Source organism: Eschscholzia californica, unplaced genomic scaffold (assembly GCF_041429995.1).
Source record: "Eschscholzia californica isolate CP2 unplaced genomic scaffold, dmEscCali1.0.p SCAF_6, whole genome shotgun sequence".
In the NCBI taxonomy this organism is placed as follows: domain Eukaryota; kingdom Viridiplantae; phylum Streptophyta; class Magnoliopsida; order Ranunculales; family Papaveraceae; genus Eschscholzia; species Eschscholzia californica.
The window spans coordinates 6,673,620-7,197,906 of NW_028238483.1; the positions used below are offsets into that span (position 1 = coordinate 6,673,620).

At 37.7% G+C, this 524,287-nt stretch overlaps 9 protein-coding genes, 1 long non-coding RNA gene, 469 other non-coding genes and 3 pseudogenes across 495 annotated transcripts in view; 4 read left to right on the forward strand and 478 right to left on the reverse strand.

The window, feature by feature from the left end:
* Window positions 1-4,503, reverse strand: part of LOC147531021 (RNA-binding KH domain-containing protein RCF3-like) — a 10,713-nt gene extending 6,210 nt beyond the window's left edge. For 10 of the 11 annotated variants that reach the window (XR_015228436.1, XR_015228434.1, XR_015228431.1 and 7 more), the window contains exons 1-5: window positions 4,088-4,443; window positions 2,346-3,595; window positions 1,638-2,084; window positions 1,298-1,549; window positions 812-1,153 (exon numbers count right to left, since the gene is read on the reverse strand). Coding sequence is in view for 2 of the 11 variants with exons in the window: in XM_086651141.1 (XP_086507267.1) it covers window positions 812-1,153; window positions 1,298-1,549; window positions 1,638-2,084; window positions 2,346-3,557 (2,253 nt within the window). In the remaining 9 variants the exon portion in view is untranslated. Of the gene's footprint in view, window positions 1-811; window positions 1,154-1,297; window positions 1,550-1,637; window positions 2,085-2,345; window positions 3,596-4,087 lie in introns of all 11 variants that reach the window. The other variant, XM_086651140.1, reaches the window with a different exon arrangement.
* Window positions 4,504-38,484: 33,981 nt separating this feature from the next.
* On the reverse strand, window positions 38,485-44,195 carry LOC147531022 (Sas10/Utp3/C1D family). Its single transcript, XM_086651142.1, has 5 exons — window positions 43,756-44,195; window positions 43,610-43,665; window positions 42,966-43,020; window positions 38,961-39,041; window positions 38,485-38,867 (listed from the first exon to the last, which is right to left on the reverse strand). Exons 1-5 carry the CDS (start codon window positions 43,958-43,960, stop codon window positions 38,656-38,658), a joined length of 609 nt encoding a protein of 202 aa, XP_086507268.1. The 5' UTR covers window positions 43,961-44,195; the 3' UTR covers window positions 38,485-38,655.
* A 1,066-nt stretch (window positions 44,196-45,261) lies between these two features.
* LOC147531023 (17.8 kDa class I heat shock protein-like) lies at window positions 45,262-46,102 on the reverse strand (annotated as a pseudogene).
* Window positions 46,103-71,639: 25,537 nt separating this feature from the next.
* On the reverse strand, window positions 71,640-76,670 carry LOC147531024 (APO protein 2, chloroplastic-like). Of its 2 annotated transcripts, none has more exons than XM_086649317.1 (5): window positions 76,522-76,670; window positions 75,258-75,427; window positions 73,645-74,000; window positions 72,410-73,242; window positions 71,640-71,993 (listed from the first exon to the last, which is right to left on the reverse strand). In XM_086649317.1, the coding sequence occupies exons 2-4, from the start codon at window positions 75,423-75,425 to the stop codon at window positions 72,411-72,413; spliced, it is 1,356 nt and encodes a 451-aa protein (XP_086505443.1). In that variant the 5' UTR covers window positions 75,426-75,427; window positions 76,522-76,670; the 3' UTR covers window positions 71,640-71,993; window position 72,410. The 2 variants fall into 2 exon arrangements, with proteins under 2 accessions (XP_086505443.1, XP_086505442.1); XM_086649316.1 differs by having other exon boundaries at window positions 75,258-75,441; window positions 75,511-76,545.
* A 1,236-nt stretch (window positions 76,671-77,906) lies between these two features.
* On the reverse strand, window positions 77,907-78,025 carry LOC147531025 (5S ribosomal RNA; annotated as a pseudogene).
* A 557-nt stretch (window positions 78,026-78,582) lies between these two features.
* Window positions 78,583-78,701, reverse strand: LOC147531026 (5S ribosomal RNA; annotated as a pseudogene).
* A 736-nt stretch (window positions 78,702-79,437) lies between these two features.
* Window positions 79,438-79,556, reverse strand: LOC147531027 (5S ribosomal RNA). The gene has a single exon (XR_015228913.1). It is a non-coding gene; the product is annotated as a 5S ribosomal RNA (ribosomal RNA).
* Window positions 79,557-81,428: 1,872 nt separating this feature from the next.
* On the reverse strand, window positions 81,429-81,547 carry LOC147531028 (5S ribosomal RNA). The gene has a single exon (XR_015228980.1). It is a non-coding gene; the product is annotated as a 5S ribosomal RNA (ribosomal RNA).
* Window positions 81,548-82,106: 559 nt separating this feature from the next.
* Window positions 82,107-82,225, reverse strand: LOC147531029 (5S ribosomal RNA). The gene has a single exon (XR_015228977.1). It is a non-coding gene; the product is annotated as a 5S ribosomal RNA (ribosomal RNA).
* Window positions 82,226-82,752: 527 nt separating this feature from the next.
* On the reverse strand, window positions 82,753-82,871 carry LOC147531030 (5S ribosomal RNA). Its single transcript, XR_015228973.1, has one exon. It is a non-coding gene; the product is annotated as a 5S ribosomal RNA (ribosomal RNA).
* A 519-nt stretch (window positions 82,872-83,390) lies between these two features.
* On the reverse strand, window positions 83,391-83,509 carry LOC147531031 (5S ribosomal RNA). The gene has a single exon (XR_015228974.1). It is a non-coding gene; the product is annotated as a 5S ribosomal RNA (ribosomal RNA).
* Window positions 83,510-84,081: 572 nt separating this feature from the next.
* LOC147531032 (5S ribosomal RNA) lies at window positions 84,082-84,200 on the reverse strand. Its single transcript, XR_015228896.1, has one exon. It is a non-coding gene; the product is annotated as a 5S ribosomal RNA (ribosomal RNA).
* A 560-nt stretch (window positions 84,201-84,760) lies between these two features.
* Window positions 84,761-84,879, reverse strand: LOC147531033 (5S ribosomal RNA). The gene has a single exon (XR_015228919.1). It is a non-coding gene; the product is annotated as a 5S ribosomal RNA (ribosomal RNA).
* Window positions 84,880-85,452: 573 nt separating this feature from the next.
* On the reverse strand, window positions 85,453-85,571 carry LOC147531034 (5S ribosomal RNA). The gene has a single exon (XR_015228963.1). It is a non-coding gene; the product is annotated as a 5S ribosomal RNA (ribosomal RNA).
* A 575-nt stretch (window positions 85,572-86,146) lies between these two features.
* LOC147531035 (5S ribosomal RNA) lies at window positions 86,147-86,265 on the reverse strand. Its single transcript, XR_015228972.1, has one exon. It is a non-coding gene; the product is annotated as a 5S ribosomal RNA (ribosomal RNA).
* Window positions 86,266-95,106: 8,841 nt separating this feature from the next.
* LOC147531036 (5S ribosomal RNA) lies at window positions 95,107-95,225 on the reverse strand. Its single transcript, XR_015228979.1, has one exon. It is a non-coding gene; the product is annotated as a 5S ribosomal RNA (ribosomal RNA).
* A 561-nt stretch (window positions 95,226-95,786) lies between these two features.
* Window positions 95,787-95,905, reverse strand: LOC147531037 (5S ribosomal RNA). The gene has a single exon (XR_015228554.1). It is a non-coding gene; the product is annotated as a 5S ribosomal RNA (ribosomal RNA).
* A 561-nt stretch (window positions 95,906-96,466) lies between these two features.
* Window positions 96,467-96,585, reverse strand: LOC147531038 (5S ribosomal RNA). Its single transcript, XR_015228566.1, has one exon. It is a non-coding gene; the product is annotated as a 5S ribosomal RNA (ribosomal RNA).
* Window positions 96,586-97,144: 559 nt separating this feature from the next.
* LOC147531039 (5S ribosomal RNA) lies at window positions 97,145-97,263 on the reverse strand. The gene has a single exon (XR_015228920.1). It is a non-coding gene; the product is annotated as a 5S ribosomal RNA (ribosomal RNA).
* Window positions 97,264-99,312: 2,049 nt separating this feature from the next.
* On the reverse strand, window positions 99,313-99,431 carry LOC147531040 (5S ribosomal RNA). The gene has a single exon (XR_015228577.1). It is a non-coding gene; the product is annotated as a 5S ribosomal RNA (ribosomal RNA).
* Window positions 99,432-99,990: 559 nt separating this feature from the next.
* Window positions 99,991-100,109, reverse strand: LOC147531041 (5S ribosomal RNA). Its single transcript, XR_015228921.1, has one exon. It is a non-coding gene; the product is annotated as a 5S ribosomal RNA (ribosomal RNA).
* Window positions 100,110-102,157: 2,048 nt separating this feature from the next.
* On the reverse strand, window positions 102,158-102,276 carry LOC147531042 (5S ribosomal RNA). The gene has a single exon (XR_015228588.1). It is a non-coding gene; the product is annotated as a 5S ribosomal RNA (ribosomal RNA).
* Window positions 102,277-102,834: 558 nt separating this feature from the next.
* LOC147531043 (5S ribosomal RNA) lies at window positions 102,835-102,953 on the reverse strand. The gene has a single exon (XR_015228923.1). It is a non-coding gene; the product is annotated as a 5S ribosomal RNA (ribosomal RNA).
* A 560-nt stretch (window positions 102,954-103,513) lies between these two features.
* LOC147531044 (5S ribosomal RNA) lies at window positions 103,514-103,632 on the reverse strand. Its single transcript, XR_015228599.1, has one exon. It is a non-coding gene; the product is annotated as a 5S ribosomal RNA (ribosomal RNA).
* A 560-nt stretch (window positions 103,633-104,192) lies between these two features.
* On the reverse strand, window positions 104,193-104,311 carry LOC147531045 (5S ribosomal RNA). Its single transcript, XR_015228941.1, has one exon. It is a non-coding gene; the product is annotated as a 5S ribosomal RNA (ribosomal RNA).
* A 560-nt stretch (window positions 104,312-104,871) lies between these two features.
* LOC147531046 (5S ribosomal RNA) lies at window positions 104,872-104,990 on the reverse strand. Its single transcript, XR_015228924.1, has one exon. It is a non-coding gene; the product is annotated as a 5S ribosomal RNA (ribosomal RNA).
* Window positions 104,991-105,550: 560 nt separating this feature from the next.
* LOC147531047 (5S ribosomal RNA) lies at window positions 105,551-105,669 on the reverse strand. The gene has a single exon (XR_015228610.1). It is a non-coding gene; the product is annotated as a 5S ribosomal RNA (ribosomal RNA).
* A 559-nt stretch (window positions 105,670-106,228) lies between these two features.
* Window positions 106,229-106,347, reverse strand: LOC147531048 (5S ribosomal RNA). The gene has a single exon (XR_015228942.1). It is a non-coding gene; the product is annotated as a 5S ribosomal RNA (ribosomal RNA).
* Window positions 106,348-106,930: 583 nt separating this feature from the next.
* On the reverse strand, window positions 106,931-107,049 carry LOC147531049 (5S ribosomal RNA). The gene has a single exon (XR_015228622.1). It is a non-coding gene; the product is annotated as a 5S ribosomal RNA (ribosomal RNA).
* A 562-nt stretch (window positions 107,050-107,611) lies between these two features.
* Window positions 107,612-107,730, reverse strand: LOC147531050 (5S ribosomal RNA). Its single transcript, XR_015228948.1, has one exon. It is a non-coding gene; the product is annotated as a 5S ribosomal RNA (ribosomal RNA).
* A 559-nt stretch (window positions 107,731-108,289) lies between these two features.
* LOC147531051 (5S ribosomal RNA) lies at window positions 108,290-108,408 on the reverse strand. The gene has a single exon (XR_015228633.1). It is a non-coding gene; the product is annotated as a 5S ribosomal RNA (ribosomal RNA).
* Window positions 108,409-108,968: 560 nt separating this feature from the next.
* LOC147531052 (5S ribosomal RNA) lies at window positions 108,969-109,087 on the reverse strand. Its single transcript, XR_015228925.1, has one exon. It is a non-coding gene; the product is annotated as a 5S ribosomal RNA (ribosomal RNA).
* A 560-nt stretch (window positions 109,088-109,647) lies between these two features.
* LOC147531053 (5S ribosomal RNA) lies at window positions 109,648-109,766 on the reverse strand. The gene has a single exon (XR_015228926.1). It is a non-coding gene; the product is annotated as a 5S ribosomal RNA (ribosomal RNA).
* Window positions 109,767-110,327: 561 nt separating this feature from the next.
* On the reverse strand, window positions 110,328-110,446 carry LOC147531054 (5S ribosomal RNA). Its single transcript, XR_015228927.1, has one exon. It is a non-coding gene; the product is annotated as a 5S ribosomal RNA (ribosomal RNA).
* Window positions 110,447-111,007: 561 nt separating this feature from the next.
* LOC147531055 (5S ribosomal RNA) lies at window positions 111,008-111,126 on the reverse strand. Its single transcript, XR_015228644.1, has one exon. It is a non-coding gene; the product is annotated as a 5S ribosomal RNA (ribosomal RNA).
* Window positions 111,127-111,687: 561 nt separating this feature from the next.
* Window positions 111,688-111,806, reverse strand: LOC147531056 (5S ribosomal RNA). The gene has a single exon (XR_015228655.1). It is a non-coding gene; the product is annotated as a 5S ribosomal RNA (ribosomal RNA).
* Window positions 111,807-112,366: 560 nt separating this feature from the next.
* Window positions 112,367-112,485, reverse strand: LOC147531057 (5S ribosomal RNA). The gene has a single exon (XR_015228666.1). It is a non-coding gene; the product is annotated as a 5S ribosomal RNA (ribosomal RNA).
* Window positions 112,486-113,045: 560 nt separating this feature from the next.
* On the reverse strand, window positions 113,046-113,164 carry LOC147531058 (5S ribosomal RNA). The gene has a single exon (XR_015228677.1). It is a non-coding gene; the product is annotated as a 5S ribosomal RNA (ribosomal RNA).
* A 561-nt stretch (window positions 113,165-113,725) lies between these two features.
* LOC147531059 (5S ribosomal RNA) lies at window positions 113,726-113,844 on the reverse strand. The gene has a single exon (XR_015228688.1). It is a non-coding gene; the product is annotated as a 5S ribosomal RNA (ribosomal RNA).
* A 560-nt stretch (window positions 113,845-114,404) lies between these two features.
* LOC147531060 (5S ribosomal RNA) lies at window positions 114,405-114,523 on the reverse strand. The gene has a single exon (XR_015228699.1). It is a non-coding gene; the product is annotated as a 5S ribosomal RNA (ribosomal RNA).
* A 561-nt stretch (window positions 114,524-115,084) lies between these two features.
* On the reverse strand, window positions 115,085-115,203 carry LOC147531061 (5S ribosomal RNA). The gene has a single exon (XR_015228914.1). It is a non-coding gene; the product is annotated as a 5S ribosomal RNA (ribosomal RNA).
* Window positions 115,204-115,764: 561 nt separating this feature from the next.
* Window positions 115,765-115,883, reverse strand: LOC147531062 (5S ribosomal RNA). The gene has a single exon (XR_015228710.1). It is a non-coding gene; the product is annotated as a 5S ribosomal RNA (ribosomal RNA).
* A 560-nt stretch (window positions 115,884-116,443) lies between these two features.
* LOC147531063 (5S ribosomal RNA) lies at window positions 116,444-116,562 on the reverse strand. Its single transcript, XR_015228721.1, has one exon. It is a non-coding gene; the product is annotated as a 5S ribosomal RNA (ribosomal RNA).
* A 561-nt stretch (window positions 116,563-117,123) lies between these two features.
* Window positions 117,124-117,242, reverse strand: LOC147531064 (5S ribosomal RNA). Its single transcript, XR_015228733.1, has one exon. It is a non-coding gene; the product is annotated as a 5S ribosomal RNA (ribosomal RNA).
* A 560-nt stretch (window positions 117,243-117,802) lies between these two features.
* On the reverse strand, window positions 117,803-117,921 carry LOC147531065 (5S ribosomal RNA). Its single transcript, XR_015228744.1, has one exon. It is a non-coding gene; the product is annotated as a 5S ribosomal RNA (ribosomal RNA).
* A 558-nt stretch (window positions 117,922-118,479) lies between these two features.
* Window positions 118,480-118,598, reverse strand: LOC147531066 (5S ribosomal RNA). Its single transcript, XR_015228918.1, has one exon. It is a non-coding gene; the product is annotated as a 5S ribosomal RNA (ribosomal RNA).
* A 561-nt stretch (window positions 118,599-119,159) lies between these two features.
* On the reverse strand, window positions 119,160-119,278 carry LOC147531067 (5S ribosomal RNA). The gene has a single exon (XR_015228949.1). It is a non-coding gene; the product is annotated as a 5S ribosomal RNA (ribosomal RNA).
* Window positions 119,279-119,839: 561 nt separating this feature from the next.
* Window positions 119,840-119,958, reverse strand: LOC147531068 (5S ribosomal RNA). Its single transcript, XR_015228755.1, has one exon. It is a non-coding gene; the product is annotated as a 5S ribosomal RNA (ribosomal RNA).
* Window positions 119,959-120,518: 560 nt separating this feature from the next.
* LOC147531069 (5S ribosomal RNA) lies at window positions 120,519-120,637 on the reverse strand. The gene has a single exon (XR_015228917.1). It is a non-coding gene; the product is annotated as a 5S ribosomal RNA (ribosomal RNA).
* Window positions 120,638-121,197: 560 nt separating this feature from the next.
* On the reverse strand, window positions 121,198-121,316 carry LOC147531070 (5S ribosomal RNA). Its single transcript, XR_015228766.1, has one exon. It is a non-coding gene; the product is annotated as a 5S ribosomal RNA (ribosomal RNA).
* A 561-nt stretch (window positions 121,317-121,877) lies between these two features.
* Window positions 121,878-121,996, reverse strand: LOC147531071 (5S ribosomal RNA). Its single transcript, XR_015228777.1, has one exon. It is a non-coding gene; the product is annotated as a 5S ribosomal RNA (ribosomal RNA).
* A 561-nt stretch (window positions 121,997-122,557) lies between these two features.
* Window positions 122,558-122,676, reverse strand: LOC147531072 (5S ribosomal RNA). Its single transcript, XR_015228788.1, has one exon. It is a non-coding gene; the product is annotated as a 5S ribosomal RNA (ribosomal RNA).
* A 561-nt stretch (window positions 122,677-123,237) lies between these two features.
* LOC147531073 (5S ribosomal RNA) lies at window positions 123,238-123,356 on the reverse strand. The gene has a single exon (XR_015228799.1). It is a non-coding gene; the product is annotated as a 5S ribosomal RNA (ribosomal RNA).
* Window positions 123,357-123,917: 561 nt separating this feature from the next.
* On the reverse strand, window positions 123,918-124,036 carry LOC147531074 (5S ribosomal RNA). Its single transcript, XR_015228975.1, has one exon. It is a non-coding gene; the product is annotated as a 5S ribosomal RNA (ribosomal RNA).
* A 561-nt stretch (window positions 124,037-124,597) lies between these two features.
* LOC147531075 (5S ribosomal RNA) lies at window positions 124,598-124,716 on the reverse strand. Its single transcript, XR_015228810.1, has one exon. It is a non-coding gene; the product is annotated as a 5S ribosomal RNA (ribosomal RNA).
* A 559-nt stretch (window positions 124,717-125,275) lies between these two features.
* Window positions 125,276-125,394, reverse strand: LOC147531076 (5S ribosomal RNA). The gene has a single exon (XR_015228821.1). It is a non-coding gene; the product is annotated as a 5S ribosomal RNA (ribosomal RNA).
* A 560-nt stretch (window positions 125,395-125,954) lies between these two features.
* Window positions 125,955-126,073, reverse strand: LOC147531077 (5S ribosomal RNA). The gene has a single exon (XR_015228832.1). It is a non-coding gene; the product is annotated as a 5S ribosomal RNA (ribosomal RNA).
* Window positions 126,074-126,633: 560 nt separating this feature from the next.
* LOC147531078 (5S ribosomal RNA) lies at window positions 126,634-126,752 on the reverse strand. Its single transcript, XR_015228844.1, has one exon. It is a non-coding gene; the product is annotated as a 5S ribosomal RNA (ribosomal RNA).
* A 561-nt stretch (window positions 126,753-127,313) lies between these two features.
* On the reverse strand, window positions 127,314-127,432 carry LOC147531079 (5S ribosomal RNA). The gene has a single exon (XR_015228855.1). It is a non-coding gene; the product is annotated as a 5S ribosomal RNA (ribosomal RNA).
* Window positions 127,433-127,993: 561 nt separating this feature from the next.
* Window positions 127,994-128,112, reverse strand: LOC147531080 (5S ribosomal RNA). Its single transcript, XR_015228866.1, has one exon. It is a non-coding gene; the product is annotated as a 5S ribosomal RNA (ribosomal RNA).
* Window positions 128,113-128,673: 561 nt separating this feature from the next.
* Window positions 128,674-128,792, reverse strand: LOC147531081 (5S ribosomal RNA). Its single transcript, XR_015228878.1, has one exon. It is a non-coding gene; the product is annotated as a 5S ribosomal RNA (ribosomal RNA).
* Window positions 128,793-129,352: 560 nt separating this feature from the next.
* Window positions 129,353-129,471, reverse strand: LOC147531082 (5S ribosomal RNA). Its single transcript, XR_015228889.1, has one exon. It is a non-coding gene; the product is annotated as a 5S ribosomal RNA (ribosomal RNA).
* A 561-nt stretch (window positions 129,472-130,032) lies between these two features.
* LOC147531083 (5S ribosomal RNA) lies at window positions 130,033-130,151 on the reverse strand. The gene has a single exon (XR_015228900.1). It is a non-coding gene; the product is annotated as a 5S ribosomal RNA (ribosomal RNA).
* A 559-nt stretch (window positions 130,152-130,710) lies between these two features.
* Window positions 130,711-130,829, reverse strand: LOC147531084 (5S ribosomal RNA). The gene has a single exon (XR_015228911.1). It is a non-coding gene; the product is annotated as a 5S ribosomal RNA (ribosomal RNA).
* Window positions 130,830-131,391: 562 nt separating this feature from the next.
* Window positions 131,392-131,510, reverse strand: LOC147531085 (5S ribosomal RNA). The gene has a single exon (XR_015228922.1). It is a non-coding gene; the product is annotated as a 5S ribosomal RNA (ribosomal RNA).
* A 560-nt stretch (window positions 131,511-132,070) lies between these two features.
* Window positions 132,071-132,189, reverse strand: LOC147531086 (5S ribosomal RNA). The gene has a single exon (XR_015228933.1). It is a non-coding gene; the product is annotated as a 5S ribosomal RNA (ribosomal RNA).
* A 561-nt stretch (window positions 132,190-132,750) lies between these two features.
* On the reverse strand, window positions 132,751-132,869 carry LOC147531087 (5S ribosomal RNA). Its single transcript, XR_015228944.1, has one exon. It is a non-coding gene; the product is annotated as a 5S ribosomal RNA (ribosomal RNA).
* A 561-nt stretch (window positions 132,870-133,430) lies between these two features.
* LOC147531088 (5S ribosomal RNA) lies at window positions 133,431-133,549 on the reverse strand. The gene has a single exon (XR_015228956.1). It is a non-coding gene; the product is annotated as a 5S ribosomal RNA (ribosomal RNA).
* A 560-nt stretch (window positions 133,550-134,109) lies between these two features.
* On the reverse strand, window positions 134,110-134,228 carry LOC147531089 (5S ribosomal RNA). The gene has a single exon (XR_015228967.1). It is a non-coding gene; the product is annotated as a 5S ribosomal RNA (ribosomal RNA).
* Window positions 134,229-134,788: 560 nt separating this feature from the next.
* On the reverse strand, window positions 134,789-134,907 carry LOC147531090 (5S ribosomal RNA). The gene has a single exon (XR_015228978.1). It is a non-coding gene; the product is annotated as a 5S ribosomal RNA (ribosomal RNA).
* Window positions 134,908-135,468: 561 nt separating this feature from the next.
* LOC147531091 (5S ribosomal RNA) lies at window positions 135,469-135,587 on the reverse strand. The gene has a single exon (XR_015228982.1). It is a non-coding gene; the product is annotated as a 5S ribosomal RNA (ribosomal RNA).
* Window positions 135,588-136,148: 561 nt separating this feature from the next.
* Window positions 136,149-136,267, reverse strand: LOC147531092 (5S ribosomal RNA). The gene has a single exon (XR_015228985.1). It is a non-coding gene; the product is annotated as a 5S ribosomal RNA (ribosomal RNA).
* Window positions 136,268-136,826: 559 nt separating this feature from the next.
* Window positions 136,827-136,945, reverse strand: LOC147531093 (5S ribosomal RNA). Its single transcript, XR_015228969.1, has one exon. It is a non-coding gene; the product is annotated as a 5S ribosomal RNA (ribosomal RNA).
* A 561-nt stretch (window positions 136,946-137,506) lies between these two features.
* On the reverse strand, window positions 137,507-137,625 carry LOC147531094 (5S ribosomal RNA). The gene has a single exon (XR_015228478.1). It is a non-coding gene; the product is annotated as a 5S ribosomal RNA (ribosomal RNA).
* Window positions 137,626-138,185: 560 nt separating this feature from the next.
* LOC147531095 (5S ribosomal RNA) lies at window positions 138,186-138,304 on the reverse strand. The gene has a single exon (XR_015228486.1). It is a non-coding gene; the product is annotated as a 5S ribosomal RNA (ribosomal RNA).
* Window positions 138,305-138,865: 561 nt separating this feature from the next.
* Window positions 138,866-138,984, reverse strand: LOC147531096 (5S ribosomal RNA). Its single transcript, XR_015228491.1, has one exon. It is a non-coding gene; the product is annotated as a 5S ribosomal RNA (ribosomal RNA).
* A 560-nt stretch (window positions 138,985-139,544) lies between these two features.
* LOC147531097 (5S ribosomal RNA) lies at window positions 139,545-139,663 on the reverse strand. The gene has a single exon (XR_015228502.1). It is a non-coding gene; the product is annotated as a 5S ribosomal RNA (ribosomal RNA).
* A 559-nt stretch (window positions 139,664-140,222) lies between these two features.
* LOC147531098 (5S ribosomal RNA) lies at window positions 140,223-140,341 on the reverse strand. Its single transcript, XR_015228970.1, has one exon. It is a non-coding gene; the product is annotated as a 5S ribosomal RNA (ribosomal RNA).
* Window positions 140,342-140,901: 560 nt separating this feature from the next.
* On the reverse strand, window positions 140,902-141,020 carry LOC147531099 (5S ribosomal RNA). Its single transcript, XR_015228509.1, has one exon. It is a non-coding gene; the product is annotated as a 5S ribosomal RNA (ribosomal RNA).
* A 559-nt stretch (window positions 141,021-141,579) lies between these two features.
* On the reverse strand, window positions 141,580-141,698 carry LOC147531100 (5S ribosomal RNA). The gene has a single exon (XR_015228511.1). It is a non-coding gene; the product is annotated as a 5S ribosomal RNA (ribosomal RNA).
* A 561-nt stretch (window positions 141,699-142,259) lies between these two features.
* On the reverse strand, window positions 142,260-142,378 carry LOC147531101 (5S ribosomal RNA). Its single transcript, XR_015228512.1, has one exon. It is a non-coding gene; the product is annotated as a 5S ribosomal RNA (ribosomal RNA).
* Window positions 142,379-142,938: 560 nt separating this feature from the next.
* On the reverse strand, window positions 142,939-143,057 carry LOC147531102 (5S ribosomal RNA). Its single transcript, XR_015228928.1, has one exon. It is a non-coding gene; the product is annotated as a 5S ribosomal RNA (ribosomal RNA).
* A 560-nt stretch (window positions 143,058-143,617) lies between these two features.
* LOC147531103 (5S ribosomal RNA) lies at window positions 143,618-143,736 on the reverse strand. Its single transcript, XR_015228513.1, has one exon. It is a non-coding gene; the product is annotated as a 5S ribosomal RNA (ribosomal RNA).
* Window positions 143,737-144,297: 561 nt separating this feature from the next.
* On the reverse strand, window positions 144,298-144,416 carry LOC147531104 (5S ribosomal RNA). Its single transcript, XR_015228514.1, has one exon. It is a non-coding gene; the product is annotated as a 5S ribosomal RNA (ribosomal RNA).
* A 560-nt stretch (window positions 144,417-144,976) lies between these two features.
* On the reverse strand, window positions 144,977-145,095 carry LOC147531105 (5S ribosomal RNA). Its single transcript, XR_015228515.1, has one exon. It is a non-coding gene; the product is annotated as a 5S ribosomal RNA (ribosomal RNA).
* Window positions 145,096-145,654: 559 nt separating this feature from the next.
* On the reverse strand, window positions 145,655-145,773 carry LOC147531106 (5S ribosomal RNA). Its single transcript, XR_015228971.1, has one exon. It is a non-coding gene; the product is annotated as a 5S ribosomal RNA (ribosomal RNA).
* Window positions 145,774-146,333: 560 nt separating this feature from the next.
* On the reverse strand, window positions 146,334-146,452 carry LOC147531107 (5S ribosomal RNA). The gene has a single exon (XR_015228516.1). It is a non-coding gene; the product is annotated as a 5S ribosomal RNA (ribosomal RNA).
* A 560-nt stretch (window positions 146,453-147,012) lies between these two features.
* Window positions 147,013-147,131, reverse strand: LOC147531108 (5S ribosomal RNA). The gene has a single exon (XR_015228517.1). It is a non-coding gene; the product is annotated as a 5S ribosomal RNA (ribosomal RNA).
* Window positions 147,132-147,692: 561 nt separating this feature from the next.
* LOC147531109 (5S ribosomal RNA) lies at window positions 147,693-147,811 on the reverse strand. Its single transcript, XR_015228518.1, has one exon. It is a non-coding gene; the product is annotated as a 5S ribosomal RNA (ribosomal RNA).
* Window positions 147,812-148,371: 560 nt separating this feature from the next.
* Window positions 148,372-148,490, reverse strand: LOC147531110 (5S ribosomal RNA). Its single transcript, XR_015228519.1, has one exon. It is a non-coding gene; the product is annotated as a 5S ribosomal RNA (ribosomal RNA).
* A 561-nt stretch (window positions 148,491-149,051) lies between these two features.
* Window positions 149,052-149,170, reverse strand: LOC147531111 (5S ribosomal RNA). The gene has a single exon (XR_015228520.1). It is a non-coding gene; the product is annotated as a 5S ribosomal RNA (ribosomal RNA).
* Window positions 149,171-149,729: 559 nt separating this feature from the next.
* Window positions 149,730-149,848, reverse strand: LOC147531112 (5S ribosomal RNA). The gene has a single exon (XR_015228929.1). It is a non-coding gene; the product is annotated as a 5S ribosomal RNA (ribosomal RNA).
* A 561-nt stretch (window positions 149,849-150,409) lies between these two features.
* LOC147531113 (5S ribosomal RNA) lies at window positions 150,410-150,528 on the reverse strand. Its single transcript, XR_015228904.1, has one exon. It is a non-coding gene; the product is annotated as a 5S ribosomal RNA (ribosomal RNA).
* A 560-nt stretch (window positions 150,529-151,088) lies between these two features.
* Window positions 151,089-151,207, reverse strand: LOC147531114 (5S ribosomal RNA). The gene has a single exon (XR_015228522.1). It is a non-coding gene; the product is annotated as a 5S ribosomal RNA (ribosomal RNA).
* Window positions 151,208-151,767: 560 nt separating this feature from the next.
* Window positions 151,768-151,886, reverse strand: LOC147531115 (5S ribosomal RNA). The gene has a single exon (XR_015228523.1). It is a non-coding gene; the product is annotated as a 5S ribosomal RNA (ribosomal RNA).
* A 560-nt stretch (window positions 151,887-152,446) lies between these two features.
* LOC147531116 (5S ribosomal RNA) lies at window positions 152,447-152,565 on the reverse strand. Its single transcript, XR_015228524.1, has one exon. It is a non-coding gene; the product is annotated as a 5S ribosomal RNA (ribosomal RNA).
* Window positions 152,566-153,126: 561 nt separating this feature from the next.
* On the reverse strand, window positions 153,127-153,245 carry LOC147531117 (5S ribosomal RNA). Its single transcript, XR_015228525.1, has one exon. It is a non-coding gene; the product is annotated as a 5S ribosomal RNA (ribosomal RNA).
* Window positions 153,246-153,804: 559 nt separating this feature from the next.
* LOC147531118 (5S ribosomal RNA) lies at window positions 153,805-153,923 on the reverse strand. Its single transcript, XR_015228930.1, has one exon. It is a non-coding gene; the product is annotated as a 5S ribosomal RNA (ribosomal RNA).
* A 560-nt stretch (window positions 153,924-154,483) lies between these two features.
* On the reverse strand, window positions 154,484-154,602 carry LOC147531119 (5S ribosomal RNA). Its single transcript, XR_015228905.1, has one exon. It is a non-coding gene; the product is annotated as a 5S ribosomal RNA (ribosomal RNA).
* A 561-nt stretch (window positions 154,603-155,163) lies between these two features.
* On the reverse strand, window positions 155,164-155,282 carry LOC147531120 (5S ribosomal RNA). The gene has a single exon (XR_015228526.1). It is a non-coding gene; the product is annotated as a 5S ribosomal RNA (ribosomal RNA).
* A 560-nt stretch (window positions 155,283-155,842) lies between these two features.
* On the reverse strand, window positions 155,843-155,961 carry LOC147531121 (5S ribosomal RNA). Its single transcript, XR_015228527.1, has one exon. It is a non-coding gene; the product is annotated as a 5S ribosomal RNA (ribosomal RNA).
* A 559-nt stretch (window positions 155,962-156,520) lies between these two features.
* LOC147531122 (5S ribosomal RNA) lies at window positions 156,521-156,639 on the reverse strand. The gene has a single exon (XR_015228931.1). It is a non-coding gene; the product is annotated as a 5S ribosomal RNA (ribosomal RNA).
* A 560-nt stretch (window positions 156,640-157,199) lies between these two features.
* On the reverse strand, window positions 157,200-157,318 carry LOC147531123 (5S ribosomal RNA). The gene has a single exon (XR_015228906.1). It is a non-coding gene; the product is annotated as a 5S ribosomal RNA (ribosomal RNA).
* A 560-nt stretch (window positions 157,319-157,878) lies between these two features.
* Window positions 157,879-157,997, reverse strand: LOC147531124 (5S ribosomal RNA). The gene has a single exon (XR_015228528.1). It is a non-coding gene; the product is annotated as a 5S ribosomal RNA (ribosomal RNA).
* A 560-nt stretch (window positions 157,998-158,557) lies between these two features.
* Window positions 158,558-158,676, reverse strand: LOC147531125 (5S ribosomal RNA). The gene has a single exon (XR_015228529.1). It is a non-coding gene; the product is annotated as a 5S ribosomal RNA (ribosomal RNA).
* Window positions 158,677-159,238: 562 nt separating this feature from the next.
* On the reverse strand, window positions 159,239-159,357 carry LOC147531126 (5S ribosomal RNA). Its single transcript, XR_015228530.1, has one exon. It is a non-coding gene; the product is annotated as a 5S ribosomal RNA (ribosomal RNA).
* Window positions 159,358-159,917: 560 nt separating this feature from the next.
* Window positions 159,918-160,036, reverse strand: LOC147531127 (5S ribosomal RNA). Its single transcript, XR_015228531.1, has one exon. It is a non-coding gene; the product is annotated as a 5S ribosomal RNA (ribosomal RNA).
* Window positions 160,037-160,597: 561 nt separating this feature from the next.
* Window positions 160,598-160,716, reverse strand: LOC147531128 (5S ribosomal RNA). Its single transcript, XR_015228935.1, has one exon. It is a non-coding gene; the product is annotated as a 5S ribosomal RNA (ribosomal RNA).
* Window positions 160,717-161,277: 561 nt separating this feature from the next.
* Window positions 161,278-161,396, reverse strand: LOC147531129 (5S ribosomal RNA). Its single transcript, XR_015228533.1, has one exon. It is a non-coding gene; the product is annotated as a 5S ribosomal RNA (ribosomal RNA).
* Window positions 161,397-161,956: 560 nt separating this feature from the next.
* LOC147531130 (5S ribosomal RNA) lies at window positions 161,957-162,075 on the reverse strand. The gene has a single exon (XR_015228534.1). It is a non-coding gene; the product is annotated as a 5S ribosomal RNA (ribosomal RNA).
* A 560-nt stretch (window positions 162,076-162,635) lies between these two features.
* On the reverse strand, window positions 162,636-162,754 carry LOC147531131 (5S ribosomal RNA). The gene has a single exon (XR_015228936.1). It is a non-coding gene; the product is annotated as a 5S ribosomal RNA (ribosomal RNA).
* A 561-nt stretch (window positions 162,755-163,315) lies between these two features.
* Window positions 163,316-163,434, reverse strand: LOC147531132 (5S ribosomal RNA). The gene has a single exon (XR_015228535.1). It is a non-coding gene; the product is annotated as a 5S ribosomal RNA (ribosomal RNA).
* Window positions 163,435-163,994: 560 nt separating this feature from the next.
* LOC147531133 (5S ribosomal RNA) lies at window positions 163,995-164,113 on the reverse strand. Its single transcript, XR_015228536.1, has one exon. It is a non-coding gene; the product is annotated as a 5S ribosomal RNA (ribosomal RNA).
* A 562-nt stretch (window positions 164,114-164,675) lies between these two features.
* Window positions 164,676-164,794, reverse strand: LOC147531134 (5S ribosomal RNA). Its single transcript, XR_015228537.1, has one exon. It is a non-coding gene; the product is annotated as a 5S ribosomal RNA (ribosomal RNA).
* A 560-nt stretch (window positions 164,795-165,354) lies between these two features.
* On the reverse strand, window positions 165,355-165,473 carry LOC147531135 (5S ribosomal RNA). Its single transcript, XR_015228538.1, has one exon. It is a non-coding gene; the product is annotated as a 5S ribosomal RNA (ribosomal RNA).
* Window positions 165,474-166,033: 560 nt separating this feature from the next.
* LOC147531136 (5S ribosomal RNA) lies at window positions 166,034-166,152 on the reverse strand. The gene has a single exon (XR_015228937.1). It is a non-coding gene; the product is annotated as a 5S ribosomal RNA (ribosomal RNA).
* A 562-nt stretch (window positions 166,153-166,714) lies between these two features.
* Window positions 166,715-166,833, reverse strand: LOC147531137 (5S ribosomal RNA). The gene has a single exon (XR_015228539.1). It is a non-coding gene; the product is annotated as a 5S ribosomal RNA (ribosomal RNA).
* A 560-nt stretch (window positions 166,834-167,393) lies between these two features.
* On the reverse strand, window positions 167,394-167,512 carry LOC147531138 (5S ribosomal RNA). The gene has a single exon (XR_015228540.1). It is a non-coding gene; the product is annotated as a 5S ribosomal RNA (ribosomal RNA).
* A 560-nt stretch (window positions 167,513-168,072) lies between these two features.
* On the reverse strand, window positions 168,073-168,191 carry LOC147531139 (5S ribosomal RNA). The gene has a single exon (XR_015228938.1). It is a non-coding gene; the product is annotated as a 5S ribosomal RNA (ribosomal RNA).
* Window positions 168,192-168,753: 562 nt separating this feature from the next.
* LOC147531140 (5S ribosomal RNA) lies at window positions 168,754-168,872 on the reverse strand. Its single transcript, XR_015228541.1, has one exon. It is a non-coding gene; the product is annotated as a 5S ribosomal RNA (ribosomal RNA).
* A 560-nt stretch (window positions 168,873-169,432) lies between these two features.
* Window positions 169,433-169,551, reverse strand: LOC147531141 (5S ribosomal RNA). The gene has a single exon (XR_015228542.1). It is a non-coding gene; the product is annotated as a 5S ribosomal RNA (ribosomal RNA).
* A 561-nt stretch (window positions 169,552-170,112) lies between these two features.
* On the reverse strand, window positions 170,113-170,231 carry LOC147531142 (5S ribosomal RNA). Its single transcript, XR_015228544.1, has one exon. It is a non-coding gene; the product is annotated as a 5S ribosomal RNA (ribosomal RNA).
* Window positions 170,232-170,791: 560 nt separating this feature from the next.
* On the reverse strand, window positions 170,792-170,910 carry LOC147531143 (5S ribosomal RNA). Its single transcript, XR_015228545.1, has one exon. It is a non-coding gene; the product is annotated as a 5S ribosomal RNA (ribosomal RNA).
* A 560-nt stretch (window positions 170,911-171,470) lies between these two features.
* LOC147531144 (5S ribosomal RNA) lies at window positions 171,471-171,589 on the reverse strand. Its single transcript, XR_015228546.1, has one exon. It is a non-coding gene; the product is annotated as a 5S ribosomal RNA (ribosomal RNA).
* A 561-nt stretch (window positions 171,590-172,150) lies between these two features.
* LOC147531145 (5S ribosomal RNA) lies at window positions 172,151-172,269 on the reverse strand. Its single transcript, XR_015228547.1, has one exon. It is a non-coding gene; the product is annotated as a 5S ribosomal RNA (ribosomal RNA).
* Window positions 172,270-172,830: 561 nt separating this feature from the next.
* On the reverse strand, window positions 172,831-172,949 carry LOC147531146 (5S ribosomal RNA). The gene has a single exon (XR_015228548.1). It is a non-coding gene; the product is annotated as a 5S ribosomal RNA (ribosomal RNA).
* Window positions 172,950-173,509: 560 nt separating this feature from the next.
* LOC147531147 (5S ribosomal RNA) lies at window positions 173,510-173,628 on the reverse strand. Its single transcript, XR_015228549.1, has one exon. It is a non-coding gene; the product is annotated as a 5S ribosomal RNA (ribosomal RNA).
* A 560-nt stretch (window positions 173,629-174,188) lies between these two features.
* Window positions 174,189-174,307, reverse strand: LOC147531148 (5S ribosomal RNA). The gene has a single exon (XR_015228550.1). It is a non-coding gene; the product is annotated as a 5S ribosomal RNA (ribosomal RNA).
* Window positions 174,308-174,867: 560 nt separating this feature from the next.
* LOC147531149 (5S ribosomal RNA) lies at window positions 174,868-174,986 on the reverse strand. Its single transcript, XR_015228551.1, has one exon. It is a non-coding gene; the product is annotated as a 5S ribosomal RNA (ribosomal RNA).
* A 560-nt stretch (window positions 174,987-175,546) lies between these two features.
* Window positions 175,547-175,665, reverse strand: LOC147531150 (5S ribosomal RNA). The gene has a single exon (XR_015228552.1). It is a non-coding gene; the product is annotated as a 5S ribosomal RNA (ribosomal RNA).
* A 560-nt stretch (window positions 175,666-176,225) lies between these two features.
* On the reverse strand, window positions 176,226-176,344 carry LOC147531151 (5S ribosomal RNA). The gene has a single exon (XR_015228553.1). It is a non-coding gene; the product is annotated as a 5S ribosomal RNA (ribosomal RNA).
* A 561-nt stretch (window positions 176,345-176,905) lies between these two features.
* LOC147531152 (5S ribosomal RNA) lies at window positions 176,906-177,024 on the reverse strand. Its single transcript, XR_015228555.1, has one exon. It is a non-coding gene; the product is annotated as a 5S ribosomal RNA (ribosomal RNA).
* Window positions 177,025-177,584: 560 nt separating this feature from the next.
* Window positions 177,585-177,703, reverse strand: LOC147531153 (5S ribosomal RNA). The gene has a single exon (XR_015228556.1). It is a non-coding gene; the product is annotated as a 5S ribosomal RNA (ribosomal RNA).
* Window positions 177,704-178,263: 560 nt separating this feature from the next.
* Window positions 178,264-178,382, reverse strand: LOC147531154 (5S ribosomal RNA). The gene has a single exon (XR_015228558.1). It is a non-coding gene; the product is annotated as a 5S ribosomal RNA (ribosomal RNA).
* A 561-nt stretch (window positions 178,383-178,943) lies between these two features.
* On the reverse strand, window positions 178,944-179,062 carry LOC147531155 (5S ribosomal RNA). Its single transcript, XR_015228559.1, has one exon. It is a non-coding gene; the product is annotated as a 5S ribosomal RNA (ribosomal RNA).
* Window positions 179,063-179,622: 560 nt separating this feature from the next.
* LOC147531156 (5S ribosomal RNA) lies at window positions 179,623-179,741 on the reverse strand. The gene has a single exon (XR_015228560.1). It is a non-coding gene; the product is annotated as a 5S ribosomal RNA (ribosomal RNA).
* A 560-nt stretch (window positions 179,742-180,301) lies between these two features.
* On the reverse strand, window positions 180,302-180,420 carry LOC147531157 (5S ribosomal RNA). Its single transcript, XR_015228561.1, has one exon. It is a non-coding gene; the product is annotated as a 5S ribosomal RNA (ribosomal RNA).
* A 561-nt stretch (window positions 180,421-180,981) lies between these two features.
* Window positions 180,982-181,100, reverse strand: LOC147531158 (5S ribosomal RNA). The gene has a single exon (XR_015228562.1). It is a non-coding gene; the product is annotated as a 5S ribosomal RNA (ribosomal RNA).
* Window positions 181,101-181,660: 560 nt separating this feature from the next.
* On the reverse strand, window positions 181,661-181,779 carry LOC147531159 (5S ribosomal RNA). Its single transcript, XR_015228563.1, has one exon. It is a non-coding gene; the product is annotated as a 5S ribosomal RNA (ribosomal RNA).
* Window positions 181,780-182,339: 560 nt separating this feature from the next.
* LOC147531160 (5S ribosomal RNA) lies at window positions 182,340-182,458 on the reverse strand. Its single transcript, XR_015228564.1, has one exon. It is a non-coding gene; the product is annotated as a 5S ribosomal RNA (ribosomal RNA).
* A 561-nt stretch (window positions 182,459-183,019) lies between these two features.
* On the reverse strand, window positions 183,020-183,138 carry LOC147531161 (5S ribosomal RNA). The gene has a single exon (XR_015228943.1). It is a non-coding gene; the product is annotated as a 5S ribosomal RNA (ribosomal RNA).
* A 561-nt stretch (window positions 183,139-183,699) lies between these two features.
* Window positions 183,700-183,818, reverse strand: LOC147531162 (5S ribosomal RNA). Its single transcript, XR_015228908.1, has one exon. It is a non-coding gene; the product is annotated as a 5S ribosomal RNA (ribosomal RNA).
* A 581-nt stretch (window positions 183,819-184,399) lies between these two features.
* Window positions 184,400-184,518, reverse strand: LOC147531163 (5S ribosomal RNA). Its single transcript, XR_015228565.1, has one exon. It is a non-coding gene; the product is annotated as a 5S ribosomal RNA (ribosomal RNA).
* A 561-nt stretch (window positions 184,519-185,079) lies between these two features.
* On the reverse strand, window positions 185,080-185,198 carry LOC147531164 (5S ribosomal RNA). Its single transcript, XR_015228567.1, has one exon. It is a non-coding gene; the product is annotated as a 5S ribosomal RNA (ribosomal RNA).
* A 560-nt stretch (window positions 185,199-185,758) lies between these two features.
* LOC147531165 (5S ribosomal RNA) lies at window positions 185,759-185,877 on the reverse strand. The gene has a single exon (XR_015228568.1). It is a non-coding gene; the product is annotated as a 5S ribosomal RNA (ribosomal RNA).
* A 560-nt stretch (window positions 185,878-186,437) lies between these two features.
* On the reverse strand, window positions 186,438-186,556 carry LOC147531166 (5S ribosomal RNA). Its single transcript, XR_015228569.1, has one exon. It is a non-coding gene; the product is annotated as a 5S ribosomal RNA (ribosomal RNA).
* A 560-nt stretch (window positions 186,557-187,116) lies between these two features.
* LOC147531167 (5S ribosomal RNA) lies at window positions 187,117-187,235 on the reverse strand. Its single transcript, XR_015228570.1, has one exon. It is a non-coding gene; the product is annotated as a 5S ribosomal RNA (ribosomal RNA).
* A 561-nt stretch (window positions 187,236-187,796) lies between these two features.
* LOC147531168 (5S ribosomal RNA) lies at window positions 187,797-187,915 on the reverse strand. Its single transcript, XR_015228571.1, has one exon. It is a non-coding gene; the product is annotated as a 5S ribosomal RNA (ribosomal RNA).
* Window positions 187,916-188,475: 560 nt separating this feature from the next.
* Window positions 188,476-188,594, reverse strand: LOC147531169 (5S ribosomal RNA). Its single transcript, XR_015228572.1, has one exon. It is a non-coding gene; the product is annotated as a 5S ribosomal RNA (ribosomal RNA).
* Window positions 188,595-189,154: 560 nt separating this feature from the next.
* On the reverse strand, window positions 189,155-189,273 carry LOC147531170 (5S ribosomal RNA). Its single transcript, XR_015228573.1, has one exon. It is a non-coding gene; the product is annotated as a 5S ribosomal RNA (ribosomal RNA).
* A 561-nt stretch (window positions 189,274-189,834) lies between these two features.
* Window positions 189,835-189,953, reverse strand: LOC147531171 (5S ribosomal RNA). Its single transcript, XR_015228945.1, has one exon. It is a non-coding gene; the product is annotated as a 5S ribosomal RNA (ribosomal RNA).
* A 561-nt stretch (window positions 189,954-190,514) lies between these two features.
* LOC147531172 (5S ribosomal RNA) lies at window positions 190,515-190,633 on the reverse strand. The gene has a single exon (XR_015228909.1). It is a non-coding gene; the product is annotated as a 5S ribosomal RNA (ribosomal RNA).
* Window positions 190,634-191,213: 580 nt separating this feature from the next.
* Window positions 191,214-191,332, reverse strand: LOC147531173 (5S ribosomal RNA). The gene has a single exon (XR_015228574.1). It is a non-coding gene; the product is annotated as a 5S ribosomal RNA (ribosomal RNA).
* A 561-nt stretch (window positions 191,333-191,893) lies between these two features.
* Window positions 191,894-192,012, reverse strand: LOC147531174 (5S ribosomal RNA). Its single transcript, XR_015228575.1, has one exon. It is a non-coding gene; the product is annotated as a 5S ribosomal RNA (ribosomal RNA).
* Window positions 192,013-192,572: 560 nt separating this feature from the next.
* LOC147531175 (5S ribosomal RNA) lies at window positions 192,573-192,691 on the reverse strand. The gene has a single exon (XR_015228576.1). It is a non-coding gene; the product is annotated as a 5S ribosomal RNA (ribosomal RNA).
* A 560-nt stretch (window positions 192,692-193,251) lies between these two features.
* On the reverse strand, window positions 193,252-193,370 carry LOC147531176 (5S ribosomal RNA). Its single transcript, XR_015228578.1, has one exon. It is a non-coding gene; the product is annotated as a 5S ribosomal RNA (ribosomal RNA).
* Window positions 193,371-193,931: 561 nt separating this feature from the next.
* On the reverse strand, window positions 193,932-194,050 carry LOC147531177 (5S ribosomal RNA). The gene has a single exon (XR_015228946.1). It is a non-coding gene; the product is annotated as a 5S ribosomal RNA (ribosomal RNA).
* Window positions 194,051-194,611: 561 nt separating this feature from the next.
* LOC147531178 (5S ribosomal RNA) lies at window positions 194,612-194,730 on the reverse strand. The gene has a single exon (XR_015228910.1). It is a non-coding gene; the product is annotated as a 5S ribosomal RNA (ribosomal RNA).
* Window positions 194,731-195,311: 581 nt separating this feature from the next.
* LOC147531179 (5S ribosomal RNA) lies at window positions 195,312-195,430 on the reverse strand. The gene has a single exon (XR_015228579.1). It is a non-coding gene; the product is annotated as a 5S ribosomal RNA (ribosomal RNA).
* A 561-nt stretch (window positions 195,431-195,991) lies between these two features.
* Window positions 195,992-196,110, reverse strand: LOC147531180 (5S ribosomal RNA). The gene has a single exon (XR_015228580.1). It is a non-coding gene; the product is annotated as a 5S ribosomal RNA (ribosomal RNA).
* Window positions 196,111-196,670: 560 nt separating this feature from the next.
* Window positions 196,671-196,789, reverse strand: LOC147531181 (5S ribosomal RNA). Its single transcript, XR_015228581.1, has one exon. It is a non-coding gene; the product is annotated as a 5S ribosomal RNA (ribosomal RNA).
* Window positions 196,790-197,349: 560 nt separating this feature from the next.
* Window positions 197,350-197,468, reverse strand: LOC147531182 (5S ribosomal RNA). Its single transcript, XR_015228582.1, has one exon. It is a non-coding gene; the product is annotated as a 5S ribosomal RNA (ribosomal RNA).
* A 560-nt stretch (window positions 197,469-198,028) lies between these two features.
* LOC147531183 (5S ribosomal RNA) lies at window positions 198,029-198,147 on the reverse strand. Its single transcript, XR_015228583.1, has one exon. It is a non-coding gene; the product is annotated as a 5S ribosomal RNA (ribosomal RNA).
* A 561-nt stretch (window positions 198,148-198,708) lies between these two features.
* Window positions 198,709-198,827, reverse strand: LOC147531184 (5S ribosomal RNA). The gene has a single exon (XR_015228584.1). It is a non-coding gene; the product is annotated as a 5S ribosomal RNA (ribosomal RNA).
* Window positions 198,828-199,388: 561 nt separating this feature from the next.
* Window positions 199,389-199,507, reverse strand: LOC147531185 (5S ribosomal RNA). The gene has a single exon (XR_015228912.1). It is a non-coding gene; the product is annotated as a 5S ribosomal RNA (ribosomal RNA).
* Window positions 199,508-200,088: 581 nt separating this feature from the next.
* LOC147531186 (5S ribosomal RNA) lies at window positions 200,089-200,207 on the reverse strand. Its single transcript, XR_015228585.1, has one exon. It is a non-coding gene; the product is annotated as a 5S ribosomal RNA (ribosomal RNA).
* Window positions 200,208-200,768: 561 nt separating this feature from the next.
* On the reverse strand, window positions 200,769-200,887 carry LOC147531187 (5S ribosomal RNA). The gene has a single exon (XR_015228939.1). It is a non-coding gene; the product is annotated as a 5S ribosomal RNA (ribosomal RNA).
* Window positions 200,888-201,449: 562 nt separating this feature from the next.
* Window positions 201,450-201,568, reverse strand: LOC147531188 (5S ribosomal RNA). The gene has a single exon (XR_015228586.1). It is a non-coding gene; the product is annotated as a 5S ribosomal RNA (ribosomal RNA).
* Window positions 201,569-202,130: 562 nt separating this feature from the next.
* Window positions 202,131-202,249, reverse strand: LOC147531189 (5S ribosomal RNA). The gene has a single exon (XR_015228587.1). It is a non-coding gene; the product is annotated as a 5S ribosomal RNA (ribosomal RNA).
* Window positions 202,250-202,810: 561 nt separating this feature from the next.
* Window positions 202,811-202,929, reverse strand: LOC147531190 (5S ribosomal RNA). The gene has a single exon (XR_015228589.1). It is a non-coding gene; the product is annotated as a 5S ribosomal RNA (ribosomal RNA).
* A 563-nt stretch (window positions 202,930-203,492) lies between these two features.
* On the reverse strand, window positions 203,493-203,611 carry LOC147531191 (5S ribosomal RNA). Its single transcript, XR_015228590.1, has one exon. It is a non-coding gene; the product is annotated as a 5S ribosomal RNA (ribosomal RNA).
* Window positions 203,612-204,173: 562 nt separating this feature from the next.
* Window positions 204,174-204,292, reverse strand: LOC147531192 (5S ribosomal RNA). The gene has a single exon (XR_015228940.1). It is a non-coding gene; the product is annotated as a 5S ribosomal RNA (ribosomal RNA).
* A 562-nt stretch (window positions 204,293-204,854) lies between these two features.
* LOC147531193 (5S ribosomal RNA) lies at window positions 204,855-204,973 on the reverse strand. Its single transcript, XR_015228591.1, has one exon. It is a non-coding gene; the product is annotated as a 5S ribosomal RNA (ribosomal RNA).
* Window positions 204,974-205,535: 562 nt separating this feature from the next.
* LOC147531194 (5S ribosomal RNA) lies at window positions 205,536-205,654 on the reverse strand. The gene has a single exon (XR_015228592.1). It is a non-coding gene; the product is annotated as a 5S ribosomal RNA (ribosomal RNA).
* A 561-nt stretch (window positions 205,655-206,215) lies between these two features.
* LOC147531195 (5S ribosomal RNA) lies at window positions 206,216-206,334 on the reverse strand. The gene has a single exon (XR_015228593.1). It is a non-coding gene; the product is annotated as a 5S ribosomal RNA (ribosomal RNA).
* A 562-nt stretch (window positions 206,335-206,896) lies between these two features.
* On the reverse strand, window positions 206,897-207,015 carry LOC147531196 (5S ribosomal RNA). Its single transcript, XR_015228594.1, has one exon. It is a non-coding gene; the product is annotated as a 5S ribosomal RNA (ribosomal RNA).
* A 562-nt stretch (window positions 207,016-207,577) lies between these two features.
* Window positions 207,578-207,696, reverse strand: LOC147531197 (5S ribosomal RNA). The gene has a single exon (XR_015228595.1). It is a non-coding gene; the product is annotated as a 5S ribosomal RNA (ribosomal RNA).
* Window positions 207,697-208,238: 542 nt separating this feature from the next.
* LOC147531198 (5S ribosomal RNA) lies at window positions 208,239-208,357 on the reverse strand. Its single transcript, XR_015228958.1, has one exon. It is a non-coding gene; the product is annotated as a 5S ribosomal RNA (ribosomal RNA).
* A 561-nt stretch (window positions 208,358-208,918) lies between these two features.
* On the reverse strand, window positions 208,919-209,037 carry LOC147531199 (5S ribosomal RNA). The gene has a single exon (XR_015228596.1). It is a non-coding gene; the product is annotated as a 5S ribosomal RNA (ribosomal RNA).
* A 562-nt stretch (window positions 209,038-209,599) lies between these two features.
* LOC147531200 (5S ribosomal RNA) lies at window positions 209,600-209,718 on the reverse strand. Its single transcript, XR_015228597.1, has one exon. It is a non-coding gene; the product is annotated as a 5S ribosomal RNA (ribosomal RNA).
* A 564-nt stretch (window positions 209,719-210,282) lies between these two features.
* On the reverse strand, window positions 210,283-210,401 carry LOC147531201 (5S ribosomal RNA). Its single transcript, XR_015228598.1, has one exon. It is a non-coding gene; the product is annotated as a 5S ribosomal RNA (ribosomal RNA).
* A 562-nt stretch (window positions 210,402-210,963) lies between these two features.
* LOC147531202 (5S ribosomal RNA) lies at window positions 210,964-211,082 on the reverse strand. Its single transcript, XR_015228976.1, has one exon. It is a non-coding gene; the product is annotated as a 5S ribosomal RNA (ribosomal RNA).
* Window positions 211,083-211,622: 540 nt separating this feature from the next.
* Window positions 211,623-211,741, reverse strand: LOC147531203 (5S ribosomal RNA). The gene has a single exon (XR_015228600.1). It is a non-coding gene; the product is annotated as a 5S ribosomal RNA (ribosomal RNA).
* A 562-nt stretch (window positions 211,742-212,303) lies between these two features.
* Window positions 212,304-212,422, reverse strand: LOC147531204 (5S ribosomal RNA). The gene has a single exon (XR_015228915.1). It is a non-coding gene; the product is annotated as a 5S ribosomal RNA (ribosomal RNA).
* Window positions 212,423-212,982: 560 nt separating this feature from the next.
* On the reverse strand, window positions 212,983-213,103 carry LOC147531205 (5S ribosomal RNA). Its single transcript, XR_015228964.1, has one exon. It is a non-coding gene; the product is annotated as a 5S ribosomal RNA (ribosomal RNA).
* A 561-nt stretch (window positions 213,104-213,664) lies between these two features.
* Window positions 213,665-213,783, reverse strand: LOC147531206 (5S ribosomal RNA). The gene has a single exon (XR_015228601.1). It is a non-coding gene; the product is annotated as a 5S ribosomal RNA (ribosomal RNA).
* Window positions 213,784-214,325: 542 nt separating this feature from the next.
* On the reverse strand, window positions 214,326-214,444 carry LOC147531207 (5S ribosomal RNA). Its single transcript, XR_015228959.1, has one exon. It is a non-coding gene; the product is annotated as a 5S ribosomal RNA (ribosomal RNA).
* Window positions 214,445-215,005: 561 nt separating this feature from the next.
* On the reverse strand, window positions 215,006-215,126 carry LOC147531208 (5S ribosomal RNA). The gene has a single exon (XR_015228965.1). It is a non-coding gene; the product is annotated as a 5S ribosomal RNA (ribosomal RNA).
* Window positions 215,127-215,688: 562 nt separating this feature from the next.
* On the reverse strand, window positions 215,689-215,807 carry LOC147531209 (5S ribosomal RNA). Its single transcript, XR_015228602.1, has one exon. It is a non-coding gene; the product is annotated as a 5S ribosomal RNA (ribosomal RNA).
* Window positions 215,808-216,370: 563 nt separating this feature from the next.
* LOC147531210 (5S ribosomal RNA) lies at window positions 216,371-216,489 on the reverse strand. Its single transcript, XR_015228603.1, has one exon. It is a non-coding gene; the product is annotated as a 5S ribosomal RNA (ribosomal RNA).
* Window positions 216,490-217,051: 562 nt separating this feature from the next.
* LOC147531211 (5S ribosomal RNA) lies at window positions 217,052-217,170 on the reverse strand. The gene has a single exon (XR_015228916.1). It is a non-coding gene; the product is annotated as a 5S ribosomal RNA (ribosomal RNA).
* Window positions 217,171-217,730: 560 nt separating this feature from the next.
* LOC147531212 (5S ribosomal RNA) lies at window positions 217,731-217,851 on the reverse strand. The gene has a single exon (XR_015228966.1). It is a non-coding gene; the product is annotated as a 5S ribosomal RNA (ribosomal RNA).
* Window positions 217,852-218,412: 561 nt separating this feature from the next.
* Window positions 218,413-218,531, reverse strand: LOC147531213 (5S ribosomal RNA). The gene has a single exon (XR_015228604.1). It is a non-coding gene; the product is annotated as a 5S ribosomal RNA (ribosomal RNA).
* Window positions 218,532-219,073: 542 nt separating this feature from the next.
* LOC147531214 (5S ribosomal RNA) lies at window positions 219,074-219,192 on the reverse strand. The gene has a single exon (XR_015228960.1). It is a non-coding gene; the product is annotated as a 5S ribosomal RNA (ribosomal RNA).
* Window positions 219,193-219,753: 561 nt separating this feature from the next.
* Window positions 219,754-219,874, reverse strand: LOC147531215 (5S ribosomal RNA). The gene has a single exon (XR_015228968.1). It is a non-coding gene; the product is annotated as a 5S ribosomal RNA (ribosomal RNA).
* A 561-nt stretch (window positions 219,875-220,435) lies between these two features.
* On the reverse strand, window positions 220,436-220,554 carry LOC147531216 (5S ribosomal RNA). Its single transcript, XR_015228605.1, has one exon. It is a non-coding gene; the product is annotated as a 5S ribosomal RNA (ribosomal RNA).
* A 540-nt stretch (window positions 220,555-221,094) lies between these two features.
* LOC147531217 (5S ribosomal RNA) lies at window positions 221,095-221,213 on the reverse strand. Its single transcript, XR_015228606.1, has one exon. It is a non-coding gene; the product is annotated as a 5S ribosomal RNA (ribosomal RNA).
* Window positions 221,214-221,775: 562 nt separating this feature from the next.
* LOC147531218 (5S ribosomal RNA) lies at window positions 221,776-221,894 on the reverse strand. Its single transcript, XR_015228607.1, has one exon. It is a non-coding gene; the product is annotated as a 5S ribosomal RNA (ribosomal RNA).
* A 561-nt stretch (window positions 221,895-222,455) lies between these two features.
* LOC147531219 (5S ribosomal RNA) lies at window positions 222,456-222,574 on the reverse strand. The gene has a single exon (XR_015228608.1). It is a non-coding gene; the product is annotated as a 5S ribosomal RNA (ribosomal RNA).
* Window positions 222,575-223,135: 561 nt separating this feature from the next.
* On the reverse strand, window positions 223,136-223,254 carry LOC147531220 (5S ribosomal RNA). The gene has a single exon (XR_015228609.1). It is a non-coding gene; the product is annotated as a 5S ribosomal RNA (ribosomal RNA).
* Window positions 223,255-223,815: 561 nt separating this feature from the next.
* On the reverse strand, window positions 223,816-223,934 carry LOC147531221 (5S ribosomal RNA). Its single transcript, XR_015228611.1, has one exon. It is a non-coding gene; the product is annotated as a 5S ribosomal RNA (ribosomal RNA).
* Window positions 223,935-224,496: 562 nt separating this feature from the next.
* On the reverse strand, window positions 224,497-224,615 carry LOC147531222 (5S ribosomal RNA). Its single transcript, XR_015228612.1, has one exon. It is a non-coding gene; the product is annotated as a 5S ribosomal RNA (ribosomal RNA).
* A 563-nt stretch (window positions 224,616-225,178) lies between these two features.
* Window positions 225,179-225,297, reverse strand: LOC147531223 (5S ribosomal RNA). The gene has a single exon (XR_015228962.1). It is a non-coding gene; the product is annotated as a 5S ribosomal RNA (ribosomal RNA).
* A 541-nt stretch (window positions 225,298-225,838) lies between these two features.
* Window positions 225,839-225,957, reverse strand: LOC147531224 (5S ribosomal RNA). Its single transcript, XR_015228613.1, has one exon. It is a non-coding gene; the product is annotated as a 5S ribosomal RNA (ribosomal RNA).
* A 562-nt stretch (window positions 225,958-226,519) lies between these two features.
* On the reverse strand, window positions 226,520-226,638 carry LOC147531225 (5S ribosomal RNA). The gene has a single exon (XR_015228614.1). It is a non-coding gene; the product is annotated as a 5S ribosomal RNA (ribosomal RNA).
* Window positions 226,639-227,201: 563 nt separating this feature from the next.
* On the reverse strand, window positions 227,202-227,320 carry LOC147531226 (5S ribosomal RNA). Its single transcript, XR_015228615.1, has one exon. It is a non-coding gene; the product is annotated as a 5S ribosomal RNA (ribosomal RNA).
* Window positions 227,321-227,881: 561 nt separating this feature from the next.
* On the reverse strand, window positions 227,882-228,000 carry LOC147531227 (5S ribosomal RNA). Its single transcript, XR_015228617.1, has one exon. It is a non-coding gene; the product is annotated as a 5S ribosomal RNA (ribosomal RNA).
* Window positions 228,001-228,563: 563 nt separating this feature from the next.
* Window positions 228,564-228,682, reverse strand: LOC147531228 (5S ribosomal RNA). The gene has a single exon (XR_015228618.1). It is a non-coding gene; the product is annotated as a 5S ribosomal RNA (ribosomal RNA).
* Window positions 228,683-229,244: 562 nt separating this feature from the next.
* Window positions 229,245-229,363, reverse strand: LOC147531229 (5S ribosomal RNA). The gene has a single exon (XR_015228907.1). It is a non-coding gene; the product is annotated as a 5S ribosomal RNA (ribosomal RNA).
* A 564-nt stretch (window positions 229,364-229,927) lies between these two features.
* On the reverse strand, window positions 229,928-230,046 carry LOC147531230 (5S ribosomal RNA). Its single transcript, XR_015228619.1, has one exon. It is a non-coding gene; the product is annotated as a 5S ribosomal RNA (ribosomal RNA).
* A 563-nt stretch (window positions 230,047-230,609) lies between these two features.
* LOC147531231 (5S ribosomal RNA) lies at window positions 230,610-230,728 on the reverse strand. The gene has a single exon (XR_015228620.1). It is a non-coding gene; the product is annotated as a 5S ribosomal RNA (ribosomal RNA).
* A 560-nt stretch (window positions 230,729-231,288) lies between these two features.
* On the reverse strand, window positions 231,289-231,407 carry LOC147531232 (5S ribosomal RNA). The gene has a single exon (XR_015228621.1). It is a non-coding gene; the product is annotated as a 5S ribosomal RNA (ribosomal RNA).
* A 563-nt stretch (window positions 231,408-231,970) lies between these two features.
* On the reverse strand, window positions 231,971-232,089 carry LOC147531233 (5S ribosomal RNA). Its single transcript, XR_015228623.1, has one exon. It is a non-coding gene; the product is annotated as a 5S ribosomal RNA (ribosomal RNA).
* A 562-nt stretch (window positions 232,090-232,651) lies between these two features.
* LOC147531234 (5S ribosomal RNA) lies at window positions 232,652-232,770 on the reverse strand. The gene has a single exon (XR_015228624.1). It is a non-coding gene; the product is annotated as a 5S ribosomal RNA (ribosomal RNA).
* A 561-nt stretch (window positions 232,771-233,331) lies between these two features.
* Window positions 233,332-233,450, reverse strand: LOC147531235 (5S ribosomal RNA). Its single transcript, XR_015228625.1, has one exon. It is a non-coding gene; the product is annotated as a 5S ribosomal RNA (ribosomal RNA).
* Window positions 233,451-234,013: 563 nt separating this feature from the next.
* On the reverse strand, window positions 234,014-234,132 carry LOC147531236 (5S ribosomal RNA). The gene has a single exon (XR_015228626.1). It is a non-coding gene; the product is annotated as a 5S ribosomal RNA (ribosomal RNA).
* A 562-nt stretch (window positions 234,133-234,694) lies between these two features.
* LOC147531237 (5S ribosomal RNA) lies at window positions 234,695-234,813 on the reverse strand. Its single transcript, XR_015228627.1, has one exon. It is a non-coding gene; the product is annotated as a 5S ribosomal RNA (ribosomal RNA).
* A 563-nt stretch (window positions 234,814-235,376) lies between these two features.
* LOC147531238 (5S ribosomal RNA) lies at window positions 235,377-235,495 on the reverse strand. The gene has a single exon (XR_015228628.1). It is a non-coding gene; the product is annotated as a 5S ribosomal RNA (ribosomal RNA).
* Window positions 235,496-236,056: 561 nt separating this feature from the next.
* Window positions 236,057-236,175, reverse strand: LOC147531239 (5S ribosomal RNA). The gene has a single exon (XR_015228951.1). It is a non-coding gene; the product is annotated as a 5S ribosomal RNA (ribosomal RNA).
* Window positions 236,176-236,738: 563 nt separating this feature from the next.
* Window positions 236,739-236,857, reverse strand: LOC147531240 (5S ribosomal RNA). Its single transcript, XR_015228629.1, has one exon. It is a non-coding gene; the product is annotated as a 5S ribosomal RNA (ribosomal RNA).
* A 563-nt stretch (window positions 236,858-237,420) lies between these two features.
* Window positions 237,421-237,539, reverse strand: LOC147531241 (5S ribosomal RNA). The gene has a single exon (XR_015228630.1). It is a non-coding gene; the product is annotated as a 5S ribosomal RNA (ribosomal RNA).
* A 562-nt stretch (window positions 237,540-238,101) lies between these two features.
* LOC147531242 (5S ribosomal RNA) lies at window positions 238,102-238,220 on the reverse strand. Its single transcript, XR_015228952.1, has one exon. It is a non-coding gene; the product is annotated as a 5S ribosomal RNA (ribosomal RNA).
* Window positions 238,221-238,782: 562 nt separating this feature from the next.
* LOC147531243 (5S ribosomal RNA) lies at window positions 238,783-238,901 on the reverse strand. Its single transcript, XR_015228631.1, has one exon. It is a non-coding gene; the product is annotated as a 5S ribosomal RNA (ribosomal RNA).
* A 562-nt stretch (window positions 238,902-239,463) lies between these two features.
* Window positions 239,464-239,582, reverse strand: LOC147531244 (5S ribosomal RNA). The gene has a single exon (XR_015228632.1). It is a non-coding gene; the product is annotated as a 5S ribosomal RNA (ribosomal RNA).
* A 562-nt stretch (window positions 239,583-240,144) lies between these two features.
* On the reverse strand, window positions 240,145-240,263 carry LOC147531245 (5S ribosomal RNA). The gene has a single exon (XR_015228634.1). It is a non-coding gene; the product is annotated as a 5S ribosomal RNA (ribosomal RNA).
* A 562-nt stretch (window positions 240,264-240,825) lies between these two features.
* LOC147531246 (5S ribosomal RNA) lies at window positions 240,826-240,944 on the reverse strand. Its single transcript, XR_015228953.1, has one exon. It is a non-coding gene; the product is annotated as a 5S ribosomal RNA (ribosomal RNA).
* A 563-nt stretch (window positions 240,945-241,507) lies between these two features.
* On the reverse strand, window positions 241,508-241,626 carry LOC147531247 (5S ribosomal RNA). Its single transcript, XR_015228635.1, has one exon. It is a non-coding gene; the product is annotated as a 5S ribosomal RNA (ribosomal RNA).
* A 562-nt stretch (window positions 241,627-242,188) lies between these two features.
* Window positions 242,189-242,307, reverse strand: LOC147531248 (5S ribosomal RNA). The gene has a single exon (XR_015228636.1). It is a non-coding gene; the product is annotated as a 5S ribosomal RNA (ribosomal RNA).
* A 562-nt stretch (window positions 242,308-242,869) lies between these two features.
* On the reverse strand, window positions 242,870-242,988 carry LOC147531249 (5S ribosomal RNA). Its single transcript, XR_015228637.1, has one exon. It is a non-coding gene; the product is annotated as a 5S ribosomal RNA (ribosomal RNA).
* Window positions 242,989-243,550: 562 nt separating this feature from the next.
* LOC147531250 (5S ribosomal RNA) lies at window positions 243,551-243,669 on the reverse strand. Its single transcript, XR_015228954.1, has one exon. It is a non-coding gene; the product is annotated as a 5S ribosomal RNA (ribosomal RNA).
* Window positions 243,670-244,231: 562 nt separating this feature from the next.
* On the reverse strand, window positions 244,232-244,350 carry LOC147531251 (5S ribosomal RNA). Its single transcript, XR_015228638.1, has one exon. It is a non-coding gene; the product is annotated as a 5S ribosomal RNA (ribosomal RNA).
* Window positions 244,351-244,910: 560 nt separating this feature from the next.
* On the reverse strand, window positions 244,911-245,029 carry LOC147531252 (5S ribosomal RNA). Its single transcript, XR_015228639.1, has one exon. It is a non-coding gene; the product is annotated as a 5S ribosomal RNA (ribosomal RNA).
* Window positions 245,030-245,588: 559 nt separating this feature from the next.
* On the reverse strand, window positions 245,589-245,707 carry LOC147531253 (5S ribosomal RNA). Its single transcript, XR_015228640.1, has one exon. It is a non-coding gene; the product is annotated as a 5S ribosomal RNA (ribosomal RNA).
* A 562-nt stretch (window positions 245,708-246,269) lies between these two features.
* Window positions 246,270-246,388, reverse strand: LOC147531254 (5S ribosomal RNA). The gene has a single exon (XR_015228641.1). It is a non-coding gene; the product is annotated as a 5S ribosomal RNA (ribosomal RNA).
* Window positions 246,389-246,951: 563 nt separating this feature from the next.
* LOC147531255 (5S ribosomal RNA) lies at window positions 246,952-247,070 on the reverse strand. The gene has a single exon (XR_015228898.1). It is a non-coding gene; the product is annotated as a 5S ribosomal RNA (ribosomal RNA).
* Window positions 247,071-247,632: 562 nt separating this feature from the next.
* LOC147531256 (5S ribosomal RNA) lies at window positions 247,633-247,751 on the reverse strand. Its single transcript, XR_015228642.1, has one exon. It is a non-coding gene; the product is annotated as a 5S ribosomal RNA (ribosomal RNA).
* Window positions 247,752-248,312: 561 nt separating this feature from the next.
* LOC147531257 (5S ribosomal RNA) lies at window positions 248,313-248,431 on the reverse strand. The gene has a single exon (XR_015228955.1). It is a non-coding gene; the product is annotated as a 5S ribosomal RNA (ribosomal RNA).
* A 562-nt stretch (window positions 248,432-248,993) lies between these two features.
* On the reverse strand, window positions 248,994-249,112 carry LOC147531258 (5S ribosomal RNA). Its single transcript, XR_015228643.1, has one exon. It is a non-coding gene; the product is annotated as a 5S ribosomal RNA (ribosomal RNA).
* Window positions 249,113-249,653: 541 nt separating this feature from the next.
* Window positions 249,654-249,772, reverse strand: LOC147531259 (5S ribosomal RNA). The gene has a single exon (XR_015228645.1). It is a non-coding gene; the product is annotated as a 5S ribosomal RNA (ribosomal RNA).
* A 562-nt stretch (window positions 249,773-250,334) lies between these two features.
* LOC147531260 (5S ribosomal RNA) lies at window positions 250,335-250,453 on the reverse strand. The gene has a single exon (XR_015228646.1). It is a non-coding gene; the product is annotated as a 5S ribosomal RNA (ribosomal RNA).
* A 563-nt stretch (window positions 250,454-251,016) lies between these two features.
* Window positions 251,017-251,135, reverse strand: LOC147531261 (5S ribosomal RNA). The gene has a single exon (XR_015228647.1). It is a non-coding gene; the product is annotated as a 5S ribosomal RNA (ribosomal RNA).
* A 562-nt stretch (window positions 251,136-251,697) lies between these two features.
* LOC147531262 (5S ribosomal RNA) lies at window positions 251,698-251,816 on the reverse strand. The gene has a single exon (XR_015228957.1). It is a non-coding gene; the product is annotated as a 5S ribosomal RNA (ribosomal RNA).
* A 562-nt stretch (window positions 251,817-252,378) lies between these two features.
* Window positions 252,379-252,497, reverse strand: LOC147531263 (5S ribosomal RNA). The gene has a single exon (XR_015228648.1). It is a non-coding gene; the product is annotated as a 5S ribosomal RNA (ribosomal RNA).
* Window positions 252,498-253,038: 541 nt separating this feature from the next.
* Window positions 253,039-253,157, reverse strand: LOC147531264 (5S ribosomal RNA). The gene has a single exon (XR_015228649.1). It is a non-coding gene; the product is annotated as a 5S ribosomal RNA (ribosomal RNA).
* Window positions 253,158-253,719: 562 nt separating this feature from the next.
* LOC147531265 (5S ribosomal RNA) lies at window positions 253,720-253,838 on the reverse strand. Its single transcript, XR_015228650.1, has one exon. It is a non-coding gene; the product is annotated as a 5S ribosomal RNA (ribosomal RNA).
* Window positions 253,839-254,401: 563 nt separating this feature from the next.
* On the reverse strand, window positions 254,402-254,520 carry LOC147531266 (5S ribosomal RNA). Its single transcript, XR_015228651.1, has one exon. It is a non-coding gene; the product is annotated as a 5S ribosomal RNA (ribosomal RNA).
* Window positions 254,521-255,061: 541 nt separating this feature from the next.
* On the reverse strand, window positions 255,062-255,180 carry LOC147531267 (5S ribosomal RNA). Its single transcript, XR_015228652.1, has one exon. It is a non-coding gene; the product is annotated as a 5S ribosomal RNA (ribosomal RNA).
* Window positions 255,181-255,742: 562 nt separating this feature from the next.
* LOC147531268 (5S ribosomal RNA) lies at window positions 255,743-255,861 on the reverse strand. The gene has a single exon (XR_015228653.1). It is a non-coding gene; the product is annotated as a 5S ribosomal RNA (ribosomal RNA).
* Window positions 255,862-256,423: 562 nt separating this feature from the next.
* On the reverse strand, window positions 256,424-256,542 carry LOC147531269 (5S ribosomal RNA). Its single transcript, XR_015228654.1, has one exon. It is a non-coding gene; the product is annotated as a 5S ribosomal RNA (ribosomal RNA).
* Window positions 256,543-257,104: 562 nt separating this feature from the next.
* LOC147531270 (5S ribosomal RNA) lies at window positions 257,105-257,223 on the reverse strand. Its single transcript, XR_015228656.1, has one exon. It is a non-coding gene; the product is annotated as a 5S ribosomal RNA (ribosomal RNA).
* A 562-nt stretch (window positions 257,224-257,785) lies between these two features.
* LOC147531271 (5S ribosomal RNA) lies at window positions 257,786-257,904 on the reverse strand. The gene has a single exon (XR_015228657.1). It is a non-coding gene; the product is annotated as a 5S ribosomal RNA (ribosomal RNA).
* Window positions 257,905-258,465: 561 nt separating this feature from the next.
* On the reverse strand, window positions 258,466-258,584 carry LOC147531272 (5S ribosomal RNA). Its single transcript, XR_015228932.1, has one exon. It is a non-coding gene; the product is annotated as a 5S ribosomal RNA (ribosomal RNA).
* Window positions 258,585-259,146: 562 nt separating this feature from the next.
* LOC147531273 (5S ribosomal RNA) lies at window positions 259,147-259,265 on the reverse strand. The gene has a single exon (XR_015228658.1). It is a non-coding gene; the product is annotated as a 5S ribosomal RNA (ribosomal RNA).
* Window positions 259,266-259,827: 562 nt separating this feature from the next.
* Window positions 259,828-259,946, reverse strand: LOC147531274 (5S ribosomal RNA). Its single transcript, XR_015228659.1, has one exon. It is a non-coding gene; the product is annotated as a 5S ribosomal RNA (ribosomal RNA).
* Window positions 259,947-260,508: 562 nt separating this feature from the next.
* LOC147531275 (5S ribosomal RNA) lies at window positions 260,509-260,627 on the reverse strand. Its single transcript, XR_015228660.1, has one exon. It is a non-coding gene; the product is annotated as a 5S ribosomal RNA (ribosomal RNA).
* A 562-nt stretch (window positions 260,628-261,189) lies between these two features.
* Window positions 261,190-261,308, reverse strand: LOC147531276 (5S ribosomal RNA). Its single transcript, XR_015228661.1, has one exon. It is a non-coding gene; the product is annotated as a 5S ribosomal RNA (ribosomal RNA).
* Window positions 261,309-261,870: 562 nt separating this feature from the next.
* Window positions 261,871-261,989, reverse strand: LOC147531277 (5S ribosomal RNA). The gene has a single exon (XR_015228662.1). It is a non-coding gene; the product is annotated as a 5S ribosomal RNA (ribosomal RNA).
* Window positions 261,990-262,551: 562 nt separating this feature from the next.
* Window positions 262,552-262,670, reverse strand: LOC147531278 (5S ribosomal RNA). The gene has a single exon (XR_015228663.1). It is a non-coding gene; the product is annotated as a 5S ribosomal RNA (ribosomal RNA).
* A 562-nt stretch (window positions 262,671-263,232) lies between these two features.
* On the reverse strand, window positions 263,233-263,351 carry LOC147531279 (5S ribosomal RNA). Its single transcript, XR_015228664.1, has one exon. It is a non-coding gene; the product is annotated as a 5S ribosomal RNA (ribosomal RNA).
* A 562-nt stretch (window positions 263,352-263,913) lies between these two features.
* Window positions 263,914-264,032, reverse strand: LOC147531280 (5S ribosomal RNA). The gene has a single exon (XR_015228665.1). It is a non-coding gene; the product is annotated as a 5S ribosomal RNA (ribosomal RNA).
* A 562-nt stretch (window positions 264,033-264,594) lies between these two features.
* LOC147531281 (5S ribosomal RNA) lies at window positions 264,595-264,713 on the reverse strand. The gene has a single exon (XR_015228667.1). It is a non-coding gene; the product is annotated as a 5S ribosomal RNA (ribosomal RNA).
* A 562-nt stretch (window positions 264,714-265,275) lies between these two features.
* LOC147531282 (5S ribosomal RNA) lies at window positions 265,276-265,394 on the reverse strand. Its single transcript, XR_015228668.1, has one exon. It is a non-coding gene; the product is annotated as a 5S ribosomal RNA (ribosomal RNA).
* Window positions 265,395-265,956: 562 nt separating this feature from the next.
* LOC147531283 (5S ribosomal RNA) lies at window positions 265,957-266,075 on the reverse strand. Its single transcript, XR_015228669.1, has one exon. It is a non-coding gene; the product is annotated as a 5S ribosomal RNA (ribosomal RNA).
* Window positions 266,076-266,639: 564 nt separating this feature from the next.
* LOC147531284 (5S ribosomal RNA) lies at window positions 266,640-266,758 on the reverse strand. Its single transcript, XR_015228670.1, has one exon. It is a non-coding gene; the product is annotated as a 5S ribosomal RNA (ribosomal RNA).
* A 562-nt stretch (window positions 266,759-267,320) lies between these two features.
* Window positions 267,321-267,439, reverse strand: LOC147531285 (5S ribosomal RNA). The gene has a single exon (XR_015228671.1). It is a non-coding gene; the product is annotated as a 5S ribosomal RNA (ribosomal RNA).
* Window positions 267,440-268,001: 562 nt separating this feature from the next.
* LOC147531286 (5S ribosomal RNA) lies at window positions 268,002-268,120 on the reverse strand. Its single transcript, XR_015228672.1, has one exon. It is a non-coding gene; the product is annotated as a 5S ribosomal RNA (ribosomal RNA).
* A 562-nt stretch (window positions 268,121-268,682) lies between these two features.
* Window positions 268,683-268,801, reverse strand: LOC147531287 (5S ribosomal RNA). The gene has a single exon (XR_015228673.1). It is a non-coding gene; the product is annotated as a 5S ribosomal RNA (ribosomal RNA).
* Window positions 268,802-269,363: 562 nt separating this feature from the next.
* On the reverse strand, window positions 269,364-269,482 carry LOC147531288 (5S ribosomal RNA). The gene has a single exon (XR_015228674.1). It is a non-coding gene; the product is annotated as a 5S ribosomal RNA (ribosomal RNA).
* A 562-nt stretch (window positions 269,483-270,044) lies between these two features.
* On the reverse strand, window positions 270,045-270,163 carry LOC147531289 (5S ribosomal RNA). The gene has a single exon (XR_015228675.1). It is a non-coding gene; the product is annotated as a 5S ribosomal RNA (ribosomal RNA).
* A 562-nt stretch (window positions 270,164-270,725) lies between these two features.
* LOC147531290 (5S ribosomal RNA) lies at window positions 270,726-270,844 on the reverse strand. The gene has a single exon (XR_015228676.1). It is a non-coding gene; the product is annotated as a 5S ribosomal RNA (ribosomal RNA).
* Window positions 270,845-271,408: 564 nt separating this feature from the next.
* Window positions 271,409-271,527, reverse strand: LOC147531291 (5S ribosomal RNA). Its single transcript, XR_015228678.1, has one exon. It is a non-coding gene; the product is annotated as a 5S ribosomal RNA (ribosomal RNA).
* A 562-nt stretch (window positions 271,528-272,089) lies between these two features.
* Window positions 272,090-272,208, reverse strand: LOC147531292 (5S ribosomal RNA). Its single transcript, XR_015228679.1, has one exon. It is a non-coding gene; the product is annotated as a 5S ribosomal RNA (ribosomal RNA).
* Window positions 272,209-272,770: 562 nt separating this feature from the next.
* Window positions 272,771-272,889, reverse strand: LOC147531293 (5S ribosomal RNA). Its single transcript, XR_015228680.1, has one exon. It is a non-coding gene; the product is annotated as a 5S ribosomal RNA (ribosomal RNA).
* A 562-nt stretch (window positions 272,890-273,451) lies between these two features.
* LOC147531294 (5S ribosomal RNA) lies at window positions 273,452-273,570 on the reverse strand. Its single transcript, XR_015228681.1, has one exon. It is a non-coding gene; the product is annotated as a 5S ribosomal RNA (ribosomal RNA).
* Window positions 273,571-274,133: 563 nt separating this feature from the next.
* LOC147531295 (5S ribosomal RNA) lies at window positions 274,134-274,252 on the reverse strand. Its single transcript, XR_015228682.1, has one exon. It is a non-coding gene; the product is annotated as a 5S ribosomal RNA (ribosomal RNA).
* Window positions 274,253-274,815: 563 nt separating this feature from the next.
* LOC147531296 (5S ribosomal RNA) lies at window positions 274,816-274,934 on the reverse strand. Its single transcript, XR_015228683.1, has one exon. It is a non-coding gene; the product is annotated as a 5S ribosomal RNA (ribosomal RNA).
* Window positions 274,935-275,496: 562 nt separating this feature from the next.
* LOC147531297 (5S ribosomal RNA) lies at window positions 275,497-275,615 on the reverse strand. The gene has a single exon (XR_015228684.1). It is a non-coding gene; the product is annotated as a 5S ribosomal RNA (ribosomal RNA).
* Window positions 275,616-276,175: 560 nt separating this feature from the next.
* LOC147531298 (5S ribosomal RNA) lies at window positions 276,176-276,294 on the reverse strand. Its single transcript, XR_015228685.1, has one exon. It is a non-coding gene; the product is annotated as a 5S ribosomal RNA (ribosomal RNA).
* A 562-nt stretch (window positions 276,295-276,856) lies between these two features.
* Window positions 276,857-276,975, reverse strand: LOC147531299 (5S ribosomal RNA). Its single transcript, XR_015228686.1, has one exon. It is a non-coding gene; the product is annotated as a 5S ribosomal RNA (ribosomal RNA).
* Window positions 276,976-277,537: 562 nt separating this feature from the next.
* Window positions 277,538-277,656, reverse strand: LOC147531300 (5S ribosomal RNA). Its single transcript, XR_015228899.1, has one exon. It is a non-coding gene; the product is annotated as a 5S ribosomal RNA (ribosomal RNA).
* A 562-nt stretch (window positions 277,657-278,218) lies between these two features.
* On the reverse strand, window positions 278,219-278,337 carry LOC147531301 (5S ribosomal RNA). The gene has a single exon (XR_015228687.1). It is a non-coding gene; the product is annotated as a 5S ribosomal RNA (ribosomal RNA).
* Window positions 278,338-278,899: 562 nt separating this feature from the next.
* Window positions 278,900-279,018, reverse strand: LOC147531302 (5S ribosomal RNA). Its single transcript, XR_015228689.1, has one exon. It is a non-coding gene; the product is annotated as a 5S ribosomal RNA (ribosomal RNA).
* A 562-nt stretch (window positions 279,019-279,580) lies between these two features.
* LOC147531303 (5S ribosomal RNA) lies at window positions 279,581-279,699 on the reverse strand. Its single transcript, XR_015228901.1, has one exon. It is a non-coding gene; the product is annotated as a 5S ribosomal RNA (ribosomal RNA).
* A 562-nt stretch (window positions 279,700-280,261) lies between these two features.
* Window positions 280,262-280,380, reverse strand: LOC147531304 (5S ribosomal RNA). Its single transcript, XR_015228690.1, has one exon. It is a non-coding gene; the product is annotated as a 5S ribosomal RNA (ribosomal RNA).
* Window positions 280,381-280,942: 562 nt separating this feature from the next.
* Window positions 280,943-281,061, reverse strand: LOC147531305 (5S ribosomal RNA). The gene has a single exon (XR_015228691.1). It is a non-coding gene; the product is annotated as a 5S ribosomal RNA (ribosomal RNA).
* A 563-nt stretch (window positions 281,062-281,624) lies between these two features.
* LOC147531306 (5S ribosomal RNA) lies at window positions 281,625-281,743 on the reverse strand. Its single transcript, XR_015228692.1, has one exon. It is a non-coding gene; the product is annotated as a 5S ribosomal RNA (ribosomal RNA).
* Window positions 281,744-282,305: 562 nt separating this feature from the next.
* Window positions 282,306-282,424, reverse strand: LOC147531307 (5S ribosomal RNA). Its single transcript, XR_015228693.1, has one exon. It is a non-coding gene; the product is annotated as a 5S ribosomal RNA (ribosomal RNA).
* Window positions 282,425-282,986: 562 nt separating this feature from the next.
* Window positions 282,987-283,105, reverse strand: LOC147531308 (5S ribosomal RNA). Its single transcript, XR_015228694.1, has one exon. It is a non-coding gene; the product is annotated as a 5S ribosomal RNA (ribosomal RNA).
* A 562-nt stretch (window positions 283,106-283,667) lies between these two features.
* On the reverse strand, window positions 283,668-283,786 carry LOC147531309 (5S ribosomal RNA). The gene has a single exon (XR_015228695.1). It is a non-coding gene; the product is annotated as a 5S ribosomal RNA (ribosomal RNA).
* A 562-nt stretch (window positions 283,787-284,348) lies between these two features.
* On the reverse strand, window positions 284,349-284,467 carry LOC147531310 (5S ribosomal RNA). The gene has a single exon (XR_015228696.1). It is a non-coding gene; the product is annotated as a 5S ribosomal RNA (ribosomal RNA).
* Window positions 284,468-285,031: 564 nt separating this feature from the next.
* LOC147531311 (5S ribosomal RNA) lies at window positions 285,032-285,150 on the reverse strand. Its single transcript, XR_015228697.1, has one exon. It is a non-coding gene; the product is annotated as a 5S ribosomal RNA (ribosomal RNA).
* A 564-nt stretch (window positions 285,151-285,714) lies between these two features.
* On the reverse strand, window positions 285,715-285,833 carry LOC147531312 (5S ribosomal RNA). The gene has a single exon (XR_015228698.1). It is a non-coding gene; the product is annotated as a 5S ribosomal RNA (ribosomal RNA).
* A 561-nt stretch (window positions 285,834-286,394) lies between these two features.
* On the reverse strand, window positions 286,395-286,513 carry LOC147531313 (5S ribosomal RNA). The gene has a single exon (XR_015228700.1). It is a non-coding gene; the product is annotated as a 5S ribosomal RNA (ribosomal RNA).
* A 562-nt stretch (window positions 286,514-287,075) lies between these two features.
* LOC147531314 (5S ribosomal RNA) lies at window positions 287,076-287,194 on the reverse strand. The gene has a single exon (XR_015228701.1). It is a non-coding gene; the product is annotated as a 5S ribosomal RNA (ribosomal RNA).
* Window positions 287,195-287,756: 562 nt separating this feature from the next.
* On the reverse strand, window positions 287,757-287,875 carry LOC147531315 (5S ribosomal RNA). The gene has a single exon (XR_015228702.1). It is a non-coding gene; the product is annotated as a 5S ribosomal RNA (ribosomal RNA).
* Window positions 287,876-288,437: 562 nt separating this feature from the next.
* LOC147531316 (5S ribosomal RNA) lies at window positions 288,438-288,556 on the reverse strand. The gene has a single exon (XR_015228703.1). It is a non-coding gene; the product is annotated as a 5S ribosomal RNA (ribosomal RNA).
* A 563-nt stretch (window positions 288,557-289,119) lies between these two features.
* On the reverse strand, window positions 289,120-289,238 carry LOC147531317 (5S ribosomal RNA). Its single transcript, XR_015228704.1, has one exon. It is a non-coding gene; the product is annotated as a 5S ribosomal RNA (ribosomal RNA).
* A 561-nt stretch (window positions 289,239-289,799) lies between these two features.
* On the reverse strand, window positions 289,800-289,918 carry LOC147531318 (5S ribosomal RNA). Its single transcript, XR_015228705.1, has one exon. It is a non-coding gene; the product is annotated as a 5S ribosomal RNA (ribosomal RNA).
* A 562-nt stretch (window positions 289,919-290,480) lies between these two features.
* On the reverse strand, window positions 290,481-290,599 carry LOC147531319 (5S ribosomal RNA). Its single transcript, XR_015228706.1, has one exon. It is a non-coding gene; the product is annotated as a 5S ribosomal RNA (ribosomal RNA).
* Window positions 290,600-291,161: 562 nt separating this feature from the next.
* LOC147531320 (5S ribosomal RNA) lies at window positions 291,162-291,280 on the reverse strand. Its single transcript, XR_015228707.1, has one exon. It is a non-coding gene; the product is annotated as a 5S ribosomal RNA (ribosomal RNA).
* A 562-nt stretch (window positions 291,281-291,842) lies between these two features.
* Window positions 291,843-291,961, reverse strand: LOC147531321 (5S ribosomal RNA). Its single transcript, XR_015228708.1, has one exon. It is a non-coding gene; the product is annotated as a 5S ribosomal RNA (ribosomal RNA).
* Window positions 291,962-292,523: 562 nt separating this feature from the next.
* LOC147531322 (5S ribosomal RNA) lies at window positions 292,524-292,642 on the reverse strand. The gene has a single exon (XR_015228709.1). It is a non-coding gene; the product is annotated as a 5S ribosomal RNA (ribosomal RNA).
* Window positions 292,643-293,204: 562 nt separating this feature from the next.
* LOC147531323 (5S ribosomal RNA) lies at window positions 293,205-293,323 on the reverse strand. The gene has a single exon (XR_015228711.1). It is a non-coding gene; the product is annotated as a 5S ribosomal RNA (ribosomal RNA).
* A 563-nt stretch (window positions 293,324-293,886) lies between these two features.
* Window positions 293,887-294,005, reverse strand: LOC147531324 (5S ribosomal RNA). The gene has a single exon (XR_015228712.1). It is a non-coding gene; the product is annotated as a 5S ribosomal RNA (ribosomal RNA).
* A 562-nt stretch (window positions 294,006-294,567) lies between these two features.
* LOC147531325 (5S ribosomal RNA) lies at window positions 294,568-294,686 on the reverse strand. Its single transcript, XR_015228713.1, has one exon. It is a non-coding gene; the product is annotated as a 5S ribosomal RNA (ribosomal RNA).
* Window positions 294,687-295,248: 562 nt separating this feature from the next.
* Window positions 295,249-295,367, reverse strand: LOC147531326 (5S ribosomal RNA). The gene has a single exon (XR_015228714.1). It is a non-coding gene; the product is annotated as a 5S ribosomal RNA (ribosomal RNA).
* Window positions 295,368-295,929: 562 nt separating this feature from the next.
* LOC147531327 (5S ribosomal RNA) lies at window positions 295,930-296,048 on the reverse strand. The gene has a single exon (XR_015228715.1). It is a non-coding gene; the product is annotated as a 5S ribosomal RNA (ribosomal RNA).
* A 562-nt stretch (window positions 296,049-296,610) lies between these two features.
* On the reverse strand, window positions 296,611-296,729 carry LOC147531328 (5S ribosomal RNA). Its single transcript, XR_015228716.1, has one exon. It is a non-coding gene; the product is annotated as a 5S ribosomal RNA (ribosomal RNA).
* Window positions 296,730-297,293: 564 nt separating this feature from the next.
* Window positions 297,294-297,412, reverse strand: LOC147531329 (5S ribosomal RNA). The gene has a single exon (XR_015228717.1). It is a non-coding gene; the product is annotated as a 5S ribosomal RNA (ribosomal RNA).
* Window positions 297,413-297,974: 562 nt separating this feature from the next.
* On the reverse strand, window positions 297,975-298,093 carry LOC147531330 (5S ribosomal RNA). Its single transcript, XR_015228718.1, has one exon. It is a non-coding gene; the product is annotated as a 5S ribosomal RNA (ribosomal RNA).
* Window positions 298,094-298,655: 562 nt separating this feature from the next.
* LOC147531331 (5S ribosomal RNA) lies at window positions 298,656-298,774 on the reverse strand. Its single transcript, XR_015228719.1, has one exon. It is a non-coding gene; the product is annotated as a 5S ribosomal RNA (ribosomal RNA).
* Window positions 298,775-299,335: 561 nt separating this feature from the next.
* On the reverse strand, window positions 299,336-299,454 carry LOC147531332 (5S ribosomal RNA). Its single transcript, XR_015228720.1, has one exon. It is a non-coding gene; the product is annotated as a 5S ribosomal RNA (ribosomal RNA).
* Window positions 299,455-300,016: 562 nt separating this feature from the next.
* Window positions 300,017-300,135, reverse strand: LOC147531333 (5S ribosomal RNA). Its single transcript, XR_015228722.1, has one exon. It is a non-coding gene; the product is annotated as a 5S ribosomal RNA (ribosomal RNA).
* A 562-nt stretch (window positions 300,136-300,697) lies between these two features.
* On the reverse strand, window positions 300,698-300,816 carry LOC147531334 (5S ribosomal RNA). The gene has a single exon (XR_015228902.1). It is a non-coding gene; the product is annotated as a 5S ribosomal RNA (ribosomal RNA).
* A 562-nt stretch (window positions 300,817-301,378) lies between these two features.
* LOC147531335 (5S ribosomal RNA) lies at window positions 301,379-301,497 on the reverse strand. Its single transcript, XR_015228724.1, has one exon. It is a non-coding gene; the product is annotated as a 5S ribosomal RNA (ribosomal RNA).
* Window positions 301,498-302,059: 562 nt separating this feature from the next.
* On the reverse strand, window positions 302,060-302,178 carry LOC147531336 (5S ribosomal RNA). Its single transcript, XR_015228725.1, has one exon. It is a non-coding gene; the product is annotated as a 5S ribosomal RNA (ribosomal RNA).
* A 562-nt stretch (window positions 302,179-302,740) lies between these two features.
* LOC147531337 (5S ribosomal RNA) lies at window positions 302,741-302,859 on the reverse strand. The gene has a single exon (XR_015228897.1). It is a non-coding gene; the product is annotated as a 5S ribosomal RNA (ribosomal RNA).
* A 563-nt stretch (window positions 302,860-303,422) lies between these two features.
* LOC147531338 (5S ribosomal RNA) lies at window positions 303,423-303,541 on the reverse strand. The gene has a single exon (XR_015228726.1). It is a non-coding gene; the product is annotated as a 5S ribosomal RNA (ribosomal RNA).
* A 562-nt stretch (window positions 303,542-304,103) lies between these two features.
* LOC147531339 (5S ribosomal RNA) lies at window positions 304,104-304,222 on the reverse strand. Its single transcript, XR_015228727.1, has one exon. It is a non-coding gene; the product is annotated as a 5S ribosomal RNA (ribosomal RNA).
* A 562-nt stretch (window positions 304,223-304,784) lies between these two features.
* On the reverse strand, window positions 304,785-304,903 carry LOC147531340 (5S ribosomal RNA). The gene has a single exon (XR_015228728.1). It is a non-coding gene; the product is annotated as a 5S ribosomal RNA (ribosomal RNA).
* A 562-nt stretch (window positions 304,904-305,465) lies between these two features.
* LOC147531341 (5S ribosomal RNA) lies at window positions 305,466-305,584 on the reverse strand. The gene has a single exon (XR_015228903.1). It is a non-coding gene; the product is annotated as a 5S ribosomal RNA (ribosomal RNA).
* A 563-nt stretch (window positions 305,585-306,147) lies between these two features.
* On the reverse strand, window positions 306,148-306,266 carry LOC147531342 (5S ribosomal RNA). The gene has a single exon (XR_015228729.1). It is a non-coding gene; the product is annotated as a 5S ribosomal RNA (ribosomal RNA).
* A 562-nt stretch (window positions 306,267-306,828) lies between these two features.
* Window positions 306,829-306,947, reverse strand: LOC147531343 (5S ribosomal RNA). The gene has a single exon (XR_015228543.1). It is a non-coding gene; the product is annotated as a 5S ribosomal RNA (ribosomal RNA).
* Window positions 306,948-307,508: 561 nt separating this feature from the next.
* On the reverse strand, window positions 307,509-307,627 carry LOC147531344 (5S ribosomal RNA). The gene has a single exon (XR_015228730.1). It is a non-coding gene; the product is annotated as a 5S ribosomal RNA (ribosomal RNA).
* A 564-nt stretch (window positions 307,628-308,191) lies between these two features.
* On the reverse strand, window positions 308,192-308,310 carry LOC147531345 (5S ribosomal RNA). Its single transcript, XR_015228731.1, has one exon. It is a non-coding gene; the product is annotated as a 5S ribosomal RNA (ribosomal RNA).
* A 562-nt stretch (window positions 308,311-308,872) lies between these two features.
* On the reverse strand, window positions 308,873-308,991 carry LOC147531346 (5S ribosomal RNA). Its single transcript, XR_015228732.1, has one exon. It is a non-coding gene; the product is annotated as a 5S ribosomal RNA (ribosomal RNA).
* Window positions 308,992-309,553: 562 nt separating this feature from the next.
* LOC147531347 (5S ribosomal RNA) lies at window positions 309,554-309,672 on the reverse strand. The gene has a single exon (XR_015228734.1). It is a non-coding gene; the product is annotated as a 5S ribosomal RNA (ribosomal RNA).
* A 562-nt stretch (window positions 309,673-310,234) lies between these two features.
* LOC147531348 (5S ribosomal RNA) lies at window positions 310,235-310,353 on the reverse strand. The gene has a single exon (XR_015228735.1). It is a non-coding gene; the product is annotated as a 5S ribosomal RNA (ribosomal RNA).
* Window positions 310,354-310,916: 563 nt separating this feature from the next.
* LOC147531349 (5S ribosomal RNA) lies at window positions 310,917-311,035 on the reverse strand. The gene has a single exon (XR_015228736.1). It is a non-coding gene; the product is annotated as a 5S ribosomal RNA (ribosomal RNA).
* A 563-nt stretch (window positions 311,036-311,598) lies between these two features.
* LOC147531350 (5S ribosomal RNA) lies at window positions 311,599-311,717 on the reverse strand. Its single transcript, XR_015228737.1, has one exon. It is a non-coding gene; the product is annotated as a 5S ribosomal RNA (ribosomal RNA).
* A 562-nt stretch (window positions 311,718-312,279) lies between these two features.
* LOC147531351 (5S ribosomal RNA) lies at window positions 312,280-312,398 on the reverse strand. Its single transcript, XR_015228738.1, has one exon. It is a non-coding gene; the product is annotated as a 5S ribosomal RNA (ribosomal RNA).
* A 563-nt stretch (window positions 312,399-312,961) lies between these two features.
* Window positions 312,962-313,080, reverse strand: LOC147531352 (5S ribosomal RNA). Its single transcript, XR_015228739.1, has one exon. It is a non-coding gene; the product is annotated as a 5S ribosomal RNA (ribosomal RNA).
* Window positions 313,081-313,642: 562 nt separating this feature from the next.
* LOC147531353 (5S ribosomal RNA) lies at window positions 313,643-313,761 on the reverse strand. The gene has a single exon (XR_015228740.1). It is a non-coding gene; the product is annotated as a 5S ribosomal RNA (ribosomal RNA).
* Window positions 313,762-314,323: 562 nt separating this feature from the next.
* Window positions 314,324-314,442, reverse strand: LOC147531354 (5S ribosomal RNA). Its single transcript, XR_015228741.1, has one exon. It is a non-coding gene; the product is annotated as a 5S ribosomal RNA (ribosomal RNA).
* Window positions 314,443-315,004: 562 nt separating this feature from the next.
* On the reverse strand, window positions 315,005-315,123 carry LOC147531355 (5S ribosomal RNA). The gene has a single exon (XR_015228742.1). It is a non-coding gene; the product is annotated as a 5S ribosomal RNA (ribosomal RNA).
* Window positions 315,124-315,685: 562 nt separating this feature from the next.
* LOC147531356 (5S ribosomal RNA) lies at window positions 315,686-315,804 on the reverse strand. The gene has a single exon (XR_015228743.1). It is a non-coding gene; the product is annotated as a 5S ribosomal RNA (ribosomal RNA).
* Window positions 315,805-316,366: 562 nt separating this feature from the next.
* On the reverse strand, window positions 316,367-316,485 carry LOC147531357 (5S ribosomal RNA). The gene has a single exon (XR_015228745.1). It is a non-coding gene; the product is annotated as a 5S ribosomal RNA (ribosomal RNA).
* A 562-nt stretch (window positions 316,486-317,047) lies between these two features.
* On the reverse strand, window positions 317,048-317,166 carry LOC147531358 (5S ribosomal RNA). Its single transcript, XR_015228746.1, has one exon. It is a non-coding gene; the product is annotated as a 5S ribosomal RNA (ribosomal RNA).
* A 562-nt stretch (window positions 317,167-317,728) lies between these two features.
* Window positions 317,729-317,847, reverse strand: LOC147531359 (5S ribosomal RNA). The gene has a single exon (XR_015228747.1). It is a non-coding gene; the product is annotated as a 5S ribosomal RNA (ribosomal RNA).
* A 562-nt stretch (window positions 317,848-318,409) lies between these two features.
* LOC147531360 (5S ribosomal RNA) lies at window positions 318,410-318,528 on the reverse strand. Its single transcript, XR_015228748.1, has one exon. It is a non-coding gene; the product is annotated as a 5S ribosomal RNA (ribosomal RNA).
* Window positions 318,529-319,091: 563 nt separating this feature from the next.
* On the reverse strand, window positions 319,092-319,210 carry LOC147531361 (5S ribosomal RNA). The gene has a single exon (XR_015228749.1). It is a non-coding gene; the product is annotated as a 5S ribosomal RNA (ribosomal RNA).
* A 562-nt stretch (window positions 319,211-319,772) lies between these two features.
* On the reverse strand, window positions 319,773-319,891 carry LOC147531362 (5S ribosomal RNA). Its single transcript, XR_015228750.1, has one exon. It is a non-coding gene; the product is annotated as a 5S ribosomal RNA (ribosomal RNA).
* A 562-nt stretch (window positions 319,892-320,453) lies between these two features.
* LOC147531363 (5S ribosomal RNA) lies at window positions 320,454-320,572 on the reverse strand. The gene has a single exon (XR_015228751.1). It is a non-coding gene; the product is annotated as a 5S ribosomal RNA (ribosomal RNA).
* A 562-nt stretch (window positions 320,573-321,134) lies between these two features.
* Window positions 321,135-321,253, reverse strand: LOC147531364 (5S ribosomal RNA). Its single transcript, XR_015228752.1, has one exon. It is a non-coding gene; the product is annotated as a 5S ribosomal RNA (ribosomal RNA).
* A 562-nt stretch (window positions 321,254-321,815) lies between these two features.
* LOC147531365 (5S ribosomal RNA) lies at window positions 321,816-321,934 on the reverse strand. Its single transcript, XR_015228753.1, has one exon. It is a non-coding gene; the product is annotated as a 5S ribosomal RNA (ribosomal RNA).
* A 563-nt stretch (window positions 321,935-322,497) lies between these two features.
* On the reverse strand, window positions 322,498-322,616 carry LOC147531366 (5S ribosomal RNA). Its single transcript, XR_015228754.1, has one exon. It is a non-coding gene; the product is annotated as a 5S ribosomal RNA (ribosomal RNA).
* Window positions 322,617-323,179: 563 nt separating this feature from the next.
* On the reverse strand, window positions 323,180-323,298 carry LOC147531367 (5S ribosomal RNA). The gene has a single exon (XR_015228756.1). It is a non-coding gene; the product is annotated as a 5S ribosomal RNA (ribosomal RNA).
* A 562-nt stretch (window positions 323,299-323,860) lies between these two features.
* LOC147531368 (5S ribosomal RNA) lies at window positions 323,861-323,979 on the reverse strand. Its single transcript, XR_015228757.1, has one exon. It is a non-coding gene; the product is annotated as a 5S ribosomal RNA (ribosomal RNA).
* Window positions 323,980-324,541: 562 nt separating this feature from the next.
* LOC147531369 (5S ribosomal RNA) lies at window positions 324,542-324,660 on the reverse strand. The gene has a single exon (XR_015228758.1). It is a non-coding gene; the product is annotated as a 5S ribosomal RNA (ribosomal RNA).
* Window positions 324,661-325,221: 561 nt separating this feature from the next.
* LOC147531370 (5S ribosomal RNA) lies at window positions 325,222-325,340 on the reverse strand. The gene has a single exon (XR_015228759.1). It is a non-coding gene; the product is annotated as a 5S ribosomal RNA (ribosomal RNA).
* A 562-nt stretch (window positions 325,341-325,902) lies between these two features.
* Window positions 325,903-326,021, reverse strand: LOC147531371 (5S ribosomal RNA). The gene has a single exon (XR_015228760.1). It is a non-coding gene; the product is annotated as a 5S ribosomal RNA (ribosomal RNA).
* A 562-nt stretch (window positions 326,022-326,583) lies between these two features.
* Window positions 326,584-326,702, reverse strand: LOC147531372 (5S ribosomal RNA). The gene has a single exon (XR_015228761.1). It is a non-coding gene; the product is annotated as a 5S ribosomal RNA (ribosomal RNA).
* A 562-nt stretch (window positions 326,703-327,264) lies between these two features.
* On the reverse strand, window positions 327,265-327,383 carry LOC147531373 (5S ribosomal RNA). The gene has a single exon (XR_015228762.1). It is a non-coding gene; the product is annotated as a 5S ribosomal RNA (ribosomal RNA).
* A 562-nt stretch (window positions 327,384-327,945) lies between these two features.
* Window positions 327,946-328,064, reverse strand: LOC147531374 (5S ribosomal RNA). Its single transcript, XR_015228763.1, has one exon. It is a non-coding gene; the product is annotated as a 5S ribosomal RNA (ribosomal RNA).
* Window positions 328,065-328,918: 854 nt separating this feature from the next.
* LOC147531375 (5S ribosomal RNA) lies at window positions 328,919-329,037 on the reverse strand. The gene has a single exon (XR_015228764.1). It is a non-coding gene; the product is annotated as a 5S ribosomal RNA (ribosomal RNA).
* A 561-nt stretch (window positions 329,038-329,598) lies between these two features.
* On the reverse strand, window positions 329,599-329,717 carry LOC147531376 (5S ribosomal RNA). Its single transcript, XR_015228765.1, has one exon. It is a non-coding gene; the product is annotated as a 5S ribosomal RNA (ribosomal RNA).
* A 562-nt stretch (window positions 329,718-330,279) lies between these two features.
* LOC147531377 (5S ribosomal RNA) lies at window positions 330,280-330,398 on the reverse strand. Its single transcript, XR_015228947.1, has one exon. It is a non-coding gene; the product is annotated as a 5S ribosomal RNA (ribosomal RNA).
* A 562-nt stretch (window positions 330,399-330,960) lies between these two features.
* LOC147531378 (5S ribosomal RNA) lies at window positions 330,961-331,079 on the reverse strand. The gene has a single exon (XR_015228767.1). It is a non-coding gene; the product is annotated as a 5S ribosomal RNA (ribosomal RNA).
* A 562-nt stretch (window positions 331,080-331,641) lies between these two features.
* Window positions 331,642-331,760, reverse strand: LOC147531379 (5S ribosomal RNA). The gene has a single exon (XR_015228768.1). It is a non-coding gene; the product is annotated as a 5S ribosomal RNA (ribosomal RNA).
* A 562-nt stretch (window positions 331,761-332,322) lies between these two features.
* Window positions 332,323-332,441, reverse strand: LOC147531380 (5S ribosomal RNA). Its single transcript, XR_015228769.1, has one exon. It is a non-coding gene; the product is annotated as a 5S ribosomal RNA (ribosomal RNA).
* An 854-nt stretch (window positions 332,442-333,295) lies between these two features.
* Window positions 333,296-333,414, reverse strand: LOC147531381 (5S ribosomal RNA). The gene has a single exon (XR_015228770.1). It is a non-coding gene; the product is annotated as a 5S ribosomal RNA (ribosomal RNA).
* A 562-nt stretch (window positions 333,415-333,976) lies between these two features.
* On the reverse strand, window positions 333,977-334,095 carry LOC147531382 (5S ribosomal RNA). The gene has a single exon (XR_015228771.1). It is a non-coding gene; the product is annotated as a 5S ribosomal RNA (ribosomal RNA).
* Window positions 334,096-334,657: 562 nt separating this feature from the next.
* On the reverse strand, window positions 334,658-334,776 carry LOC147531383 (5S ribosomal RNA). Its single transcript, XR_015228772.1, has one exon. It is a non-coding gene; the product is annotated as a 5S ribosomal RNA (ribosomal RNA).
* A 562-nt stretch (window positions 334,777-335,338) lies between these two features.
* Window positions 335,339-335,457, reverse strand: LOC147531384 (5S ribosomal RNA). Its single transcript, XR_015228773.1, has one exon. It is a non-coding gene; the product is annotated as a 5S ribosomal RNA (ribosomal RNA).
* Window positions 335,458-336,019: 562 nt separating this feature from the next.
* LOC147531385 (5S ribosomal RNA) lies at window positions 336,020-336,138 on the reverse strand. The gene has a single exon (XR_015228774.1). It is a non-coding gene; the product is annotated as a 5S ribosomal RNA (ribosomal RNA).
* An 854-nt stretch (window positions 336,139-336,992) lies between these two features.
* LOC147531386 (5S ribosomal RNA) lies at window positions 336,993-337,111 on the reverse strand. Its single transcript, XR_015228775.1, has one exon. It is a non-coding gene; the product is annotated as a 5S ribosomal RNA (ribosomal RNA).
* Window positions 337,112-337,673: 562 nt separating this feature from the next.
* Window positions 337,674-337,792, reverse strand: LOC147531387 (5S ribosomal RNA). The gene has a single exon (XR_015228776.1). It is a non-coding gene; the product is annotated as a 5S ribosomal RNA (ribosomal RNA).
* A 562-nt stretch (window positions 337,793-338,354) lies between these two features.
* LOC147531388 (5S ribosomal RNA) lies at window positions 338,355-338,473 on the reverse strand. The gene has a single exon (XR_015228778.1). It is a non-coding gene; the product is annotated as a 5S ribosomal RNA (ribosomal RNA).
* Window positions 338,474-339,035: 562 nt separating this feature from the next.
* On the reverse strand, window positions 339,036-339,154 carry LOC147531389 (5S ribosomal RNA). The gene has a single exon (XR_015228779.1). It is a non-coding gene; the product is annotated as a 5S ribosomal RNA (ribosomal RNA).
* A 562-nt stretch (window positions 339,155-339,716) lies between these two features.
* On the reverse strand, window positions 339,717-339,835 carry LOC147531390 (5S ribosomal RNA). The gene has a single exon (XR_015228780.1). It is a non-coding gene; the product is annotated as a 5S ribosomal RNA (ribosomal RNA).
* A 562-nt stretch (window positions 339,836-340,397) lies between these two features.
* On the reverse strand, window positions 340,398-340,516 carry LOC147531391 (5S ribosomal RNA). Its single transcript, XR_015228781.1, has one exon. It is a non-coding gene; the product is annotated as a 5S ribosomal RNA (ribosomal RNA).
* A 562-nt stretch (window positions 340,517-341,078) lies between these two features.
* Window positions 341,079-341,197, reverse strand: LOC147531392 (5S ribosomal RNA). The gene has a single exon (XR_015228782.1). It is a non-coding gene; the product is annotated as a 5S ribosomal RNA (ribosomal RNA).
* Window positions 341,198-342,051: 854 nt separating this feature from the next.
* Window positions 342,052-342,170, reverse strand: LOC147531393 (5S ribosomal RNA). The gene has a single exon (XR_015228783.1). It is a non-coding gene; the product is annotated as a 5S ribosomal RNA (ribosomal RNA).
* A 562-nt stretch (window positions 342,171-342,732) lies between these two features.
* LOC147531394 (5S ribosomal RNA) lies at window positions 342,733-342,851 on the reverse strand. The gene has a single exon (XR_015228784.1). It is a non-coding gene; the product is annotated as a 5S ribosomal RNA (ribosomal RNA).
* Window positions 342,852-343,705: 854 nt separating this feature from the next.
* Window positions 343,706-343,824, reverse strand: LOC147531395 (5S ribosomal RNA). The gene has a single exon (XR_015228785.1). It is a non-coding gene; the product is annotated as a 5S ribosomal RNA (ribosomal RNA).
* Window positions 343,825-344,386: 562 nt separating this feature from the next.
* On the reverse strand, window positions 344,387-344,505 carry LOC147531396 (5S ribosomal RNA). Its single transcript, XR_015228786.1, has one exon. It is a non-coding gene; the product is annotated as a 5S ribosomal RNA (ribosomal RNA).
* Window positions 344,506-345,359: 854 nt separating this feature from the next.
* On the reverse strand, window positions 345,360-345,478 carry LOC147531397 (5S ribosomal RNA). Its single transcript, XR_015228787.1, has one exon. It is a non-coding gene; the product is annotated as a 5S ribosomal RNA (ribosomal RNA).
* A 562-nt stretch (window positions 345,479-346,040) lies between these two features.
* On the reverse strand, window positions 346,041-346,159 carry LOC147531398 (5S ribosomal RNA). Its single transcript, XR_015228789.1, has one exon. It is a non-coding gene; the product is annotated as a 5S ribosomal RNA (ribosomal RNA).
* An 854-nt stretch (window positions 346,160-347,013) lies between these two features.
* Window positions 347,014-347,132, reverse strand: LOC147531399 (5S ribosomal RNA). The gene has a single exon (XR_015228790.1). It is a non-coding gene; the product is annotated as a 5S ribosomal RNA (ribosomal RNA).
* Window positions 347,133-347,694: 562 nt separating this feature from the next.
* Window positions 347,695-347,813, reverse strand: LOC147531400 (5S ribosomal RNA). The gene has a single exon (XR_015228791.1). It is a non-coding gene; the product is annotated as a 5S ribosomal RNA (ribosomal RNA).
* Window positions 347,814-348,667: 854 nt separating this feature from the next.
* On the reverse strand, window positions 348,668-348,786 carry LOC147531401 (5S ribosomal RNA). Its single transcript, XR_015228792.1, has one exon. It is a non-coding gene; the product is annotated as a 5S ribosomal RNA (ribosomal RNA).
* Window positions 348,787-349,348: 562 nt separating this feature from the next.
* Window positions 349,349-349,467, reverse strand: LOC147531402 (5S ribosomal RNA). Its single transcript, XR_015228793.1, has one exon. It is a non-coding gene; the product is annotated as a 5S ribosomal RNA (ribosomal RNA).
* Window positions 349,468-350,321: 854 nt separating this feature from the next.
* On the reverse strand, window positions 350,322-350,440 carry LOC147531403 (5S ribosomal RNA). Its single transcript, XR_015228794.1, has one exon. It is a non-coding gene; the product is annotated as a 5S ribosomal RNA (ribosomal RNA).
* Window positions 350,441-351,002: 562 nt separating this feature from the next.
* LOC147531404 (5S ribosomal RNA) lies at window positions 351,003-351,121 on the reverse strand. Its single transcript, XR_015228795.1, has one exon. It is a non-coding gene; the product is annotated as a 5S ribosomal RNA (ribosomal RNA).
* A 562-nt stretch (window positions 351,122-351,683) lies between these two features.
* Window positions 351,684-351,802, reverse strand: LOC147531405 (5S ribosomal RNA). The gene has a single exon (XR_015228796.1). It is a non-coding gene; the product is annotated as a 5S ribosomal RNA (ribosomal RNA).
* A 562-nt stretch (window positions 351,803-352,364) lies between these two features.
* LOC147531406 (5S ribosomal RNA) lies at window positions 352,365-352,483 on the reverse strand. The gene has a single exon (XR_015228797.1). It is a non-coding gene; the product is annotated as a 5S ribosomal RNA (ribosomal RNA).
* A 562-nt stretch (window positions 352,484-353,045) lies between these two features.
* On the reverse strand, window positions 353,046-353,164 carry LOC147531407 (5S ribosomal RNA). The gene has a single exon (XR_015228798.1). It is a non-coding gene; the product is annotated as a 5S ribosomal RNA (ribosomal RNA).
* An 854-nt stretch (window positions 353,165-354,018) lies between these two features.
* Window positions 354,019-354,137, reverse strand: LOC147531408 (5S ribosomal RNA). Its single transcript, XR_015228800.1, has one exon. It is a non-coding gene; the product is annotated as a 5S ribosomal RNA (ribosomal RNA).
* A 562-nt stretch (window positions 354,138-354,699) lies between these two features.
* Window positions 354,700-354,818, reverse strand: LOC147531409 (5S ribosomal RNA). The gene has a single exon (XR_015228801.1). It is a non-coding gene; the product is annotated as a 5S ribosomal RNA (ribosomal RNA).
* A 562-nt stretch (window positions 354,819-355,380) lies between these two features.
* On the reverse strand, window positions 355,381-355,499 carry LOC147531410 (5S ribosomal RNA). The gene has a single exon (XR_015228802.1). It is a non-coding gene; the product is annotated as a 5S ribosomal RNA (ribosomal RNA).
* Window positions 355,500-356,061: 562 nt separating this feature from the next.
* On the reverse strand, window positions 356,062-356,180 carry LOC147531411 (5S ribosomal RNA). Its single transcript, XR_015228803.1, has one exon. It is a non-coding gene; the product is annotated as a 5S ribosomal RNA (ribosomal RNA).
* A 562-nt stretch (window positions 356,181-356,742) lies between these two features.
* On the reverse strand, window positions 356,743-356,861 carry LOC147531412 (5S ribosomal RNA). The gene has a single exon (XR_015228804.1). It is a non-coding gene; the product is annotated as a 5S ribosomal RNA (ribosomal RNA).
* A 562-nt stretch (window positions 356,862-357,423) lies between these two features.
* On the reverse strand, window positions 357,424-357,542 carry LOC147531413 (5S ribosomal RNA). Its single transcript, XR_015228805.1, has one exon. It is a non-coding gene; the product is annotated as a 5S ribosomal RNA (ribosomal RNA).
* A 562-nt stretch (window positions 357,543-358,104) lies between these two features.
* LOC147531414 (5S ribosomal RNA) lies at window positions 358,105-358,223 on the reverse strand. The gene has a single exon (XR_015228806.1). It is a non-coding gene; the product is annotated as a 5S ribosomal RNA (ribosomal RNA).
* An 854-nt stretch (window positions 358,224-359,077) lies between these two features.
* On the reverse strand, window positions 359,078-359,196 carry LOC147531415 (5S ribosomal RNA). The gene has a single exon (XR_015228807.1). It is a non-coding gene; the product is annotated as a 5S ribosomal RNA (ribosomal RNA).
* A 562-nt stretch (window positions 359,197-359,758) lies between these two features.
* LOC147531416 (5S ribosomal RNA) lies at window positions 359,759-359,877 on the reverse strand. The gene has a single exon (XR_015228808.1). It is a non-coding gene; the product is annotated as a 5S ribosomal RNA (ribosomal RNA).
* An 854-nt stretch (window positions 359,878-360,731) lies between these two features.
* LOC147531417 (5S ribosomal RNA) lies at window positions 360,732-360,850 on the reverse strand. Its single transcript, XR_015228809.1, has one exon. It is a non-coding gene; the product is annotated as a 5S ribosomal RNA (ribosomal RNA).
* Window positions 360,851-361,412: 562 nt separating this feature from the next.
* Window positions 361,413-361,531, reverse strand: LOC147531418 (5S ribosomal RNA). Its single transcript, XR_015228811.1, has one exon. It is a non-coding gene; the product is annotated as a 5S ribosomal RNA (ribosomal RNA).
* Window positions 361,532-362,093: 562 nt separating this feature from the next.
* Window positions 362,094-362,212, reverse strand: LOC147531419 (5S ribosomal RNA). Its single transcript, XR_015228812.1, has one exon. It is a non-coding gene; the product is annotated as a 5S ribosomal RNA (ribosomal RNA).
* A 562-nt stretch (window positions 362,213-362,774) lies between these two features.
* LOC147531420 (5S ribosomal RNA) lies at window positions 362,775-362,893 on the reverse strand. Its single transcript, XR_015228813.1, has one exon. It is a non-coding gene; the product is annotated as a 5S ribosomal RNA (ribosomal RNA).
* Window positions 362,894-363,455: 562 nt separating this feature from the next.
* On the reverse strand, window positions 363,456-363,574 carry LOC147531421 (5S ribosomal RNA). Its single transcript, XR_015228814.1, has one exon. It is a non-coding gene; the product is annotated as a 5S ribosomal RNA (ribosomal RNA).
* Window positions 363,575-364,136: 562 nt separating this feature from the next.
* LOC147531422 (5S ribosomal RNA) lies at window positions 364,137-364,255 on the reverse strand. The gene has a single exon (XR_015228815.1). It is a non-coding gene; the product is annotated as a 5S ribosomal RNA (ribosomal RNA).
* Window positions 364,256-365,109: 854 nt separating this feature from the next.
* On the reverse strand, window positions 365,110-365,228 carry LOC147531423 (5S ribosomal RNA). The gene has a single exon (XR_015228816.1). It is a non-coding gene; the product is annotated as a 5S ribosomal RNA (ribosomal RNA).
* Window positions 365,229-365,790: 562 nt separating this feature from the next.
* Window positions 365,791-365,909, reverse strand: LOC147531424 (5S ribosomal RNA). The gene has a single exon (XR_015228817.1). It is a non-coding gene; the product is annotated as a 5S ribosomal RNA (ribosomal RNA).
* Window positions 365,910-366,471: 562 nt separating this feature from the next.
* LOC147531425 (5S ribosomal RNA) lies at window positions 366,472-366,590 on the reverse strand. Its single transcript, XR_015228818.1, has one exon. It is a non-coding gene; the product is annotated as a 5S ribosomal RNA (ribosomal RNA).
* Window positions 366,591-367,152: 562 nt separating this feature from the next.
* Window positions 367,153-367,271, reverse strand: LOC147531426 (5S ribosomal RNA). Its single transcript, XR_015228819.1, has one exon. It is a non-coding gene; the product is annotated as a 5S ribosomal RNA (ribosomal RNA).
* A 562-nt stretch (window positions 367,272-367,833) lies between these two features.
* Window positions 367,834-367,952, reverse strand: LOC147531427 (5S ribosomal RNA). The gene has a single exon (XR_015228820.1). It is a non-coding gene; the product is annotated as a 5S ribosomal RNA (ribosomal RNA).
* A 562-nt stretch (window positions 367,953-368,514) lies between these two features.
* On the reverse strand, window positions 368,515-368,633 carry LOC147531428 (5S ribosomal RNA). The gene has a single exon (XR_015228822.1). It is a non-coding gene; the product is annotated as a 5S ribosomal RNA (ribosomal RNA).
* A 562-nt stretch (window positions 368,634-369,195) lies between these two features.
* On the reverse strand, window positions 369,196-369,314 carry LOC147531429 (5S ribosomal RNA). Its single transcript, XR_015228823.1, has one exon. It is a non-coding gene; the product is annotated as a 5S ribosomal RNA (ribosomal RNA).
* Window positions 369,315-369,876: 562 nt separating this feature from the next.
* On the reverse strand, window positions 369,877-369,995 carry LOC147531430 (5S ribosomal RNA). Its single transcript, XR_015228824.1, has one exon. It is a non-coding gene; the product is annotated as a 5S ribosomal RNA (ribosomal RNA).
* A 562-nt stretch (window positions 369,996-370,557) lies between these two features.
* LOC147531431 (5S ribosomal RNA) lies at window positions 370,558-370,676 on the reverse strand. Its single transcript, XR_015228825.1, has one exon. It is a non-coding gene; the product is annotated as a 5S ribosomal RNA (ribosomal RNA).
* Window positions 370,677-371,238: 562 nt separating this feature from the next.
* LOC147531432 (5S ribosomal RNA) lies at window positions 371,239-371,357 on the reverse strand. The gene has a single exon (XR_015228826.1). It is a non-coding gene; the product is annotated as a 5S ribosomal RNA (ribosomal RNA).
* Window positions 371,358-371,919: 562 nt separating this feature from the next.
* LOC147531433 (5S ribosomal RNA) lies at window positions 371,920-372,038 on the reverse strand. Its single transcript, XR_015228827.1, has one exon. It is a non-coding gene; the product is annotated as a 5S ribosomal RNA (ribosomal RNA).
* A 562-nt stretch (window positions 372,039-372,600) lies between these two features.
* On the reverse strand, window positions 372,601-372,719 carry LOC147531434 (5S ribosomal RNA). Its single transcript, XR_015228828.1, has one exon. It is a non-coding gene; the product is annotated as a 5S ribosomal RNA (ribosomal RNA).
* Window positions 372,720-373,281: 562 nt separating this feature from the next.
* LOC147531435 (5S ribosomal RNA) lies at window positions 373,282-373,400 on the reverse strand. Its single transcript, XR_015228829.1, has one exon. It is a non-coding gene; the product is annotated as a 5S ribosomal RNA (ribosomal RNA).
* A 562-nt stretch (window positions 373,401-373,962) lies between these two features.
* On the reverse strand, window positions 373,963-374,081 carry LOC147531436 (5S ribosomal RNA). Its single transcript, XR_015228830.1, has one exon. It is a non-coding gene; the product is annotated as a 5S ribosomal RNA (ribosomal RNA).
* Window positions 374,082-374,643: 562 nt separating this feature from the next.
* LOC147531437 (5S ribosomal RNA) lies at window positions 374,644-374,762 on the reverse strand. The gene has a single exon (XR_015228831.1). It is a non-coding gene; the product is annotated as a 5S ribosomal RNA (ribosomal RNA).
* A 562-nt stretch (window positions 374,763-375,324) lies between these two features.
* LOC147531438 (5S ribosomal RNA) lies at window positions 375,325-375,443 on the reverse strand. The gene has a single exon (XR_015228833.1). It is a non-coding gene; the product is annotated as a 5S ribosomal RNA (ribosomal RNA).
* Window positions 375,444-376,004: 561 nt separating this feature from the next.
* On the reverse strand, window positions 376,005-376,123 carry LOC147531439 (5S ribosomal RNA). Its single transcript, XR_015228834.1, has one exon. It is a non-coding gene; the product is annotated as a 5S ribosomal RNA (ribosomal RNA).
* Window positions 376,124-376,685: 562 nt separating this feature from the next.
* LOC147531440 (5S ribosomal RNA) lies at window positions 376,686-376,804 on the reverse strand. Its single transcript, XR_015228961.1, has one exon. It is a non-coding gene; the product is annotated as a 5S ribosomal RNA (ribosomal RNA).
* A 563-nt stretch (window positions 376,805-377,367) lies between these two features.
* LOC147531441 (5S ribosomal RNA) lies at window positions 377,368-377,486 on the reverse strand. The gene has a single exon (XR_015228835.1). It is a non-coding gene; the product is annotated as a 5S ribosomal RNA (ribosomal RNA).
* A 562-nt stretch (window positions 377,487-378,048) lies between these two features.
* On the reverse strand, window positions 378,049-378,167 carry LOC147531442 (5S ribosomal RNA). Its single transcript, XR_015228836.1, has one exon. It is a non-coding gene; the product is annotated as a 5S ribosomal RNA (ribosomal RNA).
* Window positions 378,168-379,021: 854 nt separating this feature from the next.
* LOC147531443 (5S ribosomal RNA) lies at window positions 379,022-379,140 on the reverse strand. Its single transcript, XR_015228837.1, has one exon. It is a non-coding gene; the product is annotated as a 5S ribosomal RNA (ribosomal RNA).
* A 562-nt stretch (window positions 379,141-379,702) lies between these two features.
* LOC147531444 (5S ribosomal RNA) lies at window positions 379,703-379,821 on the reverse strand. Its single transcript, XR_015228839.1, has one exon. It is a non-coding gene; the product is annotated as a 5S ribosomal RNA (ribosomal RNA).
* Window positions 379,822-380,383: 562 nt separating this feature from the next.
* Window positions 380,384-380,502, reverse strand: LOC147531445 (5S ribosomal RNA). Its single transcript, XR_015228840.1, has one exon. It is a non-coding gene; the product is annotated as a 5S ribosomal RNA (ribosomal RNA).
* Window positions 380,503-381,064: 562 nt separating this feature from the next.
* On the reverse strand, window positions 381,065-381,183 carry LOC147531446 (5S ribosomal RNA). The gene has a single exon (XR_015228841.1). It is a non-coding gene; the product is annotated as a 5S ribosomal RNA (ribosomal RNA).
* Window positions 381,184-382,037: 854 nt separating this feature from the next.
* On the reverse strand, window positions 382,038-382,156 carry LOC147531447 (5S ribosomal RNA). Its single transcript, XR_015228842.1, has one exon. It is a non-coding gene; the product is annotated as a 5S ribosomal RNA (ribosomal RNA).
* Window positions 382,157-382,718: 562 nt separating this feature from the next.
* On the reverse strand, window positions 382,719-382,837 carry LOC147531448 (5S ribosomal RNA). Its single transcript, XR_015228843.1, has one exon. It is a non-coding gene; the product is annotated as a 5S ribosomal RNA (ribosomal RNA).
* A 562-nt stretch (window positions 382,838-383,399) lies between these two features.
* LOC147531449 (5S ribosomal RNA) lies at window positions 383,400-383,518 on the reverse strand. Its single transcript, XR_015228845.1, has one exon. It is a non-coding gene; the product is annotated as a 5S ribosomal RNA (ribosomal RNA).
* Window positions 383,519-384,080: 562 nt separating this feature from the next.
* LOC147531450 (5S ribosomal RNA) lies at window positions 384,081-384,199 on the reverse strand. Its single transcript, XR_015228846.1, has one exon. It is a non-coding gene; the product is annotated as a 5S ribosomal RNA (ribosomal RNA).
* Window positions 384,200-384,761: 562 nt separating this feature from the next.
* LOC147531451 (5S ribosomal RNA) lies at window positions 384,762-384,880 on the reverse strand. The gene has a single exon (XR_015228847.1). It is a non-coding gene; the product is annotated as a 5S ribosomal RNA (ribosomal RNA).
* A 562-nt stretch (window positions 384,881-385,442) lies between these two features.
* LOC147531452 (5S ribosomal RNA) lies at window positions 385,443-385,561 on the reverse strand. Its single transcript, XR_015228848.1, has one exon. It is a non-coding gene; the product is annotated as a 5S ribosomal RNA (ribosomal RNA).
* A 562-nt stretch (window positions 385,562-386,123) lies between these two features.
* On the reverse strand, window positions 386,124-386,242 carry LOC147531453 (5S ribosomal RNA). The gene has a single exon (XR_015228849.1). It is a non-coding gene; the product is annotated as a 5S ribosomal RNA (ribosomal RNA).
* A 562-nt stretch (window positions 386,243-386,804) lies between these two features.
* Window positions 386,805-386,923, reverse strand: LOC147531454 (5S ribosomal RNA). The gene has a single exon (XR_015228850.1). It is a non-coding gene; the product is annotated as a 5S ribosomal RNA (ribosomal RNA).
* Window positions 386,924-387,485: 562 nt separating this feature from the next.
* LOC147531455 (5S ribosomal RNA) lies at window positions 387,486-387,604 on the reverse strand. Its single transcript, XR_015228851.1, has one exon. It is a non-coding gene; the product is annotated as a 5S ribosomal RNA (ribosomal RNA).
* Window positions 387,605-388,166: 562 nt separating this feature from the next.
* Window positions 388,167-388,285, reverse strand: LOC147531456 (5S ribosomal RNA). Its single transcript, XR_015228852.1, has one exon. It is a non-coding gene; the product is annotated as a 5S ribosomal RNA (ribosomal RNA).
* A 562-nt stretch (window positions 388,286-388,847) lies between these two features.
* LOC147531457 (5S ribosomal RNA) lies at window positions 388,848-388,966 on the reverse strand. Its single transcript, XR_015228853.1, has one exon. It is a non-coding gene; the product is annotated as a 5S ribosomal RNA (ribosomal RNA).
* A 562-nt stretch (window positions 388,967-389,528) lies between these two features.
* LOC147531458 (5S ribosomal RNA) lies at window positions 389,529-389,647 on the reverse strand. The gene has a single exon (XR_015228854.1). It is a non-coding gene; the product is annotated as a 5S ribosomal RNA (ribosomal RNA).
* Window positions 389,648-390,209: 562 nt separating this feature from the next.
* LOC147531459 (5S ribosomal RNA) lies at window positions 390,210-390,328 on the reverse strand. Its single transcript, XR_015228856.1, has one exon. It is a non-coding gene; the product is annotated as a 5S ribosomal RNA (ribosomal RNA).
* Window positions 390,329-390,890: 562 nt separating this feature from the next.
* LOC147531460 (5S ribosomal RNA) lies at window positions 390,891-391,009 on the reverse strand. Its single transcript, XR_015228857.1, has one exon. It is a non-coding gene; the product is annotated as a 5S ribosomal RNA (ribosomal RNA).
* Window positions 391,010-391,570: 561 nt separating this feature from the next.
* On the reverse strand, window positions 391,571-391,689 carry LOC147531461 (5S ribosomal RNA). The gene has a single exon (XR_015228858.1). It is a non-coding gene; the product is annotated as a 5S ribosomal RNA (ribosomal RNA).
* Window positions 391,690-392,251: 562 nt separating this feature from the next.
* LOC147531462 (5S ribosomal RNA) lies at window positions 392,252-392,370 on the reverse strand. The gene has a single exon (XR_015228859.1). It is a non-coding gene; the product is annotated as a 5S ribosomal RNA (ribosomal RNA).
* A 562-nt stretch (window positions 392,371-392,932) lies between these two features.
* On the reverse strand, window positions 392,933-393,051 carry LOC147531463 (5S ribosomal RNA). Its single transcript, XR_015228860.1, has one exon. It is a non-coding gene; the product is annotated as a 5S ribosomal RNA (ribosomal RNA).
* Window positions 393,052-393,613: 562 nt separating this feature from the next.
* On the reverse strand, window positions 393,614-393,732 carry LOC147531464 (5S ribosomal RNA). The gene has a single exon (XR_015228861.1). It is a non-coding gene; the product is annotated as a 5S ribosomal RNA (ribosomal RNA).
* Window positions 393,733-394,294: 562 nt separating this feature from the next.
* On the reverse strand, window positions 394,295-394,413 carry LOC147531465 (5S ribosomal RNA). Its single transcript, XR_015228862.1, has one exon. It is a non-coding gene; the product is annotated as a 5S ribosomal RNA (ribosomal RNA).
* Window positions 394,414-394,975: 562 nt separating this feature from the next.
* On the reverse strand, window positions 394,976-395,094 carry LOC147531466 (5S ribosomal RNA). Its single transcript, XR_015228863.1, has one exon. It is a non-coding gene; the product is annotated as a 5S ribosomal RNA (ribosomal RNA).
* A 562-nt stretch (window positions 395,095-395,656) lies between these two features.
* Window positions 395,657-395,775, reverse strand: LOC147531467 (5S ribosomal RNA). The gene has a single exon (XR_015228864.1). It is a non-coding gene; the product is annotated as a 5S ribosomal RNA (ribosomal RNA).
* Window positions 395,776-396,337: 562 nt separating this feature from the next.
* On the reverse strand, window positions 396,338-396,456 carry LOC147531468 (5S ribosomal RNA). The gene has a single exon (XR_015228865.1). It is a non-coding gene; the product is annotated as a 5S ribosomal RNA (ribosomal RNA).
* A 562-nt stretch (window positions 396,457-397,018) lies between these two features.
* Window positions 397,019-397,137, reverse strand: LOC147531469 (5S ribosomal RNA). The gene has a single exon (XR_015228867.1). It is a non-coding gene; the product is annotated as a 5S ribosomal RNA (ribosomal RNA).
* A 562-nt stretch (window positions 397,138-397,699) lies between these two features.
* Window positions 397,700-397,818, reverse strand: LOC147531470 (5S ribosomal RNA). The gene has a single exon (XR_015228868.1). It is a non-coding gene; the product is annotated as a 5S ribosomal RNA (ribosomal RNA).
* A 562-nt stretch (window positions 397,819-398,380) lies between these two features.
* LOC147531471 (5S ribosomal RNA) lies at window positions 398,381-398,499 on the reverse strand. Its single transcript, XR_015228934.1, has one exon. It is a non-coding gene; the product is annotated as a 5S ribosomal RNA (ribosomal RNA).
* Window positions 398,500-399,061: 562 nt separating this feature from the next.
* On the reverse strand, window positions 399,062-399,180 carry LOC147531472 (5S ribosomal RNA). Its single transcript, XR_015228869.1, has one exon. It is a non-coding gene; the product is annotated as a 5S ribosomal RNA (ribosomal RNA).
* A 562-nt stretch (window positions 399,181-399,742) lies between these two features.
* On the reverse strand, window positions 399,743-399,861 carry LOC147531473 (5S ribosomal RNA). Its single transcript, XR_015228870.1, has one exon. It is a non-coding gene; the product is annotated as a 5S ribosomal RNA (ribosomal RNA).
* Window positions 399,862-400,423: 562 nt separating this feature from the next.
* On the reverse strand, window positions 400,424-400,542 carry LOC147531474 (5S ribosomal RNA). The gene has a single exon (XR_015228871.1). It is a non-coding gene; the product is annotated as a 5S ribosomal RNA (ribosomal RNA).
* A 562-nt stretch (window positions 400,543-401,104) lies between these two features.
* LOC147531475 (5S ribosomal RNA) lies at window positions 401,105-401,223 on the reverse strand. Its single transcript, XR_015228872.1, has one exon. It is a non-coding gene; the product is annotated as a 5S ribosomal RNA (ribosomal RNA).
* Window positions 401,224-401,785: 562 nt separating this feature from the next.
* LOC147531476 (5S ribosomal RNA) lies at window positions 401,786-401,904 on the reverse strand. Its single transcript, XR_015228874.1, has one exon. It is a non-coding gene; the product is annotated as a 5S ribosomal RNA (ribosomal RNA).
* A 562-nt stretch (window positions 401,905-402,466) lies between these two features.
* LOC147531477 (5S ribosomal RNA) lies at window positions 402,467-402,585 on the reverse strand. Its single transcript, XR_015228875.1, has one exon. It is a non-coding gene; the product is annotated as a 5S ribosomal RNA (ribosomal RNA).
* A 562-nt stretch (window positions 402,586-403,147) lies between these two features.
* On the reverse strand, window positions 403,148-403,266 carry LOC147531478 (5S ribosomal RNA). The gene has a single exon (XR_015228876.1). It is a non-coding gene; the product is annotated as a 5S ribosomal RNA (ribosomal RNA).
* Window positions 403,267-403,828: 562 nt separating this feature from the next.
* LOC147531479 (5S ribosomal RNA) lies at window positions 403,829-403,947 on the reverse strand. The gene has a single exon (XR_015228877.1). It is a non-coding gene; the product is annotated as a 5S ribosomal RNA (ribosomal RNA).
* Window positions 403,948-404,509: 562 nt separating this feature from the next.
* On the reverse strand, window positions 404,510-404,628 carry LOC147531480 (5S ribosomal RNA). The gene has a single exon (XR_015228879.1). It is a non-coding gene; the product is annotated as a 5S ribosomal RNA (ribosomal RNA).
* A 562-nt stretch (window positions 404,629-405,190) lies between these two features.
* LOC147531481 (5S ribosomal RNA) lies at window positions 405,191-405,309 on the reverse strand. The gene has a single exon (XR_015228880.1). It is a non-coding gene; the product is annotated as a 5S ribosomal RNA (ribosomal RNA).
* A 562-nt stretch (window positions 405,310-405,871) lies between these two features.
* Window positions 405,872-405,990, reverse strand: LOC147531482 (5S ribosomal RNA). Its single transcript, XR_015228881.1, has one exon. It is a non-coding gene; the product is annotated as a 5S ribosomal RNA (ribosomal RNA).
* Window positions 405,991-406,552: 562 nt separating this feature from the next.
* On the reverse strand, window positions 406,553-406,671 carry LOC147531483 (5S ribosomal RNA). Its single transcript, XR_015228882.1, has one exon. It is a non-coding gene; the product is annotated as a 5S ribosomal RNA (ribosomal RNA).
* A 562-nt stretch (window positions 406,672-407,233) lies between these two features.
* Window positions 407,234-407,352, reverse strand: LOC147531484 (5S ribosomal RNA). Its single transcript, XR_015228883.1, has one exon. It is a non-coding gene; the product is annotated as a 5S ribosomal RNA (ribosomal RNA).
* A 562-nt stretch (window positions 407,353-407,914) lies between these two features.
* LOC147531485 (5S ribosomal RNA) lies at window positions 407,915-408,033 on the reverse strand. Its single transcript, XR_015228884.1, has one exon. It is a non-coding gene; the product is annotated as a 5S ribosomal RNA (ribosomal RNA).
* A 562-nt stretch (window positions 408,034-408,595) lies between these two features.
* Window positions 408,596-408,714, reverse strand: LOC147531486 (5S ribosomal RNA). Its single transcript, XR_015228885.1, has one exon. It is a non-coding gene; the product is annotated as a 5S ribosomal RNA (ribosomal RNA).
* Window positions 408,715-409,277: 563 nt separating this feature from the next.
* Window positions 409,278-409,396, reverse strand: LOC147531487 (5S ribosomal RNA). The gene has a single exon (XR_015228886.1). It is a non-coding gene; the product is annotated as a 5S ribosomal RNA (ribosomal RNA).
* Window positions 409,397-409,958: 562 nt separating this feature from the next.
* On the reverse strand, window positions 409,959-410,077 carry LOC147531488 (5S ribosomal RNA). Its single transcript, XR_015228887.1, has one exon. It is a non-coding gene; the product is annotated as a 5S ribosomal RNA (ribosomal RNA).
* A 561-nt stretch (window positions 410,078-410,638) lies between these two features.
* Window positions 410,639-410,757, reverse strand: LOC147531489 (5S ribosomal RNA). The gene has a single exon (XR_015228888.1). It is a non-coding gene; the product is annotated as a 5S ribosomal RNA (ribosomal RNA).
* Window positions 410,758-411,319: 562 nt separating this feature from the next.
* LOC147531490 (5S ribosomal RNA) lies at window positions 411,320-411,438 on the reverse strand. The gene has a single exon (XR_015228890.1). It is a non-coding gene; the product is annotated as a 5S ribosomal RNA (ribosomal RNA).
* Window positions 411,439-412,000: 562 nt separating this feature from the next.
* Window positions 412,001-412,119, reverse strand: LOC147531491 (5S ribosomal RNA). The gene has a single exon (XR_015228891.1). It is a non-coding gene; the product is annotated as a 5S ribosomal RNA (ribosomal RNA).
* A 562-nt stretch (window positions 412,120-412,681) lies between these two features.
* On the reverse strand, window positions 412,682-412,800 carry LOC147531492 (5S ribosomal RNA). The gene has a single exon (XR_015228892.1). It is a non-coding gene; the product is annotated as a 5S ribosomal RNA (ribosomal RNA).
* Window positions 412,801-413,362: 562 nt separating this feature from the next.
* LOC147531493 (5S ribosomal RNA) lies at window positions 413,363-413,481 on the reverse strand. Its single transcript, XR_015228893.1, has one exon. It is a non-coding gene; the product is annotated as a 5S ribosomal RNA (ribosomal RNA).
* Window positions 413,482-414,043: 562 nt separating this feature from the next.
* On the reverse strand, window positions 414,044-414,162 carry LOC147531494 (5S ribosomal RNA). Its single transcript, XR_015228894.1, has one exon. It is a non-coding gene; the product is annotated as a 5S ribosomal RNA (ribosomal RNA).
* A 562-nt stretch (window positions 414,163-414,724) lies between these two features.
* On the reverse strand, window positions 414,725-414,843 carry LOC147531495 (5S ribosomal RNA). The gene has a single exon (XR_015228895.1). It is a non-coding gene; the product is annotated as a 5S ribosomal RNA (ribosomal RNA).
* A 33,366-nt stretch (window positions 414,844-448,209) lies between these two features.
* LOC147531496 (uncharacterized) lies at window positions 448,210-448,656 on the forward strand. The gene has a single exon (XM_086649723.1). It carries the CDS (start codon window positions 448,210-448,212, stop codon window positions 448,654-448,656), a length of 447 nt encoding a protein of 148 aa, XP_086505849.1.
* A 6,153-nt stretch (window positions 448,657-454,809) lies between these two features.
* LOC147531497 (uncharacterized) lies at window positions 454,810-455,280 on the forward strand. The gene is made up of 2 exons (XR_015228251.1): window positions 454,810-454,959; window positions 455,029-455,280. It is a non-coding gene; the product is annotated as an uncharacterized LOC147531497 (long non-coding RNA).
* Window positions 455,281-463,641: 8,361 nt separating this feature from the next.
* Window positions 463,642-472,159, reverse strand: LOC147531498 (uncharacterized). Of its 6 annotated transcripts, none has more exons than XM_086650435.1 (14): window positions 471,859-472,159; window positions 471,471-471,596; window positions 469,626-469,767; window positions 468,854-469,134; window positions 468,473-468,691; window positions 468,202-468,367; window positions 467,754-467,916; window positions 466,641-466,741; window positions 466,354-466,434; window positions 465,510-465,709; window positions 464,763-465,361; window positions 464,398-464,569; window positions 464,238-464,293; window positions 463,642-463,992 (listed from the first exon to the last, which is right to left on the reverse strand). In XM_086650435.1, the coding sequence occupies exons 4-7, from the start codon at window positions 468,991-468,993 to the stop codon at window positions 467,881-467,883; spliced, it is 561 nt and encodes a 186-aa protein (XP_086506561.1). In that variant the 5' UTR covers window positions 468,994-469,134; window positions 469,626-469,767; window positions 471,471-471,596; window positions 471,859-472,159; the 3' UTR covers window positions 463,642-463,992; window positions 464,238-464,293; window positions 464,398-464,569; window positions 464,763-465,361; window positions 465,510-465,709; window positions 466,354-466,434; window positions 466,641-466,741; window positions 467,754-467,880. The 6 variants fall into 6 exon arrangements, with proteins under 6 accessions (XP_086506561.1, XP_086506565.1, XP_086506567.1 ...); XM_086650439.1 differs by having other exon boundaries at window positions 464,763-465,019; window positions 465,185-465,361; window positions 466,354-466,533; window positions 468,045-468,367; window positions 471,471-472,135; XM_086650441.1 differs by lacking the exon at window positions 465,510-465,709 and having other exon boundaries at window positions 464,763-465,019; window positions 465,243-465,361; window positions 468,082-468,367; window positions 471,859-472,114.
* Window positions 472,160-491,156: 18,997 nt separating this feature from the next.
* LOC147531499 (uncharacterized) lies at window positions 491,157-492,005 on the reverse strand. Its single transcript, XM_086649724.1, has one exon. The coding sequence runs from the start codon at window positions 492,003-492,005 to the stop codon at window positions 491,157-491,159; it is 849 nt and encodes a 282-aa protein (XP_086505850.1).
* A 12,695-nt stretch (window positions 492,006-504,700) lies between these two features.
* Window positions 504,701-505,297, forward strand: LOC147531500 (uncharacterized). Its single transcript, XM_086649725.1, has one exon. It carries the CDS (start codon window positions 504,701-504,703, stop codon window positions 505,295-505,297), a length of 597 nt encoding a protein of 198 aa, XP_086505851.1.
* A 9,148-nt stretch (window positions 505,298-514,445) lies between these two features.
* LOC147531501 (uncharacterized) lies at window positions 514,446-514,922 on the forward strand. The gene has a single exon (XM_086649726.1). It carries the CDS (start codon window positions 514,446-514,448, stop codon window positions 514,920-514,922), a length of 477 nt encoding a protein of 158 aa, XP_086505852.1.
* Window positions 514,923-521,785: 6,863 nt separating this feature from the next.
* The window catches only part of LOC147531502 (transmembrane 9 superfamily member 8-like), a 3,956-nt gene continuing 1,454 nt past the window's right edge, over window positions 521,786-524,287 (reverse strand). Inside the window, exons 2-7 of the mRNA XM_086650698.1 lie at window positions 524,178-524,287; window positions 523,973-524,082; window positions 523,755-523,863; window positions 523,536-523,648; window positions 523,273-523,423; window positions 521,786-523,179 (exon numbers count right to left, since the gene is read on the reverse strand). The exon at window positions 524,178-524,287 is cut by the window's right edge and continues 55 nt beyond it. Coding sequence (XP_086506824.1) covers window positions 522,022-523,179; window positions 523,273-523,423; window positions 523,536-523,648; window positions 523,755-523,863; window positions 523,973-524,082; window positions 524,178-524,287 — 1,751 coding nt within the window. The 3' untranslated portion in view covers window positions 521,786-522,021. The remainder of the gene's footprint in view (window positions 523,180-523,272; window positions 523,424-523,535; window positions 523,649-523,754; window positions 523,864-523,972; window positions 524,083-524,177) is intronic.

The window sequence follows — 524,287 nt, forward strand, 5'->3', positions numbered from 1 at the left end:
CTAAGAAATCAGTAAAAAAAAAAAACATATGGTCTCTAGAGAGCGAAAGAGTAGTTAAAAGAAAATGAAGAAAATAAAGAGAGAAACTAGCTTGAAATCTTGTTTGAAGAAGAGGATAGCTTCAAAATCTACTTGAATCTTGTTTGGTTGATGTTTGGAGATGAGAAGATGAGTGAAGAAGGCAAAGCTTCAAACCCTAGAGCAGTCTTCTCGTTGGAAAATAGAAAAATACATGCTGTTCCTTATAAGTCCCGACTAGTCGGACTAGTCAACTCGACCCTAGTCGGGCCGAGTCGGGGCTTTAGGCGAAATTAGGCCCGACTAGGGTTTTCAACCCTAGGCGAGTCGGCAAAGTGGGGACTGAGGAGTAGTCGGGGACTAGCAGGGGACTAGTCCCGACTTTTTCAACATAGCATAGAACACAGGTTTATGTTTAAGGAATAGCTTTATGGGAATTGTTTGGAGAACACCCACAAAAAGAATCACAAATTATTTTTATTAAGTTTTCTAATGGACTAATTTCTCCTAAAAATAGCGAAAAGATAATCAACAATATGACATAATTTATGTGCATTAATAGGCTCAGATTATTGGACACCAATACGAGCATATTTCGCTTGAACAATGCATTAACTTGTAAAGGGCGATCATGATGTATCTTTAGGCCGACCTAGTTTTCAGCCTCCCTTTTACTGTTTTTTGTATTTTGTGTTTAATTCCTGTATTTTATTCCCATTTTTTTTAATATTAATTCAAAGTTTCAAAAAAAAAAATTGTGAAGGGCACAAGCTGTAAGAATATAAACAGCTACCTGATGTTCCCACGGTGCTGAAGATGGCATTCTTCCAGAACTGTGATGAGGTAAACCCGGTCTGTGAATATTATGCCCAAATCGATCATCATGGGGATGCATAGGGTCGCGGTGTGGCATCCCACCAACAGCGTTATGAAACGGTGGACCAAAATTGGCATACATGCCAGGAGGAGAGCTTTGCCTCCTTCCCATGAATGAAGGATACGGAGCTACTTGTTCTGGGAAACCAGGACCACCTGGGTGGTTGGTAGAAGGATATGCATCACGAAAGAAATGCTCCTGGAGCCTACCAGTTATTTGCAGGAGAGCTTCCTGCACTGACTCAAATTCCCCTGACATCTGTCCGAATGACTCAATAGTAAGTTATTAGCAGTCTAGTACCACACGAATAGATCGAGAAAACATTATAATCATTTTGGGACAAAAGAAAGTTAAGAAAACAACTAAACAAAATCATTGAACTATATTCACATCCAAACTTACCTGAATTACTTCGTCATTTTCTGAAGCACACCTCGAAACTTGGTCCCTTGGTACTATTCGAATATGAGCCCCGGTGAACTTCCTCATTTCAGCAATAATGGAGCCACCCTTCCCAAGTATGCAACCAATCTGACTGGAGTAAACAAGTATCCTAGCTACGACTTTTTCACCGTGATCAGGAGTTCCCTTGACTATCCTGTTTTGCACACGAAGAACTGCATCCTGGGCAGCAGAAACCCTATCATCTGGATGCTGCATTTCCGCAAAATGTTCAGATTTAGAAAATAACAAAAAGAAATAGATAGAACAATATATAGAAACCTTAAAGTGAAGGCATTACCGCTGGGCCAGATATAATTATAATACGATCATCCGAATCAGGAAAACGTTCCAAGATTTTTATTTCGCAGCCAGTTTCATGTTGAAGCGCCTTCACTATGGTCCCACCTCTTCCTATTACACCCCCAACTTTCTCATTGTAACACAACAGGCGGAAGGTCATTTCATTCAAAGGTGCCATTTGGTTCGGGATAGCATGTTCACGATACTTAGTAACAGGAGGTGGACCAGATAATGGATAATCAGCACGGTCATGTGCTCTTGAACCAAACGAATTAAAGCTTGGTGGTGGATGGATATCAGACTTCGGAAGAGGGCCAGAAAAGTTAGATGAAGGTCCAGTTTGTTTATTTGCAGGAAAATTATCACGGTCACGAGGAAGGTTCTCCAGAAGCTGCTGAGAAACAGATTGTAGAGCCTTTCTTACTGAATCTATTCCTCCAGTGAGCTGTAGTAGAGTGGACCAAAAGTGGGATCAGAAACATGTACAAGACAGCAAGCAAAAAATTTTATGAGTGCACATATTAACGTGGTACAAAATATAAATGATATAAGCCGCTTGTAAAATTCAAATTCTGCCACTGAACAAATAGAACATAGAAAGATACAACTTACGACGTGGAAGTGCATGCCAACTATTGTGAGTAAGGAAAGCAATCCCATATATAAGGGGCAAACACAAATATAACTCTAGTACGCAGTTAGCTACCTGAACAAGTTCATCAAGTTGTGAAGCACATAATGGAAGTTTGTCTCTTGGAAGAACTCTGATCTGTGAACCACTATCTGCTGCCATTTGCTTTATAACACTTCCACCTTTCCCCAGGAGGCAACCAACTTGGCTGGAGAGCACTAGTAACCTAACAACGACTGAAGATGTCTTACTTTCTTCATCCCCTTCATCGTTCTCAGGTTCTCCTTGAATCATTCTTTCAAAAACAAGTAAAAGGGCCTTTTGAGCAGCTAAAGAACCTCTTTCAATTAGTGAACCTTCTACAGTGACAGATTTCTGAGCTTTCTGATCTCCATCATCACCCATATCTTTATTATCGTCAATCTCTTTCTCACCAACCACATCTTCCTTATCATCCTTCTCTATTTCATTAATGTTAGCTTCCTTCTCATTCTTCTCTGTCTCATCAACCTTGCCTTCCTCACCATTCTTCTCTTCCTTACCATCCTTCTCTTGCTTGCCTTCAATCTCTTCCTTTCCATCCAACTCTTCCTTGCCTTCCATCTTTTCCTTGCTATCCATCTCCTCCTTGCTCCCTCCCTCAACTTCTATCTCTTCAATGCTCTCTTCCTTGACTTCTATCTCTTCATTGCTCTCTCCCTTGACTTCTATCTCTTCATTGCTCTCGTTCTTGACTTCTATCTCTTCATTGCTCTCTTCCTTGACTTCTATCTCTTCCTTGACTTCTATCTCTTCCTTGACTATTATCTCTTCCTTAACCTCTATCTCTTCCTTGACTTCCATCTCTTGATTGTCTTCCTTACCATCCTCAACTTCCATCTCATTCTTGCCTTCATTTCTCTCATTATTTTCCTTTTCATCATCCTTCTCATCGGCACCATTCTTTTCTTCATCTTCTTTGTGTTTCTCATTGCTCGATTCAACCTCTTTAACGTCAGGACCGACAATCAAAATAACCCTTTCATCATCCCCAGGAATAGGTTCTTCAACTCTAACCTTTGCACCAGTATCTTCGCGTATCTGTGAAACGATGGTACCACCTTTTCCAATAACACTACCCGACTTTGAAATGGGACACAGAATACGAAAAACAGTACTCCCCGGGGAAATTTTCAATGGTTGAAGTTGTGGATAAGAAACTGCTGACTTTTGCCATTTTCCTTTTCCATTTGTCTCTAACCCGCCTCGATCATACGGTCTCTTAGAAGGTGTCAAGTTGAAAGCCATGATAATAGTACTTTACCTCAAAAGAGCCCAACAAATCTCTGAAACGCAAAAACACGGTTAAAATGTCAGAAGAAATAAGTAACTTCAAAAAATTCGAAATTTCTTCAAATAAGAGAACGAGTGACCATCGGAATACATTGGACCAACAAATGTTTTAGAAACACAGGTAATTAAACTCGAATGAAACAAATCATATCAACAAGAAGCATATAAAAGATGTAGTCTATTTCTCCACCTTATCATTGAGGTCATACTTTTCTATGATGGGCTTGATATTGTAGGTTAAGACTAAAGTAGCAAACTTTAAGAGATCCAAACTGGTAAAGATCTAGTGAATGCATATGCCACCACCTTCTTTTATAAAGATTGTGCTAAGCTGATTTCATCAGAAACGAAAAACTAGAACCCTAAAGAAACAATATGAGAAACACGAAAAACTAGGGTTTACGACACAAAGATTAATGAAAAATAACGCGCAACTAGAGGAGGTAAATGTTCAAGAATTACAAAATGTGAGAATCGAGTGTTACCTTTGAAAATCAAAACCTTCGTGAGTGGAGGTTGGGGGATGGGGAGGTTAGGGTTTTTCAGGCCTAACAACGGAAAAATAGCAGAAGACTGAAAAGAATAAAGGGACAATTCAATTTTTGCACCCTAAAGATGGCCAACACACCACAATTGGCCCTTAAACATGACTAGCTTCCAATTTGGCCCCCTTTTGATCTTTTCCGTCAGGCAATATTAACTGCCGAGTTATCTGCCTCTCTTTACCACTCTTTCCCTCCCTATCCTTTGTAACTTTTTTCTTTCCGATCGTCGGAGTCGGTCGGAGACCATCATTTAAAAACAAACATTTTTTTCTCCTTTCTTCCCTCCTCCCACCACCATCACTTCATCCTTTTTTGCAATTGTTTTATACCATCTTGAACAACTAAACTAATGATATGACATGTGTATCTAACATGGGTTATTTTATTACTGTAAAATTCATCAACATGCCGTTGAAATCAAGACATTGTACTTGTATTAGCGGTAGCAATATCAAAAGTAATACTAATACATTTATCAATATCATCATACTCTCTAAATATGTTAGATATGCTTTGATATATTTCAACCTCCCTTGTATATTTACTAAGCACAACCCGTGCCTCCGGCCTGGGAAAAGTCCAAATTCGAACGCGTAATATGATTATCATAATCTTGAGAGAAACCATAACCTTCGATCTTTGCAAATTTCACTTAGGTTTGCAATTCACCAAAAAAAAAAGTGAAAAAAGACGATACGTTACGGAGATGCAAAGTGATTGAAGATAGAAGGGAAAAAATATAGCGAATAGTTGAAAGAGAACAATTTGAAGGAAAATGGTTGGATGTGCATACTTTTCAGGAACATATCGATTTTAAATACTATGAACATTATAGTTTTAAAGGGGAAGATATAGGTTTCAACTACGAACATTGTATTGTTATTGAGACAATTAAGAAAACTCAATACAAATCGAGAGATATAAATTGAAAGTGTCATAATGGAAAGTGGAAATAAATAAAACATAGCGTGATGGAGTACTATGGGAGGAAATGGTGAAAATAAGAAAAAGTATTCTTATTATTTATCATATAAAAAGTGGGTGACTGATGCGCCCAAAAAGGTGTGAACCCAAGTAGAGGTCTCAAGTAGCAGTCGGCAAAACCTGGGTCACAGAGACGGCAAGTGTAACTAAGATATGAACAAGAAAGGATAAAACGGACTAAAAGCTAAAACAAAACAAGTACCGGGAGTTTTATATGAAAATATTACTAACGGAAGCAAACGAACAAATAACCAAAAAAAATAACGAACTAAACTATCTAAGATGCAAACAAGGATAACAAATCTACGACCTTTCAAGAGTGAGAAGGGTTGGGGGTTTCGGGAATCCATCTTGAAGTGGTCAAGTGTATGCTTACTTTGGTCTAAATTCGAATTCGAGCTTTTCCTGACTCTAAAGTATGGTCTCGTGATGATACCTAGTTAGAGGATGACATGTTCGAGTTCATCGACTCTCTATCGAAGATAATGCCTAACATATAATTACAATCCATGTAAGACATACACATGAAATTATTTTGGACATTTCGTCAAACATGAGAAGCGTATCGAATTCAAGAATCATACTAAGATAAATACATACAATAACACATCAAGCTTCATCCTTATACCTCAACAAGTTGACTAGTTACTCATAGTCAAACAAGTATTGAGATCCAAAATGATATTGAACATAACATACATGATTTTATAATTTGAAATACTAAGAATCACAAATGAGTTGAACAATGTAACTTAACACAAGCTAATATGAAATAAAGTAAAGGAAGCCATCAAAACCCAGTTGTTGTTTTCTCCTTTCTCAAACCGCCCTCCTTTCCTAAACCACCCAAGAATCACGTGAAGAGCTCCCCCCAAAATCGCCTCCTGGTTCCAGCAGTTAGGATTTTTCTTTAGGAATTAAGATCCCCTCTTTTCTTGTGTGTCGTCCCCAGCATTTAGTCTTGCTCCTCTAATATGAACCAAGTACCCCATTTTCAATTCTCATTTCCTAAACTACGTACGCTTATCTTTAAATTGCACCAGACATTTCTTTTTATAATTCAAAATTAATGGGTGCCTTTAAATGTGCAGCTTGTGATCTGGGTAATAAAAGAAGGGTTGCCCATATTTTTGTACACATAATGTAGGAGGTGTCTATAAAATCCTTCCCTTCTTCCATCTTTAGCCACATGAGACGCAATTATGATATCTTCCGTTTTTTATCCGTTTTTCACGTTCAACACCGTGGGAAACACCTAATGAAGAAAAATCTATCAACTTATTAGAATGATACCCCGAAACGGACTAACTCATCCAGGTTAAAAGACCCAAATGTGACATTTTCATGTCACATCAACATCCCCAAACTTAAACTTTGCTAGTCCTTGAGCAAATAAAATAAAAACTTTCGAAGGAATCCCGGTTTCATTTAGCATGTGCAAAAAGTCGTTAAACCCCTAGGTTACCCCTCCCTGTTTCATGTTGATAAAAACGGAAAGCCATTTTTTTACATTAACATTTGGCACTAGAAGGAGGGGATCTCTCCAGCAAAATCATCAATTCGGTAACCCGAATATTATTTACCAAACTTTTCAAACTAACTACTTCCCTGAGTCCCTCAGGCAAACATGTCTTCAGACGAGCACACCCCACGCGGGTCACCTCACAGGCTCCACAGCTCAGTCGAGCTCATGGCCGAGCTAGAACAAGCCAAGGCTGACTACCTCCAAAGGGATGAGGAGGCAAAACGACTGGAGCAAAGCCTCCGCAAAGGAGAGATGGCCAGGAAAACCGCGGCACCAGAAGAGAGAGAAGAAGTAATAAGGAGATACGCGCGGAGACTTTTCTCACCCGGTAATGCATTCTCTTCTGGAGATCTGACTTTACAAACTGGCGACCAGATGCGTTTGAAGAACATCCTGGAAGAATACGGAGCATTAGACCCCAATCGACCGTACATCCCTAAAAAGAAGGGGGTTGGCGAAGGGTGCGCGGACGACCCCATCATCCGCGATGTGCTCATACATCTAGTAGCAGAGCTAACTCGAGAAAGAGAGAAGGAAAGGTTGTGGGGAAAAGCAGTAATCCACCAACCCCCTCTCTGCCAAGAGATGTTCCGGCTGTGGGGAAAAGAAGTAATTTCACCATGTTTAAGCTACATCAGTGTTCTTCTTCTGGAAGGCGAACTTGAGATGTTCCGCATTCCAAGGGTGTATGAGGATCTATCCTGATGTGTTCTCCGATCTACATGTACCGGGACCCACGACTTTCACTATCTTATAAGGCCCTTCCCATGTAGGGAAGAGTTTTGATGTCGATGGTTTTTGGGTAAATTTGGAATTCCTCCATACCATATTTCCGACATCAAACTTTCTTATCTTCATATGAGATCTGTGTTGTTTAATCATTGTGTCTTTGAAGGCGAGGTTTCTTAACTCTGCCCTATCTCGGACTTCGTCGATTAGGTCTAGATGTTCTAACGCTAGTTGTTCATTGGTTTCGGGGTGAAAGTGTCTTATCCTTAGACTCGGTTTACCTATTTTGACGGGTAGCACGGCGCCCATGTCGTATACCATCCGGAAGGGTGTTTCTCTAATGGCTCTCCGCGGTGTGATGCGGTAGGTCCACAGTACATCGAGGAGTTCGTCCACCCAGCTTTTGTTTTCGTGACATTTGGTCTTAATATACTTAACCAGAGTTTTGTTAGTTACCTCGACTTGTCCGTTTCCGGCTGGATGTGCTGGGCAGACGTAGGCCGGTTTGATTCCATATTCTGCAAGAAACTCCTTCATGACCTCATTGTTGAACTGGGGCCCGTTATCCATGACTAGGATCCTTGGAACCCCGAACCGGGTTATTATGTTTCTCCATAATATGCTGATAATCTCCTTCGTCCGAGTCCTGGTTAATGCTACCGCCTCCGCCCATTTGGTAAAGTAGTCTACCATGACCAGCAACATCTTTTTCCTCCTGTTCCTGCAAGGAAGGGTCCCACCAGGTTAATTCCCCATTGCGCAAAGGGGCAAGGGCTTGTGATCGGTGTCAGCTCGGTGGGGTGTAGTCGATAGTCGTTGGCGTACACTTGGCACGGTTCAAAGTACTTGGTATGCTTTATGCAATCCTCTAGCAGTCCTGGCCAGTAATACCAGCTAGAGTCAACTGCCTGTACAATGTTCTAGGACCTGCGTGATTCCTTGCGGCCCCCTCGTGTTCATTACGTATTATTGTTCATCCTTTGCTTAGCAGCGCCGCAAAGGGTGAATGAGGGACTTTCGGTATAGTAGTCCTCCGAGCAAGGTATATCTCGAAGCGTTCCTGCATATCCTCTTAGCTTCGTTGACGTCCTCCGGTAACTTCTGAGTTAGTAAGTATTCGATATATGGTCTCATCTAAACATCTCCTTCTGTTACCCCGATAGCCATTATTTCTTGTGCCCTGTCAATGCTTCTTTCTTCTAATGTGTGGAATATTACTCCAGGAATGGTAGTTTGGCCATTGATCATCTTTGACAAAGCGTCGGCCAGTGTATTCTCTTCCCGAGGTATCCTGGTGAGGGTAAATGGTTAACTCTTTTTTAACAAGATTCTAACTTTATAACTCAACGTTTAGTAAAGTAGTGTTACCTAAACATCGGAAAATCGAACATTTAAAACAACCGTATTCAAGAACTATGCTAGATTGAAGTCCCAAATAATCTTATCCCAACTATCGTTTATCAAATTTACAAGTATAAACCATCAAAGAAACGTAATTCTAAGTATGACTTATCAAACTCTATAAGTATAAACGATGAAGTTACTACACTTATTCGATCAAATCAACTAAGGTGTCGTTTGGCAACCAGAAGTAGAAGTACTTTTGCTTGTAGTAGAAGTTCTTTTGCTTTAAAAAAATAAATAAAAATTTAAAAGTATATTTGGCAGAAATGTTACTTATAAGTAAAAAAGTTAAAAAGTTAGTTTGGTAACTCAATTTACTTCTGATAATTTTATTTTTCTTTCTTATAGAGATACTTGATTTTAATTTGAATTTATTCATCATTTCCACGATTAGTCTTGTATATGAAGTAGTGGTGATAGTGGTAGTAGTGGTGGTGCCATGAAGGTATGGTTATGGGTTGTGGTGGTGGTTCAAGTTTGATGGCGGTGGTTGAGGTTTGATGGTGGTGGTGGTAGAGAGGTATAATGGTGGCACCGGTGGTGGTGGAGGTATGATGGTGGTGGAAGTACGTGTATGATTTTATGTGTATCTAATACACTATCTAGTGTTCTAAGCGGAATCTCAAACATCATATGTTAACACTAAAATACCCAGAATCATACACATGAACTAATCAATGAACTAGAAGAGGGATAAATACCTTTATCGCGTTTTTCCCTCAAACCTTTCCAATCGCATGTGAAGATCGAGAGCTCCAATTGTAGCTCCTCTACTTGAGACATCGAGTGTATAGACTTGATCTCCCTTCCTTTCAGACTGCTAGGACTTACTAGAAGGTTGAGAAGAACTCTTCTTCTTGACTAGATTGATAGAACGAGAGCTTTTTCTCTATATTCCTCTCTCTCCACTAGCTGTATATTGAGAGAGAGAGAGCTGTATATTTTTCTTCCAGAGAAAAATCCACACATTTTCTGTTCTCTACTGACCCTATTTATAGAGAAACCCTAATTAGAATCATATTCAGATTAGGTCTTTCTATTTTCGGGTCACAAAAAAAATAATTACCAAAATACCTTTTTGGGGTATTTTGGCTATCCTTTTAAGTGTGGCCGGCCAGGGCAGCCCACTATGGGTTTTACATGGCCGGCCCACTTACCTTGGTCGGCCATCACATGGCCAGCCCAAACAGCCTTCCTCCGGGCACCCTTTTAAAGCCCGGTTCTTTCTATCTTGTTCCGAGTCTCCATTCGAACCTTTTCGGCTTATTTAGTTGGATCCAATCCATCTTTAGCCTGTTCCCGTCTAGTCAAGTCTCACCGATCAAGTTACCACTCTTATGTGTAACCCGTTGTAGGATCCGATCTCTGTTAGCCGCGAATCAACAACTTGATCCGACTGGATGATCTTCACATTATGGTCATCGTTATCTTAGCTAACAAATTGATCGCATTTCCACCTTGGTCCAAGGACACTCCTTCGGAAGGACATCTCTTTCAGACCGAACGGATATATCCTTCAGTCTCCCACTTGTACTTAGAACAAGTGCAATGCTCGATTCCCATGTCTCTTCGTATCTCATCTGATACGTCATATCCTTCAGACTTTCTTGATCTGGAGAACAACTACCAATACAAATGATTAACCATTAATCCATTTGAGTGTGGCCACACATTTTCCAGTTGCTCCGCCTCAAGTGGCCCGGAGATACTTCTCCTAACTCAATAGGAGGACATCATTCAGTCTTGTACTCCCACTTAACTTCATGTCTATCCTGTCTCCCCCAGTAATCCGCCTATATAACCTCCTTTTACGGCACGGCGTTTGACGGTACCAAAGTTCGACATTCCTTACATAAGATGAGTGGAGTACTCATGTTTAAGGAATCTCTCCAATCTTGCCTATGAGAGTTTATGACGTTTTTCAACTCTTGAAGAACTCTCATGTTTGGGTTATCCAGTGTATATTCCCTAATCATACACCCATGTAATTGACTTAAATATTATATTCCTATAGCCCATGAAACTGCGCTATCAGTCAATCTCCCATGCTAGTCTTCATGAGTCATTGTTGTCCATGTAATGACCTGGACTAGAAACTTAATAATGAATCTATTCCATGTTCACTTAGTAGGGTTCCATTTACCAGATCACGTATCTGATAAACCTACTTGGAATGCTTCATTATTTTTGGACTGTCAATTAAACACTAAACCATTATTTAATGACAGAAATAACTTATTTATTTCTTTTATTGAATGTAGCTAATTGATTACATGAAACTCCTTTCATTAATCCAATTACAACCTAAAGCCATTCATCGATGCGCTTTATACCTATGCCCCTTCTATGACTCTCATACTTGGGCTGAGGCAGTGGTTTAGTTAACGGATCGACAATGTTGTCGTCCGTATCGACTTTGCAAATGACCACATCTTTTCGCTCAGTGATTTCCCTAATCACGTGGTACTTCCTTAGGATATGTTTGGACTTCTGGTGTGCTCTTGGTTCCTTAGCCTGGGCAATAGCTCCATTGTTGTCACAATATAGAGTAACCCTAGTTTCTATGCTAGGAACGACACCAAGTTCGGAGATAAACTTCTTTATCCAAACTCCTTCCTTGGCTGCTTCCGAAGCGGCTAGGTATTCAGCTTCTGTGGTAGAGTCTGCTACAGTAGTCTGCTTTGAGTTTTTCCAGCTTACTGCTCCTCCGTTTAGACAAAAGACGTAACCCGACTGCAATCGGAAATCATTTATGTCCGTTTGGAAGCTCGCATCCACATGGCCTTCCACGATTAGTTCATCTTTCCCGCCATAAACCAAGAAGTGATTCTTTGTCCTTCTCAAGTACTTCAAGATTTTCTTGGCTGCGGTCCAATGTTTCTCACCTGGATTAGATTGGTAACGACTACACATGCTCAGAGCATATGAAACGTCTGGGCGAGTGCAGACCATGACGTACATGATTGATCCTATTGCCGAAGCATAAGGCACCTTCTTCATGTATGCTAGCTCATCAGGATCTCGGGGACACTGAGTCTTGCTTAGCGTCGTGCCATGTGTCATAGGTATAAATCCTCTCTTAGAGTCTTCTATTTTGAATCTCCCAAGAATCTTATCAATATAAGTTTCTTGACTTAGTCCAATCATCTTCCTCGATCTATCTCTATAGATCTTGATGCCCAATATATATTCTGCATCTCCTAGGTCTTTCATTGAAAAACACTTCCTAAGCCACTCTTTCACGGAGTTAAGCATAGGAATGTTATTTCCAACGATCAGTATGTCATCTACATACAGGACCAAGAAAACTAGGTTGCTCCCACTAACCTTCTTGTCTACACAAGATTCTTCTTCGTTCTTCAGAAAGCCAAACTCTTTGGTTTTCTCGTCGAACCGAAGATTCCAGCTCCGACTTGCTTGCTTCAACCCGTAGATGGACCTTTGAAGCTTGCAAACTTTTCCAGCGTTTTTGGAGTCCTCAAAAGTCATGTACACATCCTTTTCCAGTTTTCCATTCAGGAAGGCGGTTTTGACATCCATTTGCCATATCTCCTAATGGACTTAAGCATCACGACAGGGGAAAAGGTTTCTTCGTAGTCTATTCCTTGGACTTGTTTGTAACCTTTTGCCACGAGTCTAGCTTTGAAAACGCTTACGTTTCCATCCTTGTCTGTTTTTATCTTGAAAATCCATTTGCATCCGATGGGTTCTATTTCATCGGGCAAATCAACCAAGTTCCAAACTTGATTTTCAGACATGGATTCCATTTCGGATTTCATGGCTTCCAACCATTTTTCGGAGTCTGGACTCGTCATAGCTTCTTTGTAGGTGCTGGGTTCATTATCTTCTATCAACAAGATCTCTTGTCGTTGAGATAACTCAATCAGCCTTGCGGACCTACGTGGGGCTTGAACAACAGGTGAGACACTCTCAACTCCTTGAGGGTTCTCCTGCGAATCCCATTCGCTTTGCGCGGGAGGATCTCCGAGATCTACCATCTCTTCCTCTGTTCCCTTTTCTATTAACTCTGAATAGTTAGGAATCGCGACTTCGTACATCGGTACAACGGTGTCATTTTGTTGCTCGGATCGAATCTCTTCGATCTCTATATTTCTTCCACTTGTCTTCTTGGAAAGAAACTCCTTTTCAAGGAAGACACCATCACGAGTAACAAACACTTTGTTCTCTGATGGGTTGTAGAAGTAATAACCCTTTGTCCCTTTTGGATATCCAACAAAGAGACACTTGTCTGATCTTGGTGCTAGTTTATCTCCTTGTAAACGTTTTACATAAACATCGTAACCCCAGACCTTGAGAAAAGACAACTTTGGAACCTTTCCAGTCCATAACTCATATGGTGTCTTTTCTACAGCTTTTGACGGAGCTCGGTTTATATTGAAAGCAGTCGTTTCTAGAGCATATCCCTAGAAAGTGTTAGGAAGATCGGCTAAGTTCATCATCGATCGAACCATGTCCATCAAGGTTCGATTTCTCCTTTCGGACACACCATTACCTGAGGTGTTCCTGGTGGAGTGAGTTGGTATACTATTCCGCAAACCTTAAGATGATCCTCAAACTCTTGACTCAAATATTCACCACCTCGATCCGATCGAATGGCTTTTATTTTCTTGCCAAGTTGATTCTCTACTTCGTTCTGAAATTATTTGAACATTTCAAACGATTCTGACTTATGCTTCATAAGATATATGTAACCATATCTAGTGAAGTCATCTGTGAACGTTATGAAGTAGCCATAGTTACCTCTAGCGAGTGTACTCATAGGTCAGCATACATCTGTATGTATCAGTCCTAATGGTTCACTCACTCGATCACCTTTCCCTTGAAGGATGATCGTGTCATTTTGCCCACTAAGCATGGTTCACATATATCGTATGATTCTAAATTACACGATCCCAGAAGTCCATTCTCATGAAGCTTCTGCATGCGTTTCATGTTAATGTGACCCAAACGACAATGCCAGAGATAACCTTGGTTAGAATCGTGAGTACGAAGCCGTTTCGTGTCTATGTTCAGGATTTCGTCTTCTATGTTCATAACATAAAGACCATTGCGTAGTCTAGCACTGGCATAGAACATCTCATCTTTGTATAAAGAACAACACTTGTCCTTTATTATTACATGGTATCCCTCTTTATCTAGTACTGACACAGAGATGATGTTCCTTGAAATAGTGGGTACATAATAGCAATTATGTAGCACTAATATCAATCCAGTTTCTAGATTAAGCTCATAGGTTCCTACAGCCACAGTAGCAACTTTTGCTTTATTTGCGACTCGTAGAACCATCTCGTTCTTTGTCAGATACCTGATCTCCTTGAGCTCATATTATTCCGAGATTATATGTGCTCCACATCCGGTATTAAATACCCATGAAGGAGAGTCAGCCGTATCTGCCAAATTGACCTCTATAACATAGGCACCGACTTCCACTTCCCTTTCTGGTATCTCTATTACGCTTTCTTTATTCGAAGCATCGAGAACTCTTCTCTGATCTTCCTCCCAATCTAGAAAGTCGTATAGATCTCTATCTAATTGTGAACTAATACTATATGCCATCTCTACTCTACATAAACAAAATAAGGATATTGCTAAGTACTACATTAAATATTTAAGCAAAAACAGTTTTTGCCATATTATTCAATCAAAACCGTCCCTCTTTGAATAATATGATTCCAAGATCCCATTCCTGTGGAGTTAAGCGTACTTTGGCACTGCCCTTAACTCCACCCTCCTGGGTGAGTAACTCTTTACTGATCATACTCTTATGACTCTTGGTTGATGAATAACACTTATGTGTTATATTCATCCTTTTGCCTCGAAATCCAAAACCCTTTTGCCGACTCGTTGAGAATAACCATTTAGACATGTAGACCTCTTCATAGGTCTACCCGTATTGTCCCGAGGTAAAAGATGGCACCCTGCTTTGGCATGACCCACCATCGATGAACAAGGGCGCAACAGGTGTCTTAATTTGGGTAGGCATTACTCAAAATTCTTTTTGGGGACTTTTACGTTTTTGCATGCATGCATTACTGTGAATTCTAACATAATCATACACGACATAAAACGTAAATAAGTAAATGCGCGCGAGAAAATAAATCAAGCAGACATGATCCTAGTATGGCCCCTAACCTAAAAGATCTAATCTTCTTAGGTTCTTGCTTGTTTCGCCTTTGTTCGCCTGGATCTCCACCCTCGAACATCCATTGAATTCTCCCACTCGAACCACGATCTCATCCCTTGGCTCTTCAATGGACTCTATTGGACCCTTAACTCTAATTACAAGACTCAACGATTCGCAGATCGTATAAAACTTGAAATTAAATTAATTACATCGGGCACCTATCCGTGCTTAAAAACAAGAATAGAACAATTCTATGGCCATACTAGAACCCGCATTCACATTCATACATACATAATAATATGACACTCATAAAACACCCAAGTATGTATGAGATTCGTTTCCTTAGGTCGAATCTAGGTTTGCTATGTTTTAGATAGCTATTCGGGAGATACTACCGACATCTCTATGTCTAACGTGCCTTAAGTCTAATTTTCATAAAATTCGAACTAATGGCTCGTTTTGGGTTTATCTTAAAAGATTTTGAAATCGTTTTGGAAAAACTCCGTTTTAGGCTTTCGGTTGGCACGGGTCACTTCCGGAAAAAATATGGTTAAAGTCGGAAGAAGAAAAGTCGAAACCTCCCACTTAAGTCAAGGCCCAAAAGACCCGAGTCAAACTCTAAAGACTTAAGTCAAACTTGGTCAAGGAACCCTTTGACTACACCTAGTCAAGTCACTGTCAAGGTCCGAGCCAAGGTTGGACCCAGATTGGCACGTGCCAAGTCCCTCGGGTGGACGCGTCCTGGCCCTAGGCCAGACGCGTCCCAAGCCCTCAGACGCTTCCTAGACGCTCTGTCCAAGTATATGCATCTCGGACTCCAAGTCCGAAATGGCTCTGGTTTCTCCAGACGCGTCCTAGACGCCTCTGGAAGGGATAGTGTCGGTCGCGTCTGGATTCTCAATCCGAGATGCGTCCAGACTATTCTGGTCGCGTCCAGGTGACGCGACCTCAGACGCTGGGCGCGGATCTCTCAGGATCCCAGTCCGAGACGGTCTCGGACTCCTAGTCCGAGACAATATCGGATGCGTCTTCTGTCCGAGAGGAACTCGGACGCGTCTGTCCGAGACGGTCTCGAATTCCCAGTCCGAGAAGGACTGAGACGCGTCCTGGTCAGTCCAGCTCTTGGACAACAGCTCCTCCCTTCCTGTTTTTCGATTCCTTCCAACTTTAGCTGCTGTTTTTTATGAAGATTCTTAAAAAACAGCAGATTTTGGAAACTCTTTTCAAAAAACCATCTCTTTTAAAACTTCCTTTTGAAAACTCTTTCCAAAAAATCGAAATTTTAAAGTTCTCCCCATTGAAACACTTTCAATTTCTATCCGATTACGTCTAAATCTAATTTAAACTAATTAATTTCATGTCTAAATCCATATTTAAACATAAAATCATCTAATCAATCAAGTTCGAATCTACTTCGACTAGTCAGAGATAGTTTCATGCAACCGGCTCTGATACCACTGTAGGATTTTATGTGTATCTAATACACTATCTAGTGTTCTAAGACGAATCTCAAACATCATATGTTAACACTTGAATACCCAGAATCATACACATGAACTAGAAGAGGGATAAATACCTTTATCGCGTTTTTCCCTCGAACATTTCCAATCGCGTGTGAAGATCGAGAGCTCCAATTGTAACTCCTCTACTTGAGACACCGAGTGTATAGACTTGATTTCCCTTCCTTTCAGACTGCTAGGACTTACTAGAAGGTTGAGAAGAACTCTTCTTCTTGACTAAATTGATAGAACGAGAGCTTTTTCTCTATATTCCTCTCTCTCCACTAGCTGTATATTGAGAGAGAGAGCTGTATTTTTTCTTCCAGAGAAAAATCCACACATTTTCTGTTCTCTACTGACCCTATTTATAGAGAAACCCTAATTAGAATCATATTCAGATTAGGTCTTTCTATTTTCGGGTCATAGAAAAGATAATTACCAAAATACCCTTTTGGGGTATTTTGGCTATCCCTTTAAGTGTGGCCGGCCAGGGCAGCCCACTACGGGCTTTACATGGAAGGCCCACTTACCTTGGTCGGCCATCACATGGCCGGCCCAAACAGCCTTCCTCCGGGCACCCTTTTAAGGCCCGGTTCTTTCTATCTTGTTCCGAATCTCCATTCGAACCTTTTCGGCTTATTTAGTTGGATCCAATCCATCTTTAGCCTGCTCACGTCTAGCCAAGTCTTTCCGATCAAGTTACCACTCTTATGTGTAACCCGTTGTAGGATCCGGTCTATGTTAGCCGCGAATCAACGACTTGATCCGACGATCGTAGTTGGCTTCTAGCAAAGCATTACGACCCCTAATTGGATCGGACTGGATGATCTTCACATTATGGTCATCGTTATCCTAGCTGATAAATTGATCGCATTGCCACCTTGGTCGAAGGACACTCCTTCGGAAGGACATCTCCTTAAGACCGAACGGATATATCCTTCAGTACGGTGGTGGTGGTGATGGTGGAAATACGGTGGTGGTTGGGATACAGTGGTGGTGGTGGATAAGGTATGTGAGTGATAGTGACGGAGTTATGGTGGTGGTGGAGGTATGATGGTGGCGATGGTGGTGGAAGTATGATGGTGGTGGAAGTACGTTGGTGGTAACGGTGGAAATACGTTGGTGGTGGTGGTGGATAAGATATGCGAGTGATAATGACAGAGTTCTGGTGGTGGTGGTGGTATGGTGATGGCGGTAAAGGTGGTGGATAAGATATGTAGGTGGTACTGATGGAGGTATGGTGGTGGTGGTGGTGGTGGTGAAGGTATGGTGGTGGTAGTGGTGGCGGTGGCGGTGAAGGTACGGTGGTGGTGGTGAAGGTACCGTGGTGGTGGTGAAGGTACAGTGGTAGTGGTGGTAGTGGTTGAGCTACGAGGTGGTTGTTGTCGAGGTGTGGTGGTGTATGGTGGTGGTGGTACGAAAGTGGTGGTTAAGGTGTGGTGGTGCTAGTTGAGGTAGGGTGGTGGGGGAGGTGTAATGCTTGTTGTGGTGGTGGTGAGGGTAGAATGGTATGGTAGAAGTTTAGTTGTGGTAGTGGAGCTGAGATAGACAAAAAAAAATTCGTCAAGTAACTTATTTTACTTTACTTTGAAGTCAAAAGCTAAAAATTTTAACTTCCAAAAATAGTCAAATTTTAACTAAAATGAAGTCGATAATTTTGCGTACCAAGCTAACTTTTTGACTTTTCTACTTAAATAAGCAAAAAAGTAACTTATTTTAGTGTTGCCAAACGACACCTGAGCATAGTTAAACTATGATGCACGTTAGTGAGAATCATGGCAAGAAAAAGATAAAAATATTTACTCATATCCCAAGCTTCATCTTCACTCTAAGAGAAGCGAACTTAGCTACTCATGTTTATAATTTAGAGATCGTAAAATGTTTCATTACAAGATTAAGAACACTTAAGAGTAAGAGAAATCACTAAATAGAGATGATATGAGGAAGAAGGTGATGATAGATCTTCTCTGTAAACCTACTTCCTCTCACTAAATGTTTAGGAGATGAGTGAACTTAGAATCTGAATCTCTTTCAAGCTATGTGTACCTCTTCTCTGTTCTTTACTATTCTATTTCTCACTCTCTCAAACTCTTGTATTATAAAAAACCAGACCACTCAGTAAGGAACAAGATAACACTCTCTTTGATTATAACACAATTTAAGATAGAAAATTCACTCTCTACAACCTCACTCCTTCTCTCTTATCTCTATATTCACTCACTTTCTCTCTCACAAAGAAAGAAGATGATTGAAGAATTCAAAAAAGATGAAGAAATGAACATATGAATTTACTTTCTCTTTAACTCTCTCCCTCTCTCTCTCTCCACATCAATTGACAGCCACTGTTTTACATCTCTCTCTGTCCAAGACAATCTCTGTTTCTCCCTTTCTCTCACTAAAAGAAAAACAACAGAAAAAGAAAAAGAAAGATAGGTGATAAATACAAGTCTCAAACAATGATCTCTGTTTTCTCTGTCCTTCTTTTCTCTCTCAGAGAATCTATATATTAAGCCCTAAGAGAAGAAGAAGGAGAAGCCATAGAGAGAAGGCTCTCTCTTCCTGTCCCCAAAGATGAGATTGTTAGTCCCAATGATCCCTTTCCCTTCGGAGTCTCTGTTTCTTTTATTTTATAAGAGATCAAAAAATCTTGAGTAAACCCTCTCTTCCTCATCCAGCCGAGACCTTTTGTTCTTTCTTTACCTCAGAAAAATATCTTCTCAAATGTATATACTCTCTACTGTTTCCAGCTACCGAATCCCTCTCATTGATTTCAAATCTTACTTTCCTTCTCTACTGTTATGTTTTTGAATGATAAAGCCGAGAGAAAGAGAAATAATCTTTCCTGTTCTAATAACATTCGAACTCAGCCATCTCTAGAAACATCAATCGATTACTTTCAAAGAAAGGACCAAATCTCATCTCTTTACTTTCTCTTCCAAAAATATCATCCTCCAAATAAAATTCATGATCTTCAGAGAAGAGATTGAATCTCCTATCCTTCTCTATCAGTCAATTTCTAAATCATTTTCTCTTCTTTCTAAAATGGGAAATGATAGAGTGCCCAGCAATTTTGCCCATTAAAATGCCCAACTTTCCTTATTTAGAAATAAAAGCGGTCCCCACCGTAGTCAAACTTTGAAAAACCCTTGTCTTTTAGTGATTCCACATCAGCTGGGCAATTTAATGGGCTAAAAACTGGGCACTCTAGCATCTCCCTTCTAAAATATCACTGCCCTTTCTATATCTCTTCGATTTCTTTCTCTCTCGGTTTATTTCTCTATATTAAAATCTCTTTCCTTTTCTCTCTCTATAAAATCCAATTTCCATGTAAATAGATAGGAGACGAGAGAGAGAGAGAGAGAGAGAGGGGGAAATTACCAATTAGAAATATCCTCCTCAATATTTGGCACTAATCAGCGGTTGTCACGTGAATTTGTTGCCTGGTCATCAATAGCTTGAGATTGGATGTAACAGGGACTACCGAGTTAGTTCACGTCATAGTGGAGGTGGCCGCCGGATGGGGCTATGCAAGTGCGTGTCGCAAAATGAATCACTGGATTGTCTAAGAAGCACCCAAGAATCGTGTATCATATTGCACTGAATCAGCGCCAGGAAAAAATCCCGAATGCCATCCCACCTTGACAGAATGTGTCCCGTTAGTAACTTGGACCGTTAGATCTTATTCTCGCCTGCATTACATGTGTCTCAGGAAGCCTGGTGTTTAATCTGGTCAACTAAGTTTAACTCCAACTTTGACCTGCTATACTTTTCTCATCCGGGCACCGATTTGACTTCCGTTTTCACCGTCGGGTTCGTATTAAACTCCATTTTTCAACCGAGCACCAACGTTGACTGAAATTCCCAGAATCACTAAATGACCAAAGCACCCTTAGAATGTCCTTCTCTCGTTTTTATTCGTTTTTCGCGCTCAATTCCGTAAAAGACCCCTAGACAAAAGAAACACACAATTCATCAGAGTAACTGCTCGAATTGGACTAACTAGCCTTAAGAGATTCAGATGGGACAATTTCATGTCTCATCAGTAAACTTCTCAAAATGCCCAATTAGTTCTTTGACTTGTTTCAAATACTTTATCATGTCAGTCCCTTTTGCTTCATAATCCTCGTTGACGTGATTGACGACTTACCTGGAAATCACTGTATACTCGAATATTAACAGCTCTGGCTTTCAGAGCCAGTTTCAAACCTGCCAGCAGAGCTTCGTATTCAGCTTCGTTATTGGTTACGGCGAATTTGAACGTGGTGGTCTGGAAAGTCTTCTCCTCTTCCGGGTTGATCAGCACTGCTCCCGCTCCTTTCGTGGCTTCGCTTGAAGCTCCATCTACGAAAAGAGTCCAGACTTGCTCTGGTCCAATGTCAGTTGCAGCAACTGAGCATTCTTATACGAAGTCCGCCAATGTCTGTCCTTTTATCGCAGTCTGGGATTCATATCTGATGTCGAATTCACTCAACTCTACTGCCCATTTAGTTAGTCGTCATGAAAGGTCCATTTTCTGGAGTATGTTTCTGAGTGGTTAATCTGTCTGCACAATCATTACGTGAGCCTCGAAGTAGGGGCGAAGCTTCCTGGCCCTTAGGATGAACATTACTCCTCCTACATTCTTGATCACTACTGCCGAGACTGCCCCTCTCAAAGTCACGAGATAGACGATAAGCTCGTCTCCAGGGCTGGCAAATACCAACAGTGGTAACCCTATAAGATGCGTCTTCAATTCTTGAAACGCCTTTTCTGCTTCGTCCATCCACGTGAAATCCAGTATTTTTCGGAGAGTTTTGAAGAAGGGTAGGGCCTTGTCCCCTATTTTGCTGAGGAACCTAGAGAGAGATGCTTGCCTTTCCGTTAATCGTTGCACATCCTTTCGACTTTTCGGGTTGGGCATGTCTCTTAGTGCCGTGATCTTGGTAGGGTTGGCTTCCATCCCTCTGTGGCTTACCATGAAACCTATGAATTTTCCCAATGTTACTCCGAACGCACACTTTTCGGGGTTTAGCTTCATGTTGTAGGCCTGTAGTCTATCGAAGGCGATCTTGAGGTTAGGTATCAGGTCCCTACGAATTCTGTTTTTCACGATCATGTCGTCCACGTAGCACTCGATCGTTTTTCTGAGCTGGTCTCTAAATATTCCATTGACCAAACGATGATATGTTGCTCCGACATTTTTGAGACCGAAGGGCATTTGTTGGTAGCAATATAGCCCTCGGTCAGTTAAGAATGAGGTGTGCTCCTGATCGGTCCAGTGCATGGCGATCTAATGGTATCCCGCGAAGGCGTCCATAAAACTGAGTAGTTCGTGGTCGGTTGTGGAATCCACCAACTGATCTATAGATGGTAGCGAGAAATTCTCATTCGGGCAGGCTTTGTTCAGATCGGTGAAGTCTATACACATTCTCCACGTATCGTTCTTCTTTTTTACTAATACCACGTTGGCCAACCATTTCCGATATCGTGCTTCCCTTACGACTCCTGACGCTAAGAGCTTCTCGACTTGTTTGGCTATTTCGGCATGTTTACTTGGCGCTAAGTTCCTCTTTTTCTATTATACGGGTCTACTCCCTTCTCTGATGTTGAGTTTGTGAGTGATGATCCCGGGATCTATCCCGGGTACCTCGTCGATACGGAAGGCCAATATATGACGGTGTGCCCTAAAAAAGGAACCCACTTCTTCCTTCTCGACTTCGTCCAAAGTACTCCCGACATAAGTCACCTCGCTGGCGTTTTCCCCAATCTGCACCGGTACGGATACAAACTAGACTTCTCTTATATAGAGATTGTACTTTCCTAGATAGACTCAAATAAATAAAGAATATAACTACTAAGGATACTTTCCTTGTTTACTAGGACTCTAAACATGGAAACCCTACATACTAAAATCTGGAAACTATGTTAATGTAGTAATCTGGCCGTTAGGCCCACTATTAGTCTAGCCGATAGGCCGACTAGGTGGATGGCCGCCATCATACTCCCCCGCTGTGGAACAACTTGTCCCCAAGTTGGTGTCTTCGTAAATTGGCTCTGCCAGACAAAACGGGTAGATATCGGCGACACTGAAGGCAATCCTTAGTTCCCACTTTGCTCGTGATTTGCCGAAAAGTTGAAGAAGACAAATATTGACCATATGACCAAATATTATCGGAATTGTATGGAAGATATCTCATTAGCGAGACGTTCAACTTCCTTCAAGCTTGGTATTTTATTTTGGGAAATTGATAGCCACTTTAAATAAATGCATAGGCTTAAACCCTTAAGCGAAGTATGATTATTGAAACCGAGATGACGTCCTTCCAAGATTTGGAAATCACTCAAACAAGGATCCTCAAGAGGGGATGTAACCATAGATACACATATTATCTTCCGCGGTTCCTTTGATAATCCCCGAATAGTAGTAATGGAGTTAGACCTCAATGAAGACAAAGATCGACTGGGAAGTATCTTATGATTCGACACCACTAATTTTTCTCCCGGGATTATACGTGGATCAAATAAATAATTCGGACTTGTGTTATTCAATTGAATTCCTTCTTCTTTTGTCGATTTTTCTTCCCAGTCATTGAAAAACTAATATCTTTTTTATCAAGAATCTTTTCTTTAATCGTAATGGACACGGTGGGTGAAGGAATTTCAGAAAATTTGCTCGATTCGATTCGAGATTCTTCATAAGAGAAGTATTCATCTAAAGGGAGAAAAACATATCGAAAAATACTTTTCACTTGATTCCAATTATCTATGAACGATGTGCCTTGATCAATGAGTCTCCATTGCAATCTCGTTGAATTTTTCATAGACTCTTTTAGACAAGTGTTGTTCGATGACAAAAACCTTATCTTCGTCATGGACTTCTTGGTTTATAAACCAATCCTCCATCTGTTGGATCCAAAAATCTATATGATATTGATAATCAAACATAGGAATTTTGGAAACGGAATTAATTTTGTTTTGGTCTTTTCGATCAACATAAGGTTGTTGTGCATCTCTAAAAGGATCCCAACCTAAACGCGGAAGATTATTCCAACATTCAAGATGAGAAGTATTTAAAAAAAATGATCTGTTCCCAGATTCTTAAAGCTCTGAATACCAGCTGATGTAGATTGTTGCGGAAGCGTAGAAGTAATGGAATCCATCATTGTTAATAAACTAAACTAATGAAATAAAATTGATAAAATAACAATAAACAATAAACTTGATTAATAACTTGAATAATAACAAACTTGGTTGATAATATTCTCTGATCTGATTAACAAAGACAGACTAGACTTCTCTTATATAGAGATTGTACTTTCCTAGATAGACTCAAATATAGAAAGAATATAACTACTAAGGATACTTTCCTTGTTTACTACGACTCTAAACATGGAAAACTAAATACTAAAATCTGGAAACTATGTTAATGTAGTAATCTGGCCGTCAGGCCAACTATTAGTCTGGCCGAGAGGCCGACTAGGTGGATGTCCGCCATCACCATGACCAAAAAGAAATAAGAAAAAAGGAGGAGAAAATAAGCATCTTAAGTGCAACCCCATTTCAAGAAGCCCAAGGGCGTTATTGGAAAAGAAACTTTAGGGTAGAGAGAGGGGGGCTGTTCATTATCGTTTCTTCGTCTTGTTGCTAGGGTTAGAGATGAGAGTTCTAAAAAGATAAAGAGGCAAAAAGAGCAAGGGGCAAACAACTTTCCTCGGCCAAACATGTATTGGCCAGGGCGAGTTGCTGCAGCTCGGCCAAGCTCTTGCCTTGGACGACCGAAGTTGTTGGAAGGCCGAGGCAAGAGCCACTTCATTCCCCTCTTTTAGCCTTCTTTTCCCTTTTTTCCCCAACTTTTCTTTAACTTTTCGTATCCGTTTCTTCTTGATTTTTCTTGTTTTGTTTTAGATCTAGGTTTTTACAGTGAGAAAGGGTTGATCGGTTGCATCTAAATGATTCATCTTCCATCGACCATAGCCTTGCGATCAAATCTGAGGGGGACTCTCACACTCTAGCTTATTAATTTTTTATTTCTTTCACTTTAATGTATAATAACTCCATGATTAGCTAATTATATTGACTCAAGGTTAAAGGATGATGTATTTCGATTAAGCGATCATGCATGTATATTTGAATGTTTGGTAATAAATCGATATTCTTTTTATTTTAATTATCATTTCAATAGTATTTTCATGTGTTTTGTCATGCACCTCACATAGTTAATAGATGAAGTGAAGTGGTATATTTGATCGTAGTTTAGATCCATTTCTTTGTGTCTTGTTATGCACTTCACGTAGTTACACGACTAGACGACACTCTCGATGACTCGATATTAACCGACTAAGTATGATCTTTAGATATACGTAGTTTTTAGGAAATCTACCTTAGGAATTGAACTAGACATAGTCGTAAGATCGTCACAATAGATTCCCGATCCCTCAACACCTCTCTCACTCGACCCTATTCTCAACTTGCTCCGTGACCTTCTGTAATTAGTCTAGTTCTATTTCTTTATTCTCTCAAACCAATTAAAATAAACCTTTTATCTTTTGTTGTTTGTTTAGGCTTAGTCTTGGTTTGACTTTTGATACTTATGATTTGGGGCAAATAAAAGTTACTCGATACCACTTAGACGTTAACTTAGACGTTTTTTCTTTCTTTATTTTCGTAGTTTCTTATCCTCATTGGTTTATATCTATATAATAAGGGAGGAGGGTATCTTTTTCCCTCCTCCCAATGGCTGAGATTTATCCTCATTGGTTTATATCTGAGGGTTGTGATTTAGTTTGTTAAAGTTGGCTGGCCCAGATTTAGTGGCAATTCATCTAAGGGTCTACATGTTAACAAAAAACATCTTCCCAAAGATCCCATTTTTCTTTCCCAAATTCAAACACTCACGTCTGAATCCTTCCCTCTCCTTCCCGCCCAACCCTTCTATCTCACGCACATTCTCTCTCTTTCTTCGTCTCCCATTTTGTTTCCTCTTGCCTGCTCATCTCCTCTCAGGTTATCCCGAAGCAGGTAACCCTATATCTCTCTCCTTTTTCTGCCTGTCTCTCTCGATCTCCTCTCATGGCGATGACTCAAGTAAGTTAGGTTTGCTATTTCATATAGTTACAATCTGTTTTTGTTATGTAATAGGTTTGCTACTTCTATTTTAGGGCAATAATTTAGAACTATATAAAATAGGTTTTTTTAGTTCTGCTGCTTCACATTGGAAAGCATGTTGATTATTTATGATTATGATGATTGATGTGATTAATGGTGATTTAGGATTTTGATTAATTTAGTCTCAAATTGTTTCCCTGATTAGGGAGATATATTTAGAACTTTGATTCATGGTGATTTTGGCCTCTTACTGTTCTTTCATTTGTTTATCTATTTTAGGGCAAAATCAACATACTCAGTGTTGCAGATGGAGATAGATGTCATCTTTCATCTTAGATTTAGTTGTGTTAGTTTATTTTAATTTTGCTTTAAACATAACGCGACATAGACATAAAAATGCAAACAGTAAGCACGAAAGTTTGTTTAAGTTGTTTCTCTCTGTTACTCGATGTTCGCCTCTATTTCTCTCACACACACACACGAAAAATTGAAAAGGGCTTCTAGACAGAACCTCGGATTTGCTAACTTATTGTCGCTACTTACATGTTAATATGAACTTTGGACCATCTAAAGAACATGTTAATCTGACCTCTGTTTGTTTGTATATGTTTGTGATAATTTTAGTTATTTTTTTATTCTTTGGTCTGCTTCTGTTATGGTTCATCCCAAGCTTCTCTATCCGAACCCATTAGGCTTATAGTGATGCTTGAGTTTATTTGCTAAAGGAAAATTGATTTGTGGAATTATTTTTAATTTTTGGCTATTCTTTTTGTGTGCGGAACAGTGGAAGAACATCCCAAGTAACACATTGAACCGAAATCGATTTCAAGATGTTTGCACAACATAAACCGGAATCGATGCTTTCACAACACACTGTATGGAGACGAGAATACCAGTAACCATCAACAGTAAAGAGTTCAAGACATTAAAGAAGCGGATATGTGTAAACACTAACGGTCTGGGGGAAAACTCAAGGTAAATGGACCCAATTTTTTGTGGTTAAAGTTAAAAGCATTCTTTTATGATTAAATTCACTGATCAAATAGAGTTAAGAATGTTTAGGTTTACATTATATGTGATTTCATTTGGGTTGGTTTTACCCATGAGAGGGTTAAATAGGAATCATATTAGGTGGTTCAGTGTTGGTTTTTGTTGAATGCATTCTTATTGGGGTATATTTTATTATCCATCAAACCAGTTTACCCATTGTGTCATGACTGTGATGACTTCTCATTACACAATCATTATTCTCAAGGTCATTTTTACGAAGAATTTACTATAAGAAAACTGGGTACGCAGTGCATAAACTACAAGTATTATTCTATGGAGGCAGCACTCAGTGCTCAAGAAATCATACTACTGAAATCGTGATATTTGTAGCTAAGATATTATTGTCACCCCTGGCCTTGATTAAACGCACCACATTATTAACTACGATAATGACTTATCCTATTTGAAGTTTTCAGTTATCCGAAATGATGGGGCAAATTTGGATGACTCTAATACTTCACATTTAGTTATTGTAGTAGAGTCATTATGTTGATTTTACACGTGATAAATTAGGTCTCTCCCTCATTTTCCTCACTTTCATAATGTTTGTAAAGTGACACGTTTTTGTCTATGTATGGCTTTACATCATTGTAGTTACTGCACTTTATAACGAACATATATGATTTCTATCTTAATTTCGTGTCAACTTAATCTCATCGGTACCTAAGTAACAAACTTTCACATTTGAACAGGAATAGGAAGTTGTCACAAGTTCTCATGGACCCCCTTTCTGTAGGTTAATTCGAAAACTTTTGAAAGTTGGGAAGATTCACCAAAGAGGGTTGTTGATGGGTATGGTCTCCCATCCCAACAAAGTTCAGTGGGAAGATTGGTAATTCTACACTGTTCAAATCGAGGTACAGTCCATTTACTTTTTTTCTCGGGTCTGTTTCATTTTAATTTCAGTAAATCATTTTCCCTTTCACTTACATTGATTCAAAGACTCGGAGAAAAATTTAACATCTATAGATTACGCTAAAACCTTACTATTCACGACTACGGTGATCAATATTGGCAGAGATGATCCCAGAAATGACAGTAATTTGAATCTTTAGTAGCTTATAAGCCAAGTTGTTTGTTTTCCTCTAAATCAATTGGATTCTTTGTTCTGAAATTGGGTTTCACGGAACTACATGAGTATTATATCTTATCGATGATAACTTAATTATTTTCTTTCATTTCCATTTACCTATATGACAAGGGTGTAACAGATAATTATGATTTAATGCCTCTTGGGAGGTTGAGAAGCTTTCTTGCCCTCTTCCTAAATTATTTATAATTTTGTATTAGGAAGACTTTTACGATGTTTGAAAAGTTTTAACTTGCGATACATGTTTTAAATTTCTTTCAATGTCAATGAAGCAACAAAACGTCATTTCAAGCCTTCCTCATGAGCGGTCGTTAAAGTTCAAATCCATTGATTTCAAACAGTTATGAGCAATTTGTACCATAAATCAAAATTTTCAGATCACCCAATAGACAAGTGATGACTTACAGATGCAGATGCGCAAGGCTTTTATAGATCGAATTTTCATTCTCAATTTTATTTTGGTTGTTCAAGGTTTCTATAGACCGATGTTAGATATGTCTCAATTGAATCAAAGTAAAGTTTTATCAGGTTTATTTGGTGTCAGCATCCCCGTTCTTTAAGAGGATTTATCTTCGGTCCTTTAAGAGGATAATGGGTTGGTGGATTTTTTAATAGATGAAGAAGAATTTAAGATTTATGATGTCTGAATTCTTTTTAGTAAAGCTTAGGAAAAATCTATTTATTGAAGCTTGCATCTTGCCGAAAGCTTACTATTTGTTGATTTTGTTGTTTAAAATGATTTATCTATTGTGTGACTGATTTAAACTTATATTAGCCGAGTTCAAGATTTCATTCTTATTGTTTGAAGCCTCTCTTTATATATTTAAACTCTAAGTTTACCGAATTTGTGATCAATTACTGATTTTTGTGTTTGTGATTAGGTTCTCTTACTCATTAGCTCAGCTTAGGCGATTATTGAATGGATTTATTAAAGAAGGAACTTCCTGCAAAAATGCTTATTGGGGCTCAAAATGAGTCTGAACGAAGTTCAACAATTAAATATCTTCACAAGTATATCTACAAGGGTGAAGATTTTACGACTATGGTTGTGGAAGGATTCGCGGAAGGTTTGTCACAAGAACTTCCAAAAGATTGTACGATTGTGGTTGAGGAAGCGGCAAACGAGATTCAAAACAGTTCTATGTTCTAATATGTGATGTTTATATGTTTGAACTTATTAGTTTAAAAATATTTTCAAATTGTAGCTTTCCATTTTGAATTATAATTAGAGTTTATTTTGTGCTACTCAATTTTTGTGAGTAAGTGAATTTCTAAAACTGAATTGTGTAAACTGAAACCGAGATTTATGACGTGTTTATTTAATTGTTGCATTGACTGTAACCATTAAAGTGTTATATTTTTTTTATGGAGATTTAATAGAACAACACTTTTTTGTCTATTTTTGTTGTTAATTTACGCTGTCAATTTGAAAGAAAAAAATGCACATCCTTGAATAACATTTGAAAAATAGAAGAGCGTTTTATTATATTTTAATTAAAAAAGGGTATGGGTAATATTTAACTACTAAAAAAAATAGTGAGCGAGTGATTTGACTATTCAGATAAAGACTTTGTAGGCCACAAGGGAAGTAGTGAGCGAGTGATTTGACTATTCAAATTAAAGGCATACTAATAAACCGTTGATCATACATTTATTTAATCCAACGGTTGTCCATTCACCTTTTCTTGTTATATAATATTATATAATATATTATATATTATATATAATATTATTTAAAATTTTATATTATATAAATTTATATATATATATATATTATATATTATATAATAATATATATTATATAATATTATATTATATATTATATATAATATTATTTAAAATTTTATATAAATAAAATTTATATAAAAAAAATTTAAAAATTTCAAATATTATATAAGAATAATAAAAATAATATATATTATTTTATATAACTAAAATAGTATATAATAAAAATTTAAATAAAAAAATATAAAATATAAAATTTTTATAGAGATTTAATAGAACAAAACTTTTTTGTCTATTTTTGTTGTTAATTTACGCTGTCAATTGGAAAGAAAAAAATGCACATCCTTGAATAACATTTGAAAAACAGAATAGCATTTTTTTTATATTTTAATTAAAAGAGGTATGGGTAATATTTAACTATTAAAAGAAATAGTGAGCGAGTGATTTGACTATTCAGATAAAGACTTTGTGGGCCACAAGGGAAGTAGTGAGCGAGTGATTTCACTATTCAAATTAAAGGCATACTAATAAACCGTTGATTATACATTTATTTAATCCAACGGTTGTCCATTCACCTTTTCTTGTTATATAATATTATATAATATATAATATATTATATATAATATTATTTAAAATTTTATATTATATAAATTTATATATATATATATATTATATATTATATATTATATAATAATATATATTATATAATATTATATTATATATTATATATAATATTATTTAAAATTTTATATAAATAAAATTTATATAAAATTTAAATTTTTTAAATATTATATAAGAATAATAAAAATAATATATATTATTTGATATAAATAAAATATTATATAATAAAAATTTAAATAAAATAATATAAAATTTAAATTTTATATTATTTTTATATAAAATTTATATTATTTTATATAAGAAATAAAATAAAGATTTAAATACATGAATATGAAATGCTTTTATCAAGAATACCTCCCGAAATTTATATAGTTCATTATAATAAATATTGAGTTATAAAGATAGAGGCTTAGTTGATTAATTATATGTGTTAAAAAGTGAACTAATATGGTGGATTCTAAATCCTAGATTTTTCTTTCTCATCTTACCCCCTTCCTATTTAGTTTGTCATTGTTTTATTATTTTCAAAACTAAATCAAAATTATTAAAGGTGGTGTTCATTTAAGATTTAGATAAAATTACTTGACCCTTGGAACGATTTCCCGATTTACAAACTTTACTATAACTTGATCCCTACACTTGGGGAATAGACCCAATTTAGGCCTATCACTACATCTTGATAACTATCGTCTAGTGAACGCAGGATGATGTCAATCACCATTTCGACTGGCATAGGAGATCCCATCCGTTCCATGTCTTTGAAGTGATCAATCATCTCCAAAACATGGTGACGAATGGATTTTCCTTTCTCAAGTCGTTTTCCCAGTGTCACCATTGTGATTCTAAATCTCCCCATTCGACATTGTGTTCTAAACACATCTCTGAGTCGTCGAATGATGGTATATGCTTCCATGTCAATGAACATATCTTGATATTTTCTTTCCATGGACATTAGCATTAAACCGATTACTGGCGCTGACTTCCTTCGAATAACGTCTACTTGCTTGCGCTCTTCATCAGAAGAGGTTTCTGAAAGCACGGGGATTGAAGTGTCCAATACTTCTGCTCTTGCTCCAAGAACCTTCCTCAGATTTCTTTCCCATTAAACAAAGTTGATATCGTTCAACTTCTCAAGTACGGTATAGAGGTTGAAGATGTTGTTGTTTGTCATAATTAAACTACATCTAAGAAATGCGAAAGTGATTAAACTTGTTATCTTGGCAATTTTCTTAATTTGCCTATATTATTCTATGTTTGTTGTCCCCTAAGAATAATATAATTCCAAGATCCCATTCCTTCGAAATTAAGCGTACTTTGGCACTGCCCTTAATTCGTCGTCCTGGGTGAGTAACATCTTACTGATCATACTCCTATGATTCTTGGTTAACGAATTTAACATTTAAACGTCAAATCGTCCTTTAGCCCCGAAATCCAAAACCCTTTTGCTGACTCGTTGAGAATAACCATTTAGACATGTAGACCTCTTCATAGATCTACCAGTATTGTCCCGAGGTAAAAGATGACACCCTGCTTTGGCATGACCCACCATCGATGAACAAGGGCTCAACAGGTGTCTTAATCTGGGTAGGCTTTACTCAAAATTCTTTTTGGGACTTATTACGTAATTTATCAAGTTGCGTTACCGTGAACTCTAGCATAACCATTCATGATTTATTACGTAAAATTTTATGTACGTTTGCGTAACAGTCTTAGTATTACCCCTTAAAAGATCTCATCTTTTAAGTTTATTTCTTGTTCGCCTATGGTTCGTTTGGATTCGTATCCAAGAACCTCTATTGACTACTCCCACTTGAACCATGATCTCATTGTTCTGTTTGTCAATAGACTCTAAGACCCTATAATCTAAGTCAACCCGCCAACCCAAAATTCTAGACCAGTTAGCGGAGCTGATTACCGAGACAAGGCTGGTACAGAAAGCAGGGTTTTGATGCAGAGCTCAACTCCGAGATAGAGCTGGAATGCGGAGTAGAGCTTATGTCGGTTATTAGTGTTAGCGTGTCCATGTGTATTTCAGATTAGAAAGAGATTCAGTGAGAAGGTGAAATTGGGGTTTTAGTGGTTATATAAACTAAAACCCTAGCAGATATCTGTGTCGAATTCCCACGAATCTCTTGTGTAACTTGTTTGCTTATCATAGTGGAAAATCATCGTGACATCGCCGTGGAGTAGGTTTCACCAACCAAACCACGTAAAATCTTTTGTGTTCTGTATGATTGTTCTTTATTTCATATTGTTTTTCTTTGATTACTTGATTTTGATCATATCAAACCGCTTTTGTCATAACAAACTGGCATCAGAGTTTTGGTTTTGAGGTTTCTGTGATGGCGAAATCCGAGATAGAAAAGTTCGATGAAAGTAATGATTTTAATCTCTGAAAGATTAAGATGCGAGCAGTATTAGTTCAACATGGTTTGCTGAAAACGTTGAATGGGAAGGTTGCGCTCGTAAAATCGTTATCAGAAGCAGTAAAGAAAAATCTCATGGATAGATTATGTTGTGTTTGAGCAATGAGGTATTGAGGGAAGTAGCGACAGAAACTACGACCTTTGGGCTATGGAGTAAGCTAGAGGCAAGGTATATGACGAAATCTCTAACTAATCGTTTGTATCTTAAGAAGAAATTATTTAGTTTACAGATGTTAGAAAAAGAATCGTTAAAAGACCATATGGATGAATTCAACCGAGTATTCTTGGATTTGGCAAATATAGATGTCAAATTTGAAGATGAAGATAAGGTAGTAAGTACTATCTCTTGCGTCCCTGTCACGATCATATGAAAGCTTTGTTGATTCTTTTATGTCTGGTAAAACAACTACAACATTGGAGGATGTTACAGCAGCATTGAACTCCAGGGAGTTGAGACGATGGCCAATGAACTTCAGAGTCTAAGAAGAATAAACTGGTTGATGACCTTAAAAATCTCTAAGGGTCGCGGTTGAAGAGCTAGCGAGAATTGAACTTGGTTGATGATGTCTCAGGTGCCACTAAGGCCATGTTTGGCACGCGAGAATCAAGTGGGAATAGAATATGATTCCTGAGAATCACAATCCTGACTACTGTTTGGCTTGCGGGAATGGAGGGTGAATCTTATTCCTCTAGGAATGGGATTCCCACTAAATAGGGTAAAAACAAACCCAGGTAAGGGGTGGGTTGGTGATTCCCATTCCCAATAATGATTTAGTTTAATATTTATGAACGAAATTATGCTTAATAAGATATTATAATGACTAATATTAAAATCGTCCTTCACATAATATTTAGCTAAGAAAAATTTAAAAGCTAGGATTTCAACCACCACCGTAACAACTTTCTCTCTCCCTAACACACACACACAAGTGTATCAGATTACTATTTATTATCTACAAATTTCAATAAATAATATTGATTAAAGTTATATATATATATATAACAAAATTGACCTATAATTATTTAGTTTAAGTAAAAAGATATAACCGGACTTTTATACAAGTTTATATTCCTATTCCTATACGGACCAAACACCAAGCTAGGAATCCATCAGGAATGGAATCCCTATTCTTGGTCAAGCCAAACATCAAACTAAAGCAATCTGGTTCCCAAGAATCAGTTACGGGATTGCGATTCCCAGGAATCACATTCCATTCCAGCGCGCCAAACATGGCCTAAGTGTTTCGACTCTTTCTTGTCAACAAACGATAATCTTCGAACGAAATGACTTCGGCTGGCAATAACGAGGTGAGAGTATATCAACATATTCAAGAATTCGATTGTGCCTTTGAGGAACACATAGAGGAACAAATGCATTTGAGTGACATGATGCATCATAATCTAGATATTGCACACGAACAAGTCACAATGATTAGTGCAGACTATAACGCCAAGGAATTGGAGCTGGAAGAACAGATGATGGAGCTGAGAGCAGATATGGGACTTCTTAAAACAAAAATTGAAGTTGAAAGCTAGGAAGGAGCATTAAGGACTGATCATTCAGGCAGTGGTTACTCAATTTGATATTGATTGGGGATGTACTCTGTGTTGTTATGAGGTTTTAAATGTAAAGCCTATAACTGAAGTTCTCAAATAAGACATAGCATCTCAAATGAACTAGCTCAACATCGAGTATGGTCTCGAGTGGATGATAAGATTGAATTCGACGATGAAATCGTGTCTGAAGAAGTTGATTATAAGGATAGTGATAGTTCTTAAGATTTTGTTTTTCTTGTGTAATTTTCTTCTTGGAAGTTTTGCCCATACTATGTCAACTATTATGTGTTTAATGAGATGACACTTTTTGTTGAGTGCGTCGTTCAATTCCCTCTGGTACGACTCTTGGTTCCTACTTAGAATATTTAAACATGTTTCTGAGAAGATGACGTCCCTGCCTCTGAATTTGTGAAACTGAATCTTAATTGACAATAGGCTCTTGATTCTCAAGTCCAGAGTGAGGAAGGCATAGCTACAGGGAAAAGAGAAAGAAACCCTTATGTGGAAAGTGTCTTGAATGTGGGTTGATATCTAATCTGGTTCGCGGCTTGCCAAGCTGACCCGGATGCGGAATTTTGGACCAGTCAGTAGGGCTTGTCTCTGAGGCAGAGCTGGTATGCGAGGCACGACTCTAAAACAAAGTTGGTATGTGAAACATGGCTTATGTTATGTCGGTTATTAAAGTTAGCGCTATCCGTAGCCTTATGAGTTTGTTGATTCGGTTGTTGTTATGAGTTTGTTGATTCGGTTGTTGTTGTGTTTATTCCACAACCTAGGAATTGTTGTGATTGTAAAACGACGACTTCCAGTAAACAGCTAACATCGATTGAGTATACCTTGGAAGAATAAGGTTTCCTAAATGAGTCTCTAGACATGTCTCGTCTCCGCCATGAGTTTACCATATGGAGCAAATGATTACATTTGTATATGTTCCAGGATCTATTTTGAGTTTGTTACAGTTTTTTTTTTTTTTTTTTGCAACGTTTGCATATATTATTAAGTTAGCGAGTTATTACAATACTTATGGCTAATAATATTGGGAACTACAGTCCAAGTAATATTACTATTATGTTGTCTTGCCCATTTTGTCGAAGTGTCTGCTAGATCGTTGCCCTTGCGAGGGATATGAGAGATTCGTATGCAATGGAATTGGGGGAGAAGTTTCCTGATCGCTTTTACATAAACCTTCGACTGTCAGTGGATCATTGTACTAGAGTTATTGAGGTAATTGATGATTGTTTGATTATCACTTTCAACCTGAAGGAATTTGATATTGAGATTAACTGCCCACCTGATTCCCATGAGAATGGCTATACTTTCACTTTCTTTTGCGTTCCTGACTCTGGTAGTAGAAACCTTATCTGTTATAAATTGAGCTATGTGGTTATTAATGATACAACTAATTTCTGTATGTTCATTAATATTGATAAACGAAGCATCTATATTCATTTTAACATAAGGATTAATAGGTAGTGACCATCTAATTACTTTCGCAGTAGTACATCTAAGAACCTCAATGTCATTGAAGTGGGGGAAGGCTAGGATTGCATTTATTACCTGAGAGGGTGCAAGTATTTGTTGCTGAAAACATCTATCACATTTAGCTTTACAAATAAACCACAGAGTGAAAGCATAAAACTTTTCAAGATTAAAGTTTCATAATTGTAAGTTCAACAAAAAAAAGTTTTCATAATTGTGAGACTCATTCCACGATATAATCCAATCCTTTACAAATAATATGTTTTCATCAAAATCAAAATAATTTGTTTTCATCAAAATCAAAATATGTTTTCATCAAAATCAAAATAATTTGTTCTTCGTTCTATCTTATGATTTAACAACGAGCTGATATATTCATTCTTCTTCCTATAAATGATTTGGTCAATTATTTAGTTAATAATATGTTTCCATCAAAATCAAAATAATTTGTTCTTCGTTCTATCTTATGATTTAACAACGAGCTGATATATTCATTCTTCTTCCTATAAATGATTTGGTCTATTATTTAGAAGTTCTTCACACTATTATTCCTATTTATGTGTATTTCAATCTGCTTTTACTTATATGTTCTTCATACTTCCTATTTTGTGAAAATTAGGTTGTTTAATGGACACATTTGATATCCATCATATCAACACAATAGCAGCGGCTGTTCCCCGATACCTAATGCAATGCTTTGCCCTCCCTAAGGGTATAAGCAACCGCATTGAAGTTCTTCAAAGAACTTTCTGGTGGGGAAAATCTAATTCGATTCATACCATTAACTGGTCTGCTATTTGTCTTCCCAAAAAATTGGGAGGTCTTGGATTTCGTTTTCCGGTTCTTGACAACCATGCTTTTCTGAGCAAGTTAGTTTGGCGCCTTATCAAAGATCCTGGCTCTCCTTGGGCAAATATTCTTAAAGCGAAATACTTCACCAAAGATCATAAACCTAAGAAGACTAAGAATCATCACTCGTGGTTCTGGAAATCCATCTCCAAACATGTTGACAAAGTTACCAATTTAACGTTCTGGGATGTTAATAAAGGTACCAATATTAACATATGGTATGATTATTGGATCCCTAATCATCCTCCTCCTATATGTAACACCACTAATAGTAACCTCACAAAGGTTTCTCAACTTATTATCAATAACCATTGGAATACGACTATAATAACTCAATGCTTTAATGATGATATATGTAACTCTATTTTGAGCATAAACTTACAGGAACAAATGGATGATATTGCACGATGGACGCTTACCAAATCAGGTAAATTTACCATTAAATCAATGTATTATTATTTACGAACTCAACATTATGACTATGAGACTAAGGAATGGATCTTCATTTGGAATTTACCTATTCAACCAAAAATCAAACTATTCCTTTGGAAATGTTGTACGAACAGCTTACCAATTCGCGGTAAAATTGGGCAGTTTATTGGCCATAATTTTGACTGTGTTTACTGTCGAGCCCCTGAAACATTGATTCATGCACTTTTACATTGTGATCTGGCTACAGTGGTATGGTTTCATTTTAATATCATTTTAGGCAACATTTCTAATCTTATTGACTGGATTATTTCATGGAAAGATATTGATGAGCAGATTAGTGGTCTTTTCGCTAATATTCTTTGGCAGATTTGGAAAGCGAGGTGTGATAGATGCTTCTCTAATGCTAAGATTCTACCCATGATGTAATTGGTCAAGTAAATAGCACACCGAACCTCCTCAAGCATCACTTGCCATCTCAACCAATTGAAAGGAATATCCAATGGTCTCCTCCGAAAGCTCCTTACATTAATCAACGTCGACGCCTCTTTTATGGATGGAAAAGAAATAGCGGGGATTGGATGTATCATGTTCGATGACCAAGCCAACTTTCTCGCGGCCTCGGCATGTAATTATAGAGGCCAAAATGCAGAAGAATGTGAATGCTGGGCAATTGTAAAAGCTCTCCAATGGTCGACATCAAAGAATATTGATTATCTTCATATTGAAAGTGACAATAGTAATATTGTACAAACTCCCAACAGGGAACAGGCAGATATTAGTTGGCAAGCAGGCAAGCTCATTGACAAAGTGCGTCAACTAGAAGGAAATTTCATCAAAGTTATAAACACTCACATCAATAGGACCGGTAATGCGAAAGTTGATATCTTAGCTAAATGGAGTCGCAGGAATATGGGTACCTGGATATGGCGGGCTCTTTCAGATCTTCCAGAATCTTTACTTTCGTTTTTTTGTTAGGCTCTGTGGTTTTGTTTAGTTTTCCTCTCAACAAAAAAAAAAAAAATCATAACAACAGAGATTAAGTAGGCTGGAGTGCTGGACACAAGCTGGAATACTTTTATCAAATGGTACAACACTGGCATAATTCCGCGAAGCTGTGAGTGAAATAGTGAAGCTTTAGAGACTTGTTCAACAAATTTAAGTTTTACAGTTCCTGGACGATTCAATGTTGCTCGTTGAGTGTGATTTTAATTGTTTTCGGGGTTTCCAGGAAAAGCCAAGTAATCTACCTGAGTGAGATTTTACATCTGACTGCCAGAGAGAATGAATTTATACATGGAAGAGGTTATTTGCGGGATCGTTATTTGAGAACCTGACAAAGTAGAACAAAGTATAACAAAAATTATTTTTCGGCCCAAAATGCTATTAAACGTACTGCCATTTTATAGAAAACGAATTAAGGAATAGTCCTATCAATAGATAGGACTCAGTACTCCAACATAATTCAAAAGTAATTACCTAAAACTCCTTCAAGACTTGGATGAATTCGAGATCACATTTTGAGTCATACAAGCTATTAAGCGGGTCAAACAGTAAGAAACAGCATTTTACCTCCATGTCATGTGCAGTTAGAGGACCTATAATCTAGATGAGTTTATATCAAACTTAAGCTCATAAATCCTGCAAACTCACAAATTTCTGTTTCTTGGGGACTAACATGACAGGTTGAGTAAAAGCTGTCAATCTTTCTAGTAATTTATGTTGCAAATCTTAACATGACTTGAGATAAATATACTCGTATTGAAAATAACCGTGCAAGACGCTTTTTGATGCATTCACAACAATATGGTTCTCTTTTCCCATACATGTATAAATAACCTAAGATCCAATTACTTCAAGAAAAGAATGAGGAATTCGATACACAAAAGCAAGAAACTCTCTGTATGTCATCTTAGTCCTCTTCATCAGATGAATGAATCCGAAGAGGCCCCTTCAGATCACCATTATTAACTCCAAGAAGCTCCTGTTTAGCTTTCTCAAGAAATTCTTGCGCAGCAGATCGTACAGATTGTCTCTCAGATGATTGGTATTTTCGTTTCTTTTGGGTACTTCTACTTTTAACGCCCTCTCCTCTACTCATCTCTCTCATACTTTGCCTCTGCTCTGAAAGTTCCAGAATTTTTATATATAGATGAACTGTAAAGATGGAAATCATGTTTTCTGCAAAAAAAAAAAAAAAAAAGATGGATTACATACCCGTTGTAAGATCAGGCAACGAGTGCTCAATGAAACGTGTTGCAGCTTGAAAATTCAACTTCGTAGAAGGACGTAATGGGGCTGCAAAAAGGAAGAAAATGGGCGTGAGTCTCACGACAAACTGATGTCAACGCATACAATGAAGATTAATCCGTACATTGAGACATGATAATAGTCTATAGTTTTCCAACTACAATCAGATGAGCATTCACTGAATTAAATAATTATGTATAAACTCAATAATCAATGCTTTAATTAAAACTCAATAATTCTTCATTTTAAACTCTTAAAATTTCCGCTTCAACATAAATTATCAAACCTCTTCTAGATGGAGGGACTTTACCTTATTCAGATCTATTTCAAGCTAGAACTTTGACTTAATCGAAAAAAGTTTAACTAAAAATTTAAAAGTTTTATCTAGAGCAAAAGCACTGTAACTTGTCCCTAGAATCATGGCTTGAATAAAGGAAACAAATACAAATAATAGCATATAACTAATAATTTGAATTACAAGAGTAGAGTTTATAGTTTGTGTGCGTCTTTCTTGACTTAAAACACCTCCAATTCCAACATGTGACAAATCACATGTCACATCAAACACCTTTGAAAAGTCAGGAAGGTGCAAAAACAGAAGCTTTCGTCATCCTCTTTTTTTATATCTTCAGAAGTTATTGATGCTGAATTTGTCGACACAAACTGCCCTTTCTTCAAGCAATTAGTTCTAGGTGTCATAACTGTGCTAAAATTATTGATAAAGCGCCTATAAAATGATGTTAAACCATGAAACTTCGTACATCATGTATCGTACTATGAGTTGGCCAATTTACGATAACCTACTTTTTACCCGGATCATCCTCTATACCTTTAGCTGAAACAAAAAAATCCTAGAAAAACAGCAAGTGTGCTCATGAAGGAACACTTCTTCAAGTTAATATAAAGCTAATCTTGGCACAGAAGCAAAGAAGACAAAAAGGCTCCTTTTATTATTCTTTTCACTTGTATATCCTATCTTTTTCCTTTTTCAATATTAATTCAAATTATTCAAAAATAAAAATCTTGGCATTGAAGACTCATAACTCGCTGCCAATGGACAAGGTGATCCTCACTTGCTTGATGTATTAGGATATCAGCAAAGTAAACAACCAAAAACTGACCAATAAAGGGTTATAATACATGAGTCATGAAGCGGATGAATGTCTCAGGGGCATTGGATAGGCCAAAAGACCTGACTAGCCAATTCATATAGACCATCTCTTGTTTTAAATGCAGTCTTTCATTCATCCCCTGGTCTAAAACGTGTTTGATGATAGCCACTTTTGAGATCTTGGAAAATAATAGATAACCAACCATCATGTGTAATAAACGAATCGAGTCTAGCTATCTAGGTATGGGAAACGGTACTTGACTGTAATCTTATTGATAACACGACTATCAACACACATACGCAAGTACCATCTTTCTTTTCCTTCATCAAAAAAAAAAGTACCATCTTTCTTTAGTGTGAGCAATATGGGGACAGCACAAGGGCTTAAACTTTCACGAATTAAGCCATTTGTATATAATTCTTTAACCTGCCTTTGAAATAAGGTAGTTAGGACCCTGGAACCAGGTCTCCTGAATGCTGAATAGTATGCATAGGAGGCAGTTCATTAGATAGTTCTTTGGGTGCCTCATCAGCAAAATCAGACAATAACTTTAACATTTCCAAGGGAATCGAAGGGGATGGACGGCAGTAGTTATATCAATCTATTTCTGCACTACAATGTACACGAATCCCGATTCTTTGCTCTCTAATTCAAATTCCTTTTTGATGATATGTGAAGGGACTTCTTATTGTTTCCAACAACAGTTTTGGGCCTCTGCTCTTTGAATCTTTCAATTTCAGCTGCGATTATAGGCTTCAAAACAATGTGTGTGGATGAATGTGAAACTATATTTGTTCTCCTTCCCATTATGGTGCACATCATGATCATAAAGCCTTGGGGAGTCCAAGAATTATGTGGCCAACTTTTATAGGTATTACATCACACGAAATAGAATCACTATTAAGTACCACAAGAAAGTGAAACAAAGGAGCGATGGCTTACCGGGATTGAGGTATTATCTTTCCATGGCACTTTATAAGGACGTGGGTGCAGTTGGGTAGCAAGCTTGAGATGTTCATCTCAGGTTAATGAAGCCAGATTCATGCAGCTCCAACAAGCAATAAAGCTTTTTAGCTTGGTCACTACAACGAACCTAACAATTGAAGGATAGAAGTACGTCATCAATCCTCTTTTTCAACTTTAGGAGATGTTAGAGTGCGTCTAACAACACATAATCGAGAAGCACCTTCTTCATCCTCTTCCAAGTCATGAGGGTTATATGTCCCGTAATCAAATAAAATCAGGTTCTCCCCATCTCCTTGTAGATTTACCTCTGTTTCGTCTTCCATCCCATAATGTAAGTTCTTTTTAGGACATTGGTATACCAAAGACAACTATCCCCACATTTGAAGAACTTATTTCCCCGAAAGGAGTTTGCCATTGGAGTTATCTCTAGTGAAGAACCCTAAAAACTTGAGATCTACTTGTTTTGGTCATTTGGTGTTGTCCGGGCTCCATATTTAGCATCATTAGGCCTCCTATTTGTCGTTTCGATTGCCTGACTCCTAAACTTCTTTGTCATTGGGTGGTTCAGGTACTTATCCATGTCTAACGTAAGTTGGAAAGCATTTTTTTAATTGTAGATGGGTGTCAAAGTAACTCCCTTCTTATATTAGGTCTTAGGCCTGCTTTAAATCGAGCAAAGGCTTGCCAAGGTCTTCCGCCACTTTATCACTACTAGTTTTTAGCTCATCGAGTTTTTGCATGTATTGTATCACTGACATGCTGCCTTGCTTTAGTTTAATAAGTTGATCACACAATTTGTCATGATAGTTAACCGGCATGTATTTTTCTCGTAATTTAATCTTCATTTCTAGTCATGTTTCAATCGGCGGCAGCCCTTTCCGTTTAATGTCTACTTCGACACCATTCCACCATACTTTTGCTAAGCCTACTAGTTTCATCTTAGAAAATCTAACTTCTCGCTCATCGGTCATGTCAAACCAATCAAAATACTCTTCAATTGATGTAACTCAATCAGAAATTTCATCCTTCAAAATTTCTTCCGGATCTGTTTGTCATGCATAACCTCGCCCCGATACCAAACTAATGAACCACGAAAAGGGGGAAAGGGAATTGAAGAAGAAAATGATTATATTATAAGATAGACAACCACTAGTATCACATCTAGGGGTATATTTGGATCAAACAACTAATAGAGGTAGCTTGAATAGCTGCTTGAAAAAACTTTGTCTCTCCTCAAATAGCAGGAGTACAACCCTTATATGGGAAGAAAACTAACCCTTGAATTTATAAAGTACTCCGTTTTGGTGATTGTTTAATTTAATCTAGTTGGAAAATTAGAAGGTATTGATGCAGGTGAATTTCTGAATTAGCTACTCACAAGCATTCACACCGACATGACTCAGTCCACATTACTGCCCAATTCCGTTTACAACATTCCCAATTATTTTGAAGTGCCCAAGCGACCCAATCAATCTTATATTGTACTTTTGTATCATGGTATTTTCTTATGAGCAATTTCAAGACCCATTGACATTATATAAAAGCATATTATTAAGCCTATCAAGAAAGATACTCCCTCCGTCCCATTTTGTTTGTAGTTTTGAGGAATTCAACTTATTAAGGATATGTTATTTATTGTTGACAAATATAAAGACTATTTCTAAACTACCCTTATTTAATATAGAGTATCCATTGAATATAACATTGGTCGAAGTGAACAACCAATTATAAACTTTTAATGGTATTCAAACTAAAGGGTAGTTTTGGAAGTTTCATCATGTTAATACGTAAATGAATGTTATAAAAGGAAAGTGAACAAACATTTTGGGGCACCCATAAAAAGAATAACAACCAAACAAAATGGGCGGAGGGAGTATCATCTAATAGGAAATACCTTTGCTCAAAGCTATAAAACGCTCAAGTTTCTCTTCATACAAACGTGATCTTTCCTACAGAGGCAAAAAAGATTGCAAGAGTAGATTAAAATGTGAATTAGAACCTCGAAACATACAATCCAATAATAAATAGAACACCATATGTACATAAGATTTGGCATTTGAGTTACAAACTTCTTCATGTCTAAATATTAATTGTATTCAAGTCTCGCGGCAGATGGTTGACATTACATATTCAATTGAATTTTATTTAACTAATGTTATGGGACAGGACGTTTACGAAGGAGACGGAACCAGATGATTGAACGAGACTTCCTATATTCGTCAAATTGAATGTGTATCTAATTTTAGCCCTGAATATCTCTCTTGCCCCGGCTGTCATATTCATATATCTGGGTTTGAAGTGGAGTCATAGCTTTCGGCTAGTTAACTTATCCACTCGAAGTAACTTGCCTATAGGACGTATTTCAAAACCCTAAGCCTTGAATTTTACAAATTCATCAGTTATGTGTAGATAAAAAAGAAGATACCAAAAAAGATATTAGGCTTGCACTCATTAAAACCTTTCTAGTGACCTAGTATATATATAATTAAAATAACAGAAGACATGTGCAACATAAATAGGGAGAGAGGGAGTGCTTACAAGCTCTGATTTAACTGAATGTTCATCTGGGTGAATACCATGAGATCTCAACCTCACTACCAAGCAAAGATTCAGGAAAAGCAAGCAAATGTTTAAATGTGGAAAAAAATAACTTACTAATTGAGAGAAGGGGAAAGAGAGATTACAAGTATAGAGAGCGGAGGCAGCCTTAGAGAGAAAAAGAAGTGATTGAGCACGAGACAGAGGAGGCAATTGGGCAAGAACTTCTGGTTCAGAGAGAGCTAAGAAATCCGATAAATGAAGTCTCAGCTCCTCCATATCAACTAGACTTCTCTTGACCCCATCAACTACTGCTTGTGGAACAATACCACTCTCTCCTCCTGATTCCATTCTCTGTTGGATGATTATCTAAAGTATTTGTGCTACTCCTAATTCTACTCTAGGGTTTAGGAGTTGTGTTCTTATTGTGTTTAATTGAATGACTGAAACTACCTCTAGGGTTTTGAGGGAGATGGGCAAGGTGAGTTGATGGGGGCTTGAGAGGTCTCAAACGGCCACAACTACAGAACTACGGGTGGGAAACAGGCCGGGGCGGGCTTAGCGGACATTAGACCCCGGGTCAGGCCTTCCAGGTAGGGGTGGGAAAAAGGCCCGTGAGTCCGGATCCGCCCGCGAACCGCCCGAGTCCGATGTGACCGTGGGCTCCCGGTGTCCGAGACGGACACTACCCGACCGGACCGGCAAATTTAGTCGGACGGACACGGACAAGAGGCTCTAACTGGCATTCCGCCCGAGTCCGACCGATAAGCCCGACCGGTTGATATTTTCGACTTACTTAGACATTTTAATCATATAAAGATAGTTATAATCAATTAATATAGTTAACATTTAGACTACACACTTACACGTGTATGCGAATCAATTGATATAGTTAACATTTAGATTACATACTTACACATATATGCATGGAAATACTAAGTTTACAATGTGGGATTATGTTTTATCGACTTTGCTTGGGTGAAATCTTAATAAATATCTTTTATAGGCATTCAAGTAAAAAATGAAACATTGTGCCCGAGTCCGACCGGTCCGGTACCCGGATTGCCCGGCAATTTAGGCGGACATGGACGGGCAATGGACAACGAAATTTTGTCAAGTAACCGCCCGATTTGTCCGGATGTCCGAACGGACAAATCGAGAATTTGTCCATTCCGCCCGGACCGGAAGAGTAAGTGACCGTGGACTACCCGTTCGGTCCGTTTCCCACCCCTACTTCCAGGCAACCAAATGCAAGGAATAAAATTTCAATAAGGCCGCGGCTTTGGGGAATAAACAAAATTCTCCGGGGAATAAATTCTCGAGGGAATCCAGATTTTTTTTTAAATTCTCCGGGGAATAAATTTTTATGAGGAATGCAAAATACATTTTTTTGAAAGTTTTCCTCCATCTCATCACCTCTCTCTGCCACCTAACCTTCTCGCCACCTCATCATCATCTTCTCCGGGAAGGTCGCCGGCCGGCGACCTTCAAACATAAAAAAAAAAAAAAAAAAAAAAAAAATTATTTTTTTCCTCTCTCCTCTTTCTCTCTCTAAATTTTTTTTTTTTTTTCAAACACTCTTCTCTCTCTCTCTAGATCTGGTGAACCAGATCTGGTTCACCACAACAAAATCTCACACAAGACAACTTCAATTAAACCAGAAATCACAAATACATTTGACTACTGTCTCCTTTCATTCAAACTCTCCATAACCTAACAACTACTACTTATAACACTCAAAATTAAACCACTTTGATTACATGCCATACCCATTAAACCAACCACAACTTATTACACAACTCTAATAAATCGTTCTTTTCTTTGATCATTCATTCTTTAACCAGAGATGTCAATGGATTTAACTTGAGGTGTTTTCTTCTCTTCCACTTCCATTTTAGGTACAATCACAGTAAGAACCCCATCCTCCATTGAAGCTTTAACTTCTTCAACTTTCGCATTTTCCGGCAACCTAAATCGACGAAGAAACTTCCCACTACTACGTTCAACACGATGCCATTTATCGTTTCTTTTCTTCTTTTTCTCTGTTTCTTTCACCACTTATCTGAAGAACTTTACCTTCTTCAACATCAATCTTTACTTCTTCTTTATTAACACCTGGAATATCAGCTCTGAAGAAATGGTGTTCTGGGGTTTTTTTCCAATGGATTCGGGTATTTGCTAATTGAGATGTTTCTTTTGAAATCTCAGGTGCAGAGAGGGTTGTGGTGTTGGAAAAGGGCAAGTCCTAGAATGGATCCCAAATGTCTAGAGAGAATGGATCAAAGATGTTTGATATTCTGTTGGTGAAGAAAGTTGGAAGGATCGACATTATTATTTGTTGAGATTAAATTTGAAAAGAAAGTAATCGAGGGTAGGAGGTGTTTGATTGAATTAATGCTTGAGTTAATCAGGATCTTGAATTGAGTTGCAGACCTTTAATGGTCTGTGAATGTGTACAGACCCTCTAGATCTGGTGAACCAGATCTAGAGAGAGAGAGAGAAGAGGGATTTAAAAAAAAAAAATTTAGAGAGAGAAAGAGGAGAGGGGAAAAAAATAATTTTTTTTTTTTTATGTTTGAAGGTCGCCGGCCGGAAAATTGGCCGGCCAGCGACCTTCCCTGAGAAGATGATGATGAGGTGGCAGAGAGAGGTGATGAGATGGAGGAGCCTTTTTTATAGTATCTTCTAAAATTAGAAGCCCCTTAGGAATAAAAAGAAACATAAAAAGTCAATCTTATTTGACTAGTTTTAAGAAAAATCTTTATTCCCCGGAGAATTTTCTTTATTCCCCAAAGCCGCGGCCTTTCAATAATAATATTGGACATATATTGAATGTGCTCTGGGGCGGAGCGATTCTATTAGCAGTTACAGGCGCCACCAAAATCGGTGGTTTTCCTTTAAGTCATTTGAATTAAAGTAGATCTTTTTGCAGTTCCGAGCAGTTACAGAGATTTTATAGGCAGTTACAGCGGTTTTATTGGCAGTTTCTAGTCGGAAAAGGCTACAAAAGCCTGTTTCCATTCTTCTGTCGCTCTATAGGAGCTTTAATTCACGAGATTAGTCTCTCTTTGTCTGTTTTGTCTTAGTTTGTTTAGCGATTTTCGATATGGAGGAAGCCAACAATCAATTCATTACCAAGTTCGCGGCATTGACAACGAATGAAACACCACCGATAGAGGTGGAAGGTGAAGATTTACAACAATGTTCGTCGAAAATAATAAAAAATGGAGTAGTTCACATACAAAGTACCAAGAAAATTGATATTGGTCAGGCTATGATGCGACTAACAAGAGTTATTCATGGTCCTAACAAATTCAATTTAACTGAGGTTAAAGACAATACTTTTCTTTTGAAATTTATGACGGTTTCGGAACTGGACTTGGCTTTTGAAAGTTCACCGTGGGTTATTCAAGAGGAATTAATGATTCTTAAAAAATGTAGGAATGATTTATCTCCAAAAGACCATATATTTGATTCGGCTTGGTTCTGGGTCCAATTTCATGGAATTCCTCAGGGTTTGCTTACTAGTACGACGGTGAATAGGTTAGCCGAAGAAACTTCATTCCAACTACGGCCGAAGAAGCATCAAAATGGAGTGTGTTCGGAAGAGTGAGAATTGAAACAAGTTTAACTACTAAACTTACTTCTCGTGTTAATTTAAAATTATCTGCGTATAAACTTATTTCCATTGAATTACGTTACGAAAAATTGCCTAGATTCTGTATTTATTGCGGATTCACTGGGCATAGAATTAAATTTTGCTCTACTATCCTTGCATTTGGGGACTTACTTAAGGAGAATCTTACCCCAGAACAGACTCATAAGATACATAAGGCTATGCTTCCTACTTATAGTGAGGACTTCAAAGTTCCTTATTCTAGAAATTCAGGGAAGGAATTAGGGTCATATGGGTTGGACCATCCATTAGTGGACACTCTAGGAAAAGATGTTTATTCAGGTGGGAGTGAAAATGATAATATAGATCTCCCAAATTTTTCTATAAATGCTAATTTTGGAGACTTGCTAAATAGTTTGTGTCAGGTGAAAAGATTTAAAACTCAATCAAATGCAATACCGTCGGTCAAAATTCCAAAGGACTTGACTTATATTCTTGAAGAACAATATCACAAAGGAGATACTTCACAAGTCAAGGTGAATCAATTCCCTCAGGAAGAAAGAGCAAAAAGACACTACAAGAGGACGGCAAAACAAATGGCAGTGGAAGCATCCAATGAAGGGGTACCGGCAACCCAAATGCCGGGGTCACTATGAGTATACTTGCGTGGAATTGTCGGGGATTTGGGAACACCCCGACAAGAGAAACTTTACATCAGTTCCTAGGATCGACAAAACCATTATTGGTCTTTCTTTCCGAATCTCGTATTACTAATTATGTACCTTTATCTATGTTTAATAAATACAATCTTAGTAGTTATTTTTCTGTTCCTTCTATCGGTAGGAGTAGGGGACTTATTCTTCACTGGAACCCTACTATTGATGTGAATATCCATTATTCTTCCCCCAATCTCATTCATTTGACTATTAAGCATTCGATAACGTCGGACCCTTGGGATATGTTTTGCATCTACGGACCTCCTCGGGTCCAAGACAGACAAAGTTTTTGGGACGACATGTTAATTCGGATTAATGGTCTGAATAATCCTTTCTGTTTAATCGGGGACTTGAATGCTATTTCCTCTATCACAGAAAAATGGGGCGGGAGTACTAATATTCCTTTTCTACTTAATTTTCAGAACTTCATCGCTTCAGCAAATCTTTTGGACATCGGATTTAACGGACCTGCATACACGTGAACAAATAACAAATCGATTCACCACTTGACAAAAGAACGGTTAGACAGAGTACTATGTAATTCGAACTGGTTAATTCAATTTCCGGAGGCAGGATTATTTCATTTACCACGTTACAATAGCGACCATGCTCCAATTCTGCTTAAACTACAAGTACAGGGACACATTATGAAAACCATTACGAAATTCGAGGTATTTTGGACTCACCATAAAGATTATAAACAGGTTTTCAAAGACAAGTGGGATCAGGCTGAAGGTCATTTCCTGAACAAATTAGATAACACAAAAGAAAATATCAACATTTGGAGCAAAAAAGCGTTTGGAGTTATTAAAAACAGGTTGGCTATTTTGAGGAAAAGATTGCTGGATATACAAACTATCTCTCCTTCAGGGGAAATTCAGGAGATCGAAAGCACTATTCAAGAGGAGATACTATTTCTAGAAAATATAGAGCGAACAAAAGCGGAGCAAAGAGCTAAATCAAAATGGGTGGAAAATGGAGAGAGAAACACAAAAGCTTATCATACGGCTATGTCTATTAGAAGGCAGAAAAACAAAATAAACAGGTTACAGCTAAGCACGGGTGAAATGACTAGCGATGACCAATTAATTTCGAATGAGTTAGTGAGGCATTTTCAGAATTTATTCAGAAGTGAATCAGTGAGATCACCTCCAACCGAAATATTAAATCCATATAAGGTTTTTACTCCAGAACAATTAGGCTACATCTCGAGGGTTCCTTCACCTGAAGAAATAAAGGCTGTCGTTATGGAGATGGGATCAACAAAGAGTCCGGGTCCCGATGGATTGCCATGCTTTTTCTTCCAACATAACTGGGAGGTAATAGGGTCAGAGCTGATAACTTATATTCAATCCACTTTTATTTCAGGTAATATTGATCCATCCCTCAACTTAACCACTATCGCCTTAATTCCTAAGGTTAGAAACCCGAGTAAGGCCACCGAGTTCAGGCCTATTGCCTTATGCAATTCGGTGTATAAATTCATCACCAAACTTATTGCCAATAGAATTCGACCCTACTTGGAGGAATGTATTATGTGGACCCAAAATGCCTTCATACCAAATCGGCAAATTATGGACAATATAGTAATCACCCAGGAACTCTTACATTCTATGAGCAAATCGACTACGAAAAAGGGGGCTTTTTCTCTTAAAATGGACATGGCTAAGGCCTATGACCGTGTTAACTGGGTTTTTCTGGAAACAGTTCTTAAGGCTACGGGTTTCCAAGGAACGATTCTTAGTCTCATATTGTCGTGCATTAAGTCGGCCAGCTTTAAAATTCAGATAAATGGTAGGCCAGAGGGAGATTTTAAGGCATCTAGAGGTCTTCGTCAGGGATGCCCTCTCTCCCCTTATCTATTTATCCTAACCTCCCAGTCACTCTCGCTCTTAATTTCTTATTATGTAAATCAAGGGCTATACACTGGTTACAAAATCAATCGTTCGAGCCCAAGCATCTCTCATTTGCTCTTTGCCGACGATCTAATTTTGTTTGGAGAAGCTACAAATAACAATCTAAATACAATATTACTTTTAATGGAAATTCATGAAAGCTTCTCAGGACAGCAGGTCAACTTCTCAAAGTCATCTATTTCCTTTAGCAAAGGAGTCCCCACAACAATCAAGACAGAATTCACCAACAAACTGAATGCTCCGGCAATGACAAACGAGGCAAAATATCTGGGAGCTCTTATCCTCAAGAAAGGTAACCGTATCCAAAGTCATACATGGTTAGTAGACAAATTTAAAAATTCATTGGCAGGTTGGAAAAATAAAATTGTTTCACAGGCGAGTCGTACTGTTTTAATTAAATCAGTTCTAGCATCATTTTGTACCTACCCCTGTAGCTATCAGGTGCTTCCAGTCAATATTATTAACCAGCTAGAGAAAATCGAAAGGGACTTTTGGTGGGGTCATAACCAAGAGGACCAAAAACTTCATTTTATCCGGTGGGATATAATTACCAATCCGAAGAACAAAGGTGGATTAGGAATCAGATCGATTCAAGAAGTGAATGAGTCTCTTATTGCTAAGATGACTTGGAGATTACTAACTCAACCAAATACAACCTGGGTGAAACTTCTCAAATCAAAATATGTTACGACAGATGACTTTTGGTCCAACAATAGTGTTCAATCTAAGTCATCTTTCTGGAAAGCTATTATGAGGACCAAAAATACAATGCAACATAATGTGATGTGGATAATTGGAGATGGGACTTCTATCAAAATAAAGTCCGATCCTTGGATACCCGATATAACAAACCATAAGCCTACCATTATTGGTGATCTTCCACCAAATATATTTTGGGTTGCTGATCTAATATTGCAGGACACTAAATGTTGGAATGATGATATCATAACTAGATACTTCGATGAGGCTACAAAAGATGCAATTCATAACATTCCTATTCCTCATCACTATCAAAAGGATAAACTGATATGGAAGCCAACACCGACAGGGAAATTCACCTCTAAATCATACTACAAGGAAATTAAATCCAATCCAGTTCTTTCGGATCAAGCACACAACTTTCCATGGATAAGGTTTTGGAAAAAGACAAATATGATACCACAGGTTCAGAACTTCATATGGAAACTTATACATGATGGTATACCAACATTAGGGAAAATAGGATCTATTCTTCAACACTTACCTCAATATTGCTTGATGTGCGAAGAAGAAGAGATAGAAACAACCGAGCATCTATTCGGAAGCTGCAAAAAATACAAGGAACTTGTTAATATCACTGGGTTAATGGATTCTCAATATCAAAACATGAATCTCGTCAATTATTTAAAGCAGATCTTGATACAAGATGAGAATAATGATGATTTATGGTACAATATTACTCAGCTTATGTGGGAGTGGTGGAAACAACGAAACGATCTTCACTTCAATAACAAAAAGTTGGATCTAACAAGTGAAGGAGTTGAAGGAGATGTCCTTCGACCAAGGTGACAATGCGAACAATTTGTCGGATAGGATAATTGATGTGGAAGATCATCAAGTCCGATTGATTTAGGGATCGTAGAGTAGTAGCTAGAGACCAACTACGATCGTCGAATTACGAAGTAATTCGCGGCTAACTTCGATCGGATCCTACAACGGGTTACACATAAGAGTGACAAATTGATCTAGGATATGACTAGTGGGAGTGAGATATAATCATGGGAGTGTCCCATAAACATATCTCATAGGCCTAAAAAGGAATTAGGCAAAGATAGTACAAAAAGGCCAAAAACAGGGTTTTTGGGCCTAGACCGGTTCGGGTACTTCTAGGACTCGGATTGGGCTGAATTTTGGAGGGTTAGTTGATGATATAATAAACATTATATCTGCAAATGTTCGTGGTGTTTGGACACCTCCTACTTAGGGAATTGAGAAAATACCAATAGTTGCTATTTTCGACTATTTCCCTAAATCTTATTCTAAAGGGTGTTTTAGGAAACCTAAAAGGAGGTGGATTCTTATTAGGGTTCTATATAAACACTCTTAGGGCAGAGAATAAGGTGTGGAATTTCTCTCTAAGCTTTCTTACTCTACCACATCAAGTAGAGAGGAGAAAGTGAGCTAATTCCCATTACTATCAATCTAGTCAAAGAAGAAGGTGTTCTTCTTTTCCAACCACCATTGGTGTGCTAGCTATACAACAAGGTGGGAGATCAAATTGATTGCTCGTGTCCCAAGTAGAGGAGCTACACTTGAAGCTCTTGGTCTTCTTCAATCAATTCAACTAGTTCGAGGGAAAAGCGATTAAGGTAATCTACTATCTCCATTAGATTAATTACTAGTTTTGCATGTGATCCTGGGAATACTAGTGTAGACATTAGATGTCATATTTCCGCTATAAACACTAGTAGAAGGGTGTAAATCCCTACAGTGGCGTCAGAGCCTCTTGCTATTAACTAGTTTTTGCTAAGAATCGAACTAATTCATATGCTTGATAGTTTGAAAATTGAGTTTATAAAAGTATTTTAAAAGGTGTTTTAAAAGGTATTTTTAACTCATAATTTGATAGGATTCAATAAATTTTCAAATTGAGAATCACATTGATGATTAAAAGTGTTTTAAAAGTCTCAATTTGATTGAATTTCAAACTAATCCATGCTTGATTAAATTGATAGTTATGTTTAAAAAGATTTTAAAACATAAAATTTGATTAATTTTGAATTGGATTTAAAGATTTTTCAAAATTGATTTCAAAATTGTTCTTTGAAAAATTTCAAAAACCTAGATTTGGATCCAAAATTGGTTTGATTAAGAGTTGTTTTTAAGTTATGGAAACTTTTGAAAAACAAAATTTTGGAATTTTAGAAGTGTTCTAAAAAGAGTAGTTTTGACTTTAGGAAGCTCTCAAAACAAATTTGGAAAAATTTAAAAGTTTCTAAAAGTTTTAAAAATTTTTTAGAAGTGTTCTAAAAGGAATTTCAAAAAATTTAAGAAAAGTTTTAAAATTGGAAAATAGCAACTTAGAGTTGCATAAGAAATTTTTTTTTTTTTTTTTTCTTTTTGGAAACTAGGGTTTTGAAAAACCCTAGTGTCCGGCCAGGAAGCTCCTGGATGCGTCCTCTGGACGCGTCCAGAGCACCTGCTGAGACGCGTCTTGAAGACGCGACCAGCAGCTGCGACAGAAGCTTCTGGACGCGTCTTTGAGACGCGTCCAGAGCAGCTACTAAGGACGCGTCTTGAAGACGCGTCTTGGAGACGCGTCTGGGAGGTTCTGGGTGTCTCGGACTAGTCCGAGACACCTAGTGCTGGTCCGGTCCAGTACCAGACACGTCTAGGACGCGTCTGGTACATGGACTAGCGTCCTGGCTCCGGCCAGGACGAGACCAGGCCTTGATAGGCCTCTGCCAGGACATGCCGGCCCTATGGGCCGTGCTATGTCCGGACCTTGTCCGAGCCCTTTTTGGGCTTGGGCCGGGACTTGTCTAGGACTTGTCCCGGGCTTTTTCGAGGCTTTTCGGACCACGAAAAGGGACCATCATTCGAGTGGGAGTTTTTGCCAAAAAATTTTCCGATTCCAACCAAATAATTCCAAAATCAATCCGGGCCATCCAATAGCCCAAAACGGATTTCTCTTTAAATTGATTTATGAAATCATTAAGAATCGAACCAATATTTTTTTCCGAAATTGACCCGGGCTTTCTCGAGCCCAAAACGGAGTTTTTCTTAAAGATGATTTTAGAAATCATAAAAGATAAAACCGGAAAGCACCATTAGTAGAATTCTTCGAATTTAGACTTAAGGTCCGTAATGTGACATGTGATGTCAACAAAAGTATCTCCCAAGATAATCATGCATATATAATTCTTAGCCTTGATATATTATATGATTGCATGTGATGTGAATGCGGGAAACTAGTATGGCCATAGATTTATTTCTTTATTCTTGTTTTAAGCACGGATGGGTGCATGCTTTGTAATTAATTTTAATTTCAAGTTTATACGATCTGCGAATCGTTAGAGTCTTGTAATTAGAGTTTAGGGTCTATGAGTCCATTGAAGAAACTCGAGGATGAAATCCAAAGGCGAGTGGGAGAAATCAATGGAGGTTCAAAGATGGCGATCTAAGACGAACCAAAAGGCGAAACAAGAAGAAAACCAAGGGTGATTAGATCTTCTAGGTTAGGGGCCATACTAGGATCCATGTCTGCTTGATTTACTTTCTCGCGCGCATTTACTTACTTATTTACGCTTTATGTCGTGGATGTTAGTTAGGCTAAATAGTTCACTATAACAAACGCCAGACTAGCGTAAAAGTCCCCAAAAGTAACCTTGAGTAATCGCCTATCCAGATTAAGACACTCGTTGCGCCCTTGTTCGAGGAAGGTGGGTCGGCCTTCGCAGAGTACCTCCTCTACCTTGGGACAATGCGGGTAGGTCTATAGAAGAGGCCTACACGTCTAAATGGTTCTACTCAACGAGATCAGCAAGAGAGTCTTGGATACTCGAGGCAAAAGGATAGATTAGTCATTCATTAATGAAATCTATCAACCAAGAGTCATAAGGTATGATCGGTGAAGTAGTTCGCTCACCCGGAATGACGGAGTCAAAGGGTAGGGCCTTCGTCCGCTTTACTTCGAAGAACTGGGGTCTTGGAATCACTTATTCAATCGGGGACGATTTTATATTGAATAATGTGGGAAAACTAATGTTTTTCAAAAACGATAACGAGTTTTAAAACTTTGCCATTTCTTTTATGTAGTTCATAGATGACAAAAGATATTTTCAACTTCCGCTCACTTCTCGACAAGGAGAAGCTGAATGAGCACAACTTCCTTGACTGGGATAGGAACCTAGGAATAGTTCTCAGGATGGAAGGAAAGCAACATGTACTAGAAACTCCAATTCCTGTATTGGATGATAATTCGACTAAAGAAGAGATAGATGAAGAAAGGAGTGTGCGGAAAAAGGCAGAGCCCGTAACTTGCTTAATGCTAGCAACCATGGAACCGACTCTGCAAGAGCAGTTCATAGACATGGATGCTTACTCCATGATGCGACAACTTCGGGAAATGTTCCAGAAACAGTCGAGATTGGAGAGGTTTGAAACCTCTAAAGCGATTATGGACATGCGCCTTGAAAAGGGAAAACCAGTTGGGCCTCATGTTCGTCAAATGATCAGGCTCATAGGCAAACTGGCTAAACTAGGTTTCCCTTATAGCCAACAAACGGCTACCGACACTATCCTTCACTCCCTCCATAGTGGTTTTAATCAGTTTAAGATGAACTACAACATGAATGGATGGGATAAAACGTTGGAGGAACTTCATTCTATGCTTCTGACAGCCGAAAAGGACGTCGCTATAGTGGAAACTAAGAAGGACGTTCTTATGGTACAAAAGGACAAAGGGTTCAAGAAAGGTGGAAAACAGAAGAAGAAAACCGCGTCAAAAGGTAAAAGCAAACGAATTGCCAAACCTAAAGACAAAGGTCCTCCTCCTGACACCAAATGTTTCTACTGTGATGGCAAGGGCCACTGGAAAAGAAACTGCCCTAAGTTCTTGGAGGACAAAAAGAATGGAACAGTAGCTTCCAATTCAGGTATAAACAGTTAACTTATCAAATACTGTAAAATTCCCAAATTATGGTATGTAATACCTAAAATTGCCCTTTCATTGTGAATGTACAGGCGCAGCTGGGAACTGAGTATTTGGCTAAGGAAGACAAGATCCAAGAGGGAGCAGAAGCCTCGACTGCTAAGGATGCTGAAAGGGATCGAAGTCTACTTTAGGCACTATTCTAGATTAATCGTTTTTCTAGTTTTTTAACATCATCTCTGTACTAAGTATTATGGAGAATCAATAAAGAATTTTATTTCTAAATTGAGATGTTAATAAGTGCTAAGTTTAACAAACTATACCAAAAGATTCTAAACTTGGTCAAAAACCTATAAGATAGGTTCATCCCAATCGAAAGGGATGAGGACAACAAGTCCACTATAACCAAAACATGAATCAAACTGACAAGAAAGAAAGCCTTGAGTCAAAAACAGAGATTGATCTTCAAACGTACTTCTAACCTATCCATATTTGGAGTGTCCAAAAGGATTAAGATGAAGAACACGAATCAAACTCTATCCTCCAAAATCCATTTAGTCTAGACATAGCTTCTCACAAAACTACCAAAATTCCGTCTAACAGCTAAGCTTGTAAAAGCATTACAAAACTAGCTAATATCTGACGCAATTTCTTTTAAAAGAAATTTGGGCTTCTTCCATAACTAATCAAGAGAACAAAGTGTTTGTTGCTCATGATAGTATTCTTCTAATAATTAGCACACCTAGTAGTCTGGGAGAAAACACTAATTATTAAAAGAATAAGTGGGAGAAAAGTACAAGTCGATTTAATTCGATCATGAGAAAAATCATGGAGGGTCATGAAGAACAATCATGAAACTTGTACAAGTCGATTAAATTCGACCAAGAGCAACAAACTGCGACTCCTTGGAAAAGGAAAGGTTAAAGATATGATCTTATAAACCCACCGCACAAAAGCGAATGTCATTCGCCGGATAACTCTCAAAACAAGTGAAAGTGTCTCTAAAGGAACATCTCAAAGTAGTTGAGAAAATTCCAAATTGTTGTTCAAAAGCCCTAAAAGGTCAAATCTCAAAGACACAGAAAATAAAGGTTATTTCTGAAGAGATAAAAGACCTGCGCAGAAACGGAAACTGACTCTAGATTTTGGCTAGAAGCCCAAATCATCGTGGAATCCATATCTCGTCAAGACATGAAGCTTGATAATTTAAGTCAACAAAAGACCTAAATTGGTTTTCCAAAATAGAAAACTGAGAAGGATGGAAACATTCGTGTTTCCCGAAACGAGACAAGAAGAATAAAGATTCTTCCAATCAAGTTATGTCCACAAGCATGCTTCAGAAATCTATCGATGGATTAAAAGCACGCAAGAGTTAGAATCTTCGATTCAAAAGGCAATCAGAGAAATTTGATTCCTGGAGAATGAAGAAAATCTTGAATCACGAGTTTCAAGAAGGTAAGTGGGAGTAAACAAACCTTCCGGGTCCGTATGCAGAGTACATACAAAAGATTGAGTACGACATAAGGTGTTGTATAACAGTAACGAACTGACTCAATAAAGGACCACACACAAAAGGATAAAATGCCATTTTGGGCATCTGAAGATCTATAAGCATAGATCAAAAGGATGATAGGATTAGAGAGACTCAGTACGCTGAGATGCTTGAGATCCGAAACAGAAAATCTAAGACTCGGAAAGTCTAAAAGAATTTCGACCCAAAAACTCATGACAGAGGGCGTTGCAAAACTCGGAGTCTAAAAGACACCGATGAGCTAGCACGCATGAGAGAGACATTTATGTTCGAAAACATAAAATCAATCATGTTGGACATGATTAGCATTTAAACATCCGAATTCGGATTGGAAAACCGAAACACTACTTAGTACATCCAAGAAGGCTAAAGGATGAAGTAGTACAAAGTTGAACATGTCATCGTAGCAAACTTCCAGACATGGAAGGAAAGTAGGCTAAAAGTGTTTTAAGCCGGGAACTGTTGCAAATACTACACAAAGAATTAAAGGCCTTAACTCTAGTAAAGATTACTAGATATTATCAAGGTTGAAGATAGTAATCTTCAAGTTAATTGATAATAAGCAAAGTTTAAAACCGACTACCACGGTAGTCAAACTAAACTGTCACCTAAGACATAGTATGAGATTCATACACAGTCTAAGGCATGAGGTATAAATTTTAAACCTCGACAAGTAAAAATGAGTGGGTAAAAGGAGTTTTACGGAAGAGGCTCAGATTTACAACTCTCGTTATCAGAAATAATAAGAATTATTTCACCAGTCGTCTAAACTTGGTTTAGTGTTTAAACGACAGTCCATCGATAATAAAACGTTCCGAATAGGTTTGTCAGATACGTGATCTGATGAATGAAACCCTATTAAGTGAACTTGGAATATTTATTATCAAAAATCCCTGGTCCAGATCATTGCATGGACAACAATGACTCACGAAGACTAGCACGGGAGTCGATGGGTTAGCGCAGTTTCATGGGCTATAGGAATAGTATATTCTATTCGACTACGTGGGTGTATAAAAGGTTTATACACTGGATAACCCTCAAATGAGAAGTACATCATTCGTGATGAACGTCAATACTTCTCATAAAGACAATTGGAGAGATTCCTCAAAACATGAGTACTCCACTCATCTTATGTAAGGAATGCCCGACTTTGGTTCCGTTAAACGCCGCGCCGTAAAAGGAGGTTATAAAGACGGATACTGGGAAGGACAGGATAGACATGAAGTTAAGTGGGAGCGCAAGAATGGATTGTGTCACCCTAATCACATTAGGTACAAAGTGTCTCAAGGCCACTTGATGAGTAGCAACTGAAAATGCGTGGCCGCGCTCAAACGGATTAAAGTTAATCGTTTGTCTTTTACAGTTGTACTCGGATATCAAGAAAGTCTGAATGACGTGACGTATCAGATGGGATACTAAATTGACACGGGAATCGAGGCATTGCACTTGTTCTAAGTCCAAGTGGGAGTCTGAAGGAGTTGAAGGAGATGTCCTTCGACCAAGGTGACAATGCGAACAATTTGTCGGATAGGATAATTGATGTGGAAGATCATCAAGTCCGATTGATTTAGGGATCGTAGAGTTGTAGCTAGAGACCAACTACGATCGTCGAATTACGAAGTAATTCGCGGCTAACTTCGATCGGATCCTACAACTGGTTACACATAAGAGTGACAAATTGATCTAGGATATGACTAGTGGGAGTGAGATATAATCATGGGAGTGTCCCATAAACATATCTCATAGGCCTAAAAAGGAATTAGGCAAAGATAGTACAAAAAGGCCAAAAACAGGGTTTTTGGGCCTAGACCGGTTCGGGTACTTCTAGGACTCGGATTGGGCTGAATTTTGAAGGGTTAGTTGCTGATATAATAAACATTATATCTGCCAATTTTCGTGGTGTTTGGACACCTCCTCCTTAGGGAATTGAGAAAATACCAATAGTTGCTATTTTCGACTATTTCCCTAAATCTTATTCTAAAGGGTGTTTTAGGAAACCTAAAAGGAGGTGGATTCTTATTAGGGTTCTATATAAACACTCTTAGGGCAGAGAATAAGGTGTGGAATTTCTCTCTAAGCTTTCTTACTCTACCACATCAAGTAGAGAGGAGAAAGTGAGCTAATTCCCATTACTATCAATCTAGTCAAAGAAGAAGGTGTTCTTCTTTTCCAACCACCATTGGTGTGCTAGCTATACAACAAGGTGGGAGATCAAATTGATTGCTCGTGTCCCAAGTAGAGGAGCTACACTTGAAGCTCTTGGTCTTCTTCAATCAATTCAACTAGTTCGAGGGAAAAGCGATTAAGGTAATCTACTATCTCCATTAGATTAATTACTAGTTTTGCATGTGATCCTGGGAATACTAGTGTAGACATTAGATGTCATATTTCCGCTATAAACACTAGTAGAAGGGTGTAAATCCCTACAACAAGATGTTGGTGCACTACGAAGCAGAACCTAAGGTATGTCTCTCCTTCATTAACTAACTCTAACTCTAATGAAACTTTGCAGATAGAACAGTGGTGTCCACCTCCGATGGGATCAGTTAAAATCAACTTTGATGGTGCGTTCAAACACGATACAGCTTCATGTGCGGCTATTGCAAGAGATTCAGATGGATGCATGTTGGGATCGAGAATGAAACGTCTAAACCCTAAATCGGCTATACACAGTGAGATGAAGGGTATTAGAGAGGGAGTTGAGTTAGCGACGGATTTAGGGTTGAATTCTTTTTATATGGAGGGGGATGCAAAGGTACTCCTAGAACTAATCTCGACCGTTGATTCGGAGGTGCCTTGGAGAATCGAATAGGAAATCATCGAACTTAGACAACTTACGTGTCAAGTTGACGCGGTTTTAAGCTATTGCCCGAGAATTTGCAATACGGAGGCACATAACCTCGCGGCTTTGGCGTTACTCCTAGACACTTAGGCTATTTGTTTTTACCCCTTATGCTGTTAAATTTAGTTACAAATTAGTCCTTTTTTTGGTATTCTGTTTTGACTGAGTACTAAGAGTACTGTACTTTGTAATCTTGAATGTTAATGTTATTTATTTCCTCAAAAAAAAAAATAGAAACCTTTCATGTAATTATTGGCGGCCATTAGGTGGACAAACAAGTTTCTTATACGGACTAAAAATGTGGGTGCAAAAATAACCCATTAGTTTTATGAGGGGACACAGATGAAATTACATAACCCATCACATAACTCTCTCTCTCTGACTCGGTGTTATCTTTCTCTCTGTAATCTATTTGCACAACTCTGTCTTTCTCCCTTGTTTAAAAGTTAACAATCAAACCCTAAATTGAAATAGGGTTTTTGGTTTTCATATTGATTTAATGAAGATTGTGATTAATAAGTGGTTTAAATGAAAGATGTGGGGTGGATTTCAATTTGGGCTAATGAAATTGATATCACCTTCAGTTGAAGGTGACAATGATCCTAGTAGATACATCGATGACGGGTTAAAGACAGATAGTGTAAATGAGTCAATTCTCCATGGTTGTAAATCAAGCAAAAACCAGCTTCCAACTCTCCTCAGACTTCACTGTCTCTCTCTCCCCACGAATTTCAAACCCTAATTTTTTTCTCTCTGAAAACCCTACCCTCTAATCTTTTGGACAAACTCCAAGTTGATGTATTGTTTCAACAAATTTCTTTGATTCTTCTTCATTTATTTTTACCTCTTCTCTAAGTGGGATGATTTTGGGAGGTGATCGAGAGGACGTGAAGGAAGCAAAATATTTGATTGTCCCCCAATAAATATAATTGTTTGTTTGTACACCCCATACTTTGTTGTCCATATAAGAAAGTTGTTTGTCCATATATTAGTTACCTAATTATTTTGGTTATTATGGAAGTTTTACAAAACTAGAGAAATGATAGAAATATGCTAGAATGGTATATAAGAATGTATTTTTCTATAATGAAGCTTGTAACCGCAAAAAAAAGATATTTTTGTTATCCTATATATTAAAGCAGCTCAGTCGGTTATGTGAGGTATAAGTCTGGTCGTTCATTTCTATTGGAATTTTGATAAAGATCACATCTGACGGCTGGTATGAAATCTTATTCGTGTAAATTAAATCAAAATAGAAGGGTACTAGCGTAAATCAACCAAAATCGGTCAAGATATCCTACAATAACTACTACCCACGTATTTCCCTACTCACGATTTTCTTTCGCGATTTAATTTGTGAGTTGGTTAATATCTTCCCTATTTCTTCTCCCTTATCTTCTTTATATTCTATCCAAAATGGACATGATCTTTATTATTAATCATAGTTGTTCTTTGTTTTTCCATCTCAAGAGGGATGGTATATAAGAAATAGGGAAGATATCATACGGCCACAACTACGATGTTCTCTCTAGAGCTTCATTATAACATTGTTAACTGAATCAGGCATTGCATCTAATCCACATGCTTCTGATCTACAATATGAGAAAAGTTTTAGCTACAAAACCAATTGATAAGAGAAGAAATATAGATATGTTAATGAAGAAAAAAACTTTCAGAAAGATGGGCTGTTAACTTTTTTTTAAAAACTTTTCAGAAATACCCTCTTTTAATTACCACATAGTTAACTCTCTTTCTCTCTTTAAAGATTCTCTCTCGTCATCTATTTTCTTTTTCTTCTTTAGATTTTCTCTCTAGAGCTTCATTAAAACATTGTTAACTGAATTGCATCTAATCCACATGCTTCAGATCTACAATACGAGTAAACTTCTAGCTACAAAACCAAAAGATAAAAAAAAAGAAATATAGACATGTTAATGATAACAAAAAACTTTCAGCTATAATAAAAAGAAGATTAATGGTTCTCCGCCTCTATCTCCCTTTCTCTAATATAAGGGTGTGTTTTGATATCTCTTATTTCCATGGAAATAAAAGAATTTCCATGGAATTAGGTATTTCCACCGTTTGATACGAAGTATAATTCCATGGCTTTAATTCCCTAGGGAATCTATTTCCATGAAATAACCCACTTTTAATTCCTTACTCCACCCTAGGAATTAGTTTCCGTGGAAAGTCAAAAATAAAAATAAAAATAAAAATATTTTAATATATTCGGATACTTGAAACCTAATATTTATCTGGGTTATTTCCCTAATGGCCCCCTACTTTGTGACCAGCTTCCTGCCTGGCCCCCTACTTTACGAGAAATACCCATATGGCCCCCTTCCGTTATAACACCGTTACTCTCTCTCTTTCATTTCTTTTCTCTCTCCTCGAACATGTTTTCTCTCTCTGCCACCTCGTTAAAACCAGCCAACTCATCAAACCTAAAAAAAAAAGAATTTATTTTTTTATTTCATCTCTCCTCTCTCTCTCTAAAAAAAATAAAAATTTTTTGGCTTCCTCTCTCTCTCTAAACTCCGGCGAAGGGGGTTACCCTTCGCCGGAGTTCGGGAGACCTTAAAGGTCTGCCCGAGCAGACCTTCATGGTCTGCTCGAACAGACCATGAAGGTCTGTTCCGACAGATCTGGAAGGTCTGCCGGAACAGACCTTCAAGGTCTGCTCGAGCAGACCTTCCAGATCTGCTCGAGCAGATCTCAAAGGTCTGCTCGAGCAGACCTTGAAGGTCTGTTCCGGCAGACCTTTAAGGTCTCCCGAACTCCGGCGAAGGGTAACTCCCCTTCGCCGGAGTTTAGAGAGAGAGAGAGAAGAAGTCAAAAAAAAAAAAAATTTTTTTTTTTGAGAGAGAGAGAGGAGAGATGAAATAAAATTTTTTTTTTTTTTTTTTAGGTTTGAAGGTTGCCTGCCGGAAAATTGGTCGGCCGGCGACCTTCCCGGAGAAGATGATGAGTTGGCTGGTTTTAACGAGGTGGCAGAGAGAGAAAACATGTTGGAGGAGAGAGAAAAGAAATGGAAGAGAGAGAGAGTAACGGTGTTATAACGGAAGGGGGCCATATGGGTATTTCTCGTAAAGTAGGGGGCCAGGCAGGAAGCTGGTCACAAAGTAGGGGGCCATTAGGGAAATAAGTTGTAAATGACATTTTACCGATAAAATTTAGCAAAATAAACTTGTATTTATACATTGGGAAAATGACATTTTTGCCCTTCTTAACAAATGACATGTTTATAAAGTTGTTAAAATGGCATTTTGACTTTATCTAGCTAAAATTACATTTTTATCCTTTCATAATATCAAATTGACATCTTACCCTTATGTTAAAATGACATTTTTACCCTCGTGTAAATCAAAGTGACATTTTTACCCTTATGTGGTCTTAATGACATTCTTACCTTTATCTTGTAAAAATGGCATGTCTGCACTTTCACATTGAAATGACACAAAGTTAAATAATTTTACAACATAGGTGCAAAAGTATAATTATGAAAAGATAAGGGTAAAAATGTAATTTAGGCATCATAAGAACGAAAATGTAATTTTGGTAACATAAAGAAAAATGACATTTGACCACATAAGGAGTAACTAGAAACTCTTAATTGAATATTATATTCGTAGAAGTTAGTTGTTAACCAAATAAGAGAGTTCGTCATTCCACATAATAATAAATGACTATCAAACGAAAGAATTCTTATTTCCACGGAATAAATTCTGTGGAAGACTTTCCATGGAACTCTTTTATTTCCATGGAATTATTTCCCTCATGTCAAACACAACCTAAGAAGAAGATTAATGAGAACAATAATTTCGAGTTTACTGAGTGAACTCAAGCAGCTAAATATATCATGAGAAAAAAAAACTTTCAGCTATAACGGGTTTAACGTATCACCAATTGAATTATCAGATTCATCAACGAATTGGGGGTAGAAAGCTTGTTCAAATTATCTGGTAGGGTTCCAGTGAGTCCATTTGAGAGTAAATCAAGAAACGTTAGATTCCGACAACTAGAAATTTCCAACAGAATATTACCAGTCAATCTATTTGATCCAAGAAATTCAAATTCTTCAAGTTACCAATTTCGGTGGAGTAGATCTAGTGATTTTGTTATCATTTGCTCTAAATCGGATTAATAAAGTAGAGTTTTCAGTTTCATGTGGAATCTCATCAAAAAGATTACTCCCTCCGTCCCAAATTAAGAGTCCCATATTGGTAATCCAACTTATTTTCATAGTTTTTCTTCTTCCAAGTTTACCCTTATTTATTTGATAACTTTTGTTAGAGTAATTCAAGGATTATCAATGAAATTTGACCATTAGTCATTTAAAGTAACTATATTAATCTAAAAGAAAGAATTTGTTGGTTGGAAAAATCAATTTTTGTATTGGAAAGTGTCAAATGCCTTAATTAGCTCAATTAATGCACCATATATGGAAATATTAAAGAAAGGGTATTGATGGAAAAGTAAGGGATTTTATATGATATATTAGGAATGGGACTCTTAATTTGGGACATCCCAAAAAGGAATAGTGAACTCTTAATTTGGGACGGAGGGAGTATTTGATAGTAATAATAACTTGTTGAGATTCTTCAAATTTAAAATCCCTTTTGGAATTTCCCCAACTAAACTGTTCTGAGAAAAATTAATGGCTTCCAGGGTTTTGAAGAGAGAGAGAGAGAGACAAAGAGAGATTTGAAGCAGAATTAGACCGTATTCCTAACAACGGGTAAACTTAGTAACAACTTTAGCACCTTCAGAAACGACGTGTTTGCTAATTCACCATGTAAAGTAAGAGAACAACGGTTTGAATCTCACTTGAAATAATCGTTGATTTTTTTTATATATCACGTAAGTCTTGGTGGCTTTTGAGCTAGTTTCTCCAATATATCATTAATGAACTATTCATGATCCCCATAGGTTCATTTGAGATTTCGATATCAGAAGGAACTTGTTTCAATACTTTAAATAGATAGATCTCGTAAATTTATATTATTTTCTTTGATCTCTTTTTCTTGTCAATCGATCCTCCTTCGTTGATGATTTATCGTTCTTTAGGGGTTTATCAATGACTGGTTTTTTCTCGGTGACGGGTGTCTTTCCGGCTTTAGGCGCCATTGATTCCGATCAGATTGGGGCATGGAATCTGGGGAATTAGGGCTTAAAGAAAGAGAAAAGGTGGGCGTTTTGGTGATGAAGATGATAGAGAAGAGTTGGTTAAGTATTTATAGGTGTTTGTTAAGTATTGGGATGATTCTAATTGACTCACTTCATATGTAAATAAACCCTGAGGGGGAGAGAGAGGTAGGGAAAGTAAATCAAGGAATAGATATAAAATTTCACTAATAAACCTCAGAAATTTTTGAATAATCTGGTAAAGGCAATTGATACACACTTTTTTATCTCTCTAGAGAGAAAGAAACATAGAGTAATGTTAATTCCACTAACAAAGTTTTAGTGTAGGTCTAGAGAGAAAATCTAAAAAGAAGAGAAAGAAAGAGAAAGAAAAATGATGGACAGAAAGCGAGATAGGGTTTTTAGAGAGAGATAGAGTTTTTAGAGAGAGAGAGTTCACTATGTGGCGGTTCAAAGAGGACATTTCTGGAAAGTTTTTTTTAACACATTAACAGTCAATGGACAGTAACGCCAAAAAGGGGGTCATCTGGGTATTTTCGATAAACTAAGGGACTAGGCGATAAGCTGGTCATAAACTGGGGGGCCACTCGGGAAATAACCCAAATTAAAATTTTTGCTCAGAGCCCGCGCATGGGCCCTTGAATATGATGGGGTTTGCGCACTTCAGGTTCGGGTAACAGATATAACATATAAAAATAGACCGCAACTTTGGAGAAACAAGAATATTTTACGGGATACAAAATTTTAAAGAAAGTATAAGTTTTATACAGTTCCCAGGGGGAAAAAATATGTTACTGGATACAAAATTTCAAAAAAATATTTTTGGGGTCCTTCATAAACCTGAAAAAATAATCAACTGAAGGTACAAATGTTAAATTTTTTACAGTTTAATCTTGTACATTTTCATCTTCCCCATCTATTCCCCCTAAAACTTTTCCAAATTTTCTACAATTTTCTCAAATTTATGTCATCATCTTCTTCTTCAACTCTTTCTATTTTGAAGATCATTGGAGCAAACATTCAGGAAGGACAAACAGTCCCAAAGTTTCAAACAATCGGAGGTATGGGGCATACAGATTAAACATGATCATCTAACAATCTTCCCCAAGAAAGGTAACAAACCAAAACTATAAAGATTTTGTGATTTTCTATGTCTAAAACCCTACAATTTCGACCTTTTTCCTTAACCTATAGAGTTAGACTCGTCAATAGTTTTTGTTTTTCAGACTTTGTGATGTTTAGGAACGCATTTAGCTCAGTTTTGAACATTTTCTTAACCTATAAAGTTTTATTCGTCAATAGTTTTTGTTTTTCAGACTTTGTGATGTTTAGGGATGCATTTAGATGAATTTTGAACATTTTATGTGAATTTGATAATCACGAACTATGTTTATGATAAATTTCATTATCGCGAACTAGATTTCGTGGGATGCAATCCACGATAGAACTTACTCAAATTTTATGGGTCGAGTCCCAAGAAATATCTCGTGAGTCTCAGGCCACGAAACTTTCGTGTGTCTGAGGCCACAAAACCTTTCTTGAAGTTCAGGCACAAAAATTGTTGTGGTCTCAGCCCACGAAAGTCTCATGTCCTGCAATCTATGAAACTACACATATAGGAATTAATCAAATTTTCATTACATAAGTTATGTACACTATCTGTTATGTACAAAAATATCTGACACATTTTGTTATGTAGGCGTAAAGAACAAAGAGTGGCTGAACCCACTCAAATATTTAACACAGTTTGCTGGGAGTTTTTTTCTCTATTCTTCTCATTTTTTCTCTTTTGCTTGATTTGGCAGAGATAAAAATCCTCTGGAGAAAATCCCACACTTATTTCTGTTCTAAGAAGGTTTTTATATAAAGACTCTAAGAGTCAGAATCCTAATCAAATTAGGTTTCCTTAAAAGACCACAGAAATAGAAAGACTTAGAATCCTATTCTATCTGGGATTCCCCGATGGGAGGTTTATCCCAGCTAGGACACCCTTTTGATGTGGTCGGCCAGGGCAGCCCCTTTAGTGAGGTTGGGCTTGGTCGACCCATAGCCTTGGCCGACCATGTAATGGTCGACCGCTTTTATTCATACAGACCTCCTATTTTGACCCGGTTCTTTACTATCCCTGTCGGACTATTTTCCGGATCTTTTGGATCTATCGAATTCACTCTATCATATCTTTCTGATCAAATTGACACTCTTTGGTGTAACTCATTGTAGGATCCGGTCGTGGTTAGTCGTGAATCATCTTAGTGATCTATTGACCGTAGTTGGCTTCCAGCTAAGCATTACGATCACCTAACTCGATTGAACTTTATGATCTTCTTCACAATTTGTTCTATTTAACGCATTGTCATCTTAGCCGAAGGACGTCTCCTTCACTTAGCCTATCGGAGTTTGAAATCGATGAAACTAGAGTTTCTTATGAAAAAATTCGAGTTTCAAAAATATATTCGGTGCTGAGTAAGGAGTGTTGCGTTAGGACGTATTTACTTTACGTCGTCGAATTTTATATCTGCGCTGACAAAAGAAGTAACAAAGTGAATATACAATATCTTTAATGTTTGAAGATTTGGAATGGTCTGACAATTGTGGTTTCGCCTACCATGTTGACATGCTTCATCATATTCAAACTGCAACCAGATATGAAGTCAAATAGATGGGTGGATATTTTATCCTTCTTATGGTACGTAAGAATTTTATACTTCATAAGAAAAGATTAAATTTTTGTACAACACGTTACTAAATCATAAATTTTCTTAAGTTGTGATTTACGAGCATTTTTCTAGTTGTAATGGGTGCAGTGTTAAGACTAGATTCAAGAAGGGTTGACATGTGCTGGGAAATGACTACCTTAATGTGGTACATATCCATAACAGTTGTTGGGTTAGACGAAGAATGTTGAAGACGTAACCTACATTTATTATTTTTTTTTGGGATACTTGACATCAATTATAATTTTTCTTTATATTCAAATGTAAACAACATTTATTTACATGAAAATATGAACGATTTCCCTCTTTCTGTGTTTATCAATTTTATGTTTCTGATATATGAAGACAAAAATATAATGAGATTTCGTAGTTCTGACAACACGAAATATTTTCGTGAGTGTTGACCCACGAAAATTCATCCTAATACAACCACTGTTTTGACTTACGAAACAACTAAGAGCAAAAACAACCAAGTGAAATTTCGTGGTCTACAACCAATGAAACATTTCGTGGTACTAGTTATGTGGTGTGAAATTGTCACATTTCTATCACTTAACTTAGATGAGTTCCTCCAATTTTTGTGTCGATTTTAATAATTTATGTATGTTATCATGAAAACAGTTGTTGGGGCTTTATTGAAACCATTAAATTTGAAATATGGTAAAGTAACTTCCGGATGGGGAAATATCCCATGGATGGGTGTTGCAATGGCTTCCAATGTACTTTTTTTGGGAAATTTACAATTCTTTCGTTTTACTGGATGAAATTTCAATGAAAGTGACATACAAGAAGCTAAGCAAAAGCTTTGGAATAAAATGGAGCAAAACATCAAAGTTTCCTCTGACATGCACATAAAGGGCAAGAACCGGAAGCCAAACAAGATTAAAAAATAAGACCTTACGAAATTAAATGAGAGCAAAAGGAGAAAATAGAAGTCTATGGAAATATAAAAGAAAAGAACACCAAGGGCATTCGGGTTATTTTTCACCTAGAAGGGGGCAAAGGGAGGTTAAGAAGGCCAAATGAGTCTTAGGAGCACTATGATCAACGTTGGAGAAGATTAGAAAAGAAAATGAGAAGAAATGAGCAAGAAATAAGTCAAGGGGCATTTTGGTCTTTTTGAGAAGCTAGAGATGTAGAGACATTAGAGTAAGGCACTCCAAAATTTCTAAAGAAATACCCAAGCACAAGCCCATGACCAAAAAGAAATTAGAAAAAAGAAGGAGAAGATAAGCATCTTAAATGCACCCCCATTTCAAGAAGCCTAAGGGCGTTATAGGAAAAGAAACTTTAGGGTAGAGAAAGAGAGGGGGTTGTTCATTATCGTTTCTTCGTCTTGTTGCTAGGGTTAGAGATGAGAGTTCTAAAAAGATAAAGAGGCAAAAAGAGCAAGGGACAAACAACTTGCCTCGGCCAAACATGTATTGGCCAGAGCGATCGAGTTGCTGCAGCTCGGCCAAGCTCTTGCCTTGGACGACCGAAGGTGTTGGAAGGCCGAGGCAAGAGCCACTTCAGTCCCCTCTTTTAGCCTTCTTTTCCCTTTTTCTTCCAAATTTTCTTCAACTTTTCGTATCCGCTTCTTCTTGATTTTTCCTGTTTTGTTTTAGATCTAGGTTTCTAGAGTGAGAAAGGGTTGATCGGTTGCATCTAAATGATTCATCTTCCATCGACCATAGCCTTGCGATCAAATCTGAGGGGGGACTCTCACACTCTACCTTATTAATTTCTTATTTCTTTCAATTTAATGTATAATAACTCCATGATTAGCTAATTATATTGACTAAAGGTTAAAGGATGATGTATTTCGATTAAGCGATCATGCATGTATATTTGAATGTTTGGCAATAAATCGATGTTCCTTTTATTTTAATTATCATTTCAATAGTATTTTCATGTGTTTTGTCATGCACCTCACATAGTTAATGGATGAAGTGAAGTGGTCTATATTGATCGTAGTTTAGATCCATTTATGTGTGTCCTGTTATGCACTTCACGTAGTTACACGACTAGACGACACTCTCAATGACTCGATATTAATCGACTAAGTATGATCTTTAGATATACGTAGTTTTTAGGAATTCTACCTTAGGAGTTGAACTAGACATAGTCGTAAGATCTTCACTCTGGATTCCCGATCCCTCAACACCTCTCTCACTCGACTCTATTCTCAACTTGCTCCATGACCTTCATGTAATTAGTCTAGTTCTATTTCTTTATTCTCTCAAACCAATTGAAAAGAAAACCTTTTATCTTTTGTTGTTTGTTTAGGCTTACTCTAGGTTTGACTTTTGATACTTAAGATTTTGGGCAAATAAAAGTTACTCGATACCTAGATTACCGACCTATCTTTGTGGATCAACCCGGTTTTACCGAGTTAATTTTTCTCAAACCACTTTACTCTCTGAGATGAGATTTATGTTGTGTTCGATAGGGGACTTTCCGGAGAAAATAGAAACATTTTCTCAAAATTTTAAAATCTTCTCCCGTTTGGTTGGCGATTTTGAGTAAATAGACTCGGGCGTCACATGACTCATTTTTTTCCCATTTTCCTCAAATTATAAGGAATCTGTTACCCTCCCCTTAGATAAGAAATACTTTCTCGCTCTCTCTATCTCCCTCATTTTCTCGCTCTCTCAACCCACTGTAGAGAGAGGGCAAAATATATAACAATGAAATAAAGGAGGCTTCCCTAGGTGTTTCTTCAACACTTATTTTTCTCAGCCGATGAGACTCCATCTCTGAGAATTCAACCATTACTCAAACATAGAAAACCTTAAATTTTAAGAATCTAAAAATAGGTTTGTAAAAAATTAGAGATAAAAGGTCTAGAGAGAAAAACTAGAGAGTGGAGGGAGGGACCGACGTGGTGGCTTCTCAGGTTTAGGATGAGTTGTGGATAGCACCAGATAAAAGGAAGAAGCTTACCTCAACAAACATCTCTCTCTCTCTCTAAAAATTCCTCCATTAATAAGTAATGAAGGAACACCAAAGGCTTGATCGACCGAAGGAAAAAATTTGGGACATCCTCTCTAAATCCTCTCTCTCTATTGTGTATGAAAATAGAAAACTAATTTTTTCTCCCGCAACAAAACAAACAGTGGAAAATATTAAAGTAAATATTTCTCAATATAAATATTTTCCTTTCTCAGATTTGCAATCAAACACAACCTTAAGGATATTGGTGAGGAAAATGAGGCGGGTTTAAGTTTGTAACTGCTACCCTTTTTTTTCTCTACATCTTTTTTTTTTGGAAGACGACAACGATCTACGTACGTCGTGATATTTGGCATTTGATACATCATAGATGTGATAAGCTCGATAACTGCCCACTCAAACATATCAAAAGCTCAACAAAGACAATGGCCTGAAGCCCAACAACTTTATTAATACCTACATAATCCAAATTCAAATAACCAAAGATTCCACCTTCTCTGGGATTCGAACCCCGGGACCTCCAGAGATTTCTGGAGTATATGTAAACACCTTGGAACCACCTGGGCTACCAACTATTGACTTTTTCTCTACATCTTAATGGTGGGGTAAAATGATTAAATTACCCTCTGTAATTATCCTAACCCAAACCAAACTCTCAATAACTCTACATCTTAATGGTGGGGTAAAATAATTTAATTACCCTGTAATTATCCTAACCCAAAAATAAATGGACGACCACACTTATCCGCCAAACTTAAAGGTTTCTAGAAAATTTGCTTTTTAAAATATGACAAACCATTTTTTTCAATACACCAAATAATTTGTGAAAATTCGCATAAAAAGTAAAGGAACATTTTGATCACCCCAAAGTATTAGACATCAATTATCACAGAAGTTTTATGATTTTCCAACATTAATTTTCATTTAGTTTCATTTCAAAATTTGTTGCGAAGATACTCGGATTTATAGAAATTAAAATACACATTTAAATGAAAGGTGACATCTATTCAAATTAGAATATTTTTTTACAAGATGGATCTCTTCAAAATATTAAACACTTCTCATGTCCAGATACCTTATCTATTCAATTCGTAGGCAATGGGAACTTCCTTTCATGGCATTGAACCAGATATACACTACAACTGAAACAGGACAAACAATGAGAACTTCTTTTCTTCTAATCAAGACTTTGCCTTCATTTCCAATATCAGCTTCCTATCGACCATCACGTGAGTAAGGAACCTGTAAAAGCTAAAGGGAACAGTGTAAGAAGCTAATGGCCGGCGACTAATATTCATACATACTGACAGTGTACCATGTCCAGCCCGTTTCCTCCACCTGCAAAAAGGAAAAGATAAAAGTATCAAAACACAGAATCAACCAAAAGCTCAGTACAGAAATTTGTTTACTATAAAGGTTTAATTGCTACGATGTCACTTCGTTTTTTTTGTTTCTTTTGCAGAAAGGTTTAATTGCTAATCATTGACCAATCACTTCCTGTTAAGTTCGGAGAGTGATTTCCCCTGCAAATAAAACTTGCAAGTATGATTTTGTTTCCACGCTCATCAGAACCCTGGTCGATCAGAAATTCTCGAAATATCTTGTGGATATTCTAAATAACCCTTTTCTTAATCTATGGTGCTGGTATGTTAACAATTCAGACTCGTGGAAGCAACAATGACAACCATAAACATATAAGGAATTCAAGCTTTGAACATGTAATGCCTGGAGTTGTTCATCAGAAAAGCAATTACCTCATATTACCATCTCAGCTTCTTTAATGTCACTTGGAATCCCAACATCAAGCCTCATCGTTGGTTTATACTCTTCCGGCACAGCAGCACCTGCTTGCACACAAATCTCAACCACAGCTGGTGCTTGCCCGTAAAAGTTCCTTAGCTCGCGTTGTAAAGGAGGGCCATTAACATCAGGCAAATGCCAAACGTACCTCGGTGGCAATAAATCATCGAGAAGTGCTGCTTGCCACCCATGTTGCCCATTTCGTTGCTGATGCTTATAGGCCCCACAATTCTGTGCCTTGTGACCGCTAGGTCCCACGTGCACTTCCGGACAATAGCCGCACACTCTTACTACATATTTTCTCATCAACTTTTTCACTCCATGTCTCACCTTATCCCAGACTTCAAGTGTTTCCTCGGCAAGCAATATTGTCTCTTCAGATTTTGATGGAGATTCTATCTCAGAATCAAGTAAAATCTCATTCAAGGAATCTTTAGCAATCTCTGTTGTTTCGTCAACTAACTCGTCTTCGTTAGCATCAATAATCTCATTCCTCCCTATGCGAATAACTGGTTTTCTCCTCCTTTTTGTAGGAAACTCGGGTAGATCAACCCCAGCTTGTATACAAAGTTCGATGATTGCTGGTACCCGGGGAACTGAAAACCTCTCTTCATGAGATATACGTTGCCCCAGACGATCAAAGAGATGGTAAGCTTCAATGGGCAAGAAGATTTCGTCAACTGTCGCCGCTCCCCATTCATGCTGGCCCTTACGGACCTCAGTTCGTTGACCTCTGCATGACTTGAATGGATGCCCAACAGGTCCCACATGAATTTCATTACACCACCTGCGCGAATATAGATAGAAGATACTAACTACGAAGTACACGCTAAAAATGACAACCTCCAATACTTGCATTGAAGTACAGATCTTACACCACCAGTGAAAGAATACATTGACGTAACAGGCTTTAGGTAAGGTATAAACCACTCAGTTTTAATACAATTGACAAAGCTACAGAGGTTAAAATAGAAGATCTCCCCAATTCATGTTTTTCTCCAAACTCATAATGGTCAATATACAAAGCAATGACTCCTGGAAAAATCTCCGATCTAATATATCTTAAATCATTAACAATTTATGTTAGACACCTAGAACAATTAGATGCATATAAAAAGGCTCTGCAGGTCAAGCGAGGATTTGGCACTAAAACATGTAAACAAAGAAGAAAACTGAGGCAGATAATTACTTGCAGGCTTGAACTGGCACCACTTTCAACAGCTTTTTCAGATTGTTTATCAGCTTTATTCTCGCATTATATACTTCGTATGCAACTGGTATAAGCTTTCGTACTAGCAACCCATTTCTTGGTGGTTGTACTGGTTTCTTGGGCTGCCCCTTCCTGCTCTTTTGCCTCTCCCTAGCAGCTCGTCTGAGTTCCACAATAGGTACTGGGAAGGGTTTCTTCTCCTTTTTAGAGTAGTAACGAGGGAAATCCGCATTTTGCGGAAGATTACTTTTAATCACGGATACTTTCGAGCGTGGCCTTGAAAAGCAAGGTGGGACTACAAACACGAGTGGATGTTTAAGCTCATTGCCACTACGCTGCAGCCAAAGCAATGAACAGATTAACTCAGTATAAAAATTATACAGTACATAGTTGCTTTAGCAAGCGAAGCAGTTAGAAACCACAAAATGTATTTAATGGCATTGCTTGGTTAAAGACAAGTAAAAAGATCAAGAGAATTTCTTCCTATTATGGTATCTAGGAGAATTATTGACTGTTAAAGACTCAGAAAGAAAATATAAACATTGGTAACTTCAGATGTAAGATAACTGTCACCTATAGAACTGGCAAACCTATTTACTTTACGTATCGAGGCATAGAATTTGAAGGTGAGAAATATTAGAAGCAGTGAACTTCAGTGGTATTTTGGACTCCTTGACCATTTGGTTATGCGAAGGATTGCATACCAACTTAAAGAGAAGAAGTCAATGGGATATAGCTTGTGTGGAAGTAAAAGTAGGAAAAATGAGGGCTTTGATGGATTAATAAGACGGGGAATATGAAATAGAAGCAAGCAAGTATATGCAACAAACTCAAACAGGAAAAAGTTAAAATCAAAGCTCCTTCCTGACTATTGTTATATCTCCATTAGTGTTGGCTGGATTACTGAAAGCCTCCCCAACAAACGAGGTTGAATAAGAGGAGTCCTAAATGTAGAACTAGAATGTCCCGACCAGAATAGAATAACAAATATTTAAACTTATATAGTTGAATTGATTGTATGACCAAATCATCAACTGATCCAAACCATAATTTTTTTATGGTCGGGTATGAAGCTGAATAGAATATTAATATTTCAAATGCATCAACATCCACTATGAATCTATGAGTTCAGAGATTCAGCCTGAAACTAATGGGAGTAATTCATAGTTTTCTGTTATATCACTATCGCAAAAACATCGGAGTTCATGGTGTTCTGTTACTCAATCATGGCTTCAACAAAGAAATCATAATTTGGAAACTTTTAAGGCTATAGCTCAAAACCTATGAAACATGGACACTAGGACGTAGCTGACTCCGGTAAAGGGACAGGGCTGAAGACACACACACACACGCGCGCACACACATACACACACAGAGATATATATATATATATATATACTTTTAATAGTAAATAAAACCTTCTTTACTCCTTAGATTTTTCTACTTTTGGACGTTCCACTGTTACATACATTATACATGAAACACATTAATCTAGAGAGATATTTTATGGTCCTAGTTGGTGTGCAAGTTTACGTAAGATGTACGTAATAAAGTGGCTGGAGTACATTAAGAAAGCCAGAAAGCCGACATACCTTCACTGAGCAACCAAGAAAACCAAGATCTTGGCACAGCATTAGTTTCGGACATTTCTCTTTCAAATGGGAGGATACTGTAATGTTATCGAACTTGAAAGGAATAGTCCTGGCATTGTTTTGTACCGTCGTAATTCCAGCTGGGAAGTTCGCAGAAGCACAACTCATCCCTAAAATTGCAGACCTACTTAAGTAATCACCAAAAACGAAACCAAAATACCACAATATATTCCCATAACTCTTACTAGCAGACATTACATAAAACTGTTGAGATGAAGTAACGATAGGAAGCCTTTTTAGAAAAAGTGTACGACGGGGTTCCCTAAGAAAGGTCAAGTAGCTAAGTGATGTGAATCACGTTTCAAAATAAGTTATTCCCTAAAACTAAAACTATCCCATCTTGATACTTCATTGATTTTAACACATTATACTATTCAAGTAGTATGGGAAATATCGTAAATGACAATTTAAGTCTTTAACACCGTAAAGAAATTCGTGATACTACACTACACCTGTATATTTAAACAAATTCAATGGTAAAACATCAACCGGGCTAGCATAGGTCAGATTTGTTGAAAATAACTTATTTGCAGTTTCCTATATACCTCTTAATCGAGAAGATGTTTCAAGATTATGGTTTGAATTGACCAAGAGATAAGTCTAGAAAGAAAAATATATCAAATGCGTTTGTATCCAACAAGGAACTATGTAGGTGCCAATTGCAAATTCCAATTTCGATAGAAATTTTGGTAGACATGGAAATGGAAATATTTCGGTCATTTTGACCGAAATATTTAGAAATTTACTTCCTTGACAAGGCATTGTTAGGAGAAACTTAGTTAAATTTCGATTTCGATGGAAATTTCGATTCCATCGATAGGCATGGAAATATTTCGTTCATTTCCACAGAGCTGTAATATAAATAGAGGTGTTTACAATATGTTTTGTTAAGCAAGCAAGTAGAAACAAGAAATTAAGCTATCATCAAGAAAATCAAAAAAAAATAAGCAAGGTGTTTTATCTAGCAAACATAAGAGCATTTCCAGTACTTGAAATTATTCATAAACATCTTACACCCAACCAATTTGGTATCTAGGGCCAGTTATGCCCTTTTATCTCTTTTCAATCTTATAAAGAAATGGCAACAAGTGCATCAAATTCTACCTTTAAACGTTACCCTAATTCTATACCTATTTTCAGGCATACATGAAATCAAAGTAGATAGAAAACGGTAAAGAACAACAAACATGGGAAATAGAAAAACCTTAGGAAAGCTCGATCAATGTATAGACTGGTGCCAATTATTTCTGGAAAAATATATTATCTTTCTCGATGTGTATCCAACAGGTAAAATAGTTGAACTGTTAGAGAGAACGAAAGTTGGAGACAGTGCTGTTAGATTTATAGAGGGCCATTGGTAAGGGGACCTGTAAATTGCTATTGGGGAGCTGTAGTTAAAAATCAATTTTTTGTACTACAGCTACTCCCCGTACCAATTTGGTAAGAGAAGTTATTTTTTGGGGAGCGTTTTGGGGAAAGCTAAATAGTTTCTGGGGTGTGAAATTTTAAAGGAATATGTAGAATTTTAGAAATTTTCCGGGGAAATAAATTTTGAGGGGAAATAAAAAAAAAAAACACTCCACCTCACCTCACTCTATCTCCACCTCACCTCACTCTCTCTCCACCTCACCTCTTTGTCTTCTCCGATTAGGTCGCCGCCCGAAAGATTTTCCGGCCGGCGACCATGAAAAAAAAAAAATTTCACTTTCTCTCTCTCTAGAAACTCCGGCGAAGGGGTTTCCCTTCGCCGGAGTTCTTCAACAAACCAGATCTGGCCTGTTGAAGAACATACCAGAACTGGTCTGTTTTTCTCCGGCCGGCGACCATGAAAAAAAAAAAAAAATCACTCTCTCTCTCTAGAAACTCCGGTGAAGGGGTTTCCCTTCGCCGGAGTTCCGGTCTGTTCTTCAACAGACCGATCTAGAACAGACCGGAACCTCGGCGAAGGGAAACCCCTTCGCCGGAGTTTCTAGAGAGAGAGAGAGTGAGTGAAAAATAATTTTTATTTTATTTTTTTCATGGTCGCCGGCAGGAAAAATTTCCGGCCGGCGACCTAATCGGAGAAGATAGAGGTGAGGTGGAGAGAGAGTGAGGGGAGGTGGAGAGAGAGAGAGCTGAGGTGGAGAATTATTTTGCTTTCCCCCTAAATAAAAGTGTCAAACAAAATTGACCAATTTTTGACCAAGTCTTCACACCCCGGAAACTATTTAGCTTTCCCCAAAGCGCTGCCCTATTTTTTTTAATTTGAAATTAAATAATGAAATACAGAGGCATTAGAAAAAATAATTACACAATTTAAAATTTTAAAAAATTTAATAGTAATTTTCTTTTCTTTCCATTCTTTCTTAAACCCTAAATATTTCCGGACATATTTTTATGTCTCCAAATCGCTGTCATCGGTTTATAATACGTACGACGAGTTATTCCAGTTTTAAATTACTCGAGTTACACAAAATTCTGAAAAATAGACGGATGACACAGAAAACAACGTTTTTTTTGGCAAATCCGACCGTCCTAACCCGCCTTTGGCAGGTTATTTTCTTCCCTCCTTCTCCATCTCTCTGACGAGATGGAAAAAAAGTAGAAAAAGAGATGCAACACGAGGACTTCCCAGGAGGTCACCCATCCTAGCACTACTCTCACCCAAGCATGCTTAACTTCGGAGTTCTGATAGGATCCGGTGGATTAGTGCTGGTATGATCGCATCCGTTAGTATTTTACAATGGGTACTACTTGTTCTCATCGTGGACTCTTATTTCTCCCCGCTCGTGCCTTTTCAAGCACTCTATAGTGATACGACGTAAAAACATTTACTCCCTCCGTCCGATTATGTTTGACGTTTTTGCAGATCCAACTTATCGACCATTTTTATTTATTGTTCTCTCACTAAAAGATTTTTCCTAAATTACCCATATTAAATTTAGAGTATTCAAATAAATAATATGTTGGAAGTAGTGTAGAAATAACTGAAACTTTTTATTCTTATTCAAAGTAAAGGGTAGATTGGGAAATGCTAATGAAATTAGTAATAAATATTTCCGGACATATTTTTATGTCTCCAAATCGTTGTCATCGGTTTATAATACGTACGACGAGTTATTCCAGTTTTAAATTACTCGAGTTACACAAAATTCTGAAAATAGACGGATGACACAGAAAACAACGTTTTTTTTGGCAAATCCGACGGTCCTAACCCGCCTTTGGCAGGTTATTTTCTTCCCCCCTTCTCCATCTCTCCGACGAGACGAAAAAAAAAGTATAAAAAGGGATGCAACACGAAGACTTCCCAGGAGGTCACCCATCCTAGCACTACTCTCACCCAAGCATGCTTAACTTCGGAGTTCTGATAGGATCCGGTGGATTAATGCTGGTATGATCGCATCCGTTAGTATTTTACAATGGGTACTACTTGTTCTCATCGTGGACTCTTATTTCTCCCCGCTCGTGCCTTTTCAAGCACTCTATAGTGATACGATGTAAAAACATTTACTCCCTCCGTCCGATTATGTTTGACGTTTTTGCAGATCCAACTTATTGACCATTTTTATTTATTGTTCTCTCACTAAAAGATTTTTCCTAAATTACCCATATTAAATTTGGAGTATTCAAATAAATAATATGTTGGAAGTAGTGTAGAAATAACTGAAACTTTTTATTCTTATTTAAAGTAAAGGGTAGATTGGGAAATGGACGTTTTTGCAGATCCAACTTATTGACCATTTTTATTTATTGTTCTCTCACTAAAAGATTTTTCCTAAATTACCCATATTAAATTTGGAGTATTCAAATAAATAATATGTTGGAAGTAGTGTAGAAATAACTGAAACTTTTTATTCTTATTTAAAGTAAAGGGTAGATTGGGAAATGCTAATGAAATTAGTAATAAATATTTCCGGACATATTTTTATGTCTCCAAGTCGTTGTCATCGGTTTATAATACGTACGACGAGTTATTCCAGTTTTAAATTACTCGAGTTACACAAAATTCTGAAAATAGACGGATGACACAGAAAACAACGTTTTTTTTTTGCAAATCCGACGGTCCTAACCCGCCTTTGGCAGGTTATTTTCTTCCCCCCTTCTCCATATCTCCGACGAGACGAAAAAAAAAGTAGAAAAAGGGATGCAACACGAGGACTTCCCAGGAGGTCACCCATCCTAGTACTACTCTCGCCCAAGCACGCTTGACTTCGGAGTTCTGATGGGATCCGGTGGATTAGTGCTGGTATGATCGCATCCGTTAGTATTTTACAATGGGTACTACTTGTTTTTGTAGACGGTAAAAAGTCTACGGGTCGGAAAGTCTGACAATCAACGGGTCGACGGTCAAAAGTCTTGTCGGGTCGGGTCGGATGCTTCGGGGACCGGCTACGTGTCGAAAAGAACCTGCACACAAAAAGAGAGAAGAGATCGTGAAGCCTCTGGGACACCGGGATGGTGCGGCCTGAGGGGGCTCCGACGGTCAAGTCAGATACTCAATCAAATATAAATAAAGTGAAAGTGGGCGATAAGGAGGTAACCGTCGTCGGAGTGCTTAGGTGTTGCGGCTCGTGGAGTTGTCGGAACAGATCCCCATGGTAATGATATACTTACTGTAATTAAGGGGGTGATGGTAATGAAGTATTGTCATTAACCCGCTGGTCGTAAAGGAGATTTGCAATAAGGTGCTGGTCGTAAAGGGATCCGCAATAGGGTGCTGGTCGTAAGTGGATCGAATGGTGAAGATCGTTGGATGAATGAAGGCGATACGCCTAGCGTCTTATCGCTAGATGAATGATGCGGTAAGGAGGTGGTGGTATTAGGATGGTGATACGGCCAGCTAGTTACTGCTGGATGGGTGTTACCGTCAGCTCGTTACCGTTGGATAGGAGATATATCAAACCAGAGAGCTCTTATGCAATAAGGTGGTGGTCGTATGGTGTTGATACGGTTAGCTAGTTGTCGTTTGATTTGTGACAATTGGACTCCTATCTCCCAACTTCTAAGACAATGAGTCAGAGACTTTGAGAGGATCAGAAGATCTTTGAGATGCTTATGAGAGAGCAAGTGAGTAGAGAGAATGGATTAGGCTACTCGAGTACTGTTGTCGAATATTGGATGCCTTTGTCTGAGTGTTGCTTCTTGTATTTATAGTTGTGGAGAGGGATTGCCTTGATGACAACCAGCTAGTAACCGACGTATTTATTCCGTGTCATTACTCATGAGAGATACGTTAAGGGCTAGAGGATCTGACCATCAGATGAGTATTTAAATTTCTCGAGGGACGGCCAGGATGTTGCCGCGTGTGCGGTACGCTACTGGCCGGTAACGCCCGTCTTTAAGTGGTAGATAAAGAATACTTATCACTAGTGCGGTTATGGATTACGCAATATTCCTCTGGCCGTAAGATTGCCTAGTACCGACGGGTGGCTATCGCGTGACACGTGTCAGATACACTTAGTGTCAAGCGGTATGGATTCGGTGACCGGAGTAGCGACTTGGGCCATTATCGGGCCTTCTTATTTAGCCTCGCGGGTTTTACCCTTACAAAGGGGTTGTTCCTTTATTCTACAGGCACCTCGTGCGGCGGATATTTGCCCATACAGTTCTCATCGTGGACTCCTATTTCTCCCCGCTCGTGCCTTTTCAAGCACTCTATAGTGATACGACGAAAAAACATTTACTCCCTCCGTCCGATTACGTTTGACTTTTTTGCAGATCCAACTTATTGACCATTTTTATTTATTGTTCTCTCACTAAAAGATTGTTCCCAAATTACCCATATTAAATTTGGAGTATTCAAATAAATAATATGTTGGAAGTAGTGTAGAAATAACTGAAACTTTTTATTCTTATTAAAATTAAAGGGTAGATTGGGAAATGCTAATGAAATTAGTAATAAATATTTCCGGACATATTTTTATGTCTCCAAATCGCTGTCATCGGTTTATAATACGTACGACGAGTTATTCCAGTTTTAAATTACTCGAGTTACACAAAATTTTGAAAAATAGACAGATGACACAGAAAACAAAGTTTCTTTGGCAAATCCGACGGTCCTAACCCGCCTTTGGCAGGTTATTTTCTCCCCCCTTCTCCATCTCTCCGACGAGACGAAAAAAAATAGAAAAAGTTATGCAACACAAGGACTTCCCAGGAGGTCACCCATCCTAGTACTACTCTCGCCCAAGCACGCTTGACTTCGGAGTTCTGATGGGATCCGGTGGATTAGTGCTGGTAAGATCGCATCTGTTAGTATTTTACAATGGGTACTACTTGTTCTCATCGTGGACTCCTATTTCTCCCCGCTCGTGCCTTTTGAAGCACTCGATAGTGATACGACGAAAAAACATATACTCCCTTCTTCCGATTATGTTTGACTTTTTTGCAGATCCAACTTATTGACCATTTTTATTTATTGTTCTCTCACTAAAAGATTTTTCCTAAATTACCCATATTAAATTTGGAGTATCCAAATAAATAATATGTTGGAAGTAGTGTAGAAATAACTGAAACTTTTTATTCTTATTAAAAGTAAAGGGTAGATTGGGAAATGCTAATGAAATTAGTAATAAATATTTCCGGACATATTTTTATGTCTCCAAATCGCTGTCATCGGTTTATAATACGTACGACGAGTTATTCCAGTTTTAAATTACTCGAGTTACACAAAATTCTGAAAAATAGACGGATTACACTTAAAACAACGTTTTTTTGGCAAATCCGACGGTCCTAACCAGCCTTTGGCTGGTTATTTTCTTCCTCTCCTCTCCATCTCTCCGACGAGACGAAAAAAAAAAAGTAGAAAAAGGGATGCAACACGAGGACTTCCCAGGAGGTCACCCATCCTAGCACTACTCTCGCCCAAGCACGCATGACTTCGGAGTTCTGATGGGATCCGGTGGATTAGTGCTGGTATGATCGCATCCGTTAGTATTTTACAATGGGTACTACTTGTTCTCATCGTGGACTCCTATTTCTCCCCGCTCGTGCCTTTTCAAGCACTCTATAGTGATACGACGTAAAACATTTACTCCCTCCGTCCGATTATGTTTGACTTTTTAGCAGATCCAACTTATTGACCATTTTTATTTATTGTTCTCTCACGAAAAGAATTTTCCTAAATTACCCATATTAAATTTGGAAGAGTGTAGAAATAACTGAATTTTTTTATTCTTATTAAAAGTAAAGGGTAGATTGGGAAATGCTAATGAAATTAGTAATAAATATTTCCGGACATATTTTTATGTCTCCAAATCGCTGTCATCGGTTTATAATACGTACGACGAGTTATTCCAGTTTTAAATTACTCGAGTTACAAAAAATTTTGAAAAATAGACGGATGACACTGAAAACAACGTTTTTTTGGCAAATCCGACGGTCCTAACCCGCCTTTGGCAGGTTATTTTCTCCCCACCCCCCCCCCCCCCTACGAGACGGAAAAAAAGTAGAAAAAGGGATGCAACACGAGGACTTCCCAGGAGGTCACCCATCCTAGTACTACTCTCGCCCAAGCACGCATGACTTCGGAGTTCTGATGGGATCCGGTGGATTAGTGCTGGTATGATCGCATCCGTTAGTATTTTACAATGGGTACTACTTGTTCTCATCGTGGACTCCTATTTCTCCCCGCTCGTGCCTTTTCAAGCACTCTATAGTGATACGACGTAAAACATTTACTCCCTCCGTCCGATTATGTTTGACTTTTTAGCTGATCCAACTTATTGACCATTTTTATTTATTGTTCTCTCACTAAAAGAATTTTCCTAAATTACCCATATTAAATTTGGAAGAGTGTAGAAATAACTGAAATTTTTTATTCTTATTAAAAGTAAAGGGTAGATTGGGAAATGCTAATGAAATTAGTAATAAATATTTCCGGACATATTTTTATGTCTCCAAATCGCTGTCATCGGTTTATAATACGTACGACGAGTTATTCCAGTTTTAAATTACTCGAGTTACAAAAAATTTTGAAAAATAGACGGATGACACTGAAAACAACGTTTTTTTGGCAAATCCGTCGGTCCTAACCCGCCTTTGGCAGGTTATTTTCTCCCCCCCCTCCTACGAGACGGAAAAAAAGTAGAAAAAGGGATGCAACACGAGGACTTCCCAGGAGGTCACCCATCCTAGTACTACTCTCGCCCAAGCACACATGACTTCGGAGTTCTGATGGGATCCGGTGGATTAGTGCTGGTATGATCGCATCCGTTAGTATTTTACAATGGGTACTACTTGTTCTCATCGTGGACTCCTATTTCACCCCGATTTCACGCACTCTATAGTGATACGACGTAAAAACGTTTACTCCCTCCGTCCGATTATGTTTGACTTTTTAGCAGATCCAACTTATTGACCATTTTTATTTATTGTTCTCTCACTAAAAGATTTTTCCTAAATTACCTATATTAAATTTGGAGTATTCAAATAAATAATATGTCGGAAGTAGTGTAGAAATAACTGAAACTTTTTATTCTTATTAAAAGTAAAGGGTAGATTGGGAAATGCTAATGAAATTAGTAATAAATATTTCCGGACATATTTTTATGTCTCCAAATCGCTGTCATCGGTTTATAATACGTACGACGAGTTATTCCAGTTTTAAATTACTCGAGTTACACAAAATTCTGAAAAATAGACGGATGACACAGAAAACAACGTTTTTTTGGCAAATCCGACGATCCTAACCCGCCTTTGGCAGGTTATTTTCTTCCCCTCTTCTCCATCTCTCCGACGAGACAAAAAAAAAAAAGTAGAAAAAGGGAAAAAAAAAGTAGAAAAAGGGATGCAACACGAGGACTTCCCAAGAGGTCACCCATCCTAGTACTACTCTCGCCCAAGCACGCTTAACTTCGGAGTTCTGATGGGATCCGGTGGATTAGTGCTGGTATGATCGCATCCGTTAGTATTTTACAATGGGCACTACTTGTTCTCATCGTGGACTCCTATTTCTCCCCGATTTCACGCACTCTATAGTGATACGACGTAAAAACGTTTACTCTCTCCGTTCGATTATGTTTGACTTTTTAGCAGATCCAATTTTTATTTATTGTTCTCTCACTAAAAGATTTTTCCTAAATTACCTATATTAAATTTGGAGTATTCAAATAAATAATATGTCGGAAGTAGTGTAGAAATAACTGAAACTTTTTATTCTTATTAAAAGTAAAGGGTAGATTGGGAAATGCTAATGAAATTAGTAATAAATATTTCCGGACATATTTTTATGTCTCCAAATCGCTGTCATCGGTTTATAATACGTACGACGAGTTATTCCAGTTTTAAATTACTCGAGTTACACAAAATTCTGAAAAATAGACGGATGACACAGAAAACAACGTTTTTTTGGCAAATCCGACGATCCTAACCCGCCTTTGGCAGGTTATTTTCTTCCCCTCTTCTCCATCTCTCCAACGAGACGAAAAAAAAAGTAGAAAAAGGGAAAAAAAAAAGTAGGAAAAGGGATGCAACACGAGGACTTCCCAGGAGATCACCCATCCTAGTACTACTCTCGCCCAAGCACGCTTAACTTCGGAGTTCTGATGGGATCCGGTGGATTAGTGCTGGTATGATCGCATCCGTTAGTATTTTATAATGGGTACTACTTGTTCTCATCGTGGACTCCTATTTCTCCCCGATTTCACGCACTCTATAGTGATACGACGTAAAAACGTTTACTCCCTCCGTCCGATTATGTTTGACTTTTTAGCAGATCCAACTTATTGACCATTTTTATTTATTGTTCTCTCACTAAAAGATTTTTCCTAAATTACCTATATTAAATTTGGAGTATTCAAATAAATAATATGTCGGAAGTAGTGTAGAAATAACTGAAACTTTTTATTCTTATTAAAAGTAAAGGGTAGATTGGGAAATGCTAATGAAATTAGTAATAAATATTTCCGGCCATATTTTTATGTCTCCAAATCGCTGTCATCGGTTTATAAAACGTACGACGAGTTATTCCAGTTTTAAATTACTCGAGTTACACAAAATTCTGAAAAATAGACGGATGACACAGAAAACAACGTTTTTTTGGAAAATCCGACGATCCTAACCCCGCCTTTGGCAGGTTATTTTCTTCCCCTCTTCTCCATCTCTCCGACGAGACGAAAAAAAAAAGTAGAAAAAGGGAAAAAAAAAAGTAGAAAAAGGGATGCAACACGAGGACTTCCCAGGAGCTCACCCATCCTAGTACTACTCTCGCCCAAGCACGCTTAACTTCGGAGTTCTGATGGGATCCGGTGGATTAGTGCTGGTATGATCGCATCCGTTAGTATTTTACAATGGGTACTACTTGTTCTCATCGTGGACTCCTATTACTCCCCGATTTCACGCATTCTATAGTGATACGACGTAAAAACGTTTACTCCCTCCGTCCGATTATGTTTGACTTTTTAGCAGATCCAACTTATTGACCATTTTTATTTATTGTTCTCTCACTAAAAGATTTTTCCTAAATTACCTATATTAAATTTGGAGTATTCAAATAAATAATATGTCGGAAGTAGTGTAGAAATAACTGAAACTTTTTATTCTTATTAAAAGTAAAGGGTAGATAGGGAAATGCTAATGAAATTAGTAATAAATATTTCCGGACATATTTTTATGTCTCCAAATCGCTGTCATCGGTTTATAATACGTACGAAGAGTTATTCCAGTTTTAAATTACTCGAGTTACACAAAATTCTGAAAAATAGACGGATGACACAGAAAACAACGTTTTTTTGGCAAATCCGACGATCCTAACCCGCCTTTGGCAGGTTATTTTCTTCCCCTCTTCTCCATCTCTCCGACGAGACGAAAAAAAAAAAGTAGAAAAAGGGAAAAAAAAAAAAGTAGAAAAAGGGATGCAACACGATGACTTCCCAGGAGGTCACCCATCCTTGTACTACTCTCGCCCAAGCACGCTTAACTTCGGAGTTCTGATGGGATCCGGTGGATTAGTGCTGGTATGATCGCATCCGTTAGTATTTTACAATGGGTACTACTTGTTCTCATCGTGGACTCCTATTTCTCCCCGATTTCACGCACTCTATAGTGATACGGCGTAAAAACGTTTACTCCCTCCGTCCGATTATGTTTGACTTTTTGGCAGATCCAACTTATTGACCATTTTTATTTATTGTTCTCTCACTAAAAGATTTTTCCTAAATTACCTATATTAAATTTGGAGTATTCAAATAAATAATATGTGGGAAGTAGTGTAGAAATAACTGAAACTTTTTATTCTTATTAAAAGTAAAGGGTAGATTGGGAAATGCTAATGAAATTAGTAATAAATATTTCTGGACATATTTTTATGTCTCCAAATCGCTGTCATCGGTTTATAATACGTAAGACGAGTTATTCCAGTTTTAAATTACTCGAGTTACACAAAATTCTGAAAAATATACGGATGACACAGAAAACAACGTTTTTTTTGGCAAATCCGACGATCCCAACCCGCCTTTGGCAGGTTATTTTCTTCCCCTCTTCTCCATCTCTCCGACGAGACGAAAAAAAAAAGTAGAAAAAGGGAAAAAAAAAGTAGAAAAAGGGATGCAACTGAAGGAGTTGAAGGAGATGTCCTTCGACCAAGGTGACAATGCGAACAATTTGTCGGATAGGACAATTGATGTGGAAGATCATCAAGTCCGATTGATTTAGGGATCGTAGAGTTGTAGCTAGAGACCAACTACGATCGTCGAATTACGAAGTAATTCGCGGCTAACTTCGATCGGATCCTACAACGGGTTACACATAAGAGTGACAAATTGATCTAGGATATGACTAGTGGGAGTGAGATATAATCATGGGAGTGTCCCATAAACATATCTCATAGGCCTAAAAAGGAATTAGGCAAAGATAGTACAAAAAGGCCAAAAACAGGGTTTTTGGGCCTAGACCGGTTCGGGTACTTCTAGGACTCGGATTGGGCTGAATTTTGGAGGGTTAGTTGCTGATATAATAAAAATTATATCTGCCAATTTTAGTGGTGTTTGGACACCTCCTCCTTAGGGAATTGAGAAAATACCAATAGTTGCTATTTTCGACTATTTCCCTAAATCTTATTCTAAAGGGTGTTTTAGGAAACCTAAAAGGAGGTGGATTCTTATTAGGGTTCTATATAAACACTCTTAGGGCAGAGAATAAGGTGTGGAATTTATCTCTAAGCTTTCTTACTCTACCACATCAAGTAGAGAAGAGAAAGTGAGCTAATTCCCATTACTATCAATCTAGTCAAAGAAGAAGGTGTTCTTCTATCCAACCACCATTGGTGTGCTAGCTATACAACAAGGTGGGAGATCAAATTGATTGCTCGTGTCCCAAGTAGAGGAGCTACACTTGAAGCTCTTGGTCTTCTTCAATCAATTCAACTAGTTCGAGGGAAAAGCGATTAAGGTAATCTACTATCTCCATTAGATTAATTACTGGTTTTGCATGTGATCCTGGGAATACTAGTGTAGACATTAGATGTCATATTTCCGCTATAAACACTAGTAGAAGGGTGTAAATCCCTACAGTGGCGTCAGAGCCTCTTGCCATTAACTAGTTTTTGCTAAGAATCGAACTAATTAATATGCTTAATAGTTTGAAAATTGAGTTTATAAAAGTATTTTAAAAGATGTTTTTAAAAGTATTTTAAACTCATAATTTGATGGGATTCAATAAATTTTCAAATTGAGAATCAAATTGATGATTAAAAGTGTTTTAAAAGACTCAATTTCATTGAATTTCAAACTAATCCATGCTTGATTATGTTGATAGTTATATTTAAAAAGGTTTTAAACATAAAATTTGATTAATTATGAATTGGATTCAAAGATTTTTCAAATTGATTTCAAAATTGTTCTTTGAAAAATTTCAAAAACCTAGATTTTGATCCAAAATTGGTTTGATTAAGAGTTGTTTTTTAAATTTTGGAAACTTTTGAAAAACAAAGATTTGGAATTTTAGAAGTGTTCTAAAAAGAGTAGTTTTGAGTTTGGGAAACTCTCAAAACAAATTTGGAAAAATTTAAAAAGTTTCTAAAAGTTTTGAAAAATTTTAGAAGTGTTCTAAAAGGAATTTCAAAAATTTAAGAAAAGTTTTAAAATTGGAAAATAGCAACGTAAAGTTGCATAAGAAAAAAAAAAAAAAAAATTTTTTTTTTTCTTTTTGGAAACTAGGGTTTTGAAAAACCCTAGTGTCCGGCCAGGAAGCTTCCTGGCCGGACCAGAAGCTCCTGGATGCGTCCTCTGGACGCGTCCAGAGCAGCTGCTGAGACGCGTCTTGAAGACGCGACCAGCAGCTGCGACAGAAGCTTCTGGACGCGTCTTGAAGACGCGTCCAGAGCAGCTACTAAGGACGCGTCTTGAAGACGCGTCCAGGTCGCGTCTAAGACGCGACCAGCAGCTGCGAAGGAGCTTCCTGGACGCGTCTAGGACGCGTCCAGAGCACTCGACCAGACGCGTCTTGGAGACGCGTCTGGGAGGTTCTGGGTGTCTCGGACTAGTCCGAGACACCTAGTGCTGGTCCGGTCCAGCACCAGACACGTCTAGGACGCGTCTGGTACATGGACTAGCGTCCTGGCTTCGGCCAGGACGAGACCAGGCCTTGATAGGCCTCGGCCAGGACATGCCGGCCCTATGGGCCGTGCTATGTCCGGACCTTGTCCGAGCCCTTTTTGGGCTTGGGCCGGGACTTGTCTAGGACTTGCCCCGGGCTTTTTCGAGGCTTTTCGGACCACGAATAGGGACCATCATTCGAGTGGGAGTTTTTGCCAAATTTTCCTCCGATTCCAACCAAATAATTCCAAAATCAATCCGGGCCATCCAGAAGGCCAAAACAGATTTCTCTTTAAATTGATTTATGAAATCATTAAGAATCGAACCAATATTTTTTCCCAAATTGACCCGGGCTTTCTCGAGCCCAAAACGGAGTTTTTCTTAAAGTTGATTTTAGAAATCATAAGAGATAAAACGAGAACGCACCATTAGTCGAATTCTTCGAATTTAGACTTAAGGTTCGTCATGTGACATGTGATATCAACAAAAGTATCTCCCAAGATAATCATGCATATATATAATTCTTAGCCTTAATATATTATATGAATGCATGTGATGTGAATGCGGGAAACTAGTATGGCCATAGATTTATATCTTATTCTTGTTTTAAGCACGGATGGGTGCATGCTTTGTAATTAATTTTAATTTCAAGTTTATACGATCTGCGAATCGTTAGAGTCTTGTAATTAGAGTTTAGGGTCTATGAGTCCATTGAAGAAAACTCAAGGATGGAATCCAAAGGCGAGTGGGAGAAATCAATGGAGGTTCAAAGATGGAGATCTAGACGAACCAAAAGGCGAAACAAGAAGAAAACCAAGGAGATTAGATCTTCTAGGTTAGGGGCCATACTAGGATCCATGTCTGCTTGATTTACTTTCTCGCGCGCATTTACTTACTTATTTACGCTTTATGTCGTGGACGTTAGTTAGGCTAAATAGTTCACTATAACAAACGCCAGGCTAGCGTAAAAGTCCCCAAAACGTAATCTTGAGTAATCGCCTATCCAGATTAAGACACTCGTTGCGCCCTTGTTCGAGGAAGGTGGGTCGGCCTTCGCAGAGTACCTCCTCTACCTTGGGACAATGCGGGTAGGTCTATAGAAGAGGCCTACAAGTCTAAATGGTTCTACTCAACGAGATCAGCAAGAGAGTCTTGGATAATCGAGGCAAAAGGATAGATTAGTCATTCATTAATGAAATCTATCAACCAAGAGTCATAAGGTATGATCAGTGAAGTAGTTCACTCACCCGGAACGACGGAGTCAAAGGGTAGGGCCTTCGTCCGCTTTACTCCGAAGAACTGGGGTCTTGGAATCACTTATTCAATCGGGGACGATTTTTATTGAATAATGTGGGAAAACTAAGTTTTTCAAAAATGATAACGAGTTTTAAAACTTTGCCATTTCTTTATGTAGTTTTAAGATGACACAAACGATTTCAACATTGAATCACACCTAAGGGAGGTGCTGATCCACTTCCTAGAATGGAAGAATGAATCCGAGAATAGTTCTCAGATTCAAAAGGAAGGTCACTAGAATACCCAATCCCAATGTTGACTCATACAAGAGAAGGTCAAAAGCCATTTGCAAGCAATCGTATAAAATTCTCTTTGGAAGAGTAATGAATGCTAGCATAACCATTAAGACAAACTAAGGAAGAAATTCCTACAGAAGTCATAAATGGAGAGGTACGAGACCTCCAAGGCAATCTGAAAGTCATCCTAAGGGAAGACAACAGAATACATCTATCACCCAATTCAATATCGATTGAACAAAGATTGATAAAGACCTTAGATGAGTCACTCAGGTTGTTACAGACAAACTGAGCAGAACATACGGGAATATCCAGTCTAAGAAAGGTTCTTGAGATTTGGTACAAAGAATCTAAGAAAGAGATCTTGAGATTCAAAAGGGCAAAAGGATCAGTCAAGTGAGACAAACATTTGATCAAAGAAAAGCAGTTGCCGAGTACATGATCAAGAGTATTCCTCATTACTGTGAATGTTTCTAAAACAATGGCTAGACCATTTAAAAGGAAACTACCTTTAGCACCTGGAGGACAAAAGGAATGGAATTATGAATTCCGGTTTCGTATCCTTGCTAACAAAGTTAAAAACAAGTATCGTAAAATTCCTTCATCAGGTATTTAAGACCAGATGAGCGGCTCAGTGGGAGCTTAAGGGGATTACATACTTGACTAAAAGAAGTAAAGATCCAAGAGGGAGCAGAAGCAGTAATGCTAGGGATGCTGAAAGGGATCAAAGTCTTCTTTTAGACACTGATCTAGCTTAGAACTTAATAGTGATTATTTTGTTCTTCTGGAAACATATGATGTTTTAAACCAGTGGTAAAATTAACTGAAGGTTAACATTGATAATGGCTAAAATCAAGAGATTCAAACTCATTAAACTTCAGCATTGTCAATTAGGTCTTAAGGACTGAATTGACAAAGTCACCCTTTTCAAAAGGCATAGAGACTGGTAATCTATTAGGACTCATACAGTGTTATGCAGACCTATAAGTTTACTTGCAGAAGCTAACGAGAGAAACTTCAAATACGTACTCTGACAACTTCATGAAGTATGGAAACGTACAAATCATAAAGTATAAGTCGGAATGTTTGAAAGGTTCAAACAAAGTACAAACCGAAGTAAAAGAATCATTTTGACAAGAGAGTTTAAGTCATCCGATTAGATTGGAGTGGTAAAAACTTGAGTCAAATACTAAATAACCATCAAAGGAGTTGAGAAAACGTTTCCCAACTCGCTCCATGGAACACATCTGAGGGATGGTGGATTCAGTGGGAGTAATCGAACATTGCTATGCATAATTCGATCAAAGATGGGTTTAAGCCAGTCTTCCGAATATTTTGGGACATATTCTATAAACGATTGTTTTCACACTTACCAAAGTCCGTCTAACAGCTAAGCTTGTAAAAGCATTACAAAATTAGCTAAAGTCTGACGCAATTTCTTTTTGAAAGAAATTTGGGCTTCTTCCATAACCAATCAAGAGAACAAAGTGTTTGTTGCTCATGATAGTATTCTTCTAATAATTAGCGCACCTAGTAGTCTGGGAGAAAAACACTAATTATTACAAGAATAAGTGGGAGAAAAGTACAAGTCGATTTAATTCGATCATGAGAAAAATCATGGAGGGTCATGAAGAACAATCAAGAAACTTGTACAAGACGATTAAATTCGACCAAGAGCAACAAACTGCGGCTCCTCGGAAAAGGAAAGGTTAAAGATATGATCTTATAAACCCACCGCACAAAAGCGAATGTCATTCGCCGGAGAACTCTCAAAACAAGTGAAAGTGTCTCTAAAGGAATATCTCAAAGTAGTTGAGATAACTCCAAGTTGTTGTTCAAAAGCCCTGAAAGGTCAAAATAAAATCTTAAAGACTCAGAAAATAAAGGTTATTTCTGAAGAGATAAAAGACCTGCGCAGAAACGGAAACTGACTCTAGATTTTGGCTAGAAGCCAAAATCATCGTGGAATCCATATCTCGTCAAGACATGAAGCTTGATAATTTAAGTCAACAGAAGACCTAAATTGGTTTTCCAAAATAGAAAACTGAGAAGGATGGAAACATTCATGTTTCCCGAAACTAGACAAGAAGAATAAGATTCTTCCAATCAAGTTATGTACATAAGCATGCTTCAGAAATCTATCGACGGATTAAAAGCACGCAAGAGTTAGAATCTTCGATTCAAAAGGCAATCAGAGAAATTTGATTCCTGGAGAATGAAGAAAATCTTGAATCACGAGTTTCAAGAAGGTAAGTGGGAGTAAACAAACCTTCCGGGTCCGTATGCAGAGTACATACAAAAGATTGAGTACGACATAAGGTGTTGTATAACATTAACGAACTGACTCAATAAAGGACCACACACAAAAGGATAAAATGCCATTTTGGGCATCTGAAGATCTATAAGCATAGATCAAAAGGATGATAGGATTAGAGAGACTCAGTACGCTGAGATGCTTGAGATCCGAAACAGAAAATCTAAGACTCGGAAAGTCTAAAAGAATTTCGACCCAAAAACTCATGACAGAGGGCGTTGCAAAACTCGGAGTCTAAAAAACACCGATGAGCTAGCACGCATAAGAGAGACATTTATGTTCGAAAACATAAAGTCAATCATGTTGGACATGATTAGCATTTAAACATCCGAATTCGGATTGGAAAACCGAAACACTACTTAGTACATCCTAGAAGGCTAAAGGATGAAGTAGTACAAAGTTGAACATGTCATCGAAGCAAACTTCCAGACATGGAAGGAAAGTAGGCTAAAAGTGTTTCAAGCCGGGAACTGTTGCAAATACTACACAAAGAATTAAAGGCCTTAACTCTAGTAAAGATTACTAGATATTATCAAGGTTGAAGATAGTAATCTTCAAATTAATTGATAATAAGCAAAGTTTAAAACCGACTACCACTGTAGTCAAACTAAACTGTCACCTTAGACATAGTATGAGATTCATACACAGTCTAAGGCATGAGGTATAATTTTAAACCTCGACAAGTAAAACTGAGTGGGTAAAAGGATTTTTACGGAAGAGGCTCAGATTTACAACTCTCGTTATCAGAAATAATAAGAATTATTTCACCAGTCGTCTAAACTTGGTTTAGTGTTTAAACGACAGTCCATCGATAATAAAACGTTCCGAATAGGTTTGTCAGATACGTGATCTAATGAATGAAACCCTATTAAGTGAACTTGGAATATTTATTATCAAAAATCCCTGGTCCAGGTCATTGCATGGACAACAATGACTCACGAAGACTAGCACGGGAGTCGATGGGATAGCGCAGTTTCATGGGCTATAGGAATAGTATATTCTATTCGACTACGTGGGTGTGTAAAAGGTTTATACACTGGATAACCCTCAAATGAGAAGTACATCACTCATGATGAACGTCAATACTTCTCATAAAGACAATTGAAGAGATTCCTCAAAACATGAGTGCTCCACTCATCTTATGAAAGGAATGCCGACTTTGGTTCCGTCAAACGCCGCGCCGTAAAAGGAGGTTATAAAGACGGATACTGGGAAGGACAGGATAGACATGAAGTTAAGTGGGAGCGCAAGAATGGATTGTGTCACCCTAATCACATTAGGTACAAAGTGTCTCAAGGCCACTTGATGAGTAGCAACTGAAAATGCGTGGCCGCGCTCAAACGGATTAAAAGTTAATCGTTTGTCTTTTACAGTTGTACTCGGATATCAAGAAAGTCTGAATGACGTGACGTATCAGATGGGATACTAAATTGACACCGGAATCGAGGCATTGCACTTGTTCTAAGTCCAAGTGGGAGTCTGAAGGAGTTGAAGGAGATGTCCTTCGACCAAGGTGACAATGCGAACAATTTGTCGGATAGGACAATTGATGTGGAAGATCATCAAGTCCGATTGATTTAGGGATCGTAGAGTTGTAGCTAGAGACCAACTACGATCGTCGAATTACGAAGTAATTCGCGGCTAACTTCGATCGGATCCTACAACGGGTTACACATAAGAGTGACAAATTGATCTAGGATATGACTAGTGGGAGTGAGATATAATCATGGGAGTGTCCCATAAACATATCTCATAGGCCTAAAAAGGAATTAGGCAAAGATAGTACAAAAAGGCCAAAAACAGGGTTTTTGGGCCTAGACCGGTTCGGGTACTTCTAGGACTCGGATTGGGCTGAATTTTGGAGGGTTAGTTTCTGATATAATAAACATTATATCTGACAATTTTGGTGGTGTTTGGACACCTCCTCCTTAGGGAATTGAGAAAATACCAATAGTTGCTATTTTCGACTATTTCCCTAAATCTTATTCTAAAGGGTGTTTTAGGAAACCTAAAAGGAGGTGGATTCTTATTAGGGTTCTATATAAACACTCTTAGGGCAGAGAATAAGGTGTGGAATTTCTCTCTAAGCTTTCTTACTCTACCACATCAAGTAGAGAAGAGAAAGTGAGCTAATTCCCATTACTATCAATCTAGTCAAAGAAGAAGGTGTTCTTCTATCCAACCACCATTGGTGTGCTAGCTATACAACAAGGTGGGAGATCAAATTGATTGCTCGTGTCCCAAGTAGAGGAAATACACTTAAAGCTCTTGGTCTTCTTCAATCAATTCAACTAGTTCGAGGGAAAAGCGATTAAGGTAATCTACTATCTCCATTAGATTAATTACTAGTTTTGCATGTGATCCTGGGAATACTAGTGTAGACATTAGATGTCATGTTTCCGCTATAAACACTAGTAGAAGGGTGTAAATCCCTACAGCAACACGAGGACTTCCCAGGAGGTCACCCATCCTAGTACTACTCTCGCCCAAGCACGCTTAACTTCGGAGTTCTGATGGGATCCGGTGGATTAGTGCTGGTATGATCGCATCCGTTAGTATTTTACAATGGGTACTACTTGTTCTCATCGTGGACTCCTATTTCTCCCCGATTTCACGCACTCTATAGTGATACGACGTAAAAACGTTTACTCCCTCCGTCCGATTATGTTTGACTTTTTAGCAGATCCAATTTTTATTTATTGTTCTCTCACTAAAAGATTTTTCCTAAATTACCTATATTAAATTTGGAGTATTCAAATAAATAATATGTCGGAAGTAGTGTAGAAATAACTGAAACTTTTTATTCTTATTAAAAGTAAAGGGTAGATTGGGAAATGCTAATGAAATTAGTAATAAATATTTCCGGACATATTTTTATGTCTCCAAATCGCTGTCATCGGTTTATAATACGTACGACGAGTTATTCCAGTTTTAAATTACTCGAGTTACACAAAATTCTGAAAAATAGACGGATGACACAGAAAACAACGTTTTTTTGGCAAATCCGACGATCCTAACCCGCCTTTGGCAGGTTATTTTCTTCCCCTCTTTTCCATCTCTCCGACGAGACAAAAAAAAAAATGTAGAAAAAGGGAAAAAAAAAGTAGAAAAAGGGATGCAACACGAGGACTTCCCAGGAGGTCACCCATCCTAGTACTACTCTCGCCCAAGCACGCTTAACTTCGGAGTTCTGATGGGATCCGGTGGATTAGTGCTGGTATGATCGCATCCGTTAGTATTTTACAATGGGTACTACTTGTTCTCATCGTGGACTCCTATTTCTCCCCGATTTCACGCACTCTATAGTGATACGACGTAAAAACGTTTACTCCCTCCGTCCGATTATGTTTGACTTTTTAGCAGATCCAATTTTTATTTATTGTTCTCTCACTAAAAGATTTTTCCTAAATTACCTATATTAAATTTGGAGTATTCAAATAAATAATATGTCGGAAGTAGTGTAGAAATAACTGAAACTTTTTATTCTTATTAAAAGTAAAGGGTAGATTGGGAAATGCTAATGAAATTAGTAATAAATATTTCCGGACATATTTTTATGTCTCCAAATCGCTGTCATCGGTTTATAATACGTACGACGAGTTATTCCAGTTTTAAATTACTCGAGTTACACAAAATTCTGAAAAATAGACGGATGACACAGAAAACAACGTTTTTTTGGCAAATCCGACGATCCTAACCCGCCTTTGGCAGGTTATTTTCTTCCCCTCTTCTCCATCTCTCCGACGAGACAAAAAAAAAAAAAGTAGAAAAAGGGAAAAAAAAGTAGAAAAAGGGATGCAACACGAGGACTTCCCAGGAGGTCACCCATCCTAGTACTACTCTCGCCCAAGCACGCTTAACTTCGGAGTTCTGATGGGATCCGGTGGATTAGTGCTGGTATGATCGCATCCGTTAGTATTTTACAATGGGTACTACTTGTTCTCATCGTGGACTCCTATTTCTCCCCGATTTCACGCACTCTATAGTGATACGACGTAAAAACGTTTACTCCCTCCGTCCGATTATGTTTGACTTTTTAGCAGATCCAATTTTTATTTATTGTTCTCTCACTAAAAGATTTTTCCTAAATTACCTATATTAAATTTGGAGTATTCAAATAAATAATATGTCGGAAGTAGTGTAGAAATAACTGAAACTTTTTATTCTTATTAAAAGTAAAGGGTAGATTGGGAAATGCTAATGAAATTAGTAATAAATATTTCCGGACATATTTTTATGTCTCCAAATCGCTGTCATCGTTTATAATACGTACGACGAGTTATTCCAGTTTTAAATTACTCGAGTTACACAAAATTCTGAAAAATAGACGGATGACACAGAAAACAACGTTTTTTTGGCAAATCCGACGATCCTAACCCGCCTTTGGCAGGTTATTTTCTTCCCCTCTTCTCCATCTCTCCGACGAGACAAAAAAAAAATAGAAAAAGGGAAGAAAAAAAAGTAGAAAAAGGGATGCAACACGAGGACTTCCCAGGAGGTCACCCATCCTAGTACTACTCTCGCCCAAGCACGCTTAACTTCGGAGTTCTGATGGGATCCGGTGGATTGGTGCTGGTATGATCGCATCCGTTAGTATTTTACAATGGGTACTACTTGTTCTCATCGTGGACTCCTATTTCTCCCCGATTTCACGCACTCTATAGTGATACGACGTAAAAACGTTTACTCCCTCCGTCCGATTATGTTTGACTTTTTAGCAGATCCAATTTTTATTTATTGTTCTCTCACTAAAAGATTTTTCCTAAATTACCTATATTAAATTTGGAGTATTCAAATAAATAATATGTCGGAAGTAGTGTAGAAATAACTGAAACTTTTTATTCTTATTAAAAGTAAAGGGTAGATTGGGAAATGCTAATGAAATTAGTAATAAATATTTCCGGACATATTTTTATGTCTCCAAATCGCTGTCATCGGTTTATAATACGTACGACGAGTTATTCCAGTTTTAAATTACTCGAGTTACACAAAATTCTGAAAAATAGACGGATGACACAGAAAACAACGTTTTTTTGGCAAATCCGACGATCCTAACCCGCCTTTGGCAGGTTATTTTCTTCCCCTCTTCTCCATCTCTCCGACGAGACAAAAAAAAAAAAAGTAGAAAAAGGGAAAAAAAAAAGTAGAAAAAGGGATGCAACACGAGGACTTCCCAGGAGGTCACCCATCCTAGTACTACTCTCGCCCAAGCACGCTTAGGTGTCGTTTGGCAACACTAAAATAAGTTACTTTTTTATTTATTTAAGTAGAAAAGTCAAAAAGCTAGTTTGGTACGCAAAAATTACCGACTTCATTTAAGTTAAAATTTGACTTTCTTTTGAAGTTAAAATTTGTAGCTTTTGAGTTCAAACTTCAAAGTAAAGTAACTTTTCTTTGAGACATGCATGAATTTTACTTGAAGAATTTTTTTTTTGTCTATCTCCGCTCCACTACCGCAACTAAACTTCTACCATACCATTCTACCCTCACCACCACCACAACAAGCATGACACCTCTCTCACCACCCTACCTCAATTACCACCACCACACCTTAACCACCACCACCACCTTAACTACCACCTTCGTACCACCACCACCACCATACACCACCACACCTCGACAATAACCACTTCGTAGCTCCACCACTACCACCATCACCGTACCTTCACCACCACCACCTTACCTTCACCGCCACCACCGCCACCAACATACCTTCACCGTCACAGTGCCTTCACCACCACCATCATACCTCCATCGTTACCATCTACATATCTTATCCACCACCTTTACCACCATCACCGTACCACCTCCACCATAAATCATAAATAAATTTAATTAAAATCATGTATCTCTATGAAAAAGAAAAATAAAATTATCAAAAGTAAATTGAGTTACCAAACTAATTTTTTGACTTATAAGTAACATTTTTGTCAAATATACTTTTGAATTTTTTTTACTTTTTTAAAGCAAAAGAACTTATACTACAAGCAAAAGTACTTCTACTTTTGGTTGCCAAACGACACCTTAACTTCGGAGTTCTGATGGGATCCGGTGGATTGGTGCTGGTATGATCGCATCCGTTAGTATTTTACAATGGGTACTACTTGTTCTCATCGTGGACTCCTATTTCTCCCCGATTTCACGCACTCTATAGTGATACGACGTAAAAACGTTTACTCCCTCCGTCCGATTATGTTTGACTTTTTAGCAGATCCAATTTTTATTTATTGTTCTCTCACTAAAAGATTTTTCCTAAATTACCTATATTAAATTTGGAGTATTCAAATAAATAATATGTCGGAAGTAGTGTAGAAATAACTGAAACTTTTTATTCTTATTAAAAGTAAAGGGTAGATTGGGAAATGCTAATGAAATTAGTAATAAATATTTCCGGACATATTTTTATGTCTCCAAATCGCTGTCATCGTTTATAATACGTACGACGAGTTATTCCAGTTTTAAATTACTCGAGTTACACAAAATTCTGAAAAATAGACGGATGACACAGAAAACAACGTTTTTTTGGCAAATCCGACGATCCTAACCCGCCTTTGGCAGGTTATTTTCTTCCCCTCTTCTCCATCTCTCCGACGAGACAAAAAAAAAAAGTAGAAAAAGGGAAAAAAAAAGTAGAAAATGGGATGCAACACGAGGACTTCCCAGGAGGTCACCCATCCTAGTACTACTCTCGCCCAAGCACGCTTAACTTCGGAGTTCTGATGGGATCCGGTGGATTAGTGCTGGTATGATCGCATCCTTTAGTATTTTACAATGGGTAATACTTGTTCTCATCGTGGACTCCTATTTCTCCCCGATTTCACGCACTCTATAGTGATACGACGTAAAAACGTTTACTCCCTCCGTCCGATTATGTTTGACTTTTTAGCAGATCCAATTTTTATTTATTGTTCTCTCACTAAAAGATTTTTCCTAAATTACCTATATTAAATTTGGAGTATTCAAATAAATAATATGTCGGAAGTAGTGTAGAAATAACTGAAACTTTTTATTCTTATTAAAAGTAAAGGGTAGATTGGGAAATGCTAATGAAATTAGTAATAAATATTTCCGGACATATTTTTATGTCTCCAAATCGCTGTCATCGTTTATAATACGTACGACGAGTTATTCCAGTTTTAAATTACTCGAGTTACACAAAATTCTGAAAAATAGACGGATGACACAGAAAACAACGTTTTTTTGGCAAATCCGACGATCCTAACCCGCCTTTGGCAGGTTATTTTCTTCCCCTCTTCTCCATCTCTCCGACGAGACAAAAAAAAAAAATAGAAAAAGGGAAAAAAAAAGTAGAAAAAGGGATGCAACACGAGGACTTCCCAGGAGGTCACCCATCCTAGTACTACTCTCGCCCAAGCACGCTTAACTTCGGAGTTCTGATGGGATCCGGTGGATTGGTGCTGGTATGATCGCATCCGTTAGTATTTTACAATGGGTACTACTTGTTCTCATCGTGGACTCCTATTTCTCCCCGATTTCACGCACTCTATAGTGATACGACGTAAAAACGTTTACTCCCTCCGTCCGATTATGTTTGACTTTTTAGCAGATCCAATTTTTATTTATTGTTCTCTCACTAAAAGATTTTTCCTAAATTACCTATATTAAATTTGGAGTATTCAAATAAATAATATGTCGGAAGTAGTGTAGAAATAACTGAAACTTTTTATTCTTATTAAAAGTAAAGGGTAGATTGGGAAATGCTAATGAAATTAGTAATAAATATTTCCGGACATATTTTTATGTCTCCAAATCGCTGTCATCGGTTTATAATACGTACGACGAGTTATTCCAGTTTTAAATTACTCGAGTTACACAAAATTCTGAAAAATAGACGGATGACACAGAAAACAACGTTTTTTTGGCAAATCCGACGATCCTAACCCGCCTTTGGCAGGTTATTTTCTTCCCCTCTTCTCCATCTCTCCGACGAGACAAAAAAAAAAAAGTAGAAAAAGGGAAAAAAAAAAGTAGAAAAAGGGATGCAACACGAGGACTTCCCAGGAGGTCACCCATCCTAGTACTACTCTCGCCCAAGCACGCTTAGGTGTCGTTTGGCAACACTAAAATAAGTTACTTTTTTATTTATTTAAGTAGAAAAGTCAAAAAGCTAGTTTGGTACGCAAAAATTACCGACTTCATTTAAGTTAAAATTTGACTTTCTTTTGAAGTTAAAATTTGTAGCTTTTGAGTTCAAACTTCAAAGTAAAGTAACTTTTCTTTGAGACATGCATGAATTTTACTTGAAGAATTTTTTTTTTGTCTATCTCCGCTCCACTACCGCAACTAAACTTCTACCATACCATTCTACCCTCACCACCACCACAACAAGCATGACACCTCTCTCACCACCCTACCTCAATTACCACCACCACACCTTAACCACCACCACCACCTTAACTACCACCTTCGTACCACCACCACCACCATACACCACCACACCTCGACAATAACCACTTCGTAGCTCCACCACTACCACCATCACCGTACCTTCACCACCACCACCTTACCTTCACCGCCACCACCGCCACCAACATACCTTCACCGTCACAGTGCCTTCACCACCACCATCATACCTCCATCGTTACCATCTACATATCTTATCCACCACCTTTACCACCATCACCGTACCACCTCCACCATAAATCATAAATAAATTTAATTAAAATCATGTATCTCTATGAAAAAGAAAAATAAAATTATCAAAAGTAAATTGAGTTACCAAACTAATTTTTTGACTTATAAGTAACATTTTTGTCAAATATACTTTTGAATTTTTTTTACTTTTTTAAAGCAAAAGAACTTCTACTACAAGCAAAAGTACTTCTACTTTTGGTTGCCAAACGACACCTTAACTTCGGAGTTCTGATGGGATCCGGTGGATTGGTGCTGGTATGATCGCATCCGTTAGTATTTTACAATGGGTACTACTTGTTCTCATCGTGGACTCCTATTTCTCCCCGATTTCACGCACTCTATAGTGATACGACGTAAAAACGTTTACTCCCTCCGTCCGATTATGTTTGACTTTTTAGCAGATCCAATTTTTATTTATTGTTCTCTCACTAAAAGATTTTTCCTAAATTACCTATATTAAATTTGGAGTATTCAAATAAATAATATGTCGGAAGTAGTGTAGAAATAACTGAAACTTTTTATTCTTATTAAAAGTAAAGGGTAGATTGGGAAATGCTAATGAAATTAGTAATAAATATTTCCGGACATATTTTTATGTCTCCAAATCGCTGTCATCGTTTATAATACGTACGACGAGTTATTCCAGTTTTAAATTACTCGAGTTACACAAAATTCTGAAAAATAGACGGATGACACAGAAAACAACGTTTTTTTGGCAAATCCGACGATCCTAACCCGCCTTTGGCAGGTTATTTTCTTCCCCTCTTCTCCATCTCTCCGACGAGACAAAAAAAAAAAGTAGAAAAAGGGAAAAAAAAAGTAGAAAATGGGATGCAACACGAGGACTTCCCAGGAGGTCACCCATCCTAGTACTACTCTCGCCCAAGCACGCTTAACTTCGGAGTTCTGATGGGATCCGGTGGATTAGTGCTGGTATGATCGCATCCTTTAGTATTTTACAATGGGTAATACTTGTTCTCATCGTGGACTCCTATTTCTCCCCGATTTCACGCACTCTATAGTGATACGACGTAAAAACGTTTACTCCCTCCGTCCGATTATGTTTGACTTTTTAGCAGATCCAATTTTTATTTATTGTTCTCTCACTAAAAGATTTTTCCTAAATTACCTATATTAAATTTGGAGTATTCAAATAAATAATATGTCGGAAGTAGTGTAGAAATAACTGAAACTTTTTATTCTTATTAAAAGTAAAGGGTAGATTGGGAAATGCTAATGAAATTAGTAATAAATATTTCCGGACATATTTTTATGTCTCCAAATCGCTGTCATCGTTTATAATACGTACGACGAGTTATTCCAGTTTTAAATTACTCGAGTTACACAAAATTCTGAAAAATAGACGGATGACACAGAAAACAACGTTTTTTTGGCAAATCCGACGATCCTAACCCGCCTTTGGCAGGTTATTTTCTTCCCCTCTTCTCCATCTCTCCGACGAGACAAAAAAAAAAATAGAAAAAGGGAAAAAAAAAGTAGAAAAAGGGATGCAACACGAGGACTTCCCAGGAGGTCACCCATCCTAGTACTACTCTCGCCCAAGCACGCTTAACTTCGGAGTTCTGATGGGATCCGGTGGATTGGTGCTGGTATGATCGCATCCGTTAGTATTTTACAATGGGTACTACTTGTTCTCATCGTGGACTCCTATTTCTCCCCGATTTCACGCACTCTATAGTGATACGACGTAAAAACGTTTACTCCCTCCGTCCGATTATGTTTGACTTTTTAGCAGATCCAATTTTTATTTATTGTTCTCTCACTAAAAGATTTTTCCTAAATTACCTATATTAAATTTGGAGTATTCAAATAAATAATATGTCGGAAGTAGTGTAGAAATAACTGAAACTTTTTATTCTTATTAAAAGTAAAGGGTAGATTGGGAAATGCTAATGAAATTAGTAATAAATATTTCCGGACATATTTTTATGTCTCCAAATCGCTGTCATCGGTTTATAATACGTACGACGAGTTATTCCAGTTTTAAATTACTCGAGTTACACAAAATTCTGAAAAATAGACGGATGACACAGAAAACAACGTTTTTTTGGCAAATCCGACGATCCTAACCCGCCTTTGGCAGGTTATTTTCTTCCCCTCTTCTCCATCTCTCCGACGAGACAAAAAAAAAAAGTAGAAAAAGGGAAAAAAAAAGTAGAAAAAGGGATGCAACACGAGGACTTCCCAGGAGGTCACCCATCCTAGTACTACTCTCGCCCAAGCACGCTTAACTTCGGAGTTCTGATGGGATCCGGTGGATTAGTGCTGGTATGATCGCATCCGTTAGTATTTTACAATGGGTACTACTTGTTCTCATCGTGGACTCCTATTTCTCCCCGATTTCACGCACTCTATAGTGATACGACGTAAAAACGTTTACTCCCTCCGTCCGATTATGTTTGACTTTTTAGCAGATCCAATTTTTATTTATTGTTCTCTCACTAAAAGATTTTTCCTAAATTACCTATATTAAATTTGGAGTATTCAAATAAATAATATGTCGGAAGTAGTGTAGAAATAACTGAAACTTTTTATTCTTATTAAAAGTAAAGGGTAGATTGGGAAATGCTAATGAAATTAGTAATAAATATTTCCGGACATATTTTTATGTCTCCAAATCGCTGTCATCGGTTTATAATACGTACGACGAGTTATTCCAGTTTTAAATTACTCGAGTTACACAAAATTCTGAAAAATAGACGGATGACACAGAAAACAACGTTTTTTTGGCAAATCCGACGATCCTAACCCGCCTTTGGCAGGTTATTTTCTTCCCCTCTTCTCCATCTCTCCGACGAGACAAAAAAAAAAAGTAGAAAAAGGGAAAAAAAAAGTAGAAAAAGGGATGCAACACGAGGACTTCCCAGGAGGTCAGCCATCCTAGTACTACTCTCGCCCAAGCACGCTTAACTTCGGAGTTCTGATGGGATCCGGTGGATTAGTGCTGGTATGATCGCATCCGTTAGTATTTTACAATGGGTACTACTTGTTCTCATCGTGGACTCCTATTTCTCCCCGATTTCACGCACTCTATAGTGATACGACGTAAAAACGTTTACTCCCTCCGTCCGATTATGTTTGACTTTTTAGCAGATCCAATTTTTATTTATTGTTCTCTCACTAAAAGATTTTTCCTAAATTACCTATATTAAATTTGGAGTATTCAAATAAATAATATGTCGGAAGTAGTGTAGAAATAACTGAAACTTTTTATTCTTATTAAAAGTAAAGGGTAGATTGGGAAATGATAATGAAATTAGTAGTAAATATTTCCGGACATATTTTTATGTCTCCAAATCGCTGTCATCGGTTTATAATACGTACGACGAGTTATTCCAGTTTTAAATTACTCGAGTTACACAAAATTCTGAAAAATAGACGGATGACACAGAAAACAACGTTTTTTTTGGCAAATCCGACGATCCTAACCCGCCTTTGGCAGGTTATTTTCTTCCCCTCTTCTCCATCTCTCCGACGAGACAAAAAAAAAAATAGAAAAAGGGAAAAAAAAAGTAGAAAAAGGGATGCAACACGAGGACTTCCCAGGAGGTCACCCATCCTAGTACTACTCTCGCCCAAGCACGCTTAACTTCGGAGTTCTGATGGGATCCGGTGGATTGGTGCTGGTATGATCGCATCCGTTAGTATTTTACAATGGGTACTACTTGTTCTCATCGTGGACTCCTATTTCTCCCCGATTTCACGCACTCTATAGTGATACGACGTAAAAACGTTTACTCCCTCCGTCCGATTATGTTTGACTTTTTAGCAGATCCAATTTTTATTTATTGTTCTCTCACTAAAAGATTTTTCCTAAATTACCTATATTAAATTTGGAGTATTCAAATAAATAATATGTCGGAAGTAGTGTAGAAATAACTGAAACTTTTTATTCTTATTAAAAGTAAAGGGTAGATTGGGAAATGCTAATGAAATTAGTAATAAATATTTCCGGACATATTTTTATGTCTCCAAATCGCTGTCATCGGTTTATAATACGTACGACGAGTTATTCCAGTTTTAAATTACTCGAGTTACACAAAATTCTGAAAAATAGACGGATGACACAGAAAACAACGTTTTTTTGGCAAATCCGACGATCCTAACCCGCCTTTGGCAGGTTATTTTCTTCCCCTCTTCTCCATCTCTCCGACGAGACAAAAAAAAAAAGTAGAAAAAGGGAAAAAAAAAGTAGAAAAAGGGATGCAACACGAGGACTTCCCAGGAGGTCACCCATCCTAGTACTACTCTCGCCCAAGCACGCTTAACTTCGGAGTTCTGATGGGATCCGGTGGATTAGTGCTGGTATGATCGCATCCGTTAGTATTTTACAATGGGTACTACTTGTTCTCATCGTGGACTCCTATTTCTCCCCGATTTCACGCACTCTATAGTGATACGACGTAAAAACGTTTACTCCCTCCGTCCGATTATGTTTGACTTTTTAGCAGATCCAATTTTTATTTATTGTTCTCTCACTAAAAGATTTTTCCTAAATTACCTATATTAAATTTGGAGTATTCAAATAAATAATATGTCGGAAGTAGTGTAGAAATAACTGAAACTTTTTATTCTTATTAAAAGTAAAGGGTAGATTGGGAAATGCTAATGAAATTAGTAATAAATATTTCCGGACATATTTTTATGTCTCCAAATCGCTGTCATCGGTTTATAATACGTACGACGAGTTATTCCAGTTTTAAATTACTCGAGTTACACAAAATTCTGAAAAATAGACGGATGACACAGAAAACAACGTTTTTTTGGCAAATCCGACGATCCTAACCCGCCTTTGGCAGGTTATTTTCTTCCCCTCTTCTCCATCTCTCCGACGAGACAAAAAAAAAAGTAGAAAAAGGGAAAAAAAAAGTAGAAAAAGGGATGCAACACGAGGACTTCCCAGGAGGTCAGCCATCCTAGTACTACTCTCGCCCAAGCACGCTTAACTTCGGAGTTCTGATGGGATCCGGTGGATTAGTGCTGGTATGATCGCATCCGTTAGTATTTTACAATGGGTACTACTTGTTCTCATCGTGGACTCCTATTTCTCCCCGATTTCACGCACTCTATAGTGATACGACGTAAAAACGTTTACTCCCTCCGTCCGATTATGTTTGACTTTTTAGCAGATCCAATTTTTATTTATTGTTCTCTCACTAAAAGATTTTTCCTAAATTACCTATATTAAATTTGGAGTATTCAAATAAATAATATGTCGGAAGTAGTGTAGAAATAACTGAAACTTTTTATTCTTATTAAAAGTAAAGGGTAGATTGGGAAATGATAATGAAATTAGTAGTAAATATTTCCGGACATATTTTTATGTCTCCAAATCGCTGTCATCGGTTTATAATACGTACGACGAGTTATTCCAGTTTTAAATTACTCGAGTTACACAAAATTTTGAAAAATAGACGGATGACACAGAAAACAACGTTTTTTTTGGCAAATCCGACGATCCTAACCCGCCTTTGGCAGGTTATTTTCTTCCCCTCTTCTCCATCTCTCCGACGAGACAAAAAAAAAAAAGTAGAAAAAGGGAAAAAAAAAGTAGAAAAAGGGAAAAAAAAAGTAGAAAAAGGGATGCAACACGAGGACTTCCCAGGAGGTCACCCATCCTAGTACTACTCTCGCCCAAGCACGCTTAACTTCGGAGTTCTGATGGGATCCGGTGGATTAGTGCTGGTATGATCGCATCCTTTAGTATTTTACAATGGGTACTACTTGTTCTCATCGTGGACTCCTATTTCTCCCCGATTGCACGCACTCTATAGTGATACGACGTAAAAACGTTTACTCCCTCCGTCCGATTATGTTTGACTTTTTAGCAGATCCAATTTTTATTTATTGTTCTCTCACTAAAAGATTTTTCCTAAATTACCTATATTAAATTTGGAGTATTCAAATAAATAATATGTCGGAAGTAGTGTAGAAATAACTGAAACTTTTTATTCTTATTAAAAGTAAAGGGTAGATTGGGAAATGCTAATGAAATTAGTAATAAATATTTCCGGACATATTTTTATGTCTCCAACTCGCTGTCATCGGTTTATAATACGTACGACGAGTTATTCCAGTTTTAAATTACTCGAGTTACACAAAATTCTGAAAAATAGACGGATGACACAGAAAACAACGTTTTTTTGGCAAATCCGACGATCCTAACCCGCCTTTGGCAGGTTATTTTCTTCCCCTCTTCTCCATCTCTCCGACGAGACAAAAAAAAAAAAAGTAGAAAAAGGGAAAAAAAAAGTAGAAAAAGGGATGCAACACGAGGACTTCCCAGGAGGTCACCCATCCTAGTACTACTCTCGCCCAAGCACGCTTAACTTTGGAGTTCTGATGGGATCCGGTGGATTAGTGCTGGTATGATCGCATCCGTTAGTATTTTACAATGGGTACTACTTGTTCTCATCGTGGACTCCTATTTCTCCCCGATTTCACGCACTCTATAGTGATACGACGTAAAAACGTTTACTCCCTCCGTCCGATTATGTTTAACTTTTTAGCAGATCCAATTTTTATTTATTGTTCTCTCACTAAAAGATTTTTCCTAAATTACCTATATTAAATTTGGAGTATTCAAATAAATAATATGTCGGAAGTAGTGTAGAAATAACTGAAACTTTTTATTCTTATTAAAAGTAAAGGGTAGATTGGGAAATGCTAATGAAATTAGTAATAAATATTTCCGGACATATTTTTATGTCTCCAAATCGCTGTCATCGGTTTATAATACGTACGACGAGTTATTCCAGTTTTAAATTACTCGAGTTACACAAAATTCTGAAAAATAGACGGATGACACAGAAAACAACGTTTTTTTGGCAAATCCGACGATCCTAACCCGCCTTTGGCAGGTTATTTTCTTCCCCTCTTCTCCATCTCTCCGACGAGACAAAAAAAAAAGTAGAAAAAGGGAAAAAAAAAGTAGAAAAAGGGATGCAACACGAGGACTTCCCAGGAGGTCACCCATCCTAGTACTACTCTCGCCCAAGCACGCTTAACTTCGGAGTTCTGATGGGATCCGGTGGATTAGTGCTGGTATGATCGCATCCGTTAGTATTTTACAATGGGTACTACTTGTTCTCATCGTGGACTCCTATTTCTCCCCGATTTCACGCACTCTATAGTGATACGACGTAAAAACGTTTACTCCCTCCGTCCGATTATGTTTGACTTTTTAGCAGATCCAATTTTTATTTATTGTTCTCTCACTAAAAGATTTTTCCTAAATTACCTATATTAAATTTGGAGTATTCAAATAAATAATATGTCGGAAGTAGTGTAGAAATAACTGAAACTTTTTATTCTTATTAAAAGTAAAGGGTAGATTGGGAAATGCTAATGAAATTAGTAATAAATATTTCCGGACATATTTTTATGTCTCCAAATCGCTGTCATCGGTTTATAATACGTACGACGAGTTATTCCAGTTTTAAATTACTCGAGTTACACAAAATTCTGAAAAATAGACGGATGACACAGAAAACAACGTTTTTTTGGCAAATCCGACGATCCTAACCCGCCTTTGGCAGGTTATTTTCTTCCCCTCTTCTCCATCTCTCCGACGAGACAAAAAAAAAAAGTAGAAAAAGGGAAAAAAAAAGTAGAAAAAGGGATGCAACACGAGGACTTCCCAGGAGGTCACCCATCCTAGTACTACTCTCGCCCAAGCACGCTTAACTTCGGAGTTCTGATGGGATCCGGTGGATTAGTGCTGGTATGATCGCATCTGTTAGTATTTTACAATGGGTACTACTTGTTCTCATCTTGGACTCCTATTTCTCCCCGATTTCACGCACTCTATAGTGATACGACGTAAAAACGTTTACTCCCTCCGTCCGATTATGTTTGACTTTTTAGCAGATCCAATTTTTATTTATTGTTCTCTCACTAAAAGATTTTTCCTAAATTACCTATATTAAATTTGGAGTATTCGAATAAATAATATGTCGGAAGTAGTGTAGAAATAACTGAAACTTTTTATTCTTATTAAAAGTAAAGGGTAGATTGGGAAATGCTAATGAAATTAGTAATAAATATTTCCGGACATATTTTTATGTCTCCAAATCGCTGTCATCGGTTTATAATACGTACGACGAGTTATTCCAGTTTTAAATTACTCGAGTTACACAAAATTCTGAAAAATAGACGGATGACACAGAAAACAACGTTTTTTTTGGCAAATCCGACGATCCTAACCCGCCTTTGGCAGGTTATTTTCTTCCCCTCTTCTCCATCTCTCCGACGAGACAAAAAAAAAAGTAGAAAAAGGGAAAAAAAAAGTAGAAAAAGGGATGCAACACGAGGACTTCCCAGGAGGTCACCCATCCTAGTACTACTCTCGCCCAAGCACGCTTAACTTCGGAGTTCTGATGGGATCCGGTGGATTAGTGCTGGTATGATCGCATCTGTTAGTATTTTACAATGGGTACTACTTGTTCTCATCTTGGACTCCTATTTCTCCCCGATTTCACGCACTCTATAGTGATACGACGTAAAAACGTTTACTCCCTCCGTCCGATTATGTTTGACTTTTTAGCAGATCCAATTTTTATTTATTGTTCTCTCACTAAAAGATTTTTCCTAAATTACCTATATTAAATTTGGAGTATTCAAATAAATAATATGTCGGAAGTAGTGTAGAAATAACTGAAACTTTTTATTCTTATTAAAAGTAAAGGGTAGATTGGGAAATGCTAATGAAATTAGTAATAAATATTTCCGGACATATTTTTATGTCTCCAAATCGCTGTCATCGGTTTATAATACGTACGACGAGTTATTCCAGTTTTAAATTACTCGAGTTACACAAAATTCTGAAAAATAGACGGATGACACAGAAAACAACGTTTTTTTTGGCAAATCCGACGATCCTAACCCGCCTTTGGCAGGTTATTTTCTTCCCCTCTTCTCCATCTCTCCGACGAGACAAAAAAAAAAAGTAGAAAAAGGGAAAAAAAAAGTAGAAAAAGGGATGCAACACGAGGACTTCCCAGGAGGTCACCCATCCTAGTACTACTCTCGCCCAAGCACGCTTAACTTCGGAGTTCTGATGGGATCCGGTGGATTAGTGCTGGTATGATCGCATCTGTTAGTATTTTACAATGGGTACTACTTGTTCTCATCTTGGACTCCTATTTCTCCCCGATTTCACGCACTCTATAGTGATACGACGTAAAAACGTTTACTCCCTCCGTCCGATTATGTTTGACTTTTTAGCAGATCCAATTTTTATTTATTGTTCTCTCACTAAAAGATTTTTCCTAAATTACCTATATTAAATTTGGAGTATTCAAATAAATAATATGTCGGAAGTAGTGTAGAAATAACTGAAACTTTTTATTCTTATTAAAAGTAAAGGGTAGATTGGGAAATGCTAATGAAATTAGTAATAAATATTTCCGGACATATTTTTATGTCTCCAACTCGCTGTCATCGGTTTATAATACGTACGACGAGTTATTCCAGTTTTAAATTACTCGAGTTACACAAAATTCTGAAAAATAGACGGATGACACAGAAAACAACGTTTTTTTGGCAAATCCGACGATCCTAACCCGCCTTTGGCAGGTTATTTTCTTCCCCTCTTCTCCATCTCTCCGACGAGACAAAAAAAAAAAAGTAGAAAAAGGGAAAAAAAAAGTAGAAAAAGGGATGCAACACGAGGACTTCCCAGGAGGTCACCCATCCTAGTACTACTCTCGCCCAAGCACGCTTAACTTCGGAGTTCTGATGGGATCCGGTGGATTAGTGCTGGTATGATCGCATCCGTTAGTATTTTACAATGGGTACTACTTGTTCTCATCGTGGACTCCTATTTCTCCCCGATTTCACGCACTCTATAGTGATACGACGTAAAAACGTTTACTCCCTCCGTCCGATTATGTTTGACTTTTTAGCAGATCCAATTTTTATTTATTGTTCTCTCACTAAAAGATTTTTCCTAAATTACCTATATTAAATTTGGAGTATTCAAATAAATAATATGTCGGAAGTAGTGTAGAAATAACTGAAACTTTTTATTCTTATTAAAAGTAAAGGGTAGATTGGGAAATGCTAATGAAATTAGTAATAAATATTTCCGGACATATTTTTATGTCTCCAAATCGCTGTCATCGGTTTATAATACGTACGACGAGTTATTCCAGTTTTAAATTACTCGAGTTACACAAAATTCTGAAAAATAGACGGATGACACAGAAAACAACGTTTTTTTGGCAAATCCGACGATCCTAACCCGCCTTTGGCAGGTTATTTTCATCCCCTCTTCTCCATCTCTCCGACGAGACAAAAAAAAAAAAGTAGAAAAAGGGAAAAAAAAAGTAGAAAAAGGGATGCAACACGAGGACTTCCCAGGAGGTCACCCATCCTAGTACTACTCTCGCCCAAGCACGCTTAACTTCGGAGTTCTGATGGGATCCGGTGGATTAGTGCTGGTATGATCGCATCCGTTAGTATTTTACAATGGGTACTACTTGTTCTCATCGTGGACTCCTATTTCTCCCCGATTTCACGCACTCTATAGTGATACGATGTAAAAACGTTTACTCCCTCCGTCCGATTATGTTTGACTTTTTAGCAGATCCAATTTTTATTTATTGTTCTCTCACTAAAAGATTTTTCCTAAATTACCTATATTTAATTTGGAGTATTCAAATAAATAATATGTCGGAAGTAGTGTAGAAATAACTGAAACTTTTTATTCTTATTAAAAGTAAAGGGTAGATTGGGAAATGCTAATGAAATTAGTAATAAATATTTCCGGACATATTTTTATGTCTCCAAATCGCTGTCATCGGTTTATAATACGTACGACGAGTTATTCCAGTTTTAAATTACTCGAGTTACACAAAATTCTGAAAAATAGACGGATGACACAGAAAACAACGTTTTTTTGGCAAATCCGACGATCCTAACCCGCCTTTGGCAGGTTATTTTCATCCCCTCTTCTCCATCTCTCCGACGAGACAAAAAAAAAAAGTAGAAAAAGGGAAAAAAAAAGTAGAAAAAGGGATGCAACACGAGGACTTCCCAGGAGGTCACCCATCCTAGTACTACTCTCGCCCAAGCACGCTTAACTTCGGAGTTCTGATGGGATCCGGTGGATTAGTGCTGGTATGATCGCATCCGTTAGTATTTTACAATGGGTACTACTTGTTCTCATCGTGGACTCCTATTTCTCCCCGATTTCACGCACTCTATAGTGATACGACGTAAAAACGTTTACTCCCTCCGTCCGATTATGTTTGACTTTTTAGCAGATCCAATTTTTATTTATTGTTCTCTCACTAAAAGATTTTTCCTAAATTACCTATATTAAATTTGGAGTATTCAAATAAATAATATGTCGGAAGTAGTGTAGAAATAACTGAAACTTTTTATTCTTATTAAAAGTAAAGGGTAGATTGGGAAATGCTAATGAAATTAGTAATAAATATTTCCGGACATATTTTTATGTCTCCAAATCGCTGTCATCGGTTTATAATACGTACGACGAGTTATTCCAGTTTTAAATTACTCGAGTTACACAAAATTCTGAAAAATAGACGGATGACACAGAAAACAACGTTTTTTTGGCAAATCCGACGATCCTAACCCGCCTTTGGCAGGTTATTTTCATCCCCTCTTCTCCATCTCTCCGACGAGACAAAAAAAAAAAGTAGAAAAAGGGAAAAAAAAAGTAGAAAAAGGGATGCAACACGAGGACTTCCCAGGAGGTCACCCATCCTAGTACTACTCTCGCCCAAGCACGCTTAACTTCGGAGTTCTGATGGGATCCGGTGGATTAGTGCTGGTATGATCGCATCCGTTAGTATTTTACAATAGGTACTACTTGTTCTCATCGTGGACTCCTATTTCTCCCCGATTTCACGCACTCTATAGTGATACGACGTAAAAACGTTTACTCCCTCCGTCCGATTATGTTTGACTTTTTAGCAGATCCAATTTTTATTTATTGTTCTCTCACTAAAAGATTTTTCCTAAATTACCTATATTAAATTTGGAGTATTCAAATAAATAATATGTCGGAAGTAGTGTAGAAATAACTGAAACTTTTTATTCTTATTAAAAGTAAAGGGTAGATTGGGAAATGCTAATGAAATTAGTAATAAATATTTCCGGACATATTTTTATGTCTCCAAATCGCTGTCATCGGTTTATAATACGTACGACGAGTTATTCCAGTTTTAAATTACTCGAGTTACACAAAATTCTGAAAAATAGACGGATGACACAGAAAACAACGTTTTTTTGGCAAATCCGACGATCCTAACCCGCCTTTGGCAGGTTATTTTCATCCCCTCTTCTCCATCTCTCCGACGAGACAAAAAAAAAAAAGTAGAAAAAGGGAAAAAAAAAGTAGAAAAAGGGATGCAACACGAGGACTTCCCAGGAGGTCACCCATCCTAGTACTACTCTCGCCCAAGCACGCTTAACTTCGGAGTTCTGATGGGATCCGGTGGATTAGTGCTGGTATGATCGCATCCGTTAGTATTTTACAATGGGTACTACTTGTTCTCATCGTGGACTCCTATTTCTCCCCGATTTCACGCACTCTATAGTGATACGATGTAAAAACGTTTACTCCCTCCGTCCGATTATGTTTGACTTTTTAGCAGATCCAATTTTTATTTATTGTTCTCTCACTAAAAGATTTTTCCTAAATTACCTATATTTAATTTGGAGTATTCAAATAAATAATATGTCGGAAGTAGTGTAGAAATAACTGAAACTTTTTATTCTTATTAAAAGTAAAGGGTAGATTGGGAAATGCTAATGAAATTAGTAATAAATATTTCCGGACATATTTTTATGTCTCCAAATCGCTGTCATCGGTTTATAATACGTACGACGAGTTATTCCAGTTTTAAATTACTCGAGTTACACAAAATTCTGAAAAATAGACGGATGACACAGAAAACAACGTTTTTTTGGCAAATCCGACGATCCTAACCCGCCTTTGGCAGGTTATTTTCATCCCCTCTTCTCCATCTCTCCGACGAGACAAAAAAAAAAAGTAGAAAAAGGGAAAAAAAAAGTAGAAAAAGGGATGCAACACGAGGACTTCCCAGGAGGTCACCCATCCTAGTACTACTCTCGCCCAAGCACGCTTAACTTCGGAGTTCTGATGGGATCCGGTGGATTAGTGCTGGTATGATCGCATCCGTTAGTATTTTACAATGGGTACTACTTGTTCTCATCGTGGACTCCTATTTCTCCCCGATTTCACGCACTCTATAGTGATACGACGTAAAAACGTTTACTCCCTCCGTCCGATTATGTTTGACTTTTTAGCAGATCCAATTTTTATTTATTGTTCTCTCACTAAAAGATTTTTCCTAAATTACCTATATTAAATTTGGAGTATTCAAATAAATAATATGTCGGAAGTAGTGTAGAAATAACTGAAACTTTTTATTCTTATTAAAAGTAAAGGGTAGATTGGGAAATGCTAATGAAATTAGTAATAAATATTTCCGGACATATTTTTATGTCTCCAAATCGCTGTCATCGGTTTATAATACGTACGACGAGTTATTCCAGTTTTAAATTACTCGAGTTACACAAAATTCTGAAAAATAGACGGATGACACAGAAAACAACGTTTTTTTTGGCAAATCCGACGATCCTAACCCGCCTTTGGCAGGTTATTTTCTTCCCCTCTTCTCCATCTCTCCGACGAGACAAAAAAAAAAAGTAGAAAAAGGGAAAAAAAAAGTAGAAAAAGGGATGCAACACGAGGACTTCCCAGGAGGTCACCCATCCTAGTACTACTCTCGCCCAAGCACGCTTAACTTCGGAGTTCTGATGGGATCCGGAGGATTAGTGCTGGTATGATCGCATCCGTTAGTATTTTACAATGGGTACTACTTGTTCTCATCGTGGACTCCTATTTCTCCCCGATTTCACGCACTCTATAGTGATACGACATAAAAACGTTTACTCCCTCCGTCCGATTATGTTTGACTTTTTAGCAGATCCAATTTTTATTTATTGTTCTCTCACTAAAAGATTTTTCCTAAATTACCTATATTAAATTTGGAGTATTCAAATAAATAATATGTCGGAAGTAGTGTAGAAATAACTGAAACTTTTTATTCTTATTAAAAGTAAAGGGTAGATTGGGAAATGCTAATGAAATTAGTAATAAATATTTCCGGACATATTTTTATGTCTCCAAATCGCTGTCATCGGTTTATAATACGTACGACGAGTTATTCCAGTTTTAAATTACTCGAGTTACACAAAATTCTGAAAAATAGACGGATGACACAGAAAACAACGTTTTTTTGGCAAATCCGACGATCCTAACCCGCCTTTGGCAGGTTATTTTCATCCCCTCTTCTCCATCTCTCCGACGAGACAAAAAAAAAAAAGTAGAAAAAGGGAAAAAAAAAGTAGAAAAAGGGATGCAACACGAGGACTTCCCAGGAGGTCACCCATCCTAGTACTACTCTCGCCCAAGCACGCTTAACTTCGGAGTTCTGATGGGATCCGGTGGATTAGTGCTGGTATGATCGCATCCGTTAGTATTTTACAATGGGTACTACTTGTTCTCATCGTGGACTCCTATTTCTCCCCGATTTCACGCACTCTATAGTGATACGATGTAAAAACGTTTACTCCCTCCGTCCGATTATGTTTGACTTTTTAGCAGATCCAATTTTTATTTATTGTTCTCTCACTAAAAGATTTTTCCTAAATTACCTATATTTAATTTGGAGTATTCAAATAAATAATATGTCGGAAGTAGTGTAGAAATAACTGAAACTTTTTATTCCTATTAAAAGTAAAGGGTAGATTGGGAAATGCTAATGAAATTAGTAATAAATATTTCCGGACATATTTTTATGTCTCCAAATCGCTGTCATCGGTTTATAATACGTACGACGAGTTATTCCAGTTTTAAATTACTCGAGTTACACAAAATTCTGAAAAATAGACGGATGACACAGAAAACAACGTTTTTTTGGCAAATCCGACGATCCTAACCCGCCTTTGGCAGGTTATTTTCATCCCCTCTTCTCCATCTCTCCGACGAGACAAAAAAAAAAAGTAGAAAAAGGGAAAAAAAAAGTAGAAAAAGGGATGCAACACGAGGACTTCCCAGGAGGTCACCCATCCTAGTACTACTCTCGCCCAAGCACGCTTAACTTCGGAGTTCTGATGGGATCCGGTGGATTAGTGCTGGTATGATCGCATCCGTTAGTATTTTACAATGGGTACTACTTGTTCTCATCGTGGACTCCTATTTCTCCCCGATTTCACGCACTCTATAGTGATACGACGTAAAAACGTTTACTCCCTCCGTCCGATTATGTTTGACTTTTTAGCAGATCCAATTTTTATTTATTGTTCTCTCACTAAAAGATTTTTCCTAAATTAACTATATTAAATTTGGAGTATTCAAATAAATAATATGTCGGAAGTAGTGTAGAAATAACTGAAACTTTTTATTCTTATTAAAAGTAAAGGGTAGATTGGGAAATGCTAATGAAATTAGTAATAAATATTTCCGGACATATTTTTATGTCTCCAAATCGCTGTCATCGGTTTATAATACGTACGACGAGTTATTCCAGTTTTAAATTACTCGAGTTACACAAAATTCTGAAAAATAGACGGATGACACAGAAAACAACGTTTTTTTGGCAAATCCGACGATCCTAACCCGCCTTTGGCAGGTTATTTTCTTCCCCTCTTCTCCATCTCTCCGACGAGACAAAAAAAAAAAAGTAGAAAAAGGGAAAAAAAAAGTAGAAAAAGGGATGCAACACGAGGACTTCCCAGGAGGTCACCCATCCTAGTACTACTCTCGCCCAAGCACGCTTAACTTCGGAGTTCTGATGGGATCCGGTGGATTAGTGCTGGTATGATCGCATCCGTTAGTATTTTACAATAGGTACTACTTGTTCTCATCGTGGACTCCTATTTCTCCCCGATTTCACGCACTCTATAGTGATACGACGTAAAAACGTTTACTCCCTCCGTCCGATTATGTTTGACTTTTTAGCAGATCCAATTTTTATTTATTGTTCTCTCACTAAAAGATTTTTCCTAAATTACCTATATTAAATTTGGAGTATTCAAATAAATAATATGTCGGAAGTAGTGTAGAAATAACTGAAACTTTTTATTCTTATTAAAAGTAAAGGGTAGATTGGGAAATGCTAATGAAATTAGTAATAAATATTTCCGGACATATTTTTATGTCTCCAAATCGCTGTCATCGGTTTATAATACGTACGACGAGTTATTCCAGTTTTAAATTACTCGAGTTACACAAAATTCTGAAAAATAGACGGATGACACAGAAAACAATGTTTTTTTTGGCAAATCCGACGATCCTAACCCGCCTTTGGCAGGTTATTTTCTTCCCCTCTTCTCCATCTCTCCGACGAGACAAAAAAAAAAGTAGAAAAAGGGAAAAAAAAAGTAGAAAAAGGGATGCAACACGAGGACTTCCCAGGAGGTCACCCATCCTAGTACTACTCTCGCCCAAGCACGCTTAACTTCGGAGTTCTGATGGGATCCGGTGGATTAGTGCTGGTATGATCGCATCCTTTAGTATTTTACAATGGGTACTACTTGTTCTCATCGTGGACTCCTATTTCTCCCCGATTTCACGCACTCTATAGTGATACGACGTAAAAACGTTTACTCCCTCCGTCCGATTATGTTTGACTTTTTAGCAGATCCAATTTTTATTTATTGTTCTCTCACTAAAAGATTTTTCCTAAATTACCTATATTAAATTTGGAGTATTCAAATAAATAATATGTCGGAAGTAGTGTAGAAATAACTGAAACTTTTTATTCTTATTAAAAGTAAAGGGTAGATTGGGAAATGCTAATGAAATTAGTAATAAATATTTCCGGACATATTTTTATGTCTCCAAATCGCTGTCATCGGTTTATAATACGTACGACGAGTTATTCCAGTTTTAAATTACTCGAGTTACACAAAATTCTGAAAAATAGACGGATGACACAGAAAACAACGTTTTTTTGGCAAATCCGACGATCCTAACCCGCCTTTGGCAGGTTATTTTCTTCCCCTCTTCTCCATCTCTCCGACGAGACAAAAAAAAAGTAGAAAAAGGGAAAAAAAAAGTAGAAAAAGGGATGCAACACGAGGACTTCCCAGGAGGTCACCCATCCTAGTACCACTCTCGCCCAAGCACGCTTAACTTCGGAGTTCTGATGGGATCCGGTGGATTAGTGCTGGTATGATCGCATCCGTTAGTATTTTACAATGGGTACTACTTGTTCTCATCGTGGACTCCTATTTCTCCCCGATTTCACGCACTCTATAGTGATACGACGTAAAAACGTTTACTCCCTCCGTCCGATTATGTTTGACTTTTTAGCAGATCCAATTTTTATTTATTGTTCTCTCACTAAAAGATTTTTCCTAAATTACCTATATTAAATTTGGAGTATTCAAATAAATAATATGTCGGAAGTAGTGTAGAAATAACTGAAACTTTTTATTCTTATTAAAAGTAAAGGGTAGATTGGGAAATGCTAATGAAATTAGTAATAAATATTTCCGGACATATTTTTATGTCTCCAACTCGCTGTCATCGGTTTATAATACGTACGACGAGTTATTCCAGTTTTAAATTACTCGAGTTACACAAAATTCTGAAAAATAGACGGATGACACAGAAAACAACGTTTTTTTGGCAAATCCGACGATCCTAACCCGCCTTTGGCAGGTTATTTTCTTCCCCTCTTCTCCATCTCTCCGACGAGACAAAAAAAAAAAAGTAGAAAAAGGGAAAAAAAAAGTAGAAAAAGGGATGCAACACGAGGACTTCCCAGGAGGTCACCCATCTTAGTACTACTCTCGCCCAAGCACGCTTAACTTCGGAGTTCTGATGGGATCCGGTGGATTAGTGCTGGTATGATCGCATCGGTTAGTATTTTACAATGGGTACTACTTGTTCTCATCGTGGACTCCTATTTCTCCCCGATTTCACGCACTCTATAGTGATACGACGTAAAAACGTTTACTCCCTCCGTCCGATTATGTTTGACTTTTTAGCAGATCCAATTTTTATTTATTGTTCTCTCACTAAAAGATTTTTCCTAAATTACCTATATTAAATTTGGAGTATTCAAATAAATAATATGTCGGAAGTAGTGTAGAAATAACTGAAACTTTTTATTCTTATTAAAAGTAAAGGGTAGATTGGGAAATGCTAATGAAATTAGTAATAAATATTTCCGGACATATTTTTATGTCTCCAAATCGCTGTCATCGGTTTATAATACGTACGACGAGTTATTCCAGTTTTAAATTACTCGAGTTACACAAAATTCTGAAAAATAGACGGATGACACAGAAAACAACGTTTTTTTGGCAAATCCGACGATCCTAACCCGCCTTTGGCAGGTTATTTTCATCCCCTCTTCTCCATCTCTCCGACGAGACAAAAAAAAAAAAGTAGAAAAAGGGAAAAAAAAAGTAGAAAAAGGGATGCAACACGAGGACTTCCCAGGAGGTCACCCATCCTAGTACTACTCTCGCCCAAGCACGCTTAACTTCGGAGTTCTGATGGGATCCGGTGGATTAGTGCTGGTATGATCGCATCCGTTAGTATTTTACAATGGGTACTACTTGTTCTCATCGTGGACTCCTATTTCTCCCCGATTTCACGCACTCTATAGTGATACGACGTAAAAACGTTTACTCCCTCCGTCCGATTATGTTTGACTTTTTAGCAGATCCAATTTTTATTTATTGTTCTCTCACTAAAAGATTTTTCCTAAATTACCTATATTAAATTTGGAGTATTCAAATAAATAATATGTCGGAAGTAGTGTAGAAATAACTGAAACTTTTTATTCTTATTAAAAGTAAAGGGTAGATTGGGAAATGCTAATGAAATTAGTAATAAATATTTCCGGACATATTTTTATGTCTCCAAATCGCTGTCATCGGTTTATAATACGTACGACGAGTTATTCCAGTTTTAAATTACTCGAGTTACACAAAATTCTGAAAAATAGACGGATGACACAGAAAACAACGTTTTTTTGGCAAATCCGACGATCCTAACCCGCCTTTGGCAGGTTATTTTCATCCCCTCTTCTCCATCTCTCCGACGAGACAAAAAAAAAAAGTAGAAAAAGGGAAAAAAAAAGTAGAAAAAGGGATGCAACACGAGGACTTCCCAGGAGGTCACCCATCCTAATACTACTCTCGCCCAAGCACGCTTAACTTCGGAGTTCTGATGGGATCCGGTGGATTAGTGCTGGTATGATCGCATCCGTTAGTATTTTACAATGGGTACTACTTGTTCTCATCGTGGACTCCTATTTCTCCCCGATTTCACGCACTCTATAGTGATACGACGTAAAAACGTTTACTCCCTCCGTCCGATTATGTTTGACTTTTTAGCAGATCCAATTTTTATTTATTGTTCTCTCACTAAAAGATTTTTCCTAAATTACCTATATTAAATTTGGAGTATTCAAATAAATAATATGTCGGAAGTAGTGTAGAAATAATTGAAACTTTTTATTCTTATTAAAAGTAAAGGGTAGATTGGGAAATGCTAATGAAATTAGTAATAAATATTTCCGGACATATTTTTATGTCTCCAAATCGCTGTCATCGGTTTATAATACGTACGACGAGTTATTCCAGTTTTAAATTACTCGAGTTACACAAAATTCTGAAAAATAGACGGATGACACAGAAAACAACGTTTTTTTGGCAAATCCGACGATCCTAACCCGCCTTTGGCAGGTTATTTTCATCCCCTCTTCTCCATCTCTCCGACGAGACAAAAAAAAAAAGTAGAAAAAGGGAAAAAAAAAGTAGAAAAAGGGATGCAACACGAGGACTTCCCAGGAGGTCACCCATCCTAGTACTACTCTCGCCCAAGCACGCTTAACTTCGGAGTTCTGATGGGATCCGGTGGATTAGTGCTGGTATGATCGCATCCGTTAGTATTTTACAATAGGTACTACTTGTTCTCATCGTGGACTCCTATTTCTCCCCGATTTCACGCACTCTATAGTGATACGACGTAAAAACGTTTACTCCCTCCGTCCGATTATGTTTGACTTTTTAGCAGATCCAATTTTTATTTATTGTTCTCTCACTAAAAGATTTTTCCTAAATTACCTATATTAAATTTGGAGTATTCAAATAAATAATATGTCGGAAGTAGTGTAGAAATAACTGAAACTTTTTATTCTTATTAAAAGTAAAGGGTAGATTGGGAAATGCTAATGAAATTAGTAATAAATATTTCCGGACATATTTTTATGTCTCCAAATCGCTGTCATCGGTTTATAATACGTACGACGAGTTATTCCAGTTTTAAATTACTCGAGTTACACAAAATTCTGAAAAATAGACGGATGACACAGAAAACAACGTTTTTTTGGCAAATCCGACGATCCTAACCCGCCTTTGGCAGGTTATTTTCATCCCCTCTTCTCCATCTCTCCGACGAGACAAAAAAAAAAAAGTAGAAAAAGGGAAAAAAAAAGTAGAAAAAGGGATGCAACACGAGGACTTCCCAGGAGGTCACCCATCCTAGTACTACTCTCGCCCAAGCACGCTTAACTTCGGAGTTCTGATGGGATCCGGTGGATTAGTGCTGGTATGATCGCATCCGTTAGTATTTTACAATGGGTACTACTTGTTCTCATCGTGGACTCCTATTTCTCCCCGATTTCACGCACTCTATAGTGATACGATGTAAAAACGTTTACTCCCTCCGTCCGATTATGTTTGACTTTTTAGCAGATCCAATTTTTATTTATTGTTCTCTCACTAAAAGATTTTTCCTAAATTACCTATATTTAATTTGGAGTATTCAAATAAATAATATGTCGGAAGTAGTGTAGAAATAACTGAAACTTTTTATTCTTATTAAAAGTAAAGGGTAGATTGGGAAATGCTAATGAAATTAGTAATAAATATTTCCGGACATATTTTTATGTCTCCAAATCGCTGTCATCGGTTTATAATACGTACGACGAGTTATTCCAGTTTTAAATTACTCGAGTTACACAAAATTCTGAAAAATAGACGGATGACACAGAAAACAACGTTTTTTTGGCAAATCCGACGATCCTAACCCGCCTTTGGCAGGTTATTTTCATCCCCTCTTCTCCATCTCTCCGACGAGACAAAAAAAAAAAGTAGAAAAAGGGAAAAAAAAAAGTAGAAAAAGGGATGCAACACGAGGACTTCCCAGGAGGTCACCCATCCTAGTACTACTCTCGCCCAAGCACGCTTAACTTCGGAGTTCTGATGGGATCCGGTGGATTAGTGCTGGTATGATCGCATCCGTTATTATTTTACAATAGGTACTACTTGTTCTCATCGTGGACTCCTATTTCTCCCCGATTTCACGCACTCTATAGTGATACGACGTAAAAACGTTTACTCCCTCCGTCCGATTATGTTTGACTTTTTAGCAGATCCAATTTTTATTTATTGTTCTCTCACTAAAAGATTTTTCCTAAATTACCTATATTAAATTTGGAGTATTCAAATAAATAATATGTCGGAAGTAGTGTAGAAATAACTGAAACTTTTTATTCTTATTAAAAGTAAAGGGTAGATTGGGAAATGCTAATGAAATTAGTAATAAATATTTCCGGACATATTTTTATGTCTCCAAATCGCTGTCATCGGTTTATAATACGTACGACGAGTTATTCCAGTTTTAAATTACTCGAGTTACACAAAATTCTGAAAAATAGACGGATGACACAGAAAACAACGTTTTTTTGGCAAATCCGACGATCCTAACCCGCCTTTGGCAGGTTATTTTCATCCCCTCTTCTCCATCTCTCCGACGAGACAAAAAAAAAAAAGTAGAAAAAGGGAAAAAAAAAGTAGAAAAAGGGATGCAACACGAGGACTTCCCAGGAGGTCACCCATCCTAGTACTACTCTCGCCCAAGCACGCTTAACTTCGGAGTTCTGATGGGATCCGGTGGATTAGTGCTGGTATGATCGCATCCGTTAGTATTTTACAATGGGTACTACTTGTTCTCATCGTGGACTCCTATTTCTCCCCGATTTCACGCACTCTATAGTGATACGATGTAAAAACGTTTACTCCCTCCGTCCGATTATGTTTGACTTTTTAGCAGATCCAATTTTTATTTATTGTTCTCTCACTAAAAGATTTTTCCTAAATTACCTATATTAAATTTGGAGTATTCAAATAAATAATATGTCGGAAGTAGTGTAGAAATAACTGAAACTTTTTATTCTTATTAAAAGTAAAGGGTAGATTGGGAAATGCTAATGAAATTAGTAATAAATATTTCCGGACATATTTTTATGTCTCCAAATCGCTGTCATCGGTTTATAATACGTACGACGAGTTATTCCAGTTTTAAATTACTCGAGTTACACAAAATTCTGAAAAATAGACGGATGACACAGAAAACAACGTTTTTTTGGCAAATCCGACGATCCTAACCCGCCTTTGGCAGGTTATTTTCATCCCCTCTTCTCCATCTCTCCGACGAGACAAAAAAAAAAAAGTAGAAAAAGGGAAAAAAAAAGTAGAAAAAGGGATGCAACACGAGGACTTCCCAGGAGGTCACCCATCCTAGTACTACTCTCGCCCAAGCACGCTTAACTTCGGAGTTCTGATGGGATCCTTTGGATTAGTGCTGGTATGATCGCATCCGTTAGTATTTTACAATAGGTACTACTTGTTCTCATCGTGGACTCCTATTTCTCCCCGATTTCACGCACTCTATAGTGATACGACGTAAAAACGTTTACTCCCTCCGTCCGATTATGTTTGACTTTTTAGCAGATCCAATTTTTATTTATTGTTCTCTCACTAAAAGATTTTTCCTAAATTACCTATATTAAATTTGGAGTATTCAAATAAATAATATGTCGGAAGTAGTGTAGAAATAACTGAAACTTTTTATTCTTATTAAAAGTAAAGGGTAGATTGGGAAATGCCAATGAAATTAGTAATAAATATTTCCGGACATATTTTTATGTCTCCAAATCGCTGTCATCGGTTTATAATACGTACGACGAGTTATTCCAGTTTTAAATTACTCGAGTTACACAAAATTCTTAAAAATAGACGGATGACACAGAAAACAACGTTTTTTTGGCAAATCCGACGATCCTAACCCGCCTTTGGCAGGTTATTTTCTTCCCCTCTTCTCCATCTCTCCGACGAGACAAAAAAAAAAAAGTAGAAAAAAGGAAAAAAAAAGTAGAAAAAGGGATGCAACACGAGGACTTCCCAGGAGGTCACCCATCCTAGTACTACTCTCGCCCAAGCACGCTTAACTTCGGAGTTCTGATGGGATCCGGTGGATTAGTGCTGGTATGATCGCATCCGTTAGTATTTTACAATGGGTACTACTTGTTCTCATCGTGGACTCCTATTTCTCCCCGATTTCATGCACTCTATAGTGATACGATGTAAAAACGTTTACTCCCTCCGTCCGATTATGTTTGACTTTTTAGCAGATCCAATTTTTATTTATTGTTCTCTCACTAAAAGATTTTTCCTAAATTACCTATATTAAATTTGGAGTATTCAAATAAATAATATGTCGGAAGTAGTGTAGAAATAACTGAAACTTTTTATTCTTATTAAAAGTAAAGGGTAGATTGGGAAATGCTAATGAAATTAGTAATAAATATTTCCGGACATATTTTTATGTCTCCAAATCGCTGTCATCGGTTTATAATACGTACGACGAGTTATTCCAGTTTTAAATTACTCGAGTTACACAAAATTCTGAAAAATAGACGGATGACACAGAAAACAACGTTTTTTTGGCAAATCCGACGATCCTAACCCGCCTTTGGCAGGTTATTTTCATCCCCTCTTCTCCATCTCTCCGACGAGACAAAAAAAAAAGTAGAAAAAGGGAAAAAAAAAGTAGAAAAAGGGATGCAACACGAGGACTTCCCAGGAGGTCACCCATCCTAGTACTACTCTCGCCCAAGCACGCTTAACTTCGGAGTTCTGATGGGATCCGGTGGATTAGTGCTGGTATGATCGCATCCGTTAGTATTTTACAATAGGTACTACTTGTTCTCATCGTGGACTCCTATTTCTCCCCGATTTCACGCACTCTATAGTGATACGACGTAAAAACGTTTACTCCCTCCGTCCGATTATGTTTGACTTTTTAGCAGATCCAATTTTTATTTATTGTTCTCTCACTAAAAGATTTTTCCTAAATTACCTATATTAAATTTGGAGTATTCAAATAAATAATATGTCGGAAGTAGTGTAGAAATAACTGAAACTTTTTATTCTTATTAAAAGTAAAGGGTAGATTGGGAAATGCTAATGAAATTAGTAATAAATATTTCCGGACATATTTTTATGTCTCCAAATCGCTGTCATCGGTTTATAATACGTACGACGAGTTATTCCAGTTTTAAATTACTCGAGTTACACAAAATTCTGAAAAATAGACGGATGACACAGAAAACAACGTTTTTTTGGCAAATCCGACGATCCTAACCCGCCTTTGGCAGGTTATTTTCATCCCCTCTTCTCCATCTCTCCGACGAGACAAAAAAAAAAAGTAGAAAAAGGGAAAAAAAAAGTAGAAAAAGGGATGCAACACGAGGACTTCCCAGGAGGTCACCCATCCTAGTACTACTCTCGCCCAAGCACGCTTAACTTCGGAGTTCTGATGGGATCCGGTGGATTAGTGCTGGTATGATCGCATCCGTTAGTATTTTACAATGGGTACTACTTGTTCTCATCGTGGACTCCTATTTCTCCCCGATTTCACGCACTCTATAGTGATACGACGTAAAAACGTTTACTCCCTCCGTCCGATTATGTTTGACTTTTTAGCAGATCCAATTTTTATTTATTGTTCTCTCACTAAAAGATTTTTCCTAAATTACCTATATTAAATTTGGAGTATTCAAATAAATAATATGTCGGAAGTAGTGTAGAAATAACTGAAACTTTTTATTCTTATTAAAAGTAAAGGGTAGATTGGGAAATGCTAATGAAATTAGTAATAAATATTTCCGGACATATTTTTATGTCTCCAAATCGCTGTCATCGGTTTATAATACGTACGACGAGTTATTCCAGTTTTAAATTACTCGAGTTACACAAAATTCTGAAAAATAGACGGATGACACAGAAAACAACGTTTTTTTGGCAAATCCGACGATCCTAACCCGCCTTTGGCAGGTTATTTTCATCCCCTCTTCTCCATCTCTCCGACGAGACAAAAAAAAAAAGTAGAAAAAGGGAAAAAAAAAGTAGAAAAAGGGATGCAACACGAGGACTTCCCAGGAGGTCACCCATCCTAGTACTACTCTCGCCCAAGCACGCTTAACTTCGGAGTTCTGATGGGATCCGGTGGATTAGTGCTGGTATGATCGCATCCGTTAGTATTTTACAATAGGTACTACTTGTTCTCATCGTGGACTCCTATTTCTCCCCGATTTCACGCACTCTATAGTGATACGACGTAAAAACGTTTACTCCCTCCGTCCGATTATGTTTGACTTTTTAGCAGATCCAATTTTTATTTATTGTTCTCTCACTAAAAGATTTTTCCTAAATTACCTATATTAAATTTGGAGTATTCAAATAAATAATATGTCGGAAGTAGTGTAGAAATAACTGAAACTTTTTATTCTTATTAAAAGTAAAGGGTAGATTGGGAAATGCTAATGAAATTAGTAATAAATATTTCCGGACATATTTTTATGTCTCCAAATCGCTGTCATCGGTTTATAATACGTACGACGAGTTATTCCAGTTTTAAATTACTCGAGTTACACAAAATTCTGAAAAATAGACGGATGACACAGAAAACAACGTTTTTTTGGCAAATCCGACGATCCTAACCCGCCTTTGGCAGGTTATTTTCATCCCCTCTTCTCCATCTCTCCGACGAGACAAAAAAAAAAAAGTAGAAAAAGGGAAAAAAAAAGTAGAAAAAGGGATGCAACACGAGGACTTCCCAGGAGGTCACCCATCCTAGTACTACTCTCGCCCAAGCACGCTTAACTTCGGAGTTCTGATGGGATCCGGTGGATTAGTGCTGGTATGATCGCATCCGTTAGTATTTTACAATGGGTACTACTTGTTCTCATCGTGGACTCCTATTTCTCCCCGATTTCACGCACTCTATAGTGATACGATGTAAAAACGTTTACTCCCTCCGTCCGATTATGTTTGACTTTTTAGCAGATCCAATTTTTATTTATTGTTCTCTCACTAAAAGATTTTTCCTAAATTACCTATATTTAATTTGGAGTATTCAAATAAATAATATGTCGGAAGTAGTGTAGAAATAACTGAAACTTTTTATTCTTATTAAAAGTAAAGGGTAGATTGGGAAATGCTAATGAAATTAGTAATAAATATTTCCGGACATATTTTTATGTCTCCAAATCGCTGTCATCGGTTTATAATACGTACGACGAGTTATTCCAGTTTTAAATTACTCGAGTTACACAAAATTCTGAAAAATAGACGGATGACACAGAAAACAACGTTTTTTTGGCAAATCCGACGATCCTAACCCGCCTTTGGCAGGTTATTTTCATCCCCTCTTCTCCATCTCTCCGACGAGACAAAAAAAAAAAGTAGAAAAAGGGAAAAAAAAAAGTAGAAAAAGGGATGCAACACGAGGACTTCCCAGGAGGTCACCCATCCTAGTACTACTCTCGCCCAAGCACGCTTAACTTCGGAGTTCTGATGGGATCCGGTGGATTAGTGCTGGTATGATCGCATCCGTTATTATTTTACAATAGGTACTACTTGTTCTCATCGTGGACTCCTATTTCTCCCCGATTTCACGCACTCTATAGTGATACGACGTAAAAACGTTTACTCCCTCCGTCCGATTATGTTTGACTTTTTAGCAGATCCAATTTTTATTTATTGTTCTCTCACTAAAAGATTTTTCCTAAATTACCTATATTAAATTTGGAGTATTCAAATAAATAATATGTCGGAAGTAGTGTAGAAATAACTGAAACTTTTTATTCTTATTAAAAGTAAAGGGTAGATTGGGAAATGCTAATGAAATTAGTAATAAATATTTCCGGACATATTTTTATGTCTCCAAATCGCTGTCATCGGTTTATAATACGTACGACGAGTTATTCCAGTTTTAAATTACTCGAGTTACACAAAATTCTGAAAAATAGACGGATGACACAGAAAACAACGTTTTTTTGGCAAATCCGACGATCCTAACCCGCCTTTGGCAGGTTATTTTCATCCCCTCTTCTCCATCTCTCCGACGAGACAAAAAAAAAAAAGTAGAAAAAGGGAAAAAAAAAGTAGAAAAAGGGATGCAACACGAGGACTTCCCAGGAGGTCACCCATCCTAGTACTACTCTCGCCCAAGCACGCTTAACTTCGGAGTTCTGATGGGATCCGGTGGATTAGTGCTGGTATGATCGCATCCGTTAGTATTTTACAATGGGTACTACTTGTTCTCATCGTGGACTCCTATTTCTCCCCGATTTCACGCACTCTATAGTGATACGATGTAAAAACGTTTACTCCCTCCGTCCGATTATGTTTGACTTTTTAGCAGATCCAATTTTTATTTATTGTTCTCTCACTAAAAGATTTTTCCTAAATTACCTATATTAAATTTGGAGTATTCAAATAAATAATATGTCGGAAGTAGTGTAGAAATAACTGAAACTTTTTATTCTTATTAAAAGTAAAGGGTAGATTGGGAAATGCTAATGAAATTAGTAATAAATATTTCCGGACATATTTTTATGTCTCCAAATCGCTGTCATCGGTTTATAATACGTACGACGAGTTATTCCAGTTTTAAATTACTCGAGTTACACAAAATTCTGAAAAATAGACGGATGACACAGAAAACAACGTTTTTTTGGCAAATCCGACGATCCTAACCCGCCTTTGGCAGGTTATTTTCATCCCCTCTTCTCCATCTCTCCGACGAGACAAAAAAAAAAAGTAGAAAAAGGGAAAAAAAAAGTAGAAAAAGGGATGCAACACGAGGACTTCCCAGGAGGTCACCCATCCTAGTACTACTCTCGCCCAAGCACGCTTAACTTCGGAGTTCTGATGGGATCCGGTGGATTAGTGCTGGTATGATCGCATCCGTTAGTATTTTACAATAGGTACTACTTGTTCTCATCGTGGACTCCTATTTCTCCCCGATTTCACGCACTCTATAGTGATACGACGTAAAAACGTTTACTCCCTCCGTCCGATTATGTTTGACTTTTTAGCAGATCCAATTTTTATTTATTGTTCTCTCACTAAAAGATTTTTCCTAAATTACCTATATTAAATTTGGAGTATTCAAATAAATAATATGTCGGAAGTAGTGTAGAAATAACTGAAACTTTTTATTCTTATTAAAAGTAAAGGGTAGATTGGGAAATGCCAATGAAATTAGTAATAAATATTTCCGGACATATTTTTATGTCTCCAAATCGCTGTCATCGGTTTATAATACGTACGACGAGTTATTCCAGTTTTAAATTACTCGAGTTACACAAAATTCTTAAAAATAGACGGATGACACAGAAAACAACGTTTTTTTGGCAAATCCGACGATCCTAACCCGCCTTTGGCAGGTTATTTTCTTCCCCTCTTCTCCATCTCTCCGACGAGACAAAAAAAAAAAAGTAGAAAAAGGGAAAAAAAAAGTAGAAAAAGGGATGCAACACGAGGACTTCCCAGGAGGTCACCCATCCTAGTACTACTCTCGCCCAAGCACGCTTAACTTCGGAGTTCTGATGGGATCCGGTGGATTAGTGCTGGTATGATCGCATCCGTTAGTATTTTACAATGGGTACTACTTGTTCTCATCGTGGACTCCTATTTCTCCCCGATTTCATGCACTCTATAGTGATACGATGTAAAAACGTTTACTCCCTCCGTCCGATTATGTTTGACTTTTTAGCAGATCCAATTTTTATTTATTGTTCTCTCACTAAAAGATTTTTCCTAAATTACCTATATTAAATTTGGAGTATTCAAATAAATAATATGTCGGAAGTAGTGTAGAAATAACTGAAACTTTTTATTCTTATTAAAAGTAAAGGGTAGATTGGGAAATGCTAATGAAATTAGTAATAAATATTTCCGGACATATTTTTATGTCTCCAAATCGCTGTCATCGGTTTATAATACGTACGACGAGTTATTCCAGTTTTAAATTACTCGAGTTACACAAAATTCTGAAAAATAGACGGATGACACAGAAAACAACGTTTTTTTGGCAAATCCGACGATCCTAACCCGCCTTTGGCAGGTTATTTTCATCCCCTCTTCTCCATCTCTCCGACGAGACAAAAAAAAAAGTAGAAAAAGGGAAAAAAAAAGTAGAAAAAGGGATGCAACACGAGGACTTCCCAGGAGGTCACCCATCCTAGTACTACTCTCGCCCAAGCACGCTTAACTTCGGAGTTCTGATGGGATCCGGTGGATTAGTGCTGGTATGATCGCATCCGTTAGTATTTTACAATAGGTACTACTTGTTCTCATCGTGGACTCCTATTTCTCCCCGATTTCACGCACTCTATAGTGATACGACGTAAAAACGTTTACTCCCTCCGTCCGATTATGTTTGACTTTTTAGCAGATCCAATTTTTATTTATTGTTCTCTCACTAAAAGATTTTTCCTAAATTACCTATATTAAATTTGGAGTATTCAAATAAATAATATGTCGGAAGTAGTGTAGAAATAACTGAAACTTTTTATTCTTATTAAAAGTAAAGGGTAGATTGGGAAATGCTAATGAAATTAGTAATAAATATTTCCGGACATATTTTTATGTCTCCAAATCGCTGTCATCGGTTTATAATACGTACGACGAGTTATTCCAGTTTTAAATTACTCGAGTTACACAAAATTCTGAAAAATAGACGGATGACACAGAAAACAACGTTTTTTTGGCAAATCCGACGATCCTAACCCGCCTTTGGCAGGTTATTTTCTTCCCCTCTTCTCCATCTATCCGACGAGACAAAAAAAAAAAAAGTAGAAAAAGGGAAAAAAAAAGTAGAAAAAGGGATGCAACACGAGGACTTCCCAGGAGGTCACCCATCCTAGTACTACTCTCGCCCAAGCACGCTTAACTTCGGAGTTCTGATGGGATCCGGTGGATTAGTGCTGGTATGATCGCATCCGTTAGTATTTTACAATGGGTACTACTTGTTCTCATCGTGGACTCCTATTTCTCCCCGATTTCACGCACTCTATAGTGATACGACGTAAAAACGTTTACTCCCTCCGTCCGATTATGTTTGACTTTTTAGCAGATCCAATTTTTATTTATTGTTCTCTCACTAAAAGATTTTTCCTAAATTACCTATATTAAATTTGGAGTATTCAAATAAATAATATGTCGGAAGTAGTGTAGAAATAACTGAAACTTTTTATTCTTATTAAAAGTAAAGGGTAGATTGGGAAATGCTAATGAAATTAGTAATAAATATTTCCGGACATATTTTTATGTCTCCAAATCGCTGTCATCGGTTTATAATACGTACGACGAGTTATTCCAGTTTTAAATTACTCGAGTTACACAAAATTCTGAAAAATAGACGGATGACACAGAAAACAACGTTTTTTTGGCAAATCCGACGATCCTAACCCGCCTTTGGCAGGTTATTTTCATCCCCTCTTCTCCATCTCTCCGACGAGACAAAAAAAAAAAGTAGAAAAAGGGAAAAAAAAAGTAGAAAAAGGGATGCAACACGAGGACTTCCCAGGAGGTCACCCATCCTAGTACTACTCTCGCCCAAGCACGCTTAACTTCGGAGTTCTGATGGGATCCGGTGGATTAGTGCTGGTATGATCGCATCCGTTAGTATTTTACAATAGGTACTACTTGTTCTCATCGTGGACTCCTATTTCTCCCCGATTTCACGCACTCTATAGTGATACGACGTAAAAACGTTTACTCCCTCCGTCCGATTATGTTTGACTTTTTAGCAGATCCAATTTTTATTTATTGTTCTCTCACTAAAAGATTTTTCCTAAATTACCTATATTAAATTTGGAGTATTCAAATAAATAATATGTCGGAAGTAGTGTAGAAATAACTGAAACTTTTTATTCTTATTAAAAGTAAAGGGTAGATTGGGAAATGCTAATGAAATTAGTAATAAATATTTCCGGACATATTTTTATGTCTCCAAATCGCTGTCATCGGTTTATAATACGTACGACGAGTTATTCCAGTTTTAAATTACTCGAGTTACACAAAATTCTGAAAAATAGACGGATGACACAGAAAACAACGTTTTTTTGGCAAATCCGACGATCCTAACCCGCCTTTGGCAGGTTATTTTCATCCCCTCTTCTCCATCTCTCCGACGAGACAAAAAAAAAAAAGTAGAAAAAGGGAAAAAAAAAGTAGAAAAAGGGATGCAACACGAGGACTTCCCAGGAGGTCACCCATCCTAGTACTACTCTCGCCCAAGCACGCTTAACTTCGGAGTTCTGATGGGATCCGGTGGATTAGTGCTGGTATGATCGCATCCGTTAGTATTTTATAATGGGTACTACTTGTTCTCATCGTGGACTCCTATTTCTCCCCGATTTCACGCACTCTATAGTGATACGATGTAAAAACGTTTACTCCCTCCGTCCGATTATGTTTGACTTTTTAGCAGATCCAATTTTTATTTATTGTTCTCTCACTAAAAGATTTTTCCTAAATTACCTATATTTAATTTGGAGTATTCAAATAAATAATATGTCGGAAGTAGTGTAGAAATAACTGAAACTTTTTATTCTTATTAAAAGTAAAGGGTAGATTGGGAAATGCTAATGAAATTAGTAATAAATATTTCCGGACATATTTTTATGTCTCCAAATCGCTGTCATCGGTTTATAATACGTACGACGAGTTATTCCAGTTTTAAATTACTCGAGTTACACAAAATTCTGAAAAATAGACGGATGACACAGAAAACAACGTTTTTTTGGCAAATCCGACGATCCTAACCCGCCTTTGGCAGGTTATTTTCATCCCCTCTTCTCCATCTCTCCGACGAGACAAAAAAAAAAAGTAGAAAAAGGGAAAAAAAAAAGTAGAAAAAGGGATGCAACACGAGGACTTCCCAGGAGGTCACCCATCCTAGTACTACTCTCGCCCAAGCACGCTTAACTTCGGAGTTCTGATGGGATCCGGTGGATTAGTGCTGGTATGATCGCATCCGTTATTATTTTACAATAGGTACTACTTGTTCTCATCGTGGACTCCTATTTCTCCCCGATTTCACGCACTCTATAGTGATACGACGTAAAAACGTTTACTCCCTCCGTCCGATTATGTTTGACTTTTTAGCAGATCCAATTTTTATTTATTGTTCTCTCACTAAAAGATTTTTCCTAAATTACCTATATTAAATTTGGAGTATTCAAATAAATAATATGTCGGAAGTAGTGTAGAAATAACTGAAACTTTTTATTCTTATTAAAAGTAAAGGGTAGATTGGGAAATGCTAATGAAATTAGTAATAAATATTTCCGGACATATTTTTATGTCTCCAAATCGCTGTCATCGGTTTATAATACGTACGACGAGTTATTCCAGTTTTAAATTACTCGAGTTACACAAAATTCTGAAAAATAGACGGATGACACAGAAAACAACGTTTTTTTGGCAAATCCGACGATCCTAACCCGCCTTTGGCAGGTTATTTTCATCCCCTCTTCTCCATCTCTCCGACGAGACAAAAAAAAAAAGTAGAAAAAGGGAAAAAAAAAGTAGAAAAAGGGATGCAACACGAGGACTTCCCAGGAGGTCACCCATCCTAGTACTACTCTCGCCCAAGCACGCTTAACTTCGGAGTTCTGATGGGATCCGGTGGATTAGTGCTGGTATGATCGCATCCGTTAGTATTTTACAATGGGTACTACTTGTTCTCATCGTGGACTCCTATTTCTCCCCGATTTCACGCACTCTATAGTGATACGATGTAAAAACGTTTACTCCCTCCGTCCGATTATGTTTGACTTTTTAGCAGATCCAATTTTTATTTATTGTTCTCTCACTAAAAGATTTTTCCTAAATTACCTATATTAAATTTGGAGTATTCAAATAAATAATATGTCGGAAGTAGTGTAGAAATAACTGAAACTTTTTATTCTTATTAAAAGTAAAGGGTAGATTGGGAAATGCTAATGAAATTAGTAATAAATATTTCCGGACATATTTTTATGTCTCCAAATCGCTGTCATCGGTTTATAATACGTACGACGAGTTATTCCAGTTTTAAATTACTCGAGTTACACAAAATTCTGAAAAATAGACGGATGACACAGAAAACAACGTTTTTTTGGCAAATCCGACGATCCTAACCCGCCTTTGGCAGGTTATTTTCATCCCCTCTTCTCCATCTCTCCGACGAGACAAAAAAAAAAAGTAGAAAAAGGGAAAAAAAAAGTAGAAAAAGGGATGCAACACGAGGACTTCCCAGGAGGTCACCCATCCTAGTACTACTCTCGCCCAAGCACGCTTAACTTCGGAGTTCTGATGGGATCCGGTGGATTAGTGCTGGTATGATCGCATCCGTTAGTATTTTACAATAGGTACTACTTGTTCTCATCGTGGACTCCTATTTCTCCCCGATTTCACGCACTCTATAGTGATACGACGTAAAAACGTTTACTCCCTCCGTCCGATTATGTTTGACTTTTTAGCAGATCCAATTTTTATTTATTGTTCTCTCACTAAAAGATTTTTCCTAAATTACCTATATTAAATTTGGAGTATTCAAATAAATAATATGTCGGAAGTAGTGTAGAAATAACTGAAACTTTTTATTCTTATTAAAAGTAAAGGGTAGATTGGGAAATGCCAATGAAATTAGTAATAAATATTTCCGGACATATTTTTATGTCTCCAAATCGCTGTCATCGGTTTATAATACGTACGACGAGTTATTCCAGTTTTAAATTACTCGAGTTACACAAAATTCTTAAAAATAGACGGATGACACAGAAAACAACGTTTTTTTGGCAAATCCGACGATCCTAACCCGCCTTTGGCAGGTTATTTTCTTCCCCTCTTCTCCATCTCTCCGACGAGACAAAAAAAAAAAAGTAGAAAAAGGGAAAAAAAAAGTAGAAAAAGGGATGCAACACGAGGACTTCCCAGGAGGTCACCCATCCTAGTACTACTCTCGCCCAAGCACGCTTAACTTCGGAGTTCTGATGGGATCCGGTGGATTAGTGCTGGTATGATCGCATCCGTTAGTATTTTACAATGGGTACTACTTGTTCTCATCGTGGACTCCTATTTCTCCCCGATTTCATGCACTCTATAGTGATACGATGTAAAAACGTTTACTCCCTCCGTCCGATTATGTTTGACTTTTTAGCAGATCCAATTTTTATTTATTGTTCTCTCACTAAAAGATTTTTCCTAAATTACCTATATTAAATTTGGAGTATTCAAATAAATAATATGTCGGAAGTAGTGTAGAAATAACTGAAACTTTTTATTCTTATTAAAAGTAAAGGGTAGATTGGGAAATGCTAATGAAATTAGTAATAAATATTTCCGGACATATTTTTATGTCTCCAAATCGCTGTCATCGGTTTATAATACGTACGACGAGTTATTCCAGTTTTAAATTACTCGAGTTACACAAAATTCTGAAAAATAGACGGATGACACAGAAAACAACGTTTTTTTTGGCAAATCCGACGATCCTAACCCGCCTTTGGCAGGTTATTTTCATCCCCTCTTCTCCATCTCTCCGACGAGACAAAAAAAAAAAGTAGAAAAAGGGAAAAAAAAAGTAGAAAAAGGGATGCAACACGAGGACTTCCCAGGAGGTCACCCATCCTAGTACTACTCTCGCCCAAGCACGCTTAACTTCGGAGTTCTGATGGGATCCGGTGGATTAGTGCTGGTATGATCGCATCCGTTAGTATTTTACAATAGGTACTACTTGTTCTCATCGTGGACTCCTATTTCTCCCCGATTTCACGCACTCTATAGTGATACGACGTAAAAACGTTTACTCCCTCCGTCCGATTATGTTTGACTTTTTAGCAGATCCAATTTTTATTTATTGTTCTCTCACTAAAAGATTTTTCCTAAATTACCTATATTAAATTTGGAGTATTCAAATAAATAATATGTCGGAAGTAGTGTAGAAATAACTGAAACTTTTTATTCTTTTTAAAAGTAAAGGGTAGATTGGGAAATGCTAATGAAATTAGTAATAAATATTTCCGGACATATTTTTATGTCTCCAAATCGCTGTCATCGGTTTATAATACGTACGACGAGTTATTCCAGTTTTAAATTACTCGAGTTACACAAAATTCTGAAAAATAGACGGATGACACAGAAAACAACGTTTTTTTGGCAAATCCGACGATCCTAACCCGCCTTTGGCAGGTTATTTTCTTCCCCTCTTCTCCATCTCTCCGACGAGACAAAAAAAAAAGTAGAAAAAGGGAAAAAAAAAGTAGAAAAAGGGATGCAACACGAGGACTTCCCAGGAGGTCACCCATCCTAGTACTACTCTCGCCCAAGCACGCTTAACTTCGGAATTCTGATGGGATCCGGTGGATTAGTGCTGGTATGATCGCATCTGTTAGTATTTTACAATGGGTACTACTTGTTCTCATCTTGGACTCCTATTTCTCCCCGATTTCACGCACTCTATAGTGATACGACGTAAAAACGTTTACTCCCTCCGTCCGATTATGTTTGACTTTTTAGCAGATCCAATTTTTATTTATTGTTCTCTCACTAAAAGATTTTTCCTAAATTACCTATATTAAATTTGGAGTATTCAAATAAATAATATGTCGGAAGTAGTGTAGAAATAACTGAAACTTTTTATTCTTATTAAAAGTAAAGGGTAGATTGGGAAATGCTAATGAAATTAGTAATAAATATTTCCGGACATATTTTTATGTCTCCAAATCGCTGTCATCGGTTTATAATACGTACGACGAGTTATTCCAGTTTTAAATTACTCGAGTTACACAAAATTCTGAAAAATAGACGGATGACACAGAAAACAACGTTTTTTTGGCAAATCCGACGATCCTAACCCGCCTTTGGCAGGTTATTTTCATCCCCTCTTCTCCATCTCTCCGACGAGACAAAAAAAAAAAAGTAGAAAAAGGGAAAAAAAAAGTAGAAAAAGGGATGCAACACGAGGACTTCCCAGGAGGTCACCCATCCTAGTACTACTCTCGCCCAAGCACGCTTAACTTCGGAGTTCTGATGGGATCCGGTGGATTAGTGCTGGTATGATCGCATCCGTTAGTATTTTACAATGGGTACTACTTGTTCTCATCGTGGACTCCTATTTCTCCCCGATTTCACGCACTCTATAGTGATACGATGTAAAAACGTTTACTCCCTCCGTCCGATTATGTTTGACTTTTTAGCAGATCCAATTTTTATTTATTGTTCTCTCACTAAAAGATTTTTCCTAAATTACCTATATTAAATTTGGAGTATTCAAATAAATAATATGTCGGAAGTAGTGTAGAAATAACTGAAACTTTTTATTCTTATTAAAAGTAAAGGGTAGATTGGGAAATGCTAATGAAATTAGTAATAAATATTTCCGGACATATTTTTATGTCTCCAAATCGCTGTCATCGGTTTATAATACGTACGACGAGTTATTCCAGTTTTAAATTACTCGAGTTACACAAAATTCTGAAAAATAGACGGATGACACAGAAAACAACGTTTTTTTGGCAAATCCGACGATCCTAACCCGCCTTTGGCAGGTTATTTTCATCCCCTCTTCTCCATCTCTCCGACGAGACAAAAAAAAAAAGTAGAAAAAGGGAAAAAAAAAGTAGAAAAAGGGATGCAACACGAGGACTTCCCAGGAGGTCACCCATCCTAGTACTACTCTCGCCCAAGCACGCTTAACTTCGGAGTTCTGATGGGATCCGGTGGATTAGTGCTGGTATGATCGCATCCGTTAGTATTTTACAATAGGTACTACTTGTTCTCATCGTGGACTCCTATTTCTCCCCGATTTCACGCACTCTATAGTGATACGACGTAAAAACGTTTACTCCCTCCGTCCGATTATGTTTGACTTTTTAGCAGATCCAATTTTTATTTATTGTTCTCTCACTAAAAGATTTTTCCTAAATTACCTATATTAAATTTGGAGTATTCAAATAAATAATATGTCGGAAGTAGTGTAGAAATAACTGAAACTTTTTATTCTTATTAAAAGTAAAGGGTAGATTGGGAAATGCCAATGAAATTAGTAATAAATATTTCCGGACATATTTTTATGTCTCCAAATCGCTGTCATCGGTTTATAATACGTACGACGAGTTATTCCAGTTTTAAATTACTCGAGTTACACAAAATTCTTAAAAATAGACGGATGACACAGAAAACAACGTTTTTTTGGTAAATCCGACGATCCTAACCCGCCTTTGGCAGGTTATTTTCTTCCCCTCTTCTCCATCTCTCCGACGAGACAAAAAAAAAAAAGTAGAAAAAGGGAAAAAAAAAGTAGAAAAAGGGATGCAACACGAGGACTTCCCAGGAGGTCACCCATCCTAGTACTACTCTCGCCCAAGCACGCTTAACTTCGGAGTTCTGATGGGATCCGGTGGATTAGTGCTGGTATGATCGCATCCGTTAGTATTTTACAATGGGTACTACTTGTTCTCATCGTGGACTCCTATTTCTCCCCGATTTCATGCACTCTATAGTGATACGATGTAAAAACGTTTACTCCCTCCGTCCGATTATGTTTGACTTTTTAGCAGATCCAATTTTTATTTATTGTTCTCTCACTAAAAGATTTTTCCTAAATTACCTATATTAAATTTGGAGTATTCAAATAAATAATATGTCGGAAGTAGTGTAGAAATAACTGAAACTTTTTATTCTTATTAAAAGTAAAGGGTAGATTGGGAAATGCTAATGAAATTAGTAATAAATATTTCCGGACATATTTTTATGTCTCCAAATCGCTGTCATCGGTTTATAATACGTACGACGAGTTATTCCAGTTTTAAATTACTCGAGTTACACAAAATTCTGAAAAATAGACGGATGACACAGAAAACAACGTTTTTTTGGCAAATCCGACGATCCTAACCCGCCTTTGGCAGGTTATTTTCATCCCCTCTTCTCCATCTCTCCGACGAGACAAAAAAAAAAAGTAGAAAAAGGGAAAAAAAAAGTAGAAAAAGGGATGCAACACGAGGACTTCCCAGGAGGTCACCCATCCTAGTACTACTCTCGCCCAAGCACGCTTAACTTCGGAGTTCTGATGGGATCCGGTGGATTAGTGCTGGTATGATCGCATCCGTTAGTATTTTACAATAGGTACTACTTGTTCTCATCGTGGACTCCTATTTCTCCCCGATTTCACGCACTCTATAGTGATACGACGTAAAAACGTTTACTCCCTCCGTCCGATTATGTTTGACTTTTTAGCAGATCCAATTTTTATTTATTGTTCTCTCACTAAAAGATTTTTCCTAAATTACCTATATTAAATTTGGAGTATTCAAATAAATAATATGTCGGAAGTAGTGTAGAAATAACTGAAACTTTTTATTCTTATTAAAAGTAAAGGGTAGATTGGGAAATGCTAATGAAATTAGTAATAAATATTTCCGGACATATTTTTATGTCTCCAAATCGCTGTCATCGGTTTATAATACGTACGACGAGTTATTCCAGTTTTAAATTACTCGAGTTACACAAAATTCTGAAAAATAGACGGATGACACAGAAAACAACGTTTTTTTGGCAAATCCGACGATCCTAACCCGCCTTTGGCAGGTTATTTTCTTCCCCTCTTCTCCATCTCTCCGACGAGACAAAAAAAAAAGTAGAAAAAGGGAAAAAAAAAGTAGAAAAAGGGATGCAACACGAGGACTTCCCAGGAGGTCACCCATCCTAGTACTACTCTCGCCCAAGCACGCTTAACTTCGGAATTCTGATGGGATCCGGTGGATTAGTGCTGGTATGATCGCATCTGTTAGTATTTTACAATGGGTACTACTTGTTCTCATCTTGGACTCCTATTTCTCCCCGATTTCACGCACTCTATAGTGATACGACGTAAAAACGTTTACTCCCTCCGTCCGATTATGTTTGACTTTTTAGCAGATCCAATTTTTATTTATTGTTCTCTCACTAAAAGATTTTTCCTAAATTACCTATATTAAATTTGGAGTATTCAAATAAATAATATGTCGGAAGTAGTGTTGAAATAACTGAAACTTTTTATTCTTATTAAAAGTAAAGGGTAGATTGGGAAATGCTAATGAAATTAGTAATAAATATTTCCGGACATATTTTTATGTCTCCAAATCGCTGTCATCGGTTTATAATACGTACGACGAGTTATTCCAGTTTTAAATTACTCGAGTTACACAAAATTCTGAAAAATAGACGGATGACACAGAAAACAACGTTTTTTTGGCAAATCCGACGATCCTAACCCGCCTTTGGCAGGTTATTTTCATCCCCTCTTCTCCATCTCTCCGACGAGACAAAAAAAAAAAGTAGAAAAAGGGAAAAAAAAAGTAGAAAAAGGGATGCAACACGAGGACTTCCCAGGAGGTCACCCATCCTAGTACTACTCTCGCCCAAGCACGCTTAACTTCGGAGTTCTGATGGGATCCGGTGGATTAGTGCTGGTATGATCGCATCCGTTAGTATTTTACAATGGGTACTACTTGTTCTCATCGTGGACTCCTATTTCTCCCCGATTTCACGCACTCTATAGTGATACGATGTAAAAACGTTTACTCCCTCCGTCCGATTATGTTTGACTTTTTAGCAGATCCAATTTTTATTTATTGTTCTCTCACTAAAAGATTTTTCCTAAATTACCTATATTAAATTTGGAGTATTCAAATAAATAATATGTCGGAAGTAGTGTAGAAATAACTGAAACTTTTTATTCTTATTAAAAGTAAAGGGTAGATTGGGAAATGCTAATGAAATTAGTAATAAATATTTCCTGACATATTTTTATGTCTCCAAATCGCTGTCATCGGTTTATAATACGTACGACGAGTTATTCCAGTTTTAAATTACTCGAGTTACACAAAATTCTGAAAAATAGACGGATGACACAGAAAACAACGTTTTTTTGGCAAATCCGACGATCCTAACCCGCCTTTGGCAGGTTATTTTCATCCCCTCTTCTCCATCTCTCCGACGAGACAAAAAAAAAAGTAGAAAAAGGGAAAAAAAAAGTAGAAAAAGGGATGCAACACGAGGACTTCCCAGGAGGTCACCCATCCTAGTACTACTCTCGCCCAAGCACGCTTAACTTCGGAGTTCTGATGGGATCCGGTGGATTAGTGCTGGTATGATCGCATCCGTTAGTATTTTACAATAGGTACTACTTGTTCTCATCGTGGACTCCTATTTCTCCCCGATTTCACGCACTCTATAGTGATACGACGTAAAAACGTTTACTCCCTCCGTCCGATTATGTTTGACTTTTTAGCAGATCCAATTTTTATTTATTGTTCTCTCACTAAAAGATTTTTCCTAAATTACCTATATTAAATTTGGAGTATTCAAATAAATAATATGTCGGAAGTAGTGTAGAAATAACTGAAACTTTTTATTCTTATTAAAAGTAAAGGGTAGATTGGGAAATGCTAATGAAATTAGTAATAAATATTTCCGGACATATTTTTATGTCTCCAAATCGCTGTCATCGGTTTATAATACGTACGACGAGTTATTCCAGTTTTAAATTACTCGAGTTACACAAAATTCTGAAAAATAGACGGATGACACAGAAAACAACGTTTTTTTGGCAAATCCGACGATCCTAACCCGCCTTTGGCAGGTTATTTTCATCCCCTCTTCTCCATCTCTCCGACGAGACAAAAAAAAAAAAGTAGAAAAAGGGAAAAAAAAAGTAGAAAAAGGGATGCAACACGAGGACTTCCCAGGAGGTCACCCATCCTAGTACTACTCTCGCCCAAGCACGCTTAACTTCGGAGTTCTGATGGGATCCGGTGGATTAGTGCTGGTATGATCGCATCCGTTAGTATTTTACAATGGGTACTACTTGTTCTCATCGTGGACTCCTATTTCTCCCCGATTTCACGCACTCTATAGTGATACGATGTAAAAACGTTTACTCCCTCCGTCCGATTATGTTTGACTTTTTAGCAGATCCAATTTTTATTTATTGTTCTCTCACTAAAAGATTTTTCCTAAATTACCTATATTAAATTTGGAGTATTCAAATAAATAATATGTCGGAAGTAGTGTAGAAATAACTGAAACTTTTTATTCTTATTAAAAGTAAAGGGTAGATTGGGAAATGCTAATGAAATTAGTAATAAATATTTCCGGACATATTTTTATGTCTCCAAATCGCTGTCATCGGTTTATAATACGTACGACGAGTTATTCCAGTTTTAAATTACTCGAGTTACACAAAATTCTGAAAAATAGACGGATGACACAGAAAACAACGTTTTTTTGGCAAATCCGACGATCCTAACCCGCCTTTGGCAGGTTATTTTCATCCCCTCTTCTCCATCTCTCCGACGAGACAAAAAAAAAAAGTAGAAAAAGGGGAAAAAAAAGTAGAAAAAGGGATGCAACACGAGGACTTCCCAGGAGGTCACCCATCCTAGTACTACTCTCGCCCAAGCACGCTTAACTTCGGAGTTCTGATGGGATCCGGTGGATTAGTGCTGGTATGATCGCATCTGTTAGTATTTTACAATGGGTACTACTTGTTCTCATCGTGGACTCCTATTTCTCCCCGATTTCACGCACTCTATAGTGATACGATGTAAAAACGTTTACTCCCTCCGTCCGATTATGTTTGACTTTTTAGCAGATCCAATTTTTATTTATTGTTCTCTCACTAAAAGATTTTTCCTAAATTACCTATATTAAATTTGGAGTATTCAAATAAATAATATGTCGGAAGTAGTGTAGAAATAACTGAAACTTTTTATTCTTATTAAAAGTAAAGGGTAGATTGGGAAATGCTAATGAAATTAGTAATAAATATTTCCGGACATATTTTTATGTCTCCAAATCGCTGTCATCGGTTTATAATACGTACGACGAGTTATTCCAGTTTTAAATTACTCGAGTTACACAAAATTCTGAAAAATAGACGGATGACACAGAAAACAACGTTTTTTTGGCAAATCCGACGATCCTAACCCGCCTTTGGCAGGTTATTTTCATCCCCTCTTCTCCATCTCTCCGACGAGACAAAAAAAAAAAGTAGAAAAAGGGAAAAAAAAAGTAGAAAAAGGGATGCAACACGAGGACTTCCCAGGAGGTCACCCATCCTAGTACTACTCTCGCCCAAGCACGCTTAACTTCGGAGTTCTGATGGGATCCGGTGGATTAGTGCTGGTATGATCGCATCCGTTAGTATTTTACAATAGGTACTACTTGTTCTCATCGTGGACTCCTATTTCTCCCCGATTTCACGCACTCTATAGTGATACGACGTAAAAACGTTTACTCCCTCCGTCCGATTATGTTTGACTTTTTAGCAGATCCAATTTTTATTTATTGTTCTCTCACTAAAAGATTTTTCCTAAATTACCTATATTAAATTTGGAGTATTCAAATAAATAATATGTCGGAAGTAGTGTAGAAATAACTGAAACTTTTTATTCTTATTAAAAGTAAAGGGTAGATTGGGAAATGCCAATGAAATTAGTAATAAATATTTCCGGACATATTTTTATGTCTCCAAATCGCTGTCATCGGTTTATAATACGTACGACGAGTTATTCCAGTTTTAAATTACTCGAGTTACACAAAATTCTTAAAAATAGACGGATGACACAGAAAACAACGTTTTTTTGGTAAATCCGACGATCCTAACCCGCCTTTGGCAGGTTATTTTCTTCCCCTCTTCTCCATCTCTCCGACGAGACAAAAAAAAAAAAGTAGAAAAAGGGAAAAAAAAAGTAGAAAAAGGGATGCAACACGAGGACTTCCCAGGAGGTCACCCATCCTAGTACTACTCTCGCCCAAGCACGCTTAACTTCGGAGTTCTGATGGGATCCGGTGGATTAGTGCTGGTATGATCGCATCCGTTAGTATTTTACAATGGGTACTACTTGTTCTCATCGTGGACTCCTATTTCTCCCCGATTTCATGCACTCTATAGTGATACGATGTAAAAACGTTTACTCCCTCCGTCCGATTATGTTTGACTTTTTAGCAGATCCAATTTTTATTTATTGTTCTCTCACTAAAAGATTTTTCCTAAATTACCTATATTAAATTTGGAGTATTCAAATAAATAATATGTCGGAAGTAGTGTAGAAATAACTGAAACTTTTTATTCTTATTAAAAGTAAAGGGTAGATTGGGAAATGCTAATGAAATTAGTAATAAATATTTCCGGACATATTTTTATGTCTCCAAATCGCTGTCATCGGTTTATAATACGTACGACGAGTTATTCCAGTTTTAAATTACTCGAGTTACACAAAATTCTGAAAAATAGACGGATGACACAGAAAACAACGTTTTTTTGGCAAATCCGACGATCCTAACCCGCCTTTGGCAGGTTATTTTCATCCCCTCTTCTCCATCTCTCCGACGAGACAAAAAAAAAAAGTAGAAAAAGGGAAAAAAAAAGTAGAAAAAGGGATGCAACACGAGGACTTCCCAGGAGGTCACCCATCCTAGTACTACTCTCGCCCAAGCACGCTTAACTTCGGAGTTCTGATGGGATCCGGTGGATTAGTGCTGGTATGATCGCATCCGTTAGTATTTTACAATAGGTACTACTTGTTCTCATCGTGGACTCCTATTTCTCCCCGATTTCACGCACTCTATAGTGATACGACGTAAAAACGTTTACTCCCTCCGTCCGATTATGTTTGACTTTTTAGCAGATCCAATTTTTATTTATTGTTCTCTCACTAAAAGATTTTTCCTAAATTACCTATATTAAATTTGGAGTATTCAAATAAATAATATGTCGGAAGTAGTGTAGAAATAACTGAAACTTTTTATTCTTATTAAAAGTAAAGGGTAGATTGGGAAATGCTAATGAAATTAGTAATAAATATTTCCGGACATATTTTTATGTCTCCAAATCGCTGTCATCGGTTTATAATACGTACGACGAGTTATTCCAGTTTTAAATTACTCGAGTTACACAAAATTCTGAAAAATAGACGGATGACACAGAAAACAACGTTTTTTTGGCAAATCCGACGATCCTAACCCGCCTTTGGCAGGTTATTTTCTTCCCCTCTTCTCCATCTCTCCGACGAGACAAAAAAAAAAGTAGAAAAAGGGAAAAAAAAAGTAGAAAAAGGGATGCAACACGAGGACTTCCCAGGAGGTCACCCATCCTAGTACTACTCTCGCCCAAGCACGCTTAACTTCGGAATTCTGATGGGATCCGGTGGATTAGTGCTGGTATGATCGCATCTGTTAGTATTTTACAATGGGTACTACTTGTTCTCATCTTGGACTCCTATTTCTCCCCGATTTCACGCACTCTATAGTGATACGACGTAAAAACGTTTACTCCCTCCGTCCGATTATGTTTGACTTTTTAGCAGATCCAATTTTTATTTATTGTTCTCTCACTAAAAGATTTTTCCTAAATTACCTATATTAAATTTGGAGTATTCAAATAAATAATATGTCGGAAGTAGTGTAGAAATAACTGAAACTTTTTATTCTTATTAAAAGTAAAGGGTAGATTGGGAAATGCTAATGAAATTAGTAATAAATATTTCCGGACATATTTTTATGTCTCCAAATCGCTGTCATCGGTTTATAATACGTACGACGAGTTATTCCAGTTTTAAATTACTCGAGTTACACAAAATTCTGAAAAATAGACGGATGACACAGAAAACAACGTTTTTTTGGCAAATCCGACGATCCTAACCCGCCTTTGGCAGGTTATTTTCATCCCCTCTTCTCCATCTCTCCGACGAGACAAAAAAAAAAAGTAGAAAAAGGGAAAAAAAAAGTAGAAAAAGGGATGCAACACGAGGACTTCCCAGGAGGTCACCCATCCTAGTACTACTCTCGCCCAAGCACGCTTAACTTCGGAGTTCTGATGGGATCCGGTGGATTAGTGCTGGTATGATCGCATCCGTTAGTATTTTACAATGGGTACTACTTGTTCTCATCGTGGACTCCTATTTCTCCCCGATTTCACGCACTCTATAGTGATACGATGTAAAAACGTTTACTCCCTCCGTCCGATTATGTTTGACTTTTTAGCAGATCCAATTTTTATTTATTGTTCTCTCACTAAAAGATTTTTCCTAAATTACCTATATTAAATTTGGAGTATTCAAATAAATAATATGTCGGAAGTAGTGTAGAAATAACTGAAACTTTTTATTCTTATTAAAAGTAAAGGGTAGATTGGGAAATGCTAATGAAATTAGTAATAAATATTTCCTGACATATTTTTATGTCTCCAAATCGCTGTCATCGGTTTATAATACGTACGACGAGTTATTCCAGTTTTAAATTACTCGAGTTACACAAAATTCTGAAAAATAGACGGATGACACAGAAAACAACGTTTTTTTGGCAAATCCGACGATCCTAACCCGCCTTTGGCAGGTTATTTTCATCCCCTCTTCTCCATCTCTCCGACGAGACAAAAAAAAAAAGTAGAAAAAGGGAAAAAAAAAGTAGAAAAAGGGATGCAACACGAGGACTTCCCAGGAGGTCACCCATCCTAGTACTACTCTCGCCCAAGCACGCTTAACTTCGGAGTTCTGATGGGATCCGGTGGATTAGTGCTGGTATGATCGCATCCGTTAGTATTTTACAATAGGTACTACTTGTTCTCATCGTGGACTCCTATTTCTCCCCGATTTCACGCACTCTATAGTGATACGACGTAAAAACGTTTACTCCCTCCGTCCGATTATGTTTGACTTTTTAGCAGATCCAATTTTTATTTATTGTTCTCTCACTAAAAGATTTTTCCTAAATTACCTATATTAAATTTGGAGTATTCAAATAAATAATATGTCGGAAGTAGTGTAGAAATAACTGAAACTTTTTATTCTTATTAAAAGTAAAGGGTAGATTGGGAAATGCTAATGAAATTAGTAATAAATATTTCCGGACATATTTTTATGTCTCCAAATCGCTGTCATCGGTTTATAATACGTACGACGAGTTATTCCAGTTTTAAATTACTCGAGTTACACAAAATTCTGAAAAATAGACGGATGACACAGAAAACAACGTTTTTTTGGCAAATCCGACGATCCTAACCCGCCTTTGGCAGGTTATTTTCATCCCCTCTTCTCCATCTCTCCGACGAGACAAAAAAAAAAAGTAGAAAAAGGGAAAAAAAAAAGTAGAAAAAGGGATGCAACACGAGGACTTCCCAGGAGGTCACCCATCCTAGTACTACTCTCGCCCAAGCACGCTTAACTTCGGAGTTCTGATGGGATCCGGTGGATTAGTGCTGGTATGATCGCATCCGTTAGTATTTTACAATGGGTACTACTTGTTCTCATCGTGGACTCCTATTTCTCCCCGATTTCACGCACTCTATAGTGATACGATGTAAAAACGTTTACTCCCTCCGTCCGATTATGTTTGACTTTTTAGCAGATCCAATTTTTATTTATTGTTCTCTCACTAAAAGATTTTTCCTAAATTACCTATATTAAATTTGGAGTATTCAAATAAATAATATGTCGGAAGTAGTGTAGAAATAACTGAAACTTTTTATTCTTATTAAAAGTAAAGGGTAGATTGGGAAATGCTAATGAAATTAGTAATAAATATTTCCGGACATATTTTTATGTCTCCAAATCGCTGTCATCGGTTTATAATACGTACGACGAGTTATTCCAGTTTTAAATTACTCGAGTTACACAAAATTCTGAAAAATAGACGGATGACACAGAAAACAACGTTTTTTTGGCAAATCCGACGATCCTAACCCGCCTTTGGCAGGTTATTTTCATCCCCTCTTCTCCATCTCTCCGACGAGACAAAAAAAAAAAGTAGAAAAAGGGGAAAAAAAAGTAGAAAAAGGGATGCAACACGAGGACTTCCCAGGAGGTCACCCATCCTAGTACTACTCTCGCCCAAGCACGCTTAACTTCGGAGTTCTGATGGGATCCGGTGGATTAGTGCTGGTATGATCGCATCCGTTAGTATTTTACAATAGGTACTACTTGTTCTCATCGTGGACTCCTATTTCTCCCCGATTTCACGCACTCTATAGTGATACGACGTAAAAACGTTTACTCCCTCCGTCCGATTATGTTTGACTTTTTAGCAGATCCAATTTTTATTTATTGTTCTCTCACTAAAAGATTTTTCCTAAATTACCTATATTAAATTTGGAGTATTCAAATAAATAATATGTCGGAAGTAGTGTAGAAATAACTGAAACTTTTTATTCTTATTAAAAGTAAAGGGTAGATTGGGAAATGCTAATGAAATTAGTAATAAATATTTCCGGACATATTTTTATGTCTCCAAATCGCTGTCATCGGTTTATAATACGTACGACGAGTTATTCCAGTTTTAAATTACTCGAGTTACACAAAATTCTGAAAAATAGACGGATGACACAGAAAACAACGTTTTTTTGGCAAATCCGACGATCCTAACCCGCCTTTGGCAGGTTATTTTCTTCCCCTCTTCTCCATCTCTCCGACGAGACAAAAAAAAAAAAGTAGAAAAAGGGAAAAAAAAAGTAGAAAAAGGGATGCAACACGAGGACTTCCCAGGAGGTCACCCATCCTAGTACTACTCTCGCCCAAGCACGCTTAACTTCGGAGTTCTGATGGGATCCGGTGGATTAGTGCTGGTATGATCGCATCCGTTAGTATTTTACAATGGGTACTACTTGTTCTCATCGTGGACTCCTATTTCTCCCCGATTTCACGCACTCTATAGTGATACGACGTAAAAACGTTTACTCCCTCCGTCCGATTATGTTTGACTTTTTAGCAGATCCAATTTTTATTTATTGTTCTCTCACTAAAAGATTTTTCCTAAATTACCTATATTAAATTTGGAGTATTCAAATAAATAATATGTCGGAAGTAGTGTAGAAATAACTGAAACTTTTTATTCTTATTAAAAGTAAAGGGTAGATTGGGAAATGCTAATGAAATTAGTAATAAATATTTCCGGACATATTTTTATGTCTCCAAATCGCTGTCATCGGTTTATAATACGTACGACGAGTTATTCCAGTTTTAAATTACTCGAGTTACACAAAATTCTGAAAAATAGACGGATGACACAGAAAACAACGTTTTTTTGGCAAATCCGACGATCCTAACCCGCCTTTGGCAGGTTATTTTCTTCCCCTCTTCTCCATCTCTCCGACGAGACAAAAAAAAAAGTAGAAAAAGGGAAAAAAAAAGTAGAAAAAGGGATGCAACACGAGGACTTCCCAGGAGGTCACCCATCCTAGTACTACTCTCGCCCAAGCACGCTTAACTTCGGAGTTCTGATGGGATCCGGTGGATTAGTGCTGGTATGATCGCATCTGTTAGTATTTTACAATGGGTACTACTTGTTCTCATCTTGGACTCCTATTTCTCCCCGATTTCACGCACTCTATAGTGATACGACGTAAAAACGTTTACTCCCTCCGTCCGATTATGTTTGACTTTTTAGCAGATCCAATTTTTATTTATTGTTCTCTCACTAAAAGATTTTTCCTAAATTACCTATATTAAATTTGGAGTATTCAAATAAATAATATGTCGGAAGTAGTGTAGAAATAACTGAAACTTTTTATTCTTATTAAAAGTAAAGGGTAGATTGGGAAATGCTAATGAAATTAGTAATAAATATTTCCGGACATATTTTTATGTCTCCAAATCGCTGTCATCGGTTTATAATACGTACGACGAGTTATTCCAGTTTTAAATTACTCGAGTTACACAAAATTCTGAAAAATAGACGGATGACACAGAAAACAACGTTTTTTTGGCAAATCCGACGATCCTAACCCGCCTTTGGCAGGTTATTTTCATCCCCTCTTCTCCATCTCTCCGACGAGACAAAAAAAAAAAAGTAGAAAAAGGGAAAAAAAAAGTAGAAAAAGGGATGCAACACGAGGACTTCCCAGGAGGTCACCCATCCTAGTACTACTCTCGCCCAAGCACGCTTAACTTCGGAGTTCTGATGGGATCCGGTGGATTAGTGCTGGTATGATCACATCCATTAGTATTTTACAATGGGTACTACTTGTTCTCATCGTGGACTCCTATTTCTCCCCGATTTCACGCACTCTATAGTGATACGATGTAAAAACGTTTACTCCCTCCGTCCGATTATGTTTGACTTTTTAGCAGATCCAATTTTTATTTATTGTTCTCTCACTAAAAGATTTTTCCTAAATTACCTATATTAAATTTGGAGTATTCAAATAAATAATATGTCGGAAGTAGTGTAGAAATAACTGAAACTTTTTATTCTTATTAAAAGTAAAGGGTAGATTGGGAAATGCTAATGAAATTAGTAATAAATATTTCCGGACATATTTTTATGTCTCCAAATCGCTGTCATCGGTTTATAATACGTACGACGAGTTATTCCAGTTTTAAATTACTCGAGTTACACAAAATTCTGAAAAATAGACGGATGACACAGAAAACAACGTTTTTTTGGCAAATCCGACGATCCTAACCCGCCTTTGGCAGGTTATTTTCATCCCCTCTTCTCCATCTCTCCGACGAGACAAAAAAAAAAAGTAGAAAAAGGGAAAAAAAAAGTAGAAAAAGGGATGCAACACGAGGACTTCCCAGGAGGTCACCCATCCTAGTACTACTCTCGCCCAAGCACGCTTAACTTCGGAGTTCTGATGGGATCCGGTGGATTAGTGCTGGTATGATCGCATCCGTTAGTATTTTACAATAGGTACTACTTGTTCTCATCGTGGACTCCTATTTCTCCCCGATTTCACGCACTCTATAGTGATACGACGTAAAAACGTTTACTCCCTCCGTCCGATTATGTTTGACTTTTTAGCAGATCCAATTTTTATTTATTGTTCTCTCACTAAAAGATTTTTCCTAAATTACCTATATTAAATTTGGAGTATTCAAATAAATAATATGTCGGAAGTAGTGTAGAAATAACTGAAACTTTTTATTCTTATTAAAAGTAAAGGGTAGATTGGGAAATGCTAATGAAATTAGTAATAAATATTTCCGGACATATTTTTATGTCTCCAAATCGCTGTCATCGGTTTATAATACGTACGACGAGTTATTCCAGTTTTAAATTACTCGAGTTACACAAAATTCTGAAAAATAGACGGATGACACAGAAAACAACGTTTTTTTGGCAAATCCGACGATCCTAACCCGCCTTTGGCAGGTTATTTTCATCCCCTCTTCTCCATCTCTCCGACGAGACAAAAAAAAAAAGTAGAAAAAGGGAAAAAAAAAGTAGAAAAAGGGATGCAACACGAGGACTTCCCAGGAGGTCACCCATCCTAGTACTACTCTCGCCCAAGCACGCTTAACTTCGGAGTTCTGATGGGATCCGGTGGATTAGTGCTGGTATGATCGCATCCGTTAGTATTTTACAATAGGTACTACTTGTTCTCATCGTGGACTCCTATTTCTCCCCGATTTCACGCACTCTATAGTGATACGACGTAAAAACGTTTACTCCCTCCGTCCGATTATGTTTGACTTTTTAGCAGATCCAATTTTTATTTATTGTTCTCTCACTAAAAGATTTTTCCTAAATTACCTATATTAAATTTGGAGTATTCAAATAAATAATATGTCGGAAGTAGTGTAGAAATAACTGAAACTTTTTATTCTTATTAAAAGTAAAGGGTAGATTGGGAAATGCTAATGAAATTAGTAATAAATATTTCCGGACATATTTTTATGTCTCCAAATCGCTGTCATCGGTTTATAATACGTACGACGAGTTATTCCAGTTTTAAATTACTCGAGTTACACAAAATTCTGAAAAATAGACGGATGACACAGAAAACAACGTTTTTTTGGCAAATCCGACGATCCTAACCCGCCTTTGGCAGGTTATTTTCATCCCCTCTTCTCCATCTCTCCGACGAGACAAAAAAAAAAAGTAGAAAAAGGGGAAAAAAAAGTAGAAAAAGGGATGCAACACGAGGACTTCCCAGGAGGTCACCCATCCTAGTACTACTCTCGCCCAAGCACGCTTAACTTCGGAGTTCTGATGGGATCCGGTGGATTAGTGCTGGTATGATCGCATCCGTTAGTATTTTACAATAGGTACTACTTGTTCTCATCGTGGACTCCTATTTCTCCCCGATTTCACGCACTCTATAGTGATACGACGTAAAAACGTTTACTCCCTCCGTCCGATTATGTTTGACTTTTTAGCAGATCCAATTTTTATTTATTGTTCTCTCACTAAAAGATTTTTCCTAAATTACCTATATTAAATTTGGAGTATTCAAATAAATAATATGTCGGAAGTAGTGTAGAAATAACTGAAACTTTTTATTCTTATTAAAAGTAAAGGGTAGATTGGGAAATGCTAATGAAATTAGTAATAAATATTTCCGGACATATTTTTATGTCTCCAAATCGCTGTCATCGGTTTATAATACGTACGACGAGTTATTCCAGTTTTAAATTACTCGAGTTACACAAAATTCTGAAAAATAGACGGATGACACAGAAAACAACGTTTTTTTGGCAAATCCGACGATCCTAACCCGCCTTTGGCAGGTTATTTTCTTCCCCTCTTCTCCATCTCTCCGACGAGACAAAAAAAAAAAAGTAGAAAAAGGGAAAAAAAAAGTAGAAAAAGGGATGCAACACGAGGACTTCCCAGGAGGTCACCCATCCTAGTACTACTCTCGCCCAAGCACGCTTAACTTCGGAGTTCTGATGGGATCCGGTGGATTAGTGCTGGTATGATCGCATCCGTTAGTATTTTACAATGGGTACTACTTGTTCTCATCGTGGACTCCTATTTCTCCCCGATTTCACGCACTCTATAGTGATACGACGTAAAAACGTTTACTCCCTCCGTCCGATTATGTTTGACTTTTTAGCAGATCCAATTTTTATTTATTGTTCTCTCACTAAAAGATTTTTCCTAAATTACCTATATTAAATTTGGAGTATTCAAATAAATAATATGTCGGAAGTAGTGTAGAAATAACTGAAACTTTTTATTCTTATTAAAAGTAAAGGGTAGATTGGGAAATGCTAATGAAATTAGTAATAAATATTTCCGGACATATTTTTATGTCTCCAAATCGCTGTCATCGGTTTATAATACGTACGACGAGTTATTCCAGTTTTAAATTACTCGAGTTACACAAAATTCTGAAAAATAGACGGATGACACAGAAAACAACGTTTTTTTGGCAAATCCGACGATCCTAACCCGCCTTTGGCAGGTTATTTTCTTCCCCTCTTCTCCATCTCTCCGACGAGACAAAAAAAAAAGTAGAAAAAGGGAAAAAAAAAGTAGAAAAAGGGATGCAACACGAGGACTTCCCAGGAGGTCACCCATCCTAGTACTACTCTCGCCCAAGCACGCTTAACTTCGGAGTTCTGATGGGATCCGGTGGATTAGTGCTGGTATGATCGCATCTGTTAGTATTTTACAATGGGTACTACTTGTTCTCATCTTGGACTCCTATTTCTCCCCGATTTCACGCACTCTATAGTGATACGACGTAAAAACGTTTACTCCCTCCGTCCGATTATGTTTGACTTTTTAGCAGATCCAATTTTTATTTATTGTTCTCTCACTAAAAGATTTTTCCTAAATTACCTATATTAAATTTGGAGTATTCAAATAAATAATATGTCGGAAGTAGTGTAGAAATAACTGAAACTTTTTATTCTTATTAAAAGTAAAGGGTAGATTGGGAAATGCTAATGAAATTAGTAATAAATATTTCCGGACATATTTTTATGTCTCCAAATCGCTGTCATCGGTTTATAATACGTACGACGAGTTATTCCAGTTTTAAATTACTCGAGTTACACAAAATTCTGAAAAATAGACGGATGACACAGAAAACAACGTTTTTTTGGCAAATCCGACGATCCTAACCCGTCTTTGGCAGGTTATTTTCATCCCCTCTTCTCCATCTCTCCGACGAGACAAAAAAAAAAAGTAGAAAAAGGGAAAAAAAAAGTAGAAAAAGGGATGCAACACGAGGACTTCCCAGGAGGTCACCCATCCTAGTACTACTCTCGCCCAAGCACGCTTAACTTCGGAGTTCTGATGGGATCCGGTGGATTAGTGCTGGTATGATCACATCCGTTAGTATTTTACAATGGGTACTACTTGTTCTCATCGTGGACTCCTATTTCTCCCCGATTTCACGCACTCTATAGTGATACGATGTAAAAACGTTTACTCCCTCCGTCCGATTATGTTTGACTTTTTAGCAGATCCAATTTTTATTTATTGTTCTCTCACTAAAAGATTTTTCCTAAATTACCTATATTAAATTTGGAGTATTCAAATAAATAATATGTCGGAAGTAGTGTAGAAATAACTGAAACTTTTTATTCTTATTAAAAGTAAAGGGTAGATTGGGAAATGCTAATGAAATTAGTAATAAATATTTCCGGACATATTTTTATGTCTCCAAATCGCTGTCATCGGTTTATAATACGTACGACGAGTTATTCCAGTTTTAAATTACTCGAGTTACACAAAATTCTGAAAAATAGACGGATGACACAGAAAACAACGTTTTTTTGGCAAATCCGACGATCCTAACCCGCCTTTGGCAGGTTATTTTCATCCCCTCTTCTCCATCTCTCCGACGAGACAAAAAAAAAAAAGTAGAAAAAGGGAAAAAAAAAGTAGAAAAAGGGATGCAACACGAGGACTTCCCAGGAGGTCACCCATCCTAGTACTACTCTCGCCCAAGCACGCTTAACTTCGGAGTTCTGATGGGATCCGGTGGATTAGTGCTGGTATGATCGCATCCGTTAGTATTTTACAATAGGTACTACTTGTTCTCATCGTGGACTCCTATTTCTCCCCGATTTCACGCACTCTATAGTGATACGACGTAAAAACGTTTACTCCCTCCGTCCGATTATGTTTGACTTTTTAGCAGATCCAATTTTTATTTATTGTTCTCTCACTAAAAGATTTTTCCTAAATTACCTATATTAAATTTGGAGTATTCAAATAAATAATATGTCGGAAGTAGTGTAGAAATAACTGAAACTTTTTATTCTTATTAAAAGTAAAGGGTAGATTGGGAAATGCTAATGAAATTAGTAATAAATATTTCCGGACATATTTTTATGTCTCCAAATCGCTGTCATCGGTTTATAATACGTACGACGAGTTATTCCAGTTTTAAATTACTCGAGTTACACAAAATTCTGAAAAATAGACGGATGACACAGAAAACAACGTTTTTTTGGCAAATCCGACGATCCTAACCCGCCTTTGGCAGGTTATTTTCTTCCCATCTTCTCCATCTCTCCGACGAGACAAAAAAAAAAAGTAGAAAAAGGGAAAAAAAAAGTAGAAAAAGGGATGCAACACGAGGACTTCCCAGGAGGTCACCCATCCTAGTACTACTCTCGCCCAAGCACGCTTAACTTCGGAGTTCTGATGGGATCCGGTGGATTAGTGCTGGTATGATCGCATCCGTTAGTATTTTACAATGGGTACTACTTGTTCTCATCGTGGACTCCTATTTCTCCCCGATTTCACGCACTCTATAGTGATACGACGTAAAAACGTTTACTCCCTCCGTCCGATTATGTTTGACTTTTTAGCAGATCCAATTTTTATTTATTGTTCTCTCACTAAAAGATTTTTCCTAAATTACCTATATTAAATTTGGAGTATTCAAATAAATAATATGTCGGAAGTAGTGTAGAAATAACTGAAACTTTTTATTCTTATTAAAAGTAAAGGGTAGATTGGGAAATGCTAATGAAATTAGTAATAAATATTTCCGGACATATTTTTATGTCTCCAAATCGCTGTCATCGGTTTATAATACGTACGACGAGTTATTCCAGTTTTAAATTACTCGAGTTACACAAAATTCTGAAAAATAGACGGATGACACAGAAAACAACGTTTTTTTGGCAAATCCGACGATCCTAACCCGCCTTTGGCAGGTTATTTTCTTCCCCTCTTCTCCATCTCTCCGACGAGACAAAAAAAAAAGTAGAAAAAGGGAAAAAAAAAATAGAAAAAGGGATGCAACACGAGGACTTCCCAGGAGGTCACCCATCCTAGTACTACTCTCGCCCAAGCACGCTTAACTTCGGAGTTCTGATGGGATCCGGTGGATTAGTGCTGGTATGATCGCATCTGTTAGTATTTTACAATGGGTACTACTTGTTCTCATCTTGGACTCCTATTTCTCCCCGATTTCACGCACTCTATAGTGATACGACGTAAAAACGTTTACTCCCTCCGTCCGATTATGTTTGACTTTTTAGCAGATCCAATTTTTATTTATTGTTCTCTCACTAAAAGATTTTTCCTAAATTACCTATATTAAATTTGGAGTATTCAAATAAATAATATGTCGGAAGTAGTGTAGAAATAACTGAAACTTTTTATTCTTATTAAAAGTAAAGGGTAGATTGGGAAATGCTAATGAAATTAGTAATAAATATTTCCGGACATATTTTTATGTCTCCAAATCGCTGTCATCGGTTTATAATACGTACGACGAGTTATTCCAGTTTTAAATTACTCGAGTTACACAAAATTCTGAAAAATAGACGGATGACACAGAAAACAACGTTTTTTTGGCAAATCCGACGATCCTAACCCGCCTTTGGCAGGTTATTTTCATCCCCTCTTCTCCATCTCTCCGACGAGACAAAAAAAAAAAGTAGAAAAAGGGAAAAAAAAAGTAGAAAAAGGGATGCAACACGAGGACTTCCCAGGAGGTCACCCATCCTAGTACTACTCTCGCCCAAGCACGCTTAACTTCGGAGTTCTGATGGGATCCGGTGGATTAGTGCTGGTATGATCACATCCGTTAGTATTTTACAATGGGTACTACTTGTTCTCATCGTGGACTCCTATTTCTCCCCGATTTCACGCACTCTATAGTGATACGACGTAAAAACGTTTACTCCCTCCGTCCGATTATGTTTGACTTTTTAGCAGATCCAATTTTTATTTATTGTTCTCTCACTAAAAGATTTTTCCTAAATTACCTATATTAAATTTGGAGTATTCAAATAAATAATATGTCGGAAGTAGTGTAGAAATAACTGAAACTTTTTATTCTTATTAAAAGTAAAGGGTAGATTGGGAAATGCTAATGAAATTAGTAATAAATATTTCCGGACATATTTTTATGTCTCCAAATCGCTGTCATCGGTTTATAATACGTACGACGAGTTATTCCAGTTTTAAATTACTCGAGTTACACAAAATTCTGAAAAATAGACGGATGACACAGAAAACAACGTTTTTTTGGCAAATCCGACGATCCTAACCCGCCTTTGGCAGGTTATTTTCATCCCCTCTTCTCCATCTCTCCGACGAGACAAAAAAAAAAAGTAGAAAAAGGGAAAAAAAAAGTAGAAAAAGGGATGCAACACGAGGACTTCCCAGGAGGTCACCCATCCTAGTACTACTCTCGCCCAAGCACGCTTAACTTCGGAGTTCTGATGGGATCCGGTGGATTAGTGCTGGTATGATCGCATCCGTTAGTATTTTACAATAGGTACTACTTGTTCTCATCGTGGACTCCTATTTCTCCCCGATTTCACGCACTCTATAGTGATACGACGTAAAAACGTTTACTCCCTCCGTCCGATTATGTTTGACTTTTTAGCAGATCCAATTTTTATTTATTGTTCTCTCACTAAAAGATTTTTCCTAAATTACCTATATTAAATTTGGAGTATTCAAATAAATAATATGTCGGAAGTAGTGTAGAAATAACTGAAACTTTTTATTCTTATTAAAAGTAAAGGGTAGATTGGGAAATGCTAATGAAATTAGTAATAAATATTTCCGGACATATTTTTATGTCTCCAAATCGCTGTCATCGGTTTATAATACGTACGACGAGTTATTCCAGTTTTAAATTACTCGAGTTACACAAAATTCTGAAAAATAGACGGATGACACAGAAAACAACGTTTTTTTGGCAAATCCGACGATCCTAACCCGCCTTTGGCAGGTTATTTTCATCCCCTCTTCTCCATCTCTCCGACGAGACAAAAAAAAAAAGTAGAAAAAGGGAAAAAAAAAGTAGAAAAAGGGATGCAACACGAGGACTTCCCAGGAGGTCACCCATCCTAGTACTACTCTCGCCCAAGCACGCTTAACTTCGGAGTTCTGATGGGATCCGGTGGATTAGTGCTGGTATGATCGCATCCGTTAGTATTTTACAATAGGTACTACTTGTTCTCATCGTGGACTCCTATTTCTCCCCGATTTCACGCACTCTATAGTGATACGACGTAAAAACGTTTACTCCCTCCGTCCGATTATGTTTGACTTTTTAGCCGATCCAATTTTTATTTATTGTTCTCTCACTAAAAGATTTTTCCTAAATTACCTATATTAAATTTGGAGTATTCAAATAAATAATATGTCGGAAGTAGTGTAGAAATAACTGAAACTTTTTATTCTTATTAAAAGTAAAGGGTAGATTGGGAAATGCTAATGAAATTAGTAATAAATATTTCCGGACATATTTTTATGTCTCCAAATCGCTGTCATCGGTTTATAATACGTACGACGAGTTATTCCAGTTTTAAATTACTCGAGTTACACAAAATTCTGAAAAATAGACGGATGACACAGAAAACAACGTTTTTTTGGCAAATCCGACGATCCTAACCCGCCTTTGGCAGGTTATTTTCTTCCCATCTTCTCCATCTCTCCGACGAGACAAAAAAAAAAAAAGTAGAAAAAGGGAAAAAAAAAGTAGAAAAAGGGATGCAACACGAGGACTTCCCAGGAGGTCACCCATCCTAGTACTACTCTCGCCCAAGCACGCTTAACTTCGGAGTTCTGATGGGATCCGGTGGATTAGTGCTGGTATGATCGCATCCGTTAGTATTTTACAATGGGTACTACTTGTTCTCATCGTGGACTCCTATTTCTCCCCGATTTCACGCACTCTATAGTGATACGACGTAAAAACGTTTACTCCCTCCGTCCGATTATGTTTGACTTTTTAGCAGATCCAATTTTTATTTATTGTTCTCTCACTAAAAGATTTTTCCTAAATTACCTATATTAAATTTGGAGTATTCAAATAAATAATATGTCGGAAGTAGTGTAGAAATAACTGAAACTTTTTATTCTTATTAAAAGTAAAGGGTAGATTGGGAAATGCTAATGAAATTAGTAATAAATATTTCCGGACATATTTTTATATCTCCAAATCGCTGTCATCGGTTTATAATACGTACGACGAGTTATTCCAGTTTTAAATTACTCGAGTTACACAAAATTCTGAAAAATAGACGGATGACACAGAAAACAACGTTTTTTTGGCAAATCCGACGATCCTAACCCGCCTTTGGCAGGTTATTTTCATCCCCTCTTCTCCATCTCTCCGACGAGACAAAAAAAAAAAGTAGAAAAAGGGAAAAAAAAAGTAGAAAAAGGGATGCAACACGAGGACTTCCCAGGAGGTCACCCATCCTAGTACTACTCTCGCCCAAGCACGCTTAACTTCGGAGTTCTGATGGGATCCGGTGGATTAGTGCTGGTATGATCGCATCCGTTAGTATTTTACAATAGGTACTACTTGTTCTCATCGTGGACTCCTATTTCTCCCCGATTTCACGCACTCTATAGTGATACGACATAAAAACGTTTACTCCCTCCGTCCGATTATGTTTGACTTTTTAGCAGATCCAATTTTTATTTATTGTTCTCTCACTAAAAGATTTTTCCTAAATTACCTATATTAAATTTGGAGTATTCAAATAAATAATATGTCGGAAGTAGTGTAGAAATAACTGAAACTTTTTATTCTTATTAAAAGTAAAGGGTAGATTGGGAAATGCTAATGAAATTAGTAATAAATATTTCCGGACATATTTTTATGTCTCCAAATCGCTGTCATCGGTTTATAATACGTACGACGAGTTATTCCAGTTTTAAATTACTCGAGTTACACAAAATTCTGAAAAATAGACGGATGACACAGAAAACAACGTTTTTTTGGCAAATCCGACGATCCTAACCCGCCTTTGGCAGGTTATTTTCATCCCCTCTTCTCCATCTCTCCGACGAGACAAAAAAAAAAAGTAGAAAAAGGGAAAAAAAAAAGTAGAAAAATGGATGCAACACGAGGACTTCCCAGGAGGTCACCCATCCTAGTACTACTCTCGTCCAAGCACGCTTAACTTCGGAGTTCTGATGGGATCCGGTGGATTAGTGCTGGTATGATCGCATCCGTTAGTATTTTACAATAGGTACTACTTGTTCTCATCGTGGACTCCTATTTCTCCCCGATTTCACGCACTCTATAGTGATACGACGTAAAAACGTTTACTCCCTCCGTCCGATTATGTTTGACTTTTTAGCAGATCCAATTTTTATTTATTGTTCTCTCACTAAAAGATTTTTCCTAAATTACCTATATTAAATTTGGAGTATTCAAATAAATAATATGTCGGAAGTAGTGTAGAAATAACTGAAACTTTTTATTCTTATTAAAAGTAAAGGGTAGATTGGGAAATGCTAATGAAATTAGTAATAAATATTTCCGGACATATTTTTATGTCTCCAAATCGCTGTCATCGGTTTATAATACGTACGACGAGTTATTCCAGTTTTAAATTACTCGAGTTACACAAAATTCTGAAAAATAGACGGATGACACAGAAAACAACGTTTTTTTGGCAAATCCGACGATCCTAACCCGCCTTTGGCAGGTTATTTTCTTCCCATCTTCTCCATCTCTCCGACGAGACAAAAAAAAAAAAGTAGAAAAAGGGAAAAAAAAAGTAGAAAAAGGGATGCAACACGAGGACTTCCCAGGAGGTCACCCATCCTAGTACTACTCTCGCCCAAGCACGCTTAACTTCGGAGTTCTGATGGGATCCGGTGGATTAGTGCTGGTATGATCGCATCCGTTAGTATTTTACAATGGGTACTACTTGTTCTCATCGTGGACTCCTATTTCTCCCCGATTTCACGCACTCTATAGTGATACGACGTAAAAACGTTTACTCCCTCCGTCCGATTATGTTTGACTTTTTAGCAGATCCAATTTTTATTTATTGTTCTCTCACTAAAAGATTTTTCCTAAATTACCTATATTAAATTTGGAGTATTCAAATAAATAATATGTCGGAAGTAGTGTAGAAATAACTGAAACTTTTTATTCTTATTAAAAGTAAAGGGTAGATTGGGAAATGCTAATGAAATTAGTAATAAATATTTCCGGACATATTTTTATGTCTCCAAATCGCTGTCATCGGTTTATAATACGTACGACGAGTTATTCCAGTTTTAAATTACTCGAGTTACACAAAATTCTGAAAAATAGACGGATGACACAGAAAACAACGTTTTTTTGGCAAATCCGACGATCCTAACCCGCCTTTGGCAGGTTATTTTCATCCCCTCTTCTCCATCTCTCCGACGAGACAAAAAAAAAAAGTAGAAAAAGGGAAAAAAAAAGTAGAAAAAGGGATGCAACACGAGGACTTCCCAGGAGGTCACCCATCCTAGTACTACTCTCGCCCAAGCACGCTTAACTTCGGAGTTCTGATGGGATCCGGTGGATTAGTGCTGGTATGATCGCATCCGTTAGTATTTTACAATAGGTACTACTTGTTCTCATCGTGGACTCCTATTTCTCCCCGATTTCACGCACTCTATAGTGATACGACGTAAAAACGTTTACTCCCTCCGTCCGATTATGTTTGACTTTTTAGCAGATCCAATTTTTATTTATTGTTCTCTCACTAAAAGATTTTTCCTAAATTACCTATATTAAATTTGGAGTATTCAAATAAATAATATGTCGGAAGTAGTGTAGAAATAACTGAAACTTTTTATTCTTATTAAAAGTAAAGGGTAGATTGGGAAATGCTAATGAAATTAGTAATAAATATTTCCGGACATATTTTTATGTCTCCAAATCGCTGTCATCGGTTTATAATACGTACGACGAGTTATTCCAGTTTTAAATTACTCGAGTTACACAAAATTCTGAAAAATAGACGGATGACACAGAAAACAACGTTTTTTTGGCAAATCCGACGATCCTAACCCGCCTTTGGCAGGTTATTTTCATCCCCTCTTCTCCATCTCTCCGACGAGACAAAAAAAAAAAGTAGAAAAAGGGAAAAAAAAAGTAGAAAAATGGATGCAACACGAGGACTTCCCAGGAGGTCACCCATCCTAGTACTACTCTCGTCCAAGCACGCTTAACTTCGGAGTTCTGATGGGATCCGGTGGATTAGTGCTGGTATGATCGCATCCGTTAGTATTTTACAATAGGTACTACTTGTTCTCATCGTGGACTCCTATTTCTCCCCGATTTCACGCACTCTATAGTGATACGACGTAAAAACGTTTACTCCCTCCGTCCGATTATGTTTGACTTTTTAGCAGATCCAATTTTTATTTATTGTTCTCTCACTAAAAGATTTTTCCTAAATTACCTATATTAAATTTGGAGTATTCAAATAAATAATATGTCGGAAGTAGTGTAGAAATAACTGAAACTTTTTATTCTTATTAAAAGTAAAGGGTAGATTGGGAAATGCTAATGAAATTAGTAATAAATATTTCCGGACATATTTTTATGTCTCCAAATCGCTGTCATCGGTTTATAATACGTACGACGAGTTATTCCAGTTTTAAATTACTCGAGTTACACAAAATTTTGAAAAATAGACGGATGACACAGAAAACAACGTTTTTTTGGCAAATCCGACGATCCTAACCCGCCTTTGGCAGGTTATTTTCTTCCCATCTTCTCCATCTCTCCGACGAGACAAAAAAAAAAAAGTAGAAAAAGGGAAAAAAAAAGTAGAAAAAGGGATGCAACACGAGGACTTCCCAGGAGGTCACCCATCCTAGTACTACTCTCGCCCAAGCACGCTTAACTTCGGAGTTCTGATGGGATCCGGTGGATTAGTGCTGGTATGATCGCATCCGTTAGTATTTTACAATGGGTACTACTTGTTCTCATCGTGGACTCCTATTTCTCCCCGATTTCACGCACTCTATAGTGATACGACGTAAAAACGTTTACTCCCTCCGTCCGATTATGTTTGACTTTTTAGCAGATCCAATTTTTATTTATTGTTCTCTCACTAAAAGATTTTTCCTAAATTACCTATATTAAATTTGGAGTATTCAAATAAATAATATGTCGGAAGTAGTGTAGAAATAACTGAAACTTTTTATTCTTATTAAAAGTAAAGGGTAGATTGGGAAATGCTAATGAAATTAGTAATAAATATTTCCGGACATATTTTTATGTCTCCAAATCGCTGTCATCGGTTTATAATACGTACGACGAGTTATTCCAGTTTTAAATTACTCGAGTTACACAAAATTCTGAAAAATAGACGGATGACACAGAAAACAACGTTTTTTTGGCAAATCCGACGATCCTAACCCGCCTTTGGCAGGTTATTTTCATCCCCTCTTCTCCATCTCTCCGACGAGACAAAAAAAAAAAGTAGAAAAAGGGAAAAAAAAAGTAGAAAAAGGGATGCAACACGAGGACTTCCCAGGAGGTCACCCATCCTAGTACTACTCTCGCCCAAGCACGCTTAACTTCGGAGTTCTGATGGGATCCGGTGGATTAGTGCTGGTATGATCGCATCCGTTAGTATTTTACAATAGGTACTACTTGTTCTCATCGTGGACTCCTATTTCTCCCCGATTTCACGCACTCTATAGTGATACGACGTAAAAACGTTTACTCCCTCCGTCCGATTATGTTTGACTTTTTAGCAGATCCAATTTTTATTTATTGTTCTCTCACTAAAAGATTTTTCCTAAATTACCTATATTAAATTTGGAGTATTCAAATAAATAATATGTCGGAAGTAGTGTAGAAATAACTGAAACTTTTTATTCTTATTAAAAGTAAAGGGTAGATTGGGAAATGCTAATGAAATTAGTAATAAATATTTCCGGACATATTTTTATGTCTCCAAATCGCTGTCATCGGTTTATAATACGTACGACGAGTTATTCCAGTTTTAAATTACTCGAGTTACACAAAATTCTGAAAAATAGACGGATGACACAGAAAACAACGTTTTTTTGGCAAATCCGACGATCCTAACCCGCCTTTGGCAGGTTATTTTCTTCCCATCTTCTCCATCTCTCCGACGAGACAAAAAAAAAAAAAGTAGAAAAAGGGAAAAAAAAAGTAGAAAAAGGGATGCAACACGAGGACTTCCCAGGAGGTCACCCATCCTAGTACTACTCTCGCCCAAGCACGCTTAACTTCGGAGTTCTGATGGGATCCGGTGGATTAGTGCTGGTATGATCGCATCCGTTAGTATTTTACAATGGGTACTACTTGTTCTCATCGTGGACTCCTATTTCTCCCCGATTTCACGCACTCTATAGTGATACGACGTAAAAACGTTTACTCCCTCCGTCCGATTATGTTTGACTTTTTAGCAGATCCAATTTTTATTTATTGTTCTCTCACTAAAAGATTTTTCCTAAATTACCTATATTAAATTTGGAGTATTCAAATAAATAATATGTCGGAAGTAGTGTAGAAATAACTGAAACTTTTTATTCTTATTAAAAGTAAAGGGTAGATTGGGAAATGCTAATGAAATTAGTAATAAATATTTCCGGACATATTTTTATGTCTCCAAATCGCTGTCATCGGTTTATAATACGTACGACGAGTTATTCCAGTTTTAAATTACTCGAGTTACACAAAATTCTGAAAAATAGACGGATGACACAGAAAACAACGTTTTTTTGGCAAATCCGACGATCCTAACCCGCCTTTGGCAGGTTATTTTCATCCCCTCTTCTCCATCTCTCCGACGAGACAAAAAAAAAAAGTAGAAAAAGGGAAAAAAAAAGTAGAAAAAGGGATGCAACACGAGGACTTCCCAGGAGGTCACCCATCCTAGTACTACTCTCGCCCAAGCACGCTTAACTTCGGAGTTCTGATGGGATCCGGTGGATTAGTGCTGGTATGATCGCATCCGTTAGTATTTTACAATAGGTACTACTTGTTCTCATCGTGGACTCCTATTTCTCCCCGATTTCACGCACTCTATAGTGATACGACATAAAAACGTTTACTCCCTCCGTCCGATTATGTTTGACTTTTTAGCAGATCCAATTTTTATTTATTGTTCTCTCACTAAAAGATTTTTCCTAAATTACCTATATTAAATTTGGAGTATTCAAATAAATAATATGTCGGAAGTAGTGTAGAAATAACTGAAACTTTTTATTCTTATTAAAAGTAAAGGGTAGATTGGGAAATGCTAATGAAATTAGTAATAAATATTTCCGGACATATTTTTATGTCTCCAAATCGCTGTCATCGGTTTATAATACGTACGACGAGTTATTCCAGTTTTAAATTACTCGAGTTACACAAAATTCTGAAAAATAGACGGATGACACAGAAAACAACGTTTTTTTGGCAAATCCGACGATCCTAACCCGCCTTTGGCAGGTTATTTTCATCCCCTCTTCTCCATCTCTCCGACGAGACAAAAAAAAAAAGTAGAAAAAGGGAAAAAAAAAGTAGAAAAATGGATGCAACACGAGGACTTCCCAGGAGGTCACCCATCCTAGTACTACTCTCGTCCAAGCACGCTTAACTTCGGAGTTCTGATGGGATCCGGTGGATTAGTGCTGGTATGATCGCATCCGTTAGTATTTTACAATAGGTACTACTTGTTCTCATCGTGGACTCCTATTTCTCCCCGATTTCACGCACTCTATAGTGATACGACGTAAAAACGTTTACTCCCTCCGTCCGATTATGTTTGACTTTTTAGCAGATCCAATTTTTATTTATTGTTCTCTCACTAAAAGATTTTTCCTAAATTACCTATATTAAATTTGGAGTATTCAAATAAATAATATGTCGGAAGTAGTGTAGAAATAACTGAAACTTTTTATTCTTATTAAAAGTAAAGGGTAGATTGGGAAATGCTAATGAAATTAGTAATAAATATTTCCGGACATATTTTTATGTCTCCAAATCGCTGTCATCGGTTTATAATACGTACGACGAGTTATTCCAGTTTTAAATTACTCGAGTTACACAAAATTCTGAAAAATAGACGGATGACACAGAAAACAACGTTTTTTTGGCAAATCCGACGATCCTAACCCGCCTTTGGCAGGTTATTTTCTTCCCATCTTCTCCATCTCTCCGACGAGACAAAAAAAAAAAAAGTAGAAAAAGGGAAAAAAAAAGTAGAAAAAGGGATGCAACACGAGGACTTCCCAGGAGGTCACCCATCCTAGTACTACTCTCGCCCAAGCACGCTTAACTTCGGAGTTCTGATGGGATCCGGTGGATTAGTGCTGGTATGATCGCATCCGTTAGTATTTTACAATGGGTACTACTTGTTCTCATCGTGGACTCCTATTTCTCCCCGATTTCACGCACTCTATAGTGATACGACGTAAAAACGTTTACTCCCTCCGTCCGATTATGTTTGACTTTTTAGCAGATCCAATTTTTATTTATTGTTCTCTCACTAAAAGATTTTTCCTAAATTACCTATATTAAATTTGGAGTATTCAAATAAATAATATGTCGGAAGTAGTGTAGAAATAACTGAAACTTTTTATTCTTATTAAAAGTAAAGGGTAGATTGGGAAATGCTAATGAAATTAGTAATAAATATTTCCGGACATATTTTTATGTCTCCAAATCGCTGTCATCGGTTTATAATACGTACGACGAGTTATTCCAGTTTTAAATTACTCGAGTTACACAAAATTCTGAAAAATAGACGGATGACACAGAAAACAACGTTTTTTTGGCAAATCCGACGATCCTAACCCGCCTTTGGCAGGTTATTTTCATCCCCTCTTCTCCATCTCTCCGACGAGACAAAAAAAAAAAGTAGAAAAAGGGAAAAAAAAAGTAGAAAAAGGGATGCAACACGAGGACTTCCCAGGAGGTCACCCATCCTAGTACTACTCTCGCCCAAGCACGCTTAACTTCGGAGTTCTGATGGGATCCGGTGGATTAGTGCTGGTATGATCGCATCCGTTAGTATTTTACAATAGGTACTACTTGTTCTCATCGTGGACTCCTATTTCTCCCCGATTTCACGCACTCTATAGTGATACGACATAAAAACGTTTACTCCCTCCGTCCGATTATGTTTGACTTTTTAGCAGATCCAATTTTTATTTATTGTTCTCTCACTAAAAGATTTTTCCTAAATTACCTATATTAAATTTGGAGTATTCAAATAAATAATATGTCGGAAGTAGTGTAGAAATAACTGAAACTTTTTATTCTTATTAAAAGTAAAGGGTAGATTGGGAAATGCTAATGAAATTAGTAATAAATATTTCCGGACATATTTTTATGTCTCCAAATCGCTGTCATCGGTTTATAATACGTACGACGAGTTATTCCAGTTTTAAATTACTCGAGTTACACAAAATTCTGAAAAATAGACGGATGACACAGAAAACAACGTTTTTTTGGCAAATCCGACGATCCTAACCCGCCTTTGGCAGGTTATTTTCATCCCCTCTTCTCCATCTCTCCGACGAGACAAAAAAAAAAAGTAGAAAAAGGGAAAAAAAAAGTAGAAAAATGGATGCAACACGAGGACTTCCCAGGAGGTCACCCATCCTAGTACTACTCTCGTCCAAGCACGCTTAACTTCGGAGTTCTGATGGGATCCGGTGGATTAGTGCTGGTATGATCGCATCCGTTAGTATTTTACAATAGGTACTACTTGTTCTCATCGTGGACTCCTATTTCTCCCCGATTTCACGCACTCTATAGTGATACGACGTAAAAACGTTTACTCCCTCCGTCCGATTATGTTTGACTTTTTAGCAGATCCAATTTTTATTTATTGTTCTCTCACTAAAAGATTTTTCCTAAATTACCTATATTAAATTTGGAGTATTCAAATAAATAATATGTCGGAAGTAGTGTAGAAATAACTGAAACTTTTTATTCTTATTAAAAGTAAAGGGTAGATTGGGAAATGCTAATGAAATTAGTAATAAATATTTCCGGACATATTTTTATGTCTCCAAATCGCTGTCATCGGTTTATAATACGTACGACGAGTTATTCCAGTTTTAAATTACTCGAGTTACACAAAATTCTGAAAAATAGACGGATGACACAGAAAACAACGTTTTTTTGGCAAATCCGACGATCCTAACCCGCCTTTGGCAGGTTATTTTCTTCCCATCTTCTCCATCTCTCCGACGAGACAAAAAAAAAAAAGTAGAAAAAGGGAAAAAAAAAAGTAGAAAAAGGGATGCAACACGAGGACTTCCCAGGAGGTCACCCATCCTAGTACTACTCTCGCCCAAGCACGCTTAACTTCGGAGTTCTGATGGGATCCGGTGGATTAGTGCTGGTATGATCGCATCCGTTAGTATTTTACAATGGGTACTACTTGTTCTCATCGTGGACTCCTATTTCTCCCCGATTTCACGCACTCTATAGTGATACGACGTAAAAACGTTTACTCCCTCCGTCCGATTATGTTTGACTTTTTAGCAGATCCAATTTTTATTTATTGTTCTCTCACTAAAAGATTTTTCCTAAATTACCTATATTAAATTTGGAGTATTCAAATAAATAATATGTCGGAAGTAGTGTAGAAATAACTGAAACTTTTTATTCTTATTAAAAGTAAAGGGTAGATTGGGAAATGCTAATGAAATTAGTAATAAATATTTCCGGACATATTTTTATGTCTCCAAATCGCTGTCATCGGTTTATAATACGTACGACGAGTTATTCCAGTTTTAAATTACTCGAGTTACACAAAATTCTGAAAAATAGACGGATGACACAGAAAACAACGTTTTTTTGGCAAATCCGACGATCCTAACCCGCCTTTGGCAGGTTATTTTCATCCCCTCTTCTCCATCTCTCCGACGAGACAAAAAAAAAAAGTAGAAAAAGGGAAAAAAAAAGTAGAAAAAGGGATGCAACACGAGGACTTCCCAGGAGGTCACCCATCCTAGTACTACTCTCGCCCAAGCACGCTTAACTTCGGAGTTCTGATGGGATCCGGTGGATTAGTGCTGGTATGATCGCATCCGTTAGTATTTTACAATAGGTACTACTTGTTCTCATCGTGGACTCCTATTTCTCCCCGATTTCACGCACTCTATAGTGATACGACGTAAAAACGTTTACTCCCTCCGTCCGATTATGTTTGACTTTTTAGCAGATCCAATTTTTATTTATTGTTCTCTCACTAAAAGATTTTTCCTAAATTACCTATATTAAATTTGGAGTATTCAAATAAATAATATGTCGGAAGTAGTGTAGAAATAACTGAAACTTTTTATTCTTATTAAAAGTAAAGGGTAGATTGGGAAATGCTAATGAAATTAGTAATAAATATTTCCGGACATATTTTTATGTCTCCAAATCGCTGTCATCGGTTTATAATACGTACGACGAGTTATTCCAGTTTTAAATTACTCGAGTTACACAAAATTCTGAAAAATAGACGGATGACACAGAAAACAACGTTTTTTTGGCAAATCCGACGATCCTAACCCGCCTTTGGCAGGTTATTTTCTTCCCATCTTCTCCATCTCTCCGACGAGACAAAAAAAAAAAAGTAGAAAAAGGGAAAAAAAAAGTAGAAAAAGGGATGCAACACGAGGACTTCCCAGGAGGTCACCCATCCTAGTACTACTCTCGCCCAAGCACGCTTAACTTCGGAGTTCTGATGGGATCCGGTGGATTAGTGCTGGTATGATCGCATCCGTTAGTATTTTACAATGGGTACTACTTGTTCTCATCGTGGACTCCTATTTCTCCCCGATTTCACGCACTCTATAGTGATACGACGTAAAAACGTTTACTCCCTCCGTCCGATTATGTTTGACTTTTTAGCAGATCCAATTTTTATTTATTGTTCTCTCACTAAAAGATTTTTCCTAAATTACCTATATTAAATTTGGAGTATTCAAATAAATAATATGTCGGAAGTAGTGTAGAAATAACTGAAACTTTTTATTCTTATTAAAAGTAAAGGGTAGATTGGGAAATGCTAATGAAATTAGTAATAAATATTTCCGGACATATTTTTATGTCTCCAAATCGCTGTCATCGGTTTATAATACGTACGACGAGTTATTCCAGTTTTAAATTACTCGAGTTACACAAAATTCTGAAAAATAGACGGATGACACAGAAAACAACGTTTTTTTGGCAAATCCGACGATCCTAACCCGCCTTTGGCAGGTTATTTTCATCCCCTCTTCTCCATCTCTCCGACGAGACAAAAAAAAAAAGTAGAAAAAGGGAAAAAAAAAGTAGAAAAAGGGATGCAACACGAGGACTTCCCAGGAGGTCACCCATCCTAGTACTACTCTCGCCCAAGCACGCTTAACTTCGGAGTTCTGATGGGATCCGGTGGATTAGTGCTGGTATGATCGCATCCGTTAGTATTTTACAATAGGTACTACTTGTTCTCATCGTGGACTCCTATTTCTCCCCGATTTCACGCACTCTATAGTGATACGACGTAAAAACGTTTACTCCCTCCGTCCGATTATGTTTGACTTTTTAGCAGATCCAATTTTTATTTATTGTTCTCTCACTAAAAGATTTTTCCTAAATTACCTATATTAAATTTGGAGTATTCAAATAAATAATATGTCGGAAGTAGTGTAGAAATAACTGAAACTTTTTATTCTTATTAAAAGTAAAGGGTAGATTGGGAAATGCTAATGAAATTAGTAATAAATATTTCCGGACATATTTTTATGTCTCCAAATCGCTGTCATCGGTTTATAATACGTACGACGAGTTATTCCAGTTTTAAATTACTCGAGTTACACAAAATTCTGAAAAATAGACGGATGACACAGAAAACAACGTTTTTTTGGCAAATCCGACGATCCTAACCCGCCTTTGGCAGGTTATTTTCATCCCCTCTTCTCCATCTCTCCGACGAGACAAAAAAAAAAAGTAGAAAAAGGGAAAAAAAAAGTAGAAAAAGGGATGCAACACGAGGACTTCCCAGGAGGTCACCCATCCTAGTACTACTCTCGCCCAAGCACGCTTAACTTCGGAGTTCTGATGGGATCCGGTGGATTAGTGCTGGTATGATCGCATCCGTTAGTATTTTACAATAGGTACTACTTGTTCTCATCGTGGACTCCTATTTCTCCCCGATTTCACGCACTCTATAGTGATACGACGTAAAAACGTTTACTCCCTCCGTCCGATTATGTTTGACTTTTTAGCAGATCCAATTTTTATTTATTGTTCTCTCACTAAAAGATTTTTCCTAAATTACCTATATTAAATTTGGAGTATTCAAATAAATAATATGTCGGAAGTAGTGTAGAAATAACTGAAACTTTTTATTCTTATTAAAAGTAAAGGGTAGATTGGGAAATGCTAATGAAATTAGTAATAAATATTTCCGGACATATTTTTATGTCTCCAAATCGCTGTCATCGGTTTATAATACGTACGACGAGTTATTCCAGTTTTAAATTACTCGAGTTACACAAAATTCTGAAAAATAGACGGATGACACAGAAAACAACGTTTTTTTGGCAAATCCGACGATCCTAACCCGCCTTTGGCAGGTTATTTTCTTCCCATCTTCTCCATCTCTCCGACGAGACAAAAAAAAAAAAGTAGAAAAAGGGAAAAAAAAAGTAGAAAAAGGGATGCAACACGAGGACTTCCCAGGAGGTCACCCATCCTAGTACTACTCTCGCCCAAGCACGCTTAACTTCGGAGTTCTGATGGGATCCGGTGGATTAGTGCTGGTATGATCGCATCCGTTAGTATTTTACAATGGGTACTACTTGTTCTCATCGTGGACTCCTATTTCTCCCCGATTTCACGCACTCTATAGTGATACGACGTAAAAACGTTTACTCCCTCCGTCCGATTATGTTTGACTTTTTAGCAGATCCAATTTTTATTTATTGTTCTCTCACTAAAAGATTTTTCCTAAATTACCTATATTAAATTTGGAGTATTCAAATAAATAATATGTCGGAAGTAGTGTAGAAATAACTGAAACTTTTTATTCTTATTAAAAGTAAAGGGTAGATTGGGAAATGCTAATGAAATTAGTAATAAATATTTCCGGACATATTTTTATGTCTCCAAATCGCTGTCATCGGTTTATAATACGTACGACGAGTTATTCCAGTTTTAAATTACTCGAGTTACACAAAATTCTGAAAAATAGACGGATGACACAGAAAACAACGTTTTTTTGGCAAATCCGACGATCCTAACCCGCCTTTGGCAGGTTATTTTCATCCCCTCTTCTCCATCTCTCCGACGAGACAAAAAAAAAAAGTAGAAAAAGGGAAAAAAAAAAGTAGAAAAAGGGATGCAACACGAGGACTTCCCAGGAGGTCACCCATCCTAGTACTACTCTCGCCCAAGCACGCTTAACTTCGGAGTTCTGATGGGATCCGGTGGATTAGTGCTGGTATGATCGCATCCGTTAGTATTTTACAATAGGTACTACTTGTTCTCATCGTGGACTCCTATTTCTCCCCGATTTCACGCACTCTATAGTGATACGACGTAAAAACGTTTACTCCCTCCGTCCGATTATGTTTGACTTTTTAGCAGATCCAATTTTTATTTATTGTTCTCTCACTAAAAGATTTTTCCTAAATTACCTATATTAAATTTGGAGTATTCAAATAAATAATATGTCGGAAGTAGTGTAGAAATAACTGAAACTTTTTATTCTTATTAAAAGTAAAGGGTAGATTGGGAAATGCTAATGAAATTAGTAATAAATATTTCCGGACATATTTTTATGTCTCCAAATCGCTGTCATCGGTTTATAATACGTACGACGAGTTATTCCAGTTTTAAATTACTCGAGTTACACAAAATTCTGAAAAATAGACGGATGACACAGAAAACAACGTTTTTTTGGCAAATCCGACGATCCTAACCCGCCTTTGGCAGGTTATTTTCTTCCCATCTTCTCCATCTCTCCGACGAGACAAAAAAAAAAAGTAGAAAAAGGGAAAAAAAAAGTAGAAAAAGGGATGCAACACGAGGACTTCCCAGGAGGTCACCCATCCTAGTACTACTCTCGCCCAAGCACGCTTAACTTCGGAGTTCTGATGGGATCCGGTGGATTAGTGCTGGTATGATCGCATCCGTTAGTATTTTACAATGGGTACTACTTGTTCTCATCGTGGACTCCTATTTCTCCCCGATTTCACGCACTCTATAGTGATACGACGTAAAAACGTTTACTCCCTCCGTCCGATTATGTTTGACTTTTTAGCAGATCCAATTTTTATTTATTGTTCTCTCACTAAAAGATTTTTCCTAAATTACCTATATTAAATTTGGAGTATTCAAATAAATAATATGTCGGAAGTAGTGTAGAAATAACTGAAACTTTTTATTCTTATTAAAAGTAAAGGGTAGATTGGGAAATGCTAATGAAATTAGTAATAAATATTTCCGGACATATTTTTATGTCTCCAAATCGCTGTCATCGGTTTATAATACGTACGACGAGTTATTCCAGTTTTAAATTACTCGAGTTACACAAAATTCTGAAAAATAGACGGATGACACAGAAAACAACGTTTTTTTGGCAAATCCGACGATCCTAACCCGCCTTTGGCAGGTTATTTTCATCCCCTCTTCTCCATCTCTCCGACGAGACAAAAAAAAAAGTAGAAAAAGGGAAAAAAAAAAGTAGAAAAAGGGATGCAACACGAGGACTTCCCAGGAGGTCACCCATCCTAGTACTACTCTCGCCCAAGCACGCTTAACTTCGGAGTTCTGATGGGATCCGGTGGATTAGTGCTGGTATGATCGCATCCGTTAGTATTTTACAATAGGTACTACTTGTTCTCATCGTGGACTCCTATTTCTCCCCGATTTCACGCACTCTATAGTGATACGACGTAAAAACGTTTACTCCCTCCGTCCGATTATGTTTGACTTTTTAGCAGATCCAATTTTTATTTATTGTTCTCTCACTAAAAGATTTTTCCTAAATTACCTATATTAAATTTGGAGTATTCAAATAAATAATATGTCGGAAGTAGTGTAGAAATAACTGAAACTTTTTATTCTTATTAAAAGTAAAGGGTAGATTGGGAAATGCTAATGAAATTAGTAATAAATATTTCCGGACATATTTTTATGTCTCCAAATCGCTGTCATCGGTTTATAATACGTACGACGAGTTATTCCAGTTTTAAATTACTCGAGTTACACAAAATTCTGAAAAATAGACGGATGACACAGAAAACAACGTTTTTTTGGCAAATCCGACGATCCTAACCCGCCTTTGGCAGGTTATTTTCTTCCCATCTTCTCCATCTCTCCGACGAGACAAAAAAAAAAAGTAGAAAAAGGGAAAAAAAAAGTAGAAAAAGGGATGCAACACGAGGACTTCCCAGGAGGTCACCCATCCTAGTACTACTCTCGCCCAAGCACGCTTAACTTCGGAGTTCTGATGGGATCCGGTGGATTAGTGCTGGTATGATCGCATCCGTTAGTATTTTACAATGGGTACTACTTGTTCTCATCGTGGACTCCTATTTCTCCCCGATTTCACGCACTCTATAGTGATACGACGTAAAAACGTTTACTCCCTCCGTCCGATTATGTTTGACTTTTTAGCAGATCCAATTTTTATTTATTGTTCTCTCACTAAAAGATTTTTCCTAAATTACCTATATTAAATTTGGAGTATTCAAATAAATAATATGTCGGAAGTAGTGTAGAAATAACTGAAACTTTTTATTCTTATTAAAAGTAAAGGGTAGATTGGGAAATGCTAATGAAATTAGTAATAAATATTTCCGGACATATTTTTATGTCTCCAAATCGCTGTCATCGGTTTATAATACGTACGACGAGTTATTCCAGTTTTAAATTACTCGAGTTACACAAAATTCTGAAAAATAGACGGATGACACAGAAAACAACGTTTTTTTGGCAAATCCGACGATCCTAACCCGCCTTTGGCAGGTTATTTTCATCCCCTCTTCTCCATCTCTCCGACGAGACAAAAAAAAAAAGTAGAAAAAGGGAAAAAAAAAGTAGAAAAAGGGATGCAACACGAGGACTTCCCAGGAGGTCACCCATCCTAGTACTACTCTCGCCCAAGCACGCTTAACTTCGGAGTTCTGATGGGATCCGGTGGATTAGTGCTGGTATGATCGCATCCGTTAGTATTTTACAATAGGTACTACTTGTTCTCATCGTGGACTCCTATTTCTTCCCGATTTCACGCACTCTATAGTGATACGACGTAAAAACGTTTACTCCCTCCGTCCGATTATGTTTGACTTTTTAGCAGATCCAATTTTTATTTATTGTTCTCTCACTAAAAGATTTTTCCTAAATTACCTATATTAAATTTGGAGTATTCAAATAAATAATATGTCGGAAGTAGTGTAGAAATAACTGAAACTTTTTATTCTTATTAAAAGTAAAGGGTAGATTGGGAAATGCTAATGAAATTAGTAATAAATATTTCCGGACATATTTTTATGTCTCCAAATCGCTGTCATCGGTTTATAATACGTACGACGAGTTATTCCAGTTTTAAATTACTCGAGTTACACAAAATTCTGAAAAATAGACGGATGACACAGAAAACAACGTTTTTTTGGCAAATCCGACGATCCTAACCCGCCTTTGGCAGGTTATTTTCATCCCCTCTTCTCCATCTCTCCGACGAGACAAAAAAAAAAAGTAGAAAAAGGGAAAAAAAAAGTAGAAAAAGGGATGCAACACGAGGACTTCCCAGGAGGTCACCCATCCTAGTACTACTCTCGCCCAAGCACGCTTAACTTCGGAGTTCTGATGGGATCCGGTGGATTAGTGCTGGTATGATCGCATCCGTTAGTATTTTACAATAGGTACTACTTGTTCTCATCGTGGACTCCTATTTCTCCCCGATTTCACGCACTCTATAGTGATACGACGTAAAAACGTTTACTCCCTCCGTCCGATTATGTTTGACTTTTTAGCAGATCCAATTTTTATTTATTGTTCTCTCACTAAAAGATTTTTCCTAAATTACCTATATTAAATTTGGAGTATTCAAATAAATAATATGTCGGAAGTAGTGTAGAAATAACTGAAACTTTTTATTCTTATTAAAAGTAAAGGGTAGATTGGGAAATGCTAATGAAATTAGTAATAAATATTTCCGGACATATTTTTATGTCTCCAAATCGCTGTCATCGGTTTATAATACGTACGACGAGTTATTCCAGTTTTAAATTACTCGAGTTACACAAAATTCTGAAAAATAGACGGATGACACAGAAAACAACGTTTTTTTGGCAAATCCGACGATCCTAACCCGCCTTTGGCAGGTTATTTTCTTCCCATCTTCTCCATCTCTCCGACGAGACAAAAAAAAAAAAGTAGAAAAAGGGAAAAAAAAAGTAGAAAAAGGGATGCAACACGAGGACTTCCCAGGAGGTCACCCATCCTAGTACTACTCTCGCCCAAGCACGCTTAACTTCGGAGTTCTGATGGGATCCGGTGGATTAGTGCTGGTATGATCGCATCCGTTAGTATTTTACAATGGGTACTACTTGTTCTCATCGTGGACTCCTATTTCTCCCCGATTTCACGCACTCTATAGTGATACGACGTAAAAACGTTTACTCCCTCCGTCCGATTATGTTTGACTTTTTAGCAGATCCAATTTTTATTTATTGTTCTCTCACTAAAAGATTTTTCCTAAATTACCTATATTAAATTTGGAGTATTCAAATAAATAATATGTCGGAAGTAGTGTAGAAATAACTGAAACTTTTTATTCTTATTAAAAGTAAAGGGTAGATTGGGAAATGCTAATGAAATTAGTAATAAATATTTCCGGACATATTTTTATGTCTCCAAATCGCTGTCATCGGTTTATAATACGTACGACGAGTTATTCCAGTTTTAAATTACTCGAGTTACACAAAATTCTGAAAAATAGACGGATGACACAGAAAACAACGTTTTTTTGGCAAATCCGACGATCCTAACCCGCCTTTGGCAGGTTATTTTCATCCCCTCTTCTCCATCTCTCCGACGAGACAAAAAAAAAAAGTAGAAAAAGGGAAAAAAAAAGTAGAAAAAGGGATGCAACACGAGGACTTCCCAGGAGGTCACCCATCCTAGTACTACTCTCGCCCAAGCACGCTTAACTTCGGAGTTCTGATGGGATCCGGTGGATTAGTGCTGGTATGATCGCATCCGTTAGTATTTTACAATAGGTACTACTTGTTCTCATCGTGGACTCCTATTTCTCCCCGATTTCACGCACTCTATAGTGATACGACGTAAAAACGTTTACTCCCTCCGTCCGATTATGTTTGACTTTTTAGCAGATCCAATTTTTATTTATTGTTCTCTCACTAAAAGATTTTTCCTAAATTACCTATATTAAATTTGGAGTATTCAAATAAATAATATGTCGGAAGTAGTGTAGAAATAACTGAAACTTTTTATTCTTATTAAAAGTAAAGGGTAGATTGGGAAATGCTAATGAAATTAGTAATAAATATTTCCGGACATATTTTTATGTCTCCAAATCGCTGTCATCGGTTTATAATACGTACGACGAGTTATTCCAGTTTTAAATTACTCGAGTTACACAAAATTCTGAAAAATAGACGGATGACACAGAAAACAACGTTTTTTTGGCAAATCCGACGATCCTAACCCGCCTTTGGCAGGTTATTTTCATCCCCTCTTCTCCATCTCTCCGACGAGACAAAAAAAAAAAGTAGAAAAAGGGAAAAAAAAAGTAGAAAAAGGGATGCAACACGAGGACTTCCCAGGAGGTCACCCATCCTAGTACTACTCTCGCCCAAGCACGCTTAACTTCGGAGTTCTGATGGGATCCGGTGGATTAGTGCTGGTATGATCGCATCCGTTAGTATTTTACAATAGGTACTACTTGTTCTCATCGTGGACTCCTATTTCTCCCCGATTTCACGCACTCTATAGTGATACGACGTAAAAACGTTTACTCCCTCCGTCCGATTATGTTTGACTTTTTAGCAGATCCAATTTTTATTTATTGTTCTCTCACTAAAAGATTTTTCCTAAATTACCTATATTAAATTTGGAGTATTCAAATAAATAATATGTCGGAAGTAGTGTAGAAATAACTGAAACTTTTTATTCTTATTAAAAGTAAAGGGTAGATTGGGAAATGCTAATGAAATTAGTAATAAATATTTCCGGACATATTTTTATGTCTCCAAATCGCTGTCATCGGTTTATAATACGTACGACGAGTTATTCCAGTTTTAAATTACTCGAGTTACACAAAATTCTGAAAAATAGACGGATGACACAGAAAACAACGTTTTTTTGGCAAATCCGACGATCCTAACCCGCCTTTGGCAGGTTATTTTCTTCCCATCTTCTCCATCTCTCCGACGAGACAAAAAAAAAAAAGTAGAAAAAGGGAAAAAAAAAGTAGAAAAAGGGATGCAACACGAGGACTTCCCAGGAGGTCACCCATCCTAGTACTACTCTCGCCCAAGCACGCTTAACTTCGGAGTTCTGATGGGATCCGGTGGATTAGTGCTGGTATGATCGCATCCGTTAGTATTTTACAATGGGTACTACTTGTTCTCATCGTGGACTCCTATTTCTCCCCGATTTCACGCACTCTATAGTGATACGACGTAAAAACGTTTACTCCCTCCGTCCGATTATGTTTGACTTTTTAGCAGATCCAATTTTTATTTATTGTTCTCTCACTAAAAGATTTTTCCTAAATTACCTATATTAAATTTGGAGTATTCAAATAAATAATATGTCGGAAGTAGTGTAGAAATAACTGAAACTTTTTATTCTTATTAAAAGTAAAGGGTAGATTGGGAAATGCTAATGAAATTAGTAATAAATATTTCCGGACATATTTTTATGTCTCCAAATCGCTGTCATCGGTTTATAATACGTACGACGAGTTATTCCAGTTTTAAATTACTCGAGTTACACAAAATTCTGAAAAATAGACGGATGACACAGAAAACAACGTTTTTTTGGCAAATCCGACGATCCTAACCCGCCTTTGGCAGGTTATTTTCATCCCCTCTTCTCCATCTCTCCGACGAGACAAAAAAAAAAAGTAGAAAAAGGGAAAAAAAAAGTAGAAAAAGGGATGCAACACGAGGACTTCCCAGGAGGTCACCCATCCTAGTACTACTCTCGCCCAAGCACGCTTAACTTCGGAGTTCTGATGGGATCCGGTGGATTAGTGCTGGTATGATCGCATCCGTTAGTATTTTACAATAGGTACTACTTGTTCTCATCGTGGACTCCTATTTCTCCCCGATTTCACGCACTCTATAGTGATACGACGTAAAAACGTTTACTCCCTCCGTCCGATTATGTTTGACTTTTTAGCAGATCCAATTTTTATTTATTGTTCTCTCACTAAAAGATTTTTCCTAAATTACCTATATTAAATTTGGAGTATTCAAATAAATAATATGTCGGAAGTAGTGTAGAAATAACTGAAACTTTTTATTCTTATTAAAAGTAAAGGGTAGATTGGGAAATGCTAATGAAATTAGTAATAAATATTTCCGGACATATTTTTATGTCTCCAAATCGCTGTCATCGGTTTATAATACGTACGACGAGTTATTCCAGTTTTAAATTACTCGAGTTACACAAAATTCTGAAAAATAGACGGATGACACAGAAAACAACGTTTTTTTGGCAAATCCGACGATCCTAACCCGCCTTTGGCAGGTTATTTTCATCCCCTCTTCTCCATCTCTCCGACGAGACAAAAAAAAAAAGTAGAAAAAGGGAAAAAAAAAGTAGAAAAAGGGATGCAACACGAGGACTTCCCAGGAGGTCACCCATCCTAGTACTACTCTCGCCCAAGCACGCTTAACTTCGGAGTTCTGATGGGATCCGGTGGATTAGTGCTGGTATGATCGCATCCGTTAGTATTTTACAATAGGTACTACTTGTTCTCATCGTGGACTCCTATTTCTCCCCGATTTCACGCACTCTATAGTGATACGACGTAAAAACGTTTACTCCCTCCGTCCGATTATGTTTGACTTTTTAGCAGATCCAATTTTTATTTATTGTTCTCTCACTAAAAGATTTTTCCTAAATTACCTATATTAAATTTGGAGTATTCAAATAAATAATATGTCGGAAGTAGTGTAGAAATAACTGAAACTTTTTATTCTTATTAAAAGTAAAGGGTAGATTGGGAAATGCTAATGAAATTAGTAATAAATATTTCCGGACATATTTTTATGTCTCCAAATCGCTGTCATCGGTTTATAATACGTACGACGAGTTATTCCAGTTTTAAATTACTCGAGTTACACAAAATTCTGAAAAATAGACGGATGACACAGAAAACAACGTTTTTTTGGCAAATCCGACGATCCTAACCCGCCTTTGGCAGGTTATTTTCTTCCCATCTTCTCCATCTCTCCGACGAGACAAAAAAAAAAAAGTAGAAAAAGGGAAAAAAAAAGTAGAAAAAGGGATGCAACACGAGGACTTCCCAGGAGGTCACCCATCCTAGTACTACTCTCGCCCAAGCACGCTTAACTTCGGAGTTCTGATGGGATCCGGTGGATTAGTGCTGGTATGATCGCATCCGTTAGTATTTTACAATGGGTACTACTTGTTCTCATCGTGGACTCCTATTTCTCCCCGATTTCACGCACTCTATAGTGATACGACGTAAAAACGTTTACTCCCTCCGTCCGATTATGTTTGACTTTTTAGCAGATCCAATTTTTATTTATTGTTCTCTCACTAAAAGATTTTTCCTAAATTACCTATATTAAATTTGGAGTATTCAAATAAATAATATGTCGGAAGTAGTGTAGAAATAACTGAAACTTTTTATTCTTATTAAAAGTAAAGGGTAGATTGGGAAATGCTAATGAAATTAGTAATAAATATTTCCGGACATATTTTTATGTCTCCAAATCGCTGTCATCGGTTTATAATACGTACGACGAGTTATTCCAGTTTTAAATTACTCGAGTTACACAAAATTCTGAAAAATAGACGGATGACACAGAAAACAACGTTTTTTTGGCAAATCCGACGATCCTAACCCGCCTTTGGCAGGTTATTTTCATCCCCTCTTCTCCATCTCTCCGACGAGACAAAAAAAAAAAGTAGAAAAAGGGAAAAAAAAAGTAGAAAAAGGGATGCAACACGAGGACTTCCCAGGAGGTCACCCATCCTAGTACTACTCTCGCCCAAGCACGCTTAACTTCGGAGTTCTGATGGGATCCGGTGGATTAGTGCTGGTATGATCGCATCCGTTAGTATTTTACAATAGGTACTACTTGTTCTCATCGTGGACTCCTATTTCTCCCCGATTTCACGCACTCTATAGTGATACGACGTAAAAACGTTTACTCCCTCCGTCCGATTATGTTTGACTTTTTAGCAGATCCAATTTTTATTTATTGTTCTCTCACTAAAAGATTTTTCCTAAATTACCTATATTAAATTTGGAGTATTCAAATAAATAATATGTCGGAAGTAGTGTAGAAATAACTGAAACTTTTTATTCTTATTAAAAGTAAAGGGTAGATTGGGAAATGCTAATGAAATTAGTAATAAATATTTCCGGACATATTTTTATGTCTCCAAATCGCTGTCATCGGTTTATAATACGTACGACGAGTTATTCCAGTTTTAAATTACTCGAGTTACACAAAATTCTGAAAAATAGACGGATGACACAGAAAACAACGTTTTTTTGGCAAATCCGACGATCCTAACCCGCCTTTGGCAGGTTATTTTCATCCCCTCTTCTCCATCTCTCCGACGAGACAAAAAAAAAAAGTAGAAAAAGGGAAAAAAAAAGTAGAAAAAGGGATGCAACACGAGGACTTCCCAGGAGGTCACCCATCCTAGTACTACTCTCGCCCAAGCACGCTTAACTTCGGAGTTCTGATGGGATCCGGTGGATTAGTGCTGGTATGATCGCATCCGTTAGTATTTTACAATAGGTACTACTTGTTCTCATCGTGGACTCCTATTTCTCCCCGATTTCACGCACTCTATAGTGATACGACGTAAAAACGTTTACTCCCTCCGTCCGATTATGTTTGACTTTTTAGCAGATCCAATTTTTATTTATTGTTCTCTCACTAAAAGATTTTTCCTAAATTACCTATATTAAATTTGGAGTATTCAAATAAATAATATGTCGGAAGTAGTGTAGAAATAACTGAAACTTTTTATTCTTATTAAAAGTAAAGGGTAGATTGGGAAATGCTAATGAAATTAGTAATAAATATTTCCGGACATATTTTTATGTCTCCAAATCGCTGTCATCGGTTTATAATACGTACGACGAGTTATTCCAGTTTTAAATTACTCGAGTTACACAAAATTCTGAAAAATAGACGGATGACACAGAAAACAACGTTTTTTTGGCAAATCCGACGATCCTAACCCGCCTTTGGCAGGTTATTTTCTTCCCATCTTCTCCATCTCTCCGACGAGACAAAAAAAAAAAAGTAGAAAAAGGGAAAAAAAAAGTAGAAAAAGGGATGCAACACGAGGACTTCCAAGGAGGTCACCCATCCTAGTACTACTCTCGCCCAAGCACGCTTAACTTCGGAGTTCTGATGGGATCCGGTGGATTAGTGCTGGTATGATCGCATCCGTTAGTATTTTACAATGGGTACTACTTGTTCTCATCGTGGACTCCTATTTCTCCCCGATTTCACGCACTCTATAGTGATACGACGTAAAAACGTTTACTCCCTCCGTCCGATTATGTTTGACTTTTTAGCAGATCCAATTTTTATTTATTGTTCTCTCACTAAAAGATTTTTCCTAAATTACCTATATTAAATTTGGAGTATTCAAATAAATAATATGTCGGAAGTAGTGTAGAAATAACTGAAACTTTTTATTCTTATTAAAAGTAAAGGGTAGATTGGGAAATGCTAATGAAATTAGTAATAAATATTTCCGGACATATTTTTATGTCTCCAAATCGCTGTCATCGGTTTATAATACGTACGACGAGTTATTCCAGTTTTAAATTACTCGAGTTACACAAAATTCTGAAAAATAGACGGATGACACAGAAAACAACGTTTTTTTGGCAAATCCGACGATCCTAACCCGCCTTTGGCAGGTTATTTTCATCCCCTCTTCTCCATCTCTCCGACGAGACAAAAAAAAAAAAGTAGAAAAAGGGAAAAAAAAAGTAGAAAAAGGGATGCAACACGAGGACTTCCCAGGAGGTCACCCATCCTAATACTACTCTCGCCCAAGCACGCTTAACTTCGGAGTTCTGATGGGATCCGGTGGTTTAGTGCTGGTATGATCGCATCCGTTAGTATTTTACAATGGGTACTACTTGTTCTCATCGTGGACTCCTATTTCTCCCCGATTTCACGCACTCTATAGTGATACGACGTAAAAACGTTTACTCCCTCCGTCCGATTATGTTTGACTTTTTAGCAGATCCAATTTTTATTTATTGTTCTCTCACTAAAAGATTTTTCCTAAATTACCTATATTAAATTTGGAGTATTCAAATAAATAATATGTCGGAAGTAGTGTAGAAATAACTGAAACTTTTTATTCTTATTAAAAGTAAAGGGTAGATTGGGAAATGCTAATGAAATTAGTAATAAATATTTCCGGACATATTTTTATGTCTCCAAATCGCTGTCATCGGTTTATAATACGTACGACGAGTTATTCCAGTTTTAAATTACTCGAGTTACACAAAATTCTGAAAAATAGACGGATGACACAGAAAACAACGTTTTTTTGGCAAATCCGACGATCCTAACCCGCCTTTGGCAGGTTATTTTCATCCCCTCTTCTCCATCTCTCCGACGAGACAAAAAAAAAAAGTAGAAAAAGGGAAAAAGAAAGTAGAAAAAGGGAAAAAAAAAGTAGAAAAAGGGATGCAACACGAGGACTTCCCAGGAGGTCACCCATCCTAGTACTACTCTCGCCCAAGCACGCTTAACTTCGGAGTTCTGATGGGATCCGGTGGATTAGTGCTGGTATGATCGCATCCGTTAGTATTTTACAATAGGTACTACTTGTTCTCATCGTGGACTCCTATTTCTCCCCGATTTCACGCACTCTATAGTGATACGACGTAAAAACGTTTACTCCCTCCGTCCGATTATGTTTGACTTTTTAGCAGATCCAATTTTTATTTATTGTTCTCTCACTAAAAGATTTTTCCTAAATTACCTATATTAAATTTGGAGTATTCAAATAAATAATATGTCGGAAGTAGTGTAGAAATAACTGAAACTTTTTATTCTTATTAAAAGTAAAGGGTAGATTGGGAAATGCTAATGAAATTAGTAATAAATATTTCCGGACATATTTTTATGTCTCCAAATCGCTGTCATCGGTTTATAATACGTACGACGAGTTATTCCAGTTTTAAATTACTCGAGTTACACAAAATTCTGAAAAATAGACGGATGACACAGAAAACAACGTTTTTTTGGCAAATCCGACGATCCTAACCCGCCTTTGGCAGGTTATTTTCTTCCCATCTTCTCCATCTCTCCGACGAGACAAAAAAAAAAAAGTAGAAAAAGGGAAAAAAAAAGTAGAAAAAGGGATGCAACACGAGGACTTCCCAGGAGGTCACCCATCCTAGTACTACTCTCGCCCAAGCACGCTTAACTTCGGAGTTCTGATGGGATCCGGTGGATTAGTGCTGGTATGATCGCATCCGTTAGTATTTTACAATGGGTACTACTTGTTCTCATCGTGGACTCCTATTTCTCCCCGATTTCACGCACTCTATAGTGATACGACGTAAAAACGTTTACTCCCTCCGTCCGATTATGTTTGACTTTTTAGCAGATCCAATTTTTATTTATTGTTCTCTCACTAAAAGATTTTTCCTAAATTACCTATATTAAATTTGGAGTATTCAAATAAATAATATGTCGGAAGTAGTGTAGAAATAACTGAAACTTTTTATTCTTATTAAAAGTAAAGGGTAGATTGGGAAATGCTAATGAAATTAGTAATAAATATTTCCGGACATATTTTTATGTCTCCAAATCGCTGTCATCGGTTTATAATACGTACGACGAGTTATTCCAGTTTTAAATTACTCGAGTTACACAAAATTCTGAAAAATAGACGGATGACACAGAAAACAACGTTTTTTTGGCAAATCCGACGATCCTAACCCGCCTTTGGCAGGTTATTTTCATCCCCTCTTCTCCATCTCTCCGACGAGACAAAAAAAAAAAGTAGAAAAAGGGAAATAAAAAGTAGAAAAAGGGATGCAACACGAGGACTTCCCAGGAGGTCACCCATCCTAGTACTACTCTCGCCCAAGCACGCTTAACTTCGGAGTTCTGATGGGATCCGGTGGATTAGTGCTGGTATGATCGCATCCGTTAGTATTTTACAATAGGTACTACTTGTTCTCATCGTGGACTCCTATTTCTCCCCGATTTCACGCACTCTATAGTGATACGACGTAAAAACGTTTACTCCCTCCGTCCGATTATGTTTGACTTTTTAGCAGATCCAATTTTTATTTATTGTTCTCTCACTAAAAGATTTTTCCTAAATTACCTATATTAAATTTGGAGTATTCAAATAAATAATATGTCGGAAGTAGTGTAGAAATAACTGAAACTTTTTATTCTTATTAAAAGTAAAGGGTAGATTGGGAAATGCTAATGAAATTAGTAATAAATATTTCCGGACATATTTTTATGTCTCCAAATCGCTGTCATCGGTTTATAATACGTACGACGAGTTATTCCAGTTTTAAATTACTCGAGTTACACAAAATTCTGAAAAATAGACGGATGACACAGAAAACAACGTTTTTTTGGCAAATCCGACGATCCTAACCCGCCTTTGGCAGGTTATTTTCATCCCCTCTTCTCCATCTCTCCGACGAGACAAAAAAAAAAAGTAGAAAAAGGGGAAAAAAAAGTAGAAAAAGGGATGCAACACGAGGACTTCCCAGGAGGTCACCCATCCTAGTACTACTCTCGCCCAAGCACGCTTAACTTCGGAGTTCTGATGGGATCCGGTGGATTAGTGCTGGTATGATCGCATCCGTTAGTATTTTACAATAGGTACTACTTGTTCTCATCGTGGACTCCTATTTCTCCCCGATTTCACGCACTCTATAGTGATACGACGTAAAAACGTTTACTCCCTCCGTCCGATTATGTTTGACTTTTTAGCAGATCCAATTTTTATTTATTGTTCTCTCACTAAAAGATTTTTCCTAAATTACCTATATTAAATTTGGAGTATTCAAATAAATAATATGTCGGAAGTAGTGTAGAAATAACTGAAACTTTTTATTCTTATTAAAAGTAAAGGGTAGATTGGGAAATGCTAATGAAATTAGTAATAAATATTTCCGGACATATTTTTATGTCTCCAAATCGCTGTCATCGGTTTATAATACGTACGACGAGTTATTCCAGTTTTAAATTACTCGAGTTACACAAAATTCTGAAAAATAGACGGATGACACAGAAAACAACGTTTTTTTGGCAAATCCGACGATCCTAACCCGCCTTTGGCAGGTTATTTTCATCCCCTCTTCTCCATCTCTCCGACGAGACAAAAAAAAAAAGTAGAAAAAGGGAAAAAAAAAGTAGAAAAAGGGATGCAACACGAGGACTTCCCAGGAGGTCACCCATCCTAGTACTACTCTCGCCCAAGCACGCTTAACTTCGGAGTTCTGATGGGATCCGGTGGATTAGTGCTGGTATGATCGCATCCGTTAGTATTTTACAATAGGTACTACTTGTTCTCATCGTGGACTCCTATTTCTCCCCGATTTCACGCACTCTATAGTGATACGACGTAAAAACGTTTACTCCCTCCGTCCGATTATGTTTGACTTTTTAGCAGATCCAATTTTTATTTATTGTTCTCTCACTAAAAGATTTTTCCTAAATTACCTATATTAAATTTGGAGTATTCAAATAAATAATATGTCGGAAGTAGTGTAGAAATAACTGAAACTTTTTATTCTTATTAAAAGTAAAGGGTAGATTGGGAAATGCTAATGAAATTAGTAATAAATATTTCCGGACATATTTTTATGTCTCCAAATCGCTGTCATCGGTTTATAATACGTACGACGAGTTATTCCAGTTTTAAATTACTCGAGTTACACAAAATTCTGAAAAATAGACGGATGACACAGAAAACAACGTTTTTTTGGCAAATCCGACGATCCTAACCCGCCTTTGGCAGGTTATTTTCTTCCCATCTTCTCCATCTCTCCGACGAGACAAAAAAAAAAAAGTAGAAAAAGGGAAAAAAAAAGTAGAAAAAGGGATGCAACACGAGGACTTCCCAGGAGGTCACCCATCCTAGTACTACTCTCGCCCAAGCACGCTTAACTTCGGAGTTCTGATGGGATCCGGTGGATTAGTGCTGGTATGATCGCATCCGTTAGTATTTTACAATGGGTACTACTTGTTCTCATCGTGGACTCCTATTTCTCCCCGATTTCACGCACTCTATAGTGATACGACGTAAAAACGTTTACTCCCTCCGTCCGATTATGTTTGACTTTTTAGCAGATCCAATTTTTATTTATTGTTCTCTCACTAAAAGATTTTTCCTAAATTACCTATATTAAATTTGGAGTATTCAAATAAATAATATGTCGGAAGTAGTGTAGAAATAACTGAAACTTTTTATTCTTATTAAAAGTAAAGGGTAGATTGGGAAATGCTAATGAAATTAGTAATAAATATTTCCGGACATATTTTTATGTCTCCAAATCGCTGTCATCGGTTTATAATACGTACGACGAGTTATTCCAGTTTTAAATTACTCGAGTTACACAAAATTCTGAAAAATAGACGGATGACACAGAAAACAACGTTTTTTTGGCAAATCCGACGATCCTAACCCGCCTTTGGCAGGTTATTTTCATCCCCTCTTCTCCATCTCTCCGACGAGACAAAAAAAAAAAGTAGAAAAAGGGAAAAAAAAAGTAGAAAAAGGGATGCAACACGAGGACTTCCCAGGAGGTCACCCATCCTAGTACTACTCTCGCCCAAGCACGCTTAACTTCGGAGTTCTGATGGGATCCGGTGGATTAGTGCTGGTATGATCGCATCCGTTAGTATTTTACAATAGGTACTACTTGTTCTCATCGTGGACTCCTATTTCTCCCCGATTTCACGCACTCTATAGTGATACGACGTAAAAACGTTTACTCCCTCCGTCCGATTATGTTTGACTTTTTAGCAGATCCAATTTTTATTTATTGTTCTCTCACTAAAAGATTTTTCCTAAATTACCTATATTAAATTTGGAGTATTCAAATAAATAATATGTCGGAAGTAGTGTAGAAATAACTGAAACTTTTTATTCTTATTAAAAGTAAAGGGTAGATTGGGAAATGCTAATGAAATTAGTAATAAATATTTCCGGACATATTTTTATGTCTCCAAATCGCTGTCATCGGTTTATAATACGTACGACGAGTTATTCCAGTTTTAAATTACTCGAGTTACACAAAATTCTGAAAAATAGACGGATGACACAGAAAACAACGTTTTTTTGGCAAATCCGACGATCCTAACCCGCCTTTGGCAGGTTATTTTCATCCCCTCTTCTCCATCTCTCCGACGAGACAAAAAAAAAAAGTAGAAAAAGGGAAAAAAAAAGTAGAAAAAGGGATGCAACACGAGGACTTCCCAGGAGGTCACCCATCCTAGTACTACTCTCGCCCAAGCACGCTTAACTTCGGAGTTCTGATGGGATCCGGTGGATTAGTGCTGGTATGATCGCATCCGTTAGTATTTTACAATAGGTACTACTTGTTCTCATCGTGGACTCCTATTTCTCCCCGATTTCACGCACTCTATAGTGATACGACGTAAAAACGTTTACTCCCTCCGTCCGATTATGTTTGACTTTTTAGCAGATCCAATTTTTATTTATTGTTCTCTCACTAAAAGATTTTTCCTAAATTACCTATATTAAATTTGGAGTATTCAAATAAATAATATGTCGGAAGTAGTGTAGAAATAACTGAAACTTTTTATTCTTATTAAAAGTAAAGGGTAGATTGGGAAATGCTAATGAAATTAGTAATAAATATTTCCGGACATATTTTTATGTCTCCAAATCGCTGTCATCGGTTTATAATACGTACGACGAGTTATTCCAGTTTTAAATTACTCGAGTTACACAAAATTCTGAAAAATAGACGGATGACACAGAAAACAACGTTTTTTTGGCAAATCCGACGATCCTAACCCGCCTTTGGCAGGTTATTTTCTTCCCATCTTCTCCATCTCTCCGACGAGACAAAAAAAAAAAAGTAGAAAAAGGGAAAAAAAAAGTAGAAAAAGGGATGCAACACGAGGACTTCCAAGGAGGTCACCCATCCTAGTACTACTCTCGCCCAAGCACGCTTAACTTCGGAGTTCTGATGGGATCCGGTGGATTAGTGCTGGTATGATCGCATCCGTTAGTATTTTACAATGGGTACTACTTGTTCTCATCGTGGACTCCTATTTCTCCCCGATTTCACGCACTCTATAGTGATACGACGTAAAAACGTTTACTCCCTCCGTCCGATTATGTTTGACTTTTTAGCAGATCCAATTTTTATTTATTGTTCTCTCACTAAAAGATTTTTCCTAAATTACCTATATTAAATTTGGAGTATTCAAATAAATAATATGTCGGAAGTAGTGTAGAAATAACTGAAACTTTTTATTCTTATTAAAAGTAAAGGGTAGATTGGGAAATGCTAATGAAATTAGTAATAAATATTTCCGGACATATTTTTATGTCTCCAAATCGCTGTCATCGGTTTATAATACGTACGACGAGTTATTCCAGTTTTAAATTACTCGAGTTACACAAAATTCTGAAAAATAGACGGATGACACAGAAAACAACGTTTTTTTGGCAAATCCGACGATCCTAACCCGCCTTTGGCAGGTTATTTTCATCCCCTCTTCTCCATCTCTCCGACGAGACAAAAAAAAAAAAGTAGAAAAAGGGAAAAAAAAAGTAGAAAAAGGGATGCAACACGAGGACTTCCCAGGAGGTCACCCATCCTAATACTACTCTCGCCCAAGCACGCTTAACTTCGGAGTTCTGATGGGATCCGGTGGTTTAGTGCTGGTATGATCGCATCCGTTAGTATTTTACAATGGGTACTACTTGTTCTCATCGTGGACTCCTATTTCTCCCCGATTTCACGCACTCTATAGTGATACGACGTAAAAACGTTTACTCCCTCCGTCCGATTATGTTTGACTTTTTAGCAGATCCAATTTTTATTTATTGTTCTCTCACTAAAAGATTTTTCCTAAATTACCTATATTAAATTTGGAGTATTCAAATAAATAATATGTCGGAAGTAGTGTAGAAATAACTGAAACTTTTTATTCTTATTAAAAGTAAAGGGTAGATTGGGAAATGCTAATGAAATTAGTAATAAATATTTCCGGACATATTTTTATGTCTCCAAATCGCTGTCATCGGTTTATAATACGTACGACGAGTTATTCCAGTTTTAAATTACTCGAGTTACACAAAATTCTGAAAAATAGACGGATGACACAGAAAACAACGTTTTTTTGGCAAATCCGACGATCCTAACCCGCCTTTGGCAGGTTATTTTCATCCCCTCTTCTCCATCTCTCCGACGAGACAAAAAAAAAAAGTAGAAAAAGGGAAAAAGAAAGTAGAAAAAGGGAAAAAAAAGTAGAAAAAGGGATGCAACACGAGGACTTCCCAGGAGGTCACCCATCCTAGTACTACTCTCGCCCAAGCACGCTTAACTTCGGAGTTCTGATGGGATCCGGTGGATTAGTGCTGGTATGATCGCATCCGTTAGTATTTTACAATAGGTACTACTTGTTCTCATCGTGGACTCCTATTTCTCCCCGATTTCACGCACTCTATAGTGATACGACGTAAAAACGTTTACTCCCTCCGTCCGATTATGTTTGACTTTTTAGCAGATCCTATTTTTATTTATTGTTCTCTCACTAAAAGATTTTTCCTAAATTACCTATATTAAATTTGGAGTATTCAAATAAATAATATGTCGGAAGTAGTGTAGAAATAACTGAAACTTTTTATTCTTATTAAAAGTAAAGGGTAGATTGGGAAATGCTAATGAAATTAGTAATAAATATTTCCGGACATATTTTTATGTCTCCAAATCGCTGTCATCGGTTTATAATACGTACGACGAGTTATTCCAGTTTTAAATTACTCGAGTTACACAAAATTCTGAAAAATAGACGGATGACACAGAAAACAACGTTTTTTTGGCAAATCCGACGATCCTAACCCGCCTTTGGCAGGTTATTTTCTTCCCATCTTCTCCATCTCTCCGACGAGACAAAAAAAAAAAAGTAGAAAAAGGGAAAAAAAAAGTAGAAAAAGGGATGCAACACGAGGACTTCCCAGGAGGTCACCCATCCTAGTACTACTCTCGCCCAAGCACGCTTAACTTCGGAGTTCTGATGGGATCCGGTGGATTAGTGCTGGTATGATCGCATCCGTTAGTATTTTACAATGGGTACTACTTGTTCTCATCGTGGACTCCTATTTCTCCCCGATTTCACGCACTCTATAGTGATACGACGTAAAAACGTTTACTCCCTCCGTCCGATTATGTTTGACTTTTTAGCAGATCCAATTTTTATTTATTGTTCTCTCACTAAAAGATTTTTCCTAAATTACCTATATTAAATTTGGAGTATTCAAATAAATAATATGTCGGAAGTAGTGTAGAAATAACTGAAACTTTTTATTCTTATTAAAAGTAAAGGGTAGATTGGGAAATGCTAATGAAATTAGTAATAAATATTTCCGGACATATTTTTATGTCTCCAAATCGCTGTCATCGGTTTATAATACGTACGACGAGTTATTCCAGTTTTAAATTACTCGAGTTACACAAAATTCTGAAAAATAGACGGATGACACAGAAAACAACGTTTTTTTGGCAAATCCGACGATCCTAACCCGCCTTTGGCAGGTTATTTTCATCCCCTCTTCTCCATCTCTCCGACGAGACAAAAAAAAAAAGTAGAAAAAGGGAAAAAAAAAGTAGAAAAAGGGATGCAACACGAGGACTTCCCAGGAGGTCACCCATCCTAGTACTACTCTCGCCCAAGCACGCTTAACTTCGGAGTTCTGATGGGATCCGGTGGATTAGTGCTGGTATGATCGCATCCGTTAGTATTTTACAATAGGTACTACTTGTTCTCATCGTGGACTCCTATTTCTCCCCGATTTCACGCACTCTATAGTGATACGACGTAAAAACGTTTACTCCCTCCGTCCGATTATGTTTGACTTTTTAGCAGATCCAATTTTTATTTATTGTTCTCTCACTAAAAGATTTTTCCTAAATTACCTATATTAAATTTGGAGTATTCAAATAAATAATATGTCGGAAGTAGTGTAGAAATAACTGAAACTTTTTATTCTTATTAAAAGTAAAGGGTAGATTGGGAAATGCTAATGAAATTAGTAATAAATATTTCCGGACATATTTTTATGTCTCCAAATCGCTGTCATCGGTTTATAATACGTACGACGAGTTATTCCAGTTTTAAATTACTCGAGTTACACAAAATTCTGAAAAATAGACGGATGACACAGAAAACAACGTTTTTTTGGCAAATCCGACGATCCTAACCCGCCTTTGGCAGGTTATTTTCATCCCCTCTTCTCCATCTCTCCGACGAGACAAAAAAAAAAAGTAGAAAAAGGGAAAAAAAAAGTAGAAAAAGGGATGCAACACGAGGACTTCCCAGGAGGTCACCCATCCTAGTACTACTCTCGCCCAAGCACGCTTAACTTCGGAGTTCTGATGGGATCCGGTGGATTAGTGCTGGTATGATCGCATCCGTTAGTATTTTACAATAGGTACTACTTGTTCTCATCGTGGACTCCTATTTCTCCCCGATTTCACGCACTCTATAGTGATACGACGTAAAAACGTTTACTCCCTCCGTCCGATTATGTTTGACTTTTTAGCAGATCCAATTTTTATTTATTGTTCTCTCACTAAAAGATTTTTCCTAAATTACCTATATTAAATTTGGAGTATTCAAATAAATAATATGTCGGAAGTAGTGTAGAAATAACTGAAACTTTTTATTCTTATTAAAAGTAAAGGGTAGATTGGGAAATGCTAATGAAATTAGTAATAAATATTTCCGGACATATTTTTATGTCTCCAAATCGCTGTCATCGGTTTATAATACGTACGACGAGTTATTCCAGTTTTAAATTACTCGAGTTACACAAAATTCTGAAAAATAGACGGATGACACAGAAAACAACGTTTTTTTGGCAAATCCGACGATCCTAACCCGCCTTTGGCAGGTTATTTTCTTCCCATCTTCTCCATCTCTCCGACGAGACAAAAAAAAAAAAGTAGAAAAAGGGAAAAAAAAAGTAGAAAAAGGGATGCAACACGAGGACTTCCAAGGAGGTCACCCATCCTAGTACTACTCTCGCCCAAGCACGCTTAACTTCGGAGTTCTGATGGGATCCGGTGGATTAGTGCTGGTATGATCGCATCCGTTAGTATTTTACAATGGGTACTACTTGTTCTCATCGTGGACTCCTATTTCTCCCCGATTTCACGCACTCTATAGTGATACGACGTAAAAACGTTTACTCCCTCCGTCCGATTATGTTTGACTTTTTAGCAGATCCAATTTTTATTTATTGTTCTCTCACTAAAAGATTTTTCCTAAATTACCTATATTAAATTTGGAGTATTCAAATAAATAATATGTCGGAAGTAGTGTAGAAATAACTGAAACTTTTTATTCTTATTAAAAGTAAAGGGTAGATTGGGAAATGCTAATGAAATTAGTAATAAATATTTCCGGACATATTTTTATGTCTCCAAATCGCTGTCATCGGTTTATAATACGTACGACGAGTTATTCCAGTTTTAAATTACTCGAGTTACACAAAATTCTGAAAAATAGACGGATGACACAGAAAACAACGTTTTTTTGGCAAATCCGACGATCCTAACCCGCCTTTGGCAGGTTATTTTCATCCCCTCTTCTCCATCTCTCCGACGAGACAAAAAAAAAAAAGTAGAAAAAGGGAAAAAAAAAGTAGAAAAAGGGATGCAACACGAGGACTTCCCAGGAGGTCACCCATCCTAATACTACTCTCGCCCAAGCACGCTTAACTTCGGAGTTCTGATGGGATCCGGTGGTTTAGTGCTGGTATGATCGCATCCGTTAGTATTTTACAATGGGTACTACTTGTTCTCATCGTGGACTCCTATTTCTCCCCGATTTCACGCACTCTATAGTGATACGACGTAAAAACGTTTACTCCCTCCGTCCGATTATGTTTGACTTTTTAGCAGATCCAATTTTTATTTATTGTTCTCTCACTAAAAGATTTTTCCTAAATTACCTATATTAAATTTGGAGTATTCAAATAAATAATATGTCGGAAGTAGTGTAGAAATAACTGAAACTTTTTATTCTTATTAAAAGTAAAGGGTAGATTGGGAAATGCTAATGAAATTAGTAATAAATATTTCCGGACATATTTTTATGTCTCCAAATCGCTGTCATCGGTTTATAATACGTACGACGAGTTATTCCAGTTTTAAATTACTCGAGTTACACAAAATTCTGAAAAATAGACGGATGACACAGAAAACAACGTTTTTTTGGCAAATCCGACGATCCTAACCCGCCTTTGGCAGGTTATTTTCATCCCCTCTTCTCCATCTCTCCGACGAGACAAAAAAAAAAAGTAGAAAAAGGGAAAAAGAAAGTAGAAAAAGGGAAAAAAAAAGTAGAAAAAGGGATGCAACACGAGGACTTCCCAGGAGGTCACCCATCCTAGTACTACTCTCGCCCAAGCACGCTTAACTTCGGAGTTCTGATGGGATCCGGTGGATTAGTGCTGGTATGATCGCATCCGTTAGTATTTTACAATAGGTACTACTTGTTCTCATCGTGGACTCCTATTTCTCCCCGATTTCACGCACTCTATAGTGATACGACGTAAAAACGTTTACTCCCTCCGTCCGATTATGTTTGACTTTTTAGCAGATCCAATTTTTATTTATTGTTCTCTCACTAAAAGATTTTTCCTAAATTACCTATATTAAATTTGGAGTATTCAAATAAATAATATGTCGGAAGTAGTGTAGAAATAACTGAAACTTTTTATTCTTATTAAAAGTAAAGGGTAGATTGGGAAATGCTAATGAAATTAGTAATAAATATTTCCGGACATATTTTTATGTCTCCAAATCGCTGTCATCGGTTTATAATACGTACGACGAGTTATTCCAGTTTTAAATTACTCGAGTTACACAAAATTCTGAAAAATAGACGGATGACACAGAAAACAACGTTTTTTTGGCAAATCCGACGATCCTAACCCGCCTTTGGCAGGTTATTTTCTTCCCATCTTCTCCATCTCTCCGACGAGACAAAAAAAAAAAAGTAGAAAAAGGGAAAAAAAAAGTAGAAAAAGGGATGCAACACGAGGACTTCCCAGGAGGTCACCCATCCTAGTACTACTCTCGCCCAAGCACGCTTAACTTCGGAGTTCTGATGGGATCCGGTGGATTAGTGCTGGTATGATCGCATCCGTTAGTATTTTACAATGGGTACTACTTGTTCTCATCGTGGACTCCTATTTCTCCCCGATTTCACGCACTCTATAGTGATACGACGTAAAAACGTTTACTCCCTCCGTCCGATTATGTTTGACTTTTTAGCAGATCCAATTTTTATTTATTGTTCTCTCACTAAAAGATTTTTCCTAAATTACCTATATTAAATTTGGAGTATTCAAATAAATAATATGTCGGAAGTAGTGTAGAAATAACTGAAACTTTTTATTCTTATTAAAAGTAAAGGGTAGATTGGGAAATGCTAATGAAATTAGTAATAAATATTTCCGGACATATTTTTATGTCTCCAAATCGCTGTCATCGGTTTATAATACGTACGACGAGTTATTCCAGTTTTAAATTACTCGAGTTACACAAAATTCTGAAAAATAGACGGATGACACAGAAAACAACGTTTTTTTGGCAAATCCGACGATCCTAACCCGCCTTTGGCAGGTTATTTTCATCCCCTCTTCTCCATCTCTCCGACGAGACAAAAAAAAAAAGTAGAAAAAGGGAAAAAAAAAGTAGAAAAAGGGATGCAACACGAGGACTTCCCAGGAGGTCACCCATCCTAGTACTACTCTCGCCCAAGCACGCTTAACTTCGGAGTTCTGATGGGATCCGGTGGATTAGTGCTGGTATGATCGCATCCGTTAGTATTTTACAATAGGTACTACTTGTTCTCATCGTGGACTCCTATTTCTCCCCGATTTCACGCACTCTATAGTGATACGACGTAAAAACGTTTACTCCCTCCGTCCGATTATGTTTGACTTTTTAGCAGATCCAATTTTTATTTATTGTTCTCTCACTAAAAGATTTTTCCTAAATTACCTATATTAAATTTGGAGTATTCAAATAAATAATATGTCGGAAGTAGTGTAGAAATAACTGAAACTTTTTATTCTTATTAAAAGTAAAGGGTAGATTGGGAAATGCTAATGAAATTAGTAATAAATATTTCCGGACATATTTTTATGTCTCCAAATCGCTGTCATCGGTTTATAATACGTACGACGAGTTATTCCAGTTTTAAATTACTCGAGTTACACAAAATTCTGAAAAATAGACGGATGACACAGAAAACAACGTTTTTTTGGCAAATCCGACGATCCTAACCCGCCTTTGGCAGGTTATTTTCATCCCCTCTTCTCCATCTCTCCGACGAGACAAAAAAAAAAAGTAGAAAAAGGGGAAAAAAAAGTAGAAAAAGGGATGCAACACGAGGACTTCCCAGGAGGTCACCCATCCTAGTACTACTCTCGCCCAAGCACGCTTAACTTCGGAGTTCTGATGGGATCCGGTGGATTAGTGCTGGTATGATCGCATCCGTTAGTATTTTACAATAGGTACTACTTGTTCTCATCGTGGACTCCTATTTCTCCCCGATTTCACGCACTCTATAGTGATACGACGTAAAAACGTTTACTCCCTCCGTCCGATTATGTTTGACTTTTTAGCAGATCCAATTTTTATTTATTGTTCTCTCACTAAAAGATTTTTCCTAAATTACCTATATTAAATTTGGAGTATTCAAATAAATAATATGTCGGAAGTAGTGTAGAAATAACTGAAACTTTTTATTCTTATTAAAAGTAAAGGGTAGATTGGGAAATGCTAATGAAATTAGTAATAAATATTTCCGGACATATTTTTATGTCTCCAAATCGCTGTCATCGGTTTATAATACGTACGACGAGTTATTCCAGTTTTAAATTACTCGAGTTACACAAAATTCTGAAAAATAGACGGATGACACAGAAAACAACGTTTTTTTGGCAAATCCGACGATCCTAACCCGCCTTTGGCAGGTTATTTTCATCCCCTCTTCTCCATCTCTCCGACGAGACAAAAAAAAAAAGTAGAAAAAGGGAAAAAAAAAGTAGAAAAAGGGATGCAACACGAGGACTTCCCAGGAGGTCACCCATCCTAGTACTACTCTCGCCCAAGCACGCTTAACTTCGGAGTTCTGATGGGATCCGGTGGATTAGTGCTGGTATGATCGCATCCGTTAGTATTTTACAATGGGTACTACTTGTTCTCATCGTGGACTCCTATTTCTCCCCGATTTCACGCACTCTATAGTGATACGACGTAAAAACGTTTACTCCCTCCGTCCGATTATGTTTGACTTTTTAGCAGATCCAATTTTTATTTATTGTTCTCTCACTAAAAGATTTTTCCTAAATTACCTATATTAAATTTGGAGTATTCAAATAAATAATATGTCGGAAGTAGTGTAGAAATAACTGAAACTTTTTATTCTTATTAAAAGTAAAGGGTAGATTGGGAAATGCTAATGAAATTAGTAATAAATATTTCCGGACATATTTTTATGTCTCCAAATCGCTGTCATCGGTTTATAATACGTACGACGAGTTATTCCAGTTTTAAATTACTCGAGTTACACAAAATTCTGAAAAATAGACGGATGACACAGAAAACAACGTTTTTTTGGCAAATCCGACGATCCTAACCCGCCTTTGGCAGGTTATTTTCTTCCCATCTTCTCCATCTCTCCGACGAGACAAAAAAAAAAAAGTAGAAAAAGGGAAAAAAAAAGTAGAAAAAGGGATGCAACACGAGGACTTCCCAGGAGGTCACCCATCCTAGTACTACTCTCGCCCAAGCACGCTTAACTTCGGAGTTCTGATGGGATCCGGTGGATTAGTGCTGGTATGATCGCATCCGTTAGTATTTTACAATGGGTACTACTTGTTCTCATCGTGGACTCCTATTTCTCCCCGATTTCACGCACTCTATAGTGATACGACGTAAAAACGTTTACTCCCTCCGTCCGATTATGTTTGACTTTTTAGCAGATCCAATTTTTATTTATTGTTCTCTCACTAAAAGATTTTTCCTAAATTACCTATATTAAATTTGGAGTATTCAAATAAATAATATGTCGGAAGTAGTGTAGAAATAACTGAAACTTTTTATTCTTATTAAAAGTAAAGGGTAGATTGGGAAATGCTAATGAAATTAGTAATAAATATTTCCGGACATATTTTTATGTCTCCAAATCGCTGTCATCGGTTTATAATACGTACGACGAGTTATTCCAGTTTTAAATTACTCGAGTTACACAAAATTCTGAAAAATAGACGGATGACACAGAAAACAACGTTTTTTTGGCAAATCCGACGATCCTAACCCGCCTTTGGCAGGTTATTTTCATCCCCTCTTCTCCATCTCTCCGACGAGACAAAAAAAAAAAAGTAGAAAAAGGGAAAAAAAAAGTAGAAAAAGGGATGCAACACGAGGACTTCCCAGGAGGTCACCCATCCTAATACTACTCTCGCCCAAGCACGCTTAACTTCGGAGTTCTGATGGGATCCGGTGGTTTAGTGCTGGTATGATCGCATCCGTTAGTATTTTACAATGGGTACTACTTGTTCTCATCGTGGACTCCTATTTCTCCCCGATTTCACGCACTCTATAGTGATACGACGTAAAAACGTTTACTCCCTCCGTCCGATTATGTTTGACTTTTTAGCAGATCCAATTTTTATTTATTGTTCTCTCACTAAAAGATTTTTCCTAAATTACCTATATTAAATTTGGAGTATTCAAATAAATAATATGTCGGAAGTAGTGTAGAAATAACTGAAACTTTTTATTCTTATTAAAAGTAAAGGGTAGATTGGGAAATGCTAATGAAATTAGTAATAAATATTTCCGGACATATTTTTATGTCTCCAAATCGCTGTCATCGGTTTATAATACGTACGACGAGTTATTCCAGTTTTAAATTACTCGAGTTACACAAAATTCTGAAAAATAGACGGATGACACAGAAAACAACGTTTTTTTGGCAAATCCGACGATCCTAACCCGCCTTTGGCAGGTTATTTTCATCCCCTCTTCTCCATCTCTCCGACGAGACAAAAAAAAAAAGTAGAAAAAGGGAAAAAGAAAGTAGAAAAAGGGAAAAAAAAAGTAGAAAAAGGGATGCAACACGAGGACTTCCCAGGAGGTCACCCATCCTAGTACTACTCTCGCCCAAGCACGCTTAACTTCGGAGTTCTGATGGGATCCGGTGGATTAGTGCTGGTATGATCGCATCCGTTAGTATTTTACAATAGGTACTACTTGTTCTCATCGTGGACTCCTATTTCTCCCCGATTTCACGCACTCTATAGTGATACGACGTAAAAACGTTTACTCCCTCCGTCCGATTATGTTTGACTTTTTAGCAGATCCAATTTTTATTTATTGTTCTCTCACTAAAAGATTTTTCCTAAATTACCTATATTAAATTTGGAGTATTCAAATAAATAATATGTCGGAAGTAGTGTAGAAATAACTGAAACTTTTTATTCTTATTAAAAGTAAAGGGTAGATTGGGAAATGCTAATGAAATTAGTAATAAATATTTCCGGACATATTTTTATGTCTCCAAATCGCTGTCATCGGTTTATAATACGTACGACGAGTTATTCCAGTTTTAAATTACTCGAGTTACACAAAATTCTGAAAAATAGACGGATGACACAGAAAACAACGTTTTTTTGGCAAATCCGACGATCCTAACCCGCCTTTGGCAGGTTATTTTCTTCCCCTCTTCTCCATCTCTCCGACGAGACAAAAAAAAAAAAGTAGAAAAAGGGAAAAAAAAAGTAGAAAAAGGGATGCAACACGAGGACTTCCCAGGAGGTCACCCATCCTAGTACTACTCTCGCCCAAGCACGCTTAACTTCGGAGTTCTGATGGGATCCGATGGATTAGTGCTGGTATGATCGCATCCGTTAGTATTTTACAATGGGTACTACTTGTTCTCATCGTGGACTCCTATTTCTCCCCGATTTCACGCACTCTATAGTGATACGACGTAAAAACGTTTACTCCCTCCGTCCGATTATGTTTGACTTTTTAGCAGATCCAATTTTTATTTATTGTTCTCTCACTAAAAGATTTTTCCTAAATTACCTATATTAAATTTGGAGTATTCAAATAAATAATATGTCGGAAGTAGTGTAGAAATAACTGAAACTTTTTATTCTTATTAAAAGTAAAGGGTAGATTGGGAAATGCTAATGAAATTAGTAATAAATATTTCCGGACATATTTTTATGTCTCCAAATCGCTGTCATCGGTTTATAATACGTACGACGAGTTATTCCAGTTTTAAATTACTCGAGTTACACAAAATTCTGAAAAATAGACGGATGACACAGAAAACAACGTTTTTTTTGGCAAATCCGACGATCCTAACCCGCCTTTGGCAGGTTATTTTCTTCCCCTCTTCTCCATCTCTCCGACGAGACAAAAAAAAAAAAGTAGAAAAAGGGAAAAAAAAAGTAGAAAAAGGGATGCAACACGAGGACTTCCCAGGAGGTCACCCATCCTAGTACTACTCTCGCCCAAGCACGCTTAACTTCGGAGTTCTGATGGGATCCGGTGGATTAGTGCTGGTATGATCGCATCCGTTAGTATTTTACAATGGGTACTACTTGTTCTCATCGTGGACTCCTATTTCTCCCCGATTGCACGCACTCTATAGTGATACGACGTAAAAACGTTTACTCCCTCCGTCCGATTATGTTTGACTTTTTAGCAGATCCAATTTTTATTTATTGTTCTCTCACTAAAAGATTTTTCCTAAATTACCTATATTAAATTTGGAGTATTCAAATAAATAATATGTCGGAAGTAGTGTAGAAATAACTGAAACTTTTTATTCTTATTAAAAGTAAAGGGTAGATTGGGAAATGCTAATGAAATTAGTAATAAATATTTCCGGACATATTTTTATGTCTCCAAATCGCTGTCATCGGTTTATAATACGTACGACGAGTTATTCCAGTTTTAAATTACTCGAGTTACACAAAATTCTGAAAAATAGACGGATGACACAGAAAACAACGTTTTTTTGGCAAATCCGACGATCCTAACCCGCCTTTGGCAGGTTATTTTCTTCCCCTCTTCTCCATCTCTCCGACGAGACAAAAAAAAAAAAAGTAGAAAAAGGGAAAAAAAAAGTAGAAAAAGGGATGCAACACGAGGACTTCCCAGGAGGTCACCCATCCTAGTACTACTCTCGCCCAAGCACGCTTAACTTCGGAGTTCTGATGGGATCCGGTGGATTAGTGCTGGTATGATCGCATCCGTTAGTATTTTACAATGGGTACTACTTGTTCTCATCGTGGACTCCTATTTCTCCCCGATTTCACGCACTCTATAGTGATACGACGTAAAAAGGTTTACTCCCTCCGTCCGATTATGTTTGACTTTTTAGCAGATCCAATTTTTATTTATTGTTCTCTCACTAAAAGATTTTTCCTAAATTACCTATATTAAATTTGGAGTATTCAAATAAATAATATGTCGGAAGTAGTGTAGAAATAACTGAAACTTTTTATTCTTATTAAAAGTAAAGGGTAGATTGGGAAATGCTAATGAAATTAGTAATAAATATTTCCGGACATATTTTTATGTCTCCAAATCGCTGTCATCGGTTTATAATACGTACGACGAGTTATTCCAGTTTTAAATTACTCGAGTTACACAAAATTCTGAAAAATAGACGGATGACACAGAAAACAACGTTTTTTTGGCAAATCCGACGATCCTAACCCGCCTTTGGCAGGTTATTTTCTTCCCCTCTTCTCCGTCTCTCCGACGAGACAAAAAAAAAAAAGTAGAAAAAGGGAAAAAAAAAGTAGAAAAAGGGATGCAACACGAGGACTTCCCAGGAGGTCACCCATCCTAGTACTACTCTCGCCCAAGCACGCTTAACTTCGGAGTTCTGATGGGATCCGGTGGATTAGTGCTGGTATGATCGCATCCGTTAGTATTTTACAATGGGTACTACTTGTTCTCATCGTGGACTCCTATTTCTCCCCGATTTCACGCACTCTATAGTGATACGACGTAAAAACGTTTACTCCCTCCGTCCGATTATGTTTGACTTTTTAGCAGATCCAATTTTTATTTATTGTTCTCTCACTAAAAGATTTTTCCTAAATTACCTATATTAAATTTGGAGTATTCAAATAAATAATATGTCGGAAGTAGTGTAGAAATAACTGAAACTTTTTATTCTTATTAAAAGTAAAGGGTAGATTGGGAAATGCTAATAAAATTAGTAATAAATATTTCCGGACATATTTTTATGTCTCCAAATCGCTGTCATCGGTTTATAATACGTACGACGAGTTATTCCAGTTTTAAATTACTCGAGTTACACAAAATTCTGAAAAATAGACGGATGACACAGAAAACAACGTTTTTTTGGCAAATCCGACGATCCTAACCCGCCTTTGGCAGGTTTTTTTCTTCCCCTCTTCTCCATCTCTCCGACGAGACAAAAAAAAAAAAAGTAGAAAAAGGGAAAAAAAAAAGTAGAAAAAGGGATGCAACACGAGGACTTCCCAGGAGGTCACCCATCCTAGTACTACTCTCGCCCAAGCACGCTTAACTTCGGAGTTCTGATGGGATCCGGTGGATTAGTGCTGGTATGATCGCATCCGTTCGTATTTTACAATGGGTACTACTTGTTCTCATCGTGGACTCCTATTTCTCCCCGATTTCACGCACTCTATAGTGATACGACGTAAAAACGTTTACTCCCTCCGTCCGATTATGTTTGACTTTTTAGCAGATCCAATTTTTATTTATTGTTCTCTCACTAAAAGATTTTTCCTAAATTACCTATATTAAATTTGGAGTATTCAAATAAATAATATGTCGGAAGTAGTGTAGAAATAACTGAAACTTTTTATTCTTATTAAAAGTAAAGGGTAGATTGGGAAATGCTAATGAAATTAGTAATAAATATTTCCAGACATATTTTTATGTCTCCAAATCGCTGTCATCGGTTTATAATACGTACGACGAGTTATTCCAGTTTTAAATTACTCGAGTTACACAAAATTCTGAAAAATAGACGGATGACACAGAAAACAACGTTTTTTTTGGCAAATCCGACGATCCTAACCCGCCTTTGGCAGGTTATTTTCTTCCCCTCTTCTCCATCTCTCCGACGAGACAAAAAAAAAAAAGTAGAAAAAGGGAAAAAAAAAGTAGAAAAAGGGATGCAACACGAGGACTTCCCAGGAGGTCACCCATCCTAGTACTACTCTCGCCCAAGCACGCTTAACTTCGGAGTTCTGATGGGATCCGATGGATTAGTGCTGGTATGATCGCATCCGTTAGTATTTTACAATGGGTACTACTTGTTCTCATCGTGGACTCCTATTTCTCCCCGATTTCACGCACTCTATAGTGATACGACGTAAAAACGTTTACTCCCTCCGTCCGATTATGTTTGACTTTTTAGCAGATCCAATTTTTATTTATTGTTCTCTCACTAAAAGATTTTTCCTAAATTACCTATATTAAATTTGGAGTATTCAAATAAATAATATGTCGGAAGTAGTGTAGAAATAACTGAAACTTTTTATTCTTATTAAAAGTAAAGGGTAGATTGGGAAATGCTAATGAAATTAGTAATAAATATTTCCGGACATATTTTTATGTCTCCAAATCGCTGTCATCGGTTTATAATACGTACGACGAGTTATTCCAGTTTTAAATTACTCGAGTTACACAAAATTCTGAAAAATAGACGGATGACACAGAAAACAACGTTTTTTTTGGCAAATCCGACGATCCTAACCCGCCTTTGGCAGGTTATTTTCTTCCCCTCTTCTCCATCTCTCCGACGAGACAAAAAAAAAAAAGTAGAAAAAGGGAAAAAAAAAGTAGAAAAAGGGATGCAACACGAGGACTTCCCAGGAGGTCACCCATCCTAGTACTACTCTCGCCCAAGCACGCTTAACTTCGGAGTTCTGATGGGATCCGGTGGATTAGTGCTGGTATGATCGCATCCGTTAGTATTTTACAATGGGTACTACTTGTTCTCATCGTGGACTCCTATTTCTCCCCGATTGCACGCACTCTATAGTGATACGACGTAAAAACGTTTACTCCCTCCGTCCGATTATGTTTGACTTTTTAGCAGATCCAATTTTTATTTATTGTTCTCTCACTAAAAGATTTTTCCTAAATTACCTATATTAAATTTGGAGTATTCAAATAAATAATATGTCGGAAGTAGTGTAGAAATAACTGAAACTTTTTATTCTTATTAAAAGTAAAGGGTAGATTGGGAAATGCTAATGAAATTAGTAATAAATATTTCCGGACATATTTTTATGTCTCCAAATCGCTGTCATCGGTTTATAATACGTACGACGAGTTATTCCAGTTTTAAATTACTCGAGTTACACAAAATTCTGAAAAATAGACGGATGACACAGAAAACAACGTTTTTTTGGCAAATCCGACGATCCTAACCCGCCTTTGGCAGGTTATTTTCTTCCCCTCTTCTCCATCTCTCCGACGAGACAAAAAAAAAAAAAGTAGAAAAAGGGAAAAAAAAAGTAGAAAAAGGGATGCAACACGAGGACTTCCCAGGAGGTCACCCATCCTAGTACTACTCTCGCCCAAGCACGCTTAACTTCGGAGTTCTGATGGGATCCGGTGGATTAGTGCTGGTATGATCGCATCCGTTAGTATTTTACAATGGGTACTACTTGTTCTCATCGTGGACTCCTATTTCTCCCCGATTTCACGCACTCTATAGTGATACGACGTAAAAAGGTTTACTCCCTCCGTCCGATTATGTTTGACTTTTTAGCAGATCCAATTTTTATTTATTGTTCTCTCACTAAAAGATTTTTCCTAAATTACCTATATTAAATTTGGAGTATTCAAATAAATAATATGTCGGAAGTAGTGTAGAAATAACTGAAACTTTTTATTCTTATTAAAAGTAAAGGGTAGATTGGGAAATGCTAATGAAATTAGTAATAAATATTTCCGGACATATTTTTATGTCTCCAAATCGCTGTCATCGGTTTATAATACGTACGACGAGTTATTCCAGTTTTAAATTACTCGAGTTACACAAAATTCTGAAAAATAGACGGATGACACAGAAAACAACGTTTTTTTGGCAAATCCGACGATCCTAACCCGCCTTTGGCAGGTTATTTTCTTCCCCTCTTCTCCGTCTCTCCGACGAGACAAAAAAAAAAAAGTAGAAAAAGGGAAAAAAAAAGTAGAAAAAGGGATGCAACACGAGGACTTCCCAGGAGGTCACCCATCCTAGTACTACTCTCGCCCAAGCACGCTTAACTTCGGAGTTCTGATGGGATCCGGTGGATTAGTGCTGGTATGATCGCATCCGTTAGTATTTTACAATGGGTACTACTTGTTCTCATCGTGGACTCCTATTTCTCCCCGATTTCACGCACTCTATAGTGATACGACGTAAAAACGTTTACTCCCTCCGTCCGATTATGTTTGACTTTTTAGCAGATCCAATTTTTATTTATTGTTCTCTCACTAAAAGATTTTTCCTAAATTACCTATATTAAATTTGGAGTATTCAAATAAATAATATGTCGGAAGTAGTGTAGAAATAACTGAAACTTTTTATTCTTATTAAAAGTAAAGGGTAGATTGGGAAATGCTAATAAAATTAGTAATAAATATTTCCGGACATATTTTTATGTCTCCAAATCGCTGTCATCGGTTTATAATACGTACGACGAGTTATTCCAGTTTTAAATTACTCGAGTTACACAAAATTCTGAAAAATAGACGGATGACACAGAAAACAACGTTTTTTTGGCAAATCCGACGATCCTAACCCGCCTTTGGCAGGTTTTTTTCTTCCCCTCTTCTCCATCTCTCCGACGAGACAAAAAAAAAAAAAGTAGAAAAAGGGAAAAAAAAAGTAGAAAAAGGGATGCAACACGAGGACTTCCCAGGAGGTCACCCATCCTAGTACTACTCTCGCCCAAGCACGCTTAACTTCGGAGTTCTGATGGGATCCGGTGGATTAGTGCTGGTATGATCGCATCCGTTAGTATTTTACAATGGGTACTACTTGTTCTCATCGTGGACTCCTATTTCTCCCCGATTTCACGCACTCTATAGTGATACGACGTAAAAACGTTTACTCCCTCCGTCCGATTATGTTTGACTTTTTAGCAGATCCAATTTTTATTTATTGTTCTCTCACTAAAAGATTTTTCCTAAATTACCTATATTAAATTTGGAGTATTCAAATAAATAATATGTCGGAAGTAGTGTAGAAATAACTGAAACTTTTTATTCTTATTAAAAGTAAAGGGTAGATTGGGAAATGCTAATGAAATTAGTAATAAATATTTCCAGACATATTTTTATGTCTCCAAATCGCTGTCATCGGTTTATAATACGTACGACGAGTTATTCCAGTTTTAAATTACTCGAGTTACACAAAATTCTGAAAAATAGACGGATGACACAGAAAACAACGTTTTTTTTGGCAAATCCGACGATCCTAACCCGCCTTTGGCAGGTTATTTTCTTCCCCTCTTCTCCATCTCTCCGACGAGACAAAAAAAAAAAAGTAGAAAAAGGGAAAAAAAAAGTAGAAAAAGGGATGCAACACGAGGACTTCCCAGGAGGTCACCCATCCTAGTACTACTCTCGCCCAAGCACGCTTAACTTCGGAGTTCTGATGGGATCCGGTGGATTAGTGCTGGTATGATCGCATCCGTTAGTATTTTACAATGGGTACTACTTGTTCTCATCGTGGACTCCTATTTCTCCCCGATTTCACGCACTCTATAGTGATACGACGTAAAAACGTTTACTCCCTCCGTCCGATTATGTTTGACTTTTTAGCAGATCCAATTTTTATTTATTGTTCTCTCACTAAAAGATTTTTCCTAAATTACCTATATTAAATTTGGAGTATTCAAATAAATAATATGTCGGAAGTAGTGTAGAAATAACTGAAACTTTTTATTCTTATTAAAAGTAAAGGGTAGATTGGGAAATGCTAATGAAATTAGTAATAAATATTTCCGGACATATTTTTATGTCTCCAAATCGCTGTCATCGGTTTATAATACGTACGACGAGTTATTCCAGTTTTAAATTACTCGAGTTACACAAAATTCTGAAAAATAGACGGATGACACAGAAAACAACGTTTTTTTGGCAAATCCGACGATCCTAACCCGCCTTTGGCAGGTTATTTTCTTCCCCTCTTCTCCATCTCTCCGACGAGACAAAAAAAAAAAAGAGTAGAAAAAGGGATGCAACACGAGGACTTCCCAGGAGGTCACCTATCCTAGTACTACTCTCGCCCAAGCACGCTTAACTTCGGAGTTCTGATGGGATCCGGTGGATTAGTGCTGGTATGATCGCATCCGTTAGTATTTTACAATGGGTACTACTTGTTCTCATCGTGGACTCCTATTTCTCCCCGATTTCACGCACTCTATAGTGATACGACGTAAAAACGTTTACTCCCTCCGTCCGATTATGTTTGACTTTTTAGCAGATCCAATTTTTATTTATTGTTCTCTCACTAAAAGATTTTTCCTAAATTACCTATATTAAATTTGGAGTATTCAAATAAATAATATGTCGGAAGTAGTGTAGAAATAACTGAAACTTTTTATTCTTATTAAAAGTAAAGGGTAGATTGGGAAATGCTAATGAAATTAGTAATAAATATTTCCGGACATATTTTTATGTCTCCAAATCGCTGTCATCGGTTTATAATACGTACGACGAGTTATTCCAGTTTTAAATTACTCGAGTTACACAAAATTCTGAAAAATAGACGGATGACACAGAAAACAACGTTTTTTTGGCAAATCCGACGATCCTAACTCGCCTTTGGCAGGTTATTTTCTTCCCCTCTTCTCCATCTCTCCGACGAGACAAAAAAAAAAAAGTAGAAAAAGGGAAAAAAAAAGTAGAAAAAGGGATGCAACACGAGGACTTCCCAGGAGGTCACCCATCCTAGTACTACTCTCGCCCAAGCACGCTTAACTTCGGAGTTCTGATGGGATCCGGTGGATTAGTGCTGGTATGATCGCATCCGTTAGTATTTTACAATGGGTACTACTTGTTCTCATCGTGGACTCCTATTTCTCCCCGATTTCACGCACTCTATAGTGATACGACGTAAAAACGTTTACTCCCTCCGTCCGATTATGTTTGACTTTTTAGCAGATCCAATTTTTATTTATTGTTCTCTCACTAAAAGATTTTTCCTAAATTACCTATATTAAATTTGGAGTATTCAAATAAATAATATGTCGGAAGTAGTGTAGAAATAACTGAAACTTTTTATTCTTATTAAAAGTAAAGGGTAGATTGGGAAATGCTAATGAAATTAGTAATAAATATTTCCGGACATATTTTTATGTCTCCAAATCGCTGTCATCGGTTTATAATACGTACGACGAGTTATTCCAGTTTTAAATTACTCGAGTTACACAAAATTCTGAAAAATAGACGGATGACACAGAAAACAACGTTTTTTTGGCAAATCCGACGATCCTAACCCGCCTTTGGCAGGTTATTTTCTTCCCCTCTTCTCCATCTCTCCGACGAGACAAAAAAAAAAAAAGTAGAAAAAGGGAAAAAAAAAGTAGAAAAAGGGATGCAACACGAGGACTTCCCAGGAGGTCACCCATCCTAGTACTACTCTCGCCCAAGCACGCTTAACTTCGGAGTTCTGATGGGATCCGGTGGATTAGTGCTGGTATGATCGCATCCGTTAGTATTTTACAATGGGTACTACTTGTTCTCATCGTGGACTCCTATTTCTCCCCGATTTCACGCACTCTATAGTGATACGACGTAAAAACGTTTACTCCCTCCGTCCGATTATGTTTGACTTTTTAGCAGATCCAATTTTTATTTATTGTTCTCTCACTAAAAGATTTTTCCTAAATTACCTATATTAAATTTGGAGTATTCAAATAAATAATATGTCGGAAGTAGTGTAGAAATAACTGAAACTTTTTATTCTTATTAAAAGTAAAGGGTAGATTGGGAAATGCTAATGAAATTAGTAATAAATATTTCCGGACATATTTTTATGTCTCCAAATCGCTGTCATCGGTTTATAATACGTACGACGAGTTATTCCAGTTTTAAATTACTCGAGCTACACAAAATTCTGAAAAATAGACGGATGACACAGAAAACAACGTTTTTTTGGCAAATCCGACGATCCTAACCCGCCTTTGGCAGGTTTTTTTCTTCCCTCTCTTCTCCATCTCTCCGACGAGACAAAAAAAAAAAAAAGTAGAAAAAGGGAAAAAAAAAGTAGAAAAAGGGATGCAACACGAGGACTTCCCAGGAGGTCACCCATCCTAGTACTACTCTCGCCCAAGCACGCTTAACTTCGGAGTTCTGATGGGATCCGGTGGATTAGTGCTGGTATGATCGCATCCGTTAGTATTTTACAATGGGTACTACTTGTTCTCATCGTGGACTCCTATTTCTCCCCGATTTCACGCACTCTATAGTGATACGACGTAAAAACGTTTACTCCCTCCGTCCGATTATGTTTGACTTTTTAGCAGATCCAATTTTTATTTATTGTTCTCTCACTAAAAGATTTTTCCTAAATTACCTATATTAAATTTGGAGTATTCAAATAAATAATATGTCGGAAGTAGTGTAGAAATAACTGAAACTTTTTATTCTTATTAAAAGTAAAGGGTAGATTGGGAAATGCTAATGAAATTAGTAATAAATATTTCCGGACATATTTTTATGTCTCCAAATCGCTGTCATCGGTTTATAATACGTACGACGAGTTATTCCAGTTTTAAATTACTCGAGTTACACAAAATTCTGAAAAATAGACGGATGACACAGAAAACAACGTTTTTTTTGGCAAATCCGACGATCCTAACCCGCCTTTGGCAGGTTATTTTCTTCCCCTCTTCTCCATCTCTCCGACGAGACAAAAAAAAAAAAGTAGAAAAAGGGAAAAAAAAAGTAGAAAAAGGGATGCAACACTAGGACTTCCCAGGAGGTCACCCATCCTAGTACTACTCTCGCCCAAGCACGCTTAACTTCGGTGTTCTGATGGGATCCGGTGGATTAGTGCTGGTATGATCGCATCCGTTAGTATTTTACAATGGGTACTACTTGTTCTCATCGTGGACTCCTATTTCTCCCCGATTTCACGCACTCTATAGTGATACGACGTAAAAACGTTTACTCCCTCCGTCCGATTATGTTTGACTTTTTAGCAGATCCAATTTTTATTTATTGTTCTCTCACTAAAAGATTTTTCCTAAATTACCTATATTAAATTTGGAGTATTCAAATAAATAATATGTCGGAAGTAGTGTAGAAATAACTGAAACTTTTTATTCTTATTAAAAGTAAAGGGTAGATTGGGAAATGCTAATGAAATTAGTAATAAATATTTCCGGACATATTTTTATGTCTCCAAATCGCTGTCATCGGTTTATAATACGTACGACGAGTTATTCCAGTTTTAAATTACTCGAGTTACACAAAATTCTGAAAAATAGACGGATGACACAGAAAACAACGTTTTTTTGGCAAATCCGACGATCCTAACCCGCCTTTGGCAGGTTATTTTCTTCCCCTCTTCTCCATCTCTCCGACGAGACAAAAAAAAAAAAGTAGAAAAAGGGATGCAACACGAGGACTTCCCAGGAGGTCACCCATCCTAGTACTACTCTCGCCCAAGCACGCTTAACTTCGGAGTTCTGATGGGATCCGGTGGATTAGTGCTGGTATGATCGCATCCGTTAGTATTTTACAATGGGTACTACTTGTTCTCATCGTGGACTCCTATTTCTCCCCGATTTCACGCACTCTATAGTGATACGACGTAAAAACGTTTACTCCCTCCGTCCGATTATGTTTGACTTTTTAGCAGATCCAATTTTTATTTATTGTTCTCTCACTAAAAGATTTTTCCTAAATTACCTATATTAAATTTGGAGTATTCAAATAAATAATATGTCGGAAGTAGTGTAGAAATATCTGAAACTTTTTATTCTTATTAAAAGTAAAGGGTAGATTGGGAAATGCTAATGAAATTAGTAATAAATATTTCCGGACATATTTTTATGTCTCCAAATCGCTGTCATCGGTTTATAATACGTACGACGAGTTATTCCAGTTTTAAATTACTCGAGTTACACAAAATTCTGAAAAATAGACGGATGACACAGAAAACAACGTTTTTTTGGCAAATCCGACGATCCTAACCCGCCTTTGGCAGGTTATTTTCTTCCCCTCTTCTCCATCTCTCCGACGAGACAAAAAAAAAAAAAGTAGAAAAAGGGAAAAAAAAAGTAGAAAAAGGGATGCAACACGAGGACTTCCCAGGAGGTCACCCATCCTAGTACTACTCTCGCCCAAGCACGCTTAACTCCGGAGTTCTGATGGGATCCGGTGGATTAGTGCTGGTATGATCGCATCCGTTAGTATTTTACAATGGGTACTACTTGTTCTCATCGTGGACTCCTATTTCTCCCCGATTTCACGCACTCTATAGTGATACGACGTAAAAACGTTTACTCCCTCCGTCCGATTATGTTTGACTTTTTAGCAGATCCAATTTTTATTTATTGTTCTCTCACTAAAAGATTTTTCCTAAATTACCTATATTAAATTTGGAGTATTCAAATAAATAATATGTCGGAAGTAGTGTAGAAATAACTGAAACTTTTTATTCTTATTAAAAGTAAAGGGTAGATTGGGAAATGCTAATGAAATTAGTAATAAATATTTCCGGACATATTTTTATGTCTCCAAATCGCTGTCATCGGTTTATAGTACGTACGACGAGTTATTCCAGTTTTAAATTACTCGAGTTACACAAAATTCTGAAAAATAGACGGATGACACAGAAAACAACGTTTTTTTGGCAAATCCGACGATCCTAACCCGCCTTTGGCAGGTTATTTTCTTCCCCTCTTCTCCATCTCTCCGACGAGACAAAAAAAAAAAGTAGAAAAAGGGAAAAAAAAAGTAGAAAAAGGGATGCAACACGAGGACTTCCCAGGAGGTCACCCATCCTAGTACTACTCTCGCCCCCAAGCACGCTTAACTTCGGAGTTCTGATGGGATCCGGTGGATTAGTGCTGGTATGATCGCATCCGTTAGTATTTTACAATGGGTACTACTTGTTCTCATCGTGGACTCCTATTTCTCCCCGATTTCACGCACTCTATAGTGATACGACGTAAAAACGTTTACTCCCTCCGTCCGATTATGTTTGACTTTTTAGCAGATCCAATTTTTATTTATTGTTCTCTCACTAAAAGATTTTTCCTAAATTACCTATATTAAATTTGGAGTATTCAAATAAATAATATGTCGGAAGTAGTGTAGAAATAACTGAAACTTTTTATTCTTATTAAAAGTAAAGGGTAGATTGGGAAATGCTAATGAAATTAGTAATAAATATTTCCGGACATATTTTTATGTCTCCAAATCGCTGTCATCGGTTTATAATACGTACGACGAGTTATTCCAGTTTTAAATTACTCGAGTTACACAAAATTCTGAAAAATAGACGGATGACACAGAAAACAACGTTTTTTTGGCAAATCCGACGATCCTAACCCGCCTTTGGCAGGTTATTTTCTTCCCCTCTTCTCCATCTCTCCGACGAGACAAAAAAAAAAAAGTAGAAAAAGGGAAAAAAAAAGTAGAAAAAGGGATGCAACACGAGGACTTCCCAGGAGGTCACCCATCCTAGTACTACTCTCGCCCAAGCACGCTTAACTTCGGAGTTCTGATGGGATCCGGTGGATTAGTGCTGGTATGATCGCATCCGTTAGTATTTTACAATGGGTACTACTTGTTCTCATCGTGGACTCCTATTTCTCCCCGATTTCACGCACTCTATAGTGATACGACGTAAAAACGTTTACTCCCTCCGTCCGATTATGTTTGACTTTTTAGCAGATCCAATTTTTATTTATTGTTCTCTCACTAAAAGATTTTTCCTAAATTACCTATATTAAATTTGGAGTATTCAAATAAAAAATATGTCGGAAGTAGTGTAGAAATAACTGAAACTTTTTATTCTTATTAAAAGTAAAGGGTAGATTGGGAAATGCTAATGAAATTAGTAATAAATATTTCCGGACATATTTTTATGTCTCCAAATCGCTGTCATCGGTTTATAATACGTACGACGAGTTATTCCAGTTTTAAATTACTCGAGTTACACAAAATTCTGAAAAATAGACGGATGACACAGAAAACAACGTTTTTTTGGCAAATCCGACGATCCTAACCCGCCTTTGGCAGGTTATTTTCTTCCCCTCTTCTCCATCTCTCCGACGAGACAAAAAAAAAAAAGAGTAGAAAAAGGGATGCAACACGAGGACTTCCCAGGAGGTCACCTATCCTAGTACTACTCTCGCCCAAGCACGCTTAACTTCGGAGTTCTGATGGGATCCGGTGGATTAGTGCTGGTATGATCGCATCCGTTAGTATTTTACAATGGGTACTACTTGTTCTCATCGTGGACTCCTATTTCTCCCCGATTTCACGCACTCTATAGTGATACGACGTAAAAACGTTTACTCCCTCCGTCCGATTATGTTTGACTTTTTAGCAGATCCAATTTTTATTTATTGTTCTCTCACTAAAAGATTTTTCCTAAATTACCTATATTAAATTTGGAGTATTCAAATAAATAATATGTCGGAAGTAGTGTAGAAATAACTGAAACTTTTTATTCTTATTAAAAGTAAAGGGTAGATTGGGAAATGCTAATGAAATTAGTAATAAATATTTCCGGACATATTTTTATGTCTCCAAATCGCTGTCATCGGTTTATAGTACGTACGACGAGTTATTCCAGTTTTAAATTACTCGAGTTACACAAAATTCTGAAAAATAGACGGATGACACAGAAAACAACGTTTTTTTGGCAAATCCGACGATCCTAACCCGCCTTTGGCAGGTTATTTTCTTCCCCTCTTCTCCATCTCTCCGACGAGACAAAAAAAAAAAAGTAGAAAAAGGGAAAAAAAAAGTAGAAAAAGGGATGCAACACGAGGACTTCCCAGGAGGTCACCCATCCTAGTACTACTCTCGCCCCCAAGCACGCTTAACTTCGGAGTTCTGATGGGATCCGGTGGATTAGTGCTGGTATGATCGCATCCGTTAGTATTTTACAATGGGTACTACTTGTTCTCATCGTGGACTCCTATTTCTCCCCGATTTCACGCACTCTATAGTGATACGACGTAAAAACGTTTACTCCCTCCGTCCGATTATGTTTGACTTTTTAGCAGATCCAATTTTTATTTATTGTTCTCTCACTAAAAGATTTTTCCTAAATTACCTATATTAAATTTGGAGTATTCAAATAAATAATATGTCGGAAGTAGTGTAGAAATAACTGAAACTTTTTATTCTTATTAAAAGTAAAGGGTAGATTGGGAAATGCTAATGAAATTAGTAATAAATATTTCCGGACATATTTTTATGTCTCCAAATCGCTGTCATCGGTTTATAATACGTACGACGAGTTATTCCAGTTTTAAATTACTCGAGTTACACAAAATTCTGAAAAATAGACGGATGACACAGAAAACAACGTTTTTTTGGCAAATCCGACGATCCTAACCCGCCTTTGGCAGGTTATTTTCTTCCCCTCTTCTCCATCTCTCCGACGAGACAAAAAAAAAAAAAGTAGAAAAAGGGGAAAAAAAAGTAGAAAAAGGGATGCAACACGAGGACTTCCCAGGAGGTCACCCATCCTAGTACTACTCTCGCCCAAGCACGCTTAACTTCGGAGTTCTGATGGGATCCGGTGGATTAGTGCTGGTATGATCGCATCCGTTAGTATTTTACAATGGGTACTACTTGTTCTCATCGTGGACTCCTATTTCTCCCCGATTTCACGCACTCTATAGTGATACGACGTAAAAACGTTTACTCCCTCCGTCCGATTATGTTTGACTTTTTAGCAGATCCAATTTTTATTTATTGTTCTCTCACTAAAAGATTTTTCCTAAATTACCTATATTAAATTTGGAGTATTCAAATAAATAATATGTCGGAAGTAGTGTAGAAATAACTGAAACTTTTTATTCTTATTAAAAGTAAAGGGTAGATTGGGAAATGCTAATGAAATTAGTAATAAATATTTCCGGACATATTTTTATGTCTCCAAATCGCTGTCATCGGTTTATAATACGTACGACGAGTTATTCCAGTTTTAAATTACTCGAGTTACACAAAATTCTGAAAAATAGACGGATGACACAGAAAACAACGTTTTTTTGGCAAATCCGACGATCCTAACCCGCCTTTGGCAGGTTATTTTCTTCCCCTCTTCTCCATCTCTCCGACGAGACAAAAAAAAAAAAAAGTAGAAAAAGGGAAAAAAAAAGTAGAAAAAGGGATGCAACACGAGGACTTCCCAGGAGGTCACCCATCCTAGTACTACTCTCGCCCAAGCACGCTTAACTTCGGAGTTCTGATGGGATCCGGTGGATTAGTGCTGGTATGATCGCATCCGTTAGTATTTTACAATGGGTACTACTTGTTCTCATCGTGGACTCCTATTTCTCCCCGATTTCACGCACTCTATAGTGATACGACGTAAAAACGTTTACTCCCTCCGTCCGATTATGTTTGACTTTTTAGCAGATCCAATTTTTATTTATTGTTCTCTCACTAAAAGATTTTTCCTAAATTACCTATATTAAATTTGGAGTATTCAAATAAATAATATGTCGGAAGTAGTGTAGAAATATCTGAAACTTTTTATTCTTATTAAAAGTAAAGGGTAGATTGGGAAATGCTAATGAAATTAGTAATAAATATTTCCGGACATATTTTTATGTCTCCAAATCGCTGTCATCGGTTTATAATACGTACGACGAGTTATTCCAGTTTTAAATTACTCGAGTTACACAAAATTCTGAAAAATAGACGGATGACACAGAAAACAACGTTTTTTTGGCAAATCCGACGATCCTAACCCGCCTTTGGCAGGTTATTTTCTTCCCCTCTTCTCCATCTCTCCGACGAGACAAAAAAAAAAAAAGTAGAAAAAGGGAAAAAAAAAGTAGAAAAAGGGATGCAACACGAGGACTTCCCAGGAGGTCACCCATCCTAGTACTACTCTCGCCCAAGCACGCTTAACTCCGGAGTTCTGATGGGATCCGGTGGATTAGTGCTGGTATGATCGCATCCGTTAGTATTTTACAATGGGTACTACTTGTTCTCATCGTGGACTCCTATTTCTCCCCGATTTCACGCACTCTATAGTGATACGACGTAAAAACGTTTACTCCCTCCGTCCGATTATGTTTGACTTTTTAGCAGATCCAATTTTTATTTATTGTTCTCTCACTAAAAGATTTTTCCTAAATTACCTATATTAAATTTGGAGTATTCAAATAAATAATATGTCGGAAGTAGTGTAGAAATAACTGAAACTTTTTATTCTTATTAAAAGTAAAGGGTAGATTGGGAAATGCTAATGAAATTAGTAATAAATATTTCCGGACATATTTTTATGTCTCCAAATCGCTGTCATCGGTTTATAGTACGTACGACGAGTTATTCCAGTTTTAAATTACTCGAGTTACACAAAATTCTGAAAAATAGACGGATGACACAGAAAACAACGTTTTTTTGGCAAATCCGACGATCCTAACCCGCCTTTGGCAGGTTATTTTCTTCCCCTCTTCTCCATCTCTCCGACGAGACAAAAAAAAAAAGTAGAAAAAGGGAAAAAAAAAGTAGAAAAAGGGATGCAACACGAGGACTTCCCAGGAGGTCACCCATCCTAGTACTACTCTCGCCCCCAAGCACGCTTAACTTCGGAGTTCTGATGGGATCCGGTGGATTAGTGCTGGTATGATCGCATCCGTTAGTATTTTACAATGGGTACTACTTGTTCTCATCGTGGACTCCTATTTCTCCCCGATTTCACGCACTCTATAGTGATACGACGTAAAAACGTTTACTCCCTCCGTCCGATTATGTTTGACTTTTTAGCAGATCCAATTTTTATTTATTGTTCTCTCACTAAAAGATTTTTCCTAAATTACCTATATTAAATTTGGAGTATTCAAATAAATAATATGTCGGAAGTAGTGTAGAAATAACTGAAACTTTTTATTCTTATTAAAAGTAAAGGGTAGATTGGGAAATGCTAATGAAATTAGTAATAAATATTTCCGGACATATTTTTATGTCTCCAAATCGCTGTCATCGGTTTATAATACGTACGACGAGTTATTCCAGTTTTAAATTACTCGAGTTACACAAAATTCTGAAAAATAGACGGATGACACAGAAAACAACGTTTTTTTGGCAAATCCGACGATCCTAACCCGCCTTTGGCAGGTTATTTTCTTCCCCTCTTCTCCATCTCTCCGACGAGACAAAAAAAAAAAAGTAGAAAAAGGGAAAAAAAAAGTAGAAAAAGGGATGCAACACGAGGACTTCCCAGGAGGTCACCCATCCTAGTACTACTCTCGCCCAAGCACGCTTAACTTCGGAGTTCTGATGGGATCCGGTGGATTAGTGCTGGTATGATCGCATCCGTTAGTATTTTACAATGGGTACTACTTGTTCTCATCGTGGACTCCTATTTCTCCCCGATTTCACGCACTCTATAGTGATACGACGTAAAAACGTTTACTCCCTCCGTCCGATTATGTTTGACTTTTTAGCAGATCCAATTTTTATTTATTGTTCTCTCACTAAAAGATTTTTCCTAAATTACCTATATTAAATTTGGAGTATTCAAATAAAAAATATGTCGGAAGTAGTGTAGAAATAACTGAAACTTTTTATTCTTATTAAAAGTAAAGGGTAGATTGGGAAATGCTAATGAAATTAGTAATAAATATTTCCGGACATATTTTTATGTCTCCAAATCGCTGTCATCGGTTTATAATACGTACGACGAGTTATTCCAGTTTTAAATTACTCGAGTTACACAAAATTCTGAAAAATAGACGGATGACACAGAAAACAACGTTTTTTTGGCAAATCCGACGATCCTAACCCGCCTTTGGCAGGTTATTTTCTTCCCCTCTTCTCCATCTCTCCGACGAGACAAAAAAAAAAAAGAGTAGAAAAAGGGATGCAACACGAGGACTTCCCAGGAGGTCACCTATCCTAGTACTACTCTCGCCCAAGCACGCTTAACTTCGGAGTTCTGATGGGATCCGGTGGATTAGTGCTGGTATGATCGCATCCGTTAGTATTTTACAATGGGTACTATTTGTTCTCATCGTGGACTCCTATTTCTCCCCGATTTCACGCACTCTATAGTGATACGACGTAAAAACGTTTACTCCCTCCGTCCGATTATGTTTGACTTTTTAGCAGATCCAATTTTTATTTATTGTTCTCTCACTAAAAGATTTTTCCTAAATTACCTATATTAAATTTGGAGTATTCAAATAAATAATATGTCGGAAGTAGTGTAGAAATAACTGAAACTTTTTATTCTTATTAAAAGTAAAGGGTAGATTGGGAAATGCTAATGAAATTAGTAATAAATATTTCCGGACATATTTTTATGTCTCCAAATCGCTGTCATCGGTTTATAGTACGTACGACGAGTTATTCCAGTTTTAAATTACTCGAGTTACACAAAATTCTGAAAAATAGACGGATGACACAGAAAACAACGTTTTTTTGGCAAATCCGACGATCCTAACCCGCCTTTGGCAGGTTATTTTCTTCCCCTCTTCTCCATCTCTCCGACGAGACAAAAAAAAAAAAGTAGAAAAAGGGAAAAAAAAAGTAGAAAAAGGGATGCAACACGAGGACTTCCCAGGAGGTCACCCATCCTAGTACTACTCTCGCCCCCAAGCACGCTTAACTTCGGAGTTCTGATGGGATCCGGTGGATTAGTGCTGGTATGATCGCATCCGTTAGTATTTTACAATGGGTACTACTTGTTCTCATCGTGGACTCCTATTTCTCCCCGATTTCACGCACTCTATAGTGATACGACGTAAAAACGTTTACTCCCTCCGTCCGATTATGTTTGACTTTTTAGCAGATCCAATTTTTATTTATTGTTCTCTCACTAAAAGATTTTTCCTAAATTACCTATATTAAATTTGGAGTATTCAAATAAATAATATGTCGGAAGTAGTGTAGAAATAACTGAAACTTTTTATTCTTATTAAAAGTAAAGGGTAGATTGGGAAATGCTAATGAAATTAGTAATAAATATTTCCGGACATATTTTTATGTCTCCAAATCGCTGTCATCGGTTTATAATACGTACGACGAGTTATTCCAGTTTTAAATTACTCGAGTTACACAAAATTCTGAAAAATAGACGGATGACACAGAAAACAACGTTTTTTTGGCAAATCCGACGATCCTAACCCGCCTTTGGCAGGTTATTTTCTTCCCCTCTTCTCCATCTCTCCGACGAGACAAAAAAAAAAAAGTAGAAAAAGGGAAAAAAAAAGTAGAAAAAGGGATGCAACACGAGGACTTCCCAGGAGGTCACCCATCCTAGTACTACTCTCGCCCAAGCACGCTTAACTTCGGAGTTCTGATGGGATCCGGTGGATTAGTGCTGGTATGATCGCATCCGTTAGTATTTTACAATGGGTACTACTTGTTCTCATCGTGGACTCCTATTTCTCCCCGATTTCACGCACTCTATAGTGATACGACGTAAAAACGTTTACTCCCTCCGTCCGATTATGTTTGACTTTTTAGCAGATCCAATTTTTATTTATTGTTCTCTCACTAAAAGATTTTTCCTAAATTACCTATATTAAATTTGGAGTATTCAAATAAATAATATGTCGGAAGTAGTGTAGAAATAACTGAAACTTTTTATTCTTATTAAAAGTAAAGGGTAGATTGGGAAATGCTAATGAAATTAGTAATAAATATTTCCGGACATATTTTTATGTCTCCAAATCGCTGTCATCGGTTTATAATACGTACGACGAGTTATTCCAGTTTTAAATTACTCGAGTTACACAAAATTCTGAAAAATAGACGGATGACACAGAAAACAACGTTTTTTTGGCAAATCCGACGATCCTAACCCGCCTTTGGCAGGTTATTTTCTTCCCCTCTTCTCCATCTCTCCGACGAGACAAAAAAAAAAAAGTAGAAAAAGGGATGCAACACGAGGACTTCCCAGGAGGTCACCCATCCTAGTACTACTCTCGCCCAAGCACGCTTAACTTCGGAGTTCTGATGGGATCCGGTGGATTAGTGCTGGTATGATCGCATCCGTTAGTATTTTACAATGGGTACTACTTGTTCTCATCGTGGACTCCTATTTCTCCCCGATTTCACGCACTCTATAGTGATACGACGTAAAAACGTTTACTCCCTCCGTCCGATTATGTTTGACTTTTTAGCAGATCCAATTTTTATTTATTGTTCTCTCACTAAAAGATTTTTCCTAAATTACCTATATTAAATTTGGAGTATTCAAATAAATAATATGTCGGAAGTAGTGTAGAAATAACTGAAACTTTTTATTCTTATTAAAAGTAAAGGGTAGATTGGGAAATGCTAATGAAATTAGTAATAAATATTTCCGGACATATTTTTATGTCTCCAAATCGCTGTCATCGGTTTATAATACGTACGACGAGTTATTCCAGTTTTAAATTACTCGAGTTACACAAAATTCTGAAAAATAGACGGATGACACAGAAAACAACGTTTTTTTGGCAAATCCGACGATCCTAACCCGCCTTTGGCAGGTTATTTTCTTCCCCTCGTCTCCATCTCTCCGACGAGACAAAAAAAAAAAAAGTAGAAAAAGGGAAAAAAAAAGTAGAAAAAGGGATGCAACACGAGGACTTCCCAGGAGGTCACCCATCCTAGTACTACTCTCGCCCAAGCACGCTTAACTTCGGAGTTCTGATGGGATCCGGTGGATTAGTGCTGGTATGATCGCATCCGTTAGTATTTTACAATGGGTACTACTTGTTCTCATCGTGGACTCCTATTTCTCCCCGATTTCACGCACTCTATAGTGATACGACGTAAAAACGTTTACTCCCTCCGTCCGATTATGTTTGACTTTTTAGCAGATCTAATTTTTATTTATTGTTCTCTCACTAAAAGATTTTTCCTAAATTACCTATATTAAATTTGGAGTATTCAAATAAATAATATGTCGGAAGTAGTGTAGAAATAACTGAAACTTTTTATTCTTATTAAAAGTAAAGGGTAGATTGGGAAATGCTAATGAAATTAGTAATAAATATTTCCGGACATATTTTTATGTCTCCAAATCGCTGTCATCGGTTTATAATACGTACGACGAGTTATTCCAGTTTTAAATTACTCGAGTTACACAAAATTCTGAAAAATAGACGGATGACACAGAAAACAACGTTTTTTTGGCAAATCCGACGATCCTAACCCGCCTTTGGCAGGTTATTTTCTTCCCCTCTTCTCCATCTCTCTGACGAGACAAAAAAAAAAAAGTAGAAAAAGGGAAAAAAAAAGTAGAAAAAGGGATGCAACACGAGGACTTCCCAGGAGGTCACCCATCCTAGTACTACTCTCGCCCAAGCACGCTTAACTTCGGAGTTCTGATGGGATCCGGTGGATTAGTGCTGGTATGATCGCATCCGTTAGTATTTTACAATGGGTACTACTTGTTCTCATCGTGGACTCCTATTTCTCCCCGATTTCACGCACTCTATAGTGATACGACGTAAAAACGTTTACTCCCTCCGTCCGATTATGTTTGACTTTTTAGCAGATCCAATTTTTATTTATTGTTCTCTCACTAAAAGATTTTTCCTAAATTACCTATATTAAATTTGGAGTATTCAAATAAATAATATGTCGGAAGTAGTGTAGAAATAACTGAAACTTTTTATTCTTATTAAAAGTAAAGGGTAGATTGGGAAATGCTAATGAAATTAGTAATAAATATTTCCGGACATATTTTTATTTCTCCAAATCGCTGTCATCGGTTTATAATACGTACGACGAGTTATTCCAGTTTTAAATTACTCGAGTTACACAAAATTCTGAAAAATAGACGGATGACACAGAAAACAACGTTTTTTTGGCAAATCCGACGATCCTAACCCGCCTTTGGCAGGTTATTTTCTTCCCCTCTTCTCCATCTCTCCGACGAGACAAAAAAAAAAAAGTAGAAAAAGGGAAAAAAAAAGTAGAAAAAGGGATGCAACACGAGGACTTCCCAGGAGGTCACCCATCCTAGTACTACTCTCGCCCAAGCACGCTTAACTTCGGAGTTCTGATGGGATCCGGTGGATTAGTGCTGGTATGATCGCATCCGTTAGTATTTTACAATGGGTACTACTTGTTCTCATCGTGGACTCCTATTTCTCCCCGATTTCACGCACTCTATAGTGATACGACGTAAAAACGTTTACTCCCTCCGTCCGATTATGTTTGACTTTTTAGCAGATCCAATTTTTATTTATTGTTCTCTCACTAAAAGATTTTTCCTAAATTACCTATATTAAATTTGGAGTATTCAAATAAATAATATGTCGGAAGTAGTGTAGAAATAACTGAAACTTTTTATTCTTATTAAAAGTAAAGGGTAGATTGGGAAATGCTAATGAAATTAGTAATAAATATTTCCGGACATATTTTTATGTCTCCAAATCGCTGTCATCGGTTTATAATACGTACGACGAGTTATTCCAGTTTTAAATTACTCGAGTTACACAAAATTCTGAAAAATAGACGGATGACACAGAAAACAACGTTTTTTTGGCAAATCCGACGATCCTAACCCGCCTTTGGCAGGTTATTTTCTTCCCCTCTTCTCCATCTCTCCGACGAGACAAAAAAAAAAAAGTAGAAAAAGGGAAAAAAAAAGTAGAAAAAGGGATGCAACACGAGGACTTCCCAGGAGGTCACCCATCCTAGTACTACTCTCGCCCAAGCACGCTTAACTTCGGAGTTCTGATGGGATCCGGTGGATTAGTGCTGGTATGATCGCATCCGTTAGTATTTTACAATGGGTACTACTTGTTCTCATCGTGGACTCCTATTTCTCCCCGATTTCACGCACTCTATAGTGATACGACGTAAAAACGTTTACTCCCTCCGTCCGATTATGTTTGACTTTTTAGCAGATCCAATTTTTATTTATTGTTCTCTCACTAAAAGATTTTTCCTAAATTACCTATATTAAATTTGGAGTATTCAAATAAATAATATGTCGGAAGTAGTGTAGAAATAACTGAAACTTTTTATTCTTATTAAAAGTAAAGGGTAGATTGGGAAATGCTAATGAAATTAGTAATAAATATTTCCGGACATATTTTTATGTCTCCAAATCGCTGTCATCGGTTTATAATACGTACGACGAGTTATTCCAGTTTTAAATTACTCGAGTTACACAAAATTCTGAAAAATAGACGGATGACACAGAAAACAACGTTTTTTTGGCAAATCCGACGATCCTAACCCGCCTTTGGCAGGTTATTTTCTTCCCCTCTTCTCCATCTCTCCGACGAGACAAAAAAAAAAAAAGTAGAAAAAGGGAAAAAAAAAGTAGAAAAAGGGATGCAACACGAGGACTTCCCAGGAGGTCACCCATCCTAGTACTACTCTCGCCCAAGCACGCTTAACTTCGGAGTTCTGATGGGATCCGGTGGATTAGTGCTGGTATGATCGCATCCGTTAGTATTTTACAATGGGTACTACTTGTTCTCATCGTGGACTCCTATTTCTCCCCGATTTCACGCACTCTATAGTGATACGACGTAAAAACGTTTACTCCCTCCGTCCGATTATGTTTGACTTTTTAGCAGATCCAATTTTTATTTATTGTTCTCTCACTAAAAGATTTTTCCTAAATTACCTATATTAAATTTGGAGTATTCAAATAAATAATATGTCGGAAGTAGTGTAGAAATAACTGAAACTTTTTATTCTTATTAAAAGTAAAGGGTAGATTGGGAAATGCTAATGAAATTAGTAATAAATATTTCCGGACATATTTTTATGTCTCCAAATCGCTGTCATCGGTTTATAATACGTACGACGAGTTATTCCAGTTTTAAATTACTCGAGTTACACAAAATTCTGAAAAATAGACGGATGACACAGAAAACAACGTTTTTTTGGCAAATCCGACGATCCTAACCCGCCTTTGGCAGGTTATTTTCTTCCCCTCTTCTCCATCTCTCCGACGAGACAAAAAAAAAAAAAAGTAGAAAAAGGGAAAAAAAAAGTAGAAAAAGGGATGCAACACGAGGACTTCCCAGGAGGTCACCCATCCTAGTACTACTCTCGCCCAAGCACGCTTAACTTCGGTGTTCTGATGGGATCCGGTGGATTAGTGCTGGTATGATCGCATCCGTTAGTATTTTACAATGGGTACTACTTGTTCTCATCGTGGACTCCTATTTCTCCCCGATTTCACGCACTCTATAGTGATACGACGTAAAAACGTTTACTCCCTCCGTCCGATTATGTTTGACTTTTTAGCAGATCCAATTTTTATTTATTGTTCTCTCACTAAAAGATTTTTCCTAAATTACCTATATTAAATTTGGAGTATTCAAATAAATAATATGTCGGAAGTAGTGTAGAAATAACTGAAACTTTTTATTCTTATTAAAAGTAAAGGGTAGATTGGGAAATGCTAATGAAATTAGTAATAAATATTTCCGGACATATTTTTATGTCTCCAAATCGCTGTCATCGGTTTATAATACGTACGACGAGTTATTCCAGTTTTAAATTACTCGAGTTACACAAAATTCTGAAAAATAGACGGATGACAAAGAAAACAACGTTTTTTTGGCAAATCCGACGATCCTAACCCGCCTTTGGCAGGTTATTTTCTTCCCCTCTTCTCCATCTCTCCGACGAGACAAAAAAAAAAAAAGTAGAAAAAGGGATGCAACACGAGGACTTCCCAGGAGGTCACCCATCCTAGTACTACTCTCGCCCAAGCACGCTTAACTTCGGAGTTCTGATGGGATCCGGTGGATTAGTGCTGGTATGATCGCATCCGTTAGTATTTTACAATGGGTACTACTTGTTCTCATCGTGGACTCCTATTTCTCCCCGATTTCACGCACTCTATAGTGATACGACGTAAAAACGTTTACTCCCTCCGTCCGATTATGTTTGACTTTTTAGCAGATCCAATTTTTATTTATTGTTCTCTCACTAAAAGATTTTTCCTAAATTACCTATATTAAATTTGGAGTATTCAAATAAATAATATGTCGGAAGTAGTGTAGAAATAACTGAAACTTTTTATTCTTATTAAAAGTAAAGGGTAGATTGGGAAATGCTAATGAAATTAGTAATAAATATTTCCGGACATATTTTTATGTCTCCAAATCGCTGTCATCGGTTTATAATACGTACGACGAGTTATTCCAGTTTTAAATTACTCGAGTTACACAAAATTCTGAAAAATAGACGGATGACACAGAAAACAACGTTTTTTTGGCAAATCCGACGATCCTAACCCGCCTTTGGCAGGTTATTTTCTTCCCCTCTTCTCCATCTCTCCGACGAGACAAAAAAAAAAAAAGTAGAAAAAGGGAAAAAAAAAGTAGAAAAAGGGATGCAACACGAGGACTTCCCAGGAGGTCACCCATCCTAGTACTACTCTCGCCCAAGCACGCTTAACTTCGGAGTTCTGATGGGATCCGGTGGATTAGTGCTGGTATGATCGCATCCGTTAGTATTTTACAATGGGTACTACTTGTTCTCATCGTGGACTCCTATTTCTCCCCGATTTCACGCACTCTATAGTGATACGACGTAAAAACGTTTACTCCCTCCGTCCGATTATGTTTGACTTTTTAGCAGATCCAATTTTTATTTATTGTTCTCTCACTAAAAGATTTTTCCTAAATTACCTATATTAAATTTGGAGTATTCAAATAAATAATATGTCGGAAGTAGTGTAGAAATAACTGAAACTTTTTATTCTTATTAAAAGTAAAGGGTAGATTGGGAAATGCTAATAAAATTAGTAATAAATATTTCCGGACATATTTTTATGTCTCCAAATCGCTGTCATCGGTTTATAATACGTACGACGAGTTATTCCAGTTTTAAATTACTCGAGTTACACAAAATTCTGAAAAATAGACGGATGACACAGAAAACAACGTTTTTTTGGCAAATCCGACGATCCTAACCCGCCTTTGGCAGGTTATTTTCTTCCCCTCTTCTCCATCTCTCCGACGAGACAAAAAAAGAAAAAGTAGAAAAAGGGAAAAAAAAAAGTAGAAAAAGGGATGCAACACGAGGACTTCCCAGGAGGTCACCCATCCTAGTACTACTCTCGCCCAAGCACGCTTAACTTCGGAGTTCTGATGGGATCCGGTGGATTAGTGCTGGTATGATCGCATCCGTTAGTATTTTACAATGGGTACTACTTGTTCTCATCGTGGACTCCTATTTCTCACCGATTTCACGCACTCTATAGTGATACGACGTAAAAACGTTTACTCCCTCCGTCCGATTATGTTTGACTTTTTAGCAGATCCAATTTTTATTTATTGTTCTCTCACTAAAAGATTTTTCCTAAATTACCTATATTAAATTTGGAGTATTCAAATAAATAATATGTCGGAAGTAGTGTAGAAATAACTGAAACTTTTTATTCTTATTAAAAGTAAAGGGTAGATTGGGAAATGCTAATGAAATTAGTAATAAATATTTCCGGACATATTTTTATGTCTCCTAATCGCTGTCATCGGTTTATAATACGTACGACGAGTTATTCCAGTTTTAAATTACTCGAGTTACACAAAATTCTGAAAAATAGACGGATGACACAGAAAACAACGTTTTTTTGGCAAATCCGACGATCCTAACCCGCCTTTGGCAGGTTATTTTCTTCCCCTCTTCTCCATCTCTCCGACGAGACAAAAAAAAAAAAGTAGAAAAAGGGAAAAAAAAAGTAGAAAAAGGGATGCAACACGAGGACTTCCCAGGAGGTCACCCATCCTAGTACTACTCTCGCCCAAGCACGCTTAACTTCGGAGTTCTGATGGGATCCGGTGGATTAGTGCTGGTATGATCGCATCCGTTAGTATTTTACAATGGGTACTACTTGTTCTCATCGTGGACTCCTATTTCTCCCCGATTTCACGCACTCTATAGTGATACGACGTAAAAACGTTTACTCCCTCCGTCCGATTATGTTTGACTTTTTAGCAGATCCAATTTTTATTTATTGTTCTCTCACTAAAAGATTTTTCCTAAATTACCTATATTAAATTTGGAGTATTCAAATAAATAATATGTCGGAAGTAGTGTAGAAATAACTGAAACTTTTTATTCTTATTAAAAGTAAAGGGTAGATTGGGAAATGCTAATGAAATTAGTAATAAATATTTCCGGACATATTTTTATGTCTCCAAATCGCTGTCATCGGTTTATAATACGTACGACGAGTTATTCCAGTTTTAAATTACTCGAGTTACACAAAATTCTGAAAAATAGACGGATGACACAGAAAACAACGTTTTTTTGGCAAATCCGACGATCCTAACCCGCCTTTGGCAGGTTATTTTCTTCCCCTCTTCTCCATCTCTCCGACGAGACAAAAAAAAAAAAAGTAGAAAAAGGGAAAAAAAAAAGTAGAAAAAGGGATGCAACACGAGGACTTCCCAGGAGGTCACCCATCCTAGTACTACTCTCGCCCAAGCACGCTTAACTTCGGAGTTCTGATGGGATCCGGTGGATTAGTGCTGGTATGATCGCATCCGTTAGTATTTTACAATGGGTACTACTTGTTCTCATCGTGGACTCCTATTTCTCCCCGATTTCACGCACTCTATAGTGATACGACGTAAAAACGTTTACTCCCTCCGTCCGATTATGTTTGACTTTTTAGCAGATCCAATTTTTATTTATTGTTCTCTCACTAAAAGATTTTTCCTAAATTACCTATATTAAATTTGGAGTATTCAAATAAATAATATGTCGGAAGTAGTGTAGAAATAACTGAAACTTTTTATTCTTATTAAAAGTAAAGGGTAGATTGGGAAATGCTAATGAAATTAGTAATAAATATTTCCGGACATATTTTTATGTCTCCAAATCGCTGTCATCGGTTTATAATACGTACGACGAGTTATTCCAGTTTTAAATTACTCGAGTTACACAAAATTCTGAAAAATAGACGGATGACACAGAAAACAACGTTTTTTTGGCAAATCCGACGATCCTAACCCGCCTTTGGCAGGTTATTTTCTTCCCCTCTTCTCCATCTCTCCGACGAGACAAAAAAAAAAAAGTAGAAAAAGGGAAAAAAAAAAGTAGAAAAAGGGATGCAACACGAGGACTTCCCAGGAGGTCACCCATCCTAGTACTACTCTCGCCCAAGCACGCTTCACTTCGGAGTTCTGATGGGATCCGGTGGATTAGTGCTGGTATGATCGCATCCGTTAGTATTTTACAATGGGTACTACTTGTTCTCATCGTGGACTCCTATTTCTCCCCGATTTCACGCACTCTATAGTGATACGACGTAAAAACGTTTACTCCCTCCGTCCGATTATGTTTGACTTTTTAGCAGATCCAATTTTTATTTATTGTTCTCTCACTAAAAGATTTTTCCTAAATTACCTATATTAAATTTGGAGTATTCAAATAAATAATATGTCGGAAGTAGTGTAGAAATAACTGAAACTTTTTATTCTTATTAAAAGTAAAGGGTAGATTGGGAAATGCTAATGAAATTAGTAATAAATATTTCCGGACATATTTTTATGTCTCCAAATCGCTGTCATCGGTTTATAATACGTACGACGAGTTATTCCAGTTTTAAATTACTCGAGTTACACAAAATTCTGAAAAATAGACGGATGACACAGAAAACAACGTTTTTTTGGCAAATCCGACGATCCTAACCCGCCTTTGGCAGGTTATTTTCTTCCCCTCTTCTCCATCTCTCCGACGAGACAAAAAAAAAAAAAAGTAGAAAAAGGGAAAAAAAAAAGTAGAAAAAGGGATGCAACACGAGGACTTCCCAGGAGGTCACCCATCCTAGTACTACTCTCGCCCAAGCACGCTTAACTTCGGAGTTCTGATGGGATCCGGTGGATTAGTGCTGGTATGATCGCATCCGTTAGTATTTTACAATGGGTACTACTTGTTCTCATCGTGGACTCCTATTTCTCCCCGATTTCACGCACTCTATAGTGATACGACGTAAAAACGTTTACTCCCTCCGTCCGATTATGTTTGACTTTTTAGCAGATCCAATTTTTATTTATTGTTCTCTCACTAAAAGATTTTTCCTAAATTACCTATATTAAATTTGGAGTATTCAAATAAATAATATGTCGGAAGTAGTGTAGAAATAACTGAAACTTTTTATTCTTATTAAAAGTAAAGGGTAGATTGGGAAATGCTAATAAAATTAGTAATAAATATTTCCGGACATATTTTTATGTCTCCAAATCGCTGTCATCGGTTTATAATACGTACGACGAGTTATTCCAGTTTTAAATTACTCGAGTTACACAAAATTCTGAAAAATAGACGGATGACACAGAAAACAACGTTTTTTTGGCAAATCCGACGATCCTAACCCGCCTTTGGCAGGTTATTTTCTTCCCCTCTTCTCCATCTCTCCGACGAGACAAAAAAAGAAAAAGTAGAAAAAGGGAAAAAAAAAAGTAGAAAAAGGGATGCAACACGAGGACTTCCCAGGAGGTCACCCATCCTAGTACTACTCTCGCCCAAGCACGCTTAACTTCGGAGTTCTGATGGGATCCGGTGGATTAGTGCTGGTATGATCGCATCCGTTAGTATTTTACAATGGGTACTACTTGTTCTCATCGTGGACTCCTATTTCTCACCGATTTCACGCACTCTATAGTGATACGACGTAAAAACGTTTACTCCCTCCGTCCGATTATGTTTGACTTTTTAGCAGATCCAATTTTTATTTATTGTTCTCTCACTAAAAGATTTTTCCTAAATTACCTATATTAAATTTGGAGTATTCAAATAAATAATATGTCGGAAGTAGTGTAGAAATAACTGAAACTTTTTATTCTTATTAAAAGTAAAGGGTAGATTGGGAAATGCTAATGAAATTAGTAATAAATATTTCCGGACATATTTTTATGTCTCCTAATCGCTGTCATCGGTTTATAATACGTACGACGAGTTATTCCAGTTTTAAATTACTCGAGTTACACAAAATTCTGAAAAATAGACGGATGACACAGAAAACAACGTTTTTTTGGCAAATCCGACGATCCTAACCCGCCTTTGGCAGGTTATTTTCTTCCCCTCTTCTCCATCTCTCCGACGAGACAAAAAAAAAAAGTAGAAAAAGGGAAAAAAAAAGTAGAAAAAGGGATGCAACACGAGGACTTCCCAGGAGGTCACCCATCCTAGTACTACTCTCGCCCAAGCACGCTTAACTTCGGAGTTCTGATGGGATCCGGTGGATTAGTGCTGGTATGATCGCATCCGTTAGTATTTTACAATGGGTACTACTTGTTCTCATCGTGGACTCCTATTTCTCCCCGATTTCACGCACTCTATAGTGATACGACGTAAAAACGTTTACTCCCTCCGTCCGATTATGTTTGACTTTTTAGCAGATCCAATTTTTATTTATTGTTCTCTCACTAAAAGATTTTTCCTAAATTACCTATATTAAATTTGGAGTATTCAAATAAATAATATGTCGGAAGTAGTGTAGAAATAACTGAAACTTTTTATTCTTATTAAAAGTAAAGGGTAGATTGGGAAATGCTAATAAAATTAGTAATAAATATTTCCGGACATATTTTTATGTCTCCAAATCGCTGTCATCGGTTTATAATACGTACGACGAGTTATTCCAGTTTTAAATTACTCGAGTTACACAAAATTCTGAAAAATAGACGGATGACACAGAAAACAACGTTTTTTTGGCAAATCCGACGATCCTAACCCGCCTTTGGCAGGTTATTTTCTTCCCCTCTTCTCCATCTCTCCGACGAGACAAAAAAAGAAAAAGTAGAAAAAGGGAAAAAAAAAAGTAGAAAAAGGGATGCAACACGAGGACTTCCCAGGAGGTCACCCATCCTAGTACTACTCTCGCCCAAGCACGCTTAACTTCGGAGTTCTGATGGGATCCGGTGGATTAGTGCTGGTATGATCGCATCCGTTAGTATTTTACAATGGGTACTACTTGTTCTCATCGTGGACTCCTATTTCTCACCGATTTCACGCACTCTATAGTGATACGACGTAAAAACGTTTACTCCCTCCGTCCGATTATGTTTGACTTTTTAGCAGATCCAATTTTTATTTATTGTTCTCTCACTAAAAGATTTTTCCTAAATTACCTATATTAAATTTGGAGTATTCAAATAAATAATATGTCGGAAGTAGTGTAGAAATAACTGAAACTTTTTATTCTTATTAAAAGTAAAGGGTAGATTGGGAAATGCTAATGAAATTAGTAATAAATATTTCCGGACATATTTTTATGTCTCCTAATCGCTGTCATCGGTTTATAATACGTACGACGAGTTATTCCAGTTTTAAATTACTCGAGTTACACAAAATTCTGAAAAATAGACGGATGACACAGAAAACAACGTTTTTTTGGCAAATCCGACGATCCTAACCCGCCTTTGGCAGGTTATTTTCTTCCCCTCTTCTCCATCTCTCCGACGAGACAAAAAAAAAAAAGTAGAAAAAGGGAAAAAAAAAAGTAGAAAAAGGGATGCAACACGAGGACTTCCCAGGAGGTCACCCATCCTAGTACTACTCTCGCCCAAGCACGCTTAACTTCGGAGTTCTGATGGGATCCGGTGGATTAGTGCTGGTATGATCGCATCCGTTAGTATTTTACAATGGGTACTACTTGTTCTCATCGTGGACTCCTATTTCTCCCCGATTTCACGCACTCTATAGTGATACGACGTAAAAACGTTTACTCCCTCCGTCCGATTATGTTTGACTTTTTAGCAGATCCAATTTTTATTTATTGTTCTCTCACTAAAAGATTTTTCCTAAATTACCTATATTAAATTTGGAGTATTCAAATAAATAATATGTCGGAAGTAGTGTAGAAATAACTGAAACTTTTTATTCTTATTAAAAGTAAAGGGTAGATTGGGAAATGCTAATGAAATTAGTAATAAATATTTCCGGACATATTTTTATGTCTCCAAATCGCTGTCATCGGTTTATAATACGTACGACGAGTTATTCCAGTTTTAAATTACTCGAGTTACACAAAATTCTGAAAAATAGACGGATGACACAGAAAACAACGTTTTTTTGGCAAATCCGACGATCCTAACCCGCCTTTGGCAGGTTATTTTCTTCCCCTCTTCTCCATCTCTCCGACGAGACAAAAAAAAAAAAGTAGAAAAAGGGGAAAAAAAAGTAGAAAAAGGGATGCAACACGAGGACTTCCCAGGAGGTCACCCATCCTAGTACTACTCTCGCCCAAGCACGCTTAACTTCGGAGTTCTGATGGGATCCGGTGGATTAGTGCTGGTATGATCGCATCCGTTAGTATTTTACAATGGGTACTACTTGTTCTCATCGTGGACTCCTATTTCTCCCCGATTTCACGCACTCTATAGTGATACGACGTAAAAACGTTTACTCCCTCCGTCCGATTATGTTTGACTTTTTAGCAGATCCAATTTTTATTTATTGTTCTCTCACTAAAAGATTTTTCCTAAATTACCTATATTAAATTTGGAGTATTCAAATAAATAATATGTCGGAAGTAGTGTAGAAATAACTGAAACTTTTTATTCTTATTAAAAGTAAAGGGTAGATTGGGAAATGCTAATGAAATTAGTAATAAATATTTCCGGACATATTTTTATGTCTCCTAATCGCTGTCATCGGTTTATAATACGTACGACGAGTTATTCCAGTTTTAAATTACTCGAGTTACACAAAATTCTGAAAAATAGACGGATGACACAGAAAACAACGTTTTTTTGGCAAATCCGACGATCCTAACCCGCCTTTGGCAGGTTATTTTCTTCCCCTCTTCTCCATCTCTCCGACGAGACAAAAAAAAAAAAAGTAGAAAAAGGGAAAAAAAAAAGTAGAAAAAGGGATGCAACACGAGGACTTCCCAGGAGGTCACCCATCCTAGTACTACTCTCGCCCAAGCACGCTTAACTTCGGAGTTCTGATGGGATCCGGTGGATTAGTGCTGGTATGATCGCATCCGTTAGTATTTTACAATGGGTACTACTTGTTCTCATCGTGGACTCCTATTTCTCCCCGATTTCACGCACTCTATAGTGATACGACGTAAAAACGTTTACTCCCTCCGTCCGATTATGTTTGACTTTTTAGCAGATCCAATTTTTATTTATTGTTCTCTCACTAAAAGATTTTTCCTAAATTACCTATATTAAATTTGGAGTATTCAAATAAATAATATGTCGGAAGTAGTGTAGAAATAACTGAAACTTTTTATTCTTATTAAAAGTAAAGGGTAGATTGGGAAATGCTAATGAAATTAGTAATAAATATTTCCGGACATATTTTTATGTCTCCAAATCGCTGTCATCGGTTTATAATACGTACGACGAGTTATTCCAGTTTTAAATTACTCGAGTTACACAAAATTCTGAAAAATAGACGGATGACACAGAAAACAACGTTTTTTTGGCAAATCCGACGATCCTAACCCGCCTTTGGCAGGTTATTTTCTTCCCCTCTTCTCCATCTCTCCGACGAGACAAAAAAAAAAAAGTAGAAAAAGGGGAAAAAAAAAGTAGAAAAAGGGATGCAACACGAGGACTTCCCAGGAGGTCACCCATCCTAGTACTACTCTCGCCCAAGCACGCTTAACTTCGGAGTTCTGATGGGATCCGGTGGATTAGTGCTGGTATGATCGCATCCGTTAGTATTTTACAATGGGTACTACTTGTTCTCATCGTGGACTCCTATTTCTCCCCGATTTCACGCACTCTATAGTGATACGACGTAAAAACGTTTACTCCCTCCGTCCGATTATGTTTGACTTTTTAGCAGATCCAATTTTTATTTATTGTTCTCTCACTAAAAGATTTTTCCTAAATTACCTATATTAAATTTGGAGTATTCAAATAAATAATATGTCGGAAGTAGTGTAGAAATAACTGAAACTTTTTATTCTTATTAAAAGTAAAGGGTAGATTGGGAAATGCTAATGAAATTAGTAATAAATATTTCCGGACATATTTTTATGTCTCCAAATCGCTGTCATCGGTTTATAATACGTACGACGAGTTATTCCAGTTTTAAATTACTCGAGTTACACAAAATTCTGAAAAATAGACGGATGACACAGAAAACAACGTTTTTTTGGCAAATCCGACGATCCTAACCCGCCTTTGGCAGGTTATTTTCTTCCCCTCTTCTCCATCTCTCCGACGAGACAAAAAAAAAAAAAGTAGAAAAAGGGAAAAAAAAAAGTAGAAAAAGGGATGCAACACGAGGACTTCCCAGGAGGTCACCCATCCTAGTACTACTCTCGCCCAAGCACGCTTAACTTCGGAGTTCTGATGGGATCCGGTGGATTAGTGCTGGTATGATCGCATCCGTTAGTATTTTACAATGGGTACTACTTGTTCTCATCGTGGACTCCTATTTCTCCCCGATTTCACGCACTCTATAGTGATACGACGTAAAAACGTTTACTCCCTCCGTCCGATTATGTTTGACTTTTTAGCAGATCCAATTTTTATTTATTGTTCTCTCACTAAAAGATTTTTCCTAAATTACCTATATTAAATTTGGAGTATTCAAATAAATAATATGTCGGAAGTAGTGTAGAAATAACTGAAACTTTTTATTCTTATTAAAAGTAAAGGGTAGATTGGGAAATGCTAATGAAATTAGTAATAAATATTTCCGGACATATTTTTATGTCTCCAAATCACTGTCATCGGTTTATAATACGTACGACGAGTTATTCCAGTTTTAAATTACTCGAGTTACACAAAATTCTGAAAAATAGATGGATGACACAGAAAACAACGTTTTTTTGGCAAATCCGACGATCCTAACCCGCCTTTGGCAGGTTATTTTCTTCCCCTCTTCTCCATCTCTCCGACGAGACAAAAAAAAAAAAGTAGAAAAAGGGGAAAAAAAAGTAGAAAAAGGGATGCAACACGAGGACTTCCCAGGAGGTCACCCATCCTATTACTACTCTCGCCCAAGCACGCTTAACTTCGGAGTTCTGATGGGATCCGGTGGATTAGTGCTGGTATGATCGCATCCGTTAGTATTTTACAATGGGTACTACTTGTTCTCATCGTGGACTCCTATTTCTCCCCGATTTCACGCACTCTATAGTGATACGACGTAAAAACGTTTACTCCCTCCGTCCGATTATGTTTGACTTTTTAGCAGATCCAATTTTTATTTATTGTTCTCTCACTAAAAGATTTTTCCTAAATTACCTATATTAAATTTGGAGTATTCAAATAAATAATATGTCGGAAGTAGTGTAGAAATAACTGAAACTTTTTATTCTTATTAAAAGTAAAGGGTAGATTGGGAAATGCTAATGAAATTAGTAATAAATATTTCCGGACATATTTTTATGTCTCCTAATCGCTGTCATCGGTTTATAATACGTACGACGAGTTATTCCAGTTTTAAATTACTCGAGTTACACAAAATTCTGAAAAATAGACGGATGACACAGAAAACAACGTTTTTTTGGCAAATCCGACGATCCTAACCCGCCTTTGGCAGGTTATTTTCTTCCCCTCTTCTCCATCTCTCCGACGAGACAAAAAAAAAAAAAGTAGAAAAAGGGAAAAAAAAAAGTAGAAAAAGGGATGCAACACGAGGACTTCCCAGGAGGTCACCCATCCTAGTACTACTCTCGCCCAAGCACGCTTAACTTCGGAGTTCTGATGGGATCCGGTGGATTAGTGCTGGTATGATCGCATCCGTTAGTATTTTACAATGGGTACTACTTGTTCTCATCGTGGACTCCTATTTCTCCCCGATTTCACGCACTCTATAGTGATACGACGTAAAAACGTTTACTCCCTCCGTCCGATTATGTTTGACTTTTTAGCAGATCCAATTTTTATTTATTGTTCTCTCACTAAAAGATTTTTCCTAAATTACCTATATTAAATTTGGAGTATTCAAATAAATAATATGTCGGAAGTAGTGTAGAAATAACTGAAACTTTTTATTCTTATTAAAAGTAAAGGGTAGATTGGGAAATGCTAATGAAATTAGTAATAAATATTTCCGGACATATTTTTATGTCTCCTAATCGCTGTCATCGGTTTATAATACGTACGACGAGTTATTCCAGTTTTAAATTACTCGAGTTACACAAAATTCTGAAAAATAGACGGATGACACAGAAAACAACGTTTTTTTGGCAAATCCGACGATCCTAACCCGCCTTTGGCAGGTTATTTTCTTCCCCTCTTCTCCATCTCTCCGACGAGACAAAAAAAAAAAAAGTAGAAAAAGGGAAAAAAAAAAGTAGAAAAAGGGATGCAACACGAGGACTTCCCAGGAGGTCACCCATCCTAGTACTACTCTCGCCCAAGCACGCTTAACTTCGGAGTTCTGATGGGATCCGGTGGATTAGTGCTGGTATGATCGCATCCGTTAGTATTTTACAATGGGTACTACTTGTTCTCATCGTGGACTCCTATTTCTCCCCGATTTCACGCACTCTATAGTGATACGACGTAAAAACGTTTACTCCCTCCGTCCGATTATGTTTGACTTTTTAGCAGATCCAATTTTTATTTATTGTTCTCTCACTAAAAGATTTTTCCTAAATTACCTATATTAAATTTGGAGTATTCAAATAAATAATATGTCGGAAGTAGTGTAGAAATAACTGAAACTTTTTATTCTTATTAAAAGTAAAGGGTAGATTGGGAAATGCTAATGAAATTAGTAATAAATATTTCCGGACATATTTTTATGTCTCCAAATCGCTGTCATCGGTTTATAATACGTACGACGAGTTATTCCAGTTTTAAATTACTCGAGTTACACAAAATTCTGAAAAATAGACGGATGACACAGAAAACAACGTTTTTTTGGCAAATCCGACGATCCTAACCCGCCTTTGGCAGGTTATTTTCTTCCCCTCTTCTCCATCTCTCCGACGAGACAAAAAAAAAAAAAGTAGAAAAAGGGGAAAAAAAAGTAGAAAAAGGGATGCAACACGAGGACTTCCCAGGAGGTCACCCATCCTATTACTACTCTCGCCCAAGCACGCTTAACTTCGGAGTTCTGATGGGATCCGGTGGATTAGTGCTGGTATGATCGCATCCGTTAGTATTTTACAATGGGTACTACTTGTTCTCATCGTGGACTCCTATTTCTCCCCGATTTCACGCACTCTATAGTGATACGACGTAAAAACGTTTACTCCCTCCGTCCGATTATGTTTGACTTTTTAGCAGATCCAATTTTTATTTATTGTTCTCTCACTAAAAGATTTTTCCTAAATTACCTATATTAAATTTGGAGTATTCAAATAAATAATATGTCGGAAGTAGTGTAGAAATAACTGAAACTTTTTATTCTTATTAAAAGTAAAGGGTAGATTGGGAAATGCTAATGAAATTAGTAATAAATATTTCCGGACATATTTTTATGTCTCCAAATCGCTGTCATCGGTTTATAATACGTACGACGAGTTATTCCAGTTTTAAATTACTCGAGTTACACAAAATTCTGAAAAATAGACGGATGACACAGAAAACAACGTTTTTTTGGCAAATCCGACGATCCTAACCCGCCTTTGGCAGGTTATTTTCTTCCCCTCTTCTCCATCTCTCCGACGAGACAAAAAAAAAAAAAGTAGAAAAAGGGGAAAAAAAAGTAGAAAAAGGGATGCAACACGAGGACTTCCCAGGAGGTCACCCATCCTAGTACTACTCTCGCCCAAGCACGCTTAACTTCGGAGTTCTGATGGGATCCGGTGGATTAGTGCTGGTATGATCGCATCCGTTAGTATTTTACAATGGGTACTACTTGTTCTCATCGTGGACTCCTATTTCTCCCCGATTTCACGCACTCTATAGTGATACGACGTAAAAACGTTTACTCCCTCCGTCCGATTATGTTTGACTTTTTAGCAGATCCAATTTTTATTTATTGTTCTCTCACTAAAAGATTTTTCCTAAATTACCTATATTAAATTTGGAGTATTCAAATAAATAATATGTCGGAAGTAGTGTAGAAATAACTGAAACTTTTTATTCTTATTAAAAGTAAAGGGTAGATTGGGAAATGCTAATGAAATTAGTAATAAATATTTCCGGACATATTTTTATGTCTCCAAATCGCTGTCATCGGTTTATAATACGTACGACGAGTTATTCCAGTTTTAAATTACTCGAGTTACACAAAATTCTGAAAAATAGACGGATGACACAGAAAACAACGTTTTTTTGGCAAATCCGACGATCCTAACCCGCCTTTGGCAGGTTATTTTCTTCCCCTCTTCTCCATCTCTCCGACGAGACAAAAAAAAAAAAAGTAGAAAAAGGGAAAAAAAAAGTAGAAAAAGGGATGCAACACGAGGACTTCCCAGGAGGTCACCCATCCTAGTACTACTCTCGCCCAAGCACGCTTAACTTCGGAGTTCTGATGGGATCCGGTGGATTAGTGCTGGTATGATCGCATCCGTTAGTATTTTACAATGGGTACTACTTGTTCTCATCGTGGACTCCTATTTCTCCCAGATTTCACGCACTCTATAGTGATACGACGTAAAAACGTTTACTCCCTCCGTCCGATTATGTTTGACTTTTTAGCAGATCCAATTTTTATTTATTGTTCTCTCACTAAAAGATTTTTCCTAAATTACCTATATTAAATTTGGAGTATTCAAATAAATAATATGTCGGAAGTAGTGTAGAAATAACTGAAACTTTTTATTCTTATTAAAAGTAAAGGGTAGATTGGGAAATGCTAATGAAATTAGTAATAAATATTTCCGGACATATTTTTATGTCTCCTAATCGCTGTCATCGGTTTATAATACGTACGACGAGTTATTCCAGTTTTAAATTACTCGAGTTACACAAAATTCTGAAAAATAGACGGATGACACAGAAAACAACGTTTTTTTGGCAAATCCGACGATCCTAACCCGCCTTTGGCAGGTTATTTTCTTCCCCTCTTCTCCATCTCTCCGACGAGACAAAAAAAAAAAAAGTAGAAAAAGGGAAAAAAAAAGTAGAAAAAGGGATGCAACACGAGGACTTCCCAGGAGGTCACCCATCCTAGTACTACTCTCGCCCAAGCACGCTTAACTTCGGAGTTCTGATGGGATCCGGTGGATTAGTGCTGGTATGATCGCATCCGTTAGTATTTTACAATGGGTACTACTTGTTCTCATCGTGGACTCCTATTTCTCCCCGATTTCACGCACTCTATAGTGATACGACGTAAAAACGTTTACTCCCTCCGTCCGATTATGTTTGACTTTTTAGCAGATCCAATTTTTATTTATTGTTCTCTCACTAAAAGATTTTTCCTAAATTACCTATATTAAATTTGGAGTATTCAAATAAATAATATGTCGGAAGTAGTGTAGAAATAACTGAAACTTTTTATTCTTATTAAAAGTAAAGGGTAGATTGGGAAATGCTAATGAAATTAGTAATAAATATTTCCGGACATATTTTTATGTCTCCAAATCGCTGTCATCGGTTTATAATACGTACGACGAGTTATTCCAGTTTTAAATTACTCGAGTTACACAAAATTCTGAAAAATAGACGGATGACACAGAAAACAACGTTTTTTTGGCAAATCCGACGATCCTAACCCGCCTTTGGCAGGTTATTTTCTTCCCCTCTTCTCCATCTCTCCGACGAGACAAAAAAAAAAAAAGTAGAAAAAGGGGAAAAAAAAGTAGAAAAAGGGATGCAACACGAGGACTTCCCAGGAGGTCACCCATCCTATTACTACTCTCGCCCAAGCACGCTTAACTTCGGAGTTCTGATGGGATCCGGTGGATTAGTGCTGGTATGATCGCATCCGTTAGTATTTTACAATGGGTACTACTTGTTCTCATCGTGGACTCCTATTTCTCCCCGATTTCACGCACTCTATAGTGATACGACGTAAAAACGTTTACTCCCTCCGTCCGATTATGTTTGACTTTTTAGCAGATCCAATTTTTATTTATTGTTCTCTCACTAAAAGATTTTTCCTAAATTACCTATATTAAATTTGGAGTATTCAAATAAATAATATGTCGGAAGTAGTGTAGAAATAACTGAAACTTTTTATTCTTATTAAAAGTAAAGGGTAGATTGGGAAATGCTAATGAAATTAGTAATAAATATTTCCGGACATATTTTTATGTCTCCAAATCGCTGTCATCGGTTTATAATACGTACGACGAGTTATTCCAGTTTTAAATTACTCGAGTTACACAAAATTCTGAAAAATAGACGGATGACACAGAAAACAACGTTTTTTTGGCAAATCCGACGATCCTAACCCGCCTTTGGCAGGTTATTTTCTTCCCCTCTTCTCCATCTCTCCGACGAGACAAAAAAAAAAAAAAGTAGAAAAAGGGGAAAAAAAAGTAGAAAAAGGGATGCAACACGAGGACTTCCCAGGAGGTCACCCATCCTAGTACTACTCTCGCCCAAGCACGCTTAACTTCGGAGTTCTGATGGGATCCGGTGGATTAGTGCTGGTATGATCGCATCCGTTAGTATTTTACAATGGGTACTACTTGTTCTCATCGTGGACTCCTATTTCTCCCCGATTTCACGCACTCTATAGTGATACGACGTAAAAACGTTTACTCCCTCCGTCCGATTATGTTTGACTTTTTAGCAGATCCAATTTTTATTTATTGTTCTCTCACTAAAAGATTTTTCCTAAATTACCTATATTAAATTTGGAGTATTCAAATAAATAATATGTCGGAAGTAGTGTAGAAATAACTGAAACTTTTTATTCTTATTAAAAGTAAAGGGTAGATTGGGAAATGCTAATGAAATTAGTAATAAATATTTCCGGACATATTTTTATGTCTCCAAATCGCTGTCATCGGTTTATAATACGTACGACGAGTTATTCCAGTTTTAAATTACTCGAGTTACACAAAATTCTGAAAAATAGACGGATGACACAGAAAACAACGTTTTTTTGGCAAATCCGACGATCCTAACCCGCCTTTGGCAGGTTATTTTCTTCCCCTCTTCTCCATCTCTCCGACGAGACAAAAAAAAAAAAAGTAGAAAAAGGGAAAAAAAAAGTAGAAAAAGGGATGCAACACGAGGACTTCCCAGGAGGTCACCCATCCTAGTACTACTCTCGCCCAAGCACGCTTAACTTCGGAGTTCTGATGGGATCCGGTGGATTAGTGCTGGTATGATCGCATCCGTTAGTATTTTACAATGGGTACTACTTGTTCTCATCGTGGACTCCTATTTCTCCCAGATTTCACGCACTCTATAGTGATACGACGTAAAAACGTTTACTCCCTCCGTCCGATTATGTTTGACTTTTTAGCAGATCCAATTTTTATTTATTGTTCTCTCACTAAAAGATTTTTCCTAAATTACCTATATTAAATTTGGAGTATTCAAATAAATAATATGTCGGAAGTAGTGTAGAAATAACTGAAACTTTTTATTCTTATTAAAAGTAAAGGGTAGATTGGGAAATGCTAATGAAATTAGTAATAAATATTTCCGGACATATTTTTATGTCTCCTAATCGCTGTCATCGGTTTATAATACGTACGACGAGTTATTCCAGTTTTAAATTACTCGAGTTACACAAAATTCTGAAAAATAGACGGATGACACAGAAAACAACGTTTTTTTGGCAAATCCGACGATCCTAACCCGCCTTTGGCAGGTTATTTTCTTCCCCTCTTCTCCATCTCTCCGACGAGACAAAAAAAAAAAAGTAGAAAAAGGGAAAAAAAAAAGTAGAAAAAGGGATGCAACACGAGGACTTCCCAGGAGGTCACCCATCCTAGTACTACTCTCGCCCAAGCACGCTTAACTTCGGAGTTCTGATGGGATCCGGTGGATTAGTGCTGGTATGATCGCATCCGTTAGTATTTTACAATGGGTACTACTTGTTCTCATCGTGGACTCCTATTTCTCCCCGATTTCACGCACTCTATAGTGATACGACGTAAAAACGTTTACTCCCTCCGTCCGATTATGTTTGACTTTTTAGCAGATCCAATTTTTATTTATTGTTCTCTCACTAAAAGATTTTTCCTAAATTACCTATATTAAATTTGGAGTATTCAAATAAATAATATGTCGGAAGTAGTGTAGAAATAACTGAAACTTTTTATTCTTATTAAAAGTAAAGGGTAGATTGGGAAATGCTAATGAAATTAGTAATAAATATTTCCGGACATATTTTTATGTCTCCAAATCGCTGTCATCGGTTTATAATACGTACGACGAGTTATTCCAGTTTTAAATTACTCGAGTTACACAAAATTCTGAAAAATAGACGGATGACACAGAAAACAACGTTTTTTTGGCAAATCCGACGATCCTAACCCGCCTTTGGCAGGTTATTTTCTTCCCCTCTTCTCCATCTCTCCGACGAGACAAAAAAAAAAAAAGTAGAAAAAGGGGAAAAAAAAGTAGAAAAAGGGATGCAACACGAGGACTTCCCAGGAGGTCACCCATCCTATTACTACTCTCGCCCAAGCACGCTTAACTTCGGAGTTCTGATGGGATCCGGTGGATTAGTGCTGGTATGATCGCATCCGTTAGTATTTTACAATGGGTACTACTTGTTCTCATCGTGGACTCCTATTTCTCCCCGATTTCACGCACTCTATAGTGATACGACGTAAAAACGTTTACTCCCTCCGTCCGATTATGTTTGACTTTTTAGCAGATCCAATTTTTATTTATTGTTCTCTCACTAAAAGATTTTTCCTAAATTACCTATATTAAATTTGGAGTATTCAAATAAATAATATGTCGGAAGTAGTGTAGAAATAACTGAAACTTTTTATTCTTATTAAAAGTAAAGGGTAGATTGGGAAATGCTAATGAAATTAGTAATAAATATTTCCGGACATATTTTTATGTCTCCAAATCGCTGTCATCGGTTTATAATACGTACGACGAGTTATTCCAGTTTTAAATTACTCGAGTTACACAAAATTCTGAAAAATAGACGGATGACACAGAAAACAACGTTTTTTTGGCAAATCCGACGATCCTAACCCGCCTTTGGCAGGTTATTTTCTTCCCCTCTTCTCCATCTCTCCGACGAGACAAAAAAAAAAAAAGTAGAAAAAGGGGAAAAAAAAGTAGAAAAAGGGATGCAACACGAGGACTTCCCAGGAGGTCACCCATCCTAGTACTACTCTCGCCCAAGCACGCTTAACTTCGGAGTTCTGATGGGATCCGGTGGATTAGTGCTGGTATGATCGCATCCGTTAGTATTTTACAATGGGTACTACTTGTTCTCATCGTGGACTCCTATTTCTCCCCGATTTCACGCACTCTATAGTGATACGACGTAAAAACGTTTACTCCCTCCGTCCGATTATGTTTGACTTTTTAGCAGATCCAATTTTTATTTATTGTTCTCTCACTAAAAGATTTTTCCTAAATTACCTATATTAAATTTGGAGTATTCAAATAAATAATATGTCGGAAGTAGTGTAGAAATAACTGAAACTTTTTATTCTTATTAAAAGTAAAGGGTAGATTGGGAAATGCTAATGAAATTAGTAATAAATATTTCCGGACATATTTTTATGTCTCCAAATCGCTGTCATCGGTTTATAATACGTACGACGAGTTATTCCAGTTTTAAATTACTCGAGTTACACAAAATTCTGAAAAATAGACGGATGACACAGAAAACAACGTTTTTTTGGCAAATCCGACGATCCTAACCCGCCTTTGGCAGGTTATTTTCTTCCCCTCTTCTCCATCTCTCCGACGAGACAAAAAAAAAAAGTAGAAAAAGGGAAAAAAAAAGTAGAAAAAGGGATGCAACACGAGGACTTCCCAGGAGGTCACCCATCCTAGTACTACTCTCGCCCAAGCACGCTTAACTTCGGAGTTCTGATGGGATCCGGTGGATTAGTGCTGGTATGATCGCATCCGTTAGTATTTTACAATGGGTACTACTTGTTCTCATCGTGGACTCCTATTTCTCCCAGATTTCACGCACTCTATAGTGATACGACGTAAAAACGTTTACTCCCTCCGTCCGATTATGTTTGACTTTTTAGCAGATCCAATTTTTATTTATTGTTCTCTCACTAAAAGATTTTTCCTAAATTACCTATATTAAATTTGGAGTATTCAAATAAATAATATGTCGGAAGTAGTGTAGAAATAACTGAAACTTTTTATTCTTATTAAAAGTAAAGGGTAGATTGGGAAATGCTAATGAAATTAGTAATAAATATTTCCGGACATATTTTTATGTCTCCTAATCGCTGTCATCGGTTTATAATACGTACGACGAGTTATTCCAGTTTTAAATTACTCGAGTTACACAAAATTCTGAAAAATAGACGGATGACACAGAAAACAACGTTTTTTTGGCAAATCCGACGATCCTAACCCGCCTTTGGCAGGTTATTTTCTTCCCCTCTTCTCCATCTCTCCGACGAGACAAAAAAAAAAGTAGAAAAAGGGAAAAAAAAAGTAGAAAAAGGGATGCAACACGAGGACTTCCCAGGAGGTCACCCATCCTAGTACTACTCTCGCCCAAGCACGCTTAACTTCGGAGTTCTGATGGGATCCGGTGGATTAGTGCTGGTATGATCGCATCCGTTAGTATTTTACAATGGGTACTACTTGTTCTCATCGTGGACTCCTATTTCTCCCCGATTTCACGCACTCTATAGTGATACGACGTAAAAACGTTTACTCCCTCCGTCCGATTATGTTTGACTTTTTAGCAGATCCAATTTTTATTTATTGTTCTCTCACTAAAAGATTTTTCCTAAATTACCTATATTAAATTTGGAGTATTCAAATAAATAATATGTCGGAAGTAGTGTAGAAATAACTGAAACTTTTTATTCTTATTAAAAGTAAAGGGTAGATTGGGAAATGCTAATGAAATTAGTAATAAATATTTCCGGACATATTTTTATGTCTCCAAATCGCTGTCATCGGTTTATAATACGTACGACGAGTTATTCCAGTTTTAAATTACTCGAGTTACACAAAATTCTGAAAAATAGACGGATGACACAGAAAACAACGTTTTTTTGGCAAATCCGACGATCCTAACCCGCCTTTGGCAGGTTATTTTCTTCCCCTCTTCTCCATCTCTCCGACGAGACAAAAAAAAAAAAAGTAGAAAAAGGGGAAAAAAAAGTAGAAAAAGGGATGCAACACGAGGACTTCCCAGGAGGTCACCCATCCTAGTACTACTCTCGCCCAAGCACGCTTAACTTCGGAGTTCTGATGGGATCCGGTGGATTAGTGCTGGTATGATCGCATCCGTTAGTATTTTACAATGGGTACTACTTGTTCTCATCGTGGACTCCTATTTCTCCCCGATTTCACGCACTCTATAGTGATACGACGTAAAAACGTTTACTCCCTCCGTCCGATTATGTTTGACTTTTTAGCAGATCCAATTTTTATTTATTGTTCTCTCACTAAAAGATTTTTCCTAAATTACCTATATTAAATTTGGAGTATTCAAATAAATAATATGTCGGAAGTAGTGTAGAAATAACTGAAACTTTTTATTCTTATTAAAAGTAAAGGGTAGATTGGGAAATGCTAATGAAATTAGTAATAAATATTTCCGGACATATTTTTATGTCTCCAAATCGCTGTCATCGGTTTATAATACGTACGACGAGTTATTCCAGTTTTAAATTACTCGAGTTACACAAAATTCTGAAAAATAGACGGATGACACAGAAAACAACGTTTTTTTGGCAAATCCGACGATCCTAACCCGCCTTTGGCAGGTTATTTTCTTCCCCTCTTCTCCATCTCTCCGACGAGACAAAAAAAAAAAAAAGTAGAAAAAGGGAAAAAAAAAGTAGAAAAAGGGATGCAACACGAGGACTTCCCAGGAGGTCACCCATCCTAGTACTACTCTCGCCCAAGCACGTTTAACTTCGGAGTTCTGATGGGATCCGGTGGATTAGTGCTGGTATGATCGCATCCGTTAGTATTTTACAATGGGTACTACTTGTTCTCATCGTGGACTCCTATTTCTCCCAGATTTCGCGCACTCTATAGTGATACGACGTAAAAACGTTTACTCCCTCCGTCCGATTATGTTTGACTTTTTAGCAGATCCAATTTTTATTTATTGTTCTCTCACTAAAAGATTTTTCCTAAATTACCTATATTAAATTTGGAGTATTCAAATAAATAATATGTCGGAAGTAGTGTAGAAATAACTGAAACTTTTTATTCTTATTAAAAGTAAAGGGTAGATTGGGAAATGCTAATGAAATTAGTAATAAATATTTCCGGACATATTTTTATGTCTCCTAATCGCTGTCATCGGTTTATAATACGTACGACGAGTTATTCCAGTTTTAAATTACTCGAGTTACACAAAATTCTGAAAAATAGACGGATGACACAGAAAACAACGTTTTTTTGGCAAATCCGACGATCCTAACCCGCCTTTGGCAGGTTATTTTCTTCCCCTCTTCTCCATCTCTCCGACGAGACAAAAAAAAAAAAAGTAGAAAAAGGGAAAAAAAAAGTAGAAAAAGGGATGCAACACGAGGACTTCCCAGGAGGTCACCCATCCTAGTACTACTCTCGCCCAAGCACGCTTAACTTCGGAGTTCTGATGGGATCCGGTGGATTAGTGCTGGTATGATCGCATCCGTTAGTATTTTACAATGGGTACTACTTGTTCTCATCGTGGACTCCTATTTCTCCCCGATTTCACGCACTCTATAGTGATACGACGTAAAAACGTTTACTCCCTCCGTCCGATTATGTTTGACTTTTTAGCAGATCCAATTTTTATTTATTGTTCTCTCACTAAAAGATTTTTCCTAAATTACCTATATTAAATTTGGAGTATTCAAATAAATAATATGTCGGAAGTAGTGTAGAAATAACTGAAACTTTTTATTCTTATTAAAAGTAAAGGGTAGATTGGGAAATGCTAATGAAATTAGTAATAAATATTTCCGGACATATTTTTATGTCTCCAAATCGCTGTCATCGGTTTATAATACGTACGACGAGTTATTCCAGTTTTAAATTACTCGAGTTACACAAAATTCTGAAAAATAGACGGATGACACAGAAAACAACGTTTTTTTGGCAAATCCGACGATCCTAACCCGCCTTTGGCAGGTTATTTTCTTCCCCTCTTCTCCATCTCTCCGACGAGACAAAAAAAAAAAAGTAGAAAAAGGGGAAAAAAAAGTAGAAAAAGGGATGCAACACGAGGACTTCCCAGGAGGTCACCCATCCTATTACTACTCTCGCCCAAGCACGCTTAACTTCGGAGTTCTGATGGGATCCGGTGGATTAGTGCTGGTATGATCGCATCCGTTAGTATTTTACAATGGGTACTACTTGTTCTCATCGTGGACTCCTATTTCTCCCCGATTTCACGCACTCTATAGTGATACGACGTAAAAACGTTTACTCCCTCCGTCCGATTATGTTTGACTTTTTAGCAGATCCAATTTTTATTTATTGTTCTCTCACTAAAAGATTTTTCCTAAATTACCTATATTAAATTTGGAGTATTCAAATAAATAATATGTCGGAAGTAGTGTAGAAATAACTGAAACTTTTTATTCTTATTAAAAGTAAAGGGTAGATTGGGAAATGCTAATGAAATTAGTAATAAATATTTCCGGACATATTTTTATGTCTCCAAATCGCTGTCATCGGTTTATAATACGTACGACGAGTTATTCCAGTTTTAAATTACTCGAGTTACACAAAATTCTGAAAAATAGACGGATGACACAGAAAACAACGTTTTTTTGGCAAATCCGACGATCCTAACCCGCCTTTGGCAGGTTATTTTCTTCCCCTCTTCTCCATCTCTCCGACGAGACAAAAAAAAAAAAAGTAGAAAAAGGGGAAAAAAAAGTAGAAAAAGGGATGCAACACGAGGACTTCCCAGGAGGTCACCCATCCTAGTACTACTCTCGCCCAAGCACGCTTAACTTCGGAGTTCTGATGGGATCCGGTGGATTAGTGCTGGTATGATCGCATCCGTTAGTATTTTACAATGGGTACTACTTGTTCTCATCGTGGACTCCTATTTCTCCCCGATTTCACGCACTCTATAGTGATACGACGTAAAAACGTTTACTCCCTCCGTCCGATTATGTTTGACTTTTTAGCAGATCCAATTTTTATTTATTGTTCTCTCACTAAAAGATTTTTCCTAAATTACCTATATTAAATTTGGAGTATTCAAATAAATAATATGTCGGAAGTAGTGTAGAAATAACTGAAACTTTTTATTCTTATTAAAAGTAAAGGGTAGATTGGGAAATGCTAATGAAATTAGTAATAAATATTTCCGGACATATTTTTATGTCTCCAAATCGCTGTCATCGGTTTATAATACGTACGACGAGTTATTCCAGTTTTAAATTACTCGAGTTACACAAAATTCTGAAAAATAGACGGATGACACAGAAAACAACGTTTTTTTGGCAAATCCGACGATCCTAACCCGCCTTTGGCAGGTTATTTTCTTCCCCTCTTCTCCATCTCTCCGACGAGACAAAAAAAAAAAAAGTAGAAAAAGGGATGCAACACGAGGACTTCCCAGGAGGTCACCCATCCTAGTACTACTCTCGCCCAAGCACGCTTAACTTCGGAGTTCTGATGGGATCCGGTGGATTAGTGCTGGTATGATCGCATCCGTTAGTATTTTACAATGGGTACTACTTGTTCTCATCGTGGACTCCTATTTCTCCCCGATTTCACGCACTCTATAGTGATACGACGTAAAAACGTTTACTCCCTCCGTCCGATTATGTTTGACTTTTTAGCAGATCCAATTTTTATTTATTGTTCTCTCACTAAAAGATTTTTCCTAAATTACCTATATTAAATTTGGAGTATTCAAATAAATAATATGTCGGAAGTAGTGTAGAAATAACTGAAACTTTTTATTCTTATTAAAAGTAAAGGGTAGATTGGGAAATGCTAATGAAATTAGTAATAAATATTTCCGGACATATTTTTATGTCTCCAAATCGCTGTCATCGGTTTATAATACGTACGACGAGTTATTCCAGTTTTAAATTACTCGAGTTACACAAAATTCTGAAAAATAGACGGATGACACAGAAAACAACGTTTTTTTGACAAATCCGACGATCCTAACCCGCCTTTGGCAGGTTATTTTCTTCCCCTCTTCTCCATCTCTCCGACGAGACAAAAAAAAAAAAAGTAGAAAAAGGGAAAAAAAAAGTAGAAAAAGGGATGCAACACGAGGACTTCCCAGGAGGTCACCCATCCTAGTACTACTCTCGCCCAAGCACGCTTAACTTCGGAGTTCTGATGGGATCCGGTGGATTAGTGCTGGTATGATCGCATCCGTTAGTATTTTACAATGGGTACTACTTGTTCTCATCGTGGACTCCTATTTCTCCCCGATTTCACGCACTCTATAGTGATACGACGTAAAAACGTTTACTCCCTCCGTCCGATTATGTTTGACTTTTTAGCAGATCCAATTTTTATTTATTGTTCTCTCACTAAAAGATTTTTCCTAAATTACCTATATTAAATTTGGAGTATTCAAATAAATAATATGTCGGAAGTAGTGTAGAAATAACTGAAACTTTTTATTCTTATTAAAAGTAAAGGGTAGATTGGGAAATGCTAATGAAATTAGTAATAAATATTTCCGGACATATTTTTATGTCTCCAAATCGCTGTCATCGGTTTATAATACGTACGACGAGTTATTCCAGTTTTAAATTACTCGAGTTACACAAAATTCTGAAAAATAGACGGATGACACAGAAAACAACGTTTTTTTGGCAAATCCGACGATCCTAACCCGCCTTTGGCAGGTTATTTTCTTCCCCTCTTCTCCATCTCTCCGACGAGACAAAAAAAAAAAAAAGTAGAAAAAGGGAAAAAAAAAGTAGAAAAAGGGATGCAACACGAGGACTTCCCAGGAGGTCACCCATCCTAGTACTACTCTCGCCCAAGCACGCTTAACTTCGGAGTTCTGATGGGATCCGGTGGATTAGTGCTGGTATGATCGCATCCGTTAGTATTTTACAATGGGTACTACTTGTTCTCATCGTGGACTCCTATTTCTCCCCGATTTCACGCACTCTATAGTGATACGACGTAAAAACGTTTACTCCCTCCGTCCGATTATGTTTGACTTTTTAGCAGATCCAATTTTTATTTATTGTTCTCTCACTAAAAGATTTTTCCTAAATTACCTATATTAAATTTGGAGTATTCAAATAAATAATATGTCGGAAGTAGTGTAGAAATAACTGAAACTTTTTATTCTTATTAAAAGTAAAGGGTAGATTGGGAAATGCTAATGAAATTAGTAATAAATATTTCCGGACATATTTTTATGTCTCCAAATCGCTGTCATCGGTTTATAATACGTACGACGAGTTATTCCAGTTTTAAATTACTCGAGTTACACAAAATTCTGAAAAATAGACGGATGACACAGAAAACAACGTTTTTTTGGCAAATCCGACGATCCTAACCCGCCTTTGGCAGGTTATTTTCTTCCCCTCTTCTCCATCTCTCCGACGAGACAAAAAAAAAAAAAGTAGAAAAAGGGGAAAAAAAAGTAGAAAAAGGGATGCAACACGAGGACTTCCCAGGAGGTCACCCATCCTATTACTACTCTCGCCCAAGCACGCTTAACTTCGGAGTTCTGATGGGATCCGGTGGATTAGTGCTGGTATGATCGCATCCGTTAGTATTTTACAATGGGTACTACTTGTTCTCATCGTGGACTCCTATTTCTCCCCGATTTCACGCACTCTATAGTGATACGACGTAAAAACGTTTACTCCCTCCGTCCGATTATGTTTGACTTTTTAGCAGATCCAATTTTTATTTATTGTTCTCTCACTAAAAGATTTTTCCTAAATTACCTATATTAAATTTGGAGTATTCAAATAAATAATATGTCGGAAGTAGTGTAGAAATAACTGAAACTTTTTATTCTTATTAAAAGTAAAGGGTAGATTGGGAAATGCTAATGAAATTAGTAATAAATATTTCCGGACATATTTTTATGTCTCCAAATCGCTGTCATCGGTTTATAATACGTACGACGAGTTATTCCAGTTTTAAATTACTCGAGTTACACAAAATTCTGAAAAATAGACGGATGACACAGAAAACAACGTTTTTTTGGCAAATCCGACGATCCTAACCCGCCTTTGGCAGGTTATTTTCTTCCCCTCTTCTCCATCTCTCCGACGAGACAAAAAAAAAAAAAGTAGAAAAAGGGGAAAAAAAAGTAGAAAAAGGGATGCAACACGAGGACTTCCCAGGAGGTCACCCATCCTAGTACTACTCTCGCCCAAGCACGCTTAACTTCGGAGTTCTGATGGGATCCGGTGGATTAGTGCTGGTATGATCGCATCCGTTAGTATTTTACAATGGGTACTACTTGTTCTCATCGTGGACTCCTATTTCTCCCCGATTTCACGCACTCTATAGTGATACGACGTAAAAACGTTTACTCCCTCCGTCCGATTATGTTTGACTTTTTAGCAGATCCAATTTTTATTTATTGTTCTCTCACTAAAAGATTTTTCCTAAATTACCTATATTAAATTTGGAGTATTCAAATAAATAATATGTCGGAAGTAGTGTAGAAATAACTGAAACTTTTTATTCTTATTAAAAGTAAAGGGTAGATTGGGAAATGCTAATGAAATTAGTAATAAATATTTCCGGACATATTTTTATGTCTCCAAATCGCTGTCATCGGTTTATAATACGTACGACGAGTTATTCCAGTTTTAAATTACTCGAGTTACACAAAATTCTGAAAAATAGACGGATGACACAGAAAACAACGTTTTTTTGGCAAATCCGACGATCCTAACCCGCCTTTGGCAGGTTATTTTCTTCCCCTCTTCTCCATCTCTCCGACGAGACAAAAAAAAAAAAAGTAGAAAAAGGGATGCAACACGAGGACTTCCCAGGAGGTCACCCATCCTAGTACTACTCTCGCCCAAGCACGCTTAACTTCGGAGTTCTGATGGGATCCGGTGGATTAGTGCTGGTATGATCGCATCCGTTAGTATTTTACAATGGGTACTACTTGTTCTCATCGTGGACTCCTATTTCTCCCCGATTTCACGCACTCTATAGTGATACGACGTAAAAACGTTTACTCCCTCCGTCCGATTATGTTTGACTTTTTAGCAGATCCAATTTTTATTTATTGTTCTCTCACTAAAAGATTTTTCCTAAATTACCTATATTAAATTTGGAGTATTCAAATAAATAATATGTCGGAAGTAGTGTAGAAATAACTGAAACTTTTTATTCTTATTAAAAGTAAAGGGTAGATTGGGAAATGCTAATGAAATTAGTAATAAATATTTCCGGACATATTTTTATGTCTCCAAATCGCTGTCATCGGTTTATAATACGTACGACGAGTTATTCCAGTTTTAAATTACTCGAGTTACACAAAATTCTGAAAAATAGACGGATGACACAGAAAACAACGTTTTTTTGACAAATCCGACGATCCTAACCCGCCTTTGGCAGGTTATTTTCTTCCCCTCTTCTCCATCTCTCCGACGAGACAAAAAAAAAAAAAGTAGAAAAAGGGAAAAAAAAAGTAGAAAAAGGGATGCAACACGAGGACTTCCCAGGAGGTCACCCATCCTAGTACTACTCTCGCCCAAGCACGCTTAACTTCGGAGTTCTGATGGGATCCGGTGGATTAGTGCTGGTATGATCGCATCCGTTAGTATTTTACAATGGGTACTACTTGTTCTCATCGTGGACTCCTATTTCTCCCCGATTTCACGCACTCTATAGTGATACGACGTAAAAACGTTTACTCCCTCCGTCCGATTATGTTTGACTTTTTAGCAGATCCAATTTTTATTTATTGTTCTCTCACTAAAAGATTTTTCCTAAATTACCTATATTAAATTTGGAGTATTCAAATAAATAATATGTCGGAAGTAGTGTAGAAATAACTGAAACTTTTTATTCTTATTAAAAGTAAAGGGTAGATTGGGAAATGCTAATGAAATTAGTAATAAATATTTCCGGACATATTTTTATGTCTCCAAATCGCTGTCATCGGTTTATAATACGTACGACGAGTTATTCCAGTTTTAAATTACTCGAGTTACACAAAATTCTGAAAAATAGACGGATGACACAGAAAACAACGTTTTTTTGGCAAATCCGACGATCCTAACCCGCCTTTGGCAGGTTATTTTCTTCCCCTCTTCTCCATCTCTCCGACGAGACAAAAAAAAAAAAAAGTAGAAAAAGGGAAAAAAAAAGTAGAAAAAGGGATGCAACACGAGGACTTCCCAGGAGGTCACCCATCCTAGTACTACTCTCGCCCAAGCACGCTTAACTTCGGAGTTCTGATGGGATCCGGTGGATTAGTGCTGGTATGATCGCATCCGTTAGTATTTTACAATGGGTACTACTTGTTCTCATCGTGGACTCCTATTTCTCCCCGATTTCACGCACTCTATAGTGATACGACGTAAAAACGTTTACTCCCTCCGTCCGATTATGTTTGACTTTTTAGCAGATCCAATTTTTATTTATTGTTCTCTCACTAAAAGATTTTTCCTAAATTACCTATATTAAATTTGGAGTATTCAAATAAATAATATGTCGGAAGTAGTGTAGAAATAACTGAAACTTTTTATTCTTATTAAAAGTAAAGGGTAGATTGGGAAATGCTAATGAAATTAGTAATAAATATTTCCGGACATATTTTTATGTCTCCAAATCGCTGTCATCGGTTTATAATACGTACGACGAGTTATTCCAGTTTTAAATTACTCGAGTTACACAAAATTCTGAAAAATAGACGGATGACACAGAAAACAACGTTTTTTTGGCAAATCCGACGATCCTAACCCGCCTTTGGCAGGTTATTTTCTTCCCCTCTTCTCCATCTCTCCGACGAGACAAAAAAAAAAAAAGTAGAAAAAGGGATGCAACACGAGGACTTCCCAGGAGGTCACCCATCCTAGTACTACTCTCGCCCAAGCACGCTTAACTTCGGAGTTCTGATGGGATCCGGTGGATTAGTGCTGGTATGATCGCATCCGTTAGTATTTTACAATGGGTACTACTTGTTCTCATCGTGGACTCCTATTTCTCCCCGATTTCACGCACTCTATAGTGATACGACGTAAAAACGTTTACTCCCTCCGTCCGATTATGTTTGACTTTTTAGCAGATCCAATTTTTATTTATTGTTCTCTCACTAAAAGATTTTTCCTAAATTACCTATATTAAATTTGGAGTATTCAAATAAATAATATGTCGGAAGTAGTGTAGAAATAACTGAAACTTTTTATTCTTATTAAAAGTAAAGGGTAGATTGGGAAATGCTAATGAAATTAGTAATAAATATTTCCGGACATATTTTTATGTCTCCAAATCGCTGTCATCGGTTTATAATACGTACGACGAGTTATTCCAGTTTTAAATTACTCGAGTTACACAAAATTCTGAAAAATAGACGGATGACACAGAAAACAACGTTTTTTTGACAAATCCGACGATCCTAACCCGCCTTTGGCAGGTTATTTTCTTCCCCTCTTCTCCATCTCTCCGACGAGACAAAAAAAAAAAAAGTAGAAAAAGGGAAAAAAAAAGTAGAAAAAGGGATGCAACACGAGGACTTCCCAGGAGGTCACCCATCCTAGTACTACTCTCGCCCAAGCACGCTTAACTTCGGAGTTCTGATGGGATCCGGTGGATTAGTGCTGGTATGATCGCATCCGTTAGTATTTTACAATGGGTACTACTTGTTCTCATCGTGGACTCCTATTTCTCCCCGATTTCACGCACTCTATAGTGATACGACGTAAAAACGTTTACTCCCTCCGTCCGATTATGTTTGACTTTTTAGCAGATCCAATTTTTATTTATTGTTCTCTCACTAAAAGATTTTTCCTAAATTACCTATATTAAATTTGGAGTATTCAAATAAATAATATGTCGGAAGTAGTGTAGAAATAACTGAAACTTTTTATTCTTATTAAAAGTAAAGGGTAGATTGGGAAATGCTAATGAAATTAGTAATAAATATTTCCGGACATATTTTTATGTCTCCAAATCGCTGTCATCGGTTTATAATACGTACGACGAGTTATTCCAGTTTTAAATTACTCGAGTTACACAAAATTCTGAAAAATAGACGGATGACACAGAAAACAACGTTTTTTTGGCAAATCCGACGATCCTAACCCGCCTTTGGCAGGTTATTTTCTTCCCCTCTTCTCCATCTCTCCGACGAGACAAAAAAAAAAAAAGTAGAAAAAGGGAAAAAAAAAGTAGAAAAAGGGATGCAACACGAGGACTTCCCAGGAGGTCACCCATCCTAGTACTACTCTCGCCCAAGCACGCTTAACTTCGGAGTTCTGATGGGATCCGGTGGATTAGTGCTGGTATGATCGCATCCGTTAGTATTTTACAATGGGTACTACTTGTTCTCATCGTGGACTCCTATTTCTCCCCGATTTCACGCACTCTATAGTGATACGACGTAAAAACGTTTACTCCCTCCGTCCGATTATGTTTGACTTTTTAGCAGATCCAATTTTTATTTATTGTTCTCTCACTAAAAGATTTTTCCTAAATTACCTATATTAAATTTGGAGTATTCAAATAAATAATATGTCGGAAGTAGTGTAGAAATAACTGAAACTTTTTATTCTTATTAAAAGTAAAGGGTAGATTGGGAAATGCTAATGAAATTAGTAATAAATATTTCCGGACATATTTTTATGTCTCCAAATCGCTGTCATCGGTTTATAATACGTACTACGAGTTATTCCAGTTTTAAATTACTCGAGTTACACAAAATTCTGAAAAATAGACGGATGACACAGAAAACAACGTTTTTTTGGCAAATCCGACGATCCTAACCCGCCTTTGGCAGGTTATTTTCTTCCCCTCTTCTCCATCTCTCCGACGAGACAAAAAAAAAAAAAGTAGAAAAAGGGAAAAAAAAAGTAGAAAAAGGGATGCAACACGAGGACTTCCCAGGAGGTCACCCATCCTAGTACTACTCTCGCCCAAGCACGCTTAACTTCGGAGTTCTGATGGGATCCGGTGGATTAGTGCTGGTATGATCGCATCCGTTAGTATTTTACAATGGGTACTACTTGTTCTCATCGTGGACTCCTATTTCTCCCCGATTTCACGCACTCTATAGTGATACGACGTAAAAACGTTTACTCCCTCCGTCCGATTATGTTTGACTTTTTAGCAGATCCAATTTTTATTTATTGTTCTCTCACTAAAAGATTTTTCCTAAATTACCTATATTAAATTTGGAGTATTCAAATAAATAATATGTCGGAAGTAGTGTAGAAATAACTTAAACTTTTTATTCTTATTAAAAGTAAAGGGTAGATTGGGAAATGCTAATGAAATTAGTAATAAATATTTCCGGACATATTTTTATGTCTCCAAATCGCTGTCATCGGTTTATAATACGTACGACGAGTTATTCCAGTTTTAAATTACTCGAGTTACACAAAATTCTGAAAAATAGACGGATGACACAGAAAACAACGTTTTTTTGGCAAATCCGACGATCCTAACCCGCCTTTGGCAGGTTATTTTCTTCCCCTCTTCTCCATCTCTCCGACGAGACAAAAAAAAAAAAAGTAGAAAAAGGGAAAAAAAAAGTAGAAAAAGGGATGCAACACGAGGACTTCCCAGGAGGTCACCCATCCTAGTACTACTCTCGCCCAAGCACGCTTAACTTCGGAGTTCTGATGGGATCCGGTGGATTAGTGCTGGTATGATCGCATCCGTTAGTATTTTACAATGGGTACTACTTGTTCTCATCGTGGACTCCTATTTCTCCCCGATTTCACGCACTCTATAGTGATACGACGTAAAAACGTTTACTCCCTCCGTCCGATTATGTTTGACTTTTTAGCAGATCCAATTTTTATTTATTGTTCTCTCACTAAAAGATTTTTCCTAAATTACCTATATTAAATTTGGAGTATTCAAATAAATAATATGTCGGAAGTAGTGTAGAAATAACTGAAACTTTTTATTCTTATTAAAAGTAAAGGGTAGATTGGGAAATGCTAATGAAATTAGTAATAAATATTTCCGGACATATTTTTATGTCTCCAAATCGCTGTCATCGGTTTATAATACGTACGACGAGTTATTCCAGTTTTAAATTACTCGAGTTACACAAAATTCTGAAAAATAGACGGATGACACAGAAAACAACGTTTTTTTGGCAAATCCGACGATCCTAACCCGCCTTTGGCAGGTTATTTTCTTCCCCTCTTCTCCATCTCTCCGACGAGACAAAAAAAAAAAAGTAGAAAAAGGGAAAAAAAAAGTAGAAAAAGGGATGCAACACGAGGACTTCCCAGGAGGTCACCCATCCTAGTACTACTCTCGCCCAAGCACGCTTAACTTCGGAGTTCTGATGGGATCCGGTGGATTAGTGCTGGTATGATCGCATCTGTTAGTATTTTACAATGGGTACTACTTGTTCTCATCGTGGACTCCTATTTCTCCCCGATTTCACGCACTCTATAGTGATACGACGTAAAAACGTTTACTCCCTCCGTCCGATTATGTTTGACTTTTTAGCAGATCCAATTTTTATTTATTGTTCTCTCACTAAAAGATTTTTCCTAAATTACCTATATTAAATTTGGAGTATTCAAATAAATAATATGTCGGAAGTAGTGTAGAAATAACTGAAACTTTTTATTCTTATTAAAAGTAAAGGGTAGATTGGGAAATGCTAATGAAATTAGTAATAAATATTTCCGGACATATTTTTATGTCTCCAAATCGCTGTCATCGGTTTATAATACGTACGACGAGTTATTCCAGTTTTAAATTACTCGAGTTACACAAAATTCTGAAAAATAGACGGATGACACAGAAAACAACGTTTTTTTGGCAAATCCGACGATCCTAACCCGCCTTTGGCAGGTTATTTTCTTCCCCTCTTCTCCATCTCTCCGACGAGACAAAAAAAAAAAAAGTAGAAAAAGGGAAAAAAAAAGTAGAAAAAGGGATGCAACACGAGGACTTCCCAGGAGGTCACCCATCCTAGTACTACTCTCGCCCAAGCACGCTTAACTTCGGAGTTCTGATGGGATCCGGTGGATTAGTGCTGGTATGATCGCATCCGTTAGTATTTTACAATGGGTACTACTTGTTCTCATCGTGGACTCCTATTTCTCCCCGATTTCACGCACTCTATAGTGATACGACGTAAAAACGTTTACTCCCTCCGTCCGATTATGTTTGACTTTTTAGCAGATCCAATTTTTATTTATTGTTCTCTCACTAAAAGATTTTTCCTAAATTACCTATATTAAATTTGGAGTATTCAAATAAATAATATGTCGGAAGTAGTGTAGAAATAACTGAAACTTTTTATTCTTATTAAAAGTAAAGGGTAGATTGGGAAATGCTAATGAAATTAGTAATAAATATTTCCGGACATATTTTTATGTCTCCAAATCGCTGTCATCGGTTTATAATACGTACGACGAGTTATTCCAGTTTTAAATTACTCGAGTTACACAAAATTCTGAAAAATAGACGGATGACACAGAAAACAACGTTTTTTTGGCAAATCCGACGATCCTAACCCGCCTTTGGCAGGTTATTTTCTTCCCCTCTTCTCCATCTCTCCGACGAGACAAAAAAAAAAAAAGTAGAAAAAGGGAAAAAAAAAGTAGAAAAAGGGATGCAACACGAGGACTTCCCAGGAGGTCACCCATCCTAGTACTACTCTCGCCCAAGCACGCTTAACTTCGGAGTTCTGATGGGATCCGGTGGATTAGTGCTGGTATGATCGCATCCGTTAGTATTTTACAATGGGTACTACTTGTTCTCATCGTGGACTCCTATTTCTCCCCGATTTCACGCACTCTATAGTGATACGACGTAAAAACGTTTACTCCCTCCGTCCGATTATGTTTGACTTTTTAGCAGATCCAATTTTTATTTATTGTTCTCTCACTAAAAGATTTTTCCTAAATTACCTATATTAAATTTGGAGTATTCAAATAAATAATATGTCGGAAGTAGTGTAGAAATAACTGAAACTTTTTATTCTTATTAAAAGTAAAGGGTAGATTGGGAAATGCTAATGAAATTAGTAATAAATATTTCCGGACATATTTTTATGTCTCCAAATCGCTGTCAACGGTTTATAATACGTACGACGAGTTATTCCAGTTTTAAATTACTCGAGTTACACAAAATTCTGAAAAATAGACGGATGACACAGAAAACAACGTTTTTTTGGCAAATCCGACGATCCTAACCCGCCTTTGGCAGGTTATTTTCTTCCCCTCTTCTCCATCTCTCCGACGAGACAAAAAAAAAAGAAGTAGAAAAAGGGAAAAAAAAAGTAGAAAAAGGGATGCAACACGAGGACTTCCCAGGAGGTCACCCATCCTAGTACTACTCTCGCCCAAGCACGCTTAACTTCGGAGTTCTGATGGGATCCGGTGGATTAGTGCTGGTATGATCGCATCCGTTAGTATTTTACAATGGGTACTACTTGTTCTCATCGTGGACTCCTATTTCTCCCCGATTTCACGCACTCTATAGTGATACGACGTAAAAACGTTTACTCCCTCCGTCCGATTATGTTTGACTTTTTAGCAGATCCAATTTTTATTTATTGTTCTCTCACTAAAAGATTTTTCCTAAATTACCTATATTAAATTTGGAGTATTCAAATATATAATATGTCGGAAGTAGTGTAGAAATAACTTAAACTTTTTATTCTTATTAAAAGTAAAGGGTAGATTGGGAAATGCTAATGAAATTAGTAATAAATATTTCCGGACATATTTTTATGTCTCCAAATCGCTGTCATCGGTTTATAATACGTACGACGAGTTATTCCAGTTTTAAATTACTCGAGTTACACAAAATTCTGAAAAATAGACGGATGACACAGAAAACAACGTTTTTTTGGCAAATCCGACGATCCTAACCCGCCTTTGGCAGGTTATTTTCTTCCCCTCTTCTCCATCTCTCCGACGAGACAAAAAAAAAAAAAGTAGAAAAAGGGAAAAAAAAAGTAGAAAAAGGGATGCAACACGAGGACTTCCCAGGAGGTCACCCATCCTAGTACTACTCTCGCCCAAGCACGCTTAACTTCGGAGTTCTGATGGGATCCGGTGGATTAGTGCTGGTATGATCGCATCCGTTAGTATTTTACAATGGGTACTACTTGTTCTCATCGTGGACTCCTATTTCTCCCCGATTTCACGCACTCTATAGTGATACGACGTAAAAACGTTTACTCCCTCCGTCCGATTATGTTTGACTTTTTAGCAGATCCAATTTTTATTTATTGTTCTCTCACTAAAAGATTTTTCCTAAATTACCTATATTAAATTTGGAGTATTCAAATAAATAATATGTCGGAAGTAGTGTAGAAATAACTGAAACTTTTTATTCTTATTAAAAGTAAAGGGTAGATTGGGAAATGCTAATGAAATTAGTAATAAATATTTCCGGACATATTTTTATGTCTCCAAATCGCTGTCATCGGTTTATAATACGTACGACGAGTTATTCCAGTTTTAAATTACTCGAGTTACACAAAATTCTGAAAAATAGACGGATGACACAGAAAACAACGTTTTTTTGGCAAATCCGACGATCCTAACCCGCCTTTGGCAGGTTATTTTCTTCCCCTCTTCTCCATCTCTCCGACGAGACAAAAAAAAAAAAAGTAGAAAAAGGGAAAAAAAAAGTAGAAAAAGGGATGCAACACGAGGACTTCCCAGGAGGTCACCCATCCTAGTACTACTCTCGCCCAAGCACGCTTAACTTCGGAGTTCTGATGGGATCCGGTGGATTAGTGCTGGTATGATCGCATCCGTTAGTATTTTACAATGGGTACTACTTGTTCTCATCGTGGACTCCTATTTCTCCCCGATTTCACGCACTCTATAGTGATACGACGTAAAAACGTTTACTCCCTCCGTCCGATTATGTTTGACTTTTTAGCAGATCCAATTTTTATTTATTGTTCTCTCACTAAAAGATTTTTCCTAAATTACCTATATTAAATTTGGAGTATTCAAATAAATAATATGTCGGAAGTAGTGTAGAAATAACTGAAACTTTTTATTCTTATTAAAAGTAAAGGGTAGATTGGGAAATGCTAATGAAATTAGTAATAAATATTTCCGGACATATTTTTATGTCTCCAAATCGCTGTCATCGGTTTATAATACGTACGACGAGTTATTCCAGTTTTAAATTACTCGAGTTACACAAAATTCTGAAAAATAGACGGATGACACAGAAAACAACGTTTTTTTGGCAAATCCGACGATCCTAACCCGCCTTTGGCAGGTTATTTTCTTCCCCTCTTCTCCATCTCTCCGACGAGACAAAAAAAAAAAAAGTAGAAAAAGGGAAAAAAAAAGTAGAAAAAGGGATGCAACACGAGGACTTCCCAGGAGGTCACCCATCCTAGTACTACTCTCGCCCAAGCACGCTTAACTTCGGAGTTCTGATGGGATCCGGTGGATTAGTGCTGGTATGATCGCATCCGTTAGTATTTTACAATGGGTACTACTTGTTCTCATCGTGGACTCCTATTTCTCCCCGATTTCACGCACTCTATAGTGATACGACGTAAAAACGTTTACTCCCTCCGTCCGATTATGTTTGACTTTTTAGCAGATCCAATTTTTATTTATTGTTCTCTCACTAAAAGATTTTTCCTAAATTACCTATATTAAATTTGGAGTATTCAAATAAATAATATGTCGGAAGTAGTGTAGAAATAACTGAAACTTTTTATTCTTATTAAAAGTAAAGGGTAGATTGGGAAATGCTAATGAAATTAGTAATAAATATTTCCGGACATATTTTTATGTCTCCAAATCGCTGTCAACGGTTTATAATACGTACGACGAGTTATTCCAGTTTTAAATTACTCGAGTTACACAAAATTCTGAAAAATAGACGGATGACACAGAAAACAACGTTTTTTTGGCAAATCCGACGATCCTAACCCGCCTTTGGCAGGTTATTTTCTTCCCCTCTTCTCCATCTCTCCGACGAGACAAAAAAAAAAGAAGTAGAAAAAGGGAAAAAAAAAGTAGAAAAAGGGATGCAACACGAGGACTTCCCAGGAGGTCACCCATCCTAGTACTACTCTCGCCCAAGCACGCTTAACTTCGGAGTTCTGATGGGATCCGGTGGATTAGTGCTGGTATGATCGCATCCGTTAGTATTTTACAATGGGTACTACTTGTTCTCATCGTGGACTCCTATTTCTCCCCGATTTCACGCACTCTATAGTGATACGACGTAAAAACGTTTACTCCCTCCGTCCGATTATGTTTGACTTTTTAGCAGATCCAATTTTTATTTATTGTTCTCTCACTAAAAGATTTTTCCTAAATTACCTATATTAAATTTGGAGTATTCAAATAAATAATATGTCGGAAGTAGTGTAGAAATAACTTAAACTTTTTATTCTTATTAAAAGTAAAGGGTAGATTGGGAAATGCTAATGAAATTAGTAATAAATATTTCCGGACATATTTTTATGTCTCCAAATCGCTGTCATCGGTTTATAATACGTACGACGAGTTATTCCAGTTTTAAATTACTCGAGTTACACAAAATTCTGAAAAATAGACGGATGACACAGAAAACAACGTTTTTTTGGCAAATCCGACGATCCTAACCCGCCTTTGGCAGGTTATTTTCTTCCCCTCTTCTCCATCTCTCCGACGAGACAAAAAAAAAAAAAGTAGAAAAAGGGAAAAAAAAAGTAGAAAAAGGGATGCAACACGAGGACTTCCCAGGAGGTCACCCATCCTAGTACTACTCTCGCCCAAGCACGCTTAACTTCGGAGTTCTGATGGGATCCGGTGGATTAGTGCTGGTATGATCGCATCCGTTAGTATTTTACAATGGGTACTACTTGTTCTCATCGTGGACTCCTATTTCTCCCCGATTTCACGCACTCTATAGTGATACGACGTAAAAACGTTTACTCCCTCCGTCCGATTATGTTTGACTTTTTAGCAGATCCAATTTTTATTTATTGTTCTCTCACTAAAAGATTTTTCCTAAATTACCTATATTAAATTTGGAGTATTCAAATAAATAATATGTCGGAAGTAGTGTAGAAATAACTGAAACTTTTTATTCTTATTAAAAGTAAAGGGTAGATTGGGAAATGCTAATGAAATTAGTAATAAATATTTCCGGACATATTTTTATGTCTCCAAATCGCTGTCATCGGTTTATAATACGTACGACGAGTTATTCCAGTTTTAAATTACTCGAGTTACACAAAATTCTGAAAAATAGACGGATGACACAGAAAACAACGTTTTTTTGGCAAATCCGACGATCCTAACCCGCCTTTGGCAGGTTATTTTCTTCCCCTCTTCTCCATCTCTCCGACGAGACAAAAAAAAAAGAAGTAGAAAAAGGGAAAAAAAAAGTAGAAAAAGGGATGCAACACGAGGACTTCCCAGGAGGTCACCCATCCTAGTACTACTCTCGCCCAAGCACGCTTAACTTCGGAGTTCTGATGGGATCCGGTGGATTAGTGCTGGTATGATCGCATCCGTTAGTATTTTACAATGGGTACTACTTGTTCTCATCGTGGACTCCTATTTCTCCCCGATTTCACGCACTCTATAGTGATACGACGTAAAAACGTTTACTCCCTCCGTCCGATTATGTTTGACTTTTTAGCAGATCCAATTTTTATTTATTGTTCTCTCACTAAAAGATTTTTCCTAAATTACCTATATTAAATTTGGAGTATTCAAATAAATAATATGTCGGAAGTAGTGTAGAAATAACTGAAACTTTTTATTCTTATTAAAAGTAAAGGGTAGATTGGGAAATGCTAATGAAATTAGTAATAAATATTTCCGGACATATTTTTATGTCTCCAAATCGCTGTCAACGGTTTATAATACGTACGACGAGTTATTCCAGTTTTAAATTACTCGAGTTACACAAAATTCTGAAAAATAGACGGATGACACAGAAAACAACGTTTTTTTGGCAAATCCGACGATCCTAACCCGCCTTTGGCAGGTTATTTTCTTCCCCTCTTCTCCATCTCTCCGACGAGACAAAAAAAAAAGAAGTAGAAAAAGGGAAAAAAAAAGTAGAAAAAGGGATGCAACACGAGGACTTCCCAGGAGGTCACCCATCCTAGTACTACTCTCGCCCAAGCACGCTTAACTTCGGAGTTCTGATGGGATCCGGTGGATTAGTGCTGGTATGATCGCATCCGTTAGTATTTTACAATGGGTACTACTTGTTCTCATCGTGGACTCCTATTTCTCCCCGATTTCACGCACTCTATAGTGATACGACGTAAAAACGTTTACTCCCTCCGTCCGATTATGTTTGACTTTTTAGCAGATCCAATTTTTATTTATTGTTCTCTCACTAAAAGATTTTTCCTAAATTACCTATATTAAATTTGGAGTATTCAAATAAATAATATGTCGGAAGTAGTGTAGAAATAACTGAAACTTTTTATTCTTATTAAAAGTAAAGGGTAGATTGGGAAATGCTAATGAAATTAGTAATAAATATTTCCGGACATATTTTTATGTCTCCAAATCGCTGTCATCGGTTTATAATACGTACGACGAGTTATTCCAGTTTTAAATTACTCGAGTTACACAAAATTCTGAAAAATAGACGGATGACACAGAAAACAACGTTTTTTTGGCAAATCCGACGATCCTAACCCGCCTTTGGCAGGTTATTTTCTTCCCCTCTTCTCCATCTCTCCGACGAGACAAAAAAAAAAAAAGTAGAAAAAGGGAAAAAAAAAGTAGAAAAAGGGATGCAACACGAGGACTTCCCAGGAGGTCACCCATCCTAGTACTACTCTCGCCCAAGCACGCTTAACTTCGGAGTTCTGATGGGATCCGGTGGATTAGTGCTGGTATGATCGCATCCGGTAGTATTTTACAATGGGTACTACTTGTTCTCATCGTGGACTCCTATTTCTCCCCGATTTCACGCACTCTATAGTGATACGACGTAAAAACGTTTACTCCCTCCGTCCGATTATGTTTGACTTTTTTAGCAGATCCAATTTTTATTTATTGTTCTCTCACTAAAAGATTTTTCCTAAATTACCTATATTAAATTTGGAGTATTCAAATAAATAATATGTCGGAAGTAGTGTAGAAATAACTGAAACTTTTTATTCTTATTAAAAGTAAAGGGTAGATTGGGAAATGCTAATGAAATTAGTAATAAATATTTCCGGACATATTTTTATGTCTCCAAATCGCTGTCATCGGTTTATAATACGTACGACGAGTTATTCCAGTTTTAAATTACTCGAGTTACACAAAATTCTGAAAAATAGACGGATGACACAGAAAACAACGTTTTTTTGGCAAATCCGACGATCCTAACCCGCCTTTGGCAGGTTATTTTCTTCCCCTCTTCTCCATCTCTCCGACGAGACAAAAAAAAAAAAAGTAGAAAAAGGGAAAAAAAAAAGTAGAAAAAGGGATGCAACACGAGGACTTCCCAGGAGGTCACCCATCCTAGTACTACTCTCGCCCAAGCACGCTTAACTTCGGAGTTCTGATGGGATCCGGTGGATTAGTGCTGGTATGATCGCATCCGTTAGTATTTTACAATGGGTACTACTTGTTCTCATCGTGGACTCCTATTTCTCCCCGATTTCACGCACTCTATAGTGATACGACGTAAAAACGTTTACTCCCTCCGTCCGATTATGTTTGACTTTTTAGCAGATCCAATTTTTATTTATTGTTCTCTCACTAAAAGATTTTTCCTAAATTACCTATATTAAATTTGGAGTATTCAAATAAATAATATGTCGAAAGTAGTGTAGAAATAACTGAAACTTTTTATTCTTATTAAAAGTAAAGGGTAGATTGGGAAATGCTAATGAAATTAGTAATAAATATTTCCGGACATATTTTTATGTCTCCAAATCGCTGTCATCGGTTTATAATACGTACGACGAGTTATTCCAGTTTTAAATTACTCGAGTTACACAAAATTCTGAAAAATAGACGGATGACACAGAAAACAACGTTTTTTTGGCAAATCCGACGATCCTAACCCGCCTTTGGCAGGTTATTTTCTTCCCCCCTTCTCCATCTCTCCGACGAGACAAAAAAAAAAAAAGTAGAAAAAGGGAAAAAAAAAGTAGAAAAAGGGATGCAACACGAGGACTTCCCAGGAGGTCACCCATCCTAGTACTACTCTCGCCCAAGCACGCTTAACTTCGGAGTTCTGATGGGATCCGGTGGATTAGTGCTGGTATGATCGCATCCGTTAGTATTTTACAATGGGTACTACTTGTTCTCATCGTGGACTCCTATTTCTCCCCGATTTCACGCACTCTATAGTGATACGACGTAAAAACGTTTACTCCCTCCGTCCGATTATGTTTGACTTTTTAGCAGATCCAATTTTTATTTATTGTTCTCTCACTAAAAGATTTTTCCTAAATTACCTATATTAAATTTGGAGTATTCAAATAAATAATATGTCGGAAGTAGTGTAGAAATAACTGAAACTTTTTATTCTTATTAAAAGTAAAGGGTAGATTGGGAAATGCTAATGAAATTAGTAATAAATATTTCCGGACATATTTTTATGTCTCCAAATCGCTGTCATCGGTTTATAATACGTACTACGAGTTATTCCAGTTTTAAATTACTCGAGTTACACAAAATTCTGAAAAATAGACGGATGACACAGAAAACAACGTTTTTTTGGCAAATCCGACGATCCTAACCCGCCTTTGGCAGGTTATTTTCTTCCCCTCTTCTCCATCTCTCCGACGAGACAAAAAAAAAAAAAGTAGAAAAAGGGAAAAAAAAAGTAGAAAAAGGGATGCAACACGAGGACTTCCCAGGAGGTCACCCATCCTAGTACTACTCTCGCCCAAGCACGCTTAACTTCGGAGTTCTGATGGGATCCGGTGGATTAGTGCTGGTATGATCGCATCCGTTAGTATTTTACAATGGGTACTACTTGTTCTCATCGTGGACTCCTATTTCTCCCCGATTTCACGCACTCTATAGTGATACGACGTAAAAACGTTTACTCCCTCCGTCCGATTATGTTTGACTTTTTAGCAGATCCAATTTTTATTTATTGTTCTCTCACTAAAAGATTTTTCCTAAATTACCTATATTAAATTTGGAGTATTCAAATAAATAATATGTCGGAAGTAGTGTAGAAATAACTTAAACTTTTTATTCTTATTAAAAGTAAAGGGTAGATTGGGAAATGCTAATGAAATTAGTAATAAATATTTCCGGACATATTTTTATGTCTCCAAATCGCTGTCATCGGTTTATAATACGTACGACGAGTTATTCCAGTTTTAAATTACTCGAGTTACACAAAATTCTGAAAAATAGACGGATGACACAGAAAACAACGTTTTTTTGGCAAATCCGACGATCCTAACCCGCCTTTGGCAGGTTATTTTCTTCCCCTCTTCTCCATCTCTCCGACGAGACAAAAAAAAAAAAAGTAGAAAAAGGGAAAAAAAAAGTAGAAAAAGGGATGCAACACGAGGACTTCCCAGGAGGTCACCCATCCTAGTACTACTCTCGCCCAAGCACGCTTAACTTCGGAGTTCTGATGGGATCCGGTGGATTAGTGCTGGTATGATCGCATCCGTTAGTATTTTACAATGGGTACTACTTGTTCTCATCGTGGACTCCTATTTCTCCCCGATTTCACGCACTCTATAGTGATACGACGTAAAAACGTTTACTCCCTCCGTCCGATTATGTTTGACTTTTTAGCAGATCCAATTTTTATTTATTGTTCTCTCACTAAAAGATTTTTCCTAAATTACCTATATTAAATTTGGAGTATTCAAATAAATAATATGTCGGAAGTAGTGTAGAAATAACTGAAACTTTTTATTCTTATTAAAAGTAAAGGGTAGATTGGGAAATGCTAATGAAATTAGTAATAAATATTTCCGGACATATTTTTATGTCTCCAAATCGCTGTCATCGGTTTATAATACGTACGACGAGTTATTCCAGTTTTAAATTACTCGAGTTACACAAAATTCTGAAAAATAGACGGATGACACAGAAAACAACGTTTTTTTGGCAAATCCGACGATCCTAACCCGCCTTTGGCAGGTTATTTTCTTCCCCTCTTCTCCATCTCTCCGACGAGACAAAAAAAAAAGAAGTAGAAAAAGGGAAAAAAAAAGTAGAAAAAGGGATGCAACACGAGGACTTCCCAGGAGGTCACCCATCCTAGTACTACTCTCGCCCAAGCACGCTTAACTTCGGAGTTCTGATGGGATCCGGTGGATTAGTGCTGGTATGATCGCATCCGTTAGTATTTTACAATGGGTACTACTTGTTCTCATCGTGGACTCCTATTTCTCCCCGATTTCACGCACTCTATAGTGATACGACGTAAAAACGTTTACTCCCTCCGTCCGATTATGTTTGACTTTTTAGCAGATCCAATTTTTATTTATTGTTCTCTCACTAAAAGATTTTTCCTAAATTACCTATATTAAATTTGGAGTATTCAAATAAATAATATGTCGGAAGTAGTGTAGAAATAACTGAAACTTTTTATTCTTATTAAAAGTAAAGGGTAGATTGGGAAATGCTAATGAAATTAGTAATAAATATTTCCGGACATATTTTTATGTCTCCAAATCGCTGTCAACGGTTTATAATACGTACGACGAGTTATTCCAGTTTTAAATTACTCGAGTTACACAAAATTCTGAAAAATAGACGGATGACACAGAAAACAACGTTTTTTTGGCAAATCCGACGATCCTAACCCGCCTTTGGCAGGTTATTTTCTTCCCCTCTTCTCCATCTCTCCGACGAGACAAAAAAAAAAGAAGTAGAAAAAGGGAAAAAAAAAGTAGAAAAAGGGATGCAACACGAGGACTTCCCAGGAGGTCACCCATCCTAGTACTACTCTCGCCCAAGCACGCTTAACTTCGGAGTTCTGATGGGATCCGGTGGATTAGTGCTGGTATGATCGCATCCGTTAGTATTTTACAATGGGTACTACTTGTTCTCATCGTGGACTCCTATTTCTCCCCGATTTCACGCACTCTATAGTGATACGACGTAAAAACGTTTACTCCCTCCGTCCGATTATGTTTGACTTTTTAGCAGATCCAATTTTTATTTATTGTTCTCTCACTAAAAGATTTTTCCTAAATTACCTATATTAAATTTGGAGTATTCAAATAAATAATATGTCGGAAGTAGTGTAGAAATAACTGAAACTTTTTATTCTTATTAAAAGTAAAGGGTAGATTGGGAAATGCTAATGAAATTAGTAATAAATATTTCCGGACATATTTTTATGTCTCCAAATCGCTGTCATCGGTTTATAATACGTACGACGAGTTATTCCAGTTTTAAATTACTCGAGTTACACAAAATTCTGAAAAATAGACGGATGACACAGAAAACAACGTTTTTTTGGCAAATCCGACGATCCTAACCCGCCTTTGGCAGGTTATTTTCTTCCCCTCTTCTCCATCTCTCCGACGAGACAAAAAAAAAAAAAGTAGAAAAAGGGAAAAAAAAAGTAGAAAAAGGGATGCAACACGAGGACTTCCCAGGAGGTCACCCATCCTAGTACTACTCTCGCCCAAGCACGCTTAACTTCGGAGTTCTGATGGGATCCGGTGGATTAGTGCTGGTATGATCGCATCCGGTAGTATTTTACAATGGGTACTACTTGTTCTCATCGTGGACTCCTATTTCTCCCCGATTTCACGCACTCTATAGTGATACGACGTAAAAACGTTTACTCCCTCCGTCCGATTATGTTTGACTTTTTTAGCAGATCCAATTTTTATTTATTGTTCTCTCACTAAAAGATTTTTCCTAAATTACCTATATTAAATTTGGAGTATTCAAATAAATAATATGTCGGAAGTAGTGTAGAAATAACTGAAACTTTTTATTCTTATTAAAAGTAAAGGGTAGATTGGGAAATGCTAATGAAATTAGTAATAAATATTTCCGGACATATTTTTATGTCTCCAAATCGCTGTCATCGGTTTATAATACGTACGACGAGTTATTCCAGTTTTAAATTACTCGAGTTACACAAAATTCTGAAAAATAGACGGATGACACAGAAAACAACGTTTTTTTGGCAAATCCGACGATCCTAACCCGCCTTTGGCAGGTTATTTTCTTCCCCTCTTCTCCATCTCTCCGACGAGACAAAAAAAAAAAAAGTAGAAAAAGGGAAAAAAAAAAGTAGAAAAAGGGATGCAACACGAGGACTTCCCAGGAGGTCACCCATCCTAGTACTACTCTCGCCCAAGCACGCTTAACTTCGGAGTTCTGATGGGATCCGGTGGATTAGTGCTGGTATGATCGCATCCGTTAGTATTTTACAATGGGTACTACTTGTTCTCATCGTGGACTCCTATTTCTCCCCGATTTCACGCACTCTATAGTGATACGACGTAAAAACGTTTACTCCCTCCGTCCGATTATGTTTGACTTTTTAGCAGATCCAATTTTTATTTATTGTTCTCTCACTAAAAGATTTTTCCTAAATTACCTATATTAAATTTGGAGTATTCAAATAAATAATATGTCGAAAGTAGTGTAGAAATAACTGAAACTTTTTATTCTTATTAAAAGTAAAGGGTAGATTGGGAAATGCTAATGAAATTAGTAATAAATATTTCCGGACATATTTTTATGTCTCCAAATCGCTGTCATCGGTTTATAATACGTACGACGAGTTATTCCAGTTTTAAATTACTCGAGTTACACAAAATTCTGAAAAATAGACGGATGACACAGAAAACAACGTTTTTTTGGCAAATCCGACGATCCTAACCCGCCTTTGGCAGGTTATTTTCTTCCCCTCTTCTCCATCTCTCCGACGAGACAAAAAAAAAAAAAGTAGAAAAAGGGAAAAAAAAAGTAGAAAAAGGGATGCAACACGAGGACTTCCCAGGAGGTCACCCATCCTAGTACTACTCTCGCCCAAGCACGCTTAACTTCGGAGTTCTGATGGGATCCGGTGGATTAGTGCTGGTATGATCGCATCCGTTAGTATTTTACAATGGGTACTACTTGTTCTCATCGTGGACTCCTATTTCTCCCCGATTTCACGCACTCTATAGTGATACGACGTAAAAACGTTTACTCCCTCCGTCCGATTATGTTTGACTTTTTAGCAGATCCAATTTTTATTTATTGTTCTCTCACTAAAAGATTTTTCCTAAATTACCTATATTAAATTTGGAGTATTCAAATAAATAATATGTCGGAAGTAGTGTAGAAATAACTGAAACTTTTTATTCTTATTAAAAGTAAAGGGTAGATTGGGAAATGCTAATGAAATTAGTAATAAATATTTCCGGACATATTTTTATGTCTCCAAATCGCTGTCATCGGTTTATAATACGTACGACGAGTTATTCCAGTTTTAAATTACTCGAGTTACACAAAATTCTGAAAAATAGACGGATGACACAGAAAACAACGTTTTTTTGGCAAATCCGACGATCCTAACCCGCCTTTGGCAGGTTATTTTCTTCCCCTCTTCTCCATCTCTCCGACGAGACAAAAAAAAAAGAAGTAGAAAAAGGGAAAAAAAAAGTAGAAAAAGGGATGCAACACGAGGACTTCCCAGGAGGTCACCCATCCTAGTACTACTCTCGCCCAAGCACGCTTAACTTCGGAGTTCTGATGGGATCCGGTGGATTAGTGCTGGTATGATCGCATCCGTTAGTATTTTACAATGGGTACTACTTGTTCTCATCGTGGACTCCTATTTCTCCCCGATTTCACGCACTCTATAGTGATACGACGTAAAAACGTTTACTCCCTCCGTCCGATTATGTTTGACTTTTTAGCAGATCCAATTTTTATTTATTGTTCTCTCACTAAAAGATTTTTCCTAAATTACCTATATTAAATTTGGAGTATTCAAATAAATAATATGTCGGAAGTAGTGTAGAAATAACTGAAACTTTTTATTCTTATTAAAAGTAAAGGGTAGATTGGGAAATGCTAATGAAATTAGTAATAAATATTTCCGGACATATTTTTATGTCTCCAAATCGCTGTCAACGGTTTATAATACGTACGACGAGTTATTCCAGTTTTAAATTACTCGAGTTACACAAAATTCTGAAAAATAGACGGATGACACAGAAAACAACGTTTTTTTGGCAAATCCGACGATCCTAACCCGCCTTTGGCAGGTTATTTTCTTCCCCTCTTCTCCATCTCTCCGACGAGACAAAAAAAAAAGAAGTAGAAAAAGGGAAAAAAAAAGTAGAAAAAGGGATGCAACACGAGGACTTCCCAGGAGGTCACCCATCCTAGTACTACTCTCGCCCAAGCACGCTTAACTTCGGAGTTCTGATGGGATCCGGTGGATTAGTGCTGGTATGATCGCATCCGTTAGTATTTTACAATGGGTACTACTTGTTCTCATCGTGGACTCCTATTTCTCCCCGATTTCACGCACTCTATAGTGATACGACGTAAAAACGTTTACTCCCTCCGTCCGATTATGTTTGACTTTTTAGCAGATCCAATTTTTATTTATTGTTCTCTCACTAAAAGATTTTTCCTAAATTACCTATATTAAATTTGGAGTATTCAAATAAATAATATGTCGGAAGTAGTGTAGAAATAACTGAAACTTTTTATTCTTATTAAAAGTAAAGGGTAGATTGGGAAATGCTAATGAAATTAGTAATAAATATTTCCGGACATATTTTTATGTCTCCAAATCGCTGTCATCGGTTTATAATACGTACGACGAGTTATTCCAGTTTTAAATTACTCGAGTTACACAAAATTCTGAAAAATAGACGGATGACACAGAAAACAACGTTTTTTTGGCAAATCCGACGATCCTAACCCGCCTTTGGCAGGTTATTTTCTTCCCCTCTTCTCCATCTCTCCGACGAGACAAAAAAAAAAAAAAGTAGAAAAAGGGAAAAAAAAAGTAGAAAAAGGGATGCAACACGAGGACTTCCCAGGAGGTCACCCATCCTAGTACTACTCTCGCCCAAGCACGCTTAACTTCGGAGTTCTGATGGGATCCGGTGGATTAGTGCTGGTATGATCGCATCCGGTAGTATTTTACAATGGGTACTACTTGTTCTCATCGTGGACTCCTATTTCTCCCCGATTTCACGCACTCTATAGTGATACGACGTAAAAACGTTTACTCCCTCCGTCCGATTATGTTTGACTTTTTTAGCAGATCCAATTTTTATTTATTGTTCTCTCACTAAAAGATTTTTCCTAAATTACCTATATTAAATTTGGAGTATTCAAATAAATAATATGTCGGAAGTAGTGTAGAAATAACTGAAACTTTTTATTCTTATTAAAAGTAAAGGGTAGATTGGGAAATGCTAATGAAATTAGTAATAAATATTTCCGGACATATTTTTATGTCTCCAAATCGCTGTCATCGGTTTATAATACGTACGACGAGTTATTCCAGTTTTAAATTACTCGAGTTACACAAAATTCTGAAAAATAGACGGATGACACAGAAAACAACGTTTTTTTGGCAAATCCGACGATCCTAACCCGCCTTTGGCAGGTTATTTTCTTCCCCTCTTCTCCATCTCTCCGACGAGACAAAAAAAAAAAAAGTAGAAAAAGGGAAAAAAAAAGTAGAAAAAGGGATGCAACACGAGGACTTCCCAGGAGGTCACCCATCCTAGTACTACTCTCGCCCAAGCACGCTTAACTTCGGAGTTCTGATGGGATCCGGTGGATTAGTGCTGGTATGATCGCATCCGTTAGTATTTTACAATGGGTACTACTTGTTCTCATCGTGGACTCCTATTTCTCCCCGATTTCACGCACTCTATAGTGATACGACGTAAAAACGTTTACTCCCTCCGTCCGATTATGTTTGACTTTTTAGCAGATCCAATTTTTATTTATTGTTCTCTCACTAAAAGATTTTTCCTAAATTACCTATATTAAATTTGGAGTATTCAAATAAATAATATGTCGGAAGTAGTGTAGAAATAACTGAAACTTTTTATTCTTATTAAAAGTAAAGGGTAGATTGGGAAATGCTAATGAAATTAGTAATAAATATTTCCGGACATATTTTTATGTCTCCAAATCGCTGTCATCGGTTTATAATACGTACGACGAGTTATTCCAGTTTTAAATTACTCGAGTTACACAAAATTCTGAAAAATAGACGGATGACACAGAAAACAACGTTTTTTTGGCAAATCCGACGATCCTAACCCGCCTTTGGCAGGTTATTTTCTTCCCCTCTTCTCCATCTCTCCGACGAGACAAAAAAAAAAGAAGTAGAAAAAGGGAAAAAAAAAGTAGAAAAAGGGATGCAACACGAGGACTTCCCAGGAGGTCACCCATCCTAGTACTACTCTCGCCCAAGCACGCTTAACTTCGGAGTTCTGATGGGATCCGGTGGATTAGTGCTGGTATGATCGCATCCGTTAGTATTTTACAATGGGTACTACTTGTTCTCATCGTGGACTCCTATTTCTCCCCGATTTCACGCACTCTATAGTGATACGACGTAAAAACGTTTACTCCCTCCGTCCGATTATGTTTGACTTTTTAGCAGATCCAATTTTTATTTATTGTTCTCTCACTAAAAGATTTTTCCTAAATTACCTATATTAAATTTGGAGTATTCAAATAAATAATATGTCGGAAGTAGTGTAGAAATAACTGAAACTTTTTATTCTTATTAAAAGTAAAGGGTAGATTGGGAAATGCTAATGAAATTAGTAATAAATATTTCCGGACATATTTTTATGTCTCCAAATCGCTGTCATCGGTTTATAATACGTACGACGAGTTATTCCAGTTTTAAATTACTCGAGTTACACAAAATTCTGAAAAATAGACGGATGACACAGAAAACAACGTTTTTTTGGCAAATCCGACGATCCTAACCCGCCTTTGGCAGGTTATTTTCTTCCCCTCTTCTCCATCTCTCCGACGAGACAAAAAAAAAAAGTAGAAAAAGGGAAAAAAAAAGTAGAAAAAGGGATGCAACACGAGGACTTCCCAGGAGGTCACCCATCCTAGTACTACTCTCGCCCAAGCACGCTTAACTTCGGAGTTCTGATGGGATCCGGTGGATTAGTGCTGGTATGATCGCATCCGTTAGTATTTTACAATGGGTACTACTTGTTCTCATCGTGGACTCCTATTTCTCCCCGATTTCACGCACTCTATAGTGATACGACGTAAAAACGTTTACTCCCTCCGTCCGATTATGTTTGACTTTTTAGCAGATCCAATTTTTATTTATTGTTCTCTCACTAAAAGATTTTTCCTAAATTACCTATATTAAATTTGGAGTATTCAAATAAATAATATGTCGGAAGTAGTGTAGAAATAACTGAAACTTTTTATTCTTATTAAAAGTAAAGGGTAGATTGGGAAATGCTAATGAAATTAGTAATAAATATTTCCGGACATATTTTTATGTCTCCAAATCGCTGTCATCGGTTTATAATACGTACGACGAGTTATTCCAGTTTTAAATTACTCGAGTTACACAAAATTCTGAAAAATAGACGGATGACACAGAAAACAACGTTTTTTTGGCAAATCCGACGATCCTAACCCGCCTTTGGCAGGTTATTTTCTTCCCCTCTTCTCCATCTCTCCGACGAGACAAAAAAAAAAAAAGTAGAAAAAGGGAAAAAAAAAGTAGAAAAAGGGATGCAACACGAGGACTTCCCAGGAGGTCACCCATCCTAGTACTACTCTCGCCCAAGCACGCTTAACTTCGGAGTTCTGATGGGATCCGGTGGATTAGTGCTGGTATGATCGCATCCGTTAGTATTTTACAATGGGTACTACTTGTTCTCATCGTGGACTCCTATTTCTCCCCGATTTCACGCACTCTATAGTGATACGACGTAAAAACGTTTACTCCCTCCGTCCGATTATGTTTGACTTTTTAGCAGATCCAATTTTTATTTATTGTTCTCTCACTAAAAGATTTTTCCTAAATTACCTATATTAAATTTGGAGTATTCAAATAAATAATATGTCGGAAGTAGTGTAGAAATAACTGAAACTTTTTATTCTTATTAAAAGTAAAGGGTAGATTGGGAAATGCTAATGAAATTAGTAATAAATATTTCCGGACATATTTTTATGTCTCCAAATCGCTGTCATCGGTTTATAATACGTACGACGAGTTATTCCAGTTTTAAATTACTCGAGTTACACAAAATTCTGAAAAATAGACGGATGACACAGAAAACAACGTTTTTTTGGCAAATCCGACGATCCTAACCCGCCTTTGGCAGGTTATTTTCTTCCCCTCTTCTCCATATCTCCGACGAGACAAAAAAAAAAGAAGTAGAAAAAGGGAAAAAAAAAGTAGAAAAAGGGATGCAACACGAGGACTTCCCAGGAGGTCACCCATCCTAGTACTACTCTCGCCCAAGCACGTTTAACTTCGGAGTTCTGATGGGATCCGGTGGATTAGTGCTGGTATGATCGCATCCGTTAGTATTTTACAATGGGTACTACTTGTTCTCATCGTGGACTCCTATTTCTCCCCGATTTCACGCACTCTATAGTGATACGACGTAAAAACGTTTACTCCCTCCGTCCGATTATGTTTGACTTTTTAGCAGATCCAATTTTTATTTATTGTTCTCTCACTAAAAGATTTTTCCTAAATTACCAATATTAAATTTGGAGTATTCAAATAAATAATATGTCGGAAGTAGTGTAGAAATAACTGAAACTTTTTATTCTTATTAAAAGTAAAGGGTAGATTGGGAAATGCTAATGAAATTAGTAATAAATATTTCCGGACATATTTTTATGTCTCCAAATCGCTGTCATCGGTTTATAATACGTACGACGAGTTATTCCAGTTTTAAATTACTCGAGTTACACAAAATTCTGAAAAATAGACGGATGACACAGAAAACAACGTTTTTTTGGCAAATCCGACGATCCTAACCCGCCTTTGGCAGGTTATTTTCTTCCCCTCTTCTCCATCTCTCCGACGAGACAAAAAAAAAAAAAGTAGAAAAAGGGAAAAAAAAAGTAGAAAAAGGGATGCAACACGAGGACTTCCCAGGAGGTCACCCATCCTAGTACTACTCTCGCCCAAGCACGCTTAACTTCGGAGTTCTGATGGGATCCGGTGGATTAGTGCTGGTATGATCGCATCCGTTAGTATTTTACAATGGGTACTACTTGTTCTCATCGTGGACTCCTATTTCTCCCCGATTTCACGCACTCTATAGTGATACGACGTAAAAACGTTTACTCCCTCCGTCCGATTATGTTTGACTTTTTAGCAGATCCAATTTTTATTTATTGTTCTCTCACTAAAAGATTTTTCCTAAATTACCTATATTAAATTTGGAGTATTCAAATAAATAATATGTCGGAAGTAGTGTAGAAATAACTGAAACTTTTTATTCTTATTAAAAGTAAAGGGTAGATTGGGAAATGCTAATGAAATTAGTAATAAATATTTCCGGACATATTTTTATGTCTCCAAATCGCTGTCATCGGTTTATAATACGTACGACGAGTTATTCCAGTTTTAAATTACTCGAGTTACACAAAATTCTGAAAAATAGACGGATGACACAGAAAACAACGTTTTTTTGGCAAATCCGACGATCCTAACCCGCCTTTGGCAGGTTATTTTCTTCCCCTCTTCTCCATCTCTCCGACGAGACAAAAAAAAAAAAAGTAGAAAAAGGGAAAAAAAAAGTAGAAAAAGGGATGCAACACGAGGACTTCCCAGGAGGTCACCCATCCTAGTACTACTCTCGCCCAAGCACGCTTAACTTCGGAGTTCTGATGGGATCCGGTGGATTAGTGCTGGTATGATCGCATCCGTTAGTATTTTACAATGGGTACTACTTGTTCTCATCGTGGACTCCTATTTCTCCCCGATTTCACGCACTCTATAGTGATACGACGTAAAAACGTTTACTCCCTCCGTCCGATTATGTTTGACTTTTTAGCAGATCCAATTTTTATTTATTGTTCTCTCACTAAAAGATTTTTCCTAAATTACCTATATTAAATTTGGAGTATTCAAATAAATAATATGTCGGAAGTAGTGTAGAAATAACTGAAACTTTTTATTCTTATTAAAAGTAAAGGGTAGATTGGGAAATGCTAATGAAATTAGTAATAAATATTTCCGGACATATTTTTATGTCTCCAAATCGCTGTCATCGGTTTATAATACGTACGACGAGTTATTCCAGTTTTAAATTACTCGAGTTACACAAAATTCTGAAAAATAGACGGATGACACAGAAAACAACGTTTTTTTGGCAAATCCGACGATCCTAACCCGCCTTTGGCAGGTTATTTTCTTCCCCTCTTCTCCATATCTCCGACGAGACAAAAAAAAAAGAAGTAGAAAAAGGGAAAAAAAAAGTAGAAAAAGGGATGCAACACGAGGACTTCCCAGGAGGTCACCCATCCTAGTACTACTCTCGCCCAAGCACGTTTAACTTCGGAGTTCTGATGGGATCCGGTGGATTAGTGCTGGTATGATCGCATCCGTTAGTATTTTACAATGGGTACTACTTGTTCTCATCGTGGACTCCTATTTCTCCCCGATTTCACGCACTCTATAGTGATACGACGTAAAAACGTTTACTCCCTCCGTCCGATTATGTTTGACTTTTTAGCAGATCCAATTTTTATTTATTGTTCTCTCACTAAAAGATTTTTCCTAAATTACCAATATTAAATTTGGAGTATTCAAATAAATAATATGTCGGAAGTAGTGTAGAAATAACTGAAACTTTTTATTCTTATTAAAAGTAAAGGGTAGATTGGGAAATGCTAATGAAATTAGTAATAAATATTTCCGGACATATTTTTATGTCTCCAAATCGCTGTCATCGGTTTATAATACGTACGACGAGTTATTCCAGTTTTAAATTACTCGAGTTACACAAAATTCTGAAAAATAGACGGATGACACAGAAAACAACGTTTTTTTGGCAAATCCGACGATCCTAACCCGCCTTTGGCAGGTTATTTTCTTCCCCTCTTCTCCATCTCTCCGACGAGACAAAAAAAAAAAAAGTAGAAAAAGGGAAAAAAAAAGTAGAAAAAGGGATGCAACACGAGGACTTCCCAGGAGGTCACCCATCCTAGTACTACTCTCGCCCAAGCACGCTTAACTTCGGAGTTCTGATGGGATCCGGTGGATTAGTGCTGGTATGATCGCATCCGTTAGTATTTTACAATGGGTACTACTTGTTCTCATCGTGGACTCCTATTTCTCCCCGATTTCACGCACTCTATAGTGATACGACGTAAAAACGTTTACTCCCTCCGTCCGATTATGTTTGACTTTTTAGCAGATCCAATTTTTATTTATTGTTCTCTCACTAAAAGATTTTTCCTAAATTACCTATATTAAATTTGGAGTATTCAAATAAATAATATGTCGGAAGTAGTGTAGAAATAACTGAAACTTTTTATTCTTATTAAAAGTAAAGGGTAGATTGGGAAATGCTAATGAAATTAGTAATAAATATTTCCGGACATATTTTTATGTCTCCAAATCGCTGTCATCGGTTTATAATACGTACGACGAGTTATTCCAGTTTTAAATTACTCGAGTTACACAAAATTCTGAAAAATAGACGGATGACACAGAAAACAACGTTTTTTTGGCAAATCCGACGATCCTAACCCGCCTTTGGCAGGTTATTTTCTTCCCCTCTTCTCCATCTCTCCGACGAGACAAAAAAAAAAAAAGTAGAAAAAGGGAAAAAAAAAGTAGAAAAAGGGATGCAACACGAGGACTTCCCAGGAGGTCACCCATCCTAGTACTACTCTCGCCCAAGCACGCTTAACTTCGGAGTTCTGATGGGATCCGGTGGATTAGTGCTGGTATGATCGCATCCGTTAGTATTTTACAATGGGTACTACTTGTTCTCATCGTGGACTCCTATTTCTCCCCGATTTCACGCACTCTATAGTGATACGACGTAAAAACGTTTACTCCCTCCGTCCGATTATGTTTGACTTTTTAGCAGATCCAATTTTTATTTATTGTTCTCTCACTAAAAGATTTTTCCTAAATTACCTATATTAAATTTGGAGTATTCAAATAAATAATATGTCGGAAGTAGTGTAGAAATAACTGAAACTTTTTATTCTTATTAAAAGTAAAGGGTAGATTGGGAAATGCTAATGAAATTAGTAATAAATATTTCCGGACATATTTTTATGTCTCCAAATCGCTGTCAACGGTTTATAATACGTACGACGAGTTATTCCAGTTTTAAATTACTCGAGTTACACAAAATTCTGAAAAATAGACGGATGACACAGAAAACAACGTTTTTTTGGCAAATCCGACGATCCTAACCCGCCTTTGGCAGGTTATTTTCTTCCCCTCTTCTCCATCTCTCCGACGAGACAAAAAAAAAAAGAAGTAGAAAAAGGGAAAAAAAAAGTAGAAAAAGGGATGCAACACGAGGACTTCCCAGGAGGTCACCCATCCTAGTACTACTCTCGCCCAAGCACGCTTAACTTCGGAGTTCTGATGGGATCCGGTGGATTAGTGCTGGTATGATCGCATCCGTTAGTATTTTACAATGGGTACTACTTGTTCTCATCGTGGACTCCTATTTCTCCCCGATTTCACGCACTCTATAGTGATACGACGTAAAAACGTTTACTCCCTCCGTCCGATTATGTTTGACTTTTTAGCAGATCCAATTTTTATTTATTGTTCTCTCACTAAAAGATTTTTCCTAAATTACCTATATTAAATTTGGAGTATTCAAATAAATAATATGTCGGAAGTAGTGTAGAAATAACTTAAACTTTTTATTCTTATTAAAAGTAAAGGGTAGATTGGGAAATGCTAATGAAATTAGTAATAAATATTTCCGGACATATTTTTATGTCTCCAAATCGCTGTCATCGGTTTATAATACGTACGACGAGTTATTCCAGTTTTAAATTACTCGAGTTACACAAAATTCTGAAAAATAGACGGATGACACAGAAAACAACGTTTTTTTGGCAAATCCGACGATCCTAACCCGCCTTTGGCAGGTTATTTTCTTCCCCTCTTCTCCATCTCTCCGACGAGACAAAAAAAAAAAAAGTAGAAAAAGGGAAAAAAAAAGTAGAAAAAGGGATGCAACACGAGGACTTCCCAGGAGGTCACCCATCCTAGTACTACTCTCGCCCAAGCACGCTTAACTTCGGAGTTCTGATGGGATCCGGTGGATTAGTGCTGGTATGATCGCATCCGTTAGTATTTTACAATGGGTACTACTTGTTCTCATCGTGGACTCCTATTTCTCCCCGATTTCACGCACTCTATAGTGATACGACGTAAAAACGTTTACTCCCTCCGTCCGATTATGTTTGACTTTTTAGCAGATCCAATTTTTATTTATTGTTCTCTCACTAAAGGATTTTTCCTAAATTACCTATATTAAATTTGGAGTATTCAAATAAATAATATGTCGGAAGTAGTGTAGAAATAACTGAAACTTTTTATTCTTATTAAAAGTAAAGGGTAGATTGGGAAATGCTAATGAAATTAGTAATAAATATTTCCGGACATATTTTTATGTCTCCAAATCGCTGTCATCGGTTTATAATACCTACGACGAGTTATTCCAGTTTTAAATTACTCGAGTTACACAAAATTCTGAAAAATAGACGGATGACACAGAAAACAACGTTTTTTTGGCAAATCCGACGATCCTAACCCGCCTTTGGCAGGTTATTTTCTTCCCCTCTTCTCCATCTCTCCGACGAGACAAAAAAAAAAGAAGTAGAAAAAGGGAAAAAAAAAGTAGAAAAAGGGATGCAACACGAGGACTTCCCAGGAGGTCACCCATCCTAGTACTACTCTCGCCCAAGCACGCTTAACTTCGGAGTTCTGATGGGATCCGGTGGATTAGTGCTGGTATGATCGCATCCGTTAGTATTTTACAATGGGTACTACTTGTTCTCATCGTGGACTCCTATTTCTCCCCGATTTCACGCACTCTATAGTGATACGACGTAAAAACGTTTACTCCCTCCGTCCGATTATGTTTGACTTTTTAGCAGATCCAATTTTTATTTATTGTTCTCTCACTAAAAGATTTTTCCTAAATTACCTATATTAAATTTGGAGTATTCAAATAAATAATATGTCGGAAGTAGTGTAGAAATAACTGAAACTTTTTATTCTTATTAAAAGTAAAGGGTAGATTGGGAAATGCTAATGAAATTAGTAATAAATATTTCCGGACATATTTTTATGTCTCCAAATCGCTGTCAACGGTTTATAATACGTACGACGAGTTATTCCAGTTTTAAATTACTCGAGTTACACAAAATTCTGAAAAATAGACGGATGACACAGAAAACAACGTTTTTTTGGCAAATCCGACGATCCTAACCCGCCTTTGGCAGGTTATTTTCTTCCCCTCTTCTCCATCTCTCCGACGAGACAAAAAAAAAAGAAGTAGAAAAAGGGAAAAAAAAAGTAGAAAAAGGGATGCAACACGAGGACTTCCCAGGAGGTCACCCATCCTAGTACTACTCTCGCCCAAGCACGCTTAACTTCGGAGTTCTGATGGGATCCGGTGGATTAGTGCTGGTATGATCGCATCCGTTAGTATTTTACAATGGGTACTACTTGTTCTCATCGTGGACTCCTATTTCTCCCCGATTTCACGCACTCTATAGTGATACGACGTAAAAACGTTTACTCCCTCCGTCCGATTATGTTTGACTTTTTAGCAGATCCAATTTTTATTTATTGTTCTCTCACTAAAAGATTTTTCCTAAATTACCTATATTAAATTTGGAGTATTCAAATAAATAATATGTCGGAAGTAGTGTAGAAATAACTGAAACTTTTTATTCTTATTAAAAGTAAAGGGTAGATTGGGAAATGCTAATGAAATTAGTAATAAATATTTCCGGACATATTTTTATGTCTCCAAATCGCTGTCATCGGTTTATAATACGTACGACGAGTTATTCCAGTTTTAAATTACTCGAGTTACACAAAATTCTGAAAAATAGACGGATGACACAGAAAACAACGTTTTTTTGGCAAATCCGACGATCCTAACCCGCCTTTGGCAGGTTATTTTCTTCCCCTCTTCTCCATCTCTCCGACGAGACAAAAAAAAAAAAAGTAGAAAAAGGGAAAAAAAAAGTAGAAAAAGGGATGCAACACGAGGACTTCCCAGGAGGTCACCCATCCTAGTACTACTCTCGCCCAAGCACGCTTAACTTCGGAGTTCTGATGGGATCCGGTGGATTAGTGCTGGTATGATCGCATCCGGTAGTATTTTACAATGGGTACTACTTGTTCTCATCGTGGACTCCTATTTCTCCCCGATTTCACGCACTCTATAGTGATACGACGTAAAAACGTTTACTCCCTCCGTCCGATTATGTTTGACTTTTTTAGCAGATCCAATTTTTATTTATTGTTCTCTCACTAAAAGATTTTTCCTAAATTACCTATATTAAATTTGGAGTATTCAAATAAATAATATGTCGGAAGTAGTGTAGAAATAACTGAAACTTTTTATTCTTATTAAAAGTAAAGGGTAGATTGGGAAATGCTAATGAAATTAGTAATAAATATTTCCGGACATATTTTTATGTCTCCAAATCGCTGTCATCGGTTTATAATACGTACGACGAGTTATTCCAGTTTTAAATTACTCGAGTTACACAAAATTCTGAAAAATAGACGGATGACACAGAAAACAACGTTTTTTTGGCAAATCCGACGATCCTAACCCGCCTTTGGCAGGTTATTTTCTTCCCCTCTTCTCCATCTCTCCGACGAGACAAAAAAAAAAAAAGTAGAAAAAGGGAAAAAAAAAAGTAGAAAAAGGGATGCAACACGAGGACTTCCCAGGAGGTCACCCATCCTAGTACTACTCTCGCCCAAGCACGCTTAACTTCGGAGTTCTGATGGGATCCGGTGGATTAGTGCTGGTATGATCGCATCCGTTAGTATTTTACAATGGGTACTACTTGTTCTCATCGTGGACTCCTATTTCTCCCCGATTTCACGCACTCTATAGTGATACGACGTAAAAACGTTTACTCCCTCCGTCCGATTATGTTTGACTTTTTTAGCAGATCCAATTTTTATTTATTGTTCTCTCACTAAAAGATTTTTCCTAAATTACCTATATTAAATTTGGAGTATTCAAATAAATAATATGTCGGAAGTAGTGTAGAAATAACTGAAACTTTTTATTCTTATTAAAAGTAAAGGGTAGATTGGGAAATGCTAATGAAATTAGTAATAAATATTTCCGGACATATTTTTATGTCTCCAAATCGCTGTCATCGGTTTATAATACGTACGACGAGTTATTCCAGTTTTAAATTACTCGAGTTACACAAAATTCTGAAAAATAGACGGATGACACAGAAAACAACGTTTTTTTGGCAAATCCGACGATCCTAACCCGCCTTTGGCAGGTTATTTTCTTCCCCTCTTCTCCATCTCTCCGACGAGACAAAAAAAAAAAAAGTAGAAAAAGGGAAAAAAAAAAGTAGAAAAAGGGATGCAACACGAGGACTTCCCAGGAGGTCACCCATCCTAGTACTACTCTCGCCCAAGCACGCTTAACTTCGGAGTTCTGATGGGATCCGGTGGATTAGTGCTGGTATGATCGCATCCGTTAGTATTTTACAATGGGTACTACTTGTTCTCATCGTGGACTCCTATTTCTCCCCGATTTCACGCACTCTATAGTGATACGACGTAAAAACGTTTACTCCCTCCGTCCGATTATGTTTGACTTTTTAGCAGATCCAATTTTTATTTATTGTTCTCTCACTAAAAGATTTTTCCTAAATTACCTATATTAAATTTGGAGTATTCAAATAAATAATATGTCGAAAGTAGTGTAGAAATAACTGAAACTTTTTATTCTTATTAAAAGTAAAGGGTAGATTGGGAAATGCTAATGAAATTAGTAATAAATATTTCCGGACATATTTTTATGTCTCCAAATCGCTGTCATCGGTTTATAATACGTACGACGAGTTATTCCAGTTTTAAATTACTCGAGTTACACAAAATTCTGAAAAATAGACGGATGACACAGAAAACAACGTTTTTTTGGCAAATCCGACGATCCTAACCCGCCTTTGGCAGGTTATTTTCTTCCCCCCTTCTCCATCTCTCCGACGAGACAAAAAAAAAAAAGTAGAAAAAGGGAAAAAAAAAGTAGAAAAAGGGATGCAACACGAGGACTTCCCAGGAGGTCACCCATCCTAGTACTACTCTCGCCCAAGCACGCTTAACTTCGGAGTTCTGATGGGATCCGGTGGATTAGTGCTGGTATGATCGCATCCGTTAGTATTTTACAATGGGTACTACTTGTTCTCATCGTGGACTCCTATTTCTCCCCGATTTCACGCACTCTATAGTGATACGACGTAAAAACGTTTACTCCCTCCGTCCGATTATGTTTGACTTTTTAGCAGATCCAATTTTTATTTATTGTTCTCTCACTAAAAGATTTTTCCTAAATTACCTATATTAAATTTGGAGTATTCAAATAAATAATATGTCGGAAGTAGTGTAGAAATAACTGAAACTTTTTATTCTTATTAAAAGTAAAGGGTAGATTGGGAAATGCTAATGAAATTAGTAATAAATATTTCCGGACATATTTTTATGTCTCCAAATCGCTGTCATCGGTTTATAATACGTACTACGAGTTATTCCAGTTTTAAATTACTCGAGTTACACAAAATTCTGAAAAATAGACGGATGACACAGAAAACAACGTTTTTTTGGCAAATCCGACGATCCTAACCCGCCTTTGGCAGGTTATTTTCTTCCCCTCTTCTCCATCTCTCCGACGAGACAAAAAAAAAAAAAGTAGAAAAAGGGAAAAAAAAAGTAGAAAAAGGGATGCAACACGAGGACTTCCCAGGAGGTCACCCATCCTAGTACTACTCTCGCCCAAGCACGCTTAACTTCGGAGTTCTGATGGGATCCGGTGGATTAGTGCTGGTATGATCGCATCCGTTAGTATTTTACAATGGGTACTACTTGTTCTCATCGTGGACTCCTATTTCTCCCCGATTTCACGCACTCTATAGTGATACGACGTAAAAACGTTTACTCCCTCCGTCCGATTATGTTTGACTTTTTAGCAGATCCAATTTTTATTTATTGTTCTCTCACTAAAAGATTTTTCCTAAATTACCTATATTAAATTTGGAGTATTCAAATAAATAATATGTCGGAAGTAGTGTAGAAATAACTTAAACTTTTTATTCTTATTAAAAGTAAAGGGTAGATTGGGAAATGCTAATGAAATTAGTAATAAATATTTCCGGACATATTTTTATGTCTCCAAATCGCTGTCATCGGTTTATAATACGTACGACGAGTTATTCCAGTTTTAAATTACTCGAGTTACACAAAATTCTGAAAAATAGACGGATGACACAGAAAACAACGTTTTTTTGGCAAATCCGACGATCCTAACCCGCCTTTGGCAGGTTATTTTCTTCCCCTCTTCTCCATCTCTCCGACGAGACAAAAAAAAAAAAAGTAGAAAAAGGGAAAAAAAAAGTAGAAAAAGGGATGCAACACGAGGACTTCCCAGGAGGTCACCCATCCTAGTACTACTCTCGCCCAAGCACGCTTAACTTCGGAGTTCTGATGGGATCCGGTGGATTAGTGCTGGTATGATCGCATCCGTTAGTATTTTACAATGGGTACTACTTGTTCTCATCGTGGACTCCTATTTCTCCCCGATTTCACGCACTCTATAGTGATACGACGTAAAAACGTTTACTCCCTCCGTCCGATTATGTTTGACTTTTTAGCAGATCCAATTTTTATTTATTGTTCTCTCACTAAAAGATTTTTCCTAAATTACCTATATTAAATTTGGAGTATTCAAATAAATAATATGTCGGAAGTAGTGTAGAAATAACTGAAACTTTTTATTCTTATTAAAAGTAAAGGGTAGATTGGGAAATGCTAATGAAATTAGTAATAAATATTTCCGGACATATTTTTATGTCTCCAAATCGCTGTCATCGGTTTATAATACGTACGACGAGTTATTCCAGTTTTAAATTACTCGAGTTACACAAAATTCTGAAAAATAGACGGATGACACAGAAAACAACGTTTTTTTGGCAAATCCGACGATCCTAACCCGCCTTTGGCAGGTTATTTTCTTCCCCTCTTCTCCATCTCTCCGACGAGACAAAAAAAAAAGAAGTAGAAAAAGGGAAAAAAAAAGTAGAAAAAGGGATGCAACACGAGGACTTCCCAGGAGGTCACCCATCCTAGTACTACTCTCGCCCAAGCACGCTTAACTTCGGAGTTCTGATGGGATCCGGTGGATTAGTGCTGGTATGATCGCATCCGTTAGTATTTTACAATGGGTACTACTTGTTCTCATCGTGGACTCCTATTTCTCCCCGATTTCACGCACTCTATAGTGATACGACGTAAAAACGTTTACTCCCTCCGTCCGATTATGTTTGACTTTTTAGCAGATCCAATTTTTATTTATTGTTCTCTCACTAAAAGATTTTTCCTAAATTACCTATATTAAATTTGGAGTATTCAAATAAATAATATGTCGGAAGTAGTGTAGAAATAACTGAAACTTTTTATTCTTATTAAAAGTAAAGGGTAGATTGGGAAATGCTAATGAAATTAGTAATAAATATTTCCGGACATATTTTTATGTCTCCAAATCGCTGTCAACGGTTTATAATACGTACGACGAGTTATTCCAGTTTTAAATTACTCGAGTTACACAAAATTCTGAAAAATAGACGGATGACACAGAAAACAACGTTTTTTTGGCAAATCCGACGATCCTAACCCGCCTTTGGCAGGTTATTTTCTTCCCCTCTTCTCCATCTCTCCGACGAGACAAAAAAAAAAAAAGTAGAAAAAGGGAAAAAAAAAAGTAGAAAAAGGGATGCAACACGAGGACTTCCCAGGAGGTCACCCATCCTAGTACTACTCTCGCCCAAGCACGCTTAACTTCGGAGTTCTGATGGGATCCGGTGGATTAGTGCTGGTATGATCGCATCCGTTAGTATTTTACAATGGGTACTACTTGTTCTCATCGTGGACTCCTATTTCTCCCCGATTTCACGCACTCTATAGTGATACGACGTAAAAACGTTTACTCCCTCCGTCCGATTATGTTTGACTTTTTAGCAGATCCAATTTTTATTTATTGTTCTCTCACTAAAAGATTTTTCCTAAATTACCTATATTAAATTTGGAGTATTCAAATAAATAATATGTCGAAAGTAGTGTAGAAATAACTGAAACTTTTTATTCTTATTAAAAGTAAAGGGTAGATTGGGAAATGCTAATGAAATTAGTAATAAATATTTCCGGACATATTTTTATGTCTCCAAATCGCTGTCATCGGTTTATAATACGTACGACGAGTTATTCCAGTTTTAAATTACTCGAGTTACACAAAATTCTGAAAAATAGACGGATGACACAGAAAACAACGTTTTTTTGGCAAATCCGACGATCCTAACCCGCCTTTGGCAGGTTATTTTCTTCCCCCCTTCTCCATCTCTCCGACGAGACAAAAAAAAAAAAGTAGAAAAAGGGAAAAAAAAAGTAGAAAAAGGGATGCAACACGAGGACTTCCCAGGAGGTCACCCATCCTAGTACTACTCTCGCCCAAGCACGCTTAACTTCGGAGTTCTGATGGGATCCGGTGGATTAGTGCTGGTATGATCGCATCCGTTAGTATTTTACAATGGGTACTACTTGTTCTCATCGTGGACTCCTATTTCTCCCCGATTTCACGCACTCTATAGTGATACGACGTAAAAACGTTTACTCCCTCCGTCCGATTATGTTTGACTTTTTAGCAGATCCAATTTTTATTTATTGTTCTCTCACTAAAAGATTTTTCCTAAATTACCTATATTAAATTTGGAGTATTCAAATAAATAATATGTCGGAAGTAGTGTAGAAATAACTGAAACTTTTTATTCTTATTAAAAGTAAAGGGTAGATTGGGAAATGCTAATGAAATTAGTAATAAATATTTCCGGACATATTTTTATGTCTCCAAATCGCTGTCATCGGTTTATAATACGTACTACGAGTTATTCCAGTTTTAAATTACTCGAGTTACACAAAATTCTGAAAAATAGACGGATGACACAGAAAACAACGTTTTTTTGGCAAATCCGACGATCCTAACCCGCCTTTGGCAGGTTATTTTCTTCCCCTCTTCTCCATCTCTCCGACGAGACAAAAAAAAAAAAAGTAGAAAAAGGGAAAAAAAAAGTAGAAAAAGGGATGCAACACGAGGACTTCCCAGGAGGTCACCCATCCTAGTACTACTCTCGCCCAAGCACGCTTAACTTCGGAGTTCTGATGGGATCCGGTGGATTAGTGCTGGTATGATCGCATCCGTTAGTATTTTACAATGGGTACTACTTGTTCTCATCGTGGACTCCTATTTCTCCCCGATTTCACGCACTCTATAGTGATACGACGTAAAAACGTTTACTCCCTCCGTCCGATTATGTTTGACTTTTTAGCAGATCCAATTTTTATTTATTGTTCTCTCACTAAAAGATTTTTCCTAAATTACCTATATTAAATTTGGAGTATTCAAATAAATAATATGTCGGAAGTAGTGTAGAAATAACTTAAACTTTTTATTCTTATTAAAAGTAAAGGGTAGATTGGGAAATGCTAATGAAATTAGTAATAAATATTTCCGGACATATTTTTATGTCTCCAAATCGCTGTCATCGGTTTATAATACGTACGACGAGTTATTCCAGTTTTAAATTACTCGAGTTACACAAAATTCTGAAAAATAGACGGATGACACAGAAAACAACGTTTTTTTGGCAAATCCGACGATCCTAACCCGCCTTTGGCAGGTTATTTTCTTCCCCTCTTCTCCATCTCTCCGACGAGACAAAAAAAAAAAAAGTAGAAAAAGGGAAAAAAAAAGTAGAAAAAGGGATGCAACACGAGGACTTCCCAGGAGGTCACCCATCCTAGTACTACTCTCGCCCAAGCACGCTTAACTTCGGAGTTCTGATGGGATCCGGTGGATTAGTGCTGGTATGATCGCATCCGTTAGTATTTTACAATGGGTACTACTTGTTCTCATCGTGGACTCCTATTTCTCCCCGATTTCACGCACTCTATAGTGATACGACGTAAAAACGTTTACTCCCTCCGTCCGATTATGTTTGACTTTTTAGCAGATCCAATTTTTATTTATTGTTCTCTCACTAAAAGATTTTTCCTAAATTACCTATATTAAATTTGGAGTATTCAAATAAATAATATGTCGGAAGTAGTGTAGAAATAACTGAAACTTTTTATTCTTATTAAAAGTAAAGGGTAGATTGGGAAATGCTAATGAAATTAGTAATAAATATTTCCGGACATATTTTTATGTCTCCAAATCGCTGTCATCGGTTTATAATACGTACGACGAGTTATTCCAGTTTTAAATTACTCGAGTTACACAAAATTCTGAAAAATAGACGGATGACACAGAAAACAACGTTTTTTTGGCAAATCCGACGATCCTAACCCGCCTTTGGCAGGTTATTTTCTTCCCCTCTTCTCCATCTCTCCGACGAGACAAAAAAAAAAGAAGTAGAAAAAGGGAAAAAAAAAGTAGAAAAAGGGATGCAACACGAGGACTTCCCAGGAGGTCACCCATCCTAGTACTACTCTCGCCCAAGCACGCTTAACTTCGGAGTTCTGATGGGATCCGGTGGATTAGTGCTGGTATGATCGCATCCGTTAGTATTTTACAATGGGTACTACTTGTTCTCATCGTGGACTCCTATTTCTCCCCGATTTCACGCACTCTATAGTGATACGACGTAAAAACGTTTACTCCCTCCGTCCGATTATGTTTGACTTTTTAGCAGATCCAATTTTTATTTATTGTTCTCTCACTAAAAGATTTTTCCTAAATTACCTATATTAAATTTGGAGTATTCAAATAAATAATATGTCGGAAGTAGTGTAGAAATAACTGAAACTTTTTATTCTTATTAAAAGTAAAGGGTAGATTGGGAAATGCTAATGAAATTAGTAATAAATATTTCCGGACATATTTTTATGTCTCCAAATCGCTGTCAACGGTTTATAATACGTACGACGAGTTATTCCAGTTTTAAATTACTCGAGTTACACAAAATTCTGAAAAATAGACGGATGACACAGAAAACAACGTTTTTTTGGCAAATCCGACGATCCTAACCCGCCTTTGGCAGGTTATTTTCTTCCCCTCTTCTCCATCTCTCCGACGAGACAAAAAAAAAAGAAGTAGAAAAAGGGAAAAAAAAAGTAGAAAAAGGGATGCAACACGAGGACTTCCCAGGAGGTCACCCATCCTAGTACTACTCTCGCCCAAGCACGCTTAACTTCGGAGTTCTGATGGGATCCGGTGGATTAGTGCTGGTATGATCGCATCCGTTAGTATTTTACAATGGGTACTACTTGTTCTCATCGTGGACTCCTATTTCTCCCCGATTTCACGCACTCTATAGTGATACGACGTAAAAACGTTTACTCCCTCCGTCCGATTATGTTTGACTTTTTAGCAGATCCAATTTTTATTTATTGTTCTCTCACTAAAAGATTTTTCCTAAATTACCTATATTAAATTTGGAGTATTCAAATAAATAATATGTCGGAAGTAGTGTAGAAATAACTGAAACTTTTTATTCTTATTAAAAGTAAAGGGTAGATTGGGAAATGCTAATGAAATTAGTAATAAATATTTCCGGACATATTTTTATGTCTCCAAATCGCTGTCATCGGTTTATAATACGTACGACGAGTTATTCCAGTTTTAAATTACTCGAGTTACACAAAATTCTGAAAAATAGACGGATGACACAGAAAACAACGTTTTTTTGGCAAATCCGACGATCCTAACCCGCCTTTGGCAGGTTATTTTCTTCCCCTCTTCTCCATCTCTCCGACGAGACAAAAAAAAAAAAAGTAGAAAAAGGGAAAAAAAAAGTAGAAAAAGGGATGCAACACGAGGACTTCCCAGGAGGTCACCCATCCTAGTACTACTCTCGCCCAAGCACGCTTAACTTCGGAGTTCTGATGGGATCCGGTGGATTAGTGCTGGTATGATCGCATCCGGTAGTATTTTACAATGGGTACTACTTGTTCTCATCGTGGACTCCTATTTCTCCCCGATTTCACGCACTCTATAGTGATACGACGTAAAAACGTTTACTCCCTCCGTCCGATTATGTTTGACTTTTTTAGCAGATCCAATTTTTATTTATTGTTCTCTCACTAAAAGATTTTTCCTAAATTACCTATATTAAATTTGGAGTATTCAAATAAATAATATGTCGGAAGTAGTGTAGAAATAACTGAAACTTTTTATTCTTATTAAAAGTAAAGGGTAGATTGGGAAATGCTAATGAAATTAGTAATAAATATTTCCGGACATATTTTTATGTCTCCAAATCGCTGTCATCGGTTTATAATACGTACGACGAGTTATTCCAGTTTTAAATTACTCGAGTTACACAAAATTCTGAAAAATAGACGGATGACACAGAAAACAACGTTTTTTTTGGCAAATCCGACGATCCTAACCCGCCTTTGGCAGGTTATTTTCTTCCCCTCTTCTCCATCTCTCCGACGAGACAAAAAAAAAAAAGTAGAAAAAGGGAAAAAAAAAGTAGAAAAAGGGATGCAACACGAGGACTTCCCAGGAGGTCACCCATCCTAGTACTACTCTCGCCCAAGCACGCTTAACTTCGGAGTTCTGATGGGATCCGGTGGATTAGTGCTGGTATGATCGCATCCGTTAGTATTTTACAATGGGTACTACTTGTTCTCATCGTGGACTCCTATTTCTCCCCGATTTCACGCACTCTATAGTGATACGACGTAAAAACGTTTACTCCCTCCGTCCGATTATGTTTGACTTTTTAGCAGATCCAATTTTTATTTATTGTTCTCTCACTAAAAGATTTTTCCTAAATTACCTATATTAAATTTGGAGTATTCAAATAAATAATATGTCGGAAGTAGTGTAGAAATAACTTAAACTTTTTATTCTTATTAAAAGTAAAGGGTAGATTGGGAAATGCTAATGAAATTAGTAATAAATATTTCCGGACATATTTTTATGTCTCCAAATCGCTGTCATCGGTTTATAATACGTACGACGAGTTATTCCAGTTTTAAATTACTCGAGTTACACAAAATTCTGAAAAATAGACGGATGACACAGAAAACAACGTTTTTTTGGCAAATCCGACGATCCTAACCCGCCTTTGGCAGGTTATTTTCTTCCCCTCTTCTCCATCTCTCCGACGAGACAAAAAAAAAAAAAGTAGAAAAAGGGAAAAAAAAAGTAGAAAAAGGGATGCAACACGAGGACTTCCCAGGAGGTCACCCATCCTAGTACTACTCTCGCCCAAGCACGCTTAACTTCGGAGTTCTGATGGGATCCGGTGGATTAGTGCTGGTATGATCGCATCCGTTAGTATTTTACAATGGGTACTACTTGTTCTCATCGTGGACTCCTATTTCTCCCCGATTTCACGCACTCTATAGTGATACGACGTAAAAACGTTTACTCCCTCCGTCCGATTATGTTTGACTTTTTAGCAGATCCAATTTTTATTTATTGTTCTCTCACTAAAAGATTTTTCCTAAATTACCTATATTAAATTTGGAGTATTCAAATAAATAATATGTCGGAAGTAGTGTAGAAATAACTGAAACTTTTTATTCTTATTAAAAGTAAAGGGTAGATTGGGAAATGCTAATGAAATTAGTAATAAATATTTCCGGACATATTTTTATGTCTCCAAATCGCTGTCATCGGTTTATAATACGTACGACGAGTTATTCCAGTTTTAAATTACTCGAGTTACACAAAATTCTGAAAAATAGACGGATGACACAGAAAACAACGTTTTTTTGGCAAATCCGACGATCCTAACCCGCCTTTGGCAGGTTATTTTCTTCCCCTCTTCTCCATCTCTCCGACGAGACAAAAAAAAAAGAAGTAGAAAAAGGGAAAAAAAAAGTAGAAAAAGGGATGCAACACGAGGACTTCCCAGGAGGTCACCCATCCTAGTACTACTCTCGCCCAAGCACGCTTAACTTCGGAGTTCTGATGGGATCCGGTGGATTAGTGCTGGTATGATCGCATCCGTTAGTATTTTACAATGGGTACTACTTGTTCTCATCGTGGACTCCTATTTCTCCCCGATTTCACGCACTCTATAGTGATACGACGTAAAAACGTTTACTCCCTCCGTCCGATTATGTTTGACTTTTTAGCAGATCCAATTTTTATTTATTGTTCTCTCACTAAAAGATTTTTCCTAAATTACCTATATTAAATTTGGAGTATTCAAATAAATAATATGTCGGAAGTAGTGTAGAAATAACTGAAACTTTTTATTCTTATTAAAAGTAAAGGGTAGATTGGGAAATGCTAATGAAATTAGTAATAAATATTTCCGGACATATTTTTATGTCTCCAAATCGCTGTCAACGGTTTATAATACGTACGACGAGTTATTCCAGTTTTAAATTACTCGAGTTACACAAAATTCTGAAAAATAGACGGATGACACAGAAAACAACGTTTTTTTGGCAAATCCGACGATCCTAACCCGCCTTTGGCAGGTTATTTTCTTCCCCTCTTCTCCATCTCTCCGACGAGACAAAAAAAAAAGAAGTAGAAAAAGGGAAAAAAAAAGTAGAAAAAGGGATGCAACACGAGGACTTCCCAGGAGGTCACCCATCCTAGTACTACTCTCGCCCAAGCACGCTTAACTTCGGAGTTCTGATGGGATCCGGTGGATTAGTGCTGGTATGATCGCATCCGTTAGTATTTTACAATGGGTACTACTTGTTCTCATCGTGGACTCCTATTTCTCCCCGATTTCACGCACTCTATAGTGATACGACGTAAAAACGTTTACTCCCTCCGTCCGATTATGTTTGACTTTTTAGCAGATCCAATTTTTATTTATTGTTCTCTCACTAAAAGATTTTTCCTAAATTACCTATATTAAATTTGGAGTATTCAAATAAATAATATGTCGGAAGTAGTGTAGAAATAACTGAAACTTTTTATTCTTATTAAAAGTAAAGGGTAGATTGGGAAATGCTAATGAAATTAGTAATAAATATTTCCGGACATATTTTTATGTCTCCAAATCGCTGTCATCGGTTTATAATACGTACGACGAGTTATTCCAGTTTTAAATTACTCGAGTTACACAAAATTCTGAAAAATAGACGGATGACACAGAAAACAACGTTTTTTTGGCAAATCCGACGATCCTAACCCGCCTTTGGCAGGTTATTTTCTTCCCCTCTTCTCCATCTCTCCGACGAGACAAAAAAAAAAAAAGTAGAAAAAGGGAAAAAAAAAGTAGAAAAAGGGATGCAACACGAGGACTTCCCAGGAGGTCACCCATCCTAGTACTACTCTCGCCCAAGCACGCTTAACTTCGGAGTTCTGATGGGATCCGGTGGATTAGTGCTGGTATGATCGCATCCGGTAGTATTTTACAATGGGTACTACTTGTTCTCATCGTGGACTCCTATTTCTCCCCGATTTCACGCACTCTATAGTGATACGACGTAAAAACGTTTACTCCCTCCGTCCGATTATGTTTGACTTTTTTAGCAGATCCAATTTTTATTTATTGTTCTCTCACTAAAAGATTTTTCCTAAATTACCTATATTAAATTTGGAGTATTCAAATAAATAATATGTCGGAAGTAGTGTAGAAATAACTGAAACTTTTTATTCTTATTAAAAGTAAAGGGTAGATTGGGAAATGCTAATGAAATTAGTAATAAATATTTCCGGACATATTTTTATGTCTCCAAATCGCTGTCATCGGTTTATAATACGTACGACGAGTTATTCCAGTTTTAAATTACTCGAGTTACACAAAATTCTGAAAAATAGACGGATGACACAGAAAACAACGTTTTTTTGGCAAATCCGACGATCCTAACCCGCCTTTGGCAGGTTATTTTCTTCCCCTCTTCTCCATCTCTCCGACGAGACAAAAAAAAAAAAAGTAGAAAAAGGGAAAAAAAAAAGTAGAAAAAGGGATGCAACACGAGGACTTCCCAGGAGGTCACCCATCCTAGTACTACTCTCGCCCAAGCACGCTTAACTTCGGAGTTCTGATGGGATCCGGTGGATTAGTGCTGGTATGATCGCATCCGTTAGTATTTTACAATGGGTACTACTTGTTCTCATCGTGGACTCCTATTTCTCCCCGATTTCACGCACTCTATAGTGATACGACGTAAAAACGTTTACTCCCTCCGTCCGATTATGTTTGACTTTTTAGCAGATCCAATTTTTATTTATTGTTCTCTCACTAAAAGATTTTTCCTAAATTACCTATATTAAATTTGGAGTATTCAAATAAATAATATGTCGAAAGTAGTGTAGAAATAACTGAAACTTTTTATTCTTATTAAAAGTAAAGGGTAGATTGGGAAATGCTAATGAAATTAGTAATAAATATTTCCGGACATATTTTTATGTCTCCAAATCGCTGTCATCGGTTTATAATACGTACGACGAGTTATTCCAGTTTTAAATTACTCGAGTTACACAAAATTCTGAAAAATAGACGGATGACACAGAAAACAACGTTTTTTTGGCAAATCCGACGATCCTAACCCGCCTTTGGCAGGTTATTTTCTTCCCCTCTTCTCCATCTCTCCGACGAGACAAAAAAAAAAAAAGTAGAAAAAGGGAAAAAAAAAGTAGAAAAAGGGATGCAACACGAGGACTTCCCAGGAGGTCACCCATCCTAGTACTACTCTCGCCCAAGCACGCTTAACTTCGGAGTTCTGATGGGATCCGGTGGATTAGTGCTGGTATGATCGCATCCGTTAGTATTTTACAATGGGTACTACTTGTTCTCATCGTGGACTCCTATTTCTCCCCGATTTCACGCACTCTATAGTGATACGACGTAAAAACGTTTACTCCCTCCGTCCGATTATGTTTGACTTTTTAGCAGATCCAATTTTTATTTATTGTTCTCTCACTAAAAGATTTTTCCTAAATTACCTATATTAAATTTGGAGTATTCAAATAAATAATATGTCGGAAGTAGTGTAGAAATAACTGAAACTTTTTATTCTTATTAAAAGTAAAGGGTAGATTGGGAAATGCTAATGAAATTAGTAATAAATATTTCCGGACATATTTTTATGTCTCCAAATCGCTGTCATCGGTTTATAATACGTACGACGAGTTATTCCAGTTTTAAATTACTCGAGTTACACAAAATTCTGAAAAATAGACGGATGACACAGAAAACAACGTTTTTTTGGCAAATCCGACGATCCTAACCCGCCTTTGGCAGGTTATTTTCTTCCCCTCTTCTCCATCTCTCCGACGAGACAAAAAAAAAAGAAGTAGAAAAAGGGAAAAAAAAAGTAGAAAAAGGGATGCAACACGAGGACTTCCCAGGAGGTCACCCATCCTAGTACTACTCTCGCCCAAGCACGCTTAACTTCGGAGTTCTGATGGGATCCGGTGGATTAGTGCTGGTATGATCGCATCCGTTAGTATTTTACAATGGGTACTACTTGTTCTCATCGTGGACTCCTATTTCTCCCCGATTTCACGCACTCTATAGTGATACGACGTAAAAACGTTTACTCCCTCCGTCCGATTATGTTTGACTTTTTAGCAGATCCAATTTTTATTTATTGTTCTCTCACTAAAAGATTTTTCCTAAATTACCTATATTAAATTTGGAGTATTCAAATAAATAATATGTCGGAAGTAGTGTAGAAATAACTGAAACTTTTTATTCTTATTAAAAGTAAAGGGTAGATTGGGAAATGCTAATGAAATTAGTAATAAATATTTCCGGACATATTTTTATGTCTCCAAATCGCTGTCATCGGTTTATAATACGTACGACGAGTTATTCCAGTTTTAAATTACTCGAGTTACACAAAATTCTGAAAAATAGACGGATGACACAGAAAACAACGTTTTTTTGGCAAATCCGACGATCCTAACCCGCCTTTGGCAGGTTATTTTCTTCCCCTCTTCTCCATCTCTCCGACGAGACAAAAAAAAAAAAGTAGAAAAAGGGAAAAAAAAAGTAGAAAAAGGGATGCAACACGAGGACTTCCCAGGAGGTCACCCATCCTAGTACTACTCTCGCCCAAGCACGCTTAACTTCGGAGTTCTGATGGGATCCGGTGGATTAGTGCTGGTATGATCGCATCCGTTAGTATTTTACAATGGGTACTACTTGTTCTCATCGTGGACTCCTATTTCTCCCCGATTTCACGCACTCTATAGTGATACGACGTAAAAACGTTTACTCCCTCCGTCCGATTATGTTTGACTTTTTAGCAGATCCAATTTTTATTTATTGTTCTCTCACTAAAAGATTTTTCCTAAATTACCTATATTAAATTTGGAGTATTCAAATAAATAATATGTCGGAAGTAGTGTAGAAATAACTGAAACTTTTTATTCTTATTAAAAGTAAAGGGTAGATTGGGAAATGCTAATGAAATTAGTAATAAATATTTCCGGACATATTTTTATGTCTCCAAATCGCTGTCATCGGTTTATAATACGTACGACGAGTTATTCCAGTTTTAAATTACTCGAGTTACACAAAATTCTGAAAAATAGACGGATGACACAGAAAACAACGTTTTTTTGGCAAATCCGACGATCCTAACCCGCCTTTGGCAGGTTATTTTCTTCCCCTCTTCTCCATCTCTCCGACGAGACAAAAAAAAAAAAAGTAGAAAAAGGGAAAAAAAAAGTAGAAAAAGGGATGCAACACGAGGACTTCCCAGGAGGTCACCCATCCTAGTACTACTCTCGCCCAAGCACGCTTAACTTCGGAGTTCTGATGGGATCCGGTGGATTAGTGCTGGTATGATCGCATCCGTTAGTATTTTACAATGGGTACTACTTGTTCTCATCGTGGACTCCTATTTCTCCCCGATTTCACGCACTCTATAGTGATACGACGTAAAAACGTTTACTCCCTCCGTCCGATTATGTTTGACTTTTTAGCAGATCCAATTTTTATTTATTGTTCTCTCACTAAAAGATTTTTCCTAAATTACCTATATTAAATTTGGAGTATTCAAATAAATAATATGTCGGAAGTAGTGTAGAAATAACTGAAACTTTTTATTCTTATTAAAAGTAAAGGGTAGATTGGGAAATGCTAATGAAATTAGTAATAAATATTTCCGGACATATTTTTATGTCTCCAAATCGCTGTCATCGGTTTATAATACGTACGACGAGTTATTCCAGTTTTAAATTACTCGAGTTACACAAAATTCTGAAAAATAGACGGATGACACAGAAAACAACGTTTTTTTGGCAAATCCGACGATCCTAACCCGCCTTTGGCAGGTTATTTTCTTCCCCTCTTCTCCATATCTCCGACGAGACAAAAAAAAAAGAAGTAGAAAAAGGGAAAAAAAAAGTAGAAAAAGGGATGCAACACGAGGACTTCCCAGGAGGTCACCCATCCTAGTACTACTCTCGCCCAAGCACGTTTAACTTCGGAGTTCTGATGGGATCCGGTGGATTAGTGCTGGTATGATCGCATCCGTTAGTATTTTACAATGGGTACTACTTGTTCTCATCGTGGACTCCTATTTCTCCCCGATTTCACGCACTCTATAGTGATACGACGTAAAAACGTTTACTCCCTCCGTCCGATTATGTTTGACTTTTTAGCAGATCCAATTTTTATTTATTGTTCTCTCACTAAAAGATTTTTCCTAAATTACCAATATTAAATTTGGAGTATTCAAATAAATAATATGTCGGAAGTAGTGTAGAAATAACTGAAACTTTTTATTCTTATTAAAAGTAAAGGGTAGATTGGGAAATGCTAATGAAATTAGTAATAAATATTTCCGGACATATTTTTATGTCTCCAAATCGCTGTCATCGGTTTATAATACGTACGACGAGTTATTCCAGTTTTAAATTACTCGAGTTACACAAAATTCTGAAAAATAGACGGATGACACAGAAAACAACGTTTTTTTGGCAAATCCGACGATCCTAACCCGCCTTTGGCAGGTTATTTTCTTCCCCTCTTCTCCATCTCTCCGACGAGACAAAAAAAAAAAAAGTAGAAAAAGGGAAAAAAAAAGTAGAAAAAGGGATGCAACACGAGGACTTCCCAGGAGGTCACCCATCCTAGTACTACTCTCGCCCAAGCACGCTTAACTTCGGAGTTCTGATGGGATCCGGTGGATTAGTGCTGGTATGATCGCATCCGTTAGTATTTTACAATGGGTACTACTTGTTCTCATCGTGGACTCCTATTTCTCCCCGATTTCACGCACTCTATAGTGATACGACGTAAAAACGTTTACTCCCTCCGTCCGATTATGTTTGACTTTTTAGCAGATCCAATTTTTATTTATTGTTCTCTCACTAAAAGATTTTTCCTAAATTACCTATATTAAATTTGGAGTATTCAAATAAATAATATGTCGGAAGTAGTGTAGAAATAACTGAAACTTTTTATTCTTATTAAAAGTAAAGGGTAGATTGGGAAATGCTAATGAAATTAGTAATAAATATTTCCGGACATATTTTTATGTCTCCAAATCGCTGTCATCGGTTTATAATACGTACGACGAGTTATTCCAGTTTTAAATTACTCGAGTTACACAAAATTCTGAAAAATAGACGGATGACACAGAAAACAACGTTTTTTTGGCAAATCCGACGATCCTAACCCGCCTTTGGCAGGTTATTTTCTTCCCCTCTTCTCCATCTCTCCGACGAGACAAAAAAAAAAAAAGTAGAAAAAGGGAAAAAAAAAGTAGAAAAAGGGATGCAACACGAGGACTTCCCAGGAGGTCACCCATCCTAGTACTACTCTCGCCCAAGCACGCTTAACTTCGGAGTTCTGATGGGATCCGGTGGATTAGTGCTGGTATGATCGCATCCGTTAGTATTTTACAATGGGTACTACTTGTTCTCATCGTGGACTCCTATTTCTCCCCGATTTCACGCACTCTATAGTGATACGACGTAAAAACGTTTACTCCCTCCGTCCGATTATGTTTGACTTTTTAGCAGATCCAATTTTTATTTATTGTTCTCTCACTAAAAGATTTTTCCTAAATTACCTATATTAAATTTGGAGTATTCAAATAAATAATATGTCGGAAGTAGTGTAGAAATAACTGAAACTTTTTATTCTTATTAAAAGTAAAGGGTAGATTGGGAAATGCTAATGAAATTAGTAATAAATATTTCCGGACATATTTTTATGTCTCCAAATCGCTGTCATCGGTTTATAATACGTACGACGAGTTATTCCAGTTTTAAATTACTCGAGTTACACAAAATTCTGAAAAATAGACGGATGACACAGAAAACAACGTTTTTTTGGCAAATCCGACGATCCTAACCCGCCTTTGGCAGGTTATTTTCTTCCCCTCTTCTCCATATCTCCGACGAGACAAAAAAAAAAGAAGTAGAAAAAGGGAAAAAAAAAGTAGAAAAAGGGATGCAACACGAGGACTTCCCAGGAGGTCACCCATCCTAGTACTACTCTCGCCCAAGCACTTTTAACTTCGGAGTTCTGATGGGATCCGGTGGATTAGTGCTGGTATGATCGCATCCGTTAGTATTTTACAATGGGTACTACTTGTTCTCATCGTGGACTCCTATTTCTCCCCGATTTCACGCACTCTATAGTGATACGACGTAAAAACGTTTACTCCCTCCGTCCGATTATGTTTGACTTTTTAGCAGATCCAATTTTTATTTATTGTTCTCTCACTAAAAGATTTTTCCTAAATTACCAATATTAAATTTGGAGTATTCAAATAAATAATATGTCGGAAGTAGTGTAGAAATAACTGAAACTTTTTATTCTTATTAAAAGTAAAGGGTAGATTGGGAAATGCTAATGAAATTAGTAATAAATATTTCCGGACATATTTTTATGTCTCCAAATCGCTGTCATCGGTTTATAATACGTACGACGAGTTATTCCAGTTTTAAATTACTCGAGTTACACAAAATTCTGAAAAATAGACGGATGACACAGAAAACAACGTTTTTTTGGCAAATCCGACGATCCTAACCCGCCTTTGGCAGGTTATTTTCTTCCCCTCTTCTCCATCTCTCCGACGAGACAAAAAAAAAAAAAAGTAGAAAAAGGGAAAAAAAAAGTAGAAAAAGGGATGCAACACGAGGACTTCCCAGGAGGTCACCCATCCTAGTACTACTCTCGCCCAAGCACGCTTAACTTCGGAGTTCTGATGGGATCCGGTGGATTAGTGCTGGTATGATCGCATCCGTTAGTATTTTACAATGGGTACTACTTGTTCTCATCGTGGACTCCTATTTCTCCCCGATTTCACGCACTCTATAGTGATACGACGTAAAAACGTTTACTCCCTCCGTCCGATTATGTTTGACTTTTTAGCAGATCCAATTTTTATTTATTGTTCTCTCACTAAAAGATTTTTCCTAAATTACCTATATTAAATTTGGAGTATTCAAATAAATAATATGTCGGAAGTAGTGTAGAAATAACTGAAACTTTTTATTCTTATTAAAAGTAAAGGGTAGATTGGGAAATGCTAATGAAATTAGTAATAAATATTTCCGGACATATTTTTATGTCTCCAAATCGCTGTCATCGGTTTATAATACGTACGACGAGTTATTCCAGTTTTAAATTACTCGAGTTACACAAAATTCTGAAAAATAGACGGATGACACAGAAAACAACGTTTTTTTGGCAAATCCGACGATCCTAACCCGCCTTTGGCAGGTTATTTTCTTCCCCTCTTCTCCATCTCTCCGACGAGACAAAAAAAAAAAAAGTAGAAAAAGGGAAAAAAAAAGTAGAAAAAGGGATGCAACACGAGGACTTCCCAGGAGGTCACCCATCCTAGTACTACTCTCGCCCAAGCACGCTTAACTTCGGAGTTCTGATGGGATCCGGTGGATTAGTGCTGGTATGATCGCATCCGTTAGTATTTTACAATGGGTACTACTTGTTCTCATCGTGGACTCCTATTTCTCCCCGATTTCACGCACTCTATAGTGATACGACGTAAAAACGTTTACTCCCTCCGTCCGATTATGTTTGACTTTTTAGCAGATCCAATTTTTATTTATTGTTCTCTCACTAAAAGATTTTTCCTAAATTACCTATATTAAATTTGGAGTATTCAAATAAATAATATGTCGGAAGTAGTGTAGAAATAACTGAAACTTTTTATTCTTATTAAAAGTAAAGGGTAGATTGGGAAATGCTAATGAAATTAGTAATAAATATTTCCGGACATATTTTTATGTCTCCAAATCGCTGTCATCGGTTTATAATACGTACGACGAGTTATTCCAGTTTTAAATTACTCGAGTTACACAAAATTCTGAAAAATAGACGGATGACACAGAAAACAACGTTTTTTTGGCAAATCCGACGATCCTAACCCGCCTTTGGCAGGTTATTTTCTTCCCCTCTTCTCCATCTCTCCGACGAGACAAAAAAAAAAAAAGTAGAAAAAGGGAAAAAAAAAGTAGAAAAAGGGATGCAACACGAGGACTTCCCAGGAGGTCACCCATCCTAGTACTACTCTCGCCCAAGCACGCTTAACTTCGGAGTTCTGATGGGATCCGGTGGATTAGTGCTGGTATGATCGCATCCGTTAGTATTTTACAATGGGTACTACTTGTTCTCATCGTGGACTCCTATTTCTCCCCGATTTCACGCACTCTATAGTGATACGACGTAAAAACGTTTACTCCCTCCGTCCGATTATGTTTGACTTTTTAGCAGATCCAATTTTTATTTATTGTTCTCTCACTAAAAGATTTTTCCTAAATTACCTATATTAAATTTGGAGTATTCAAATAAATAATATGTCGGAAGTAGTGTAGAAATAACTGAAACTTTTTATTCTTATTAAAAGTAAAGGGTAGATTGGGAAATGCTAATGAAATTAGTAATAAATATTTCCGGACATATTTTTATGTCTCCAAATCGCTGTCATCGGTTTATAATACGTACGACGAGTTATTCCAGTTTTAAATTACTCGAGTTACACAAAATTCTGAAAAATAGACGGATGACACAGAAAACAACGTTTTTTTGGCAAATCCGACGATCCTAACCCGCCTTTGGCAGGTTATTTTCTTCCCCTCTTCTCCATATCTCCGACGAGACAAAAAAAAAAGAAGTAGAAAAAGGGAAAAAAAAAGTAGAAAAAGGGATGCAACACGAGGACTTCCCAGGAGGTCACCCATCCTAGTACTACTCTCGCCCAAGCACGTTTAACTTCGGAGTTCTGATGGGATCCGGTGGATTAGTGCTGGTATGATCGCATCCGTTAGTATTTTACAATGGGTACTACTTGTTCTCATCGTGGACTCCTATTTCTCCCCGATTTCACGCACTCTATAGTGATACGACGTAAAAACGTTTACTCCCTCCGTCCGATTATGTTTGACTTTTTAGCAGATCCAATTTTTATTTATTGTTCTCTCACTAAAAGATTTTTCCTAAATTACCAATATTAAATTTGGAGTATTCAAATAAATAATATGTCGGAAGTAGTGTAGAAATAACTGAAACTTTTTATTCTTATTAAAAGTAAAGGGTAGATTGGGAAATGCTAATGAAATTAGTAATAAATATTTCCGGACATATTTTTATGTCTCCAAATCGCTGTCATCGGTTTATAATACGTACGACGAGTTATTCCAGTTTTAAATTACTCGAGTTACACAAAATTCTGAAAAATAGACGGATGACACAGAAAACAACGTTTTTTTGGCAAATCCGACGATCCTAACCCGCCTTTGGCAGGTTATTTTCTTCCCCTCTTCTCCATCTCTCCGACGAGACAAAAAAAAAAAAAAGTAGAAAAAGGGAAAAAAAAAGTAGAAAAAGGGATGCAACACGAGGACTTCCCAGGAGGTCACCCATCCTAGTACTACTCTCGCCCAAGCACGCTTAACTTCGGAGTTCTGATGGGATCCGGTGGATTAGTGCTGGTATGATCGCATCCGTTAGTATTTTACAATGGGTACTACTTGTTCTCATCGTGGACTCCTATTTCTCCCCGATTTCACGCACTCTATAGTGATACGACGTAAAAACGTTTACTCCCTCCGTCCGATTATGTTTGACTTTTTAGCAGATCCAATTTTTATTTATTGTTCTCTCACTAAAAGATTTTTCCTAAATTACCTATATTAAATTTGGAGTATTCAAATAAATAATATGTCGGAAGTAGTGTAGAAATAACTGAAACTTTTTATTCTTATTAAAAGTAAAGGGTAGATTGGGAAATGCTAATGAAATTAGTAATAAATATTTCCGGACATATTTTTATGTCTCCAAATCGCTGTCATCGGTTTATAATACGTACGACGAGTTATTCCAGTTTTAAATTACTCGAGTTACACAAAATTCTGAAAAATAGACGGATGACACAGAAAACAACGTTTTTTTGGCAAATCCGACGATCCTAACCCGCCTTTGGCAGGTTATTTTCTTCCCCTCTTCTCCATCTCTCCGACGAGACAAAAAAAAAAAAAGTAGAAAAAGGGAAAAAAAAAGTAGAAAAAGGGATGCAATACGAGGACTTCCCAGGAGGTCACCCATCCTAGTACTACTCTCGCCCAAGCACGCTTAACTTCGGAGTTCTGATGGGATCCGGTGGATTAGTGCTGGTATGATCGCATCCGTTAGTATTTTACAATGGGTACTACTTGTTCTCATCGTGGACTCCTATTTCTCCCCGATTTCACGCACTCTATAGTGATACGACGTAAAAACGTTTACTCCCTCCGTCCGATTATGTTTGACTTTTTAGCAGATCCAATTTTTATTTATTGTTCTCTCACTAAAAGATTTTTCCTAAATTACCTATATTAAATTTGGAGTATTCAAATAAATAATATGTCGGAAGTAGTGTAGAAATAACTGAAACTTTTTATTCTTATTAAAAGTAAAGGGTAGATTGGGAAATGCTAATGAAATTAGTAATAAATATTTCCGGACATATTTTTATGTCTCCAAATCGCTGTCATCGGTTTATAATACGTACGACGAGTTATTCCAGTTTTAAATTACTCGAGTTACACAAAATTCTGAAAAATAGACGGATGACACAGAAAACAACGTTTTTTTGGCAAATCCGACGATCCTAACCCGCCTTTGGCAGGTTATTTTCTTCCCCTCTTCTCCATCTCTCCGACGAGACAAAAAAAAAAAAGTAGAAAAAGGGAAAAAAAAAGTAGAAAAAGGGATGCAACACGAGGACTTCCCAGGAGGTCACCCATCCTAGTACTACTCTCGCCCAAGCACGCTTAACTTCGGAGTTCTGATGGGATCCGGTGGATTAGTGCTGGTATGATCGCATCCGTTAGTATTTTACAATGGGTACTACTTGTTCTCATCGTGGACTCCTATTTCTCCCCGATTTCACGCACTCTATAGTGATACGACGTAAAAACGTTTACTCCCTCCGTCCGATTATGTTTGACTTTTTAGCAGATCCAATTTTTATTTATTGTTCTCTCACTAAAAGATTTTTCCTAAATTACCTATATTAAATTTGGAGTATTCAAATAAATAATATGTCGGAAGTAGTGTAGAAATAACTGAAACTTTTTATTCTTATTAAAAGTAAAGGGTAGATTGGGAAATGCTAATGAAATTAGTAATAAATATTTCCGGACATATTTTTATGTCTCCAAATCGCTGTCATCGGTTTATAATACGTACGACGAGTTATTCCAGTTTTAAATTACTCGAGTTACACAAAATTCTGAAAAATAGACGGATGACACAGAAAACAACGTTTTTTTGGCAAATCCGACGATCCTAACCCGCCTTTGGCAGGTTATTTTCTTCCCCTCTTCTCCATCTCTCCGACGAGACAAAAAAAAAAAAAAAGTAGAAAAAGGGAAAAAAAAAGTAGAAAAAGGGATGCAACACGAGGACTTCCCAGGAGGTCACCCATCCTAGTACTACTCTCGCCCAAGCACGCTTAACTTCGGAGTTCTGATGGGATCCGGTGGATTAGTGCTGGTATGATCGCATCCGTTAGTATTTTACAATGGGTACTACTTGTTCTCATCGTGGACTCCTATTTCTCCCCGATTTCACGCACTCTATAGTGATACGACGTAAAAACGTTTACTCCCTCCGTCCGATTATGTTTGACTTTTTAGCAGATCCAATTTTTATTTATTGTTCTCTCACTAAAAGATTTTTCCTAAATTACCTATATTAAATTTGGAGTATTCAAATAAATAATATGTCGGAAGTAGTGTAGAAATAACTGAAACTTTTTATTCTTATTAAAAGTAAAGGGTAGATTGGGAAATGCTAATGAAATTAGTAATAAATATTTCCGGACATATTTTTATGTCTCCAAATCGCTGTCATCGGTTTATAATACGTACGACGAGTTATTCCAGTTTTAAATTACTCGAGTTACACAAAATTCTGAAAAATAGACGGATGACACAGAAAACAACGTTTTTTTGGCAAATCCGACGATCCTAACCCGCCTTTGGCAGGTTATTTTCTTCCCCTCTTCTCCATCTCTCCGACGAGACAAAAAAAAAAAAAGTAGAAAAAGGGAAAAAAAAAGTAGAAAAAGGGATGCAACACGAGGACTTCCCAGGAGGTCACCCATCCTAGTACTACTCTCGCCCAAGCACGCTTAACTTCGGAGTTCTGATGGGATCCGGTGGATTAGTGCTGGTATGATCGCATCCGTTAGTATTTTACAATGGGTACTACTTGTTCTCATCGTGGACTCCTATTTCTCCCCGATTTCACGCACTCTATAGTGATACGACGTAAAAACGTTTACTCCCTCCGTCCGATTATGTTTGACTTTTTAGCAGATCCAATTTTTATTTATTGTTCTCTCACTAAAAGATTTTTCCTAAATTACCTATATTAAATTTGGAGTATTCAAATAAATAATATGTCGGAAGTAGTGTAGAAATAACTGAAACTTTTTATTCTTATTAAAAGTAAAGGGTAGATTGGGAAATGCTAATGAAATTAGTAATAAATATTTCCGGACATATTTTTATGTCTCCAAATCGCTGTCATCGGTTTATAATACGTACGACGAGTTATTCCAGTTTTAAATTACTCGAGTTACACAAAATTCTGAAAAATAGACGGATGACACAGAAAACAACGTTTTTTTGGCAAATCCGACGATCCTAACCCGCCTTTGGCAGGTTATTTTCTTCCCCTCTTCTCCATCTCTCCGACGAGACAAAAAAAAAAAAAGTAGAAAAAGGGAAAAAAAAAGTAGAAAAAGGGATGCAACACGAGGACTTCCCAGGAGGTCACCCATCCTAGTACTACTCTCGCCCAAGCACGCTTAACTTCGGAGTTCTGATGGGATCCGGTGGATTAGTGCTGGTATGATCGCATCCGTTAGTATTTTACAATGGGTACTACTTGTTCTCATCGTGGACTCCTATTTCTCCCCGATTTCACGCACTCTATAGTGATACGACGTAAAAACGTTTACTCCCTCCGTCCGATTATGTTTGACTTTTTAGCAGATACAATTTTTATTTATTGTTCTCTCACTAAAAGATTTTTCCTAAATTACCTATATTAAATTTGGAGTATTCAAATAAATAATATGTCGGAAGTAGTGTAGAAATAACTGAAACTTTTTATTCTTATTAAAAGTAAAGGGTAGATTGGGAAATGCTAATGAAATTAGTAATAAATATTTCCGGACATATTTTTATGTCTCCAAATCGCTGTCATCGGTTTATAATACGTACGACGAGTTATTCCAGTTTTAAATTACTCGAGTTACACAAAATTCTGAAAAATAGACGGATGACACAGAAAACAACGTTTTTTTGGCAAATCCGACGATCCTAACCCGCCTTTGGCAGGTTATTTTCTTCCCCTCTTCTCCATCTCTCCGACGAGACAAAAAAAAAAAAAGTAGAAAAAGGGAAAAAAAAAGTAGAAAAAGGGATGCAACACGAGGACTTCCCAGGAGGTCACCCATCCTAGTACTACTCTCGCCCAAGCACGCTTAACTTCGGAGTTCTGATGGGATCCGGTGGATTAGTGCTGGTATGATCGCATCCGTTAGTATTTTACAATGGGTACTACTTGTTCTCATCGTGGACTCCTATTTCTCCCCGATTTCACGCACTCTATAGTGATACGACGTAAAAACGTTTACTCCCTCCGTCCGATTATGTTTGACTTTTTAGCAGATCCAATTTTTATTTATTGTTCTCTCACTAAAAGATTTTTCCTAAATTACCTATATTAAATTTGGAGTATTCAAATAAATAATATGTCGGAAGTAGTGTAGAAATAACTGAAACTTTTTATTCTTATTAAAAGTAAAGGGTAGATTGGGAAATGCTAATGAAATTAGTAATAAATATTTCCGGACATATTTTTATGTCTCCAAATCGCTGTCATCGGTTTATAATACGTACGACGAGTTATTCCAGTTTTAAATTACTCGAGTTACACAAAATTCTGAAAAATAGACGGATGACACAGAAAACAACGTTTTTTTGGCAAATCCGACGATCCTAACCCGCCTTTGGCAGGTTATTTTCTTCCCCTCTTCTCCATATCTCCGACGAGACAAAAAAAAAAGAAGTAGAAAAAGGGAAAAAAAAAAGTAGAAAAAGGGATGCAACACGAGGACTTCCCAGGAGGTCACCCATCCTAGTACTACTCTCGCCCAAGCACGCTTAACTTCGGAGTTCTGATGGGATCCGGTGGATTAGTGCTGGTATGATCGCATCCGTTAGTATTTTACAATGGGTACTACTTGTTCTCATCGTGGACTCCTATTTCTCCCCGATTTCACGCACTCTATAGTGATACGACGTAAAAACGTTTACTCCCTCCGTCCGATTATGTTTGACTTTTTAGCAGATCCAATTTTTATTTATTGTTCTCTCACTAAAAGATTTTTCCTAAATTACCAATATTAAATTTGGAGTATTCAAATAAATAATATGTCGGAAGTAGTGTAGAAATAACTGAAACTTTTTATTCTTATTAAAAGTAAAGGGTAGATTGGGAAATGCTAATGAAATTAGTAATAAATATTTCCGGACATATTTTTATGTCTCCAAATCGCTGTCATCGGTTTATAATACGTACGACGAGTTATTCCAGTTTTAAATTACTCGAGTTACACAAAATTCTGAAAAATAGACGGATGACACAGAAAACAACGTTTTTTTGGCAAATCCGACGATCCTAACCCGCCTTTGGCAGGTTATTTTCTTCCCCTCTTCTCCATCTCTCCGACGAGACAAAAAAAAAAAAAAGTAGAAAAAGGGAAAAAAAAAGTAGAAAAAGGGATGCAACACGAGGACTTCCCAGGAGGTCACCCATCCTAGTACTACTCTCGCCCAAGCACGCTTAACTTCGGAGTTCTGATGGGATCCGGTGGATTAGTGCTGGTATGATCGCATCCGTTAGTATTTTACAATGGGTACTACTTGTTCTCATCGTGGACTCCTATTTCTCCCCGATTTCACGCACTCTATAGTGATACGACGTAAAAACGTTTACTCCCTCCGTCCGATTATGTTTGACTTTTTAGCAGATCCAATTTTTATTTATTGTTCTCTCACTAAAAGATTTTTCCTAAATTACCTATATTAAATTTGGAGTATTCAAATAAATAATATGTCGGAAGTAGTGTAGAAATAACTGAAACTTTTTATTCTTATTAAAAGTAAAGGGTAGATTGGGAAATGCTAATGAAATTAGTAATAAATATTTCCGGACATATTTTTATGTCTCCAAATCGCTGTCATCGGTTTATAATACGTACGACGAGTTATTCCAGTTTTAAATTACTCGAGTTACACAAAATTCTGAAAAATAGACGGATGACACAGAAAACAACGTTTTTTTGGCAAATCCGACGATCCTAACCCGCCTTTGGCAGGTTATTTTCTTCCCCTCTTCTCCATCTCTCCGACGAGACAAAAAAAAAAAAAGTAGAAAAAGGGAAAAAAAAAGTAGAAAAAGGGATGCAACACGAGGACTTCCCAGGAGGTCACCCATCCTAGTACTACTCTCGCCCAAGCACGCTTAACTTCGGAGTTCTGATGGGATCCGGTGGATTAGTGCTGGTATGATCGCATCCGTTAGTATTTTACAATGGGTACTACTTGTTCTCATCGTGGACTCCTATTTCTCCCCGATTTCACGCACTCTATAGTGATACGACGTAAAAACGTTTACTCCCTCCGTCCGATTATGTTTGACTTTTTAGCAGATCCAATTTTTATTTATTGTTCTCTCACTAAAAGATTTTTCCTAAATTACCTATATTAAATTTGGAGTATTCAAATAAATAATATGTCGGAAGTAGTGTAGAAATAACTGAAACTTTTTATTCTTATTAAAAGTAAAGGGTAGATTGGGAAATGCTAATGAAATTAGTAATAAATATTTCCGGACATATTTTTATGTCTCCAAATCGCTGTCATCGGTTTATAATACGTACGACGAGTTATTCCAGTTTTAAATTACTCGAGTTACACAAAATTCTGAAAAATAGACGGATGACACAGAAAACAACGTTTTTTTGGCAAATCCGACGATCCTAACCCGCCTTTGGCAGGTTATTTTCTTCCCCTCTTCTCCATCTCTCCGACGAGACAAAAAAAAAAAAAAGTAGAAAAAGGGAAAAAAAAAGTAGAAAAAGGGATGCAACACGAGGACTTCCCAGGAGGTCACCCATCCTAGTACTACTCTCGCCCAAGCACGCTTAACTTCGGAGTTCTGATGGGATCCGGTGGATTAGTGCTGGTATGATCGCATCCGTTAGTATTTTACAATGGGTACTACTTGTTCTCATCGTGGACTCCTATTTCTCCCCGATTTCACGCACTCTATAGTGATACGACGTAAAAACGTTTACTCCCTCCGTCCGATTATGTTTGACTTTTTAGCAGATCCAATTTTTATTTATTGTTCTCTCACTAAAAGATTTTTCCTAAATTACCTATATTAAATTTGGAGTATTCAAATAAATAATATGTCGGAAGTAGTGTAGAAATAACTGAAACTTTTTATTCTTATTAAAAGTAAAGGGTAGATTGGGAAATGCTAATGAAATTAGTAATAAATATTTCCGGACATATTTTTATGTCTCCAAATCGCTGTCATCGGTTTATAATACGTACGACGAGTTATTCCAGTTTTAAATTACTCGAGTTACACAAAATTCTGAAAAATAGACGGATGACACAGAAAACAACGTTTTTTTGGCAAATCCGACGATCCTAACCCGCCTTTGGCAGGTTATTTTCTTCCCCTCTTCTCCATCTCTCCGACGAGACAAAAAAAAAAAAAGTAGAAAAAGGGAAAAAAAAAGTAGAAAAAGGGATGCAACACGAGGACTTCCCAGGAGGTCACCCATCCTAGTACTACTCTCGCCCAAGCACGCTTAACTTCGGAGTTCTGATGGGATCCGGTGGATTAGTGCTGGTATGATCGCATCCGTTAGTATTTTACAATGGGTACTACTTGTTCTCATCGTGGACTCCTATTTCTCCCCGATTTCACGCACTCTATAGTGATACGACGTAAAAACGTTTACTCCCTCCGTCCGATTATGTTTGACTTTTTAGCAGATCCAATTTTTATTTATTGTTCTCTCACTAAAAGATTTTTCCTAAATTACCTATATTAAATTTGGAGTATTCAAATAAATAATATGTCGGAAGTAGTGTAGAAATAACTGAAACTTTTTATTCTTATTAAAAGTAAAGGGTAGATTGGGAAATGCTAATGAAATTAGTAATAAATATTTCCGGACATATTTTTATGTCTCCAAATCGCTGTCATCGGTTTATAATACGTACGACGAGTTATTCCAGTTTTAAATTACTCGAGTTACACAAAATTCTGAAAAATAGACGGATGACACAGAAAACAACGTTTTTTTGGCAAATCCGACGATCCTAACCCGCCTTTGGCAGGTTATTTTCTTCCCCTCTTCTCCATCTCTCCGACGAGACAAAAAAAAAAAAAGTAGAAAAAGGGAAAAAAAAAGTAGAAAAAGGGATGCAACACGAGGACTTCCCAGGAGGTCACCCATCCTAGTACTACTCTCGCCCAAGCACGCTTAACTTCGGAGTTCTGATGGGATCCGGTGGATTAGTGCTGGTATGATCGCATCCGTTAGTATTTTACAATGGGTACTACTTGTTCTCATCGTGGACTCCTATTTCTCCCCGATTTCACGCACTCTATAGTGATACGACGTAAAAACGTTTACTCCCTCCGTCCGATTATGTTTGACTTTTTAGCAGATCCAATTTTTATTTATTGTTCTCTCACTAAAAGATTTTTCCTAAATTACCTATATTAAATTTGGAGTATTCAAATAAATAATATGTCGGAAGTAGTGTAGAAATAACTGAAACTTTTTATTCTTATTAAAAGTAAAGGGTAGATTGGGAAATGCTAATGAAATTAGTAATAAATATTTCCGGACATATTTTTATGTCTCCAAATCGCTGTCATCGGTTTATAATACGTACGACGAGTTATTCCAGTTTTAAATTACTCGAGTTACACAAAATTCTGAAAAATAGACGGATGACACAGAAAACAACGTTTTTTTGGCAAATCCGACGATCCTAACCCGCCTTTGGCAGGTTATTTTCTTCCCCTCTTCTCCATCTCTCCGACGAGACAAAAAAAAAAAAAGTAGAAAAAGGGAAAAAAAAAGTAGAAAAAGGGATGCAACACGAGGACTTCCCAGGAGGTCACCCATCCTAGTACTACTCTCGCCCAAGCACGCTTAACTTCGGAGTTCTGATGGGATCCGGTGGATTAGTGCTGGTATGATCGCATCCGTTAGTATTTTACAATGGGTACTACTTGTTCTCATCGTGGACTCCTATTTCTCCCCGATTTCACGCACTCTATAGTGATACGACGTAAAAACGTTTACTCCCTCCGTCCGATTATGTTTGACTTTTTAGCAGATCCAATTTTTATTTATTGTTCTCTCACTAAAAGATTTTTCCTAAATTACCTATATTAAATTTGGAGTATTCAAATAAATAATATGTCGGAAGTAGTGTAGAAATAACTGAAACTTTTTATTCTTATTAAAAGTAAAGGGTAGATTGGGAAATGCTAATGAAATTAGTAATAAATATTTCCGGACATATTTTTATGTCTCCAAATCGCTGTCATCGGTTTATAATACGTACGACGAGTTATTCCAGTTTTAAATTACTCGAGTTACACAAAATTCTGAAAAATAGACGGATGACACAGAAAACAACGTTTTTTTGGCAAATCCGACGATCCTAACCCGCCTTTGGCAGGTTATTTTCTTCCCCTCTTCTCCATCTCTCCGACGAGACAAAAAAAAAAAAAGTAGAAAAAGGGAAAAAAAAAGTAGAAAAAGGGATGCAACACGAGGACTTCCCAGGAGGTCACCCATCCTAGTACTACTCTCGCCCAAGCACGCTTAACTTCGGAGTTCTGATGGGATCCGGTGGATTAGTGCTGGTATGATCGCATCCGTTAGTATTTTACAATGGGTACTACTTGTTCTCATCGTGGACTCCTATTTCTCCCCGATTTCACGCACTCTATAGTGATACGACGTAAAAACGTTTACTCCCTCCGTCCGATTATGTTTGACTTTTTAGCAGATCCAATTTTTATTTATTGTTCTCTCACTAAAAGATTTTTCCTAAATTACCTATATTAAATTTGGAGTATTCAAATAAATAATATGTCGGAAGTAGTGTAGAAATAACTGAAACTTTTTATTCTTATTAAAAGTAAAGGGTAGATTGGGAAATGCTAATGAAATTAGTAATAAATATTTCCGGACATATTTTTATGTCTCCAAATCGCTGTCATCGGTTTATAATACGTACGACGAGTTATTCCAGTTTTAAATTACTCGAGTTACACAAAATTCTGAAAAATAGACGGATGACACAGAAAACAACGTTTTTTTGGCAAATCCGACGATCCTAACCCGCCTTTGGCAGGTTATTTTCTTCCCCTCTTCTCCATCTCTCCGACGAGACAAAAAAAAAAAAAGTAGAAAAAGGGAAAAAAAAAGTAGAAAAAGGGATGCAACACGAGGACTTCCCAGGAGGTCACCCATCCTAGTACTACTCTCGCCCAAGCACGCTTAACTTCGGAGTTCTGATGGGATCCGGTGGATTAGTGCTGGTATGATCGCATCCGTTAGTATTTTACAATGGGTACTACTTGTTCTCATCGTGGACTCCTATTTCTCCCCGATTTCACGCACTCTATAGTGATACGACGTAAAAACGTTTACTCCCTCCGTCCGATTATGTTTGACTTTTTAGCAGATCCAATTTTTATTTATTGTTCTCTCACTAAAAGATTTTTCCTAAATTACCTATATTAAATTTGGAGTATTCAAATAAATAATATGTCGGAAGTAGTGTAGAAATAACTGAAACTTTTTATTCTTATTAAAAGTAAAGGGTAGATTGGGAAATGCTAATGAAATTAGTAATAAATATTTCCGGACATATTTTTATGTCTCCAAATCGCTGTCATCGGTTTATAATACGTACGACGAGTTATTCCAGTTTTAAATTACTCGAGTTACACAAAATTCTGAAAAATAGACGGATGACACAGAAAACAACGTTTTTTTGGCAAATCCGACGATCCTAACCCGCCTTTGGCAGGTTATTTTCTTCCCCTCTTCTCCATCTCTCCGACGAGACAAAAAAAAAAAAAGTAGAAAAAGGGAAAAAAAAAGTAGAAAAAGGGATGCAACACGAGGACTTCCCAGGAGGTCACCCATCCTAGTACTACTCTCGCCCAAGCACGCTTAACTTCGGAGTTCTGATGGGATCCGGTGGATTAGTGCTGGTATGATCGCATCCGTTAGTATTTTACAATGGGTACTACTTGTTCTCATCGTGGACTCCTATTTCTCCCCGATTTCACGCACTCTATAGTGATACGACGTAAAAACGTTTACTCCCTCCGTCCGATTATGTTTGACTTTTTAGCAGATCCAATTTTTATTTATTGTTCTCTCACTAAAAGATTTTTCCTAAATTACCTATATTAAATTTGGAGTATTCAAATAAATAATATGTCGGAAGTAGTGTAGAAATAACTGAAACTTTTTATTCTTATTAAAAGTAAAGGGTAGATTGGGAAATGCTAATGAAATTAGTAATAAATATTTCCGGACATATTTTTATGTCTCCAAATCGCTGTCATCGGTTTATAATACGTACGACGAGTTATTCCAGTTTTAAATTACTCGAGTTACACAAAATTCTGAAAAATAGACGGATGACACAGAAAACAACGTTTTTTTGGCAAATCCGACGATCCTAACCCGCCTTTGGCAGGTTATTTTCTTCCCCTCTTCTCCATCTCTCCGACGAGACAAAAAAAAAAAAAGTAGAAAAAGGGAAAAAAAAAGTAGAAAAAGGGATGCAACACGAGGACTTCCCAGGAGGTCACCCATCCTAGTACTACTCTCGCCCAAGCACGCTTAACTTCGGAGTTCTGATGGGATCCGGTGGATTAGTGCTGGTATGATCGCATCCGTTAGTATTTTACAATGGGTACTACTTGTTCTCATCGTGGACTCCTATTTCTCCCCGATTTCACGCACTCTATAGTGATACGACGTAAAAACGTTTACTCCCTCCGTCCGATTATGTTTGACTTTTTAGCAGATCCAATTTTTATTTATTGTTCTCTCACTAAAAGATTTTTCCTAAATTACCTATATTAAATTTGGAGTATTCAAATAAATAATATGTCGGAAGTAGTGTAGAAATAACTGAAACTTTTTATTCTTATTAAAAGTAAAGGGTAGATTGGGAAATGCTAATGAAATTAGTAATAAATATTTCCGGACATATTTTTATGTCTCCAAATCGCTGTCATCGGTTTATAATACGTACGACGAGTTATTCCAGTTTTAAATTACTCGAGTTACACAAAATTCTGAAAAATAGACGGATGACACAGAAAACAACGTTTTTTTGGCAAATCCGACGATCCTAACCCGCCTTTGGCAGGTTATTTTCTTCCCCTCTTCTCCATCTCTCCGACGAGACAAAAAAAAAAAAAGTAGAAAAAGGGAAAAAAAAAGTAGAAAAAGGGATGCAACACGAGGACTTCCCAGGAGGTCACCCATCCTAGTACTACTCTCGCCCAAGCACGCTTAACTTCGGAGTTCTGATGGGATCCGGTGGATTAGTGCTGGTATGATCGCATCCGTTAGTATTTTACAATGGGTACTACTTGTTCTCATCGTGGACTCCTATTTCTCCCCGATTTCACGCACTCTATAGTGATACGACGTAAAAACGTTTACTCCCTCCGTCCGATTATGTTTGACTTTTTAGCAGATCCAATTTTTATTTATTGTTCTCTCACTAAAAGATTTTTCCTAAATTACCTATATTAAATTTGGAGTATTCAAATAAATAATATGTCGGAAGTAGTGTAGAAATAACTGAAACTTTTTATTCTTATTAAAAGTAAAGGGTAGATTGGGAAATGCTAATGAAATTAGTAATAAATATTTCCGGACATATTTTTATGTCTCCAAATCGCTGTCATCGGTTTATAATACGTACGACGAGTTATTCCAGTTTTAAATTACTCGAGTTACACAAAATTCTGAAAAATAGACGGATGACACAGAAAACAACGTTTTTTTGGCAAATCCGACGATCCTAACCCGCCTTTGGCAGGTTATTTTCTTCCCCTCTTCTCCATCTCTCCGACGAGACAAAAAAAAAAGAAGTAGAAAAAGGGAAAAAAAAAAGTAGAAAAAGGGATGCAACACGAGGACTTCCCAGGAGGTCACCCATCCTAGTACTACTCTCGCCCAAGCACGCTTAACTTCGGAGTTCTGATGGGATCCGGTGGATTAGTGCTGGTATGATCGCATCCGTTAGTATTTTACAATGGGTACTACTTGTTCTCATCGTGGACTCCTATTTCTCCCCGATTTCACGCACTCTATAGTGATACGACGTAAAAACGTTTACTCCCTCCGTCCGATTATGTTTGACTTTTTAGCAGATCCAATTTTTATTTATTGTTCTCTCACTAAAAGATTTTTCCTAAATTACCAATATTAAATTTGGAGTATTCAAATAAATAATATGTCGGAAGTAGTGTAGAAATAACTGAAACTTTTTATTCTTATTAAAAGTAAAGGGTAGATTGGGAAATGCTAATGAAATTAGTAATAAATATTTCCGGACATATTTTTATGTCTCCAAATCGCTGTCATCGGTTTATAATACGTACGACGAGTTATTCCAGTTTTAAATTACTCGAGTTACACAAAATTCTGAAAAATAGACGGATGACACAGAAAACAACGTTTTTTTGGCAAATCCGACGATCCTAACCCGCCTTTGGCAGGTTATTTTCTTCCCCTCTTCTCCATCTCTCCGACGAGACAAAAAAAAAAAAAGTAGAAAAAGGGAAAAAAAAAGTAGAAAAAGGGATGCAACACGAGGACTTCCCAGGAGGTCACCCATCCTAGTACTACTCTCGCCCAAGCACGCTTAACTTCGGAGTTCTGATGGGATCCGGTGGATTAGTGCTGGTATGATCGCATCCGTTAGTATTTTACAATGGGTACTACTTGTTCTCATCGTGGACTCCTATTTCTCCCCGATTTCACGCACTCTATAGTGATACGACGTAAAAACGTTTACTCCCTCCGTCCGATTATGTTTGACTTTTTAGCAGATCCAATTTTTATTTATTGTTCTCTCACTAAAAGATTTTTCCTAAATTACCTATATTAAATTTGGAGTATTCAAATAAATAATATGTCGGAAGTAGTGTAGAAATAACTGAAACTTTTTATTCTTATTAAAAGTAAAGGGTAGATTGGGAAATGCTAATGAAATTAGTAATAAATATTTCCGGACATATTTTTATGTCTCCAAATCGCTGTCATCGGTTTATAATACGTACGACGAGTTATTCCAGTTTTAAATTACTCGAGTTACACAAAATTCTGAAAAATAGACGGATGACACAGAAAACAACGTTTTTTTGGCAAATCCGACGATCCTAACCCGCCTTTGGCAGGTTATTTTCTTCCCCTCTTCTCCATCTCTCCGACGAGACAAAAAAAAAAAAAGTAGAAAAAGGGAAAAAAAAAGTAGAAAAAGGGATGCAACACGAGGACTTCCCAGGAGGTCACCCATCCTAGTACTACTCTCGCCCAAGCACGCTTAACTTCGGAGTTCTGATGGGATCCGGTGGATTAGTGCTGGTATGATCGCATCCGTTAGTATTTTACAATGGGTACTACTTGTTCTCATCGTGGACTCCTATTTCTCCCCGATTTCACGCACTCTATAGTGATACGACGTAAAAACGTTTACTCCCTCCGTCCGATTATGTTTGACTTTTTAGCAGATCCAATTTTTATTTATTGTTCTCTCACTAAAAGATTTTTCCTAAATTACCTATATTAAATTTGGAGTATTCAAATAAATAATATGTCGGAAGTAGTGTAGAAATAACTGAAACTTTTTATTCTTATTAAAAGTAAAGGGTAGATTGGGAAATGCTAATGAAATTAGTAATAAATATTTCCGGACATATTTTTATGTCTCCAAATCGCTGTCATCGGTTTATAATACGTACGACGAGTTATTCCAGTTTTAAATTACTCGAGTTACACAAAATTCTGAAAAATAGACGGATGACACAGAAAACAACGTTTTTTTGGCAAATCCGACGATCCTAACCCGCCTTTGGCAGGTTATTTTCTTCCCCTCTTCTCCATCTCTCCGACGAGACAAAAAAAAAAAAAGTAGAAAAAGGGAAAAAAAAAGTAGAAAAAGGGATGCAACACGAGGACTTCCCAGGAGGTCACCCATCCTAGTACTACTCTCGCCCAAGCACGCTTAACTTCGGAGTTCTGATGGGATCCGGTGGATTAGTGCTGGTATGATCGCATCCGTTAGTATTTTACAATGGGTACTACTTGTTCTCATCGTGGACTCCTATTTCTCCCCGATTTCACGCACTCTATAGTGATACGACGTAAAAACGTTTACTCCCTCCGTCCGATTATGTTTGACTTTTTAGCAGATCCAATTTTTATTTATTGTTCTCTCACTAAAAGATTTTTCCTAAATTACCTATATTAAATTTGGAGTATTCAAATAAATAATATGTCGGAAGTAGTGTAGAAATAACTGAAACTTTTTATTCTTATTAAAAGTAAAGGGTAGATTGGGAAATGCTAATGAAATTAGTAATAAATATTTCCGGACATATTTTTATGTCTCCAAATCGCTGTCAACGGTTTATAATACGTACGACGAGTTATTCCAGTTTTAAATTACTCGAGTTACACAAAATTCTGAAAAATAGACGGATGACACAGAAAACAACGTTTTTTTGGCAAATCCGACGATCCTAACCCGCCTTTGGCAGGTTATTTTCTTCCCCTCTTCTCCATCTCTCCGACGAGACAAAAAAAAAAGAAGTAGAAAAAGGGAAAAAAAAAGTAGAAAAAGGGATGCAACACGAGGACTTCCCAGGAGGTCACCCATCCTAGTACTACTCTCGCCCAAGCACGCTTAACTTCGGAGTTCTGATGGGATCCGGTGGATTAGTGCTGGTATGATCGCATCCGTTAGTATTTTACAATGGGTACTACTTGTTCTCATCGTGGACTCCTATTTCTCCCCGATTTCACGCACTCTATAGTGATACGACGTAAAAACGTTTACTCCCTCCGTCCGATTATGTTTGACTTTTTAGCAGATCCAATTTTTATTTATTGTTCTCTCACTAAAAGATTTTTCCTAAATTACCTATATTAAATTTGGAGTATTCAAATAAATAATATGTCGGAAGTAGTGTAGAAATAACTGAAACTTTTTATTCTTATTAAAAGTAAAGGGTAGATTGGGAAATGCTAATGAAATTAGTAATAAATATTTCCGGACATATTTTTATGTCTCCAAATCGCTGTCATCGGTTTATAATACGTACGACGAGTTATTCCAGTTTTAAATTACTCGAGTTACACAAAATTCTGAAAAATAGACGGATGACACAGAAAACAACGTTTTTTTGGCAAATCCGACGATCCTAACCCGCCTTTGGCAGGTTATTTTCTTCCCCTCTTCTCCATCTCTCCGACGAGACAAAAAAAAAAAAAAGTAGAAAAAGGGAAAAAAAAAGTAGAAAAAGGGATGCAACACGAGGACTTCCCAGGAGGTCACCCATCCTAGTACTACTCTCGCCCAAGCACGCTTAACTTCGGAGTTCTGATGGGATCCGGTGGATTAGTGCTGGTATGATCGCATCCGTTAGTATTTTACAATGGGTACTACTTGTTCTCATCGTGGACTCCTATTTCTCCCCGATTTCACGCACTCTATAGTGATACGACGTAAAAACGTTTACTCCCTCCGTCCGATTATGTTTGACTTTTTAGCAGATCCAATTTTTATTTATTGTTCTCTCACTAAAAGATTTTTCCTAAATTACCTATATTAAATTTGGAGTATTCAAATAAATAATATGTCGGAAGTAGTGTAGAAATAACTGAAACTTTTTATTCTTATTAAAAGTAAAGGGTAGATTGGGAAATGCTAATGAAATTAGTAATAAATATTTCCGGACATATTTTTATGTCTCCAAATCGCTGTCATCGGTTTATAATACGTACGACGAGTTATTCCAGTTTTAAATTACTCGAGTTACACAAAATTCTGAAAAATAGACGGATGACACAGAAAACAACGTTTTTTTGGCAAATCCGACGATCCTAACCCGCCTTTGGCAGGTTATTTTCTTCCCCTCTTCTCCATCTCTCCGACGAGACAAAAAAAAAAAAAAGTAGAAAAAGGGAAAAAAAAAGTAGAAAAAGGGATGCAACACGAGGACTTCCCAGGAGGTCACCCATCCTAGTACTACTCTCGCCCAAGCACGCTTAACTTCGGAGTTCTGATGGGATCCGGTGGATTAGTGCTGGTATGATCGCATCCGTTAGTATTTTACAATGGGTACTACTTGTTCTCATCGTGGACTCCTATTTCTCCCCGATTTCACGCACTCTATAGTGATACGACGTAAAAACGTTTACTCCCTCCGTCCGATTATGTTTGACTTTTTAGCAGATCCAATTTTTATTTATTGTTCTCTCACTAAAAGATTTTTCCTAAATTACCTATATTAAATTTGGAGTATTCAAATAAATAATATGTCGGAAGTAGTGTAGAAATAACTGAAACTTTTTATTCTTATTAAAAGTAAAGGGTAGATTGGGAAATGCTAATGAAATTAGTAATAAATATTTCCGGACATATTTTTATGTCTCCAAATCGCTGTCAACGGTTTATAATACGTACGACGAGTTATTCCAGTTTTAAATTACTCGAGTTACACAAAATTCTGAAAAATAGACGGATGACACAGAAAACAACGTTTTTTTGGCAAATCCGACGATCCTAACCCGCCTTTGGCAGGTTATTTTCTTCCCCTCTTCTCCATCTCTCCGACGAGACAAAAAAAAAAGAAGTAGAAAAAGGGAAAAAAAAAGTAGAAAAAGGGATGCAACACGAGGACTTCCCAGGAGGTCACCCATCCTAGTACTACTCTCGCCCAAGCACGCTTAACTTCGGAGTTCTGATGGGATCCGGTGGATTAGTGCTGGTATGATCGCATCCGTTAGTATTTTACAATGGGTACTACTTGTTCTCATCGTGGACTCCTATTTCTCCCCGATTTCACGCACTCTATAGTGATACGACGTAAAAACGTTTACTCCCTCCGTCCGATTATGTTTGACTTTTTAGCAGATCCAATTTTTATTTATTGTTCTCTCACTAAAAGATTTTTCCTAAATTACCTATATTAAATTTGGAGTATTCAAATAAATAATATGTCGGAAGTAGTGTAGAAATAACTGAAACTTTTTATTCTTATTAAAAGTAAAGGGTAGATTGGGAAATGCTAATGAAATTAGTAATAAATATTTCCGGACATATTTTTATGTCTCCAAATCGCTGTCATCGGTTTATAATACGTACGACGAGTTATTCCAGTTTTAAATTACTCGAGTTACACAAAATTCTGAAAAATAGACGGATGACACAGAAAACAACGTTTTTTTGGCAAATCCGACGATCCTAACCCGCCTTTGGCAGGTTATTTTCTTCCCCTCTTCTCCATCTCTCCGACGAGACAAAAAAAAAAAAAGTAGAAAAAGGGAAAAAAAAAGTAGAAAAAGGGATGCAACACGAGGACTTCCCAGGAGGTCACCCATCCTAGTACTACTCTCGCCCAAGCACGCTTAACTTCGGAGTTCTGATGGGATCCGGTGGATTAGTGCTGGTATGATCGCATCCGTTAGTATTTTACAATGGGTACTACTTGTTCTCATCGTGGACTCCTATTTCTCCCCGATTTCACGCACTCTATAGTGATACGACGTAAAAACGTTTACTCCCTCCGTCCGATTATGTTTGACTTTTTAGCAGATCCAATTTTTATTTATTGTTCTCTCACTAAAAGATTTTTCCTAAATTACCTATATTAAATTTGGAGTATTCAAATAAATAATATGTCGGAAGTAGTGTAGAAATAACTGAAACTTTTTATTCTTATTAAAAGTAAAGGGTAGATTGGGAAATGCTAATGAAATTAGTAATAAATATTTCCGGACATATTTTTATGTCTCCAAATCGCTGTCATCGGTTTATAATACGTACGACGAGTTATTCCAGTTTTAAATTACTCGAGTTACACAAAATTCTGAAAAATAGACGGATGACACAGAAAACAACGTTTTTTTGGCAAATCCGACGATCCTAACCCGCCTTTGGCAGGTTATTTTCTTCCCCTCTTCTCCATCTCTCCGACGAGACAAAAAAAAAAAAGTAGAAAAAGGGAAAAAAAAAGTAGAAAAAGGGATGCAACACGAGGACTTCCCAGGAGGTCACCCATCCTAGTACTACTCTCGCCCAAGCACGCTTAACTTCGGAGTTCTGATGGGATCCGGTGGATTAGTGCTGGTATGATCGCATCCGTTAGTATTTTACAATGGGTACTACTTGTTCTCATCGTGGACTCCTATTTCTCCCCGATTTCACGCACTCTATAGTGATACGACGTAAAAACGTTTACTCCCTCCGTCCGATTATGTTTGACTTTTTAGCAGATCCAATTTTTATTTATTGTTCTCTCACTAAAAGATTTTTCCTAAATTACCTATATTAAATTTGGAGTATTCAAATAAATAATATGTCGGAAGTAGTGTAGAAATAACTGAAACTTTTTATTCTTATTAAAAGTAAAGGGTAGATTGGGAAATGCTAATGAAATTAGTAATAAATATTTCCGGACATATTTTTATGTCTCCAAATCGCTGTCATCGGTTTATAATACGTACGACGAGTTATTCCAGTTTTAAATTACTCGAGTTACACAAAATTCTGAAAAATAGACGGATGACACAGAAAACAACGTTTTTTTGGCAAATCCGACGATCCTAACCCGCCTTTGGCAGGTTATTTTCTTCCCCTCTTCTCCATCTCTCCGACGAGACAAAAAAAAAAAAAGTAGAAAAAGGGAAAAAAAAAGTAGAAAAAGGGATGCAACACGAGGACTTCCCAGGAGGTCACCCATCCTAGTACTACTCTCGCCCAAGCACGCTTAACTTCGGAGTTCTGATGGGATCCGGTGGATTAGTGCTGGTATGATCGCATCCGTTAGTATTTTACAATGGGTACTACTTGTTCTCATCGTGGACTCCTATTTCTCCCCGATTTCACGCACTCTATAGTGATACGACGTAAAAACGTTTACTCCCTCCGTCCGATTATGTTTGACTTTTTAGCAGATCCAATTTTTATTTATTGTTCTCTCACTAAAAGATTTTTCCTAAATTACCTATATTAAATTTGGAGTATTCAAATAAATAATATGTCGGAAGTAGTGTAGAAATAACTGAAACTTTTTATTCTTATTAAAAGTAAAGGGTAGATTGGGAAATGCTAATGAAATTAGTAATAAATATTTCCGGACATATTTTTATGTCTCCAAATCGCTGTCATCGGTTTATAATACGTACGACGAGTTATTCCAGTTTTAAATTACTCGAGTTACACAAAATTCTGAAAAATAGACGGATGACACAGAAAACAACGTTTTTTTGGCAAATCCGACGATCCTAACCCGCCTTTGGCAGGTTATTTTCTTCCCCTCTTCTCCATCTCTCCGACGAGACAAAAAAAAAAAAAGTAGAAAAAGGGAAAAAAAAAGTAGAAAAAGGGATGCAACACGAGGACTTCCCAGGAGGTCACCCATCCTAGTACTACTCTCGCCCAAGCACGCTTAACTTCGGAGTTCTGATGGGATCCGGTGGATTAGTGCTGGTATGATCGCATCCGTTAGTATTTTACAATGGGTACTACTTGTTCTCATCGTGGACTCCTATTTCTCCCCGATTTCACGCACTCTATAGTGATACGACGTAAAAACGTTTACTCCCTCCGTCCGATTATGTTTGACTTTTTAGCAGATCCAATTTTTATTTATTGTTCTCTCACTAAAAGATTTTTCCTAAATTACCTATATTAAATTTGGAGTATTCAAATAAATAATATGTCGGAAGTAGTGTAGAAATAACTGAAACTTTTTATTCTTATTAAAAGTAAAGGGTAGATTGGGAAATGCTAATGAAATTAGTAATAAATATTTCCGGACATATTTTTATGTCTCCAAATCGCTGTCATCGGTTTATAATACGTACGACGAGTTATTCCAGTTTTAAATTACTCGAGTTACACAAAATTCTGAAAAATAGACGGATGACACAGAAAACAACGTTTTTTTGGCAAATCCGACGATCCTAACCCGCCTTTGGCAGGTTATTTTCTTCCCCTCTTCTCCATCTCTCCGACGAGACAAAAAAAAAAAAAGTAGAAAAAGGGAAAAAAAAAGTAGAAAAAGGGATGCAACACGAGGACTTCCCAGGAGGTCACCCATCCTAGTACTACTCTCGCCCAAGCACGCTTAACTTCGGAGTTCTGATGGGATCCGGTGGATTAGTGCTGGTATGATCGCATCCGTTAGTATTTTACAATGGGTACTACTTGTTCTCATCGTGGACTCCTATTTCTCCCCGATTTCACGCACTCTATAGTGATACGACGTAAAAACGTTTACTCCCTCCGTCCGATTATGTTTGACTTTTTAGCAGATCCAATTTTTATTTATTGTTCTCTCACTAAAAGATTTTTCCTAAATTACCTATATTAAATTTGGAGTATTCAAATAAATAATATGTCGGAAGTAGTGTAGAAATAACTGAAACTTTTTATTCTTATTAAAAGTAAAGGGTAGATTGGGAAATGCTAATGAAATTAGTAATAAATATTTCCGGACATATTTTTATGTCTCCAAATCGCTGTCATCGGTTTATAATACGTACGACGAGTTATTCCAGTTTTAAATTACTCGAGTTACACAAAATTCTGAAAAATAGACGGATGACACAGAAAACAACGTTTTTTTGGCAAATCCGACGATCCTAACCCGCCTTTGGCAGGTTATTTTCTTCCCCTCTTCTCCATCTCTCCGACGAGACAAAAAAAAAAAAAGTAGAAAAAGGGAAAAAAAAAGTAGAAAAAGGGATGCAACACGAGGACTTCCCAGGAGGTCACCCATCCTAGTACTACTCTCGCCCAAGCACGCTTAACTTCGGAGTTCTGATGGGATCCGGTGGATTAGTGCTGGTATGATCGCATCCGTTAGTATTTTACAATGGGTACTACTTGTTCTCATCGTGGACTCCTATTTCTCCCCGATTTCACGCACTCTATAGTGATACGACGTAAAAACGTTTACTCCCTCCGTCCGATTATGTTTGACTTTTTAGCAGATCCAATTTTTATTTATTGTTCTCTCACTAAAAGATTTTTCCTAAATTACCTATATTAAATTTGGAGTATTCAAATAAATAATATGTCGGAAGTAGTGTAGAAATAACTGAAACTTTTTATTCTTATTAAAAGTAAAGGGTAGATTGGGAAATGCTAATGAAATTAGTAATAAATATTTCCGGACATATTTTTATGTCTCCAAATCGCTGTCATCGGTTTATAATACGTACGACGAGTTATTCCAGTTTTAAATTACTCGAGTTACACAAAATTCTGAAAAATAGACGGATGACACAGAAAACAACGTTTTTTTGGCAAATCCGACGATCCTAACCCGCCTTTGGCAGGTTATTTGGAGTATTCAAATAAATAATATGTCGGAAGTAGTGTAGAAATAACTGAAACTTTTTATTCTTATTAAAAGTAAAGGGTAGATTGGGAAATGCTAATGAAATTAGTAATAAATATTTCCGGACATATTTTTATGTCTCCAAATCGCTGTCATCGGTTTATAATACGTACGACGAGTTATTCCAGTTTTAAATTACTCGAGTTACACAAAATTCTGAAAAATAGACGGATGACACAGAAAACAACGTTTTTTTGGCAAATCCGACGATCCTAACCCGCCTTTGGCAGGTTATTTTCTTCCCCTCTTCTCCATCTCTCCGACGAGACAAAAAAAAAAAAAGTAGAAAAAGGGAAAAAAAAAGTAGAAAAAGGGATGCAACACGAGGACTTCCCAGGAGGTCACCCATCCTAGTACTACTCTCGCCCAAGCACGCTTAACTTCGGAGTTCTGATGGGATCCGGTGGATTAGTGCTGGTATGATCGCATCCGTTAGTATTTTACAATGGGTACTACTTGTTCTCATCGTGGACTCCTATTTCTCCCCGATTTCACGCACTCTATAGTGATACGACGTAAAAACGTTTACTCCCTCCGTCCGATTATGTTTGACTTTTTAGCAGATCCAATTTTTATTTATTGTTCTCTCACTAAAAGATTTTTCCTAAATTACCTATATTAAATTTGGAGTATTCAAATAAATAATATGTCGGAAGTAGTGTAGAAATAACTGAAACTTTTTATTCTTATTAAAAGTAAAGGGTAGATTGGGAAATGCTAATGAAATTAGTAATAAATATTTCCGGACATATTTTTATGTCTCCAAATCGCTGTCATCGGTTTATAATACGTACGACGAGTTATTCCAGTTTTAAATTACTCGAGTTACACAAAATTCTGAAAAATAGACGGATGACACAGAAAACAACGTTTTTTTGGCAAATCCGACGATCCTAACCCGCCTTTGGCAGGTTATTTTCTTCCCCTCTTCTCCATCTCTCCGACGAGACAAAAAAAAAAAAGTAGAAAAAGGGAAAAAAAAAGTAGAAAAAGGGATGCAACACGAGGACTTCCCAGGAGGTCACCCATCCTAGTACTACTCTCGCCCAAGCACGCTTAACTTCGGAGTTCTGATGGGATCCGGTGGATTAGTGCTGGTATGATCGCATCCGTTAGTATTTTACAATGGGTACTACTTGTTCTCATCGTGGACTCCTATTTCTCCCCGATTTCACGCACTCTATAGTGATACGACGTAAAAACGTTTACTCCCTCCGTCCGATTATGTTTGACTTTTTAGCAGATCCAATTTTTATTTATTGTTCTCTCACTAAAAGATTTTTCCTAAATTACCTATATTAAATTTGGAGTATTCAAATAAATAATATGTCGGAAGTAGTGTAGAAATAACTGAAACTTTTTATTCTTATTAAAAGTAAAGGGTAGATTGGGAAATGCTAATGAAATTAGTAATAAATATTTCCGGACATATTTTTATGTCTCCAAATCGCTGTCATCGGTTTATAATACGTACGACGAGTTATTCCAGTTTTAAATTACTCGAGTTACACAAAATTCTGAAAAATAGACGGATGACACAGAAAACAACGTTTTTTTGGCAAATCCGACGATCCTAACCCGCCTTTGGCAGGTTATTTTCTTCCCCTCTTCTCCATCTCTCCGACGAGACAAAAAAAAAAAAAGTAAAAAAAGGGAAAAAAAAAGTAGAAAAAGGGATGCAACACGAGGACTTCCCAGGAGGTCACCCATCCTAGTACTACTCTCGCCCAAGCACGCTTAACTTCGGAGTTCTGATGGGATCCGGTGGATTATTGCTGGTATGATCGCATCCGTTAGTATTTTACAATGGGTACTACTTGTTCTCATCGTGGACTCCTATTTCTCCCCGATTTCACGCACTCTATAGTGATACGACGTAAAAACGTTTACTCCCTCCGTCCGATTATGTTTGACTTTTTAGCAGATCCAATTTTTATTTATTGTTCTCTCACTAAAAGATTTTTCCTAAATTACCTATATTAAATTTGGAGTATTCAAATAAATAATATGTCGGAAGTAGTGTAGAAATAACTGAAACTTTTTATTCTTATTAAAAGTAAAGGGTAGATTGGGAAATGCTAATGAAATTAGTAATAAATATTTCCGGACATATTTTTATGTCTCCAAATCGCTGTCATCGGTTTATAATACGTACGACGAGTTATTCCAGTTTTAAATTACTCGAGTTACACAAAATTCTGAAAAATAGACGGATGACACAGAAAACAACGTTTTTTTGGCAAATCCGACGATCCTAACCCGCCTTTGGCAGGTTATTTTCTTCCCCTCTTCTCCATCTCTCCGACGAGACAAAAAAAAAAAAAGTAGAAAAAGGGAAAAAAAAAGTAGAAAAAGGGATGCAACACGAGGACTTCCCAGGAGGTCACCCATCCTAGTACTACTCTCGCCCAAGCACGCTTAACTTCGGAGTTCTGATGGGATCCGGTGGATTAGTGCTGGTATGATCGCATCCGTTAGTATTTTACAATGGGTACTACTTGTTCTCATCGTGGACTCCTATTTCTCCCCGATTTCACGCACTCTATAGTGATACGACGTAAAAACGTTTACTCCCTCCGTCCGATTATGTTTGACTTTTTAGCAGATCCAATTTTTATTTATTGTTCTCTCACTAAAAGATTTTTCCTAAATTACCTATATTAAATTTGGAGTATTCAAATAAATAATATGTCGGAAGTAGTGTAGAAATAACTGAAACTTTTTATTCTTATTAAAAGTAAAGGGTAGATTGGGAAATGCTAATGAAATTAGTAATAAATATTTCCGGACATATTTTTATGTCTCCAAATCGCTGTCATCGGTTTATAATACGTACGACGAGTTATTCCAGTTTTAAATTACTCGAGTTACACAAAATTCTGAAAAATAGACGGATGACACAGAAAACAACGTTTTTTTGGCAAATCCGACGATCCTAACCCGCCTTTGGCAGGTTATTTTCTTCCCCTCTTCTCCATCTCTCCGACGAGACAAAAAAAAAAAAAGTAAAAAAAGGGAAAAAAAAAGTAGAAAAAGGGATGCAACACGAGGACTTCCCAGGAGGTCACCCATCCTAGTACTACTCTCGCCCAAGCACGCTTAACTTCGGAGTTCTGATGGGATCCGGTGGATTAGTGCTGGTATGATCGCATCCGTTAGTATTTTACAATGGGTACTACTTGTTCTCATCGTGGACTCCTATTTCTCCCCGATTTCACGCACTCTATAGTGATACGACGTAAAAACGTTTACTCCCTCCGTCCGATTATGTTTGACTTTTTAGCAGATCCAATTTTTATTTATTGTTCTCTCACTAAAAGATTTTTCCTAAATTACCTATATTAAATTTGGAGTATTCAAATAAATAATATGTCGGAAGTAGTGTAGAAATAACTGAAACTTTTTATTCTTATTAAAAGTAAAGGGTAGATTGGGAAATGCTAATGAAATTAGTAATAAATATTTCCGGACATATTTTTATGTCTCCAAATCGCTGTCATCGGTTTATAATACGTACGACGAGTTATTCCAGTTTTAAATTACTCGAGTTACACAAAATTCTGAAAAATAGACGGATGACACAGAAAACAACGTTTTTTTGGCAAATCCGACGATCCTAACCCGCCTTTGGCAGGTTATTTTCTTCCCCTCTTCTCCATCTCTCCGACGAGACAAAAAAAAAAAAAGTAGAAAAAGGGAAAAAAAAAGTAGAAAAAGGGATGCAACACGAGGACTTCCCAGGAGGTCACCCATCCTAGTACTACTCTCGCCCAAGCACGCTTAACTTCGGAGTTCTGATGGGATCCGGTGGATTAGTGCTGGTATGATCGCATCCGTTAGTATTTTACAATGGGTACTACTTGTTCTCATCGTGGACTCCTATTTCTCCCCGATTTCACGCACTCTATAGTGATACGACGTAAAAACGTTTACTCCCTCCGTCCGATTATGTTTGACTTTTTAGCAGATCCAATTTTTATTTATTGTTCTCTCACTAAAAGATTTTTCCTAAATTACCTATATTAAATTTGGAGTATTCAAATAAATAATATGTCGGAAGTAGTGTAGAAATAACTGAAACTTTTTATTCTTATTAAAAGTAAAGGGTAGATTGGGAAATGCTAATGAAATTAGTAATAAATATTTCCGGACATATTTTTATGTCTCCAAATCGCTGTCATCGGTTTATAATACGTACGACGAGTTATTCCAGTTTTAAATTACTCGAGTTACACAAAATTCTGAAAAATAGACGGATGACACAGAAAACAACGTTTTTTTGGCAAATCCGACGATCCTAACCCGCCTTTGGCAGGTTATTTGGAGTATTCAAATAAATAATATGTCGGAAGTAGTGTAGAAATAACTGAAACTTTTTATTCTTATTAAAAGTAAAGGGTAGATTGGGAAATGCTAATGAAATTAGTAATAAATATTTCCGGACATATTTTTATGTCTCCAAATCGCTGTCATCGGTTTATAATACGTACGACGAGTTATTCCAGTTTTAAATTACTCGAGTTACACAAAATTCTGAAAAATAGACGGATGACACAGAAAACAACGTTTTTTTGGCAAATCCGACGATCCTAACCCGCCTTTGGCAGGTTATTTTCTTCCCCTCTTCTCCATCTCTCCGACGAGACAAAAAAAAAAAAAGTAGAAAAAGGGAAAAAAAAAGTAGAAAAAGGGATGCAACACGAGGACTTCCCAGGAGGTCACCCATCCTAGTACTACTCTCGCCCAAGCACGCTTAACTTCGGAGTTCTGATGGGATCCGGTGGATTAGTGCTGGTATGATCGCATCCGTTAGTATTTTACAATGGGTACTACTTGTTCTCATCGTGGACTCCTATTTCTCCCCGATTTCACGCACTCTATAGTGATACGACGTAAAAACGTTTACTCCCTCCGTCCGATTATGTTTGACTTTTTAGCAGATCCAATTTTTATTTATTGTTCTCTCACTAAAAGATTTTTCCTAAATTACCTATATTAAATTTGGAGTATTCAAATAAATAATATGTCGGAAGTAGTGTAGAAATAACTGAAACTTTTTATTCTTATTAAAAGTAAAGGGTAGATTGGGAAATGCTAATGAAATTAGTAATAAATATTTCCGGACATATTTTTATGTCTCCAAATCGCTGTCATCGGTTTATAATACGTACGACGAGTTATTCCAGTTTTAAATTACTCGAGTTACACAAAATTCTGAAAAATAGACGGATGACACAGAAAACAACGTTTTTTTGGCAAATCCGACGATCCTAACCCGCCTTTGGCAGGTTATTTTCTTCCCCTCTTCTCCATCTCTCCGACGAGACAAAAAAAAAAAAAGTAGAAAAAGGGAAAAAAAAAGTAGAAAAAGGGATGCAACACGAGGACTTCCCAGGAGGTCACCCATCCTAGTACTACTCTCGCCCAAGCACGCTTAACTTCGGAGTTCTGATGGGATCCGGTGGATTAGTGCTGGTATGATCGCATCCGTTAGTATTTTACAATGGGTACTACTTGTTCTCATCGTGGACTCCTATTTCTCCCCGATTTCACGCACTCTATAGTGATACGACGTAAAAACGTTTACTCCCTCCGTCCGATTATGTTTGACTTTTTAGCAGATCCAATTTTTATTTATTGTTCTCTCACTAAAAGATTTTTCCTAAATTACCTATATTAAATTTGGAGTATTCAAATAAATAATATGTCGGAAGTAGTGTAGAAATAACTGAAACTTTTTATTCTTATTAAAAGTAAAGGGTAGATTGGGAAATGCTAATGAAATTAGTAATAAATATTTCCGGACATATTTTTATGTCTCCAAATCGCTGTCATCGGTTTATAATACGTACGACGAGTTATTCCAGTTTTAAATTACTCGAGTTACACAAAATTCTGAAAAATAGACGGATGACACAGAAAACAACGTTTTTTTGGCAAATCCGACGATCCTAACCCGCCTTTGGCAGGTTATTTTCTTCCCCTCTTCTCCATCTCTCCGACGAGACAAAAAAAAAAAAAGTAGAAAAAGGGAAAAAAAAAGTAGAAAAAGGGATGCAACACGAGGACTTCCCAGGAGGTCACCCATCCTAGTACTACTCTCGCCCAAGCACGCTTAACTTCGGAGTTCTGATGGGATCCGGTGGATTAGTGCTGGTATGATCGCATCCGTTAGTATTTTACAATGGGTACTACTTGTTCTCATCGTGGACTCCTATTTCTCCCCGATTTCACGCACTCTATAGTGATACGACGTAAAAACGTTTACTCCCTCCGTCCGATTATGTTTGACTTTTTAGCAGATCCAATTTTTATTTATTGTTCTCTCACTAAAAGATTTTTCCTAAATTACCTATATTAAATTTGGAGTATTCAAATAAATAATATGTCGGAAGTAGTGTAGAAATAACTGAAACTTTTTATTCTTATTAAAAGTAAAGGGTAGATTGGGAAATGCTAATGAAATTAGTAATAAATATTTCCGGACATATTTTTATGTCTCCAAATCGCTGTCATCGGTTTATAATACGTACGACGAGTTATTCCAGTTTTAAATTACTCGAGTTACACAAAATTCTGAAAAATAGACGGATGACACAGAAAACAACGTTTTTTTGGCAAATCCGACGATCCTAACCCGCCTTTGGCAGGTTATTTTCTTCCCCTCTTCTCCATCTCTCCGACGAGACAAAAAAAAAAAAAGTAGAAAAAGGGAAAAAAAAAGTAGAAAAAGGGATGCAACACGAGGACTTCCCAGGAGGTCACCCATCCTAGTACTACTCTCGCCCAAGCACGCTTAACTTCGGAGTTCTGATGGGATCCGGTGGATTAGTGCTGGTATGATCGCATCCGTTAGTATTTTACAATGGGTACTACTTGTTCTCATCGTGGACTCCTATTTCTCCCCGATTTCACGCACTCTATAGTGATACGACGTAAAAACGTTTACTCCCTCCGTCCGATTATGTTTGACTTTTTAGCAGATCCAATTTTTATTTATTGTTCTCTCACTAAAAGATTTTTCCTAAATTACCTATATTAAATTTGGAGTATTCAAATAAATAATATGTCGGAAGTAGTGTAGAAATAACTGAAACTTTTTATTCTTATTAAAAGTAAAGGGTAGATTGGGAAATGCTAATGAAATTAGTAATAAATATTTCCGGACATATTTTTATGTCTCCAAATCGCTGTCATCGGTTTATAATACGTACGACGAGTTATTCCAGTTTTAAATTACTCGAGTTACACAAAATTCTGAAAAATAGACGGATGACACAGAAAACAACGTTTTTTTGGCAAATCCGACGATCCTAACCCGCCTTTGGCAGGTTATTTTCTTCCCCTCTTCTCCATCTCTCCGACGAGACAAAAAAAAAAAAAGTAGAAAAAGGGAAAAAAAAAGTAGAAAAAGGGATGCAACACGAGGACTTCCCAGGAGGTCACCCATCCTAGTACTACTCTCGCCCAAGCACGCTTAACTTCGGAGTTCTGATGGGATCCGGTGGATTAGTGCTGGTATGATCGCATCCGTTAGTATTTTACAATGGGTACTACTTGTTCTCATCGTGGACTCCTATTTCTCCCCGATTTCACGCACTCTATAGTGATACGACGTAAAAACGTTTACTCCCTCCGTCCGATTATGTTTGACTTTTTAGCAGATCCAATTTTTATTTATTGTTCTCTCACTAAAAGATTTTTCCTAAATTACCTATATTAAATTTGGAGTATTCAAATAAATAATATGTCGGAAGTAGTGTAGAAATAACTGAAACTTTTTATTCTTATTAAAAGTAAAGGGTAGATTGGGAAATGCTAATGAAATTAGTAATAAATATTTCCGGACATATTTTTATGTCTCCAAATCGCTGTCATCGGTTTATAATACGTACGACGAGTTATTCCAGTTTTAAATTACTCGAGTTACACAAAATTCTGAAAAATAGACGGATGACACAGAAAACAACGTTTTTTTGGCAAATCCGACGATCCTAACCCGCCTTTGGCAGGTTATTTGGAGTATTCAAATAAATAATATGTCGGAAGTAGTGTAGAAATAACTGAAACTTTTTATTCTTATTAAAAGTAAAGGGTAGATTGGGAAATGCTAATGAAATTAGTAATAAATATTTCCGGACATATTTTTATGTCTCCAAATCGCTGTCATCGGTTTATAATACGTACGACGAGTTATTCCAGTTTTAAATTACTCGAGTTACACAAAATTCTGAAAAATAGACGGATGACACAGAAAACAACGTTTTTTTGGCAAATCCGACGATCCTAACCCGCCTTTGGCAGGTTATTTTCTTCCCCTCTTCTCCATCTCTCCGACGAGACAAAAAAAAAAAAAGTAGAAAAAGGGAAAAAAAAAGTAGAAAAAGGGATGCAACACGAGGACTTCCCAGGAGGTCACCCATCCTAGTACTACTCTCGCCCAAGCACGCTTAACTTCGGAGTTCTGATGGGATCCGGTGGATTAGTGCTGGTATGATCGCATCCGTTAGTATTTTACAATGGGTACTACTTGTTCTCATCGTGGACTCCTATTTCTCCCCGATTTCACGCACTCTATAGTGATACGACGTAAAAACGTTTACTCCCTCCGTCCGATTATGTTTGACTTTTTAGCAGATCCAATTTTTATTTATTGTTCTCTCACTAAAAGATTTTTCCTAAATTACCTATATTAAATTTGGAGTATTCAAATAAATAATATGTCGGAAGTAGTGTAGAAATAACTGAAACTTTTTATTCTTATTAAAAGTAAAGGGTAGATTGGGAAATGCTAATGAAATTAGTAATAAATATTTCCGGACATATTTTTATGTCTCCAAATCGCTGTCATCGGTTTATAATACGTACGACGAGTTATTCCAGTTTTAAATTACTCGAGTTACACAAAATTCTGAAAAATAGACGGATGACACAGAAAACAACGTTTTTTTGGCAAATCCGACGATCCTAACCCGCCTTTGGCAGGTTATTTTCTTCCCCTCTTCTCCATCTCTCCGACGAGACAAAAAAAAAAAAAGTAGAAAAAGGGAAAAAAAAAGTAGAAAAAGGGATGCAACACGAGGACTTCCCAGGAGGTCACCCATCCTAGTACTACTCTCGCCCAAGCACGCTTAACTTCGGAGTTCTGATGGGATCCGGTGGATTAGTGCTGGTATGATCGCATCCGTTAGTATTTTACAATGGGTACTACTTGTTCTCATCGTGGACTCCTATTTCTCCCCGATTTCACGCACTCTATAGTGATACGACGTAAAAACGTTTACTCCCTCCGTCCGATTATGTTTGACTTTTTAGCAGATCCAATTTTTATTTATTGTTCTCTCACTAAAAGATTTTTCCTAAATTACCTATATTAAATTTGGAGTATTCAAATAAATAATATGTCGGAAGTAGTGTAGAAATAACTGAAACTTTTTATTCTTATTAAAAGTAAAGGGTAGATTGGGAAATGCTAATGAAATTAGTAATAAATATTTCCGGACATATTTTTATGTCTCCAAATCGCTGTCATCGGTTTATAATACGTACGACGAGTTATTCCAGTTTTAAATTACTCGAGTTACACAAAATTCTGAAAAATAGACGGATGACACAGAAAACAACGTTTTTTTGGCAAATCCGACGATCCTAACCCGCCTTTGGCAGGTTATTTTCTTCCCCTCTTCTCCATCTCTCCGACGAGACAAAAAAAAAAAAAGTAGAAAAAGGGAAAAAAAAAGTAGAAAAAGGGATGCAACACGAGGACTTCCCAGGAGGTCACCCATCCTAGTACTACTCTCGCCCAAGCACGCTTAACTTCGGAGTTCTGATGGGATCCGGTGGATTAGTGCTGGTATGATCGCATCCGTTAGTATTTTACAATGGGTACTACTTGTTCTCATCGTGGACTCCTATTTCTCCCCGATTTCACGCACTCTATAGTGATACGACGTAAAAACGTTTACTCCCTCCGTCCGATTATGTTTGACTTTTTAGCAGATCCAATTTTTATTTATTGTTCTCTCACTAAAAGATTTTTCCTAAATTACCTATATTAAATTTGGAGTATTCAAATAAATAATATGTCGGAAGTAGTGTAGAAATAACTGAAACTTTTTATTCTTATTAAAAGTAAAGGGTAGATTGGGAAATGCTAATGAAATTAGTAATAAATATTTCCGGACATATTTTTATGTCTCCAAATCGCTGTCATCGGTTTATAATACGTACGACGAGTTATTCCAGTTTTAAATTACTCGAGTTACACAAAATTCTGAAAAATAGACGGATGACACAGAAAACAACGTTTTTTTGGCAAATCCGACGATCCTAACCCGCCTTTGGCAGGTTATTTTCTTCCCCTCTTCTCCATCTCTCCGACGAGACAAAAAAAAAAAAAGTAGAAAAAGGGAAAAAAAAAGTAGAAAAAGGGATGCAACACGAGGACTTCCCAGGAGGTCACCCATCCTAGTACTACTCTCGCCCAAGCACGCTTAACTTCGGAGTTCTGATGGGATCCGGTGGATTAGTGCTGGTATGATCGCATCCGTTAGTATTTTACAATGGGTACTACTTGTTCTCATCGTGGACTCCTATTTCTCCCCGATTTCACGCACTCTATAGTGATACGACGTAAAAACGTTTACTCCCTCCGTCCGATTATGTTTGACTTTTTAGCAGATCCAATTTTTATTTATTGTTCTCTCACTAAAAGATTTTTCCTAAATTACCTATATTAAATTTGGAGTATTCAAATAAATAATATGTCGGAAGTAGTGTAGAAATAACTGAAACTTTTTATTCTTATTAAAAGTAAAGGGTAGATTGGGAAATGCTAATGAAATTAGTAATAAATATTTCCGGACATATTTTTATGTCTCCAAATCGCTGTCATCGGTTTATAATACGTACGACGAGTTATTCCAGTTTTAAATTACTCGAGTTACACAAAATTCTGAAAAATAGACGGATGACACAGAAAACAACGTTTTTTTGGCAAATCCGACGATCCTAACCCGCCTTTGGCAGGTTATTTTCTTCCCCTCTTCTCCATCTCTCCGACGAGACAAAAAAAAAAAAAGTAGAAAAAGGGAAAAAAAAAGTAGAAAAAGGGATGCAACACGAGGACTTCCCAGGAGGTCACCCATCCTAGTACTACTCTCGCCCAAGCACGCTTAACTTCGGAGTTCTGATGGGATCCGGTGGATTAGTGCTGGTATGATCGCATCCGTTAGTATTTTACAATGGGTACTACTTGTTCTCATCGTGGACTCCTATTTCTCCCCGATTTCACGCACTCTATAGTGATACGACGTAAAAACGTTTACTCCCTCCGTCCGATTATGTTTGACTTTTTAGCAGATCCAATTTTTATTTATTGTTCTCTCACTAAAAGATTTTTCCTAAATTACCTATATTAAATTTGGAGTATTCAAATAAATAATATGTCGGAAGTAGTGTAGAAATAACTGAAACTTTTTATTCTTATTAAAAGTAAAGGGTAGATTGGGAAATGCTAATGAAATTAGTAATAAATATTTCCGGACATATTTTTATGTCTCCAAATCGCTGTCATCGGTTTATAATACGTACGACGAGTTATTCCAGTTTTAAATTACTCGAGTTACACAAAATTCTGAAAAATAGACGGATGACACAGAAAACAACGTTTTTTTGGCAAATCCGACGATCCTAACCCGCCTTTGGCAGGTTATTTTCTTCCCCTCTTCTCCATCTCTCCGACGAGACAAAAAAAAAAAAAGTAGAAAAAGGGAAAAAAAAAGTAGAAAAAGGGATGCAACACGAGGACTTCCCAGGAGGTCACCCATCCTAGTACTACTCTCGCCCAAGCACGCTTAACTTCGGAGTTCTGATGGGATCCGGTGGATTAGTGCTGGTATGATCGCATCCGTTAGTATTTTACAATGGGTACTACTTGTTCTCATCGTGGACTCCTATTTCTCCCCGATTTCACGCACTCTATAGTGATACGACGTAAAAACGTTTACTCCCTCCGTCCGATTATGTTTGACTTTTTAGCAGATCCAATTTTTATTTATTGTTCTCTCACTAAAAGATTTTTCCTAAATTACCTATATTAAATTTGGAGTATTCAAATAAATAATATGTCGGAAGTAGTGTAGAAATAACTGAAACTTTTTATTCTTATTAAAAGTAAAGGGTAGATTGGGAAATGCTAATGAAATTAGTAATAAATATTTCCGGACATATTTTTATGTCTCCAAATCGCTGTCATCGGTTTATAATACGTACGACGAGTTATTCCAGTTTTAAATTACTCGAGTTACACAAAATTCTGAAAAATAGACGGATGACACAGAAAACAACGTTTTTTTGGCAAATCCGACGATCCTAACCCGCCTTTGGCAGGTTATTTTCTTCCCCTCTTCTCCATCTCTCCGACGAGACAAAAAAAAAAAAAGTAGAAAAAGGGAAAAAAAAAGTAGAAAAAGGGATGCAACACGAGGACTTCCCAGGAGGTCACCCATCCTAGTACTACTCTCGCCCAAGCACGCTTAACTTCGGAGTTCTGATGGGATCCGGTGGATTAGTGCTGGTATGATCGCATCCGTTAGTATTTTACAATGGGTACTACTTGTTCTCATCGTGGACTCCTATTTCTCCCCGATTTCACGCACTCTATAGTGATACGACGTAAAAACGTTTACTCCCTCCGTCCGATTATGTTTGACTTTTTAGCAGATCCAATTTTTATTTATTGTTCTCTCACTAAAAGATTTTTCCTAAATTACCTATATTAAATTTGGAGTATTCAAATAAATAATATGTCGGAAGTAGTGTAGAAATAACTGAAACTTTTTATTCTTATTAAAAGTAAAGGGTAGATTGGGAAATGCTAATGAAATTAGTAATAAATATTTCCGGACATATTTTTATGTCTCCAAATCGCTGTCATCGGTTTATAATACGTACGACGAGTTATTCCAGTTTTAAATTACTCGAGTTACACAAAATTCTGAAAAATAGACGGATGACACAGAAAACAACGTTTTTTTGGCAAATCCGACGATCCTAACCCGCCTTTGGCAGGTTATTTGGAGTATTCAAATAAATAATATGTCGGAAGTAGTGTAGAAATAACTGAAACTTTTTATTCTTATTAAAAGTAAAGGGTAGATTGGGAAATGCTAATGAAATTAGTAATAAATATTTCCGGACATATTTTTATGTCTCCAAATCGCTGTCATCGGTTTATAATACGTACGACGAGTTATTCCAGTTTTAAATTACTCGAGTTACACAAAATTCTGAAAAATAGACGGATGACACAGAAAACAACGTTTTTTTGGCAAATCCGACGATCCTAACCCGCCTTTGGCAGGTTATTTTCTTCCCCTCTTCTCCATCTCTCCGACGAGACAAAAAAAAAAAAAGTAGAAAAAGGGAAAAAAAAAGTAGAAAAAGGGATGCAACACGAGGACTTCCCAGGAGGTCACCCATCCTAGTACTACTCTCGCCCAAGCACGCTTAACTTCGGAGTTCTGATGGGATCCGGTGGATTAGTGCTGGTATGATCGCATCCGTTAGTATTTTACAATGGGTACTACTTGTTCTCATCGTGGACTCCTATTTCTCCCCGATTTCACGCACTCTATAGTGATACGACGTAAAAACGTTTACTCCCTCCGTCCGATTATGTTTGACTTTTTAGCAGATCCAATTTTTATTTATTGTTCTCTCACTAAAAGATTTTTCCTAAATTACCTATATTAAATTTGGAGTATTCAAATAAATAATATGTCGGAAGTAGTGTAGAAATAACTGAAACTTTTTATTCTTATTAAAAGTAAAGGGTAGATTGGGAAATGCTAATGAAATTAGTAATAAATATTTCCGGACATATTTTTATGTCTCCAAATCGCTGTCATCGGTTTATAATACGTACGACGAGTTATTCCAGTTTTAAATTACTCGAGTTACACAAAATTCTGAAAAATAGACGGATGACACAGAAAACAACGTTTTTTTGGCAAATCCGACGATCCTAACCCGCCTTTGGCAGGTTATTTTCTTCCCCTCTTCTCCATCTCTCCGACGAGACAAAAAAAAAAAAAGTAGAAAAAGGGAAAAAAAAAGTAGAAAAAGGGATGCAACACGAGGACTTCCCAGGAGGTCACCCATCCTAGTACTACTCTCGCCCAAGCACGCTTAACTTCGGAGTTCTGATGGGATCCGGTGGATTAGTGCTGGTATGATCGCATCCTTTAGTATTTTACAATGGGTACTACTTGTTCTCATCGTGGACTCCTATTTCTCCCCGATTTCACGCACTCTATAGTGATACGACGTAAAAACGTTTACTCCCTCCGTCCGATTATGTTTGACTTTTTAGCAGATCCAATTTTTATTTATTGTTCTCTCACTAAAAGATTTTTCCTAAATTACCTATATTAAATTTGGAGTATTCAAATAAATAATATGTCGGAAGTAGTGTAGAAATAACTGAAACTTTTTATTCTTATTAAAAGTAAAGGGTAGATTGGGAAATGCTAATGAAATTAGTAATAAATATTTCCGGACATATTTTTATGTCTCCAAATCGCTGTCATCGGTTTATAATACGTACGACGAGTTATTCCAGTTTTAAATTACTCGAGTTACACAAAATTCTGAAAAATAGACGGATGACACAGAAAACAACGTTTTTTTGGCAAATCCGACGATCCTAACCCGCCTTTGGCAGGTTATTTGGAGTATTCAAATAAATAATATGTCGGAAGTAGTGTAGAAATAACTGAAACTTTTTATTCTTATTAAAAGTAAAGGGTAGATTGGGAAATGCTAATGAAATTAGTAATAAATATTTCCGGACATATTTTTATGTCTCCAAATCGCTGTCATCGGTTTATAATACGTACGACGAGTTATTCCAGTTTTAAATTACTCGAGTTACACAAAATTCTGAAAAATAGACGGATGACACAGAAAACAACGTTTTTTTGGCAAATCCGACGATCCTAACCCGCCTTTGGCAGGTTATTTTCTTCCCCTCTTCTCCATCTCTCCGACGAGACAAAAAAAAAAAAAGTAGAAAAAGGGAAAAAAAAAGTAGAAAAAGGGATGCAACACGAGGACTTCCCAGGAGGTCACCCATCCTAGTACTACTCTCGCCCAAGCACGCTTAACTTCGGAGTTCTGATGGGATCCGGTGGATTAGTGCTGGTATGATCGCATCCGTTAGTATTTTACAATGGGTACTACTTGTTCTCATCGTGGACTCCTATTTCTCCCCGATTTCACGCACTCTATAGTGATACGACGTAAAAACGTTTACTCCCTCCGTCCGATTATGTTTGACTTTTTAGCAGATCCAATTTTTATTTATTGTTCTCTCACTAAAAGATTTTTCCTAAATTACCTATATTAAATTTGGAGTATTCAAATAAATAATATGTCGGAAGTAGTGTAGAAATAACTGAAACTTTTTATTCTTATTAAAAGTAAAGGGTAGATTGGGAAATGCTAATGAAATTAGTAATAAATATTTCCGGACATATTTTTATGTCTCCAAATCGCTGTCATCGGTTTATAATACGTACGACGAGTTATTCCAGTTTTAAATTACTCGAGTTACACAAAATTCTGAAAAATAGACGGATGACACAGAAAACAACGTTTTTTTGGCAAATCCGACGATCCTAACCCGCCTTTGGCAGGTTATTTTCTTCCCCTCTTCTCCATCTCTCCGACGAGACAAAAAAAAAAAAAGTAGAAAAAGGGAAAAAAAAAGTAGAAAAAGGGATGCAACACGAGGACTTCCCAGGAGGTCACCCATCCTAGTACTACTCTCGCCCAAGCACGCTTAACTTCGGAGTTCTGATGGGATCCGGTGGATTAGTGCTGGTATGATCGCATCCGTTAGTATTTTACAATGGGTACTACTTGTTCTCATCGTGGACTCCTATTTCTCCCCGATTTCACGCACTCTATAGTGATACGACGTAAAAACGTTTACTCCCTCCGTCCGATTATGTTTGACTTTTTAGCAGATCCAATTTTTATTTATTGTTCTCTCACTAAAAGATTTTTCCTAAATTACCTATATTAAATTTGGAGTATTCAAATAAATAATATGTCGGAAGTAGTGTAGAAATAACTGAAACTTTTTATTCTTATTAAAAGTAAAGGGTAGATTGGGAAATGCTAATGAAATTAGTAATAAATATTTCCGGACATATTTTTATGTCTCCAAATCGCTGTCATCGGTTTATAATACGTACGACGAGTTATTCCAGTTTTAAATTACTCGAGTTACACAAAATTCTGAAAAATAGACGGATGACACAGAAAACAACGTTTTTTTGGCAAATCCGACGATCCTAACCCGCCTTTGGCAGGTTATTTGGAGTATTCAAATAAATAATATGTCGGAAGTAGTGTAGAAATAACTGAAACTTTTTATTCTTATTAAAAGTAAAGGGTAGATTGGGAAATGCTAATGAAATTAGTAATAAATATTTCCGGACATATTTTTATGTCTCCAAATCGCTGTCATCGGTTTATAATACGTACGACGAGTTATTCCAGTTTTAAATTACTCGAGTTACACAAAATTCTGAAAAATAGACGGATGACACAGAAAACAACGTTTTTTTGGCAAATCCGACGATCCTAACCCGCCTTTGGCAGGTTATTTTCTTCCCCTCTTCTCCATCTCTCCGACGAGACAAAAAAAAAAAAAGTAGAAAAAGGGAAAAAAAAAGTAGAAAAAGGGATGCAACACGAGGACTTCCCAGGAGGTCACCCATCCTAGTACTACTCTCGCCCAAGCACGCTTAACTTCGGAGTTCTGATGGGATCCGGTGGATTAGTGCTGGTATGATCGCATCCGTTAGTATTTTACAATGGGTACTACTTGTTCTCATCGTGGACTCCTATTTCTCCCCGATTTCACGCACTCTATAGTGATACGACGTAAAAACGTTTACTCCCTCCGTCCGATTATGTTTGACTTTTTAGCAGATCCAATTTTTATTTATTGTTCTCTCACTAAAAGATTTTTCCTAAATTACCTATATTAAATTTGGAGTATTCAAATAAATAATATGTCGGAAGTAGTGTAGAAATAACTGAAACTTTTTATTCTTATTAAAAGTAAAGGGTAGATTGGGAAATGCTAATGAAATTAGTAATAAATATTTCCGGACATATTTTTATGTCTCCAAATCGCTGTCATCGGTTTATAATACGTACGACGAGTTATTCCAGTTTTAAATTACTCGAGTTACACAAAATTCTGAAAAATAGACGGATGACACAGAAAACAACGTTTTTTTGGCAAATCCGACGATCCTAACCCGCCTTTGGCAGGTTATTTTCTTCCCCTCTTCTCCATCTCTCCGACGAGACAAAAAAAAAAAAAGTAGAAAAAGGGAAAAAAAAAGTAGAAAAAGGGATGCAACACGAGGACTTCCCAGGAGGTCACCCATCCTAGTACTACTCTCGCCCAAGCACGCTTAACTTCGGAGTTCTGATGGGATCCGGTGGATTAGTGCTGGTATGATCGCATCCGTTAGTATTTTACAATGGGTACTACTTGTTCTCATCGTGGACTCCTATTTCTCCCCGATTTCACGCACTCTATAGTGATACGACGTAAAAACGTTTACTCCCTCCGTCCGATTATGTTTGACTTTTTAGCAGATCCAATTTTTATTTATTGTTCTCTCACTAAAAGATTTTTCCTAAATTACCTATATTAAATTTGGAGTATTCAAATAAATAATATGTCGGAAGTAGTGTAGAAATAACTGAAACTTTTTATTCTTATTAAAAGTAAAGGGTAGATTGGGAAATGCTAATGAAATTAGTAATAAATATTTCCGGACATATTTTTATGTCTCCAAATCGCTGTCATCGGTTTATAATACGTACGACGAGTTATTCCAGTTTTAAATTACTCGAGTTACACAAAATTCTGAAAAATAGACGGATGACACAGAAAACAACGTTTTTTTGGCAAATCCGACGATCCTAACCCGCCTTTGGCAGGTTATTTGGAGTATTCAAATAAATAATATGTCGGAAGTAGTGTAGAAATAACTGAAACTTTTTATTCTTATTAAAAGTAAAGGGTAGATTGGGAAATGCTAATGAAATTAGTAATAAATATTTCCGGACATATTTTTATGTCTCCAAATCGCTGTCATCGGTTTATAATACGTACGACGAGTTATTCCAGTTTTAAATTACTCGAGTTACACAAAATTCTGAAAAATAGACGGATGACACAGAAAACAACGTTTTTTTGGCAAATCCGACGATCCTAACCCGCCTTTGGCAGGTTATTTTCTTCCCCTCTTCTCCATCTCTCCGACGAGACAAAAAAAAAAAAAGTAGAAAAAGGGAAAAAAAAAGTAGAAAAAGGGATGCAACACGAGGACTTCCCAGGAGGTCACCCATCCTAGTACTACTCTCGCCCAAGCACGCTTAACTTCGGAGTTCTGATGGGATCCGGTGGATTAGTGCTGGTATGATCGCATCCGTTAGTATTTTACAATGGGTACTACTTGTTCTCATCGTGGACTCCTATTTCTCCCCGATTTCACGCACTCTATAGTGATACGACGTAAAAACGTTTACTCCCTCCGTCCGATTATGTTTGACTTTTTAGCAGATCCAATTTTTATTTATTGTTCTCTCACTAAAAGATTTTTCCTAAATTACCTATATTAAATTTGGAGTATTCAAATAAATAATATGTCGGAAGTAGTGTAGAAATAACTGAAACTTTTTATTCTTATTAAAAGTAAAGGGTAGATTGGGAAATGCTAATGAAATTAGTAATAAATATTTCCGGACATATTTTTATGTCTCCAAATCGCTGTCATCGGTTTATAATACGTACGACGAGTTATTCCAGTTTTAAATTACTCGAGTTACACAAAATTCTGAAAAATAGACGGATGACACAGAAAACAACGTTTTTTTGGCAAATCCGACGATCCTAACCCGCCTTTGGCAGGTTATTTTCTTCCCCTCTTCTCCATCTCTCCGACGAGACAAAAAAAAAAAAAGTAGAAAAAGGGAAAAAAAAAGTAGAAAAAGGGATGCAACACGAGGACTTCCCAGGAGGTCACCCATCCTAGTACTACTCTCGCCCAAGCACGCTTAACTTCGGAGTTCTGATGGGATCCGGTGGATTAGTGCTGGTATGATCGCATCCGTTAGTATTTTACAATGGGTACTACTTGTTCTCATCGTGGACTCCTATTTCTCCCCGATTTCACGCACTCTATAGTGATACGACGTAAAAACGTTTACTCCCTCCGTCCGATTATGTTTGACTTTTTAGCAGATCCAATTTTTATTTATTGTTCTCTCACTAAAAGATTTTTCCTAAATTACCTATATTAAATTTGGAGTATTCAAATAAATAATATGTCGGAAGTAGTGTAGAAATAACTGAAACTTTTTATTCTTATTAAAAGTAAAGGGTAGATTGGGAAATGCTAATGAAATTAGTAATAAATATTTCCGGACATATTTTTATGTCTCCAAATCGCTGTCATCGGTTTATAATACGTACGACGAGTTATTCCAGTTTTAAATTACTCGAGTTACACAAAATTCTGAAAAATAGACGGATGACACAGAAAACAACGTTTTTTTGGCAAATCCGACGATCCTAACCCGCCTTTGGCAGGTTATTTGGAGTATTCAAATAAATAATATGTCGGAAGTAGTGTAGAAATAACTGAAACTTTTTATTCTTATTAAAAGTAAAGGGTAGATTGGGAAATGCTAATGAAATTAGTAATAAATATTTCCGGACATATTTTTATGTCTCCAAATCGCTGTCATCGGTTTATAATACGTACGACGAGTTATTCCAGTTTTAAATTACTCGAGTTACACAAAATTCTGAAAAATAGACGGATGACACAGAAAACAACGTTTTTTTGGCAAATCCGACGATCCTAACCCGCCTTTGGCAGGTTATTTTCTTCCCCTCTTCTCCATCTCTCCGACGAGACAAAAAAAAAAAAAGTAGAAAAAGGGAAAAAAAAAGTAGAAAAAGGGATGCAACACGAGGACTTCCCAGGAGGTCACCCATCCTAGTACTACTCTCGCCCAAGCACGCTTAACTTCGGAGTTCTGATGGGATCCGGTGGATTAGTGCTGGTATGATCGCATCCGTTAGTATTTTACAATGGGTACTACTTGTTCTCATCGTGGACTCCTATTTCTCCCCGATTTCACGCACTCTATAGTGATACGACGTAAAAACGTTTACTCCCTCCGTCCGATTATGTTTGACTTTTTAGCAGATCCAATTTTTATTTATTGTTCTCTCACTAAAAGATTTTTCCTAAATTACCTATATTAAATTTGGAGTATTCAAATAAATAATATGTCGGAAGTAGTGTAGAAATAACTGAAACTTTTTATTCTTATTAAAAGTAAAGGGTAGATTGGGAAATGCTAATGAAATTAGTAATAAATATTTCCGGACATATTTTTATGTCTCCAAATCGCTGTCATCGGTTTATAATACGTACGACGAGTTATTCCAGTTTTAAATTACTCGAGTTACACAAAATTCTGAAAAATAGACGGATGACACAGAAAACAACGTTTTTTTGGCAAATCCGACGATCCTAACCCGCCTTTGGCAGGTTATTTTCTTCCCCTCTTCTCCATCTCTCCGACGAGACAAAAAAAAAAAAAGTAGAAAAAGGGAAAAAAAAAGTAGAAAAAGGGATGCAACACGAGGACTTCCCAGGAGGTCACCCATCCTAGTACTACTCTCGCCCAAGCACGCTTAACTTCGGAGTTCTGATGGGATCCGGTGGATTAGTGCTGGTATGATCGCATCCGTTAGTATTTTACAATGGGTACTACTTGTTCTCATCGTGGACTCCTATTTCTCCCCGATTTCACGCACTCTATAGTGATACGACGTAAAAACGTTTACTCCCTCCGTCCGATTATGTTTGACTTTTTAGCAGATCCAATTTTTATTTATTGTTCTCTCACTAAAAGATTTTTCCTAAATTACCTATATTAAATTTGGAGTATTCAAATAAATAATATGTCGGAAGTAGTGTAGAAATAACTGAAACTTTTTATTCTTATTAAAAGTAAAGGGTAGATTGGGAAATGCTAATGAAATTAGTAATAAATATTTCCGGACATATTTTTATGTCTCCAAATCGCTGTCATCGGTTTATAATACGTACGACGAGTTATTCCAGTTTTAAATTACTCGAGTTACACAAAATTCTGAAAAATAGACGGATGACACAGAAAACAACGTTTTTTTGGCAAATCCGACGATCCTAACCCGCCTTTGGCAGGTTATTTGGAGTATTCAAATAAATAATATGTCGGAAGTAGTGTAGAAATAACTGAAACTTTTTATTCTTATTAAAAGTAAAGGGTAGATTGGGAAATGCTAATGAAATTAGTAATAAATATTTCCGGACATATTTTTATGTCTCCAAATCGCTGTCATCGGTTTATAATACGTACGACGAGTTATTCCAGTTTTAAATTACTCGAGTTACACAAAATTCTGAAAAATAGACGGATGACACAGAAAACAACGTTTTTTTGGCAAATCCGACGATCCTAACCCGCCTTTGGCAGGTTATTTTCTTCCCCTCTTCTCCATCTCTCCGACGAGACAAAAAAAAAAAAAGTAGAAAAAGGGAAAAAAAAAGTAGAAAAAGGGATGCAACACGAGGACTTCCCAGGAGGTCACCCATCCTAGTACTACTCTCGCCCAAGCACGCTTAACTTCGGAGTTCTGATGGGATCCGGTGGATTAGTGCTGGTATGATCGCATCCGTTAGTATTTTACAATGGGTACTACTTGTTCTCATCGTGGACTCCTATTTCTCCCCGATTTCACGCACTCTATAGTGATACGACGTAAAAACGTTTACTCCCTCCGTCCGATTATGTTTGACTTTTTAGCAGATCCAATTTTTATTTATTGTTCTCTCACTAAAAGATTTTTCCTAAATTACCTATATTAAATTTGGAGTATTCAAATAAATAATATGTCGGAAGTAGTGTAGAAATAACTGAAACTTTTTATTCTTATTAAAAGTAAAGGGTAGATTGGGAAATGCTAATGAAATTAGTAATAAATATTTCCGGACATATTTTTATGTCTCCAAATCGCTGTCATCGGTTTATAATACGTACGACGAGTTATTCCAGTTTTAAATTACTCGAGTTACACAAAATTCTGAAAAATAGACGGATGACACAGAAAACAACGTTTTTTTGGCAAATCCGACGATCCTAACCCGCCTTTGGCAGGTTATTTTCTTCCCCTCTTCTCCATCTCTCCGACGAGACAAAAAAAAAAAAAGTAGAAAAAGGGAAAAAAAAAGTAGAAAAAGGGATGCAACACGAGGACTTCCCAGGAGGTCACCCATCCTAGTACTACTCTCGCCCAAGCACGCTTAACTTCGGAGTTCTGATGGGATCCGGTGGATTAGTGCTGGTATGATCGCATCCGTTAGTATTTTACAATGGGTACTACTTGTTCTCATCGTGGACTCCTATTTCTCCCCGATTTCACGCACTCTATAGTGATACGACGTAAAAACGTTTACTCCCTCCGTCCGATTATGTTTGACTTTTTAGCAGATCCAATTTTTATTTATTGTTCTCTCACTAAAAGATTTTTCCTAAATTACCTATATTAAATTTGGAGTATTCAAATAAATAATATGTCGGAAGTAGTGTAGAAATAACTGAAACTTTTTATTCTTATTAAAAGTAAAGGGTAGATTGGGAAATGCTAATGAAATTAGTAATAAATATTTCCGGACATATTTTTATGTCTCCAAATCGCTGTCATCGGTTTATAATACGTACGACGAGTTATTCCAGTTTTAAATTACTCGAGTTACACAAAATTCTGAAAAATAGACGGATGACACAGAAAACAACGTTTTTTTGGCAAATCCGACGATCCTAACCCGCCTTTGGCAGGTTATTTTCTTCCCCTCTTCTCCATCTCTCCGACGAGACAAAAAAAAAAAAAGTAGAAAAAGGGAAAAAAAAAGTAGAAAAAGGGATGCAACACGAGGACTTCCCAGGAGGTCACCCATCCTAGTACTACTCTCGCCCAAGCACGCTTAACTTCGGAGTTCTGATGGGATCCGGTGGATTAGTGCTGGTATGATCGCATCCGTTAGTATTTTACAATGGGTACTACTTGTTCTCATCGTGGACTCCTATTTCTCCCCGATTTCACGCACTCTATAGTGATACGACGTAAAAACGTTTACTCCCTCCGTCCGATTATGTTTGACTTTTTAGCAGATCCAATTTTTATTTATTGTTCTCTCACTAAAAGATTTTTCCTAAATTACCTATATTAAATTTGGAGTATTCAAATAAATAATATGTCGGAAGTAGTGTAGAAATAACTGAAACTTTTTATTCTTATTAAAAGTAAAGGGTAGATTGGGAAATGCTAATGAAATTAGTAATAAATATTTCCGGACATATTTTTATGTCTCCAAATCGCTGTCATCGGTTTATAATACGTACGACGAGTTATTCCAGTTTTAAATTACTCGAGTTACACAAAATTCTGAAAAATAGACGGATGACACAGAAAACAACGTTTTTTTGGCAAATCCGACGATCCTAACCCGCCTTTGGCAGGTTATTTTCTTCCCCTCTTCTCCATCTCTCCGACGAGACAAAAAAAAAAAAAGTAGAAAAAGGGAAAAAAAAAGTAGAAAAAGGGATGCAACACGAGGACTTCCCAGGAGGTCACCCATCCTAGTACTACTCTCGCCCAAGCACGCTTAACTTCGGAGTTCTGATGGGATCCGGTGGATTAGTGCTGGTATGATCGCATCCGTTAGTATTTTACAATGGGTACTACTTGTTCTCATCGTGGACTCCTATTTCTCCCCGATTTCACGCACTCTATAGTGATACGACGTAAAAACGTTTACTCCCTCCGTCCGATTATGTTTGACTTTTTAGCAGATCCAATTTTTATTTATTGTTCTCTCACTAAAAGATTTTTCCTAAATTACCTATATTAAATTTGGAGTATTCAAATAAATAATATGTCGGAAGTAGTGTAGAAATAACTGAAACTTTTTATTCTTATTAAAAGTAAAGGGTAGATTGGGAAATGCTAATGAAATTAGTAATAAATATTTCCGGACATATTTTTATGTCTCCAAATCGCTGTCATCGGTTTATAATACGTACGACGAGTTATTCCAGTTTTAAATTACTCGAGTTACACAAAATTCTGAAAAATAGACGGATGACACAGAAAACAACGTTTTTTTGGCAAATCCGACGATCCTAACCCGCCTTTGGCAGGTTATTTTCTTCCCCTCTTCTCCATCTCTCCGACGAGACAAAAAAAAAAAAAGTAGAAAAAGGGAAAAAAAAAGTAGAAAAAGGGATGCAACACGAGGACTTCCCAGGAGGTCACCCATCCTAGTACTACTCTCGCCCAAGCACGCTTAACTTCGGAGTTCTGATGGGATCCGGTGGATTAGTGCTGGTATGATCGCATCCGTTAGTATTTTACAATGGGTACTACTTGTTCTCATCGTGGACTCCTATTTCTCCCCGATTTCACGCACTCTATAGTGATACGACGTAAAAACGTTTACTCCCTCCGTCCGATTATGTTTGACTTTTTAGCAGATCCAATTTTTATTTATTGTTCTCTCACTAAAAGATTTTTCCTAAATTACCTATATTAAATTTGGAGTATTCAAATAAATAATATGTCGGAAGTAGTGTAGAAATAACTGAAACTTTTTATTCTTATTAAAAGTAAAGGGTAGATTGGGAAATGCTAATGAAATTAGTAATAAATATTTCCGGACATATTTTTATGTCTCCAAATCGCTGTCATCGGTTTATAATACGTACGACGAGTTATTCCAGTTTTAAATTACTCGAGTTACACAAAATTCTGAAAAATAGACGGATGACACAGAAAACAACGTTTTTTTGGCAAATCCGACGATCCTAACCCGCCTTTGGCAGGTTATTTGGAGTATTCAAATAAATAATATGTCGGAAGTAGTGTAGAAATAACTGAAACTTTTTATTCTTATTAAAAGTAAAGGGTAGATTGGGAAATGCTAATGAAATTAGTAATAAATATTTCCGGACATATTTTTATGTCTCCAAATCGCTGTCATCGGTTTATAATACGTACGACGAGTTATTCCAGTTTTAAATTACTCGAGTTACACAAAATTCTGAAAAATAGACGGATGACACAGAAAACAACGTTTTTTTGGCAAATCCGACGATCCTAACCCGCCTTTGGCAGGTTATTTTCTTCCCCTCTTCTCCATCTCTCCGACGAGACAAAAAAAAAAAAAGTAGAAAAAGGGAAAAAAAAAGTAGAAAAAGGGATGCAACACGAGGACTTCCCAGGAGGTCACCCATCCTAGTACTACTCTCGCCCAAGCACGCTTAACTTCGGAGTTCTGATGGGATCCGGTGGATTAGTGCTGGTATGATCGCATCCGTTAGTATTTTACAATGGGTACTACTTGTTCTCATCGTGGACTCCTATTTCTCCCCGATTTCACGCACTCTATAGTGATACGACGTAAAAACGTTTACTCCCTCCGTCCGATTATGTTTGACTTTTTAGCAGATCCAATTTTTATTTATTGTTCTCTCACTAAAAGATTTTTCCTAAATTACCTATATTAAATTTGGAGTATTCAAATAAATAATATGTCGGAAGTAGTGTAGAAATAACTGAAACTTTTTATTCTTATTAAAAGTAAAGGGTAGATTGGGAAATGCTAATGAAATTAGTAATAAATATTTCCGGACATATTTTTATGTCTCCAAATCGCTGTCATCGGTTTATAATACGTACGACGAGTTATTCCAGTTTTAAATTACTCGAGTTACACAAAATTCTGAAAAATAGACGGATGACACAGAAAACAACGTTTTTTTGGCAAATCCGACGATCCTAACCCGCCTTTGGCAGGTTATTTTCTTCCCCTCTTCTCCATCTCTCCGACGAGACAAAAAAAAAAAAAGTAGAAAAAGGGAAAAAAAAAGTAGAAAAAGGGATGCAACACGAGGACTTCCCAGGAGGTCACCCATCCTAGTACTACTCTCGCCCAAGCACGCTTAACTTCGGAGTTCTGATGGGATCCGGTGGATTAGTGCTGGTATGATCGCATCCGTTAGTATTTTACAATGGGTACTACTTGTTCTCATCGTGGACTCCTATTTCTCCCCGATTTCACGCACTCTATAGTGATACGACGTAAAAACGTTTACTCCCTCCGTCCGATTATGTTTGACTTTTTAGCAGATCCAATTTTTATTTATTGTTCTCTCACTAAAAGATTTTTCCTAAATTACCTATATTAAATTTGGAGTATTCAAATAAATAATATGTCGGAAGTAGTGTAGAAATAACTGAAACTTTTTATTCTTATTAAAAGTAAAGGGTAGATTGGGAAATGCTAATGAAATTAGTAATAAATATTTCCGGACATATTTTTATGTCTCCAAATCGCTGTCATCGGTTTATAATACGTACGACGAGTTATTCCAGTTTTAAATTACTCGAGTTACACAAAATTCTGAAAAATAGACGGATGACACAGAAAACAACGTTTTTTTGGCAAATCCGACGATCCTAACCCGCCTTTGGCAGGTTATTTTCTTCCCCTCTTCTCCATCTCTCCGACGAGACAAAAAAAAAAAAAGTAGAAAAAGGGAAAAAAAAAGTAGAAAAAGGGATGCAACACGAGGACTTCCCAGGAGGTCACCCATCCTAGTACTACTCTCGCCCAAGCACGCTTAACTTCGGAGTTCTGATGGGATCCGGTGGATTAGTGCTGGTATGATCGCATCCGTTAGTATTTTACAATGGGTACTACTTGTTCTCATCGTGGACTCCTATTTCTCCCCGATTTCACGCACTCTATAGTGATACGACGTAAAAACGTTTACTCCCTCCGTCCGATTATGTTTGACTTTTTAGCAGATCCAATTTTTATTTATTGTTCTCTCACTAAAAGATTTTTCCTAAATTACCTATATTAAATTTGGAGTATTCAAATAAATAATATGTCGGAAGTAGTGTAGAAATAACTGAAACTTTTTATTCTTATTAAAAGTAAAGGGTAGATTGGGAAATGCTAATGAAATTAGTAATAAATATTTCCGGACATATTTTTATGTCTCCAAATCGCTGTCATCGGTTTATAATACGTACGACGAGTTATTCCAGTTTTAAATTACTCGAGTTACACAAAATTCTGAAAAATAGACGGATGACACAGAAAACAACGTTTTTTTGGCAAATCCGACGATCCTAACCCGCCTTTGGCAGGTTATTTTCTTCCCCTCTTCTCCATCTCTCCGACGAGACAAAAAAAAAAAAAGTAGAAAAAGGGAAAAAAAAAGTAGAAAAAGGGATGCAACACGAGGACTTCCCAGGAGGTCACCCATCCTAGTACTACTCTCGCCCAAGCACGCTTAACTTCGGAGTTCTGATGGGATCCGGTGGATTAGTGCTGGTATGATCGCATCCGTTAGTATTTTACAATGGGTACTACTTGTTCTCATCGTGGACTCCTATTTCTCCCCGATTTCACGCACTCTATAGTGATACGACGTAAAAACGTTTACTCCCTCCGTCCGATTATGTTTGACTTTTTAGCAGATCCAATTTTTATTTATTGTTCTCTCACTAAAAGATTTTTCCTAAATTACCTATATTAAATTTGGAGTATTCAAATAAATAATATGTCGGAAGTAGTGTAGAAATAACTGAAACTTTTTATTCTTATTAAAAGTAAAGGGTAGATTGGGAAATGCTAATGAAATTAGTAATAAATATTTCCGGACATATTTTTATGTCTCCAAATCGCTGTCATCGGTTTATAATACGTACGACGAGTTATTCCAGTTTTAAATTACTCGAGTTACACAAAATTCTGAAAAATAGACGGATGACACAGAAAACAACGTTTTTTTGGCAAATCCGACGATCCTAACCCGCCTTTGGCAGGTTATTTTCTTCCCCTCTTCTCCATCTCTCCGACGAGACAAAAAAAAAAAAAGTAGAAAAAGGGAAAAAAAAAGTAGAAAAAGGGATGCAACACGAGGACTTCCCAGGAGGTCACCCATCCTAGTACTACTCTCGCCCAAGCACGCTTAACTTCGGAGTTCTGATGGGATCCGGTGGATTAGTGCTGGTATGATCGCATCCGTTAGTATTTTACAATGGGTACTACTTGTTCTCATCGTGGACTCCTATTTCTCCCCGATTTCACGCACTCTATAGTGATACGACGTAAAAACGTTTACTCCCTCCGTCCGATTATGTTTGACTTTTTAGCAGATCCAATTTTTATTTATTGTTCTCTCACTAAAAGATTTTTCCTAAATTACCTATATTAAATTTGGAGTATTCAAATAAATAATATGTCGGAAGTAGTGTAGAAATAACTGAAACTTTTTATTCTTATTAAAAGTAAAGGGTAGATTGGGAAATGCTAATGAAATTAGTAATAAATATTTCCGGACATATTTTTATGTCTCCAAATCGCTGTCATCGGTTTATAATACGTACGACGAGTTATTCCAGTTTTAAATTACTCGAGTTACACAAAATTCTGAAAAATAGACGGATGACACAGAAAACAACGTTTTTTTGGCAAATCCGACGATCCTAACCCGCCTTTGGCAGGTTATTTTCTTCCCCTCTTCTCCATCTCTCCGACGAGACAAAAAAAAAAAAAGTAGAAAAAGGGAAAAAAAAAGTAGAAAAAGGGATGCAACACGAGGACTTCCCAGGAGGTCACCCATCCTAGTACTACTCTCGCCCAAGCACGCTTAACTTCGGAGTTCTGATGGGATCCGGTGGATTAGTGCTGGTATGATCGCATCCGTTAGTATTTTACAATGGGTACTACTTGTTCTCATCGTGGACTCCTATTTCTCCCCGATTTCACGCACTCTATAGTGATACGACGTAAAAACGTTTACTCCCTCCGTCCGATTATGTTTGACTTTTTAGCAGATCCAATTTTTATTTATTGTTCTCTCACTAAAAGATTTTTCCTAAATTACCTATATTAAATTTGGAGTATTCAAATAAATAATATGTCGGAAGTAGTGTAGAAATAACTGAAACTTTTTATTCTTATTAAAAGTAAAGGGTAGATTGGGAAATGCTAATGAAATTAGTAATAAATATTTCCGGACATATTTTTATGTCTCCAAATCGCTGTCATCGGTTTATAATACGTACGACGAGTTATTCCAGTTTTAAATTACTCGAGTTACACAAAATTCTGAAAAATAGACGGATGACACAGAAAACAACGTTTTTTTGGCAAATCCGACGATCCTAACCCGCCTTTGGCAGGTTATTTTCTTCCCCTCTTCTCCATCTCTCCGACGAGACAAAAAAAAAAAAAGTAGAAAAAGGGAAAAAAAAAGTAGAAAAAGGGATGCAACACGAGGACTTCCCAGGAGGTCACCCATCCTAGTACTACTCTCGCCCAAGCACGCTTAACTTCGGAGTTCTGATGGGATCCGGTGGATTAGTGCTGGTATGATCGCATCCGTTAGTATTTTACAATGGGTACTACTTGTTCTCATCGTGGACTCCTATTTCTCCCCGATTTCACGCACTCTATAGTGATACGACGTAAAAACGTTTACTCCCTCCGTCCGATTATGTTTGACTTTTTAGCAGATCCAATTTTTATTTATTGTTCTCTCACTAAAAGATTTTTCCTAAATTACCTATATTAAATTTGGAGTATTCAAATAAATAATATGTCGGAAGTAGTGTAGAAATAACTGAAACTTTTTATTCTTATTAAAAGTAAAGGGTAGATTGGGAAATGCTAATGAAATTAGTAATAAATATTTCCGGACATATTTTTATGTCTCCAAATCGCTGTCATCGGTTTATAATACGTACGACGAGTTATTCCAGTTTTAAATTACTCGAGTTACACAAAATTCTGAAAAATAGACGGATGACACAGAAAACAACGTTTTTTTGGCAAATCCGACGATCCTAACCCGCCTTTGGCAGGTTATTTGGAGTATTCAAATAAATAATATGTCGGAAGTAGTGTAGAAATAACTGAAACTTTTTATTCTTATTAAAAGTAAAGGGTAGATTGGGAAATGCTAATGAAATTAGTAATAAATATTTCCGGACATATTTTTATGTCTCCAAATCGCTGTCATCGGTTTATAATACGTACGACGAGTTATTCCAGTTTTAAATTACTCGAGTTACACAAAATTCTGAAAAATAGACGGATGACACAGAAAACAACGTTTTTTTGGCAAATCCGACGATCCTAACCCGCCTTTGGCAGGTTATTTTCTTCCCCTCTTCTCCATCTCTCCGACGAGACAAAAAAAAAAAAAGTAGAAAAAGGGAAAAAAAAAGTAGAAAAAGGGATGCAACACGAGGACTTCCCAGGAGGTCACCCATCCTAGTACTACTCTCGCCCAAGCACGCTTAACTTCGGAGTTCTGATGGGATCCGGTGGATTAGTGCTGGTATGATCGCATCCGTTAGTATTTTACAATGGGTACTACTTGTTCTCATCGTGGACTCCTATTTCTCCCCGATTTCACGCACTCTATAGTGATACGACGTAAAAACGTTTACTCCCTCCGTCCGATTATGTTTGACTTTTTAGCAGATCCAATTTTTATTTATTGTTCTCTCACTAAAAGATTTTTCCTAAATTACCTATATTAAATTTGGAGTATTCAAATAAATAATATGTCGGAAGTAGTGTAGAAATAACTGAAACTTTTTATTCTTATTAAAAGTAAAGGGTAGATTGGGAAATGCTAATGAAATTAGTAATAAATATTTCCGGACATATTTTTATGTCTCCAAATCGCTGTCATCGGTTTATAATACGTACGACGAGTTATTCCAGTTTTAAATTACTCGAGTTACACAAAATTCTGAAAAATAGACGGATGACACAGAAAACAACGTTTTTTTGGCAAATCCGACGATCCTAACCCGCCTTTGGCAGGTTATTTTCTTCCCCTCTTCTCCATCTCTCCGACGAGACAAAAAAAAAAAAAGTAGAAAAAGGGAAAAAAAAAGTAGAAAAAGGGATGCAACACGAGGACTTCCCAGGAGGTCACCCATCCTAGTACTACTCTCGCCCAAGCACGCTTAACTTCGGAGTTCTGATGGGATCCGGTGGATTAGTGCTGGTATGATCGCATCCGTTAGTATTTTACAATGGGTACTACTTGTTCTCATCGTGGACTCCTATTTCTCCCCGATTTCACGCACTCTATAGTGATACGACGTAAAAACGTTTACTCCCTCCGTCCGATTATGTTTGACTTTTTAGCAGATCCAATTTTTATTTATTGTTCTCTCACTAAAAGATTTTTCCTAAATTACCTATATTAAATTTGGAGTATTCAAATAAATAATATGTCGGAAGTAGTGTAGAAATAACTGAAACTTTTTATTCTTATTAAAAGTAAAGGGTAGATTGGGAAATGCTAATGAAATTAGTAATAAATATTTCCGGACATATTTTTATGTCTCCAAATCGCTGTCATCGGTTTATAATACGTACGACGAGTTATTCCAGTTTTAAATTACTCGAGTTACACAAAATTCTGAAAAATAGACGGATGACACAGAAAACAACGTTTTTTTGGCAAATCCGACGATCCTAACCCGCCTTTGGCAGGTTATTTGGAGTATTCAAATAAATAATATGTCGGAAGTAGTGTAGAAATAACTGAAACTTTTTATTCTTATTAAAAGTAAAGGGTAGATTGGGAAATGCTAATGAAATTAGTAATAAATATTTCCGGACATATTTTTATGTCTCCAAATCGCTGTCATCGGTTTATAATACGTACGACGAGTTATTCCAGTTTTAAATTACTCGAGTTACACAAAATTCTGAAAAATAGACGGATGACACAGAAAACAACGTTTTTTTGGCAAATCCGACGATCCTAACCCGCCTTTGGCAGGTTATTTTCTTCCCCTCTTCTCCATCTCTCCGACGAGACAAAAAAAAAAAAAGTAGAAAAAGGGAAAAAAAAAGTAGAAAAAGGGATGCAACACGAGGACTTCCCAGGAGGTCACCCATCCTAGTACTACTCTCGCCCAAGCACGCTTAACTTCGGAGTTCTGATGGGATCCGGTGGATTAGTGCTGGTATGATCGCATCCGTTAGTATTTTACAATGGGTACTACTTGTTCTCATCGTGGACTCCTATTTCTCCCCGATTTCACGCACTCTATAGTGATACGACGTAAAAACGTTTACTCCCTCCGTCCGATTATGTTTGACTTTTTAGCAGATCCAATTTTTATTTATTGTTCTCTCACTAAAAGATTTTTCCTAAATTACCTATATTAAATTTGGAGTATTCAAATAAATAATATGTCGGAAGTAGTGTAGAAATAACTGAAACTTTTTATTCTTATTAAAAGTAAAGGGTAGATTGGGAAATGCTAATGAAATTAGTAATAAATATTTCCGGACATATTTTTATGTCTCCAAATCGCTGTCATCGGTTTATAATACGTACGACGAGTTATTCCAGTTTTAAATTACTCGAGTTACACAAAATTCTGAAAAATAGACGGATGACACAGAAAACAACGTTTTTTTGGCAAATCCGACGATCCTAACCCGCCTTTGGCAGGTTATTTTCTTCCCCTCTTCTCCATCTCTCCGACGAGACAAAAAAAAAAAAAGTAGAAAAAGGGAAAAAAAAAGTAGAAAAAGGGATGCAACACGAGGACTTCCCAGGAGGTCACCCATCCTAGTACTACTCTCGCCCAAGCACGCTTAACTTCGGAGTTCTGATGGGATCCGGTGGATTAGTGCTGGTATGATCGCATCCGTTAGTATTTTACAATGGGTACTACTTGTTCTCATCGTGGACTCCTATTTCTCCCCGATTTCACGCACTCTATAGTGATACGACGTAAAAACGTTTACTCCCTCCGTCCGATTATGTTTGACTTTTTAGCAGATCCAATTTTTATTTATTGTTCTCTCACTAAAAGATTTTTCCTAAATTACCTATATTAAATTTGGAGTATTCAAATAAATAATATGTCGGAAGTAGTGTAGAAATAACTGAAACTTTTTATTCTTATTAAAAGTAAAGGGTAGATTGGGAAATGCTAATGAAATTAGTAATAAATATTTCCGGACATATTTTTATGTCTCCAAATCGCTGTCATCGGTTTATAATACGTACGACGAGTTATTCCAGTTTTAAATTACTCGAGTTACACAAAATTCTGAAAAATAGACGGATGACACAGAAAACAACGTTTTTTTGGCAAATCCGACGATCCTAACCCGCCTTTGGCAGGTTATTTTCTTCCCCTCTTCTCCATCTCTCCGACGAGACAAAAAAAAAAAAAGTAGAAAAAGGGAAAAAAAAAGTAGAAAAAGGGATGCAACACGAGGACTTCCCAGGAGGTCACCCATCCTAGTACTACTCTCGCCCAAGCACGCTTAACTTCGGAGTTCTGATGGGATCCGGTGGATTAGTGCTGGTATGATCGCATCCGTTAGTATTTTACAATGGGTACTACTTGTTCTCATCGTGGACTCCTATTTCTCCCCGATTTCACGCACTCTATAGTGATACGACGTAAAAACGTTTACTCCCTCCGTCCGATTATGTTTGACTTTTTAGCAGATCCAATTTTTATTTATTGTTCTCTCACTAAAAGATTTTTCCTAAATTACCTATATTAAATTTGGAGTATTCAAATAAATAATATGTCGGAAGTAGTGTAGAAATAACTGAAACTTTTTATTCTTATTAAAAGTAAAGGGTAGATTGGGAAATGCTAATGAAATTAGTAATAAATATTTCCGGACATATTTTTATGTCTCCAAATCGCTGTCATCGGTTTATAATACGTACGACGAGTTATTCCAGTTTTAAATTACTCGAGTTACACAAAATTCTGAAAAATAGACGGATGACACAGAAAACAACGTTTTTTTGGCAAATCCGACGATCCTAACCCGCCTTTGGCAGGTTATTTTCTTCCCCTCTTCTCCATCTCTCCGACGAGACAAAAAAAAAAAAAGTAGAAAAAGGGAAAAAAAAAGTAGAAAAAGGGATGCAACACGAGGACTTCCCAGGAGGTCACCCATCCTAGTACTACTCTCGCCCAAGCACGCTTAACTTCGGAGTTCTGATGGGATCCGGTGGATTAGTGCTGGTATGATCGCATCCGTTAGTATTTTACAATGGGTACTACTTGTTCTCATCGTGGACTCCTATTTCTCCCCGATTTCACGCACTCTATAGTGATACGACGTAAAAACGTTTACTCCCTCCGTCCGATTATGTTTGACTTTTTAGCAGATCCAATTTTTATTTATTGTTCTCTCACTAAAAGATTTTTCCTAAATTACCTATATTAAATTTGGAGTATTCAAATAAATAATATGTCGGAAGTAGTGTAGAAATAACTGAAACTTTTTATTCTTATTAAAAGTAAAGGGTAGATTGGGAAATGCTAATGAAATTAGTAATAAATATTTCCGGACATATTTTTATGTCTCCAAATCGCTGTCATCGGTTTATAATACGTACGACGAGTTATTCCAGTTTTAAATTACTCGAGTTACACAAAATTCTGAAAAATAGACGGATGACACAGAAAACAACGTTTTTTTGGCAAATCCGACGATCCTAACCCGCCTTTGGCAGGTTATTTTCTTCCCCTCTTCTCCATCTCTCCGACGAGACAAAAAAAAAAAAAGTAGAAAAAGGGAAAAAAAAAGTAGAAAAAGGGATGCAACACGAGGACTTCCCAGGAGGTCACCCATCCTAGTACTACTCTCGCCCAAGCACGCTTAACTTCGGAGTTCTGATGGGATCCGGTGGATTAGTGCTGGTATGATCGCATCCGTTAGTATTTTACAATGGGTACTACTTGTTCTCATCGTGGACTCCTATTTCTCCCCGATTTCACGCACTCTATAGTGATACGACGTAAAAACGTTTACTCCCTCCGTCCGATTATGTTTGACTTTTTAGCAGATCCAATTTTTATTTATTGTTCTCTCACTAAAAGATTTTTCCTAAATTACCTATATTAAATTTGGAGTATTCAAATAAATAATATGTCGGAAGTAGTGTAGAAATAACTGAAACTTTTTATTCTTATTAAAAGTAAAGGGTAGATTGGGAAATGCTAATGAAATTAGTAATAAATATTTCCGGACATATTTTTATGTCTCCAAATCGCTGTCATCGGTTTATAATACGTACGACGAGTTATTCCAGTTTTAAATTACTCGAGTTACACAAAATTCTGAAAAATAGACGGATGACACAGAAAACAACGTTTTTTTGGCAAATCCGACGATCCTAACCCGCCTTTGGCAGGTTATTTTCTTCCCCTCTTCTCCATCTCTCCGACGAGACAAAAAAAAAAAAAGTAGAAAAAGGGAAAAAAAAAGTAGAAAAAGGGATGCAACACGAGGACTTCCCAGGAGGTCACCCATCCTAGTACTACTCTCGCCCAAGCACGCTTAACTTCGGAGTTCTGATGGGATCCGGTGGATTAGTGCTGGTATGATCGCATCCGTTAGTATTTTACAATGGGTACTACTTGTTCTCATCGTGGACTCCTATTTCTCCCCGATTTCACGCACTCTATAGTGATACGACGTAAAAACGTTTACTCCCTCCGTCCGATTATGTTTGACTTTTTAGCAGATCCAATTTTTATTTATTGTTCTCTCACTAAAAGATTTTTCCTAAATTACCTATATTAAATTTGGAGTATTCAAATAAATAATATGTCGGAAGTAGTGTAGAAATAACTGAAACTTTTTATTCTTATTAAAAGTAAAGGGTAGATTGGGAAATGCTAATGAAATTAGTAATAAATATTTCCGGACATATTTTTATGTCTCCAAATCGCTGTCATCGGTTTATAATACGTACGACGAGTTATTCCAGTTTTAAATTACTCGAGTTACACAAAATTCTGAAAAATAGACGGATGACACAGAAAACAACGTTTTTTTGGCAAATCCGACGATCCTAACCCGCCTTTGGCAGGTTATTTGGAGTATTCAAATAAATAATATGTCGGAAGTAGTGTAGAAATAACTGAAACTTTTTATTCTTATTAAAAGTAAAGGGTAGATTGGGAAATGCTAATGAAATTAGTAATAAATATTTCCGGACATATTTTTATGTCTCCAAATCGCTGTCATCGGTTTATAATACGTACGACGAGTTATTCCAGTTTTAAATTACTCGAGTTACACAAAATTCTGAAAAATAGACGGATGACACAGAAAACAACGTTTTTTTGGCAAATCCGACGATCCTAACCCGCCTTTGGCAGGTTATTTTCTTCCCCTCTTCTCCATCTCTCCGACGAGACAAAAAAAAAAAAAGTAGAAAAAGGGAAAAAAAAAGTAGAAAAAGGGATGCAACACGAGGACTTCCCAGGAGGTCACCCATCCTAGTACTACTCTCGCCCAAGCACGCTTAACTTCGGAGTTCTGATGGGATCCGGTGGATTAGTGCTGGTATGATCGCATCCGTTAGTATTTTACAATGGGTACTACTTGTTCTCATCGTGGACTCCTATTTCTCCCCGATTTCACGCACTCTATAGTGATACGACGTAAAAACGTTTACTCCCTCCGTCCGATTATGTTTGACTTTTTAGCAGATCCAATTTTTATTTATTGTTCTCTCACTAAAAGATTTTTCCTAAATTACCTATATTAAATTTGGAGTATTCAAATAAATAATATGTCGGAAGTAGTGTAGAAATAACTGAAACTTTTTATTCTTATTAAAAGTAAAGGGTAGATTGGGAAATGCTAATGAAATTAGTAATAAATATTTCCGGACATATTTTTATGTCTCCAAATCGCTGTCATCGGTTTATAATACGTACGACGAGTTATTCCAGTTTTAAATTACTCGAGTTACACAAAATTCTGAAAAATAGACGGATGACACAGAAAACAACGTTTTTTTGGCAAATCCGACGATCCTAACCCGCCTTTGGCAGGTTATTTTCTTCCCCTCTTCTCCATCTCTCCGACGAGACAAAAAAAAAAAAAGTAGAAAAAGGGAAAAAAAAAGTAGAAAAAGGGATGCAACACGAGGACTTCCCAGGAGGTCACCCATCCTAGTACTACTCTCGCCCAAGCACGCTTAACTTCGGAGTTCTGATGGGATCCGGTGGATTAGTGCTGGTATGATCGCATCCGTTAGTATTTTACAATGGGTACTACTTGTTCTCATCGTGGACTCCTATTTCTCCCCGATTTCACGCACTCTATAGTGATACGACGTAAAAACGTTTACTCCCTCCGTCCGATTATGTTTGACTTTTTAGCAGATCCAATTTTTATTTATTGTTCTCTCACTAAAAGATTTTTCCTAAATTACCTATATTAAATTTGGAGTATTCAAATAAATAATATGTCGGAAGTAGTGTAGAAATAACTGAAACTTTTTATTCTTATTAAAAGTAAAGGGTAGATTGGGAAATGCTAATGAAATTAGTAATAAATATTTCCGGACATATTTTTATGTCTCCAAATCGCTGTCATCGGTTTATAATACGTACGACGAGTTATTCCAGTTTTAAATTACTCGAGTTACACAAAATTCTGAAAAATAGACGGATGACACAGAAAACAACGTTTTTTTGGCAAATCCGACGATCCTAACCCGCCTTTGGCAGGTTATTTTCTTCCCCTCTTCTCCATCTCTCCGACGAGACAAAAAAAAAAAAAGTAGAAAAAGGGAAAAAAAAAGTAGAAAAAGGGATGCAACACGAGGACTTCCCAGGAGGTCACCCATCCTAGTACTACTCTCGCCCAAGCACGCTTAACTTCGGAGTTCTGATGGGATCCGGTGGATTAGTGCTGGTATGATCGCATCCGTTAGTATTTTACAATGGGTACTACTTGTTCTCATCGTGGACTCCTATTTCTCCCCGATTTCACGCACTCTATAGTGATACGACGTAAAAACGTTTACTCCCTCCGTCCGATTATGTTTGACTTTTTAGCAGATCCAATTTTTATTTATTGTTCTCTCACTAAAAGATTTTTCCTAAATTACCTATATTAAATTTGGAGTATTCAAATAAATAATATGTCGGAAGTAGTGTAGAAATAACTGAAACTTTTTATTCTTATTAAAAGTAAAGGGTAGATTGGGAAATGCTAATGAAATTAGTAATAAATATTTCCGGACATATTTTTATGTCTCCAAATCGCTGTCATCGGTTTATAATACGTACGACGAGTTATTCCAGTTTTAAATTACTCGAGTTACACAAAATTCTGAAAAATAGACGGATGACACAGAAAACAACGTTTTTTTGGCAAATCCGACGATCCTAACCCGCCTTTGGCAGGTTATTTTCTTCCCCTCTTCTCCATCTCTCCGACGAGACAAAAAAAAAAAAAGTAGAAAAAGGGAAAAAAAAAGTAGAAAAAGGGATGCAACACGAGGACTTCCCAGGAGGTCACCCATCCTAGTACTACTCTCGCCCAAGCACGCTTAACTTCGGAGTTCTGATGGGATCCGGTGGATTAGTGCTGGTATGATCGCATCCGTTAGTATTTTACAATGGGTACTACTTGTTCTCATCGTGGACTCCTATTTCTCCCCGATTTCACGCACTCTATAGTGATACGACGTAAAAACGTTTACTCCCTCCGTCCGATTATGTTTGACTTTTTAGCAGATCCAATTTTTATTTATTGTTCTCTCACTAAAAGATTTTTCCTAAATTACCTATATTAAATTTGGAGTATTCAAATAAATAATATGTCGGAAGTAGTGTAGAAATAACTGAAACTTTTTATTCTTATTAAAAGTAAAGGGTAGATTGGGAAATGCTAATGAAATTAGTAATAAATATTTCCGGACATATTTTTATGTCTCCAAATCGCTGTCATCGGTTTATAATACGTACGACGAGTTATTCCAGTTTTAAATTACTCGAGTTACACAAAATTCTGAAAAATAGACGGATGACACAGAAAACAACGTTTTTTTGGCAAATCCGACGATCCTAACCCGCCTTTGGCAGGTTATTTTCTTCCCCTCTTCTCCATCTCTCCGACGAGACAAAAAAAAAAAAAGTAGAAAAAGGGAAAAAAAAAGTAGAAAAAGGGATGCAACACGAGGACTTCCCAGGAGGTCACCCATCCTAGTACTACTCTCGCCCAAGCACGCTTAACTTCGGAGTTCTGATGGGATCCGGTGGATTAGTGCTGGTATGATCGCATCCGTTAGTATTTTACAATGGGTACTACTTGTTCTCATCGTGGACTCCTATTTCTCCCCGATTTCACGCACTCTATAGTGATACGACGTAAAAACGTTTACTCCCTCCGTCCGATTATGTTTGACTTTTTAGCAGATCCAATTTTTATTTATTGTTCTCTCACTAAAAGATTTTTCCTAAATTACCTATATTAAATTTGGAGTATTCAAATAAATAATATGTCGGAAGTAGTGTAGAAATAACTGAAACTTTTTATTCTTATTAAAAGTAAAGGGTAGATTGGGAAATGCTAATGAAATTAGTAATAAATATTTCCGGACATATTTTTATGTCTCCAAATCGCTGTCATCGGTTTATAATACGTACGACGAGTTATTCCAGTTTTAAATTACTCGAGTTACACAAAATTCTGAAAAATAGACGGATGACACAGAAAACAACGTTTTTTTGGCAAATCCGACGATCCTAACCCGCCTTTGGCAGGTTATTTTCTTCCCCTCTTCTCCATCTCTCCGACGAGACAAAAAAAAAAAAAGTAGAAAAAGGGAAAAAAAAAGTAGAAAAAGGGATGCAACACGAGGACTTCCCAGGAGGTCACCCATCCTAGTACTACTCTCGCCCAAGCACGCTTAACTTCGGAGTTCTGATGGGATCCGGTGGATTAGTGCTGGTATGATCGCATCCGTTAGTATTTTACAATGGGTACTACTTGTTCTCATCGTGGACTCCTATTTCTCCCCGATTTCACGCACTCTATAGTGATACGACGTAAAAACGTTTACTCCCTCCGTCCGATTATGTTTGACTTTTTAGCAGATCCAATTTTTATTTATTGTTCTCTCACTAAAAGATTTTTCCTAAATTACCTATATTAAATTTGGAGTATTCAAATAAATAATATGTCGGAAGTAGTGTAGAAATAACTGAAACTTTTTATTCTTATTAAAAGTAAAGGGTAGATTGGGAAATGCTAATGAAATTAGTAATAAATATTTCCGGACATATTTTTATGTCTCCAAATCGCTGTCATCGGTTTATAATACGTACGACGAGTTATTCCAGTTTTAAATTACTCGAGTTACACAAAATTCTGAAAAATAGACGGATGACACAGAAAACAACGTTTTTTTGGCAAATCCGACGATCCTAACCCGCCTTTGGCAGGTTATTTTCTTCCCCTCTTCTCCATCTCTCCGACGAGACAAAAAAAAAAAAAGTAGAAAAAGGGAAAAAAAAAGTAGAAAAAGGGATGCAACACGAGGACTTCCCAGGAGGTCACCCATCCTAGTACTACTCTCGCCCAAGCACGCTTAACTTCGGAGTTCTGATGGGATCCGGTGGATTAGTGCTGGTATGATCGCATCCGTTAGTATTTTACAATGGGTACTACTTGTTCTCATCGTGGACTCCTATTTCTCCCCGATTTCACGCACTCTATAGTGATACGACGTAAAAACGTTTACTCCCTCCGTCCGATTATGTTTGACTTTTTAGCAGATCCAATTTTTATTTATTGTTCTCTCACTAAAAGATTTTTCCTAAATTACCTATATTAAATTTGGAGTATTCAAATAAATAATATGTCGGAAGTAGTGTAGAAATAACTGAAACTTTTTATTCTTATTAAAAGTAAAGGGTAGATTGGGAAATGCTAATGAAATTAGTAATAAATATTTCCGGACATATTTTTATGTCTCCAAATCGCTGTCATCGGTTTATAATACGTACGACGAGTTATTCCAGTTTTAAATTACTCGAGTTACACAAAATTCTGAAAAATAGACGGATGACACAGAAAACAACGTTTTTTTGGCAAATCCGACGATCCTAACCCGCCTTTGGCAGGTTATTTTCTTCCCCTCTTCTCCATCTCTCCGACGAGACAAAAAAAAAAAAAGTAGAAAAAGGGAAAAAAAAAGTAGAAAAAGGGATGCAACACGAGGACTTCCCAGGAGGTCACCCATCCTAGTACTACTCTCGCCCAAGCACGCTTAACTTCGGAGTTCTGATGGGATCCGGTGGATTAGTGCTGGTATGATCGCATCCGTTAGTATTTTACAATGGGTACTACTTGTTCTCATCGTGGACTCCTATTTCTCCCCGATTTCACGCACTCTATAGTGATACGACGTAAAAACGTTTACTCCCTCCGTCCGATTATGTTTGACTTTTTAGCAGATCCAATTTTTATTTATTGTTCTCTCACTAAAAGATTTTTCCTAAATTACCTATATTAAATTTGGAGTATTCAAATAAATAATATGTCGGAAGTAGTGTAGAAATAACTGAAACTTTTTATTCTTATTAAAAGTAAAGGGTAGATTGGGAAATGCTAATGAAATTAGTAATAAATATTTCCGGACATATTTTTATGTCTCCAAATCGCTGTCATCGGTTTATAATACGTACGACGAGTTATTCCAGTTTTAAATTACTCGAGTTACACAAAATTCTGAAAAATAGACGGATGACACAGAAAACAACGTTTTTTTGGCAAATCCGACGATCCTAACCCGCCTTTGGCAGGTTATTTTCTTCCCCTCTTCTCCATCTCTCCGACGAGACAAAAAAAAAAAAAGTAGAAAAAGGGAAAAAAAAAGTAGAAAAAGGGATGCAACACGAGGACTTCCCAGGAGGTCACCCATCCTAGTACTACTCTCGCCCAAGCACGCTTAACTTCGGAGTTCTGATGGGATCCGGTGGATTAGTGCTGGTATGATCGCATCCGTTAGTATTTTACAATGGGTACTACTTGTTCTCATCGTGGACTCCTATTTCTCCCCGATTTCACGCACTCTATAGTGATACGACGTAAAAACGTTTACTCCCTCCGTCCGATTATGTTTGACTTTTTAGCAGATCCAATTTTTATTTATTGTTCTCTCACTAAAAGATTTTTCCTAAATTACCTATATTAAATTTGGAGTATTCAAATAAATAATATGTCGGAAGTAGTGTAGAAATAACTGAAACTTTTTATTCTTATTAAAAGTAAAGGGTAGATTGGGAAATGCTAATGAAATTAGTAATAAATATTTCCGGACATATTTTTATGTCTCCAAATCGCTGTCATCGGTTTATAATACGTACGACGAGTTATTCCAGTTTTAAATTACTCGAGTTACACAAAATTCTGAAAAATAGACGGATGACACAGAAAACAACGTTTTTTTGGCAAATCCGACGATCCTAACCCGCCTTTGGCAGGTTATTTTCTTCCCCTCTTCTCCATCTCTCCGACGAGACAAAAAAAAAAAAAGTAGAAAAAGGGAAAAAAAAAGTAGAAAAAGGGATGCAACACGAGGACTTCCCAGGAGGTCACCCATCCTAGTACTACTCTCGCCCAAGCACGCTTAACTTCGGAGTTCTGATGGGATCCGGTGGATTAGTGCTGGTATGATCGCATCCGTTAGTATTTTACAATGGGTACTACTTGTTCTCATCGTGGACTCCTATTTCTCCCCGATTTCACGCACTCTATAGTGATACGACGTAAAAACGTTTACTCCCTCCGTCCGATTATGTTTGACTTTTTAGCAGATCCAATTTTTATTTATTGTTCTCTCACTAAAAGATTTTTCCTAAATTACCTATATTAAATTTGGAGTATTCAAATAAATAATATGTCGGAAGTAGTGTAGAAATAACTGAAACTTTTTATTCTTATTAAAAGTAAAGGGTAGATTGGGAAATGCTAATGAAATTAGTAATAAATATTTCCGGACATATTTTTATGTCTCCAAATCGCTGTCATCGGTTTATAATACGTACGACGAGTTATTCCAGTTTTAAATTACTCGAGTTACACAAAATTCTGAAAAATAGACGGATGACACAGAAAACAACGTTTTTTTGGCAAATCCGACGATCCTAACCCGCCTTTGGCAGGTTATTTTCTTCCCCTCTTCTCCATCTCTCCGACGAGACAAAAAAAAAAAAAGTAGAAAAAGGGAAAAAAAAAGTAGAAAAAGGGATGCAACACGAGGACTTCCCAGGAGGTCACCCATCCTAGTACTACTCTCGCCCAAGCACGCTTAACTTCGGAGTTCTGATGGGATCCGGTGGATTAGTGCTGGTATGATCGCATCCGTTAGTATTTTACAATGGGTACTACTTGTTCTCATCGTGGACTCCTATTTCTCCCCGATTTCACGCACTCTATAGTGATACGACGTAAAAACGTTTACTCCCTCCGTCCGATTATGTTTGACTTTTTAGCAGATCCAATTTTTATTTATTGTTCTCTCACTAAAAGATTTTTCCTAAATTACCTATATTAAATTTGGAGTATTCAAATAAATAATATGTCGGAAGTAGTGTAGAAATAACTGAAACTTTTTATTCTTATTAAAAGTAAAGGGTAGATTGGGAAATGCTAATGAAATTAGTAATAAATATTTCCGGACATATTTTTATGTCTCCAAATCGCTGTCATCGGTTTATAATACGTACGACGAGTTATTCCAGTTTTAAATTACTCGAGTTACACAAAATTCTGAAAAATAGACGGATGACACAGAAAACAACGTTTTTTTGGCAAATCCGACGATCCTAACCCGCCTTTGGCAGGTTATTTTCTTCCCCTCTTCTCCATCTCTCCGACGAGACAAAAAAAAAAAAAGTAGAAAAAGGGAAAAAAAAAGTAGAAAAAGGGATGCAACACGAGGACTTCCCAGGAGGTCACCCATCCTAGTACTACTCTCGCCCAAGCACGCTTAACTTCGGAGTTCTGATGGGATCCGGTGGATTAGTGCTGGTATGATCGCATCCGTTAGTATTTTACAATGGGTACTACTTGTTCTCATCGTGGACTCCTATTTCTCCCCGATTTCACGCACTCTATAGTGATACGACGTAAAAACGTTTACTCCCTCCGTCCGATTATGTTTGACTTTTTAGCAGATCCAATTTTTATTTATTGTTCTCTCACTAAAAGATTTTTCCTAAATTACCTATATTAAATTTGGAGTATTCAAATAAATAATATGTCGGAAGTAGTGTAGAAATAACTGAAACTTTTTATTCTTATTAAAAGTAAAGGGTAGATTGGGAAATGCTAATGAAATTAGTAATAAATATTTCCGGACATATTTTTATGTCTCCAAATCGCTGTCATCGGTTTATAATACGTACGACGAGTTATTCCAGTTTTAAATTACTCGAGTTACACAAAATTCTGAAAAATAGACGGATGACACAGAAAACAACGTTTTTTTGGCAAATCCGACGATCCTAACCCGCCTTTGGCAGGTTATTTTCTTCCCCTCTTCTCCATCTCTCCGACGAGACAAAAAAAAAAAAAGTAGAAAAAGGGAAAAAAAAAGTAGAAAAAGGGATGCAACACGAGGACTTCCCAGGAGGTCACCCATCCTAGTACTACTCTCGCCCAAGCACGCTTAACTTCGGAGTTCTGATGGGATCCGGTGGATTAGTGCTGGTATGATCGCATCCGTTAGTATTTTACAATGGGTACTACTTGTTCTCATCGTGGACTCCTATTTCTCCCCGATTTCACGCACTCTATAGTGATACGACGTAAAAACGTTTACTCCCTCCGTCCGATTATGTTTGACTTTTTAGCAGATCCAATTTTTATTTATTGTTCTCTCACTAAAAGATTTTTCCTAAATTACCTATATTAAATTTGGAGTATTCAAATAAATAATATGTCGGAAGTAGTGTAGAAATAACTGAAACTTTTTATTCTTATTAAAAGTAAAGGGTAGATTGGGAAATGCTAATGAAATTAGTAATAAATATTTCCGGACATATTTTTATGTCTCCAAATCGCTGTCATCGGTTTATAATACGTACGACGAGTTATTCCAGTTTTAAATTACTCGAGTTACACAAAATTCTGAAAAATAGACGGATGACACAGAAAACAACGTTTTTTTGGCAAATCCGACGATCCTAACCCGCCTTTGGCAGGTTATTTTCTTCCCCTCTTCTCCATCTCTCCGACGAGACAAAAAAAAAAAAAGTAGAAAAAGGGAAAAAAAAAGTAGAAAAAGGGATGCAACACGAGGACTTCCCAGGAGGTCACCCATCCTAGTACTACTCTCGCCCAAGCACGCTTAACTTCGGAGTTCTGATGGGATCCGGTGGATTAGTGCTGGTATGATCGCATCCGTTAGTATTTTACAATGGGTACTACTTGTTCTCATCGTGGACTCCTATTTCTCCCCGATTTCACGCACTCTATAGTGATACGACGTAAAAACGTTTACTCCCTCCGTCCGATTATGTTTGACTTTTTAGCAGATCCAATTTTTATTTATTGTTCTCTCACTAAAAGATTTTTCCTAAATTACCTATATTAAATTTGGAGTATTCAAATAAATAATATGTCGGAAGTAGTGTAGAAATAACTGAAACTTTTTATTCTTATTAAAAGTAAAGGGTAGATTGGGAAATGCTAATGAAATTAGTAATAAATATTTCCGGACATATTTTTATGTCTCCAAATCGCTGTCATCGGTTTATAATACGTACGACGAGTTATTCCAGTTTTAAATTACTCGAGTTACACAAAATTCTGAAAAATAGACGGATGACACAGAAAACAACGTTTTTTTGGCAAATCCGACGATCCTAACCCGCCTTTGGCAGGTTATTTTCTTCCCCTCTTCTCCATCTCTCCGACGAGACAAAAAAAAAAAAAGTAGAAAAAGGGAAAAAAAAAGTAGAAAAAGGGATGCAACACGAGGACTTCCCAGGAGGTCACCCATCCTAGTACTACTCTCGCCCAAGCACGCTTAACTTCGGAGTTCTGATGGGATCCGGTGGATTAGTGCTGGTATGATCGCATCCGTTAGTATTTTACAATGGGTACTACTTGTTCTCATCGTGGACTCCTATTTCTCCCCGATTTCACGCACTCTATAGTGATACGACGTAAAAACGTTTACTCCCTCCGTCCGATTATGTTTGACTTTTTAGCAGATCCAATTTTTATTTATTGTTCTCTCACTAAAAGATTTTTCCTAAATTACCTATATTAAATTTGGAGTATTCAAATAAATAATATGTCGGAAGTAGTGTAGAAATAACTGAAACTTTTTATTCTTATTAAAAGTAAAGGGTAGATTGGGAAATGCTAATGAAATTAGTAATAAATATTTCCGGACATATTTTTATGTCTCCAAATCGCTGTCATCGGTTTATAATACGTACGACGAGTTATTCCAGTTTTAAATTACTCGAGTTACACAAAATTCTGAAAAATAGACGGATGACACAGAAAACAACGTTTTTTTGGCAAATCCGACGATCCTAACCCGCCTTTGGCAGGTTATTTTCTTCCCCTCTTCTCCATCTCTCCGACGAGACAAAAAAAAAAAAAGTAGAAAAAGGGAAAAAAAAAGTAGAAAAAGGGATGCAACACGAGGACTTCCCAGGAGGTCACCCATCCTAGTACTACTCTCGCCCAAGCACGCTTAACTTCGGAGTTCTGATGGGATCCGGTGGATTAGTGCTGGTATGATCGCATCCGTTAGTATTTTACAATGGGTACTACTTGTTCTCATCGTGGACTCCTATTTCTCCCCGATTTCACGCACTCTATAGTGATACGACGTAAAAACGTTTACTCCCTCCGTCCGATTATGTTTGACTTTTTAGCAGATCCAATTTTTATTTATTGTTCTCTCACTAAAAGATTTTTCCTAAATTACCTATATTAAATTTGGAGTATTCAAATAAATAATATGTCGGAAGTAGTGTAGAAATAACTGAAACTTTTTATTCTTATTAAAAGTAAAGGGTAGATTGGGAAATGCTAATGAAATTAGTAATAAATATTTCCGGACATATTTTTATGTCTCCAAATCGCTGTCATCGGTTTATAATACGTACGACGAGTTATTCCAGTTTTAAATTACTCGAGTTACACAAAATTCTGAAAAATAGACGGATGACACAGAAAACAACGTTTTTTTGGCAAATCCGACGATCCTAACCCGCCTTTGGCAGGTTATTTTCTTCCCCTCTTCTCCATCTCTCCGACGAGACAAAAAAAAAAAAGTAGAAAAAGGGAAAAAAAAAGTAGAAAAAGGGATGCAACACGAGGACTTCCCAGGAGGTCACCCATCCTAGTACTACTCTCGCCCAAGCACGCTTAACTTCGGAGTTCTGATGGGATCCGGTGGATTAGTGCTGGTATGATCGCATCCGTTAGTATTTTACAATGGGTACTACTTGTTCTCATCGTGGACTCCTATTTCTCCCCGATTTCACGCACTCTATAGTGATACGACGTAAAAACGTTTACTCCCTCCGTCCGATTATGTTTGACTTTTTAGCAGATCCAATTTTTATTTATTGTTCTCTCACTAAAAGATTTTTCCTAAATTACCTATATTAAATTTGGAGTATTCAAATAAATAATATGTCGGAAGTAGTGTAGAAATAACTGAAACTTTTTATTCTTATTAAAAGTAAAGGGTAGATTGGGAAATGCTAATGAAATTAGTAATAAATATTTCCGGACATATTTTTATGTCTCCAAATCGCTGTCATCGGTTTATAATACGTACGACGAGTTATTCCAGTTTTAAATTACTCGAGTTACACAAAATTCTGAAAAATAGACGGATGACACAGAAAACAACGTTTTTTTGGCAAATCCGACGATCCTAACCCGCCTTTGGCAGGTTATTTTCTTCCCCTCTTCTCCATCTCTCCGACGAGACAAAAAAAAAAAAAGTAGAAAAAGGGAAAAAAAAAGTAGAAAAAGGGATGCAACACGAGGACTTCCCAGGAGGTCACCCATCCTAGTACTACTCTCGCCCAAGCACGCTTAACTTCGGAGTTCTGATGGGATCGGGTGGATTAGTGCTGGTATGATCGCATCCGTTAGTATTTTACAATGGGTACTACTTGTTCTCATCGTGGACTCCTATTTCTCCCCGATTTCACGCACTCTATAGTGATACGACGTAAAAACGTTTACTCCCTCCGTCCGATTATGTTTGACTTTTTAGCAGATCCAATTTTTATTTATTGTTCTCTCACTAAAAGATTTTTCCTAAATTACCTATATTAAATTTGGAGTATTCAAATAAATAATATGTCGGAAGTAGTGTAGAAATAACTGAAACTTTTTATTCTTATTAAAAGTAAAGGGTAGATTGGGAAATGCTAATGAAATTAGTAATAAATATTTCCGGACATATTTTTATGTCTCCAAATCGCTGTCATCGGTTTATAATACGTACGACGAGTTATTCCAGTTTTAAATTACTCGAGTTACACAAAATTCTGAAAAATAGACGGATGACACAGAAAACAACGTTTTTTTTGGCAAATCCGACGATCCTAACCCGCCTTTGGCAGGTTATTTTCTTCCCCTCTTCTCCATCTCTCCGACGAGACAAAAAAAAAAAAAGTAGAAAAAGGGAAAAAAAAAGTAGAAAAAGGGATGCAACACGAGGACTTCCCAGGAGGTCACCCATCCTAGTACTACTCTCGCCCAAGCACGCTTAACTTCGGAGTTCTGATGGGATCCGGTGGATTAGTGCTGGTATGATCGCATCCGTTAGTATTTTACAATGGGTACTACTTGTTCTCATCGTGGACTCCTATTTCTCCCCGATTTCACGCACTCTATAGTGATACGACGTAAAAACGTTTACTCCCTCCGTCCGATTATGTTTGACTTTTTAGCAGATCCAATTTTTATTTATTGTTCTCTCACTAAAAGATTTTTCCTAAATTACCTATATTAAATTTGGAGTATTCAAATAAATAATATGTCGGAAGTAGTGTAGAAATAACTGAAACTTTTTATTCTTATTAAAAGTAAAGGGTAGATTGGGAAATGCTAATGAAATTAGTAATAAATATTTCCGGACATATTTTTATGTCTCCAAATCGCTGTCATCGGTTTATAATACGTACGACGAGTTATTCCAGTTTTAAATTACTCGAGTTACACAAAATTCTGAAAAATAGACGGATGACACAGAAAACAACGTTTTTTTGGCAAATCCGACGATCCTAACCCGCCTTTGGCAGGTTATTTTCTTCCCCTCTTCTCCATCTCTCCGACGAGACAAAAAAAAAAAAAGTAGAAAAAGGGAAAAAAAAAGTAGAAAAAGGGATGCAACACGAGGACTTCCCAGGAGGTCACCCATCCTAGTACTACTCTCGCCCAAGCACGCTTAACTTCGGAGTTCTGATGGGATCCGGTGGATTAGTGCTGGTATGATCGCATCCGTTAGTATTTTACAATGGGTACTACTTGTTCTCATCGTGGACTCCTATTTCTCCCCGATTTCACGCACTCTATAGTGATACGACGTAAAAACGTTTACTCCCTCCGTCCGATTATGTTTGACTTTTTAGCAGATCCAATTTTTATTTATTGTTCTCTCACTAAAAGATTTTTCCTAAATTACCTATATTAAATTTGGAGTATTCAAATAAATAATATGTCGGAAGTAGTGTAGAAATAACTGAAACTTTTTATTCTTATTAAAAGTAAAGGGTAGATTGGGAAATGCTAATGAAATTAGTAATAAATATTTCCGGACATATTTTTATGTCTCCAAATCGCTGTCATCGGTTTATAATACGTACGACGAGTTATTCCAGTTTTAAATTACTCGAGTTACACAAAATTCTGAAAAATAGACGGATGACACAGAAAACAACGTTTTTTTTGGCAAATCCGACGATCCTAACCCGCCTTTGGCAGGTTATTTGGAGTATTCAAATAAATAATATGTCGGAAGTAGTGTAGAAATAACTGAAACTTTTTATTCTTATTAAAATAAAGGGTAGATTGGGAAATGCTAATGAAATTAGTAATAAATATTTCCGGACATATTTTTATGTCTCCAAATCGCTGTCATCGGTTTATAATACGTACGACGAGTTATTCCAGTTTTAAATTACTCGAGTTACACAAAATTCTGAAAAATAGACGGATGACACAGAAAACAACGTTTTTTTGGCAAATCCGACGATCCTAACCCGCCTTTGGCAGGTTATTTTCTTCCCCTCTTCTCCATCTCTCCGACGAGACAAAAAAAAAAAAAGTAGAAAAAGGGAAAAAAAAAGTAGAAAAAGGGATGCAACACGAGGACTTCCCAGGAGGTCACCCATCCTAGTACTACTCTCGCCCAAGCACGCTTAACTTCGGAGTTCTGATGGGATCCGGTGGATTAGTGCTGGTATGATCGCATCCGTTAGTATTTTACAATGGGTACTACTTGTTCTCATCGTGGACTCCTATTTCTCCCCGATTTCACGCACTCTATAGTGATACGACGTAAAAACGTTTACTCCCTCCGTCCGATTATGTTTGACTTTTTAGCAGATCCAATTTTTATTTATTGTTCTCTCACTAAAAGATTTTTCCTAAATTACCTATATTAAATTTGGAGTATTCAAATAAATAATATGTCGGAAGTAGTGTAGAAATAACTGAAACTTTTTATTCTTATTAAAAGTAAAGGGTAGATTGGGAAATGCTAATGAAATTAGTAATAAATATTTCCGGACATATTTTTATGTCTCCAAATCGCTGTCATCGGTTTATAATACGTACGACGAGTTATTCCAGTTTTAAATTACTCGAGTTACACAAAATTCTGAAAAATAGACGGATGACACAGAAAACAACGTTTTTTTGGCAAATCCGACGATCCTAACCCGCCTTTGGCAGGTTATTTTCTTCCCCTCTTCTCCATCTCTCCGACGAGACAAAAAAAAAAAAAGTAGAAAAAGGGAAAAAAAAAGTAGAAAAAGGGATGCAACACGAGGACTTCCCAGGAGGTCACCCATCCTAGTACTACTCTCGCCCAAGCACGCTTAACTTCGGAGTTCTGATGGGATCCGGTGGATTAGTGCTGGTATGATCGCATCCGTTAGTATTTTACAATGGGTACTACTTGTTCTCATCGTGGACTCCTATTTCTCCCCGATTTCACGCACTCTATAGTGATACGACGTAAAAACGTTTACTCCCTCCGTCCGATTATGTTTGACTTTTTAGCAGATCCAATTTTTATTTATTGTTCTCTCACTAAAAGATTTTTCCTAAATTACCTATATTAAATTTGGAGTATTCAAATAAATAATATGTCGGAAGTAGTGTAGAAATAACTGAAACTTTTTATTCTTATTAAAAGTAAAGGGTAGATTGGGAAATGCTAATGAAATTAGTAATAAATATTTCCGGACATATTTTTATGTCTCCAAATCGCTGTCATCGGTTTATAATACGTACGACGAGTTATTCCAGTTTTAAATTACTCGAGTTACACAAAATTCTGAAAAATAGACGGATGACACAGAAAACAACGTTTTTTTGGCAAATCCGACGATCCTAACCCGCCTTTGGCAGGTTATTTTCTTCCCCTCTTCTCCATCTCTCCGACGAGACAAAAAAAAAAAAAGTAGAAAAAGGGAAAAAAAAAGTAGAAAAAGGGATGCAACACGAGGACTTCCCAGGAGGTCACCCATCCTAGTACTACTCTCGCCCAAGCACGCTTAACTTCGGAGTTCTGATGGGATCCGGTGGATTAGTGCTGGTATGATCGCATCCGTTAGTATTTTACAATGGGTACTACTTGTTCTCATCGTGGACTCCTATTTCTCCCCGATTTCACGCACTCTATAGTGATACGACGTAAAAACGTTTACTCCCTCCGTCCGATTATGTTTGACTTTTTAGCAGATCCAATTTTTATTTATTGTTCTCTCACTAAAAGATTTTTCCTAAATTACCTATATTAAATTTGGAGTATTCAAATAAATAATATGTCGGAAGTAGTGTAGAAATAACTGAAACTTTTTATTCTTATTAAAAGTAAAGGGTAGATTGGGAAATGCTAATGAAATTAGTAATAAATATTTCCGGACATATTTTTATGTCTCCAAATCGCTGTCATCGGTTTATAATACGTACGACGAGTTATTCCAGTTTTAAATTACTCGAGTTACACAAAATTCTGAAAAATAGACGGATGACACAGAAAACAACGTTTTTTTGGCAAATCCGACGATCCTAACCCGCCTTTGGCAGGTTATTTTCTTCCCCTCTTCTCCATCTCTCCGACGAGACAAAAAAAAAAAAAGTAGAAAAAGGGAAAAAAAAAGTAGAAAAAGGGATGCAACACGAGGACTTCCCAGGAGGTCACCCATCCTAGTACTACTCTCGCCCAAGCACGCTTAACTTCGGAGTTCTGATGGGATCCGGTGGATTAGTGCTGGTATGATCGCATCCGTTAGTATTTTACAATGGGTACTACTTGTTCTCATCGTGGACTCCTATTTCTCCCCGATTTCACGCACTCTATAGTGATACGACGTAAAAACGTTTACTCCCTCCGTCCGATTATGTTTGACTTTTTAGCAGATCCAATTTTTATTTATTGTTCTCTCACTAAAAGATTTTTCCTAAATTACCTATATTAAATTTGGAGTATTCAAATAAATAATATGTCGGAAGTAGTGTAGAAATAACTGAAACTTTTTATTCTTATTAAAAGTAAAGGGTAGATTGGGAAATGCTAATGAAATTAGTAATAAATATTTCCGGACATATTTTTATGTCTCCAAATCGCTGTCATCGGTTTATAATACGTACGACGAGTTATTCCAGTTTTAAATTACTCGAGTTACACAAAATTCTGAAAAATAGACGGATGACACAGAAAACAACGTTTTTTTGGCAAATCCGACGATCCTAACCCGCCTTTGGCAGGTTATTTGGAGTATTCAAATAAATAATATGTCGGAAGTAGTGTAGAAATAACTGAAACTTTTTATTCTTATTAAAAGTAAAGGGTAGATTGGGAAATGCTAATGAAATTAGTAATAAATATTTCCGGACATATTTTTATGTCTCCAAATCGCTGTCATCGGTTTATAATACGTACGACGAGTTATTCCAGTTTTAAATTACTCGAGTTACACAAAATTCTGAAAAATAGACGGATGACACAGAAAACAACGTTTTTTTGGCAAATCCGACGATCCTAACCCGCCTTTGGCAGGTTATTTTCTTCCCCTCTTCTCCATCTCTCCGACGAGACAAAAAAAAAAAAAGTAGAAAAAGGGAAAAAAAAAGTAGAAAAAGGGATGCAACACGAGGACTTCCCAGGAGGTCACCCATCCTAGTACTACTCTCGCCCAAGCACGCTTAACTTCGGAGTTCTGATGGGATCCGGTGGATTAGTGCTGGTATGATCGCATCCGTTAGTATTTTACAATGGGTACTACTTGTTCTCATCGTGGACTCCTATTTCTCCCCGATTTCACGCACTCTATAGTGATACGACGTAAAAACGTTTACTCCCTCCGTCCGATTATGTTTGACTTTTTAGCAGATCCAATTTTTATTTATTGTTCTCTCACTAAAAGATTTTTCCTAAATTACCTATATTAAATTTGGAGTATTCAAATAAATAATATGTCGGAAGTAGTGTAGAAATAACTGAAACTTTTTATTCTTATTAAAAGTAAAGGGTAGATTGGGAAATGCTAATGAAATTAGTAATAAATATTTCCGGACATATTTTTATGTCTCCAAATCGCTGTCATCGGTTTATAATACGTACGACGAGTTATTCCAGTTTTAAATTACTCGAGTTACACAAAATTCTGAAAAATAGACGGATGACACAGAAAACAACGTTTTTTTGGCAAATCCGACGATCCTAACCCGCCTTTGGCAGGTTATTTTCTTCCCCTCTTCTCCATCTCTCCGACGAGACAAAAAAAAAAAAAGTAGAAAAAGGGAAAAAAAAAGTAGAAAAAGGGATGCAACACGAGGACTTCCCAGGAGGTCACCCATCCTAGTACTACTCTCGCCCAAGCACGCTTAACTTCGGAGTTCTGATGGGATCCGGTGGATTAGTGCTGGTATGATCGCATCCGTTAGTATTTTACAATGGGTACTACTTGTTCTCATCGTGGACTCCTATTTCTCCCCGATTTCACGCACTCTATAGTGATACGACGTAAAAACGTTTACTCCCTCCGTCCGATTATGTTTGACTTTTTAGCAGATCCAATTTTTATTTATTGTTCTCTCACTAAAAGATTTTTCCTAAATTACCTATATTAAATTTGGAGTATTCAAATAAATAATATGTCGGAAGTAGTGTAAAAATAACTGAAACTTTTTATTCTTATTAAAAGTAAAGGGTAGATTGGGAAATGCTAATGAAATTAGTAATAAATATTTCCGGACATATTTTTATGTCTCCAAATCGCTGTCATCGGTTTATAATACGTACGACGAGTTATTCCAGTTTTAAATTACTCGAGTTACACAAAATTCTGAAAAATAGACGGATGACACAGAAAACAACGTTTTTTTGGCAAATCCGACGATCCTAACCCGCCTTTGGCAGGTTATTTTCTTCCCCTCTTCTCCATCTCTCCGACGAGACAAAAAAAAAAAAAGTAGAAAAAGGGAAAAAAAAAGTAGAAAAAGGGATGCAACACGAGGACTTCCCAGGAGGTCACCCATCCTAGTACTACTCTCGCCCAAGCACGCTTAACTTCGGAGTTCTGATGGGATCCGGTGGATTAGTGCTGGTATGATCGCATCCGTTAGTATTTTACAATGGGTACTACTTGTTCTCATCGTGGACTCCTATTTCTCCCCGATTTCACGCACTCTATAGTGATACGACGTAAAAACGTTTACTCCCTCCGTCCGATTATGTTTGACTTTTTAGCAGATCCAATTTTTATTTATTGTTCTCTCACTAAAAGATTTTTCCTAAATTACCTATATTAAATTTGGAGTATTCAAATAAATAATATGTCGGAAGTAGTGTAGAAATAACTGAAACTTTTTATTCTTATTAAAAGTAAAGGGTAGATTGGGAAATGCTAATGAAATTAGTAATAAATATTTCCGGACATATTTTTATGTCTCCAAATCGCTGTCATCGGTTTATAATACGTACGACGAGTTATTCCAGTTTTAAATTACTCGAGTTACACAAAATTCTGAAAAATAGACGGATGACACAGAAAACAACGTTTTTTTGGCAAATCCGACGATCCTAACCCGCCTTTGGCAGGTTATTTTCTTCCCCTCTTCTCCATCTCTCCGACGAGACAAAAAAAAAAAAAGTAGAAAAAGGGAAAAAAAAAGTAGAAAAAGGGATGCAACACGAGGACTTCCCAGGAGGTCACCCATCCTAGTACTACTCTCGCCCAAGCACGCTTAACTTCGGAGTTCTGATGGGATCCGGTGGATTAGTGCTGGTATGATCGCATCCGTTAGTATTTTACAATGGGTACTACTTGTTCTCATCGTGGACTCCTATTTCTCCCCGATTTCACGCACTCTATAGTGATACGACGTAAAAACGTTTACTCCCTCCGTCCGATTATGTTTGACTTTTTAGCAGATCCAATTTTTATTTATTGTTCTCTCACTAAAAGATTTTTCCTAAATTACCTATATTAAATTTGGAGTATTCAAATAAATAATATGTCGGAAGTAGTGTAGAAATAACTGAAACTTTTTATTCTTATTAAAAGTAAAGGGTAGATTGGGAAATGCTAATGAAATTAGTAATAAATATTTCCGGACATATTTTTATGTCTCCAAATCGCTGTCATCGGTTTATAATACGTACGACGAGTTATTCCAGTTTTAAATTACTCGAGTTACACAAAATTCTGAAAAATAGACGGATGACACAGAAAACAACGTTTTTTTGGCAAATCCGACGATCCTAACCCGCCTTTGGCAGGTTATTTTCTTCCCCTCTTCTCCATCTCTCCGACGAGACAAAAAAAAAAAAAGTAGAAAAAGGGAAAAAAAAAGTAGAAAAAGGGATGCAACACGAGGACTTCCCAGGAGGTCACCCATCCTAGTACTACTCTCGCCCAAGCACGCTTAACTTCGGAGTTCTGATGGGATCCGGTGGATTAGTGCTGGTATGATCGCATCCGTTAGTATTTTACAATGGGTACTACTTGTTCTCATCGTGGACTCCTATTTCTCCCCGATTTCACGCACTCTATAGTGATACGACGTAAAAACGTTTACTCCCTCCGTCCGATTATGTTTGACTTTTTAGCAGATCCAATTTTTATTTATTGTTCTCTCACTAAAAGATTTTTCCTAAATTACCTATATTAAATTTGGAGTATTCAAATAAATAATATGTCGGAAGTAGTGTAGAAATAACTGAAACTTTTTATTCTTATTAAAAGTAAAGGGTAGATTGGGAAATGCTAATGAAATTAGTAATAAATATTTCCGGACATATTTTTATGTCTCCAAATCGCTGTCATCGGTTTATAATACGTACGACGAGTTATTCCAGTTTTAAATTACTCGAGTTACACAAAATTCTGAAAAATAGACGGATGACACAGAAAACAACGTTTTTTTGGCAAATCCGACGATCCTAACCCGCCTTTGGCAGGTTATTTTCTTCCCCTCTTCTCCATCTCTCCGACGAGACAAAAAAAAAAAAAGTAGAAAAAGGGAAAAAAAAAGTAGAAAAAGGGATGCAACACGAGGACTTCCCAGGAGGTCACCCATCCTAGTACTACTCTCGCCCAAGCACGCTTAACTTCGGAGTTCTGATGGGATCCGGTGGATTAGTGCTGGTATGATCGCATCCGTTAGTATTTTACAATGGGTACTACTTGTTCTCATCGTGGACTCCTATTTCTCCCCGATTTCACGCACTCTATAGTGATACGACGTAAAAACGTTTACTCCCTCCGTCCGATTATGTTTGACTTTTTAGCAGATCCAATTTTTATTTATTGTTCTCTCACTAAAAGATTTTTCCTAAATTACCTATATTAAATTTGGAGTATTCAAATAAATAATATGTCGGAAGTAGTGTAGAAATAACTGAAACTTTTTATTCTTATTAAAAGTAAAGGGTAGATTGGGAAATGCTAATGAAATTAGTAATAAATATTTCCGGACATATTTTTATGTCTCCAAATCGCTGTCATCGGTTTATAATACGTACGACGAGTTATTCCAGTTTTAAATTACTCGAGTTACACAAAATTCTGAAAAATAGACGGATGACACAGAAAACAACGTTTTTTTGGCAAATCCGACGATCCTAACCCGCCTTTGGCAGGTTATTTTCTTCCCCTCTTCTCCATCTCTCCGACGAGACAAAAAAAAAAAAAGTAGAAAAAGGGAAAAAAAAAGTAGAAAAAGGGATGCAACACGAGGACTTCCCAGGAGGTCACCCATCCTAGTACTACTCTCGCCCAAGCACGCTTAACTTCGGAGTTCTGATGGGATCCGGTGGATTAGTGCTGGTATGATCGCATCCGTTAGTATTTTACAATGGGTACTACTTGTTCTCATCGTGGACTCCTATTTCTCCCCGATTTCACGCACTCTATAGTGATACGACGTAAAAACGTTTACTCCCTCCGTCCGATTATGTTTGACTTTTTAGCAGATCCAATTTTTATTTATTGTTCTCTCACTAAAAGATTTTTCCTAAATTACCTATATTAAATTTGGAGTATTCAAATAAATAATATGTCGGAAGTAGTGTAGAAATAACTGAAACTTTTTATTCTTATTAAAAGTAAAGGGTAGATTGGGAAATGCTAATGAAATTAGTAATAAATATTTCCGGACATATTTTTATGTCTCCAAATCGCTGTCATCGGTTTATAATACGTACGACGAGTTATTCCAGTTTTAAATTACTCGAGTTACACAAAATTCTGAAAAATAGACGGATGACACAGAAAACAACGTTTTTTTGGCAAATCCGACGATCCTAACCCGCCTTTGGCAGGTTATTTTCTTCCCCTCTTCTCCATCTCTCCGACGAGACAAAAAAAAAAAAAGTAGAAAAAGGGAAAAAAAAAGTAGAAAAAGGGATGCAACACGAGGACTTCCCAGGAGGTCACCCATCCTAGTACTACTCTCGCCCAAGCACGCTTAACTTCGGAGTTCTGATGGGATCCGGTGGATTAGTGCTGGTATGATCGCATCCGTTAGTATTTTACAATGGGTACTACTTGTTCTCATCGTGGACTCCTATTTCTCCCCGATTTCACGCACTCTATAGTGATACGACGTAAAAACGTTTACTCCCTCCGTCCGATTATGTTTGACTTTTTAGCAGATCCAATTTTTATTTATTGTTCTCTCACTAAAAGATTTTTCCTAAATTACCTATATTAAATTTGGAGTATTCAAATAAATAATATGTCGGAAGTAGTGTAGAAATAACTGAAACTTTTTATTCTTATTAAAAGTAAAGGGTAGATTGGGAAATGCTAATGAAATTAGTAATAAATATTTCCGGACATATTTTTATGTCTCCAAATCGCTGTCATCGGTTTATAATACGTACGACGAGTTATTCCAGTTTTAAATTACTCGAGTTACACAAAATTCTGAAAAATAGACGGATGACACAGAAAACAACGTTTTTTTGGCAAATCCGACGATCCTAACCCGCCTTTGGCAGGTTATTTTCTTCCCCTCTTCTCCATCTCTCCGACGAGACAAAAAAAAAAAAAGTAGAAAAAGGGAAAAAAAAAGTAGAAAAAGGGATGCAACACGAGGACTTCCCAGGAGGTCACCCATCCTAGTACTACTCTCGCCCAAGCACGCTTAACTTCGGAGTTCTGATGGGATCCGGTGGATTAGTGCTGGTATGATCGCATCCGTTAGTATTTTACAATGGGTACTACTTGTTCTCATCGTGGACTCCTATTTCTCCCCGATTTCACGCACTCTATAGTGATACGACGTAAAAACGTTTACTCCCTCCGTCCGATTATGTTTGACTTTTTAGCAGATCCAATTTTTATTTATTGTTCTCTCACTAAAAGATTTTTCCTAAATTACCTATATTAAATTTGGAGTATTCAAATAAATAATATGTCGGAAGTAGTGTAGAAATAACTGAAACTTTTTATTCTTATTAAAAGTAAAGGGTAGATTGGGAAATGCTAATGAAATTAGTAATAAATATTTCCGGACATATTTTTATGTCTCCAAATCGCTGTCATCGGTTTATAATACGTACGACGAGTTATTCCAGTTTTAAATTACTCGAGTTACACAAAATTCTGAAAAATAGACGGATGACACAGAAAACAACGTTTTTTTGGCAAATCCGACGATCCTAACCCGCCTTTGGCAGGTTATTTTCTTCCCCTCTTCTCCATCTCTCCGACGAGACAAAAAAAAAAAAAGTAGAAAAAGGGAAAAAAAAAGTAGAAAAAGGGATGCAACACGAGGACTTCCCAGGAGGTCACCCATCCTAGTACTACTCTCGCCCAAGCACGCTTAACTTCGGAGTTCTGATGGGATCCGGTGGATTAGTGCTGGTATGATCGCATCCGTTAGTATTTTACAATGGGTACTACTTGTTCTCATCGTGGACTCCTATTTCTCCCCGATTTCACGCACTCTATAGTGATACGACGTAAAAACGTTTACTCCCTCCGTCCGATTATGTTTGACTTTTTAGCAGATCCAATTTTTATTTATTGTTCTCTCACTAAAAGATTTTTCCTAAATTACCTATATTAAATTTGGAGTATTCAAATAAATAATATGTCGGAAGTAGTGTAAAAATAACTGAAACTTTTTATTCTTATTAAAAGTAAAGGGTAGATTGGGAAATGCTAATGAAATTAGTAATAAATATTTCCGGACATATTTTTATGTCTCCAAATCGCTGTCATCGGTTTATAATACGTACGACGAGTTATTCCAGTTTTAAATTACTCGAGTTACACAAAATTCTGAAAAATAGACGGATGACACAGAAAACAACGTTTTTTTGGCAAATCCGACGATCCTAACCCGCCTTTGGCAGGTTATTTTCTTCCCCTCTTCTCCATCTCTCCGACGAGACAAAAAAAAAAAAAGTAGAAAAAGGGAAAAAAAAAGTAGAAAAAGGGATGCAACACGAGGACTTCCCAGGAGGTCACCCATCCTAGTACTACTCTCGCCCAAGCACGCTTAACTTCGGAGTTCTGATGGGATCCGGTGGATTAGTGCTGGTATGATCGCATCCGTTAGTATTTTACAATGGGTACTACTTGTTCTCATCGTGGACTCCTATTTCTCCCCGATTTCACGCACTCTATAGTGATACGACGTAAAAACGTTTACTCCCTCCGTCCGATTATGTTTGACTTTTTAGCAGATCCAATTTTTATTTATTGTTCTCTCACTAAAAGATTTTTCCTAAATTACCTATATTAAATTTGGAGTATTCAAATAAATAATATGTCGGAAGTAGTGTAGAAATAACTGAAACTTTTTATTCTTATTAAAAGTAAAGGGTAGATTGGGAAATGCTAATGAAATTAGTAATAAATATTTCCGGACATATTTTTATGTCTCCAAATCGCTGTCATCGGTTTATAATACGTACGACGAGTTATTCCAGTTTTAAATTACTCGAGTTACACAAAATTCTGAAAAATAGACGGATGACACAGAAAACAACGTTTTTTTGGCAAATCCGACGATCCTAACCCGCCTTTGGCAGGTTATTTTCTTCCCCTCTTCTCCATCTCTCCGACGAGACAAAAAAAAAAAAAGTAGAAAAAGGGAAAAAAAAAGTAGAAAAAGGGATGCAACACGAGGACTTCCCAGGAGGTCACCCATCCTAGTACTACTCTCGCCCAAGCACGCTTAACTTCGGAGTTCTGATGGGATCCGGTGGATTAGTGCTGGTATGATCGCATCCGTTAGTATTTTACAATGGGTACTACTTGTTCTCATCGTGGACTCCTATTTCTCCCCGATTTCACGCACTCTATAGTGATACGACGTAAAAACGTTTACTCCCTCCGTCCGATTATGTTTGACTTTTTAGCAGATCCAATTTTTATTTATTGTTCTCTCACTAAAAGATTTTTCCTAAATTACCTATATTAAATTTGGAGTATTCAAATAAATAATATGTCGGAAGTAGTGTAGAAATAACTGAAACTTTTTATTCTTATTAAAAGTAAAGGGTAGATTGGGAAATGCTAATGAAATTAGTAATAAATATTTCCGGACATATTTTTATGTCTCCAAATCGCTGTCATCGGTTTATAATACGTACGACGAGTTATTCCAGTTTTAAATTACTCGAGTTACACAAAATTCTGAAAAATAGACGGATGACACAGAAAACAACGTTTTTTTGGCAAATCCGACGATCCTAACCCGCCTTTGGCAGGTTATTTTCTTCCCCTCTTCTCCATCTCTCCGACGAGACAAAAAAAAAAAAAGTAGAAAAAGGGAAAAAAAAAGTAGAAAAAGGGATGCAACACGAGGACTTCCCAGGAGGTCACCCATCCTAGTACTACTCTCGCCCAAGCACGCTTAACTTCGGAGTTCTGATGGGATCCGGTGGATTAGTGCTGGTATGATCGCATCCGTTAGTATTTTACAATGGGTACTACTTGTTCTCATCGTGGACTCCTATTTCTCCCCGATTTCACGCACTCTATAGTGATACGACGTAAAAACGTTTACTCCCTCCGTCCGATTATGTTTGACTTTTTAGCAGATCCAATTTTTATTTATTGTTCTCTCACTAAAAGATTTTTCCTAAATTACCTATATTAAATTTGGAGTATTCAAATAAATAATATGTCGGAAGTAGTGTAGAAATAACTGAAACTTTTTATTCTTATTAAAAGTAAAGGGTAGATTGGGAAATGCTAATGAAATTAGTAATAAATATTTCCGGACATATTTTTATGTCTCCAAATCGCTGTCATCGGTTTATAATACGTACGACGAGTTATTCCAGTTTTAAATTACTCGAGTTACACAAAATTCTGAAAAATAGACGGATGACACAGAAAACAACGTTTTTTTGGCAAATCCGACGATCCTAACCCGCCTTTGGCAGGTTATTTTCTTCCCCTCTTCTCCATCTCTCCGACGAGACAAAAAAAAAAAAAGTAGAAAAAGGGAAAAAAAAAGTAGAAAAAGGGATGCAACACGAGGACTTCCCAGGAGGTCACCCATCCTAGTACTACTCTCGCCCAAGCACGCTTAACTTCGGAGTTCTGATGGGATCCGGTGGATTAGTGCTGGTATGATCGCATCCGTTAGTATTTTACAATGGGTACTACTTGTTCTCATCGTGGACTCCTATTTCTCCCCGATTTCACGCACTCTATAGTGATACGACGTAAAAACGTTTACTCCCTCCGTCCGATTATGTTTGACTTTTTAGCAGATCCAATTTTTATTTATTGTTCTCTCACTAAAAGATTTTTCCTAAATTACCTATATTAAATTTGGAGTATTCAAATAAATAATATGTCGGAAGTAGTGTAGAAATAACTGAAACTTTTTATTCTTATTAAAAGTAAAGGGTAGATTGGGAAATGCTAATGAAATTAGTAATAAATATTTCCGGACATATTTTTATGTCTCCAAATCGCTGTCATCGGTTTATAATACGTACGACGAGTTATTCCAGTTTTAAATTACTCGAGTTACACAAAATTCTGAAAAATAGACGGATGACACAGAAAACAACGTTTTTTTGGCAAATCCGACGATCCTAACCCGCCTTTGGCAGGTTATTTTCTTCCCCTCTTCTCCATCTCTCCGACGAGACAAAAAAAAAAAAGTAGAAAAAGGGAAAAAAAAAGTAGAAAAAGGGATGCAACACGAGGACTTCCCAGGAGGTCACCCATCCTAGTACTACTCTCGCCCAAGCACGCTTAACTTCGGAGTTCTGATGGGATCCGGTGGATTAGTGCTGGTATGATCGCATCCGTTAGTATTTTACAATGGGTACTACTTGTTCTCATCGTGGACTCCTATTTCTCCCCGATTTCACGCACTCTATAGTGATACGACGTAAAAACGTTTACTCCCTCCGTCCGATTATGTTTGACTTTTTAGCAGATCCAATTTTTATTTATTGTTCTCTCACTAAAAGATTTTTCCTAAATTACCTATATTAAATTTGGAGTATTCAAATAAATAATATGTCGGAAGTAGTGTAGAAATAACTGAAACTTTTTATTCTTATTAAAAGTAAAGGGTAGATTGGGAAATGCTAATGAAATTAGTAATAAATATTTCCGGACATATTTTTATGTCTCCAAATCGCTGTCATCGGTTTATAATACGTACGACGAGTTATTCCAGTTTTAAATTACTCGAGTTACACAAAATTCTGAAAAATAGACGGATGACACAGAAAACAACGTTTTTTTGGCAAATCCGACGATCCTAACCCGCCTTTGGCAGGTTATTTTCTTCCCCTCTTCTCCATCTCTCCGACGAGACAAAAAAAAAAAAAGTAGAAAAAGGGAAAAAAAAAGTAGAAAAAGGGATGCAACACGAGGACTTCCCAGGAGGTCACCCATCCTAGTACTACTCTCGCCCAAGCACGCTTAACTTCGGAGTTCTGATGGGATCCGGTGGATTAGTGCTGGTATGATCGCATCCGTTAGTATTTTACAATGGGTACTACTTGTTCTCATCGTGGACTCCTATTTCTCCCCGATTTCACGCACTCTATAGTGATACGACGTAAAAACGTTTACTCCCTCCGTCCGATTATGTTTGACTTTTTAGCAGATCCAATTTTTATTTATTGTTCTCTCACTAAAAGATTTTTCCTAAATTACCTATATTAAATTTGGAGTATTCAAATAAATAATATGTCGGAAGTAGTGTAGAAATAACTGAAACTTTTTATTCTTATTAAAAGTAAAGGGTAGATTGGGAAATGCTAATGAAATTAGTAATAAATATTTCCGGACATATTTTTATGTCTCCAAATCGCTGTCATCGGTTTATAATACGTACGACGAGTTATTCCAGTTTTAAATTACTCGAGTTACACAAAATTCTGAAAAATAGACGGATGACACAGAAAACAACGTTTTTTTGGCAAATCCGACGATCCTAACCCGCCTTTGGCAGGTTATTTTCTTCCCCTCTTCTCCATCTCTCCGACGAGACAAAAAAAAAAAAAGTAGAAAAAGGGAAAAAAAAAGTAGAAAAAGGGATGCAACACGAGGACTTCCCAGGAGGTCACCCATCCTAGTACTACTCTCGCCCAAGCACGCTTAACTTCGGAGTTCTGATGGGATCCGGTGGATTAGTGCTGGTATGATCGCATCCGTTAGTATTTTACAATGGGTACTACTTGTTCTCATCGTGGACTCCTATTTCTCCCCGATTTCACGCACTCTATAGTGATACGACGTAAAAACGTTTACTCCCTCCGTCCGATTATGTTTGACTTTTTAGCAGATCCAATTTTTATTTATTGTTCTCTCACTAAAAGATTTTTCCTAAATTACCTATATTAAATTTGGAGTATTCAAATAAATAATATGTCGGAAGTAGTGTAGAAATAACTGAAACTTTTTATTCTTATTAAAAGTAAAGGGTAGATTGGGAAATGCTAATGAAATTAGTAATAAATATTTCCGGACATATTTTTATGTCTCCAAATCGCTGTCATCGGTTTATAATACGTACGACGAGTTATTCCAGTTTTAAATTACTCGAGTTACACAAAATTCTGAAAAATAGACGGATGACACAGAAAACAACGTTTTTTTGGCAAATCCGACGATCCTAACCCGCCTTTGGCAGGTTATTTTCTTCCCCTCTTCTCCATCTCTCCGACGAGACAAAAAAAAAAAAAGTAGAAAAAGGGAAAAAAAAAGTAGAAAAAGGGATGCAACACGAGGACTTCCCAGGAGGTCACCCATCCTAGTACTACTCTCGCCCAAGCACGCTTAACTTCGGAGTTCTGATGGGATCCGGTGGATTAGTGCTGGTATGATCGCATCCGTTAGTATTTTACAATGGGTACTACTTGTTCTCATCGTGGACTCCTATTTCTCCCCGATTTCACGCACTCTATAGTGATACGACGTAAAAACGTTTACTCCCTCCGTCCGATTATGTTTGACTTTTTAGCAGATCCAATTTTTATTTATTGTTCTCTCACTAAAAGATTTTTCCTAAATTACCTATATTAAATTTGGAGTATTCAAATAAATAATATGTCGGAAGTAGTGTAGAAATAACTGAAACTTTTTATTCTTATTAAAAGTAAAGGGTAGATTGGGAAATGCTAATGAAATTAGTAATAAATATTTCCGGACATATTTTTATGTCTCCAAATCGCTGTCATCGGTTTATAATACGTACGACGAGTTATTCCAGTTTTAAATTACTCGAGTTACACAAAATTCTGAAAAATAGACGGATGACACAGAAAACAACGTTTTTTTGGCAAATCCGACGATCCTAACCCGCCTTTGGCAGGTTATTTTCTTCCCCTCTTCTCCATCTCTCCGACGAGACAAAAAAAAAAAAAGTAGAAAAAGGGAAAAAAAAAGTAGAAAAAGGGATGCAACACGAGGACTTCCCAGGAGGTCACCCATCCTAGTACTACTCTCGCCCAAGCACGCTTAACTTCGGAGTTCTGATGGGATCCGGTGGATTAGTGCTGGTATGATCGCATCCGTTAGTATTTTACAATGGGTACTACTTGTTCTCATCGTGGACTCCTATTTCTCCCCGATTTCACGCACTCTATAGTGATACGACGTAAAAACGTTTACTCCCTCCGTCCGATTATGTTTGACTTTTTAGCAGATCCAATTTTTATTTATTGTTCTCTCACTAAAAGATTTTTCCTAAATTACCTATATTAAATTTGGAGTATTCAAATAAATAATATGTCGGAAGTAGTGTAGAAATAACTGAAACTTTTTATTCTTATTAAAAGTAAAGGGTAGATTGGGAAATGCTAATGAAATTAGTAATAAATATTTCCGGACATATTTTTATGTCTCCAAATCGCTGTCATCGGTTTATAATACGTACGACGAGTTATTCCAGTTTTAAATTACTCGAGTTACACAAAATTCTGAAAAATAGACGGATGACACAGAAAACAACGTTTTTTTGGCAAATCCGACGATCCTAACCCGCCTTTGGCAGGTTATTTTCTTCCCCTCTTCTCCATCTCTCCGACGAGACAAAAAAAAAAAAAGTAGAAAAAGGGAAAAAAAAAGTAGAAAAAGGGATGCAACACGAGGACTTCCCAGGAGGTCACCCATCCTAGTACTACTCTCGCCCAAGCACGCTTAACTTCGGAGTTCTGATGGGATCCGGTGGATTAGTGCTGGTATGATCGCATCCGTTAGTATTTTACAATGGGTACTACTTGTTCTCATCGTGGACTCCTATTTCTCCCCGATTTCACGCACTCTATAGTGATACGACGTAAAAACGTTTACTCCCTCCGTCCGATTATGTTTGACTTTTTAGCAGATCCAATTTTTATTTATTGTTCTCTCACTAAAAGATTTTTCCTAAATTACCTATATTAAATTTGGAGTATTCAAATAAATAATATGTCGGAAGTAGTGTAGAAATAACTGAAACTTTTTATTCTTATTAAAAGTAAAGGGTAGATTGGGAAATGCTAATGAAATTAGTAATAAATATTTCCGGACATATTTTTATGTCTCCAAATCGCTGTCATCGGTTTATAATACGTACGACGAGTTATTCCAGTTTTAAATTACTCGAGTTACACAAAATTCTGAAAAATAGACGGATGACACAGAAAACAACGTTTTTTTGGCAAATCCGACGATCCTAACCCGCCTTTGGCAGGTTATTTTCTTCCCCTCTTCTCCATCTCTCCGACGAGACAAAAAAAAAAAAAGTAGAAAAAGGGAAAAAAAAAGTAGAAAAAGGGATGCAACACGAGGACTTCCCAGGAGGTCACCCATCCTAGTACTACTCTCGCCCAAGCACGCTTAACTTCGGAGTTCTGATGGGATCCGGTGGATTAGTGCTGGTATGATCGCATCCGTTAGTATTTTACAATGGGTACTACTTGTTCTCATCGTGGACTCCTATTTCTCCCCGATTTCACGCACTCTATAGTGATACGACGTAAAAACGTTTACTCCCTCCGTCCGATTATGTTTGACTTTTTAGCAGATCCAATTTTTATTTATTGTTCTCTCACTAAAAGATTTTTCCTAAATTACCTATATTAAATTTGGAGTATTCAAATAAATAATATGTCGGAAGTAGTGTAGAAATAACTGAAACTTTTTATTCTTATTAAAAGTAAAGGGTAGATTGGGAAATGCTAATGAAATTAGTAATAAATATTTCCGGACATATTTTTATGTCTCCAAATCGCTGTCATCGGTTTATAATACGTACGACGAGTTATTCCAGTTTTAAATTACTCGAGTTACACAAAATTCTGAAAAATAGACGGATGACACAGAAAACAACGTTTTTTTGGCAAATCCGACGATCCTAACCCGCCTTTGGCAGGTTATTTTCTTCCCCTCTTCTCCATCTCTCCGACGAGACAAAAAAAAAAAAAGTAGAAAAAGGGAAAAAAAAAGTAGAAAAAGGGATGCAACACGAGGACTTCCCAGGAGGTCACCCATCCTAGTACTACTCTCGCCCAAGCACGCTTAACTTCGGAGTTCTGATGGGATCCGGTGGATTAGTGCTGGTATGATCGCATCCGTTAGTATTTTACAATGGGTACTACTTGTTCTCATCGTGGACTCCTATTTCTCCCCGATTTCACGCACTCTATAGTGATACGACGTAAAAACGTTTACTCCCTCCGTCCGATTATGTTTGACTTTTTAGCAGATCCAATTTTTATTTATTGTTCTCTCACTAAAAGATTTTTCCTAAATTACCTATATTAAATTTGGAGTATTCAAATAAATAATATGTCGGAAGTAGTGTAGAAATAACTGAAACTTTTTATTCTTATTAAAAGTAAAGGGTAGATTGGGAAATGCTAATGAAATTAGTAATAAATATTTCCGGACATATTTTTATGTCTCCAAATCGCTGTCATCGGTTTATAATACGTACGACGAGTTATTCCAGTTTTAAATTACTCGAGTTACACAAAATTCTGAAAAATAGACGGATGACACAGAAAACAACGTTTTTTTGGCAAATCCGACGATCCTAACCCGCCTTTGGCAGGTTATTTTCTTCCCCTCTTCTCCATCTCTCCGACGAGACAAAAAAAAAAAAAGTAGAAAAAGGGAAAAAAAAAGTAGAAAAAGGGATGCAACACGAGGACTTCCCAGGAGGTCACCCATCCTAGTACTACTCTCGCCCAAGCACGCTTAACTTCGGAGTTCTGATGGGATCCGGTGGATTAGTGCTGGTATGATCGCATCCGTTAGTATTTTACAATGGGTACTACTTGTTCTCATCGTGGACTCCTATTTCTCCCCGATTTCACGCACTCTATAGTGATACGACGTAAAAACGTTTACTCCCTCCGTCCGATTATGTTTGACTTTTTAGCAGATCCAATTTTTATTTATTGTTCTCTCACTAAAAGATTTTTCCTAAATTACCTATATTAAATTTGGAGTATTCAAATAAATAATATGTCGGAAGTAGTGTAGAAATAACTGAAACTTTTTATTCTTATTAAAAGTAAAGGGTAGATTGGGAAATGCTAATGAAATTAGTAATAAATATTTCCGGACATATTTTTATGTCTCCAAATCGCTGTCATCGGTTTATAATACGTACGACGAGTTATTCCAGTTTTAAATTACTCGAGTTACACAAAATTCTGAAAAATAGACGGATGACACAGAAAACAACGTTTTTTTGGCAAATCCGACGATCCTAACCCGCCTTTGGCAGGTTATTTTCTTCCCCTCTTCTCCATCTCTCCGACGAGACAAAAAAAAAAAAAGTAGAAAAAGGGAAAAAAAAAGTAGAAAAAGGGATGCAACACGAGGACTTCCCAGGAGGTCACCCATCCTAGTACTACTCTCGCCCAAGCACGCTTAACTTCGGAGTTCTGATGGGATCCGGTGGATTAGTGCTGGTATGATCGCATCCGTTAGTATTTTACAATGGGTACTACTTGTTCTCATCGTGGACTCCTATTTCTCCCCGATTTCACGCACTCTATAGTGATACGACGTAAAAACGTTTACTCCCTCCGTCCGATTATGTTTGACTTTTTAGCAGATCCAATTTTTATTTATTGTTCTCTCACTAAAAGATTTTTCCTAAATTACCTATATTAAATTTGGAGTATTCAAATAAATAATATGTCGGAAGTAGTGTAGAAATAACTGAAACTTTTTATTCTTATTAAAAGTAAAGGGTAGATTGGGAAATGCTAATGAAATTAGTAATAAATATTTCCGGACATATTTTTATGTCTCCAAATCGCTGTCATCGGTTTATAATACGTACGACGAGTTATTCCAGTTTTAAATTACTCGAGTTACACAAAATTCTGAAAAATAGACGGATGACACAGAAAACAACGTTTTTTTGGCAAATCCGACGATCCTAACCCGCCTTTGGCAGGTTATTTTCTTCCCCTCTTCTCCATCTCTCCGACGAGACAAAAAAAAAAAAAGTAGAAAAAGGGAAAAAAAAAGTAGAAAAAGGGATGCAACACGAGGACTTCCCAGGAGGTCACCCATCCTAGTACTACTCTCGCCCAAGCACGCTTAACTTCGGAGTTCTGATGGGATCCGGTGGATTAGTGCTGGTATGATCGCATCTGTTAGTATTTTACAATGGGTACTACTTGTTCTCATCGTGGACTCCTATTTCTCCCCGATTTCACGCACTCTATAGTGATACGACGTAAAAACGTTTACTCCCTCCGTCCGATTATGTTTGACTTTTTAGCAGATCCAATTTTTATTTATTGTTCTCTCACTAAAAGATTTTTCCTAAATTACCTATATTAAATTTGGAGTATTCAAATAAATAATATGTCGGAAGTAGTGTAGAAATAACTGAAACTTTTTATTCTTATTAAAAGTAAAGGGTAGATTGGGAAATGCTAATGAAATTAGTAATAAATATTTCCGGACATATTTTTATGTCTCCAAATCGCTGTCATCGGTTTATAATACGTACGACGAGTTATTCCAGTTTTAAATTACTCGAGTTACACAAAATTCTGAAAAATAGACGGATGACACAGAAAACAACGTTTTTTTGGCAAATCCGACGATCCTAACCCGCCTTTGGCAGGTTATTTTCTTCCCCTCTTCTCCATCTCTCCGACGAGACAAAAAAAAAAAAAGTAGAAAAAGGGAAAAAAAAAGTAGAAAAAGGGATGCAACACGAGGACTTCCCAGGAGGTCACCCATCCTAGTACTACTCTCGCCCAAGCACGCTTAACTTCGGAGTTCTGATGGGATCCGGTGGATTAGTGCTGGTATGATCGCATCCGTTAGTATTTTACAATGGGTACTACTTGTTCTCATCGTGGACTCCTATTTCTCCCCGATTTCACGCACTCTATAGTGATACGACGTAAAAACGTTTACTCCCTCCGTCCGATTATGTTTGACTTTTTAGCAGATCCAATTTTTATTTATTGTTCTCTCACTAAAAGATTTTTCCTAAATTACCTATATTAAATTTGGAGTATTCAAATAAATAATATGTCGGAAGTAGTGTAGAAATAACTGAAACTTTTTATTCTTATTAAAAGTAAAGGGTAGATTGGGAAATGCTAATGAAATTAGTAATAAATATTTCCGGACATATTTTTATGTCTCCAAATCGCTGTCATCGGTTTATAATACGTACGACGAGTTATTCCAGTTTTAAATTACTCGAGTTACACAAAATTCTGAAAAATAGACGGATGACACAGAAAACAACGTTTTTTTGGCAAATCCGACGATCCTAACCCGCCTTTGGCAGGTTATTTTCTTCCCCTCTTCTCCATCTCTCCGACGAGACAAAAAAAAAAAAAGTAGAAAAAGGGAAAAAAAAAGTAGAAAAAGGGATGCAACACGAGGACTTCCCAGGAGGTCACCCATCCTAGTACTACTCTCGCCCAAGCACGCTTAACTTCGGAGTTCTGATGGGATCCGGTGGATTAGTGCTGGTATGATCGCATCCGTTAGTATTTTACAATGGGTACTACTTGTTCTCATCGTGGACTCCTATTTCTCCCCGATTTCACGCACTCTATAGTGATACGACGTAAAAACGTTTACTCCCTCCGTCCGATTATGTTTGACTTTTTAGCAGATCCAATTTTTATTTATTGTTCTCTCACTAAAAGATTTTTCCTAAATTACCTATATTAAATTTGGAGTATTCAAATAAATAATATGTCGGAAGTAGTGTAGAAATAACTGAAACTTTTTATTCTTATTAAAAGTAAAGGGTAGATTGGGAAATGCTAATGAAATTAGTAATAAATATTTCCGGACATATTTTTATGTCTCCAAATCGCTGTCATCGGTTTATAATACGTACGACGAGTTATTCCAGTTTTAAATTACTCGAGTTACACAAAATTCTGAAAAATAGACGGATGACACAGAAAACAACGTTTTTTTGGCAAATCCGACGATCCTAACCCGCCTTTGGCAGGTTATTTTCTTCCCCTCTTCTCCATCTCTCCGACGAGACAAAAAAAAAAAAAGTAGAAAAAGGGAAAAAAAAAGTAGAAAAAGGGATGCAACACGAGGACTTCCCAGGAGGTCACCCATCCTAGTACTACTCTCGCCCAAGCACGCTTAACTTCGGAGTTCTGATGGGATCCGGTGGATTAGTGCTGGTATGATCGCATCCGTTAGTATTTTACAATGGGTACTACTTGTTCTCATCGTGGACTCCTATTTCTCCCCGATTTCACGCACTCTATAGTGATACGACGTAAAAACGTTTACTCCCTCCGTCCGATTATGTTTGACTTTTTAGCAGATCCAATTTTTATTTATTGTTCTCTCACTAAAAGATTTTTCCTAAATTACCTATATTAAATTTGGAGTATTCAAATAAATAATATGTCGGAAGTAGTGTAGAAATAACTGAAACTTTTTATTCTTATTAAAAGTAAAGGGTAGATTGGGAAATGCTAATGAAATTAGTAATAAATATTTCCGGACATATTTTTATGTCTCCAAATCGCTGTCATCGGTTTATAATACGTACGACGAGTTATTCCAGTTTTAAATTACTCGAGTTACACAAAATTCTGAAAAATAGACGGATGACACAGAAAACAACGTTTTTTTGGCAAATCCGACGATCCTAACCCGCCTTTGGCAGGTTATTTTCTTCCCCTCTTCTCCATCTCTCCGACGAGACAAAAAAAAAAAAAGTAGAAAAAGGGAAAAAAAAAGTAGAAAAAGGGATGCAACACGAGGACTTCCCAGGAGGTCACCCATCCTAGTACTACTCTCGCCCAAGCACGCTTAACTTCGGAGTTCTGATGGGATCCGGTGGATTAGTGCTGGTATGATCGCATCCGTTAGTATTTTACAATGGGTACTACTTGTTCTCATCGTGGACTCCTATTTCTCCCCGATTTCACGCACTCTATAGTGATACGACGTAAAAACGTTTACTCCCTCCGTCCGATTATGTTTGACTTTTTAGCAGATCCAATTTTTATTTATTGTTCTCTCACTAAAAGATTTTTCCTAAATTACCTATATTAAATTTGGAGTATTCAAATAAATAATATGTCGGAAGTAGTGTAGAAATAACTGAAACTTTTTATTCTTATTAAAAGTAAAGGGTAGATTGGGAAATGCTAATGAAATTAGTAATAAATATTTCCGGACATATTTTTATGTCTCCAAATCGCTGTCATCGGTTTATAATACGTACGACGAGTTATTCCAGTTTTAAATTACTCGAGTTACACAAAATTCTGAAAAATAGACGGATGACACAGAAAACAACGTTTTTTTGGCAAATCCGACGATCCTAACCCGCCTTTGGCAGGTTATTTTCTTCCCCTCTTCTCCATCTCTCCGACGAGACAAAAAAAAAAAAAGTAGAAAAAGGGAAAAAAAAAGTAGAAAAAGGGATGCAACACGAGGACTTCCCAGGAGGTCACCCATCCTAGTACTACTCTCGCCCAAGCACGCTTAACTTCGGAGTTCTGATGGGATCCGGTGGATTAGTGCTGGTATGATCGCATCCGTTAGTATTTTACAATGGGTACTACTTGTTCTCATCGTGGACTCCTATTTCTCCCCGATTTCACGCACTCTATAGTGATACGACGTAAAAACGTTTACTCCCTCCGTCCGATTATGTTTGACTTTTTAGCAGATCCAATTTTTATTTATTGTTCTCTCACTAAAAGATTTTTCCTAAATTACCTATATTAAATTTGGAGTATTCAAATAAATAATATGTCGGAAGTAGTGTAGAAATAACTGAAACTTTTTATTCTTATTAAAAGTAAAGGGTAGATTGGGAAATGCTAATGAAATTAGTAATAAATATTTCCGGACATATTTTTATGTCTCCAAATCGCTGTCATCGGTTTATAATACGTACGACGAGTTATTCCAGTTTTAAATTACTCGAGTTACACAAAATTCTGAAAAATAGACGGATGACACAGAAAACAACGTTTTTTTGGCAAATCCGACGATCCTAACCCGCCTTTGGCAGGTTATTTTCTTCCCCTCTTCTCCATCTCTCCGACGAGACAAAAAAAAAAAAAGTAGAAAAAGGGAAAAAAAAAGTAGAAAAAGGGATGCAACACGAGGACTTCCCAGGAGGTCACCCATCCTAGTACTACTCTCGCCCAAGCACGCTTAACTTCGGAGTTCTGATGGGATCCGGTGGATTAGTGCTGGTATGATCGCATCCGTTAGTATTTTACAATGGGTACTACTTGTTCTCATCGTGGACTCCTATTTCTCCCCGATTTCACGCACTCTATAGTGATACGACGTAAAAACGTTTACTCCCTCCGTCCGATTATGTTTGACTTTTTAGCAGATCCAATTTTTATTTATTGTTCTCTCACTAAAAGATTTTTCCTAAATTACCTATATTAAATTTGGAGTATTCAAATAAATAATATGTCGGAAGTAGTGTAGAAATAACTGAAACTTTTTATTCTTATTAAAAGTAAAGGGTAGATTGGGAAATGCTAATGAAATTAGTAATAAATATTTCCGGACATATTTTTATGTCTCCAAATCGCTGTCATCGGTTTATAATACGTACGACGAGTTATTCCAGTTTTAAATTACTCGAGTTACACAAAATTCTGAAAAATAGACGGATGACACAGAAAACAACGTTTTTTTGGCAAATCCGACGATCCTAACCCGCCTTTGGCAGGTTATTTTCTTCCCCTCTTCTCCATCTCTCCGACGAGACAAAAAAAAAAAAAGTAGAAAAAGGGAAAAAAAAAGTAGAAAAAGGGATGCAACACGAGGACTTCCCAGGAGGTCACCCATCCTAGTACTACTCTCGCCCAAGCACGCTTAACTTCGGAGTTCTGATGGGATCCGGTGGATTAGTGCTGGTATGATCGCATCCGTTAGTATTTTACAATGGGTACTACTTGTTCTCATCGTGGACTCCTATTTCTCCCCGATTTCACGCACTCTATAGTGATACGACGTAAAAACGTTTACTCCCTCCGTCCGATTATGTTTGACTTTTTAGCAGATCCAATTTTTATTTATTGTTCTCTCACTAAAAGATTTTTCCTAAATTACCTATATTAAATTTGGAGTATTCAAATAAATAATATGTCGGAAGTAGTGTAGAAATAACTGAAACTTTTTATTCTTATTAAAAGTAAAGGGTAGATTGGGAAATGCTAATGAAATTAGTAATAAATATTTCCGGACATATTTTTATGTCTCCAAATCGCTGTCATCGGTTTATAATACGTACGACGAGTTATTCCAGTTTTAAATTACTCGAGTTACACAAAATTCTGAAAAATAGACGGATGACACAGAAAACAACGTTTTTTTGGCAAATCCGACGATCCTAACCCGCCTTTGGCAGGTTATTTTCTTCCCCTCTTCTCCATCTCTCCGACGAGACAAAAAAAAAAAAAGTAGAAAAAGGGAAAAAAAAAGTAGAAAAAGGGATGCAACACGAGGACTTCCCAGGAGGTCACCCATCCTAGTACTACTCTCGCCCAAGCACGCTTAACTTCGGAGTTCTGATGGGATCCGGTGGATTAGTGCTGGTATGATCGCATCCGTTAGTATTTTACAATGGGTACTACTTGTTCTCATCGTGGACTCCTATTTCTCCCCGATTTCACGCACTCTATAGTGATACGACGTAAAAACGTTTACTCCCTCCGTCCGATTATGTTTGACTTTTTAGCAGATCCAATTTTTATTTATTGTTCTCTCACTAAAAGATTTTTCCTAAATTACCTATATTAAATTTGGAGTATTCAAATAAATAATATGTCGGAAGTAGTGTAGAAATAACTGAAACTTTTTATTCTTATTAAAAGTAAAGGGTAGATTGGGAAATGCTAATGAAATTAGTAATAAATATTTCCGGACATATTTTTATGTCTCCAAATCGCTGTCATCGGTTTATAATACGTACGACGAGTTATTCCAGTTTTAAATTACTCGAGTTACACAAAATTCTGAAAAATAGACGGATGACACAGAAAACAACGTTTTTTTGGCAAATCCGACGATCCTAACCCGCCTTTGGCAGGTTATTTTCTTCCCCTCTTCTCCATCTCTCCGACGAGACAAAAAAAAAAAAAGTAGAAAAAGGGAAAAAAAAAGTAGAAAAAGGGATGCAACACGAGGACTTCCCAGGAGGTCACCCATCCTAGTACTACTCTCGCCCAAGCACGCTTAACTTCGGAGTTCTGATGGGATCCGGTGGATTAGTGCTGGTATGATCGCATCCGTTAGTATTTTACAATGGGTACTACTTGTTCTCATCGTGGACTCCTATTTCTCCCCGATTTCACGCACTCTATAGTGATACGACGTAAAAACGTTTACTCCCTCCGTCCGATTATGTTTGACTTTTTAGCAGATCCAATTTTTATTTATTGTTCTCTCACTAAAAGATTTTTCCTAAATTACCTATATTAAATTTGGAGTATTCAAATAAATAATATGTCGGAAGTAGTGTAGAAATAACTGAAACTTTTTATTCTTATTAAAAGTAAAGGGTAGATTGGGAAATGCTAATGAAATTAGTAATAAATATTTCCGGACATATTTTTATGTCTCCAAATCGCTGTCATCGGTTTATAATACGTACGACGAGTTATTCCAGTTTTAAATTACTCGAGTTACACAAAATTCTGAAAAATAGACGGATGACACAGAAAACAACGTTTTTTTGGCAAATCCGACGATCCTAACCCGCCTTTGGCAGGTTATTTTCTTCCCCTCTTCTCCATCTCTCCGACGAGACAAAAAAAAAAAAAGTAGAAAAAGGGAAAAAAAAAGTAGAAAAAGGGATGCAACACGAGGACTTCCCAGGAGGTCACCCATCCTAGTACTACTCTCGCCCAAGCACGCTTAACTTCGGAGTTCTGATGGGATCCGGTGGATTAGTGCTGGTATGATCGCATCCGTTAGTATTTTACAATGGGTACTACTTGTTCTCATCGTGGACTCCTATTTCTCCCCGATTTCACGCACTCTATAGTGATACGACGTAAAAACGTTTACTCCCTCCGTCCGATTATGTTTGACTTTTTAGCAGATCCAATTTTTATTTATTGTTCTCTCACTAAAAGATTTTTCCTAAATTACCTATATTAAATTTGGAGTATTCAAATAAATAATATGTCGGAAGTAGTGTAGAAATAACTGAAACTTTTTATTCTTATTAAAAGTAAAGGGTAGATTGGGAAATGCTAATGAAATTAGTAATAAATATTTCCGGACATATTTTTATGTCTCCAAATCGCTGTCATCGGTTTATAATACGTACGACGAGTTATTCCAGTTTTAAATTACTCGAGTTACACAAAATTCTGAAAAATAGACGGATGACACAGAAAACAACGTTTTTTTGGCAAATCCGACGATCCTAACCCGCCTTTGGCAGGTTATTTTCTTCCCCTCTTCTCCATCTCTCCGACGAGACAAAAAAAAAAAAAGTAGAAAAAGGGAAAAAAAAAGTAGAAAAAGGGATGCAACACGAGGACTTCCCAGGAGGTCACCCATCCTAGTACTACTCTCGCCCAAGCACGCTTAACTTCGGAGTTCTGATGGGATCCGGTGGATTAGTGCTGGTATGATCGCATCCGTTAGTATTTTACAATGGGTACTACTTGTTCTCATCGTGGACTCCTATTTCTCCCCGATTTCACGCACTCTATAGTGATACGACGTAAAAACGTTTACTCCCTCCGTCCGATTATGTTTGACTTTTTAGCAGATCCAATTTTTATTTATTGTTCTCTCACTAAAAGATTTTTCCTAAATTACCTATATTAAATTTGGAGTATTCAAATAAATAATATGTCGGAAGTAGTGTAGAAATAACTGAAACTTTTTATTCTTATTAAAAGTAAAGGGTAGATTGGGAAATGCTAATGAAATTAGTAATAAATATTTCCGGACATATTTTTATGTCTCCAAATCGCTGTCATCGGTTTATAATACGTACGACGAGTTATTCCAGTTTTAAATTACTCGAGTTACACAAAATTCTGAAAAATAGACGGATGACACAGAAAACAACGTTTTTTTGGCAAATCCGACGATCCTAACCCGCCTTTGGCAGGTTATTTTCTTCCCCTCTTCTCCATCTCTCCGACGAGACAAAAAAAAAAAAAGTAGAAAAAGGGAAAAAAAAAGTAGAAAAAGGGATGCAACACGAGGACTTCCCAGGAGGTCACCCATCCTAGTACTACTCTCGCCCAAGCACGCTTAACTTCGGAGTTCTGATGGGATCCGGTGGATTAGTGCTGGTATGATCGCATCCGTTAGTATTTTACAATGGGTACTACTTGTTCTCATCGTGGACTCCTATTTCTCCCCGATTTCACGCACTCTATAGTGATACGACGTAAAAACGTTTACTCCCTCCGTCCGATTATGTTTGACTTTTTAGCAGATCCAATTTTTATTTATTGTTCTCTCACTAAAAGATTTTTCCTAAATTACCTATATTAAATTTGGAGTATTCAAATAAATAATATGTCGGAAGTAGTGTAGAAATAACTGAAACTTTTTATTCTTATTAAAAGTAAAGGGTAGATTGGGAAATGCTAATGAAATTAGTAATAAATATTTCCGGACATATTTTTATGTCTCCAAATCGCTGTCATCGGTTTATAATACGTACGACGAGTTATTCCAGTTTTAAATTACTCGAGTTACACAAAATTCTGAAAAATAGACGGATGACACAGAAAACAACGTTTTTTTGGCAAATCCGACGATCCTAACCCGCCTTTGGCAGGTTATTTTCTTCCCCTCTTCTCCATCTCTCCGACGAGACAAAAAAAAAAAAAGTAGAAAAAGGGAAAAAAAAAGTAGAAAAAGGGATGCAACACGAGGACTTCCCAGGAGGTCACCCATCCTAGTACTACTCTCGCCCAAGCACGCTTAACTTCGGAGTTCTGATGGGATCCGGTGGATTAGTGCTGGTATGATCGCATCCGTTAGTATTTTACAATGGGTACTACTTGTTCTCATCGTGGACTCCTATTTCTCCCCGATTTCACGCACTCTATAGTGATACGACGTAAAAACGTTTACTCCCTCCGTCCGATTATGTTTGACTTTTTAGCAGATCCAATTTTTATTTATTGTTCTCTCACTAAAAGATTTTTCCTAAATTACCTATATTAAATTTGGAGTATTCAAATAAATAATATGTCGGAAGTAGTGTAGAAATAACTGAAACTTTTTATTCTTATTAAAAGTAAAGGGTAGATTGGGAAATGCTAATGAAATTAGTAATAAATATTTCCGGACATATTTTTATGTCTCCAAATCGCTGTCATCGGTTTATAATACGTACGACGAGTTATTCCAGTTTTAAATTACTCGAGTTACACAAAATTCTGAAAAATAGACGGATGACACAGAAAACAACGTTTTTTTGGCAAATCCGACGATCCTAACCCGCCTTTGGCAGGTTATTTTCTTCCCCTCTTCTCCATCTCTCCGACGAGACAAAAAAAAAAAAAGTAGAAAAAGGGAAAAAAAAAGTAGAAAAAGGGATGCAACACGAGGACTTCCCAGGAGGTCACCCATCCTAGTACTACTCTCGCCCAAGCACGCTTAACTTCGGAGTTCTGATGGGATCCGGTGGATTAGTGCTGGTATGATCGCATCCGTTAGTATTTTACAATGGGTACTACTTGTTCTCATCGTGGACTCCTATTTCTCCCCGATTTCACGCACTCTATAGTGATACGACGTAAAAACGTTTACTCCCTCCGTCCGATTATGTTTGACTTTTTAGCAGATCCAATTTTTATTTATTGTTCTCTCACTAAAAGATTTTTCCTAAATTACCTATATTAAATTTGGAGTATTCAAATAAATAATATGTCGGAAGTAGTGTAGAAATAACTGAAACTTTTTATTCTTATTAAAAGTAAAGGGTAGATTGGGAAATGCTAATGAAATTAGTAATAAATATTTCCGGACATATTTTTATGTCTCCAAATCGCTGTCATCGGTTTATAATACGTACGACGAGTTATTCCAGTTTTAAATTACTCGAGTTACACAAAATTCTGAAAAATAGACGGATGACACAGAAAACAACGTTTTTTTGGCAAATCCGACGATCCTAACCCGCCTTTGGCAGGTTATTTTCTTCCCCTCTTCTCCATCTCTCCGACGAGACAAAAAAAAAAAAAGTAGAAAAAGGGAAAAAAAAAGTAGAAAAAGGGATGCAACACGAGGACTTCCCAGGAGGTCACCCATCCTAGTACTACTCTCGCCCAAGCACGCTTAACTTCGGAGTTCTGATGGGATCCGGTGGATTAGTGCTGGTATGATCGCATCCGTTAGTATTTTACAATGGGTACTACTTGTTCTCATCGTGGACTCCTATTTCTCCCCGATTTCACGCACTCTATAGTGATACGACGTAAAAACGTTTACTCCCTCCGTCCGATTATGTTTGACTTTTTAGCAGATCCAATTTTTATTTATTGTTCTCTCACTAAAAGATTTTTCCTAAATTACCTATATTAAATTTGGAGTATTCAAATAAATAATATGTCGGAAGTAGTGTAGAAATAACTGAAACTTTTTATTCTTATTAAAAGTAAAGGGTAGATTGGGAAATGCTAATGAAATTAGTAATAAATATTTCCGGACATATTTTTATGTCTCCAAATCGCTGTCATCGGTTTATAATACGTACGACGAGTTATTCCAGTTTTAAATTACTCGAGTTACACAAAATTCTGAAAAATAGACGGATGACACAGAAAACAACGTTTTTTTGGCAAATCCGACGATCCTAACCCGCCTTTGGCAGGTTATTTTCTTCCCCTCTTCTCCATCTCTCCGACGAGACAAAAAAAAAAAAAAGTAGAAAAAGGGAAAAAAAAAGTAGAAAAAGGGATGCAACACGAGGACTTCCCAGGAGGTCACCCATCCTAGTACTACTCTCGCCCAAGCACGCTTAACTTCGGAGTTCTGATGGGATCCGGTGGATTAGTGCTGGTATGATCGCATCCGTTAGTATTTTACAATGGGTACTACTTGTTCTCATCGTGGACTCCTATTTCTCCCCGATTTCACGCACTCTATAGTGATACGACGTAAAAACGTTTACTCCCTCCGTCCGATTATGTTTGACTTTTTAGCAGATCCAATTTTTATTTATTGTTCTCTCACTAAAAGATTTTTCCTAAATTACCTATATTAAATTTGGAGTATTCAAATAAATAATATGTCGGAAGTAGTGTAGAAATAACTGAAACTTTTTATTCTTATTAAAAGTAAAGGGTAGATTGGGAAATGCTAATGAAATTAGTAATAAATATTTCCGGACATATTTTTATGTCTCCAAATCGCTGTCATCGGTTTATAATACGTACGACGAGTTATTCCAGTTTTAAATTACTCGAGTTACACAAAATTCTGAAAAATAGACGGATGACACAGAAAACAACGTTTTTTTGGCAAATCCGACGATCCTAACCCGCCTTTGGCAGGTTATTTTCTTCCCCTCTTCTCCATCTCTCCGACGAGACAAAAAAAAAAAAAGTAGAAAAAGGGAAAAAAAAAGTAGAAAAAGGGATGCAACACGAGGACTTCCCAGGAGGTCACCCATCCTAGTACTACTCTCGCCCAAGCACGCTTAACTTCGGAGTTCTGATGGGATCCGGTGGATTAGTGCTGGTATGATCGCATCCGTTAGTATTTTACAATGGGTACTACTTGTTCTCATCGTGGACTCCTATTTCTCCCCGATTTCACGCACTCTATAGTGATACGACGTAAAAACGTTTACTCCCTCCGTCCGATTATGTTTGACTTTTTAGCAGATCCAATTTTTATTTATTGTTCTCTCACTAAAAGATTTTTCCTAAATTACCTATATTAAATTTGGAGTATTCAAATAAATAATATGTCGGAAGTAGTGTAGAAATAACTGAAACTTTTTATTCTTATTAAAAGTAAAGGGTAGATTGGGAAATGCTAATGAAATTAGTAATAAATATTTCCGGACATATTTTTATGTCTCCAAATCGCTGTCATCGGTTTATAATACGTACGACGAGTTATTCCAGTTTTAAATTACTCGAGTTACCAAAATTCTGAAAAATAGACGGATGACACAGAAAACAACGTTTTTTTGGCAAATCCGACGATCCTAACCCGCCTTTGGCAGGTTATTTTCTTCCCCTCTTCTCCATCTCTCCGACGAGACAAAAAAAAAAAAAGTAGAAAAAGGGAAAAAAAAAGTAGAAAAAGGGATGCAACACGAGGACTTCCCAGGAGGTCACCCATCCTAGTACTACTCTCGCCCAAGCACGCTTAACTTCGGAGTTCTGATGGGATCCGGTGGATTAGTGCTGGTATGATCGCATCCGTTAGTATTTTACAATGGGTACTACTTGTTCTCATCGTGGACTCCTATTTCTCCCCGATTTCACGCACTCTATAGTGATACGACGTAAAAACGTTTACTCCCTCCGTCCGATTATGTTTGACTTTTTAGCAGATCCAATTTTTATTTATTGTTCTCTCACTAAAAGATTTTTCCTAAATTACCTATATTAAATTTGGAGTATTCAAATAAATAATATGTCGGAAGTAGTGTAGAAATAACTGAAACTTTTTATTCTTATTAAAAGTAAAGGGTAGATTGGGAAATGCTAATGAAATTAGTAATAAATATTTCCGGACATATTTTTATGTCTCCAAATCGCTGTCATCGGTTTATAATACGTACGACGAGTTATTCCAGTTTTAAATTACTCGAGTTACACAAAATTCTGAAAAATAGACGGATGACACAGAAAACAACGTTTTTTTGGCAAATCCGACGATCCTAACCCGCCTTTGGCAGGTTATTTTCTTCCCCTCTTCTCCATCTCTCCGACGAGACAAAAAAAAAAAAAGTAGAAAAAGGGAAAAAAAAAGTAGAAAAAGGGATGCAACACGAGGACTTCCCAGGAGGTCACCCATCCTAGTACTACTCTCGCCCAAGCACGCTTAACTTCGGAGTTCTGATGGGATCCGGTGGATTAGTGCTGGTATGATCGCATCCGTTAGTATTTTACAATGGGTACTACTTGTTCTCATCGTGGACTCCTATTTCTCCCCGATTTCACGCACTCTATAGTGATACGACGTAAAAACGTTTACTCCCTCCGTCCGATTATGTTTGACTTTTTAGCAGATCCAATTTTTATTTATTGTTCTCTCACTAAAAGATTTTTCCTAAATTACCTATATTAAATTTGGAGTATTCAAATAAATAATATGTCGGAAGTAGTGTAGAAATAACTGAAACTTTTTATTCTTATTAAAAGTAAAGGGTAGATTGGGAAATGCTAATGAAATTAGTAATAAATATTTCCGGACATATTTTTATGTCTCCAAATCGCTGTCATCGGTTTATAATACGTACGACGAGTTATTCCAGTTTTAAATTACTCGAGTTACACAAAATTCTGAAAAATAGACGGATGACACAGAAAACAACGTTTTTTTGGCAAATCCGACGATCCTAACCCGCCTTTGGCAGGTTATTTTCTTCCCCTCTTCTCCATCTCTCCGACGAGACAAAAAAAAAAAAAGTAGAAAAAGGGAAAAAAAAAGTAGAAAAAGGGATGCAACACGAGGACTTCCCAGGAGGTCACCCATCCTAGTACTACTCTCGCCCAAGCACGCTTAACTTCGGAGTTCTGATGGGATCCGGTGGATTAGTGCTGGTATGATCGCATCCGTTAGTATTTTACAATGGGTACTACTTGTTCTCATCGTGGACTCCTATTTCTCCCCGATTTCACGCACTCTATAGTGATACGACGTAAAAACGTTTACTCCCTCCGTCCGATTATGTTTGACTTTTTAGCAGATCCAATTTTTATTTATTGTTCTCTCACTAAAAGATTTTTCCTAAATTACCTATATTAAATTTGGAGTATTCAAATAAATAATATGTCGGAAGTAGTGTAGAAATAACTGAAACTTTTTATTCTTATTAAAAGTAAAGGGTAGATTGGGAAATGCTAATGAAATTAGTAATAAATATTTCCGGACATATTTTTATGTCTCCAAATCGCTGTCATCGGTTTATAATACGTACGACGAGTTATTCCAGTTTTAAATTACTCGAGTTACACAAAATTCTGAAAAATAGACGGATGACACAGAAAACAACGTTTTTTTGGCAAATCCGACGATCCTAACCCGCCTTTGGCAGGTTATTTTCTTCCCCTCTTCTCCATCTCTCCGACGAGACAAAAAAAAAAAAAGTAGAAAAAGGGAAAAAAAAAGTAGAAAAAGGGATGCAACACGAGGACTTCCCAGGAGGTCACCCATCCTAGTACTACTCTCGCCCAAGCACGCTTAACTTCGGAGTTCTGATGGGATCCGGTGGATTAGTGCTGGTATGATCGCATCCGTTAGTATTTTACAATGGGTACTACTTGTTCTCATCGTGGACTCCTATTTCTCCCCGATTTCACGCACTCTATAGTGATACGACGTAAAAACGTTTACTCCCTCCGTCCGATTATGTTTGACTTTTTAGCAGATCCAATTTTTATTTATTGTTCTCTCACTAAAAGATTTTTCCTAAATTACCTATATTAAATTTGGAGTATTCAAATAAATAATATGTCGGAAGTAGTGTAGAAATAACTGAAACTTTTTATTCTTATTAAAAGTAAAGGGTAGATTGGGAAATGCTAATGAAATTAGTAATAAATATTTCCGGACATATTTTTATGTCTCCAAATCGCTGTCATCGGTTTATAATACGTACGACGAGTTATTCCAGTTTTAAATTACTCGAGTTACACAAAATTCTGAAAAATAGACGGATGACACAGAAAACAACGTTTTTTTGGCAAATCCGACGATCCTAACCCGCCTTTGGCAGGTTATTTTCTTCCCCTCTTCTCCATCTCTCCGACGAGACAAAAAAAAAAAAAGTAGAAAAAGGGAAAAAAAAAGTAGAAAAAGGGATGCAACACGAGGACTTCCCAGGAGGTCACCCATCCTAGTACTACTCTCGCCCAAGCACGCTTAACTTCGGAGTTCTGATGGGATCCGGTGGATTAGTGCTGGTATGATCGCATCCGTTAGTATTTTACAATGGGTACTACTTGTTCTCATCGTGGACTCCTATTTCTCCCCGATTTCACGCACTCTATAGTGATACGACGTAAAAACGTTTACTCCCTCCGTCCGATTATGTTTGACTTTTTAGCAGATCCAATTTTTATTTATTGTTCTCTCACTAAAAGATTTTTCCTAAATTACCTATATTAAATTTGGAGTATTCAAATAAATAATATGTCGGAAGTAGTGTAGAAATAACTGAAACTTTTTATTCTTATTAAAAGTAAAGGGTAGATTGGGAAATGCTAATGAAATTAGTAATAAATATTTCCGGACATATTTTTATGTCTCCAAATCGCTGTCATCGGTTTATAATACGTACGACGAGTTATTCCAGTTTTAAATTACTCGAGTTACACAAAATTCTGAAAAATAGACGGATGACACAGAAAACAACGTTTTTTTGGCAAATCCGACGATCCTAACCCGCCTTTGGCAGGTTATTTTCTTCCCCTCTTCTCCATCTCTCCGACGAGACAAAAAAAAAAAAAGTAGAAAAAGGGAAAAAAAAAGTAGAAAAAGGGATGCAACACGAGGACTTCCCAGGAGGTCACCCATCCTAGTACTACTCTCGCCCAAGCACGCTTAACTTCGGAGTTCTGATGGGATCCGGTGGATTAGTGCTGGTATGATCGCATCCGTTAGTATTTTACAATGGGTACTACTTGTTCTCATCGTGGACTCCTATTTCTCCCCGATTTCACGCACTCTATAGTGATACGACGTAAAAACGTTTACTCCCTCCGTCCGATTATGTTTGACTTTTTAGCAGATCCAATTTTTATTTATTGTTCTCTCACTAAAAGATTTTTCCTAAATTACCTATATTAAATTTGGAGTATTCAAATAAATAATATGTCGGAAGTAGTGTAGAAATAACTGAAACTTTTTATTCTTATTAAAAGTAAAGGGTAGATTGGGAAATGCTAATGAAATTAGTAATAAATATTTCCGGACATATTTTTATGTCTCCAAATCGCTGTCATCGGTTTATAATACGTACGACGAGTTATTCCAGTTTTAAATTACTCGAGTTACACAAAATTCTGAAAAATAGACGGATGACACAGAAAACAACGTTTTTTTGGCAAATCCGACGATCCTAACCCGCCTTTGGCAGGTTATTTTCTTCCCCTCTTCTCCATCTCTCCGACGAGACAAAAAAAAAAAAAGTAGAAAAAGGGAAAAAAAAAGTAGAAAAAGGGATGCAACACGAGGACTTCCCAGGAGGTCACCCATCCTAGTACTACTCTCGCCCAAGCACGCTTAACTTCGGAGTTCTGATGGGATCCGGTGGATTAGTGCTGGTATGATCGCATCCGTTAGTATTTTACAATGGGTACTACTTGTTCTCATCGTGGACTCCTATTTCTCCCCGATTTCACGCACTCTATAGTGATACGACGTAAAAACGTTTACTCCCTCCGTCCGATTATGTTTGACTTTTTAGCAGATCCAATTTTTATTTATTGTTCTCTCACTAAAAGATTTTTCCTAAATTACCTATATTAAATTTGGAGTATTCAAATAAATAATATGTCGGAAGTAGTGTAGAAATAACTGAAACTTTTTATTCTTATTAAAAGTAAAGGGTAGATTGGGAAATGCTAATGAAATTAGTAATAAATATTTCCGGACATATTTTTATGTCTCCAAATCGCTGTCATCGGTTTATAATACGTACGACGAGTTATTCCAGTTTTAAATTACTCGAGTTACACAAAATTCTGAAAAATAGACGGATGACACAGAAAACAACGTTTTTTTTGGCAAATCCGACGATCCTAACCCGCCTTTGGCAGGTTATTTTCTTCCCCTCTTCTCCATCTCTCCGACGAGATGAAAATCGCTCCGATCCAACGGTGGATTGCAAAGTTATCACCTTTTAAAGTTTCCCCTAAAACTCATATTAATCCCATTAAGTTCTTCAGCACTGCCTTCGTGTCCCTTACCGTCAACTTCCTAGTTTTCTTACATATTTATATTGTTTACCCAGATGGAGTCTGTATCAACATGGATGGTAGCTCAGTTGGCCTGAGTGTTGTTCCTCGAACCTTATGACGAGAGTTCTACTGTCTTTCTTCTAAATTTTTCACTTGTATTGTTTCTTACTTTGCTGCAGGCCTTCTTATTATAGCTTAACCAGTAACCTGTTCATACACCGTTCAATTCTTTCTTATTATAGCTTAACTAGTAACCTGTTCAACACCGTTTGATGCCAAGCTTGTTAAGAGAGAGAAAAGACGATTTTTAAAACTTTTTAGGGTTCCTGGGTTTTTTTGGCGAGAAGCAAAAATTTGGAGCAGATTTTAATTTCTGTTAGTAATTCTCTCGTTTCAGATAGAGTTACGTGGGGGGAAATTGCCATATCAGTTGATCAAGAATGCTTTGCTGAGGGGTATGGAATCTGGAACGTGAGATTTCAATTACAATTCATGGATCGAACTACCTTTGGAGGTCAGAACTACTATACTGGAACATACGATGGAGGACCCCTACCCATTGCTAGTAGAGTTTTCACCAACTGGCCATGCATGGAGGAGGAAAGTAAGTAATTTTCAGTATATTCTTATTTGGGTGAACCTGAAAAAATGTACAAATGTATCTTTACGATGAAAAAGGCCTACCCAAAAATGTGACTGTTATTAGGATGAACAAGGGTCTGTGTGGAAGTTGCGAAGAGGGATGAACCTCTTGATAAATAAAGAGAAGCGAGATGGTTGGGACCGAGGGAGAGAGAGAGAGAGTTGAGAAATAATTGATATTAGATTAATTCTCTCTGTCACATTCTTGTAAGTTACATAGATTCCTATTTATAGGATAGAAGGTGAATTAGGGTTTCCTAAATTAACATATGCAGTTGCTAAACTAAAATATACATTAAAGATCTTCATGGACCGGATCCACTCGGTTGGCCGAGTGGAAGCGGGTCGGTGAATCCTAATACTCCCCCTCAAGTTGGAGCCGAGATGAAAATAACGCCCCGCTTCCCAATAATGTTCTTGAAAGGAGCCGCCCCTAGAGGCTTCGTGAATATGTCTGCTAACTATTTTTCCTAAGAAGTGAAGCAAGTGGCAATGACGTTGTCTTTGATCTTCTCACGAACGATGTGGCAGTCGATCTCAATGTGTTTCACACGTTCATGGAAGACGGGGTTGTCGGCTATATGAAAAGCTGCCCGATTGTCACAGTAAACTGTCATCGGGCTAAAATGGTCGATTCCAAAATCGAGTAAAAGATATTTTAGCAATTGGACCTCACCACTGAGAACAGTAAGTTTTTCTGGATTTATCCTATGAGGCAAAGATCAGAAGGTTTGACTTGTTTGAAGAAGTTGAAAACTACATAGGAGAACCTCCTATCTACAACCATTAAGATTTTTCAGATTGATGGAGCACCTGAGTTATCTAAGGGAGATTTCAAGAACTTCTTAGATAACAATGGCATTTTGTTGAGATGTTCATGTCCTTATAGAGCACAACAGAATGGTACTGCTGAAAGGAAGAAAAGACAAATCACCGAAGTTGCCAACACTTTTTCTTTTCAAGCATCTCTTCCGAAATTATATTGGTTTGATGCTTTTCAAGCATCTACTTATGTGATCAACAGATTACCTTCTAAGGTTCGTGGTCAGAAGTCTCCTTATGAGGCACTATTCTCTCATCGTCCTGATTACCCTTTCCTGAAAGCTTTTGGATGCACTTGTTACCCTCATTTGGCTTCAGCTAGACAGGATAAGCTCTCACCTAAGTCTGTCAAGTGTGTATTTGGGATATAGCTTAACTCATAAAGGTTATACGTGTCTTGATCCTAACACATCCTAGGTCTATATCTCAAGACATGTGATTTTTTATGACGCGTCTTTTCCTTTTGGTGAACCATCTATTCCCATTATCACTTCTCCTCAGAATACACAAGTAGTACTACCTATGATCACTCCACAACTTGACCATCTGTTTGTATTTCCTCTCCGAATCAGATCACATCTGATCTAGCTCCTACACATTCACCTGGTTCTCCTTTCCTAAACTCCATACATACAAAAGGTGAATGTAGTACAATGGTTCCTCCCACAACCTTGGCCAGTGTTGCACCCGTTCATCCTATGACCACTAGATCAAAGACTGGAGCTCTCAAACCCAGATGTCTATATGATTTTATCACACATTACTCTGTGTGCCATCCCTTACCTTAGTGTTATCTGACTTTACTTGAGCATCTATCAGACCCAACTTGTTATATTCAAGCTGCCAAGTACCCTGAACGAAAACAAGCGATGCAAGTGGAGATAACAAATCCCATCCAACGACTGACATTTGCTGCCCCACCAGATTTGTCTCAGCCGTGACTCACCCTAGCAGCCAAATTAAAATCCTAAGGGACAAAATGGTAACCTTTCTCACCAGTCGACAAGTGTCCCTCATTTCTCAAAAATCCAATCCGAAATTCCATATTTTCCCTCCATTTGGTCCCTACTTGATTCCTTAGCCAACATGTGTTCATATTTTGGATATAAAGTAACCACAACTTCCTATTTCACCCCGGTAAGAGCTTCCGTAACTCTCCCTTCATCATCATCCCCCATCGGGCTAGCTTGTGATCTCAAAACGCATAGATAATAAATCTCACCCAAACAGTGATACGTTTAGAATATGTCATGACTTACCCAGACGACTATAAGTGCATCGTCATGTAGCAGAGCCATATACCCACGACGATAATTTATCTGGTCTTAAGGCGCGTCCTACCTCTGGCCAGATCTGACGCTTCCTCGCAAGGGAATTCATTAACCATTCGAAGAATACCCAAACATATGCATGAACCTATAAAATGATCTAGTGGCTCCTAAAGTTACAAAAACAAAACCTTCCTAACAAGTCCCATCAACCAGAGGAAAAGAGCTTTCTTGCGTCTCAAGGTAGGGTGAACCCTGTTTAAAGCCAAGCTTTTACAAGTTTATACTTTCAGGAATTAAGTATTTTCTTATTAAGAAAACTCGGGTAAACACCCTCTTTCATTTCGGTGAAAACATTGTAAGTATCAATCACAATAGATTCAAACCACACGCACCAATGGCTTAACAGAATAAATAAACAAACATGGAATTATGTCGATCCCTTAATCCCTCAAAGGGTCGGAATACCCCAACTGCCATCCTCTCTTAGACCCTGCTGATGTAGAAAAATGGCTTTTTGTTAATTAGTTATGAAATAGGGACTTGTTGCATGAAAACATCCGTTATGATTGAGTATTCCGTTAAGTTGATCAAGATTCCTTCAGCCTGCTCCTACTCCTGCTCCTGTTCCTGCTCTTTGTAAACGTAAGGGAAAAACCTGCAAAGGGTTCGGAAACCGCTCCAACGCTATAGACAGTCAGAATGCTCTTTGCAGTAACAGATTGAATATTGATTGGATAAGATAGAAGTTCCTAAGTTCAAGGATCCTTCGTAGATATCCTGTCGAGGTGATAGATTTTCTAGAAGATGTGTCCTCCCCTGAGACCCTTGAAGTCCAAGCTTGCTTAAATACTTAATATCTTTGACCGACTATGATCTTTTAAAGAGATTCCAGGATTGAGTCAGTAAGCTTGTGGCGTGCTTATGCCTTCACAGTTTAGGGCGTGAGGCATCGGTCTAGCTTACGTCGAACCCCCTCATTCCTTTAGAGATTTCAGGGTTGATCTGATCGTGTTGTAGACGAAACTGTGCTGATACCTTTTAACTGATCCTAGTCGACCTCCCAGTTGAGGGCGTAGGTGGCGGAACGTTACGGGTTCAATAGTCATGCTGCCTTAAGCCGGGTTAACCTGTTGGACTTATGGTCTATTCTTGACTTCTTGATGTTAGTCAACGTTTGGACATTTTATACATCATCATGAGTCCCGCTACTCCTTAGTCGAAAGTAGATAAACTAAGGAGTAGAAGTAATCTCAAGGTTTAAGCATGAAATAACTTAAATAACCCTGAAGACAACGGGTATACTTAGACCAGAGTTGTTTCGTGAAGCTCGGTCGTTCCTTTTGATTATGGATGCTCTATGTTCCGGGGATGATTTCGACTGAGTTGTTTCGAAGCCTTGTCATTTTTTATTGCGCTGATGCAGTTTCGCTCGTCAGGGTTGTTTAACTAGAGCAGACCAGGTGGTAGTTTCTAAGGGACGTTCCCACGTATCATTTTTCGCGTGACACATTTCGGGTATTCGTGCCTTAGGGGATAAACTCCCGCTTTTCTTCTTGATTTCTTGATGTCACAGATCTGATCTTTTGATCACGCGCTTTTGACGTTAATTTCTTAGGCAACTGCCCACGGTACCTTCATTTGCGTACGTGGGGTACGTAGCGTCCTCTGGCTGGGTAGAAAAACGAATCTTGTCGAGTCTAAATAACTTCCCCCTCTGACTTGGCCAGTCTTCAGCCGCGAGTTGACGCCAGTCATTATGATTTATGCGTTACCGAGAGTACTTTATCCTCTTCTTTAATGCCCTCTCACCTGTTTGGGGAAGCCCTTTGCTATTCTTCTTCCACTAGAAGTAACCTCATTTGGTCTTGAGTTTTCTTCAACACTTAACTTTCTTCAATAATTTTTCTTTTGATATTTTCCTTTAATTCCATATTGTTAGGGTTTCAAGATGAGGCCCCTGTTTGAGTTTATGCTTGAGGTTTCTTCAAGAGATGTTCTTACGATGATGGTGATGGCGAAAGGTGGGGCTTCTGATGTGGATGGCGACCCTATGGGCCTCATTGTCCTAAGCGACTCTGGTTGGTGGTACCACTCTCGTCATGAGGAGGTTGTCAACCCCTCTTGCCGGGCGTTGACCAACGATTGGTGACCCATTAGGGTAGCGGTTGGGTGTCGAGTTTTCATCGATCACCTAGCGTCCAACCTTCTTTTCTTCTATGAAGAATTTGTTTCAAGCCGTCGTTCTCCTTCCACGTGGAGGACCTTGACTGCTGGTCTCATTTCTTCTTTAAGTATCTTGTTTGTAATTTCTTCTGTAATAGACATGATTGCTTCGGTGTTCTTAATTGTAATTTCTTCTGTACTAGATGTTATTTTGAAATAAAGAACTATTTTACCTCGAATGTGTTCTTCTTTTGTTGATTTGGCTTGGGGCATTTACTTTTGCGGCCAGCGGCGATTTTCACCACTTGTTCGATTTTCACTGTGGTTCGCATTGGCACAGAGGTTTAGTCTTTATGATTTTGATCAGATTTTTATTGCTAAGTCTTCTGAACATTTCTGGTATTATTTCGCCTCTCGACCGGGGTCCTTTTCTCCTCCTTCTACTCCCACAGATTACAAAGGGAGATTTTTCTTTGTACGTCCTCTGGCTCCTGTTGGAGATTTTGGTTTCCTTGCTCGTATTCCTGATTTTCTGGCTGAGCTTCCTAACATCCCCTCGTATTCTCAAGATACTGAGTGCTTGAAGGCTCTGAATGCTTTGAGCAAGAGGGATCAGGGATTTGTTTTTGAAGATACCGTTGATTATAGTGCCCTTCTCGCGTAATGATTGGTTTCCGCCGAGCATTGGTTTGTCCCCTTGTTTATTTTTTCTTCTATAGATTACCCATGATTTCATGTTAAGGGTTATACTCAGTGCGTGGGCAGCCGTTTGATCACAACCATTCCAGTTTACCCAGAATGGTTTCCGAGAGAGAGATTGGGAGTTAGGGTATTCCGACCCAATGCCATGTTTGTTTATTTATTCTGCTAAGCCACAGGTGTGTGTGGTTTGAATTCTGTATGGTATGTTATTCATACTTATAATATTTACCCGAGTTTTCTTAATAAGAAAAACTTAATCCTTGAAAGTGGAAACTCGTAAAAGTTTGCTTTAGACAGGGTTTACCCTACCTTGAGAGACAAGAGCGTTCTTCTCCTTTGGTGGATGTTACCTGTTAAGAGGGTTTTGTTCTTATAGTTTTGGGAGTCACTCAGATCATTTAATATTATTATCTGTTCATGCATATGTTTGGGTATTCTTCGAATGGTTAATGAATTACCTTGCGAGGTAGCGTCAGATCTGGCCGGAGGTAGGACGCTCCTCAAGACGAAATGCGAGCAATATGTCGGCGAGGACAATTTATGAAGAAGATCATCAAGTCCGATTGATTTAGGGGTCGTAGTGTTTAGCTAGAAACCAACTACGATCGTCGAATTACGAAGTAATTCGCGCCTAACTTCGATCGGATCCTACATCGGGTTAGACATAAGAATGGGTATTAAATCGGATGACTTGCCTAGTGGGAGTGTGATATAACATTGGGAATGACCCATAAACATATCTCACAGGCCTAAATAGAATTTGGGCAAAAGATAGCAAAAAGGCCCGAAATAAGGGTTTTGGGCCTAGGCCGGTTCGGGTACTTCCGGGACTCGGATTGGGCTGAATTTCGGAGGGTGAGTTTCTGACATACCCAGTAGTATGCACGCAAAATTTCGTGGTGTTTGGATACCTCATCCTTAGGTAATTGAGAAAATATCATTAATTGCTATTTTCGACTATTTCCCTAAATCTTATTCTAAAGGGCGTTTTAGGAAACCTTTGAGGAGGTGTATTCTTATTAGGATTCTATATAAACACTCTTAGGGCAGAGAATAAGGTGTGGAATTTCTCTCTAAGCTTTCTTACTCTACCACATAAAGTAGAGAGGAGAAAGTGAGCTAATTCCCAAGCTATCTTCTAGTCAAGCAAGAAGAAGGTCTTCTTATTATCAAACCACCATTGGAGTGCTAGCGAGCTTTCAAGGAGGGAGATTAAATACACCGTTCGATGTGCCAAGTAGAGGAGCTACGTTTGAAGCTCTTGGTCTTCTTTAATCTATTCAACTAGCTCGAGGGAAATAGCGATTAAGATAAATCTACTATCTTCCTATTAGTTAATTACTAGTTTTGCATGATGATCTTGAGGATACTAGTGTTAGACATTAGATGTCGTTATCTGCAATAAACACTAGTATAAGGGTATAATACTCTTCAGTGGCGTCAGAGCCTCTTGCAATTAACTAGTTTTTGGTAAGAATCGAACTAGTACATATTTGATATGGTTGATAGTTTGATAAATTGAGTTTTTAAAGTGTTTTAAAAGTATTTTAAACTCACAATTTGATTACAATGAATAGGATTCAATGAGTTTTCAAATTGAAAATCAAAATTTATGATTGAAAGTGTTTCGAAAACCTAGATTTTGATCCAATCTATGCTTGTTTAGATTGATAGTAGTGTTTAAAAGTATTTTAAACATAAAATTTTGATTCATTTAGAATAGGATTCAAGAATTAGTCAAATTGTTTTCAAAATTTGTTCTTGAAAGTGTTTCAAAAACCTAGATTTTGATCTAAAATTGGTTTGGTTAAGAGTTGTTTTTAAGTTTTGGAAACTTTTGGAAAACAAAATTTGGAATTTTAGAAGTGTTCTAAAAAAATTTGGAAGAATTTTAGAAGTGTTTTAAAATTGGAAAATAGCAACTTAGAGTTGCAAAAGAAAAAAAAAATTGGAAACATGAGTTTTTAGAAAATCATAAAATCCGTCCAGGAAGCTTCCTGGCCGGACCATCAGACGCGTCCCAGCACTGGTGGACGCGTCTGACCAGACGCGTCCCAGCTACTAGTGGACGCGTCTGGCAGACGCGACCAGACGCGTCCAGTAGCTATCCACCTAACACGTCTTGGAGACGCGTCTGAGGTTCTGGGTGTCTCGGACTAGGTCCGAGACACCACATGCTGGTCAAGTCCAGCACCGGCCCTTTGGGCCGTGTCATGTCCGGGCCTTTTGTGGGCTTGGGCCGGGACTTGTCCCAGGCTTTTTCATGGCTTTTCGGACCATCAAAAGGGACCATCATAAAAGATAAAACCGGAACGCACCATTAGTCGAATTCTTCGAATTTAGACTTAAGGTCCGTAATGTGACATGTGATGTCGACAAAAGTGTCTCCCAAGATAATCATGCATATATAATTCTTAGCCTTAATATATTATATGAATGCATGTGATGTGAATGCGGGAAACTAGTATGGGCATAGATTTGTTTCTATATTCTTGTTTTAAGCACGGATGGGTGCACATTTGTAATTAATTTTAATTTCAAGTTTATACGATATGCGAATCGTTAAAGTCTTGTAATTAGAGTTTAGGGTCTATGGGTCCATTGTAGAAACTCAAAGAAGGAATCCAAAGGCGTGTGGGAGAAATCAATGGAGGTTCAAAGATGGAGATCTAGACGAACCAAAAGGCGAAACAAGAAGCAAACCAAAGGAGATTAGATCTTCTAGGTTAGGGGCCATACTAGGATCCATGTCTGCTTGATTTATTTTCTCGCGCGCATTTACTTACTTATTCACGCTTTATGTCGTGGATGTTAGTTAGGCTAAGTTCACTATAACAAACGCCAGACTAGCGTAAAAGTCCCCAAAACGTAATCTAGAGTAATCGCCTGTCCAGATTAAGACACACGTTGCGCCCTTTTTCGTGGAAGGTGGGTCGGCCTTCGAGAGTACCTCCTCTACCTTGGGACAATGCGGGTAGGTCTATAGAAGAGGCCTACACGTCTAAATGGTTCTACTCAACGAGATCAGCAAGAGAGTCTTGGATACTCGAGGCAAAAGGATAGATTAGTCATTGATGAATGAAATCTATCAACCAAGAGTCATAAGGTATGATCAGTGAAGTAGTTCACTCACCTGGAACGACGGAGTCAAAGGATAGGGCCTTCGTCCGCTTTACTCCGAAGAACTGGAATCTTGGAATCACTTATTCAATCGGGGACGAATTTTATTGAATAATGTGGGAAAACTAAGTTTTTCAAAACGATAACGAGTTTTAAAACTTTGCCATTTCTTTTATGTAGTTTAAAGATGACAAAAGATATTTTTAACTTCCTCTCACTTCTCGACAAAGAGAAGCTGAATGAGCACAACTTCCTCGACTGGGAGAGGACCTAAAAATAGTTCTCAGGATGGAAGGCAAGCAACATGTACTAGAAACTCCAATTCCTGTATTGGATGATACTTCGACTAAAGAAGAAATAGATGAAGAAAGGAGTGCGCGGAAAAAGGCAGAGCCTGTAACTTGCTTAATGCTAGCAGCCATGGAACCGACTCTGCAAGAGCAGTTCATAGACATGGATACTTACTCCATGATGCGACAACTTCGGGAAATGTTCCAGAAACAGTCAAGATTGGAGAGGTTTAAAACCTCTAAAGCAATTATGGACATGCGCCTTGAAAAGGGAAAACCAGTTGGGCCTCATGTTCGTCAAATGATCAGGCTCGTGGGCAAGCTGGCTAAACTAGGTTTCCTTATAGCCAACAAACGGCTACCGACACTATCCTTCACTCCCTCCATAGTGGTTTTAATCAGTTTAAGATGAACTACAACATGAATGGATGGGATAAAACGTTGGAGGAACTTCATTCTATGCTTCTAACAGCCGAAAAGGACGTCGTTGTAGTGGAGACTAAGAAGGACGTTCTTATGGTACAAAAGGACAAAGGGTTCAAGAAAGGTAGAAATAGAAGAAGAAAACCACGTCAAAAGGAAAAGGCAAACGGGTTGCCAAACCTAAAGACAAAGGTCCTCCTCTTGACACCAAATGTTTCTACTGTGATGTGATGCACCCGAAAAGGTTGCACACCCAAGCGGAGGTATCAAGTAGTAATCCGGCAAAGCCGGGATCGATCTAAGGATAGGAACGTAGCTTGGATGTCAAAGGTCTTATCCCCCGGTCTATGTATCAAATGCTAACTTAAACTAAATAGGAAAGGAAACAAAGATAAATGGGGGTTTGATCGAATAAGGTGATAATAGAATAAAGCAAACAAGTTAAATAAACTAAACTAAACAATAAAAGTGAACGGGAGAGAGAGATTCGAGAGAAGAGTCGAAGGAATAAGAGTCGGGAGACGGTAAGACTCGACTCAGGCAACAAATAAGTGAGAGAGGTGTCGAAGTCCGGGAATCCATAATGATAAACCTATGACTGTGTGTAGTCCGATTTAATGTGTCGAGGTACAATCGATATTCGACTCCTAAAGTAGATGTCTCTAAGTACTACGTATATCCAGAGATCATACTTAGTCAAACAAACGTCTAAATCGGTTAATCCCGAGTCATCGAAAGTGTCGTCTAGTCGCCTAACTATGTGAAGTGCATGACAAGACACATGAAAATATGACTTAAACTACGATCGAAAACGAATACTTTGTTTCGCCTATTAACTATGTGAAGTGCTTGACAAGACACATGAAAATACGATCAAAACGATAATCGAAATAAATGAACATCAATATATAATCAAAACATCAAATGATATTAAACATAATCACGAATTCATCTCATATAATCGACACACTAAAGTTAGCAAAACATGGTGATTGAATAAGAAATGGAAAGAAAATGATGAGAGAATCCCCCCTTTTTCGATGTGGTTCGAGGCTCAAGGAAATTACTTACTTGACTAAAAGAAGTAAAAATCCAAGAGGGAGCAGAAGCATTAATGCTAGGGATGCTGAAAGGGATTGAAGTCTTCTTTTAGACACTGATTTAGCTTAGAACTTAATAATAGTTATTTTGTTCTTCTAGGAACCAGTGGTAAAATTAACTGAAGGTTAACATTGATAATGGCTGATATCAAGAGATTCAAACTCATTAAACTTCAACAGTGTCAATTAGGTCGTAAGGACTAGATTGACAAAGTCACCCTTCTCAAAAGGTATAGAGATTAGTAATCTATTAGGACTCATACAGTGTTATGCAGACCTATAAGTTTATTTGCAGAAGCTAACGAGAGAAACTTCAAATACGTACTCTGACAACTTCATAAAGTGTTAGTCGGAATGTTTGAAAGGTTCAAACAAAGTACAAACCGAAGTAAAGAATCACTTTGACATAGAAAGTTTAAGCCATGCGGTTAGATTGGAGTGGTGAAAACTTAAGTCAAACACTTGATAACCATGAAAGAAGTTGAGAAACGGTTCACAACTCGCTCCATGGAACACATCTGAGGGATGGTGGATTCAGTGGGAGTAATCGAGCACTGCTACGCATGATTCAATCAATGATGGGTTTAAGCCAGTCTTCCGAGCATTTTGGGATATATTCTAGAAACGATTGTTTTCACACTTACCAAAGTCCGTCTAACAGCTAAGCTTGTAAAAGCGTTACAAAAATTAGCTAAAGTCTGACGCAATTTCTTTAGAAGAAATTTGGGCTTTTTCCTCAAACAATCAAGAGAACAAAGTGTTTGTTGCTCATGATAGTATTCTTATAGTAATTAGCACACCTAGTAGTCTGGGAGAAAAGTACTAATTATTACAAGAATAAGTGGGAGAAAAGTACAAGTCGAATTAATTCGATCATGAGAAAAATCATGAAGAGTCATGAAGAACAATCATGAAACTTGTACAGGATGATTAAGTTCGACCAAGAGCAACAAAACTGTTGAAAGACAGTAAAACCGCGGTTCCTCGAAAAGGAAAAGGTAAAGATTGGATCTTAAAAACCTACCACACAAAAACGAATGTAATTCGCAGGAGAACTCTCAAAGTAGTTGAAAGTGTCTCTAAAGGAATATCTCAAACCGTTAAGAATATTCCAAATTGTTGTTCAAAAGCCCTAAAAGGTCAAAAGTAAAATCTCAAAGATTCAGAAGATAAAGGTTATTTCTGAAGATATAAAAAGACCAGCGCAGAGACAGAAAACTGACTCTAATTTTGGCATCTAGCCAAAACAATATGGAATCCACATCTTGTCAAGACATGTAGCTTGATAATTTAAGTCAACGGAAGACCTAAATTAGTTTTCCAGAGTAGAAAACTGAGAAGGATGGAAACATTCGAGTTTCCCGAAACTAGACAAAAGGAATTGGATTTCCCCAGTCTAGCTATGTCCATACGCATGCTTCAGGAATCCATCGACGGATTAAAGCACGCAAGAGTCGGAATCTTCGATTCATAGAGTCAATCAAAATGGTTTTGATTCCCGAGGAATGAGGAAATTCTTGAATCACGAAATTTCAAGAAGGTAAGTAGGAGTAAACAAACCTTCCGGGTCCGTATGCAGAGTACATACAAAAGATTGAGTACGACATAAGATGTTGTATAACAGTAACGAACTGACTCAATAAAGGACCACACACAAAAGGATAAAATGCCATTTTGGGCATCTAAAGGTCTACAAGCGTAGATCAAGAAAGATGATAGGATTAGAAAGACTCAGTACGCTGAGACGCTTGAGATCCGAAACCGAAAATCTAAGACTCAGGAGAAGTCTAAAAGAATTTCGACCCAAAAGCTCATGACAGAGAGCGTTGCAAAACTCGGAGTCAGAAAAGACACCGATGAGCAAGCACGCATGAGAGAGACATTTATGTTCAAAAACATAAAATCAATCATGTTGGACATGATTAGCATTTAGATATCCAAATTCGGATTGGAAAACCGAAAACACTACTTTGAATATCCTAGAAGGCTAAAGGATAAAGTAGTACAAAAGTTGAGCATGTCATCGTAGCAAACTTCCAGACATGGAAGGAAAGTAGGCTAAAAGTGTTTAAGCCAGAAACTGTTGCAAATACTACACAAAGAATTAATAGCCTTAACTCTAGTAAAAGTTACTAGAAATTATCAAGGTTGAAGTAAGCAATCTTCAAATTAATTGATACTTAGCAAAGTTTTAAACGGACTACATACGTAGTCAAACTAAACTGTCTCCTAAGACATAGTATGAGACTCATACACAGTCTAAGGCATGAGGTAAATTTGGAATAAACATCGACGAGTAAAACTGAGTGGGTAAAAGGAGTTTTACGGAAGAGGCTCAGATTTACAACTCTCGTTATCGGAAATAATAGAGTTATTTCACAGTTGTCTAAATTTGGTTTAGTATTTAAACGATAGTCCATCGATAATAAAACGTTCCGAATAGGTTTGTCAGATACGTGATCTGATGAATGAAACCCTATTAAGTGAACTTGGAATATTTATTATCAAATCCCTGGTCCAGGTCATTGCATGGACAACAATGACTCACGAAGACTAGCACGGGAGTCGATGGGATAACACAGTTTCATGGGCTATAGGGATAGTATATTCTACTCGACTACGTGGGTGTGTAAAAGGTTTATACACTGGATAACCCTCAAATGAGAAGTACATCACTCGTGATGAACGTCAATACTTCTCATAAAGACAATTGGAGAGATTCCTCAAAACATGAGTGCTCCACTCATCTTATGAAAGGAATGTCCGACTTTGGTTCCGTCAAACGCCGCGCCGTAAAAGGAGGTTATAAAGACGGATACTGGGAAGGATAGGATAGACATGAAGTTAAGTGGGAGCGCAAGAATGGATTGTGTCACCCTAATCACATTAGGTACAAAGTGTCTCAAGGCCACTTGATGAGTAGCAACTGAAAATGCGTGGCCGCGCTCAAACGGATTAAAAGTTAATCGTTTGTCTTTTACAGTTGTACTCGGATATCAAGAAAGTCTGAATGACGTGACGTATCAGATGGGATACTAAATTGACACGGGAATCGAGGCATTGCACTTGTTCTAAGTCCAAGTGGGAGTCTGAAGGAGTTGAAGGAGATGTCCTTCGACTAAGGTGACAATGCGAACAATTTTTCGGATAGGATAATTGATGTGGAAGATCATCAAGTCCGATTGATTTAGGGATCGTAGAGTTGTAGCTAGAGACCAACTACGATCGTCGAATTACGAAGTAATTCGCGGCTAACTTCGATCGGATCCTACAACGGGTTACACATAAGAGTGTCAAATTGATCTAGGATATGACTAGTGGGAGTGAGATATAATCATGGGAGTGTCCCATAAACATATCTCATAGGCCTAAAAAGGAATTAGGCAAAGATAGTACAAAAAGGCCAAAAACAGGGTTTTTGGGCCTTAGCCGATTCGGGCACTTTTAGGGCTCGGATTGGGCTGATTTTTGGAGGGACGTTTCCTTATGTTATGAAAATTAAATCTGCCAATTTTGGCTGGGTTTGGACGTCATCTCCTTAGGGAATTGAGAAAATACCAATAGTTGCTATTTTCGACTATTTCCCTAAATCTTATTCTAAAGGGTGTTTTGGGAAACCTAAAAGGAGGTGGATTCTTATTAGGGTTCTATATAAACACTCTTAGGGCAGAGAATAAGGTGTGGAATTTCTCTCTAAGCTTTCTTTCTCTAACACATCAAGTAGAGAGGAGAAAGTGAGCTAATTCCCATTACTATCAATCTAGTCAAGGAAGAAGGTGTTCTTCTTTTCCAACCACCATTGGTGTGCTAGCTATACAACAAGGTGGGAGATCAAATTGATTGCTCGTGTCCCAAGTAGAGGAGCTACACTTGAAGCTCTTGGTCTTCTTCAATCAATTCAACTAGTTCGAGGGAAAAGCGATTAAGGTAATCTACTATCTCCATTAGATTAATTACTAGTTTTGCATGTGATCCTGGGGATACTAGTGTAGACATTAGATGTCTTATTTCCGCTATAAACACTAGTATAAGGGTATAAATCCCAACAGTGGCGTCAGAGCCTCTTGCAATGAACTAGTTTTTGCTAAGAATCGAACTAGTTCATATTAGATATGATTGATAGTTTGATAAATTAAGTTTATAAAAGTATTTTAAAAGTGTTTTAAAATTATTTAAACTCACAAGTTGATATTATTGAATGGGACTCAATGAATTTCAAATTGAGAATCAAATTGATGATTAAAAGTCTTTTAAAAGTCTCAATTTGATTGAATTTCAAACTAATCCATGCTTGATTAAATTGATAGTTATGTTTAAAAGGATTTTAAACATAAAATTTGATTAATTTTGAATTGGATTCAAAGATTTTTTCAAAATTGATTTCAAAATTGTTCTTTGAAAAATTTCAAAAACCTAGACTTTGATCCAAAATTGGTTTGATTAAGAGTTGTTTTTAAGTTTTGGAAACTTTTGAAAAACAAAAATTTGGAATTTTAGAAGTGTTCTAAAAGAAGTGTTTTGAGTTTTAGGAAACTCTCAAAACAAAATTTGGAAATTTTAAAAGTTTCTACAAGTTTTCTAAAATTTTAGAAGTGTTCTAAAAGATTTCAAAATTTAGAAAGAGTTTTAAAATTGGAAGTTAGCAAATAAGATTTGCACAACAAAAAAAAAAAAAATTTTTGGAAACTAGGGTTTTAGAAACCCTAGTGTCCGGCCAGGAAGCTTCCTGGCCGGACAGAAGCTGCTGGTCGCGTCCACTGGACGCGTCCAGAGCAGCTGCTGAGACACGTCCAGGAGACGCGTCCAGCAGCTGCAACCAGATTGCCACTGGTCGCGTCTAGGACGCGTCCAGAGCAGCTGGGACGCGTCTTGGAGACGCGTCTAGGTCGAGTCTAGGACTCGACCACCAGCTGTAATGGAAGCATCTGGACGCGTCTTGGAGACGCGTCCAGAGTAGCTCGGAACCGTCTAGGACGCGACCAGAAGCTGCACTGGTAGCCTGGACGCGTCTGAGACGCGTCCAGAGCCCTCGACCAGACGCGTCTTAGAGACGCGTCTGGGAGGTTCTGGGTGTCTCGGACTAGTCCGAGACACCTAGTGCTGGTCCGGTCCAGCACCAGACACGTCTAGGACGCGTCTGGTACATGGACTAGCGTCCTGGCTCCGGCCAGGACGAGACCAGGCCTTGATAGGCCTCGGCCAGGACATGCCGGCCCTATGGGCCGTGCTATGTCCGGACCTTGTCCGAGCCCTTTTTGGGCTTGGGCCGGGACTTGTCTAGGACTTGTCCCGGGCTTTTTCGAGGCTTTTCGGACCACGAATACAACCATCATTCGAGTGGGAGTTTTTGCCAAATTTTCTTCCGATTCCAACCAAATAATTCCAAAATCAATCCGGGCCATCCAGAAGGCCAAGACGGATTTCTCTTTAAATTGATTTATGAAATCATTAAGAATCGAACCAATATTTTTTCCGAAATTGACCCGGGCTTTCTCGAAGCCCAAAACGGAGTTTTTCTTAAAGTTGATTTTAGAAATCATAAAAGATAAAATCGGAACGCACCGTTAGTTGAATTCTTCGAATTTAGACTTAAGGTCCGTAATGTGACATGTGATGTCAACAAAAGTATCTCCCAAGATAATCATGCATATATAATTCTTAGCCTTGATATATTATATGATTGCATATGATGTGAATGCGGGAAACTAGTATGGCCATAGATTTATATTTTTATTCTTGTTTTAAGCACGGATGGGTGCATGCTTTGTAATTAATTTTAATTTCAAGTTTATACGATCTGCGAATCGTTAGAGTCTTGTAATTAGAGTTTAGGGTCTATGAGTCCATTGAAGAAACTCGAGGATGAAATCCAAAGGTGAGTGGGAGAAATCAATGGAGGTTCAAAGATGGCGATCTAAGACGAACCGAAAGGCGAAACAAGAAGAAAACCAAAGGAGATTAGATCTTCTAGGTTAGGGGCCATACTAGGATCCATGTCTGCTTGATTTACTTTCTCGCGCGCATTTACTTACTTATTTACGCTTTATGTCGTGGACGTTAGTTAGGCTAAATAGTTCACTATAACAAACGCCAGACTAGCATAAAAGTCCCCAAAACGTAATCTTGAGTAATCGCCTATCCAGATTAAGACACTCGTTGCGCCCTTGTTCGAGGAAGGTGGGTCGGCCTTCGCAGAGTACCTCCTCTACCTTGGGACAATGCGGGTAGCTCTATAGAAGAGGCATACACGTCTAAATGGTTCTACTCAACGAGATCAGCAAGAGAGTCTTGGATACTCGAGGCAAAAGGATAGATTAGTCATTCATTAATGAAATCTATCAACCAAGAGTCATAAGGTATGATCAGTGAAGTAGTTCACTCACCCGGAACGACGGAGTCAAAGGGTAGGGCCTTCGTCCGCTTTACTCCGAAGAACTGGGGTCTTGGAATCACTTATTCAATCGGGGACGATTTTTATTGAATAATGTGGGAAAACTAAGTTTTTCAAAAACGATAACGAGTTTTAAAACTTTGCCATTTCTTTATGTAGTTTTAAGATGACACAAACGATTTCAACATTGAATCACACCTAAGGGAGGTGCTGATCCACTTCCTAGAATGGAAGAATGAATCCGAGAATAGTTCTCAGATTCAAAAGGAAGGTCACTAGAATACCCAATCCCAATGTTGACTCATACAAGAGAAGGTCAAAAGCCATTTGCAAGCAATCGTATAACATTCTCTTTGGAAGAGTAATGAATGCTAGCATAACCATTAAGACAAACTAAGGAAGAAATTCCTACAGAAGTCATAAATGGAGAGGTACGAGACCTCCAAGGCAATCTGAAAGTCATCCTAAGGGAAGACAACAGAATACATCTATCACCCAATTCAATATCGATTGAACAAAGATTAATAAAGACCTTAGATGAGTCACTCAGGTTGTTACAAACAAACTGAGCAGAACATACGGGAATATCCAGTCTAAGAAAGGTTCTTGAGATTTGGTACAAAGAATCTAAGAAAGAGATCTTGAGATTCAAAAGGGCAAAAGGATCAGTCAAGTGAGACAAACATTTGATCAAAGAAAAGCAGTTGCCGAGTACATGATCAAGAGTATTCCTCATTACTGTGAATGTTTCTAAATCAATGGCTAGACCATTTAAAAGGAAACTACCTTTAGCACCTGGAGGACAAAAGGAATGGAATTATGAATTCCGGTTCCGTATCCTTGCTAACAAAGTTAAAAACAAGTATCGTAAAATTCCTTCATCAGGTATTTAAGACCATATGAGCGGCTCAGTGGGAGCTTAAGGGAATTACATACTTGACTAAAAGAAGTAAAGATCCAAGAGGGAGCAGAAGCAGTAATGCTAGGGATGCTGAAAGGGATCAAAGTCTTCTTTTAGACACTGATCTAGCTTAGAACTTAATAGTGATTATTTTGTTCTTCTAGAAACATATGATGTTTTAAACCAGTGGTAAAATTAACTGAAGGTTAACATTGATAATGGCTAAAATCAAGAGATTCAAACTCATTAAACTTCAGCATTGTCAATTAGGTCTTAAGGACTGAATTGACAAAGTCACCCTTTTCAAAAGGCATAGAGACTGGTAATCTATTAGGACTCATACAGTGTTATGCAGACCTATAAGTTTACTTGCAGAAGCTAACGAGAGAAACTTCAAATACGTACTCTGACAACTTCATGAAGTATGGAAACGTATAAATCATAAAGTATAAGTCGGAATGTTTGAAAGGTTCAAACAAAGTACAAACCGAAGTAAAAAAATCATTTTGACAAGAGAGTTTAAGTCATCCGATTAGATTGGAGTGATAAAAACTTGAGTCAAATACTAAATAACCATCAAAGGAGTTGAGAAAACGTTTCCCAACTCGCTCCATGGAACACATCTGAGGGATGGTGGATTCAGTGGGAGTAATCGAACATTGCTATGCATAATTCGATCAAAGATGGGTTTAAGCCAGTCTTCCGAATATTTTGGGACATATTCTATAAACGATTGTTTTCACACTTACCAAAGTCCATCTAAAGCTAAATTTGTAAAAGCGTTACAAAACTAGCTAAAGTCTGACGCAATTTCTTTAGAAGAAATTTGGGCTTTTTCCACAACCAATCAAGAGAACAAAGTGTTTGTTGCTCATGATAGTATTCTTCTAATAATTAGCGCACCTAGTAGTCTGGGAGAAAAACACTAATTATTACAAGAATAAGTGGGAGAAAAGTACAAGTCGATTTAATTCGATCATTAGAAAAATCATGGAGGGTCATGAAGAACAATCATGAAACTTGTACAAGACGATTAAATTCGACCAAGAGCAACAAACTGCGACTCCTTGGAAAAGGAAAGGTTAAAGATATGATCTTGTAAACCCACCGCACAGGAGAACTCTCAAAGCGAGTGAAAGTGTCTCTAAAGGTATATCTCAAAGTAGTTGAGATAAACTCCAAGTTGTTGTTCAAAAGCCCTGAAAGGTCAAAATAAAATCTCAAAGACACAGAAAATAAAGGTTATTTCTGAAGAGATAAAAGACCTGCGCAGAGACGGAAACTGACTCTAGATTTTGGCTAGAAGCCAAAATCATCGTGGAATCCATATCTCGTCAAGACATGAAGCTTGATAATTTAATCAACAGAAGACCTAAATTGGTTTTCCAAAGTAGAAAACTGAGAAGGATGGAAACATTCATGTTTCCCGAAACTAGACAAGAAGAATAAGATTCTTCCAATCAAGTTATGTCCACAAGCATGCTTCAGAAATCTATCGACGGATTAAAAGCACGCAAGAGTTAGAATCTTCGATTCAAAAAGGCAATCAAAGAAGTTTGATTCCTGAGGAATGAAGAAAATCTTGAATCACGAGTTTCAAGAAGGTAAGTGGGAGTAAACAAACCTTCCGGGTCCGTATGCAGAGTACATACAAAAGATTGAGTACGACATAAGGTGTTGTATAACAGTAACGAACTGACTCAATAAAGGACCACACACAAAAGGATAAAATGCCATTTTGGGCATCTGAAGATCTATAAGCATAGATCAAAAGGATGATAGGATTAGAGAGACTCAGTACGCTGAGATGCTTGAGATCCGAAACAGAAAATCTAAGACTCGGAAAGTCTAAAAGATTTCGACCCAAAAACTCATGACAGAGGGCGTTGCAAAACTCGGAGTCTGAAAAGACACCGATGAGCTAGCACGCATGAGAGAGACATTTATGTTCGAAAACATAAAGTCAATCATGTTGGACATGATTAGCATTTAAACATCTGAATTCGGATTGGAAAACCGAAACACTACTTAGTACATCCTAGAAGGCTAAAGGATGAAGTAGTACAAAAATTGAACATGTCATCGTAGCAAACTTTCAGACATGGAAGGAAAGTAGGCTAAAAGTGTTTAAGCCAGAAACTGTTGCAAATACTACACAAAGAATTAAAATCCTTAACTCTAGTAAAAGTTACTAGAAATTATCAAGGTTGAAGTAAGCAATCTTCAAATTAATTGATAATTAGTAAAGTTTAAAACCGACTACCACGGTAGTCAAACTAAACTGTCACCTAAGACATAGTATGAGATTCATACACAGTCTAAGGCATGAGGTATAATTTTAAACCTCGACGAGTAAAACTGAGTGGGTAAAAAGAGTTTTACGGAAGAGGCTCAGATTTACAACTCTCGTTATCAGAAATAATAGAGTTATTTCACAAGTCGTCTAAATTTGGTTTAGTATTTAAACGACAGTCCATCGATAATAAAACATTCCGAATAGGTTTGTCAGATACGTGATCTGATGAATGAAACCCTATTAAGTGAACTTGGAATATTTATTATCAAATCCCTGGTCCAGGTCATTGCATGGACAACAATGACTCACGAAGACTAGCACGGGAGTCGATGGGATAGCGCAGTTTCATGGGCTATAGGGATAGTATATTCTACTCGACTACGTGGGTGTGTAAAAGGTTTATACACTGGATAACCCTCAAATGAGAAGTACATCACTCGTGATGAACGTCAATACTTCTCATAAAGACAATTGGAGAGATTCCTCAAAACATGAGTGCTCCACTCATCTTATGAAAGGAATGTCCGACTTTGGTTCCGTCAAACGCCGCGCGGTAAAAGGAGGTTATAAAGACGGATACTGGGAAGGACAGGATAGACATGAAGTTAAGTGGGAGCGCAAGAATGGATTGTGTCACCCTAATCACATTAGGTACAAAGTGTCTCAAGGCCACTTGATGAGTAGCAACTGAAAATGCGTGGCCGCGCTCAAACGGATTAAAAGTTAATCGTTTGTCTTTTACAGTTGTACTCGGATATCAAGAAAGTCTGAATGACGTGACGTATCAGATGGGATACTAAATTGACACGGGAATCGAGGCATTGCACTTGTTCTAAGTCCAAGTGGGAGTCTGAAGGAGTTGAAGGAGATGTCCTTCGACCAAGGTGACAATGCGAACAATTTGTCGGATAGGATAATTGATGTGGAAGATCATCAAGTCCGATTGATTTAGGGATCGTAGAGTTGTAGCTAGAGACCAACTACGATCGTCGAATTACGAAGTAATTCGCGGCTAACTTCGATCGGATCCTACAACGGGTTACACATAAGAGTGTCAAATTGATCTAGGATATGACTAGTGGGAGTGAGATATAATCATGGGAGTGTCCCATAAACATATCTCATATGCCTAAAAAGGAATTAGGCAAAGATAGTACAAAAAGGCCAAAAACAGGGTTTTTGGGCCTTAGCCGATTCGGGCACTTTTAGGGCTCGGATTGGGCTGATTTTTGGAGGGACGTTTCCTTATGTTATGAAAATTAAATCTGCCAATTTTGGCTGGGTTTGGACGTCATCTCCTTAGGGAATTGAGAAAATACCAATAGTTGCTATTTTCGACTATTTCCCTAAATCTTATTCTAAAGGGTGTTTTGGGAAACCTAAAAGGAGGTGGATTCTTATTAGGGTTCTATATAAACACTCTTAGGGCAGAGAATAAGGTGTGGAATTTCTCTCTAAGCTTTCTTACTCTAACACATCAAGTAGAGAGGAGAAAGTGAGCTAATTCCCATTACTATCAATCTAGTCAAGGAAGAAGGTGTTCTTCTTTTCCAACCACCATTGGTGTGCTAGCTATACAACAAGGTGGGAGATCAAATTGATTGCTCGTGTCCCAAGTAGAGGAGCTACACTTGAAGCTCTTGGTCTTCTTCAATCAATTCAACTAGTTCGAGGGAAAAGCGATTAAGGTAATCTACTATCTCCATTAGATTAATTACTAGTTTTGCATGTGATCCTGGGGATACTAGTGTAGACATTAGATGTCTTATTTCCGCTATAAACACTAGTATAAGGGTACAAATCCCAACACGTGGCCACGCTCAAACGGATTAGGAGTTAATCGTTTGTCTTTTACAGTTGTACTCGGATAGCAAGAAAGTCTGAATGACGTGACGTATCAGATGGGATTCTAATTGACACGGGAATCGAGCATTGCACTTGTTCTAAGTCCAAATGGGAGTCTAAAGGAGTTGAAGAAGATGTCCTTCGACCAAGGTGACAATGCGAACAATTTTCGGATAGGATAATTAATGTAGAGGATCATCAAGTCCGATTGATTTAGGGATCGTAGAGTTGTAGCTAGAGACCAACTACGATCGTCGAATTACGAAGTAATTCGCGGCTAACTTCGATCGGATCCTACAACGGGTTACACATAAGAGTGACAAATTGATCTAGGATATGACTAGTGGGAATGAGATATAATAAACATTATATCTGCCAATTTCGTGGTGTTTGGATGCTCCCTCCTTAGGGAATTGAGAAAATATCAATAGTTGTAATTTTCGACTATTTCCCTAAATCTTATTCTAAAGGGTGTTTTAGGAAACCTAAAAGGAGGTGGATTCTTATTAGGGTTCTATATAAACACTCTTAGGGAAGATAATAAGGTGTGGAATTTCTCTCCAAGCTTTCTTACTCTACCACATCAAGTAGAGAGGAGAAAATGAGCTAATTCCCATTACTATCTATCTAGTCAAGAAGAAAGATGTTCTTCTTCCAACCACCATTGGTGTGCTAGCTAAACAACAAGGTGGGAGATCAAGTTGATTGCTCGTGTCCCAAGTAAAGAAGCTACGTTTGAAGCTCTTGGTCTTCTTTAAAGCGATTGGAAAGGTTCGAGGGAAAAACTAGCGAATAAGGTAATCGATTATCTAGTTTTGTTTAGTATTATTATAGGCTTATGCATGTGATCCTGTGAATACTAGTGTAGACATTAGATGTCTTATTTCCGCTCTAAACACTAGTAGAAGGGTGTAAAACCCAACAGTGTCTACTAATGTCGTATAAGCGGAATCTCAGACATCTAATGTCTTGACATTAGTATTGGTCCGATGATCATCATGCATAAACTAGCAATTAAACTAATGGAGATAGTAGATTACCTTAATCGCTATTTCCCTCGAACTAGTAGAATAGATTAAAGAAGACCAAGAACTCCAATCGTCGCTCCTCTACTTGGGACACCGAACGTGTATTTAATCTCCCTCCTTGAAAGCTTGATAGCACTCCAATGGTGATTTGATAATAAGAAGACCTTCTTCTTGCTTGACTAGAAGATAGCTTGGGAATTAGCTCACTTTCTCCTCTCTACTTGATGTGGTAGAGCAATAAAGCTTAAGGAGAAATTCCACACCTTATTCTCTGCCCTAAGAGTGTTTATATAGAACCCTAATAAGAATCCACCTCCTTTTAGGTTTCCTAAAACACCCTTTAGAATAAGATTTAGGGAAATTATCGAAAATAACAACTGGTTGATATTTTCTCAATTCCCTAAGGAGTTGAAGGAGATGTCCTTCGACCAAGATGGCAATGCGAGCAATATGTCGGCTAGGAAAATTGATGAAGAAAATCATCAAGTCCGATTGATTTAGGGGTCGTAGTGTTTAGCTAGAAACCAACTACGATCGTGGAATTACGAAGTAATTCGCGGCTAACTTCGATCGGATCCTACATCGGGTTACACATAAGAATGGGTATTTAATAGGATGATATGACTAGTGGGAGTGTGATATAACATTGGGAATGTCCCATAAACATATCTCACATGCCTAAATAGAATTTGGGCAAAAGATAGCAAAAAGGCCCGAAATAGGGTTTTGGGCCTAGGCCGGTTCGGGTACTTGCGGGACTCGGATTGGGCTAAATTTTACAGCGTGAGTTTCTGACATAACCAGTAGTATGCACAAAAAATTTTGTGGTGTTTGGACACGTCCTCCTTAGGGAATTGAGAAAATATCATTAATTGCTATTTTCAATTATTTCCCTAAATCTTATTGTAAAGGGTGTTTTAGGAAACCTTTGAGGAGGTGTATTCTCATTAGGGTTCTAAATAAACACTCTTAGGGCAGAGAATAAGGTGTGGAATTTCTCTCCAAGCTTTCTTACTCTACCGCATCAAGTAGAAAGGAGAAAGTGAGCTAATTCCCAAGCTGTCTTCTAATCAAGCAAGAAGAAGGTCTTCTTATTATCAAACCACCATTGGAGTGCTAGAGAGCTTTCAAGGAGGGAGATTAAATACACCGTTCGGTGTCCCAAGTAGAAGAGCTACGTTTGAAGCTCTTGGTCTTCTTTAATCTATTCAACTAGCTCGAGGGAAATAGCGATTAAGGTAATCTACTATTTTCTTATTAGTTAATTACTAGTTTTGCATGATGATCTTCGGGATACTAGTGTTAGACATTAGATGTCGTTATCCGCAATAAACCCTAGTATAAAGGTATAATACTCTTCAGTGGCGTCAGAGCCTCTTGCAATTAACTAGTTTTTGCTAAGAATCGAACTAGTACATATTTGATATGCTTGATAGTTTGATAAATTGAGTTTTTAAAGTGTTTTAAAAGTATTTTAAACTCACAATTTGATTACAATGATCAGGATTCAATGAGTTTTCAAATTGAAAATCAAAATTTATGATTGAAAGTGTTTCAAAAACCTAGATTTTGATCCAATCTATGCTTTTTTAGATTGATAGTAGTGTTTAAAAGTATTTTAAACATAAAATTTTGATTGATTTAGAATAGGATTCAAGAATTAGTCAAATTGATTTCAGAATTTGTTCTAGAAAGTGTTTCAAAATCCTAGATTTTGATCTAAAATTGGTTTGGTTAAGATTTGTTTTTTAGTTTTGGAAACTTTTGGAAAACAAAAATTTGGAATTTTAGAAAGTGTTCTATAAAGGTTTGGAAGAATTTTAGAAGTGTTTTAAAATTGGAAAATAGCAACTTAGAGTTGCAAAAGAAAAAAAATTGGAAACATGAGTTTTTAGAAAATCATAAAATCCGTCCAGGAAGCTTCCTGGCCGGACCAGTAGCAGCTGTGGACGCGTCTGACCAGACGCGTCCCAGCACTGGTGGACGCGTCTGACCAGACGCGTCCCAGCTACTAGTGGACGCGTCTGGCAGACGCGACCAGACGCGTCCAGTAGCTATCCACCTGACACATCGAGGAAGCTGGGTCCGCCTTCGCAGAGTACCTCCTCTACCTTGGGACAATGCGGGTAGGTCTATAGAAGAGGCCTACACGTCTAAATGGTTCTACTCAACGAGATCGGCAAGAGAGTCTTGGATACTCGAGGCAAAAGGATAGATTAGTCATTCATCAATGAAATCTATCAACCAAGAGTCATAAGGTATGATCAGTGAAGTAGTTCACTCTCCCGGAACGACGAAGTCAAAGGGTAGGGCCTTCGTCCGCTTTACTCCGAAGAACTGGGATCTTGGAATCACTTATTCAATCGGGGATGATTTTTATTAAATAATGTGGGAAAACTAAGTTTTTCAAAACGATAACGAGTTTTAAAACTTTGCCATTTCTTTTATATAGTTTAAAGATGACAAAAGATATTTTCAACTTCCGCTCACTTCTCGACAAGGAGAAGTTGAATGAGTTCCTCGACTGGGAGAGGAACCTGGGAATAGTTCTCAGGATGGAAGGCAAGCAACATGTACTAGAAACTCCAATTCCTGTATTGGATGATACTTCGACTGAAGAAGAGATAGATGAAGAAAGGAGTGTGCGGAAAAAGGCAGAGCCTGTAACTTGCTTAATGCTAGCAACCATGGAACCGACTCTGCAAGAGCAGTTCATAGAATGGATGCTTACTCCATGATGCGACAACTTCGGGAAATATTCCAGAAACAGTCGAGATTGGAAAGGTTTGAAACCTCTAAAGCAATTAAGGACATGCGCCTTGAAAAGGGAAAACCAGTTGGGCCTCATGTTCGTCAAATGATCAGGCTCATGGGCAAGCTGGCTAAACTAGGTTTCCCTTATAGCCAACAGACGGCTACCGACACTATCCTTCACTCTCTCCATAGTGGTTTTAATCAGTTTATGATGAACTACAACATGAATGGATGGGATAAAACGTTGGAGGAACTTCATTCTATGCTTCTAACAGTCGAAAAGGACATCGCTATATTGGAGACTAAGAAGGACGTTCTTATGGTACAAAAGGACAAAGGGTTCAAGAAAGGTGGAAAACAGAAGAAGAAAACGCGTCAAAAGGAAATGGCAAACGGGTTGCCAAACCTAAAGACAAAGGTCCTCCTCCTGACACCAAATGTTTCTACTGTGATGGCAAGGGACACTGGAAAAGAAACTACCCTAAGTTCTTGGAGGACAAGAAGAATGGAACAGTGGCTTCCAATTCATGTATAAGCAGTTAACTTATCAAATAGTGTAAAATTCCCAAACTTTGGTATATGATACCTAAAATTGCCCTATCATTGTGAATGTACAGGTGCAACTGGGAACTGAGTATTTGGTTAAGGAAGACAAGATCCAAGAGGGAGTAGAAGCCTCGATTGCTAAGGATGCTGAAAGGGATCAAAGTCTACTTTAGGCACTAATCTAGATTAAGCGTTTTTCTAGTTTTTAACATCATCTCTGTACTAAGTATTATGGAGAATCAATAAAGAACTTTATTTCTAAATTGAGATGTTATTAAAAGTGCTAAATTAAACAATCTATACCTAAGGATTCTAAACTTGGTTAAACACCTACAAGATAGGTTTAAATAACCTTCCTATCCTTGGATCGACCCCGGCTTTACCGGGGTACTACTTGATATCTTTGCTTGGGTGCAACCTTTTCAGGCGCATCAAGTTTTTGGCGCCGTTGCCGGGGATAGGTTTAGTAGTTTGGATAGAGTTTGTTATTTTGATCATTATTTTAGTGTTACTTGCTTATTAGGCGTTTTTGCTGTATTTATTTTTGTAGTTTCTTAATTTCATTTTTTTAGCTGCCTTCTTCGAAACGAGCCAAAAATAGACACAGGAGCGAAGGAAAAGAAAGCAATCGAGAAGCTAAAGACGAAGGAATTGAGTGGAGCACTCGATAGTATCACATTCTATCTCTTTTACTTGTGTGTGTTTGCTTAGTTCCATAAGTGTTAGTTCCCATTTTGGGATTGTGTGTTTGCATCCTTGAATATTGTGAGATCATGGCAAGTTGGTCATATGATGATGATGATGATGACCTTGTTCTCAGAATTTCCAACACTAGTGGACCCTCTAGAAGTCATCGGGACTACTCAAACTTATATGTGAACGGTCCGACTAGTGATAGGAATAGGCGAGTTGAACCTGACCGACCTCGGATGACCATGGGTGAATACCGTCAAATGTATGAGTCGGTCAGACTCGTGATGAATATGGTCTTAAGGATTATGAGCATGAGGGTAACCAACCCCGCAGGAGTCTTCGAGACTATCGACAAGCATTTGGGATGACTACACCTTCATGTATGAATTTTTCATTAGATGATAACCGTAGTTATATTAGTATTGATCGACCAAGTCGAAGTCTTCGTGACTATCGACAAGTATATATGAACGATTCACTTAGTGATGACAATTCCCGACTCGATGATTCCACTCAAAGAGTCGAGTCTACGTATCTACATGAAAGTAGTGAAGAAAGGACCATGGAGACCATTAACCCCGGTTTCTGCCATTTGTGTGAGCCTAAATCATTTGACCGAGTATTGTCCCATGACCCTGTTTCGCGAAAGTCTTCATCTAGTTATACTCATATGCCTCATTACGAGGAGACTTCTGAACATAGTCTCCACGCATTTTTAGAGTAGTAGGCTAGATTCAATAGAGATATAGCAGAGATTACGGGATAGATTCTCAAAATTGTTAATAGAATTGAGCCGGAGCCAATCATCGACGAGGAAGGGGTTTGCGAACCCCAAACAGGAGACTATAAAAGATGGTGAGGGCAATACACCTAACTCTAGTCTTAAGTTAATTGTCGAAGAAGCTCCTGACAGACCCCTTGAGCATGAACTGATTGATGACCTGCTCACTACCTCGACCATTGTCATCTCACCATGATCAGACTACACTAGATTTTGATGTTCAGGATCATAGCTCGCTCTATGAGCGAGTTTGGGCATCACACGATGTTAAACATTCCAACTTTTAGCACTTGTAATTATTTGGATGGGTTATGTAGAATGGAAGGTGTTGCAACCAACTTTGAGGCTCCAGATGCCTTTAAGGATGTCGACGACATAGTAGTTAGAGAGATAATGGATAGCTTGTTGGACCATTTACCTAAGGAAACTACAGACGTAAACTTGGTCCCCGAGCCTATTGCCTTACCCTTATAGTTTAGTTCGACCTTCCACATGATCTCAGACTCGGTTGTTGACCCCTTTTCGGACGTCTTCCCTAGCATGTCTAGGATTTAGTGGATGTTCTATCCACTAAGCTTGAGACGACTTTTTGTCTTCGACTGACCTCCTAACGCATCACTTATATGTCGACCCTTTTGACGACTTCTTAGTCATCGCCCCTAGCATTCATGCTTACTTAGTGGATTGTGCATCCACTAAGTTTGGGGATGAGTTATTTTCTTCTATCGTCTCACTTGCACGTTATAGCTCTTATATTTTTGTAACACGATTAGCTTTTGTACACAACTTTGTTTGGGTTGACCTACAAATCTTTCGTCTTTTGCTTTATGATCGTTAGGCCGATTGATATGGTCCTTGATGTTTGTGGGTAACATCTCTGGAAATCCTTCACGAGTGATAACTTGTGCTCTAGGAGCTCGATTACTTTATCAAGGGTTTGTCTACTTTGTCAAAGGTTCGTCCACTTTATTTCTTCGAGATGTCAGACCTTTTCTGCATCACCCACGTCGTTATATACAGGGAATACGAGGTCAAACCCTTAAGGCCTTTCACCTTATTTATTTACGATACATACACCTGAACGAGGCAAACCTCATAAGGGTTTTCTTACCCACAAGACATATCTTATAGGTTGTCGTATTATCTCTCCAACTAAGTCAGTCTACCCGTAAAGATCGAGCTCCAGCCACTCTCCGAGTCATTCCATACTCTGACCATCCCCTCGACGGTAACACCCCAAGGATACTTTCACGTATATATTACTTCTCTTGCAAGCTTACTAACTAGACCGTCGGAGTTCCTTTCACCGGCACCATCCTGGTGTCCCCCAAAGACCTCACGGTCACATCTGTTTTGTATCTTGTCACAGGTTAAGCCCAAAAACGTCATCGGTGCCCGTAAATAATTAACAGGTGAAGGCTCGATTTCTGGTCAACGACCTGGTCCTCTTGACTTATTGACCCGCGATTTTGAGCCCTCACAGTTTGGCGCTAAAAGGAGGGCCCCAACTGAAAGATATGTCCTTGCGGTCTGAAGAAACTTCCCTCCGGAGGAGTCTCCTTCAACCAAGGTGGAAATGCATACAATTTGGCTTATAGGATAATGATATACGAAAAATCATCTAGTCCGGTCGAATTAGGGATCGTAATGTTAGCTAGAACCGCTTTCGATCGACGGATCACTTCGATAATCTGTGGTTAACATAGACCGGATCCTACAACAAGTTACACAAAGAGTGGTGATTTGAATGGAGAGAATTGACTAGCGGGATTGACTAGCGGGAGCTTTGGCAGTAGATGATTAGATCCAGTCTGAGAGGCCTTAAAGGATAGATAAAACCGGGCCCGAAAGGTAGGCCCGGAAAGGCTATAAAGGGCCGACCATGTGATGGCCGACCAGGAGAAATGGGTCAGCCATGTGATGGCCCATGGCCAGCTAGGGTGAGTGGGCCGGCCAGGCCAAACCCATTAATGGGTTACTCTGGCCGTCCACCTTTAAGAAACCCTAATTACTCTGAAAAGGAGATTTCAGTGTAATATCTTTTCTGTTCCTATTTTATTGTTTCTATATAAGGATCAAGTATAGAACATAAAAGGTGTGGAATTTTCTCAAGAGAAAATCACTTTTCCAAACATCTAATAAATAGAAGGATTTTAGAGAAAAAGCTCCCAATTAATCTATCTAGTCAAGAAGAAGGACTTCTTCATCTCAACCTTCAAGAAGGTCCTAGCTGACTTAAAGAAGGGAGTTCAAGTCAACCCACTCGGTGTCTCAAGTGGAGGAGCTACACTTGGAGCTCTTATCTTCCGAATACTTGCCAGTATTTAGTTCGAGGGATAGCGAATAAGGTATTCTTCTTCCCGTTCGAGTTCGTCTTTAGTTCTTGCATATGATCCTGGAAACCTAGTGTTAAACATATAGATGTTTGAGATTCTGCTTACAACACTAGGGAGATACCATAACCCAACAGTGGCATCACGAGCCGTTTGCATGAAACTATCTTTGACGAGACGAATTAGATTCAAACTTGAACTATTAGATAGATTTATTTGAATAAAGATTCGAACATGTATTTGATTTGTTTGAATAAGATTTAAACATAATCAAGTTGGGTTTTGAGTGGTTTCAATGACATAACACCTTAGAATTTCGGGTTTTGAAATGAGTTTACAAAAACAAGTTCGGAGGGTTAGAAGACTTTGAAAAGAGATTCAAGTTCTGAGTTTTTAATGATGAATTTCATCAAAAACAACAGCTGGAATGAACCAAAAGAAAGAGGGAAGAAGGTGGGACAGTTGGAAGTTTCTATATTTTAGAAACTTCTCAGCCGCGCTGTCCAGGACGGGTCTGGCCCGGTCCAGCACGTCCCGGGATGCTATCCTGAGACTCGGGAATACTGGAACTTGGAATATCCCAGTCTGTGTTTAACTGGGATTCCTGGTCTATGCTGGACTAGGAGTCCGAGAGGCTAAGGTTTCGGACATCCCCAGACGCCGATGGATTAGGAAAGTCTGAGACAGTACGTCTCAGACATCCCAGAAGAGTCTAGGACGCGTATGGGGTTCCCAGCATGTCTCGGTCAAGGACCTAGACACTGGTCCAGACGCATCTTAGACTCAGAGTCCGAGATGGCCTATGCCATCCGATAGTTCTGACTCGTCTAGGACGCGTCTGAAACACACTAAGGCATCTCGGACTTAGAGTCCGAGATGGCCTATGTGCTGGTCCCGAACCCAGACGTGTCTAGGACGCGTTTGGCACGTCCCAATGCATCTCGGACTTAGAGTCTCATATGGCATATGCCTGTCCCGAAGCTCTAGATATGTATGGGTGCGTCTAGCACGTCTTTAGGTATCTCAGAATTCATGTCTGAGATGGTCTATGACCGGTCATAGGTGAGACGCATCTAGGATGCGTCTGACTCGGCTAGGATGCGTCAAACATGGGTTGGGACGCATCTGACCAATGGACTGAGCACGTTTGGAATATGATGTCCCTAGGTCCGGCCTATGACTAGGCTGTGCCAAGACAAGTCTTGTGATTAGCCGAGACTAGTCTATGGACTTGGACCAAGGTTTGACTTGAGTCTTTTCGAATTTGACTCAGGCTTTTTTGGGCCTTGACCCGAGTGGGAGTTTTTCAATTTTTCTCCCGATTCCGAACATAAATTTTTACGATATTGATCAGGGCCATCCGAGGGCCCAAACGGAGTGCTGCCTAAAATCGATTTTGGAAATCATTGAGGAAGAAACAAAACGTGCCATTAGTCCGAATTTTAAGAAAATAAACTTAAAAGCCCATTAGACATATAGATGTCAATATTCTCTCCCGAATAGCAATTTAGACTATAGCAAACATATATTCAACCTTAGAGACGGATCTAATACATACTTTGTCATATTATGAACTGTATAATAATGTTTATGTATAAAAGTGAATGCGGAGAATAATATGGCCATAGAAAATTTTCTATTCTTGTTTCTAAGCACAAGTGTGTGTGCCCGATGATATACTTAGCGTATAGGGTCTTAAGAAACCATTGAAGAACCGAATGATGAGATCATGGTTCAAGAATGGTGATCCATGCAAACCAAAGGCGAAACAAGAATCACCTAAGAAGATTAGATCTTTTAGGGGCCATACTAGGATCTAGTCTACTTGATATATTTCCTTGCGGCTTTACTTATTTATTTACGTTTTATCTCATGAAAGGTTATGTTAGAGTTCACAGTAACGCATACTTGATAAATACGTAATAATCCCTAAAAGAAATTTTGAGTAAAAGCATACCCAGATTAAGACACATGTTGATCCCTTGTTCATCGATGGTGGGTCTGCCTCCGCAGAGTGCCATCTTTTATCTTGGGACAATACGAGTAGATGGTTATTCTCACCGAGTCAGATGGTTATTCTCACCGAGTCAGCAAAAGGGTTTTGGACTTCGAGGCAAAGGATGAGTTTGACACTCAATTGTGAAACTCATCAACCAAGAATGATAGGGGTATGATCAGTAAAGATGTTACTCACCCAGGACGGCGGAGTTAAGGGCAGTGCCCTAGTACGTTTAACTTTGAAGAAGTGGGATCTTGGAATCATATTATTCAAATAGGGAATAAAGTCTTGAATAGTATGGCAAAACTAGGGTCTTGCTAGGATAACAAGTTTAAGTCACTTTCCGTTTCTTTCGTGTAGTTTAATTATGACAAACAAAGAATCCTTTAACATCCGTTGGCTTCTTGAGAAAAAGAAGTTGAATGGAGAAGTCCGTTCAGAGAAAGTCCGAACCTGCAACGTGCCTGATGTTAACAACCTTGGAACCTAACCTTAAGGATAAGTTCATTCAAATGGATGCTTACACCACGACAAGTTAGGAATTTGTTCCAAAAGAAGTCGAAAATGGAAAGGTACGAGACATCAAGGGAAATACTTGATTGTCGCTTGAAAATGGAAAGCCTGTAAGGTCACATCTTTTCAAAATGACTAGTCTTTCTGGGAAACTAGCTCGACTTGGGGTCGACAATGGCCATGAATTCGCCACTGATATTATCCTGCATTCACTTCATAATGGGTTCAATCAATTTCGAATGCACTGCAATATAAATGGATGGGATAAATCTTTGGTGGAACTACAGGCAATGCTCCAGACAACTGAAGAGAATATCGTAGTAGTTGAACCTAAGAAAGAAGTTTTAATTGTTCAAAAAGACAAAGGATTTAAAAGGGACGGGAAACATAAAAACAAAAAGAAGAAAATGAGCAAAGCAAAGGGCAAACAAGTTGTCAAAATCAAAGGTGCTCCTTCTGATTCCAAGTGTTTCTACTGTGATGGCGCAGACAATTGGAAGAGAAATTGCCCCAAATTCCTAGAAGACAAGAAGAACGGAACCGTGAGTTTTGCTCAAGGTATAAATGTTAAAAGTTAATGAAATACTTTCCTTACAGGTATTAGATACCTGATGCTCATAATATTTTGAATGACAGGAGCAAAAGAAGGCTAAGTATTTAATTGAACCTGTCAAAAGCGAAGGAAGCAAGAGTTGCTGAGATGACCCAAGGAGGATCATAGTCTCCTATAAGCATTACTTTAATTAGATTTTAGTTTTTATTTTAGAACATTGTCTCTGTAATCAGATTTATGGAGAAAATAAAGTATTTAAGTTCAACATTTTATGATGTTCTTAAAAGTGCCTATTTAACTTACAACATTAATACCAAACGATCCAATTAGTTATTCTAATCTAGTCAGACAGTTAGGATGAACATGAAATCCGAAAGGATATAACTAGTAGTTGTTTGATCGCGAAACGCTCAACTTTAGTAAATCATGGTTCAAACTAACAAATTTGACAAGATATCTTATAACAAAACAGAGGTCAATTAATCATTAAAACTTATGTTAGACATAAGATTATGGTTAATGTGACTAGAATAAACTAAATACTCGACTGTAAGAGAAGTTTTATAAACTAGACCTATATCAAGTAAGGAATATACTCGACTAAAAATTTTGATGAGATCAAAAGTCTAAATCATAAACTCTTCCGAAACAAAGTGTCTAATATAAACTGCCTAGTCACTAAATCTATATTTGCTATAGTAAATAAAAGAGCTCTATACAAGTATGGGTTTTAAAAAGAGTTATAAAATAGTCTTTTATTTATGTCTAAAAACACTTTAGACATAGTTTCCTCGTAAGAAGAAAACGGGGTTTTTCCACAGACATCGGAACACAATTGGATTGTTGCCCTCGATGGTGTCTTCCTTGAAAGGTGGTGTTCAAGAAGACAAGTGGAAGAAATATTCGAATCCGGTTTGAACCAAGCAACAAACGGGAGTAGGTGGTAACTCGCTAGGAAACTTCTTAAGAGTTAAGAAGGTTTCACGAAATTGTTCAAACCCCCGTGTAATTTCCTCAAAAGACCCACACAAAACTATAGCAAAACCACTTTGAAATTTGGCTGAGAGTAAAAAAGGATCAGAAATGGAATCCACGTTAGAATTTCGTAATGAAAACTAGACATGGATGGAAATACATAGATTTCCCGAAATTTATGATCGAGATAAATGAATTCATAAGAAGAGTCTTATAAATAAAATTTTATGCTCAATCATAAAAGACCATAGAGGATCAACTAGTAAGAGTTGGTTACTAACATTCATAGAGAAATTCAAAGGGTTGATTTTCTTAAAAGAATGGTTAAGAGTCTTGTTCGACAAGAGGGTAAGTGGGAGTAAAACAAGTTAGTTTTACGTCATGTATGTAAGACTTACTAAGATTGAAAACGACATTTGGAATGACGAAACAGTTAGGGAACTGACTCAATCAAAAGGACACCAGACGAGGGTAAATTAATTTGGGCATCGATGTCTACAGTTATAGATAAAGAAGATGATAAGACTCGTTCAAAATGAGTTTTGAAGAGGTCTAACTAGAAAACTCTTAGAGAGAGATTCATCCTATCTCTCATAGAACACTGCTAAGCAAGACTCGGAATTTGGAAATTCTGATTAGCAAAAGCACACAAATTCTGATTAGCAAAAGCACACATGAGAGAAACACTTATGTGCAAGACATAAGATCGATCATGGAGATGGTTGATGTTCACCCATACATCTAGAAATACTTGGAGTATGTGATGTCGTCACCCATATAATTCAAAGAGCGGCCTAGGATGCTGGGAGCATTTAGGAGAAAGTCTCTGAAAGCAAAGGTTGAAGTAAGTCATAATAGCAATCTCCCGAATAAAGATATGAATCTTTTAGGAAGGAAAATCAGATGAAAGAGGTTTCATACTGGGTGTCGTTGCAAACTCTACTAGAAAAGTAAGTAAAAATTAGAATTTAGGAAGTACTAGTTTTAGTTTGAGAAATTGATATTATCGTAAGAGCTGATGAACGCGTTCTTTAGCAAGATAATAATGAGTGAAGTGAAATGAAATATGGATTAAATCCACATCTAAACTGTCACCTTATAACGAACATGGAAGATGTATAAATCTAAGGCATTAGGGTCATGTGAGAATGCCCTAAGATACTCGTAAAATTGGGCACGTAAAGGAGTTTACGTGGGGAACTCACTTTTACGAACTCTTGTTATCCGAAATAAATTAGCTTATTTCGTCATCAAAATTTTGGTTTAGAATTTAGACGACAGTCCAAAATAATGGAATGTTCCAAGTAGGTTTATTAGATACGTGATCTAATAAAAAAAAAACCCTGCTAAGTGAACATGGAAGTGTTCCATTATGTTATCCCTAGTCTAAGTCATTGGTTGAATGATGAGACATGAAAATGTCCCATCTGAATCTCTTAACTCGTGTTAGTTAGTCCAGTTCGAGCAATTACTCTTATGAATTGTGAGTTTCTCTTGTCTAGGTGTCTTCTAAGGAGTTGTATGCGAGAGACGGATAAAACTGGGAGAAAGACAGGTCTATGGGCATTTTAGTCATTTGGAGATTACAGTAGTCTGGTTAATTGGCAATGTTGAGGCTCGGATAAAAGAAGAGTTGAAAATGAACCCTTGGGCGAAAACCGAAGTCAAATCGGAATCCAGATGAGTAAATTATGTAGAGTCAAAGTTGAGTCAAGATCAGTTGACTAACCAGCAACACATGGCAAGCATCTGACTGTGCGAGGGAAATTTTCGGTACACTGGTGGGTGCCGGTGGCACACATTCGGGCAGAAGATAGCTTTGATCCGATACTTTGGCGCAACAAACCTATTATACTCCCGCTCAGATCTAGCGGATGATCTTCGTTCTGGAAACACTTGGTTCCATCCGAGATGCAACTGTAACTTTCTATAATACACTAAGCAGCATATCTTTCCCCCATTAGCCAGCACACGTTACTCAATTGGTTGAGTTCCAAATCTTTGAGAAATCCTATTACCTTTTTCTTTCATTTATAACTAATTAGAGCACAAAAATGATGCTATGCCCGACGATTTTCCCGGTCGAATCCCGGCCAACCGAGTTGGCAGTCCAACGGGGCATAGCATCCTGAGTTGGCAGAGTGAAGAGGGTAGTTTTACAAATTTTACAAATTAGTCCCTCAAGTTTTAAGTCTTTTGAGTTGAGTCCATTTTCAACTCAAAAGTAAAACATGGGATTTCACTCCCTCTATTCCCTTTTCCTCCAATAGCTAGGGCAAAACTTGATGTTATTCTCTAAAATCGATTTCAGCTAGGTTTTAGTTCAAAATCACTCGAGAAATACCTCTTCTTCACTCGATTCCAACCCCAGGCTAGGTAATGTTCAAACATCTTCTCCTTCTCTTTGCTAACTCTCAAATTTCTAACTCTCTCTTTCTCTCTTTACAAACCGAAACTCCAACTTGGGAAGATTTCAAGCTCGGTTTTGGCTTCAAATCACCTCCTCACAGAATCAACTTGGGAAGGTTTGAAGGTACTATGCTGAACCCTTTTGTCCTAAATAGATATGTGGATGTTTGATATGATGAATTTGGGAGAAGTGCCCTAATTTTATGTTACTGGTTAATTTTTTGACTTTTTAATCGTTTTAGATTTTTGGTTATTTTCATGGGTTATGTGATTCCAAATTAATCTAGAGTTGGTGAATTTGGGGTTACTGCTTAGAGTTCTTCTTTGCTATTTGTATTGATGCATTAAGAATTCCACCTTCAACTATCACCCAAGTTGATTATTAGAGCAATTACTAATAGTGTTTACTTTAAAACACATTTAGTTCACAAATTCATGTATCATATGGACATGGTTGAGTTTTTTTTTATTAAGAACAGGTCTATTAACATTGAATATGCCTTATTTAACAAATTGGTATTGGGATGTTTCGTTCATTTTTAAGTACTAATGTAAGTGAAGAATCGCCAATTGCGGATACTGACATACGCATATTTCGATTCTTGGTTATTAGGTCCTAACACAAAGGGCCAATTGCAGATAATGACATATGCATATTTCGGGTTATTTTTTTCATCCCATGCTTGGTGGAATGCAGGCTATGATATTAACGTGGGACTACAGGAATCGAAATATGCTTTGTGTTAGGACCTAATAACCAAGAATCGAAATATGCGTATGTCAATATCCGCAATTGGCGATTCTTCACTTATATTAGTACTTAAAAATGAACGAAACATCCCAATACTAATTTGTTAAATAAGGCATATTCAATGTTCATAGATTCTCATAAAAAAAAAATGTTCACAGACATGTTCTTAATAAAAAAAAAAACTAAACCATGTCCATATGATACATGAATTTGTGAACTAAATGTGTAAACACTATTAGTAATTGCTCTAATAATCAACTTGGGTGATAGTTGAAGGTGGAATTTTTAATGCATCTATATAAATAGCAAAGAAGAACTCTAAGCAGTAACCCCAAATTCACCAGCTCTAGATTAATTTGGAATCACATAACCCATGAAAATAACCAAAAATCTAAAACGATTAAACAGTTCAAAAACTAACCAGTAACATAAAGTTAGGGCATTTCTCCCAAATTCATCATATCAAACATCTACATATCTATTTAGGACAAAAGGGTTCAGCATAGTACCTTCAAACCTTCCCAAGTTGATTCTGTGAGGAGGTGATTTGAAGCCAAAACCGAGCTTGAAATCTTCCCAAGTTGGAGCTTCGGTTTGTAGAGAGAGTTAGAAATTTGAGAGTTAGCAAAGAGAAGGAAAAGATGTTTGAACATTACCTAGCCTGGGGTTGGAATTGAGTGAAGAAGAGGTATTTCTCGAGTGATTTTGAACTAAAACCTAGCTGAAATCGATTTTAGAGAATAACATCAAGTTTTGCCCTAGCTATTGGAGGAAGAGGGAATGGAGGGAGTGAAATCCCGTGTTTTGCTTTTGAGTTGAAAATGGACTCAACTCAAAAGACTTAGAACTTGAGGGACCAATTTGTAAAATTTGTAAAACTACCCTCTTCACTCTGCCAACTCAAGATGCTATGCCCCGTTGGACTGCCAACTCGGCTGGCCGTGATTCGACAAGGAAAACCGCCGGGCATTGCATCATTGTTTATTAGAGAAGTAGTAGACAGAGAAAGGAAAGAAGATGAAGAAAGATAATATACTTTAAATGAAAAAGAAAAGAGAGAAAGGAGATCTTAGAGAAGGTTGCTGGAAGATATATAATCTAGAGAGAAAGGAAATGAGAGCTGGCTGGAGATTGATTTAGAGAGAATACTCTCTAATGTATTAACTGAGAAGGATCAATTGAAGATTAAAGAGAGAGAAGGATTTGGGTAAGATACTTTCAGTGATTGAAGAAGGTTTTTTTTACAGAGAAGGAAAGAAGGTGTGATTCGATAGAGGAGCTCGAACAGATTTCAAAGAGAGAGAAGGAAAGAATTTGAATTCAAATATATTCTATAAGAGAAACAGGGAACCGGTTTTATTCTTCTCCTAATAAAATAATACAGAAGGAAAGAATGAAAGAGGAGGACTCGGTTGCTATTTTTCTAGAGAGAGAAACAGAGGAAGATCTTAGACAAAGAATCATGGAGGTTTCATCGAGATAATCCACAGGGAAAGAAAGAAATAGCCTAAGTACAGAGAGAGAGGATAATTTAAAGCTGTAGACAGATTTGATAAGAAGTGAAACAAATTTTACAACACGGCTATTGTTCTCTTCTATATAAACAGAGGTCAGATAATTGAGAAGGTATCTCATCTATGGGAGGAGCCTCTCTAAAGCTCAACCAAAATATAAAAATCAGAGTAGAGAGAGAGAACCAGAATAACGACTTACTGGAAGCCGTCGTAACTCTTTGATTTAGGCAACCGTTACAAATAAGCTATTTAAGTTGGCGCAACTATTAGCGCCAACATTTCGGTTGTTGTAACAGCTTTCTTAAACAGAGGCCGTTACAAAGGCCAATTAAATGGTGCTAATTTCTTTCCCGCGTCAGACGTTTTTTCGTTTTATTATAACAGAGACTTGTTATAACGGCTTAGTTTGAGGTTGCCGTTATAACAAAGTCGGATTTATTATAACGGCTTTGTTTATTTGTAGCCGTTACAATAATGAGCCCTAGAATACACGGTCACTCCTCTCTTTCTACTTCGGTTCTCTCTCTAATCCGGTTATCAAAGGATTTCAGAGAGAGGGAGAGAGAGAGAGGGAGAGAGTTCAAATCGAGGAAACTAGTTCAACTACAACTACGATTTGTTCTCAAATTCGACAACATCAAGGACTTGTGTCTCGATTGGAAGTAGGAACCGATTTCTGGTGAGTTTTTTTATTTCATCTTCTGGAAAGCAACTAGGGTTTCGTACTAAATGAATTTTGTTGTTTTAGATTTTATTAAAACGGAATATTATTAGTTCCCAAAGCAGCAGCAGGAGCGTTAAAAGTAATACAAGGACTCATAATTCTCTCTCTAGATAGGTTTTGGGGAAAGATGACTCTTTGCTGATGAGGGTAGAAGAATTTGATGAACTTTTAATTGGTTTAGGGTTTATATTATGTTGTATATGTTTTATAATCACCTCTATTTTTTTTGTTTTATGAATAATCAATTATGTTGTTTTAGATTTCTTAAAACCTTCATCTTTTCTTTTTTCTTCCTGTTTGTATATTGGTTTGGAAACTAAACCCTGCTTCAAAGTTTTGGTTCTTTATATTGTTCTTTTTTCGAAGTCAGATCTGACTTTAGGTCTGAATTAACTTGAGAGATTTCAAAATATTAGTTTTTGGCTGAATGTTGATGCCTTTAGATTCGGAATAGTTTATTTGGGTCCATAAACCATTCAACCAATTTGATGTCATACCACACTAAGCTACTGTTAGTTTTTTAAACTGAGGTTTTGCTGGAGTTTTTTATATGTTAATGAGTTGAGGGAAGTTTTATAAGGCCTCCTCATTTTTTTAAAGGGCCTCCCCATGTACACTTGACTTGGTAAATAATCATTGACCATGTTTGGTTAAAGGAGCCTCCCATGTAATGTGTTTAAAAAAACCCACTTTAAGGGTTTGTATCACCCACATTAGCAATCTTCATATCTCAACCCTAAATCTCTCCAAAAAGTTCTTCTTCTTTCACTCTTCTTCTATCGAAATTGTCATCCATCATCGATGACCACTGATAACAAGCTAAGTTAGCCGAAATTGTATAATACCCCTTATTATTTTGCACTCATCTCTAAAGCCACGAAGTATTTCATTGTTGCAAACATCCATGGATGAAGAAACTTTTGAAAATTTTGGGAAAATAGCAAACGATCCTTCTCACAAAATTCAGTCTCTCAAGAGGCACATGAACATTTCCTAACACTTTTTTTTTACATGTTTTATGATCTATTTGTTGGTTGTGCGATTTTTTTTTCGTTCAACACGAACCTGAATTCGGTCTGGTTCCACCGCATAATGAGAACATGGTACACGGTGAGACCAGACCGAATAGCATTTTTCTTAGTAAAGAGATTTAATCGATGTAAAAATACCGTAGTGAATTAATTACTTACGGTGGGCTCGGGCCGAAAATTTTGCATAATTCGGCTTGACCTCACCGAAAATTGGTCCAGCAGCTCCTGGACCAATTTTCGGTGGGCTCAGTCCGTATTATGTACATAATTCAGACTGAGCCCACCGAAGTATGTTACAAAATTCGGACTGAGCCCACCGAATTATTTGCAACCGAAATCTCACTTGCGGGTTTTCTTCCTCTCTTGATTTTAATCCACTTCCAGACGAAATGCTTCCAAATAAGGTCAGCAAATCTTCTTCTTTGTGTTGCTAACCAGTAGATTCAAGTATTCAAACAATGTAGTTTCAAAAGATTGAGAAAAAATTAAACCTAGGGGTTATAAGAAGGATGAAAATGGGAGAGATGAAGATGAAAAAAGGGAGAGAGAGATAGAACGAGAGAGAACAAGGGAGAGACGAAGATGAAAATGAAGGTAGTGGTAAATATTACAGAGAGAGAATGAGAGAGAGATGAAGAAGAGGAAGATGAAAGAGGGGTGGGACTTTTGATTGGTCAAGGGAGTTTTTGTTAGTTTGAACTTTTGGCCTAACGGCGTTGACTTTGCCGTTTGGTCAAACTAAAGAAGAGGGAGTGCCTTTTTCTGGAGAGACCCTTCTAACCAAAACGAGAGATTTGAGGGGCGCTTTTAAAGGAGGGGCCCTTTTAACAATAATGGGAGGCCCCTATAAAATCTCCCATGAATTGATGATACTGAATTTTTCTTTTGTTGAAAATGGTATATTGAACGTGATCATGACATCTTAAAGTGATTGATATGTCTTATTGTTTGTTAAGTGGATTCTCTTCTAGCTTCGAATAGGTATAATTCGTTGTATCCTTGCTGTTTGACTTACGAATTACGACTATCATACTTTTCATATATTCATGAATAGAATGCAAATACGTTATACAAACTTATTTTTCCATGGATGAAATGGTGAAGTTTCTTACTTCATTGTGTAATATCTGATTTCCTGTTTGGTGAAGAGATAGTTCTTATTAGTTGTGGAGATGCGACGTAAAGTGATTCGGACCTGGTTTATGTTCAATTTTTAGCTGGTAGTACATTACCTAATCTAGTTAGAAGATGATTCTGCAGTTTTCAGTTAGTAATTCATATACTATCTTCTTTTGTTTAACTTTATTAATTGCCTTGCATTTTGAGCTTTAAAATGACTACTGGAAATGTTCCTTTAGTTTGAACATAGTTCGAGCATTAAGTAAATAAACACATTAGGGAAATAGGGTAGTTCACTTCAAATTATGAGGATATCTTCTTGCAACATTGTAATGTTTTGTTGATTTTTCTGTTTTTGGGTTTGAATTATGATATAGGGACTCTTAGTTATCTTGTTTCAGAGTTTCCATATCTACTTTTCTAATCCATAAGCAGGATTTCGTTGTTCAATGATCTGGTACCTGGTATTATCGTGTTGCCACTTTGTGCTCTATTTTTTCTAGCTTCATACATATATTGATAGTATCTTTTCTTTTCATTTATCAGCTGATTTCTTCATCTCTTACACTACAATAATCAAAATACAACATAAGGTTAGTGATTTTGTTATATATATTAGTTTGATGAATATCTTCTTACCTTTTGGTGTAATAGTTTGTCACTACTTAATTTTCTTTACAGTATAGTAATAGTATCTTATAGAAGTTATCCTTTTGATGTTTGACTATTGTTATTGGAATCATTCTATTTATGTATTCCATCACCCTCAAACACAACAAATTTTTTTAATCACAAACAGAATGTTATAGACTAACTAATATGGTCTCTACCCTACCACTTATTTCGTTTCTTCCTACGTGTGTATGCTAGGGTATATCCCGTGCCCTAGTGTCACGGCCTTTTTGTCCCGTTAGGTCGACCCGGCATATTATGCTCAAAGACACGGGTCGATAGTGCGGAATATCAAATCCTAACGTACCGTGCAGCGTCATGTACTCCCTCCTAGTACATAACCAGCCTTCCCGAACATATTCGGAGCATCTCGACTATCAAGTCACCTTGGTTCCCAACCAATAATGCGGCATGACAACAACGTGTCCCAACCTACGAGCATAGCTCGAGCCGTCCCGTATAACGCTTCCTTGAGTCCTAGACTCTCGCCCACTATAAAGGATACCAACATATGTGCGGAGCACACCAAGCCGCATATGCGGATCTTGCCATCTAGTCTCAAGCATCCGGCACCTTACCTCTCGGCTACCATCCGGACATTGGGCATAGGAGCATCCATCTCTAATAAGCTACCTCATACCCAACATAGCACATCAAGGCTTAGCCCCTTGAATAGCTCAATCCTCCTTATGGAATATGCTAGCACGACGCACGCCTCGCCATGGCATGAGAACATGCAACACCTTCTCCAAAGGAACCCGCAGTAACCTATCTCCAGGTACTGTCCCGAGCCATTTCCTATGACAAGGGAACCCGTGCAATATGCTTCTCTCGCATACGCTAGGCCGGCCTCATGGGTTGCGCCACGAGGATGCTCACTTTCGTGCATACCATGCTAAGGATGGGCGAGCTCCCATCCACGAGGTCTTGACATATGCTGGATGCATATGAGGAAGGGAGACGACCCCCTCCTAAGGTGCAAACTTCTTGTTTTGCCTATTTCCACAAGGAAACATCAATCCTTTTAACCAGGCATACTCTCGTTCAAATGACCCTTCGTATCCTTGACAAAGTCTTGAATGCCACGGATGTCCCCGTGCATGGCCTAAGGAAGCTTGCTGGCACTCTTGCCCTACTTCGACCTCGTATTCGGCCCTACGGCCTATATTCTCGTACGTGCTGTCCTAGCACTCGTCACGTCATATGCATGCTCAACAATATGCACGTGACATACTCCCCCACTTGTAATGTCGACGTCCTCGTCGACTAAGTTTGGAGTACTTCAATCTTCTGCCCCACTCCGATGCTACCACTGCACCTTCATGTCTTCGGCAGACCGCACCTCCGTGCAAACTCAACTACGCAGTCTCGTCGCGCAGGTTCCCCCTCCGGGTTAACTCAATCTTCTGCAATGCATCCTCCGATGCGTTAGGATAATGGTCTTCTCTACCATTCATCCATGCTCAATGTCGCTTCTCCGTTGCAGCCTCCGCCGCTCCTCGAACTCAGGTACCTCACCTCCTCGGCTTCACCTCGAGTTGGCATCTCGATTGTCACCTTCCATCTCTGCTTTTGTGACCAATCTTGCCATGCGTATCGCAGTGAACTGCGACACCACTCATCACCCTGGTACCTCAGCAACCGTTGCCTTCACCCGAGTTAGCATCTCGACGCCACTGCGTCTTGCCATGTGCTTGCAATGTTGCCATCGCAAAGAAACTCGTCTTCAATGTCACTCACCTCTGGATCGGACCCAACGTACCCCTGTACTCCACGTTCCGACTCCTTGGTTTGCTTGTTCATTGAGACCCTCATTACGCCCTCCGGCTTCTCACATCAAGTGCACTCTAGTACCTAAGTATCACTACTTGCACCCTTGAGTGTATCCCACTTGAACTCTTTGCAATGTCGCCCCTCTCTCGACGACCCTTGCCTCGATTGTGCCTCTGCACCTGCACCTCTGTGCAACTCAAACAAGCCTCTGCTTGGGCGCCTCCGCGCTTGCGCCTCGTGCGCTCGGCATCCTCCATGCCATCCCTTCCTCGGGAAATTGTCGTGTTGCCTTCGATGTCCACTAAACGAGCACGGTAGCTTCTCTCCGCGAGAACTACATGGTACCAAACCATCCACCATTGGCATACTCTTGGGAACGTCCTCTTGACTACATCCAGACACACACTTGCCATTTAATCATTGGCGATGCTCCTTAACCCGAGCATCTTGGTAGGCTCGTGTCCCTCTTGAACACATCCGAACGTACCACCGCATAAGTTCCAACACATCTCATGCAGCACCATACGGCTTACAACTCAACTGCAAACTCGACGTTGTCATATGTCTCTGACGATCTGAACTTGGTTCCAACTATCACCAGAATTGGACGATGCTTAATGTCACCACGACACACCATCCTGAAATCCCAAACGTGAGCTGACTCTTCTCAGTCACCACGTACTCATTGCATACTGTAGGCTTGAACTCGGTTCCAACTTACCTCAAATGTATAACTCAAACATGGGCCGATCCACTTCAGATACAACGACCCTCATATTACTCGACGGCTTGAACTCGGTTCCAACTACCATCAGTACTTCACTTGGTCTCGTGAATCTGTCATCTAGACTTCACATCAATATGTCCATAAGCTTCAATGTTGGTTTCGGCTTATAGCACTCATGCGACATACCTCACACAACTGTGTTAGCATATCCATGTCTCATCTCAAGTGAGTCCGTTCTCTCTGGAACTCAAATGTGTGCTTACACTACACTGTGCCGAACTCTATCGTGCACCATACCACATAAGCACAACTTGATCTAGCACCAACTTGCCCAATGATGTACTCTGTCCATCTATCTTACTCTTGACCCCTGTCTTCTGTAAGTAGCTTGAACTCACAACATCACAAGTCACTCGATGCTACCTTCGGCTTAAGCATAAGAGAGTATCCTTCAACACCTTGTTGCCATACCCTGCTCTAATGCTCAAGTATCACTTTGATCAACATAGCTCCACTCCTGGATGCCAATCCAACAAGCTTACTCAGACTAGCTTACCACAAGCTCTCAGCCCGACTCTACTTGTCATCTTGGTACACTTCATACCAAGCATGTTGTCCACACAAAGGACTCTAACATATGATGTACCCAATGCGCACCAAATCGTACTGAGCATTACTGCACTAAGCTCGCACACGACTCCCCGTGCCATTCTCGGTTCATCCCATCTCTGCACTTGTCCTTACCTCTAAAGGACTCAAGCATATATGGTACCTTCTTGTACACCAAGTCACACTAAACTCTTGCCACTGAGCTTGTACATGACTTCTTGTGTCAATACGGTTCCATCTCATATCACGCATATGTCCTTCATCTCAAAGGAACATAGACCCAAGTATAGCTACCACCGTAGCATCCGTGCACACGGCCTATTCCTTCCATCGGAACTCTCGTCGCCTTATGCACCATGCATCCCTTAACAAGGTCCCCTTTCTTGCATCTTAGCTTCAGAGACCATATCATCTTGAATGCATCTCGCTCTGAAAGCCTTCTCTTGGAATCATGCTCTAAACGCAGCTCTTCATACACACTCCAGTATACCACATACCATAGTGGGAGAATCACTAAGCTCTTCGTCAACTCTTCGAGCATAGATACCATCTCTTTGAACCTGCCCTCCAGGCTCTAGAAGTATGCTTCCAAACATACCACATGTTCTTAGGCATATCTTCGTGCTTGTCTTCTCAAGCTCCCAAAACACATCCATTTGCCACTATAACTAGGCTCTTGGAACATACCTTGTAAGCTATCAAGCTCTTAATCCATCTATCACTAGGACCAGAGCAATATACTCGTTTGCCTATCCACTAGGCTATTATACCAATTGTTAAATGGTTATCAGGATGCAATACATCTTCATCCTCTAGCTCAGGCTCTGACATCCATTTCTCATCTAGGATCAGAGCTCCATACTCTTAAGCTTGACCAATCAAGCTCTGATACCAATTGTCACGGCCTTTTTGTCCCGTTAGGTCGACCCGGCATATTATGCTCAAAGACACGGGTCGATAGTGCGGAATATCAAATCCTAACGTACAGTGCGGCGTCATGTACTCCCTCCTAGTACATAACCAGCCTTCCCGAACATTATTCGGAGCATCTCGACTATCAAGTCACCTTGGTTCCCAACCAATAATGCGGCATGACAACAACGTGTCCCAACCTACGAGCATAGCTCGAGCCGTCCCGTATAACGCTTCCTTGAGTCCTAGACTCTCGCCCACTATAAAGGATACCAACATATGTGCGGAGCACACCAAGCCGCATATGCGGATCTTGCCATCTAGTCTCAAGCATCCGGCACCTTACCTCTCGGCTACCATCCGGACATTGGGCATAGGAGCATCCATCTCTAATAAGCTACCTCATACCCAACATAGCACATCAAGGCTTAGCCCCTTGAATAGCTCAATCCTCCTTATGAAATATGCTAGCACGACGCACGCCTCGCCATGGCATGAGAACATGCAACACCTTCTCCAAAGGAACCCGCAGTAACCTATCTCCAGGTACTGTCCCGAGCCATTTCCTATGACAAGGGAACCCATGCAATATGCTTCTCTCGCATACGCTAGGCCGGCCTCATGGGTTGCGCCACGAGGATGCTCACTTTCGTGCATACCATGCTAAGGATGGGCGAGCTCCCATCCACGAGGTCTTGACATATGCTGGATGCATATGAGGAAGGGAGACCACCCCCTCCTAAGGTGCAAACTTCTTGTTTTGCCTATTTCCACAAGGAAACATCAATCCTTTTAACCAGGCATACTCTCGTCCAAATGACCCTTCGTATCCTTGACAAAGTCTTGAATGCCACGGATGTCCCCGTGCATGGCCTAAGGAAGCTTGCTGGCACTCTTGCCCTACTTCGACCTCGTATTCGGCCCTACGGCCTATATGCTCGTACGTGCTCTCCTAGCACTCGTCACGTCATATGCATGCTCAACAATATGCACGTGACACTAGGGCACGGACACTTGTTTCAGTCGAATGTTACGAAATTTATTGTTATATTTTATTGAGAGAGAAATTTTTATTAGTTATTATTTTATGGCATTATTTTTTTTGTTTTTTTTCTCTTAATTAGTTATTATTTTATTGAGAGAGCAAAAGATTTTAATTTTTTTTAACCCTTGAAATTTATTTTGTTTCTTTTTTTCTTAAATTAGAATTTTTATTTATAAGAAGGAAAGAATTATTGTTCTTTAAAGGAAGGACTTCTAGGGTATACCCTGTATCAATTAAATTTGACGGGTTTCAATATTGATTATTGCTATTTAGTTGATACCATGTTTTTTTGGTATTTTACTTATTATATATTTTCTTTTATTTCATTTTTTCTTAAATTAGTTATTTTATGAGAGAGATTTCAATTTCTTTTTTTAACCCTTGCAATATCTTTTGTTTCATTTTTTTCTCAAATGAGATATTTTATTTCTAAGAAAGATTTTTTAAATAGGTTATTTTATTTCTACGAAGGACTATATCTTAAATTTTGGGAAGGGCTTCTAGACAATATCCCTTATTAAAAAAAGGGTGTTTGTCCCAGTGATCGTTTTCCCTTCTGTTTTATATAATAGACTAGGCATAACCCCCGCCCGTAGGGCGGGGAAATGACCTTTACGCAACCTGAAGAAGTAAACATACAAAAACAATCTATAAAGTCTTAGAAAAATGTAACTAACAATTAATTAACCAAGTAAAAACCTAAATAAAAACAAAAAATGCATCCGATCATAATTAAAAAGAATTTGACCTTTTTCTAAAGGGTCGGGTTACCCAAGAATATAACCATTAATTTTTGTTAGAATATCCTCTACCTCCACAAATATAAATATACAAACTTTTGCAGGAGTTACATTTGTCTCAACGAATGCTGAAAACACTTTACCGAAAAATGGGGTTAAGGGGGAAATCGGATTGAAGATAATATTTACAACAAACATACAACCTAACCAACAATTCTCCGACCTGATAGTATTTAATCCAACGTAGCACTTAGCATTTGTTAGAAGTAGTTTCAAAGAAAAAAATAGCAGAAACCTTCTGCTAAAGGGTCAAGGATTCCAAACGTCCTTGTTCTTGAAGTATTTCTTCAAGCCTCTCAACTTGAACAAAATAGAAACAGTGAAAATTGTCAAACTATGGTCTTACAAGAAAATAAAAATTATAGTTTTAACCAAAATAAGACTATCTTTGTGTAAAAGAGACATGCAAGTTTCTTTATTTGTCTTGAATGTCATTAACTTGCCCAAGTTGTTTCTCTCACTGGTTTTCACCTCAATTTTCGAATGAGGCTGGTCCATGACTTATATTTTATAGTCTTACAAAATTGAAAATTGAGAAACATAACCTTGTTGTTTCGATCCTTCAGCTTTGGAAGCAGCTTACTTAATAGAATCATTTTACCTGTATACAACATTGAGAAAACACCAACTTGTCATGAATTGAAGTTACAAAAAATAAAACATAGATATCAAAGAACAATAAGAATTGTAGAAGAAATAACATACTTGTACTTGTAATAAGATGATCCCTAGTAGTGTAAGGAGGACCAAGTTCAGGTCGTCAAAATAGGCATGGATGATTGCAACATTTTCAGAGTTGCATTGCTATGTTCAGCAAACGCTTAGGCTCTCCAGCAGCGTTATCAACTTCTAGCCTCCTATAAGAAAGCACGATAAACTGCACAAACAATGAAGACATGCCTACTTTAAGTATTGTATCTTTTGTGAAGGCAACCCTTTCTATACATTAGATTTCAACCTTCATAGTAGAAAGGACAGGTGATACAAAGTCCAGATATGAAAAGGTTCTTCAATAAAACTCAATCCTAGAATTAATGCATCACCAAGAGAAAAAAAAATGAGAAGCTTACCATGTGATGTGTTGAACAACCTGTTGCTCGTCATTTTCACAAGACATTTGAAACCATTCCTCACATGTTTAAGCCGAACTAAACATCTTTGGAGGAAGAAAGTTAAGGAGCGACCAAAGATCATGTAGATTGTTCTGGACAAATAATGATATCAAGTACATTTGGTTCCATGAGAAGAATTTCCGACAAAAAGATTTCAACCATCACAAATCTATTGTTAGTTTATAACCTCTTGGCAAACTTAGAAAACTCGTTCCCTATAAAAAAAAACAATAATTCCACACATAAAATAAGAGAAGGATTATATTCATATTTGAACCAAGGCTCAGACAGAAGAGCAGAAAAGGGATGAACACATTGTAGAAATGAAAGAATGTTTTATATGACTCAAAGTAATGTTATGCATTCATAAAAATTTGAACCTGGTAATGGAGAACCCCATTTCTTGTATAATAGAGTTGAGTACTGAAATGTAGTGACCTAAGACGATTGTCCTTCGAATAATCAGAATTCTACATCTTTTACTGAGCCTTTTTGACCGAGATAAATCAGACGCCGAGTGCTTAATTTCTTGCCTTGCATTTTTAGCATGAACTGACCTACAAAAACAGGTTGTTATTGGTTGTCGGTACTCGATGAATTTACCCAGCTATTTTACCAAAGAAGATTTAATTAAAAGAAATTCTCAGTTGTAAATTCTTTAGTTCATGGTCTTATTAATAAAAAATCATGCCATATAGAACTTACTTGAACAATTGCAAAAATCATAGGAACATCTTTAACCAATGATAATTGTCCTTAACCGGTCACACCAATAGTTGCATACATATGAGAAGTTTTTGTTGGTAGCAAATCCATTAAAGTGGAATCTTCAGGTGTGATTGTCGAGTCAACCCTTTTAATTATCCGACACTGACACCCTCTCCCAATGGAATAGGATCATGGGTCTGAAGAAGTTATTGTGTTAGGCGATAAATTAGAAACATTATGAACGGTAAGTACTAAAAGAGTTTGTAATTCCTTTACAAACCTTCCTGATATTGACCACCAGGACACTCAGTGGAGTTCCAAAAGCTCCAACAGTCCAACTTATGTTATTTTGAAAGATTTACATTCTTATTATAAGTTATCAATTGGATTTTCTGCTCATCTACTCTTTCATGACAGAAGAAAATTATCTATGCCTCTATGATATTAACCACTCAAACAACCCAAAATCATCTACCCTACATTTTGAATATCTTTTGCCTAAAAATACAAGTATCGAATCCATAAATCTAGCTAGATTTGAAACAAAACCCTAAAATTTCAAAACAAACTTATAAATTTCAAAATTTAAAAACTGACTCCTCAATTGAGCTTTGGTAATCATAGTATTGTTAAGGTTTAAAAATGTTGAGTTGAGATGCGTAACAAAAACAGTAAAAGAAAATCGGAAATGAACTTAGATAAAATAGCTTGTACCGACATCAACAAAAACTTTACTGGCATCACCAGAGTTCCAGTACATAGAGACTTCCAGTAAGTTGAACAAATATTTTCATTAAAACCATAATCAAAGTGAAAAAGTTAGTAAAAAGGAAGAAAATACCTCAATCTGCTATAATTAGACGAAGCTTCCTATCTGTATGTCGAGTTCTCATGACGAATTGAATCAAAAACGTAAGTAACCCTGGATGAGCACTTAATGAAATCGATTTCAATTTTTCACTAAGCCCATTGATTACGAGGGAAGAGGAAAGAAGGTAACGACAGACGTGAAGGATGTAAGCTGCGTTATTTCAATTGAGTTATGCTAAGGGATGGTGGAGTTATACAGGGGTTGTGGGTTAAATTTTGAAGCAAGAATGTAATGAAGGTTAATTGGCTCACCAGTACCTGATTTTTTATCCGATTTTGGTGTTTTCTGAAGCACCATCTAATGGAGCCAAATGTATCACCTCGTTAAGCATCGTTATTGCAATCTCAAGGTACCTAACCTGAAAAGATATCACATTACACGTTTCACATACTACGTCGAACACGTTTTCCTGCAATGAAAAAGTATAATAATACGATAAATAACTCATCTTCTTACTAAGAGATTTTTTGGAGAATTTCATATTTGGGGAGGAAAATAAACATGAAAGGCATAAGCAAAGTTAGAACTACGAACCTTTAAGTCTTTAAGAGTATCAAATATTCATCCTTTCAGAAGTATAATCTGAATTCGGAATTAGATATGAACAAATGTTTTATTTACCTAAAGTGCAGTTTGAAGATGCCAAATTCTTCGTTTAAAAATTTAAACGAATGTAAATAAAACATTTGTTTAAAAATTTAAACAAATGTTTTATTTACCTTAATAAATTTAAAAATTCTTTACCTGCATTTTTAATAATCATCTTTGATATAGCTTCCACATTTGGGGCGAAGAATCTATATAATAAGAAAAGAGTATCAAGATGCCAAATTATTCGTTTTTCTTTTTAAATGGACAAAAAAATTTTGTTTAAGGTATTTTATATAATGAAAATACAGTTTGTAGTAATCGTACACGGTCTAGAAAAACTGGACATGCATAAGCTTTCTTCAGTTGTGAACAAAGCTTTGTTATAAGTGCATGTGTGTATTAGGTATGTATTTAAACAAAGTTGTTCCATGGAGGAATTTGACCAAGTAGGTATTGTGGAAATTATTAAAAAGGTGAAAAATTAGATTCTTTAGTGTTGTGTAATCCATCTGGAACTATCATTGCGAGTAAGCATGGTAATGTTTGTAGGAATAATCAAAAAATTGATAGGAATAATAAAAAAAAAAATTATTTAATTAGCCATGTTATAATCTATGGGCTTTACAAATTATGCGCCTAATGTTTATAATCTATATGTTTTAACCTAGAAATTCATTCACACATTTCATCAAACACATAGGGTGTGCAAAAAAACTTGGATAAGTACAATAACAACAGTAGTGAAGAAGAGTTTGTACCCAGAATTACGATAGAATTACCTTGAGATTTGTAATCTCCATTTGAAGTTTTTTATTTGCATCTTTAAGCTCCTCAGTTTCACTTCTTAGCTGATTCAAAACACGGATGACATCATTTAGTATGACAGACTTGTCAATTCTGGCGGGTCTACCAGGTTCCAATGTAGAGCCCAAATTTGCGAACCTGCACAAAGCATAGACACACTTTTCAGCCGAAATACTTCTAAACTGACTCGATTTGTATAAGAAAACATAGCAAAACTGCATAAACCATGATTTTCCTCTAAGGGTCTGAAAAGTCTAGTATATTACCGAAATAGATTTCAAATATGTGTAAGAAAAAGCATACATCTCGTTCATCGTGTCGCTTCGCAATTTTTCATGACAAGCTTTAGAACCTTCTTTGTTGCAAGAATTAGTCCGTGCACTGTCCATATCAAGCTTATGTAAATTCACAATACTTGGAAACCTTGTGCTCAGCTTCAGCACGACGTAACTTGTTCTCCGCAGCTAGAACTAATTTAATTTCCTTGTCGTGGCGATCTATAGCTAAGCTGGCAAGGATTTGCCTCTCAATCTTGCCTTCACTTGTACGGAAAACTTCCAAGTGTGTACAGAAGAGATTGATTGTCTCCCTGTAGTATTCAGTTATCCTAGGTCAGTTAAATTCTCCTATAAATTTGACAGTAATAGGCTGTAAGAAGCTCAAGATTAAAATAACATCCCTAAAGCTTACCTACCTAGTAAGAAGCTCGATAAGATTAAATTCCCTGCCATGCCATGAGATTTCACCAAGAATACCATTTTTAATCTCCTTTTGAAGTTTTTCATTTGCATCTTTAAGCTCCTCAGTTTCACTTCTTAGCTGATTCAAAACACGGATGTCATCATTTAGTATGGCAGAGTTGTCAGTTCTGGCAGGTCTCCCAGGTTCCAATGTACAACCCAATTTTGCGAACCTGCACAAAGCATAAACACACTTTTCAGCCGAAATACTTCTAAATTGACTCGATTTGTCTAAGAAAACATAGCAAAACTGCATAAACCATGATTCACTAAGGGTCTGAAAACTCTAGTACATTACTGAAATTGGATTCAAATTTGTGTGAGAAACAGCACACCTCTCGTTCATCTTGTCGCTTCGCAATTTCTCGTGACAAGCTTTAGAACCTGCTTTGTTGCACGACTCAGTCCGTCCAATGTCCATATCAAGCTTATGTAAATTCACAATACTTGGAAACCTTGTGCTCAGCTTCAGCATGACGTAACTTGATCTCCGCAGAACTAACTATATTTCCTTGTCGTGGCGATCTATAGCTAAGATGGCAAGGATTTGCCTCTCAATCTTGCCTTCACTTGTACGGAAAACTTCTAAGTGTGTGCAGAAGAGATTGATTGTCTCCTTGTATTATTCAGTTATCCTAGGTCAGTTATCCTAAAACAAATAAACTCAGAATAAAAGCCCTATTGATAAAACAGAAAAACTGAAACCATTCCCCATTTCAATACCTCATTGAGATGGTCAGAGAAGTGAATATGTAATTCAGGTCTAAAATGAAATCGTTCAAAAAATCAATTACAAAATCTATATAAAAAAACATAAAAGTTGTGACACATTAGAGATACAAACACATGATGTCATAATTCATTCAATATTGAAGTCATTGATGAGGAGATTAATGAGGCGTTATCCTTTCGAAAATTGAAAATATAAATTGGGGGAGACGGGAGTTTAGAATTTGGGGGGAGTGGGAGCAAATATAAAAGTGACTGTTAGAGGATGCGTCTCTAATTAGAGATGTATAAGATAATGGGTGAGACAAGAAAACCATAGAAGTTAATTAGGGATTAGTAATCAGATTTAATGGAGGGTATATAGATAAGTATCATTACCTTCTGTTTTGTGAGAGACTGAGAGCCCTCTTTGCAGCCTCCATTGCACCATTGAAATGACATACCAACCTTGAGCACCATTGCACCACAGTCTCCATATTACACAACAACATAATTGAACCAAGTTTTCAGTTTTCTTGTACTTGAATTGAGAATCGTTATATTTATATCTACGTTTGAAGTACAAACTATATCTCACCAAATGTATGATAAAGCGACTATATATTTTATTCTAATCTTTTACCTAGATTTCCTTTAGAAACTGTTGACGTACCAACCTCGTCAAAGAAGTCCATAATTTTGCTTGATTTGTAACAAATAACGAAAAATTAAGGCGAAAGAACGTAAATTCAAACAACACAAACTAAAGATGTTTTATATGAATCCAAACAAAGGGATAAAATTATAAGATCTAGGATGGAGCCTCTAAATGCTCTACAAAGTAGGATGCCTTATATAACATTAGATATAGGTTTGAAAGGTTGCAACACTCCTAAGGCATCTCATATATAGTTTGATAATGTGTTACGAAGGAAACATTCATCATTCAAATAATGAAAAAATATTGTTTTCTTTCTCATGTTATCTTATCATTTCAAATCTTCAATGACAAAAGTATATGTGGCTTATTTTCTGAACACGGGTAAGTTCTTTTCAATTTTTGATGAGCAAAAGCTTTCTAAATCTTGATCAAATCTTCAAATGTAAATCTTAATCTCCCAACCCTAACAAAAGAAGAGGATAATGGTATGAGTTTAGTTAGGCTTTTTATCAAACAATTAGTGTGTGTCAAATGTCTGAGTAATACTAATAACGGAAGCAGCCAAACCAGTTTGATCGATTCCTTCCATGACCTCTTCCGATGTAATCAAACTATTAAAAAAACCAAGATATTTCTAACCAGCAGTATGTCTAATTCATAATGAACTTAACAACAAAAACAGAATGGTAAAATTTTTCATCTAAAGAAGCTAATCCCGGAGCACCAAGAAGCAGGGGCGGACCCACGTTGGAATCCATGGGGTCACGTGCCCCCACGGGTCCAAACTCTATATCTATTCCAGACTAAATGTCTAATCCAAACAGAGTAATTTTAAACAAATGGAAAAACCCACATTTTTGACATAGAACTTGGGTTAGTGTAGTGGTAACTTTGTTTGAGGGAAAGGAGTTAGCGTGAGAAGGTGGGAGGTTGAAATCCTGAAGCCCCCAACGCCCTTTTCTTTTATTTCTTTATAGGTAAAGTCCTATGTGCCTCCTATATTTTATTAGCTCTCCTATTGGTCCTCTATTATTCTGTTTTGACCCTCTATTAAATGATAAGTTAATTTTTTGGTCTCTTTTCTTTGTAAATTCATTGTTGACTCCCATAAACGTTGTTAGAGTTATTTTTCTCTACATCATTCTTATCCCATAAAAGACTAAAGTTATTTTCTAGTTAGCGTTATCTAATTATTTTTCTAAAATGAGTCTGCCATCTATGTTTCTTTAACTTCTTTATATAATTCGAATGTGTATAAGACTACTTATTTGTATTGGTTAAAACCGACACAACTTGTATATCAATAGTTGGCTTACAATACGGTTATGTATAGAGATCATTCGCTCTGATGTCACGTCAAGATTTTTAGATGTTTTACAACTTATTATAACTAAAAGTGCCCCCACAGTGAAATTTTTCTAGGTCCGCCACTGCCAAGAAGTACATATTAACTTACCAATCAGCTACATATGGAAAAGTAGAAAGAGGTAAAATCAGATTAAGCTCGGCAATCAATGAAAATGAAAGAAATTGATATATTATAATGCCGGGAAAAAGTGTTCAAACGCCTGAATTAGATATACCAAATGTAAGGGGTCCGAGCGTAACCGAAATTATTTGATTTTTTTGCTTCTTTTTTCCTTCTCTTTCTCTCTGCAAATCACACAAGAGATGGGAGGCTCCCTATCTCTTTAACTCTATCTCTCTGTCTACAAGAAATCTGGAAACCCAAAGGAGAGGACAATGAATAATTTTGGAAAAATAAATGGGATTTCAATCTTTCTAATCATAGATTTAAAATAAACAAAGAAAAATCAATAAAGCTTAATTGTTTCATAGAGGGATATCAATTGAGTATGAAATCAAATGGAGTATTAGATTTTCCACTAAAGATAAATCAAATTAGACACCCTCAATCATCTGAAGCAATTGTTTTCCCAACATTTCCAACACAGTTTAAGATGAACTCACCAAAATAATGTTTGAAAGAAAACCCAAAAATGTAGTAAATCTCAATATTAGATGACATGGAGATAAAAGAAATCAACTAATGAACTTAAGTATTCTAGGAATCATGGTGAAAAAATATTCAATGAAAGTAATCATTCTAGATGAAAGGGAGATTCAATGAAGTTGTCTGCTTAAGAGAGAAGAAATTCAATGAATCATTCTAGATGAGAGAGGAGGGCTTTTGGTGGTTTGCATGAACAAGAAATAGAAACGTAACAGAGAGTAAGGAATACGAACTAGTAAATCTTGAAGGTTGTCCCACTCATAAATCTATGTGGCAATCTAGTCATAATCTAAGGACATTTATTTTGTCCTAGTCACAAGTATCTGTTTTATATAATAGATATTATCACCATGACGCCTCGTGACTAATAAAAACTATTTTGTTGGATAAAACTCGATTGCTTTTGTTACAGAGAAGACACATTAATAACCTAAACCATTTGAAGCTTCACTAGTTATGTTGGTTGATCCTAGGTTAATTTTTTTGTTGTCTTTGCAAATGAATGTCATAATAGTTGCAGGCAGACTTGTAGCAGTCTAAACTAGTATTATTAGTATATCAAACCTTGTTTTCTAAACTATACTTCATTAACTTGTTTTTAGATAGATAAACAAGTTTTCATTTTGCAGCAACTTGTTTTTATTGTTTAAATTTATTTTGATGTTTGTTTGTTGTACATTTTAGTTTCAACTTGATAGTTGTGTGAGCATATGTTGTATGAAATTCTGATTTTAAATCCGGTTTGTGGTGTCACTCTTATTTAACAGCTATAGGAGTTAAAGATGATGCAATTTGGAGGCATACAAGGTTCTATTAAAAGAAGGGGGGATGAGTTTTAGGTCCAAAATCACAGGGTCAATAGGTTTAGAGCCCAAAGATAATAATTAATAGAAAATAAAGCACTAGGAGTAAATTACATGTGTAACCTCTTTTTTTTTTTACTACTACCTAACCAATCCCAGGTTAAATAAAATTACCTAGATTATAAAATTTAAATGTATTTTCAGTTTCATGAAAATAATAACCCAATAAGAAGTTTTCATGCCTACAAAAGTTTTCTTTTCCTTTTAAATGAATGTTTCCATAATCTTTTTACCTAAAGAAAATCTATCATACCTCTTTCTTCTTTAGTGCATCGAGAGAAAACCTAGAGAAATTGCAGAGAAAAAATATCCACGCTTTTTAGTCTTCACCTTGAGAAAACCTAGAAGAATATGATGCAAAATGGATTAAACTTCTTTTTTTTTTTTTTTTTTTTTTTTTTTTTTTTCATATTCTCGTTTTTTTTCAACGATAGATTGTTGCACCATGCATGATTTTGTTGTTCTTATTCTTAAAGTTAGGATATCAATCTTTTTCTTAAAAAAATCTTTCAGATCTTATTCCACTGTTTCTCTCTTTACAATCTTGTTTTCTTTATAAAATTTATACGAAAAGTAATTAGATATATGCGAACGTTTTGTATATTTTCATAACATTTTCTTGATTCTAACAACATATTTACGTTTTGTGATTTTCTGACTTACCCAGAAAATCATTGACGCTTTGTAATTTGAATGAGCGAGTTATGCAGCCGGCAACACCCTCAAATTTGTTGTAGAACTGATTTTAATTTTGCATAAATTGTGAGAATTTTACCAATATTTTCTAAATTCTGACAAAACATGATCGTGTAACATGTTTATTTACATAATAAATAAATATTGAATGATACGAAAGCATCAATGTAAAAGAATAAAAATGTAAACCTTTGCGATAATTCTATATAATTTCTATGATATATTCTTAAGAGTTTAGAAGATATTGGTAGAGTTGCCAAAATATATGCAAAAATCAAAGAAATGCTATAAGGAAATTTATGAAATTTTTTTAACAACGCATATTATGCTATTAAAATTGGATATCTATCCATAAAAATTTAAAAGCATTACGTGTAATAAGAATGAAGAAAATTTTTAGAAAAATATATAAAATGTTGTACCCCTAATTTAAGTATTACAGGAGAATTAAGGAAATGCTAAAAAACTGTTAAATATTTGGTTAACATAATGTAAGTAAGTTAGAAATATTTGATACATTAGTATGTTGTTGTTACATCGATCCATCAACTAAGTTGTTTTATAAACTTAGAAGTATTTTTTAGTGCAAGTATATAATTGTGTTTTTAAAATCAATAAAATGGTAAAAAAAAATAAAAAATTAAATTAAATTCTGTTATATCTAAGAATGTTAGAATCAATAAGATGTTAGGTAAATAATCAAACTTTTATTCACATACTCTAACTAATTAATAACATATGTCACACATATTATGGTAATAGAATCAATAAAATATTAGAAAATACTGAAAATGTAAGCAAAATAAATATAAGTTAACATTATCTTTTTTTTGAAACAAGGATTGCAGTTATGGAAAATTCAACTTCCTTTATTACGAAAAAATAGTGATACAAAATGTTACATTTAAGTATGTAGTTAGAATTAAATAAATGTTTTAAGAAGATTCAAAATTTAATCAACATACATATAATTTTCATAATGATTTTTAAGACAAAATAGTTTGTGGAGATATAAATGTTGTAAGAACATAAAGAGGGAAAGAAATCTCGTTTTTAGGACAAAAATGTCTGATTTGGTATGTTGGGCTTGACAACTATAAATTTTGGAAATAAATATTGAGAATAGATTTTGACCATAAATTTTCTCATTTAAAAATTTATGGAAAGAATATATTTATTAACTCAACCACAAGAAACCTTTGGTTTACTATAGGTTAAAGTATATTAATAAAGGAGCAATAACGGGAGAAAATAATTGGCTTGAAGCATGGAGCCCACCAAAAAGTGAATTTTCGGACTTATTTTTCACTTTATGTTTATTTTGGTTTTATTTTATTTATTGATTTAAGAGTAGATATATAACTTATTACCACCCTATTTTTGAACCTTGGAATAATTTTTTTTTTTAAAAAATACATATCCTAGAGGTACTAGTGGTCCAACTCATGTTCATGATATCATCAATGTACCATGTGCAGGGAACACAAGTGAAATTCTGATTATAATATGTTTGGGTTGGAAGCGATAAACTTGAAACTTGTGTTAAGAGTAATCAATTAATATATGTTTTGTTTGATAATCATGTTACTTTGAGTTATCTCTGTTGTTTTGGTTTTATGATTTTCAAACAGCTAGGGACTATAGTAAAAGCTGCAAAATAGTGCAGGTTGAATCGACAGATTTTGAGATTTCTTTTTCCCGAATTAGACATTTCTAAAGGCTAACAAAAAGAAAGCCGTTACAATATCTCACATATGTAACGACTACATTACTCTCAGCCGTTCCAAAATATTTGGCGCCAACGTAGTTCCGCGCCACTGCGATAAACTTTATTTTATAACGGACACGTCCCATATAACCGTCATAAATAGTCTTTTTCAGTTCGTTGCAATAGGGTTTTGTATAACGGCATAATTTTCTTTTGTAACGGATTGTAGCCGTTACAAAAGACTATTTATAGCGGTTTTTCTTTCATTTGTATAAGCTTGAGCCGTTACAAATAGGACATGTTTTTGAAGTGGATCCAGTCTGAGAGGCCTTGAAGGATAGACAAAACCGGACCCATAAGGGAGGCCCAGAAAGGGTATAAAGGGACGGCCATGTGATGGCCGACCAGGAGTAATGGGCCGGCCATGTGATGGTCGGCTAGGGTGAGTCGGTCGACCAACCCAAGCCCATTAATGGGTTACTCTGGCCGACCATGCACCTTAAAGAAACCCTAATTACTCTAAAAAGGGGATTTCAAAGTAATATCTTTTCTGTGGTCCATATTGAATCCTAGTTTGAGTACAACTTTTATTTTAGGGTTTCTATATAAGGACCAAGTAGAGAACAGAAACCGTGTAGAATTTTCTCAAGAGAAAATCAATCTTCTACACATCTAGTGGAGAGAGGGATTTTAGAGAAAAAACTCTCGGTTAATCTATCTAGTTAAGAAGAAGTAGTTCTTCATCTCAACCTTCAAGAAGGTCCTAGCTGACTTAAAGAAGGGAGTTCAAGTCAACCTACTCGGTGTCTCAAGTAAATGAGCTACACTTGGAGCTCTTATCTTCCGAATCCTGGTCGGGATTTAGTTCGAGGGAAAGCGAATAAGGTACTCTTCTTCCCCTTTTAGTTCATCTTTAGTTCTTGGGTATGACCCTGGAAACCTAGTGTTATACATATAGATGTTTGAGATTCCGCTTACAACACTAGGGGGATACCATAACCCAACACCAAAAACTAGTTACAGAGCTTACCCCGATGACATAAGAGATGATCAACACTCCACTTGACGTAGCGTCCCATCTTGGACAATTGACCACTCAGATGGAGCAAAACATGCAACAATTCAGAGCCTTGGAATAGGAGAACATCTTGGTCAGAGCCGAGAATCAATTGTTGAAAGAAAAAATCACAGAGTTATCTGTTGGTCGTACCATCTCAAGGACCGCTTGCTCCTAGGCAGACAAAGCCGAACCCTAAAAAAGTAGGCTAGAAGGACCTCTAAAGCAAGAGACATGCCTAACTAGCCAATCCTTTGTTCGGCAGCTCCGAGATAGTTAAACGAGATAGAAGTGGGTGGCTCCTCAAGCCAACCGATCATTTAACCAAACCTGGATGTCAACCATTATCCTACAACGCAGACCACGTCTGCTCCTCAATCCTCTGTTCTTCCTCATTTATTTGTAATGTCAGCTGATGGGTCATGAAAATGTCCCACCTGAGTCGTTTAATTTAGCCGAGTTAGTCCGTTTCAATTCTTTATTTTAATAAAATAGTTGGTTTTCTTGATTAGGTGTCTTTTGCAGAGTTAGGTGTCAAAACGGTTAAAAACTAGAAAAAGATACAAAAAGGGTATTTTGGTCATTTGGAGTCAAGGATATTCTAGTAATTTGGCCAAGGTCAGTGCATGGGTAAGAAGGAGAGTCCGAGACGAGCCCGTAGGAGAAAACGGAAGTCAAATCAGAGTCCGGATGAGTGAAATATGCAAAGGGAAAGATGAAGTCAAATAATGTTGACTGGTGGATCATGTCGGTTACCTTTGTGGCTGGTGGGACAAAACAAGATGATGTGGCCTGATTTTATGGCCTAAGCAGTTTAATAGCTTACACTGCGAAGCACCTTAGCCGCCTCATATTACCCAGCCGCCAGGAACATTGTCATTTGAGAAATAGGGTTTTGCAATTTACTATTTAGCCCCTTCTTTTGTCCTTCCTTAATTTCCAGCCTATAACTAATTGACAAGTGGCCATCTTTTCATCACAACTCCCACCAAAAATTCCAGATTTGCCCACAATTGTACTAGTTGATTCCTTAGCCAATGCTTATCTATTTCTTGGAGATAAAGTAACCAAACCTTTCCATTTGTACCCTTTTCAACCTTATCATCTAAAACCCTAGCCACCACCAATATAAATAAACCTCTTCCTCACATTATTTGGTAGACTTCAACAACCCTCTCAAAAGGCTTCCTTCTCTAATTTCTAAGCCACTTCTCCTCCTCTCTTCTATTTTCGAACCCTAAATCCATCTTTCTCTACCCTTATTTTAGACTCCTTGTCTCTCTACCTCTTCTAAACTAAAAACCCTAGTCTCCATCACCTCTTCTACCCAATTTCTTTCTCTTCTGATTTCTAGATCTACTTTCTAATTCTACCCCATTTTTTTTCTAATTTCTTTTCTACAACCATTCTTTTCTAATTTCTTTTCTAAACCTCTCTACTTCCACCTACTCTCAAAGTGTTATTAATTAGATTTGGAGCAAAATTTGGATCATACTTGGGAACAATTGGAGCAAGGATTTGGGTGATTTCTTTTCTTTGCATTATTTATTTCCATGTATATTATTTTATCAATGTATATGCCTCTAAATTCAATGAGTAGCTAATCTTGTATCTAGGGTTTAAAGGAAACCCATACTTGGTCTTATTTTGAAGTATGTTATTGATTAATAAATCCTTCTATTGAGCTTCAATGCCTATTAATTGTCATTTCATATAGATTTTATGGTCTTTCATTGTTCATGCTTTATAGTGAGATATTTCATGCTTTTGTTAAGTTATTAGATGGGGTATGATTATTAGATGATGAATGATTGTTAAGGAATATAACCTTTATATGATGATCAATTAAAATGACTTGATTTTGAAATGTGTTATTAAAGAATATCTTCCGAAATCTAAATAGTTTATTATGTAAGATTTTGAGTTATATATGAAAAAAGGAATTTGTTAATTGAATGCATGTTTTAGATTGTCCATTTATGTGGTGGAATCAAGAACCCTAGATTTCTTTCCCACCTTGATTTCATTTTATTAGTCTATTAGTATTGTTTTCTTTTTAAAATAGTTTTCAAAACCAAATCAAATTTTCGAAAGGGGTTTTAATTTAAGATTTAGGTGAAATTGCTTGTCCCTTGGAACGATTCTCGATCTTATTAGAAATACTATAACTTGATCCCTACACTTGGGGAAAAGACCTTTTTTAGGTCTATCAAGTTTTTTCAGGGAAGAACTTTTGCTAAGTGCTTCATTTCAAAAGTTCAAGAGGGTTCAAAACCTGCTAATGGGACTTACATCCCTGCACACACCTATTCTCCTAGAGATAATACTCTAGATCAGAGCCTGGTGAACAGGCTAGCCGACCTAGAGGCCCTGCTCACATGAATTCTTGGGGTTCCGACTCCATTTAAAAAAAGTCTGCCCTAAAGTTATGATGACTCGTCATTTGTAGATGCCGTAACTCTCATAGAGATGCCCATGAAGTTTTCCTTCCCGAATATGAAGATGTAAGATGGTACGTCTCACCCCGCTGACCACATTGCTTCTTACAAGGAATGTATGTTCACTGCTTCTATAGCAAGAGACCTAAGAGAGACATGTATGTGCAAGAGCTTCGGCTCTAGCCTGATTGGGCCAAACACTGCAGTGGTATACAAACCTTCCTATCATCTTTCGCATAACTGACCGACACCTTTGTTGAGCAGTTTTCCAGTAGCAAGAAGATAAAGAAGTTGTCTTGCGACCTTTATAAGATATAACAAAGGAGACGTAAACCTCTTAGGGACTATGTGGGAAGATTCAACAGAGAAAAGGTGTCAATCACATATTGCAACACGGAGACCGCTGTGGATGCCTTCACGAGAGTTGTACAAAGAATTAACCAAGTTCAACTGTACAACCCTTGACGACGTGCTATCTAGGGTTTGGCTGGAGATAAGATGAGAAGAAGACAAAACCCACAGAAACAAATGATATTCGTATGACGCACTCAGCTGATGCTTCATCATCAGCTTTGTAGACAACGAAGACACAGGGCTCGTCAACCGTCATGGTAGGCCCAAAATGGGTATATTCCCGTAAGTATACGGGATCAAGTTATAGTAAGTCTGTAAGTCTCGAAAACGATCCAATGATAAGTAATTTCGATTTAAATCTTGAATGAACACCCCTTTCATAAATTTGGTTTGATTTTGTTGAAAACTGTTTTAAAAAGAAAAAGATAATAGACTAAGAAGAATGAAAACAAGATGAGAAAGAAATCTAGTGTTTTTTATTCCACCACATAAATTGACTTTCTAAAACATGCACTTAATTAACTAATCCCTTTTTTTTCATTATAACTCAAAATCTAGGGTTAATTCCGTTTTGGCCCCCGATTTGTGACCAACTCGCCGTTTTGGCCCCTATAAGTGTCCGGCAGTTCGAGAAGAAATTAGGGTAGAAGGAGTAATAGAATAGAATGGTGGAGGCTAGAGTTTTTGTTGTTAGAACTAGAAAAAGAGGTAGAAAGAGAAAGAAAGTAGGTAAAAGGGAAAGGGTTAGAGAAAAAAGTAGAGAAATGAGAGGGTTTTCAAGTCTACCAAATAATTGGTATTGAATAATGGTTATTTATATGGTTGGTGAGTAGGGTTTTAGAGGATAAGGTTGAAAATGGTAAAAATAGAAAGATGTGGTTACTTTATCTCCAAGAAATAGACACATGTTGGCTAAGGAATCAATGAGTACAATTGGGGGAAAATCTGGATTTTTTGGTGGGAGTTGTGGTGAAAAGATGACCACTTGTCAATTAGTTATAGGTTGAAATTTGAGTGGGACAAAAATGAGGGGCTAAATGGTAATTTCTAGAGGGCCTTGGGGAGAAAATAATGCCACATGTCGGCTGGGCGGAGAATTAAGCAAGTGGTCGTTAGAATTTCACAGTACATGTTACAGTACACCCGTATGCACAGTTGCTAAGTTGCGGCATCGTTTAAACCGTCTGATCAAGGACACACGGATCTGGACGGAGGCCTTCAATTGGGACTACGGAAGCTACGTGCCTTGCGGAGCACTAAACCTGCGCCCAGGTGACAGAATTTGGTGTTCCGCGAATCACTGAACTAAGTTGTGTCGATCTATAGATCCTCGCCACCTTGCTTTTCGAATTCCGCTTGCTCCTCAACCGAATGTGTCCCACATGGTCAACTACAGTTGACCCAAACTTTGACTTCACATAATTCCGTCTTCCGGACTCCAAATTAACTTCTGTTTTTGCCCACAGGTTTGTCTCAGACTCCACTTTTCACTCATGTACTGACTTTGGTCAATTTACCAGAATAACCTTGACTCCAGTGACCTGAATGCCCTTCGTGTATCTTTTTCTCGTTTTTAACCATTTTCACACCTAACTCTGTAAAAGACACCTAATAAAAAAACCAACCATTTTATTAAAATAAATACTCGAAAAGACTATCTTGCCTAAATTAAATGACTCAAATAGGAAATTTTCACGACCCATCGCCTCACCATGACGCTCTCGTCATATCTCTTACTATTGTCAATGTTCTAGTTAAAAGAATTCTAATTAATAGAGGTGTTCATCGATGATATGTTGGTCAAATCATTGGAAGTTGTACACTATCGATCACTTGCAACAGGCATTCGAAGTTCTGAAAAGGTACAATACGAAATTAAACCCAAACAAATGTTCATTTGATGTGTCTTCATGGAAGTTCCTTGGGTACGTAGTCACATGCAGAGGGACCGAGGCCAATCCTAACCAGATACAATCAGTGATAAATATCCCCTTTCTCAAGTGTCTGAAAGATGTGCAAAAGCTAGCAAGAAGGATAGCACCCTGAGCCGATTCATTTCTTGATCATCCGAGAAATGTCACCTCTTCTTTACAACCCTAAGGAAGCCCAAAGATTTCAATTGGACATGAGCATTTGAGGATGCACTTTAACAACTGAAATAGTACCTCACTTCACCTCCACTGCTCTCAAAACCCATACAAGGTGAGCATCTTTACATATATTTGGCACTATCTGAAACAACTGTTAGTGTTCTCTTGGTGAAAGAAGAAGACGGTAAGCAACTTCCAGTTTACTATGTCAGCAAATCATTACTTCATGTCGAGACTCGTTACAGTCAATTGGAGAAGTTAGCACTAGCATTGGTGACGGAAGCTAGAGAATTAAGGTCGTACTTCCAATGTGAATCCATCGTGGTCGTCACTGCCTTCCCAATGAAGAATATTTTGCACAAGCCAGAAATATCTAGACGACTAACTAAATGGGCAGTCGATCTAAGTGAGCATGACATCGCATACCAACCAAGGACAGCGATCATATCCTGGGTATTTAGCTGATTTCATGACCGATTTTACTCCTGACTCTCTAGTGCAGCCCGAGAAAGAGTTACTCTGTCTTAATGAGCCGGACTTTCAAAAATGGACGGTTTGTGGATGGATCAAGCAATATGAATGGAGCTGGCCTAGGTGTCATCCTTGATGATGCATAAATTATCCAGACGTTGACTGATGTCAGGGAGTCAAGACTTGACCTGAAGTCCAACGGGTCAACCCGGCTTAATGCAGCAGAACAGCTAAGCCCTCAATGCTCCGCCACCTACACCCCTAACTGGGAGGTCGACCTGGACAAGCTAAGAGGTATCAGCATTGTTTCGCTCCCGGCACGAACAGATCAGTTGTGGAATCCGTTAGAAGTGACTCGAATATGGATTGGTATCGAACCCGGTACAACCTACCGAAGCTTGGACCCATTAGCGGAGCTGATTACTGAGACAAACCTGGTATGCAAAGCAGTGCTCTGAGGCAAAGCTGGACTCCGAGACAGAGCTGGAATGCGAAGCTAGGCTTATGTCGGTTATTAGTATTAGCTTATCCGTGTATAATGTCGGTTGTAAAAGAGAGTCGGTGAGGCGGTGGGATTAGGGTTCAGTGGCTATTTAAACTAAACCCTAGGGAGATATCAGTAAGACACAATCTCACGAATCTCTTGTGTAAACTTGTTTGCTTATCATAGTGGAAATCATCGCGCCGTTGTCGCCGTAGAGTAGGTCTCACCAACCGAACCACGTAAATCTTTGTGTTCTGTTCTTGATTGTTCTTCACTATTCCTACTGCTTGTCTTGGATTACTCGTATTGTTCACATTAACCCCGATTGGGCATAAGAAACTGGTATCAGAGCTCTGGTTTTGAGGTTTCTGTGATGGCAAAATACGAGATAGAGAAGTTTGATGGAAGTAACAATTTTAATCTTTGGAAGATTAAGATACGAGCAGTATTAGTTCAACAGGGTCTGCTGAAGACATTGAATAAGAAGGCTGCACTCGCTGAATCACTTTTAGAAACAGAGAAGGAAGATCTCATGGAGAGAGCTCATGGTCAGATTCTACTCTGTTTGAGCAATGAGGTCTTGCTGGAAGTAGCGACGGAAACTACAGCCCGATGGGTTATGGAGTAAGCTGGAGACAAGGTATATGACGAAATCTCTAACTAATCGTTTGTATCTAAAGAAGAAATTATTTAGTTTACAGATGTTAGAAGGGGAATCGTCGAAAGACCATATGGATGAACTCAACCGAGTATTCTTAGATTTGGCAAATATAGATGTCAAATTCGAAGAAGAATATAAGCCAGTACTATTGCTTGCATCCCTGCCACCATCATATGAATGCTTTGTTGATTCTTTTATGTCTGGAAAAATAACTACAACCTTTGAGGATGTTAAAGCAGCATTGAATTTAAGGAGTTGAGACAAAGGTCAACGGAAGAAAGCAGTTGAGGTGATCGTTTGGTTGTAAGGGGAACTCGCAGCATGTGGTCGATGGGAAGGGCCGTTCACGGTCTAAATCGAAACCTAAGAAGTACAGATGCTTTAATTGTAAGAAGGAGGGGCACTTCAAAAGGAATTGTCCTGAGCTTAGGAAGAAGCCAACAGAGGCAGCAGTCATCGAAGAAGATGATGGTAGTGTCTTGGCAATCATTGAAGAATGTGATGAAGCTATGGTTCTGGCAATCAATGCCTGTTTAGCAGAAGACAGGTGGATTTTGGATACTGGTTGTACATTCCATGTATGTCCTCATAAGGAATGGGTTTTTATGCACCCAAAAAGGTTACACACCCATGCGGAGGTATCAAGTAGTAACCAGGCAAAGCTGGAGTCGATCCAAGGATAGGAAGGTGATTTGGATAACGAAGGAGTCTCGTTCGCCGGTCTAGGTATCGCTAGCTAACTTAGACAAAAATGGAAAAGAACAAAGATGAATGGGGGGTTTTTATTGATTGATTTAAGAGGAAATAAAGAAAACAAATAAAACTACTAAACACTCAAAGTAAATGGGCAAGGGAGATTCGAGAGAAGAGTCGGAGGAACAAGAGTAGGGAGGCACCAATAAATGAGAGAGGTGTCGAACCCGGGAATCCATAATGATAAACCTACGACTATATGTAGTCCGATATAATATTTCGACGTATAATCGATGTTCGACTCCTAAAGTAGATGTCTCTAAGTACTAAGTATATCCGGAGATTATACTTAGTCAAACAAACTTCTAAATCGGTTAATCCCGAGTCATTGAAAGTGTTGTCTAGTCGCCTAACTATGTGAAGTGCGTGACAAGACACATGAAATTATGACTTAGACTACGATCGATATCGAATACTTCATTTCGTCTATTAACTATGCGAAGTGCTTGACAAAACACATGAAAATACGATCAAAACGATAATCGAAATAATTGAACATCAATTTATAATCAAAACATCAAATCATATTAAACATAATCACGAATTCATCACATTTCATCTCATATAATCGACTCACTAAAGTTAGCTAAACATGGTGATTAAATAAGAAATGGAAAGAAAATGATGAGAGAATCCCCCTTTTTCGATGTGGTTCGAGGCTAAGATCGTCGGAAAATATGAGTCTTTAAGGTGTAGCCGATCTCCCCTTAGCAAATTTCTGGGTTCCCCATAGCGACCACCATCATCTTCTCCATTTAGAACTCAACATCCATTAAAGCTAAACCCTAGCTCTCTCTACAATTTCTAACCCAAAGTCAAATCAAACCAGAGGAGATTCAAGCCAAGATGATGGGAAGTAAAAGCCCTAAAGTTTCCGGCCAAGAAAGTGGCCGGAACACCATGAAAAATCCGGCCAAAGACAAGAAAATTCCGGCCAAAATAGCTTGAAATCCCGGCCAAAGCTGCGGTCCCGAGCCAAGGTCCATCCATCCCGTGTTATCCCGAGTTACCCCATGGTTGTTTCGAGTTGCAGCCGCACGTTCCCGAGCGTCCCGAGCTATGAAGATGTGTAGCCCGAACTATGAAGATATACACGTTCTGGCCCGAGTGGGAGTTGCTGCTATCCCGTGCCGGCTGGTCGCTTACCGAGCAGTAGCAGCTCCCGCGTCATCTCGAGCTCGAGCTGCTGCTCGGCCGGCCAAAGCTAGGCCGGCCTATACTTGGTCGGCCCTCCTCTTTCCTTCTCTCTTTCCCTCTTTCAAAGCCTTCAAGCTCTCTGACTCAAAGAACAAGAACCCTAGCCTCTTGCCTCTTTTTCTCTCTCTTCCTTGGTTAATTGATTGATGAAATGAATGAAGAATGAAGAATGAAGAAGAAGATGAATAGTGAAACCCTAGGTCAAGACTTTGATTTTGACTCAGACTTGACTTGGATCCATAAAGAGAGGGTGCCCGTATAATCTCTACACCTTCCTTCTTCTTTTGGTTTTCTTGAACTTGGACTTAAATGTTGGGCTTTAATTTAGAACCAAGGGGTGCCTCTAGCTTCTTCTTTACCATCTCTTCAAGACAAGACTTCGGCTTCTTTTAATCACAACTTTCCCGTCCGAACTTCAAATTGATTTCCGTTTTCACCGTCGAACTCGTCATTGCCTCCACTTTTAATTTGATTTGCTTGAAGTCATTTTCTCTCGTTTTGGGCACATGAAATGATAGTGACAATTCGTTCCCTTTATTCCGATTTACATGTTTATCTCCAAATATCTAACAAGAAAAGTACATAAAATATTATTGATAACACTCGTAAAAGACTAATTAGTCTAAGTTAGGCTCTCCAAATGTGAATTTTCCACTTACACAGTTATTAATTGCGGTAAGGTGTTAGTGGGAAACGACGCTCTTTGTAAGGTGGTTAGAATAGGTACTATTCAGATCAAAATGCACGATGGTGTTGTGAGGACTATAACACACATCAGACATGTTCCAGATTTGAAGAGGAATCTAATCTCTTTGGGAACTCTGGATGATAATGGTTGCAAATATGTTGGTGAAGGTGGTGTTCTTTGGGTTTCTAAGGGGAGTCTTACAGTTATGAAGGGGTTGAAAAAGAATGGTCTATATGTGCTACAGGGTAACACAGTTACCGGATCTGTAGCGGTATCATCATCAGACAAGGAAATGAGACTACCAAGCTATTGCATATGCGATTATGGCATATGAGTGAAAGGGGGATGGTTATATTGAGCAAGCATGGTTTACTCTATGGGCAGAAGGTTGGAAAACTGGAATTTTGTGAACATTGTGTCTTCGGGAAGCAATGTCGGGTAAAGTTCAGTACAACGGTTCATAATACCAAAGGAACTCTGGATTACATCCATTCAGATCTTTGGGGTCCCTCTCGGGTCAGCTCACATAGTGGGGGTAAGATACATGTTAATCTTGATAGATGATTTTTCCAGGAAATTATGGGTCTACATACTGAAACGCAAAGATGAGGCATTCGTCAAGTTCAAGCAGTGGAAGACCTTGATCAAGAAGCAGACTGGAAAATCGATCAAACGCTTGAGGACTGACAATGGCATGGAATTTTGCGGAAACGAGTTTAATAGGTTCTGTGTAGACGAAGGGATAGTGAGACACCATACGGTCAGAAAGACCCCACAACAGAATGGGGTGGCGGAACGTATGAACAGAACTCTATTAGAACGAGCTCGTTGTATGCTTTCGAATGCAGGGCTGCCGGAGGTGTTCTAGGCTGAAGTAGTGAACACGACAGCGTATCTGGTGAATATTTCACCCTGTACATCTATAGTGTGTAAAATTCCTAATGAAGCGTGGTCTGGTTATCCTGGCAATTATGAGAACTTGATGATCTTTGGTTGTCCGACTTATACACATGTTAAAGAAGGTAAACTTGATCCGAGGGCTAAAAAATGTGTATTTCTTGGGTATGAGCCTGGTGTTAAGGGTTATCGGTTGTGGAATTCGGATGGAAAATCGAAGAAGTTTCTCTTAAGTAGAGATGTTACTTTTGATGAGTTAGCCATGGTAACTCAGAAGGTAACGCCTGTAGATGCTCGAGAGGGTGTTGGCAAACAAGTGGAGCAGGAAGATCATGAAGAACAGGTGGTGCTGATGTCGAAAATTGGCTCCCAGTGAAATCAGCATGACAAAGGGAGTTGATGCATGACAACCTCCGTTATGATGGTATATTCTGTTTGGAGAGGAGAAATTCCTCTGTTCAGCTCTGCTTCCCCGCTCCTTTCTGCTCTTCTACTCTGCTCCTCTACTCTGCTCCTGTGCTTTGGCTTTGTTTTTCCGCTCCTCGTTCCTTGCTCCAGCTCCTGACTCCTTGCTCCAGCTTCTGGATCCTTGCTCTTGTTCGACTTTTCCCGAGGGGTGAAAACCTGCAAAGGGTTCGAAACCATTCCGACGCTCAAGACAGTCAGAGTGCTCTTTGCAGTAAAAGAATGAATACTGATTAATCCTTTTGGGGGCGAGTTATGAGAACTCTGTTTTTGGGGGGTGATCCTTCTTGGTATGAAGAGATCGTATTTTTGGGAGAGAGTGTGTTTTTCCTCCAGAGATCGTGTCCATTGAAGGACGATGTTGGGGGCCTTTTATAGGCGAAGATAGGCCGACTGTGATTACTGGCGGTGGTGAGGCGGTGGTCGTCAAACCGTAATAGAAGTTACCTCTTTTGCGTATCTAGGGTTTCTCTTCGAGTCTAGCCCGGATCTTTGATAAGGGAAAGTTCCTAAGTTCAAGGATACTTCGTTGATATCTTGCCGGAGTGATAGACTCTAAAGGAGAAGTTTCCTCCATTAGATACAATGAGTTCAATCGGGCTTAAACACTTCAAGATGTGTAACCGACTGAGATCTTTCTGGAAAGTCTGGGATTAAGTCATTAGGTCGCGCAACGCTGATATCTTCCCAGTTCTGGGTGTAAGATATGGGCCGAACCTGTGGAAACCCCCCTTATTCCTTTAGAGATCCCAGGGCTGATCTGTCCATGCCGAGGGCGTTTTGTGCAGAGCTGGTTTCTTCTGGCCGACCTCCGAGTTAGGGGAATGTGTGGTGGACCATCAGGGGTTTTAGCTGTCCTGCTGCCTTAAGCAGAGTTGTTCCAAGAGACTTCTGGTCTGATCTTTGACTCTTAAGACGTTAGTCAACGTCTGGACATTTTATGCATCATCATGAGTCCCGCCACTCCTTAGTTGAAAGTAGAGAGACTAAGGAGTAGAAGTAACTCGTGTGTTTTACTTTGAAGGCCAGAAGTCGAAAGTATTACCTGTCCTAGAGCTGTATCCTGAAGCTCTTTGGGCCTTACCTAGACCATGGTTATTTGGTGGAGTTCTGTCTTCCTGTCAGTAATCCAGAGCTGATGGATGTTTATGAATTGGAGATTTTCTTTAACTAAGTGTTATCTTTGCCAGGGTTGACCCGGCTATGTTCTGACACGTGGTTTATTATTCGAAGACACGTTTCGTCTTCTGCGCAAGTAATTGATCTTCTCCATGCGTGATTTTGTGACGTCACCGACTTGATCCTCCGAATATGTGCTTCCAGCGCTGATCTTTTGGATCATTTCACACGGCAACCTGCTCTACCATTTGTGGACGCGTGGAGCGTCGTGACTGGTGAACGAAGAACGTCTCCTTGAAACCCGCAGAAGCCACTTTGGTAACTGCAATTCTTGAGCCGTTTGCACTTCCTAGTCATTATTCCGTTGAGTGTTTTCGAGGCGTGTCTGGTCTATTGCCTTTAATGCTTCCTATCTATTTTCGAGAGGTCTCTTGGTTGTCCTCTCTCACTATAAATAGCCTGTTTTGGCTTCCCAATTCTTCACTACCAAAAAGTTTGAAAAACATTTTGAAATTTCTTCCCTCCTGTTGTTGCTTTATTATTTCTTCCTGTTCATTTGCAAAGATTCAAGATGAGGTCTCTGTTCGAGTTCATACCTGTTACCTGTTTGAAGGATGTTTTCTCCATAATGATCATGGTAAAAAGTGGACTTCTCCACAATGATCGTGGTAACCTCATGTCCCATTTTGGTAGATTCCACGAGGAAGTACGGTCACCGACGCTGTCTCCAATTGGGGTGCTCTGGAGAGATGATGACGTCAAGAGGGTTATTTTTTCCTCGGTCGTCTTTTGGCCATGACTGCGCTCCTGGAAAGGAGTACCTGGTAGTCTTTCATCTTTTCTTCTCTCAAACTCCATGACGATTCTTTTGCAGTCGCTCATGTTTTTTGATTTGTTTTCCTTTCCCTCAACAACTGGGGCTATTTTTGTAACTTCCTCTTCAGGCGAGATACGTGATTTATTTTGTGCCTCACGTTTCCTGGTTTTTTCTTTGCCCTTCAACTATTGGGCCTTTTGTAATTTCTTCTGTAATAGACCCAAATGCTAGTGGTGGTTTTGGCGTCCTTTTCTGTAATTTCTTCTGTATTAGTTCCTTCTTATGAAGTAATAAAGAATTACCTTTTCCTCTTTACTTTTGTGCTTCCCTTTATTTCCCACATTTAGGTCTGTTAGTTCCCCACGACTGCTTGCCGTGACTCTTCGTTGATCACGCCCCATCATCATGGCCTTTTTGCCCTATAAATAGATGTTAAGGCAAGAATAACTTTTCTAAATCTCACCATGCCTCTTTTAATGGTTAGCGAAACCCACTCTTGTGGTGATGTTAAAGTTGCCTTCTACATGGTTCTGAATTATGATGATTTTTCCATTGAGCACTTCTGCATGGAAGTGGCTGGCGAGGGTTTTGTTGACGTCCTTCGTCTGCACGATCTTCTGGATGATGATCACATTTCTACCCTCAGTTCCTCCAGGCCACTTTATCCTTTGGTTTATTCTTTGATTGGTACTACCAGTACTTCCAAACCTGCTCTCTTTTCTGTTGTGGGTTTTCTGGTTCGTCGCCGTGGGGGTGGTCGCCTTATGGCCGTCATGATCAGGGTTTCGGTGGATATTGTCGGTCCTTCGTCATCTTCTTCTTCTGGCGAATAAGAGCTTGCTGCCAGATTGTATTTTCCAGTTTTTGTAACCAAAAAGTCAATGTATTAGCCCTATACTTACTAATGCAATTTTTCTTAGGCTTAGTACGCATGCTCCGAATGATCTCTCCTGCAAAAGAAATAATTTCAGACCTAGTCTAGCATGCCCTAAGCTTACTATTTCCCTCTGCAAAATAAAACCCGAATTAGCCCTGCGTAAAAAGTTTTGAATAGTGTTAGAGTTTTTTGCTCTGCCCCTGGTCGTCTATACCAGAGCTGTCTTTGCATAACTAGTTTCACCAAGACTCCTCCTTAGACCTCCGGTCGTGACTTTCGCTACCAGAGCTGATATCGCCAGCTTGAGCTCTGCTAGTTTAACTAGGACATCTCCTTCAACCTCTGGTCGTGGCTTTCGCTACCAGAGCTGGTTTCGCCAGCTTGAGCTCGGCTAGTTTCGCTAGGACTTTTCCTTAGGCCTCTGATCGTGGCTTTCGCTACCAGAGTTGGTTTCGTCAGCTTGAGCTCGACAAGTTTCGCTAGGACTTCTCCTTAGGCCTCTAGTCGTGGCTTTCGCTACCAGAGCGGGTTTCGCGAGCTTGAGCTCGGCTAGTTTCGCTAGGACTTCTCCTTAGACCTCTGGTCGTGGCTTTCGCTACCAGAGCTGGTGTCGCCAGCTTGAGCTCGGCTAGTTTCGCTAGGACTTCTCCTTAGACCTCAGGTCAAGGCTTTCGCTACTAGAGCTGGTTTCGCCAGCTTGAGCTCGGCTTGTTTTGCTAGGACTTCTCCTTAGGGCCCTCGGTCGTCGCCATAGCTACCGAGGCTCTCCTGTCCCTGGTCGTGGCTTTCGCTAGCTGGCCTGCTTTCGTCGGCTTGAGCTCGACTAGTTTTCTCCGGGACTCCTTCCTTGCCTCCGGTCGTGGCCTTAGCTACCAGGGTTGTCTTCCTCATTTTAAGCATGAATAGTTTCGCAAGGACTTCTCCTTATACCCCCGATCACCTTCATCGGGGCGGTAGTTTTATCTAGGACTTCTCCATGGGGATCCTCAGGGACCACGTTTCACTCGAGTAAAGAGTTGAGTTTAGCTAGGACTCCTCCTTGTGAGGCCTCGGGTTGCAGCCGTAACTACCGGAGCTACCTCCTTTGCCGGCTTGAGCCGATCAGTGTAACTAGGACTTCTCCTTGGGACCTGTGTGAGGGGTCGATTTTTACTCGAGTAAAGTTCAGTTTAACTAGGACTGCTCCTTAGGGCCCTCAGTTATTGTCGTAGCTACAGAGGCTATCCTGTCCCTGGTCGTGGCTTTCCCTAGGAGGGTTGTTTTAAATTAGGGCCCTTTGTCGCTGCTCTCACCTACCAAGGCTGCCTTTAGGTCCCCTGGTCGTGGCTTTTGCTATCAAGGCTACCTGCTCGATTCAGAGCGAGATGGGTTTTAGCTAGCACTCCTCCTTTTATAGCGTTTTATGCTAAAAAATATTTTTATTTTATAAGGTAAAATTTGAGCTAGTAATGTTACTTCTTTGGCCTAATGGCTTTATTAAAAAAGGAAAGATAGTAGGAGTAGTGACGACCTTAGTTTTTCAGTCTGCATATCTGTCGTCGGGTCATCGTAAAATACTTTGTCTCCTCCAATGGTGACTGGATTTATTTCTTCTTGCTCGCAGCCCTAGGAGGAGACGAGCTAGCGTTCCCGGGCTATTTTCTGGTCTCCCCTGACCGTCCCGATGAGATTCGTTCCTGGAATTGGGAATTTCATCATGAGATGGTTCATGGAAACTATTTCTTCTGACTCCCTCAGGAAGTTTCTCCCCAATATGATGTTATAAGCGTACATCTTATCGACGATTGGGAAGTTTAGCATTATCGCCTTTGTTGATTCTCCTTCGCCGATCAGTACTGGCAGGGTCGCTATTCCATCTGTTTCGACCTGATTGTCTCTGAATCCTGTCAAGCAAGATTTATAAGATTTGAGATGGCGTTCACTTACCTCGAGTTTTTGGAAGCACGTTCGACTCGTGACCTCTGTGGAGCTCCCCGTATCGACCAGAATGCGACCTATCGTCCAATTAGCAACTACGGCCGTTATTAACAGCGGATCCGCGTGTGGAGTTATTACCACGACGAGATCGTCGTCTGTAAAGACAATGAGTGGAGTTTCCATGGAAGGCTTGATTACAAAGACCGACCGGTTCTTTGCTTCGTTGGCATATCTGCGCTGCTCGCCTTTGGTTGCTCCTCCGAGGGAAGGTCCTCCTGCTATGGTATTGATATTCCCCATTACTCCGGTGGACCCCTCCGGGCCTTTGTTTGCTTTTCTAGAAGTAGGGCCCTGCCCGTTGGTTTCAGATCCCGATCCGATTCCTGCCCTGTTTACTGGCTTTTTGTTTCGGTATTCGTATGGTCGTTGTTCTTTATGGATGTACTTATCCAGTTCTCTTATTCTTACCATCTCCTCAATCAGATTCTTGAGGTGCCAACTGTCGTCGGTCTTGTGGTCGTAGCCTCTGTGGAAGGCACACCACGCAGTCATATCTTTGGATCCGAACTCTCCTCGGTCGTCATTGGGTTTGGGCAGTTCAACCTTTCCTTCCGCTATCAATACCTGCAAGATTTCCTCCCTTCCTTTCATTAGGGGGTGTAGGTTGTGAAGTTAGCCCTGGGTCTCCTGCCTCGCTCTCGTTCCTTAGGTAGCCTGACTTCCTCATGTTCTCTTTTTCGGGGGCGTTCACTTTCGTAAGGAATATTGCCCACCTCCTTCATTCTCAAATAATTCTCTTCTGTCCTGATAAACTGTTGCAACCTTTCGATCAGATCTGCGAGGTTGCCTCGCTTTCTCCCCGAGATATCTTTGATTACGTGATCCTGTCTGAGACCTCTCTGAAAGGCAACAAAAGTGACGTTTGATTCCAGGTCGGGAACCTGTACCATAAGGTTGCGATATCTCTGCCAGTAGCTTGCTAGAGTTTCGCTATTTCCTCATACCACGTTGAACAGCTCGTCGGTCCCCTCTCTTGATATTGGTGCTTCCTCGAAAAGCTTCGCAAAAAGCTTGGGCGAGCTGGTCAAAAGACTTTATTGACCCCGGGGCTAGCGCTTGGTACCATGCCTGAGCTGGCCCTTTTAGGATGGTGGCGAATACCACGCACCATATATTTTGGTTGGTCGTACACAAATTCATTCTTGCAACATAGTTGTTGATGAATACTCCCGGGTCTTTCACACCGTGATAGTGTTCCAGCGTGGGGCACTTGAAGTTTGCCGGTTTTTTGGATTCCAGTATTTCCCAGCGGAGAGGTGGCTGCCGAATTACCGTCCTTCCCCAGAGTTTGTCCTTCTCTTTTTCTCTTGTTAGTTCCGCTACCTGGTGTATGAGCAACTCGTAGAGGGTGGGGTCGTCCACGCACCCCTCGCCTATCGCAGCATTCTTGGGGATATAAGGTTCGTCTGGGTTTTGCCCGCCTTGTTCCCTCAAGATACTCTCCAAACGCGTCTGGTCGCCTGGTTGCAGAGTTAGGGTCTCAGATGCATAGGTGTCGCCAGGCGAGAAGAGCCTTCTCGCGAACGTCCTGAGCACTTATTTCCTTTCATTGGGTGCTGCAGCCCTCCTGGCTATCTCAGCTTTGCGGAGGCTTCCTCTAATCGTTTTGCATCCTCGTCCCTTCGGAGGTAATCAGTCTTGAGTTGTTCGAGTTCAACCGCGAGCTCATCTGCGCTCCGAAATCTAAGAGGTATCCCACGTGGGGTGTGTTCATCTGAAGACATGTTTGCCTTAAGAGCTCAGGGAAGTAGTTAGTTTTGAAAAAGTATTGAGTAGGATTTGAGTTACCGAATGTGAGGATTTGCTGGAGAGATTTCCCTCCTTCTAGCGCCAAATGCTGATGTCGAAAATTGGCTCCCGGTTAAATCAGCATGAAAAACGGAGTTGATGCATGACAGCCTCCGTTATGATGGTATATTCTGTTTGGAGAGGAGAGATTCCTCTGTTCAGCTCTACTTCCCTGCTCCTTTCTGGTCCTCTACTCTGCTCCTGTGCTCTGGCTCTGTTTCTCCGCTCCTCGCTCCTTGCTCCAGCTCCTGACTCCTTGCTCCAGCTCCTGGATCCTTGCTTATGTTCGTCTGTTCCCGAGGGGGGAAAACCTGCAAAGGGTTCGAAAACCGCTCCGACGCTCAAGACAGTCATGGTGCTCTTTACAGTAAAAGAATGAATATTGATTTATCCTTTTGGGGGCGAGTTATAAGAACTCTATTTTTGGGGGGTGATCCTTCTAGGTATGAAGAGATCGTATTTTTGGGAGAGATAGTGTGTTTTTCTCCAGAGATCGTGTCCTTAGAAGGACGATGTGGGGGGCCTTTTATAGGCGAAGGTAGGCCGACTGTGATTAGTGGCGGTGGTGAGGCATTAGCCGACAAATCGTAATAGAAGTTACCTCTTTTGCGTATTTAGGGTTTCTCTTCGAGTCTATCCCGGATCTTACATAAGGGAAAGTTCCTAAGTTCAATGATACTTAGTTGTTATCTTGCAGGAGGGATAGACTCTGAAGGAGAAGTTTCCTCCATTAGATACGTGGAGTCCAATCGGGCTTAAACACTTCAAGATGTGTAACCGACTGAGATCTTTCTGGAAAGTCCGGGATTAAGTCATTAGGTCGCGCAGCACTGATATCTTCCCAGTTCTGGGCGTAAGATATGGGTCGAACCTGTGGAGACCCCCCTTATTCCTTTAGAGATCCCAGGGTTGATATGTCCATGCCGAGGGCGTTTTGTGCAGAGCTGGTTTCTTTTGGCCGACTTCCCAGTTAGGGGATGTGTGGTGGACCATCAGAGGTTTTAGCTATGCTGCTACCTTAAGCCGAGTTATTCCAAGAGACTTCTGGTCTGATCTTTGACTCTTCAGACGTTAGTCAACGTCTCGACATTTTATGCATCATCGGGTGGAGTTTGAGATAGACACTCCGGTAGAGGTTCGGCCGCAGGTAGATGAGCAAGCTGAGGAAGATGAACCAGAGCGTGTTCATTACAGTGTTGCGAGGAACAGGGAAAGGAGAGATATCCGGGCACCGGAAAGGTATGGGATGGCAGATGTGGTTGCATTTTCACTTAGTGTGGGAGAAAGCATTGATGGAGGTGACCCATGCACCTTCGAAGAAGCTATGGGGAGTGATGATTCGTGGCAGTGGTCTCTTGCATGAATGAAGAGATTGAGTCTCTTCGGAAGAACCAAGTCTGGGAATTAGCCTAGCAGCCTAAGGGTCAGAAGATTGTTGGTAGCAAATGGGTTTTCAAGGAGAAAAGAAGGAATCCCAGGGGTGGAAGATGCACGCTACAAAGCACGGTTAGTAGCTAAGGGGTTTACACAGCGAGAAGGAATAGACTTCAATGAGGTATTTTCTCCTGTTGTTAAACATAGCTCTATTAGATGATACTTGCTATGGTTGCTTTGTATTATATGGAATTGGAGCAGCATGATGTTAAGACTGCGTTCTTACATGGAGAGCTGGAGGAACAAATCTATATGCGTCAGCCAGAGGGGTTTCAAATTCTCGTGAAAGAAGACCCGGTGTGTTTGCTGAAGAAGTCTTTGTATGGACTGAAACAGTCTCCTAGGCAGTGGTATAAGCGTTTCGACACGTTTATGGTTAAAAACGGCTATGACAGAAACAGGTATGATAGTTGTGTGTACCACAGGAAATTATCAGATGGTTCTTATGTGTATCTACTCTTGTATATGGATGACATGCTGATAGCTTGCAAGGATATGTCGGAAATCCACATGTTAAAGGATCAGTTAAAGGGTGAGTTTGAGATGAAAGACTTGGGTGTCTCAAGGAAAATATTGGGTATGGAGATACGGAGAAACAGATCTGCTAGGAAACTTTTCTTGTCTCAGAAAACGTACATCGAGAAGTGAAAATGTCCCATCTGAATCTCTAATTTGGGCTAGTTAGTCCATTTTGAGCACTTACTCTGATGAAATTACTTGTTTCTCTTGTCCAGGTATCTTCTAAGGAATTGTGCACGAAAAGTGGCTAAAATCGGACGAAAGACATACTAAGGGCATTATGATCATTTGGTGATGAAGTAGTCTGGTAATTCTATTCAATTTTGATACTCCGACGAGAAGTGGAGTCCAAGACGAACCCAATGACGAAAACAGGAGTCCAATCGGAGTTCAGATTGGAGAATTATAGCTAGTCAAAGTTCGGGCCAAAATCAGTTAACCAAAGGTCTACATGGATTTATCTGTGCCACGTGGCGCGTAGAAGTAAAACAGATCTACCGGCTTAGATAAATAGCGGGATACATTCTGGCAGATTTGGACGGCAATAAGGGTTTACTGGAAATCTGATTCAGTGTTCACGCGCGTAAAAAATTATGTGCTCCCTTAAGGATCCAACAACCATCTTTTTGTCAGCGACACATGGCTTCATATGAGCTTATGCAGAAACACCCTTCATTCAGCCGCAATACACTGGATCATACTTCCTCTCCAGCCAACGTCATCGGCATAAGATTTATTCCAAATCTCTTTTTCCCTCTTTATTTTAATCTCTATCTTCAAACTTGAAGATTTTGAATTATCTCATAATGATCTCAACAGCTCTCGAGCGGCTTAAGGTCGAAAGAAGGAAACAAGAAGAGAGAATAACAGAACTTCAGAGTGACCTAGACGTAGCAGAGGCTAAGCTAAAATCCCTGCTCGAAAAAAATCCCAGAGCAGCAGACAATCTGAGGGGTCCTACATTCTCGGGAATAGGATCACACTCAGAAACGAAGAAATTTACTAATCTCACCCAAGCTCTCCTCGATACGTTCGGAAAGCCCTCCGACGAAAGCACCGTCAACTTAAGTCAAGGAGGCCAGACCGATAGCCAGGGGACTCAAGACACGACCCCAGCGGTGACAGCAATCAGGTGTTTGACAGCACTGGCGAAAGAGCTCGGCGAAATATCAGAAACTCTGGCGGAAATATTCGCAGAGACAGAAACGGAGTCCGAATCCGAGGGCGAAGAAAGTGTCAACGTCATAGCTGGGGGACCAACTCGTGTAGAGGACAGAAGCTGAAGGAGTTGAAGGAGATGTCCTTCGACCAAGGTGACAATGCGAACATTTTGTCGGATAGGATAATTGATGTGGAAGATCATCAAGTCCGATTGATTTAGGGATCGTAGAGTTGTAGCTAGAGACCAACTACGATCGTCGAATTACGAAGTAATTCGCGGCTAACTTCGATCGGATCCTACAACGGGTTACACATAAGAGTGACAAATTGATCTAGGATATGACTAGTGGGAGTGAGATATAATCATGGGAGTGTCCCATAAACATATCTCATAGGCCTAAAAAGGAATTAGGCAAAGATAGTACAAAAAGGCCAAAAACAGGGTTTTTGGGCCTAGACCGGTTCGGGTACTTCTAGGACTCGGATTGGGCTGAATTTTGGAGGGTTAGTTGATGATATAATAAAAATTATATCTGCCAATTTTCGTGGTGTTTGGACACCTCCTCCTTAGGGAATTGAGAAAATATCAATAGTTGCTATTTTCGACTATTTCCCTAAATCTTATTCTAAAGGGTGTTTTGGGAAACCTAAAAGGAGGTGGATTCTTATTAGGGTTCTATATAAACACTCTTAGGCAGAGAATAAGGAGTGGAATTTCTCTCTAAGCTTTCTTACTCTACCACATCAAGTAGAGAGGAGAAAGTGAGCTAATTCCCATTACTATGAATCTAGTCAAAGAAGAAGGTGTTCTTCTTTCCAACCACCATTGGTGTGCTAGCTATACAACAAGGTGGGAGATCAAGTTGATTACTCGTGTCCCAAGTAGAGGAGCTACACTTGAAGCTCTTGGTCTTCTTTAATCAATTCAACTAGTTCGAGGGAAAAGCGATTAAGGTAATCAACTATCTCCATTAGTTTAATTACTAGTTTTGCATGATGATCTTGGGGATACTAGTGTTAGACATTAGATGTCGTTATCCGCTATAAACACTAGTATAAGGGTTTAATTCCCTACAGTGGCGTCAGAGCCTCTTGCAATTAACTAGTTTTTGCTAAGAATCGAAATAGTTCACACTGGATATGATTATTAGTTTAATAAATTGAGTTTATAAAAGTATTTTAAAAGTATTTTAAAAATTATTTAAACTCACAATTTGATATTTTAATGAATGGGATTCAATGAATTTCAAATTAAGAATCAAATTGTTAAAAGTGTTTTAAAAGACTCAATTTGATTGAATTTCAAACTAATCCATGCTTGATTAAGTTGATAGTTATGTTTAAAAAGGTTTTAAACATGAAATTTGATTAATTTTGAATTGGATTCAAAGATTTTTCAAATTGATTTCAAAATTGTTCTTTGAAAAAAGTTTCAAAAACCTAGATTTTGATCCAAAATTGGTTTGATTAAGAGTTGTTTTTAAGTTTTGGAAACTTTTGAAAAACAAAATTTGGAATTTAGAAGTGTTCTAAAAGAAGTGTTTTGAGTTTTAGGAAACTCTCAAAACAAAATTTGGAAAATTTTAAAAGTTTCTAAAAGTTTTGTAAAATTTTAGAAGTGTTATAAAAGATTTCAAAATTTAGAAAGAGTTTTAGAATTGGAAGTTAGCAAATAAGATTTGCACAACAAAAAAAAAAAAAAAAAATTTGGAAACTAGGGTTTTGGAAACCCTAGTGTCCACTGGACGCGTCCAGCAGCTGCAACCAGATTGCCACTGGTCGCGTCTAGGACGCGTCCAGAGCAGCTGGGACGCGTCTTGGAGACGCGTCCAGGTCGAGTCTAGGACTCGACCACCAGCTGTAATGGAAACATCTGGACGCGTCTTGGAGACGCGTCCAGAGCAGCTCGGACGCGTCTAGGACGCGACCAGAAGCTGCACTGGTAGCTTCCTGGACGCGTCCAGAGCTCTCGACAGACGCGTCTTGGAGACGCGTCTGGGAGGTTCTGGGTGTCTCGGACTAGTCCGAGACACCTAGTGCTGGTCCGGTCCAGCACCAGACACGTCTAGGACGCGTTCGGTGCATGGACTAGCGTCCTGGCTCCGGCCAGGACGAGACCAGGCCTTGATAGGCTTCGGCCAGGACATGCCGGCCTATGGGCCGTGCTATGTCCGGACCTTGTCCGAGCCCTTTTGTGGGCTTGGGCCGGGACTTGTCTAGGACTTGACCCGGGCTTTTTCGAGGCTTTTCGGACCACAAAAAAGGACCATCATTCGAGTGGGAGTTTTTGCCAAAATTTCTTCCGATTCCAACCAAATAATTCCAAAATCGATCCAGGCCATCCAGAAGGCCAAAACGGATTTCTCTTTAAATTAATTTATGAAATCATTAAGAATCGAACCAATATTTTTTCCGAAATTGACCCGGGCTTTCAGAACCCGAAACGGAGTTTTTCTTAAAGATGATTTTAGAAATCATAAAAGATAAAACCGGAACGCACCATTAGTTGAATTCTTCGAATTTAGACTTAAGGTCCGTAATGTGACATGTGATGACAACTAAAGTATCTCCCAAGATAATCATGCATATATAATTCTTAGCCTTGATATATTATATGATTGCATGTGATGTGAATGCGGGAAACTAGTATGGCCATAGATTTATTTCTTTATTCTTGTTTTAAGCACGGATGGGTGCATGCTTTGTAATTAATTTTAATTTCAAGTTTATACGATCTGCGAATCGTTAGAGTCTTGTAATTAGAGTTTAGGGTCTATGAGTCCATTGAAGAAACTCGAGGATGAAATCCAAAGGCGAGTGGGAGAAATCAATGGAGGTTCAAAGATGGCGATCTAAGACGAACCAAAAGGCGAAACAAGAAGAAAACCAAAGGAGATTAGATCTTCTAGGTTAGGGGCCATACTAGGATCCATGTCTGCTTGATTTACTTTCTCGCGCGCATTTACTTACTTTTTACGCTTTATGTCGTGGATGTTAGTTAGGCTAAATAGTTCACTATAACAAACGCCAGACTAGCGTAAAAGTCCCCAAAACGTAATCTTGAGTAATCGCCTATCCAGATTAAGACACTCGTTGCGCCCTTGTTCGAGGAAGGTGGGTCGGCCTTCGCAGAGTACCTCCTCTACCTTGGGACAATGCGGGTAGGTCTATAGAAGAGGCCTACACGTCTAAATGGTTCTACTCAACGAGATCAGCAAGAGAGTCTTGGATACTCGAGGCAAAAGGATAGATTAGTCATTCTTAATGAAATCTATCAACCAAGAGTCATAAGGTATGATCAGTGAAGTAGTTCACTCACCCGGAACGACGGAGTCAAAGGGTAGGGCCTTCGTCCGCTTTACTCCGAAGAACTGGGGTCTTGGAATCACTTATTCAATCGGGGACGATTTTTATTGAATAATGTGTGAAAACTAAGTTTTTCAAAAACGATAACGAGTTTTAAAACTTTGCCATTTCTTTTATGTAGTTCAAAGATGACAAAAGATATTTTCAACTTCCGCTCACTTCTCGACAAGGAGAAGCTAAATGAGCACAACTTCCTTGACTAGGAGAGGAACCTGGGAATAGTTCTCAGGATGGAAGGAAAGCAACATGTACTAGAAACTCCAATTCCTGTATTGGATGATAATTCGACTAAAGAAGAGATAGATGAAGAAAGGAGTGTGCAGAAAAAGGCAGAGCCTGTAACTTGCTTAATGCTAGCAACCATGGAACCGACTCTGCAAGAGCAGTTCATAGACATGGATGCTTACTCCATGATGCGACAACTTCGGGAAATGTTCCAGAAACAGTCGAGATTGGAGAGGTTTGAAACCTCTAAAGCAATTATGGACATGCGCCTTGAAAAGGGAAAACCAGTTAGGCCTCATGTTCGTCAAATGATCAGGGTCATGGGCAAGCTCGCTAAACTAGGTTTCCCTTATAGCCAACAGACGGCTACCGACACTATCCTTCACTCCCTCCATAGTGGTTTTAATCAGTTTAAGATGAACTACAACATGAATGGATGGGATAAAACGTTGGAGGAACTTCATTCTATGCTTCTAACAGCCGAAAAGGACGTCGCGATAGTGGAGACTAAGAAGGACGTTCTTATGGTACAAAAGGACAAAGGGTTCAAGAAAGGTGGAAAACAGAAGAAGAAAACCGCGTCAAAAGGTAAAGGCAAACGAGTTGCCAAACCTAAAGACAAAGGTCCTCCTCCTGACACCAAATGTTTCTACTGTGATGGCAAGGGCCACTGGAAAAGAAACTGCCCTAAGTTCTTGGAGGATAAGAAGAATGGAACAGTGGCTTCCAATTCAGGTATAAACAGTTAACTTATCAAATGCTGTAAAATTCCCAAACCTTGGTATATGATACCTAAAATTTCCCTATCATTGTGAATGTACAGGCGCAGCTGGGAACTGAGTATTTGGCTAAGGAAGACAAGATCCAAGAGGGAGCAGAAGCCTCAACTGCTAAGGATGCTGAAAGGGATCGAAGTCTACTTTAGGCACTATTCTAGATTAATAGTTTTCTAGTTTTTAACATCATCTCTGTACTAAGTATTACGGAGAATCAATAAAGAACTTTATTTCTAAATTGGGATGTTAATAAGTGCTAGATTTAACAAACTATACCAAAAGATTTTAAACTTGGTCAAAAACCTATAAGATAGGTTCATCCCAATCGGAAAGGGATGAGGACAACAGGTCCGCTATAACCAAAACATGAATCAAACTGACAAGAAAGAAAGTCTTGAGTCAGAAACAGAGATTGATCTTCAAACGTACTTCTAACCTATCCATAAGGATTAAGATGAAGAACACGAATCAAACTCTATCCCCCAAAATCCATTAGTCTAGACATAGCTTCTCACAAAACTACCAAAATTCCGTCTAAAGCTAAATTTGTAAAAAGAGTTACTAAACTAGCTAATATCTGACGCAATTTCTTTTTGAAAGAAATTTGGGCTTCTTCCACAACCAATCAAGAGAACAAAGTGTTTGTTGCTCATGATAGTATTCTTCTAATAATTAGCACACCTAGTAGTCTGGGAGAAAAGCACTAATTGTTACAAGAATAAGTGGGAGAAAAGTACAAGTCAATTTAATTTGGTCATGAGAAGAATCATGAAGAGTCATGAAACTTGTACAAGACGATTAAATTCGACCAAGAGCAACAAACCGCGACTCCTCGGAAAAGGAAAGGTTAGAGATATGATCTTATAAACCCACCGCACAAAAGCGAATGTCATTCGCCGGAGAACTCTCAAAACAAGTGAAAGTGTCTCTAAAGGAATATCTCAAAGTAGTTGAAAAAATTCCAAATAGTTGTTCAAAAGCCCTGAAAGGTCAAATCTCAAAGACTCAGAAAATAAAGGTTATCTCTGAAAAGATAAAAGACCTGCGCAGAAACGGAAACTGACTCTAGTTTTTGGCCAGAAGCCAAAATCATCATGGAATCCATATCTCGTCAAGACATGAAGCTTGATAATTTAAGTCAACGGAAGACCTAAATTGGTTTTCCAAAGTAGAAAACTGAGAAGGATGGAAACATTCATGTTTCCCGAAACTAGACAAGAAGAATAAGATTCTTCCAATCAAGTTATGTCCATAGGCATGCTTCAGAAATCCATCGACGGATTAAAAGCACGCAAGAGTTAGAATCTTCGATTCAAAAGGCAATCAGAGAAATTTGATTCCTGGAGAATGAAGAAAAATCTTGAATCGCGAGTTTCAAGAAGGTAAGTGGGAGAAACAAACCTTCCGGGTCTGTATGCTGAGTACATACAAAAGATTGAGTACGACATAAGATGTTGTGTAACAGTAAACACACTGACTCAATAAAAGGACCATACACAAGGATGAAATGCCATTTTGGGCATCTGAAGATCCATAAGCATAGATCAAAAGGATGATAGGATTGGAGAGACTCAGTACGCTGAGATGCTTAAGATCCGAAACAGAAAATCTAAGACTCGGAAAGTCTAAAAGAATTTCGACCCAAAACTCATGACTAAGAGCGTTGTTAAATCGGAGTTTGAAAAGACACCGATGTAGCAAACAAGCATGAGAGAGAGATTTATGTTCGAATACATAAAGTCAATCATATTGGATATGATTAGCATTTGAATATCCAAATTCGGATTTGAAAACCGAAACACTACTTAGAAACATCCTAGAAGGCTAAAGGATGAAGTAGTACAAAAGTTAAACATGTCATCGTAGGAAACTTCCAGACATGGAAGGAAAGTGGGCTGAAAGTGTTTTTAAGCCGGGAACTGTTGCAAATACTACATAAAGAATTAAAAGCCTTAACTCTAGTAAAAGTTACTAGGAATTATCAAGGTTGAAGATAACGGTCTTCAAATTAATTGATAATTAGCAAAGTTTAAACGGATTACATCCGTAGTCAAACTAAACTGTCACCTAAGACAAAGTATGAGAGTCATACACGAGTCTAAGGCATGAGGTATAATTTTAAACCTCGACAAGTAAAACTGAGTGGGTAAAAAGAGTTTTACGGAAGAGGCTCAGATTTACAACTCTCGTTATCAGAAATAATAGTTATTTCACAAGTCGTCTAAATTTGGTTTAGTGTTTAAACGACAGTCCATTGATGATAAAACATTCCGAATAGGTTTGTCAGATACGTGATCTGATGAATGAAACACTATTAAGTGAACTTGGAATATTTATTATCGAATCTCTGGTCCAGGTCATTGCACGGACAACAATGACTCATGAAGACTAGCACGGGAGTCGATGGGATAGCGCAGTTTCATGGGCTATAGGAATAGTATATTCTATTCGACTACGTGGGTGTGTAAAAGGTTTATACACTAGATAACCCTCAAATGAGAAGTACATCATTCGTGATGAACGTCAATACTTCTCATAAAGACAATTGGAGAGATTCCTCAAAACATGAGTGCTCCACTCATCTTATGAAAGGAATGTCCGACTTTGGTTCCGTCAAACGCCGCGCCGTAAAAGGAGGTTATAAAGACAGATACTGGGAAGGACAGGATAGACATGAAGTTAAGTGGGAGCGCAAGAATGGATTGTGTCACCCTAATCACATTAGGTACAAAGTGTCTCAAGGCCACTTGATGAGTAGCAACTGAAAATGCGTGGCCGCGCTTAAACGGATTAAAAGTTAATCGTTTGTCTTTTACAGTTGTACTCGGATATCAAGAAAGTCTGAATGACGTGACGTATCAGATGGGATACTAAATTGACACGGGAATCGAGGCATTGCACTTGTTCTAAGTCCAAGTGGGAGTCTGAAGGAGTTGAAGGAGATGTCCTTCGACCAAGGTGACAATGCAAACAATTTGTCGGATAGGATAATTGATGTGGAAGATCATCAAGTCCGATTGATTTAGGGATCGTAGAGTTGTAGCTAGAGACCAACTACGATCGTCGAATTACGAAGTAATTCGCGGCTAACTTCGATCGGATCCTACAACGGGTTACACATAAGAGTGACAAATTGATCTAGGATATGACTAGTGGGAGTGATATATAATCATGGGAGTGTCCCATAAACATATCTCATAGGCCTAAAAAGGAATTAGGCAAAGATAGTACAAAAAGGCCAAAAACAGGGTTTTTGGGCCTAGACCGGTTCGGGTACTTCTAGGACTCGGATTGGGCTGAATTTTGGAGGGTTAGTTGCTGATATAATAAACATTATATATGCCAATTTTCGTGGTGTTTGGACTCTTCCTCCTTAGGGAATTGAGAAAATAGCAATAGTTGCTATTTTCGACTATTTCCCTAAATCTTATTCTAAAGGGTGTTTTGGGAAACCTAAAAGGAGGTGGATTCTTATTAGGGTTCTATATAAACACTCTTAGGGCAGAGAATAAGGAGTGGAATTTCTCTCTAAGCTTTCTTACTCTACCACATCAAGTAGAGAGGAGAAAGTGAGCTAATTCCCATTACTATCAATCTAGTCAAAGAAGAAGGTGTTCTTCTTTCCAACCACCATTGGTGTGCTAGCTATACAACAAGGTGGGAGATCAAGTTGATTACTCGTGTACCAAGTAGAGGAGCTACACTTGAAGCTCTTGGTCTTCTTTAATCAATTCAACTAGTTCGAGGGAAAAGCGATTAAGGTAATCTACTATCTCCATTAGTTTAATTACTAGTTTTGCATGATGATCTTGGGGATACTAGTGTTAGACATTAGATGTCGTTATCCGCTATAAACACTAGTATAAGGGTTTAATTCCCTACAGAAGCAACAAACGACGACGGAAAAATCCGGAGATCATGATGATACGAGATGAGGCTACGCCTCCGATAATATTCACTGATGATGACCTAAGAGGAGTAATCGCGCCCCACGCAGACCCCTTAGTGATAACAGCACTTGTTACCAATAGAAGAATAGGGCGTATTCTGATTGACACGGGAAGTTCCACAGAGATTATAAGCCGAACATGCCTCCAAAAACTCCAGGTGAGAGCACATCACACTGAAACTTATGATCATTACTTGACAGGTTTCGGCGAAGATCGAGTACGAGTTGGGGGAAAGGTCACTTTACCCATACTCATCGGAGAAAGAGCGACCAGCAGAGCACTAATGATGGAATTCGTGGTCATCAACGAGCTACACGCGTACAACATTATCCTAGGAAGGAACTTCTTGGAAGAATCACGAGTTGTGGTCTCGTTGAACCACTTGACCTTGAAATTCTCGATTCCGGGAACAGACCTGGTAGGATCAATAAAAGGAGATCAAGCGGCCGCCAGGGAATGCTACGCTGTTTCAGCTCGGCATTGTCGACGACCAGCAGTGGTTCCCACCCTTTCAAGCACCGGAAAAGTCACCAACTTCGATCACACCTTGAAAATGCAGAAATAGCGCCGCTAAGGTCAGTATTGCTCCTCAACCTCACACAGAATACTTATATATATAAATTATTCTAGCCGTTAGGCAGGAAAAGTAGCGGTACTAGCTACATATTTAATCTATCTATATATATTGTTTTGGCCGTTAGGCAAGAAAAGTAGCGCTGCTCGCTACGTATTTTAACTAACAAAATAAAATATTTTCAGTAACTAGCTACACATTTTATCTAGCAAAATAAAATATTTTTTTACAAAAAAACTATAACAGGAGGAGTCCTAGTTAAACTCATCTCGCTCTGAATCGAGCAGGTAACCCTGATAGCAAAAGCCACGACCAGGGGACCTAAAGGCAGCCTTGGTAGGTGAAAGCAGCGACCAAGGGCCCTAATTTAAACAGCCCTGCTAAACGAAAGCCACAACCAGGGACAGGATAGCCTCTGTAGCTAAGGCAACAACCGAGGGCCCTAAGGAGCAGTCCTAGTTAAACTGAACTTTGCTCGAGTAAAAACCGACCCCTCACCAAGGTTCCAAGGAGAAGTCCTAGTTACACTGATCGGCTCAAGCCGGCATAGGAGGTAGCTATGGTAGCTACGGCTGCAACCCAAGGCCTCACAAGGAGGAGTCCTAACTAAACTCAACTCTTTACTCGAGTGAAACGTGGTCCCTGAGGATCCCCAAGGAGAAGTACTAGATAAAACTACCGCCACGATGAAGGTGGCCGGGGGTATAAGGAGAAGTCCTTACGAAACTATTCATGCTTAAAATGAGGAAGACAGCCCTAGTAGTTAAGGCCACGACCAGGGGCACGGGAGGAGTCCCGGCGAAAACTAGTCGAGCTCAAGCCGACGAAAACAACCATGCTAGCGAAAGCCACGACCAGAGGTCTAAGGAGAAGTCCTAGTTTAACTAGCCGAGCTCAAGTTGGCGATATCAGCTCTGGTTGCAAAGCCACGACCAGATGTCTAAGGAGTAGTCCTGGTGAAACTAGTTATGCAAAGACAGCTCTGGTATAGACGACCAGGGGCAGAGCTAAAAACTCTAACACTATTAAAAAAAATTTACGCAGGGATAACTCGGATTCTATTTTGCAGAGGGAAATAGTAAGTTTAGGGCATGCTAGACCAGGTCTGAATTATTTTTCTTGCAGGTGCGATCATTCGGAGCATGCGTAGTAAGCCTAGGAAATTGCATTAGTAAGTTAGGATGGACTAACTGTGCCCTACCTTGGGAGATACTTATGTGTGCAGCAACAGGATATGGAAGCAAATCAAAATCATTAAGATTAAAACAGAAGAAATTCATTGTAGCAGGGTCACCATTTGAACAGTAAAAGAAAAGTATCCAGAAAACAAAAGAGAAACAAAGATAACTACGGTTCATCACCAGAAAGGAGAGGACCAGAACGATCATCGGGACCGGGAACGAAGGAAGCAGAGCCTTCGTCAGAATCATCACCCACATGGACCACGGAGTTGGTAACCTCCTGATCACACTCGTCTTCGCTAAAGGGAAAGTCTTCCTTTAAACCTCGATCAGCAACAGCAACATTAACGGACAAGGCTACTTGCTCTATATCAAGATGACGCACGGGAGTGACTTCCTTGGGAACATAAAAACGGCGAGTTGCATCCCAGGCAACCTGAAACGCGGATTTATGCTGCTGCCTCAAGATCGCCGAGAACTCATCCCCCTCTTTAAAAGTCGCTATCGCTTCTTACGGTTCGAGTCGGCCAACTCGAAGATATTCTTGTAAGAGGCTTGAAGAGCAGCCCCGTCTTTTTCTCTTTGTTGAATCAAAGTGGCATCTTTTTTCTGAAGGGCTTGAAGTCTGTTTTCTAGACTAATAACACGAGTGTCAGACTGAGAAGATTGAAGTTCAGCACTGGCTTTACACTGCTCCGCCTCCAACCTCCACGAATCTCGTTCGGCGGAATCTTCACGTCATTAGCCAAGATTTCAGCTTCGGCTTTATAAGACAAAGTGTCCTTTTCAGCTTTTGCAAGCTTGGACTCCAGACGCTCAATTGAGGATAAGTGGGACACGACATCATGACTGACCTGATAATTCTGAAAAGGGGGGAAAATACAGAAAATTAGAAAACGAATAAAAAGGAGAAAGCAAAGAACTGGTGCTGGGAGTACCTCATTCTAGAAATGGAGATAAAGGCCATCAATCAGAGAAGTCACGTGACGGGGAACGTCCTTGGGTAAAATGGACATCTTCGCCGATAAACTCAGGGCAGACGAAGATTTCCCTTTGCTAGCCAAAGAATGAATGCTCGCCCTAGTCCGGGAGGGAACGGCGCCACGATTAATCGAAAGAGGAGCAGGAAGACAAGAACTGGTAGGAATCGAAGGAGAAGCTGGGCTGATAGGTTCCCGAATAACGACGCCGGCTGAACTCCGGCTGACCAAAGACTTGGTACGAGATCTTTTGACACCAAAAGAAGATGGAATATCTTCAGCCCTATTCCGTTTTCCCAGGAAAGCTAAAAAACAAGAAGGAGAGCAAGAAGATCATACACATAAGGAAATACCAAAAAGAAAAGAAGAAGCATATCCGACCAAAACTCACCTGGAAGAGAAGGAAGCGTCTTTTTCTGATAAAGAGTTTGTAGATCAGCAACGCTTTCAGGGATGAAACCCTCTTTCCCCTTATCCAAAGCGATTAAAGCTTCAAAACATCTAACAGATCCCTCATCAGGGATGAATTTTGGACGAACATGAACAGAATCGGATGCACGAAAACCATAGTCCTCAGTTGCAAGAGAAGGACGAACAAAAAGGAATCGATTCTTGTAAACCTTAGGGATATTCGGAGAAGAAAAGAATGGACCTACACGAGAAGAAAAGTAATGCCAGCACCGATCACTGGACTTAACAGAAAAAATCTTGTCGAAAGCATAAAGGCTCGCTTTCTCGCTATGATGAAGGCAGAGGAATTAAAAGGCCATGATGGTCATTACGGCGTTAGGACTCAGTTGAAACAGTTGTAGCTCATAATGGTACAGCAAGTCAACAAGAAAGAGAGGGAAAGGAACCACCAACCCCAGATTGAAGAAAACCTCGTTTACACCAACGCGGCGGTCATCAGTAAGGTAAATCTTGTCTTTGGGCGATGGAAGAAGAAGCTCAACAGTGGCTGGAATCGCATGAGCATCTCGAAGAACGTCAATCTCCTCTTGAGTCATCCGACTTGTAAAATGATTTTGACTGGAGAAATCAGCGGCAAAAGAAGGAGTCGCCATTCTTTTGTTATTATCCCGATGGAGGGGCTGACAACTAGTTAGTGAGGTTATCCCGATGGCACAAGGGATAACTAACACTCCACTCAACGTAGCATCCCAACTTGCAATGCTAACAGGCCAAGTGAAAGAGAACACGCAACGATATAGAGCCTTGGAAGAGGAGAACATCCTAGTCAGAGCCGAGAATCAATTATTGCAGGAAAATATCACGGAGTTGTCTGTAGCGGTGTCACCTCGAAGACCAGCTTCTCATAGACAGACGGAGCCAAATCCTGAAGAGCGGGTTGAAAGGACAACCAAACCAGGAGACATGCCTAACCAGCCAATCCTTCGTTCGACAGCCCTGAAACAGTCAACCAGGACGGAAGCAGGCGACCCCTCAAGCCAACCAGTCACTCAAACATAGTTGCATGACAACCAACGTCCAACAACGCAGACCATGGCTGCTCCTCACTCCTCTGTTCTTCCTCTTTTATTTACTGTTCCTATATTACAGACTAATGGCACTTACACACCCATACTCTCCTAGAGATAATTCTCTAGAGCAGAGCTTGGCAAAAAGGCTAACGGACCGAGAGGCCTTACTTACACGCATCCCTGGAGTCCCGACTCCATTTAAAAAGAGTTTGCCCCAAAGTTGTGCTGACTCACCATTTGTAGATGCTATAGCACTTGTTGAGATGCCCGTGAAGTTTTCCTTCCCAAAAATGAAGATGTACGATGGTACCTCTGACTCTGTTGACCACATTGCTTATTACAAGCAACGTAGGTTTACTACTGCTATACCGAGAGACCTAAGGGAGGCCTGCATGTGTGAGAACTTTGGCTCTAGCCTCGTTGGCCCAGCCTTACAGTGGTATAATAATCTTCTTAACAACTGGATTTCATCTTTCGCACAATTGACTGATACCTTTGTTGAGCAGTTTGCCAGTAGCAAGAAGATAGAAAAATTATCTGGCGACCTATACAGAATACAACAAAGGAGAGGCGAACCTCTTAGGGAGTACGTGGGGAGATTCAACAAAGAAAATGTGTCAATCCCATATTGCAACACCGAGACAGTTGTGGATGCCTTCAGGAAAGGGCTCCTTCATGATGGAGAGTTGTACAAAGAGCTGACCAAGGTCAACTGTACGACCCTTGATGACGAGAGCTTGGTTAGAGATAAGGTGGGAAGAAGACAAGACCCACAGAAATAAGGTATACTCGTACGACGATCAAGCGAGCGACCAGCGATCGAGGAAACCTGACTGAAGGCCTGAACACAGAGGCAACATCGACCCATACCCACCAAGGCACCCGAATCCGAGGGAGAACAGGAGACCTCCAGATCCTCCATCCAGACGACCTGATTAGAGGATCCCTGCTCCTCTCAGGGAAACACTCTTAGAGTACAACCTTAATGTGGAACCCAGCGAGGTCATGATAGCCGTGATAAAGGGTATAGGTAACATAGTGAGGTGGACAGGTAAGATCAAAACTCCAAGCGGTAAAAGAGACAATTCCAAGTGGTGTAAGTTTCATTCAGATGACGGACATACCACTGGAGATTGTATAGCTCTGAGGTTGGAAGTGGCAGAGCTCTTGAAAAGAGGACACCTCACGGACCTGCTGAGAGACAAAGGAAAGAAGACGCTAGCGCTCGGAGATGAACAACTGAAGGATCTAGAGCAGCCAGTTCCTACAAGGACATGTTTGATGATTGATGATGCATAAAATGTCTAGACGTTGACTAACGTCTGAAGAGTCAAGATCAGACTTGAAGTCTACCTGGTCAACCCGGCTTAAGGTAGCAGAATCACTGAGCCCCTGATGGTCCACCAAACATTCCCCTAGCTGGGAGGTCGGCCAGAAGAAACCAGCCCTGCAAATGCCCTCGGCATGGACAGATCAGCCATGGGGTCTTTAGAGGAGGAAGGGGGTCCAAACAGATCTGGCCAATGTCTTACGCCCAAAATGGGAAGGCAGCAGCGCTCGGCGATCTATCGACTTAATCCCAAATCTTCCAGAAGGATCTCAGTCGGCCACACATCTCGAAGTGTTTAAGCCCTCTTGGACTCCACGTAACTGAAGGAGGAAACTTCTCCTCTAGGATCTATCACATCGGCAAGATATCTACGAAGAATCCTTGAACTTAGGAACTGCCACTTATCAAAGATCCGAGATAGACTCTAAGAGAAACCCTAGATACTCGAGAGATGAAACTTTCTCTTTGGTCTGACGGCAACCGTGTCACCACCGCCACTAATCAAAGTCGGCCAAACATCGCCTATAAAAGGCCCCCCACATCGACCTTCAAAGAACACGATCTCTTTACCCTAAAAAGATCACCCAAAACTCAGAGTTCCCATAACTCTCCCACCAAAAGAATCAATCAATATTCATTCTTTTACTACAAAGAGCACCTTGACTGGCTTGAGCGTCGGAGCGGTTTTTGAACCCTTTGTAGGTTTTCCCCCCTTCGGAGCAGACGAACATGAACATGAGCTAGGAACGAGGAGCAGGAGCAAGGAGTAGGAGCAAGGAGCAAAGAGTAGGAGCAGGGAGCAAGGAGCAGAGCAGGAAGCAGAGCAGGAAGTGGAAGCACTAAGCAGAACAACCCTCAAGTTAACAGAACAATCACACATAACGGAGGTTGTCATGCATCAACTCCCTATTTCATGCTGATCTAACGGAAAGCCATTTTCTTACATCAGCAATGATCAGTGGAGGTTCAGAAGTGAGCGGAGTCAGCCAATCAGCAGTCAAGAGGAGCGCAAGGATTGCTCACAACTCCCCAACACGTTCAATCAAAGCTCCACCATCAGCTTGTACTGATCAGATCATCAGCTTCGTAGACAACGAAGTCACAAGGTTCGTAAACCCTCACCATGACCCCCTCGTCTTATCTATTACAATTGCTAATGTTTTGCTAATTTTTTGGTCTAGAGAATTTTAATTGTCGTGGTTCATCCACTAATGTAATGTTCCTACATGCTTTACAGGGTATGGGCTTAGACGAGACAAGCATATGTCATCGATCGACCATACTCATCGGCTTTAGTGGTGAGCAGAAGCAAACCTTGGGAGAAGTAACTCTGCCTGTTTATGTTGGGGGACTCAACTTGTCGACCACATTTATCATACTGGACTGCCTGTCAGCATACAGCGTGATTCTAGGTAAGTCATGGATACACGTTATGCGAGCGGTACCGGTCAACATTCCACAAGCTAATACGGTTCCCTACACCTTGGGGAGTCAGCGAGATAAAATAAGGCCAAAGGGCCTCCCATAATTGTTATAAAAATACAAAGAAAACTCCCAAGGCATCCTTATAACAACTACAGACTAGGCAGTCGCACAGTGCTGACCCTGACCAACCTACTATAGAAGGTCAGGATGAAGTACAAATCCATCCAGACTACCCAGACCATAAAGTACAGGTAGGGTCTAATATAAGTCCTGCTCTTAGAAAATAACTAATAGACTTCATCACTACACAACAAGATTGTTTTGCTTGGTCGCACGCCGACGTGACAGACATAGATCCGACTATTATAATACACAGACTACAAGTCGACCCAGAATTTACACCTGAACGCAACCGAGTAATAAACGAAGAAGTTGATAAACTAGTAGACATGGGGTATGTCAGGGAGGTTCATTACCCCGACTGGTTAGCTAATGTTGTTATAGTGAAGAAGAAAAATGAGAAACGGAGGGTATGCATCGACTTCACTGACCTGATCAAGGCATGCCCAAAAGATTTGTTTCTCCTACCACATATTGACATGATAGTAGACGCCACTGCTGTCCATGAACACCTTAGTTTTATGGATGCCTTTTCGGGGTACAATCAGATCCTCATGCACCCCGAGGACCAAGAGAAGACCTCTATCATAACAGAGAGAGGCATATTTTGTTATAAGGTTATGCCATTCGGACTAAAGAATGCAGGAGCTACTTACCAAAGATTGGTGAATAAGATGTTTGCTAACATGCTCGGTGACACAATGGAGGTGTACATAGCTGACATGCTGGTCAAATAGATGGAGGCTGCACAACACTTCAACCACTTGCAGTAGGCCTTTGAGGTCCTTAAAAGGTACAACATGAAACTGAATCCAGGTAAATGCGCATTTGGTATATCTTCAGGGAAGTTCCTAGGTACGTAGTCACATACAGAGGGATCGAGGCAAATCCAGACCAGATACAATCGGTAATAAATATCCCTTCTCCCAAGTGTGTAAAAAAAGTGCATAAGCTAGCAGGAAGAGTTGCAGCCCTGAGCCGATTCATTTCTCGGTCATCCGAGAAATGTCACCTCTTCTTTACTACCCTAAAGAAGCCGAAAGATTTCAATTGGACACTAGCATGTGAGGATGCACTTCAGCAGCTAAAAGAGTACCTCCATTGCTTTCAAAACCCAAGCCAGGTGAGGACCTTTACGTTTATTTGGCAGTATATGAAACAGTTGTCAGTGTCGTCTTTGTGAGAGAAGAAGAAAATAAGAAACTCCCAGTTTATTATGTCAATAAGTCCTTACCTGATGCCGAGACTCGATACAGTCAGCTAGAGAAGTTGGCTTTAGCTCACGTTGTAACAGCTGCCAGAAAATTGAGATCGTACTTCCAATGTCATTCCATAGTGGTCGTCACTGCCTTCCCGATGAAGAATGTCCTGCACAAGCCCCACATGTTCGGACGTTTAACTAAATGGGCGGTCGAGCTAAGTGAGCATGACATCACATACCAACTAAGGACAACGGTCATATCTTATGTATTAGTTGATTTCATTGCCGATTTCACTTCTGACTCTTTAGTGCTGGCCATGAAAGAACTACTCTGTCTCACCGGACCTGACCTTCAAAAATGGACCCTGTCTGTGGATGGATCAAGCAATATGAACGGAGCTTGCCTAGGTGTTATCCTAACCTCCTCACAGGGGGACATAGTCCAGCAAGCAATAAGGTATGCATTTAAGGCTACTAACAATGAGGCAGAGTATGAAGCTTTAATTGCAGGACTTTCTCTTGGCAAAAGAATAGGGGATCAAGAACCTCGATGTAAGGTCTGACTCCCAATTGGTGGTCAACCAACTTCAAGGTACCTACCCAGCCAAAGACGCTAGGATGACAGCCTACTTGGAGCATGTTAGAGAAATCCAAAGACACTTCCAAGAGATAAAGTATGAGCAGGTATCCAGAATTGAAAATGGGCATGCAGATGCTTTGGCAAACCTTGGCTCGTCCATTCAGACCAAGGTAGCACAAGACATACCTCTGGTCCTACACTAGTGGCCAGCCGTTTGGAAAACCCCACAGCCAGAAGTAGCAGCTACGGATACCACTGATACCTGGATGACTTGTCATACAATACCTAACCAATGACGAGCTTCCCTCATACAAGAATGAAGCCCGAAGACTGAAGGCAAAAGCAGCACGATTATGTATAATTGACGGTCTATTACTTAGAAGGTCTTACTCAGGCCCTTACCTCAAATGCATCGCTCCAAAAGAAGGTAAGTGTGTTTTAAAAGAATTACACGAGGGAGAATGTTGCAACCATGGCAGTCGTAGCTTAGCCAATAGAGCTCTGACTGTCGGCTACTACAGGACGACCATGAGGGTTGATTCAATTGATCATGGCAAATGGTGTGATGAATGTCAGAGGTTCGCACAAACCACTCACCTCCCTCCAGAAAAATTAAATTATATTCTATCACCTTGGCCTTTTATGAACTGGGGAATGGACATAATGGGGAGACTCCGCACCGCTCCAGGCCGACGTGTATACATGTTGGCCATGACCGACCATTTTTCCAAGTGGATCGAAGTCGAGGCCTTCCACCAAATAAAATATAAAGAGGTAATGGGTTTTGTGTGGAAGCATATAATTTGCAGGTTTGGGGCACCTAAATAAATCATCACCGACAATGGATCTCAATTCATTAGCTCCGTCTCCCAAGAATTTGCAAAGACTAGGTATAACGCTCAGCTTTTCAACCCCAAGGTATCCTCAAGCCAACGGGCAAGACGAATCATCCAACAAAACCATCATAACCTCTCTAAAGAAGAAACTGGAAAAAGTTAAAGGAACTTGGGCAGACCAACTACTAGCGGTACTATGGGCTTATCGAATAACTGTACGGACGCCAACAGGTGAAACCCCTTTCTCATTAGCTTATGGTTCTGAAGCTGTGATCCCAGCTGAAACAAGAGTCCATACCGCACAGTACCAGTGGACTGAAGAAGAAAACAATTGGGTCAAGCTTAACCACAACCTCGACATAATTGGTGAACTAAGATACAGAGTAGCCATTAGAAACGCCGTCTACCAAAAGAGAGCAGCCTCTCACTATAACAACAATGTACGCGTTAGATTCTTCAAAGTGGGCGATTGGGTGCTTTGAAAGGTTTTCCAACACATGAAGCAGAAAGGAGCAGGCAAACTGGATCCCACTTGGGAAGTGATGATGCACAAAATGTCTAGACGTTGACTGGCGTCTGAAGAGTCAAGATCAGACCTGAAGTCCATTGGGGCAACCTGGCTTAAGGTAGCAGAACATCTGAATCCTTGACGATGCATTACATGCTCCCCTAATTAGGAGGTCGGCTAGAAGAAACCAGCCATGTAACGCCCTCGGCATGAACAGATCCGCCCTAGGGTTACTAAAGGAATGAGGGGGGGTCTACGTAGGTTCGGTCAATGCCTTACACCCAGAACTGGGGAGGCAAAAGCTTGCTAGCAACCTACTGACTTAATCCCGAAATATCTTCAGAGATCTCAGTCCGCTACAGATCTTGAAGTGTTTAAGCAAGTTTGGACTTCACGTGTCTAAGGGAGGAAACTTCTCCCAGAAGATCTATCACATCGGCAGGATATCTATGGAAGATCCTTGAACTTAGGAACTTTAATCTATCCAAGATACAAGATAAACACAAAGGGAAAACTTCCCTCCACGGCAATCATCACCGCCTCTTAAGCCTTTAAAAGGTCCCCGACATCGTCCTTCACAGGACACGGTCTCTTAACCCTAAAAGATCACCATTAACCCTGAGTTCTCAGAATTCGCTCCCAAAGGATCGATCAATACTCATTCTTTCACTGCAAAGAACACCTTGACTGTCTTGAGCATCGGAGCGATTTTCGAACCCTTTGTAGGTTTTCCCCCTCAGGAATCGAACAGGGACTGGAACCAAGAATCCGGAGCAGAAGTAAGGAGTTAGGAACTGGAGCAAGGAGCGAGAGGCTGGAGCGAGGAAGCAGAGAACCAGAGCTGGAAGCAGGAACACCCAACGGAATCTCATCTCACATAACATAATGTACAATCATAACGGAAGTTGTCATGCATCAACTCCCTATTTCATGCTGATTTAAAGAAAGACCATTTTTTGACATCAGCATCTGGCGCTAGAAGGAGGGCATTTCTCCAGCAAAATCATCAATTCGGTACCACGAGTTCTCTTCCCTACCTTTTCAAAAACTAATTGTTTCCTTAAGCCCTTCAAGCAGACATGTTTTCAGAAGAACACAACCCTCGCGGATCCCAGAACATACTTCCCAGCGTGGTGGACCTCATTACCGAGCTTGAGCAGCTCAAAGCTGAAGACACATGAAGAAAAGAAGAGGTGAAACAATTACAAGAAAGCCTCCGCAAGGCCGAAATGAAAAGGAAGAATACAGCACCAGAGGAGGGATAGAAGCAATCAGGATGCACGCCCGGAGACTTTTCTCGCCGGGCAATCTGTTCTCATCCGGAGTTATGGAGCTACTACCTGTTGATCAGATGCACCTGAAAAACATCCTGGACGAGTATGGAGCACTAGACGCGGACCAACCATACGTCCCAAGGCCAAAGGGATCGGCGAAGAATGTACGGACGACCCAACTGTCTGTGAGATGCTCATACATCAAGTGGCGGAGCTGACTCGAGAGAGGGAGATGGAGAAACTATCGAGAAAAGCAGTAATCCGCCAGCCCCCTCTCAGTAGAGAGATACTGTATTCGGAAAAGCCAAAGAATTTCAAGTGTCCAGCGCTTGAACATTATTACAGACTGGAATATCTAGGAGTGTTCATCAATCATTATACTTCAGTAATGAACCTCTACACAACAAACAGGAATTATGGTGTGTGGTTTTCGCCGCCATATTGAAAGGGCCAGCACAAGCGTGGTATCAGGTGTTGGCGCCGGGATAAATCAAGTCTTTCGAACAGCTCGCCCAGGTTTTTTTTCGACGCTTTCCAAGGAGCACCACGATCAAAAGAAAGACCGACGAGTTGTTCAACGTGGTCCAAAGAAAGAACGAGTCCCTTGCGACTTACTGGCAGAGGTTTCGGAACCTCATGGTACAGATCCCTGACCTAGAGCCAAAAGTCGTGTTCGCTGCTTTGAAAATATGTCTTTGGCAGGACGACATCATAAGGGACATCTCCAGTAAAGAACCAGATACGCTCGTGGAGCTGATAGAGAGGGTCCAATAGTTCATAAGGAGAGAAGAGAATTACCGAATAATGAAAGAGGTGGCCAACATCCCATACGAAGGCGAACCATCCAGGAAGAAAGAGCAAGAAGAGGTAAGGCCTTATAGGGAGCGAGACCACAGCAGGAGGTCGAGACTTAATTTCGCCACATATACCCCTCTAACAAAGGGTAGAGAGGAAATTCTGCAGGTGCTCACGTCGAAAGAAAAAGTAGAGATGCCTAAACCTAACGACGACAGGGAAGAGTTCGGCCCCAGTGACATGACCGCATGGTGTGCCTTCCACCGAGGATACGGTCACAGGACCGACAACTGTCGGCACCTTAAGAATCTGATAGAAGAGATGGTGAGGAAGAGTGATGCAACGCGTAGTAGGCAAGATATTTAAAGTATAGAGATCGTTCCTCTATGGTTGATTAAATCAAACAAAACTTTATTCAATAAACTAAGCAACCTTAACAATAAACATAAAAGGCCTATTTAAGGCTTCAAACCCAAAAATAATAGAAGTATAAAATTACTAAAACTCTAAAATATCTAGAATCTGGAAACTACTAAAAACTAGGAGAACAACCAAAATTGGGAAACTGCTAAAAACTAAGAAATCTTCTCTAAAGCAACTAATATTCTGAAACTACTAAAACTAAGAAAAAATAGAATTCGGAAACTAGTAATCCAATCCCTGACTTGTTACGACCCCACTTAGCATAAAATTCTAATGTTATTTTGTCAGATGCATGATCCTCCCCGGGTTGGACGGAATTCGACCTCGAATTCGAATCGTCCTTGTCCGAATTGTCTTTAGAATATGGTAATAAATACTTCACATGAAACATATCTGAGGTACGCACATGACTTAGCAATTTTAGACGATAAACATTCGGATTAATCTTTTCAAATATCTCCAGTGGTCCAATTTTTTTTGTTGATAACTTCTTATATTTGCCCACTGGGAATCTATATTTGGTCAAAACGACCCAAACATACTCGCTCTCCTCATACTCCATGTGTTCTTCTGGGCTCATCCTATAATGAACTCTATTTGGTAAAGTCGCACTTGGAACTCGATTTATTTGATATAGAACATCCTTCAGTAGTGGTGAACCATTAAATAGATTTGTAAAATCCGCCAGCCTCGTTTGTCAAGCCTAGCGTAGATACACCACCCATCATCTTCACCGACGACGGCCTAGTGGGAGTAATCCCCCACACATAGACCTGTTGGTGATAACAGCGGTGGTGGCCAACTGGAACGTCAGGCGCATTCTAGTCGACACAGGGAGCTCGACCGAAGTCATAAGCCGCATGTGCTTTCGAAATCTCGGGGTAAGTCCTCAATATCTTAAACCACACAAATCTTGCTTGACAGGGTTCGACGACAATCAGGTGGAAACTGATGGAATGGCGTCGCAACCAATATTGATAGGAGACGGTGAAGCAAAAAGGGCGATAATGTTGAATTTCTCCATAGTTGACAAGATGCACACCTAATATATTATATTAGGAAGGAACTTCCTAAAGGAGTCAGGAGCCATAATCTCTATGACCCACCTGATGATGAAATTCTCAGTCCCGAGAACGAACCTCATAGGGACGGTCAGGAGAAATCAGGAGATAGTCCGGGAATGCTATCTGATCTCGACCCAGGACAGCGAAGAGAAGAGGACCAACCCGGCCACTGTCGGAGGAGATAAGCTCTTCTACGGGGATCCTACAGCGGACATGCTGGAATGAGGCAAGAGTCGTCCAGGTATGACGAACGGCTACTACAACATTTTTTCTTTCAAGTTATTTTATGAGTAAAGCCACTAGGCGAGAGAGTAGCGCTACAAGCTACAGTTTTTATCGATAAATAGTATTTTTAATAAAAACGACGCGACAAAAGGAGGAGTCCTAGTTAAACTCACTTGGCTTCGATGAAAGGATAGCCTTAGTAGCGAAAGCAACGACAAGGGGTCCTAAGAGGACAACCCTGGTAGCACACGCGACGACCAGGGTCCCTTAAAACAACCCTGGTAGCGAGAGCGACGAACATGGGTTCACACGGATAGCATTGGTAGCCAAGGCGACGACCAGGGGCTCTAAGGAGGAGTCCTAGCTAACCTCACTTTGCTCGAGTAAAACGCGATCCCCCACCGGGGATCTGAAGAAGAAGTCCTAGTTAAACTTACCTTGCTTCGACAAAACAGGTAGCCTTGATAGCTAAGGCGACGACCAGGGGCCTCAAGGAAGAGTCCTAGTTAACCTCACTTTACTCGAGTAAAACGCGACCCCCCATCCGGGGTCCCAAGTAGCAGTCATAATTAACCTATAGCTCTGGTAACGAGAGCAACGACCAGGGGCCTAAGGAGAAGTCCTAGTTAAACTAGTCGTGCTCATGCCGCGAAACAACCCTAGTAGCGAAAGCAACGACCAGGGGCCTAAGGAGAAGTCCTAGTTAAACTAGTCGTGCTCAAGCCGACGAAGCAGCTCTGGTAGCGAGAGCAACGACCAAGGGCCTAAGGAGGGGTCCTAGTTAAACTATGGCCTCGGTAGCGAAAGCAATGACCAGGGCAAAGCCCAGACGCAGGAATTATTCGAAATATTTATACAGGGCTAATTTGGGCTTTATTTTGCAGAGGGAGCTAGTCAATTAGGTCATACTTGAATAGGTCTGACTGGTTCATTGTGCAGGAGTGATCTTGCGGAGCATGCGTAGTAAGTTAGGAAAACCACATTAGTGAGCCTAGGGTGATACTAACAATAACACAAACTCTTCCTGCTAGTGTTTCTTTTTTGTAGGAAGGAAGCGGTGACAAACATTGAAACAAGGCTAGAACATACCAGACAAAAATAAAGAAGACAACCATTAAGAAACCTTCATTAAAAATAGTGAAATCATGATAATTACACATCAGAGGAAGAAGAAGGAGCAGTAGGAGGATCAGACACGTCCACCGATGCTCTAACGAGCACAGCAAGAAGGCGACCACCCCCAGGACGACGGACTAGAAATCCAATGGCCAAAATTAGTGCAGGCTGAGAAGTGCTCAAGGTTCCGGTCAGCGAATAAACCAAGGATAGAGATGATTAGTTGTGAGTAAAGCCGAAAGGTTGTCTTCATCCAGCAAGTCTCGAGGACAAAGGACTTCGATGAAACCCTCACCAGCCACTTCCATACACAGGTGCTCGATGGAGGCGTCATCATCGTTAAGATACATATAGAAAGCCACCTTTATATCACCTCTAGGAAGAGTCCCACTAACCATTAGAATAACCCATGACAAACTACAGGGTATTCTTACCCCACTTTTAAACCTATTTATAGGGCACAATGGTCATCATGAATGGGCACAACCATCGAAGGGTCGCAACAAATAGAAACAAACGGAAAGTAGAAGACCAACAGATCTAAGCACGGGAAAATAAGGAAATAACACGAAATTAGAAGAGCAAAAAACGTAACCTTTTATTAATTCTCAAGAGGGGTCTATTACAGAAGAAATTACAATCAAAGACATCGAGACAACCAGGGGTGCTCGGGTCTATTACAGAAGAAATTGCAAAAGCAGTTGAGGGCAAGAAAGCGTCAAAAAAGCAAAGGAAGCGGCTAAAAGACCTCAAATCCACAACAACGACTCGATCGGGAAGAAGAATCTTGTCATTCAGAACACCACCCTACGAGAAGTTGGTCGAAAGTCGATCTCTATAAACATCTCCCTCGCGGAAAAAGAAGGAGAAACCTTGGCCGAAAAGGAGTCTTCAACCAACAGGTATGCCATAAATGGCGTGTAACCAAACCACCATTTTTGGGGTTGGACCCGAATTGGCATCCCGGGTAACTATCTCTATTATCGGAAAGGGTTACCCCTAACTATCTCCATTATCGGAAAAACATCTATCAAACAGGTAACAAGTATGTATTCAAACAGAGGCCTCATCTCGGAATTTTTAATGAAAACAGAAGCTAAGAACGAATATTTAAAATATTCGTGAAGAAAAGGTTTTTAAGTGTTGAAACATTAAAAACCAGAGTAAGCTATTTATAGTGGAAGAAGAAATCCAAGAGACTTTCTCAACAGACGGAAATCATTAAATTAAGGAAGTACAAGCGCCTCGGGAATACTCGAAATCATAATAACTAGGAGATACTTGCGGCTCGAGACTGACCAAGTCGGTGGAGAAGCTTTGATGCTCAAGTCAATTAAGTTTTGCGGGTAAAAGAAGTAATTCTTACTGAGTTACTTCTTTTAGAGAAACACTGATATGATTACATAGGTTTGGACGCCGGTGGCAAAGCACCGGCTGAGATGATGAAGTGTGTGTCAGGACAGTGGCTTGATGGGAGCCACATGTTATAGCCTTTAGAGGATAATATCTTACTTTTTGGCGGTGCCATCGATAAGTTATCAGGGTTTACTGTGGTTATGGTCTGATAGATCAATTGTCAAACTAGTAGGCATTTTTGGTTGCAGCTTATTGCTTTTGCAACTCTATTGTAAGCTATCAAAGCTTTTAAATTGTGTCTAACAGAACAGGAATTTTAAATTTTCTGTCTGACAGAACAGAGCTTTAAAATTATACATAGGGCTGTACAATTTTGTGCCTGGCAGAACAGGACTTCAAAATTGTGTACTTGACAGCAACATTTTAGAACTTGTGCCTACCAGAGCATAGCTTTAAAATTCTTTGCCCAGCAATGCAAGGTTTATAAATCATATGCCAAATATTTCATTGGAATTATTCATTCAATGGAATATAAATCTGTGAACATTCAATCAAATGTTGGCAGAGACAAAAAGAAAGATCCATTTGCCAGAATCATCAAATAATTCAGGATTATCTTATCAATTTCAACAATAACATTTCATTGGTTCTCAACTTCTCATCAAGAAAAGAAGAAACTAACAAAAAACGAATACAAAGATAACAAAATGTTAGAGAGAGAGGGAGAGATAGAGAGTGGCATAGAGTTCTATTAATCCCTAATAACATGTATCCGAAAAATTTAACAAACAGAATTACCTTTCAATATTCAGAACTCAACTCAATCGATCTTCACTGACGAATAAATGAGTCTTGTGAACCAGAAACAGGCGTAGAAACCTATTGTGCCAGTTAAAACAAAGAACGCGTAGGAGACAATCAACATGTAACCAAAGTACAACACACCAGAGACTGGTTTTGTGATCTCCAGCTTAGTGAAGAAGTAAAAAGCTGCGTAAAGGAAGAGATATAAAGCAGAGGAACCAGAGGTGAGATAAGATCTCCACCACCAAAGATAATCCTCACTGCAAAGCTGGAAATAGCATAGGACGATTGTGATCTCTGCACAAGTTATGATGAGGATAACAAAAACAATGAAGAGGAAGCCAAAGATGTAGTAGAATTGGTTCAACCAGATAGAGGTTAGGATGAAGAAGAGTTCAATGAATACAGCTCCAAATGGGAGGATTCCTCCGATTAAGATCGAAAAAGTAGGATTCATGTACCATGCTTGTTCTGGAATTTGTCGTGGGATCTTGTTCGTTTTCACAGGATCTTCTATTGCTGGCTTCTTGAAACCAATGTAGCTACCGACAAAGACAAGTGGAACTGAAATTCCAAACCACAGGAAGACAAGAGCAAACATAGTGCCGAAGGGGACAGCACCGGAAGATTTCTCACCCCAGATAAGAGCATTTAGTATGAAGAAAATGACAAACAAAATTGTTGGGAACATGAAAGCAGTTTTGAGTGTGATTTTCTTCCATTCGTTGCCCTTAAACATCTTGTAAAGACGAGATGCAGCGTACCCGGCCAACAAGCCCATGAATACCCAGAGGAAAAGCATTGCTGTCATCAACCCACCTCTGTTTGAAGGGGAGAGAAAACCTAGGACAGCAAAAATCATAGTTACGAGTATCATTCCAAAGAACTGCACACCTGTTCCAACATATACGCAGAGTAGATCTGAATTTACTGGAGGCCTGAAGACATCCCCGTGAACTAATTTCCACCCAGTCTCTTCTTGGGCTTCTTCTTGGGTTTCAAGCTGGTTGTACTTGGAGATATCACGGTATAGTGTTCGAAGCATGATCATAGCTACCATACCAGATAGGAAGAGAACAATCATGAGAGAATTGACAATAGAAAACCAATGAATTTGATCATCAGCCATCAGCAGATATGTATCCCATCGAGATGCCCACTTAACTTCACTATCCTGAAATGAGAAAGGAAGGTAATGAAACCATAAAAATATATAGATCCTCCGTTAGTTTGACTACGGAAAGTTTATATAGCTACGAAGTTTCACCTGGAACTCCACGTCATATGTGAATATGATCTCCTTGTTTTCTTCTACCTCCTGTGGATTGTCTGAGCTAGTAACTGTTCGCTTAGCGTGAGGGTCACAGGTCGTTAAGCGGGTTTTGTCATTCCAATCTCCATCATACTCATGCTTTACACTGGAGTTATTAAAGAAATAATACATTAAAAGTAGAGAAAAAACAAAATACCTTTGATCCCGAGAGCAACATATAAAATAGGAACGCTCTCGGAAAGAGTTTAGGAATTAACCTGTATGGTTTTACTTCAAACCCCACAATCCTTGCAAGTTCTGTAGCTTGATCCTTGTGATATTTGACCGTAAATTGTAGATGGTTATGGATAAAATGTTTTTCCTCATTGCTCTGCACAATTAACTGAATTAGAAAAACATACATTTTACAGAACTATACAACTGCGAGAGAAATAAAAGCATTCATAAGGACTGTAGGTAAGAGTTGAACTAATTACGCCTGTATATTTTCCCTTGAGCCCGACAAGGAAACCATGTTGGTACATGATGGAAGACTCCTGATCTATCCTCCGTGTTGGAACAACCAAAGGAAGATTATCAAGGATCCTATACCAATACAATTTAGATGTAGTTAGCACACAAGTTATACAATGGAATACTGGAGGAGGATCAAAGCTATAAAATAGATGAGTCCAATGTCTAAAACAATTATTACATGTTGACACGATACTCGTCAGTTATCTTTTCCTTAAAATCCTTGGCAGCTTTCTTATCAAGGGTTCTCCGGCAGAGAATATTACACATCTCTGGTACCCTCATTTTAAACTGCAACATAGTCATTCTGTTAGAAACTGAATAAACAATGATATAGCATCAGAGTTAGCAGTAAACAATTAAATTGTATATTACATATAACTAACCACATAGGGTGAGTTTTCAATACGATCGCCACGAAGAACTTCACCAAGATTCTCTGCATTGTCAATTATGGATTCCGGAGTACAATAAGGGAGAGAATAGTAGGAATATG

What these genes read in the sequence shown, in the direction of transcription:
- LOC147531022 (XM_086651142.1), bottom strand. Translation starts at nt 43,960, where the DNA reads ATGGAATCAGGAGGAGAGAGTGGTATTGTTCCACAAGCAGTAGTTGAT. An exon ending in TGCCTCCGCTCTCTATACTT is followed by an intron (nt 43,666 to 43,755) that starts GTAATCTCTCTT and finishes TTTGCTTGGTAG; the next exon opens with TGAGGTTGAGATCTCATGGT. An exon ending in TTTTATAGCTTTGAGCAAAG is followed by an intron (nt 39,042 to 42,965) that starts GTATTTCCTATT and finishes TCCTTTTTGCAG; the next exon opens with CCCCATTACGTCCTTCTACG.
- LOC147531498 (XM_086650435.1), bottom strand. Translation starts at nt 468,993, where the DNA reads ATGCTGAAGCTGAGCACAAGGTTTCCAAGTATTGTGAATTTACATAAG. An exon ending in CTTATCGAGCTTCTTACTAG is followed by an intron (nt 468,368 to 468,472) that starts GTAGGTAAGCTT and finishes TGAATACTACAG; the next exon opens with GGAGACAATCAATCTCTTCT. An exon ending in GTGCTGAAGCTGAGCACAAG is followed by an intron (nt 467,917 to 468,201) that starts GTTTCCAAGTAT and finishes TGCTTTGTGCAG; the next exon opens with GTTCGCAAATTTGGGCTCTA.
- LOC147531500 (XM_086649725.1), top strand. Translation starts at nt 504,701, where the DNA reads ATGATGATACGAGATGAGGCTACGCCTCCGATAATATTCACTGATGAT.
- LOC147531501 (XM_086649726.1), top strand. Translation starts at nt 514,446, where the DNA reads ATGGATCTCAATTCATTAGCTCCGTCTCCCAAGAATTTGCAAAGACTA.
- LOC147531496 (XM_086649723.1), top strand. Translation starts at nt 448,210, where the DNA reads ATGACTAGTCTTTCTGGGAAACTAGCTCGACTTGGGGTCGACAATGGC.
- LOC147531024 (XM_086649316.1), bottom strand. An exon ending in TTCTTGGTTGCTCAGTGAAG is followed by an intron (nt 74,001 to 75,257) that starts GTATGTCGGCTT and finishes CTTTGGCTGCAG; the next exon opens with CGTAGTGGCAATGAGCTTAA. An exon ending in GTGCCAGTTCAAGCCTGCAA is followed by an intron (nt 73,243 to 73,644) that starts GTAATTATCTGC and finishes ATATTCGCGCAG; the next exon opens with GTGGTGTAATGAAATTCATG.
- LOC147531499 (XM_086649724.1), bottom strand. Translation starts at nt 492,005, where the DNA reads ATGACTGCGTGGTGTGCCTTCCACAGAGGCTACGACCACAAGACCGAC.